We start from the raw sequence: 517,549 nt of genomic DNA on the forward strand, positions 1-517,549 counted from the left end.
TTTGCTAATTGTCTGTCCTATTTGGTATAAATGTCCTTTTTGTGTGTATAAAGAGATTTATTTTTAAGTGTCTATCATATAGAAACATCCAAGTCAAGACCATGATCCCAACTCAATAAATTGCATGCAGAAGTATGTGGAGAACATAAGATACACTCTACACAAACCTACAGAGATCTTCAGTCCAGGGCTCAAATTGTAGAAATTGCTCTTTGAGAACAAACACAGAACAATTTGTAGGTCTGAAATTTGTCACAGAACAAAGCTGGTCATTCTGCACTAGAACTTGTTTCTTCTTTAAATAATTCACATTGTTTTCAAGTGCTTATAAAAACTGTACAAAAGATTAATATTTAGATGTTTGACAATCATGTAAACTTTCAAAATCTTTTAAACTTAAAAACAAAATATAAAAACAGGTGTAGGTAACATTTTTAAAGTAAAAGAATGAGCTTGGAACAAGCAGGAATGAGGAGCTTACTTTATAAAGAATTGTATTTGTTTTATAAATGTTTGCAAATAGAAGCAATATTAAAGAGAATTTTTAAATTTTATACATGAGTTACAGAGGACCAGTTTTTTATATGCTAAATTATACAGGCAGATGCATTTGAAGTTTCTGCTTCAAATGAGCCCTACCTTAAGACATGCTGCTCTGTTCTTAAGACAGTGTAGCATTTGTCTATCAAAATCCCTTTGCTGGGTTTTGGGCCATCAGAAAAAAAGGTCATTTTTTGGGTATTATTTGAAATGCTGGTGGTATTCTGTAGTGTCTATCAAGACCTAATTTTTCCTGAACAAATGCATACACATGTAAGCAACTCCAAGTGTCTGTGCTCTTTGTGTGGTTGAAATGTTGCATACAGGCTCACTTTTGACTCCCCTCAACTGACATCTGTCCACTCTAAGGTAATATGAGGATATTGTGGCCTTTAATAATAAAACTTGCAGACTAGTGACATACTTAAGACTTATGTACATAATTAACACATACTTGGATTTGATTGTTAAAGGCAAGTAGGTTAAATAGAGCATGATTTGTTCTGCTTTTTCAGAATGGGTGAAAAGCCACTTTCTTTCATGTGGGTGTGCATTTCTTTACAGTAAGCAAAATGAAACAACTGTTGAAAACAACTTTACAGTGGCTTTAGCTCAGGAATGTCCTCATTTTTGTCACCTGATAAGGGGAACTCAGTAAACATTGGCTGTAAGTGCAGCAGTGCAAGGAAAATAACAATCTGTAAATGTGGTAGAATGAATTCAACAGTTTATGTACATGCTAATTAATGTGTGTGCTAATTACAGGCAAGGCTTTCACCTGGCTTTGGAAGGCAAAGCCACAGCTGGAAAACATGTTGCTTCTTTACAGGGACATGATTCTATTCAAAGGCTTTTTTCATTCTTGAAGAGCCAAAAAGTCAGATCTACAGCGTCATTAAGACATGAAGAAAACCTAGTTAATACCACAAATGTGATGAAAAGATGGAAGTAGTGCTTGATCACGTAGTTTCACAGAAACTTCTCTTGGTGGTAGTGGTTGTTTCAATTACGTGGAGCTGCTCATGCGTGCTCCCAGTCCTGCCATGACAACAGCTCCAGCAGCAGTGCTGTGAACTGGTGTGAACTGGAGCCTTTCCTGGCTGAAGTCAACACAATAAATCTTTGATTCACTGTTCTCAGTGTCACAGTACAGACAGTTCTGCTAAAAGTGCAGCTGAGTGCTGTGGCTGGAAGGAAGGGCAAGATGCTTAAGCCAGTAAGTCTGACTGAAAAAGAAAAGAAACTTGTGGTGGAGAAAAAAAGGACTTTTTTCTGGTGAGAGGTAAACCACAAAACTGAGATGAAATAGCAATTGGAATAGCACATAGAGAGGAAAAAAGTGTGAATATGCAGAGCCTTGAAGCTGAAGCCAAACTGTGGAGGAACATGAAGGTGGTTAAAAGTGAAAGTGATATATTCTGAATCAGTGGGTTGTGTAGGAAAAATTAATGTAATAACTTTATCCTTTTAATTCTGTCACTTGACATCTTTGGTATGAGCTTTAGCTTCTGGGACATGATCAGATTTAATTAAAAAACCCCAAACTAAAACAACAGTAATAACAAACAAGACATGAAAGAAGTCATGTCATCTGATTATTGCTAACCAACTGAATACGAAAAAATCAATAAAGAAATCATAGTAATAGGATTGCAGTTTAGCATTATGTAGTCCTGAATAATTCCTCGCTATCAACAGTGACTTCCTTCTGTTCCCTTTAGAAGTACCCTATGTATATAGCAAGTGCTATATACAAGATGTCTCACACTTGGCAATTAGAATCACTTGGTGAAGTACAAACTTCTTTCAAGAAGACTCATGTAAATACTCATGCAGAGTATTTATATTGCCATGGCACAGAGTTCACTTGTGCAGAGCTGGACTCATCACAAAGCAGGGCTGACAAATCCACTCATTCACCTGCACAGTGGCTGTGCTTCAGGCCTGATGTGCACCATGTCTGCACGTGTCTCACAGCTGCTTTCTGGGTAACTACAAAAGAATTTGTCTGCATATAAAATATGAAAGCAATGGTATCTATTATACCTTTAATATAGAACATAAAATTTAAATACATAATAATGAAAATTCCATTTATACAGAATATCCAACAACCCAGCTGTTTACTTGTGGAGAGACTGGTTCAAAGTATGGGTGAAAGTGATGAAATGGGCTTATGCCTTAAGAAAACATAGGCTGTAGCACTTTAAAAAAGCTACAGCTGTTAAAGGGCTCAAAGATGCTTTTTTTCTCCCCAGGTATTTTTTGCAGATGATTGGACATGAATGGAGATTTCCTTTGGAAAGAAATGTACATGAAGCAATTGCAGAGCACACTAAAAAAGGCCATCAAGAGACACTTTGATGATGCAGCAGATATTCAGTGTATGTTACAAACGGAACCAGGTTTTAATCTGTAGACAATGAGTGACCATTTTAATCCAGAACCAGTAATGTCAGCCCGAAGTACTGATAGCTGCTCTTCAGAAAGACCAATGCATGCAAAGCCTTTTAAGCTCACAGGCAAACCAGGGATCTGCTGTGCAGAGATATCTTCTCCTGTAGCTTCTAATATTTTACAAAATTACCAACCTTCTTTGACAGGCCACTAATTTTAGAATCCAGTCTACTTTTAAAAATTGAGGAACTGTTTTCACAGACATTTATTGTTGGATTCTGTACTAGACAGCAGTCTACTTGTCTTCAAGCGGTTACTGATACTTTGTCAGATTCATGATAAAGAGGAAAAAGTTGAAGAGTTTTTTATTTCCAGGACACCGAATGACAATGTTTTATGTTCTTACTCTAGAAATCAGGTTATCAGCCAATGACTTGGAAATACTGGATTGAGCCACACCCTCTTAATACATTTTCTTTCCCCTGTTTTCATCTATTTATTTATTATACTTGAAAAATATGACACTTCCCTTTTGTGGATCTGTTCAAAATGCTCCATCTTTTGTCCATCACTTAATGTTCCTTCTCTGTCAGTGATGATTCACTCACTGTTGGAGTAAATATCAACCCCTGCTTCTGTCATACAGGCAGACATTTTCCTTCCTGGTATTTGTTTAATTTGGAGGCTCTGGTATACATTATGTAGTATAGTCCCTTTTAGCTCTGTGATGCTTCCTGGAGATGCTACACAGTGGGCACGGTTCTTTGCAAAGACTTGTGTAATGGGTTATACTTTTAACATTACTGTCCTTTAATTTCCTTTTGATTGAATTTGTTTTCCATCTTTCCTTTGGTTTCTTTGTTTAGCCTTTTTTTCTCCCTGACTCAGAGCCCTGTTTTCCCTTAATATCTCCAAAGAATTGAAAAGGACAAATACAAGCTAATCTGATCTCTGCCCTCTTTTCTGCTTCAATAAAGCTTCTCCTCTCATGCTCTTTTTGCTTGTTTGTTTTCTTTACCTTTCCTTCTCTTCCTCCACAAAAAAACAAAAAAACACCAAAAACAAAAACAACAAAAAACCCAAAAAACAAAAACAAAACAAAACAAAACAAATAATCAATCATTATTCCTATGTAAAAGACATGCAATCATGGTGACTTAATACAAAAATCTAAATTTTCCAGATGTACCTGTGTGTTATACTAGGCTTGTACCTCCTGCTGCAAAAAAAAAAGCATGTGGACAAGAGAATAAAGTGAAATATATTTCAAGCTTCCCCTTTGATTCCTGACAGATTCTTTTGTCTTTTTCAGCAGGGTAGCTGAGTGGCTGAATATCTATGCTCTACATGATGTGTTTACTATGGTTTTGCTCCTGCTAATGACTGTAGGTTTACAAATTTTTCTTTTGCGTTTGGGCCACAGCTTCCTTGAATCGAGAGGAGAGGGGCCTTAGGCCTTTCCTAAGGCTGCTGCTGCCTCTCTCCACCGTGCTTATTCTGTCTGATAGGCCCAAGTAAGTCAGCTTGGCAGCGTTCCCAGGCACCATCAGCATTACAACATTCCGGGAGTCGGGTCTGGGTTAGCACAAAGCATTGACAAATTCTGTGTATTTAGTTTTGTTCTCATGCTGTTCTTCATTGGGATTATGTTTTTTCTTTCTTTCTTTTTTTTTTTTTTAAGAGAATAATATTAGAGTAGAGCAGTCACACAATGAGAATAAATGCTAATGACTGACAATCCTCACATTTACTGCTTAGAGGAATCGAGGAATCAAAATTTGGATGTTTGTGTGTTGGGGGTGATATCTCTGAGCAACACAGGCCTTTAGGTGTTCCATTAAAAAGAAATCTATCTTGAATGGCTTGAACTGTTGAAACTGATGCAAGTGCTCACTGAATGTCATGAATTTCCAGTGTGTTCCTGCTGCTGTAGTGGGCTGTATGATTCCCTTTATAGCAGCACCCTCCCCAGTTTCTGCTACATTCCTAAAACAGAACAAATGGTCAGTGTATCCAAGAGCCTTCCTGCTCCCTGCCCTGAAAAACGTTGCCAAATCTAAAAACAGAAAATGCCTCCAGCAGGGATTCCAGAATTCCTTATGAGATGATAATTTGTACTCTGGGATGTTAATCTGTTGTTGCAGCCTGAAATGCAGAGCCACAGGAGTGTCAGCACAGGGCTGCTGTGGCAGTTCCCTGTGACAATGCTATCTCAAGGAAGAATCTGAATGCAGTATGGGACAATGCAGAGCAGGATGACTAATTTTACTGAGTGGCACAGTTATGAGTCACATCGGCTCTCAGGCAGAGAGGTTTGTGTGGTGTGGTAGTTATTTCGTGAGAGGTGCTGTATGGAGGTAAGGGAGGGCACCAGGTTTTTTTTGTGGTGATTGTTTCTGGGATTATAAGCACTCGAGTAAACGTGATGTGCATATTCTGTTTGCAACTGTTGTAGATTCAAGGAAGAGAGCTTTTTATGGTTGGTTTTGCACAGTCTGAGATCCTGCATGTTGTACTGGAAGAATGTTTATTTTTCTTTGGTTATTCTATCTCATTCTTTAATAATTATTGTTTCAATGTTAAGCGTCTTCCTCTACACCCTGCTTTGTTTTGGATTTTTTTTTTTTTTTTGCTTTTGTTTAATAAATAATTATTTGATATGTTTTAGAATCACCCTTTCATCTGCAATTTCCATTGCAATCTTCATGGCTACAAAATGATGATACAGAGCTATGCAACAGAGATGCAAAATTTTGAAAAATAATATAAAGGCTTGTTGGAGGCTCTCTAAAAATTTAACCTTTAAGACCTTCATGTGGAGTTAAGACTTCCTTCTTGGCATAGCGATAAATCCTCCCACTTTCACTGCATTAGCCAAAAGAACGGAATCACATTTTTTAATCAAAAACTTGGCAAGTGGCCCAAGACCAAACCGGTTGCTTAGACTCCGTTTTTTTAATTTTGTTTCACCCGCAGCATTTTAGCAGGAGATGAAAAGGTAAAGCGAAAACATCAGAAAAGCTAGGTGGATGTTTCTGTGTGGGGGGGTGCAGATAACTGGTAGGGAAATCCGTGTTTTCAGGGCCTGTGCTGATGGCAAAAAGCACCAAGTGCGACAGGGTTAACGGACAGGAAGCTGCAGTTGCAGCCGCTCCTGAGGAAGTCAGTTCTGTGTAACAGCCCCGAGCAGGCCGAAAGGTGGGGGCTGAGGGGGAATGGAGATCTCAGCCTCTGGGGTGACATGGATATTTTTAGTTTTGCTCTGCAGTGTTTTATACACAAGGAGGGCCTGCACCAAGTGGTAGCAATGCTCTGTGATAAAGCAATTTCCATTCTGGAATGGTTTTGGGGGAAAGGAGACATGAATGTTGCTGTTTAAGGCTTCTTTTTCCTATTAAGACTCAGCATATCGTGATATCTAAAGAAATCAAGCCCTGGGTACTTGGTTGCTCTGCTGCATGTTAATATATTGAAATCCTGGAGCAGGAGAACCCTTCTCTGAATCCTGAGATATTAATTTCAGTCACTCCTGGTCGCGTGCACTTTCGGTAAGTTCGGTTCTCCGCCTGTGGCCTCGCTTGCTCGGCCCAGCAGAGCACCAGCAAAGCGAAATTTCGCTTTCCGTGCAAACAAAAGAACAGCTCCTGAGACCTGGGCGAACTCTGCCTCCTTCGGGTTCCCAACACCCCGTGCCTTCAGCAAACGGCAGCCTGGGCCACACTGGCCGGGGCCGGCGGCGTGCGGGCGCTGCCCCAAGGCGGGCAGAGCGCGGCCGGGCCCGGGGCGGCGCGGCCCGGGCGGCGGCGAGCGGAGCCGGGCCTAGCGCGACGGCCTGCTCCGAGCCCGGGATGGCTCCTGCTCCCCGAGCCGCACAAAGATAATCGCTCAGGAAGTGTCTCGGCCAATCCCCTGGCGCTTTACATGCGGATTTGCCGGGGCAGCCAATCCGGGGGCGGCTTTCATGGGGAAGACAGATCATCAAGCCCAAGTGCCAAGCCCTCCCTGCCCGAGTACTGAGAGCCTGTCCTCCATGTTTTATAAGTATTGACATAACACTGTGTTAACAATGCATCCACAGAGGTAAGCCTTGCTTTTTACATTGCTTTTTCTCTAAGACCTATGAGTTGTGGGTTGAGAGTGTGATTCTCTGTGATTTCTCGTGCAAAACTCACACCACAGCACTTATATTAAGTTGGAACTGTTTAAATTTGCTTTCTTGGGTCACATGGTTAGTAGCCATTAGCCACAGCTTTATTTTACAGTCTGGCAAAGCCTTGGCATGCCTGCTTCTTCACAGGAGGATGGTGTTTGTAGAGTTTATCAAGATCCTGGTGTTCCAAAGGAGGTTTCTGTCTCTGTGCAGTTTGCCAGCACTATTGTCTGTTGTGTCACATGCCTGCTGGATAGAAAATGGAAGCTAGGGAGCAGATGCATTTAACTGCCCTACAGGGAGTCAAGCAGGGATAATGGCAGACAGAGGAACAGGCAAGTTTACCTTTCTAAACCGTGAATGGAACAGCTAAGATAAGTTATCTCCGAGAAAATACGGGATTTTTAAAAACCTAGGCATCAGCAAAAAGTGCTAATGGCAGATTGTAGATATTGGGCCTAGGTGGTGGTGTGCTGTTGCATCATGTTTTTTATGCAGCTTATCTTAACTTAAAATGATTCTTGAACCTTTTTTCTTGCAGGAGTAATTAATACAACGCTTTTCTCTTTCGGAGGGACAATGTATGGTTAATATTTTGTTCCTTTAAAAGGGAGTTTTTATGCTGCAGATTTTGGAAATGGAGTGCTGCTCAGTAAAACGCAGCAGTGCATCTATTTACAAATCTGATGCTTTATGGAAAATGTTTTTGAACTGTTAGCTTTCTTGTTTTGCATAGTTCAAACAGACTAATGCAACTTTTATCTGTGCCTTTTTGTTTTACATTGTATCAGCCACAGTTCTGTGTTGTGGAGTCCAGAAGATATAAAATCATGTGTGGTTCATGACAGTAGTACATGTTGTTCGTTCTTGGGGTTTTTTTCCCTTTCATTTTTTTTAACTTTTGGTTTAATGCTACGTAATTATTTCAAGAAATTCCTTTCTGATCAATTCCCAAATCTGCCAGCCTGTTGTATCTTCCTAACTGGAAAAATGAGATGGGTGCTTGAACAGTTGGTAAGTAAGCAGCATGCTACTCTCTGAACATTTTTAATAGTTTTCCAAACATTTTGTTTTTGCTGGGTCAGTTAGTGCAGTAGATGAAGTGATGTTAGTGGTTAGTTATGTAAAAGATCAGATTTGCTTAGCGTCCATTTTAAGGGACTTGTAAACTGCTCTGTTAGAATGTACTGTTTTTCTGATAAATTACCTCTAAATTTTGAAGCTTTTACTTCCTGTTTACCTTAGGACAGTGAAAAATGTTGTACTTGCTGTTTGTTCCTACATCATTAATTACCATGTTTGCAGGATAAAGTGCATTTTCACTGTTCTTGAGCTTTTTGGGTGTGATGAAAGTGCTAGTGCTCAGCAATGAAGTGACCTTATGAAGTAAAGTAAATAATACTTAATGAGCATATGTTTCTGATACTATACAAAGTGTAACCTCAGACAAGCTTGCTTGATTTATAACTAATTTAGAAACATTTTGTGCTCTTTATAAAGATTTTAATTGTAGCGCCTGGATGCTTGTCTGAACAAGCTGTTTTTCAGTGATCACGGCTTTTACAAAAGCAGAGGAAGGATGCTCTTTTGTGCTTTTTATATAATTTTTGCACTTGTTTTAACAGTCCATACACATTTATTATTTTAGGAAAGAACTGAAAGCTAGTCTGGCATTTCAAATGACTGCTGAGGCACAGTGCATGCAAACTCTCATAGACCCTTGCCATGTATTCTTTAACATATCAAGTTACCTCTGGTTGCTTGTTTACCAATGTATCTTATTTTGAATATTTCACTTTGGTTAAAAGCTTTCCTTCCCCCCACCTCCATGTTTTCCCCCCCCCTCCCCCCCCAGTCCCCTAGGATTAGATTATAAGAATGTCTAGTTCAATTTGAAACCTGAAATACTCCTGGGGTACCACTGAATTTCATGTGATAGTATTTCTGTATGCAATTTTAATGTGTTTTTCAGCACATACAAAAGTGCTGACACAGCTAAGAAGTTATTCTGGTTTTTGTTTTTCAGTTGCTGAAAAACAGAAATTACATTAGGACACAGTTTTCCTAGTAGTAGTTTATACATGCTAGCAGTTTACTTTCACTCTTTAAGAGTGAACAACATAATATTTGTTTAATGTGAGGAAGCAGGGGTAGGTGATCTGCAATCAGAAAGCTTGTATTAAAATGGCTCCCACAGGTTTTGTTAAACCAGGATCTGTTTCAAATCTGCACCTCCAGGCACGCTGCTGACAGTGAAGAGCATTTGTGTGAGCTGCCCTCGTGCATGTAATGAAACAGAGCCTCGTGAGTCTGTTAAAGTTCACTATTTTCAACCACTCGGGTATAATTCTTTTATAGTTCACAAAAAACAAATGTCTGCATTGCAGCAAGATGTCTGAGGCAAGGTAGAGACAGCAGCGTTGTGCCTCGGCTCAGCCCAATGGCGCTGCTCCGCCAGCGCCGGAGCCAATTGCTGCAGCAGGCAGGTTAAAGATTGACAATTGCAGTGGCAGGGCTGAGAAAGGCCTTCTGGAAAATTCTGCCATCTTTGTTCCGTCTAACTAAAGCAATTTCAGCCAAGCTGAAAGATTTCATGTATATCTATATTTTGGTGCTTTGTCAAGATACGGTGTTATCACTCACTTCCCTAGGTTGCATAATAAGCTGTTTTTTTTCTGTTCAGGACAGATGGAATGTGGGGTTTTGTTTAAGTGACAGATGCAGGGAAAAAGCACGTATGCTTTCTCCTCCCCAAGATTTTACTGGCCTGGATCTTGTTACAATCACAATTAGACAGGACATGTATGAAGCAATGCAGCTGAGGTTTATTCAGCTTGGAGCAAATGGCCATTATTCTGATTATAACTAGCAGCTAATCGTATAATTGCGCTGTAAGTTTTCTGGCTACTAGAGAGTAATTTGAATTGCCCAGGATGAATATGATTAGCCATTATTATTTAGTGCCAACATCCAGTTACTTTTGTAATTAACTGGACAAAGAATGCAGTGGGGGGAAAACAAAGGAGTGATCTGGATTATAAATCATGGTGAAAACAGTAGCTTTTAAAAAGCTACATGCCTTTTTCATTCTTTGCAGGCAAACTGTTTTACTTGGAAGCTACGTAGTGCTAGGGAAAAGCTGAGTAATTTCTTTAAACAAATGACACTACTTAACATATTGGGAATGAAAAAAATGCAGAGTATAAACCACCCAAAATGTAAGAGTCACACCCCCCCCCCCCCCACCTCACAGTAGGTAGGAGTATTGAAATGTAGCAGAAAACCTACATTGCTACTAAAGGAGCATGTAATAAAAGGAACTTCGTGCTCAAAAAGCAGAAACACATAGATTACATTACAAATTTAGCCCTTCATATCATGTCCACAAGCTTCAACTGGCTCTTCTTCCTGAGCTGTCTTCCATTTTGTGATACCACTTTTGCTTGAGGTTTTTGTTGTTGTTTCTGGTTTTGTTGTTTTGTTTCTCCTGTTCTGCCTTGTTTTCCAGTGGATTGTATTGTGTCACTTTTCAGCTACTGGCCTTATGGATCCAGTAGCTGAAACGTGATAACTGGTGGTCACTTTTCCATAGTGGTGGTAGTACTCCAGCATAATTGGTTAAAGGGAGATAAATCTCAGTAAAAGCTCTGCTCTGTCTGAAATTTAGGGTGTTAATTTGAATTTCCTAAGTATCTTGAAAGATGAACAAAACTTTTGCCCATGTAAAATGGAGTTGAGGGCACTTTTCAAATTTTGTTATTTGTGGATCCTCAGTATTTTTCCCATGGGCACATGAATCCCATTAGAGTGACTTTAAGCCTGTTAGACTAGGTTTGATTTACTTGGTTATTGTCTGCAAACCCCTTTGTGGTAGTACACTGGCTTTGAGGGGTCTGCACACTGGAATCCAGCACAGTAGGCCATCAGGCTTGGCCCTTTAAATTGTATTTAGAAAGTAATTTAAATACATTTGTTAATAAACATGTCTTGTACTCATGGGTTAAAGACTGATTTAGCCATAGCTACATAGGAAGTGAGTTTCATGCATTTGGTAGTTGTCTGTCATTCTCATGTTAACCCTTTACTGCCTGTTGTCAGAGCATCTGTATTTCACACTGTGAGATTAAAACCATGCTGTAACAGGATGTTAACATTCTTCATTCAGCTGATAAAAACCTTTATTTTCAAGCATGATTGTTCTCAAATTATATTTCTAGCATCTGAAATCTGTAGCTATTTGGCTGCCTGGCTTGGGCCTCAGTTGATAGCTTATAAACATAAATATGAATGTGTAATACCAAGGATCCCCCTCCCTCCCCTGATTTTTCTCTTTTGTGCAGCTATTTTGAATGGACACTGAATAAGAGTAAGCTTTTAAAAAGAACCAAAATGTTCTTTAAATAAAAAATAGTTACTTTGCTTGTTATCACAGGTAACCAGCTTAAACACTGCTGTACAGAGATATCTGAACAAGCCTTTTGTGTATGTTAATTACCTAATACAGAGTGTTATTTGCTTAATACACATGGAGCATTTTGCAGGGAATTCTGCAAAAGGAAATGTAAAATATAAGGTGCTCACACTGGAGGGTGAAGCTAAAAGTGAGTGATTTCCTTAGTAACCTGTGACTTCACAAATCTCCCTATCTTGTGCCTTTTTAGTTAAACGTCCGGATGTCAGGTGTCCTTTGGTCCTTCTTTACCATTTCTGATATTTAGGTGCTGGCTTTGAATCTTGCCCTGCTGTGTAAACAGGAGCTGCTGGTATTGAACAAAGTGCTACCATTTTAGCTCCAGAGCAGGAGTGAGGCAGTGCAGTGCTGGCAGACGCCATTTTAAGAGCCCTGCATAAATAGCATAGCTACCGATGAGTAAGAGACTGTTATAGGTGAGTGCTCATACAAAGCTGCTATTTATTCAGCAATGGCATGCAAATAGTGGTTTTTGGTTTTAAGTTTTTATTGAATGCAGTTTTTTTGGAATCATTATTTAGAATTGCTGCTCACAAATGTGATGCATGAGAAACAGGAATTATCTTAAAGATGAAATTCAGTTTTAGTGCTTATAGTCTTTAATCAGTTTTTTTTTTTGGGTTTTGTTTTGTTTTCTGTTACTTAAAAGGAAAAATGAATTCCAGAAATATGTAGTTCTTGATCTGAAATTCATGTGTTATTCCCTGATGTAGATCTAGATTGTGTATGTGGACATTAGCTGTTCCGAGTGGTTTTCCATATCTGTCAGTTTTTCTTGGTTAAATGTCAAGGTGCAGTAGTTCATCTGCAACTTTTAATTGCTCTTTGTAGTTACTGTGGATTAGAGCAGCTTTATATATTCTTGTGTATGTACATTTTCTCAGGTAAGTACTACTATTAGTAAAGGAACGATTTTCCTAAAGTCAGGAAAGTCAGTATATAATTCAGGAATGTGAAATTTTATATTAAAAAAACCCCATCCTCTCTTTAGCTTGGTAGAGAACATATTTAAAAATTAGGCAGCTAAGTTATTTTTCCATTTTTACCTAAGTATCAATAAATCCTGTATGTTTGCAGTCCTTATTTTTTTTTCTTTCTGTGCCCAACTCTCCCCAAAGGAATAATCTCCACCCCTTCTACCCTCATTCAGACACGCTAAACTAGTTTGTATCAAACAAATTAGCTAAACATTTTAGGAAACAAACTTCTGTTGTTGTTGTTGTTGCAAGTTTTGTCAATATGAGTAGGGAAGTTTTAAATGATTAATTGGTTTTCTGGTCATTTGACAGGGAAACTGGCAAAGCTTGTATTTCAGTTGTATTCTTAAAATGTTTTCCTCTGTGTTCATTCATCTTAAAAAGGAAATAAGAGCAGCTTTCAGAATTTCATAAGCTATTTGTTGTATTCATTTAGGTACTTAATTGAGTATATTTCAGTATCATTTCTGATCTGCAGCCTCAGAGCATCCCATTCATACATGCATGACAGTAATACATGCTGGGTGAAATAGCTGCTCTGAGCCCTACAAAAATGAATTCTCTAAATAAAACTCTCTAGAATAGTCTACTTGACCACACAGTTATTGTTTCCATGGAATGAGATACTTTTTTTAAATTATTTTGCTGCTGGTCTTAATTTTCCTTTCTATTTTGTTGTGGGTAATAGTGAGGTAACTGCTTAAGAACCTGTTTTTTCTTGAATTATTTAATTGGAAATTTTTTGTTAATACCTGCATTTGGAAGTTTGTGCTTTTCAAAGCATTTTCTGAATTTTCCTTGTATTGATAGAGGATGAAAAGATGTCTGCTTTAGAAAAGTTACTGTAAACTTGCTATGTATTGCTGGTATGTATTTATGAACTTGAATCTCAAAGATGACCACTACAGTCATCACTGCCAACCTTCAAACAATGTCATGTTGTGGAAGTCATTAAACATTAACAGCAAATAAAGCAATGGGAAATGCTTTTGAAGAGCTGTAAGTGTTCAGTGTCTTTCATAGCTATGTCTAACACACTTTTGTCCAGCTGTTCCCCACCAACACTGGGTTTTGTTTTTTTTTCTGAACCGTCTCTGTGGTTTTCTTATATGCTTAAATATTTGTGCCCTTAAAAGATTAATTAATTGCAGAGAATATGGAGACGTCTGTTACTCTGAGGCTCAGGTTTCATAGGTAGTAGGTAATTGCTGGATTTTGTGTGAGTGATGCACACAGTGCATATGTGCAAATAGGGAATGTGCTCCTCCATTGCTGAGGAAAGTGGAGAACCTTGGTATCAAGTGGAGAATGCAGTTTTGACTGCTTATTTATACTTAAAATCTTTGGGAAGGCTGTTTTCAGGCATTCTTTATGTGATGTTTGCATCCCTGCCCATGGCAGCAGTTTAGAGGCGGATCATCTTTAAGGTCCAAGCCATTGTATCATTCTATGATTATTTGTATCAAGGTTTTTCAAGATACTTTGTTCGCCTTACAGGTTTTTCTGAAGAATCTCTTGTTTATAGCACTATTGCAAGAACACTTTAAAGGGTGATGGAGGAAGCACACTCAGTTTCCTAAATTATGCTCTTTATATGAGTGGGACATATTCTGAGCTGAAAAACCCTGCTATGCTGTAATAATAGGTAGGAGTTCTGCCCTGTAACCCCCTGCAGTGCTGGGTTTGGGCCCAGGGGCACTAAACATCCTCAGTCAGTCTGAAACGTCTCCTCCCTGCTTTGGTCAGGGCAGTAGGAACAGTTCCTGCTATGGTGTTGCCGTATTGATCCATCACTCCCATTTCTCAACCAGGATTCTTCACAACTCTCTGCATTGTAATACTGATTTGTACCATCTACTGTATCTTTCATGTTGTACCACGTTCCCCTGTGGTTGTGTTTTAAACAAAATGACCTGATAGATTTGGATGAGTCTGGAATATTATGATGGTTTTAATGTAACTTAAATGTGAGCTGCTAAAAGGGTGGTGCCCTTTTTCTCCCTGTGTGGTTCTTTCCCATTTTCTGCATGCCCAGCTGCACAGTGAGTTACATTCCAGAACTGATTTGGATAAAATGGACATGATTTCTGGGACAAGAAGTTCTGGATTGGGGAAACCATTCCTTTTAGTAGCAGCCTGTGTAAATTGAGCACGAATGTTCAACCTGAGTCTTGTAAAACCTTGTATGTCCTAGTCTGTGTCTGAAACTGGACCTGTATTTTAGAAGCAGTTAGTGTGCACTGCCAGATTACTCCAGTCTTCCAGATTTACTGGATATGAATACATATTTACCTGAATGTGTTATTGATTATATATACACGATGTTTTAAAAATATGGGGTTTGTTACAGTTTGGTGATATTGAAATAGGATTTTATAAAGAGCAAGGGGAAGAAAAAAACTCCAGTGCAGCATTGGAAGAGAACAATGAACTCAACCCATGAGCCCATCCCTTCCCTTTGCTTAGGAGAGGAATGGGCAAAGGCAAGTGGTGCATGAAATGTTTTGGTGTCTGCAGGCCACTGCCAGCTCCTCTTTGCTGAGGCCCCTGGGAAAGGGTGTAACAAATGTGCAGGATAATTGATCTGCCCATGCATAGTAAATGTGTGAGCATTGTAATATGGTTGGCTGTGTTGTGCATTTAATCTGCCCATGCAAAATAAGTCTGAGAAGCATTGTGTTACAGTCAACTGTGCTACACATTTACCATAATTCTGGTCACAGGGATGCCTTGCCTTGCTCCTGAAATGATCAGAATAGTCCATGAGTTGGGAGGTAGATGCTGGTAGAATAGAACTTCCCTTCAGTGTTTTGTGACTTTAAAGAGCTTATTTTGTAAACTATTTCTGTATCCAAATGACAAAGAATAATGATTTCTGGCATTTGTGGAACTTCTCAGCTTTGGGTTTTTCATACATTGAACTTGGTTAATTTGTATGTAAAATTTCTGCTGACATAACTGTACTGTTTAAACTGTGAAAGGAATTGCAACCCAATCCCCCAGTACCTCATAGTTGATTAAAAGTAGTTTTGTCAAATAGCAAACTAAAAAAATCCTTCTGCTGTTAAGTTTTACTTTGTTTAGGAATCTCTTTTAACTTATACCCGTAACAAAACTCCTGCTAATATAAATTGTTTGTCAGGCTGAAGAGTTTCTCTGGTATAAATGTAACCAAGTCCTCAGTGTTGTTTCCGAGCTCTGATGAGATGTCTCAGGCAGATTTATACACAGTGGCTAAAGCAAAGGTTCCAGCTGCCCTCTTGGCCCTGTCCTGGGACTGGGGTGGCTGAATGGAACCTCAGCCATAGCAGCAGAAATTCATGATCTGCAAACTGACTGAGTGGTAAACTGTTTCAGTACAGGAGAGGATCTACATCTCTCGTGTTGTGCTCTGGTGCACTCTGCAACACCTGCCTGAAGCTCCAGAACCCCATTTATCCATCATTTTGAATTTGGGTTTGCTTCAACATTGTGTGTTTTCTTTTACCTTTCATCTAGGATAGTCACATCTCCAAAACTGCTCTGTAACTCTGTGTTAATTTTTGTTCATTTTTGCTCTCCCTTCCATCTTCTTTCCCCAAAGTGACTTAACAAGCCAAATTGATTGAGTTGTTTTTGTGAATGGCATCTCTATAGAATATCACAAGTAGAATATCAGAAAGTCAGATGTACTTTGTAAGAATTTAATTCTGCCTGGAGCAAATGAAAACTGACTGTGTAGGATTGAATAGTAACAACTCTGTAGTGTTTACTCTTTATGATTAATAATTGGAATTGTATTGCCAATAAATTATAAATTTTCAGTTTTCTGTTATACACTCTAGTTCTAAAATCCTTAAAAGCCATTAAATAAATAATTTTAAAATTACATTTTACCTTCTAATTTTGAAAGTTGTTTTGTGTTGCTAAGTCTGTTACTTCAGCTAATCTGTTCACAAATGCTGATGAGCATTTAAATGTTGGCAGGCATCTGTCCACATGGTTTATCTGAGATTAGAAGCTTCAAGGAACAAAATTCCTGTTTGTCTGTCACACACACACAGTTCATAAATACATTGCCATAATCTTTAGTACATGTTACAAGACTGTCTTTGGTACAAAAATGTAACTTTTGTGCTTGGTAACTTGCAGCATATGTGTGTACCTGGATTGTTTTCTCTGTGGTTTGATCAATGTATGCTCTGGCAAACAGCAAACCTTTCATTCCATCACAAATTTTAATGTAGTTGTGTTTGACAGTGTTGGGTTGAACTTAATGGGTAGAAGTAAATCATGGGATTAATATGGTCCATAAAGTGTTCTAATTCACCTTTTTGAATCCTGCAGCTTGGCTGAAGAGGAAATAAAGGCAGAGCAGGAGGTGGTGGAGGGGATGGACATCTCCACTCGATCCAAAGGTAAGAGGAATATTTCAATTAGATTCTACAACACAATTATCTGTAAACCAGGGTAGTGAAGCTGTCTGATCTACCATGAAGCTACTCTTGAATGAAGACTCAAGATTCATTGTATTTTTTACAATGACTACTGTATATTAGGAAGTGTTTTAATTTTTTCCTTGGTTTTCATTATATATCAAATCTACACACACAAATATTTCAGTATTATTTCAGGTGTATGAATAACTAAGGTTAAATTACCAAAAACCAGCAATCTCTTGTATCATATACCATGGCTTCCTTTAAAGTGGCACTTCTAGATTGGCAGGAGAAAGTACTAGTAGAAGCAAAACTATTAAGGTAGTACTTCCTACTTGAATTCTTTTTTTCTCTAAGAATAAAGAATCACAGTAGCATTTCTGTTTCCACAGTAATTAGTCTCCTGAGCAGTATGTATTTCATGGACATTCATGCCTGTCCATCTCTTTTTGTATTTGCAACTGATTTTGCAGCTGAGTTTACCTGAAAGCCATTTCTCTAAAACAGCAGCAGTAGTTATTACCATTCTTTTAAAGTTCTGGCACATGTCTAGTTACTCTTCACATTTCTACAGCAGGGCTCACAAGTCTGGTTAACTCTGGATGTGGATGTGCAGGTGGGATTGTCTTGAAGGCATGGCACAGATCATCTGCATGCTCTTTAATGAGGAAGCTTGGCTGGATAACATGGTTATAAAATTGGATCCAGGTCTTATTTGTACTAACAGACTGTAAATTTCTTGTTTCAGTTCTCATGGTATGGTTAGGTGAGGTAGTACATGTGATCTGACACCTCAGAAGAGACACACTTGCTCCTTTTGTCTCTTCTCCCTCTCTTTTTCTCCCTTGTCTCCTGATCTTGTATGTCAGTCTCCACCACTGGACTGCTTTCAATATTTACTTCTCTTTGTATTTCAGTTTTCTAAGCCAGTAGAAAGTAAATGTTTTTGTTACTTCAATGATTGCTACTGACCAGAGTAAGCTCCCAGCTCTGCACTCCACCACTTACTTCCGTTGTGGTGCTTGTCACATCCCAGCCACTTGAACTTTCTAACCAACTTAACAGCTGAAGCATTTTTCTGCTCTTGTAGTGACCAGTTTGTTTGTGAAAGAGTTTGATAACATAAGAACTTGGTGTAACAGACAGTGGGGGTTATCAGATACATCTAGCTGCCCATGAAATCTCATCTTTATTCCTCCTTAGAAACACTGGCCCGCTTTCTAGTACTAATAAGAGTTCTGCATGCCTTAACTGAGCTAAACCATTATTTATGTCATTCTGACGTAATTAATGTCTAAAAACACTTAAAAATCTGGTATCTACTTATGTAGATGTTCGCATTTTAGTTCTGGTGCTTTAATCAGCCACAAACAGGTGTATGGGCCGTACAAAAGGTTTCCATTTCCTCATGGTAGTTCTAGTGCTGCCCTGACCTCAGGATATGTTGTTTTAGTGAATTAAGCCCACAGGAAAATTTTTGCTTTTTGTTTGGTAGGGTTGAGATGAAGTTTCTTAGGACAGCGAGCTGATTTAATGTCATAGTTATTGAAAAGGTCAGTCTGTCATGTCCCAACCTTCTCACACACCATCTTGCAACTTCCCATGCATTGTGGGCTCTTAACAGTTAGAACTGGTCCATTCAGAGGGATTTAACCTGGCAGAAAGAGACTTGTGTTTTCATACTGTTCACTGTTGTTGCAGTTCCCTGAACCAGTTGATGCCAAAGCCATTCTCACCACGGTGCTGGTTTAGGTTGACCCAAGCTGTCATTGTGTGGAAGCCACTGGTCCATTCATGGATGTTCTCCTAGTGCTTTAAATACCAGTGGGAGTGATGTAAATGGCAATTCTGTATCACCATAGTAGAGATAAAACTTAGCAAGTGTTGAATCACTGTAATAATAAGGGAATTGGTATTTATTTAACTAGATACTGATTTGCCTTAGTTGGTTTGTTAAATTTAGCATGTATGTTGATAAAACCACTGCCAGCACCACTCCAAGAACAAGAGTAACAACCACCCACCCCAAGCCCTCACAGGCTTATATTTTTTCCAGTGAAGAATGTGGGATATAAAGAACTCTTTAGACTTACCTGTAAACCATTTCTCTTTGTTGTATATTCAACCTAATCTGTAAATTAGTGATAGAACTTTACAATAGTTGAAAATAGATTTTCTCATAGAAAAGAGAATCATAAGTGTCATCTCCAAGAGCTGGCCACGTTACAGGTCTGCTGTAATGAATCTTTCTGGACTACTGTTATTTGGGTTAAAGCAAGCTTCTCTGATGGTTCTGTGCAGTATTTCTGCAGCAGAGAAGTCACAAACCAGGATTTCAAAACTGTTATTCTGCTCTGTGCAAGCCAGAAAAAGTGCAGCAAAGTTCTCAGCTGGTGGGATGGTGGCAGCCTTGCCTCCACTTGTAGCAATCAGCTTGTGCAGAGTTTTGCTTTGTGTGTTTGCAGAGGATATGGCTGAGGAAGTTGACCCTATCTAGGCAAACCTGGTGGGGAGCACACAGCTCCTTGTGCTTTGTTTGGGTTTTTTGATGTGTGAGAAGCCTGTACAGGAGATCAGTCTGTGGCACTGTACAACTTCAGACTTGACCTGGAGCAGCGGATGTGCTGCAAGACTGTAACCTGCTTACCCAGCAATGGTTTGTGCAGCTCATGTGAGGCTGTGTCTAAAGAAAGTTGTAGGGAAATAAATTTAATTGCTTTAATACAAATTAGCCTGATGCAGACCTCTTCATGAACATTCTTGTTTTGGTATAAGCAGTTTAATTGCTATAATTCAATTGCAATTCAGTTTAAGCTGAACTAAACCATGCATTGTTTAATCTTTAACACAGGTCTTAACACAGCCTTTGAATTGGTCTAGGTAACGTGGTGGTTTCAAAGCAGCCTAAGCTGGTCAAACTGCTCAGTGCAGCAGTTTTATCCACTTCCTTCTATACCTAAGCTGGCAGGAAACTAACTGAACCATAAAACATGAACAGTTTTCTGCTAGCTCAGTGTGCTGGAACAGCTTGGTGGACTGCCAGAACTGGTGTAAGAGAAGAAGACAGGAATACACCAGTTGGGTGCAGGAAGTGTGGAGCTTTGTTAGCAAGCATTTAGACAGGGCTAGGCTGGAATGAAAGCAGAGCTGAAAGTCATCACTGGCACTTCTTTCTTTATATTGTGATAGATAAAGCAAGTCTGTAGCTGGAGTCAGGGCTGTGAAGTCCTACATGTTCAGCTGCATTTCTTTCCCCTTCTCCTTTGCTGGCTGTAATGCTTCTGCTGTTGCACAATCAGATGTGTCAAACAGCTGATCTAGCAGAAAATTGATCATTTTTTGTAGTACCAGATTTTGCCTGAATTGTGTATTGATTAACCCTCCTGTTGTATACAAGTGCCTGTCTCCAAACTTTGTGACAGATTGTGGGGACAGATACCTGGTGAGGTGGGAAAGAGAAGTAGAGTTACTCCAGAAGTTATAATTTAGATCTATTTAAAAGCTGTGCATGTGCAGCCTTGTTAAAGACAAGGTTTTAAAATACACTGCTCTCTTGATGATAACAAAAAAGCATAATGCTCTGAGAACTGGAAATGGGAAATGACAGCTTAAAGGGAATACAGAGTTCAAAACCAGAAAATGGAGTAAAGAGGGGATTACTCTTTAGTGAAGGAGAGAGGCAGTGGATTACATTATTGTATTTTGTCCTTTGCATATGATACATTAACCTGTCCAGCAGAAACATCTTGTTACAGTTCTGTTCCAGCCTTATGGAGTACTTTTAGCCTTGTTTATTAAATATTTCAAGAGGGGGCTTGCAAGGTCTCTTGATAAATGTCTAAGCATTTCCAGGTTGTGGTTCCAGAGCAAATTCTGTCTTCACTTGTATTTGTTCTTTTTAGACAGAATGAACTCTCCACTGTGGATTTTCTTCCTATTAACCTGGAAGATTTTTTTTTTTTTTTTAATCTTTTCTGCTGGTTTAGCTTAGCTGCCAACAGTAGCTAGCTGTGGTGGCAGATGGACTTCCATGTAGGTTTTCATATATTTCTGCTGGTACTGGAACCATTGCCTGTTTAGTGCCCAGTCAAAAGGAGCTCTTTAACTCTCTTCTTGCCATCATCAGTCATGTATCTCTTACATTGCCTTTGCATCTCTGCTGGCTCTTAGGACTTGGTTGGAGAGGTTGTTTTCTACCTGCTTTTCTCACTGAACCAGGTTACTGGGGAGTTGAGCAGATGCTGGACATGGCTGGGAGCAGCCTCACCCCAGCAGGGACAGCTGGTCACTAGATGGTCTTAGCTTGGCATAAAATCATATACTGAGGCCCTACTGCTTGATGGGGAGAATTCTGGCATCTACAGGTTTGGGGGTTTTTTCAGGTTAGTGTTAAAGGCTTTGGTCTTAGAAATTCCTCTCAGCAGTAAAATGTTCAGATACAATTAATATAAATACAGAAATTAATAATTAAATGGAATTCTCAGAATGCATGATGTTACATTTTGTAACAGTTTAATAACACTACATCTCTATCAGCTTTCTTTGTAGTGATACCAAGTATTTAATCACACAGAGATGAGATTCTTGCTTCAGTGTGGAGCTGAAACTCCTGCAGGGAACAGAAGTGCAGCCCTGGGCTTTTGTCTAGTGCAGAGCCCTTGCTATCAGCAGTCCCACCTTAGGAGGGCCTTGGAACAGCAAGTCCCCCACAGCCAGGCTCCAGCTTATCCTTTCCTTTCAGCTCTTACCTTGCAAGTTGTTGGGAAGTGTTTCTTTTTCTTTATCTCGCTAAGTCCTTCAGAGAAGAAACAACTAACAACATCTTTTTGTATTTGTGTAAAACTGTAATGTGGCAGGAGTTCATCAGAATTTACACAACCAAGGCTGACCTCTGTTATTTATTACATTAAGCAACTGGGCTGGGTTAATTACAGCAGTTGAAGTTTCTGGAATGTAAACAGGGCTTTAGTGGTTGGTTGCAACTGCATCATGTTTCAAAATTCTGGCAGAAAATGAAAATTTCTCAAAGCTGAGTGCAAGTTCTAACAGATACATCCAAGGTTTTATTAAGTTTTCAAGATATTTACCCTTGCTAAAATATTGCAGGTAATGGATATGAAAAATCAGAAATCTTTTAACAACCATTCAGGATAATAATTTTAACTGGAAGGCTTCACAGTTCTGGAATTCATCTAAATTATTAATTGAAACCTGTTCTATTAAATGGGGCAAGTTAGTATTGCCACATTTTCTGTCGGATTTCTTCATTGATTACCCTCCATGCCATTTAAAGTACAGACATTCAGAGATTTTGAGAAGGAGTGAAAAGAGATGTGACAGTCTAGCTGATTTTTTTTCTTGTCTTTTCTGAAGGCATAGATACACATTTCTGCAGGGTAATAATGACAGCTTAAACAATCTTCAGTCCCCTTTCTTTTCTTGTCCCTTCTTTCAGATTGCCCTTTTATAGCTGTTTCTTAAATCCATCAAATTAATTCTTCATCCAACTCTTTTCAATAAAGTTTTGCTCTGTTACATTTTATTGAATTTAATTCCTTGATTTGGTTCACCAAATGTTGGCAGAACTGTGCCTAACAAAAGGCATAGCATGGCATTGGGAATTAAGGTTAACAGAAGTAGCCTTGGGCTGGCTCTGTTTAAGTGACACTTCTGAGTATCTGACTCACATGGAACAATTGGTTGTGTTTCTAGTTGGAAATGTTATTCAGAATTTTGCATATTTGACCCACTTGCATTGCGATATCAAAAACCTGCTTGGATCACAGGAAACTCATTGGTGTAACCAAGTCTCAGTTACCAAAATGACTGCTAATCTTACCATCTTTATCACAAGATATTTTCATATTGAAAAGCTTTTTTAATTTCTCAAAGAAGGATAGTTCTTCACTCACAGTAAAAGATTTTGTCCTGCAATTTCCACACTTTTTGGGAAGGCTTTTGTTTTGTTTGCCTAACTAGTTTGTGAGGTTGAATTGAAAATTCGTGGTCTATTGTAATTTTGATTTACTCAGGCGTTTTGCATTTACCTTGCTATCCATTGCATTGAGGATGGGAGGCTAAGGCAACATACTCTGGTCTGAGTCAGCCCTGCCACACCAACATCCCTCCATTGTCACATTTCCATCCTTTTCCCTTATACTGGCATTTTCAACTCTAGGACTTGTTGCTCTGCTGATTTAACTGAAATTAAATTTTAAGGCTGTTGTTGATTTAGGCCGTATCAGTTTTTCAAACCATCTTGCTTCCTGGGTGAACAAACCACAGTGCTAGAGAAAGAAAAAGGGAACAAATTTTATTTGTGGAAGGGGGCTGTGAAGCCTTAAGATTTCAACTCTCATTAAGGGAGAGAAAATAATCCAAATGGAAGAGATGCCTAGAAATACATATGTAGGCATGATTTCATTGTTGTTTTAGTCTGGAATTGCTTTGATTGCATTTAGCTTAAGTTTTTAAATTAAACAAAAATAAGTTTGGAAAGAAGGGCATAAGGGGGTGTCACTGGCAGTCTGTGGTACTGAGCAGTTTATGCTGCATTCTTACAGTAGGGCATGTTGATGTTGCTTGTTTTCAAGAAGAATTACATTTAAATATCACAGGAAAAGCAAGGAAAACAACCTACTTTTACAGGTTTTCTGAGTTGGCACCTGCTTCTGTTGAGAAAAGCAAGACTTGTCAGTTGTCAGGAATCCCTGCTAGGGAGTGTTTACAGTGTAGCACTGTTCAATACACAGAGTATAAAAATATTTGGTTGTGGTCTGTGTTCCATATGCTGCAGCACGATAAGATCTCTGATATAAATAATACACTTTTGTTTGTTTTTATAATTTTTTAAAGCAAACTATTGTAAGTCATTACTGTAGTTATCTGCTTACAAAATGTATTGCCATCACATTAAATTTGACTTACAAAGCAGTCATAAAGTGTGAAATGAAATTGCTTTAGGGTTTAAGTGTGCTTTAGTCTATCCCCTGGGAGCAGTAGTTACTCATCCTTTAGTCACATGATGGCATATAGAAACAAAGATTTAAGCTTCAGGTGAAGCTCAGGTTAGCTTGTTGCTCCTCAAAGAATGATTTGCAAGAGCACTGAGAGGTGCTTATTGTCAACCTTGACAACATCACAGACCAATTAATACTTACCAAGTGATGTAAACCCAGGGAACTTTGAATAAGAGTTAAAAAAGCTATTGCAGATATCTGTTTCTTCACTTGAGCTGGAAGCACATTTTTAAAATGGTGCTAAGAAAGCAAAATCACACAAAAAATCAAGAAATAATTAGACTAAGGTTTCTTGGCAAAATTAGTATTTTTAGTACAATTGATTTATCAATGAGAAGTTTGGTTCAGGTTGATGAGCTCAGTGTGTGATGGGAGTTCAGTAGGAGCAGGGAGATTGCAGATCACATGCCAAGTGGTGACAAACTGGCATGGTGAGATCCTTCCTAAGGTGAGACCATTCTTGCCCATTAAACACTATTTGAAAAATATTTACTTATAATAGAAGAGATCACAGAAATTCTGGCTGTTCCCTTTTGAAGCAGAAGTTTGAGTCCACCCCTTAAAGTTATTGTGCAGCTTAAATTTGGTCTCTTTTGTTCTTTCCCCCAGATTTGTTTCATTTTTTTCAAGTAACCCTACACTAGGGAAATGATTCAAAATTAAAAATTAACTTTCCTCCTGACAGGTTGTTTTAACCGGGATCTGTTTCTTGATCTGGCTCACAACTCAACTACAGGAGCTTGCTCACACAGCTGGGAGAGCCAGGGAGGGAGAAGAGAAAGTTTTTGCTGAAAAGGGTATTCCCACTGAAAGAAATTTACACAAAATGCATTTTTTTATCATAATTAGAATTTAAGAAGGTGCTACCATTCTTTTACTTGAACTGAATTAAAGATTCTTCATATTATCAGATCCCTTACAGATTGGTAAATTGGCTCCATACTGTGGTAGTTAAAGACACTGGCCCATTCCACTAGCACAACTAAATCTAAAAAAATATGCCTGTGCATTTCTGTTTTCCTGTCTGTTCCTTAATTTTTCCAGTTACATTGCCTCAAGGAAACCTCTGTGTATTTGAATAACTTGCCAGCTAAAAAAAAAAAAAGGAAGTATATTTCAGGTCAGTTTTTGTATGTTGTCTATGAGTCACCACTAGTTAATTTGAAAATCCCCAATATACTCAGGCTTCTTGAACCAAGGAGGAAAATTACATCACTTTAAGTAGTTTTAAAATTACTTAACCAAACATACATGTTTGTGTGACCATTTCATAAGATTGATATTGAACCTGCACCTTTTCTGCTGACTTGTACCTTGGATTTGGCTATGACTGAATAGCCATTCAGTTCTGGTTTAGCTAATAACAGTTTAACACCTTTCCTGACCCTGAATAAGTTTGTTTAGGAAAGAAACAACATTTAAAAGTGAAAAGCATCATGTAATGGGACCAGGAACTTTACAGCTGATTTTCATACTTAGAGAGGAGACACAATGTGTAGTGTCACAATCAGCTTCTTAGTAAACCCCACAATCTGAGGCTGAAGATCTGAAAGGAAATTGGTGTGCTCCACTGGTGGCAGTTTTATCCCTGGAAGTGAGAAGTGAAAGCCAAAGGGCAGAAAACTCTACTGTCCATGTCCCCTCCTGGTTTAAAGTATGCCTGCAGAGGTACAGGCTGGGAATAAAAGCCCAAGTCTCTTCAGGGAGTTACAAGGATAGCTTTATTTGGTGGGGAGATACTTGGGCTTAGACTCCTTTGAGGATATTGTTTGCAAATTATAATAAAGAAACAAAGACTTTAATGTGGTGATGGGAAGATGAGAAAAGACATGGTATGATGCTGTTTTTTGTGGATCACTCTGAATGCAAGCACTTCCCACGCTGAATAAGCTCCATTCTACTTTCATGAAAAAAATAGCATTCAGAGCTTGTTTGGTTTTAGGTTTGATCATTTTGATTTAGTTGTGGGCTTTGGTCTAGCTGACACTGATGCTGCAGTTTCTTCCAGGATAGCTGGATTAGCACAGCTCTCTTGGGATATATGAAGCGTACCCCAGCCCAAGGAGTTCTTCTGCCACCTTCTGTGCATAATCAGCTAAACTGACAAACTCTCTGAGTCTCCTGTCAGCAGACTTGTGCTGTGTTGGCATTTTTATTGTCATAATTGCTTAAGGAGGAGAGGAAGCAGATGTAACATATGTAGGTGACATAGCAGCTCTTTGTATTGTCAAATCAATCTAAATTTTGGGCTAAAAGGAGCAGGAGGCTGATTTGCTTGAATCCAAACACAGCAAGTAACAATAATGGCCTCAGACACATTGTATTGATTGATTTCAGCCAAAGCATGTCAGCAGATAACTAACTGGTGCCAAATGCTGACAATACGTGTAAAAGGGGAGGGGTGTGTGCAGAGGGAAAAAAGTCACAGGTCTTATTGTCAAAGCTCAAAACATGATAAGGTTTTGTTTGTTTATTTAAACCAGCTTTATTACATTTTGCCAGCATTTTACCACTTATGTCAACAGGAGAGTTTCTCTGAGAGCTGACACTAAGATGTCTGCTGGGCAGCACTACTGAAGTCCCACTGAAGTCCCAGAACTAGTTGCAAACACTTCTAGAATTGTTGGAATTGTTGAAATTCCAGATGTTGTTGGCCTGGTGTAGCTGTTCTAGTGTAGTAAAACACAGGATGGGCAAACACTCCTATATTTGTTTTCTTTCTTTCAGTTATATGTCCTTCCATCTATATTTTCATGTGTTTTTCATATTTATTTATAGTTTCCCTAAATGTTAATTTGACACATGTTAACCAAGCTTTTGCTCAATCAGAAGTCATCATATAGCACTATATTGTCCATAGATTCGTGCAGAAAGTTTTAAATTTTTTTTCTTTGCAGTTAAATATTGGGTGGATGGTTCAGTTGTTTCTCTTGTGATATTGTTGGATTCTGATCCCTGTGGTTCTATGTATAATTTTAATTTTGTTTCATGCATTAAAAGCTTAAGGAAAATTTAAACTTCTTGACCCAACTCTGATGAAATTTCTTGTAATTTTGTTAGAATCCTGTCACTGTTCTCTAACTGTCCTTTACATCTGATCGTGTGCTTGTTTCTTTTGAAAAATATTCGTAAGTTCTTTTTAATTGAGCTGAGCATTAGTATCCATTAGGGATTACTAAAATTTTGTTGAGAGAATGAAGTTGCAAATGCTTATATTTTAAAAAGATGAAATAAAAATCTTTGAAGTATGTGAATGACAAACCATAACATTGTTGGAACATTTTTCATCCAGTTGCAGTCTTTAACCACGTTGTTTGTATCTGTTGCAGATCCTGGCTCTGCTGAACGCACAGCACAAAAACGGAAATTCCCCAGCCCTCCACATTCTTCCAATGGCCACTCACCTCAAGATGCATCAACAAGTCCTATAAAAAAGAAAAAGAAGCCGGGTCTATTGAACAGTAATAATAAAGAGCAGGTAAGAGAAGTCATGGTTTTATTACACTAGAATATGAAACAGAGAGTGCTGATCAGGAGCTCAGTCTTCTTTAAGGAAGCTCCATTTTTGTACTCAGAAAGAATAAATATTAATTTTTGAATGCAGTGGGGGTAGGAGTTGGTATTATAATTCTGATTTGAATGCTCTTTGATTATTGTTTTACATCTGTTGAAAAAGACCACCTGTGTTCTGCTTAGTGATTTCATAAAGGTAATAAGATGTATAACCAATAAATGCAGCTTTGAACAGAATTATTATGAATAATTACAATAATGAATAATAACAATAACAAAACCAACAATAGCTGTTTTTTTATTAAAACCATTAGCAGGGAATGTTCAGTGGTGTGATAATGTAGATTAACAAAGGTCTCATAATGTCAGTGAAGTTCCTCATCTGCTTGCAGTCCTTTCCTACTGCCCATTAGTCAGCTCCACCTTGGTACTCTGTATATTTCCTCCCCTTCCTTAAAATTTCCAGGCAGTGTACACTCCTACCAAACTAGTTAAATCAAAGTCACACTGACTTTTCAGTCTTTATGCTTATAACCTTATTTTTACTGTCTTCTGAATGCTGAATTGAGAGCATCTTTTGTCCTTCTTAGAAGAACTTGACTCCATAAAACTTTGACAATTTCTGATTCATTGTATGATGCATATGAAAGAATTATATGAATTATATTGAATAGCAAATGCTGTAAAGCATCTGTATCAGCTTGGAGTAGATTACATGACAGCAATCTTCAGCCTTACTGAAATGACTTCACAGCTGATGTACTAATGACATGCCTGTGTATTTTTCAAAGTGCTTTTTTGTGTCATGGATTTGTTTGCCAGTGTCATATAAACACAGGGTTAAGTTCTGAGTGTTCAAAGCACTTTCTCTTCACATAAGAGCATCCACATTATCCTGGTACAATTGCACTGGTGAAGAAAGAGAATGAAATTCCTACTCACTGCAGTTGTCCTAGAAGACAATAAATCAGGCCTTAAAACTCAGTGTCAATAATATTTGATATCAGGATAATCAGGAGGTGTAACTATATCATGTGGAAGTGCATTCAGTTTGGCATTTGCTGAGCTTCACTGCAGCCTTCACTTTACATCTTGGGCATTTTCTGGGCAGATATTGCCCCTCTGAAGTCTGAGCTTGAAACTGTGCAGTGCAGAGATTATTTTGCAAACAGTGAAATTGAATCCTTGGGTATTAATTTCCACTTTTTCTTCCTACATTAAAAAATATATGTTAAAACACAGTTGCAGTTGTTGAACTTGATGAATTCCCCTTGGTAAATACTTTTCTGTTTTCCAGGTATCTCAGATCTGAAATGTTCAGGATAGAATAAAGTTGTGTATCTAATGAAGAAAACATGTCAGACTTGTTTATTTTGCTGTGTTCATTGCAAGTTAGCAAGAAAATATAATTTGTTTAGTTCTGTTTAGCTTTTACAAGTTGCTTTTCATTTGATGTTGTCTTGCATGTCAAATTTGAAATGGGCATGCATGAAGATTGTCGTGTCTAAATAGGTTCAAACTCTGCTCCCTGTGGTAGCAGGAGCTGTTTTTAGAGATTATTTTACTGCTGAGCAGATTTGAGCTGAGCATAGAGGTTCTAATTTTGGTCTCAGAGTGAGTTTGAGTATGATGTAGCTGATAGCTGTGGTTCTGATTGACTGATAAATCTGTTTTGAGTTATGACAACCTCCCAGGAAACCCCTAACTTAATATTCTACATTACAAAGTGCTTTATAGCACTTGAACATTTCAAGATACCATTACTAAAATTATAGTTGCACAAAGCTTTGTATTACATGTTGTGTGTAACAGATCTTCAAAATGGTGTCCTCAAGTATTTAAAGTGCTGAAAATCAAGTAAAGAATTAAGGAATTGTAGAATGTAACTAAGGTGAAAAATCAGGAACTTCTGACACTTCATTGGTCAGTAATAATGTAATTGAAGCTGTCAGCTTGTTTTACTACTAGTTTCAATATTAATTTAAACTGAATAAATAGTGATTTTTTTCTCTCCAAAACAGCACTACAGTACTGTTGTTTGTTTTCTTCAGTTTTCTTTGTCATTCTACAGGTCTTAATAACTTCAATAAAGCCTTTAAAACAAGCTACCACCTAGTTGAGCTTGAACTTTATTAGCTGTTAAAATTTTAACTCTTAAAACATATTGCTCTGACTAGGAGAAGTGAAAAAGTCCCTTGATGCAGTCAAATAATTAATTTTCAGTCTTTTAGTTTTGTTCTTTGGTTCTCTCTTGTGTCTCTAAATGCTTTTTTGTTTGTTTCTTAAACTTGGCTTAGGCAAAATAAGGTGATAGATATCTAAATGATAAAAGCATCTTTGAACAGAAAACCAGTTTATCTCACATTCCAGCAAAAAATTGACTTTTCTTCAGTTTGAATGTTATGATTTCTGTGGAAGTTTCACTAGTTTTATGTTTTTCTTAAAGCAGAATCTTTAAAGCTTGCAAAGTTATTGTGGATATACTTATATCCACTTCAAAGCCAGAATATGTATGAAATTCCTCTGGTAATTTCCTTTATCTGCAGTGGAGGAAGTGCCCCATAGCTGCCTTTCCACATATACAAGATTGAGATGTTGGTCTCACAGCTGTGGTGCATTTATTTAGCTGCAACAAAACATGTTTCTGCATTGGAAATGACAACTTTCCCTTCCTCACTCTGGTTTCTTTGTTGGAATACTTGTTGTAGTAATTAATTTGAAATGGACTTAAACCTTTACTCTGTCCCACTTATTCCACAAGATCTCATAGAACCATCCTTCTGAAATTCTTGTTATGTTATGTCATTTAATGTGTGTATATAGAAAATACAGAAGTAACACTTGGCCCCTTTCTGTGGTGGGAACAAAGTGTCTCTTTAGGCTTAATCATCAGTAGAATAGAAAATGAAAACCACCAAAACTGGCACAAAATCATGTGAAATTTTAGGGGCCAGAGTGTTTATGGATAACATCCTTCCTTTGCCTAAAATACTTATAGTATTAATAATATAAAATACATATAGTACTAGATAATCTGGGGTTTTTTTGAGATACAACATGTTCTGGGGGGTTGTTTCTTCTACCTTGAAGATCCCTTGTTCCTGCAAATAATTAGACCTCCTTTGTAGCTTTAGGTGTGTAGAAATACCATGGTTCTAAGTGGCATGCTGCTGCTTTCTGGGGACATTATTTATGCCCCATGTGACTGATTTTGTTCAGGATGCCTCAGATGTACAGAGCACACATTTGGTTGCCCTATTCTGTGAATCACATGGGTGTGTGACAGCTCAAGAGCCTCAGAAGTTGCAGATTGTAAATGGTGTAGGACACTTGCAAGATGACCTGAGAATCGAACAAAATGGTTCTTCAGACTATACATGTTTGGATAATTACAATTCAGAGCAAGTGGTTTTACATCAAACAAAAAAGTCACAATAAATGAGCTGTCTAAAATCTTAAGGCTATTTTTTTCCTTAGCAAATCACCCCTATAATGAATACCAAACGGAGAATTTGAGTTCCCTTGTAATTAATAAATAGGACATAGTTTTCCAATAAATGTTAGCAGCTCTTCAAAGATTATATAACAAACTTTAGGTACCTCTGGACCCATTTAAGCCATCCCAGGCTATTCACTTCTTGTGTTTTGGTGTCAGCTGTGTCATCTTTGAGCTGTCAGGCTCAAGGGGAAGACCAGTTCATGCAGGTTACGAAGTTAACACTGTTTTTTAGTACAGGCAAACCAGTAGAGGTGCGAGTCTTAAATTGTAATATGCATTTAGGTGGTGAATGAAATCTCTCTTGTAGTGGAGGTGGCTGCTCAGGATGTGAATTTGCTCCTTTGTCATCCTTCTCTACAGTTTGCCTTATTAATCAAAATCAGCATTGGCTTGCTTCGTGGTACAAAGCTACAAACAGCTGCAAACTTTGGCAGATTTGCATGGTGTTCAACTCCTTGTTTCAGGACTAACTTCTTCAGTTGTCCCAGGTTTAGCCACCACTAAATATCTCGATATTTAGCTTGCACGGCCCCATGAAATTCTGAGTTTTGAGGGCCTAATAGCTTCTATAGCAATACTTCTTTCCTGAAGCTGAAAGTGTTTGCTGGCTCTTGTTGGATTGCATGTGTTGCACTCAATGCTCTCACTTGCCACAAAAAATTTATTTCTGGTCTTGAGTGCAAATTGTCATTTGGCATCTGAATAAGCAGTAAATTTCTTTATGAATGATTTTGTGCAATGACTAAGTTACTGTGCTTGCATAAATGTTGATCAAACTCTGTAAATTGCTGTTTGCTTATATATTATGAATATTATGATTTGAAAAAAACTGCAAATTTGTTTTGAAACCAAACCTGTTTTTCTTGCCTACATTTCAGTCAGAACTAAGACATGGTCCGTTTTACTATATGAAGCAGCCACTCACCACAGACCCTGTTGATGTTGTACCGCAGGATGGACGGAATGATTTCTATTGCTGGGTTTGTCATCGGGAAGGCCAAGTCCTCTGCTGTGAGCTCTGTCCTCGGGTTTATCATGCTAAGTGTCTGAAACTGACAGCCGAACCAGAGGGGGATTGGTTTTGCCCAGAATGTGAGGTTAGTTTGATACAAGGAGTGGATTTCTTTCTTGGTTTTAGATTTAAGCAACTTTTTCTGTGTTCTGAAATGTTTCTGGTTTATTCCTACATTGCCTGTTGGTCAAGGTACCAGAAAAATTTGTACAGAAGAGGAGGCATCTATGGCTTTGCTTCACCACTTTTTCTCTGTGTGTTACCTGTGTTTGCCTTCTTACCACGAATCTCCAGCTTCCTTTGTGTCTTCAGCTCCAGAGAAGCACCATTTCACAGAGTGATCTCTTCATCAGGCACCAGTAATTCTGCAGAAATCATTCTGCAGTTTTCACTAGTTTAACTTGTGATTCTTCTGGTGGGCTGATTAGATTTTCAACAGTGCAGATAATAATGCACTATAGGGTCTACATAAACAAGTGGATATTTTATTACTGTGGAAGAATTTAATATTCCTCTCCAGTGATTTCTGGGGAGAGAATACTTAGCATCCAAGTATCTGTAATGAAAACAAATTGGTTTATGGCATGTTTTCCTCTGATCACTTATTTTATTAGAGCCCAGATGACCTTCTCACTCTCTCACATTGCTCTGAACCTACATTGTATTTAGGAATTTTATGTATTCACATATTCACTTTACATTATCTGGAAGATGCTGGATAATTTTCTGGTCTTTTCCTTTTTTTCCTTTTTTCTTTTTTTTTGGTAACATACGCAGGCCAAAACCCAGGTAAAACAGGCATCTGAACTATTCGCACTGCATTATCAGAAATGTTTTGTTTCTTATAAAACAGCTGTTATCTTTCGTTTGAATGCTAGAATGTTTCAGTGGAGAAGGATTTATCTAGAAATGTTTGCTGACAAAGTGTTTTTTTTAATCTGAACTTTTAGAAAATCACAGTTGCAGAATGCATAGAAACACAGAGTAAAGCAATGACAATGCTCACCATCGAACAGCTATCATATCTACTGAAGTTTGCACTACAGAAAATGAAACAGCCAGGGGTAAGGACATTTTTGTTGTTTTCTTCTTTAAATACTTGGATCATGTGTTTGTCATAATCTGGTTTGCTTCTTTTAATGGATGATGAATGTTTAATTTAGTTTATCAGATTGTCTGTGACAGCTTCTGTTCTATCTGACACGTGTCTATCACATACAAATTAGTTTAGGTTGGACAGACTGTTTTGGAGTGTATTTAAAATGTAGTTTTTTGATGTAACTTCTGGATGTATTTTCAGTAGGTATAATGAAAGTACAGTGTGGTTTTCCAGTGGAAGGTGGTGGTTTCTTACTCTCTGAAAGTGGACAATGCTGTATTGGACATATAAGGGGAATGCGGAGACATGATCTCTTCCCAATGTATTTACATAGACAAGAGCCTTAGCACTGGCACCGTTGCATTATTGATTATATGGGTTGAAAATATAGCTTCTCTCTGTTATTAACAAGTGTTCTTACCACAGAAGTTGGTTGTATCACATACTTCTGAAATGCTGAGGAAATTTCCTTCAGTGTGTCTAAAACCTGTGCCATTGTATGCTGTAAATCATAACAGTACCTTTTACAAATCTCCCAATTTTTGTGATTTTTGCAATTCATCACATCCAGCATATGAAAAATAAGTTAAATGAGACCTTTTAGTTCCCATTGTTGTGCTAATAATTTACCTCACAACAGTCCATAATTACCTTTGAAGAATTTTGTCTGATAACACAGCAGGAAGTAGCATTAGAAAATGAGTGAGTATTGTGTCATTGATGAAACTGTTCAGTATTAGTAACCAGTCTGGTTATTTTTTCCCCTAACAGACAGAGCCATTTCAAAAGCCAGTTTCACTGGATCAGCACCCAGATTATGCAGAATATATCTTTCATCCAATGGACCTTTGTACATTAGAGAAGGTTTGTATGAAACTAACAGAGGAAGGTTCCTTAAGTTTGATTGCTATCTGTAACATTTCTAAAATGTTTGATACATGGGGAGAGAAGTTTGAAATTATTTTAATGGATGGGGTGGTTTCTTTATTATTATGGAAGTCAGTTTGCTTACAGCTTAAAAACAATCATATGTTGACTGAAATTCACTGTTTTGTCCGAACCAGTAACAAATGTTCGGGGAAAAAAAAGCATGGAAAAGACAAGTCAGACACTGCTGACTTCCTCCTATTAAATTAATCTGATTCTATGAATAATGTCCAGGAGAGACTTCTTAAAGCAGGATATTCATTTGATCATTATGGATCATTAGTTCATTAATTGGGGACTATTTGATGTATATCCAGGGGTCATTCCAGGCTTATTTTCATGATCATTCAACAAATACTGTAATCTCCACTGCACCTGAGGTGTAGAAGAAAAAGGAAACAGTCAAGAGGTAGATAATGTAGCTTTCCTTCTCAGTTCAATAGTAATTTGAAAGTACATATAATGAAGAAATTATTCTCCATTCTCTATTGCTTAATGAAGAATGAAGCATTACAGAGCTTTGTTCTGTCAGGACCTGGTGAAGAGACAAGTTTTCATTCTCTATGTCCTTTCAGTGGAGGCCGATGTTTTTATGGTATAAAGTATGGTAACAAAACCACAGTACTGATTTTATTTAATCAAATTCCTTTACCCACTAGGTAGACTGTAATATCAAACGTATTGTCTAATGTACTGTGACCAGAATTTAGTGGGTCTTGTAAAAATTAAAACTGCTGTGGAGTCATAATACATCAGCAGAAGAAACCAAAGAGTTTCCTGCAGAAGCATCATGTTCCTAACACTGTGTTAGGAAACATGTTTTTTTTTGAAATGTTTGAGATGTTGATCTTAATAATTCATTATTTAGATTTATATTTGACAGTTCATGCATTTTCAGGGTAGTCAAAAGGCACCTTGAATTTGAGAGATTCTTAAGCATTTAGAATCATAGGTCTGCAGTAAATAAGATAAGATAGAATCACAGTCTGATTTGGGTTGGAAGAGCCTTTAAAGCTCATCTTCAGCCCCTGCTGTGGACAGGGACAACTTCCACAGGACCAGGTTGCTCATTGCTCTGTCCAGCCTGGCCTTGAACACCTCCAGGGGTCAGTTTTGTTTATTGTTAACTGACAGAACACAGCATTCAGGAAGAAGTTGTGACTTTTTACTGATACATTCTTAATTTCTTCTTTACAGAATGTTAAAAAGAAAATGTACGGTTGCACTGAAGCTTTTTTGGCTGATGCCAAATGGATTTTGCACAACTGCATTATTTACAATGGGGGTAGGTATTAATATGTATTTACATCCTCAGATATGAAACTTTGACATAGTTAAAGTCATGGAGCAGTGTAGACTTCTACACTGAAAGTGTCTTCCTGTTATTGACATTGCCTAAAAAACCCAATTTTTTTTGCAACAACTGGCATAAATAAAACTGTAGGGCCAGATACGACCTGAACTGTCAGTTGCTCATTCCACCTTAAAGAAAACATTTCACATAAAGTAAATCATGGAATGGTTTGGGTTTCATAGGATCATTGAATGGTTTGGACCTTAGATGACCTGATCTGCATCATTTACTTCCAACCCCCAAATTGCTTTAATGTTTTGCATCATGTAGCACTTAATTGAGACCTGAGTGAGAAGATCGTTCAGCACCTCCCTCATTGAAGGAGTGTGTCAGTGGTGGGAAGGCTGCAATAGGCTACAAAAAAGAGCATTTAATGGTTATTAAATATTACATTGGGAAGAAAAGTACTGATGTTCTGCTTTTGCAACATGTAGTTCATGAATGTGTTTTTACATAGCTTTTTTTAGATCTTCTCTTTTGTTTTTATGGACAACTTTTATATCCGAAAACACTTCATTTTATTGTAGTTCTACCATAACAGTTTTCTTGGCTAAAGCATTTTATTTTTTCCTCAGGAAATCACAAATTGACACAAACAGCAAAAGTCATCATCAAAATCTGTGAGCATGAGGTATGAGTGCTCTGATTAAATTAATTGTTCAGTATGTTTAGTGTTCCATGTAATGTATTTGTGGGTGACATAGTACGTATTTTCCGAGATGTGCGTTGCAGCTTTATAACTTTTGTAGGTTTTCTTATATTTAGTTATGCATATCTGTCCAAGTTTAGGACAAAACTGGGGGAAAGCCTCCAAAGGAGCCCCCCAAAATAAACCCCCCTCACAATTCCTCCCCCACACTGGGCTCGGAGAGAATTTTACTCGGGGGAAAAGTGGAAAAAACTTGTTTATTAACAAACACAAGAAAAAACACTTCCCAGCAACAGGAAAGTACAATCCCAGATGACAAAAGAACTGTTTTCACCAAAGTGAGAGACGGTCGCTGCTGGGAAGGGCGAGAAGCTTCTTTGGCAGCTCCGGAGGCAGTCTTTGATGCTCAGGTCCCGTCCGGAGCCGGTACAGATCTTGGAGCTGAAGGAGAGAAGGGGGAGGGGAAACGCAGCAGCAGCCAGGGCAGAGCCGGGGCAGCAGCAGCGGGGCAGAAGCAATAGGGCAAAAGCAGCGGGGCAGAAGCAGCGGCTGGGGTAGCAGGAAGCGCGCAGCAAGCAGCAGCCGGGGTAGCAGGGCAAGCCAAGCAAGCACAACCCCGGGGCACCACCCCCCCGGGGGTGGGAGAGAGGGCACCGGCGGCAGCTCCATGCAGACAGCAAGGTGTGGGGGCGGGAGAGGAGCAGACATAACACCAACCCAGAACATTCCACCCCTTATCCCACATCGTGAACGTTACACACGATTGGGATATACACCCACTAACTACAACGTAAAGCTTTCATCCGACTTGCTCAAACCTTCATCACTTACACATTTCCTCTCATTTCACTTACTCAGACCTTCAACACTTACATATGTCTTTCTGTCTCATCCTACAATCAGTTCTCCCTGTGGTACACACCGTGTTGTTCCATCTTCCTGCATTATCCACCACGTGCATCCTGGTCCTTGAGCAAAGACAATCCCACGAATGGGTTTGCCTGTATTCGAGGCAGGATTAACCCATACTGCCTTTCCTAACAGACCTCTAACATGGGCCACTGGGACTTTATCTCCATCCACTGTATTAAGGGAGTCAGACCGGGCAGGACCTGCTCGGTTGATGGAACCTCTGGTGTTAACTAACCAAGTGGCCTTTGCTAGATGTTGTTCCCAGTTCTTAAAAGACCCCCCACCCAATGCCTTCAAGGTGGTTTTCAGCAATCCATTGTACCTTTCCACTTTACCTGCAGCTGGTGCATGGTAAGGGATGTGGTACACCCACTCAATACCGTGTTCTCTAGCCCAGGTGTTAATGAGATTGTTCTTAAAATGAGTCCCATTGTCTGACTCGATCCTCTCAGGGGTGCCATGCCTCCACAGGACAGGATGGTGTTGCGGGCTGTAGCATGAGACACTGGGTACGTCTCTAACCATCCAGTTGTGGCTTCCACCATGGTCAGGACATAGTGCTTGCCCTGGCGGGTCTGAGGCAGTGTGATGTAGTCAATCTGCCAGGCCTCTCCATACTTATACTTGGACCACCGCCCCCCATACCAGAGGGGCTTCACCCGCTTCGCCTGCTTGATGGCAGCACACGTCTCACAGTCGTGGATAACCTGAGAGATGCTGTCCATGGTTAGATCCACCCCTCGGTCTCGTGCCCACTTATAGGTGGCATCTCTGCCCTGATGACCCGAGGCATCATGGGCCCATCAAGCTAGGAACAACTCTCCCTTGTGTTCCCAATCTAAGTCTATCTTCGACACCCCTATCCTTGCAGCTTGATCTACTTGCTGATTATGTTGCTGTTCCTCATTGGCTCTCTTTCTGGGGACATGGGCGTCTACATGGTGAACTTTCACAGGTAGTTTCTCTAATCGAGTAGCGATGTCTTTCCACTCTTCAGCAGCCCAAATTGGTTTTCCTCTGCGCTGCCAGTTCACCCCTTTCCATTTCTTCAACCATCCCCGCAGAGCATTGGCTACCACCCAGGAATTGGTGTATAAATAGAGTTTCGGCCATTTCTCTCTGCGATGTTAAGGGCCAGTTGGACAGCTTTGAGTTCGGCGAATTGACTGGATCCACCCTCTCCTTCAGTGGCCTCTGCAACCCGTCATGTGGGGCTCCATACAGCCGCTTTCCATCTCCGGTTCATCCCCACGACGCGACAGGAGCCATCAGTGAATAGAGCATAGCGTGTTTCCTCTGCCGGTAGCTCGTTGTATGGTGGAGCTTCTTCAGCCCGTGTCACTGGTTCTTGTTCTTCATCTGCGACAGCAAAACTTTCACCTTCGGGCCAGTTTGTAATTATTTCCAGAATCCCAGGACGATTTAGTTTCCCGATTCTGGCACGCTGAGTGATGAGGGCTGTCCACTTGCTCCACGTGGCACTGGTGGCATGGTGGGTTGAGGGAACCTTTCCGCTGAACATCCACCAGGATGCCAGGAGAAGCTGTGCTTCCGTACCAATGACTTCTGAGGCGGCTTGGACTCCCTCATAGGCGGCCAAAATTTCTTTCTCTATTGGGGTGTAATTGCCTTCAGACCCTCTGTAACTTCTGCTCCAAAATCCCAGGGGTCGGCCTCGGGTCTCACCAGGCACCTTCTGCCACAGGCTCCAGGACAGACCATGGTTCTCAGCTGCAGAGTACAGTGCGTTCTTTACATCTGGTCCTGTCCTGACTGGGCCAAGAGCTACCGCATGGGCAATCTCCTGTTTAATCTGGGCGAAAGCTTGTTGTTGTTCAGGGCCCCAGTGGAAATCGTTCTTCTTGCGAGTGACCTGGTAAAGAGGGCTTACAATTTGGCTGTACTCAGGGATGTGCATTCTCCAAAAGCCTATGGCACCTAGGAAAGCTTGGGTCTCTTTCTTGTTGGTAGGTGGGGACATAGCTGTAATTTTGTTAATGACATCAGTAGGAATCTGACGCCGTCCATCTTGCCACTTCACTCCCAGGAACTGGATCTCACGTGCAGGTCCCTTGACCTTACTCTTCTTGATGGCGAAGCCGGCTTCCAGGAGGATTTGGATAATTTTCTCTCCTTTCTCAAACACGATGATGTCATCAATATATTGTAGATGTTCTGGAGCCTCACCCTTTTCCAGTGCAGCCTGGATCAGTCCATGACAGATGGTGGGACTGTGTTTCCACCCCTGGGGCAGTCGGTTCCAGGTGTACTGCACCTCTCCAGGTGAAAGCAAACTGAGGCCTGCACTCTGCTGCCAAAGGAATGGAGAAAAACGCATTGGCAATGTCAATGGTGGCATACCACCTTGCTGCCTTGGACTCCAGCTCGTACTGCAGCTCCAGCATGTCCGGCACAGCAGCGCTCAGCGGTGGAGTCACTTCATTCAAGGCACGATAGTCCACAGTTAGTCTCCATTCTCCATTAGATTTTCGCACAGGCCAGATGGGGCTGTTGAAGGGTGAGTGGGCTTTGCTAACCACCCCTTGGCTCTCCAGCTCACGGATCATCTTGTGAATGGGGATCACAGCATCTCGAGTCGTCCTATATTGCCGGCGATGTACTATTGAAGTGGCAATTGGCACTCGTTGCTGTTCTCCTTTCAGCAGTCCTACTGTAATGGGATTCTCAGCCAGTCCAGGCAGGGTGTTCAATTGCCGGATGTGTTCTGCCATCACAGCTGCTATCCCGAATGTCCACTTAAGGCCTTTTGGGTCTTTAAAATACCCACTCCGAAGGTAATCTATGCCCAAAATGCATGGGGCCTCTGGACCAGTCACAACAAGATGTTTCTTCCATTCCCTTCCAGTTAAACTCACTTCAGCTTCCACCAGGGTGAAGTCCTGCGAGCCACCTGTTACACCAGCGATGGAAACGGATTCTTCCCCCACATATCTTGATGGAATTATCGTACATTGGGCACCTGTGTCAACTAAAGCTCGGTACTTCTGTGGTTTCGATGTGCCAGGCCACCGAATCCACACAGTCCAAAAGACACAATTTTCCCTCGCCTCACCCTGGCTAGAGGCAGGGCCCCTCTAAGCCTGTTTATCTTTCTTCCCTGGGGCATGCATCTTAGAAGTTCCTTCGAGAGGGTCAGACATGTCATTATCACTATCATATTTGGCACTTTGGGTACGGGCAACAGGAGCGGCTCTCTTTCGGATGGAACTTCCGCTTTCAATCTTGCTTTCCTTCAAATCCCTCACCCGTCGTGCCAGAGCAGCCGTAGGCTTTCCATCCCATCTCCTCATGTTCTCTCCAGAATCCTGCAGGAAAAACCATAGCTCGGCCTGGGGAGTGTACCTCCTCTCCCCATCGGGAGAATGTCTACGTTGGTTGCCAGGACGTCTAATTTGCACAGCTGAAATTTGGAGGAGGTCCTCCTTAATTTCCTCCCTGAGCCTCTTATGATTTTCCTCTATCTTGTCCTCTAAGTTCTGCAAGCGTGTTTCCACGGCGGCGATTCTGGCATGGGTTGGGCCATGCACAGCATCCGCGTATGCCCGGAGCTTCTTTGCCATGTCCAGCACCGTTTCATATACCTCTTCCCGCTTCATTATGGCCAAAGCAGAGGCATATTCAGATGGCCCGAGTCGCACCAGCTTCCTCCACATTACAGGTGTGCATGGTACCAGGTCTGGGTTCCTAGTTGTTATATCATCTGAAAAAATAATCTCCACCACTGCCATCTCCCTCAAACGTTGGATCCCTTGCCCTATGGTTTTCCACTTGGTCTGTTGCATATACAGATCATCGGCACAGATATCTTTGTGCTACGCTGTCTAAAACACGTGCCCAGAGGCTTTGAGGGTTAGCCTCCCTCATCATACCTTGATCGATGACCGGATCATGAGACAGGGATCCCAAATGTCTCACCTCAGTGCCATCTAGGATGGTAGCCTCGCCTGCCGCATCCCACAGCCGGACCAGCCAACTAATTATGGATTCATCGGGCTGTCTTGTATAATCCTTTCTTAAACCCCGAAGATCTTTTAAGGACAGGGACTCATTATTAGTTTCTGATCTCACACCAGTGGTTTTAACTCTTGATTTTACATCAGGAGGTGTTGAAGGTCCTTCTCCTGCATCCTCATCATCATCCTCCACTGGCCGATCGGTCTTCTTGGTGCACTTCCCACTCCTTGTACTGGTAGCCGCAGCCATTGGTTGAAGCTTGCTTTCTAATTTCATCCCTGTCCTCGAGCCTGGGGTGTTAACTACAGCCTGAGTAGCTGGCATAGTAGCTATGTTATGTCCCTGTCCCCTTTCCTTTGTTTGTTGTTCTCCACTATCTAACAGGGTACGATAAGCATACGCCAGAGCCCAGCTCACTGCAGTAATCTTTTTTTCCCTGGAGCTATTGTGGCATTTCTCTTTCAAATATTTTACTACCTCAGCCGGGTTCTGAATTTGCTCATGTGAAAAATCCCAAACCATAGGATCAGAAAATTCCTTTAACATCTGGCCCAGGTCCTGCCATTTTCCACACCACTCAGGACTCCTCACACTTTGTCCTGCTGCTAAATCAGGAGTCGCACCAGCACCTCTAGAAATCTCAGCCCTGATTTTATATCTGTAAAAACTGTAAAACTGTAAACCGTGTAGAGGAAGCTTACAACATTAAACATCAGAAAGATGATCTCTTTAATACTAAAGGAGAACTGCACATATCCTAATAATGATGTAAAAAATTCAGAGGAGACAAAGGGAAGCAAAGGCTGAAAAGCCTCCTCCCCTGCTTCTCCTCTAATAAACTGGATGCATATCCATAACCAGGATCCAGAAGATATCCCTGGAACCGATTCCAGCATTTTCATAAACCTCTTACAAGCCATTGCAACCAAGCCCAGTCCAATCAATATTTTGGTCATTATCCCTCTAGTATAAAAACTACAAATAAGGGACAGTACTGGAGCTATTTCCGGGCAGGAAAATAACCCCAGAGACCAAAGAGGCATTAAAACCTCAAAAAACCCCAGTATCCAGAACCACATACTGAAATCCATTCCAAATAGCATTATGTATATAGTTACACAGTTTTTTCCACTTTCTTCGTTTCCCCGTATGGGCCACCAAATTATTTGTCCAAGTTTAGGACAAAACTGGGGGAAAGCCTCCAAAGGAGCCCCCCAAAATAAACCCCCCTCACAATTCCTCCCCCCCACTGGGCTCGGAGAGAATTTTACTCAGGGGGAAAAGTGGAAAAAACTTGTTTATTAACAAACACAAGAAAAAACACTTCCCAGCAACAGGAAAGTACAATCCCAGATGACAAAAAAACGTTTTCACCAAAGTGAGAGACGGTCGCTGCTGGGAAGGGCGAGAAGCTTCTTGGGCAGGCTCCGGAGGCAGTCTCTGATGCTCAGGTCCCGTCCGGAGCCGGTACAGATCTTGGAGCTGAAGGAGAGAAGGGGGAGGGGAAACGCAGCAGCAGCCAGGGCAGAGCCGGAGCAGCAGCAGCGGGGCAGAAGCAATAGGGCAAAAGCAGCGGGGCAGAAGCAGCGGCTGGGGTAGCAGGAAGCGCGCAGCAAGCAGCAGCCGGGGTAGCAGGGCAAGCCAAGCAAGCACAACCCCGGGGCACCACCCCCCCGGGGGTGGGAGAGAGGGCACCGGCGGCAGCTCCATGCAGACAGCAAGGTGTGGGGGCGGGAGAGGAGCAGACGTAACACCAACCCAGAACAATATCCATGGCCTACAGAATGGCATTTGGCAAAGGCATTGCTAACCTGTCTTCCACTGGAATATTCACTATTTATGGTTGTGGGGAGGGAAGGGAAGAGGAGAAAGTGGGTATATGGATTCTGCTCAGAGACACCTGTCATGTCAATGAATATTTGGAGCTGGAAAAAGAGACCAACGTCTTCTGATGCATAGATGTACTTTTTGTGGTTCTTTTACTGTAACAATATGATTTTCCTCTGAATAAATGCAAATTACCACACTTGGGACTCTGTTTATCTCTCCAATAACTTTGCTTTTTCTTTCCAGATGAATGAAATTGAAGTATGTCCGGAATGTTATTTAGCTGCTTGCCAAAAACGCGAGAATTGGTTTTGTGAGCCTTGTGTAAGTTAAGAATTATGGTAGTCTAGCTACTACATTATCTAGCAGTTCTCATTTGACTGTTATCCCATCTTTGTTTCCAACCTGTGGTGGTTACTGAGTCAAAGGAAAGCTGCTGTAGTTTACCAAGCAGCTTGTGCTGGTGTATCATCTTTGTGGAGTCAAACTGTCTCAAGTTACTTAGCTGTAAGATTGCAGGTTTTCACAAAAGGATTGGTCCAGTTGGAAATCATTGTAAAGGCTGTCAGCAACCAGTTCACAAGTCCTCAAGTATAAGGAACTGCCTTGTGCCAGCAGTGCTTACATGTGGTACCCTCAGTGCTTGGATGATTTCTGAAATGCGAACGTCTCTTTCTGGTGTGCATCAGTTCAGACTTGATTTTTCTTTCATGACCTTTTGATAACTTGTCTATTTCCTCTTTAATACCGAACCAAATTTGGGAAGACACCTTAAGACTTTTAAGTAGAAGTGTGTAATCCTGCTGTGTATTAGATTCAGTATGAGAAAAATGTTGATGACACACTGATGTTTTGGTTGTTACTAAGTAGTGCTTACCCTAAGTCAAGGACTTTTTAGTGTCTTATGATCTGCCAAGACACAAGCCTAAGTGAAAGTTAGAGCATTTCAAAGATTGGCTCTAGCCTAACTTATGCTATATATTTGGAGGGAACTAATCAAAAATAAATTAATAAAGAAGTGCAATTATGATAAGTTTAATCAAGATTTGTAAGGTTTTACATTTTGGGATTTTTTTAAAATATAATTTTATGATTTTGTCCTCTCAGGATTTATTATGTTTATAGTAAAATGGAATCTTGTATTTGTTCCTTGTGTGTGTTGGATCTTTATTGAGTCTATGTAATACATACAATTTTTAAAAATTCATGTTTATTATCAGAATTGAAGGTAGTACTGCTTAATTTTCTTATTGTGTATTTTGCCTCTTCCTCTAGAGCAATCCCCACCCGTTGGTCTGGGCTAAACTCAAAGGCTTTCCATTCTGGCCTGCTAAAGCACTGAGGGATAAAGATGGGCAAGTCGACGCCCGTTTCTTTGGCCAACATGACAGGTGGGAGTTGAAGCAAAGGATGTCTTTGGCTGTACTTAAAAAATTTGTGTTGGAATTTTGTGTGCTTACAAGTTTTTGGATCCTATCTTTAGAACCTTGACCCTAACAAACGGTGTAATACTTTAGCAAACACAGTTTTAGTTGCTTACATGATGTCTTACATAGACTGTTCCAGTTAGGAATATTTTGTCATATTTGACCAGTGTTAAATCATGTTTTATTGCTGCTAAGTAAAGTAAAATAAGCCAGTGATAATCCAAGGCATGCAATTTGCTTACTTACCAAAACTGAGCACTGAAATATTAAAAGAATGTAATGATGGTTTTTTAAAATTATCTGAGCTATTAATATCTTTATGTTTAAGTAGAAATAAATTAGTATGTGCATAAAGTTGGCAGTGTCAATTTACAGTGTGAAATGTAGTTATATTATCTTTTATTTCTCTATTTTATATATAGGGCCTGGGTTCCAATAAATAATTGCTACCTCATGTCTAAAGAAATTCCTTTTTCTGTGAAAAAGACTAAAAGCATCTTCAATAGTGCAATGCAAGAAATGGAGGTTTATGTGGATAACATTCGTAGAAAATTTGGAGTATTTAATTATGCACCTTTCCGGACACCATACACTCCCAACAATCAATACCAAATGTTGTTAGACCCTGCAAACCCAGCTGCTGGAACTGCAAAGACAGACAAACAAGAGAAAATCAAACTGAATTTTGATATGACAGCATCACCCAAGATTCTGATGAGCAAGCCCATGCTGCCCAGTAGCACTGGTCGCAGGATTTCACTGACAGATATGCCACGGTCACCAATGAGTACAAACTCATCAGTTCACACTGGCTCTGATGTTGAACAGGATGCAGAGAAAAAAGCAACTTCCAGTCATTTTAGTGCCAGTGAAGAGTCCATGGACTTCATTGAGAAAAATACAGGTAAAAAAAAAAGGAGGTACAGGACATTGGAAATGGACTAGTTTTATTCCATGTACTCTTTAAAGACAGGCTGTATTATGACTTATGAAGTTATTATAGTTTATGAAATTTCTTTTTTAAAAAGGGATGCATTTAACTTTTAGTATCACAGATAAGAAAGAACAGTTCTTTCTGTCACATTGAGAAAGAATGTATAATCTTGAAAAGTGACTAAACCCATTCAATTTAAATGGCAGGAAAAAGTTGTAAACACATTCACAAAGTGAATGAATAGTGGAAATAAATAAATAAATAAAATAATTGTCATGAGTAGGTGTTCTGATTTTAAATCTGTCTTTATTAATTTTGTACTGTTTCAGCTTCTCCAGCACCAACAAGAACAGGTCAAGCAGGGAGCTTGTCAGGCAGCCCCAAACCTTTCTCTCCTCAAGCATCAACGCCAATTTCTGCTAAGCAAGAAAGAACTTCCACTCCAGGAAGCATTCTGAATCTTAACCTTGGTTAGTTTTGATATTAGGTTTGAAAACCTAATGTTCTTACAGCTGAACAAATTATGGTGGTGTCAGTGCAGCATAATATGAACCAATGTGCTTGTATGTGGCTTTAAATGAACAAAGACCATTTAATGAGGCACACATGTAATTGTTTCATCAGATATACTGGGGTTTTTATCTTATGAAAGAACGTTTCCGTTATTGTTTCTTGTTGATGAAAGGAAGTAGTTAAGGGATTTTTTTTTTCTTAGCTGAACTGTACAAATTAATGTGTCTGAACAGTAGGTAAGTTTCTAAAGGTTGTAATTACATGAAAATTGCTGCTCTTCACCACTCAGTTTCTCTCAAGTGAATTGCTGGCAAGGTTTTCTTGTGATCTTTAGGGTTTAGGATTTACTAGGGCTTCTCTCTTGCTGCCTTCACATCACCACCTCACTGACCATCCCTCTCTAGGGAGATAGATGGATGAAAGGAATTAGCAGACTTCTTGAAGTCTTGAAACTCCCTAGAAGTAAATTTTGGGATTATGGAATTTTGAAAGATGGAGTAGGTAAGTACTAAGTTGGTAAAACAGTTCTGCAAGCCAAACATGTAAATCAGTTTCCTCAGTCATGCTTTGTTCCTGTGAGCATTCTGATTCAGTTCTGGTTGCTTTTTACTTCCATGTGATATTACACAGTGAACCAGGATTTTGCCTCTTGGTGTTAGCCAAGTATTTCAGGAAAACTTAAGTTCAAATAATGAATTGATATCTTCAGTGCCTTACAGATATTCTCATTCTGGATACAAGCTCACAAGTCAGTTTTTCAGTGGGTCATATGTGTGGACATAATTGTAGAATTAATTTCTTCTGCTGCACTGCAGCTGTTTGGCACCTCATCTGAGGTGACGATGCATTTGGAAAAACATTAAGAAATACACAGTGCTGCAGTTGTTTGAGCCACAGATGGTAGATATCAGCTGGAGCACTTTGAATAAATAGCATAGATTGGAAAATCTGATGTTAAGCTCCATGAGTAATACCATAGAAGAAGTGCTTGTACACTCTCAAGTAGAATATTTGGGGTTTTTTTCAGGTTTAGGGGAACTTCCTTTATTAAAATATACTTTTTGGTGATAAAATATACCCTTCTTCATTTAGTAGTGTCAGCTGTGCTAGACATGGGTTCTCCTGTGCATGTCAGAATTTTTCCAATATTACTCATTGTGTCTCATTGTCATTTGTGATGTGGACAGGGTTTCTCACTGCAAAAACAAAAGTGAGAGTCCAGAAAACAAAGACATTTTGAGTGCTAGGGGGACTCTGTGGTCTGCAGTTCAGCAAAAAAGAAGGAAAAGTAATAGAAATGAACCATCTGTTGCTACTGGCACACTTGCTGATTTGAAAAAATGGAGGTGTGAATGAGCAAGATACACAGGGATTTGGGGGAAAGAAAAACATGTCTCTGGTAGTATAGGACCTGCCCTTGGATTACAGAGGCAGCAAACAATAAGAATGTATCTTGATATGAAATTCAAACTTACACAAAAATATCTGGTCAGAGAAATCATTGGTTCAACCCTGCATATTTATTTAACTTTTCTCTAAGTTTTGCCTCAACAGAAAATGTTTTGTAAATATATATATATATATATATTAAAATATGGCAATACTGTGTCATATTTAACTACTTTAGAATGAAACTTGAAAATTGAGCACAAATGCACACTGTGCCAGTGTTACCTTTTGCCTTCTCCATGGCCTCTGGTTTTTCTCAGCTTATGGCATTGGCTCTTCTGATCCTACCTCAAGCCAGTTGAAGGAGCTAAATTGATCAAGCATAATTCTCTTCATTTTTTCCCCTTCTTATGGGTCTTTTCTCTTCCCCCAGCTAACTCCAGCTGATTTAGTGCCCTGAGCACTGATGGATTGTCAGCACTCCTGGCAAAGGGTAAAGGATAGGAGTGTGCTATACAAATACAGCCTCTGAAATGAGAATATTGAAGCAAAAATGTGAAACTTAGTTGCTAAGACAGTTTTAGCCTTAGTACTGTAATATGTATTCTTTGCAGACAGATGTGTGCATTTCAGAGAGAAAATTCTATACATATAGATGAAAACTCAAGATTTTGCTGACATATACTGAAAAATGTATTATTCTATCTTGAATTTACTAATCTATCCAGTGAAATAATCCACATTTTTATATGTATTCTCATGACCTATATTTTGGATTCTAAATGATGACTATAAAGATTTTATGTGCCTTATAATCTTATAAAGATCTTATTTCTGTTTGATTTTCTCTGTGAAGATAGTACTTTTAGTAGTAAATAACAGCAGTAGTTTGGTAGAGGTGCTGTCAGACAGTTTTACAAACCTGAATTGGGATTTCTTGATCAATTCACATTGATGAAGGAAACATCTCCATAATTGATGCATGTGTTTTTTTTGTGTGAAGAGAGGAAGAAACCATTTTTTTTTGGTAGTAAAGTCATGGTAGAGTTCTTATTTAGCCCATATTATAAAGAAAAGTGCAGTACGTTCCAGATTGTCTGCACTGCTCTTTGGTGAAACGTGTTTTATCTGGATAGCGATCTCGGTTCTTTCTGTAGAACCTTTTTGTGAGTTGCTGTTCCTTTGTGCAGATCGTAGCAAAGCTGAGATGGATCTGAAGGAGCTGAGTGAGTCTGTGCAGCAGCAGAGCACCCCTGTGCAGCTCATCTCCCCCAAACGCCAGATCCGCAGCAGGTTCCAGCTCAACCTCGACAAAACCATCGAGAGCTGTAAAGCACAACTGGGTGAGTGTCCCTCAGGAACACAGTGGGCATCAGGATACGCCTAAATTGGAGCTTAAATAAGTTTTTGGATAGTAAAACCAGAAATATTCCATGTTTTAAAACAAGGGAATATTCAAACTCTTTGAGGCAAGTAGAATGCACTGACCTAGTTTGCTTTAAAACACAGTGAGACCTGATGCTTCAAATTTTTGTCAAAAAGCTTTCATCTACCTGTTTTTGTACCATTCTGATGTAGATAGTATGAGAGGATTATAGTCTTATCTGCTTTGCAGGTTGAAAATTTGGAGAATTCTGCCTAAATTCTATGAGTTGCAGTAAGTAAAATGGATGTAAGTAACTAACTATGATCAGGTGAATAGTGTTGCACATTTTTAAGGTGGCTTCTTGTAGATAAAAATAATTTGTTTTTGTGTTTGCCAGCATTGGGTCCTAAGTTGAACAAAGGACCTTGCAGACAGTGGGAAAAAGCAGTGAAAGGAGGGCAATTGAATGAAATAAAACGAAAATAAAATAAAATGAAATAAAAACATTAACAGTAGAAGTTCATTCTTACACACTGTGGTGCTGGGATAGGGCACTAAGCCTTGTGTACAGTTAGTTCCAGTATATGAAGTATTTTCTTGGTAATATCAGTCAGTCTGATGTCAGCATGGAATGTACTTTCCTTCCCACAATTAGGAATAAATGAAATTTCTGAAGCTGTTTATACTGCAGTAGAACACAGTGACTCTGAAGATTCTGAAAAATCTGATACCAGTGATAGTGAATATAGCGATGAGGATCAGAAATCAAAGAATGATCAAGAGGATGGTGAGGACAAGGAAGGTGCAAGAAGTGATAAAGAATCATTGAGCTTGAAAAAAAAACCTAAGCCTCCAGCACAGAATGAAGACAAGGAGGAACTTAAAAGCACAAGTCCAGAAGTGGAGAAATCAGAAGAAGCAGTCAAGGAAAAGGCTGTTTCAGACAGTGAAAAAGAATTTTCTGAAAAGGGAAAGAGTTTACAGCATCCTGCAAAAGAAAAGCTGAAAGGTAAAGATGAAACAGACTCTCCAACTGTGCATCTGGGACTGGACTCTGATTCTGAGAGTGAACTTGTCATCGATCTAGGAGATGATCATTGTGCTCGTGAAGGAAGGAAAAACAAGAAAGATTCTAAAGAACCTTCTCCTAAACAAGATGGTAGGATGAAATTATTTCCATTTTTCCCCCTCTGTTCTATAGGGCTGTTACCAAAGGTAGAATTGCCACCTTTATTTTTGCATTAAGATAAAAATGTCTGTATTAAAACAATTTTTAGGAGTGATTGTTCATCCTTTGTGACTGTGTGACTTTGAAAAAATGAGTAACTACCATTGTAGTTTTTGGTTTAAACCAAATTAGTTTTACTGTTTCCTTTCAACAGTGTAGAGCTATGAATATCCATTAATTTTGCTCTGTGACAAATGTAGAGTTTATTTTGCAATTATTACTACTTTCAGTTGAATCTTTACATTTCCATTGACCTCCCAACATTTCAGGTATAGAAGAAATTAGAACTTAACCAAACATAGAAATTGCATAAGAACTCATTCAAACCAACGTAAATACACTCAGTAATAATCAAAAGAACAACTAAATCACTTGTATCTGTGAGATATTTTACCTTGTTGGTAAAAGAGGAAAGCAGTCTCAATTAATGTGCTTTTGCTAAGCTTGTTTTGCATGCTAGTCTTTTGAAAATTAGAAAATCAGATTTAAATGGTTAGATTGAAAAATATTTCACTTTTTATATAACTTTAATCTTCTTGACATTTTATAGCATGTTGACTGAATAATTTTATTTTAAATACTGTTTTAAATCCATTAACTAAGCATACTTTAGAAAACCACTTAATGCTCCTAGAATTTTGAATTTTAAGACAGAATTTAATGCATAAATGTCACTATGAGGTAATCAAGAAACTGGATTATCAAGAAGAGAATATTTTGGGGATTCTTGCTTTGTTTAAAAATTTATTAAGCAAGACAGCTTTATGAATTTCAGAACCATTGATCCATGTGGTCTAAAGCAGTGATAGTTGAAATAATAAGTAATCCTAAAATTTTTCTTTGATAGAGAGGCAAAGAAATGATACATATTCTGGGTGAAATTAAAAGTGAATTTATATATTTGCTCATTCATACATATATATTAGAGCATATTATAGGCATAATTTATATCTTGTTCATGGTTCCAAGGCTGTACCGTTGTGTACAAGATATTAAAATGCTTTGGTCCAGAAAAGAGATCTGATGCATGCAAACCTGAAGGTCGTTGTCCCTTTCCAGACCCATGTCAGTTCAGCAGCCTTCTCTTTCAGACGGGTTTTTCCTGGCTTCAGTTTTGAAAGAATCATCCAGTTCCTAAAGTGATATGTGTGGTGTGGAAAAGTCAGCTATAAATTTTGGATTATTTAAACACAGATACCGTAAACATACTGTATATTTCACAGGACCATCAGGGTTGCAAGAAACCTCAAGATCATTTAGTCCAACCATGCACCCAGCATCACCATAATCACCCCCTAAACCATATCCCCAGCTGCCATACCCAGATGCTTCTCACAAGATGTGTTTTCTAGACCCTTCCCAGTTCCCTTGCCCTTCTTTGGACTTGAGGGACTCAAAGCTGAACACAGCACTTGAGGCCTCACCAGTGCCAAGTATTGCAGGCCAATCACTGCCCTGACCCTGCTGGCCACACTGCTGCTGATACAAGCCAGGATGCCATGGCCCTCTTGGTCCCCTGGGCGCGCTGCTGGCTTATCTCCAGCACCCCCATGGCCATTTCTGCTGAGCAACTTTCCAACCACTCTGCCCCTGTAGTGACCCAAGGGCAGTACCCAGCACTTGGCCTTATTGAACCGGATTAAATTGTCCCAGGCCATTGATTCAATCTGTCAAGATCTTTGCAGAGCCTTCCTGCCCTGGAGCAGATCAGCACTCCTGCCCAATGTGGTGTCATTTAAATTTGGTTGTCAATGTCAGTTCACTATTGTTTAGGAAGTTTATAGTGTTCCTTCAGTTACTGCTCAGACATTAATCCTTTAGAATGTTGTTTTTTTTCTCCTGAAGGAAATTGGGATGACAGGTGAAATTGGTAAGGTAGAGACATCCTAACAAGTGCTAACCTCTCACACGTCTTCTGAATGAGGTCAAGCTGGTTTTTTTTGGTTTTGTACTTTTTGTTTTGCTTAGTTACCGATGCATCTGTATTGCCACCAGTTTCAGCTAGACTGAAATGACTTTACTTGTAGCATATTGATTGAGGAAAATAATTCAAAGCAGACTGGAAGGTATATATGGCTGTTCCAAAAACTCGATGGAAAATTATGAATCAGATGTGTTGGTGAAAAACTGGCATAACACTTTGTTTGTTTAGTTGTAGGTAAAACTCCACCTTCCTCCAGTGCAAGCACCCAGCCTCTACCAGAAACTCCAGTGCTCACCCGCTCTGCATCGCAGACCCCCCCAGCTGGTGTGACAGCAACCACCAGTGCTGCTTCTACTGCCAGTGCTCCCTCTGCTGCCACAGGGAGCCCTGTAAAAAAGCAGAGGCCTCTGCTGCCCAAGGAAACCGCCCCTGCTGTGCAGAGGGTGGTGTGGAATTCTTCAAATAAGTTCCAGACATCTTCTCAGAAATGGCACATGCAGAAAGTGCAGAGACAGCAGCAGCAGCAGAGCCAGCAGTCTCAGTCACAGCAGCCTCAGTCCTCTCAGGGGACAAGATATCAGACCAGACAAGCAGTTAAAGGTATACACTTTTCTTACTCAATGGGCCTGTGGTGCTGTAATTCCCCAGTAGTGATCCCTGTGCTCCAAGGGTACCCAGCAAAGAGTTCTTTTGCATAAACAAAATCTCAAAGTGTGGTTCTACTCTGATAAGTGTCTTTAGTATACAGGTTGCTCACTGTACTTGCTCTTTCTGTGTGTATTTAGAGTCATGTCTCCTTATTTTAATGACAAAAAAATTGTGTGTCTGTATAAATATTTTTGCTTTTCATAGCCATAACAGATTTGGAAGGGTGAACAGAATAATATTCTGGATCACATGCTAAAACCATTAACTATTCCACTTGCATGTTTACCAGTGTCACCTCAGTATCTACAAATTGCTTCCAGTTTTGTCTGACAAGCAGTGGATCTGAAGGGTTGAAGGGTTTTTCAGAGTATAATTTGTCAACAATGAAATTAGCCAGGCTCCAGGATTTGTCTTTGAAATCCCTGTTGTTTAACAAGACTTTGATGCTAGTTTACTGAGCAAAAACCCTGGCATTTCAGAATGTTTTCACAACTGTTTTCTCACCATCCATTACTGGAGCCTTCACCAATAGCTGGCACAGGCTAACACAAGTAACTTTATGTAAATCAGCTTCTTTTGTAGTTTCAAGTTAATAAACTGAAATGGTTACTTCTGTGCCTGATGAGGAGACATTCTCCACTCTGCTGACACCACTGTCATGCAGGTGATTTTGTAGATGAGACAGATTTAGGTGATGGTTCACATACAGACATGTACAGAAATTCATTTCTCTGGTCCCAAACTGCTTTTGTTTCTGTCATTTAAGCATTGTTGAGGAAATGGTATCTTTCTGCTTGTGGACTGCATAAATTGATACAGAAATGTTCAGTGAGGAAAGAGAAATGTAAAAATTGGAGAAGTAAAATGCAAAACTTTTAATAGAATCATACTTTAATACATACCTTAATAGTATGGGCTGAACTTCGTGTTCAGCCCATGAGTTTGTTTTCTATACATTGTTTACTATTGAGCACATCATGGCAATGTTCTATCTTAAATATTATAGTCTAAAAATCTATCATGTGAAAACTATAAAATCTACAGATTTCTTATATACTGAATAGGCATAAACAAAAATATAGCACATAAAGATGAATAAATTGTTTATTTCAGTAATTCCACTGCTGAGGATATTGGCAATGAAGACATCTTTTATAATATGAGTCAGTAAAAATAGCTTGAAAAGTTTTATTCTTAAAGAAATATTATTTTAAAAATACTCTAGCAGATAAGTCATTAGAACTGAGGGAGACTTCTGCACTGGCCAGTCTAAAATGATAAGTTTCAAAGTTATATTTACTTCATTACCTCTAAGCCTTACAATTATGTACAAGTTCAGTGGCTGGGCAATGTGTAATTAATCATCATATGGCACCATTGTAAAGCAAATCTGACAGGGTTACATATTACAATAGTTAGATATGGAAGGTAGAAGTTTGCCTCTTGTTTTCATAATTCCTTGTGCGATTGATCCCCTCAATGTTCTCTTTTCTTAGCTGTGCAGCAAAAAGAGATCACACAGAGCACTTCCACATCCACTATAACCTTGGTCACAAGCACTCAGCCCATTTCCATGGTTACCAGCTCTGGATCTGCAAGCACACTTTCTTCCTCCCTCAACACAGACCTGCCAATTGCAACAGCTTCAGCTGATGTGGCTGCAGATATTGCTAAATATACCAGCAAAGTAAGTTCTGGAGGAAGGTTGCAACAAAGTTGTGCTTTTCTTTTAAAACACCCTGTAGTTTCATCAGGTGGGAACTTGTCATGAATGTGTGTTCATACATTAACCATGAATTAACCATTAATTAAGATCCCAAGTTGTTAAAGAGAAGGGATGATGTAGTACTGCCCTCATCACAGAGACAGTCATAACATGAGGGAAGGGACATGAGCTTTCCATACTCTCTTAGATACTTAGATTTAAAAAATCAACAAATACTATATAGTTTTGCATGTGTTTCTTCCCCAAATTCATGGTTATATATTTCTTGTTTATAAATTATATCAATAGCAGTTTCTCAGAAGAGCAGAAGGTCAAGCAGTTCACCTGTTCAGGACACTTGAAAATCAGAGTCCTGATCAAAATATTTGGGCTCGAAATTCTAAATAGTAGGACCAGGTAAATTACATGTATTTAGAGAGAGAGAGAGAAGGGTAGCAATATAGGTTCCCATTAGAGTGGTTGAAAGAGAATGAAAGTGGGAATCTATTAAAAATATATATAAAATATTTTTTTTTTGTTTTTGTCTTAATCTATTAAAAATATATATCAAAGAAAATTTTAAAAATTTTTGTCTTTCAGATGATGGATGCCATCAAAGGAACAATGACTGAAATATATAATGATCTTTCAAAAAATACTACTGGAAGTACAATAGCTGAGGTTAGTGTAAGATTATAAAAACCAAACTTGCATTTTAAGTTTGCAAAATGCAAACTAGTATTTTTATATATGTAAATGTGCCACATAACTGTATCTACAAAGTATTATATATGGAGATTGTCAAGAGAGGACTAATTTCTGTGCTGTTTTAGAAGTAATGATTAGAGTGGTGGAAAAAGCACTGAAAAAATACCAGGTAGGCTCTGTAAGATAAGCATTAAGCCATCAAACCCAGGTCCTTCAATCTTCTGTCAAGAATTTGCCACCTTGTTTAAAATCAGAAATTAAGTCGGTTTCTTTGAAAATAAATTTTTTAAGCTGTGTAGTGCAGTTGCTTATTCCAGGTACGTGACTATGACCATAGTTTTTAATACTTCTTTAAAATACTTTTAATCTTTTGCATTTTTAATTAAATGCTATACATTGCTTTTAATGTTCCCTGAGGGTAGGACTTAGTATCTTCTAAGGGATTTTTTAACCTTGGATAAAGCAGATTAAGCAGTGCAAACTAAGTATGAATGGGAACAAATAAAGCTGAAAGTCTGATGATTTGTTTACTTTCTTTAACCAAAATAAGGAACTCAAAGTTTTGAGCAAAGATATTTGTATTATTCCCGATCCACAGTGAATAGATTATCTTGCTTTTTTAGGGGTCATCTAGTTACAAATAAAATAAAAGAAATGAAATGTCATGCTAATAAATGCAGACAGCACTGAGGAATAGGTTCTTGAGTCCAGTCAGAAATCTGAGACTTGACAGTGTCAGAGGAATCAAGAGTAAGTTTAACAGAAGTTTTTTGTCTTTAAAGAGTCCTGTTGCTCTTTATGGTGAGCAAATCTAGCAAACAGATATTTAGAATACTTCACACTTTTGTTTGGTGTTTACTGTTGTCTTGTCCTCATGTTAATATGAAGGAGCCTTGATGTCAAAGTTGGCTCATTGGTTTGGGCATGTTTTTTAATATAATAATTATGTATTACCATGCCCTGTTTGTTATTACTAACTATTAAATTTTTAATATTTAGATTCGGCGTTTGAGGATTGAGATAGAAAAACTCCAATGGTTACATCAACAGGAACTTTCAGAAATGAAACATAATCTAGGTATGAAAATGCCAGTCCAAAACAGAGTGTCAGGTATTGTCCTACATAGAAAATGGAAATTCTTGTAGTGTGTGTTACCTTCCTCACATGGTGCTGCACATTGTCCCCCTTGGAACACGTTTTGCTTTGTAAAGAAACCAAGATACGATGAAAAATGAGATGAGAGAAGAGAAGGAATCCTCTGTATTTTCCAAGGATTGGAGAAGAATAAAAGTTTGGGCTTGCAAAGATAAAGTGCATTAGCAGCATCTGCATATCTCCTTTTTGTGCTTATGCTATATTCTGGTTCTTTGTGGGACATCTAGAACTAAAGTGTTAAACAAATGGAAGGTAATGGTTAAAAATCATGATGCCAGAATAAGAAAAGAAGATGAAAGACTTGCATTTGTTGAGTAGGTATGAAACTGATGCCCAGACTCAGGGGGTACCTTGACTTCTAGTTTTAATTTCATGTTGTGTTTAAACTTATGAATATTACTGTTCTGCTCCTTGCTTTGGGGAGTGGAAAATGCAAACCCATCTTTCTCTGGATTTTGAGTAGAACTGACAATGGCTGAAATGCGTCAGAGCCTGGAACAGGAACGAGATCGTTTGATTGCTGAGGTGAAAAAGCAGCTGGAACTGGAAAAGCAACAAGCAGTGGATGAGACAAAGAAGAAGCAATGGTGTGCCAACTGCAAAAAAGAGGCCATCTTTTATTGCTGTTGGAATACCAGCTACTGTGACTACCCCTGCCAACAAGCTCACTGGCCTGAGCACATGAAATCTTGCACACAGTCAGGTAATGGTGCCTCTCACACATCTGGGGTCTTTGGGTGGGTGGATCCACAGTGACTCAGTTCTTCATTGCAGATGTGACTTTGAGGAGGGACTGTGGACTGCCTCCCGTGAGTAGTAGCCTCATTGTCTTTTTTCCTTGATTTTAGCTACTGCGACACAGCAGGAAACAGATACTGAAATTAGCACAGAAACACTAAATAAATCATCCCAGCCCAGTTCAAGTGTGCAGTCTACACCCACAGAAACAGCCAGCACTCCTAAGGAAAAGGAAGGTTCAGCTGATAAAAGCAAAGAGAGTGTTACAGTGAGTATCAACACTTCAAGCAAAAATAATGTGTAAGATTTCTCTGAAACCTACCCCTAAAGGTTTCCCTGGATAAGCCAGGAATTTATAACCATTTGTATATTTCCAAGGGTGCATTTTGGGGAGTGGTAGACTTGTGGTTTTTGTTCATCTTCTAAAAAAAACCTCCTTCTGTCCTCTGGGAACATCCTTTCCCCTCCATTTATTCCCAATAAAACCTTGTGTTGGCTTGACTCATCCTTCCAGCCAAGGGGGACTGGACCTCTTTCTCTCTCTCTCTCCAGGACCCATCAGTGTAGCTTCTGGTCTGGATCTTTCGATACAAGTTGCCTTCTGATAAGCAATACTGACTGCAGCACTTCCAAGCCCTTCTTGCCTGGGGGTTCAGAGGCCAAGCTCAAGACCTGCATTCAAACCAACTTAACTTTCTCACCACAGACTGCCATTAGGGTACCACAATGTTCCATAACACTGATACAACACTTCACCTGGATCTACGGTTAACGGAGCAGTTTTGAAATCCTCCATAGCATCTACTCTGATAGTGTTCAGTAGGAAGGATGAGCAAATGCTCTTAAAAAAGGGACTTAACATTGCATATATAGAAAATGTTTATAGAGAAGATTCTGCTTTATAGGTAGGGCTTGACTATTAGCAATTTTGGCATCATTTTTTTTCTGGCCTTGCAAGATTTATTATATGAAAAATTTTAGCGTGGGGGTGGGGCTGATCCTTCAAACCCTTACACATGATCCTCCACATCAGTAGGAGCCTTGTTGTATTTTAAAATATTAAAAGCAAACTAATTTTGTAGTATTGTGATTCCAGCATGATGTCTCATTGAGATAGTCCTGTAGAATTGGGAAGCATAGTAATCTAGAGAGCTGTGTTCATTTCTTGACACTTTTGCTACTGTCTGGTGTTAGATCTCTGGGCTTGAAATGTCATCTAAGGGAGTAACTTGGGGAACAGATTTGAAAAAGGGGAAAAGGAGGTGCTGTTTCACTTAAATATTTTGATGAGGTCGGTTGAACTCTGGCTCACTCACTTAATGTTCATATGCATTGTTATGGCAGCACAAGCTTTGTATTATTGGGGAAGTAGGGAATGTGAGACCTAAAACCTGCCAGGGAATATTCCAGTTACACAGATATGGAATTGCTTTTATATAGATGTTCTGCCTGAAACATCATGCTGTATACATTGATCATGTTCTTAATTTGAATTTTGTTTTATTAACAAAGAAGTAACCTGTGAATTCATTAAGATGCAAATTTTTAACACAAAGAAAACATCCAACAAATTGTGTATCATAATAATAATGTAACAACTAGGTGGAATTTATTTAAAAGCTGAGGCTTCTACTGAGGTTGCCTGTGCTGTCTCTGCAGATAGCAACAGGTGTGACAAGCAACCAGCCTATAAAACTGGTCCAGGTACCGCAGACCAGCACCTTTATTCCAACTACTCAACCCACAATTGTAAGTACAGCGTCATAATTTAAAGTCTGCAGCAATGCTGTTCCTGGCATTAAAACAGCTCAGTATCTCTGGGGGGTTGTCTTCATCTCCTGTTGTATCCAGAGATGAATTCACTGGTATAGTCTCAACTTGCAGTGCAAAATGCTTTATTTTGCTGTGCAACATTCCACCCTTTCATTCCATTCATGATTGCAAGGATTCAGAAATCTTAAAGGCTGGCAAAGGCAATGAGGACAGGCAGAGGCCGTTTAACATTATTGGTCTGTTTTATGTATATACTTGGCCACAACATCAATGTAAATATATAGAATTCATTTTAAATATCTTTTAATATCGTTTTATCTATGGTATCCTAAAGATTTTAGAGATTTAATTATTTCTGAGCTATGCTTGATATTCCTGTGACATCTCAGTACTTGTGAAAAAGAATATGCATTTGTCAGCAGTGTCTCTCCCATGCAGTCTTGCACTTAGCATTATGAAATGAGAAATCGCATTGGAATCAGACCTGGGTTTTTTCTATCAAAGGCTTAACCAAGGACATCTGAATTCCCTAGTGTCAGTCACAGTAGATGGGACAAAAGTGAGTTGGATTTTTGTATTTTATACACCATATTAGCCCGTTACTTCAGCTGGTTGTGCTCGGCAGTGCTCATGTCAGAGCCAGCTCCTGAGCTGATGCTGCCGTGGTCAGGACTCGTGTGCCTGTGTGCTGGGTTCAGCAGGGAAGCCTGAAGTGGGTAACTTCATTTCTGACTTAAAATACACTGTTACAAACTATCTGACTTAACAGTGTACCTTACCCACGCTGTGACGGTGAGGCCTGATGTGCTGTAGAAGTTCCTCTGTCTCTCCCTGTGCACACCCCCAGCTGCAGGACACATCTGTGTGTATTGGTGGATACACACCCATGCACAAACAGTGCTTCACAGCCATCAGATTCCACACAATCACAGCTCTTGGTGGGGATGGAGACTTCCCCCATTCCTCACAGCATTTCAGTTCCATTTGGTCTCAGCTGAGACCACTGTGTACCTTTGCAGCATTGGCTCTGAGTTGCTTGGACTGAACTACCATTAACAATAAGGTTTTGTATGTGTTTTAAAATCCAATAGCAGACCTCTAAGACATCAGGCTTCTTTTGTGAATAGCTGCAAGGTTGTAAGAACCCATGATGGTTTTGTGTAATATTCAGAAAAATGGCAGTTACCCTCACTGGTTTTCTGTAACACAAAGTGTATTGAGTTATGTAAAGGGGAATTGGAAGGTGTGCAAGGTTTCCAACTTTATTTGTGCATGTTTATAACTTTGTACACATTGGCATTAGTCTTGCACAGCTACAGACACCTCTGTATTCTAATGACTGCACGTGCAATTTAAATAATTTTAAACCTTAGTGCATGTTTAATATGTATGCAAAGTGTACATATGTGTAAAATTGGCAGAGGTGGAAAATTTTCCTCTCAGGGAATGATCTTAACACATTTAAGGAGTCTCGCACATTCCATATTCCAATCGCGCTAAGAACTGAATTAATTATTTCCATGTGTGTAAGTGTGTGTATTTAAAAGACAACTGTGGCAACCCTAATTCCCCCACCTCTAGTACTGACAGTGGCTTACATAATGGCTTCTTTAGAATTCAGTTTGCACTTCGTGTCCAACTAGGAATTTTTTCCTCTGAACAACTTCCATTGTATCTTCTGAGTACCATTTCCACTGAACCTTGTAAACACATCTGAAATCATTACAAAGTGACAGTAATTCTGAATTTATTTAGCAAATGGGTCCCATGTTTGTTTTTTATTCTTCCTACAGTTAAAATAATATAAAAATATGAACTCATCTTCTTTGCATTCCAGGGAATGGAATGAGTAGGCTTCTGGAAGGCACAGACTCAGTCACAAAGGAGCTGTAATCCATCTCAGCAGGGATACTCAGAGTCTTTGTGGAATATCATTAAGACACTCATGTGGTTTCTTGAATCAGTGTGGGGAAATATTGGGCTTCAGTGAACTTGTGTTTGTTCTTCCATGTCCTCTCTGGAATGTCACACTACCATTGGGGGAATATCTGTGCATCCCTTTCAGGTTCCTCAAAATCTCACTCCCTGTTTCTTCCACAAGATGTTGTGAACTGAAATGGATGCGTTTGATCACCAGTTGTGCATCAATGGAATTGTATCGGAACACACCTTGCAGTTTGTATGGTAGAGACATTTCTAGACTTTCTTATGTTTTTGGAGGAGGTTAAGATACAGACTTTAGGTTCAATAAATCCTCTTACCAATCTCCAGAGTGATGTGACCTTGACCAGATTGTTTAACATTCTTGTGCCTTTGTCTCTGCATCCGTAGAATCAATTACCACCTATAGAGATATCCTGAAACTCCATTTGTTGAGATGTATAAATCATGATCAGTATGATGGAAGTGTAAAGTTTATTCTATATTAATATTTTTACAGGGTGTGTAAGACAGTTCCCAGTAATGCTGATGTTTTTGCTATTGATTTGTGCAGAAGTTAAATTAAGTACTTTTTTTTGTTCAGATGGATGTTCTTCGTTCTCTTCTGTGTAGACTGAATGCATGGGGAAAGTTCCTTTTGGGGAAAAAGATTTAAGTAATGTGTAACAAGAATATACTTATAAACAAGGGTATTTTTGTACTCCAGTTTGATTTTTCAGAATTTTTTCAAATGACAAAGGCTTTTCTTAGCCCTTTTTCCTCTTCCCATGTATTAGTTTGCAGAAAATATATAACTGGATGTAACTCTGAAACCCTCACCCTCCAAGCACAGGCAGTGTGTGCAGCCCCTATAGCACCTCCTGTCCCTGTAATTCTATAGCAGTGATGAGAACACAGAAACTCTTGGCTATAGGGAAGTAATGCACTACTCCTCCCCTGGAATGAGGTAATACTGTGGTAATAAAGGTATTAGTTCTTGCACAAAATTAGAACTTGTTCTGGATTTCCCCTGGAAAACAAATCTCTATTTCTGTGGTCATGTTTATGTGACCTTTAACATAACAATCTGTTTCTCTTGGTTTTAATCCACAGACCATTCCTGTAGTGGTAAGTCCTTCTGCTGGGACAGTGGCAATGAGAACTGGAGTTCAGTATGTTCAGACCACAATGCCAGTCCAAGTACGAAGAGTCTAACTGCTAACAAGAAGTTCATAAAATTGTTGGAATAACTAAATCTAGTAGATAAACACAGTTCTTTGGATTAACTTCAGAGGTTCAGACTTTAGCTTTGTGTATGTGTACAAAGCAGTAATTACACTACATTAATGTAAAGCATTAGTGCTGGCTTAGAAAAGCTGAGGACAGGTAAGATCCATATTAAAACTATGCTTCTTTTGTAAATAATGTACAATTTGTGGATGTCATTAGAGTACCATCTCCTTTTTATATTTGTATTGACTTTTAACTTATAAAGAGTGTTTGAAGTTGGAAAAGGAAGGTTTAAAACAGCCTTACCACAACCTAATGCTGAAAACTGATCTTGGGAAACTGCATCAAATAATCTAATACAGAAAATCTGAACAACTTTTGGCATTCGGAGTGAAAAAAATTTATGTACTTTGAAACTCTTGTGGAATTTCTCTGAACAACCAAGTGATGAAGGATATCTCTCTTCAGTTAACTCTATTAGGCAAATTATGTGGACCTGAAATTCTATAAAAATTGATACTGTTTTTCACAATGACCAGGCTGGCATCAAATACAAATTTTGTTTACAGGTGTAAATTGTTTTAAAATTTCATTCAGTCTAAGATCAGAAAAATTGCAAAAGGAAGTAGCAGCTGGTTTTAACAGGATTTCTGATTACTGATATCAAAGATTGAAGAAAGCAAAATTTGTTGTTATGCTTCACGGTTTTATTGTTTTTTAAAAATCCTCCTGAAGGACTTTGAACTCGAACTAGTTGTGGAGAAAAACATGGACTGGGAAACATGGGCAAAGGACTTTTGATGCTGGGCCAGAGCATGTATTATTTATATGATGGAATTTCTGTTTTTCTGTAAGCATGAAGCAGTGCAGTATGAGAGGAAGTACCCCTGGAGATGCTGTCTGTTACACTGAGGCTGTAGTCCCATTTTGTATGTTGTGTAAAACAAAGGCATTGAACAAAGCAAAGGTGATGTATGTATATGAGAAAATTAATTGTATGATATCATTCCAGTACATTCTGTTGTACATTTTAGTCATGTTGATTTCTCCCATTGTTTATATAAGAATGCGGTTTGTACAGTCTCCAGCTAGTACCCAGATTAGAGGGAAAAAAGTATTAGAAGAAAAAAAAAGTGAGAACAGAATATTCATTAATTGCAGTTGTGTCAAAACTAGCCTAGCTGGCCTTATTTGTGAAGCATAATTGCTTTTAGCATATGGAAGTATTTTTTCACATTTTCTTTGTATAAAATTTGTATTAAACTTAAATATCTTTTTTGACAATTGTGTTTCTTTGTGACTAAGACAGGTGACACACAATATATGCTTTGGGTTTCTCCAATTTTTCAAGAAACGTCACAATTTTTTTATTAAACTGTTTTAGAAAAATGTTCTGTGCTCCTGGATTTCCAGTTTTGGTTCAGTCTGGAGGAATGTTTATTTCTGCACAGTCTCCAGATCACAGGTAACGTCACTTATGTTGGCATCCTCTGTTTCAGAAGTGTGGCACCTTTGGATCCAAGCCTGTCCAATTTGATGCTGTGTAACATTGATTCATTTGTTGGATTGGGGTTGGATGGATACATATCAGTGTTGGGTGTATTTGGGGTTAGAAATGGGGCCTCTGAGTGCAGCTGTAGCCCCTCAAGAGGGCATGAACTGGGCAAGACTTCTCTCTGTGTGTCTTAATTATAAGTTAAAAGAAACAGGGAGCTTATGAAAAACTGTAAAATCTGGGAATATTATCTGAAGTTCCTGCTCCTGCCGTTACCTTGTTCAGTGCATTTATAAAGCAACAACAGTTCATGTTCCCAGTGCTACTGTTCATAGAAAAGCACAAAACTGGAAAGCTTGAATTGATGTTTTGGCTTTCCCCATGGAAACTGGATTCTGAAATGAGGCCTTGTATTAGAAGAAAATGATACACAGATTGTTGTATGAAACCCCACTGCTTTCAGACATGCGTTCCAGCCTGTGGAGGTTTTTTATTAATGAACACTGTTTTTGTCTACAGAAGAGAGATTTTCTTTCCTCCTCTAAAATAGGTGACCAAATCCTAGTAAAGTATGTAGAAAACGTAGAAATACATAAAACTACAGTGAAGGAACTGAGCAAGACCTGTACCTGTCTGTGCATGTTCCCAGGCCTTTTGGATGTTCCTAAGTACAAAACTGCTGTAGATCCCCTCTTCTATCCATGATAAATTGCCTGGAAAGTAAATCCTGATACTCTTGCTGCACTGGGAGATGAAGGTGCCATAGTGCCACCTGTGAAGGTGTCACCTGAAGAAGTCACCTGTGTGATGGATGTGTTCCTTGGTGCGGCCTGCCCAAAGCTCTGCTAAGAAGGTCAGCAACAAAACCAAGAGCTTTCAAATCTTTAAATATATTCAAAAGCAACACCTTCCAAGAATCTTTAAGGAAAAAACCCAGAATCAGTACTCAAGACAACTGATCTGCTTAATTCAGGTATTAAATTTGGAATTTCAAGGAAGATCAATTAGCTGATTGATGGGGTATTGAAAGCTGAAGTTGTGCTTCTCTGGGAACCTGCAATCCCTGTCATTTATTCCTCTTTCAAAAGTGTATTTACCAGAGTGCTTACCTTGCAAGCATTAGTCAATTCTCCACTGATTTTGTCACAAATAGTTGTATCACAAGTGAAGCCACTCTTACAGCAGGGAAACCTTGAAAAAATTCTGCTCAGCAAGCCCTGAGACCACCAATGCCTGTGCTAGAAAATTGACATTTTGCATGGAGTTGTGCTACGCCCAGAGAGCAGTGTGTACTGAAAGGCTGGGTTTGGTCATGCTGATGTGTCACAGCTGCCTTGGATTAATTTAAGATCAGATTTTCTGCTTTAGCTTGGCAGAAAATCCCTCTCAGATCTAGAACTGTTTTCTCTAAATGTTTTTAGAGGTTAGGAGTATCCCTCAGGTGTGTGTGGCACTTGTGTAACCCTTTGAGAGGTGAGGGCTGCAGCACTTGCTTCCTTCCAGAGAGGCTCTGATCCTTCTGATCCTACCTGGTGCCACAGCAGGGAACAATCAGCCATTTCCAAACTAAGATCCATCCAGGCCCAGAGAATTTAGACAGCAAGATTACCAGGCCAGCCTTGAAACAGGAGCACACATTCCACATCCTACCTTTAGATCCAAGAGTGGCAGGAGAGAAGGCAGGTAATCCAGTCCCACAAAATGTAAACATGTTTTTATTTAATGCCTTTCACTCATCACAAAGTACTTTTCCCCATCCTCAGCTCCAAGATGGCAGCATAAGGCACCGTGTAGACACAGGCACAGTCCATGAACCATCTTGGTAAAGTCCAAAAACACAGCTACAGTTCTTACCAGCAGTTCCACGTGTCCTTACTACTCATGTACACAATATGATTCTCCCCAGAATTTGTTCTGGAGAAATGAACTATTAATTTAGAACAGTAAGATTTTCCCCACCCCCCACCCCCCAAAAGCCAGATGAAAACCACAGGTACAGAGCTTAATACCAGAGTAATGAGATTAGTTCATAAATTAAAAAAAAAAAAAAAAAAAAAAAAAAAAAAGAAACAAAACAGTAACAAAGAAAAAAAAAATCAATGGTTTCACTCCTATTTTCAGAAAGTCCTTGTGATGTAGTGGATTGTGAAGACTCTTTGCTGTGTCCTCTTCCCCTTTCAAAACCAAGAATGCTGACAGGGAGACCCAGACTTGTACATTTGCCTTGTTGATGGCAAAAAGGCCATTAGAGCTCTGTGCCTCCACCTCAGCCAGCAACTGCAGCATCCCAGCGACTGATCAGGAGGATTTTCCTCTGTCCAAAGGAAGGAGGACTTGAGACAATATTCTTTGGCTGTAAGTTCTTAAAGGCTTCCACTGAAAGGGTTCTCCTTCAAAAAAAAGAAAAACTGCAGTTGCTGTGGGATTTTTTTACTAAGAAAACACTGAGGAATAGGTGGAACTGATGTAAGAGTCTGAGTGAAGCCCTCCCAGTGCTAAGATGTTGGGGTCTGCTACAAATATTCAAGTTCCAAGGCGTGCCGAAGAGCTTCCAGGTCAGCATGACAAGAGATTCTCCAGAAGGGCATGTTGTGCTAGAGTGAAACCAAAAGAGTGCAATTTTTTTTTCTGTTTTTGTATAATACTGAGATCAAAACAACTTTCTTAGCTTGTACCCTCAGGAATAGAGTGTTGTACTTGGCCACCAGGTTGTCACAGTGCCAGGGACAAGGAGGATGATCTTAGGGAGGGAGGAAGGGACAAAGTGGGGAATGTCTTCTTGTTCATCTATCTCTCCTATGCAGACAGAAAGACACATCCTCCACAATTTAGGAGTATCCTGCTTCACAGGTGATGGAGGATGTGGGCTGGATACTAAACTTTGCTCCTATTTCCCCCCCACCCCCCCAAATTAATTAGGAATATTCGTAGAATTGCAGTCTTACTAGAAACAGTTTTAAGCAAACATCAGAAGTGAAAGCTGTTTTCAGTGATTCACAAACAAATAAATTAATTCTATTGGAAAAGGAAGTTATTACAATTTATAAAAATGTAAATAAAGGGATGAAATGCCACACAATCAAAATGCTTTCTAACAATTCACCTTCTCAATCACTGGGACAGTAGGTCATACAGCATTTTCTGTAAATGTAAGAACTGGTATCATTGCTCAGGTCAATTATTCATTTAACATAACACTGCTGCCTCAGGGGAAGGTGTAATAGGTGTTACAAAACAGCTTGTCCCCAAAAAACTCTCCTAATTCCCATTTATGGGAGATTATCTTAAATTATTCTTCTGCCTCCCTGCTTTTTTAACTGGTATATGCTGTGGTAAGTCTGAAGCCATGTACACACATGTCCAAATTTTAACCAGTCTGTTCCACTTGAAATCTGAGCATCTAGACAAAATCTGGAAGGTCAGCTACCTGTAACCTACTCTATCTTCTTTATAACATCCTGATCATTCTCCTAAAATGTGAATATACTGTAGGAAAAGAAGACTTGCATCTGAAGGAGGACAGTGTAACCTTTTAATTGCTGTGAAACAAGTGCAGTTCAATTTGATCAGGGACCTGGAATTGATCAGGCACCTGTCACTTGAATGCCCTGAAAGCATCCCTGAACAGCAGAGTTCTTAGCAATAGCTGTGATCCCTGTGGCTACTTGCACACAGAGAATCTCAAAATTATTAGAACATTACATGTTAAATAAAAATTTTTGGTGTGTTCTGTGAGCCTGGGGTTTGTGCTGGATTTGTTTCTGCTCCAAAAATGTTAAAGCAGTTTTATCAAAGACACAGCTCCTTTCTGCACTGTGATTTTGTAACATTTAGAACTCTGATTTTCTTTGCCTTGTCCCAAAATGTTAGTCTGCGCACAGTCAGTAGTATATATGCAGTACTAAATGTACAGAAAGCCTAAACTGACAGCACTTAGTCCCTTCCAGCATGGGCATAACACTGCTAAGAGTCTTTTCTCACTGCAGGAATTCACCTGAAACCACACTGCTCCTGCATAAACAGCTTTAACAAAGCTTCAGAGAACATACACTTCCCAGAGAGATTCTGATGAAAGGAGGTACTCCTTTTCCAATTGTACCTACCTGTGTACAAAAAACTCCAGTAGATCCAGATGTTACAGAGTGTCTATTTACACTCCTCTAACCTTTAAATACAACTGAAGCTTCTCTCTGGTCTGTTGCCTGTTGCCTACCAGTAAATGTTTTCTTCAAGCTGTCTATCAGTGTGTGTAGAGACAGCAAGCAAATCCAGAGAGCTGAAGAGAATTAAATCCACTGCTCTGCAATTTCATTTTAAGGGGAAAAGTTATTTCCTTCCCCCTCCCCCAGTTTCTATTAAACCACTTCCATTAAATTACCTGTTTTTCTTTCTTAAGCCAGAAAAAACTTGGCCTCTCACCACTCCTCTTGTTCAGCAGTTGCAGATTTATCACTCATCAGACAGGTGAAGAAAAATGACCCACAAAACTGGAGATGTTATCAATGCTGTCAGCAAAACAGCAAAAGGCTCTCTGCCTGTCCCCTCCCTTTTTGTTTTGTTTTGTTTTGTTTTGGGGTTTTTTTTCTGTATAAAAAGCTCAGGTGTGTGGAAGGTTTGATTAATGATTGTCATCAATCAAAGGAGGTGACAGCCCAGCAAAGAATGTGCTCTACTAATGGCTGAGCTGCTTAGGCCAGGAGACAGGAGGCTCCAGAAATCCCAGTAGAGGAGATTGCTGAACCCCTCCAGCTGCCCACGCAGGCTGGGAGCTCCTGCAGCCTTTGATGCACTTCTGTTCACTGACCCACTGCCTTTGAAGTGTGGCACTGAGCTGCCACAAGCAGCAGGCCATTGTCACTTCAGCCCCAGTCAAGCATTTTGGACTCTTCCTGACAGCTCCTTAACCGTTCAGCTACAAAACCATCTGCAGTTTCAGGGAGTTTTCCAAGGTTGGTGCAGATATTGTTGCTTCCACAGGCCAGGAAAAATACACTATAAAAAACCTAGTTTTCTGCTGCTTTGCAGATAACCTGAGATACAGTTCTGGGGATAGAACATGTGCCCCCCCACCTTATTTGCTGGGATCCCTTTGTTCCTGGGCTTGTGCAATCACAGAGCTGAAATCTGCTTGGAAAGTCTGCAGGATCTTCAGTCAGAATGAGACACCAGGTCCTCCAGCACAAGGTTCAGCTGTATAGCTGAGTTCCTGAGATGTATTTCATTACCTGAGCTACACTATTCATGTATCTGTTAAAAATTAAAGTTTGCTGAAGATGGAGCTCATTCAGCCAGTTCCTGCATCTCAACCCATGTGCAATGCTCCTGGAGCAAAAGCCGCTTTGTCATATTTCTCCAGTCATCAGCAGCACAAGACCCAGGATGCATAAAGACATCTTGCAAATAATGTTTGCCATTAATAAATTGTATTTCTGGCCCTGTAAAGCCAAATAAATGGAAGTTCCAGGCAGGTTTCTCTTCTAAAGTTTAGGAAGTAAAAACTTTGGCTGTTCCAATTCTCATTTTTCTTAATCACACTGCTCTTGCAGTTTCTGCTCTTTGCCTTCTGTACAATTTTCTACTTTCATTTTGCTTGTGAAATTAATCACATTGATCCAGAAGTCATTGATAAAGGCAACTTATACAACATTGATAAAGCAACTCTGCAAAAGTCCCTTTGGTATTTACTATAATGAAGTTATACTCCATTATCTCAATGAGTCTCAATGTGAATACAAACACATGTATGGATACAGGCATATTCTAGTAAGTAACTGAAAATTAGTTCCAACAATTTACAATTTACAAAAGCAGCATGTGAGAACAGAAATTCACTCTGCCTGCTCATCTGAGATCACACACTAGAATTTCACTTTTCATGTCTTTTTCGCCACCCGTATTAAGCAAGAATGATTCCTGGAACATGAGACACAGCAACTACATGAAATATTGTACCAGCTGCCAAAGTGGGGGGGATTTAGAGTATGGAATTTCTGACAAGGTGATTGTTGATTTTGCATATTAAGAAATGAGACCAGCTGCTTCAAATGGAGGGAGCCTTATTAAATGCTTAAATAAAGAAAGAGTCATTGCAATCAAAACTTGGAAGAATCCAGCATGGCATCCACAAACTGTACCTTTTTTGCTCCCTGTTCCTCTTCAACACCATCTCCTATTACAATGTACACGGCTTTCCTTCCAAACCTCTGCATTATTCTTTCAAAACAGCTCTCTTTCCCTGAGCAATACAAGAGAAGATACATTTTTTAATCTGGACACGCAGCACAGGCAGAGCTAATATTGAGGCACAGGACCTGGAGTCATCCCCTAACTGAAGTGGAGGCTGCAACACTCTTTGTTTTCTTTTCAAAAATCTTCTGAGTCAGATCCTCTCCATCTCATGACAGTGACTAGCACTTGTTTTGTCAGCCAAGGACTTGCAAGTGCTGCCAGTTTTCTGTGAGCTTTGTGACTGTGATGCCCCGCTTAGGCCAGCAGCTGGCAGACTGGTGTGACACTCATGGCATTCAGTCTCCAGAGCCCTCTTCTGTTCATTTTGGTTGCAGTAAAAACGTGAAAATGCAATCCTCAGAGCTTCAAACACACCAGAAAGAACAGAATACAAAAAAGCCCCAAGCTAACCCTACCAGTACTTATTACTCACAAAGCTTCACACAGCTCATTCAGCACGCTTGACCCCTCTGCAAGGGTAAGAGGATGCAGAGTGTTTCTGTAACAGGTCCAAGCAGACCTTCCTTCCAGCTGGGTGCAGCTGGACATCCCATGAGCAGCCAGTGCTCTCTAGGGTGGGTATAATTCTATAGATCTGGCTCACTTCCCCATGGAGACACTTGAGAAGTGTCCCTGCAGCCTGTACTAGGTTAAGTGTGGGAGTCAGGATGTGAATTACACATCTGTAAGTACAGAGCTAAAAATAAAGCTCACTCACTTGCATTACTTAGAGACAAAACCTCAGCCTGTCTCAGGTGAGGCCTTAGCCAGTTTGCTCTTACCTGTTTTTGTTGCACTGTAAATGTTTTCAATGGGGAAGACAGTGCCTAGGCCATAGAGAAGCACTTTAGCCAGAGCTGGTATAAGCTGAGTTGTGGTGACCAACACATTCACACAGTTGGGCCTAGGAAACAAAAGTTATTAGAAATCTGGGTTTCTCTCTTCCACTCTGGACTGAAAGATGGTAGGAAGCAGACTTTTCCTGCCACTGGAAGTTCCCGAGCCAATGGGGGATTTTGCAGACAGAGGAAGATAATGTGAGTACCAGAAATGTCTTTGATCAGCTCAGTAGAATGAAAAAAACATAAACCAAACTAGCAGCAGTGATGCAGCCTTACTGCAAGCTTGCCAGGATTTCTTTGGTGGGAATTTCAACACAATGTAGTGATGTCCAGGCTGGGTTATGGGAGTGAATATGTTCAGGGACAGAAGGGATCCTCCCTCCCTCTCCCCTTCTCCTGCTCACATGAAAATCGTGCCATGGATGAGGGAGCAAAGGAAAGGCAAGGAAAAGAAAGGACTGTTTTGCTTTTGCTCAGTTCACCATCCCAAGCTCACCCCAACCCTTGGCAATTCAGCCTGGCAAACATGCAGACCCATAGCAAAGGCCAGCAAAGTCCTGTAAAAGTGTCTCCATTTCTTTAGAGGGGGAAAGCAAGGGAAGCAAAGGAGCTCCTGGACCAAACCCAAAGGCAATTCCTGGAGCTGTTCTTACCGGGAATGTATCAAATTCAGCGCCTTCAGAGCATGTGTGAGCCAGAGATCAGTCAGAGCTTCCAGTTCTGCTCTCAGCTGCAGCCAGGTCTCCCTCTTAGGAGCTCCTATTAAACCTGCAAGAGGCAAAGTGTCTTTGCAGAAGCACAGAAAAGAAATTGCATGGCTTTGTCTGCATAGTGCCAAAGGGCACCTGCCTGTGTTCTGAGCTCTCTCACTGCCCCTCTCGTGGCCCTGGTGCCACTGCCTCCCTGTGTCACTGCCAAGTCACTCCAACTGCAGCACAATCCTCTGCTGCTGCAGCTCAACTTCCTTCCCCTCGGGTGGAACAGTTTAGGCAGGCTTGGCAGGACCTCCTTGGAACACCTTTCTTGGAGTGAGCATAAAGCTTACAAGAAAAGTGAGCAAGAAGATGGAAGAGCTGTGTCAAGTGGGCAGTGACCTGGGCAGAGAGACACCTGATGCCAGGATGGTTTTGTTTCTCCTGAAAGCCACTCCCCATTTCCAGTGCATGCAGGGCAGACTTGTCCTCCAACCAATAAATAAGTTGTGGTGATGCTTTGAGTTTTGCTTCTTTCTTTTTCTAGTCAGAGGGAAATCTGCACTAATGTACTGAAAAGGAAGCTCAGAGTCTCTTGGAAGGACTGTCTGGAACTAGGTGAGATGAAGGAACCCAGGGAATCCTGATATCTGGTGGTATTGTTTTGGGGGAGTTAGGAACAAGTAGTTATAATACAAGAAAGCCTTCAGACATGCTGTGTAGAAAAAAAAGGACATACTTAGTTTTGAATTGTTTGCTTGCCTGCTAAATATTCTAGAAAATTGGAGAAGGTTGCTTTCCTGCCAAATAAATTACAAAATAAAGCCCCACTCCTGGACCTTCTCAAAGCACTAAACCAGGTATTTTAGTGTGCCTCCCACAAATCCTGTACAGAACCACATTTCAGGGTGACTGCACAGGCATTTGCTCAGCTCAGACATCATGAGGCTCCCTACACCTCCTGCAGAGATGGCCCCAGAGGCTCTCCAGTTTTTGGGAGGATGAAAGGCCTGCTGTGGGCTGGCACTGCACTTACCCCCCACATTGTTCTTGTAGGTGTTGTACATCTCTTTGACCCGGCGGTAGCGGAACGCCAGTTTCCTCATCCAGTCAACCCCGCCGTGAACCCCCGAGCCCAGGCACAGGTTTGCACTGGCACTGGAGCTGTGGAAGCCATCTGCAGAGAAGTTGTACGTGCTGGGAGAGGGAGGAGGCAAGGGGAGAGGTCAGTGTAATTACAGCCTACACAGTGCCAGCATGGAGGGGAAATGATTGAAAAGAAATGTGGCGACAAGTGGCAGCAGAGACACAAACAGGACACGTTGTACAGAACTGAAGTTCATCTTCAGCACAATTACCAGCACTGATCTAAAAAATGTTCTGTTCCTGCAGCAATTTCTCACAATAATCATCCATAAAACCACAAACTGCAAAGCTCTGTATGAGTTCTGCACATTTCATTCTTTCCCTTTTACCATGGCTGTGCAGGCAACACTTTGGGAAAAGCAGATGGAATTGTACAGAAGGAATTTCTATGATGACTCAACTTACACAGGTAATGGTAATGTTTAGTGCAGTTTGGGTACAAGTTTCAACAAGGATCTGGCACTGCAAAGTCCAACTCCTCACTACTAAGCCCATTCACTACAGACTGGACAGAGGAAAACCTTTCAGCCTGGTTTTGAAGCATCTTGGCACAGCTGTTACAATTGTCTGGTTAAATCATATCAGAAACTGGTGTGGTCTGACTGGAGTTTAACCTAATTTAGATGTATCTCCCAGAATGGTTCAAAGCTCAGGGGCTGATAGAAGGCACAGGCACAACCATGTGAGAGAGGGGACTCTGTACTTGTGTGTGCTTGATAAATGCAGACAGCCTGGAGCCAGGAGGGGAGACAGTGCAGGCTGGAGACCAGCCCCCTGCTATTTCCAAATGGCTGGGGACTGCCATACCTCAGATCCTGACCATTGTCATCTGATGATACATCATCTATGTGGATCTGGTCACAATCCTGAGAGGCAGATAAAAAAAATACAATAGTGAGTAAATATTAGGGAAAAAAATTGAAATAATATAATGCAAAATTACTTTAAGTGTAATATTAAGGAGATAAAATCTTACAATTTGCAAGTATTGTAGTCTGGCCAGTTAATTGTTAGCAACAAGTATCACACAGTACTTGCACAAAATATGAACAGACAGAGAGTGTGTGTGAGATCTGCTGTTATCTAAGGGCACAACAGCTCTTGAATAACAGAGTGAGTGGAACTCCTTCCTATGCAGACAGGAGAGAGAGAGATGCTTGTGTTTTAGCCAAGAAAGCTGTGCTTTTTCTACTCTGTATGCATGATAAGGCAAAGACTTGGCAGCCTTTCCCCCTGTGAGAATACTGCTTTGGACAGGAAGTGTGTGCCCACATAATTACAGGGGGAGAAGATCTGTCCCACAGAGACTCCCAGAGACGCCTGTCCTGCCTGTGTTTTCCCAGGTTGTTCTGAGCTGCCTTTGATGTGCAGGGAGGCTGGGCTGAAGCACTGAAGGCAACACTCCTCCACTGCCCCAGCCACAGACTGAGCTGAGGAATAATGTGTGTCAGTAAGGAGGAAATCTGTGCACAGGAAATTTAACCAGAATATACACTTGGAGCTCAGCCTGCATGAAGTATGTGCTCAACATCTTATCTTCCAAAATTCTTCATTGTTCGGATGGTGGAGGCCCTGCCTCAAAAATGTGAGAAATGTTATTCCTTTGGTTTCCTTCCCAGTCTCAGCATTAACATTAGAAAGAGAAAAAATGGGAAGTTTCCTCCACCACCTTAACTCTCCTTCCTCCATGAGCCTTACAGGTGAGAACAGAACAGAAAGCCTGCAAGCTGATGAACGCTAGCTTTTGTTTTGGCTGATTTTTCAACACAGGTTAAAAGCTGTGACACTTGGTACCACAGGACTGTGGAGTCAGAACAACTGCAGCTAACCAAGGTGCAGTAGTTCTTCACCACTTCAGTCTGTAAACCACAGAATTCGTTTTACCTTCCTTACACAATGATGACTTTGATGAATTACTTTAAACTAGCCCCTTTCAAAAAATGAAAAAAATAATCCCCAAATAAGGAACCAAGACTTGTTGTCAGTGGCAAAACATGACACATGGTTCTTGTCTATATTAATAATATTTTCTGCAGCATTTTAGATAATTCTCAAAAAGACACACAATTGCATCTTGTTCTCATCTCACCAGCTCTTTTACCAAACCATCACTGGAGTGTATATTGTTGTACATAATTGCAGCCAAGCAGCTGAATAGCAGCTCTCTGCTGGTACCTCTCCCCTCCCACCCCAGCACTCTGAACCCCCTCCCAGCAGTGCTGTGACCCACACTGGGGTCACGCTGGTGCAGCCACCCACTCCAGCTCTACAGCACAGGCCTGAAGTCAGGGGAAAGGCATTTGTGCAGGGATCTGTTTTTCCCATTTGTGAATGGGTTGTTGTGCACACTGGAGTGTGACAAGAGCAGCTATCACATTTCTGAGTTAATAAAACACCCTGACAGAGGCTGCACCGCTTGCAGCACAGGGAACTTGGGGAGCAGCCACAGGGGCACCCCTCCCACCATGCCTCACAAAAACCACTCCTCACTCCTGCAGGATCTCCTTGGAACCCCAGTCAGTGGGGAATCAAAGCAGGACCCCTCAGCTGCTGGGGAGGAGGAGGTTGTTGGAATGGCAGGAGGGCTGTGATGGGGACGTGGCACAGGGGTCACATCTGATTTTTAACACTGGGATCTCAGGGGATGGTGTGTGGCACACACAGCCTTTACCTCAGTGTAAAACCTCAGGCAGCCCTTGCAGCTCTGGACACTGATGTGGTTTAACCCTGGGATAGCTCTGGGTGCTGCACACCTTGCCTCCAGGTGGGAGCAGCCACTTTAGAGGAGCCTGGGCTGTTTTAAAGGCACTGCTGGCTTGGAGAAAGCCTCTGCTGCCTCCTTGTGTAATACAGGGCTCCTGAGCAGTTCCTTCTGTTATCCCCTCTGAATACTCTCAAGCTATGTCTTGTGCAGGTATAAAAACAACTTACAAAGGCACAATAGTCTATTTGTGGATCAGTACTGTGCTAGAGAGTTTTAAACATCTCATGGATTCACTGATCAGTGGAGCTTGCATCCCTCATTAGGTGGGGGCCAACAGTTCCTAGAGCACAAACCCTCCAGGGATGGCTCCAAAAGGCAGCAACTTGTAAACACACTAATCCCCTCATTTGTTAACTCCTCATCCCCTTGTCAGCCCTCCTGTCCTTAATACCTGTTTTCCAGAGAGCTGGACAGTAATATCTCCAGAGGGACTGGGGGTGGAAGGTGCTATTTTTTAGCCAGCATTGTGCTGTGAATAAAAGGCAGCTGGGAAAAAGGCACAACCCTGGAAAGCCCAGAGTGTGTATTTTAACTTCCCTGTATTTATAACCTTGGTTAAGTTCTTTTCCCCTCGATTTCCCTAAAAGACGGAGCAGAGAGGGAGAATATCTCCTGTCAGGTGAATATTTGCTGATATATTCTGCACCTTGAATGGCTCACACTTGCAAACTTAAGGGATTTCATCTGCCTTAACTTGCTGACAGAGAATACCTTTCTGTAGAAAGACTCAAAGTTTTTAGTAGGTGCCTTAAGACTTCTCCAGACACTCCCTGCTCTGGGGTACCAGTGATCAAGCTCCTTCCACACAACTACCCTGAGATTTGGGGGGAATCAGCTGGAACCTGGCCTGTCTGCTGGACTGCAGCACTAAGAGAGGATGGGCTGAAGAAGGATGGATCTGAATGGATCCATCTGAATGGAACTGCATAGCCAAAATGCATTCAGCTAATGCATCCAGGAAACAATTACCTGAATCCCTTCTGGGCAGATCCTAAGAAAAGATAAAGCCCTGGCTAACCAGAGTTTCAGAATACTTTTTTTTTTCTTTTTTTTTATTTTGTGGACAGCAATCATCCCTCAGATTTTGAAGGCAGTTTTTTGCTAGGATATGACATCACATCCTCACCACACTAAGGAGGATCACACAAATGCTACCAAGGGCTGTGCAAACCTTGCTGTGTCTATGGACAAATGTTTTGTCCTCATCAGGCACTGACCTGGGAATGCTTCAGAAGGGCTGTGCACCCTGGCAGCACCTTCTCCTCTGCACAGCACTGCAAACTGCAGCCTGCAGAATCAATCATTCCCCTGTGCTAAAGCAAGGAACTGATTTCCTTGTCCAACCTGCCACTCTGGAAAGGATGGTGACATTTTCTCCTCTTTCCCCTTACTCCACTGTCAGGACTGAGGCCAGCCATGGTTAGTCCAGTCTGCTGAACCCTGATTTGTGCCAGAGAAACATTTTGCTGTGCTTGAGAGAAAACTCCTGCCTTGATTTCCAATGGGCAGCTCTCCCCCTGCCCTCTCAGCTCGGCCCCAGTACAGAAGATGGTCAGAAATGGTTTCTGCCCTGTGCAGCTTTAGCTCATTTTGTCTTGTTCAGGCCAGTGCTGCACCACATGATGGTGCTCATGTATATGGTAATGCTTCTGCCTCTACAGCTGAATCTGCTCCTGTGTTGTTCTTACAAATCCTTTTTTTCATTTTTAAGGATATTATTCACTGCATTTTTTTAAGCCCAGTACTCAGTGATGTATGGTCCTTAAATACCACTGTGTATACACAAAGGTGACTTTTATTTATCATCCTAAATGAAGCAGTAGGGTGGGTAAGTCTGGATGACTCTGTTGCTGCAAATTCTTCCAAACTGACATGGCTTTTTTGGAAAGTAAAATTCTGTAAGGCACATTTACTTTTCTTTAATTCTCCATCATCCAGCAATTTTTCATTGAAAAAGCTCAGCTAAAAACCAAACCACCAGTGCCCACAGCTGTTACTGACTGACAAATGTGCACAATTTGATGAAGGCCAGACAATTTGCTGCTTCATTTAAAATTTTGGAGCAGTAAGTGAAAAAAGGAGAAAACTTATTTTTAAGTGAAAAGAAGAGAAAACTTATTTTAAAACTGGTAATTCTTGCAAAAGTCTAGAAAGGCCAAGGGGTTTTGGAGGGTCACTGTGCAGGACATGGAGCAATGTTCCATCAGGTATTGAGATCTGATGGGTGAAAGGTGATGGTTCTGTAGTATTATCACTACTTAAATAATGGCTCCTCTTTGGGAGTCCTCTTTTTTCCCCTAAGAGAAAGATTTTTCCTTGTTCTTTCCATGCCTTCATCACAAACTCCCTCTATGAAAAAAGTTGAAAGAGGAAAAATCTGTCCGTTCAGGTGCTTGTCTTTGAAAGGAAATAAAAATTCTCAGCAAGTGAAAGCTCAAGACTGCAAGGAGCCAGGTGGCAGGAAAGGTTGTGCCTCCCCTAACTCAGGGGACCACAGTGCAATCAAGCACTGAAGGAACCAGAAATTCCCACTGAACTCCTCAGGCACAGAAAAAGTTCTCTCCTTTCATCTGGCACAGAAACTTAATTCTTCCTTTGCAAGTGAAGGAAAAAAAAAAAAAAAAAAGCCCATAGAAGTCTGCCTAGGGATGCCAGGTTTTTTCTTCTCCAAATGCCTCCCAGCAGTGTTTTGACTCCAAGGTGCCCAGAGCACAAACCCCACCCCATCACTGTGAGCATGATCCATTCACACTGAGTGCTCTGACTGAAAATGCCAACACATTTTCATCACTGCTCCTCAGAATCCTGCCAGCATCACTTGGCTGCATTTTGCCACACACTCAAAAGGATTTTTGCTTTGTATGAGACACAGTCAGGTCTAACCATGTCACCAGCAGGAGAAATTCTTCCTCTTGCTCTGTCACATTGGAACTCCCCAAGTTTCATCCTGCAGCATTCAGCTTGAGCAGATCTCCTGCTCTGTCTGTCTGTGCAAAACCTTCCTCAAGAACAGAGCAACATTTTCAAAACCTCTGCTTTGGCTCATAGCTAATTGCTGCCTGTCCCCATAGGATCTATGCTAATTTAGCTTAATAAAATTATTAAATAGCAAATTTCAGGGAAGCAGCAGCAATGTCTTCATTATTACATTTAATAAACCTGTAAAAAGCCATCATTATTAACTGAGTATTTAGAAAAAACATTACTGAACAGAATGGAGGTGTCAAAGGGATGCTTCATGGAAGCCAACTAAGGCCCATTTCTCTGGGGTCAAAAATAAAAAGTTAATGATTACAGAGAAAGATGTTAAATAAAATAAGCAGCTACATACCTCCAGGTCATTGAAGAACAGATGTGTATCTGCAAGGTTGAAGATCATCTCTTCCATCATGAGACCTATCCGCACAGACGTTGTGGTGTCCTGCCAGAGGAAAATCAGGGTTTTTCCATCCACTTTGATTTTCTTCTTTGGGTATAGGTGGGGGTGGGTGGGAGATCTTAGAATAAACTCAGGATCTACACATTCCTATTTCTTAAGATATATTTATTAAAATAATTTTACTTCCCAAGTGTATTTTAATGTTAACATGATTTCCCCATCCTTTCTTTTGCTCTCCTAGATAAATAAATTCTCTTCTTTGAAGGATGTCTGTGACTCACCCTGACCACTAATAGCCCACATACTTCAGATGATACAAAAGATCCTTTAAACACCTGAAACTATGTAAGAATTGCTTCAATAAAAAAGAATTGATTTCCAATAACATCATCAGGGACTAGTTTGGGGGTAGTTACCCAGCAACACGACATGCAGAGGGTTATTCTTCCCTGTTTGTCCTTCAAACCAGCAATTCCATTCCCACTGAAGCTGCCTACTTATTTACCAGCATCAACAGAGTTAAAACAGCCCCATCCTACCGTGCAAACCCAAGCATAACACTGTAAAATCCTTATCTAATACAACTATTGCTGCTCAGGACAGCAGACTTGAAGAGCCTCAACTGTCAACCACCCCTCCTGTCCCTAAACTACTAACCTTGCTCCTAAATCCACAGCAAGAGCACAGAAACACATTGATGCAAACACAGTTACTATCAGGGCATTTTCTTATTCATTAAATACTTCACAAACACAAGCAAAAATTATCTATATTTAATTTGATAAACAGTCTTAGCACAAAAGCATTGTGCCTGTTTAAAATGAACAACAACAGACAACTTGGAAAAAGGCCACATTCCCACAACAGAATTTTCTTTTTGCTGTTAATTCATCTTCAGTAGGTCAGACCTTGGATAAATCTGCCTTGTTTTAGCATGGTGTGGGACTTCAGCAGAGGAAACCCAACCACTTAAACAGAGTCTGCTGTCATTTCCTGCAGATTTCTGTGGAGTCCTGTTATGGCATGACAGAACAGTGATGAACTAACAGAGGAGCTCTAACAGGGAGCACAATGTTGGGAGGGTGAGCACATTTCAATCAACCTCTGTGGCAGACACTGCTGACATGGATGGTGTACTACACACCAAGCTAATTATTCCTCATTCTCAGTGAACCTCTCTTCAATTAGAGCAGAATGGCTGTGGTTTCAGCCATGTGTGTGACTCACAAGCAAGCACTCTGCCCATTACTGAGAAGCTCTGTCACTCACGTTTAAACACGCTTGCTGCTGTCCCAGAAACAAGGGAACTGTCTCTGGGCAAAAAGTAAAAACTTCAGCAGACTTGTCTTGAACATGTCTCCTTTTCAGCCCCAAACCTGCTCCCCTGATGAAGGACACAAGCCTAATCAGGACATTTGAGTGTGGCCCCCTAGGAACAGCACTGAATCAAATTTTACTACCCAGGTGTAGTTACACGGGGGAACTGTTTTGAAGAAAATATGCTGCTAGGAAGAAATTATTTTGTAAAATGGTTTTTAATGAAGCAATTTATTTTTATACATTTCAAGGACCATTAGCCTTTAAACTCTTTCAGGAAATCTCATTGGTTGCTATCTGTCATTTATCCTCTAACTTTCTTTTTAGCTTTATTGGTATTAATCACTAATGGGGAGTAAGAAACATTTCCACAGTGTATAAAGTTACCTTCTCTTTAACTAAACAACATGGAAACCAAACTGCAGATGAGGGGGGGGTGGGTGGGGAAAAAAAAAATCTTTCTCTTGAGATAAAGAATATGATAGAATGAAAACAAAACAGAAAAATGCACTTTACCACCCAGAGGGGAAGTTGTTTGGGGAAATGATTTGGCACCACTGCTTCCACAGTATGGACATTTCCTCCACAGCAAGGCACACTTCCAAGTCTTAAAGAGGCTGAGGAAGTTATAAGGCCAATCAGCACTCCCAGTATGACAAAGGTGTCCAGAGGCCAGGGTTCCTCCAGCAGTTATTTATTTGCACTACTGCAGCATCCAGAAGCACCAGCCCCAGACTTGAACCCCACTGTGCCAGAGCTTGTACCAACCCCAAGGAAAGACACAGCTGCTACAGCTGTCAATTCAAGCAGGGATAAACAGGAAAATCAGGGTGGCAGAGAAGCACCAAAATGAGACTGGTATATCCAAATTCTATGTACAGTGTGTAAACAATCAGAAAGAGGATTATGTAATTTGTTTGAGGATGATGATGGAGAGTTCTTCCTAGGCACAGAAACCCTGTGCCACTAAAGGACAACTCTGCGCTGCCAGTGGTGCCCTGGTGGGCTGTGAGTGCCTGTGTTGGAGCAGTGTGAGATCAGCAGAGCAATGTAAAGCTCCCAGGGATCCCTGCTAGCATCCTTCTATAGGAAAAGTGTGCCCATTCCCCTTCCTGACCAACATGCAGCCAATGCTTCCTGATGCATGTGAAGCCCAAGGACCACAGACAGCTTGAAATCAAATCTCCTCCAGGAACCACTTCTTGCACTGAAAACAGATTAATCTAAAAACTCAACTCTCAGTGTTTGTTCAGTAACTCTAGAAGAGCGAGGTCCTCCCTCTGCTGATCTAGAGTCATGCTTTCACAAACAAGGACAATGAGAGGCAGGGGTGGAAAACAGGCAATAAACTCCTTCTGTAAATAAAAATTCCAGCAGCAGAGAGTATCCCCACATGCCTCATCTTTGCCATGCTCCATTGGTGGAGTTTCCTTCAGGGTCAAAATTAAACAGCCCCACAAATTACTGGTAGTGCAAAGCCGTGGTGCTCATACACAGCAGAGCAAGCAGCATTCCTGATCCTCCCATGCACAGCCTGAGCAGATTCCTCATGGAGCTTGGGGGAGACAAGCATCAGGAGGGAAGTGATCATTCTGAACTATTCATTATTTAACACAGCCTTCTCAACACACCACTCACTCCCACTCCTAAAGGACACAAGTCACAGTTCCAGAGTTGCCCATTTCTCCTTAGGGCACACCTGGAGGGAAATGAGAGGTAAAGAAGCCCCCATTCCCTACCACTGCTTCATAAACAACAAGTGATCAAAACATACAAAGAATAGGTCCTTTTTCAACACTTTTGAGCAGAATGTTTTCCCTGAAGAGCATCCTTGGACATGTCCCTGCTGTTTCTGTCACCACTGTGACTTTCAGCTACTGCTCACAGCTACCAATGGCCACACCTTGTGAGAGAGGAAACTTCCACTGTGAGAGAGGCACTAAGTGCTTTGGGGCACTTTTGCTGCCTGTTCTGCACATATTCCTACTAGAGGAGAATGTGGGCAGCAGCAGCCTGTGGAACATGTTGTAGAGGAAGACAAAAGCATCCATTTAGCAAGGAGCACATTTTCTTTCATATCCCATTGGCACAAGCTCACACATTTGTTGCCAGTGTTGCTCTTAGTTTAGCCACTTACATGCACTGTTTCTAACTCTTGAACTAGTTCTCCACATTTGAAGTGAACTGTGTTTTTAAAATTAAAAAATTACAATTTATGTCCTCTGAGCTTTGCCTAAAATTAGTTTGTTTCAGTTTTCATTTTTAACCTTCATTTCAAGTAATAAAATGACAGAAGATTGCTCAAAGGAGCTTGCTGAACATCCTTCAGTTTTCCATGAAAACTGGAGGTGAGCAAAGAACAAATATTTCCCTATGACAGCAGTGGGAGGGCAGATCTGCTCACACTACATGAACTCCCACTACTTTGTATTTTAGCAGAGCAAAGGGAACGCAGAATGTGCAAATGAGCTTTAATGTGGGTGCAGACTGCTGCCAGGATGTTGCAATGTCCACTTTGTTGACCCTCAGACCCTCCCCAGGAGCTGACCTGCACAAAAGCTTCCCTGCCAGAGGCACTGGCTCTACCTGCACAGCATCCCTTGTGCATTGACCACACTCAAACTGCACCACCAGCACCCTCCCAAAAGGCTCTGCATCAGAACCACCTTCCCACAGACCTCCTGGAACATGGAGATTGTTTTTTCATACACTGCTTCTACTTGCCCAGGAATATTCACTAAAAAGACATGTGTTTGTTAACACCTGCAGCTAATCCAAGCTGCCTGTCCACAGCCAGCTCTCCCTTCATGTGCACTGCAATTCTGAAAGGACGAGGGAAGCAGATTTATCTCTGGCAATCTCTCAAGTGCAAGTCACTCCAGCCTCCAGTGCTGGATCCAAAGCCCTCTCCAAGCCTCTGCCTTGCAGGTTCCCTGTTCAGACTTGCAGGCCATTAGCACAGGGGCAAAGCTGGCTCCTTGCAGGCAGATAACAAATCTGCTTCTTGTCTGACTCTGCTTCTCTTCAGCAACGTGACAATTAACTCCACATTGGAACTGTTGGGACAAAGTCATTCTGAGAGTGGATCTTGGATTCAGACACCATCACCTCCCTTCAAAACCCCACCAAAATAAAGCCCTGGTATTTAAAACTAATCAGTCCTTTCAAATCCCTGCCAAATACCTATTTATGCCGTGAGCAAATAATTACTTTTCTACAAGGAAGAAAGTATTAATTAAGACTATTCATCAGACTTCTATTCTATAGGGTTTATCTGCCACAGGTGTCAGCCAGAGGTGAGAGACGGATTAGGACTCAATCAAGGGCCTTCCAAGTTAAATCTCCTCCTTGTGGTTATCTGTTAATAATAACGTTGTCACCAAAAGAAAGAATTTAATAGTTTTAATTGGGTTTAATTACTTGGAAACGCCTGGAAAATGGACCAGTTTGGTTGTAGCTTAAAAAAAATAAAAATAAAAAACTCAAAGATACAAATACCAGGGCCACATGTTTGAACAAAAAAAGGTCTGTGAGAATAATCATCCTTTCGTTGTAACATTTTATACCTTGATCAAAATTTGAGACATGAACAAGACTTTCCCAGAGTAATGGGAAATTAACCATGTGCATGAGTTCTAGTTCAAGTAAATTCATGTCCTTTTCAAGGAAAAAAACCACATTTCACTTTTTTACTAACTACACCTGAGTAGCTTAGCTTGCAATTTTATCTCCACTAACACAGACTACAGCCATATTGAGCCTCTCAGAGCTTTCCCAGTGAAAGTGAGTATTTCTGAAGAAAGTTGTTTAAAGTAATGAAAGTGGTTGAGGACCTAAAAAGCCATTTTCTGAAGTGATGTACTTAAGGGACTACACTAAGGCTTTTTTGAAAAGGATCATCACTTTCCAAATAGAACCTCTCAGCTTTTCAGGGTCCAAACTTTTCCCCACCAAAATAAAGACATTACTTATGGAAACATTTATACATCCAGGTTTATTAGACAATAAATAAAATATGAAAAATTAATAATGTCAACAGACAGTACAGTGTGACTTTGTGGGAAACCCATGATAAATGGAGAACAAATATAACTGAATTCATTTTCTTCAGGTACCTTTTCATATTCAGCCTTCCTGTGATTTAAGGGACACTTCTAAGTATTATTAGAATTTCTTGAACAACTCCTTTTACTGTTGTGTCCCTTCACACATGGCTGGAAATGATTCCAATAACCAAATGGGCACACAGGTCACTAAATCCTCACATTTAAGGGCACACAGAAGTTGTGTCCCTCTCCAAAGGAACTAAGGGACAAGCACAAACGACCACACTAATTTATCTGAACTGATCAAGTCTGAAGTGGATTCCAGTCCTGTGGGAATACTAAACTTAAATACAGGTTTAAAAGCTGGGCCATGATGCTTGAGGATAAATGGCAATTATTTTTATTTAGTAGTACAAAAGGTTCATGACCAAAAACCTACGAATAATTTCTTTTTGCTGTACATGGCATGCATTTCAGAAAAGGGAGTGGAATTTAAACCAAATTAATCTTCATTTCCTTCCCCTCAACACAGGAAAGTCACTGTATTTCTGTATGAAAGCCCTTGATAGCTCTGTGAAAAACACAAAACTTCTGGAAAGCTTGGTGGAGACACATCTTGGAGTGTGACCCTTAGCACAAGGACACATTTTGCACATGCAGTTTTTTAAAAATGACATGTCCCTTTGGTTTTTTAAACTTTTCCCCTCAAAACTTCAGTCCCAATTCAGCCATCCTGGAAAGCATGTTCCCTTTCCTCGAGCTTGTTTCATAACCCAGCATTGTTTCTGATATATATACATATATATTTTTTTTTTTTTAATGTCCAAAATAACCCTTGGATAGTTCCAAATGCCACGTGTGCAGTTTGCTCAGAGCCCTCCTGCTCCCCTAAGCTCCAGCACAAGAGGTCACATCCACAGGAGCTCAGAGCATCTCCTGTGCCACCTCCAACCTGCTGGGATCTGCTCCTGCTGCTGCTTCTCATCAGCCAGCACAGATGATAAACACAGCTGTCTGCTCCCGAAATACACATTTGAAATAATCAAATGGCTGGAATTATTTACTCCCTTCTCTCCAATAATGAGCTAAATAATTGATACAGCAGCATGTCTAAAGTAACAGACTTATTACCTGCAGTGATTGAATGCTTTTTAAATTTAACTTAAAAAGGCATTAAACACAAGGTTTAGCCTCCAGTGGGTAAAAAAATCTCCAATTTCCTCAGAAAATCCTTTCCAAATTGTATTCATCTTGACTTAATCCATGATCTACTGAGTGAATTAGGCTCTATTTGTTTTGAAAATCTATTTTATGGAGTTCCAAGGGCTGTGTTTTCCTTAGGAAGGGCTTATTCTGCCTTTCTGCCCAGGATGCCTGCTAGCAGCCCTCAGCAGAGGCCTCTGCAGGTTTTTAACATCCCAAGGTGCCCCACACATATGACTAACAAAATGTAAATAAACACAGCTGAGCCAGTAAGAAATTGGAAGGTTTTCTCATTAAAGAAATAAAATAAACAGATGTCCTTAAGCACTTTGGCTCATGTTTGTCAAAGGAATGGAAAAGTCTCAGATGTTTGAACAGCAGTCATGATATAAGGCCACATCTCAAGCGAGAGAAGAGGGAAAAAAGCGATGCCCTGGCACTTAGAATTAACTAATAGTTCTCAAGGGAGGCCCCTTTTGATTTGAACCTTAGCAACTTCTACAAATAGTTTTTAACAGCCAAGCAATAAAATGGGGTTTTATTCCTTCTCAGTTTGTAAAGTAGTAAAGGACAGACTCTGCCATTAGGAGCATGAATCACCAGCAGATTTGATTAAATCCCCATGGTGTTCCAATCAGGTCCTGGCTTTAGGGTCCTGTGAGAGAACAAAGCAGGGGAAAGCACAAGCTACTTGAAGCATTCAGTGAAAGCAGGGAAGGGGAAAAAAAAAGAAATTAAAAAATCGAACCTAGGGTTTTACAAAGATCTTGAGTAAAGCCAAGGAGGAACTTTTCAATGAGGTTACTTTTTTTTTAATTGGAAATTATAATTCATTTAAAGGAAAACTTTTTATAAGAACATGTAACAGCCAGTGAAACTTTTGAGAATTAAAGTTTCTTAGCTCCACAAGCTATGAGAACAAGACAGTCCAGTTCACAGCCAGCATATAGCAGCTGTAACATTTCTTTCAATGCTGGAAAATCATTTTTATGTCCTGTCCTCAACTGGACCGAGCAGAAACTTTTGCTACTCTGTCCAGAAAGTCCTGCTATGGTTGGTGGACCCTCTCCTAGGTCACTGTAAGTCTCTCATCAGAGAGGCCAAGCCCATGTTTGCACAGGCTGCAAAGCTGAGTGCATGCCCTGTCTCACCCACACCTGTCTGCTCACTACAGTAAACCTCACGTTGCCACTTCTGAAACACAAAAGCATTAAAAAATGTGGCTGTCCCAGAAAACCAGCTCTGCTTTGAACAAGCAGCTCTGAGGCACAATGCAAGCCCTCACTGAATGCAGAGTGGCTGCTCCATGTGAAGGAACCACTCAGCCCCAGGGACACAGTCACAGGCAGCTAAAAACCTTCCACTGAAAGTTAACCATGACTTGGATGACTCTCATTTAAAACCAGGACATAATGTGCTTCACAGATTTTTGCTGCACGTTTTTTTCTTAATTTGAGCCAATTCCAAATGCTGAACAATCTCAGAAATTGTATGGCTCTTGCAGGGAGTTTTGTAGATCTGAACTCCCAGGTAACAGCAGACACTGTCAAAGTGCTGATAAAGACCCAACACAATTCAAGAATTTAGACTGTTCTATGTGTTCAAATTCTTACATCCAGACTAAAATAAAATCCTTGTCATTTGATTCCAAGATATTGGAGTATCTTGCATGTAAAGATGAATTTTAACTCCAGTTTTTACTTGACTCATTTGGACACTTCAATCCCATGAAGTGACACAACACAGAACAAGAATACACATTTTTGGAAGAATACAAAATACTAAGGAAAGTTATTGGCTTCACAGAGTCCCTTAAGTTAGGAAAACAACACATCCACTGCTTCCTTTTTTCTTGATACACTCCTTCTAAAAGCATGAGAATGAAACTGAACAAAAATTTCTGCATCTCTTTCACTCTGAGAAATTTTAATGCTTAGACAACACAGGGTATGGAACAAGCCTGCAAATATCCCAGCTGGGGAAAGAGGAATAGAGTCATGATTATTTTTGGCACAGGACTTCATGAAATCTCCTCATATTGTTTCTGAATTACTACCACCAAATGAGTCCTTCTGTGCTCACCTTATTGTGTCAAACAAGTCCCTTGCCTTTCACCCAGTCAGGCAGGGATTTTGAGCCATTTTTCCTCACTGTGTTTAGTCAATGATTTGGGGGACAAATCTTTGCTGACAAGGCAAAGCCTGCAGCCATCTCCCTGTGGAACAGGAGCTCTGTCACACACACCTATGGGATGAAAAAGGCTGGATGAACACCACAAAAAGCCACAAGGGTCTACAACTGCTATGTTCTGTAGGCACATGGCAAATACTCTGTACCCACAGAGTGATGAGAAAGCTGCAGAACAGGTTTTATAAACCCTCCTGAACATAATAGCCAGGGTTACCTCCCTCTGCAGATTTTGGGGGGCTGACTTTTCTTGCCACCCTACGGCAAAGACATTAAGACCAAATTTCTGACGACTCTGCAATTCCTGGGCTACAGCAAAGGGTTTGGGAAGAGAGGACAAAAAAGGAGCAGCCTAGACTGGGCTATTCATTCATGCTTCAACTTTCAGTAAATTCTGGGTTTTAACTACTACTGATGCTGTGGGCAGAGTTTTTCTAAACACCTGAGATTAACTCTCCAATGCCCTGAGGAGGCCATATCTATGTTAAGAGCCACAGAGAAAACAAAGGAGAATTTTCACATGAAGTCAGGCCAGAAAATATGCATTGAAGCATTAACCATTAATAACATGACTTTTTGTGAGTTCTTTCTCCTCTTTTTTCCTTTTCTCTTTTTCTCCTCATTTTTTGGACATCCCTGCTGCTTCCATCACCAAGGAAGGGGCAACACACAACCATTTGTGATTAAGTAGTTAATGAACACAGGAATTTAAACCCAAATCTCTAAAGCTGTGGTTGGTGTTCCTCATCCCACCCTTCAAATAAAATCATTCAGAAAGAGGTGTTATTCTTCAGCTTGAACAATTTTACAGACTAATTCTTTGAGCACCTGCAGCTCCACTAGTGCAAGACAGGATGATACTGGGAGATAAATGTTGGCCAAGGGAATGGCCAGGATCACATAAACCGACTCCTTTTCTGGAGAAAATTATAGTGAACCAGGATCTCAATGTGTGAGATTTAATTATAAGCATATGCATGTCTACATCTTACAGGCATGTTAATTTTTTATGGAGAATTTTGGTTTTGATACTTAATTTACTTTGAGATTAACACTTCCTACACTACTGAAGTAAGAGATTCTGTATAGATTAACCTCTGGCTGCTTCACTTGTACTTGATAGTTTTGAATTGTGCTACTATTTAAAAGTTCCTAGGACAACCTGAGTGTGCTGTATTTCCCTCTTGGTTTAAGGTCTGTTCCAAAGCCCACCAAAGCCTCTGGTTGTCTTTGGATCAAGCCACCAGCCTATAATACTTTTATAACACAACCATTTCCCTCGCAGGAGAGTCCTGAGGAATTTAATACTGATGAAACAAATTAAGTACTACAAAGAAAAAAGTCCTAGAGAAGTTTCTCAAGGAATCCATCGTAACTTAATAGAAAAGGTGATTCATTCTTTCAAAAAATATTCCTGTTTATATAATTCTCTAAATCAGTGCAAAGGGAACAGCCAACAGAAGCCCCTACACAGCAGATTCTAACTCTACACCCTCTGAAGGTGTGCAGGAGGCAGCAGCTGAAGGCATCTGCTCCAGAGGCTCTGTGCTAGGACAAAGGCAGCCCATTAAGGGAATTCTCCAGGAATACAGCAGCTCCTACCCAAGGCTAAGCTCAACCACAGAGCAGATCTGCACAGCCTAAGTTTGTTTCCTTATCCTGCTTAATTCCTTCTGGTGTTTGCAGGCAGTAGGTCTGAGCTTCCACACATACACCTCATTCATTATATTCTCTGGGAAAAGCAACCACTTCAATTACCTTGTACAACACAGGTCTGGGTAAATCCCTGCTTGGTTTCCAGAGGGTGCTGTTAGAAGTGTTAGCAGCATTCCAAGTGCTGCTGTAGACTTCCACACCACAAACACCATTTTATATCCTTTACAACTGTGCACATCTAACAGTGAACAATAAATCTATCTTACTAATTACACATTCAGCTTGTTATAACCATCGTAAAAAAGTACAGCTGGTAAAGCCATGAAATGATGTCAAATCATATTTCTGCTTTCTGGAAAGAAGTTGGGTTATTTTCCAGTCTCCTGATGAAGCTGAGTGCTTGAAGCCATGTGTGGAAACAGCTGCCAACTAGGTCATCCACCTTTAATTAGGTAATGATATTGTCTTTTTTCCTACCCATTTAGAACTGTTTGACATTCTGTAATTCAAAGTGACTCAGGTGTTTATCATAAAAACCTGCCTTAGGAAGAAATTGAAGCATGTGGTACTAAATCCAAAAGCCAGTGTTTTCTCCTTAGCAGCCAAATTCAAGCTGCTCAGCCACAGTTACCTAAAAAACTAGAGTTGCTTGTATTTCAAAGAGGGTATCTAAATAAATATGTTTTTGAAACCCCCTTAGAAATGTGAGCTTTGGCAGCTATGTGGGAAGCACAGCCAGTTCTTCATGGCTTTATGGTAACCTAGACACACAAAATCTCTCTTAAAAATTGTCTGAGATTTATAAGAAAACACTGGTCTAACAATGTGCTAGCTGATTCAGGATGGATTAATGGAGTCTGGCTGCTGGATGCTCTCTCTTGTAGAAGACAGACACTGGAAGAACATCCCAGCCAGTGGCAGCTGAACAACACAAGCTTTGGAAAAGCAAGGGGCTACTTGCAACATGAAAAGGAGGTAAATTAAATTCTCACATGTTCAGAGGAAATACCACAGGACACGTTTATACAAATATGTCTGAATAAAACAGGCAGCATTTGCTTGAAAAGCTGTCTCATTAGCTGCCCCCACAGTTCCCGACACAATTTGGCTGGACAAGTAGTAATGCTAAAAAAATTAAATTTTACCTTCCCATATCTGGATGCAAAGGTTCCCGTGAGTAAGGAGTGAAAAATAATTATCGTCTCATCCAAATCCCACACAAACACACGCTGTGATGACAGATAGGGTGGAAAAAAGAAATATAGTTACATATTAAGCAACTGCAAGAACAGGTTCAGTCAGGAAATATGTCCTGTTGGACTAGAGATTTTTAAGATCTCAAGCCATTTGGAGTTCTGATTGCAAATATTTTGTGAAAGCAGGCAAAATGAAACATTGGAAATTTTGGAACTATGTGTGTGCTGGCCATCCCAAGAGCCTGCTCTCCCCTAACAACCACAGAAATCCCCTGCTGCCTGTCAAGTCAGCGGAACAAAATATCAGACTTACAAAAAGCCCAAACGACAAAAACAAGGGGTGCGTATGAAGAACAGTTTGAGATGCTGATAACACAGAAATTGAGCAATTGTTTTGACTACTCGTGCCTGCAGGTTCCAGCTGTGTTACTAATTTGGTTCTGTCTCTCAGATTTGCTAACAGAGGCAACTGTTAATGTTTGCTGGATGTACCAAAGGAATAGAAATTAAAGTTGTTACCTCAATCTCACTGTCAGCAGTAGAGGAAGGATCGCTGCTTCTTTTTGACCGGGCTCGTACCTTGCCATCTGACCCTCTGTGATGTCTGTCTGTCTCTACATCTTTGGCTGGTGTTGTTGAATATTCCCCTATCAGGAGAAAGAAATTCCATTGTAAACTTAAATTTTGCATTGGGCATTGTAATTAGACCATGAAACCTTTTATTGAAAAGAAACATTGTGAAACCACCATGAGAAAATCTTACTCTTTTCACACCAATAGCCAACAGTATTAGAGAAATAAGTTTTAACTCCTAAGATTTGTTAAAATAATTTCAAAAATCATCAAAACTGCATATATAGCATTTTAAAAAACCTTATCAAAATTTTCATTGGAGGGAAAAAGCTTTTGGAATTTTACTCCCCCCATTCTTCTCAAATATAGAAATGAAAAGGACAATAGAAACAAAATCCAAGACCAATTACATTTCTGAAACATTTTTTCAAGTATTTTTGGATTTTTTTAAAAATTTGATGAATGCTAATGATTAAAAATATACTTTCAACATCAACTTTTATTTAAAAATACAGAACTAATCTGTTGAGCCTTACCCCATTTTTCTAGCAATAACTGAGAAGAGACAGTGAAAAGTAAACTTCCCATGTATAAAGTATCTGTTTTGATTGGCTTGAGTTTCACAGACCTGTCTGGGTTTCACTCACCTTACATTACAAATCCTTTTCAAGCATATTTTTCTTTACACCTTGCTACATTTTGGCATCTGCATCGTCCTAGAATAACCACACTCTTCTTCAGAGAAGCTGGGATTCTGCCTAAGAAGCCTTTTTGAGATCATCCTTTCTCAACAAGGCTGAGATAAGATCTAAGGAACGGAAAATCCTCCAACTGCTTTTAGAGCAGCCTGTGATCACCTCTTTTTAAAAAATACTAGTTTGTTTTTCTTTTAGAGCAACCACAGATGTTCAGATTTGTTTCTTTGTAAGTCAGCAGTAAGTGGGTGTGTACTGTGATGATCCACAAATTGTGTGGTGTCTTATATAAATGGTATTGCACACCAATGAAAACTAGAGGGAAGTGATAGATGAAGATTGCTCTTGAACAGGACACTAGGGGATCATAATCCACCAGTAATTCCATAAACTACTTAAGCTTTGAAACTTTAAAAATTAGGCATTCAAAGAGAGGACATTTTTTGGTGTGGAATTCATCTTGTACACACAGTTTGTGTAGATTTTATAAAGAGGGACTTTCTCTTGATGTAACTGTTTATGAATGCACAATACTACATGTTGTTGTAAGAGGTGAATATAATCTTTGACAAAGATATAGGCTAAAAAGTTGTCAGACATTGAGGAAACTGAGAATTTTTCAGAGCTTTGTTTGCTTTGAATTCATTGTTACCCATGTCAGCTCTTAGTACTGATCTGGGGTTGCTATGTCAGTATCTTACCTTTCTGTACTACCTTAGAGGAGATCAAACCTCAAACACTCATAAAAACAACACAGGATGGTTTTAGAGAGCTTGGATATTCCAATCCCTTCCCAAACCCCTATGTAAGAACCATTCAGTGCTAGAAACTCTGAGATACCAATACATATTTTAAAAAACTCCAACGACTGTATTGTATTGTATTGTGTTGTATTTCACTGTTTTGGTTTATATTTTGCATTGAAATGGTTTCTCCTGTGGTTCCCCCATCGTCTGTTATGCAGTTAACCCTCCCCCCACCTCCTGTTTTCTGACTGTGATCTGGGGTTCCTCCGCCTCTTGCCAAGGTTTGAAAATCCCCGTGTTTCCCATGCTCGCCCTCTTTTTCCCCTGGAAGACTTCAGGAATAAACGCTTTCATTATCCCAATCCCAGGATTATCCCAGGATCAGGAGCCTCCTTGGTTTTTTCCTTTGTCCATGCTGATTTCCCTCCATCTCTGACCCAGAGCTAGCTGAGGCAGCTTGGAGAGTGAGCAGGGAACCACAGCAGCTGGCGCCCAGTGTGGGGCTCGAACCCGTGACCGTGAGATTAGGATTCTCACGCTCTACCGACTGAGCAGCCAGGCAGCTCGGAGAGCGGGGAGGGAACAATGGCAAACAACGAGATGATGGCGCTCATTCTTCCAGGCTGGGAACACGAGAGAGGCACCTACCAGAGAGGGATTCTGTGCTCTGGCTGGTGATGTTGTGGGAAGACTCCTGCAGAGAGAAGGTGGAGGTGGGGATGGCCGAGGGGCTGATGCTGTTGGTAGACACGTACGGGGAGCTGTAGGACGAGCTGTAATACTGAGAGTACTGGCTCTGAGGGAAGCTGGGGTACGAGGAATACTCCTTGGAGGGAAAAGAAAAAGAAACATCTACCTCACATCTGTCTGGTTTTATCTTACAAACAAGTAGGCCACCACAAAAGCTGTGTCACTTGTGCATGCAGCAAATCGTGGCTCAGGAATATTTCACTGAAGAACTGTGTTTCATTCACTTAGGAAATTACATTTCTTCTTCTCCCAAATACACTCCTATTTTAATATGATAGGCTAACCAGCAAGAGGTCAGAAATCTGGCAAGTTCTGGGGATTGTTATAGGATTTTAGTTATCAGCGCTGACACATTTTATATTACAGTTTAACAATTTTATATAGAAGTAAAGTCGGGTGGCTTTCTGAAAAGGGCCATGATGGAACACATAATCTTTGTAAACAACAAAATACATAAGAAATTATAAGAACAGAATGAAAAACTGGGTGAGAGAAGGAGCAAACAGGCTGCATTTTCCCACAATCAGCAACATCTTCTGATCAGTTGTTAGGCTAAAAAAATGAAAAGAAAGTAGCACGACAGTCTGCCCAACTATCTCAGCAATAAATAAATGCCTGAGTCATCTTGCCTACGTACAGAAAAATGAAATAAAACTATGAGGTGCAAGTGACCTTGGGGAGCTGAGTTATGACAAAACTCTTTGTCTTGATTTTAAGGCTCCCAAAGAAACTCCATACCATTATCCTTGCATGTTTGGTGGGTGTATTGTGAAAAGCAGGACACTGGAAAACATTATAAAATGTACCTCTGAACAATTAACGCATAAAAGGTTTAATTTGTTTCTTTTTGCTTTAATTGCCACTCCTGTCCTTGTCCACTGAATTTGCTTTTCCAGATAGAGAAGTGTGTTCATGCTCTGGGCATTGTCTTTGAGCAGAAGGCTTTTATTTCCTCAGAAATTATAATTAGTCTCTGGTATTAAATAAAATTAAATAATAAATAGTCTTTAGAAAGACTAAATGCACTTTCCTCCTTAACAGCTTACATCTTTATCTGTGACAGCTATTTCATTAACTTCCAGTCACCAGGGAGCTCTCAAGAACAAAGACTGAAATTGTCATAAAAACAATTAGACTGAAAAAGAAACGAGATAATTTCATTGTTTTCTTCTACAGAAAATTATAAAATAACAAGAAAAGCCCAGCTTTCCCCCCCTGTTTAGGTAACCCCCATACGTCAATCAAATGCACTTCTATCAGTAATGCTGATGTTTTAAGCCCAAACTGAAGCAATAAAGAAATTGCCCACTGTTGTCATTAAAAATACAAGTCAACAATCACCCTACAAACAGGGAACTGAAATTACTGGCCAACCAAAACACATTTTCGGGGACACTGTACTCATTAGTTTGGTCCAAACAAGAAGAGCTATTTGCTACTGAAAAACATCTGTCTTGTGCTTTATTTATACACACATTTATCAGGTATGTGAGGCTGGAGCCCACAGACAGGTGTGCTCTCAAAGGGGGAAGTGAACACACAGCTCAGATGGCTCCACATCCAGCAGGGCCTGCCAAGGCTTCTCTCAGATTGTTCACATTCACTGCACAGTGCCAAGACAGCAGACAGGACTCTAGGAGCCATCCCCTCAGGAGATGCACAACATATCTGAAAGATGGCAGGAGAATGAGGAAACTCTTGGCACTGCTATAGCAGCAAGTCAGACACTGCCTGGGCACTCTCCTCCTGAAAGGACTGCACTCTGTGCACTCTTAGTCTGTACTAAGACACATCTCAAAATTAACCAAGATATCTTGAAGTCCAGCAGACAGGCCCAAGGAGTAGAGCAGAATGGTGCTCAGCAAAACCTTCCTTAAATACATGTGAACACTAAAAAATCTCTCTGATCTATAAATCTTCCAAGTGGTTTAAAATAAATGACAAGGTTGCCAGCAAGAGATGCTGAACCATACCTGGTGCACAGCACTGAATCCTGCAGAATTTGTCAGGCCATTGGCTCCCTGGTAAATTCCTGTGGTGCCTGAGGGAAAGAGCATCACAGTCATAAGATACACCAGCAATCAAAGTTACAGGGTATGTTAATTCAAATAATTTCCCACAGGAAGTAAAATACCAGCTCATTACAAAAAAGTATGACACAAATCTGAAGCAGTAAAAACTTTGGGCTGTTACTGGGGTTTACTGACTGAAACACTAATTATTGGGCTGGGAAACACAGCTGGAACACAAGGATTCAGCCTAGATTTATAATTCAGCTCCTTCCTTTTACAATAAGGAATGGAATAGTACTTTTTATCTTCTTCTCCTGTAGGAAAACCCCTCAGATTATATATACATCTTCCCACATGTGCTGTTTCATGCATGGATATCCTACCATCTGTCCTAATTGATAAGGTACATAGGAGTTTTCAGGAGAAAAATTTGTTCCCTGATGTTGATGTTCCCAATGTGAGAACAATATTGCTGAGATTTCTGGAACAGCAAGGAGCAAAGATATTTCTTCTTCCTGGGATATTAGGAGAGAAACGATTGACATGGTTCTTTCCCAAGACAAGCAGCTGATGTTCAGACAGGCTCCCTCAGCTGGAGGAAGCACCACCACAAAGATTTTGTTTGGACAAGTAAATGTTCAGATTAGATCTACAAGAATGGTCTTTGCCTCCCACCAGGCCAGTGGTAGCAGAGCCATAAGCTCTCCTGCCCTCTTGAGTTCTAGCCTTGATTTAACCCCACTCTAAGCAGGTTTTGATTTCAGTATTTTTCATTTCACATGGTATGTGAAGGAGGTATGATTTTGGTGCTGCCTGGCTGCACTGGGTTCATCTTAGCTTGATTCTATCACCTCAGTGTACCATCAAACTGAGCCCTAATCAGAACTTTGGCCTTTTTTTCTCATCTGGTTCTCACCACGTGAGACTTTGAGCAGTGCTGCTTTAACCATGTGACACTCTGCATGACCTCTGTGGCAACCATCCTCCCAAGTTCCACTTGCTTGTTTTTATTTTAGGACACCAGATTAGCTGGGGAATGGACAGCTGAACTAACTCCCCTCTGCCAAGTGCAGCTACAAAGCACAGGCATTGAGGAATAAATCTCAAGCCAAAAAGAAACAAGAGAGAGGACTCTGCCCTCCAGAACTAATTTGTTGCCACATGTGGTCTTTAAAAAGAAAATAGCAGAGAGGAAGAAAACAGAGTGCAGGTGACTGCCAGGTACCTGGAAGCCTGGGTCTCCCCAAGGCCCAGAATGTGCTGGCTGGGAGCTGAGCCAGTGCAGGTGGGCTTGGGTGATGCCTCCTCCTGCCATTTCTGCCTGGATCAGTGTCCAATCACTCCTGCTTCCAACAACCCATATGGGGAGACTGCCCAGAGCAGCATCCCCAAGACAGCAACACATTCAGCTCTTGGCATTTCCCCCATTCACACCCATGACAGGCTTCTGCAGGTTTTCCAAAAGTCACAGGTATGCAGCAGTATGAATATATTCCTGTGGTAACAGCATTTCTCACCACTGTGAAGGAGAGTAATAGAGCCCCAGTGCTTACAGGCAAAAACAACTTTCACAGAAGACAAAACAGCTCTTGTACACCAGAGCTCAAAACAATACAGGGGGGAATTTTTGATTTTCCTAAACTGCCATTTAGAAACAATCCATCATCCTTTATTAAAGCTGTCAAGAGGGGGATGAGTTACCTCGAGGGACTCACACTTTATGTGTAAATTGTGATGAGAACATGTTTATTGCTGTGCTACCTGCACATGATACTGCAGCTTCCTGCTTTCCAAACAGTCAGAGAGTGAGCAAAAGGAAGGATGTGCACAGTTGGATTAAACTTACTCAGAACTTTGTTGCAGCTGTGAAGAGCGAGTGTGTCTGTGCACACACAGGTAATGAGCAGGGAGAAGAGGGCAGGAATGTGGGGATGAGGGGATGGGAATGACTCCACAGCTTCCCCCAGTGCACTGTGACTGGCCCCAGTGGGGTAGATTTTACACTGGGGTTTTGTAAAATATATTTTTGGGTTTTGTAAAATATATTTTTGCCACTTTGGCTGAGCTACCCAAGTTCAGGTGTCCCTACATGCCACTGCAGGCTGGCTCCCTCTGCCCCGGGCATTTTCAAAAGAAGGACAGATTTTTTACCTACATATTTAAATACTTATGAAAGTGCTGAAGATTGGTATTCCCTATAAACTGAAGTTCAACCTGGCAACTCAGGTTTTTCTCTTCTTCTGGCTCCTGTATCCTGACCAAGGAGTACCACCATCTCAGCATTGTTTGTCTCAACTGAGATCAAATACAACCCTTTTCCTTGCCCTCCAGCAGTGCATTCAGAGATTTGAACCCCCTCCCTGCAGTACACCTTGAGAGCTGCTAAGCTCAGTATGTCTTGGCAGCTCAGTGTTACAGCAGAATAATTACAGGTAAGGACACTGGGGACAACCAAAGTCAGTAAACACTTGGAATTTCTTCCCAGCTGAACAAGGATGAAAAGCTGGAAGAAAAAAAAAATCAATTATCTGCATGGAAAAGGAAGTTCTTAAAGATTCAGGTTCATTAATATTTGTCTTGGGAACTATTATAGCTCAGACCCTTGACAGGCCAGACTGGAGAGACCATGTTTTCAATGGACCCTCAGTTCAAATGGCAGGAAAACAAACAAGTGCCACAGGCAGTGGAGATAAAGATAAACCCTCTCTCTCCATAAACAGAGAATGAGGTCTGCTGGTCACAGTTTCTGTGAGCAGCTTTGTAGAGTTCAGCAGTTCAGAACACATACCAGAACCAGCCCCAAATGTTTGCTTTTCCTCCTTAAGTTGTTGGTAGGAAATAAACAGTTCCATAACAAAATTAATTCCGCCAGGTGCAATTTCAGTTTTGCACCAGTAAATTTTACACTCGAGAAACTGGAAAATTATCAACAGATATTGCAATTTAGCCCTATTTCCCATGTAACCATTTCCCCCCTCAAACACTTTCCCAGGTAATAGCACTTCTTGTAATACTCTGAGAATGACTGGAATGAAGTTCGAAAAGTGGTTCTATGTGGAATGGGGCACACCTAGGAAGCCCTTTGGTAAGCAATGTACATGAATGCCTGTCCCCCTCCCATTTCTGCCTATTTCTACAGAACTTTTGCTTTCACATATATTGGCTTTTTTTCCATTGACCTCTGAAGACAACACACACTCTCAAATTGAGGCTGGTTTTACATTTGCAATACTGTAGAGATGGGAGCAAGCAATTTGTTTCCATCTATCTTGGTAGCTCAATGCCAAATAATTGCATTCAAACTCCCTGCAAATCAGAAACAAAACTAGGATCTCCCCCTCTGGATCTTCTCCATATGGAATATGGCTCACATCTGTATTCAATCAAGCCAGTTGCTAAATGTCACAATGCCCTCATTCACAGGTACCTTAAAGAACATTTAGCTCATAATAAAACAATCTGAACTCTGAAGTGAACAGCTCTTCAGATGTGTGGTACTGTAAGTGTTCCTGTAAAGTATTTCTATCACAAACACACTCTCATGGAAAGACACTGCTTGAAAGGTGTCCACATGCCAGGCAGAGCCTGTGCATTATTTTTCCTTGATAAGTAGATGTGGCCCTTCTCTGTGTGAGTGTGCAGGGGCAACATGTACAGAAAAACTCTTTGTGAGCTGATGAATGCTCTATTCCTGTTCTCAAACAGATGGATTTAATTTGCTATTTTCCTTCATTCACTTTTTAATTCGAGCATTCCAGAAAAGTCTCTGCCATGGTCAATGATCATTTCAATGGTGCATGATCTGGCCAGTGCTCCTGCAAAAACTTTCATACCAGCTTCTCACCCTCTACATCTGTCTTTCAGTCACTGCAGTACCAAGCTGCATTTCTTCCCCTCCTTGCCAGGTATGAGCAAGTAAAGAAAGGAATATTCATGGTTATTTTTAGAGTATTAAGAATTAAGCTTATCTAGTTAATTTTTTTTCAGCTTATGAAAAAAAATGTATTCCAGTATGATACAGGAATGCTTGTGTCTTAGGGAGTGGTGATTATGAAGCCAGGATGGGCCTGTGGTGTAGCTCAGATCAAAACCACAAGGTGAAAATCAGGTTTGTGTGCTTGTCTTTCACAGGGCCCTGACAACAAGGAGGTGTTCTCCAAGCCTCCTGTACTGCTCAAAAGAGAATAAGCTGCTATATATAGAAGAATAGATGGTTTGCACTTTCAACATTCAATGAAATATCCAACAGTCAGAGGAGGAGATGGGCAGGTTCAACACAGGTGAACAGTGCTTGTCACAGCTCTCTGGGCAGCCAGCAGCAACTGAGAGTCCAGAACACTTAAATGATGCAACACTAATGTGGCTAACATGGGCATTTCTGAGTATGTCTGTGTCATGATTTCAGAAAACAGAATGATGCAGCTTAGACTTAAGCATTTCCTCTAACTTGCAGATGAAACACACAATGGTTCCACAGAGAGCTCTCTCAAAGGATTATCTGACCATTTAGGACTAATAAAATAAATGCCTGCAGGGGTCAACTGGATTGCATGGTATTTTACAAGGCAGCACACAATGGCTGTGCATTCTGACATCACCAGGCTGTTTTCCTGCAGAAAGCACTGCTGACTGTGAGTGATGCAGGCAGAGCCCCAGTGCACCTCCCTGCACAGTGTGCACTGCTCTGTGCTATGAACAACATCTGCCTGAACACTCCCATGGCCATTCAGAGAGCTTCTCTGCAGTGCTTTAGCTCTCTGACAAGCTAATGCTTCCTGCAGTAAATACTGCCTTCTCCAAGCTGCTACATTTTAGTGAGAGGTTAAGCACTCATCAAAATTACCTCCCACCAGCTATACTCTAGTGCCTTGTAAGGTTCCAAATCCTACAACATCTGCCTGCATTTACTGGGCAAGAAGACTCATAAAACCATGCATGGTTGTCAGCTGTGGAGGCATTTCAAGACTATCTGACCTGTTAAAGGAGAAGAAAAATTCAACCCATATGTACTTTGCAGCAGATTGCTCAACTGTTTGCCATTAGGTGTAATGAACCCTTCCCCAAAAAGTCTTGTATTTCTGTCTGGAAGGGCTCAGACAGTGCAGGGAAGAGCACACTGCATTAATCTAGATGAAATGCATTATTCTACAATGTTAGACCACTTGACATCAGCAGTATCTGATAAAGGACATTGATCCCAATAGCACATGAACACCCCCTGCAGATGATACTCTCAGATACAAAACCCATTCAAAGTAAGTCCATTTGTCTCCCACCACAATCCCATGCAGTCCTGTCAGCCTGACCAGGTGTTGGAGGGCACTCTGAATGGTGATATAAAACACATTTCATGGTTCAGTTTTTCTGAGTCACAGCTCTTCCCCTGCTCCTGGGACTGCTCAACCCACAGAGCCTCAAAGAGCTTTAGTAAGTGATGACCAGAGCAGTTTTAAGAGCCTGGCTTTACCATCCTTTTGAGCTTGGTTATCTGTGTACCTCAGTCCAGATCAACAGTGATGTTAACAATACTGGGATGGTTTATAGTTACTCTCAGGATTTGAACCATGGGAAAGCAGTTAGTGTTTTTAACCACTTCTGTCTAACAATGCTACAGCTATAGAAGCAAATCACACTGGACTGTCTTCAAAAACAAATCAAAAGGAAATGTTTTGGGCCAAAAAGTAAACATCCTTACAGCAAGGATACAGGACACACTGTTTCTATGCAATACCTTGTTGTAAAAAAACCACCAGCAAAACTGACTTTATTTGGGTGACTCCATGGACACCAAAGAATAAAGATTCCTCCAGCTGCAGTTTTATCCTGGATACAATCCTTCACTGATGGATAACAAGACATGATAAAGGAAAGCTGGATTTGCCACCTCCTATGCTAATTAGTGGCCATGAAGCTCCAGTTCCCAGGTCAGCACTCAAATCCAAATAGCCTTGTCATATCTACAGTCATGCCACTGGGGATAAAAACCTGCCCTGTCAGCACAGCTATTACTTAGCAATTCTCTTCCTCCTGAGCAAAGTAAATCTCCAGTGGAAAAGAGAAAGGGAGCTGGTCAGCACATCTCCACTGTCTGACCCACTACTAAGTCTCAATATTTGTCTTGATTTTCCAGCCTCCAGGCACTGCTGCAGTACTGCAGGGCCTCCAGAAGAGCCACAGCAGAGAAAAATGTAAGAAACTTGACAACAGTGGAGTGATCTTTGTCCTGGTAATGACTTGTCAGCATCAATTAATCTGCCAGTTACAGGTTTCCTAAGTCAAATGTTCATCCTCTCTTTTTATCTGTGGTAACTCAGCAGGCTCCTCTTCAGCCAGTGCAGGTATTCTCATAGTTCTAGAGGTCACAGTACTGCAGTGCAGATTTAAACCCAGCCAATATAAACAGAAGGGGCATCCAAAAAGGCCCATGCAGGAGTGTTACCCACTGCCAGCAGAGCAGTTCAGAAACTCCTGAGCTGCACAGCCTGTGCTGCCTGAAGCAGGGTCAGGCTGAACTTGCCCACAAACATCATCCCACTCTCTCATCCTATGACTGAATTCTGTTTCTTCCTCCACAGCATTACCTCACACAGGGCTTGGAGATGAGATACAACAAAAGCAGTACCAGTCCTGCACAGCATCATGAATCTGATGTTTCCTCAATTTCAAATACCTGACTATACAGGTATGATGTTTCTCAACACAGAATTTTATATGTAATTTTACACTAGCTCTTCTATTGCCTCCTAGACATTTTCAAAATCATTAGGTATACTAAATCAATTATTCAGTGAAGCTTCCATAACATTTTAGCATATTCTTTGCCAAGTGCACTGTAAGCTGAATATTCAAGGCCAAGTTCATGATTTCCCAAGCTGTTACCATCCTACATTTTTTGATTTTTTTTTATATCCTATAGAAGCAAAGAATACTGATTTTGCATTAACCCACATTTTGAGATTTCTACCTGACCTCCACCAATGCTCTCAAGACACTCATGCAGCATGTCAGGGAATGTCACTTCTTTCTTCTCTGTATTCCACACTCTCCTTCTCCCACACAAACTTCCCTTTCTCACCACACAAACTTTTATCTGCATTTTCCTTATCCAGTCCTTTTACTATTGCCCTACCTTACTGCTTCTCTCTGATTCATGACTGTCACAGCTGCTCCCATCTCCCCAGTGCCACCCCCACAACCCTGATGACAAAGTCACACAAAACTCTCAAGGAGACACAAGACACCTCCAAAATAAATGCTCTGCCTCAGAGAAGATTTTGACTGTAGCAGTTACTATTTAATTTCCATTAAAGGCAGGAGTTAAAGCAGAGCTTTCCCTTGGGCAGCAGTAGCACAGATCCTTGCAGCCCACAGTGCATCACTGTCAACACCTTTGCCTCTCCCACAGACTTCCCTCTCCTACAAGTCAGCTCCTTTTAAAACAAAGTAAATGGAGCACAGTCAGCCCCTGGTGTTTAAAAATCTTTGAAAGGGAGACCATGCTGTTATTCTGAGGAACCTTGTATTTACACTGCAAAAAGTGAGGTCTGACCCCTCCTGAAGAGAGGCCTCTCCCTGCTGAACCCACCACGGCGTGGAGCACAACTTTACTGCCACAGTTTTAGACTGCAATTAATGCAAACCAGCTGTGCAGCAGTAGCTTTTGAAAGAGGCTGCTACATTTCTACTGAGGTTTTAATTTTATCAATCCAAGGCATCAGAGTGACAGTTTGCTGAGAACATGCTCTCACTTTCCTTTATTTTTGGGACTTCACAAGGATTTGCTATCTGGATGCCAAAGTGTGATCCACGTTGCTCAGGTGTAGATTGAAATTTCATCACTATTTCCATCATCAAGAATCAAGTTCAAAACTAAACATGGACATCCTTTGTAAAATTCATGCAGGCAGAGGTAGCTGTTCACGACAAATTGGTATTTATGACCTCATATTAAATTTTTAACACACAAATTCGCAAACAATTGCAAGAAATTCTGGCATCTCTTGGAAAAAAATTTGTCTAGATTATCCAGATCTCAACAAGGGTCAAAATGTTTTCAGCATAAGAAACATTTTAATTGATTAATTATTCAGATTTTACTTGTTCTTGGGCCAGGAAAACAATTCATAAACAATTCATTCCACAAACATAAGCAATATATATAATTAATCCATTTTAAATCAGTGTTGCACAAAAGAAATGTTAATTTCTATTCATTCACTACTTCACAGCTCATCAGAAGGGCTCTACAAAGAAAACAAATGTTCAGCAGTAGCAAAGAATTTCACTGCATAGGTCTTGGGTCCCAAATTTATGTCTGTCCCAAGCTCAACACTGCTCTGCAATTCCTTGGCAATGGAAAGTCATCCCAGTTACATAACTGATTTTTCCTTTGTAATGTAAAAAGTATTTTGTGGGTAGATAGATTTGGATATTAAAAAACCCCAAAAAAGCAGTCAAATCTTTTCCTGCCCAACAACAGCATCCACAATGGTCTCTGGCCACAGTTTTAACTGTTGTGCAACTTCATAGTTTCATACCAGCTGTCATTTCAGCAATTACAACTGAAGAGCAAGGCATTGTCTAGGAATTAATGACAAGCTGAGAAGAAATGTCCTAATGTGCAATCAAGGGGTAGCACATGCTCTTGCAACCACAGGAAATGCTCTATAAGCTGGCTGTTATTGCACTCTCTGCAGAGCTGATGGGTTTCTGGGTTAGCTAATGTGCTGGCAAAATTTTCTCTTTGTATTTTACATAGCTCACTAAATGTTAAGTTTCTTATATTCCAAAGATTTCTCCCCCACCCTCAGCAAAATGCAGTTTCCTCAGCTGCCAGTGAAGACAGTAGGATTTTGGGGGCACAACTGGAAGATAATCCTTGTGTTTCATGTTCAATTTCTATCATTGAATAGTAATTTTACCAGAAGTCTGAGCAAATCACTGAACTGCTAAATTGTCAGAAGAAGTAAACTTAGAAAAATGTGTGCTAAAAAGTGAAATATATTTTAATACCAAGCCCAGGGTGTTTGGTGATTGGTGCTGTAACTGAACACTTACATGAGGATTGATTAAGAAATGAAATGGACCTTGAAGAAACATTTCTCTCCCAGCATGATAAATTTACCACTTTAAAGGCAAAAATCTAATACAGGCTGTTACCTCCTCTCCAGATTCATGACTCTAAAAGTGAGTGCATCCCCAGACTGGCCACATGCATACTTCAGATCTCTTCATTATGAAACAAATAATTTTCTAAATGCAATAATGACCTGGAACAACCATCTACACAGCACTGGTCAAAAAGAAAAAAAGGAGAAAAGTCACTCCTTCAGAGCTAATATGTGAATACCAGATTTCAGTCTGAATGTTACTTGAAGCCTGACGATATCCATTGTTACTTGGCAATTAAAATCTTTGTTTCAATCCACAGTACCTTTGCAGCATGGTTTTGTGTCATCTTCTATATTTGTATATGTGTGTGTGACACACTGCATTAACTATTTGGCTAACAAACTCTTCCACAATCAATTTTGTTTCATGCTAGGGAAGCATGAAAATAGATTTCCCCTTCTGACTGGCAGTAAAATAGCTCTTTACCACTTACTGACCAAAAGGCTGTTATATCTTCATTTTTGTTCTTTAGTGGATCCTGTTCTCATTCAAGAACCAGGATAGAACTGACAGCTGGAGTTCAGGATGAAAAGCTGAATGCTACCCCTTTACACCTGCATCACCTGTGTTTGTTCTGCAAACAAACAGACCTAAAGAGAGCACAATTTGGCTTCAGAAATACAATTTACTGTTCACAACCCCACAGGTATCCCAGCCTGCCAGGGCTGCTGCCAAACAAGCACCAGAGGGACCAAACCAGCACCAGCCATGGTAACACTGAAGGACAGCATTTGTCCCACAGCCCTGGCAGACAAAAATTTGTCACCCAAGAAGTTTTCTGCTCCTTGGTGAGTGGTGTAACACCTACAGTGGGCACTTGTTTGCTGCTGTAACTCCAATCTGAGGGACAGTGAGGAGGAATCAGGAGGGTTCAACAATCTGAGCACCACCCTCACCCACAGGTGAGATCAGTATCAGACCTGGGAGCTGGTCCTCAGTGGAGGCAAACAATACAAAATTATTTCACTTACGTACCTGAGCTATTAACACCTTACAATATCCGCAGAGAACAGCTTAAAAAAGAAATGTTTTCCTTTGCACTTTGTAACAGAAAAGTGAGCAGCAGTTGGAGATACCTTCTCTTGCTGAGCCCCTCACCATCACCCTCTTTATGATCTCTCTTCCCACATGATGCAAAAAACATTTTGTCCTTGAACTGGGAGTTAGAAGCTTGACTCTTGAAGCCCCCTTGAACTTTTAAATAAATATAAATCAAGAAAAACTTTCCCTTTTCAGCTGGTTTAGCCAGTCCCGGTGGTGCTGGATCTGGGGGCACAGGCAGTGATCACATCCCACCCTGAGTGCTGTGGCTGGGACAGCCCCGAGCCCACAATCCTGGGCAGACTCAGCACAGGAAGACTCCTGGCTCCTCACCCAAAACCTCTCAGCAGCACTCAGCAAGGTAAATAAACCACACAGCCAGGGATTCACACTGCTCCTCTCAGGAGGAGAAGGGTGGAAATATTTCTTTACAGGAAGACACATTCACTCCTGCTCCCTGTGCCTTGAGAGAAGCACCTGCCACTTGCAGAAACTGTTTTCCCCTATTTTCTTTTGCATTAAAGGCTTACTGAGCTAGCTGAAACAATCTTCCTGGAAGGACTATCTGAAAAGAAGTGATTTTACCCATCAGCACAGCATGGCCCTGGGGCATGTTCATGCTCATACACTCAGGTCTCCTCAGCCTGTTTGGTCCAACTCATGGCTGTGTCACTGCTGCTTACAAGTGTAACATTTTCAAGTGCTGATGCACAAAATTTGCTTGTCTAAAATTCTTGACTGAACAATGGGAGCACCTTAAAAATCTCAGTCCAAGTAAAGTCAAGAGTCTGCCTTCTCAAAAGAGCACATGTGGAAGCAGGACAGGTGACACCTCTAGGAGTCCATGTGACAAAAAACCCCAAACCCACAGGCTTCCTTTTTTAAATGTTTTTTTGTGTGTCTTCAGCATGTACTCTGAGTTATTCAAGCCCCAAAAACCACTTTAGTGTAAGAGATAACGTGCTCTGACAAAATCAGCAGGTGAAGTCTCAGCCAAGGGTCAACTTTTAGTCTTCAGCTGTCTTACATAATATCTGGAATAAAATGGATTCTACCTTGTTTTCCCTGTTTTGGTAACAGTGAAGGATTTTAGAAGCTCTCAGACTTAAAATAAAAATGGATGTGTGTGTCCACCTTTCACTTTCAGGATTGAGAAGAATTAAGAGAATCAAAAGACATTTTTGCAATAGGGACAGCTAAGTATAATGTCACAAAAGGGCCTTTTGCATAAACTCCTCAACAATATCAAAAAGCAAAGTGATTGACTTGATCTCTCTCCCCTTCCACAGCTTCTACAAGAATTTGGGAAAGCCATGCAATTCCCTTTAGTTTTACAACCCTTGGAAAATCTCAGAGGGATGGACAAAGCCAATGCAGAGCCTGCAGAGGTGACAGGACTGTTTGCATGAAGTATAAAACCACTTTTGTTTTGCTTCCATCAGAATGCAGGAACTCACACCAACACAACAACCTATGCAGTCACAGAACTAATGAAGAAAAAGACAACACAGGTTCTGCAGAAAGACAAAGCTTATACTGATCATAGGTGAAATTCTGCTAGGGCATCACACTTAAATCCAGTCCTTCAGCCAAAAAGCAATGCCCTGATGAGCAAAACAGATCAGGCAGAGACTCCCTCCCTGTGCTGCCCACACCTCCAAGCTTTCCCAGCAGTGGCAGGAGGAGAATTGGGCAGGATGGGGCTGAGAGTGCCCCCCTGAGTCCCCTGAGCCCCTCTCACCGTGCATCTGGTAGGAGTAGGGCGCCTGTCCCGCCGCGCTGCCGAAGCCGGAGCCGTAGCTGAGAAATCCACCCTGGCCTGGGGAGTGGCTCAGGCTGTCCTCTGTTTTAATGCCTTCGGGGTGCACAGTGGGAACCAAGAGCAAAACATGAGTGCTTGTCATATGGGGATGTAAAAAAAAGCAAGTGTAGGAATTAACAAATTTTCACCTGGATTTTAACCAAATAAATTCTCTTTTTTTAATGCTTTCTTTTACAAATATAAATATAAATATAAATATAAATATAAATATAAATATAAATATAAATATAAATATAAATATAAATATAAATATAAATATAAATATAAATATAAAAATATATGCATGTTTAACTCTGCATTACCCAAACAGGTCTCCTAAAAGCCAAACAAATTCATCACAAATTTATTTGAGTCAGCTGCATCCTGTATCGACACCCAAATGCACTTTTGCTCAGATGGGCAAACAACACAAATGATACAGTTTTCAAAAACAATTTCTGAACATATAGTTTTGTTACAGAATTGAAGAAACTCATTAACACATAAACTTCCTGAAGAATTATCAGATGCAAGCAATGATTAACAATGGAACAGGACCTTCAGAAAAATAACCTCAAGATTTCTGTTCTCAAAAGAGTTATTTTTTTCTTGCATTATATTTTCAGCTTTGGTATCAAAACATTTATTGGCAATTCCTACAGGAGGGTTATCATCTACTCAGTTGGATATAACATACAGTTCAGGAACAATAGGTAAGCCCTGAAGCCACAAAAATCTTTTCATTTCTAAATGCAGGCAATTAAACTGACAATTTACAGGGGGAACAGCAATAGCTGAATAAAACATTGCAAGATGAAACCCTTGCTGGTAATGAAAGGAGTTGATATTTTATTCTGAGATTGTACAGCTGTATTATTAAAATAAACAGCTCAAAGGTGCAACATATTATGAACCCTTTGGGCGTGATCCTTCCCTCCTCTGCATCCTATTTGCAAAACAAAAGATGGCCATTGGACACTCCCTGGGTGCTGGGGTTAAACAAAGACCCTGCCGATGTTTGAGCCTTGGATTTATACACTTTCCATGCTGTTTTCATCTTTTAGCACTTGCAGGCAAACTCGAAGACAAGTTGAATTCAGGTGCCTTTGCCCAAACATGCTCCTTTCTACCTTAACTAGACGCAGCAAGTCTGTGCTTGCTCAGGTTTGGAATAAGTTCTCCTAGATAATGTTTTCTCTAATAAAAATCACTTATTACAGCTTTAGGTGAGAAGAACTGTGACGCAGTCTGAGCACAAGATGACTGTGAAAGGCAGGAGTTTATTTGGACAGTGAGGGGACAAATGCCACTTCCCAGCAGGGATGAAGTGGCTTCATCAGTGCTGGGGAAGAGAAGTGTGTGCAGAGAAGCCCCTCTACCCAACACCCTGTGCTTTTCTATTCCATCAGCACTCCACAGGCCAGCATCCAACCTACCCACCCCAGCTACAATTAATCTGCAGAGAATGAGCCTCTTTGGAAGCCTAAAAATTATTTTCAGACAGCAAAGTAACTTAGCACCAAATTAATTTCCACATAATGTTTTGTTTTGTCTAGAAACTGGCCGAGTTTTATTTTTTGTGCCTAAAAACAATACTGCCTCATTGTTCTTGGTTGTCAGCCAGGTGGAGCTTTTCATTGGCTGTGCTGAGTATCTTAGAGAGGGTGTAGGGGCTGGGGGAGGGAAACCACTGCTCAAGGATGCTAAAAGGTCACCCAGAGGATTTATAAGCAGCATATGGGCCTGACACATGTATGCTCTAAAGCCTCTAGGCAGTAGCAAATGGCTCTACTTTCACCTGCTCTAACAAGACAACTGCTCAGAGTTTTCCTTGGAAGTCAGCCAGCTGATGCAAACACATAAATAGCTCCAGGAAAGGGTCTCAAAACATTCCTCTCATCATCCTGGTAGAGCTTTGGCTCTGTCAAGGCCATTTCCCCAGCCTTCCAGAGAGCTGCACTAAATTTCCCTTCAGTGAAAGCTTTGTCTGTATAAAAACCTCTTGTTGGGAAGAGATACTGTATTTGCCAATTAAACAAAGGTGTTTAAGAGCACAAGAGAAAACAGGTATGAAAACAAAACTACTTTAATGGTACAAGACTCAGCCCTGATGGGAGCAGCCAGAAGTAAGAAGCCTAAAGCTTTCTGTTAAAGAGCTGTAGCTAAACAAGAGCAACATCTCTTTGGTCTTCACGAGTGGAAAGAACTTTCAGGCTCCTCAAAAGCTCGGTATTCCCATGCAGAGCTTGAGGACACTTAAGGCTTGGTTTAGCAGGCATTCCTCTGTCAGGAGTGCTGGTTTAATCAGTGCCCTGTGTGAATCCCCCAGCTGCTCCTGCACAGCCCTGTCCCTCCACAGCTGCTGGCAAGGCTGTGCAGAAAAGCAGAGACCAATGCTGACTGGGATTAGAAATGCTGACTGCACATATAGCCAAAAACTGTCCATTTAAACACAAACTGTCTTCCAAAACCAAGGTACTCTGTAACATCTCACCCATGCCTTATTCTGCTCTGCACTTTGGTTCTTCTGTAATAATACACACAAAAATTTTCTCAAAGTAGCTTGTGTTATTGAAACTTTAGGAACAATCAAGTGGCAAAGTGTAGTTTTCATAATTATCATCTTTACTGTACTTTGTCTTGACAGTGAATCATAGGAACACTCAGAAGCTACTGCTCCTAAGTGGCACATCCTACTGAACCTGAATTTCTCATAGTCTACTAATGACTGACTCCAAACTTATCTAGTTTGAAAAACATAACTCATGATATGAAAAGCTGTTAGATTTAAGGCTGATATAGTTCAAAGTAAACCTAACATTTTTAAAGCTAGACTTTCCTCTAAGCCTGAGAAGACAACGTCGCTGAGACACAAATACCACTTCACTCTAAGGTTTAAACAGTTTCAGTCTATTTTTCCAGCAGCAGCAGGAGTCTGGAGTACTCACTGTAGGAGGGGATTCCGTAGGGCTGCCCTGGGGGAGGATAGGCAGTGTAGGCAGCAGCCTGCTGGATACCTGTGCTGTACTGAGCCTGTCCATAGGCTGCCATGGCGGGGAAGGGCACGGGCACTACACGGGGATAATGTCTGCTCACAAGGAGAAAACACAAGGGTTTGAGGCAATAGTTATTGCACATGATCTTCTAAAGCAAAGCAGAACAGTTCAGGACATTTTGCCAAAATAACATTCAACACAGGATGCTGGATATTTTGAGAACTTGGAATTGACTGAACCAAAGCAGAAGTTTGTTTTATGAATTATCAGATTAAGCCACCTAAATTCATGGAAATTTTAAGACAGTGCAAAATCTGTGCAAGTTAAAAAAGTAAAATAAATCAACACTGATTTTTCGTGCTTCATTTTGAGTGTGCCAGACAAGGAAGTGTGATGGGAAACCTCAGATGTTTTGACACATCCCCTCTGTGGTCACTTATAAATACATGATAAAGTTTGTATACCCAGGAATACAAAACCACAGTTCACAGTACCTCAAACCTTATTTCACTCCATATCCAAGAAGATTAAGAACCAGCTCGGTGCCAGAGATGTGCGGGGGAACAGGTGGATGGGCTTAGGGCAGATGTTTTCTAAGGTGACAGAAATCTGCACAAAATGGCTGCTCAGCAAAACACAGATTTTAAATTACAGCACTTGGCACAAGCACTCACTTCGTGGTGTACAGATGGAGAGGACACTGTGGTGCTGCCTTGCTGCTGCCTGGAAAACAAAATTAAAGAATTTTAGACTTTCATTGTGTTCTGTTCTATGACACAATTGTTTCTACCACTGCAGGTTTGAGAAAAAATATAGAAGAATCAAAAGATTTTTATTTTTTAGTTAATATTCCCAAACTGAGGTAGGAAAGAAAGATATTATTCTCCACTTAACAACAAACATAGATTTCGTTTCTAATTGAGAGTGAGACCAGTTGACTGAACTACCAGTTTCTTCTTCTCATGAGACTGATATCAGTCATGAAGCTGGGCTTTGAAGCAATGAGTCATATGCTAAAGGCTATAAAAGCCAATACTATGATTGCTGAAGTGATTTAAGCTCACAGCACATTTTGATCTTTTGCTTTTTTTGGTACTCTCCTAGACCATGACTCACTTTCTTTAATGTCCATTAAAATTTATCAAATAATAGTAAATATTAAAAACACAACATCATAAATCTTAATCTGAATTTTTAAACTGTAGCATACCTTATGGAACTACCAGCAATTAAAAAATTAGATCAGTAGAAAAGCTATCATACAAGTTTTATGTGCAAGATGCCTTCTAATGGACCAAACAGCTGTGTGCTGTAACATTACCAAAGAAAAATGTGCCACCAGCTTTATTTAGAGATGTTTACATTTACCTAATTAAAAACTAAAAAACAAACAAACAAAGCAAAATTAAAACCTGCAAGTTGCCTGTAAATTTTACTGAAAACATCATACCAAAATACCACCATGTACATTTTCAGGTTGCCTCCACAGTGCCATCCAAACTTTGCTTCTCAGTTTTGGCTGCAGTTGTCATTAATTCAGCACTATAAATGCCAAAACACTCTCACAATCATCAATTATGGAAAGGCACAACAGATTCAGCCTCTGTGTCTCCTGGCTGCATCAATGCACACACCAGACTCACACCCACCCACCTTCAGTGACCAAAACAGCACAACTTCCTTTGTTCAGACATTGGTCAGCTGGCAAATCTAACATTTAAACCATTTTTCATTTAATAAAATATGCAAGTACATATAAAGTCTAAATACATGCAAGTAGTCCTACGAGTTTGGGTAATTTCTGCTGTAGACATAGACAGAATGACCAAAAAGACACAGCATGCTCACATCTGAAATGTTCATTCATCCTGATTTAGATCTCTCAGGAAATTGTTTTTTCATCCATAACCCTTTCTCACAACATTTTACATGGTTTGATCATTTTACACGGTAACACGGAGATTACACCAAACTATCTTTAAAAACACTGCCATTTCATCTGGTAACTTTTTAGACTAAATTTCAATAAAAAATGCATCATCATGAGTTCTTACTGCAAATGTTAATTACTAGCTATCATTCATTTTTTTAGAATGTTAGTTTTTGTAATTACTGGTGAAACCTATACAGGACTAATCACTAAGAGAATCACCCTATTCACTGACAGAAACAAAACCAGAAAGACTCTCCAAACATCTGCAACCATCTTGCAACATCTTAAAAAAATAAAACCTATATGCAATCCTACCTTGCTGTCTGTACCTATAAAATGTGGTACAGTAAAACCTATTTCCCAAGCAACAAGCAGAGAGGTTTAGTTTTAAATATTAACACAGGACAGTGTTATACAAATGCACCTATTATTGACAAAGGATATGTTATACACACACATCTATTCACTTACAAATCCACAGAAAAAGACTGAGTTTAAGTCCAAAACTGGGCTTACCTGAGTCACCTTCAAACTCACTATGAAAAATTTGCTTTGACTTACCTGAAAGGTAATAGTTTAGAAAATTAGATTTTCAGACAATGAAAACAAGAACTACACCATTTCTGTCTGTCCCTCATTATCAAACAGAACTGCATTGGAGAAACAGACATTTTAAAATTCATTTCTTTAATTCTTAATGGCTTTTACATCAAAAACCCAGCAGAACAGTTTGAGCACAAGCCTCATTTCTCTGTGAAAAACATCAGAGCTTCAAATTTTTTATTTTGGTACAGAGTAAATAAGTTTGCCAAGAATGCCAAGAAGGAATTTACTGTGTGCGAATATGCAATGTGCTACTGTCACTGACAAGAAAAGGCAAAGCTGATCCTACCAGCAAAATGTGCACTTGAAAATTTTATTGATATAACTGCACATCTCATGATAATCACTCATGAAAAGAACAGCTACATGGACATCTTCATGAGTAAGTACTGTGATTAGACTTGCTAAATGTAATACTTTATGTGTAATGCAGAGCATAAATTTGTGTGCATTTATTACATTAAGAGCTCTGTCAATCTGAGAATTTTCAAAAATACAAGTATTTTCCTGTTCTTCAAATTAACCAGAAGTATCACAATCTTGGTAGCACAGAGGATCATTCTGTAGAAAAAACACCAAAATATTTCTCTAAGAAACAAATCAATGTGAGCTGTCACTGGCAAACTGTGGTCCAACATACAGCTCCTGTGCTGGCTCTTATTTATATCACATAACAAAAAAACATTTCCTGCACCAAGATGTTTACAAAATGATGTACCCAAAAATCATTTCTAGCTCTAATCTTTTCTGCAAACAGGAACATTTAAAGGGATGTTTCCTTTAGGCTGTTATTCCTTCTACTACTCCTGTAAATAGTCACGACGGGCGTGATTTAACCACACAATTCCTAATGCTTGAGCAAACGTGCAAACAAACATATCCTGGGCTTCTAAGAGCCCATAAATGAAGGGTTAAACATACTACTAAAACATAATAGGCAGTGCCTTTTCCTAACTCCCCTCTAACAGGAAGGCTGACAGATCCTGACCGCAGCAAACAATAGCTGGGATTGTGCTAGCAAGAACTAGTTCAGCTGCATCACTTGCCAATAATTTTTTTAGCAGATTTAACATTCTTCTGTTTCCTTCACTTGAACAGTATGATGCGGCAGGGGGGGAGAAAGGAGGAGAGCAGATAAATTTCCATCAGAGCCTCAACCACTGAAAGAATTCGTCCCTGGTACCTGCCAAATGTGGAACTCCAGAGCAGAGGCCAGCAGGGCTAACCATTTGGGGATGGCAGCAGTGGTCTCAGAGTGATGCAAACTGGGGCACAGAGCTGCTTTGGAAGAGGTTTTCAGGCTGCTCAATACATTTCTGGGCCTGGGAGCCCCCACATTCCCCACCTTTACAGCAGCACAGCCACCAAAGCCCAGGGCTCACATTCACACCACCACTGGGGCTCCAGCAAAAACTCGACACAAAATGTGGCTTACACCTGCAATTCTTCCAGTGGAACAGAACTCTCCACATGCATGTGTGTAGATCAGGCACCAACTATACAATATACATATTTACACAAGAAATATTTCTATTCCATTTGCATTCAAGCCATTGTGGAACTAAAGTCATCAACTGGCAAGTCTACAAAAAAAAAAAAAAAAAAACACTCAAAAATCTCAGTTGCTCACTGCACTGTAGAACTAATTGCCAGTAGCAGAGGCCTTGCAGTGGCCAGCTGCCTTTAGTCACATTTATTCATACATTTTATGTTAAAGCAGCAAACAGCAAGCAGAAGAGCAGCCTACCTTCTATGTCATCTGGAGCCGTGGCATAAATGTGAGAAAGGTTAAGCTTCAGTCTGTCAGGGCACTCTCTATTTACAGTCAGACTGGGTGATATCACTAGATCTAGCATTTCCTTATACCTGAAGGAAAACAAAGGAAAAATACAATTTATTCATTAATTATGCATGCTTACTAATGATTCCATTTTTTTTCCCTAAGAGTATAAATATTAAAGCTGATTACCTAAACCCAGGCTTCATATAAATTCCACATAATAACATTCACTAAAGTTTTCATCAAAGGGAAATGCTGAATTAAAATGCAGTACTTGCTTCCTTGGAGATTACACCCATCTGATTAATGATTTCCCTTTCTTCCTGGATTTTGCCATACAGAAACTAAATTCCTGATTTCTCATATGCCCTCAAAGCAAGAATACACAGTGTGTATTTCACACCAGTGTCAGTGAGGCTGCAGAACAGACTGTAGCAGGCTGAAAACGAAGCTGAGGGCAGTTAAGATCATTATCAAGTCTCACACGGTAATAAGGTTAGTACTGGTGACAGGATCAGTCTTCCAGGGGATACCCAAAGCAGGCACCCAACTACAATGTCCTGGCCATTAGGTGGCAGTGACACAAGGACAGTCCCTTTCACATGAGCAACCTTATCTGATGCAACCAAAAATCTCAAATTAACGACATCTAGGACTTACATCTCTGAAGAAAAACATAATTCTTCATGTGTGCACATGACCTACACCACCATGAAAGCTTACAACCTCTGCATTACATAAACAGTCCAGAAAAGAGGATAAATCATTATTTCTGACTTATGTATAAAATCAACAAGTCTATTCATGTACACACCACCATTTTCAATTCATGTGCCTACCTGCAGCTATGGACCTTTTCACATCCCTTGGAAGTGCTGGATGATTTGGATGGGTACAATATGTTATTAAGTGCACAGATTTACACACCTGTGTTTGCAAGTTTTGGTGAAGACAATGGGGTGAGTACAATAAGGTCTGTTACACTGCATACCTGCACAATTTTTTTATGCAAGGCAGGTTTCTTTGAAACCTTCACTCCCATAATATTCTCTCCTTGTTCCCTGTGCAACCAATGCCTGTGTCTAGAACTGAAGAACCAACAGGCAAGGAAAGCCTGGAGCTAAATTTCTCAATTAATTGCCTTTGCATCTTTTTAAATGCACACAATGCAGTGGAAACCTGTTTGAATTTTCCAAGACTAAACTTGCAGCTTTTGGTTCAAGCCCAGAACAGATGATGGACAGAGAACTCTAAGATTTGATGCTGCTCTTTGCTTTTTCTTCACAACAGAGCACAACCTTAGTTCAGTTCCCTGGAAGTCACTGGGTGGAATTAGGGCTATTAGGGGAAAATTAACTGTGCTCTTGGACAAGCAAGAGCTGATGAGGGAGAGGGAATTCGGTGGTGAGTGGATCTTGGCTGCAGCTTGTTCAGGCTCCCTGTCCCTCCCCACTGAACATGCCTGCCAAGGCAGCTGGCACATCCCTGCTCCCAGGCTGGCACCTACCTAAGCTGCACTATGCAGGTGCCCTGGCAGCATCTGTTTAGGAACAATCCACAGCACCCCTAAAACATCCCAAAGTTAAAGAAAGCAGCACATAAAGCTGAAATCTTCAGGCTTCTGCAATAACAAGCTATGTGCTTCTGGAAGAAGCCAAGAGTTTAGTTTTGATTTTCTGTTTAAATACCCCTGTATGGTTTTACCAGCTTTGAGAAACAGAAAACCACATACTTTTTATCTGAACCTTCCCAATCCCTTTTATAAAACCTGTGAGGGAGGACAAGTATTGTTAAGAACAAGCACAAACCAGATCATTTTACCTGGAACTAAACAGCAAAGACCAAAGCTAAATTCATTTTCACTTTCTCACCCAACAGCTGCCCAGACAGAAAAAAACATTAACGCCCTGTGAATTCACAGAACTACCAAAAATAGGTATAACCTACAGAGGCATAACCATGTACAGTGTCCACAACCCCTGTCCTCTCTCCAGGTGGGATCTGGGATCTGTCTGCCTGCCTTGGAAACCCATGTGGGTCTCTCATCATCAACACAGCCTCAGTTCCAGAGGCTGGGAAAGGCTTCCCAATATGTGCCATGAAGGAAAACTTATGAATGACCAGTGTGGTAGAAATGCAGTACTCTGGATCCAACACTTTTGCCATCCCTTTGTCCCCAAGTGCTGCCTGCTACAGATTTGCTAGGGAAACAAGAGCAGCATAGAAATCAACCTTGCTCTGCAGCTGCATCTTTGCTGCTAGTGGGTCTCAAAGGGTTCCACCTTCAGATGTGTCCTTGTAAGAGGAGCACAAGTGGCTCCCCCTCCCTGCCTTGGGTACAGACAAGCTGAAAAAGCAGAAGCACAGGGCCACCAATGGTGCCACAGCCAGTGCCCACACCACCAACGGAGTGCAGATGCAACAAGGAGTCAGATGTGTGCAAAAAACAGTCTCCAGGTGTAAAACATCCTATCCAAGGGACAGAGCCCATCACAGCCCAGTGACAGAGCTGGAACAAAAATGCGTGACTCCTCTCTCAGAGCACAGCTCATGAGAGGCTTCATCCAGCACTGCAGGAAATTCTGCTCCTCTGGTACCAAAGCACAGACTGCAGGGCAGTAAGGGATGGTCACAACCCTTTTCTGCACACTGAACTTGTGCCAGAGCTTTTTCTCCAGAAATTCCTCACCCCACTCTCTCATGCACAGCCTGGCTGCCACAGAGAAAGGGCTCAGATGAATTTTGTGGTGCTTCTCAGTGGGGCAGAACAAGGTACAAGCTACAGGTCCTAAGGCTCTCTGAAACACAGCAATGTGGGCAGGGACTGTTCTCCAGAGGAATTGGTTTATTCAAATCCACTGGCACCCATTTAAATTTTGTCTGTGTGGCTGAGAAGGTGGGGTTCCATTTTATACAAGCTTTTCCGTTTCACAGTAAGCACCATCTCATTTCTTTTCCCCTTACCACCATCCCTGAACTGAGGGAAAGCTCTGCTGCCCAAACCCTGTCAAGCTGGGGCTGTTGCACCTTGTTTCTCAGATAACACACGCCCTTCAGCATAATCCAAACCCCCATCACTCATGACACTGCCCAGGCTGTTGCCAAGTGAACAGGAGCAGATGTTTAAAGGGAAATGATCTTTTATAGTGATTAATGTGCTTTAATTACATCATTGTTCAGAGATTTCATTAGCTGCTCTCTGCCTGATGCTTTTTCTACTGGTTTTGTTCTGCTCACTTTTGCATTCACAAAGTCACGTCATATTTTCCTGTATTTATTCTATAACACTTTCCTGTGTTTTTTCAGCTCTCATTTTAGTTTAGGGTATGTATTGGTTGCATGTACAAACAGGTAACTTTTCACAGAACTGCCTGGCTGGTTGTGCATGTCACGTATGAGTGCTGTTAGTGGTTTTGCCTGTTTTGCACGCACCATTTACTGATTTATTCATGTGCATTTCTTGCCTATGGACTTCTGACAAGAGTTTCTGAAATTCCAGTTTTAACGATGGCAAGCTACAGAAAATAGTCAAGTAATGGAACAGGGCTGGTATTTAACATAGTAAATGACATGCGGGAGTGTAACTGATGAAAATATCAGGTCTTTGTTTTCTTTTTAGAGAAAAAACATTTTCTGGCTTGCTTAAGCATTGTACAGTAAATCAGTAATAAAGTTTGCTGAATATGAGCTTTTATTAAAACCAGTGATGGCAGCATCTAGCATGCAGGGCTGACAGACATCTGGAAGAGCTTTTGGTTTCTATAATTAAGAAGAACCTTGTGTGAATTTGTTGCTCAGCTTTTCCATTAGAATCCCCGACTCAAACCCCAGAATTTTGCCCTGAAAGTTAGCCCACAAAATCACTGCCAAAAACAGAAACTTTTTTTTTTAACATTTAGGAAGGAAAAAATAGAAATACAGGTATTTTTTTTTTCAGTCACTATGAAGCTAGGAATGCCAGATTAAACAATTTAAGGTTTCAGATTTTTGACTGAGGTATTGGGGCAATTGGCAAATCCCATATTCTTTTACAGTGATGTTTTGAAGGCAGTGATTCCGGACCCCAAGTCAAGACTGAAGATCAACTCCTGAGTGATCCCATCTCCCTCCAGCAAAGTACTCAAAAATGGGTGTCCAATGCCACAGAGTGCAGACTGGCTGTGCAAGGTGATGAGAACTCCAAGAATGGTGCTTTGAACGGGTGGCACTGTGGGCAGATGGAACCTCAGCACAGCTGACAATCCAGAAGGCTCCAGCAACAGATGAGTCTCCTTCCAAATCCTGGAGCTCTGCTGCTCAGGCAGAACCTAAATCCCCTCTCAGTCCGCTCCCACCTCTTATTAACACCCTCCCCACATCACACTAAGGACAGCTCAGGAGCAGGGGCACTTCCATCCTCCCTCTGGAGGTAATGCACTCTTGGTTGGGAGTCTGCACTTTTTTCTTCCCTACTTCACTTCTGGGCTGAGAAGACAGAATTCTGCTTCAAAATGTACCTGAATGGTAGAAAAAACATTCCAAGGAGAACTTTCAGGGCATTTTCAGCAAATGAGACACCTGGGTAGTATGAGGTACCAGGGTAAATTCAATGGCCAAGTGATGAGAGATTTCAGAGTATGTGCAACAAGAGAAGGGCATCTTCCCCAAAATGAAAGCAGTCTGAAGGAGGGCAGAAAGGACAGTCAGGAGTAAAAGACACTATGGGTGGGGGAAGGCTGGCATACATGTGGGAAAAAAGAGAATGAGCTCTGCATCTGTCATCAGTGAAGGGACTGAAGAGTTAGGAGCCTGCAGGTAAAGACAGAATTCCTCCTCTTGGAAAAATCTGCCAGATCCTACAGTGGAAAGGACAAGTACTTCAAGGGAATGAGAGACTGCAAAGTTTGTCCATGAGGGCAGAGATAACTACAGAAATTATGCTCCCTGCAACAATCCCATGCAATGATCTTCTCAAGAATTTTTACTTGTGCCTGGATGAAGGCCAAACACAAGCTTAAACCACCAGATCCTCCTAAACACATGCACATGCCAACACAGAGCCCTTGGCAGGAGTGGTACAAGCCAAGTCCTCTATTTCAGCTCTGCTGGGAAGGGGAGGAGTAGAGACAGAAATTGCAGCTGAATTGCAGGAGTAACATTTTTGTCTTGCTTCCGTGACTTTAGCTGGTTTTAATTAGTTGATCAACTGCTTTCATCTTTCTACCCTCCTAAAAAATGGTGCAGATTGCTAAGAAATAGCTTATGACTCCAGTGGTACTCATCATTGAAAAGATGAGTCTGATTCCTCAGTTTCTTTCAGAAGTGAATCACATGCAAAAAAATATGAAGATGGCTTTCTCACTCTCTGATTCAGAGAAAACAAACAAAACCCATCCCAGTCCTAAAAAGTTTGGGTTTAATTCATTCCTAGGAAATACAAGATTAATTTTTTCCCCCATAGGGATAAAATTTTCAAAAGCACCTGCTATGCCTCATTAATTTTCACTGGGAATTAAAACTTCTACTGTTTTAACTCCATGGGAAGCATAGTAGCTTAGGCAGCATTGCCAGGGCATTTGGTAGCAAAATTCTGTTCCCAATTTTACTTTGCTCCTGTACAAAAACAAAGGGATCATTCACAAGCAAAGACAACAATATTATCTTGCAGCCACCTTCCACATGGTATAATCATAGGGAATCTCCCACAGTGAATATTTTGGCTACTTCTATCCACACATTTCAAAAGTAGAGGAAAGTAATTTCATTTCCTCTGTCAGTACATTCCTCCACACACTGTTTGGACATTATTCTCTCCATCCATAATAGATCCTTTGTTCCATCTCAAAATCTCAAAAATGCTTCAGCAGGTGAAAGCCACAACCCTATTTTCTCTTTTACAAGGAGTCTTAGTTCAGATGTACAAGTTCCACAAGTCCATCTGATAGATGCATGCAGGAAAAGCCTGAACAGGCACAAAGTTAAACCTGGGCTGGCATTAAAGCCCAAGACTGACAGCACAGCCTGGATGACAAGACATCCTTCCAAGGTGACCTGCAGGGCAGATGCCTCAGGCTGTTCATATTCCTGAGAGCTGCTTTGTACTGATAGAAGTGCACAATAAAAGCAGCAGTACTTGTCTGGATTCATCATTGCCCAGCCTTTCTCAGACACAAAAGAAAGAGGAATCCTCACTGCAGCACAGCCCCTGGGGTGGGGGTTCAGAGCTAAGGATGAAACCAAGAGAAACAGGACAAAAGTTAAGTGATAGGTAAGGGGGAAAATGGTTTGGGTTAACATTAAGATTTTCTAATTCATCTTTTATTTATTTTTTTAAAGTGCTAATTCTAAACAAGTTTAAGAAAAATAACTGAGAAAAAAAACCAAAATAAACCATTTTTTTCACACTTCTGAAACCACTATTGTTTAAAAATAACCAAAGTATTCCATCAGCTTTAAAATCTTTCCCCACATGGTTTCTGTGTTTTGTCTTTGTTTCTTCAAATGAGACAGTCTTCTTTATCAAAATTTTACCTTCCCTGGAAGTTTTCTGTCTTGCTCTAACCCACAGACCAGACAGTGAAAACTAGATGAAAATTCCTGTCTCATGAATTTTTTGAGCCACATTCACTTTTTTTCCCCCCTCCTTTTTGGAAGGAAAGTCAGCCTTAAGATTTTTCAGTGCTTGGAACTGGCACAAATAATTGCATGCCTTGTTTCCCTGGAAGTCCTGAATTTCCAGAAGCACTGACTTGCTTCACCAGGCTTCATCACCTGCTATTCCAGTCTGCTTTTCATTGATTTTTCTTTAAATACAGGTTTCTTTTTTTTTTTTTTTTTGCTCAGATCTGTTAATTAAAAAAAAACAAAAAAACAAAAGTAGGGTGTCTTCATATAAATAAACATTCTTCCTCCTCCTAGTGCTGTTTTTCCTGATCCTCCTGAGCAGACTGAGATGAAAAAGGGGGATGAGCTGGGCTGGATACCCATGCATTTTCTAGGATTAACATAGGAAGACTGAAGGAAAATAGAGCAGGAGGAACAGCAGAGCAGTCCACAGTAAAGGGGATTTGGGGTACAAAAACCCACACAAGACAAGGCACCTTCACCATTCATTCTGAGACACAGCTTAAAAATTTGAGTGAGCTCATGATGGGCTCACACCACAGACCTTCAACCTGGCAGCCTGATCAAAAATACATCATGACACTGCTTGGAGTCACTGGGTCTTTTAAAATTCATTTCAACAACAGTATTTCACTCATTCTAAGTCAAAATGAGAAAGCAGAATTTTTCACAATGCCTTTTTTTGGTCTGTTGGATCTATTTGCTAAGTGGAACAACCCTTGCAAAGATACTATTTTCCAAAGCATAAAATTATTCTCAGCCCTCTTACTGCGAACAAGCAAGTACCACACAGAGCAGGATACACTGATACAGAAACACTGTGAGCTTATAGCCTACAGTAATTTGAAATACAGAACTGTATGTGTATGCATACACACAAGTATACATAAATAATCTCTTTCAGCTTCCACATTCCTCTTTGACATTCACAAGCTTTTTAATTTCATCACACCTCTTCCTATTCAGATCCCCCAGGCAAGCAAAGGCTGCATGTGACTGCAGAAAACCACTCCAGGAGCTCCAGCTGCAAAGTTTGGGGCCTTTAATGCAAAATTTCTGTTTCCAAGGGCTTCAGAGTCCGGCTCATGGCACTTGTCACTATTTAGGCACCTCTTTCCACTTTGAAGAGCTACATTTTTACTCCTCTGCAGAATCAGAATAAAGCACTAAATATCACAGGAAAATATCCGCTTTTAAAAAAACCAAAACAACAGAGATTTCCTTGCTTACTTGTGAAGCCTTGGGCACACCTTCCCAGACTCCAGTGGCATGAGAGAAACCATTTTTAGGCAATAATTTTTGTAGAACTAACTATTCAATGAGGAAATAACTTCCCTGAAATTCTATTTAACGCAGCAGGATAAGACAAATCACAAGTTGCAGAGGGCTTGGGAGGGAAAGCACCTGACACAGCAAAGAGCTGGAGCTGCGGGGCAGCAGGAATTCTGTCACTGCACAGTTTAATGCAGGGAAAATTTGGCCATTAGCTGGAATGGAGTGCCAAGAGGAAATATTTTCCAGAAAGTTTAGAACCTTTATACCACCCACATCCTAACAAAAAACTCCTAATTCAAAAGGCAGTGATGCACATTCACAAAACTGACCCAACCCTCAGAGCAGCTTGGTCTAGTGGAAGGTGTCCCAGCCCATGGCAGGGGGCTGGAGCAAGATGATCTGTAAGGTCTCTTCCAACCCAAGCCACTCTATGATTCCATGAAGTTCCCACAGAAAAATCTATGTATTAGAAAATACTTGCTCATGCTCAGGTAACTGCGTGCAAGAAAATGTACCGCTCACTCACATGGGAACAGCTCTCACAGAGGATACAATGAGATTAATTCTGTCATAGAGAAAGAGCAGATCAAACCCTGGTCTGAGACATGGAAAACCTGAGCTTTTCTCTCTGCTGTGTCCCTGGTAACTCAGGTGATGCCTGGGCCAGTCCTTTGTGCCATCACTCCTTTGTGTGCCCTCCCTAGAGAAACTGCAGGATAAATGCTCCTCTTCTGTGCATGTGAAGCATTCACCAGTGCAATGGTGTCCTACTCTGTGAGACCTCCAGATATTGCAGTATTAAATAATCTGCAATAACAAAAGATATATGCATATATAAAATTTTCCCTAGGGCTGCAGTCTAACCTGAAGCAACACCACTGAGTTCTTCTAATCGCTACGAGATTGGGCAAGGTTCTCAGGACTACATTAAGGCCACTGTAAAATTGAGAACTACAGTATAAATTGCCAATGAAGCTCTTTTTAGGGGCTGGAAAGTGCTCTGAAATCTTTAGATGGAGTCTGCTCTAGTGCTGGAGTATTGATATCCATGCCAATGAACAATGACCAAGGTGAACATGAGACAGCCAAGGAGGAGGCGAGGCACGAGACCTGTGTGGGTTTCACATGCTTGGGGGGAGGGGCGGATTTACCTCAGGGCTGGGGAGTGGGAGGGGCTCTCCTGTCTCTGGGAGCTTCCCCTGTGAGCTGCTGGCACCAATCAGAGAGCTGATTTGGTGATGGACAGCTCAGGAAACCAATTAGAGGTTGTTTCGCTTTCACAAATCACAGTGGATCAAGTTGACTGCCCTCTCTTTCGGTTTCCGGCCTCGGGAGGGGTGGTGATCCCTGGCTGGGGGCTCCGCTCCGGCTCCGGGCTCAGCGGGGGGCCCAGGCCGGCACCAGCTCTGCGGGGAGCCCCTGGCTTGGGGGACCCCCGGCTCCGCACGGCCCCAGCCACATGGTCCCGGCCCTGCCCGCTCGGCTAGGCTTGCCTCTCCACGTGGCAGAAGAGGCCTCCAGCTGCCCGTGTTTGTTTCTTCACGATCTGGATACAATTTTAACTTCTTTATGCCTGAATAAGATCCTCGATCTCCTGAGCTTCCCTGAATGAGAAGAAATGAAGCATGGAGACTACAGAGGTTAGCGGAATGAAGATAAAGTTCCTGGTGGGGAGAGATTGAAAAGATGCAAACTGATAAGTAGCTGAAAACCTTTTTTTTTTGTGGGCTAAGGGGATTGTGACTTCACTGAAATTCCTTTAAACTGTGAAATATACTTTGGGAGGTTTGGATGCTTGAGTAGAAGACTTTTTGCCTTGGGGAAATGGAGCTCTCTCTGTTCTGGGACTGGAATATGAACAGAGACATTTGATAGAGAAGGAGATGAAGAGAATTTTGTTTTTCGGCAGCCTGCCTTTAAAAGTGATATCCCAAGTGTGTAACATAACCCATAGCACAGCTCTGGAAGGACTGTGAATAAATGCGAGGAGAGTCATAATCTGCAATATTTTCCTGGGCGGATGTGGATTGTGAAGGTGAAGACACCCCCTAAGCCATAACTAAAAAAGGGACTTTTCTCTCTTAAGTAAACTTAACTGATTATTTGGATGTTTAACTGACTGAAGTGTTCTCTGTATGTTTGTTCGTAAGAAATGTGGAATGAAGGGGAGGAGGGAACAATCTAGAAATCTTATTCTGAATTTTTTTTTGGTGTTATTAATAAACTTCCTCTTGTACCTTTTTAAGTTTTGAGCCTGCCTTGTCTCTACTCCTGGGTCCTGTCTCTGAAAGAAATTAAACATATTAAAATTGACAAAACCCAAGTCACACCGTGACACTGTCCTTCAGGGCATGTTCTCTCACTCATTTTTGATCAAAAATCTCTCCATTCCCAGACTATGAGAATTTCTCCACCATTCTGATTTACTTCTCAAACCTGTCAAGAGTCCTGTGATGGCTCCAGCAACCCACTAAGAAAGATAGGGCTGCCCTTTTATAACAGGGCTGTGTCAGCACCTTTGTTCTCAGCCTGTAAAGGAGGAGCACTTGGGGAATAATAATTCAGAAACAGCTATGGGAAAAGAACTATGAAATGTAAGTTAGCAAAAGGACTTTGGATGTGAGGGAAAAGTCTAGCATAACTTTACAAGTGCGGCTGGAGTGAGAGTGACGTCCTCTCTCCTTGGTTCAATCCCCCAAGTCAGACTTTCTCCAAGCAGATAATACAGCCAAGAGCTGTTGTGCGTGCAGAAGGTTGGAAAAATCTCTGATTGCCTCATTTTCCTTATCAATAAAAGAGCAGTGATGGTGATATCACTATGGCACTTCTGAACAGAACTGCCTCTGTCAGTGCTATAATTTTTGGCAATACCAGGTTCACAAAGTTCAGACCGTTCTGCGATCAACAGTGAATTTTTGGCTGGGTCATCTTCAAACATTTGAGCCAAACCAGTTAATCTTTATAATATAACAAGAGCTGCTCCCCTCCTTTTGATGTTGCTTAACACACTCTTGTCCAGAAATGCTGCAGGCAAAGTTTGTCCAGCACTACTGCAGCTGCTGTGAAGAGCACTGCAAATGCAGGTGGCTCACTCAATACCTCTTAACCCTGAAGCTGCTTCCCAAATGCACGGCCTGGATGAGGAAATCCAACTGTGCTCTGCCGCACCTCCCCTATTCAGATACCAGCTAAGTCAGACTATCGATCTGCATTTAGCAAATATGTGGTTAAATAAATCAAATTAATGAACTTTTAACATTCCCTTAGTCACAATCTTTCCTCTTTGAGAAGAGCAGAGGATAGTCCTGGAAGAGAGGCTATCGCTCAGCTGAACTTCAAGAAATTATCCTTCCCTCCTCTTCTTCACTGATGTAACTAAAGCCACCTTTTCCCACAATTTCTGACTTGTAATAAAATAAAAATCAGCTGTCATTATGAATAATATTTCTGTAGTGAAAGTTGGTTACCTCACCAGTAGGAATACTGAAATGTCAATTTTTTGTTCCTGTATCTAAAACTGGAAGACACAAAAGGGACACTGAATCAAGAGGTTGGCTGGCAATGGCAGTTTATAGATAAAAGTGCAGCAGATTTCTCATTTTTAAGAGCTACAGCACAACAGCAGTGAGCAAAGTAGCACAATGCAATTGCTACTCATCTTGGAGATGTTAGGAGAAAAAAGGACAATAATCAAAATCAATGCTTGAGCAAACAGCACTTCGTTACTCATGCCAGTTAATAGTGTGGAAACAGCCAAGGGGAAAAGGAATCTACTCAGGGCAAATACAATATTTTCCTTGATATTAACTCCGTTAATAAATTGTTTCTGTGGGTTAAAATAACAACACAGGAATAAAAAATGGGACACTTTTTAATGATTCACTTTTTATGCTCACGTGGGCCAAGGTCTGATTTCCCACAAGTTTTGGTAGGACAATAGGCTAAAGCTTTTTTTTTTTTAAGCCCAGGTGAAAGTTATCTCAGGCCCAAATTCCCACAGCTGTTGGCTGTTAGGTTTATTTTCAAGACAGAGGAAAGGAAATTTTGCAGGGACAACCAGAGATATTAACGAAGAGGAGCCACAGAGATCCTGCCATCCAGTCACTGATGCTCTGCAGGAAAGCATGGCAGTGAAAGCCCCAAATAAAACAAATGCACCAACCCAATGCCATGCACACAAGTGTCCCTGTTTTCCTTTGCAAAGCCTGATCTCATAATGAAAAACACTTCCTGGAAGTGCCATTTTATGATATTAAACAGGCCTCAAATAACTTAAAGTACAGAGGGACACTGACATTTGAACTGCAGTAGCTTTGTTTTCCATCTTGTTTTGGCCCACAGTGAATATTGCACATGAATAACTGAAATTTTTAAAATCTCTTTTCCTCCTTTCACCATGATGTAATGCAAATGTTGCACAAGAATAACAATGTAGAGCTACTGCTGCTGGAGCCAAGTTTGGCACCAAGAGAGATTAGGGCTGGCACCAAGCACCATGATCTTTAAAATAATTTTGGCAGCCGTTGCTCTTGCCACTGCTGCCATAAACAGCAGTCAGGGCAGTAAATGGAAAAGTGCTGAAAGAGACTGTGAGTTTGTAACTGGAACAAAGATGCCCATTAGCCAACCACTTAATCTAACACCTTCTCATGTATGAAAAGTAAAGAGTTTTACAATGGCATGTCAAAATTAGCAGCAGTAGCAGGGACCGAAGTGTAACATAACAGTGCCTTTCATCTGTCCATCACACCAAACTGAGCCTACAAAACCCACCAGCCAGCTACCTGTCAGCCAGGAGAATTAACATGCACAACTGCAAGCTCCACCTGATTATTCAAAGAAAAATACTTAATCTATACAGGAGCACATCTGTCTCAACAAATTTTCTCTTTCCAGTACTTTTCAGTCATGCTTTCCCAGGAGGACATTTGCTCCTATTCAGTGATGCTGGAACAGCTCTCTGGAAAGAGATGCATATGTGTGTTTTTCTTCTTTAAATGCAGATGGAACAGAGGAGAAATGCAAGGTTTCCTCACTGTATCCCTCCTGGCTCGAACTGAAGGAGCGTGGGCTGATTTTCTCTGCTCTATAAAAGGAGTCTGATGATTTGTAATGTGGACATCTGCCTGCAACTGGACAGATGCCACCAGCTTATTTCACACATACAACCAGACAGCTGTGTAATTGCAGCATCTTTCAATTGCTACTTAATTAAAAAAAAACAACAAAAAAACCCCCAAAACCCAACAACACCCCCAAAACTCATTACCTAGCAGAGAAACTCCATATTCCATCCCAAATGTCACTAAAATTAAAAATTCTTTAAGCACCAACTTGACTTCACCTGTCAGATAAAAGTCAGAAACACATGTGGTGCTATAACAGCTTTTTGCCACTTGGGTAGCACTAAAAAGTGTAAGAACATTCAAGAAGATTTCAAGCAGTAACTTTATCAATAAACCCAACAAGCACTCCTAATGGGACAGCCAGCATGGTGTTTGTGTAGGAAGGCACACAGACTTCTTTTGCAGCTTCGTTTTAAGGTGAAAATGCACTTTTCCCTTCACTTTAAAAAGATCAAACTAAATGAAAAAAAACAGGGTCTGATTACTATGATCTAACTTATTTTCTGATGGCTTCAAATTCTTCAAAAACCCAAAAACAAAGGGGAACTTTCAATGACACAAAGCATGGCATCTTTTATTAGAAGTTCACAGCTCCAGTGACAAAGCTAGCATCTTAAAGCCCACTTTGTTTCTCTAAGAAGCACTTTCCTGCTATCATATTAATACCACTTACCCTTGGGAGCACAGTGGAACTCTGAAGAAGCTGCTCTGTGACACAGCTTGTCACCTGCTCAACAGCAACCACTCAAACCCAATGTGGGACTGCTGGGAACAAGAGGGATCCAAACCCACAAGAGGCAACTGTGCCATTCACAGGACTGCAGGGCAGCAGGAGATAATTCCCTGCAGGTACAGAAAATGGCAGCTCCTAGAGTTCTTTCAGATAATCTAAGAAAAGAGTTTTAGCATCTATACAGATTAAAAAATTCTGCTGCAGGTAAAAGGCAAGTTTCACTGCTTGGGTATTTGAGAACAAGCTCACATGTGCCATGGAGAAGGTGATTGCCTTAGACTTAAAACTCAGATTTGAGCTGCAATTCCTCCAGCTTAAAGGCAAATTTTGCTCACACACATGGAACTTCAAAGGCCCTCACCTTTCCACAGCCCAGAAGAGCAGTCTGACAGCCTGGTTCAACAGTGGATATGTTTCCTGCCATTGGATTAACTTCAGCTCATCACCTTCAGTGTGTCTTCTCTCTGACACTTTTATGGAGTAACTTCTACCACTGACAAAAGAATCAAAGTCATTTCCTGCCTCCAGCTACTGCAGGATGACACAGATATGTCCAATTCACTCATAAGCAGCATGCAAAGATGCTCTTGCTGACTCCAACTGCTTGTAGCAATGAGCTACCAGAAAATAAAAAAATAAAATCAACAGTGCAAAATATATGAATGCAGTGCTTGGCTTCCAAAAGAAAACACAGCAGCTCGCCTCTTTTTTCCCTTTCACAGAAAATCTGATAACTCTAGTGAGAAACAAGGAAAAAGGAGACTGTGCCTAATTTCAGATTGTGCTTTTTTTTTTTTTTTTTAGTGAATATACAGGAGTAACACAAAAACTGGAATATCTGAGCTCAAGCAAGTTACAGTTCTACATTAATCTCCCTTATTCACTAATTAGAGAGCTACCTTAAAATACTAACACAAATAGAACTGCTAGAAAAAACAATTTACTTTATTTCTCTCGAGTAGAATTGTCAGAAATGGCAAATTTGATGCCATGATCCAGTGGCCAGGGCTCTCATAAGAGAGACTTGGATTCAGCCCTGTGTCAGCCACAGGTTTCCTGTCACCAGAGTAGTTTACAAAGCCAACTCCTATTTAACCTGCTTACCTGTTTCTCTCCTCTGTAAAACAGGGGTTTCTGTATTTTCCCACTTCTGAGCATAATTTTGAGCTGGGCTCAAAATTATGAAGACAACATGCTGCACTCAGCTAAATCAGCACAAGGACATGAGGAAGAAAAACATATAAACACCGAAGACAGAAAAGCTACAAAAGTGCCACGAAACCAGTATATTTCTGCCTTTTGCTTCCCTAGAACCTTTCTCTGCTCCTGTGCCCATGCAGGAAGCAGGCTCTGCCTGAAGTTATCAGAACCAAACAGAAGCCTAATTCTCACTTTCCTATTCCCTCCTAGACCCCAGAATATCCCTCCTCATCCCAGCAGCCAACTTCTGCCTGGTTAAACTCTCACTTTCATCCCCATTTGGCTGTGCAACTCCTGCATCCCATTCATTCCTCCCCAGCTGCTCTGCTCCTGTCTGCAGCAGGAGGTGCCAGGTTTGTGCATCTCCTGCCATCCTCCCATGGAGCATGACCAGCGTGCTGACCCCTGGATGCCTGGCTGTCATCACAAAGCCTGCCTGTGTGCCTGATTTTTTGGGAGCCCAGCAAAACTCATCCAGCTCAGCTGCAAATTTAAGTGTGGAATTGAAATGCTGCAATTAAGAGAACTGGCTTGGTTAGTTCAGCTCCTAATCACAAACTATCACTGGGGGATCATCTGATGTCTCAAAATCCTAAATCCTGCACTTCCAACACAGCTCCTGAAGGTTCACAGGGTGCATTTTCAGCAATAGATATTGCAGAGTGAATGGGTGCAAAGATTCCAAATGCAAGGTCTCACAGGGGAGGACAACACTTGCCAGAACCTCCTATACTCATCTAGGAACTGCTTCCTTAGTGTTCGTGTGCCAGTGGGGTGAAAGCTAAGGAAGACAGAAATCATTAAAAAATAACACAAAACAAGAAGAATGTGTGACACAGAAGTAAAAAGCTTCTTCTACTTTTCCTTTAGAAAAGCCTTTTGAAATGCTATGGAGTACTACTGAAAAATGTAATTTCTGAAACCTTTCTGTGCACTGGATAAAAAAAAAAACCAAACAAACAACCCAAACAAAACCCACAAAAACTTTCAGTACAATTTCTAAAAAAACAAAACAAGTTTCTGCTAGAATTACACTCCATCTATTTCCCTCTAATTCTTGTGCACTGCCCACAAGAACTCGAGTTTCTGGCTTGTTGGAGAGAAGTTAACATCTATTGAAAAAGGCAACGTTTTCCTTGTCCTGCCACATACCACTTTGCCAGCAAATACATGGGACAAATAATTTGAAAAGCACATACACACACCTTAAGCAAAGTCCAGGTTTTAAGAACAACAGCCTGACAGTGAAAGCTGCAAGAGTTAAGATTTTTCTCAAAGCTAAGCATACATTTTTCCATGCAAGCAGCTGAATCATGGATATTTTAAAGAATAGTTTATTAAGCACAATATAGCATATCTCCTACTCAGCTCTATAAAATGTGTCCAGTGCTGCACAAAGCATTAAAAAGTATTTAAATCTGGAACTTGCTGGCATCCACTGGCACAGCAGAAGAATTGAGAAAATTAATCTAACAGCTGTTTGGAAACACAGAAGATTTATACCAAGGGTTTAGTCATTAACTGTAGTTATCTGACTTATACCAGAACACTGAATGAGCAGTAGTGGTCCCTAGATTAATCCAACGTATGGGCAACCCCAAAATACAGTCCTGGCTCCAGGATGCTTAAATTAATTGCTTTGCTTCTTAGTGGAAGCATTCTAGACTGGTTAATAAAAAAGTGGAGTTAGAAAAAAAAGAAAGTCAAATAAAGGCTATATACAAGTCAGTTTATCAAATATCTATACAGAGAATGGATTTATTAGCCTTCTGCATTGCTATAGAAATTAATTTGCAGGCTACACACAGCAACTGAAAAATTGGCATGATTTAATAGCCCAACTTCTTCTGGTTCCTGGTATGCATTTGTATTTATTTTTTTTAAAGGGAAAAGGAGATAACATCAGAGAAGCAGAGGGATAAACAGCATCTTTAGCTGAATGGAAACTTACATATAGGTATGCATTTGAGACTGCAGTGTATGGCAAATATTGATAATTGGGTTAAAACTCAAATGTCAAGTTTGGTGAATTCAAGGGAAAAACAGTTGTGTGAATACCACAATAATCTATTAATAACTGAGAAAATAAATGACATTCTAGAAAGGCTAGCAAAATTACCCTTGGTTATACCAAAACTTTGGGTTCATGCCAAGAAAAGCTCTATAGTTTTTGACATGAGTGCTCAGGTAGGCGGAATTCCAAGGGAACCTCACTCCAAAAAGAGGTTTTCCTGTGGCATCTCCTAAGAGCTCCACTCTTGCTGATGACCATGGGTTCTCCAGGGCTGCAGTTGGGAGGCAGCTGAAAAACCTCCTGAGGATAATTCATGTGAGGACTGACACTGAAGGTATCAGAAGCAGAAATCACTCCACGTTCTGCCAACAGCAAGGCAACTTGCTAAGAAGCTTTTCACTGTCATTTTTTTGAACAGTTTTTAAAGTCTGATATTTTTAAAGACTGCTATCAAGGACAACACTGAGGTAATGTGAAAGCTGAGCCTGGCTTCTCCTCTCCACCTCCCATCTCCCAGGCCCTTCTCCCTGCAGTTTATTTGGCAGAGAGGCATTGCACATTCTCATCCAACACTGCTACCCGAGCGTTCCTGAACATGATTAATTTGCTAAGGATACAAATCTCCAACCAGCACATTAGTGCTGCTGATGATTTATGAAATGCCAGACATCATTCCCTCACCAGTGATAAGCTCTTTCAAGCTCGTGGTTTTGTATGAAACCTCCTGCAATTTAATTTTAAGGCCATTCTCGACTCTGCATCACTCCCAGACAGGACAGGGGTAGAGCTGCAGCAAGGATTTCTGTAATGAACTGCAGGTTATGTATACACACAAATAAAACAGAGGGTCAGATTATGAATTCCTGCATACTCCCATATGAAAAAAGCCCAGAGTGTGCTTTGGAGCAGAGACAAGCTTCACTAGGCAAACACCCTGTTTGGGCTGTTCTCCTCCCAGGATGCAAGTACTCACCAGCAACTGCAAAATTAGGAACGCTTCCTTTTCTCAACTACTCAAAATATTGTCCTTGGCACCCCAATGACCCAAGATACAAGAGTAGGGAATACAAATACAGTCTCAGAAACTTCAGCAGTTTTTCACATTTCTTTGCCACACATTGCCCATGCTGTACAACCCACCTGAAACCCACAAAACCCTGAGTTACTTGAATCCCAGCATCCTCTTGACCAGAAGACACCAGTGACACCCAACTGCCCTCAGCTATGATTTTATTCCTTTGTCAATGACACACAGATTATGTTTCTCTTTTACCACCAACATTTGCAGCCAGCTTGTGTTTCCTTGTGCTCATTCTCCATATTTATGCAGACTGTAAGTTATTTTTACCTATGTGGAATAACCACAGATAGCTGAAAATATTTAAGATACGAGATCTTCACTATGACCAGCCAAGAATCCTACAGCTGCTCTTTTTGTTCTGACAAGTTAGCCCTTGCTCAACAAAAACACTCCAAAACTGGAATAGCTGGGGTTGACAGGACAGGTTTGGAACTTTTTCTGAGTCTTAAGGGCTGGCATTAGCTATTAATTCCTGTAACAGTGGGCTACCATGAGACACCTCATTTGTTTTCCCATTGCTGCCTTCCCACAGCCTGCTGTGTTTCCAAAGGGTGCAGCTGCCTCTCCCCTCAGTGCATTTACTGCTCTCCAGTTTGGGTGTGCTAAGACACAGCTGGAGCTCTAGCTCTAGCTTTGCTGTCTCTAAAGCAAGACATTAATTTGTAGGCATTAATTAATAAGTGTGCCATCCCCCAGGCTGTGCATGCCCAGGGTTAGCCAGGGGGATTTTCCACTCATGATATGATGCCTCCAAAGTCAGATATTTGAACCACCTTGCTGACCACAAACTTGGGGTCACTCCAGGCCTGCCCTGCATTCTTTCCTGGCACAGAAACAAGTCAATCTAGTCAGGCTTCTATGCATAAACAAGTGATTTTTATTTGGTAAAAAGCTTCTCAGTCGTGCTGCTATTCCTCATCCACATTTGTATCACAAATTCAGTAATGCCATGTATTTCTCTGCCCTGTTCCAAGAGCAGAATCTTCTTTAAGGCTCTCCAGATTATGATAATGCACCAAGACAACTTCACATCACCTCCAAGTTACTATTACAAGCCAGTGAGAGGTATAAAACCTAAATTTAGAATCTGGGTACAAAGAGAAGCAACAGGCAGAAGCAAAAAAGATTTGGGAATTCATTATGAAATCCAGACTTTCCATTCCTGTAACTGGAGCAATCTGGAATTGAACTGCATATATACTGCCCAAATATTGTTGTGGTTTTCTTTTTACTTTATAATAAAAACTGATTAATGTGTGTGCATTTAACATTAGGGCACTGTCAGTTATAAAACAAGACTTGTACACTTGACAGAAAAGCAAATCTGTAGTTTTGTAAATCAGTTGAACTCTGGTTGCATTTAATAAATGTGAGAAAAACAATTTTACATATACTTGTTTAAATATACTACTGTGCTCAGACAAGCCTCAGAGGTTTGGTTGTTTCAGCTCTACAGCTCTGCCCACAAGCTGGTAAAACCATTATTGCCACAGAAACCTCACAGGAGCACTAAAACAAACAAGCAAACAAACAAACAAACCCAAGGGCCCACAAAAACCTAAAATCAAAACAACCTATCCATCTGCATGCACAGTCTGACAGAAAAATGCACATGCAATCAAGCTACAATTAACTCCTGAGACACCATCAGCACCCTACCATGTCAGAGATAACCTGCTGTGCATGAGGCTTTTAAAATTAAACATTTCTTTTCACTTTGGGCTCTGTCTTGGCTCCCTGCTTGCAGCCCGACATGAATTGCAACTCCAGGCACAGAGGTGAGGCTGTGGGACCAACAGTGCTGCACTCCTGGAAGAAGAAATGTTTGAGCAAAGCTGAGGAGGTCGGAAAAGGCCAAAGTCCCAAGTAATCTTAAGTGGTTCAGCTAAGTAGGGATGGCTAATGGGAAACCATTTTAATTTGTTACAGTCATCCCCAGCGAATAAAAGAACAACGTTTTTCTTCAGCAGCTTGATTACAAAGCAGTAAATCCCTCTGTGTATATAAAAGATCTATGAACAGTATAGATCAAATGTCAACAAAAAGATTTGTACTTTGTGTTGGGACTAGTTTTAGATACTCAATCATTCTCATTTTTAAATACTTCCAACAATTATTCTCTCCCTAGGAACAGTCATATGTAAGTAATTTTGCCATTCTCATCTACAAAGACACAAAGTAGTGACATTTTTGCAGCAAACATTTTTGGAGCTTCTCTTTCCATAAACACCTAAGAAACACAGTTTTGAGCACAGAAACACAATGTTTCCTTCTTTCCCAACAACATTGTCTGACTCTTGTTGGTAAGAAAAATTTATGCTGCTTCAAGTACTGGCTGCAGTCTCAACTTTACAGACCCCAGGCAGCAGCAAACAAGGCAAAGCTCGAGGTGACAATATTCCCCAGCAGCAGAAATACCTTGGAGTAAGAATTATCCCAGAATAGGATTATTCTCCAGTTGCTGACAGGGTTTTTGTGCAGTGTATCAATTTCTCTTTCCCTGACAAACTGCCAGTTCTGATAGACACACAGGCATACAACCTATTTCATGCACTCATCAAAAACAGTGAAAGCTGTAGCTGCTAAGCCACAGGTTCTTTTCCAAAAAGAGGGGTTTTTCTCAGTTGGAAGCAGAATTTTTAGGCTTAAAAGTAGAATGTTTGGTCATTAGGAAGTTTTAAGCTTTTCTAAAGTTCTATAATTCAGAGGCAAACCCCAAATATTTGGTTTACTTCTCAACAAAATAGTGATTTGGTCAATGTTGGGGAAGGAATAGAGAAATGTTATAAGTGCCTAGCAAGTAGTTCTGAAACAATAGATGAAACAGAGATGTTAGCATATTTTGATATAGATGCTAAAAACAGTGAAATGAAAAACATGGCAATTTTTATCTTGTGCCCATATTGTTTTTTTTCTCTGATCATAAGAAATAAATACTCTGAAGCAAGGAGAACTTTAATTACATCTACATTCACAGTAGGTATTGGACCTCTACCAGCTGCTGTAATCAACAACCACACACTGTCAGAGCCACAAAACTTTTTGCATGCGAAATAGTTCAGTCAACTTAATTTTTCAGAAACCTTCTTCTACTGAGTTTGCCTTTTGATAAGGAACTTCAACCAGTCCTGCAACTGTGGAAACCCTTGAGGTAAAAAACCCTGGCAGCCCCCAGGGTGTGCATAGGAGAGATGTTACACCATGTCTCAGCACACACTTGCACCAGGACAAGGGGCTCTTACAGCAGGATGAGGAGATAATCACATTACCAAAAGCTCAGCCATGGGGTGGTAAAGCACCCTTTCCTAACTGAAAGGCAGAATTCTGCTGCTGGCACCTCAACTGCACAGTGTGTACCTGCTTCCTCAGGCACTCACACCAACACTTCTCCACTCCAGCAGCTTGAACTAAAACTGTGGCATCCTCAGCCAGGTTCTGGAGAGATCAGCTTTGTCTTTTACAAGGTTTTCCATACAGAGGCAAAGCTGTACATCACATGCACTGCAAATTTCTAAAAGGCTGAATTTTAAAACTTCTAATCCATTTATTGTCAATAATGAATTTTACAGCAGTTTGGATGTGTGGATATCGACCCCTGGCCAGAGCAGGCTCTGGTGTTTGTGTTCTGTCTGCCCAACAACACTGCCTGTCACTTCTACTGCCTAAAATGTTCTCTTGTGTGGTTTTGCAGTGTCCCTCCCTGCTGTGGGCGACACACCAACAGTTTGGTTCCAGCTCATATATGGCTCTTCTGAGCTCATGGGGAGCAAGGGGAAGGAGTGAGAAAAACAGGGGATGGGACCCAAAGCTAAATAAATCAGTGTTTCTTTGATCCTTTGGGATGAGGATGCTGTAAAAACACATGGTTATTGGAACTGTGATTTTATTGGTTAAAGAGTTGGTTACTGGCACTGTGTTTCAGTATGAACTTACATTATGGTGCTAAGTACAAAGTGTTGGTTCTGTTTGTGGCTTTAAGAGTTAATCTCTTCCATGTGCAGAGCAGGGAGGGTGTGTGATAATTCAGCTGAGATTCCTGTTGGTAGTCTGGGCAAGCACTCACTAGCTGCAGGGCTTTCAACAATGCACAGCAACAGCTCCAAGAACAAATGATGTAACTAACACCCCTCTGAGTGCTACCAGGCAGGGCCAGAGCAGCCTGCTCACTTCAGGGTCTTCATCCAAGGAGGTTGTCAGAAACCTGAAAACCTGAAACTAAAAGGTGAGTTTCTCCCCAAACACACCAACACTTAACTTTGGACAGGATTCAACAGCTAATGGTCATTGAATGAAGTTGTATGGTTCTAATAGCTTGCATTTGCCTCAATAATAAGAAAAGGTCTGAAGCTGATTATTAAAAATGAAAAACTAATTTGCAATGTTTATGTGGATGGCAGCTTTATATGCAGGATAGAAATGCTCCAACTGCCATTACAATCCAGCTGGAACCAAGTTTTCATTTTTCTTTTTCATGAAATTTCATTTATTATGAGCACTGTGTCTTAGTAAGGCAGCTGTTGGCAGCAAGATGTGAAATTTAAGTTGAGCTGGTTAGTACAAAGAGCCAAGATATAATATATTTTTGTCAGAGAGAAGTTTTTCTTATATATACGCAGTAATTAAAATAGTTTGTCAGTCAATCCTATCAACCCCCCTTAAAGGAAGAGATAATGCTATTTTACAATACAATTTACAAATTGCAACCAAAAAACTGGGACTGCTACAGCTCATTTCAGAGTGGTCTTAAAGTAGGTAATGCACCAATGAATTCAGAAATTAAGGATACCTGGTTTTCATCACTGTCCTACTAACATGGTGTTAGATTTTGGGCAAGTAACTCCTGACAAAGATTCCAAATGGGAATTAAATAAGGATCAGTGTGTTATTACTATACACTGAGGATGTCTCACACACAGCCTGCCCCTGGAGGAAATTGTCCTGGGCTTCCTATGACTGGGGCAAGCACTCCTGTCATTCAGTACATAACCACGATTTTCCTTCAGCTTCTCTGGCTGTTACAAAAGAAAGCAGCAGTAAACTTCACATCTTCTTCCGAACCTCCTCTGGAATGTGTTTAAGATGCACATTTCAAAAATACCTACCTGAAACTGCCCTTAGGAAACAGGTGAATGAACAGGACAGGACTTGGCACATGCTGTTGGAAGTTCAAGCCAGGTAAGGGCTGAAATTTTATAAATTAGGTGATTAAAAGAGAACATGAAAAAGAAAAAACAGCACCTAAACTGAAGTATTAAGCTGATCAAGCCTCAAGAGCTATAATGACTACTTGCAAATGGACTTTTCACAAATTGTTGCCTGGAAGTTACCAAGGAAGGAATCAAGAAAATTATCAAGGGTAATTGCAAAACTGTATCATCATCTATCCTGAGATTTAATTAGCACCTAATGGTTGTAAACATTCAGACTTCACTACTGACCAAAGACACAACCCTGTCCCTGGCCACAAGCCACATGAGCCTGACCAACAAACTCCTCTTTCACTGTTTTTTCTGTTTCTGGATCAGCAAGTTGATCCAGCTTGCAGCACATCCAATGGCACTACCACCAATGAGGAGACAGCAGCACACAGCCAGGCTGAGCAGGACACAGCTCCCAGTCAGGTAATTCACTCTGGATCCATCAGCACCGTTGCTTCAGGAAGCCCCACTGCCCATGGGGTGACTGTAATTCCACCTAAGACAAGCCCAAATTACTCTCCTGTTCAGGTAACAGCTACCTGCACTTCCCTGTAAACACAGGATTACAATTAAATACTCCAACACAGCTGAAGTTGGCATCAGTTTTACTATTATAATGTTAACTGACAAACAGATTAATTTAATGGCTTTGAGGACTCTGCCCGCACCACCTAATCCATAAATTATACTCATGCACAGACTTTTGAGCAATTCTTACTTGATATCTACCTTAAGTATTTGCAGCACTTTGGGTGTTTACTTCTTGTCATGCTTACTGCATCTACTGCAGTTAACAACAGAGCCAAGAAGTTCAACTAGAGAACTAGAAAATTAAATTGCATTTAGGAATGGGTGGGAGGTTGCTCACTGACATTCAGTATCAGTGAACACAGTGGCTGGCTTCAGGGTACTCGAAGGTATTTTTAAGCCAAAGAAAGTTTAGCAGGTTCTTTCCTCCAAGCAATTCCTTCTCTGACAAGTTTTTAAAGGGATAAGTATTGGGGTTTATTCTTCTGAGATTAAAAGCATTGTTAAAGACAACTGGATTGTACCTCTTCTGTATTAGAAAAAATAAATTACTTGTCAGTATCTAGAGAGATAAAATCCTCAGATTAAAAATGCACTTAGAACATTCATAAAGCTGAGAGCTGGTGACCATCATCCCACAAGTACTGCCTCCAGATACACACTCACAGATTTACAGCAATATAAAAATACAAGGCTGGCAGGAAACTGAAATGAGAAGAAAACACACATGAATCATGCACACAACTAATTAAACATGAAAATTATCTTCACAGTCACTTACCTTCACCATTGTAAGTTAACATTCAGCAGAAGAAATTTGAGAAGTGTATTTTAGACATATGCAATCTGGGAGTAATACTTCTTTTAAACTCATGTCAGGATAACACAGCTCCCTTTCCAAGCACTGATTATTTTGGGCTCTCCTAAGTGAAGCGAAAAATGCTTAAGACTGAACACAAGCCTTGGCTGACAGCACTTAAGTAAGCCTGGAAATCTTCAAATTTACCGTGTTGGGAACTGCTGTGTAACTTCTAGGCTGAGGCTTCAGGGAAAAGCATACCTATATTCTGTCAACTCACAAGTTGAAGAAATCAGATTTTGGCTACTAAACTCTAACTTCCTTTTGCATAAGTAACACACCAATATCTAAGCACTCGACTGTTCACTGTCAGGGCACCATGTGAAAAACACCTCAACAAATCACATCTCAGCTATTTCTTCTTTACTAACATTTAATTTGCAGAATACAATCCAAATTGCACTTCCAAAAATCATAAGGGTGTATCAGCCACTTCAGACGCTAAAAAAAAACCCAACAAAATCTGAAGCTTGCTTTTCAGTGATGCTGAAAAGCCCCGGTGTATGAAATAGGTTTTAAGAGTCTGCACCAAGAGTAATTACAAAATTTGGAGTTCCAGAGTCTACAACACTACAGGGTCCACTCTACTTCTTCTGGTAATGGTATTTGTATCAACGATGAGAGCATCCACTTGAGGAAAGACAGAGAGCATCGTGTTGGCACAACAAAACCCTTTCATTAAGGAGACATCTGGGCCATTAACAGCAGACTGCTGGGGAAGGCTGCACCTCGCTAGATTGGGTTTCAAAAGTTCTCCATGAGTTGTTGAGCAAAAGAGAATTGGCTGCAAGAAGGACAACACAGGCCCGGTGGGTTTTGTTTACTGTGCAGTTAAAGGAATCCTAAATGATTAATGAAAGGCTGACAGCTTCTTTGTAGAGTAGCAGACAATATTTTGGGGCAAGACTTTGGTTTGTCAGGTTAAACATAAAAATGCTTACATGGAGCTCTCTCTCCTGAGCTCACTGCTGTTCAAACGACTTTTCTAACTTGCTTCCCAGGACAAGAACATAAATGTAAGGCTATCTTGAGGAGAAAACAGAAACACAACAAAATGTTAGTTTGCCAGAGCATCTGGCACATTAATATGTGTGATAACACCAGCAGCACATGTTCATTACCACCTTGTTAGCAGCTACAGGCAAATCTTCAGCAAGATCCTTCTCAAAGTAAACCTAATTCCACTGAGAACAGCAGGATCATTTACTCTCCTCAGACAAACCCTGCCATTCACTCTCCAGGCTCTTCCTAGGCACAAGCTGCCATCACCATCAGGAATGGCAAGTGGCTCATAAGGAACTGAATATGCCTCCCTTTGGAGCACAAATAAGGTTAAAAAATGAATGCTTAAGATCAATGGCTGAAAAGCCCTGAAGCCAAACATATCAAGAAAATTTCATGTGCTATTTAAGCCTTGGATGCACGATTAAAATCAAGAGGATGGCCACTATTTGAAGGCATGACCATGTCACCTGCTTCTACACTTTAGATATGAATATTAATAGAAAACAGGCAAAAACCCCCAAACATTAAAGAAGATTTGGCCTCTGGGAGGCAGGGAAGAGGAGAAGTCTCCTACAGGAGCCTTTCCAGTCTTCAGAGCAGTTACAAATTTTCTGGCAACTTAAAATCAAAAAACACACTTAAGAAAACATATCTAGGAACTGTAAGATTCTGAAGATGCAAAAAAATGTGTCCCTAGTTCAGGAATTCATGTAAAAGACAACACATTTCACAGCCAGCATGTTACCATATAAGCACAACTACATTTTTAATCAAAATCAGTCCTTAAACATCAGTCAAGCACAAGCTCAGTTTCTTATGCAGGATCACTTGTGACCACAAAATGCCCCAACAGCCTTTGTGCTTCAACTCAGGGACTTCTGAAGAGGTGGATCTCATTTAGCACTCAGCTCTCTGACGTCAGGTGGGAGGCAGGACAAGCAAGGCTGGCTGACCTTCTCTGTCTCCTTTCCCTTTCCCAGAACACTCTAAACCTAGCAGGAATTGCTGCTGGATGGGATGTGCCATCACTGCACAGCCTGATGTGAATTTATAGAGTGCTGATTCTGTCAGGTGTGTGCACAGGCAGAGCTGGGGGGCTGCAGGGAAGGGTGAGGGATTGTCCTGGCTGCTCCATCCAGCCCCACCACACACCCACAGCAGACCTGTCTGAGCCTGGTGGCACTTCTGTCCAAAGGCAAAATCCAGCGTGACAGGAAGGAAAATGTGAGAGAAACAGCCACAGCTCCAGGAGAAAACAGGCTGGAGCTGGTTCTCCTGAGAGCCTGCAGAGCCCACCCTGGAGCAAGGGAGAAGTGGGAGGAAGGAGTGGTAAAAAGGAAATGCACACGGCAGTCTCTCACTCCCCATCCCCCTTGGTGAGGTTCAGGAACTGGGAATGTGGGAGCCAGACTGGCAAAGGAGGGCAGGACTGTTTTAATTCTTGCTTTGTTTCTCACCATCCAACGCTATTTTAACTGGCAAGAAATTAACATTCCCCAAGCTGTGTTTTGCCTGTGATGGGAGATAGTAAGTGATCTCCTGGTCTTTATCTTGACCCATGAGCTTTTTTATCATATTTTCTCCCCTGACCTGTTGAGGATGAGGAGTGGGTGAAGGGCTGGGTGAATGTCAGGCCATGGCCAACCCACCCCACATGCAAGAGTGTTTCTTACTCACCTCAGTGCTCTGAATGAAGAATACACTGTAACTGGAACAAATGTAGCAAATCCCATAAATTTCCTTTCCAACTATCTCCTTCTGACAGAACATAAAACCTTTCATTTCTCCAGCTAACCATAGAACAGCAGAGATTAAATCTTGCTAGTGAGAAACAGAACTGTGCTACCACGGGCTGGAGTCTGCAGGACACGCCTGTGACATAAACACCTTCTCCACAAACTTGCTGGGCACGTTGTTTCCAACATTCCTGTTGCTTGGTAGAGTGCTCACTTGTCCTTCCCAAATATCCAACACCACTGGAGTGCTAACACTGAGTCACCACTTCTTTCATAGACATCTACTGCAAATGCTCTTCCTGAGCAACTTTTTAGGCTGGACTAAACACAGGGGAAGAGTAAACCAGAAAGCCCTCAAGAAGCAAGTGTGCTGCTGCTGTAGGGTCAGCTTGTTTAAGGGAAAGACTGAAATACTGAAATCCTTCCTTCACTCTCCCCTGGGACTGTGATGGCTCATGCTCCCCTGCACATCAAGCTGCTGGAAACGGCAGCACTAAAAGGACAAGAGCAGAGTTAAAATTTTGTTACTGCATCAAAAGGCAAAGTGAGGACACCACACCAGTCTCTGAACACTAGAGTAACTTTCTGTTGGGAAAAATGACTTGTCAGAACACTGATGTGGCACAAACACCGTGCTGTCTGTTGAAATGCTCAAGCTGCAGATATTCCCCCAGTCCTGGATTCCATTCATTTAACACTGTGATAAAGAACAAAAGCCATCAGTAGGGCTGAGTGTGGATTGTTTTTTCAGCAATGCAGTTCCTCCTGCAGCAGTCACCAGGATGCAGTAGGTGCAGCTGGGAAGAGAACTGAGCTCAGCCCGGGCACTACGTGTCACAGCTCCTCCTCTGAGTCCCATGCAGTGACTTCCCTCCAAAAACATCTGATGAATTCCATCGAAGCCTGCAGGTAAAATCCTTCCTCTGCCCTGATTGATAGCTTTAGAGCCTTCTTTCACATGACTTCGGCTGCTTTCCAGAACTTTATTTTTCCTTCTTTTTGTAACTGTCTCCAACGGGAAGTTGTACTTGGTTTTTTCACTGTACGTTTCTCTTAAAACTGACATCTCTGCATTGTAATGAAGGAACCCCTGGGTATTAGTGACAAATTAGTCACCAGCTAAAGAATATTTTCTTTTCATTTCTATACCAGATGGAAGATATTAAAATCTCTAGAGGAATTTCACCTGCTCTGCTACAATAAATCATCACACAATTTTCTTTTAAAGTGACTTAATTTTACTGCCTCTAAAACTTCATCACCACTAAAACAGTCTTCTGAACTTGGTCAGGCAGACTTCATCATAAATAGTATGTATTTAATTATATTTGAAAAATTAATGCAATTTCACTTTAAATGGTGTTTTTAAAATACAGAATTACTCCTTCCTGATAAAAAAAAATCCATGTAGTAGCATAGGTAGAAATTAACAGAAAAATATTTTCCCTTCTTTAATTATCTAATTAGAACAGTATTAAAAAAAATCTCCAGAAGATCCCACTCAGTCTGTAAGAAAAGGAGAAATACTGCACTCACTATTCTTTGCTGAAGAACTTGTAAAGTAGCAGCAAAAAGAGAAGGGTAAAAACTGCAAAAACACTTTGGTAGATTACTGAAGTCACAGACCACTGAAATGTAGCAAAACATTCAGTGAAGGCTGAGATTTACCTTTTATTTTTAATAAAAGGCTACTCTTTTAGTAGTAATACATTATTTAAATGTATTAAAATACATAAATAACTGATACAAAAATGTTAACAAAAAATATTAACATTACAACCACGCAGATTTTGTGTCATTACAGTGGGATTTTGTGCTTTAGACAGATACATTTCTAGTTTATAATCAAAGCTAAATACTACACAATGGCTTACAGCTTCTGATTAAATGGTTTCACACATTTATGTGCTTTTAATCATCAATTAATTAATTTTTCAATACAATAGGTCCATTAAGGAAGCCAGCAGCAAAAGAGCTCGTTTTACGACAGAAAGTAACACCAAGACTGAAATTTAACCAGCAAAGGGAGGGCAGGAGCATGTCTATCAATAAAAACAGCACACTAAGTTTACATCCAGTTGTTTCTTCCTCTATTTGCCAAGAAAAGAGAAGAGCAGAAGATCAATTAAAAAGCAGAAATGTAAAACCAAAGCATTAAACACTACTAGATATTTAAGATCCCACAGTGTTCCTTACAAGTGCAATGCATCACTCTCCCGCTTCCCCCGGGGGAGTTCCAGCTCCAATAATTACCTTCTGTCTGCTCACAAGGTTCAAGTTCAAAACAATATTCATTTTCCACTTCCTGTCCTAAACCAGTGCTTCTGTGCATTGCTCAAATCCTGTAACCATCCTGCTCCACCACAGCCATGGCTAAACCACTGCTGTGATGGAATAATCCTGATTTGTGGCAGGGTGCTGGGGCAAGGAGAAGTGTTTGGCTTTAAGAAGGAAAGCATCAATGCATCCAACATCAATGCATCTGACTTTTGGCAGCAGCATCCTTTATTACACTCAATTAGAAACCAAGCATTTGTCTCCACACCCCACCCCTAACTTGCAGGGGGGCGTAAGTGGTGTTTCAAAACTAATCTAGCCCAGAAGTTTTGCTGCATCTCAAATATTTTACAGCAGACTCACTTGGCTCCCTCAGCCCCCTCCCCACCTAGTTCTCTTCCTCAAATTATATTCATCTGCTGCAGGGGACAGGAAGGAAGGCTGCCAAACAAACAAAATGAAATCATATATAATAGGCAGAATACGCCTTCCTTCAAACCACAACTTTTTTCAGGTGAAGAGATACTGAAGAGGGAAAGACAGCAAAGCTCTGTGAAAGTGGCTACACAGAACATAATCTTACATTGCCTTGTACAGGGTTACACACATTTACAGCATTGCTGAATAAATATATTTCTGCTCAGAGAACCTAAGCTTGCCTCTTATTCAGAGAGAAATTAATTGTGCTAAAAACAAGATTCCTCTAACGGAGGTATTTACAGAACAGACCACCAAGGTTAAACAAAATACAGATCTCAAACTTTTATTTCAATAAATAAAAAGAAAAATGGTGTCTACCTTATTTTCCTGCTGCACACCTAACTCAGGAGTATCAGGTCAAATGTGATACCATGGATTAAGTCACATCATTGCGAATTCTTAGTGCAGGAGGTTACAACCACTGGTAACAAAAGGACTGTGGTACCTCCCTCTCTCCACCCAATTCAGATTTAGCAGCTTTTTAAACTGCTGCTGAAAACTTTGCTGATTTGCAAATAGGCATTTGAGCATGGACAGCACAGAAAGATGTGGATTCCCACTTTTTGTCCTTTTTTTTTTTTTTTTTGCCATTTTGCAAGGCACTGAAGAAGTCAACTGGACTTGCATTGGCAGCAGTTACGATGAGATTAAAAAAAAAAAAAGTTTAAATACGCACTTTTACAAGTACAACTGCTCCCACTCAATAAGAGCTCAACCCTTATTTGCGTGAAATGATTGGGAACTGCAGTGAGAGCACGACTGGATCTAATACATTTATGCATAGTTGAACACAAGGAAGGAGAAAATTCATGCATTTTGCTACAAGCATTAAGGCTGATTTACTCCTAACTATCTCAGTGAAGAGGAGTAGTATCAACACAGCACTTACCAAATGTAAGCTAGCAAAAACCATGGGTTTATAAATTCAAAATAAAGTCAGCCTACAAAAGAAGAATAAAAAGGATGCAGTGAAAATAACACTCACATGTTCCACTTAAAAAGGTGTCGTCTTTCAGAAAAAAATGGTGCTTTTTAGTTTAAGGGTGGAAAAAGCAATTTCTCTTTTTCAAATAAAAAGTATTGCTCAATTTTAGACAAGATTTTGTCTTGTTTCACCCACAGTAGTGGGGAAAAATAATAAATTTACATAGCTTTCAAAAATGAAGTACACACTGTCAACATTTACTGAGGGTATTTTGTAAATACATTTTGACTTGTCTTAGAATCAAAGAATTGTCAAATAGTTGCAATTAAACTCTAAGGATGGTAACTGAGCACAGAAGAGAAGTCACGAGGGGGATCAAAACTAGTGATACAGATCTATATTCAAAACTGATCAAAGTTATTTCCAAAGTAGCTGTAGGACAATTGCACAGCAAACAGCCAAATCAAATGTGTCATCAAAAGACACGATTCGCAATAGATGGAAAACTTGTCTTTAAGACAGCTGATGAGCCTCTCTGCGTGGTGCACAGACAGAGCTGTAAATAACTGGGGCCCCCAGACTGCTTTGCTTACTCAACCTATTAAAAAAAAAAACAAAAAACAAAAAAATTTCAGATGCCTGCCCCACTTTCCCCTCACTGTTTCTTTGGGTGCCTGAGTAATCCTAGAGGCATGTCTAGTTTTCAAGGCGTTTGCTGAGTTTAAGGAACATTCCCCACATCCCCCTGTCTTTGGAAGTACCTGGCTGTCCTGCTCAGGTTGAGTTTCTCTGTGAAATCTGTTCTTCCCAGTATAGACAGAGGCATCAACTCCCATGGGTCTCTATTATTTGGGCTGACCAGTATTAAGTAATTTTCCTTATTTAGGATTTTTTTTTTTAATTTAGCTGGGATGCTTTCCTTCTCAAAAGCAGAGATGGCAAATGAGAATTTCTGCACGACGAGACAGAATGCCTACAGTCAGGTGTTCAAGCCAACAGCACGAACTCAGCCATCTTCTCAAACCTCTCTGCACATCTAAGAAGGGGCAATTAAACCTGGAACTTCTTTGATGACTGCAACCCATAAAAGCAGAAGCCCACAGCCAGGAGCAGGCAGCAGAGAGAAACCCTGTTTGCAGAGAGACGTGGCTCTGGTCGAGCTCGAAGTCTGCAATGTCTGTTTATGTAAAAACATTCCCAAAGAAGTCTACTATAGTTAAAATAATTCAAGACTTCCATTTCCCTGAATTATTAAGTGGTGTTGCAGCAAAGGCAAGCTGAGGTTCTATCATGCATCAATTTCCTCCCCAAAAAGCAGAGGGGAGATGAATGACACCAGCACTTCATGCAGCACTCACGCAAATACATGGACGTGAAGAAATCTCAGGTTTGTAATCAAATACTTTAAACCTTCATTTCCTTAACAAGAAACCAGCTGGGAATAAGTTAGAACTGGGCTATCATCAAGGAAGTTTCTAACATCTGAACAACAAACTTCAGTTCCACCAGTCTCTGTGCATCAACAACAAACCCTTCACCTGCTTTTCAAATTGCTAAGGCCCAAATCACATCCAGGCTCTCACAGCCTCAAGACCATTTTCACTCTTTGTATTCAAACCTGGCAGCAACAACAACAAAAAAAAAACCCAGCAGTCTTGCAAATAACAAAATACGCACCCTGCTTCTACCAAATAAATGTCAGTCAACAAATAGGCACAAATTTCACAATGGCTGAGGTCATTCCCTTTAAGTCATTACAGTTTGTGGGTGAGTTTTCCTGGTGGTTTTAACATTGGTTTCTGTGATTGCAGCTATGCTTATTTATGCATTTAAGGCGTATGATCTAATACACTTAGGTTTAACTACTTCATTCTTTTGACATTCTTTCCAAATTATAAAAAGGATTCTTGGTGTTTTCACTGCCTTGGTAAAGCAACAAAATTGCTGTCCACATAATTTCTTAAAAATACAGAACAGAGTAAGTACTTGTTGAAAATAATTCAAAGGAAAAAAACCCTACCCCAGACATTCCCTTCTCCAAGATAACACTTATTTTTGTTCTCTCTCTCCCCTTCTGAGGGAACTTACTATTTTTTTAAAAATAGATGTTTTGCTGGCTTTTTAAAAACAATATCCAGGCCTTAAGAGTGATTCAGCTACAACTTATAATCAACACAGTAGTTCAGCTTATTTTTTTAAGTCCTTCTATTTTTACTGTCATGCTTTTAAAAAACTGCACATTTGCGGTATGCTTCACTCACATTGCACCTTCCACAGCACTTTGAGTTCTACAATAATGCTCATTTTATTCAACACCTTTTGGTTATTATCTACCAGGGATCCTTGCTTGATAAAAATCAAAGAAGGCAATTTTCTACCTTTTTCTAATGGAAATTTAAATTATCTTCTCCCTCCAAGGCACAATAAGCCCAAAGAGCCCCCACTATCCAAATGAGGCTGGAGAAATTCACTGACTTGTAGGAAACATTCAGAAACATTTTCAAGCAGCTGAAATGAAAATTAAAATTGTGCACAGAGATGGGTGTGCACACCTCTCTCCCAATACTGCGTGCAGTGCATGGGCATTACTATATATATATATGCAGAAGTCATGGTAAAACATTTTAATTGACTTTTTTAAACTTGAGGCCATGGGTACTTATGTATTTCTAGAGTCCTTAATATGGTTTTATATGTCCAGGCATGTTTTTAATCAGCAGTAGAAAGTGTGGAGAAGCCCCCACAAGCTCTATGGAGAGAGGAGGGTCCAATCCTGCAGCTCAGATCCACCACCAGGTACGGCTGTCCTGAGTCCAGCTCCAACCCACACACCAACAAAACATTAAAACTCTCAGTTTCCCCAGCCACTGGACCCCCCTCCATCTCCCCAAATCTGTAAAATCCTTTCATCACAGCCACACACTCTGTGGCACCACAGCTGTGATCCCCTCCCGCTCCATCCTTTCCAAGGATCGAACCCCAACTAAAACAATCCCGCACAAATTACAACAAACCGCCCTTGAAATTCCCCATAAAGCTTACCACAACCCTGCAGCAGAGCTCTGGCTTTCCACAGAGCCTGTGTCCCTAAACTCCAGGGAAAACACCTCAGCATGGCACTAAGGAAGCATTTTCCCAACACTGCAGAGGTGACAAACAGAATGAGAGCAAAGCCAAGATGCCATCTTGACTTCAGGCAAACAACCTCTTCTGACCTCTGGCAGCTCCCACACACTATTAAACAAAAAGTATTCTCTCCATGTTAATGAACCATGTACAATCTAACAGATAACACTGATGTTAAATAAACATGTTTATATGTGACTCCTAATGCCAGGACTTAAGCAGCTGCAGACAAATAATTTTAAATGGGAAGGATTATGCTCGTATAATGTTTCTCATCTCATTTTACACATCTTCAAAATAATTAAAATACATAATTAAAGCACAAGCAGAAAGACAGAGTGAAAAGAGGTTTGACTATTTTTAGTTAAATATTCACTCTGTGACATATTCACTGGAACCATCTCTGCAGTGAACATTATTTTGGATCCAATTTTCCCCTCACACCTCTTGCAGCAGTAAATCACGATCAACTGAACAGCCTGACAAAGAAGGGAGCCAGATCGGGTTTTGAATGCTGCAATAAAAAATATTTTGCACGAGACCTAAATCCTTATTCCAGCTTTCTCCTCTCTGCTGCTTCAAACTTTGGGTAACACCAAATCTACCTGCAAATGGCAGCACCTCCAGGCCCCAAATGATCCAACTAAGAGGAGCAATTATTTACATCCTAATTGAAGGGCTTATCCTCACTTGATTAAAGCAAGGTGTTTGTTAAACATCATTACTTGAGTTAAGATCTGCAAATAAAGATGAAGTATTGTTTTAAGAATTTGACTGCCATGAAGCAATTGTTTTCTGATGGGATCTCTTAACAAACAGTCCCAACCAGGATGGTCTTTCTGGCTTTTCAGCAGAAAAGGAAGGGAAAGAGATTTGACAAGCTCTCCCTATTCATATCAAAGTCAGCAAAATGCCAAGAGGTTTGAGTACTTACTTTTGTTTTTTGTAGATACATACTTTAAAAACAAAAACAAAAAAAAGAAATCTTGTATTTTTTACTCAACTAAGCCACCAAAAAGGAGGACGTATTTAAGTCTGAATGGCTTTGCTGTAGTATATACCATTGTTTAGAATTTTGAATATATATTTTCTGTCCTGTTTAGTACGATGTGAAATAAAAGAAAAATGATCTGACTGTTAAGCCAGAACACTCCTCCATGAATTAGCCAAATATATATTGCTACTGCTGTGAAAAATACACAGGTACAGGGAAACTAACTAAACACAGGAACGGCAGTGTGAAATTTCCCTACATGGTCTACCAAATGATCCCTCCACTTACAGGACACATTTAAAGTCTTTGTATTAAAACTGAAGTGTTCCATGGGTTATGAAAAGGATTTGAATTTGCAACTACATTTAACAGTTTGTCCCGAATAAAAGTTAGCCCAGCCAAGCAAAATTAGCTCAAAATTTTTTTCTTAGCATTCTAAGAACTTCTGCTAGTTTTCATAGATTCATAAAAGCATTTTTCACTGTGTAAGTAATCTTAACAATCATTTCCACAGATTAGGTCTAACAACCTGTGAATTTATTTCAGAAGGAATTTACTGCAAGGAATAATTGGTCTTCAGCACTGCTCATGCTTGTGCTCCGACTGAAGACACCTTAAGACCATCTGGTTACAGCAAAATTTGGCACAGAAGAAACAAATCTTACTGAAGAGAATTATAGCTGATTTCAGAATAGCTGTTGTACTACTACATGTCATAAATAACAGTTGGGAAGACAGCAGAAAATTAGTAACGTCTTTAATTGTTTTCTTTGTTAGCAGTGTGTACACACACACACTGACACACAAACACAGCCACGCAGACTTCAGCCCGACACCTTGCAGGCTTGCAGCTAAAAGTGCAACTAATATTTGCAGGATTAATAGCTAAATTATTCAATTTTTAGGGGGAAAAGAAAAAGAAAAGCATATTAACCAGTGACGCATAGCAACACACTCTCTGCAATATTCTGAGATCAAGTTCTTTGTGTGAATACCTGAGTTTAATTCCTTCTTATAATTCAAGGCATATCCGCACACACCGTGGAGTTGAATACGGGGATTATTGTTGGAGAGGGAGTTATCCACAACATTTTTATTTCTCCCTAATGAAGCTTTTCTAATGGAACCTAAGACTGCCAATGTCGTGAGGTATTTGAAACAGGAACCCGTTTCAAAAATTTCAACCAAATAATGGTGATAAGATTAGCAAGTCACGGGAATCGAGTCTCCACAAACTATTTTAAAAGAAAATGAGCTGAGGGGAGTGGGCTAAACAAAGTAAAGCAAAACAACTCGATGAGCGAAAAACCAAAAGCATACACCACTTGTTATTTAGCCAAATGTTTTGACCTGTTGATGGGTGAGAAGAGGCACAAGAATTAGGTGGACAATTTGACCCTGTAACTTCACAATTCAGTTTTACATGATACATTTAGATTTAGATTTTAATTAAGAGTTTTAAGTTAGAACAATTAAGTTATCATCTGCTGTACTATTTCAAGTGAATTTTCAAAATATGCTTAAAAAGTTTCTGGAATGTCTCCAAAGCTATGAGTACTGATTATTTTCAAGGCATTTGTACTGCAAGTCTTTCCTACTTGCTTGTGTTACATCTGAGGCCACACGATGCCTTCAATTTCAAAGCAGAAATAAAAATTCAGTTATATCAGGGAATAGAAAGTTTCCCCAAGTAAAAAAGGATGATGAGAAAGAATTTATCCTGTCTGAAGCAACAAATAACAAAACAATGCAATGCTAAATGTATGAATCTATCCAAGAAGCATTAGTTTAGACACAGAATTACCAGTTTAAACTTATGCCATCTTTTGTGGACCAGACTGCCCTAATACACACAGATGTGAACTAGCATGAAGAAATTTAGACATGCTTTCTCAATAAATTGGGGGAGAGGAAGGGGAGGGACCCTTCCACGGATGGCACTGCAGAGATAAGAAATTCTCAGGAAATTAATGAAGTCCACAAGAGAGTCTAAACAATAAACTATTCCTGCCACTGCCTTTAACGGCGCTCGAGGATGCGTGAATTTGATACTGCGCTGAACACAATTTCTGTTAATATTTGATACAGACCAATAAAGTGTTTATTGGTTCACTACATGAATTTTAGCCATCACAACTTTATACGACAGAATATATCATTATTTGAAATGTCTGACCAACAGTAGCCGTATACCAGGAATAATTTCCTTTAGAGGCCATTCACTGGGCTCAAGCACAATTTAACACTCAGAAAAGTTTACTTGAACTGCATAAATCACGTACAAGTTTTCCTCGCAGAAGCAGCCGCGGGAAAGTGCAGCGGTTCATTTATTTAAAATAAACGCACGCTTCAGCTTTGAAAATAATTAATAAGCGGGGCTCGCTTGACGGTAGAACCGGAGAGCGGCAATTAACTCCCGGTGCTAATTCTCGCTCGCAGCTCCGTTCGCAGCACCTCCCACCGCCCGAAGCCGCTCCGCGCCCGCGCCCCCGACGGGCTCGGCAGCTCCGCGCCCCCGCCCCGCGCCCGCGGAGCGCTCTCGCCCGCGGAGCCCCGCAGCCGCCGGGCGGCCCCAGCCGCGGCCCCTCCGCAAGCGCGCAGCCCCCGGCCCCACTCACCGGCGGTGCAGCGCGGAGCCGCGGCGCTGCGGAGTGTGCGCGCCCGCCGCGGGCGCAGTGAGCATGTGCGAGGCGGGCGCGCATGCCCGCGGAACGGAGCGCGGCGGAGCGGGGCGGCGGCTCCGCGCTTCGCGCTGCGCCCCGGGCGCGCCCACCGCCCCCTCCCCGCCGCGCCTCCCGCCGGAGCCCCCGCGGGCTGCGCGGAGCGCAGCGCCACGGGAGGGGTTTGCCCTCGGCTCCTCTGACCTGTTGATTGCCCGGCACTCCCGGCCCTCCGTCCCCCTCGGCAGCCCGATCCCGGGGCCGCCAGCCCCTCGCAGCGCCGCGGGGCTGCCCCCGTGCCGCCGCCGTCGGGGCGCACCTACCGCACGCGTGGGGTCGCGTCCCGGCTCCCGCAGCGCCGTGCTGCTCGCGGTGCCGGCCCGGAGGAGGAGCCTCCCGCGGCTCCCGGGGCCGCCCGGCTGCCCCCTCCGCTGTCACCGAGCTGTCCCCGCTGCCACCGAGCTGCCCCCGCTGTCACCGAGCTGCCCGCGCCCCCGGGCCGCGCGGAGCCGGCACTCCCGGGCTGGGCCGGGCAGCGCTCTCCCCGGCCGCAGGTACACGCTGCCCGCGCTCGCTCCCGCCCGTGGCTATGGTTTTGTGTTGGTGCTGTCAGCGTTCGTCGAGCTGTAAGTCCTTGAAAGAAATTCGTCCCATACAATTTGGACCCTTGAATACCGTGTGAATGCCACTTTGTCTGTAGCCTCTGTTTCCATGAAAACAGTCACTTTCACTACAGTCCTTGTGTTATGAATGTCTAGTGACAATTTTTAAATGTCAATTTCAAAGGAAGGGGTTTTGTTGACATCTATTTTGTCTTAACTCACACAATGCCACAGAGCCGTGGTTCCTGCAGACGTGCAGAACCAGCATCACTCGCACAAGCCACCCTTCTGCATTCACAGAGCCCCACACAGCTCCTGGCTCCCTGGAGGGCCAGAGCCTGACCATGGCTGCCATCACCAGAATGGATTTGTGGCCGTACAGAGGTGCTGCCCCATCTCTCATGTCAGCACAAAACCAGAGGGACTCTGGCATGTGCCCTGTATTCCTCCCTGATGTGCTGGACGCCTCCATGGGGCGCCTCATCTGCTTGTTTGCACATCCAAGAGAGGGGCAGGAGGCACCTTCAGACGGTTTATGCTGGGATGATGGCGCTGGGACATCTCACTGCATGCCCCTTCCCTGAATCCCCTTGTGCTGTACACCTCACAAGCAGCTTCCCCTTGCCCATGCTGGCCTCGTCCTAGCTCAGGTACCAGGCAGTTTCCCCCATCCACCAGCATACCTGCTCGCTGGGGATGCAGCCTGCCCACAGCAGCATTGCGGTGTTTCATTTCCACACGCTGCTCTTCCTCCTTATTTTCTCTTCCCACCAGTCTGGGACAGACAGCAGCTCTCCAGTTCTGTCTCTCCACACTGGAGAGGCATCAGAGGAGACCTGCAATTCCTTGTCCTGACGGCTTTTATTACACCTAGCCCTTTCCTCAGGAAGGAGATAGCCCATGCACCGCAGTGGAAAAGCCAAAGGAGCACAAAGGGTGTTGGGTTCAGAGTTTGAACAAGCTGCAGCCCACTCATGGATTTAACTCAAAATTTTGACAATGGAACAAAAACATTGCAATGGAACAAATCATTGCAACGAGACAGCTGTTTTTACTATCAAAATCTCTCAGATCAGTTTGACTGCAAAGTGTGTTCCTACAATCCAAAGGAGACAAAGCTCCCAGCATCAGTTTGGAGCTGGCAGGCTTCCTAGCATGAGCTACCTCCCGCCAGCCTAGAAAAACCAAAGCTCTTTCAGTTGTTATTCCCCATCAGTCCTCGGCACTAACCCCCTGATTTCCCCGTGGATTATCTGCAGTTCTGAGTTTACACTGCTCTCACATTGAACTCTGAGCAATCACTGGCTGGGGGGACTTCCTTGCTGCCTTTCTCACCTGTAATTATGGTTCTGGTGAGGAGTGTCTGAAGAACAAGAAAAGTCCTTGGATCCATCTTGAAAATAAATCTTTTCCTTCCTCCCCCTGCTGTGCCCAAAAGCCTGATTGCCACATTGGCTCCTTTGGAAGCTGGTTTTAACAAGTAAATTCGTATCTAAAAATGCCTTGCTTGCAAAATTCCTCCAACCCCTGATTTCACAACATATTTGAATATATGCTTAGTTTTATGCATGTGAATAGGCCTACAACAATCAATACAATTATTTACCTAAGTGCTTAAAGTCAGGCAGGTATTTAAGAATTAGTATTGTTTGTGGTAATGTCACGGCAAGCCAGGCAGGGACCAGGATCTCATTGTTTGTTCAGCACCCTGCACACAAAAAGACACTCCTTGTCCCTTTCAGTATAAGTAATTTTTGTAAGTTGTGAGTAACTTGTGAATCAGTGCCAGAAACACCTTTCTTGAGCTGGTGAGTAAACATTATTTGTCTACTCTAATATCCTTCTTATTTACCAAAAACATTGTGTGCAATATTTAGAAAAGTAATAAAGGCACAGTGGGAAAAGGGTGGGCAAAGAGGAAGATAAAGGATATTTTTTCAATTTGGAATTTCAAGTATTTTCATCATTGTTAGTGCCCAGGAAAATTCCTGTAGATCTTAAAAGCCGTTTAGAAAGGCAAAGGAAAAATATGGCTTCTGCCCCATTGGTGAGACCATAGGTTGGTGTGCATGGGTCAGAAATCTGCTTGGGCTACAGGCTGCAAGGTGTGAGACAAGGAGCCAGTCCTTGTAGCTGGCTTGATAAAATCCTCCATTTCATCAAGCATCATCAGCCATACAATGCCAGGAATTTCTCAGACCAGTGGAATTTTTCTTGGTCAGAAACCAAGGCAGGATTAGAAGGTGGTTTGCTTACTTGTTACTTTGTGCTCATTGCCATAAATGATAAACTCAAAGACTAAATGGTGCAGAAATCTTCACATAGTCACCAAATGGAAATGCTCCTAATCATTGGACTGGGTGCACAGATTTAAAGATGATGGTCCTTGACCTGAGCAGCCAGACAATACCCTGGCCTTAGGGAACATGGGAGCTCTGGGATCCAGAGGGTTTATCCCGTAGTGTGGGAGAGCCACACCTCAGTCTCTCTGAGGAAAAGGTGAAGAGCTAGATCCCAATTTTTGGTTACTATGGAAATGTATCTCTCTTGAGGAAATACTACCAGTTTCTGCTGTTGACCTCATTGTCAAAATGAAGAGAGCTACATTGGTACAAACAACTGGTTCTGTTTTTAAACACAAGAAATGAGCCAGTACTGAACTTCAGCACCCTCCCTGACAATTAAGATGTGATGTCACCCTCTGTCACAAACCAAGGTGAGAAATCCTCAAAAAGGGTACAGAGGATTTAGTGGGGTATTGAATATGGTTAATCCTGAGCATAGAAACACCCCAAGCCAGAAATTGCTTTCCAAAGTGTAAGAATTTAAAAGTAATGCATTTTGGGCTCTTCCTAATTGTTCTCTGGTCCTTGGGTTCATGTTTTCAATTTCTCTTTGCAACCACAATGCTGAGTAACTTAGTTGTCTTCTAAAATTAAAACTGGGAATCTCACATTTTCATGTTTTCACATGATGCCAGAGCTCAGACTTTGTGGGGAAAAAAAAAACAAAAACAAACCCCAAACACCCCAACCCTCACATTTTAGAAGACTTTCAACAAAATTGCAAAAGTTGGCAACCATAATATTTCCTAACACATTATTTTGTGGATTCCAGTGAAATTTCATTCTCAAGGCTAATGGTTGCTTTCTCTCTGGTAAATGCCCTGAATTGCTGCTGCTGTTATTGTTAGAACATTGTTAATTTATTCAGTAATTTAAAAACAGAGGAGAGGTACTCTGTCCTCAAGTAATTAGAGAATAAATAAAATAATCTAGAGACTGTTTTAAATTTCTTTGCTGTATAGCTAAACAGAATTATGTAAAAATGACCTCTTTTAAGTATTAGTGCTCAGGCCTGCAAGATACCAAGGTCTGATTCTGGAAATACATTAAATATATTTAATTTGAATACCACACCAGACTGCCCCCAGTGCAATAAAGCATTTCATATGGGACTGTGCCATCCGAAGGGGCTTAACTGTGCTATACTTGGTTGCAGTTTTGGTCCCAAAAGGCTCCTTGTAGGATGAATTTTTCTGTGGATAGTAAAAGCTGTGTCAGGATCTAAGTGCTAACATCTCAGATTCAGAACCAGAGCCATCAATTCTGAATTTATTCTTTTATTTCTAAGAACTTGTTTGCAAAGTCGCAGGCCACGGCATTAAACACATTTTATCTCAGTCTTTGGTATTGACGATAAGCCAATATGTGTTGTTTAGCCTGTTTCATCAACATTCAGAACATTTGTAACTGATAAACAAAGTGCATGTTAGTTATTAAAGCTCAAAATTAGGCAGGCAGTAAAAAGTAATCTGAGAGCAGGACTGTAGCTACTGATACTATTGAAGCTGGGCTTAAAACATATGGTTTCCAATCATTGACACAATGCACAAAAATAAAACCCTGCAACTGAGGAGTGCCTGATCTATTCACCACTAAATGATCAAATATGCCTGTTTGTTTTTTAGTTGTATGTCCCCTTCCTCTTTCTGCTTTTCAAAAGTAGATGTTTGCTATTTAATATTAACTGAAGATTTGGCCCTTTGTACTGGCTGCAGACGGGCTTCATTAATCAATTTCCACTACTGGTTTGAAATGAAAAAACACAGAATTTTTTATGTTTGGTTTTTTTTTTTAATACTCTCCCATTATTTTGCTTGGAATTTCTCCTGTAGAAACAGTAGATCCCTGTACTCCATCCTTCCCGATTTCCTCATGCTTTAGCAGAAAAATGTTTTGTACTATGCAGACAATGCAAAATCACAAATAAAACATCCATTGACAGAAAATGTGTGATTTGTTTCAGGCTGGGATCCTGACACTCTTATTGCAGGCATCTCTAACAATAGAAGTAAACCAAATATCATCTTTGAGCACATCTGAAAAACAATTAGTTTGCATAGAAAGGTATTAAAATGAAAAGTAAGTATTATGACCATTTTGGTCTTTTTCTTCATAAGCTTTTTTTTTTTTTGAGATCTCTTTTAATAACATAATGTGAGACTAAAATTCTTGTGTTGTGCTACCTGCATGGAGCATTATATGCAAATACATGGTTCCTGTTGGCTCACTTTGCTATGTGCAGTTAGGAACCCAGATCTGAATATGGGAAATGCTGTGGCTCTGCTGGTGGAAGGAATGATGGTCTGCAGGAGAGATTTGAAAACCTGACACTGAGCTAAAGCAATATTTTAAGGTTAAGGTTTGATGTTATTTCAATTACCAGCAATAAAAAAAAATAATCACTTGGAAGAATTCAGACATTGATCCATTTGGAGAGGAGGTGCAGGGTTGGGGGGATTTTTTTACACTAGAGCAGAGCTGAGAAAAACCAATTTTCATTTCTAATCAATGTGTGCATCAAAAGCCAGATTAATAAAATCTATATTAACTTTTAATAAAAGCACATTTCCTTTGAAACTAGTATGCATTGGTGATCCAAAAGGAAGACACATGGTCTGCTCCTGCGGCTGTGAGTGAAAACGGAAGGGATTTGTGCAGTTATTTTCTCATGGGTGCTTGGCTTTTTACAATTTTTTTCTTTACACTTCAGGTGAAACATTTTGTAGATATCAGCTTCCTCCTTGGGGAAGACTTATGGATTCCATAGGCTGGCAAACTTACTCATGAATTACAACTTCTGGCTTTGTTTCATTATGACTGGAGCAGTGTGCATGAGGCAAAACATAATTTGGAGCCATCACTGAAGTTGCCTCTCACCCATATGAAGTTGTATCTCTCTCTAGGCGGATGATGTTTCAGTAAGCAAAAAAAAGCTGAATTTTGGGTGGTTTTTGATGCAACAACATCAAAATGCCCTGGCTGCAGCTGCAGCAGCAACTCAGCAGCATTGCTGGTACAGAGAACCTGAGTGGTCTCCCAGAAGTATTTAATTTATCTTGTAGAACTGCAAGTATTTTGGAAGTTCATTCACACAGGAGTCAAAAGCCATTCTTCTTCCAGCTTTACGTAGGATTTTGACTACAAGGAAGAGTTTGATTTTAGGAATCAGAATGCAAGCACTCCAAAACTTTTTTTGCATGCCAGTCCTATTGGGAATGAGTCTCATTATTATGTACATTAAAATTGATAATCAAAGACAAATGCTTCAGTCTGTTATTTTAAACTTGGAGAATGTTTACCTAAATTCTATCTACTTTCATTCAGGAATTCTCATCTGGCTTTCTAAATTATTCTCTATATTTAAAGAACATTTCTTTAGGTCACATTATACTTGATGGAAAAGTAGGGACAAATTCAGTTGTACTTTGAATGTAATTTAGCTGCACCATAGAAACAGGCTTTCAAACCTTTCATCGACCTGATTTACGAGCGGAACTAAGGTTTGCTTAGTACAACATTTTCACAGTAAGAGTTACATTCCCACAAAAGGGAATGCTGTCAGGTAGAATGACCATGAGTCAATTCTGCCAAACCAATTCCTTTGTACAGATAAGCCAATCTGGCTGCAGCAAAACTTTAATTAGAAATTTAAAACAATATTTTAAAAATTGCTCCAAACCATGGCTGTTAAGTGTTTTGAAACAATCTGAGAATACAATAGATGCCTAAAAGCATTTTGCCAGTTTTCCATCATTAGTAGTCATTGGACTTTTAATTTGTTTTACAAACTAATGAAAGGGCAGATGCTGGAAGAAGTGGAATATACCAAAGGAGAGGTGCTTTCAGAGTGAAACTTGTACTGCATTTAATATTGCTTGGGATTACAAACTACAAAGATCCTCCCCAAATTTAAAAAGTGCTCTTTCCTAGCTATTGTGCAAATACAGTGACATTCAAGAAAATGAGATCTAGTCAGTCAGTGCTAGGAAATCTGTAATAGTGTATTTTCATTTTTTTGGTCAAGCATACAATAATTCCCTTCCTTTTTACTATGACAGATCATTTGTGTTTTGCTAATCCGTATTATAGGCAGAAGTAAGCCCCGTCCTCAATCTGTGAGGCCAAGAGCTCCATGCACTCTTCTAATAACTCATTGGTCACCCTTTAGGAGTGTAAAGCAAGAAAATCAACATTTATATTTTGGGGCCAATTCTCTGCAGATCAATTTACTTAGGATAATTCTTTTAAAAACTGACTTTAGTAAAATGTTTCCTTTTCTTTCTGTGCTCAAGAAGATAATTGGACTAAAATGTTCCCTTATGCTCCAAAAATGTGACTTTGCATGATCTAATTTTTACTTTGTTTTTGTTTAAGGCTGCGTGCCCCTTCTGCTCACTTGTGCAGAGGAGCAGCACTTCGTGTCCTTCCTTGGCAGAGAGCAGACAGGCAGTTCTGCCCTGCACAGCCCAGATCACTGCTGACCCAGGAGATTCACTCCTCTGCTAGGCTGTGAGCAGAGGAACTTCCAAAAAGAAGTAATTCCGAATTGTGAGAGGTATTATGATAAGATCTCCATCTGGCTTGCAGCAATTTAAGTATTCTACCGCCTTGTTTATACCATTTTAAATATCTAATGAATACAATATACTGTCCCCAAAATAATATTGCGTATAAGGCCTGTAAATTTAGAGTTGAAAGTTTTATAAAAGAACTTGGCACATTACCTCTCTGTAAACATTAACTGAGTGTTCTTTAAAATGCTTTCCCAAGCTTCTATTGCACCCAACAAGAAGACGGGAGTTCAGGTAGCCAGGATGAAGTGCCAATCCAGTGGACAAGCTTTCTCTTGTTCCACTGTATTTGGTAGATATTTTCCAGTCTCTAACAAGTGTTCACTTAAATGCTATATTTTTCAGGGAGCAGCAAATGCCAATAGCTTGCTAAGGGAAGGGGGCCCAGGAGCCAAGTGTGGCTGCAGCACAGGCAGTGATGGGTGCCAGCAGTGGGGCCCGTTCAGAACCCCAGATGTGAGGAGCAATGAACCAGGGACTCCAGGGAGCCCACTCAGGTGGGGGCAAAGAGGAGACCAGAGACAAACCACATAGAGCACAGGAGCAAAGCTCCTGGGCCATGGCTGGACACACAAATACCTCTAGCCCAGACAGGGACTGACTACCCTGGGGCTAAACAGAGCTCCTGGGCCATGGGCAGGGGCTGTGGGTGGGGGCCCAGGTGAGGCAGATCAGTGCAGTCAAGGACTCAACACATCCAGGGCACTGCTAATATCTGGAAATAGCCCAAATGAACCTATTTGTTAGCTTGAGTTTGGTGCAGGGCATGAGCAAACAGGCTGGGACAAACAGGGTGCCAAGGACAGCTTAGGCTGAGTCCAGCCCTTCCAGGGAAGTTCTTGTGCAACTGCAGCTCGGGGCGGGCAGGGCAGGCAGGTGGGTGGCAGCTGGGGATGGGTTTGGTGCCCAGCAGAGTGCCCATGATGACCTGTGAGTGCCCATGATGACCTGTGTGAGTGCCCATGGTGACCTGTGTGACTGCCCACAGTGACCTGTGACTGCCCATGGTGACCTGTATGACTGCCCATGGTGCCCAGCAGAGTGCCCATGGTGACCTGTGACTGCCCATGGTGTCCTGTGTGACTGCCCACGGTGACCTGTGAGTGCCCATGGTGACCTGTATGACTGCCCATGGTGCCCAGCAGAGTGCCCATGGTGACCTGTGACTGCCCACAGTGACCTGTGAGTGCCCATGGTAACCTGTGACTGCCCATGGTGTCCTGTGTGACTGCCCACGGTTACCTGTGACTGCCCACGGTGACCTGTGACTGCCCATGGTGTCCTGTGTGACTGCCCAGGGTGACCTGTGAGTGCCCATGGTAACCTGTGACTGCCCATGGTGTCCTGTGTGACTGCCCACGGTGACCTGTGACTGCCCACGGTGACCTGTGACTGTCCATGGTGACCTGTGTGACTGCCCACGGTGACCTGTGACTGCCCACGGTGACCTGTGACTGCCCTGCTGTCTCTGCCACCTGCAGTTTTCTGGGTCTTACTGGCTTCTCTTATTGATGTGACTCTACCAACTCTTGGCATAGACCAAACTGGCTCTGAGGCTTGGCTTATGGCAAGGGCTGTGGCCAGCTGGGACAGGAATGGGGAAGGCTCAGATGAAGTAAGTTGTTCCATGAAGCCTTTGAGCCTCTTTCTGCTGCATGCAGTCTGTGAACAGACCCAAATTGTTTTTCTCCAAAACGAGCTGATGTCTCTTTAAAGCACTGAATGAGATGGATCATTTTCCTTCTGCATTGTGAGGTATCCACATTGCTCTCTTACAACACTTTTATAGAAAATAATAGGTATTTATATATATTTATAGTCACTGGTTTTTTTTCCTTTATGAACTGATGGGAAATAGTATCTTGGTTTGGGAGAAAATGATTTTGCCACCAGGCTTCGTGAGCCTCTCTTCATCCATTTCAAATGTTGCCCATTTTAACATTAACTTCCAGAGGTGCCATGTGCCAGTACAATGCAGATCAGAAATATTGAGTGCATTACAAGTAGCAGGTTACACTTCAAAACACTTGGTTCACAGTGTTTGAGACCATTAATCATTTTTATTATTCTAAAGGACTGAAAGGGCTTAGAAACTTTGCCTAGGAAGCAGTATAGATTCTGAACAGCTGCACTATGACTCCTGCTCACATTAGGTTTTGGACAGACCATTGATTTTCAGTAAATGTTCTTGGCGGCCAGGAAGTGCTGAAACTGGCAAACTTTCTCTCACAAACTTTTTTTTTCCTTCTTTTTTTTTTCTTCTGAAATGAAAAACATGCTAGTTATTCTGATTTAGATCATCAGTATGGCCCTGATTTCCCACTACATCACACCCTCATAAAACTGGAGTATCAAGGGACCTTAGTTACAGGCCAGACAAAATCAAATCCACTGCAGGGAGCATATATCCAATTTTGCAAGATTTTTTTTTTTTTTTAACCTGTGTTAATAGGCACTGTACATGTAAACTCTTGCATATGTCTTTTCTTTGTTGTTATGACAATTATTAGCAAGGAAGATACCAAATAAAATTTGGCTGTATGTGAATTCAGCTTTTCAGAACAGACTAAAAAACATTGCACTTAGAGAAAATGTAGAACATCCACAAACTAACAGCAAGGTTTGCATTACCTATGCAAATGTGTCTGCACTAAAATGACATTTGATTTGGTCTTTATATTTTTGCATACTTTGTTCTGCAAATGAATATACCAGATACTGAACAGAGAGATGACAGGATACTTTATCCTGGGTTTCCTTCCTGGAAGTTACACTTTATTACTTGTAAACTGGAAAATACAACCTGCATTGTTCCTAAACCTGTGGAACTGTTTAAGAAGAGAGGTGTCTAGAAATAGCTACTTTTTAAAGAGAGTATAGGACTGCAGTTTAGACTTGAATATTGCACTTTATTGCATAAGAAAATCTCAATTAGATGATAAAAAAGGCTGTCTGAAAATGGCATTCTAATTTAATCTTATTAAGATTTTAGAGAGGAAGGGGGTAAATAAACACCATTTGCATCTCCTAGGCAAAGCAATATCACTCTTTCTTTTATTTAACCTTTTTACTACTCTTTTCATGCCTCTTACAAGCTGTATTGGTTTGGGTTGTTTTTTTGTTTTTCTGGGGCTTTTTTTGTAGAGAGGGAGAAAATTAGGAAACTGGAAACCCTCTTGCCCTGCCAGCAGAGGTGGAAAACAAAAATGTTCAGTTGCCAAAACCTAGAATTATGTTCTGAATGGATGCAGTATAAAGGAGCAATATTTTGATATTTTCGGTTGGACCATTTAGAATGGAAATAGAATTATATCATATTTGAAAACAGTTCTGGAAACAAAAGATGCAGTCTTTGTAATTGGATTTTTCTTGAAAAAGGTTCTTCTGAAGAGCACATACAAAAAAGAAGTATTGTAGATGGGTTAGTAAGGAGTACTGCAGGCAGAGAAATATAAACTGTTTTTTGTATTTGACATTTGCAGTCCTATAGAAGTCTTGTGGAAAAGCCTGGGGGAAAAATAATTCAAACAGAGCATCTGATGTGATTGGTTAAAATTCAATATAAAAAAGGCTCCCATTTCCTTGCTCAGTAAAAATAAATTTAGTGTTTGTGGGGTTTTGTTTCTGAAGTTGGGTCATTACAGACAAATCTCCTTTCTTGTTTTGTTTTTGTTTGGGGTTTTCTTTTTTGTTTTTTTGTTTGTTTGTTTTTGAGACAGAGTAAGTTTCTAGTTTTCATTGCTTTCATAAGGTCAAACCAACTCATGGTGAAGGAAACAAATGAACTCTCTCAAACTCTGCAAAGTTTAAAAAACCTCCAGATTCTTGAGTGAGTGTCCCAGTGTGAATGTGGAGGCAGCTCTGCTGTGATTTAGTGCCCACAGGGGTGGCACAGCTGCAGAGGGTATCAGACAATGAGCCCACTCGGGCTTATTTATAGTGACCCACACGCTTTTCATCTCCCTTTGGTATTTTTATTTCAGTAGCATTTGAGATCCCAGCCTTCCTGCACTTTCACATGAGAAAATAGTGCCTCTCCTGACGAGCTGTTTTAAGATAGGCAGAAGAGGGGAGAAAGAAGAGAAGGGCTCCCTCATTCCATCAGCTCAGCTCCAGGTTCCCCACAGGAAAACTGGGAGACAGAGCCTTGCCCATTCTGAACTGTGGTTTTTGTGTTTTGTTTGGGGCATTTTAAAGACAGTCATGCTTTGGGATTGCACAGAAAACCAATTTGCTGCACAGTGCCACTTAGAAAGTGAACTTGTGTCTGGACAATTTTCCACCAGAGCCTGTCCAACTTCCCAAACTGCTTTTTTTGTTGCTTTTGGGATGAACTTGACTTTCATCGCAGAGAGCCCTCTCCTTTGTTTTCAAAGGCTTTTTCTGCCAAGACAAGTAACTGTATTTCTTAAGCACAGTCCTCTGAAGGCACTGAAGCATGATGAATACAGAAGAGTAATTTGTTCCCTCAGGCTGTATATGTCTTGTATTAAAAATTACAAGATGTGAATCTGTGGCTGTGCTGGGAGCACACACTGGATTTGTTGTATGGTGAGAAAAGAACAGGTTATGGTTAATCTTGTTCATTCACTGAAGATAAGAGAGGCACTGCCCTTTCTGGTTTTTTGTTTTCTTGGGTCTGGATCAAATCCCCATCTGTCCATCAATGTGAACAATTGTGTCTGAGTCAAGAGTGCTTTGATTAAAAATGATATGGCTGGAAACACCCTTTCTACTGAGAAGAAATGAATAAGGAAATGGCCCTTGTGTGTGAGCTTTTGGGGAGAGACTGTCTGCTCAGCTCACAGGCCAGTCAAAATATGCTCTCCAGCAGGGAAATTAATAAATAGACCAGCTTCAATAGACGGAGATTTAAGGGCAGGAGACTAATGTTGTTCTAAAATCTTTTCGGGTTGGAACTTAAATCCAATCTTAATGAGGTCATAGTAGAAAATTAATTTATTTTCTATCTTCCAAACAATATCTTCTTTGTTAAACAAGAAGTTCGGAGAGATTTTTTTTTCCAATAATTATTTTTATATATGCTCAAAAATGTGCAAAAGCACTGGCCCCTTTCATTTCCTGAAGACAATCATGATAACCCTAAGTGGACCACATGAATGTATTAATCTCATATTCCTAAGTGTTATGGAGAATTGAGAAACCTCCATTCTCTGGATTTCCTCTGTATGGGATGTCAAGAATGATATGAAAGGAGTGGTTTTGTAGTGAAAATACAAAACTGCTGAGTAACAGCAACATGAGTATACAGGGACCTGGTTTGGACTAGTCTCCAGTGGAAGTGGTGGAAACTCCATCATTTAAAACATCAAAGTCTTATGACTGTTGAGAGTCTCACAATACCGGGTGTTTTTCTTAAATCTCCAGCTTCTGGAATCAATGAATTTGTCAGCATTTCCATGTATTTTACATAAGCAAGCACACAGACAAGCTACTGGTGTTACTGCTTGTGGAGGAAAAGCTTAGAAATGAGATTCTGAAAGATTCAAATAGTAAAATATAAAGAAGTAACAGTTCCTGATTTGGCAGATCTGGCAGATCTTTATATTTTGAATCTGCAAGTTTGCCCATCCCCCAGAAAATATAAGCAGTGGCCTATGAAGTGTCCACAATAAAGAAATGTCAGTGGTAAGAGGTGGTGTGGACATCCTGGGATCCTGGCGCACTTTAGGAATTCTCTGATCATCTTTACCTGTGGCTCTTAGGAATCACACAGGTGTTGGGTGGGTGTTTTACAGAGCTGCTGCAAGGCAGGGAAGGGGCACAATGTGAGGGCTTAAAGAGTAAAGAACTGCTGGGATCCACATCTGGGGCTTGACTTTGGATCTGTCCCGAGCAGAGTAAGAATGACATTACATATCTAAATCACTGCTTTTATGAGTGATTTCTATGTTCAGTTTCCTGCATGAAGTGTGCAAGTTCTTCTCATCAAAAAATGCATTTATTTAGCAACAAAGGCCTTGGCAATACACTGTTGAGGAATGGATAACTCTTCAGTGGCAGAGTCAGAGCTGACTCAGGGGAAGAACAGAGGTGGCTGATGAAAATGGAAATTTCTTGGCATAGGTGTCTGATGGCTCCACACTGTGTGCAAGCAGGTAACACTTCAGCACCTGTGTGAGTCACACTTGGATTTTGGATGGAAATGGATGGAAGGCAAGGCAGATACTTCAGGGAAGAGTGACTTGATGGAAGTGGTGGTATAATAATGCTGAGATTACTGTGGTCAGGAAACTGTTTTTCTTCATCAGATCCAGATAAATCTCTGTGTCTCATTGCTGCAGACCCTACAGTCACAGGTAACAGCCAGCACAGTCTATGCAGCTCTGGTACTTCAAGGGCTTTCCAAGTGGCTGCAGAGATGCCTGGAGCTCAATTTACATACAACCTCCTCCAAAATCCACCCGGGGTGGGCCACCACATGGCCAAGGCACCATTAACTCTCTGCCAGCTGCGCAAAGCACCACCGTTGCACTGAAAGCAAAGGGTGGGTCCTGCCAGAGTATTTCATTAAAATTAAAATGCACTTACAGGTAGATTCCTAAAATTTCACCTTCCAAAGGGTCTGAACTAGTCCTTCTGGGATACAAAGAAGTGATTCACAAAGCTATTTCTAACTTGCTGCTTAAGCCATCACATGGCAACTGCTGCCTGTACTAAATGGAAAAGAGTATTCTTTACATGCAAACACAGTTTAATGTTTTTGCCAAAGCTTCTTTCACCTCCTCTGCTACCCTGAGCCATCACCTGCTAGTGCTTGTGGCGTGCAAATTGGAGAGTTTTCTTTATGAGTTGCACATAAAATCCACACCTCTGGTCATGCATGAGAAACTGCTGAAAGAGCCCGATACAGCCCTGAACATGTTCCCTGTTCTATGGACAGTACCTGAAGGGTGTTTGCTTTTCAGAACTGCTCCATGTGTCATGCCTGACCCTGCTGGCACTCACAGATACCAAATGACATGCTCTTGGCAGGGGACGCAGCTGGCTAATTATGCATGCAGTTTACCTACAGACTGGCTTTAAAAGGAGCCAAATTAAATGATCCAAGGGGTCAGAAGAAAAATGAAGGCATTGCTAGAGGAGTGAAACCTTTTCTACCTCCTGAGGCAAAACCTACTATTTTCACAGTGATCAGGGAAAAAACAAAGCAGAGCAGTGCTCCCTTTAAAAAGAAGACTATTTTGCTGCTTATTAATTTTGATCATTATCACACTTGAAATTAATTTTTTATATTCTAAAAGAGGAATTCTCATTTAATACTGATCTTTTTCTTGTTCAATAACTGCCCACTTCCATGGGGTTATTTTTATAGAGCTGTTAGTTTAGGTGAGCAAAGATGACAGAACTTGTCTGTTCTTCTCTGTCTTGGTTGTTGACAGTTTTTCTAATTGGGCTGGTATAATCCTAATGTCATTTGTGGGACAGAATGAGCTTTCCAAATTAGTCTGTCTCCTAGTTAAAAAGTAATTTCAAAATCAAAGTTATCTGCCTAACAAAGGGAAAAAGCACTTGTCACAACTTTTCACAAATCTGAATGGCCTTCTTGAGTTTTTAGATGATCCACCAGGGGACTTTGCATGGGCTGCTGCCGGGAACACAATGCTGAGAGCAGTGCCAGTGCCCCACAGTTTGCAAAAGCCCAGGTACAATTTGTGGTCCCAGCTCTGCAGGCCAGTGGTCACCAGGCAGTGCAGGAGTAGCACAGGGGTGTTTCCAACCTTAAACCATTTGCCATCTCAATTTTTCTCCATAGCAGTGATGAGTTTTCTCTGGAGGAATGCCCAGCCCTTTTGGGGAATATACCTCTTGCAAAATAGGACATGAACTTGAGTTTCCTTGATTAAATCTTGTGGTATGCACACTTTGAGAGTTGCCCAGCAAATGCCTTCTGCATTTGACAGCGCGGATCCAAAGATAGCTCACGCTGCTGCTGTCTGGGCAAACTGTTTTTCCTTCTGCTGCCTATAAAATAGCTGGAAAATCTTCTTGGGGGAGAAAGATTTCTGGAAACTCTAAAGTGAGCTGAATTCCCCAAGTCATTACACTTGGTTAGTGTCTTTCACAACACTGCTAAGCCCTGGGTAATGGTATGCATAACCCCGAAAAGCAGAAACAGAAAGACAGGAAATTATGGCTGAACTAGTGTTTTTCTTAGGGCGTTTGTGCTCACTGTTGGAACAACCAGTGCCAGGTATTGTGAAACACAGTGAGAAGCCCCTTTTCACCTAAGTTTCTGTTTAAAATTCAGTCAGATTATAGTGAGATATGAAAATCTCCAGAAGAGGTATTCTGTAAAGGCAGGAAGCTGCTTCAAGAAGTGTCACTGCCTCTCTGGGAGTCTTGGGTACACCCAGGTCATGGTCCCTGCAAGTCAGACTGTGCTGCTGATCTCACAGCCCCAGCATCACAGGGAAGTTCCCTTACCAGTGTAAGGAAAGGTCATTTGATGCATTAAACAATTGTGATGTTCTCTTTGAGCTTTTGGGGGTATAGATTGTCCTCGTAGCTGTGATGATGTTGGATGTACTCCGTATGTTTCAAATGAAGTCACATCTCATTATCTAGAGCCATACCATTAGGGCTGCTGCTTTAAAAAGAGCTCCAAACACTGCAATGTTTGGGAAAGAGCTCTGTGTATTCCAGTGGGTGCTTCTCTGGCTATCTCTGTCTTGTGGGCCCCTCTTAAAACAGTGTTCATTATGTGAGGCAATTCACAAAAATGCCAGTCTAATTGACAAGCTTTGATCCCACGAGGGTGCAACTGTCCTGTTGCAGGACACCCAGAAGGTCTGACAAGCCCTTTGCTCATGTCTGATACACAGAGAGCAGAGTTTAAAACAGCCTGAGTCAGGCTGTGTCACCTGCCAACAGCTTTCCTGAGGGATATAAAGCACAGTGGAGAGATATTTGTTGAAAGCCATGTTAAGGACTTTGTGAGCTCTGCTCTTGCCCAGCCTGTTTTCTCCCCACAGCCTCTCCCCACTTGAACCTCTGCAGCCTGTGTGACTGGCCAGCCAAAGATTTGCTTTCTGCAGGTTATTCAGGGCAGAAACAGCAATTGCTTTGGAGGAAGGAAGCAGCAGCAGCAGCCCTTAAACTTTCAAAAGGGGTGAAAAAATCAAGTGCAGTTCTTGGGCAGTCACAGAGAAGGAGTAGAAGGCGGACAGCAAATCACTTCCAAGTACATATTGACAAACATGAGCTTGCAGCCTTAAACCCTCACAAATTAAAAGTGGCTTATTCCAAATTTTGACAAAGAAATGATGGAGTCTCATTGCACCATTTGTCTCCAATGGTTTTTCAAGGTCTTGATGCACCAGGTCAATATTTTTATTAGAAAACAGACGAGTGTTTTGTGGCCTGAGGAGCTGTGCAGAGCAATACCTGAGAGGGGTTTTACACACACCATAAGGGACAGATCAAGCCTTGCTTACGTGTGTTGTTCATTTACACCTTGCATCACACGCAATCCAGAGCCTTCATCTCAGCTTCGTGCTAAATCCAGACAATGAGCCCAATTCACCACTGCATTCTTTTATTTTTTACCTCAGGATAATTCCTTTTAAATCAGGGGACAGAATGGACTAACCCAGTGGTTTTTGTGCCAAAGAAATCAATGCTACAAGTCTTTGAGCTTCCTGACCTGCTGTTTTGCTTTAACCTTCACTTTGGGGTTTTTTATCCTAGTTGGGGATCTTGATGGGCTCATAGTTGTTGGAGACTCCTCTGTTGTCTCAAGAGAGGCAGTTAGGTGCTAGAATTAAATACTGAATGACAGATTTTTCATAGCATGGGAAGAGCAAAACAAAACAGCTGTCTGCAGAAACCTGAAGGAGCAGGAACTAGACTGCTCTTTAAAAATAAACTTGGCATTGGAGATGGTAACTGAGATAAAGTCATAGCCAAAAATGGTGAATATTTAGGATGCTCAAAAATATTCCTGTGTTAGTGGTTTGCAAATGTGGGAACAGTATATTCAAGCTTTATTTTCTTTAGCATGTTCTTTGGCTTGAAGTGAAGTTCAACATTCAAAATGACCATGTAATAATGGAACCATTTCAGTCAATCTCCTGTTTTTCTGTAATCAGGCAGATCCACTGTCTCTAGTGCCAAAAATAAGTTTTTACTGATTTTTACTTTTATTAGCCTGAAAGAACAAAAACCAATGGAGAATCAGCCAACGGAGACTGAGTAATACAAATCCAAGTTCACTGAATTTGCCTGTTTAAACTCATTAAGGAAGTAGGCTACCATAAATATTGCTGAGATTCTAATTTAACCAACTAAGTAATGCATGATGAAAGTATAGGGCTGAAGGAACTCATACACATAAACCAGACTACGGTCTTGATAATACAGATCTTATTACAGTATTTACTTGTATATTACATATGTTTGTGTATGGAAAGCAAAGTGAGAAGGAGTAAGTACTCCATGATGGTGTTTTCAGAGCCAAACAAAACAAACTAGTTCTGCCTCCACTGCCACACTGATGGGTTCCCAATATGCACATCCCACAGGAAGTGAAAATTATCTAAAAAAATTCATCTTCTCCATCAAAGTGTTTCAGCCCTGGCCCAGGCTGGGCTGCTCCGTGTGTGAAGGAACACAGTGTGTTTGTCCCCAGGTCTGACATGGGATGGCAGGAGGAGGGACAATCAGGAACATACACCAGGGAGATGCTTCCTCTGCCATAGCCAAGAGTGAATTACAAGGAGGCTGTTTGCCAGTGCTGCCATGCACACATCAGAAAATGGTCACTTCGGTCACCATGTTCACTGCCTGCTGAGATGTGTGTGTGGAAGGGCTGTGCAGGAGTCAGTGACCATCTTCATGGGTGAGTGAGGCAGGATGAATGTGTGAGAATAACATTTCTGCAATTGTGACTCCATTTTTGCATACTCATAACAAAAGTCCAGGCTATTTCAGCAGCCCAGGGTCTGTTTTGGGGGGGACACATCTCAAAGCCTGGTTTGACAGTCTTTATGCACTCTTTAGGCATTAGGGATGTTATATCCATGTTGAGAAAGATCTGAGAAGACTCTGGTTACAGCTCTGTATTTCATTTCCCAGGACTCTGCAGAAATGGTTCTCAGTTTATATGTGTGAGATAGTGTCTGCTCTGGCTATCACTCAGCTGCAGACTATGAGGCCCAAATCCAGAGGTTAAGCTTAGCTTAAACTGTTGTAATCATCTCATTTGTGTGTCTAAAGCATCTGTTCCTGTCTTTGCTCAGTTTTCATGGCATCATAAGAATGGGTCACAGGTACACAAATCTTTCAGCTGAGAGTTACTTGGTTTGGAGGCTTCGACAGAATGTGAAACCAGATTAGTTTCACGTAATATCAAGTTTTCTTACAGGCATTTTCTGTGAGTGCATTTATCAGGGAAGCTGCAAAAAGCTGGGAAGCTGCTCCACAGGATCTTTGAAGCAGAGCTGAGATCCAAGGTACTTCTAAATGCCAGAGCTGGAAAGTGAAATGGACGCCTGTTTGTATCTATTTCACATGTATCTTTACTTTCTCTGCTGTAGTGTAACTAAGAGAAAAGTGTCAGGACAATTACACAGCTAGTCAAACCTACATGCACTTCCACTGAAGTCATTAAGGTATGCACAAAATAGGTTGCATGACTTTACACAAAATATGCTGAAATTGTTCATTCAGGCACTCACAAACTAGAATAATTAAAAATTGTTGTAACTTTAATGCGGACTATTTTTGGTCCCCATGCTTGATTCAGTTAAATCATAACTATATAACTGCATCACCCTGTCCTGCTTCATCTGCTGGATGCTCACTGGCTATTCAGGACTTTTTAACCTCTTTTGATATATGGTCCCAGATGTTTTGTACTGCACATTATCCTAGTGCTGGAATAAGTAAATTTAATTGTGTACATTTCCATGGTGCTATCACCAATATATCTGAATGCTTCTCAAAATCAATTACTTCACCTTTGCATCAGTGCTGCAATAGTAAATCCTATTTTTAGCCCACTTTTACAGCTAAGCAGAGAAGACAGCTACTCAGCTTCCACAAGCCTCTGATGAGTGTTTGCAGACCAACAATTCTGAACTGCATGGGTTAGACACAGACAGAGCTGTAGTCACACTGGGAACTGCAGAACATCCAGACACCATGCACATTCCCATACCAGCAAATGTCAAGTCCTTGAAAAGAAGGGAGGAGGCAAAAACTTCTCAGTGAAAAGTGTGTGAGGTTGTTATTTTTACAGTGTTTCTAAGCTTCAGAGACATCATCCAGGTGGGTCAGGATGTCAGGATCTGAAAAGCAGCACTTGGAGCTTCCTAATGTGATGAAAACCTTACACAGACCCTCAGCTCCTCCTCCTGTTTGATTCCTTCTGGCTTGTGACTAGAAGAGCCTTAATTAGCTCTTGAACATGTCCTTAAACGGCAGGTGGAATTTATTCCCAGAGTTTCTTTGTGGATTTCCTTTTCCCTAAGGACAAAAGGAAACAGTTCTGTCTCAGAGGATCCCCCAGCTGGTACTACTTGTGGATGATGCCCCATCTGTTTTTGCTGCTGCTGAAAACATGCAGGTCAGTGCTGACAAACACAACTCACACTCTGCAGTCTGAGGGAAAAGCTGGCCTGAGTGTCTGGGTGAAATCTCTTTGCACTGCTCTGACAGGAGTGTGTCACCACTTGGGTGGCAGCCAGTTACACACCACATCTGTGAAATCTGGGGGCTGCCTGGGCTGAAGCACTGTCGTCATTATATCATGTCCAAACTATTTGTGCATGGGAACTGACGGTGATACTTCCAGTAAAAAAAAAAAAAAAAAAAAAAAAAAAAAAAAAAAAAAAAAAAGCCTTTTCTGAAGCTATGTGCAATAGCTAGGTTGTAAATGTCTGGAGAGTAGTTAAGAAATTTCTGTATATTTGTGCATGAGTTTCTTAATATCAAAGAGATTTATGACTTTTCAAATAATGTTAACACTATAGCATGCAAGTTGCACATGAATTAGCCACAATAAATAATAAAACTAAATGTTAAGAGGCCTATTAGATCATCTTCTCATGCCAGTCTCTAAATGTTTCATGTGGCACTTTCTCTGTGTGGTGGCTTGCTACCCGTCCATGAGAGCATTAGTTCACTAATCAACCATTAGCATTAATCAGAGATATTCAATCCCTCACTGAACATGTCTGGAGGAGTGAGGAGCCAAGATGATGGCAAATATATGTGCTTTATTTTTAAAAGCATATACAGATCTTACAGATCTTACACAGCAATGGGTAAGGAATCACAAGAAAATAATTAAAAAACAGGTGAAGTTTAATAGATCTGAGCAAATTGGACTGTCAAACCAAGCTGCATCCTCCCTTAGCAAAGGAGCTTCTGCTTTCTGGCAACTCAGATCTCTGGGTTTTTTAAAGATCGTTTTGTATGTCTATTTTCCCCTCTTTTTCCTTTGTGACCTTGCCTGGATTATACAGATTTTGAGACAGATTTGAGTTTTGCTGACATGATGATTCTGGAAGTGAGACAGTATTCTATCAGATTTCCCTGTAAGCCCCAGACTTACTTTCCTAACAGACTTTTCTCATGCTTGGCTGATAGAAAAGTGACCATATTATTAATAATATGGATATAATATCATAATGTCTGCAGTAAATCAAATGGGATGGGAGGGCACCTGTGTTACCTCTAGCTCACTGCAGTGCAGTGCTCAGAGGTGAGCACAGGCACGGGGAGCATTCACAGTGCTGGAACAAAGACAGTTGACCCCTGACATCATTTAAAGCTACTTGATGCCAAGGACTTCCTTACTTTTTACGGATATTGAAACAAATAAGTCATGGAAATGATGACTGACCCTAGCCTTGTGGGAGCAGAGAGATTAGCTGCTAATATGGAAAGTTACCTGGCCAGCGTTGAGATCAGTCACGGGAGAAGGGGAGATCAGAAGGAGGGCTGCCGAAACCGTGAGGTAATGTGATTGCTGGGGAAGAGGGGCTGGAGCTGCGACTGGAAGAGAAGAGGTGAATGTTTTTTCTCTGCTGAAGCCAAAAGTGTACGTCATCATGTGGCTGACTACAAAGCTGCCTTTTCTAGAACGTGCTCGATACGATGGGAATAATGAGCATGGGGAAGTTACTGTGAAGCGCACAGGAGGAAAAGCAGTAAATCAAGGAGCAGAACAAAGCTGGAAAGCCTCTGCTCAGTCCTGAGCAAAATATAAGCAAGAACAGGGAGCTGGGGAACAGGAAAAGGTCTGCAGGGCTCATTGCAGGAGAGTTGGAGAGAAGAAATACAGAGCAGCATGGTGCAGGGACACTGCTGCTGACAGGAGTTAAAGAACAAAACTGAGCCATTAAACTTGGGGACTAAATGAATAAATGAACACCAGGCTTTGTAGCAACTTGATTACATGGGTTAGTTAGATGATACCAGCCTTAATTTAAATATAGATCCCACTGAAACCCAACAGGAAACCTTCACAGTTGTTCTTGAAACACAGGGAAGTGATACAGTCTCACTAACGATTATTTGGGGCTGAATTTTCACTTTCCCTGAGCATAAGATTAAAACCGTCTGAAACTATTAAACTGAAACTACTTAAACTGAAAGTATTTAATTGTTTACAAATCTGAGGTGTGTAGAATTTAATAAACAGCAAAAGAAAGGCAGGTTTTAAACCAAATTATGGATGTTTCATTGTAAAGAGAGTTAGCTAGTCCATATCTGAAATAAGTAGACTTTAATTTTAGCAAATGACCATTCATATGAATTGCCTTGGAAAAGAATAAAATTGCAGTTTTGCGGAGGATCAAAGCTTTAGACATCCATAGAACTGAAAAGGCAAAAAAAACGAGAGAAAGAAAAAATAAGAAGGCTGAAATCAGATTTTACCTTTCTCACTTGGGATAGTCATGATGTAATCCTGCTGAACTGACTGAGAATATTCAACATGAAAGAATATTCAACATGGGAAGATGTCTCTTGCTGAAAGGGAGCAAAGGAAACATGCATACACTGGTGAAGGGTTGTGGCACACAGACTTAAATCCAGGAAATGAGGAATTAGCATGGAGCAATTCACATGAAAGTTCAGAAAACATATTGTGTGGGATAATATACTGCGAGGGGTCATTCCTACACTTGTTGGGAATTATTTTAAGACATAAAGAGGCCATGTCTACATTTCTGTCTGTCTGTCTACCCATAGTGAGACTTCTGGTGAAATCAGATATCAGGGTTTTTATAGATAGATTAAATGGAAGTTGAATTTCCTTTCCAAAATATCATGAAAATTACTAATTTTTAAAACATGAATCTTTGCCCTAGATTGCTTGAAGAATTCTGTGTGGATCACTGTGAAATTTGAACTATTTAGGTCAAATAAATTAGATCCATAGAGGAAACTGATAAAGGACAGAAGTGGAGCTAATACTTTTTTCTTCCCTTTTTTCCCTTATTTTTCCTCCCCTCCCCCCCCTTTTTTTTGTAATGCTTAAAATTTTATTTTCTTGTTTCTTTGCTATTCAGTTCTGATAATTCATGTGGATTTGGCTAATTTTTATTCTGAATACTGATTTACACAATTAGAATATAATGTGTGCATTATATTAAGTTTTTGGTAATTATGGAAATTTGTCACCCTTAGAGCTGCCTTCTGCTTCCATTTTTGTCACTTTGGTGGCTGAGATTTCTTTCAGTGTCATAAAATATAAGGTTGTAAAATTCATATTGTAACTTTAACAGCCACATCTGTTTTAAACATTTTTGTTTTAAGAACTCAATGAGAATTTAATGACAAGGCAATAAAAGGAAAAGTTGAAGGAAATTATCGCAGATTTGTAAAGCCATAAGACATGTTTCTGCACTTCTGTGGGCCATCAAATTACAAAGAAACAGCCCAATTGCTTTTATTATAGCAATTCTGCTCTTAAAGCATTTCATCATTTGATGTATTAGCAAGAATTAACATTTCACTTACATCAGTATTAATAATGGCAATTACACCCAGGTGCAGGATATTGTCATTAACATACAGACACCAGCAGAATGTTCAGAGAAAAAAGATATTTATCTACAGTGCTGCCACTGTGTTTGACAGCAATAAATGATAAATTATAACGTATTTTGCATGCCACCAAATTAATCTACAGGACCAAGAATGTAATAAAAATCACTTTTTCCTTCAGTGTCTTGCTGCAGATCCAGCCTTTCAAATGGTGTGAGTCAGGGTAATGTGGCTGTTGGTGCTCGGACCCAGCCATAGAGCAGAACCCAAAGGTGCTGAAGGTAAGAGGGATCCCTGGATATCCAGCTCCCAGCTCAAGAGAGGGTCAGCCACAGCAGGTTTCTCTGGCCATGTCCAGCCAGGTTTTCGATTTCAGCACAACCTCCCCAGGCAACCTGGTCCAATGCCTGTCCACTCTCAGTGGATAAAATGTTTTTCCTTTATTTAAATGGTAGTTTTTATGTTTATTTCTTTGCCCATTGCCTCTTGTCCTGCCACTGGGTATCACTGAGCCACCTTCTCATCCAGTTCCCATCAGATATTTGTAGACATTAATAGAACTCTCCAAGAGGCTTCTCTTCTTTGGGTTGAACAGTCCTGGCTCTAAGCTTCTCTTCAGATGTCAGAAGGTTCAGTTCTTTAATCACCTTTCTTGCTCTCTGCTGGACTCACTCCAGTATGACCATATCTCTGTTGTACTGGAGAGCCCAGAAACATTTAATAACAGCCCATGAGAAATTATGAACTGAATCTGATGTATAGTACCTCCGACACTAGATCTCCTGGTCCTCCTCTGCCTCTTCTGGCCCTACTCAGTCTGATCTCTGTCTCTGCTGATAAATGGAGACCAAATGGAAAGCTGTAAGAATCTGTCCTACAAATCCCTTAACATTGCATGAAATGTTTATGAAATCGGAGTCACATAAACATTTATGTAAATCAATTAGGAGCAAGCAGCCAGGATTCAGGATTACTTTCAGTATCACTTTCCCTACTGAAAACCCTTCTAGGCAGACCTGGTTAACCCAGTCGATATGTTACAAGCTGTCTCAGTGCCATCTTTTATATATGTTTGGAAAACTCATTATGGCAGAGGAAAGGAAGGGGTTTGAAAGAAGAAATTCAATGACCAGAAGCATTTCAGCAACCTATCTTGCCAAATATAATTGCTACCATGGCCAGACTATTGGCATCTGCTTGTGGCTCAGTTGTTATGTCTGTCACTCCTGCAGTATTTAATAAAGCATTTATAAAGAACTCTTTTTTAGATAAGACTATGCAAAGAAACACAGGCTCTATTTCACTGACAACTATTCCAGATAAAGAGATTTACTAAGTATTTACAAGTGAGTTGCTGCTTCTGGACTTCAGAGCTCACCACCAATGCAAAAGTTAAAAAGTGTGTTGAAATCAGGTCCACTCAAGGCAGATTTAAAGTTGCTTCCTAAAGCAAGTCAAAGATAAGAAAAATAGTAGCACGGCAGGTTTAAAATGTAATTTGATTCTCAGAGGGGCAACACTGAGCTCAAAGGAATCTCTATTACACTGGTAAGCGATGCAGAAAGTTATCACAGAACAGGGGCAGTGTGCTCAGAGCTGGGGAGTTTTCCTACTTGATCATTTTGGAATTACCATTTTCAGTTCATAGCTGTGCCGCAAAGCAAAGGCATAAGGAATGCATATCCCACCAGTTCTTTTTAATTGCTGTACAGAGCTTACGTATAGACAGGATATGACTTTCCACTGGCAAATTGACATACGTTTCTGTAATTTGTCTGTTTTGTCTGCAAAATTCCACAGATGAAGTTAAAAGCATCTGCTGCAAATTTGATCCTAGTAGCCCTGCTTGGATACAGAAAGGTGCTAATAACTTGCCAAAATTTATGGAGTCTAACACTCCAGTCTAACTCTGACAGACTCTCCAAAATCTTGAGCTGAGAAAAACCTTTCAAAATTATTTTTTCCATTATAGACTTGACTTCTGTATGATAATTTGTGTCATCTGTAAAAGTTCACTGACAGCACACAAAACAGGTAATTACTTGTAATGCAAGAGTGCTCCCAATTTGTTGGTTGTGTGCACTGATTCCCATTTTGTTTGTGCAATATTAAGCACATCTCACACAGGAACTTTTCATACTCATAATTGACTTTCTCTGTTATTTTTGGAAGATCTGGGTAGATAGACAATATAAGAACACAACTTACAATAGAAAGTTTTATCCAAATCCAACAACAACCCTAGCCTTTAGTTTCTATGAAATCACAGGTCAAAATTTGCACAATAACAGGTCAGCTGAATTGCTAGAGAAAAATTTGAGATAATCAACTAAATTTGTGCAGGATACTGGATCTGCTCCAGTTCTCAGGAAAAGTGTCCTGAGATCACAGTGGAGGCAGTAATTTAGTTGCACGACTTGTAGTATATAATTTTGCCATCTATAGTGCATCAGTGTCATATTTAATAAAATTGAAAGCACATTAAATACTTCTGCCTGATTAATAAGTTATTCTTCAGTGTTCATCATGAATAAAATAAAAGATGTACAGAAAACTTCACTTTTTCCAGTTATTGCTAGTGCTGTTTTTCATCCTCGGGCCTGGAGGGATGCCTGCTGCATTTTAGGGTTGAAAGAGTGAAAATATAAATGCTTCTCCTTGATTTCAGTGAAATTTGAGACATTCATAATAATTATTTTTTATTTGTTGATAAAATAAATACTCCAAAGGCCACTCTTTCTTTCACTGCCATTCATAATTATTTCCCAGCTTTGATAGATTTTATTACAGTTTGAAACCAAAGTTGAATTTTTTGAATTTAAAACAAACCACCACCAACAACAACAACAAAAAAGCACCAGAAAATTGCAGGAAGAAAACAAAACTCTGAGTTTTGTTCTGTTTTTGACCATGACACTAGGTTTCATGCAGTATAAATGAGAGAAGAATTTGGATCTAAAGATGTAATTTGGTTTCTTATTTCTCTTTTCTGTCACTTCCACTGAAGAAACAGACTTACAATATGTCTTTGCTTGCTTAATGCTATTGCTAATTGCCCAGATGGGACTCTGAGAGACCATTAAGTGTCTATTGATTGCAGCTTGCCCATGACAGATGAAGTTGACTCTGATGGTTTTTTCTTTTTTTTGCCCCTGTCTGGTGCTGTAAACCGAGGTCTTAATGCTCCTGCTGACCGTGACTTTCCTGTATTGACTTTCCTGGCTTTTTCCAACTTTCCATGTAACTTTTTGCTGTTCAGAGACATGGCAAGTGCTGTCCTGGGTGATGGCTGCACCTGTCCCTGTGACTGTTTAACTCTGGAGCATATGTGCTGTCTGCTTTCTAGTTTTTGCTGTTGCTTTGTTTCAACAGTTGAGAAATTGGATGTGTTGGAAATACAGTTTTGTGTGAGAGATGTTTGCCTGGGGCTCGGAATCTGCATATCCACACCACCAAAGCAGGACTCAGGTCTGCTCTGTGGTCACAGTTTAGTAGGTAAAAAGACATTTAATGTTTTTCTCAAGAGTCCTGACTGTGGATGAAGGTGTGCCATTCAGTTTAGTTGTTAGCTATGTGAATTTGAAACTGCTTATGTCCATGTTCTGCCTGAAAAATGTGTCATGCTATCATTGCTTTCACCCAAAGAAGGGTGATAAGTCTTCTCAGCCTCCCTCGGGACAGAAACCTAAATCTCTGGTCCAACAGCTAAAGAAATTGCTGAGTTAAAAATAAAATCTCTCCACAAATAAAGAGGAAGAAGGAGCTGGGGAAATGAACAGTTTCAAGAGCAGAGGAGGTGGTAGGACTGAGTGGAAAAGAAAAGGAACACTGTGTAGGAGGAACAGACACACAGGAAAAAATGAAAAAAATAAAATTATCCCCTGGAAATTAAATAAAAATAGGTAACAAAACTGTCAGAAATATAAAAGGAAGTCTAGAGTTATGAAATAGTAAAATCAAGTGTGGTAATAGAAGTGGGGAAAGGTGGTGCACCCCAGTAGCCCTGTGTCTCCTTTGGACAGGCTCTGCCAGCTTGCTGCAATGGTCACTGGCTGTGAGAGGCGTTGGCCAGGGGAAAGGAAGGTCTGGAGCCCAGCAGGACAGGTGAGAACAAGGCTCCACGGTCTGCATGTTGGTAATTGTGGCATCTGCAGGAAATGCTGTTCCATAATGCCAGGCCAATGAAATGCCTGTATCTGGCAGATTGTGCTTATCATTCATACTCTGACCACTGGCAGATAAACTGACTGGCATCAGGTTTTCTTGCTTCCCCCTGTTCACAAATGTTACTTTTTGTTTGGTGATCCTGAACATGCCTCATGTAAAACTCATCCTTTCCTTGCTATTTCCTCAAGAGAGACAACTGCTTGCCCTGTAGCCTCTTGTTTTCAATGCAGTTGGAAAATTGTTCTAACACATTGAGCCATGAGATCAGATTTCATCCCAGTCTAGGGGCTTGCATGGGCTCTTGTGAGATACCTCATTGATCCAAAGCACTTACAGTGACCTACTGGACTCTGTGTAATATCAGTGTCAAGGAAATGTTCCATCTGTGCCGTCCTGCAAATGCCTTGTCCTCACCAAGGTCAATATCAGGCAGCTCAGCCCACAAAGCTGCTGCTTGTGGGTCAAGTTCCATGGTGCCATCTCTGGATTTGCACATGAAATGGGTACAAATAGACATGTCTGGGTCTGTGCAGAGAGCATGAAGTACATGTTGGTCTCTAGCAGCCAAAGGACTGGGGGAGCTGGAGGCAGACCTGCGTTTCTACAGCTGAGTGATTCAAATTTTGCTCTTAACCCTTGACAGTACAATGGACTTAGAACTGAGTTTGGCCTCAGATACTTTGTAAAGGACCTGCCTTCAACTGATGGGCTGGAAATAAGCAAAAATAATGACTAATGTTCAGCAAGAATCTAGCATGGATGGGTGGGACCACTTTACATGTCAGTCAAGCCTGAGCTTTGGCCCTGCTGACTCCTGACATTTCCCAGTGCCAGACACAAACAATTCCCCAAGGCTGCTCAGGGACGCAATGCACAGTGTGGGCTCTGCCTGCTGTGCTGAGCCGAGCCAGGGTCTCTGGGCCCTGCCTGCTGAGCTGAGCTGGGCTTAGCCAGGGTCTCTGGGCCCTGCCTGCTGTGCTGAGCCGAGCCAGGGTCTCTGGGCCCTGCCTGCTGAGCTGAGCTGAGCTTAGCCAGGATCTCTGGGCCCTGCCTGCTGTGCTGAGCCAGGGTCTGTGGGTTCTGTCTGCTGAGCTGAGCTCAACCAGGGTCTCTGGGCCCTGCTGGGACACCCAGCATTAGCTGCTCACAGTCAGCCTGTGAGCTCCTCCTCTGGTGCCCCCACGGGGAAGGGGCACAAGCACCATCTGCCCAGCACAGGTGTGGATCCCCACAAGCGCCACGCAGGCTGGCAGGGCTCTCACAGCCCTGATTGTTCAGGCACAGCTGTGTGGGGGCAGCCATCTGTACCGTGGATGGGCAGGCCTCAGCCTCAGCCACAGCCTCAGCCCTGCAAGAGCTGACACAGACTAATTTATGAGAAATTGCTTTTAGCAGGTGCTAACCTGTCTCGACCACGGATAATGGGAGAGTTGCTGTTGGGAATCAAACCAGAGAGCCATAAAACCTGAGTATCATTACAGATTTTACTGGAGAGCACAGCTGTTGCAATGTCATCATGTCTCTCTGTCTAAGACACACTAATTCCTGCTGATTTCTGACCAGCTAAAGGGCAGGGATTGGAGCCATGCAATCACAGAGCAGCAATTGCCATGTCAATATTATTCAATTCCCTGCATGTATGCACATGTTTGTCTGGCTGCCACACTGCCACATGCTCTTGACACCTACTGCAAATCTCTGTTCCTTGCTTATCCCTCACTTCCCTTTCTCTGCTAGAGTGAAAACCAGAAGTATTTTTTCCCTTCAATCTCACTACATATGTCAGTAATAGGACTTTTCAAAACTTTTGTCAGTCACCTTCTGTAACAACCTGAGGAATACTGTAGGGATATCTCTAGTAGCTGAATACAGGATATTGTATTTCTTAGTTTGTCCAGTTGAATAATTGCTTGAAGTCGCTTTGTAGACTTGCATGACTCTTACTTGGAAGGAAGTAAAAGCCAGTTGGGGAATCAAAATATTTCTAGGGTGACTTACAGAAGAGTCAGGTTAAAATCAGCAGGTCAGGGTTTTATTTGAGATTGTAAATTTGGTGCCAAGAGAGAATTTGTTGGGAGGAACAATGTCCAGCATACTGAAATAATTTGAAAAAACCACTGTTTATTGATGCACCATTTTTCTTTATAAAAAGTATTGCTCCTGCTTTTTGCATTTAATGCATTTAAGCTGCAAGACACTGTTGGAGAAAAGGGTGAGAATCAAAGAAATTCAACTCTCTCCTTGTTGTCTCTCTTATTCTGGAGCACACATTCCTGGAGCTGATAGTGTAGGACTGGATCAGCAAGCTCAGTTCTCACCCTGGAAATCATCTCTCTGCATCAGGTAGCAGGAGGGAGCTGAGCAGGAGAGGAGCACATTTGGGCAGCAGCCTGCACAGAGAGCAGGGAACTCTGCCTGTCAGTCTGGCATCTTTCACTAACACCAAATTTGCTTTAAGGATAAAAAAAAAAAAAAAAAGTGAAACCAGGATGTGGTTGAGAGTGAACATATGTTGGAAGTTCAGCTTAGGTAATACAATAAGCTCTTGAAGAACGGGTTCTCTTTCTTCTCAGTGTAAATAAATACTCATGATAGCCCCAGACATATTCATTTTCTTGGGATTCTCTCCGTCCCTTATCGGAGGTGGTGTCCCATGTGTTATTGATGTGGGCTCATTTGAGAGCCTGTGCCCTTGTCCATATGCGCCAGTCATTTAATAAGATGAGAAGCAATGTGTAAAATAACAAGAGTGTTGATGTAAAGTTCTCAAATGGCCAGCACTGGGATTAATAGTTAATGGCCTATTGACACAGAATATTTACTGATGAGCAACACAAGAATCCAGTGACACCAATACAGGGTTGTTTTGGAGGGCTGCATCCTTTTTTTTAAAAAAAAATAAAATTAAATAGTAAAATGCCTTTTATTGGTGTTTGTTACACATTCTCTTGCAACAGTCACAGGGAAGTGTTCGCTTGGAAAGAAACAATTTGAGGTAAAGAAAGACCCTCTATAATCACTGTAGATTTTTTGAACAGCCTGATGAGATTGTTACAGCTAACAGCTCTTCTAGAAATGCTTGATAAGATAATTAAGAGGAAAATCAAATTTTGTTCTTCAGGGTATAAATTGATCAAAAAATCTTTCCCATGAACAGCTGTCTAGTAAAGTATTAAAAATGCAAATGCATGTACATGTGAGTGATTGTGATTTTCCCATCCTTGGGAACAGTGTGGGAGCAGCATTTACACCCCACCTTGTGTCACCAGGGACAGGAGCAGCAGCCCTGACCTACCAGGGGCAGTGGTCAGCTGAGCAGAGCCAGGCTGTGCTGGTTGTCCAGAGGAGAAGGGATCCCCCCTGCCTTTGGCTCCTCCTGGTCAACTGGAGCCTGGTCTCTGGGAACATGTGGTGACGCAGAGCCTGTGGTGTGGGTCTGCTTCTGTCTTGGCATAGCTGGGAAGTTGGACAAAGTCAGAATCTGACTGCAGTAAAAGGCAGCCAGCACCATGGCTCCTCTGCTCTTCTCTTCAAACTGGCCACTGTGAAAAGCATAATTCTGAAATCAAAACCTCAGACCTGCTGCAGTAGGAGAATCCCAGCACAGAGTCTCAGGGAGATGTAAAACATCAGGATAAATCAGTGGTGCTTCCATGTGCTCAGATCCAGGTAGAGCTAAGCAAGGCTTTGCTCAGGAAAAGAAACCAAAAAACTCTGCCCCTGCAGGACAGTGTAAGTTGAACATCAGATCTGCTCTTCTACTGCCAGTGTCACTGAGCTGTGCTCTCAGCACAGGGGTGCGTAGCCAGGTGCTTCTCCTGCCCCAGCTCTCCAACACACCAGAGGACACTGCGTGAGCTAACACAACTGATTTCGACTCTCCACTCCCAAAATGGAGATTAAACAAATTATATTTTTCGGCTAAATGAAAAAATCTGACACAGAAACAAGCTGGAGCAAAAGGGCATGTTTTATAATAACTCATCCAAGGCCAACAAAACTTCCCCTGGACTGGTTTTTTATGGCAGTGTATTTTATACAATTCTTTACAGAAAAATATATCCAGGATAACCAGTCAGCTGGGGAAGTGACTCCGGAATTACCTGTGTGTCTCTGGAGGAGCTTGGTCCATATAAAAGGTTAGCGCAGAAGGCTGGTAGTGAATGCGATGGGAAATCTCATTAAAAAGCCAGCTCCTCCTCCTCCCCGAAGTGCTCCATGGGTGACAGTCAGTACTGAAGCTATGCCTGCTTGGGAATCCCTTCCCAATCTCTTCAGTAAATATGACCTCCATGTCTTTCATGTGTATTTCCTGACTGATTCCTATGGGTTATCTGTGCATTTTTTTTTTTAAGAAAACCAAAGATAAAAAAGATGCAGAATAAGAGAAATGGATTCCTTTCAATTAGAAGAGTGTGCTGACACTCTGACCTAGGTAGGAATGCCAGTATTGATACATTCCTCACAGGTATGCAAGCAAATATGACCTTACAGATGTAGCTGCACAAGTGCTAACAGATTTTATTCATCTCCAAACACATTTACATGTGCACCTAGACGACAATCTCTATAAATCTGAGATAAATGCTCATTGTTGCTCCCAGGCAGAAAGGCAGGTACCCACCTCTGTCACATGTGTGCACAGACCTGTGCCCAGATGCCAGATGTAATTTTAGACCAGCAGCATATGCACACATATCTGTTGGTGGGCACTGGGCAAAACTGGTATGAGTGAACTGACCTCTATGTCCGAGCAAGTGAATTGAAACCCAGAAGCAGCAAGGCTGGGGCTTTTAATGAAGTGAATGAGAAATGAAAAAAGAAAGATTGAAAGTGCCTGGTGCTGTGATACATAATTGATGAGACTCCAAGCAGGGCTTCAGTGGCTAATAAATTATTAAACACTGACTCATTAGGGAAAGATTTCATTATAGGATAATTTAATTAAACAACAGGCAAAAAGAGGAAAGAGCTTTAAGGGATTGCATCCTTCTGGCTTTTCCACTGTGACACTGATGATTTAAAGAGAGATGAGGCAAGAAATGATCCTGAAAATGGAAAAGTTGTTTGCTGTGCAGGAGAGGACTGATCCTTGGCTTCTTCAGTGCTCACATTCTCATTTCCCTATTGTATGGAAGATGTGGGCTGTTGTTACTCTGCTTTAAATAAATTCTGCAGGCCCTTTCCCTGGTGTAAAAGCCCACATGGCAGGGCAGGTGAGAAGTGGCCCCAGCTATGCTGTCCGTGGTGACAGACAGGAGATTGTCAGCTGTGGTTCCTGCAGAGCACAGGGCTGGGCTGGGGCTGAGCCCAGGCTCCACTCCCAGGACCTCTGGCTGGGCCAGGGCTGGGGTGACCCTGGTCCATCGCTCACCAGGGGACAGGACAGCATGGGAGGATGTCCACCCTCAATTTTCCATCTTTACCAGGGCAGAGGCCCTGAGTAGAGCCAGAGCTCCATCCTGAGAGGGCTGAGAGCCAGGAGCCTCTGCCTTTGACTGACCTTTGCAGTTTGCCCAGGGTACCAACCCTTTTTCTTTCAGATGAAATAAAGTTCTTTAGTATTACCATCCAAATACATGTAGAAGGCAGTGCACAAGGCCAGGACTCTCATGGTACAACTCACAGGTGCATGGTGTCACCAGCATAGAGAAAAAGAGCAGAGGAGAGAGTCAGGCCAGCACTCCTCAGCTTGGGGGTGTTTGGATACAAGGGGCTCTCTTCTTGATCTCAGTTGAAGAGAATGAAGATGCACGTCAATTCCTGAAGGGAGACTGAAGGGACACCAAGTCCCCTGGTGAACATTTGGCAGCAGTGAGAGGGTAGGGCTGGGGTGTGTAAGCACAGCTCCTCTGGGTTCCCACATTGTCTGGCCTGGTTGGGGGAGAGCTCCCCAAATTACCCCACAGGCACTGCAGGAAGTGGGGCAGGGAGAAGAGACTGAGTGCTTGACACCATCCCATGACTGAAGAGGATTTTCTTTTCACATTTTCATCGACCAGACAGAAATTTGTACAAAGAGTGACTTTTTCCTTCCTTCTCCAGGGTGTTTATTCTCCATCAGGGTAAGGACAGCTGGGAGGAAGGAGACAGGGTGTTCAGGTCAGAGGGAGGCACAGGACAGCAATGGCAGTGAGCTGAGGGGTTTCCTTCTGCATCTCTCCTGCTGAGGGTTGGTGAACCTCACTGAGTTCTCCCCTCCTTTTTTGCTTCAACAATATGCAAAACAAACAGATGGGCAGACTTTTTGGGTCATTTGGCTGTCTTGCTCAGGGCTGTGAGTGGGATGAGTGCCCAGCTGCTGTTTCTGCACAAGGATGTTTTCAAGATGGAACAGACAAGGTCAGGTGCATCCAAACTGATAAATGAAACAAGAAGAACTTGCAGGATGACAAGCACAGCAGAAGCAGAAAATCTTCATTTCCAAGCAGTTACATTCAGTATCTGTTTTACTTCAGAAAGATGCATGCAGCTGTCTAACATTTGCTTAAGCCCTCGATTATGGGTCTCATTTCAATTTCTTCAGCCTTTCCTACACTCAGAGTGTATCTGCAAAGTAAACGAAATTAAGACTAAATTTCCCCCAAAACTGTGAGGTTACTGCAAAATCAATAACACCTCATTTTTGTACAATGCAAAGGTAAAGGACACATTAAAATTACCTTTGAAAGAATCTGTTCATCTCACAGGAAAAGCAAGAAGAGGGAAGGAACAAGGAATACAGATGTGATGTAGACACATGGGGATGTTTAATTAAAAAGCACAGCCAGTAGTTTGGAGAAAATGGTGATTCCTCTCTGCCTCACTGTATTGTGACCCCTCTTGGAGTGAAAGGCTGGTTCTGGGCTCCTCCTTTCAAGACAAAAATAAATGGAAGGGAGGCCAGTGAAGGGGCAGGAAGATGGTCAGGAGGTGGAAGGAAGCAGCTGGGTGGACGCTACAAAAAGCTAACAGGGATCTTAATTGCCTCTAATTGCCAGGCTCTTCATAGGGATTGTACCAGATAATTGAACCCCCCCAAGGATAGTTCTGGTTATCAAACTGTAATAAAATGCTTGGCTAGACATCATTCTCAAGTGTATAGTAAGCAGGAAAAATATCTCTGTCTTTTTTCATGAGAAGAGGTTTCTTCATAAATATAAAATTGTACTTAACTGCAGTCATTTGCCAGCAGACTACCCACAGCTCCTCCTTATATGTGCTGATCTTTTGTGGTCCTTGTTTTCTAGTTGCAACAGAAAAATAGGAAATGGCTGGGATTTTATGCTGGAATACAACCCCATGGCAAGTGTGGTCAGAAATTTGGGAAGACCCCCAGAAACACCAACTTTTTAGTTACTCTTCAGAAAATAGAGAGACAAGAAAGAAAAAAGCCTGTCAGACAAAGGAGGAATATGACATTTGCCTCTTGATAATCACCTATAAATGCCTGAGAGAAAGGAAACCAGTCCATAAAGTACTTATGTGCACTGTGAGAAGAGATTATTCTGTCTGAGACTGACTGACAGCTTTGGTTTAGAGTCTCACTGGCATAAAGATGTGAATATTCATGAAAGAAAAAGACTTAGAAAAGGTCTTGTTTCTGCAGAGAAAGACAAAATCGGGCTAGTTCATTTTAAAAAATTGAAAAATATGATAGAAAATATGAATTCCTGGCTGCCTGTCTTTTCAGCTTAGCACAAAAGCTGCTCCTCTGCTGAGATGGGGAGGCTCCAGAAGACTTGAGGCAGCCAGAAAGTTCATCAGATTTAATTGCTGGCTGGGCAGTATAAATGGAATTCTGCAGTTGTACCTGGTCCTGTCTCACTGGTCAAAATTAAGGGACCTGCTCTTGTCAGTCCCTGCAAGTGGCAACCTAGGAAATGGAGCTGGGATGCTTAAATCCAACAGATAATCAAGTGAAAAACAGTCACTCAAAAAGAGGATGCAACAGCTAAAGCAGATCCCAAAATTAACAGCAATTAACATATTCTAAGTTATACTCTTGAACTGTCCTGCAGCAGACTGATGCAAGCTCATTCCTTCCATTAGTTGTGGGTGTAATTAATTTGTGAATTTACAGGTTGGTACTGGGTGACTGATAAAGGACCTCAGTCTCTGAAGAACCCAGCCTTTAATGTTATATTTTCTTCTAAAGTTCTCCCCAAATGAATTCTAAATTTCTTTTCTGCAAATATTCTTTGCCAGATCTCAGTGTGTGAAGTTGAGAAGCCTCTTCCCATTCCCCTATAAAAACTTCCATTCTGAGCATTTCTTGCTGCTGTGCACAAAATGTCTGTGATAAAGATGCAGAGAAATGCTGTGGTCACATCTTCCTTCCTCTGGCTGACAGTGAGTATCAACTATTTCATTTCAGAAAATGTGGCACATGCTCAGATTCCCATTAATATCAGAAGAATTACTGTTCTGATTAACCTCACTCTCAAGGACAAATCTGGAAAGCAGTCAGTGAAGCTAAAGAAAACAGTCTTAATAATGCAAATTAATATTTTAGACTATCCAAAAGCAGTGCTTTTTTCTTTTCTAAGAATTCAATAGAAGCTGTGGAAAAGTAAAATCTCTCAGTTTTATCCTGTGTCTTGAATTGTGAGTTTTGATTTACCAACAATTGAGAAGTTTGGTTTGGTTTGCATAGGTGCGCAGAAGATGATGCTCTCTTTGGTCTGCAGAGGGAGCAGATAATTTTCTTAGGAAAAGCTGAAGAGTCAAGAAAAGTTGAAATCATAAGTGGATTGCCTGTCTGTTGATGGATCAGACTTTTCCTCTGGAATGAGGAAGAAGAAAAGAGGTATGAAATGGTTATGGGGGTAAAGAAATGAGTAGAAATACCTCCCTCATGTTACTCAGGTTTTGCATACATTCACTTTTGGCTGTGCATGCACAAGATCAAGATTTTTCCCTCATTTACCCCAGAATAAGCCTGGAGTAACTCTATCAGTGTTCACAGGCCTCTTCTTGCCTTCAGACCAACCCGTCCTTCTTTTTGAACCTTTATCTCAGCTGAGGCCATCCTTGCAGAGCATTGCACCACAGCTCAGTTGGGCCTTTAGCTGTCCTGGCACTCTTTCCTAGGGCTCAGCATTCCAGCATTGTTGGCACCAGGGCTTGCAGACCACATTTTTTCTGGCTATACTGCTGATAAGGGATTACTGCAGCAAAGCTGGACTTGGCAAAGCCTCCAGAGCAAGGCTGGCAGGAGCACTGTGATCCTGGCAAGGGAGGTGTCACAGATTCCAGGTCCACTGTCCCCTCCTACCCTGTCTCTGAACTTGCATAAGGACGGTTGTTTAGTAACCCCATTCCCTGATTAAACTTGATTCAGGTATAAGTGTCCTTCTCTACTTTCATATATTGGAGTATTAGGATATTTCTCAATTCTTAATGGGACATTAATATAAAAGGGATTCTTGTAATGGAACAGGTCATTGAAGGGTTATCTGGTACTCCCACAGTTCATTTGGTCATCTTTAGAAACCATGTGACCTTCTGCCTCAGTTTCTCTGAATATAAAATATAGAAGTCTGCACATATGCTGTGAAAATTAGTGATAGTCTAAAATTTACCTGGGAATAAAAAGAGATTACTTTGCACCCATGGTATCCTTGAATCCAAGATCTTGGACTGTTTTTCAGATGTTACCTGGTGCCAGTGTCTGAAAATCAGCAAACAGGTCTGATTCAAATGGTGTGAGAGTGGGACAGACAGACAGACAGACAGATATCCTTTTCAGCAGTGCCATCATCTGAACTAATGTCAGTTACTGGGAGAATGTTTTTAGGATTGGCACAGCCCTGGGGAGGGAAGGGTGGTGGATGCTGCCACATTCTCCAGTTGGAGCCACTCACTGGCAGAGCTCTCCCAGCTGCAGTGAGGAATAACTGCAGCAAGATGTGGAGGAGATTGATGTTGATGCTCCTCTCTAGAGCCACTGAGGTTCAATAAACAGCTTCTGCAAAGCCTTCAAAATCTTTTCGGGTAGCTGTGGCAGCAGAGTAGCCTGATTCTTCTTTGCTATCATAACGATTGTTTTGAAAGATTTGACTTGCTGTTTTTCAAAGAGATTTTCTACCTGATATGCAAAAAACCACCCCGAGGGGGAGGAAGAACCCTCTCCAGTGAAAGACTTCCAGTTACAGCCCAGAGCAGAGACAAGTCCCTCTTTTATTTCACCAGTTACCTGCTTTGCAGTCTGATGACTCAAAAGGAATTTAAACCCCTCGGTCTCTCAGCTTCAGAGGTGAAACATTGGGCTTGTTCTCTCGCTGTGACCTCCAGGAAGTTTGGCACATTCCTTAAGTGAGATTGACCCCAAGTTCCTTTTTCTGATGTTTTTGGATTAAGCCAGAGTTGGCACTCACGTGGGCTATGATACAGTCAGCGTTCCCCAACTGTGATGGTTTGTCATGGGTCAGCACAAGTGAAAGCCTGTTCAGCAGAAGGTCGTGGAACTGCAGCAGGGCTTCCTGTAGATGAGTGCTGAAATATGTAAAAGCAAGAGGAAGGAGTGTGGCTGAGCAGGCTTTCTGGGTTCCACAGATTAGCCCTGGTGTGCTGTGATACTCAAACACACTCAGAAATGTGTTAATAGCTGCTTTATGAAAAAACATCTCTGGGCTGTTTCAGGCTGCTTTATAGACTGTACAGCTCCTCGTTGTCCCATTCTGGACGGTGCAGGATGTGTTCCTGTGACACAGACTGATATCTCCAGAGGTGTTGAGGCCAGTTAGGCACTTCTCCCTTTACTCATCACAGCTCTCAAAATGCCAACAGTAGCTTCACTGGTAGCTGAAACCTGACAGAGTTGGGAGTCTGGGAATAAATGCAGGCGGGAGTACAGCAGGAGGCACTGCTGGCTCATCGAGGGAGTGTGATGGATCTGAGATCTCATCTCTATGGATAAACCAGGTGTGAAGGGCTGTGAGATCCCAAGGAATACTAGAGTCAGATGGTAATTTCAGATCCATGGCTCTTAGAGCTTCCTTGGAGAGTGATTGATTCTGCTTTGCTATGATATATCTAATACAGCACTGATAACTTCAGAGTGTCCTGCATTCCAGCTGTCAATCAACCAGGCTTTCTACTGGCTACTGCTGGATCTGGTTGGATCATTTTTTCCCCCCTTTGCAGTGGATTAAGGAGGCCACAAGAGTGTTCTGGGTTTAATTTATATCCAGTCCATGGATATTTCTAATATAAGAAACACAAAATAATTGCAAGAACAGGTTTTTATAACATGATGATTAGACTTGGGAATAGATTATTTTTTTATTTAGTATATTTGGACTTCTTTCATCTTATTTGATCAGTGAGGAGTGCTGGATCATGAATAAAGCAATTCTTCATTCATCACTGCAGCTACTGCTGGTTTGAAAATGCAAAATTCAAAATTTGGAAATTTGGAGTAAAAGTCTAATTTACAAAATAGTTTTACCCCCCTTAGTGTTGCTTCTTCTTCCAGAACCACTCCATCCCCTCCCTTCCCTAAAGCACTCCCGAAGAAGATGCACTGGTGTTGGTGACTACTGAGTTGTGTAGATCTGATCTGGTCAGTGCTGGATTGCAGAGGGTGTAGCATCCCAGGAGCCTGTTTATTACAGTGTGTGTAAAACATGTCTGGAAAACACTGAGTCCCTGGCACAGGCAGAGCAGCCTCATCTCATCCCTGAGCAAAACCAAAAGCTTTGAACAGAGGGAGGAGAACAGACAGGTGAGAACTGAATTCCCTTTCTTATAGACTTGCTGAGGCTGTACGGGAGGCAGAGGTTCAGCCATGGATGGATGGATGGAAGGATTTGGGCATTTAAATGTACGGATTGTGCATTTAAATGCAGGATTGGTGCATGGAAATGCAGCATGAAGAGGATCCCTAAGCACCTGCTTGTTGTGACTGAAGTTAGAGCTGGCTCTCCCTGGCATCTGAGCCCTTCCTCTGCAGGCTTCACAGACACATCAGCAGTAGTTTCCTTGCCATGGCTCACTCTGTCCTAGCCATTGCAAAGTGCCTTTTGTGAGTTTCTACAGAGTTTTTAAATAAACTTCCAGTATAGGCCATATTTCATATGAAAAAACAGGAAAAGAAGGAGTGTGAGCAGTGGAGTGAGAAGAAAGATTTAAAACACCAGAGAATTTTCAGTTACTTTTAACTGTCTTAAGAAGCACTATAAATAACTATAACAAGCCCAGTTTTTCACCCTTCATTAGTTATTCCAATCCAGCTGTATTTATTGATGGTGATTCTCCAGCTGAGCAAAACTCCATCATTTGTAGTGCTTAAAAAAGTCGGTGAAAGACTAAGTGCAGAGCTGAGGTTGGTAGATAGACCATAGCCAAGAAAGCTGAAATTCTGGCTCCATATTATATTTTCCAACCCTTTCCATAGTCAGAGACTTGCTGGGTCCCCACGTAACTTCCTAAATTGTTGTATATAACACCTGAAATTAAATGTAGACATGACTTTGTCTTTAAGGAGAGGGTCAGATTTAAAATTAAGGCATCTGGGAGCCAAGGGAAATTTTCTAGGTGCTAAAATTGGCTGTGGAGCTGCTGTTTCCCAGCACAGCAGAATAGTTCACCCCCATCCAAGAGGTCACAGCAAAGCATGACTTGAAGGTGTTAATGTAAAACCCCAAATCCACAGACTTCTTGATTTATGGAGCTGGTTTTTCTTTCTAGGAATGAAGAGCAAGATCCCTTAGAGATGAAGATGGAAAAAAAGCTTTAATTTTTTTGTGTCACAAGGCTTAGATATGTCAATTGTTCCTGCCAGTGATTGGTCAGGACACCCCAGACAAGCTGTGTTTTGTGGTGCTTTGCAGAGCCTCTCTGGGCTGTGGCCCCATCAGGTTTGAAGTGGCTCTAGCAGGCAGAGAGCAAGAGGAGGCACTAATGAGACTGTGAATATGTATTTATGCTAATAAAGGCACACAGGCCTCTATGGAGCAAAAATAAATGCAGAAAAATCCTGTCTTTACTGACCTCCAGGACTAAACTGCTTCTGTTCTCAACCTCCTCCCTTGCTGCAGGGGTCCAGGAGATCCATTTCCAGCTAAGGCAGGGCAGGTGAACCCACAGCTGTTGGGGTCTCCAGCTTGTGAAAAACCTCAGATGTGAAAGAGAGGGTCAGTACAGGTACAACAGGGGCTGGTTCATGTCACAGCTCCTCTCCTCTTTCCCCTCATTCCGCATCACTCATGTGCTGAGTGCTCAGTGTTACAAGTTGGGAAGAATTTGCACAATGCAGGTCTCTCCCCACCATTCCTATTAAAATTATTATATTCCTTACCCCTGAAGGCCTCTACCTGATAAAAGGCTCTGCTGATACTGAAATAAAACATAAAAGTTGTAAAAATCATATAGCAAAGCCTGCATGAGTCATGGCAGAGCAGATAAATTGGGTATTTACACCAATCTGCTGCTGCTAGGTGAATCCCTCTGCACCCCCCTGAGTGGCACCAGGATGCTCTGGAGCTGCTGTAACTGTCAAAACTCCAAATTCTAATCTCAGCAACAATGGGAAGAAAGCAACAGAAGGTGTTTTCCTGCAATGGATCCTCTTCTGCCCTTGGTATCTAGAAGCTGCAGAGGGTGACCGCAGTGTGAAGGTAAACCTTGCCTTGACAGGAAGGGTGATGAATAGTTTCTATCCTGAAATCCAATCTCTGAAATTGATTGCACCATCACAGTAAATCCATTACTAGAGCAGCCCATTTTACCAATACCACATTTCAATAATTTATTTTAGAATAAAAGGCTTTTTAAAGTATCAGATGAAATTAAGACCAGTTCTTTGATATCTGTAAATACTGGAAGCTCTGCTTCAGATGGAAGTGTCATAGATACTTCCTGAAAGCAAAATTATATTTCATAAAGATAACATGCTAGATGGAGGGAGGGCTGTGGGAAAGGAGAGAAATCTCGTTTAATGTGTGCATCTCCCTCTTTGGGGTTGGCCAAGTCTGTAATATTTGTGTAGGCAGACTTGCTCCATGGCTCATATATTTTGAAATTTTGCAGGATAGTAGTTAATAAATAAAGACCAAAAGTTCTGTGAGTTAAGTCTCTGCACTGATGCTCAGACAGGCCAGCATGCTTCCATTCAGAGCTAATAATGTGGCAGATGCAAACAGACAGAACAGATCAGGCCATCAGCCCATCCAGTCTTGCACCTTGCCTCTGCCAAGGGGTAAGAAATGGTGACAAACCAGAGCAATTTCAGTGTCCCATCACAGCATCTGGCCAGCTAAGCTTGCAGGGAGCTCCACTGAGCTTCTTGGCACCCCTTGGTGGATTTTATTGCTTTTGCAAAATAAATCCACAGTCTGCTCCAAATGGGCTCCTGCTTTTGATAAGACTATCATTTTTAAACAATTTATCTCTGATTAAAATATGACACATTATCTAAACTCTGTGTTATATCCATGGCTATTCCCAGCACTATGGCCAGACTCTGTCACATCCCCCCTCCAGGCAAAGCTACCCCAACCTGTTATAAAGCATCCAGGGCTGGTTTTAAGGCAATTGAAGGTTTCCATGCTCACTGTGCTGTGCTCTGCAGCTATCAGAGAACTGAATAATGGGATCTGTGTTTAGGAAGCTGAAAGAATGGAAAATGCAAAGCAGGGGTGTATACCGATATTTAATACACATGTAACATTTTATCCTCCAACTTCTGCCTGTTTACAATACAAATAAAATGAGCTGCCCTTGGTGTGACATTCCTTGCATTTTTACATCAGCTTAACCCTGGAAAAGCTTAATCCTGGTTTAATGGTCTTTTAATAGAAGTGGTCAGTAGTTTTGTAAATGTTTAAGTGACAGGTTGACAGACATTGAGTTAACACTTTAATCCTGGCTGCAGGCCAAATGGCTACCAAGCTGTTTTTTCTTTAAACCTGAGAGTAGGGCATTTATTTCCAACTCAGCCTCAGGTTAGAGGTGGTGGCTCTGAGTGTTTGCAGGAGGAAAATGGGTGTTGCAGTGTTATCGAGAGGTACCTTTGGGCGGTGTGAAGCATTTCTACCCCAAACCTTTGACAGACAATTTCCTTTTCCTCTGCAGAATGCTGTAACATTATTACAGGTGGGTCTGAACACTCTGTAGAAAGTTTGTCTTTCTTCTAAATGCCAGAGAGTTTCTCTGTAAGTGACTCTAGTATAGAAACACAGAATCATTTATTTTGGTAAATACCCTTAATATTGAGTCCAACTGTAAATGTAACACTGCCAAGTCTACCACTAAACCATGTCCCTAAGTGCCACGTCTGCATTATCAAGAATTCCAGATGCAAAGTATTAGAGGGAGGTTTCCCAGAATAAGTAGGTACTTATGGGTACTTATGAATGCTGCATTTAACAGCATCTGTGCACTGGGCATCTTGGATGAATTTCTCACAAAATCAAGCATGAGTTTATAACTGAACTTTTAAGGCAAATCTGGACTAGAGAGCTGATGCCCTCCTAGTCCAGAGGTGTTCACCTCCCCAGGTCACACTGCCTCCTGAGACAGCTCCTTCTCCAGCTCTGGGACTGCACACCTGGTGCATGTCCATCTGCATCCCTCCCTGCTTGTGCCCCTGCAGCACGAGCACAGAACTGCTTAAATGTTTAAGGACCAAAGTGAAAGAAGAGCTAAGGAAAGAGACTGGTGCCTCTGACTGTCTTTGAACTCAGTGCAGACCTGGGAATAGTGAGTTGATGAGCTCGGGTTCTGCAGACAGCACTGGTGCCCAGACCCCACGGGAATGTGGGATAGCCTTGAAGTGATGTGGCTCCCAAAAGAAGAGACAACTTTAGTGGGGTTGGCACTGCTGAGGAAGGGCCACAGCAGTGCCTGAAAGCAGCCAGGACAAGTCATGGGCACAGCTCTCTGTGCCCTTCCCTTACACACCCTGCTCCTCCTGCAACATCCTCTGAGCCTCAGATATAGCATAATTTGATTTAATACATAATTCATGTCAGCTTCTCTCTGAAAAGTACTGAAATAATTTATTTTATTCTCCAGACCATATTTGGCTTAGGTCAATCTGTTAAAGTTAGTTTTAATTTTATGGGAACAGTCTTTCCTCTTTTACAGAGGAGGGATTTAACAAATTCATTAGTTGCTACCAGCTTCCATGGGAAACAATGAGTTAGTAAGGACAGCTGGAGTATGTTTTACCTTTTTTTTAGTAAAAGAAACTTTATCTTTTTTTTTTTTTTAATTTATGCACCTTATTTTTAGCTATGCTTTATTTCCCCCTTCATTTTGGAATTTACTGTCCTAAGTTCTTTGTTACATGTTCAGAGTGTGTGTTTGTACATTTGAATATGTGTCAGTGTATAAAGTATTTTCAGTTTGGAAAGACTTATTCACAGAGGGATAGATTAGGAAAAAGTCTCTCCTGGTGATTGACAGTTGCACTCAGACCATGGGGATTATGGGGGATCAATGAGGATTATCTCATTTACTTTCATTAACCCTTGAGTTTACTTTGCCAGTTCTCTTCCAAATGCCATTCAACTGAATATTAACAGTTTCTTTTAACAGACAACTTTGCTGCCAAAGTCAAAGGCTGGTTTTTAAAGCTGTGCTTTAGTGTTCTAAAATGATTAATGATAAACAGAGATATTTAATATTAAATATAAAAAAGCATTGATGCTCTCCAATAGTATAAAAAACCTGTTTCAGAATTTTTATTTACTTACCTCAATGGAAACAGAAATTTAACTTCCATGGGCATTTCCTTCCTAATGTCCCACCATTTCTTTGTAGGAACTTTTAAACAGAACAGAACTGAAAACAAAATTCAATCTCCTCTCCCTGTGGTGACAAGTCCTATATCCATCTACTTAAATTTTGTACTTCCACGCATTGTACTTTTAAAAAAATTCTGTTAATATTGAGGCTACAGATTTAACTCCTGTTGGTAAGAGGTACCAGCCTGGAGACAAATTATAGACCAGGTAGATGAGGTGCTCCTTGCACCCAGCCTTTGTACCAGCAAGGGGACAGGTATAATTTTTGTTGATACAAATTCAGCAGCCAGAGAGAGCACCCAGAGGAATCCAGAGTCAGGTCAGCTTCTGGCAGATTTAAAAGCACAAAAGCAGAAGTTTGGTGAAGGACCCAGCCTTGCACTCCCTGTTGGCAGGAACCAGTCCTTCACTCAGGCTCGAAGGAGGAAGCTTTTTCAAAGTTTTTCTGAATCTCAGTGTATGGGGTATGATTAACCTCCTGCTTCTTTTCCATCCATTGTCTCCCAAGACTGTGAACAAAATAAAGATGATACCTGAAATATGAAACTTTCTAGCAACTTGGAAGAAATTAATTTCATTGCTGCCCATTGTGCAGCACAGTTGTTCATGTGCCTGCATATTACATGTGTAATGCTAATAGCAAAACGTGGAGAGAAAGCCACTTAATCCCACTTCTGCTCCCATGTGACTCTTCCAGGGAAACATCCAGTCTTGGACTATGTGGAACTAAATGCAGAATGGATATGTATACCCACGGAGGCTGAGCTCAGCCCAGAATCCCCTGGATTAAGGGCTGGATGTAATTTTTGTTGTTCATGCTTTGCACAAGTGTCTACTGTATTTCAAATCCTGTGTTATTCCCTTGCAGATCAGGAGTGAAAGATATGGCTGGATGTGTCCAAACAGATGCTTCATTGCACAGTATTCTGCAGAAAAAATGGTTTTGACACTTGAGAAACAGCTTATAGACTGTTTTTGGGGGTATTTTTACAAGCACTAAAAGAAAAATCAGTTATATGTGAGTGAGCAGAAGCTCTACATTACATTTTAGTGTGCAAAATTAGGTAGTTCTAAAATGCTCTTACAGGGTATGAAAAACATGTCAGTGACACTAAGAGAAATGTTCATTAAAATTCATGTAATCCATTTGATAAAAAATTTTAATTAAAAATAAAATTATTTTTACAAATTAATCTAAAATAATAAGGAATATTAATAATAGTTTTTAAACAGAAACTTATTAATTAACTTTCTAGGAAAGTCTTCACAGAACCTCCTCCTATGTGCTCAGGATATGACTAGAACCCAAAGAATGAATTATCAACAGCAATTCTTAATGTCATGGAAGCCAGTGGGATATCTTTGCTTGAAGGGTAAACAACATAAGTGTGTGCAGAGTCATGGCACTGGGAAATATTCTGGTAAAACACAGAAGATACCTGCAGGCACACATTGCTTTGTAGTATTACACAGAATAAATAATATGATCCTGTCAAATATCCCTAAACAATCCCATTGAAAAATCCTGGTTAGCCACTTTGTATGTCCCTGGCCAATGGAGTCATGCAGGCAGACATGGAATTTTCAGCCTGTAGGAACTGGGGTGCACCAGGCTCATCTTATTTTTTTAAAAAATATTTTCTGTTTCCAAACTATCCTCCAGTTTTCTGATTCTATGTGTTTGAATTATAATTGGAAGCAATTGCTTTATTTGGGATTTTGTTTGTTTGGTTTTAGTTTGGTTTTGAGTGAAGGTTTTTTTTATTTTCTTTTTTGGTTAGTTTTTGGTGCTTCAGACACCTCCAGATGGAATTTGCAACTACCTTTATCTAAGAATTTAGCTGCAATCTGCTAGGGCATGTCCTCTGGTTAAACAAACCCAGAAAAGCTTGGGAATGGAGTAACATCAGATGTCAAAGGCAGCTTCGTGCTCCTGAGAAAACTTTCATGAGGTGCCTTAGGGACCCTAAAATTGGACAGCACCCTGCCACTGGGCAGATATCAGCAGGTACGTCTGACTCCTCTGTAGTTTGGAAATTAGGAAACACAACAAAACAAAACCATTTTCTGTCTTAGCAGCTCATCTCAAGTGCAAGAAGTAGAGATTTCCTCCAGGTTACACAGTTACTGACTCTCCAGTCAACCAATTAGTGCCAGACAAGGCTGTGACATCTGGAGTTGGTTAGTGGAGCATTAGCTGTTCATTGGGATGTTTTGACTGGGCTCTTCAATGGGATTTATTGTACTTTATAGTTGTTTATTTTCCAATCAGAGTCAGCCTTTAAGTCAAGATTGCTGCTTCAGCCCCTTCTGAGCAAAAAGAAACACAAAGAAAGACTCTCCTCAGACTTCAGTAGAGAGGGTTTCTCAGCAATTAAACATGGGCTTAAAACACATCAGGGCAGACAAAGTCAACAGAGAGTGCTCACTGCAGGCTGGTGGTGGCAAGAGGGTGAGGCAAACAACAGTAGGGCAGGTATGGAGATACACCTGGTGCTTCTTCTTGCTTTAAAAATAAAGATTATTCATCTGATGCTGGGAAGAAAAAAAAAAAAAGCAAGAATGGGATTTCCTGCATTTTATCTTTGAGTAGCAGAAGGCAGAGGAGCAGATGCTCACTGCCACACTCACACCTGCTGTCCTCCAGACCCTGCAGCTTCTGAGACTGGAGACAAGGACCTGCAAACCACCCCTGTCTCACCTGCTGAGGTGGTGCCCAAGGAAGTGTGCCTTGCTAGTGGGGGGATGTTTTCATAGTGGGATTATCTCTTTGAGATTGGAAAGAATTCTGAAAGGACCTTGTGCCTGTGACCATCCAACACCTGGAAACCGCAAACACAGCCTGAATTCACTTGACCTGAAGGAAAAAATCTCCTTCTACTTAGTCCCCACTGAGGTGTTTGCAATAACAGCTCACAAAGCCACTGTGCAGAAAGGTATCTGGCTGTGGGAGTATGTTCAAATATGTGGGTAGAGAACAGCCAGATTATCCCTCCTGTGCTGAAACCTGAGTTTCAATGACAGTTTAGGTGCCCAGCTTCAGAGAGTTTGGGGGAAAACATCCTGTGTAAGTTCTGAGCCTCGTGAAGAGGTGGGAAGAGATTAAAGTCTGCAGCTCTTGGTTTTGGGAGACAATTTCCATGTGGAGCCCTGCCTCCTCCTTCCTCGCCCCCTGCACATCACAGCCAGGCTCTTGGTGGCATTTGGCTGCAGTGACTGCTCAGGGGGTCACCTGCTCTGCTGGGGATGCCAGTGGCAGGCACAGGGCCACCCACCTGGCCAGCCAGGCAGAGGGACAGGAGACTTTCCCGACATGGAAATCAGCTTCTCCAGCACACACCTGCCATCCCTCCAAATCCCAGCCATGCCTCATTGCCTGGCCATGAAAGAGCCCAGTGCAGCTGAGCAGGGCTCGCAGGGTGTCCTGCAGCCTGCACAAACACCCAGAGCTCAGGGAGGTGTCAGCGTGTCCCACTGCTGATGATAGAGCAGCAGCTCCAGCACAGGGCTCCCACCCTCTTCCAGGGCTCCCACCTCTAGCCCTGGCAGCCTGCAGACCTCCAGTGCTGCTTCCCCTCCTCAGCAAATCCCAGGAGCTGCCTCAGTCCTGCTCAGCACCGTTTGGCAGAGCTTCAGCCCCAGTCATTAAACCGCCAGCCAAAAAACCTGCTGCTGCAGACTCACCACCGCTACCTCTTTTATTACCCAGCTCTACATAATCTTGATTTTTTCTTTCATTACCTGGACTGAAGTCTAGCAGCAGTGTATTTTTCTGTGCTGGCCACACTTCAGTTCCTAATCCTCACTGTAAGAAAATTAGAACTGCTCTTTTTTCCCCTTTCTTTTTCTCTACCAGCTTTTCTTTTGGGTTTTCATTGAGCTGCTTCAGTGATATTCAGTCAAGATCAAATATTTTACATTTAACATAATTTCTTCTACATTTTTTCCTATTTATCCTAAGCAGAACTGTAATCCACTGAGGAATATATCCTCAAACTATACTAGCAGCAGTCTAACTGGCCTTTTTTTTTAAGTCTGCTCTGAAATGGAAATGGCTTTGAGCCATTTTCCAAATGGAAAAACCCAACTCCATTTGAAAGCAGGTATTAAGACTTGACACATTACCAAGTACATAAAAAAAAAATAACTGAGGACTGAGAGTCCTGCGGGCATCACACTGGCATTTGAAATTGGGTAATAGATAGAACGTTTGTTTTTCACTCACTACTTCACTGGTAATTGTTGGTTTAATACCACAAATTTGATCGTAGGGAGCACACAGAATTTGACCTCTCCTCCCGTTACCTCCAATCATATGCACATGCTGGTATTTGGGATTGGTGCTAAGAGAGACCACATGGAGTCTTTCAGATTACAGGCAAAGAGGGGAGAGGGGTGATCTTAATTCATTCTGATGTGCTCATGCTTTCTATGTGTGTCTGTAATGTCATCAAGAGCTTCTGAGGGAAACTGCTAACCTTGCAGCCTGTCGCTTTTAATGGAGGGAAAAACACGTAAAATCACCTAATTTGCTGTGAACGTGAAGTGGCAAATTAAAAATGCCTGTGTCATCACATTTGTCTGGAGGTATTTCCTGACCAAACAAAGGCCCAGCTAATAAAGTGCATTCCAGATTTTCACTAAATAATGTGGGTTGTTACATAATAAAGTCTCCGTGCTCCTGGCCCTGCTAGAATCCATGGGGAAACCTCTTTAGCTCCACTGTTTGGAGAGGCAGAAAGTATCTGGGTTTATTAGACCTTCATGCATGGAGGGGGTGCATGTACAGTGCAAATTTTATAGATTTGTCTTGGCCAAACGTTTGCCATGGCTGTGTTGTGCTGTGGCTGCCAAGGGCTGGAAATCAGCACTGTGCATGCTACAAGGAAAACTTTTGTTCCTTGGATTTCCCCCTCTCCTGTACATAAGCCTGAAGTCTTTATATTTTAACTAAATATTTAAATGCTCTGTTATTCAGACAAATGAGATCTTGATCTCGGGTCTGAGCTGTGGAATTAATATCAATACACTGGAATATTTTTACATACCTAATATGTGTTCATTGGGATTATGCCAATCATCAGGTATGTTTGCACATATGAGGAAATTCTCTGCTTTCACCAGATTGACTTGGAAATCTTCTGGTGAGGCTACCAGAGGCTTTAACTGAGCCTTTGCTGGGCTGGGGAGCTAACTTGGGCAGACCCAGATTGCTCTCCATTAGAAATGGGTGGGATTTCTTTTATCCTGTCTTCCACATTAATAATAGTCAGACTAAACCACACAAAGGTTATTGTTCTCATTGTATCAATAATTTCCATATTTTTTCTCATAAAAATTTCAGATTTTATGATTCACATGAAACCATCCCAGTTTTCTCCCTGAGGGTGAGATGACCTTTGAAGGCTGAAAGGAGCAATTGCAAAGGCATGTGAGCAAGGTAGGATTCTACTTCAAAACTGACCTGAATCCATGGTGGAAAAATTACTATTGAAAATAACAGGTAGGCTATCCAAAGCCGTCAAGGTTCCTTATAAAAATGCTGCCCCAGAATAGCTTTTGCTTTTTGATTATTTTTGCCTCTTAATTTCATTTCTGGAAAAGACCATCAGTGGTCGACTGCTATTGATATAGTTATGGAAAAAAGCATCAGAAAACACTAATGTGCCTGCATTTATTTTGGATGAAATAACATTCATGTCAACTGCAGACCTCAGGTATCCGAACTAGGAAGTAACATAAAGAATAAAGAGAGAAGCCAATTACCCCCAGGGCAGAAATGTGTCTGGATTAACACCTGGATCCTCCTACTGAGGTTCAGCATGGTTTGGTGATACTGTGAAAATCCTGGGAGAAAATGATTTTGAGAAATTAACATTTTAGTGCTTTGTGATGGGAACACATGGAAAACATGGCAACTCCCATGGCTGTTTGAAGGCTGGATTTGGAAGGTGAGACCTCCCTGCTTGGCCAAGGTACCAGCACTAGCTTGGACAGCGATGGCTGCAGGAACAGCTGTGTGAAGGTGGTGGCTTTTAAATTGAAAAGTCAGGACGTTGGGGAAAAAACAAAGCAAAACAAAATGGCAAAATGGTAAAAAGCACAGAAGTTCTTTCTAAAAGATGGGCTGCAGTATCTCTGTGTATTGCCAGGGGCTTGGGTCTGCAAGGAAGTTCATTTGAGGGCGCTGCACACAGTGTGGGAGCTATTGCTAATAGTAGCCTCTCAGTCACTGGACTTTATTCACTGCCATCTGTCTTTATTTTGCACATCTTACTGGGGAGGTGCCACAAATCAAAATGACTGGGTGCGTCATCCCAGCCCCCCAGCTGGGTCAGGTGGGGTGTGGGTCTGGCAGTGCCACAAACTGCTCTGGGAGAGGCACAGGGCAGGAGCTGGGGCTTGCCAGGCAGCAGCGAGCTGCATTGTCTGCTCAGTATCAGCTCCACTTCTCTAAAGGTCACAGCAAATTGAGAATAGGAGCCCCAGTGAGTCACAGTGCTTACATATAATATCTGGCTGTTCTTTGCCTTTTCTGCCTTTTTCTGTGGTCTGGCTCTGGGCTTGGAGCTGTGAACTCCAGAAAGCTGCTGCAGGTGCGGTGCCAGTAACTCCAAGCTGGTCATGAGAGTCTTTCCCACCAGCTCTGCTGAACAGATTATCTGTCAGAAGCGTGATCTCTGATAGCCAAGAAAGTGTGGCACATATTTTTCCCTTTGAGAAATAACTTTTTTGTGTAATGTTGCCAGCATAAATCCCTTTAGTCAGCAATTCTCCCTCCATACGTGACTGTTACTGATGTTACCATTCAGCAACATTGCTTTTCTTAGGGAAACAAAATAAAAACGTTTAACAAGAGAAAGAAAACCAGTGTAAGTTAGGTAGTAAATGGTAACCAGGACAAGCAGATGTGACAACAAACAAAACAAATGCTATTCTCTTGCTATCTTCTCTGAATAGTTTGATGATGCTTGATGGCTGTTTGCAGATTTAAGGCAAATTATTTTTAGGAGTACACCCTTGCCATCTTTGTCTGTAGCCAGTGTTTCAGAAGTTATATTAAGTCGATTTTATCATAGCAATAATTTCAGTGTAGATTTCCAATTTGTTGTAATGTTTATCTGGATGAGGGTCATAAAGATTCATGTTTTAAAGCCAGGAGGACTGATTGGTAGGATTGAACTTGAATCTCTTGCTGATGAAGATGGGAAAATGTTGAGAATGAGGTTGCTGAGGTGAGCCCAACTGATGTCCACACATCTACCCAAACAGCAGATCTACATCCTCTTCAGGTTAGTTCACCACCAGTGCTTTTTCTTTTCTCTAAAACGTCCATTTCATGAAGCAGAACTTGGGGGAAAAGCTCAGCTGCTGCATGCCAGCTCTTGTCCTCTTGCAAAAAAGCAAAAAGACCCCCCAAAACTTGGAAGAATTCTTGTCCTGCTTCTTGGTTTCCCTCCAGCAGGGTGAGAAAAAAGTTGCTTTTTCTTGTGTTGAAAAGAACACGGAAAGAATAATCTGCAGCCAGGTCCCAATGGGGAAGAAGGATCATGATGCCAAGCTCCTGGCTGCAGCCAAATTCCAGTACAGCAGCTCGGGATGCCAGGCTGGACCAGGGAAAACACCAAACTGGGAAGGATCTGTGACTGCAGAGCCAGTGTATGACTGGGAACCCCGTCAGACAGGAATTTTGTGTTGGCAGCAGTGTGTTGGTGGGAGCAGCACCAGTATGAGCTGCTGGAGCAGCCAAGGGCACCGTGGGGAGGGGGCTGAGCCAGCCTGGTGCCCTGGAAGTGGTGCCTTGGATGATGTCTGGCTGTGCCACTGCTGTTCCATGGTGGGCTGGGGTGCTCGAGGGGAGTCTCTCCAGGTCTGTGTTCCAGTAACCCTCTTAACACATGGGCAATTAAGAGATAAAGCAATTGCTTTAGCAAACCTGGACGTGAGTGGCTTAAAAATTATATCTGACTTCAGCCACAGATGTCTTCTAAGCCTTGTAAAATGGTTTCCTGCGTAGCCTGGAGAATAATGACGGAATTTAGCATTATCGCAGATCTGACAATTGCTAGCTTGAGTTTCATTTTTTCTTTTTCTTCCTTGAGTCTTCTTGACTTCTTTCTCCCCAGGAGAGCTGAGTCTAGACAGTGAGCTGGGAACAGCAGAGAAAGTAAGGCAGAGAGCACCTTCCTCGTACATCTGCTCCACCCTCTAATCCAAATTCTGCACATATGCTTTTTTCATAGCCATTCCTAATTAGTTGTCACAATCTTAGACCTCACAGACTGAGAAGACAGGAGAGTCTGTTGCCTCTATGGGAAGAAAATATCACACTTGTCTTTCCAATCAACACTGTTTCATTAGAAGGGAGCTGTTGGCTGCTGCTCATCTCCTGGGGTGGGAGGGAGGAGTTCCACAAAGCACTGGGGAAACCTCCTGACCCTCACCTTTTCTCCTTATATCCTCAGAGCCTTTTTTTCCTCTAACACTCACATTTTCATAAGTAGCAAGAGAGCACTGCTGGACAAGACTCCCAAATATTTGTTTTACAAAAAATTGAAGGCTCAGTAAACCACTTGGGTCATCTCCTGAGGATGGAAGGGAGCTGCTCCCGAGGGCTCCTCGGATCAGTCTGTATGTGTGCATACACCATGGACACAGAGCAGAGAAAAACTAATTCATGCAATGCTTTGATCCCATTTTCTGCTCTTGGTGAAAATGATGTTTATCTGGAGAAGAGCATCCAGCATTAATGCAGGTGCTGGGGTGTTACAAAAAAGAGTAACTCTTCCCCAAAAGAGCTTGCAAACCTGGAGAAGTTGGCTGTGAAGTCAAAAGGCTTCTGAATATGCCAGTCTGGGGTGATGCCATTTAAGCATTATGAAGGTAGAGCATCTTAAAATAATATTTTAACCCAGATTAAATTATCCTGTTCTCAGAAGCACACAGGGGGCTCCTGACACCGATGTCCTTGTGTCCTGAAGCTGTACAGCATGAAGCAGGCTCATAGTAACCCGTCCTCCTCTGGCTCTTGTGTTCAGCCTAAAGCACCTTTGCTGGAGGGGATTGCTTAGCTCACTGGCCATGTGAAGCTCTACAACAATGGCTTTTCTGTATTAATAAACAGTAAAAATTGGAAAATAAAAAAAAAAAGAGAGGAGCAGCAGTGGGCAAGGGAACACCTTCCTTCTCAAAACATCCCCTGCCTGAATTGCAGGGACCATTTCCACCTGGATCAGTAGCATGAAGGGACTTTGCTAGGGAGTTTCTCTGGGGTTTCTCTCTGCATCTCCAGTTTCAGCATCTCAGGGATATCGCTGGCCTCCAGCACTGGCCTCTCGCCCCAGGAACATGTGAACTCCGGAAACTCTGCTCCAAGGCTCAGATAGGGAAGCTGAGTACTCGAGTCAACACTTCAAATTTATTGATGTCTTGCACAAATATTTATGAGGCCATTTCCTCCTGCACTGGCAGGCACAGAGCCAGCAAGCTCGCTAATTCATGCTATGGTATTTATTGACAGGAACGTATAATTGTTTTAGGTTAAGGACAAAACTGGATGCTGCAGCATAGAGAAGGGATGTGTGAGCTGAGAGTTCAGTGAGGGAGTGGGAGCCTGAGGGGCTTTGGCAGCAATTTCCTAATAGAGCAAAGCAGAGGCACTGTGTGGTGTGCCAACACTGGGATCCCCAGGCAGCAAGAACCCTCAGCACTGTGTTCTTTGCTCTTCCTCAAGAAAACTTCACTGACAGGGTTTGAGGAATGAATTCAGGATCCAGCTGGTAACCCTGCAAAACTCCAAAAGATATGTCACAGACACATGGAGCATCTTCTGGACCTGCAGTGCAGGTTATTTGACAGAAACACCGATATATCCTGACAGTTGTCCTGTATCAAATTTCTCAGATTTTGTATTCCCAGCCAAAATCTCTCTGCAATGAAAACCAATGGTGCTAAGCTTTAGAAATACGTATTTTCAAAACCAGAGGGACCACAGACTTGTAGGCTTCCAGCTCTGAAGTGGTGCCAGGGGGTATCTCCAGTTACAGCCCAGGCAGCTGTGGCTGGGCTCCTTCCTGGCTCAACCCACGGAGCACCAGCTCAGCCTTAGCTGGAGCCCCACAGCCCTTGGCTCCTCTGGGGACCACGAGGGAGACAGAAAATCAATATTGCAAGGCCCTTTCAAACTCAAAGTGTGTACACCAGAGGAAGCAGGAAGGCTTTGCCACACAGGTGACATGGGGACATTGAGTTTTCCTCCCTGCTTTGGCCCTGGGGTGAGAGAATGAGTTTTTAAGCACACACAAAGTGTGGCTGTGCTTTTTCCTTCATGACTTCCTCATGAGATCTCTGTCTCAGTGGTGATGAGGAAACTGGCTTGCATTGCAGGGCTCCAGCAAGGCACACCGCAGCAGATCTGCACCAGGAAAGTGCCAGCCCAGTATCAAGGCATGGATAGAAGGATGTGAAGGTGACCAAAATTCATTTTCCTCCTTCTTCACCTTTCCCCCTCCATGAAGCCAAGAACAGTGTCTAATCAAATTGTTGCCCTTTCATGTATGACTAATCACACAGAAAAGTCACCAAAACTGTATGTCCCATAATTGCATTACAAAAAATGCAATAAAGTAATAGCATCTTTACATTACTTTGGTTGGAGTGTATTTTTAACTAGCTTTGTCACTGGCATGTAAAAAAGAAAATAAAAAAGCATGGACATTAATTTTAAAAAGAAATGATATTACAGTAACTCTGTGTATAGTGAGAGTTTCAATTTTAATTTTAGTTCATTATCTTTTTCCTTATTAAGAAAGCTAAATCTGTTTTGTGCTTTCATTATTTCATTAGCTCAAGAAACCTCATCAGTAACTGTGAAAGCTGCCAGCATAAATAGCACAATTTTCATATGTGAGATGGAATAATTTGCTTAACCACCTATTCAGCAGAGGCTTGAGCTAACAATTAGAGAAAGCAGCATGATTCAAAAATAAGTTACAATTGATTGTGTTTCAGTGGAAATGAAGTTTGGAATGTGCTAATTTGATTTGATGTCCACATCTGAGCCACAGTAAGTTGACATGAGACTTGGGACACCTCATGAAAGAAGACTCTTCTTAGGAAATGTACAAAAAATTGTTTAATATAATATTTAAAACACAATTAAAGCAACATGCTAATGACACTCTCACTTCTTAGAATTGACTGGTGACATCTTCTTCCAGAATTTACACCCAGATGGAAAATTTAAGACATGCTCTGCAGTATGAAACATTATGTGCTCTGGAAGTGCTTAATTCACTTTGGAGTGAATGTTTTAAAACATTGATAATTTCAGTGTTTTTTAGGCCAAGCTGTCCCATTGCAACAATGATCCTTGTGGACTACATAAGGGCTAAAGCCAAGAGGGTTAAAGTAATCTCTGTCTGTACAGCGAACTATAAACTAGAATCAGTTCATTTATACACAGGTAGTTTTTACTCTTCAAAGACTTCTGGATGCAGGAAAGGAGCTTGCAAGAGGCCAGTTGATTATTTCAGCAGAATTTTCTAAATCCCTGTAAAAGGCTACATTTCTATGTGGAAATAAATGTGGAACAACAGTACTTGGTGAACCTGCCCTATCTCCTCACCACGTACAGAAAGGTCTAGGCTGTTCCCAGGTGTGCAGAGGGTTTGGGGGATGCTGTGGCCACCTCTCAGCTGTGTAGCTGGGTACACATGTGGGTTAACCCTTCTCCCTCCCTCGTGTACTCCGTGGCACCTGTGAGCCTTCATGGGCTCATTTGAAAGGTTTCTGACCTTCCTGACACCCCTTTCCCTGTCCCCATCCCTCACTCCCCTCTCCCTCTCAATTTTCTTTATGCAACTGTTCTTCCCAAATCAGAAGAGCAGCAGTGTTTAGATTAAACTGTGATGCTCAAGGAGATACTTCATGGTCTGTTTGAAAGAAACCTTGGACAGAGGAGGCTCCGTGCTGGGTCTGTGGTCAGAGCAGGTGGATCAAACAGGCAACATCCCACTGGCTCAATGGGTGTCTCCATGAGTCTGAGAAAAAGAGGTTTTAATTGCCTTTTTCACCCTACCTGCTCCGGTTTGGCTTCTCCTGGAAGACATTATGCCATGTGTGAAAGCATGTGTGTCAGATGTTGTTATTTTATGATGATAAATGTCTATAAGTAGCTCCATTTTGAGTGAAAATGCAATTAGAGCTCTCAGACCTGCCTGGATACGATTGCACACTCTGTCCAACAAAGCCACATGAACTGCTAATCTGTAGGCAGTGAATCCTCTGTGCACCAACTCTTCTTTACATGCAGAAGTTACTGAGACAAAAACAAGGAGGTGTACATTGCTAGTAGCTATATGTGCACTGTAGAAACCCATCTGCTAACCAGAGGACCACCCACAGATCATTGTTTTGGACACTTTAACTGCAATTTTCTTTTATAGATGTCCTGCAGTACAGACTCCCCCAGGATTCTGGTCTCTGGCACATACATATGCATTGAGCACACTGACAGAAAACTAATGACTTACATGGCTCAGGCATTAAGAATATATTTCAGAGGTTTTTAAAGGAGAAACCCTGAATTGTTTATGGAAAGCTCCTTGGATCTCCTTTTCCAGGAATGCATTATTTATTGTGCTGGTACCACAAAGGCATAGGGATGTACCCTGAGGAGGAGAGGCAAAGCTCCCTGTCGTGTTTACTGTTGTAACAAAGCACCGGAGCCTGGCTCTGATCTTACTCATGTCAGTGTAAATCATGAGCACTGGGGCCTGTGGATGCATGTTCTCTTGCTCAAGTGGTGCCAACACAGAAGTTGGCTCTTTGCTGCTTTCTTGCTGCAAGTTCCTTCTTTGCCAGCCCCAGCACGCAGTGCCAGGGCCCTTCTCCTAGAAGTTACTTATCTGGGTGTTGTGAGCTGTTCCTTCCCTCCGCAGCCCCCAGTGCCTGCTTCTCCCAGGAGAGAAGGAGCCTGTGAAACATTCACTGTGCCAAGCCAGGTCTGGAGGTTCACTGTAAAGAGCAAACTTGGGGCTAAAGCCTCTGAAGCAGCTTTGAAAATCCATCTGCACCCTGAAATATTCATAGCATAAGGATGCATTTGGTGTGCCCATCAGTGAATGATCCCATTGATGGTCCCATCTGTATCTCCAGCCAGCTTTCCCCCCTGCTCCCTCTTTGCTGCCTTGTAGCCCCTGGCTTTGCTTGCTGCAGTCTAGACCTTCCTCCAAAAGATGCAGAGAATGTGACTTTTTGGCAGCAACACAGTCTGGCTGTGTGTACTCATCTCCTGGAAAGGCAGCTTGACCTCAGGAAGGGCAGGGAGTTGTAGCAGGCCTGGCTTGAAGGAGGTGAATGTTCTCTAGTCCATCCTGGATTTGCTGGGTAACCTGGGGAATGTCTCAAACTGGGCTGTGAAAACTTTGTCTTGGGGTGGTCTATGACTATGGATCTCTACTGCAAGTAGGGGTGTGTTTTAACACAATTTTATTATTGTTTACTCTTTCTAAAGTTTCTATGCAAGGAATTTGAATGGTGCCTAGCTCAACGTGGGGCATTTGTGGTCTGGAAGGGAAATGAGAATGCAGAGTAATAGAAATGTCCACTGGTAAATACATGAGAGAAGAAAGACAAATCTGTAGTTTTCTCCCTGAAACAAGCAGGGCTGTTTCCTACTGGTATTATGCCCATTAAAACCAGTGGGCATTTAATCTCTACTGGCAAGGCATTCTTTGGGAGAGAGATGGTTGCTTTAGTCATAATCTCACTAATATTGCATTATATTGCAGAGCTCTTAAATTGCACAGAGGCATGGATGTAGACAGGGAGAATTGGTGCCAAGCCTTGTGACAGGTGTGTCCCCAAAAGTGTTGAGCTCAGGGATGGGGGAGAAGGGGGCAAAGGAAGCTGCTGCCGGGGACAGGAATTTTAGCAGCATGGTACCCACTCTCTGGCTCCTCTCCCTGCACCTGGTTTTCTCATGTGGATGGGGAAGAAAGGAAATATTTTCCTGCTCGGAATACAGCTCTGTGTGCTGGGGGCAGGAATGGTGTCCAGCAGGAATGTGAGCAAGGTGGAATTACTCTCCAAAAACCACCCTCTGGGGCCAGAAATTGCATTTCAGTCTCAGAAGCACTGTTGAGGCTGTGAACTGGCTGCTTGCTTCATTTCCCTGCTTTCTGGCTGCCTGGGTTATAAATTGCCATTATTCCTGTATTAGATTTATATGAAGGGAAACTGCACTGAGCTTCAGCCGAGGGCTCCAGCTCATTCCTTCTGCCTGTCTGATCCAGGGGCAGGATTTTAGCAGCACAGACAGGAACATTAGCAATGCTCTGCAGTTTATGGGGTGAATTTGAGCTTGTAGGAAATCCCGTCATTCTTCCAGCACGTGCATTCATTAGAGCTAAGGGCACTTATGCAGATGTTGGTGTGGAGGAGGTCACCTAATAATGTCTATCACAGGCATCCTTTTTCATGGGTGTAGCTCTCAGTCAGCAGAAGGCTGAGGGTTTAATTAGACTGTGACACTACAGCGTTATGGAGATTAAAGGGCATTTGACTTCATTTTTTTCACATGGCATTCAGTTTTTAAAATGTCACTGCAAAGTTCTTCAGGGCCCTGTTTCGTCACTACATTATTTTTATTCCATGCCAATGTCACCTCATTGATTTCTAGATGGAAGGCTGGAGGGCTCAACTCACCATGGAAATTCTGAGGTTGGCTTTGAAATGAAATCTGGGATTCAGCTCATTTGTCGTCTTGGGGAGTTTCCAGGCTGTGGTCACACTGTGTGTGTTCGTGTATGCAGAGAATGAAAATTCTGCCAGTTTGAGGTTTCTTGCTGGACTAATGACAAATATCACCACTGAGCCAACAGTCCCATGGCTCGTCTAATGTCAGGTGCCTTCAGGATTACTCAGGCCAGATGTGAGTTGTTAGGAAAAATGACTGTTTTCATTAATATTACTTTTAAAATTGTTTTGTGAAAAAGAATTGGGTAAGGCATTTTCAGTAGAAGATTCATGAAAACAAGAAAAATTATTTTGAAATTTTGGGTTTGGTTCTACCTTTGTTTGGTTTTGTATAATTTACTTCCTACTGTCTTGTTCTACTTTCTCGTGTGTTTGCACTCAGGAGGTGAGGGAAGACAGAGAAAAGGGTAGAGGTCTCATCACACTTGGAGTAAAAGTTCTACAATTTAATTTTGAAATCTGAGATTGATCTAGAAGAAAAATTGTAGGCTATCTGAAAAATATTAGGAAGGTAGGTTTTTCAGAAAAAAAAATTTAGAAAATTGCCAGCCAGCTCAGCTTGAAATAGATGTTTGGAAACTTGACAATTCATCATTGCTAGGATATATTCCAATTATCATTAAATGTTGTGTAGAGAACCATATAGCATAGAAAGTGGAGATTCCTCCTGTGGAGAAACTCGGGCAGGCAGGGATCATTCAGACATCATGACCATGGCTTGAGGCTGCTCCTCTTCCCTCGACTGCCTTCAGTCTGAGGGACAGAGCACGTTCTGCACCCTGGGATGTGAAGTTTCTTCCAGGCTGGCACAGCCTAACACTCCTTGCTCCTGCTCTAGTGCTCCACTGCCTTCCCTCCAGCAGCAGGGCAAGGCATTGTTTTATTTTCATTTCTAAGAACTGCAAAGACCTCCAGCAACTGAAATGAGAGACAGGAAGACAGAGGCAAACTTATTATTTTTGTTGCTATTATTCCTGTCTGCTTTGTGAGGTGCCCTAGAGCAGATTATGAGGATCTCCTGTTTAAATTGGGTTGGTGTTATTCAGTGCCCCAAATGTCTTCCAGCTTGGAGTAAGGGATGCTGCAACAGCTGTGAGGACATGATCTGTTCCCAGGCCAGAACCAGCAAAGAGAAAAGGAAAATAAACCTGCTAGTTTCAGATAAAGACTGTGCACAGGAGCCACATGCAGACCATATGTCCATGTGCTGTGTATTTGTGCACAGTCCAAGTGCTGCACTGGGCATTTCTGAGCAGTTGTGCCCTGGTGTGAGTGTGCAGGGGCTGCTCAAGGGCTCTGCCCCAGGTTTGATGGGGTGTTCATGAGGTTATGGCTGGGAGCACCCCAAGGACAGGCTGTGAGCATCTGCTTCTCTCTGTGGCTGTGGTGGATGGATGGGAATGTCCAATCTGCATAAGAAATCATTGCAAAGAATCCTGATAATTGCTCAGTTCAACCTTCATTCTGGCTTTAACTTCTGAATTTGATTTGTGTGATTATTCTTCATAAACTTGTAAAGAAGGAAAAGATGTAGTGGATAATCCATACATACCTCCAGATCTTAAAGACAAAATGTTCTCTCTCTTCAGTTCTCCCTGTTCTTGATTTGATATAATTTTAAAGAATAAAAGATTCGATTTTTTTTTTTTGTAAAAAATATTTTGATCCACCTTTCTCTGGTGAGCACCATCACTGAAGGGACACTGGCAATAAAAGGTCTGGTTTGTAGCTTCCACATGGCCATGCTGCTCTTTACATCTTTAAAGCACAAGAAAAGTTTTGCATATGTCTTGTGAAAATTATCTATTGCTGAAAAAAATGCAACAGATGAACTGTGTCTTCTTGCCCTCAAGAGCATGAGCTGCTGTCTGAAGATAACTAATGAGAAGATTAAAGATAAAGGTTCTGAATTCAATTCGAAGTGTCAATATGTAACTCAGTAAGAAATGAAACATTTTTCAATTACTGGTAATATGAAACAAAATAATGGGAAATATAAATGGCAATCTTTTTAGCTAACCTGAAGGCCATTTCCAAGAGGCACTGTGCATTAACTAAGCAGTGAAAATTTTTACATCATTGTTTTCCCTTGTGCCCATAATAGCATAAAATAAAAAGATTTTAGATAAGATTTCATTCAGTGAATCAATTGCAAAACCACACAGAGTCTTAGTGGCATTCAGTCCTCAATCTAATGGAAATTTTTACGAGGATGTCAATGCTAAGTTGATTCCTACAGCAGAAAGCACATACAAAAGATCCAATTACAGATGGAAACCTCTTGCTTTCTAAGAGACTTTATTAACCCCTGAAGCACTGAATATGCAAAGGGTTAGTGAAAAGTTTTCTGATGAACTGGATGATAGCATATATCTGGTTGCTCCCCCCACAACCAGCTCATTTTCTTCTTTCCTTCTGCAAATAGAAAATAATACTGTGCACTGGAGGTAATGAAGAGTCAGAGCAAAGCACGCAGAGAAGCTGCAGGATCCCAGAGGAAAGGCAAAAGCAGGTTACATCAACTGTGGGAAGTACCTGCCTAACACATTTTAGCCTTAAAAAGACATCATGCCATGAAAATGGCCAGCAAAGAATAAAACCCCTTGTTAGACCTTCTGCCACAGAGTCTTCAGTGAGTGGAGAATTTACAATGCAGGAATGGGACCACCAGCAACCAAAAACCAGGGGGAGAAGGAAGGGTGATAGCATCACCTTGTGTGATGAGTCAGTGTGTTGGTGCTCTGAGCTCCCCATTTCACGGAGCTTTAGGAACAGAGTGGGGAGCACCTTTCAGTTCAGATTCTCCCCTCCATGGGAAGGGAGCAGAAAAGCTTTACAGTGGTTCTTACAGCAATATCCTTAAAGACAGGGTATGCAGGTTTGGAGTTCTACTGTTACAAGCCCATAGGTAGATTTCTTAATTTATGTTAAAATGTTGATTATCTCATTGAATCACTTTGCCTGGTGAAGTCTCAAACATGTGACTCCTGCATGCTCTGAATGGCAAGCAAAGCTCAGCAACTGAATTTTTGGTGAGGAGCTCATGAGTAAGAACATTTTGTTGGTGGATGTGTGCAAGGCTTGAACAGTCAGTGGGATCTTCAGTGTGTGTAGATATTTACCAGAGGAGGCAGATGAACTTTTATAACCGCTTTTGAATACTTTTTGTGCTTCTGCTGAGCCTTTGTTCTGTTTAATCTCATCTCCTCCTACCATCATTTCACCAGGACTGTGCTCAAAATCTCTGTACAGATGAGCCACTGTCCATGACTGTATTTATTCTACATTCTATATTCTATATTCTATATTCTATATTCTATATTCTATATTCTATATTCTATATTCTATATTCTATATTCTAAGGTAGATATATTATAGAAATGAAAGAGCAAAAAGGCATGGTTGGTGATATGAGTAAACTTTGCTCTATTCCCATTTGTGATCAAGTCTAACTTAATTTCATGGCAGTAACTCTTGATTCATGGTGGAGTAAAGTTAAAAAAGGCCATGGCAGGAGTGTTTATGAACTGAACTCTAACTGAAACCCTAGAGGTGGAAATCCAACCACAAGTTTCAGATCTGGATTCAGATTTGGCATGCCCCAAAATTTCTGTGGGTTCAGATCCAGGCTTTTGTTCTGAGCCCATAAGAGCCCAGTGAGAAGTCAAGCACAGTGCTTGTTCAACACTCCTGACAGCACTTACTGACTGCTCTGCTGAGACTGCAGATATGAAAACAAGCTCAGCATGCCCTGGACACCCTGGCCAGGCTCCAGTGGGGAGTTTCATCCCCCTGGAAGGGATGGAGAGATGGCCTGAGCCATGGTGCTCAGCCTGTGCCTGCAAGTGTGCATGAGGGGCTTTTGGCTTCTCCTTTTGAATAGAAAAGCAAGAAGAATATAGGGTCAAAGTTCTTTAAATCTCCACTGATTTTGTTTGTGTTTAAGCTATGGACATTTAAGATGTGGGAATGTCAGAAATGCCTTGCACAAGCCAAACTTATTTATCCCTTGCATATTTGGAGAGATTTTTTTCTTTGTCCCCCAAGTCCAACCTTGGTCCCAGATGATGGGCAGTGAAATCACTTGGTGTTCATCCTTGCAGGGTGAGCCCTGTAGGTAACTGTTGGTACTAAGGGATTCTTCCAGTTATTAGTCAAAGAAAAGCTCCTCTAGGGACAGAAGTTTTATATATTTATGTTGCTGTAGCAGGAGAAAAAGGGAGGCCCCTGTTAAGGAATGTGTTGCTCAGCCCCTGGTTGCCCCAGGCTATGGCACGCTGGCAAACACTGGATTTTCCCTGAAGAAAGATGGATCAGTCTCCCACTGTTGTGCTGTGACTTCCCAAACCAATAGACACACCAAGGTTCTCTTATGAATAACACATTTGTGTCTAAAATTAGGCCAAGCCAGAATGCAGCTCTAGGGTTGGCTTTGTCCCCACCATCTGCTGTGCTGGAGATGAAAGGAGGCTCATGGGCAGCTGTCCCATGGGGACTTGTCCAGGTCTGATTTCCCAGTCCTGCATTTCTTTGACTGGTCTATCTGAATCATGAGTTCCAGGTCAGCTTGTGTTCGTGAGAAAGAAACGTAAAATAATCTTCAGTGTAGAATATATCTATGGATATAATTTTTCTGTGCAAAATGACTTGAGATTTTGTTGAGCCACTTCTCTGACTTTATTTGGGCCACCTTACATAGCCCAGGCTTTTCTGGTTTAGGCTTAAGCAGTTCAAACAGTGCTGTCTGTACTTGGGTGCACCAGCAGCACCAAAGGCTCTGTCAACACTCAATAAATAAGAGAGCAGAAAACCTGTAACTTTTAATGATAAATACTGCCAGTATCCTGTGATAGGCTTTTTTGGGGCAGTGATGAGCCACATTGCCATTTTACACAAGGAGAGAATATATTTAGCTACAACTGCAGCAGGCAGTGGGGAGTGCTGAGGTGGCTGTAAGTGATACGCCAAAATGGAGGTCAGTAATTTGACTTTTCTGCTTGGCAGCCAAGCAGCTGAGCCTTGTTGTTATCTTTTTGGACAAATTATGAGTGGAAGAGCTGCTGCCTGCTCAGAAAAGCTCTAATCAATTTACTATAAATTACTAAAAATTGTTTATAGCAGATTTGATAAGTTCATCACATGCCAGGCATACTGCACAGTTTCTGCTGAAGGGAAGCACAGCCCACATCCATGAAAATGAGAACAAACCTAGAATAAGCTTAATTGTGGGAAATAACTAAAAATTGAGATTTTCAAGAAAATTTTGTCTTTCAAATGTTATTTCTAATATCATGAAACAATCTATTTTAGCCAAAACATGTTTTATGAAGTTAAACTGCTTTGATTTTTCTGCCCAGCTATAAATTGAGAGACTGGACGTTATTTTAGAATTGGTTTTTCAAGCTAAAGAGTAGAAGTAGTTTTGGTGGTAATAATAATTTACAGGAAGAAAATATCCTTCTGATGTGGCTCAGCCTCAAAAATTCTCCAAGTGATTGGAAGGGTCTTTGGGCTCACAACAGACACAAGGAGCACTAAATTTTCCTGCTTAGCCTAGGGACTACCAGAGCCACTGCTCATGCCAGCAATGAGAAACCAAAATGGGAGAACAGTCAGACAGTGCTTGTGTCCAGAGGGTTCACTCTCCCCTGAAGTGGCCTGGTGGCTCACCCATTTGTGCTGGAATAGAAATGCATGAATGCCCACCTGAAATACTATTATTTACCCTTTGTACATATCCAGATAGCACCCTACTGTGGTTTTCATCAGGTAAATTTGAGTGTTGTAGAAAACCTAGTTTTGAGGACGGGGATCCTCATGCTCAGCTGTTCCAATGCGCACCATTCCTAGCTTTTCACAGAATCATTAAGGCTGGAAAAGACCTCTGAGCTCTTTGAACCAGCACCACTGTGTTCACCACTTACATGATTAAGATACATGGAGATATTAAAGAAATCACCACTTAGTCAAACATTTAATGAAAAGGAGGTGACAGGTATGCAAGGCTCACACACAGGTTCTCAGAAGAAATATCTTTTAAACTTTCACTGCATACCTACTGCATTGATTTTCACGTACACACTGCTGTTGGGTTTTATTTTTCTTTTATTGGCCTTGTCCCTCTTGTGCTTTTGAACTTCAGCTCTAATTTCATACAGTGCTCTTTCTGCCACTTCCCTGTCATTAATTGCCTTGCTCATGAGCCCTACATGAGTGTCACTTTGTTGAGCTGCCAAGGTATATAGGATATATGTAGGATAAAATGCATCTCTCTTGTTTTCTTTTCCTACCCTCCTGGCCCTGAGCCAAGGGAACGCCAGCACCTCATCACCTGCAGCTCACCATTCTAACGTCTCTCATTTTAAATTAAACATCACATTTTATTTCTCAGGCACGGCAAGAATTTTACAGCGTTTGCCCTTTAAAGGGGTGGCTTTGGCCATGCTGTAGGCATAGATCTGTCCCTCCAGGTGTCCTCAGACTCTTTGCTTTCTTTCTGCTGCTTTGCATAGTGAGCAAGCTGATTCCCTGTGGAATTTACTGGGGCAAGCCCTGGAATAGATGAAAATGTGTGGGAGAGCTGATTGAACTGGCCAACCTGACAGGTGCCCAGCTCCAGGGGTGAGAAACAAGTCACATTTGCTGTACAATTTCAGCATTTCTACAGCATGATCTGACAAACAGTTTCAGAGAACTTTAGGATATCTTACTCTGATTTGAGACCAGGGTGGGCAGATTTGGTCAGCATTTTTCATATGCCTGTGGCTGCTCTCTGGGCATTTTACCTTCCTCTATAATGCAAGGAAAAGCTTTGCTGAAAAACTGAAAAACTGAAGAGCAGGCTACTGGTGGCTGAGTTCTGCTGTTAAACTTTTAATGCAGAGATCCAGGACTGGGCTAGGCTGAACTTGGGTTTGGAAAGTTTTTCTGTACCATGCTGGGCAGATATATGTTTGGATTCTCTTCTTGTTTATGTATTTTTCTTGGCCCCTGCAACTGCGTCTGCATTGTGATTAAAAAGGATTTAATTAACATACAAAAATAAAATTTAAAAGTGTAATAGTTATTGTAAAAATAAAACTGTACCAAACCACTCAGGCAAACAGCACCCTGGGGAGCTGGTAAGCTTGGAAAAGCTGGAAAAATACAACTACAACTGTAACAACTTCTCTCAAGAGGGGTACAACCAGCCAGGAAAATAAAACTCACCATCTACTACAGCCAACAACCACCCTGAGGGCACCAAGGCAAGGCAAATAAAACACACACCCAAAGCTGAACAAGAAAAGTGCCTTTCCCCGTACTTGTTCCTGAGACTAGGGACTGTGAGCAACCAACAAAGTCAGCTGGGCTTTTGCTGGGATGGCAGCTTTGGGTGGTGCAAAGGTGAAATTGTGGCTCTTTGAGGTGCAAAGCTTGTGCCACTTGAGAACCAGATGCTTTTGTTAGAATTGTGTTATCCTTGGTTAAATGTCTTGGCATCAGGTGTTTTCCTTTCTCCAGGTGTGGTGTAGCTGCAGGATCAGGAGTGCTGCTGCTGTGTCACCTCCCCTGCAAGCAGCAGCAATGTCACACCCTAAATTCTTGCAGTGTGCCAGAAAATCTTTGTCAGAAGGAGCAGTGTTTGATGGCATTTACTGTCAGAGCTGTGGGGCACTGGAAGGCAGCTTGAACAGCTGTGGTGTTGAACCCAGTCTGCAGATGGGAGCAGCTCTCCCGGGTACCTGAGTGGAGCACCCAGGATCCTGCAAAACAGAGATCACAACCCTTGCACAGCAGCACCTCTTCCTTTACTGCATCCTTGTATTTTTACTAGCTTGGTTTCCACACAGTAAGTTCTTATTTTTTTTCTGTCCTGGCAGTAGGTGGGATTAAAATACTTGGAGAAAATTAGCAAGTGAATATGAGAAACAGAGAAGGGCTTAGAATGGGAAACCTGGGTCAGGGAGATGGGCTTTGCAATTAGTCCTGCATGCTGTGACGCTGGGGATTGTCATTATCTCCCAAAGACCACATCTTATCTTGAGCTCTCTGAAAATACTTTTCTTCCTGGGCCTCCCTGTCCTGGATGTTTCTATTGGCCAAAGGCTCCTGGCCATCCCAGGGGACCAGGGGACCTCCCAGGCTCTGAGAGGGTGGATGATGTGAGGAGCTGCTCAGGGGATCTCAGCTGGCTGTGAGGGGCCCTGGATGCTGTGAGGAGGGGTGGAGGGGACATGGGGGAAGTTGGGAGGATGCTCTGAGTGTGTCAGGGACTCCACTTAGGGGCAGATAAGGATTTCTGAGCACTCTGCCCAAAAACCCTTCTGTGATATAATTTCTTCTGCCTGAAGTCTCACTAATGCACCAATGCATCTTTCCTAACTGAGTCATGTAAACCTCGCTGAGGCCAGAATATATAAACTCTTCTAAATTGCTACAGCCACATTTTTGCTGCCTTTAAAAAACAAGTGTAAATTCCTCATGACCAGCTACTTTTTATAGATCCCTTCAGTGCTTTTGTGAATTGGGCTCTGGCCATGAATATCAGGTTTGCAGCAACTGAATTATTTTCATGATTAAAGATAGTAAATGATTTACAGACTTTTAAATTATTTTTTTTTTTTTCCTCCATAGAAATCTCTCCTGGTTGCATTTGTCCTGAGTTCTGCTGTGTTTCACAGAAAATGAGGGGAATTCATGCCAAAGCTAGAGGTTAATTTCAAAACCACAGTAGAACTGGGGATATAATGGCATATGATAGGGATTTTTTTTTTCCTGGTGGCTCTGGGAACAGAGTCACTATTTTCTGTGTGCAGAAACTCACTTAACATGAACAATGAGAAAATACTTCTGCCAGGAGAATTCCAATTAACTTGTCTTTCCCCTACAAAAAGATGACATCACCAATCTATGCCCAACCCTTTTCTCTTAAACATGTGCACTAGAAATTTTCATTTTTAACTTTTTGTTTTTCCTCACACCCTTTGGACAGACCTTGTGCTGTTAGTTTATTCTACAAATTTTTTTCTGCAGAGTTGTTATTGGAAGGCTCAAGGAGGCACCTGCTTGATGGCTGGGTACAGAATGAGTGGGATGGGTGAATCAGCCTTGATGGAATAAGAATCATCCTGGACTGCTGACCAAAAAAATCATTTGTTTGATGTGACTAAACCATTTGGTGGTTAATGTCCCTGGCAGTGTTTATTCCTGTAGCCTCAGGCATCTCCTGGTGCTGGTCCAAGCTGAAGCCTCTGTACCAGGTGCTGGAAAGTTCACATAGAAATAGCCAAAGCCCTGGTGTGCCCTGCGGGATTGACATCACCCTGCAGGGACTGAGCTGCTTCTGGAAAAGCATCCTTCAGACAGCATGGCATCCTTTCCAGACAGGTGCGACTTTTGGCCTCCCTACTCTAAGCTACTAGAAAGTGGAGATTTATGAGCCAGCTCCATGATACATAACATTTAATCCTTGCCCTGATGGCTTGCAAGAACTTGGACCTTGGATTGTTTCTGATCCCTTGGCCTAGCAGTGCTGTGCTGGCACGCCTCCAGGGCAGAATTTAGCAAGTCCTGCAGCTCAGGCCAGTGTAACTTTTTAAACTACTGACAAATGTGATCTTCCTTTGCTCCTTACCCTTGATTTGCCTCCATTCATTTTCCTGTCACTGAAATCCCTCATTACTCTCAGTCCAAGCTGTTCATGAACCTTGCTGAATTTCTTCTTATTTTTTTTTCTTCGGCTGAAACTTTGGTCTGTCCTTTTAATTACAGTATTATTAATGTATTTTTATCATTGTTAATTATTTTTACATGCTGAAATTGATTCAATATGCCTGGAGCTGCCATGCTGGAACATGCCTTGATTCTTTTCCAGACTGGAGCTCTTGTGCACCGAACGTGGAGAGTTCCAATGGCTTTAAATCACTATAAACCTCACTGAGTGATTTAAATTATTGGAGTGTATTCAAGTTTCTATAAGCCCTTGAATGTGAACTCTGCTCAAATTCTGGGTATGTACAGTGCAGTGGGATCTAAAATGGTTTGAGTGCTCAACATACTTTCTAAGCCCCTGGCTGGCTGGAGAATAATCAGGCTTGTCGGGCAGTGCACTGTGCAGGGACTTGGTATGATGGGAAGCATCACATTTTAAAAATACTTTTAATTCCTTTAAATTGAAACATTCCTGCTTCATTTAAGGGACTTTGGGCAGAGCTTTCTGTATGGCTTGGAGGATCAGCAGTGTGATGAAGGGGATTTCGTCCTGGTGTTTATAGATTGACTTGTGCAAGGTCAGTCTCAAGGCATCCCTGATCTTTGTGACAGCCAGTGGAGTTGTGATCTGTGCCCTGCCCCCAAGTCTGGGATGTGCAGAGGGCTGATCCCTTCTCTGATCTCCAGGTCAGGTCCTGAGCCTGGGTCAGGGGTGCCTGTCCTGACCCTGGTTCAGTGGTGGCCACACACCAGAGCAGGCTGTCCCTTGGGCACATCCTCTGACCAGGAGGGCAGCAGGAAGGGACATCAGAAGCCAACAGCTGGACATACTGAAAATTTTCAGCTCCTTTTTAGAAGGTTTCAGGTGAGAAAAAAGCTGTAAGAACACAGGTGAGGAGCTGGCCATGCAGTGAAGGGAGGAGAGCAATGTGGGTGTGAGGAGGGCAGGGCAGAAGGAATCCCTCTCACCCTGGCTGCCTTGGACCTGGCCCAGCACTGCTTACACACCATATTAAACTGGCTTGGGAACCACTCAAGTGAAAAATGCAAAATCTGAAAACTGAAAAAGGGTGTTGGAGGAGCACCATAGCTGCAGAGCAATATGATCCACAGCTCTGAGAATCTGCCTTTGAGACTGGTGCATCAGAGACAGCAGACAACCCAATGTCCTGCAAAATATTTACTTGTTTCAGATTTCATTTTTTATGGACAACTGCAAAACATTTCCACTATAATTCCTTGCCCTTGCCATCAAGTAGCCAGCTCTTTTTATACTCACAAGTACAGCTGCTGAACACATTGCTGTAGTTGGGAGTTTGGCCTTGATGAATTGTTTCATTCAGTTTGATATCATTAGGTATGTATGGGGGGTGTTAACCTGTGCAGTAAAACGTTTTAGATTTGTACTCATAAAGCTAATTCCTGCTGCTCCTGCTCAGTAAATAATGACAGCTGTGAGATCTGTGAGTGCTGAGCACATTAGAATACTTTTTGTTACATATATATATGGACCTATATTTAATATTCTCAGTTGATTAAAAAGTAGTTTTCTAATACTAATGGACTAAATTATGCCCTGAATTACTACACCTCAAGTAACTTTAAATAAAACAGAGAAAACCTGAGTTTACACACTTATTAGCTAGGGTAGGATTAGACCCATCATGCTGCTCAAATCTCATTTTAATAGTAAGAAAGAGTTTTGTTAGTCGTCTTAACAACACAGCAAACCCTGAACTACTGTTCATTCAAGGAACAGGTTCTTATATTTTAAACAACATTTAATTCTCCTTAAAACCTCTTTTATTAAAAAGTTTTAAAAATAATATTATATACATAAACAGCCATGTTAATTAGATTATATAGTTAATGTACATTGGAACTATGACTTATTGCAGAGTTACTAACCATGAAAGCACATTTTGATCATTCCAGGCTGTAATCCCCACTTAATCCATCCCCAGTCTGTCAATCAGTCGAATACAATCAGGATATTTATGATCACATCAGACCAGAGATCTGGAAGAATTTAGCAACTTTGCAGAGCTGAATCCAGAAAAGCGAGGGGGGAAAATGTTTCCACTGGCAAAATGAACTATTGCCAGGAAAAACATTATTGTTGACTTGGCCCATGTAATTGAATTTTCTACTCAGAAGTAACTTACAAACCAGCAACTAGGAGAAATTATCAGTGCTGGGAACTCTCATAATAACAAAGCAGAGGGTTTTACATGGCACAGCATTTTTTAAAATCGTGTTATTCTTTTTTTCTTTTTTTTTTTTCTTTTTTTTAACATAGTGCTGTGGTTTTTTCCTCTCCTTATTTTCTGCCATCATGAAATAATTCAGATCTCTAGGGCAGCAGGGGAAAGCATCCCTTTCTTGGGCCCCTACCTCCTGACATCCACCTCAGCCCCTGCTCCAGGGATTGAAAGCACCTCCCAGCAAGACCTGGGTCTCTCTGGGCAGGGGACACCTGAACACTGATGGGGCATCTGATCCCCTGCCCTGGCTGGGGAAGGCTTTGGGGTCCAAGCTACTTTTAAACACCTGAATCATGTCTCAATATTTGTGTAAGGGCTGTGCAGTTCAGCAGCAAAACATGTGGCAGCAGTGAGGATGTCCTGCAGAAATGTGAGACCTTTTACAAAGGAGGAGGTGCAGGGCTGTCATCTTCTGGGAACTGCAGTGATTATCTTGTGGGTTATTCCAATACCCTCCATCCTTGAAAACATCCTCCATGGAAGAGATGAAGAAGCAGAAAGTGTTAGGAAGAAAGATCAGAAGGGAGTGGTCCAGCAGTGCTCAGCTCGAGGTGGGAGAAACTGAGGGGGGTTTTACAAAGATGAGGGATATGCACCCTCTCCATGCTTTCCATCAAAACCAGGATGAGCCTCCTGTATCCACAGTCCTGCCTCTCAGTGTCAGAATGTAATAAATAACTTCCATTCTCACTTTCAAGTACAGAGAAAAACTGAGGTAGGAGGCTGTGCTGTCACCTTCCATGCAGCTGTTCATAGCTGTACATGGGGTGTGATTTCCATGTCTGTTTACACAACAAAATTGGCATTTGCCTGCTCAAAGCCACAGGTAAGAGACTGATCTGGCCATTTCTGCCCTTAGTAATATTAAGCAATATTATGAAGATTTTCACCCACTGATGCAGAGCCCCTGTGATCAAGCTCAACCAGTAAGTGACTTTTTCCTCTCAAGCCTGAACGAATCCAAGCACATTTCATACTTTGCAGTTTGATTGTGATTTGGTCCTTTGCCTGGATGGCAAAGGGCTGGATTCCAGAAAATGTTTCTTCCATGAGCTTCAGTGATGGGAGCTGTGCTGAGCTTGGATAGGCAATCCTGTGATGAACTTTCCAAGTTCCGTCGGCTTTTTAACAAACTCCCCCTCGTTAACTCAGAAGGCCATTGGAGATCATGCTCAAAGGATGAGCTTGCTGGGCTCTTGATCTTGCCTCCTCCAAGGCATGTTTGTCTCAGTTGCTACTTTATCACTTCTGACTTAGAAGTCTTTCAACAATACTCTCTGTAAGAAGTAGACAAACATTTCTTAGCGGAGGGATTTGGTTATTGAAGAGAGAAGTACAAAATAGAAAACAGCGGGATAATCAATCTTCCCTTAGGCTTTGTCAGGATCCTCCTGATAGAGATTCAGTCAACACCCTTTCCCTGCTCTAATAGCAACAGAGGTCTTGGAATGGAGCATTGTCAGGGGATTAGTCTTCTGCTTGTAAAAGAAATGCTTTAGCAGTTCATCAGCAGCGTGATGCCATTATCTTGTTGACAGTGTTCTGTGTCACTGATACAGTTTCTGATTCAGCTTCTGTCCAGACACAATTTGCTTTCATTAGGCTTTCATCTAAGCTCTCCCTTTTGCAGGACATTTACCTTCATTTTCCTACAGGTACTCGAGCATCCCTCAATAACTGTAAATGAAAGTTGCAGTGAGGGTGTGATAATTTTAAAAATGTAGACTAGAAATCCATTGCAATTTGATTTGAAGGGAAAACTAAAATATTCATAAATCTGCAAAACATAAATCTGCAAGCTTCTTACAAGAATTCGAAATCTATTGATTTATATTGACAGTATTGCAAATACTTAGAAACTGGTTTCTTTGAAACAATTAACTATAGGAAAATTAAAACTCAATGTTGACATTTAAATAAACGTACACTCATATCTGAGAAATAACAAATCACTAAATATAGATGATGTGTATTCAAATAAAATACAAAATACCTTATAATACCTTCAATTATTAAAATACCTAATACTATTAAAATACCTTCATCACTCTTAAAATTTCAGCATCTTTTTAACAATACAAAAACAAACACCTTAGTTTAACATGCAAGAACTGAAAATAAAACTGAGTTTCTTATCAATTTCCCTCGTTCTGCTTGTTCTCCACAATATAGATAAAAACAGCTCTTGGTGTCTCTCCATCCCCCATTCCTCCTCCCCTCAGCAGCACTTGACCCGTGCAGGGCAGGGGAGAGCAGCGGGGGTACTGTCGGAGCCCTTTTTTGGGAGCGGGGCAGCGGTGCTCCCCCTCCTCTCTGTGATCCCTGGGCTGGGGACCTCACGCTGCTGTGCCCGGGTTTTCTTTGAATCAGCTCCGTTCGGGCAGCTGCCTGCAATTGCTTAAAAGTTGTTAAATTTTTCTCTTTTGACTTTACAAAGCATGAAATTTTTTCCCTTTTTGAATCTGTCTTTTCCTGAAACAGTTTTCCCTGCATCGCTGACATTTCTGGGTTTTGTGTTTGCCGCGCGCTTCCTGCTCGGGGCCGGGGCCGGGGCCGCTGCAGCCGCAGCCCGTCCACCGCGCCTCCGTCCGGCACGGGCCGGCTCCACCCTGTGGTGACTCATCTCCGGCCCCGCCACGCTGGAATCACTGCTCTCCGAACTAAATTTTGGCTTTCGTGCCCGCATGCCGTGATGCCTATCTACATTTAAGTGTCCCTGTTCTGTTCCTGTCACTTTCGTGTTCGGGGATGTTGGCATCTCCAGGCGCTGCGCCTGCATGTGTTCCCTACGCTTAGGTCGAACCACGCATGCGTCGCCGGCCGCTCCCGGGTCGGGCTGTCCTGCTCTCCCTCCCGGGTGTGACCCGCCCCCCCCCGGACGTGGCTGGCCCCGCCGCCGCTCCTGTGCCGGCAGCCGAGACCCAGCCCGTCCCCGGCATGGGCAGCGCCACCCCCGTGAATCGCACCGCGCCGATCCCGCCCGGAGCCACCTCCCCCCGGCCGCGAGAAATTCCCCCGCCCGCCGCGTCAGGGATCGATCCCGCCGCCCCTGGGGGTCGCTCCGCCTGGGTTCCCCATGAGGCGCCACTGACCAACGGGGTTTTTCCATGGACAATGAATCGTGCTGCGGTTTCTATACTCATATCTCCACCCCCCGCCACTGCGCGCGTTCCTGTCCCCCCCGCCCCGCTTTCCGAGATCTGTGGCGTCCCTCTCCGCGAAAGTGGTGTCAAAGCCGGTAAAAGTGTCCCTGATCTGAAATCCCGATGGCGTTGCAGTTACTCTGTGTATTCCCGCAGCACCACGAATTGTCTGTTCTAGCATTGTAGAAGTATAAGGTATCGTGTGTCCCATTTCATCTCCCTCCCTTGATCCCCCCACCGCTCCCGGGGTAGAATGCAATTGCCTCCCTGCTGGTGGTGAGGTCATTTTTGAGGGATTGAAAAAACAAAAGTCTAAATCGTCAAAATTCTTTGGAAAAACCTCCATTCTGAGTTTTCCCGATTTAGGGTTAGGTTCAGGTAATTCTAGAAATTTGGGTGAATCTGAGGAATCTAGGATGTCCGAAGACGAACTGGTCTGCTGCTGGCAGACAGTTTGTGTAGACACCAGCTGCTGGCTGGATGTCCCCTTTTCAAGTCCTGAGAGACCCTCTATGGCCTTCAGAGGACTAGAAACCTTTATTTTTTCAGCAGACAATGCCTCTAACATAACTTGTGCTACCGTTAAAAGATCCTTTGCTGAACCCGCTGCTGCTGGCACGGCAGCCATAAACTTCCCTCCCCCAGCTCATAGCTAGGTGAGAATCCTTCCCCAGTCTCTGAGGGACTTTAATTGCTTTCTGCCAAGGAGAGACTGGATAAAGCTACACTTTCGGGAGTCCTTCACTCCCTTATCTTTCAGAGTTACAGACTTATATCAACCACAATTAACTTTTTGCCAGAATCCTGCTGTAAATAGTACATTTGTTTCTGCCTGTGGGTAATGAAGCTTCACCCACACAAGCAAATCTCAGAATTCCTTCTCTGTGACAGAGACAGGATGAACAAAAGCTAAAACTTTCAAAATGGATAGTAAAGTGAGCTGTTCCTGGCTGAGAGTTCTGCCTATATTGTTCCTATGATGTATCTGAATCTGAACCGTCTTACCCAAAAGCAATTTGTCCAAAATCGATTCGGAGGTTCCTGAAACTGACCAGCAGTGCACAGGAGCGAGGCTTCCCGGGGCACCTCCTCTCCGACTCGCGTCTGGACCGCGGCTTTTCTTGGCAGAGGGCCAAAAATCTCCTCCGCAGTCCTTTTCAACGGCGTGCCTCTTCTGAAGCTCGGTCTTCTGGAGGTCTGTACCTGCCTTTGCAGGCTACAAGGACCAACCAGGTGATCAAATGTCTTTGCCTGAGGGGGTCTCCTCCAGCTGTGTGCATCTTCTCGAGCTGGGTTTTCAGGGTCCAGGGGTCCGTACCCACCTTTGTAGGCTGCAGCCCACCCAGAGGACGCCAAATGTCACATCCTGAGGTGTCTCCTTAGACCTGAGATCACCTCTGGTGGACATGCAGGTGGTTTGGACCCCAGCTCTTTCCAATGCCCGCCGATGAGAGACTGCAGGAGGCTGTTCTTAGAGGTTTTCATGGTTGTTTATTGTTCCTTATCTCAGGAATGCTTTGTCCAGCGAACAGCAGTCTGCTCGCCAGACGTCCATGGCAGAATCTGCCTGGCAGAGGCAGGACTTATCTTTTATAGTCTAAACTACGTACTAGGTATTTACAAATGACCCCCAATACAATACAATCTTGTTACATGGTCCAGATCTGTTCTTGTCCAATCTAAGAGTGCCAGCGTGTCACCCAGCATGGATGACACGGAGAAGAAGGAGGAAGAATATCCACACCCCCCATTCTCCATCTTGGCCACGTGTCCCTTATCACAAACATTCTAGAAATCTGCTAATTCTACATTCTAACAGTCTAATTTACACTCCATTTACTTTTGTGGCTTGCATTTTTTCTCTCAATGTTGGCAAACTGCTCCAAGGAGCCAAATCCAGCCCCCAAGACACCTGGGTCTCATTCAAGGGTCTTTGGGGACCCCGCCAGGGGGGTCTTAAACCTTCCAAGGAAGCCAGAGGAATACTCTGGACTCCCACAAGGGTGGTTGATATTAAATGAGCATTAGGAAGAAACGAGGTAATCAACAGCTCAGGAGTCTTAGCTGCCTGTGGCATGACACGGCTCCTTGCTTGAGAACTTGAAATCTGTCAGTTATAGTTTGTTTCTATCAGAGTAACATGGTAGTTGTATCTATGCCACTTTCTCAAGAATGTAAATGCTTCGTTAGTTCTGTCCCTGTCCTGAAAAATCTAATATGGCACAAATAAAGTGCGGTAAATGGCTTCATGGAAAGCAGATGTGAGTGGAAGCTTAGACTCCTACTAAGGCTTTAGGGGACTTCAAAGACTGAAAGAAAGAGCTGAACAAAATATTTGACTGTGCCAAATTTTCACTGTTCTTGATGAAAGAGCAAAAGTGAGGGGAAAAAAAAAGAAAATCTGGCTCCTTGTTTTCATTTTCTGCCAGCCTAGGGCAAGGCTTTTAGAAGAAATAAATTACAAGCAAACAGGGAGAGAGACTGAATGGAGCAACTGCTGAACAAAGGGCATTCTTGGAAGGGTCTGGTTTTAGAGAACCTAGAAATTGTCAGCTCAGTTATCAGGAGGCAGCCTCCCTCCCCTCTTGCTGCTTTTGAGCATTGCCACAGCTCCCCAGGAGCTCCCTGCCTCCAAACACTGCCCCTGCACGGCCACAGGGAGCCCCTGGAAAAGTGTCCAGTGCAGGCCTGGCTGCCAGGACATCCAAATGCTGAATGCTTTGACAATCTGGCAGCAGATTTGAGTGTGACATAAATGATTGCAACCTTTAAAGTTGTTTTGCGCAACAAGCCATTTGGGCTGTACTTGGAAGTGATGTAGAATATAGACAGTGGTGTTCAAGAGGCTAAAACATGCCAGCTCTGAAAACTAGAATAATTTATTCCTGTTGTTTTGGGTATCATGTACTACATAAGGATTAAAAAAAAAAAAAAAAAAAAAAAAAAAAAAAAAAAAAAAAAAAAAAGCCATGCACAGAACAATCAGATTTGATACTGTGTGGGGGTAAAGGCTGTGACTTAATGAAAGTTGGTCAGAAAAAAAGAGGAGAAATATAAGAAACTGAGCCGTGTTGCTTGTGGCAGTTTTATGAAATGATGCTTCATCTGTTTAAAATCTTTTCCATCCCTATTTCCTTCCAAACTGCCCTCTAGGCTCCACCCCTAGGGAAGGTTTGGCTGGTTGAGTCTTTGGTGTCTTTGACTGTCTCCTCCACCAGGGAGTACCTCTTTTGTAGGTGCAATTTGTGGTCCTGAGCTCTGGGTTTTCCTCGCTCCATGTGAGAGCAACCTGCAGGAGAATCTTTATCTACATGGCCAGTGAGGTATGTTTTTTACACAGGAAGATAGTGCTAGGAATGGTTTTAATCTGAAAGATGGAAGATTTACATTAGATATAAGGAATAAATTTTCCCTGTGAGGGTGCTGAGGTTCTGGCACAGGCTGCCCAGAGAAGCTGTAGCTGCCTCTTCCCTGGAAGTGTCCAAGGCCAGGTTGGATGGAATTCTGAGCAGCCTGGGGTAGTGGAAAGTGTCCCTGCCCATGGCAGGGGGCTCGGAATGAGATGAGCTTTAAAATCCATTCCACCCCAAACAACTCTGTGATTCTATGATTTGAGCTATGCAATATTATTCTCTCCATTTCTCCTGCTTTTTTTGTACTCCCTTCTCGAAGTCCTAAACTGGAAATACCTTTTAAGCAGTATTAACCCACCCTTAGTCACTCAATTCATAGCTTAATTCGTGTAGATTCTCGTTGTGGCTATACATGATAATGAGCTAATGGTTTGCAGAATGTATTTTGTAGATGGACACATAGTTGTGAATTAGCTGTGGGACCTCAAGGCACATTTACCAAATACAATTGTGTTGCTGAAAATAATTATGTTTGCTTGGGTTTGGGCCAGGCTGCCTAAAGATTCTCCACACTGAAATGAGCTGCTGCTGGCTCATGGTTTAGGTGTAACTATGGAGGTTTATTTAATTTTTACAATATTTAAAAAAAAATAATAATAGAGCAGCTGAAGTGGATGAGCTGAGTGGGAGAAAATCCTGATACTTGCTAGGTGCTTAGCTGATTTCCCATTCCATTTTCTGCAGTAGCCTGAATACCAGGCTGAATTTGTTTGCTGCTGCCTGCTGAAGCCTTCGACCTCGGCCTGCCCTTCTCTCCCTCAGTGTTGACACCAAGTGAAGAAATGCGAAATTCATTCATCTGCCTGAGAACCCTTTGAAGTTGCCAACTAAAAGCTCTATTGTTTTATTAGCTGTTAATGCGGCACGGGGGAATTGGGCTGCTCATAGCAGGGCCGGGGTGCAGGGGGAGGGGGGGGTGGCCCTTCCTGGCAATTTGTCACTCTTGAGAAGTGTGACACACTCTGCTCTGCTCTGCTCTGCTCTGCTCTGCTCTGCTCTGCTCTGCTCTGCTGGCAGGCTGGAGAGCTCAGGCTGGGGATGCTCGGGCCAGGGACAGGCTGGGGTCACACACCTTGGTGCTCCCTGCAGGGAGTGGTGCAGGTCAGGGGTGATGATGAATTAAAGACCTTGCAGAGCCAACTGTGCTGGCTGCAGATGGAGGCTGAGTGTGGAGAGCCTGCTGGTCAGAGTGGCAGCCTGGAGCTCGGGAGAGGAGGTGGCTGTGGATGCTGGGATGGGAGCTAGGCTGCCTCTTCACCGCCCTGCATTAAGATGGTTTGGTAATGAATGTCTGAACACAGCTACCCTAAATCCTTTTCCTGCCCTTTCTCAGATAAACATGGCATGTGGGGCTGCAAGGTGTTGCTTGTCTTCTGGAGACTGACATCATGGGCCATGGTGATGGCTGGTGGCCTTGAGGGGTGATCAGTGCCTGAACATCATCCTGGCTTCCTAAAAACACATGCTGGGAATGCTGCTAAACTGCACGGTGAGGATTGTCTCTCTGCACATGTGCTCTGCACAGGCAAAGATCCACTGAGCCACAGGTAAGTGATAAAGCATCCATTGCCTTCTCCTTGTGGCTTTCACTTCTCTGCATCTCGTTCTGTTCTCATGAGGGAGCTGCAGGGAGCTGCTGGGATGTAATTGTCCAGACACAGGAGCTGTGCAGGGTCCAGATGCTGGGCACAGCACTCCCAGGAGAGACAGAAATTAAGTGGGAGCTGCCCCAGGCTGTCCATGGTCCAGCAGGTACAGAGGAGCTCTGCAGAATCCATCCATCCATCCATCCATCCATCCATCCATCCATCCATCCATCATCCGTCCATCCACAGCACAGTGCTGGCAGGGCTGTGTCCCCTAAACACAAACCAGGAAGGGGGACACAGCCTCCCTGCCTGCAGGCACACCATGTTTGCTCTGCTAACCTCCAATTGCTTCTCACTAACTCAGTCAGGCAGTCCATCAGCACAGCCTTTCTTTTCATCCTTCTTCCCTGAGCCTTCTGTGCCACTTCAACTAAATCAACAGAAATGCAAAACTTCTGTCCCCAGCTTGACAATCTTTGTGAACTCTGCTCTTGGTTTGCACAACTTTACCTGCACTGCAAAGGGAGCTCCTCAGCAGAGCCTTGCCCTGCCCTGTGGAACTGCTGTTTGTTCTTGGAGGAAATGAGTCTCCAGCATTTTCCCGTGGCAGAAACTTGAGGGGTCAAGAGGAGCTTGTCTGCTAACATTTATAATGTGGGAGTGTGCAGTGGATTTGATCTGCCCTCACCTCTGGGCTGTGACACACCCAGGCAGGGTGGCACTGGAGCAGAGGGGACAAGAGCACATCAGTGGTGAGATCAGAGCTCCTCTTTGGCAGGGTATTTAAAATTCAGTGCCTTAGAAAAGACAAGGCAGGGGCAGAAAATAGCTCCCACTTTATTGTCCTGATTCAGCAAACCACCAGTGAGACTTGTGCATGTGTTCTCTGCAAAAAACACGTCCCTTTTAGAATGTGCATTGATGCTGGAGCCTATTTAAGGTTTCTTGTTACTGGTCACAGTTCTGCTGAGGGGTAACTTTGCAAGGCAGTTGTTGTAGACCTAAACTCAATGCACAGGGCACATTAAGCAGCTGTCAAGTATTTTAAAAGCCAGTGGCCTATTCAGGCTATCTCCTAACTTTCCTTGTGGGTTTGACAAACTTATAAAAACACTTGCAACCACTTTAATCCAATGTCAGTATATTTGTAGACCACAAAAAATATAATTATGAAACATTAATTATTAAACTGTTATTATGGCCATGTTTCTCTTTTCTTTAAATGGGGGCACAATTAATTAACATGATATATGTATGATTGCATTATCAACCTTTGTATGCAGCTGATGTTACCCCCTCTGCAAATCCCAGCCCCTTTTGAGCAGATGGGAGGGAGAATCATCCCTGATTTAGTAATTAATGTCTTCTGGGCTTCTGTGCACCTCTGGGTTTGTAAAGCACCTCTGGGACAGGCTGCTTGACACTGGGAGGCAAGTGTCACCCTGCTACTGATCAACTTCACCATCTCCCCAAATCCCAGTTCTTGGCCAGTGGCTAGATGGGAATTAGGTGTGCAGGATGCTCACATGCTCCCCAGTTGCTTAATTAGGAAAATGTTAGGATAACCCCTTCTGAGGGAAAAAGTGTCAGGCAGCCTTGGAAAGATGTCATTCCTGGACAAATCCCTGCAGGCAGAGTGCACATACCTTTTGTGCGGCTGGGCTGGGTTTCAGGCTTTTATCAGAGTACACGTGGGTGCTCTGTTTCCCAGTCAGTGGGAGATTTCTCATGGAGGTGCTGACTCTCAGCACAGTTACTGCAGAGCCTTTAAGCCCTGAACTGGAGCATCCCTGCAGCAGTGCAATAGATTGGTTCCCTGCCACCCAATTTCCAGAGGTTTGAGAGGGATGTGAACTCTATCCCAAATTTTTCTGCTTTAATGCTTGGAAAATATATTTAAAGGAGGCATATATTCAAAATGCTGCTCTGCAGAAATATCTCTTTCATCATGTTCCCATTAACCTTAGAATGCTTTTAAGCACTTTTCTTCCATGGGAATGAAACTAGGAAATATTTCCAGCTACTCAGAAATTTTTTATTTCAACTGATGGGAATTGGTTAAACTCAAGACATCAAGCAGAAACCAAACTGGAGTTTTGTCTTTCAAAAAGCCCCTCTGCCCCATTGCTACAGCTCTGCATTCAGAGCCCTATTTCTTAATATAAAGTAGGGGTTTTGTGAAGGTCGCCAGCATTTCTAGTGGCAGCATGGTGCAGATTCTCACTGCTGCATTAGAAAGGCAGGTTTGTGCTTTATCACGTTGCTTCAAAACTTGATAGAAAAGACATTTTTAGAAAACAGTTCAAGCATCCTGCTTCCAGTGGAAAAAGAGTCATGTCCCAGGTGACTTGTGCCTTCAGAGCTGGGTAAATGCCACCATGGGGTTCTGGCTTTCTTCTAGAGAACAACCAGAAGGGTGTGCTGAGGTTTTCTCTCTTTTTTCCCCCGCCTTTATTCTTACAGCTACTGTTTAGGGTAGCTGGAGGTGAGGCCAAGGGGAAGGTTGGGTGTTCTCTGGTGTAGCTCAAGCAGTAAGGGACCAGAAGGGTCCTGATGGGGCTTCTCCAAGACTTTGGTGTTGTCCTGCATGTTAAAGCAGAGGGTGAAGACTGGAACCAACTCCACCTTCCCTGATTTCTTTCAGAGAATTTCCAGTAAATGGGCACATAATGTTCAAGCAGCCTGTGGTTGCAGGGATGTGAAGAGGCAGATTTTAGAGGGCTGGTGAAAGCCTGATGCCCAAGGTGGGTACTTAAATGTGTTTCTTGAGTTAGTTTTAGAGGAAATAGAAGTGAGGGATTTCACATTATGGAAGTGTTGGGCTGCCTGACATAGGTCTGTCCTCCCTCTATTGTCACACAGGAGAGAGAAGAACTCCTTCCACAGGCACTTTGCTGAGAGCCAGCTTGCTCCATGGGGGACTGACAGATGTGGGGAATTTGTGACACATCCCATGGGCTTGCAGGGGGTTTATACCCACAAAATTCTTCTGTGTTTCTGTGGAATGTGTGATAAGAGGAGACATTTCCATCCTTAAGCTGTGAAGCTGTCCAAGTTACAGCCAGCCATATTTTCAGATGAAAAACCATAATGGATTTGATACATCTCAGATGCTGATGGCAGAGGTGCTGACTCCCCCTTTAATTGCTTCCCCAACAGACAGGGTCCCGGAGCCTGGAACACTTCACTGACATGTGCAGTTCTTGTTTCCCTCTCCCTGCATGTCTGGTTGGCTTTGCCTTCCTCCCCTGACTCGTAACTCCCAGCTCCTTTCCTGCGGGAAAGATTAGGGAGGATAGGAAGTCGTCTGTGCAAAAGGCATCCCTGGCCAAAATAAATACAGGTCACAAGATTAGGCTTCATCAGAACTTTAAGCCTGGCCCAAGCTAAACAAATGAGCTGTCATGCCTTGGTAAAAGCTCCAGTATGAGTGAGCTGGCACGACTGCAAAAACGGTAAAGCAGTTAATAGGTTTTGCAATATGGAAGCTTAAAGTTGTGTTTTCAGTGCTGCATTCCTGACAGTCAAGACTTGCACTGAACTTCAAATGTCATTAATTTTGTGTGCTGGCCTTGCTTGCTACTATGCAAACACCCTTCCCAAAGCACAGCAATAGCAACAAAACAACACCACAGGGCTTGTCCACCCCGGAGAGCACTCATAGTGCAGAGGAACAAACACTGGATGGTAAAAAACACCCTGCTTTCAGCAGCTTGGCAGCTCTTGTCTGTTGACACTCTGAGGCTGAATCTTTGACTGTATTACAGATCCTGCTTTTTAAAAAAACCCCAAACTCTAGCTGTTCAAATATCTAATTTTTTGATGTCCAAATATCTACAGAAAAAATACCACCAGAGCCATGGACACCAGTGTAGTCCATTCCCATTAGGTAATTGCTCATGAAACCAGTAAGTAGGTGAACCAGTAAGTAGCTGAAACCTCCCAAGTTTCCCTTTAAAGAGGGTAATTTGCACCAAGAGAGGACTGTGAAGATTTTCTCTTGCAATGAGTAGAGTCCATGAACACAGGACTCAGGCATTGTCCTCAGGCTCTGGCCCTGCCCTGTTATTCATCTCGGAGTTGTTAATCCCCCTGAGCACTTTGATTCCCACACCTGCACAGTGGGCATGGCAGTGGCAGGACAGCCACTGTGCTGGAAAATGTATTGATGCTGCAAACCACAGAGAGGCTGCAGCAATCCACAGTGCTCTGGTATCTTCAACAGTTACTGGTCTTAAACATTATAAAGAAAAGAACCAAAACCAAACCAGCAAGCATTAAAAGTCTTTATGGAACAAAAGCCAGGCTTTTAATAATGTTTTAATGTACTTGACAAAGCTTTGATTCAGAGCTAAGGCCAGCCTCTTGCAAGTATGCAAGGGTTGAGACAATTGAAAAACCAAAATACTTCTCCCAATAGAGACCTTGCAGCTTATCAGGTAACTGCAGACTGTATTTTGGCCACTTTTAACTGGGCATTAAAAGTCTTTTTGACACTTTCTTTATTCCCCTACAATAGACTCTAACAGCCCCTCAGAGGCCTTCTACAGCCCGATGTGTAAAATGTAATGGGGATTGGTTTAAAGAGTGGAATTTGACCTGAGAGAGATGTGAGTATTCAGGGACTACTTAGACCTCAGTAGCACTTGGGGGCTCTTTAGTTTGTGGGGCACTTTATTACTCATGAGTGCTCAGGGATGCTGCACTCCTTTGCTGTCTGGCGGCTTTCTCTGCTCAAGAATTGCTGTACTGTTGCAGAGCAGATTGAGCCTTCCTTCTCCTCCTCCTCCTCCTGTTCATGGAAGGAGCAGCTGGGGCTGCTCAGGGATGCTGGGGTGTCCTCGAGGGTGTTTGCCAGTAGAAAAGGACTGAAGTTAGTTAGTTGGCCACAAACAGGAGATCTGTGGATGCAGGAGAATATCTGCTGTTCACACAACTGTAAATGCATCGATAAGAGGCCAAAGCATGCTCCCAGGGAAGCTGCTTGTGCTGGTGGGGCTCTGCATAATTCCAACAAAGGCTATTCATGAATGCATTTAAGAGAGATAATCGTTTCAGCCTTGTCGTTCTGCTTTTCCTCACCCTCCTGGCTGTGTTCCTGAGTCCCACACCAGCCACTGCCAAAGCAGAGGGGGATGCCCTGGTGCTGGTAGATTCTGTTATTTCCTGTTTCTGTGAAACAAGCTTGGGTGAAAGTACCAAAACTCTTGCCCTGCCCTGAGCTGCCACTCTCTTGCTTTCCAGTATTGGCCAGCTGTGGAAATGTGATCATTCCTCATTTATGGCCACAGCCATCCTCCCAGGCAGGGCTGCATGCTGGAGGGAATGAGGTGGGCTCAGAGACAGTGGTAGTCTTTCTCACTTTTACTTTTCCCCTTAGCTTAAATTATTCCCAGACGTGTGAACTCAGCAAACAAGGATCAAGTTTTCTCCACAAGGCAAGGTTTAGTCCAGGGCTGGAATAGTGCCTGAGCTTCCCAGTGGTCAGGAAAAAGCTTGCAGGGAGCAGATGAGCAATTCCTTTTGTATTTTCCATCCATCATGAAAAGCTGCATCTGAAAAAATAGCTGAACTGGAAAATAAAACTAGACAAGTCTGAACAAATATGGAAACCATCCCTGGCCTGGTATTGGAAGAGTCTCAAATGCTGGAAAGGAGAGAAGCAGAGAGACGGGATGGATAAGTTTTGGCCTCTGTTAGGAATATGGAAGGAATTATTTCATTCTTTTTCCCCATCTATTTGTTCTCTATATGGCACTCTGTGTGGTTAACCCTCCATCTTTGTCATAAATATATGTGGCAGAGACAAGGTTTTTTTCAGAGATCCCAACCAAAACATCTGTTTTGCATCTGTGGTTTTGCATATGTAAATATTATTACTAATAGTAGCAAAAGCAATCATAATGGCAGCAGGAATAGAAACACTATTAATAGTCGTAGTGCTGACATTTTATTTGTGTTGCTGCAGGAGGTCACATCATGCACCAGCAGTCAGCTGTGATTTTGAGTGAGAACAGAAGGATGGCTGTGACCCCTGGGAGCTGTGAGTGAGATGGGACACTGCCATGGGGGTGGTGACAGGATTGTCACTCTGGGGCCGTGGCACCTGACCCTGACAATTTCCCCAGACCCTTGCAGACAAGCTTTACAAGCAGAAATGGCTCCTTGCAACTCTTGTCGTTGTGGCAAGGAGAGGAGGATTAGTGGTGAGAGTGGCTGAAAAGTACCTGAAGAAAAATGGAAAACTTCCCAGGAAAGGCACTGGTGTGATTCCTGCTTATCTGGAAACTGAATTTGTCCTGGTAGGTCCAAGGGAAGAACAATGCTCTTGGTGCTGCTCCTGCTGCACCTGAGGTCTCACCTCAGCCCACCCAAAGATATCTTGTCTCCCTACAGACAACAGGCTCTTCTGGGTGGGTGACCTGTCAGAGCTACTCATTCTGCAAACCATCAGAGCTGGGTGGAGACCTTACCTTTGTGTCTCTACTTTACTGTGTGATTAAAGGTGACAGCAACTCTCCTTCCCTCTGCTTACTGAATTAGTAGACCTCAGGGCTGGGGGGAGCTGGGACCAGGAGCAGCAGGAAGGCCAGATGGAGCAGAGGAACAAGGGCAGAGGCCATAGATACCAAACTTGGAGGTGCTGGGGCTGGCAGCAGCACTTCAGAGAGGAGAGATGCAATAAAAGGAGGAAACACCCACCACGTTTTAGGCTTTGGTCTGACCCACGCAGTGCCTGGAGACAAATAAGCTAACAAAACACAACACACCCTTCTCCTTCCAGGTTTGCCCTGGGTTGAGCTGGTATCTTTGTTCCTATATGAGGAATGTTTTTTGTTCGGCTCTGGTTGTTTTGCTGGATCTGTAGTGCATTAAACAGCCCATCTTCTGGTTTGTATTTTTTCCAGTTATCGTGTTTCATGTATTCTGGCTCCTTCCAGCCAGCTCTGTATCCCCCCGAGCAGAAACTAAGCAGTATCCAGTCCTTGAGCTTGCTGCCTTCATATGCACAAAAGGGATATGGACTCACATCCCACATTTCTTTGCTGAGCTGTGGGAATATCTGCAGCAGGGACTCACACCTTGCTCTGCTTTCAGCCTATCACCTAGATCAGGTTACCACAGCTGAACATTGCGGGCTCAGGGATGGTATATGCTGCCATGCCACTTCACATCACCTCTCTACAAGCTGGCTTCTGAAGTCAGTCTGGACCATCCAAGGTTTGTGCTTATTTTTCATACCATTCAGATTTTGATGATGGCACAATAGAGCAGCACGTGTAAGAGTGGGGGATGGCTTGTTGGTACCCCAACAGTCACTAGGCTTTGCAGGGTCCTTGTGCCCAATCCTGAACACTTTCCCCTTCAGTTTTCCTGTTGATCTTTCCCTGCCCACTTTGAGGAGCAAGTGGTGTGTGTGGGTGGGCTGGGAGTCTCCCTGCTGGCAGTGATTATCCAGCAGCACCTCGGGGGGAGGCAGGGGAGCCAGTGGCTGATCCTGCTGGGCTGGATGCACGCCTGCACCGTCCCAGCGCCCGGCGATGCACACGCACAGCTCATGGCACAGGCTTCTGTCACCAAAACCTGTCTGCAGGAAAGCCTGTCTGCACAACCCGGCCAGAAAGAAAGGCATGACAGCACAATTAGTGAGAGCAAATGAAAGGCTGTTTGAAGAGGAGAGGGGAGGAAAGGGGAGAGCTGCATAAATCCCTGGTGGGGTCTTGGGCTTGACATCAAAACCCCTTAACAGTGTATTACTTCAGCCCCCAATGTGGACAGATGTTGAGCTGTGGCTCAAAGGAAGTCAGAAATCTTTCCTTAGAAAAAATTTGGCTAGGAAACTAAAGAAAATATTGTGAAAGAAAAGGAAATAAAAGCCCACTAAAGAAGATTTATCATTGCCTCAAGCATTTCTGTATTCTCTAGTCTTATGAGGTCTCAGCCTCAGGGGAGAGCAGAAGAGAAACAGCCTGTTGCTATGTTAATGGGTCAAAATTTGGAGTGGGGGCACATTTGTCCCATCCATGCTGACCCCAGCCAGCATTCAGGGGCCTCTGGCACCAGCCTGCAGCTTTCCCCAGCACACCCAACCCAGCTGCCCTTTTGGCCTACTCATTCCCATTTGTAATACTTTTATGGAGCCCTTTGCCAATGGCAAAATGTGTTCATTCCTAGAAGAGTTTAGTATTATCCACGAGCATGGAGATTTTGCTGTCCATTCCCTTGCCAACACTGAAGGTGCTGAATAAAACCAGACCCAACAGAGATTCTTGGGCAATCTGGTTGCTGAACATCATTTATCTTCAAAAACTGCCTGTTAAACCCTGCACTTTGCTACCTACAAGACAGGAATATCCTTAAAGACATTTCAATACATAAAAGAAATATTGCTTCAATCCCATGGCAATGTAAATGCTTTTTAAAATAATTTTGACAAAATCTTTCATATGTTCTGTCTGTTGGGTCCTCTCTATCCACATGAATACTTGATATATTCTAGAGTCCCAGTTTGCTGGCAAGGGATGCTTTCCCTCTTTGGCATCCATGTCTGCTGGCTCTTTCCCAGCTGCCCATGTGCTCACTGCTGGTGCAGACCCCGCCACCCCAGCAGGGACAGAGGTGATACTCACCCCTGCAGCTCTCAGGGTCCCCTTCCAGAGTTTGGTTTGTAGCTGGGAGCTGCACCAGCAACCTGCCACCCCTCTGGTACAGCAGGCATTTGGAAAGTCACATTGATCCAGTTCCTCTGATCTATTGGGCATGAGTTTCTTCCAAATACCTGCAGCAGTGGAGACCAACACTCAGCTGTGCCCAAGCTGTCTCATCATGTCTTATCCTCCCTGGCACCCTGTTGCATCTTTGTATTGAGAAATGGCTCCCCAGCCAGTTTCTTCTTTTTAATATAGTTAAATAAAGATTTTTAGAAGATACTTGCAAGATCTTTGCAAGATCTTCATGATCTTTTTTAGCTCTCCTTTCTGTCTACTCTTCACTTGCCATGTTTTCTGGCTCTTCCTTTCCCCTCATGTGGGAAACTTTTTCACTTTTAAAACACTGACCTTCTCCCTGTGATATCTCCTTAACCTTAGCAGTGAGTCAGACAGGGTGTTTTTTAGGACCTCTGAGTTCTTTTTGAGTTGTGGCACATGTTTTGCATAGGCTTTAATAGAGCATTTTTTAATCGCCTCCAGACTGCTTGCAGGCTCCTTGCTTTCTGCCTGCTCCTTTTTGGTTTGTTGTTATTGACTAATCACCTTATTTTTCCCTAGTTCCCTTTATTGAAACTGTAGAGCCCCAGACTGGATTTATTTGGTGTGCACTCTCCCACTACAGCATTAAAGGTTGTTTTGTGGTCACTAGCAGAGACCAGTTCTCCCACAAACACCTTGTGAAGCAGGTCCTGTGCACCACTCCCCACCAAACCCAGAGCAGCAGCCCTTCTCACACTTCCAGCACTGCTTGGTCCTGGAGGCCTTTTATTGTACTTAAACCCACTTTTTATTCCTTCCTCATGGATCATTGAGCTGACTAACTTCTCTAATCTCATTTTATATTTGCTGTTCATAACCTTTATCTTTATCAGGGCTCAGTAACACAGTACTGCCTCTATATTTTTTTAAACAGGAACCTGTGATTTCCCAAATCAAGAAATCTTTACTGGTTCTGGGATTGTTATTCAGGATTGGAAAACCTGGCATTATCTTATATTTTAAGCTTCTGGTATAGTGACAGAAGCACATCTAGGTTTTGTCTTTGGTTGCTCAATCACGTTCCTGTGAGTCTGCTGGTGCCATACATGGCCAAATTCACCTTATTTACTGCAGCTGCTTCCTTTATTTCCCTGCAGCTCTCCCCCTGAATATGGGCCACCTCCTCCTCACCAGGATGCCAATCTGAATTTCCACACCCACTGACCTTCCTTCAGCTTTTCATCTGAACACTCCCTTACAGCTTTTCCATCTTGCAGTGCCACCTGTCCAGCTCTGCTGCCATGGAGGAGCCAGGCCCTGTGCCAGCAGCTGGCAGCTCCAGAGCTCTGCCCCTTCCCAGGAACATCCACCCCTCATGGCAAGGGCTGCCAGAGCAGAGCTGGGACCTTGCTCTGCAGCCCCGGGGCTCTCCCACACCTCCTCTGTGTCTGGTGGCCCCGCAGGCTGGGCAAGTACAGCCACCCAAACCTGTGCAGTGTGTGACAACCTGGGCATCTCTCGCAGGTTCCTTCTCCGGGGTGGCTAAAGCTGCTGTGTTTGGAAAGTGCTGTCTCACAAAAGTTTGAAAGTTTGGAAGAGCTGTCTCACAGCTCTCTGTATTGTCACCCCAGCACCTGGCACTGCCCCGAGCCCTGTCTGCTGGCCCCAGAGCTAATTCGGGTCCTCCCAGCACAGCCAGCCCCGCTTGCTGCCCCTGACCCGGCTCCCTGTGACACCCCAGCATACCCATCCTCGTGCCCTTGCCTCGTCCCCAGCACAGACCCAGCGGGGGACCCCGAATTCCCACTGGCACATCCCTCCTGCCCGGCCCCATCAGGACCCAAGCACAGCCGGGGAGGCAGGGAAGGGCTCCGGGGCTCCGGGTTTTGGGGATTCGGGGCTCGGACCGCAGCACCCCGCACAGGCGGTGCCGGCCGCCCACTGCCGGCAGGTCCGGCTCGGTGCACCCTCCCCGCCCCATCCCCGAGCTCCTGAGACCTGGAAAACAACACACCTTGCTCACAAACGAGCTTCAAGGATGGAGAAACTGTCAGCAAAACGTGCTTTAATTCCTGCGTATAAAACCAACAATCTCTCAAATGACAGGAGACACAAATGATGAAAAATTAAAAGATAGCAAAGGAAGGATGTATTCTCTGCCTGGGAACAGTGATTCTGTCCCAGGACCCAAAGGACATGCTGTTGGTGTGCTTCCAGATCTAAGGCACTGCAGGGAGAACTGCCACTGACCAGAGATCAGAACTGTCACCGACCACAGGTCACCAGTAAAAGGCTCCAAAGAAGTGTCCTGATAGCCCAGCCTGCTCCTCTGCTGGTGGAACTCCTCACACACCATGCTGTTATATTACACATATATATATGTGTACACGATGTATATATTACATACACCTATACACACGATGCTGCTGGCAGCTTGCTGGTTTCATGTGCTGCTGGAGTGCTCCACTCTCTGGTACTGTGCTTGTGTGCAGCTCGCTCCTCTTCCACGTCTCTGCTTGAACACATTTCCTTCCCACGCCCTGCTGGGCAGAAATGAAGGTCAGGAGCAGCCAGGGAGCCAGGCAGGGCTCACAGCAGCCACCCCTCCTGCTCCCAGGGCTGTGCTCCCTCCTCTTGGCAGCACAACCTCTCCTGCTCCAGCAGTGCCTGCCTTGCCACCACCATCACAACCAAGATGGCAAAACCACATTTTGATCTTCCTGAGTCCATTACAAGCTTTGTGAGAAAATTACCAGGGGAGAGCCCATGCTCCAAGAGATGTCTCTGCCTCAGAGGAGAAGGATCAGCCTGGGATTATTCTAAGGTGAAAAGACTTAGGTCTTAAGGTGAAAGGACTATCATCCCCCCTCCTGCCTCCTCCCAGTCCTAACTCTCCTGTCCCAGGTTGTGATCCTGGTCTCCTCTCCTTGACCATAAATCCTAGTTTCTAGCCCATTTTTCTCAAGTGTCACTATTGACATCAGTAGTGCCAGCAGTACAGCTACAAGGCTCAGGGCAGTGATCTGCTGATGAAGGCTCTCCCACCACAAACAGTGCACCACCACTGCAGCTCTCTCTGCCACAAACCTGACATTTTCTATTTTCTCAGTAGCACTGGCCAAACTTCACTTCAGCCCAGTAGCACAGAGCTCAGGGTCTGGCAGTGGGAAGCCCCCAGAGCCAGCACTCCTGCTGGGACAGCAGCACACCTACCGTTTCCTGCAGAACTGCTGGTCTATCTCCTCCAGGGACTGTCCTTTTGTTTCTGGCACAAAAAGGTAAATGAATATAACAGCCATCACTCCCATCAGCCCATAGAGAAGAAACATCCAGGAGAATCCAATGGCATCTGCAGAGATTCAAGTGTGTGAATGTAGGAGGTGGGGTACAAAGAAAACTGGTTGCTTACTGTGAGGTGGTCATTGGTGCCTGACAGGGGCACTTTATTTTGTGAAGCCTTCAAGAGAGCTGGGAAACTCCTTATCTGCAAGGCCCGGACTGGGAACTGGCAAAGGAAAAGGTTGGTGAATGCCAAGCTTTGCCAGCAGCAGGGGGAAGAAGGCAGCTGAGCTCCAGGCCCAGCAGTGCCTGCTGAGAAATGATGTAAAGCTGCTGGTATGGAAGCTGCAGACTCTGTGTTTCCTGATACTTGGTGCTACAGTGCAGCCCAGTGGGCAATGGGGGATTTTTATAAACCAGTGACAGAGAGGCTGTAACCAGAGCTGCTGGTGCTCCTGCTCTCAGGGGCAATGGGGTCACACCCATTCAAGCCTCAAGTCCTCAGGGTTCAAAATGACACTGAAATCTCCAAATGGCTCGTGGTGGCCACCTTCCCTTAACCAGCCATGAGCAGTGGAGGGAGGGGAAGGGGTTACTTACCAATAAGGTCCAGGAAGGAGAGGCTGATCAGTAAATTAGCAGCCCAGTTAAAGCTGTTACAGAAGGCAAAGGCTCTTCCTCTTATCCCAGCAGGGTAAATCTCACTCAGGACCAGCCAGGTCACTGCACAGATTAGAGAGATCACAAAGACAGTGTGGAGTTAAGCGATTTGTTTGGCAAATGGGTGAGGGAGATTTCGGCAGGGGGTTTAAACTCTGCCTTCACCCAGCACCCGCTGCTGGTGGTGTCAAACATTCATCGATCTCAGAGACAGATCACAGCAGAACACTTCAAACCTCCTGTGTTCAGTGCTTCATGGAGGAATGAAATAGCAATAAACAGACCCAGGGAGTAATGAAGAAAGCAGGGTAGCTGGTCATTCCATTCACAGGAGATGAAGAGAACTGACAGGCCTGCTGTCAGGTCATGCTCTTTGTAAAGAAATGAGAAAAGGTGGAATTAGGGAGACAACATTGCATTTGGACTAAAATCAGAGTTAAAGCAATATATATATTTAAGTCTCTCTTATCCTGGGGTTATTTTTCTTGAAATAAATTGCAGGCTGGCTGTCAAACCCGTGACCCTTACTCACTTAACATTCTTTTCTTGAGTTAAATGCTATTTTTTCCCATCAAGGCATTTAAATGCCAGAAAACAGTAGAACTTACATGGAAGCAAGAACTAATCTTTAATCTCATCTGATGAAAAATAAATAATAATAAATAAAAAAGCCCCAACTGATATTGAGAGACTTCAAAAGAGGTTCAACTTCTAGTTCTGCACTGACTTTCATAATCACATAGCAGAAGCCCCTCAGTCCCTGTCCTCAGCCCTGTATCTTCCTCCTCACCAGGGTGACAGGAAGATTATGTGCTTGTAAGCTTTGTAGGATGCTCTGATTTTCCACTGAACTTCAGAGAAAAAAAGAGCTTTACAAGAGTAGTAAATAGCATGGAAGAGAAAGTTACTCTAGTGCTGTAGCTGACAGAGCTGCAGTGCTAGAGAATAATTCAGAGGCAGGAGGGGATGTATTTCCAGTTCCCAGACACTGAGCTGCTCAGCGCAGCAGATCCATAAGGAATGGTTCAAGCAGGCAGCTGGCAGATCAGCCTAGTTTTCTTCTCTGGGTTAGTGCAAGGATAAACACCACACTTACTTGGCCCAAATCCAACTGAGAAGGCACTCACAAAAGCCATCATGCTCAGCAGTGTGATCCAATTTGAGACCGTATGTTGTGCCCAGGGAGCAGCATCAAGACGAGGGCCTGTGTTTCCTTTCCTGGATTCACTTACCAAATCTCTTTTCTGAGTCAGGGAAGAATTAGGAACAACCTCTTTGCTTTGAGTGCTGGCAAAAACCTCCATAAGGCTCCTGGTGGCAGCAAAACCAGGGCCTGCCTGACTTCTGGCAGCCCCTGGCACTGGTTGGACGGGTGACACAGCAGAGGGTGGGAGCAGAGGGGTCAGGGGGTGCTGGCTGAGCCCGTGGGATGCGTTGGGGCCTGCGGCTGCTCGGCAGTCCCTGGCCATGGCCAGCGGAGCCAGGCGGCTGCAGAGGCTGATGGTGGTGACAGAGACAGCCATCACCACACAGCCAGACATCAGCAGCACCCTCCTGCCTGCCCTGTCTGCCAAGGCCATGGCCACCAGCGTGGCCACCACCTTTATTGCTCCCAGCCCAACCGAGGCCAGGATGGCCGAGGAGTTGCTCTGGAAGCCCACTGAGTGGAAGATTTTGGAGGCATAGCCCAGCACGTTGGGCTGCCCAGTGAACTGCTGGAAGAGCACCAGCCCCAGGCCCACCAGAGTCCTTCTTCTCATGTTGTCTCTGCTCCTGAAAAGATCAAGAAATGAGTAATGCCTCTCCTGATAGGGCTCCCGCTTTGCCGCTACTCTGTCCTTGGTGTCCTGCAGAGGGATGAGGCCCTTCTGGCAGTCTGAGTCCCACGAGCTTAATTTAACAGGGTTCACTGGGAGGAAGAGGATGCTGAGGAACTGCATGGCTGTCGGGGCAATGGCCAGTCCAAACATGTACCTCCACCCCTCATCCATATCTGCAAAGACATAATTCAGGGCGTAGGACAGCAGGATGCCCATGGTGATTCCCACTTCGTAGAGAGACACCAGCAGGCCTCGCTGGTGAGCAGCCACCATTTCTGAGACATAGATGCAGCAGGCCATGGATGAGACAGAGATGGCAAAGCCCACGGTCATGCGCCCAATGACCAGTACCGTGAATGACCCGGCCAGTGTGAGGATGAGGCTGCCCACCAAGAGAACCAAGTTGCTGACCAAGATTGCTCTCCTCCGGCCATGGTGGTCGATGAGGATCCCCCCTGCCAGCGAGGCGAGGAACGCCCCGATAAGGACAGCGCTCACTACAACTTCTTGCTTGAAGCAGCTGAGCTGGAAGTCTGTCTGCAGCTGCAACAGTGCTCCAGAGATTATCCCCAGCTCATATCCAAAAATCAGCCCACCCAGGAGAGAAACGGTTGCAGACAAGAGGAGGACCAGCAGTGCACGACCTAGAAAACAAACAAGCAGTGCTAAGTTCAGTTTTGTGATACTATAAGACAAGCAGTGCTAGGTTCAGTTTTGTGATGCTACAAGACAAGCAGTGCTAGGTTCAGTTTTGTGATGCTGTAACACAAGTTGTGCTAGGTTCAGTTTTGTGATGCTGTAAGACAAGCAGTGCTAGGTTCAGTTTTGTGATGCTACAAGATAAGCAGTGCTAGGTTCAGTTTTGTGATGCTGTAAAACAAGCAGCACTAGGTTCAGTTTTGTGATGCTGTAAGACAAGCTGTCAGCATGCACAGGCTGGAAAAAGCTCTCCTAGCACATTCACAGCTTTCCATCTAAAAAGTCGTGATGTGGAATTTCCCCATAGGTCACTAGGTCATGTGTATAGAGGCACTTGCAGACAGTCACATAACCCACCAGACTTCCACTAACTCCAGGGGTACTCATTTGGGGTGCAGAATTTTGAAATCAGGACTTTCTAACAGAGTTAAGACTTGTTTTTAAGTGCAGGACAGTGACTTGTAGTGCCTGGAGTTGTACAGTGGGAGCCTTTGATTGTAATTACAAAATTTGTTCTGGGCAGGAAGTGCAGCTTCTGCTTTTTGGTTTTGAACTGCTCTGCATTATCATTTTCACATTTCAAAGCATGTGGTACCACCAGCTCTCCATGCACTCCCTATCTTGCCGTTAAAAGCCCTGCTCACAAAAGTTTATTTTTCCTCTACTTTGTCCTTTAGTTAATACTGTACTCTCAGCATGAGTTTGTGGGGTGGCCCTGGTTTCTTCATCTCTCCTTCTGCAGCCCATAGCTCTGAGGATCTCCAAGTCAATCACAGTCTCCTCAGGCTGGTCCAGGACCACAGGACAAACTTCACTGCGAGCTCAGAAGTTTACTATTGCCACTCTCAAACATAAGAAGTGACTCTTTGAACTTGCCCTTCCCACAGGGCAGAGCATGCCAGTTTCCTAATTATGTAAGTTTAGCTAAAGTAAGACAAAAACAGCAGCAAAAGCAACTCAAACCAACCCAGCCCAAACAACTCTACAAAACCAAGGTGCTGGCTGCACATGCTTCTCACCATGGGGAGGGGATGAAAGCGTGACCACGTGTGAACCATGTCACACTAGCAGGGATTGCACTGGGGCAAGAGCCCAGTGTTCCCATTTCCTCTGGGAACAGAAGTGACAGTGACCTCTCCTCCAATTACACTTTTGAAGCATAGGTAAAGTGCATTAGTTTTGGGGTTTGTGCTGTTTTGCAGCACGTAATACTAACTTCATTCTTTTGTTTAATTAGAAATACTCACAATTTTGGTAGACTGTACGTGCAAAAAATGTGGTCACAACCACCAGTTTCCACTGTGGAAACTTTTCTCACCCTATCAAAGGACTTTTTTCCTGTCACAAGCTGTGTTTAATGGGAAGTGCCTCTGCTTGGCCTTTAATTACAGCTGTCAATAAAGGCTATTTCTCAGTGATGGCTGTATATAAATACAATTATTTTTATTTATTCTGCAACCCTCTGTGTTTCATTTGTGTTACTTATGCGATCCCAGCTATCCCAGTCCCTCCCACCACGTTCTGTGTGACCACCTGCACTGCTCTTAGCACTCCTTGAACATGTTACGCAGATAATTAGAAAAAATATCTGCTGAGAACACAACGCATAAGTGGCCATCCCATTAGCTTCAAGCCTCAAATTCTATAAGACACAGACAGTCCCACTATAAATACCATGGCTGATTTCATCAGCTTTTGCTGCATTTTTTATTAACTTAGTAAGCAGTCATAGCTTATGAACTTTGACTGAAATCCAGTTTGAGTATCGTCTATTCTGACGTAGCTGGGGAATTTGAGGACCCTTCAGATGTCGACATGAGGACAGTAGGTGCGGTGGAACAAGAAGCTGTGCCCGGCCATTCCCTCCCTACAGCAAACCGGTCTGGGGCCAGCGCAGTGACCCGCTGTGCAGCCGAGCCGGACTGACCCCGGGCTCTGCTCACACCAACGCCAAGGCCAAAGGGCCCCTAGCAATCCCCAGTCCCAGCAATTCCCAGTGCCCAGCGAGCCCTGCTTCCTCCGCACTCCCCGAAACCCCGCTCCCCTCCCCGGCCCCCGGGACCGAGCCACAGGAAATTCCTCCGCTCTCTACGCGCTGCTGGGACCGCTAAAAAAAAGAACAGAAAGAGAGGAAAAGGCGGGGAATGCATCTCCAGCCTTTAGGAAAAGTTGCAAACTTTTTTTTTTCTTTTTGCAAACTTCCCCGCGGGTCAGGACGTGCCCGTTCCCACCGTCCCGCGCCCCCCGCCCTTCCCGCACTCACCCATGGCGGGGCCGAGCCCCGGAGCGCAGCGGGCGGAGCGGGGCGGAGCGGGGGCCGCCGGCCACGTCGCTGCTGCCCTGCCCCCGGCCGGGCAGCCTGGGGCTTGTAGGCGCCCTGCCCGCCCCTCTCGGGGGCGGGGGTCCCGGGAAGGGAGGCTGCGCCGCCCCGGGAGCGATGCCGAGGGCGGGATCGGAGCCGGGTCCCGGGGATCCCGTGGGTGAGGCTGCGGTGTAGCCGGAGACGCCTTGCGGAGGTACGTGGCGGGTTGGTGCCGAAACGAGGATGCGGTGTGGTCCCTGGACTGTCAGCTCTGTCCCCAGCCTGTCTCACGTAAAGAACAGAAATCACCTCACTGCCTGCAGGGCTCCTCTTGTGCAGAGCTTCACATCTCTGTTTCTCTGGAGAGAAAGTCTTCAGAAAGTTACAAGAGAGTTTATTCATGTTTTTGGGTAGCTCGGCTGGAAAGCCACAGAAACCTGCCAAGAAAGGGATGGCTGCTTGAAAACTGAAAACAAAAAGAGCAGCAGGGGAGGTTTAGGTTGGATACGAGGAAAAGGTTTTTCACACAGAGTGGTTGGGCACTGAACAGGCTCCCCAGGGCAGTGATCACAGCACCAAGCCTGACAAAGTTCATACAGTATTTGGACGATGCTCTGCGGCACGTGATGGGATTGTTGGGGTGTCCTCTGCAGGGCCAGGAGTTGGACTCGATCCTGGTGACCCCCTTCCACATCAGCATATTGTTTGAATCTATGATTCTGTGATTCTGTGTCTGAGTTTGCCCTCTTTCATGGCTGAAAGAATCAGTCTCTCAAGCTTATCTCTTTCTGCTCCATCAGACAAAACGTTCAGTATTCAACTTCCTTTGCTATTAACATTCTTTTTCTGCTGAGTGAAACAGGAACCTTCCTGTTGTCCTGCATAAAAGACACTGGGACTTGTACTTTGATGCAAGATTATTTTCTGAGGCTAATTTCACAAGTCCCAAAGTTCAGCTTTTTAAACAAGGATTTTACAAAACGTGATACACTTCGAAGTGCTTTCAAAACCCTTTAACACCATATGCAAACATCGCCCCTTGGTGCTCTTCCTGTGAATGGCAGCTGCTGGGTGGGTTGTGCTGTGCTGAAGTCCATGAAATGTTCAGGAGTTTGCTTTGACCCAGCTGGCATGGGGAACAGTGAGGAAGAAGTGGCAGGGCAAGTGCAGATGACCACAAACTTTCTTTGTGAGCTGGCATGTTACTGTAGATAATATTTCATTAATTTCAGGACAAACCTATACTGAGTTTTAATTTTTAGTATGTTATACCCACACCAGCTCAAGAACAGCACTCTGTGGAGCCTGTGCTGGTAAAGCTTTTTGCCCCAGCACAGAATTGAACTGGGGAAGGTCTGAATCAGTGACCACTGTGCCTCTGACATAGGCAAAAATTAACAGGTTGGGTGAAGAACAAAGAGCATGTGAGCATGTGATTTTTTAAAAGAGCCTTTTCATTCATCCTCCATGTTAACTTAATAGGGAATTTAAGAGAAGTATTTAAAAATTGTAATTTTTCCAAGTATGGGGATACTGAATACTGATCTCATGTCTCTGGTCTGTAGAGCAGTGGTACCAACTCATTTTATTACAATTCCTAGTTTAGGAATGCTTGAGATGGGCCATATTGGATCATTGTATCCTTTCAGCTTTAGTCTATTGGATATCTGGCTGCAACACAAGCATCAGTTGATCAGATGTTTTGGTTTTGTTTCTTCTCAAAATAATAGAGAATGTGAAAATTGTGTCAAATCATGGACCTCATTTATAGATTAAATAAAAGCTTCCCATTCATATGTTCTAACTCCAGTGGGAATATAGGATGTGAAAACACCTTTTCTAAAACCTTGTATCTGATACAGCCTGACAGCTGCAACAGGGTTCACATACTTGATGAAGAACGGCTTCAAACACCTGCCAATAGAAACCATGGTGTTCATAGGAAGAGCTTTTCAATAACATTTGCATTTCATATTAGAACAGTTTAAACCGCCAAATCACAACCAGCTCTCATGATATGCAGAGGGAGAAATTACTCCAATTTTCTCTCTTCCCCAAGACCCACATGAGACCAGTTCATGGCAGACAGCAAACACTCCATCTCTGTATCTAGGCTAACGTTTCACATTTGGGGAGCACAGGGGGATGCAGGGGATGCAGTGTGATCTTGCCCATTATCTCTGGCCCCCAGAGCTCAAGCCAAGGCATTCTGGGTGAGCTGTATTAGGAACTGGAGGAAATGTCTCCCGTGCATTGTTCCTCACCACACCAGGCCGAGAGCCAGAGAGAACCTAAAGTCCTCATCAGCCTCAGGGCAGACTCACTCTTGGCTACATGATCTCCAATTTTCCTGAACAATTCCTTCCTTCTGAAATTAGTTCAGTGAGAGAAGGAAGAAATTGTATTTTTCTCTATGGTCACTTAGCATTTCTTTTTCTGACACCTGAACATTTTCTAGAGGCTTCTTGGTCTCTGGCAGGGCAAGAAATATTATTAGCACTGTCAACAACAAGGTGAGGTCCTGGGGAGCACAGGAAGAGCTTTATGGTGTGTTTACCAAAGGCGGCCGAAAACATAACATCAGTATGTACAGAAATGCAGCTGTCACATTGACACTGTGGAGGCTGTGGGTTATTGTCCTCTGGAAAAAAAAGGGTGAAAACCTGCAGGGAAAAATTGAGGGGGGAAGAAAATCTTTATTTGCGGTCCTTTGAGCTTTCTTTTGTAGCCAGCGGGTATTCGGGACCTGCTGAAAGCAGCATCTTTGTCCCTCAGCTCCACGTGAGAAGGTCTGGGGGGGTTGGATCCACCAATGCTTCGAGCCTGCAGGCACGTTCCTGTCCTTGCTCCCTCCTGGGATGTCATCTCCTCTTCCTCCTCTGCAGTCCGTGTGTCTTGGCAGTGCCATTTCCCCACGCGATCCTTATCTCGCTGCCGGCTGCCGGGCTTGCGGCGCGTTCCTGCCTGGCAGCCGAGGAGCGCATCCCCAGGCTGAGCCGCAGGAATGTGCTCCTGGAGAGCTTCGCCTGGGCAGCCTGGGAACGGCAGCCTGCGCTTGGGAACACAACCCGCCTGTCATTATTGGAAATGTTACCCTCTACCTCTTGAAGAGGCTTTAAAATCGCAAATGGAAACACAAATACAAGAGGGGAAAGAAGTTCGTCCTGGAAAAAGGAATCCTCATCACACCCTCAAGTGTATTTTCTTCTGTTATGATTGACCGATAGGAAGAGGCTCATGGGACCAAAGTGACCAAACTCAATTCAGTAATTGATGGAAGTGATGGTCCCTCAGCAGGCAGACGTGTCACAGCTGGCCAGGATGGAGCCAGCTCACCAGGAACCTGCATTTATTGCACGTTCATTTACATCCCAGAGAGATTTCTCCTCCTGAAGCCAGGCTGCATGTGTTTGTGTTTTCTGCTACGATGTCCTAACTCATGGGGGTTCCTTGGCAATGCTGGTCAGCAGTTTGGTCCCACCAGGAATCTTGTTTCCTTGCACATTGCAGGGATGCTTCCAGCATGGCACCCTGCAACAACTCAAATTCATTCCTTTTCCCAGCTCTGAGGATGGCAGCCTCCATCCATAAATAAGCTGAGGGTGATGGGAGATCTGTTTCCAGGGCTGCATCCTGCCTGATGCCAAGGGATCTGTAGGACAGCAGGGATGAGCCATGAGACCTGCCTTGGTTCCCATTAGCTTGGTTTGCTGTGCTGCAATTTTTAACTTAATTATATTGTTTGTGAAAGGAGAGTTTGTAAATGCTTGTCACCAGGAGCACAAAGTTACATAATGAAACCATTTACCAGTCTGTGGCTTCAGAGCAGTTCTCTGGGGTGATTAAATATTCCAATAAAAATACTGGGTGATACCATAAATATTGTAAATGGCTCTAGTTAGTTTCCAAGGGCTGTGTCAACTGTTTATTGTATTAAAAGAGAAAAGAATAAGTGAAATCATGGGGAAGATATAATTTAAATAAATAAAATAAATGGGAAAATAAAGCAAAAATATTTTCTTTCATATTTTGAAAGCTCTGGAGGAGGTTTTTGGCCAGCATGAGAAAAAAGCCTCATGGTTGCCAGAATAATGAACCAGAGGCTATGTGTCTGCACTTGCTTATAGGTTGTAAATGTGTGTCTGTGGGGATATTTGTGGTCTGATAACCTTTTGCTTTATTTGAGTGTTTAAGGCATTTGCAAATTCCAGCCACAGAGACCAGGAATTGACCCCATTCCTTGGGCAAGCTGTTTGGCTCCTGCAGTCCTGCCACAGCGAGGGCAGCTGCAGGAGGGTGCATCAGGTGGGCTGAATTGCAGGATTAATTATCTGTATCATTGAAAACTTAGGGAGGTGGTTTAAAAGTTGTCTCTGAAGCAAGATAAATATTTGCTAGGCATGATCCCACCGTGCAGTGACATGTAAGCTGTGTGGAATGTGTTAATAAAATATAAATGTTCTGAAAAGGAAACAAATGCTGCGGGTGAGAAAACAAAGACAAAATGGACTTGCTGCACCTCCAAATGCAACAACTGAAAACATATGTACATGGACTGGGCTGAATTTTCTTGTATCTTCTGAGGAACATATTTGCAGCATGTGCGCATCACGCAGTAGGGCAGTGGGTTTTCAGGGTGCCAGAAAAACCCAAATACTGCTCCAATGAGATTTATGAGGATAATGAGGTTTATCCATCTCTTAATAAGATGGCAGTGGGGACTTGGCTGCTCGAGGAAGGGGGAGTCACCTGACTCATGGCATGAGCAGCCCATGACAGACCTGGGGCAGGAGCTTTGGTGATGCCCAGCGTGGGGACCCGAGGTCACACCATGCCCTGATCCCCTGCAGCTTATGGGCAAATCCCTTCTCCTTCCCAGCCACCAGCTGGGCAGCTGCAGTGGGGCTGCACAGCCTGCAGCAGAGACTCCTGGCATAGGAAAGAACACGAGGCAGTGATGGACCGTGCTGGTGGTGATGTCCCAGCGATGGAGTCCCCACGGTGATGCTCCAGCGGTGGGGATGTGCCGGGGATGATGCCGGGAAAACCTGGGGGAACCACTTGCCCCCTCGGGAAGAGGCGCAGCCAACATCTCCCTCGCAAGCCCTGGGGCAGCTGCAGGTCCCGCTCTTGCATCAGCAAAACCACGGGAGCACGCGCGGGCTCGGGAATGCTCGGAATCAGGTCCCACCATGCTGCAGTTAGCCAGGATCCCCCGACAGGGCAGGGGCAAGCGGAGGTGTAAGGAAAATTAATCCACAAACACCAGAGGTTTATGTCCAAAAGGAGACAGAGGAGTCCTTTTTGCTTTATTCGAATAAAGGGAGAGGCCATGGGGCATTCCCCTGGGATCTCTCGAATTTTTGGAGGACGCAGCCTCCCTTTTTATCCTAATTTCCCGGCCGCTTTTCCCTCTCTCTTTCCCCATTGGCTGAGGTACTCGAGAGGCACAGACTTCCCGGAACGCCTGACACCTGACATTCCCCTCTAATGTATAACCCTCCCTTTTAATTTTTAATTCTTGTAGAATTCATAGTTTCCCCCCCTGTTCCTTTTTTCATCTTCTGTTACCCAATTTCATTTACCAGCAAACCTACAGTTTGTTTGTAAAGGCAAATCTCTTTTTCCATTCACCAATCAATGTAATCCCTCCCATTGTTTCTTTTATCTCTAGGTGCTAACTTTATCTACCAACAGATTTACAATTTATTTGTAAAGACAAATGTAACATTCCTCTCAGAGGGCAGCAGGATTCCCGGCGGGAAGCACAGGGAGCGGTTTGGAATGGTTTGGAATGTTTGGAAGGAATAGCACTAGGCAGAGAGCGGTGCAAGGCGCGTTATACCGAGGGCAGGGGAGCGGTACAGCCGGGCGGCGCCTCGGCAGTTCGTACGTTTCCGTCACGGCCAACCGAGCATTGCCGATTATGGCCGGAGATTACCGAGTATTAACGAACAGGCGCCCTGCGCATGCGCTGTGTGGGTCCCAGTAATGGCGGCGGCTCGGGCGGAGGCGGGCGGTGTGCGATCGGTCACGGCCGGGGCCGCGGGCCCCGCGATGGCCGACGTGGAGCCCGCGGGCCCCGCCATGGGCGAGCGGGGGACCGAGGGCCCCGCCGTGGACGGTCCAGAGGGCGAGGCGGGAGCCGGCACGGTGGCGGAGGAGCCGCCGGCGCCGCCGCCGCTGCCGGGGCTGCGGCTGGTGCAGCAGGGCGCCGAGGCGCACGTGTACCGCGGGCTGTTCCTCGGGCGGGCCGCGGTGGCCAAGCTGCGCGTCCCGAAGCGGTACCGGCACCCCGCGCTGGAGGAGCGGCTGAGCCGGCGGCGCATGGCCCAGGAGGCGCGGTCGCTGCTGCGCTGCCGGCGGGCAGGTGGGCACGGGCACGGGCACGGGCACGGGGGCGGGCGGGCGGGCCGGGGATGCGTGCCAGGATGGACAGACGGACACACAGACACCCTAGAGCCCCATCAGCCCAGCTCTTCACGCCGCTCAGAGCGGATCTCGGGCACCTGGCGCATTCCTGCGCCATCCTGAAGGATTAGGGGGGCTCCTGAGCCCGGGGCCACGCTCTGCTCTTTCAGAGCGCCTCTAAAACTCGTCTTGCCCTCGGTGTGTCCCACAACGTATTTTACCGGGAAGGCTCGCCCCAGGAGGGGCTGGGCTCTCGAAAGATTTGAGCTGCCAAGTCTTTGTAAGACTGCAGGGCTGTGCAGATGGCTCGGAAGTGAATCTTGGCCGGGCTGTTCCAAGGAGTGGATCATCAGTGGCTGGGTGTGATCTCAACTTTTTGCTTAAAGGCTTTTATCGGTTGTATTTTGTTGTTAAAATAAAGCTGTGAATCATGTAAATTAACTGCTGGCATTTTATTTGTTCTTTTAAATAGGGATTCCAGCTCCAGTGGTGTACTTCGTGGATTATGTCACCAACTCCATCTTTCTTGAAGATATTGTAGACTCAATTACTGTTCAAGATCATATTTATTCTGTACAAAAGAGTGGAGATGATACCAGTGGCCTCCATAAATTAGCAGAGAAGATGGGTGAGCTGTTAGCAAGGATGCACGACGAGGATATTATCCATGGGGATCTGACAACTGCCAATCTCCTCCTGCGGCCACCCACAGAGAAGCTGGACTTGGTGTTGATAGACTTTGGACTCAGTTTTATTTCTGGTCTTCCAGAGGATAAAGGAGTTGATTTGTATGTTCTGGAAAAAGCCTTCATTAGCACTCATCCAGATACTGAAACGATGTTCCAAGCTCTGCTAAAGACCTATGCAGCCACATCTAAAAAATCTGGTCCTGTGATCAAAAAGCTGGATGAGGTTCGGCTAAGGGGAAGGAAGAGATCTATGATTGGGTAGAAGAGAGTGGGGTTAGGGATGGAGAAATAAGAGGTTTTGCAAATAGGGTTATTTATATTTATAGTTGGTTTTATTTCGCAGATCGCTATTTTGATAACTGTGTCTTCAAATAAATAAACATGAAAGTTTTAAGTGTCATCAAGTAACTGAAGTAATTGTGAGATTGGGGCACAGCCAAGAGAGAAAGAATTAGAGGTCACTTCTGTCTTAAATGTTAAATATTTCTAATACAAAGTAGTTTACACTGTCATTCTGTTCATCTTTGTGAATCATTCAGAGCAATCTCTCTTGGCCGGTAGACCATAAATTTGTGGGAGGTTCTTACTTCAGAGACTACAAAACAGCATCTACAAAAGGTAACTGGGAAACACAAGTGTGTTGTTTTTCTCACAAGACTTTACAACAAAGAGTTTAAATCTGTTATAAATGATTCAACACATCCTGAAGATGAATGAACTGAATTCTGGAACATGGGCAATGCTGAAATACCACAGTATACATAAAAGAGTTTTATTTTCTTCCAGTAGTAAATGTTGGCTTTTTTCACTCTCAGTCAATAGTACTGTCTTAAGAAAATATAAAATTTGTTAATCTAAAATAGTTTTCTGCTGAGAAACTTCCACTTCAAGAAGAGTGCCGTAAATTTCCTTTTTTGGAGCTTTATAAGGGGGGCTGCTGGTATTGCCATTGCCTGCCCAGGTAGGTGATTAGCAGAGGTAGGCAGTAATACTCTTTTTCTTGTAAGGTTTTCTCTATATTACTTCATTTTTCTGGCTTACTGTATCTAATAGTGTGAACGAAAGGTGTGCCAGAGGAAAATCTTGCACACCCCACAGTGGGTGGGTTAGATTATCAGCTTTGTGAGCAGGTTGGGATCTGAGTTGGATGAATGCCAGAGCATCATTGTCATCAGGTAATGATAGAAATTGTGAACTGGCTGAGCGATTTGCTGTGCTGGGCACTCTTTATCCGTCGGGAAGATGCTCTGCAGTCCCTTGTGCTCCGAAACTGCTGGTGAAAAACAGGGAGCAGTGTCCCTCACCTCTGCATAGCCACGGACGCGTCCTGCATGGATCCTGTACACGGCGGGGAGAAGGCAGCTGTGAGAAGCAGCTCTGCCAGGCAGGGCAGAAGGGATCGGGGCTTTTCCAGGCGGGCAGAAGGATTTTCCCCACTCGGAGCAGCACAGCCCGAACCGAGGGCTCGGGGGAAGATGGGCGGGGCCCGGCGGGGGCGGCACCGCGAATCACAAGGCGGCTCGGAAGCTGCCAGTTTGCTCCGCGTGGTAGCGCCGGCGCAGCGCTACCGCCTTTGGCTGCCGAGCTAGCTGGTTCGAGTCCCGCAAGTGTCCTAGCGTGGCGGGCTGCCCGTGCCCGGTGCGCATTTCACTCCTTGCCAGAAGAGCGCCTGGGCGAGTGCCCGACCCCGGCGTGGGGCCCGGGTTCCACCGCCCAGCCACAGCTTTGGCTGTGGGGCCGACAGCCGCGCTCTCTGCAGCACCGGCCCGCTTGGAGCTCCTGCGTTTTGTTTTCGGGCCTGTGTGCCCCGGGCGCTCGCACCGCGTGGCACATGGGCGAGGAGCGGAGCTGCAGCTTCTCCTCCCTGCCCGAGGGGCACACACAGACACTGGACTCGGGCACACACGGGCACTGGGCTCGGTGCTGCCCGGGGACACACACGGGGGCACTGGGCCCGATTCTCCCCTGGGGCACACACGGGCACTGGGCTCGGTGCTGCCCGGTCACTGGACTCGGTTCTCCAGAGGACACAGGCGGGCACTGGGCTCGGCGCTGCCCGGCTGTCCCGGGAGCAGGTGGGTGTGAGCTAGCGAGGATCTGAGCCCTGAACGCCGGCCCCGCTCAGCGCAGGCACAGCCTGAGCCCCCTGCCCGCCGTCCCTCATCTGTACAAACAGCGCTCTCACCGTGTCCCGCTATGCCAGGATTGAGTTCTGTTTGCAAAGTCCTTTGGAGGAGTCTGCTCTCAGCTCTCGTGGTGTTTGTTGAAATGCAGCTCTCCCTGCGGGGAGCGGAGCAGGAACAAAGCGGATCCTCGGGCGGTGTCCGCGGTGCCCTGAACCGGGGTCGCAGCCCGTGCTCAGCGCTGTCCTCCCGGGGAGCTGCTGCAGGAGGAGCAGGGACTCCTGAGCTGGCCTCTGCTGAAATCAGCTCTGCCGCGGAGCTTCAAAACAAAGCAGGACAATGCTGGTCATGAAAACCAAAATGTTTTGTTTTTTCACTGTGTGATAAACCCCTCCTTGTTATATAAGTGTTACTTTCTGCACATCTGTGTTAGGGCTTGCTGATATTTCCTCTCAATCAGCCCGGTGTGTCATATGGATTGCTGTAGAGAATGCTGAACTGTTGCTGTGAAGGTGGAAGAATTTCTGGAGGCTCATGTGGAGCAAAAAGGACACTCTGGACCTACACATCCTCTTGCAGCATCGGCTGTATCAGTCCATCAGCAGCTGGACCCAGTGATCCCTGGGGGTCCCTTCCAAGTCACTCTGATTCTGGGATGAATTGTGTCTGCAGCAGCAGCTCCTTGGATGAAAACCACTGGTTCCCTGCTTGGTTCACAGGGCAAGTGGAGGCTCCAGTTTTTGTTGGCTGGGAATAGCTTGACATACTGCCGTGTTAGCTTTCCATGCATCTGTGTGATCATAAGCAACACTGAATTACTATTATTATTGTTATTAAAATAATTTATGTCAGGCTTTATACCCAGTAAAGGAGGCTGAGTGTCCAGTACATGTGCATTCTTATAAGGTAAATAGGACTCCTATTTTCTTTCTTCCTTTCTTTCCGTCTTTCTTTCTTTTATTTTTTTTTAATTTTGTTTTTCCTGAATAGTTTATCTGCTGCAAATCCATCTTTGAGCCGCCAATATTCTTCCAGAGTTTGGCCTGACATTTTACAAAGTCTTGAAAGCCACACTGGCAGAAGTGGTGATGTCCTGTCCTGTCCTACCTAGAGGGGCTGTTCTCCCAAAGGCTTTGTTGTCCTTCAGCCCCTCCAAAACCTTCTTCCTTGCCTGTTGGGGGGACCCCGAGACTGTGGGATGTGACAAGTGGTGGCTGGTGGTGCATGAAGCCACTGGGGGTCTCTCTGCCACCATCACTAGCACCAGGAAAATCTGTATGTTCAGGGAAAACCTTTGAGCAGAATGTATTTACAGCTGTGTGCTGGATATACAGTTGACCACTCTGGGTCTTTCTACTGCTTGAATCTTTTTGCTTTTAAGAATGAATTGTTGTCTCAGGGCATCAACTCCAGGCCTGCTGGGAACAGCTTCATTTCCAGAGGCTTCCCAGCATCTTCTTGATCTTGCTCTGCCCCTGGATATCCCTCAAAAGTGCCATGAATCCAAGGAGGTGCAGATAAGATGTGGAAAGAGGAATGAAAGGAAAAAGGGAAAGACAAATGAAATGGAAATAGAGGCATTTTATCAGCAGAAAGTGCGGTGTAGTATTTCTGAGGGAATTGCTGATTTTTGACGGAGTTGCCTTTTCTGTTTATTTTGGTATATTTATTTATTGTGATTTCTGTGGTGGGAGTGGGGAGCTCTTGGCAACCAGCCTGACTTTAGCTTGGCAATAAGACCAAGTTCTGTTTTTGCCCACTGATGCCATGAGGCAGAGCTGAACTAAGGGGATTTTTTGAGATAAATGTGAGCTGGAGACCTAGAAGATCACTAAGAGGAAAAAGAAACATGAAAAAAAAAAGAACATACAAGCAAAGAACAGGGATGGAGACACTGTTGAATAATCTGGAAATGCTGTTGCCATGATTTTTGGACAGTGGCTGCTCTGTGATGGCAGTTACTGTGTGTATATGTAAAAACTGTGTGTACAAAATATATGGTATAGCTTTTTTCAGTGAACTTTTTTATAGTCTAGAACTTGATCTTTCCAGGAAATGGATATTTTCCAGTTTTGCAAGATGCAGAACACTGATAACCTTTTCCAACCCTCTTCTCCCATCACTGCTGATAGAAAACCAAGTTAGTGCAATAAAAGCATAAAAGCTCATTTGTAACCCAGGGTTCACTCCATGAGGGTCACTACAGATAAATAAAGCCCTTCCCTGGCCCAAGCACAAGCTGTGTCCCACAGTGGTCCCTTTGGACACTTCACAGCACCTTTCTTTTGCCAATAAACTAAACTTAACTTTAGGTAATGGCCCAGGAGTGGTCTGAGAGGGCAGCTGCAGCTGCTGCTGGCACTGGAAGTGGGGGTGGTAGAGGTGGAGTTTACAAGAAAATAAACTAATTAAACATTAATTCCCAGCTGAATTCCAGGAAGGCTGAGAGAAGCAGCGTGCAGCCCCTGCACAATGGGCTCGGCTGTGAAGCTCTGAAGGCTGAGCCAGCACCTGCCCTGCTGAGCGAGAGGGGCCGGCTGGGGCTGGGGCTGGGGCTGGGGCTGGGGCTGGGGCTGTCCAGGCAGCGACCACCTGGAGGGGAACGTGCTGCCCATCCCCTCGCCCTCCACACTGCCAGAAATGTGCATTCTTGTAAGAGAAAGAACAAGCTGCGCCCACTGTTATTGTTTTGAAGCTTTTTTTAACTTTCAGGGTTGATTTTGAGAAAAGTTTTGTAGAGCTCCTTTGATCCAACATGTGGGACACACTCAAACACGAGCTCCCAGTATCTGGCTGATGGGTATTTTGGGTAAGCTGAACCTGTTTTAAACAGTTGCATTGTTTTACTGGCCCGAATTTTGATTTCAGTCCTTCAGTCATCCCTCTGCCCATCCTCTCCATCAGGCACCACTACCCGAGTACTGAAGCAGCTCTGCTGCCACAGCCCCGCTGTAGCAGCATTGGGGCAGCACTGCAATCCCCTGTCATTTACTTTGGCCGTTACAAAGTTATTCATGTTGTTGAACAGTTAAGGGAAAGCAGGATAGGAATCCTGATGGATTTCTCTCGGTCAGCTCTGCGCTCTCTCCTGGGCCCGGGGAAGGTGCCAGGCGGATGCCGGATCCTCGCTTTGCCAGCAGCCCCCGGCAGTGCCCGGCAGGAGCTTTTGTGTCCGTTCTGCTGCTTGAAAAGAGCCGCAGTGGTGATGCAGCCACCCTTTAACCCCCACCCGGGATGGCTGTGGGCATTAACTGGTTTGGTGCTATTTGTGCAAAATTACATATACGCTGTTAAGGAGAGGGAGAGGAAGGGAGGAGGTAGATCCAGACCCGGAGCAGAGTCCCTTCAGATGGGGGCACAGTCCTGTCTCTATTGCTGATTGTACCACCATGCTCTAATTTCTTGTTCCCTGTGTGCCAGTGATTCATGGTTTGTATAAGGGGGGACAAGGCTTTCTCACGTCTGCTTTTTAATCCAATGCATTTGACTTCAACTTCCTAGATGATCTAGAAAGTAGTATCGAGGAGTAACTCTCCAGAGAGCTGATTAATTGTGAAATGGAAAGGTTTCTCTACCGAACGTGAGTTTTATACATCTGTCATCTATGGCACTCAGAGGATGCTCATGAAGTACTAAGGGTGTTACTTTGCTTTCCCATTTTTCTCCCCACCACTCAGCTTTGTTTAGCCTTCAATTCCAAGAATCCAGGTGGTGCAAAAAGCAGCTCCCTTGGCTTTGATCTCTTGCTCATCTTGATAGTGGAGCAGCTCGGTTTCCTGGGGTGTTTGCCTCTCACTGCGCTCAGGCCGGCAGTCTCTGCAGCAGTTGCCGAGATTCTCTGCGGTCAGGTGAGGATCAGGGATCCTGTCCTGCCCCTCATATTCCCCCATTTTCTTTCTGATGACCCCGATACAGGGCAAAGCTGGCAAGAAAATCCACCCTTGGAGTTCAAATTGGGCAGCTTTTTTGTTTTTCTTTTCGACTTTTGAAGCATCCTTAAGGTCCAGCCTGGTAGGACACCCAGGGCACAGTCATATGCTCGTCGTTTGCTTGCTGGGGCTCATACTTGTGTGAGCCAAGAATTTGCCTCCTGTTTTTCCGCTATTTCCCATGGCTGTGTCCCGCTCCGCGCCACTGACCTCTTGTTTGGTTGTGTTTGCTTATTTTTAATAGAGAAAAAAATGAAAGAAAAAGAAGAAAGGCTGGGAAATGATGAGGTGGGGGGAAAGAGGGGGATATAGAGGATGGAGGCGGTATAGCGGGGCAGCTCCCGGTGGGCTAGGCGGGGCGGAGAAGGGCAGGGGGGTTCGGGGTGGGGGGGGAGGTCCCGCCCACCGGGAGGGCCGTTCCCGGGGGATAAAGCGGGAGCGCGGCGGTGGCGGCGGTGATGGGCGAGGGATGGCGGCGCTGGGGGCGCTGGTGAAGAAGGCGTGGAGCGTGCGGCGGTTCGTGGTGCTGCTGTGCGCGCCGCTGGCGCTGCTGCCCATCCTGCTCAGCCTCCCCCCCAAGGTACGGACCCGGGCGGGCACAGCGGGCTGGGGACACCCGCTGCGGGGCGAGGGGCACCGACAGCCTGCGGGACCACGGAGCACAACAGACTGGGCACGCTGCCCCGGGAACGAGCGTGTGGAGCGGTGGGACACAGCCCGGTGCTCCGTGCCTCAGCACCAGCAGTGTTTGCCTCTCCTGAGCGTCACCCTGCTGCCTGCCAGGGCTTGGCTTGGAGGAAGGGGATAGCAGAGCTCCTCACTCTTCTGCATCAACTCCAAGTGCGAATGGAGAGGGCATCCTGCGGCCACGCGTTTATAGGGGGAAGAAGGGATAGATAAAGTGAACTTGTGATTAATGTGCTTTATATAGGCTTTAGGAAGTGGGAGGATCGTAGGTTCAGCATCAGCTCAAGCTGAGTGGCAATAATTAGTGGCTCTTGCTGGCACCCAGGTGCTCTGTAGTTTTTGTCGTAGTGCTCAAATGGCATCTGGGGAAACTGAGGCAAGACCAGCATCACCCAGGGCAGGGCTTGCAGAACTGAGGCAGAAGGTAAGTGCTGATGCTGAGAGTCCGCCTGGAATCGCTGCCCATCCCCTTAGCGATGGGAATGGCAGCGGGACAGGGACCTGCAGAGCTGTCCTGCTGTTTATGCTTCAGGGGAGAGCCCCATGCCGCCCACACAGCTATGGGTGGCTCTCGGGGGACCTTTGGTGCTGTATCTGAAAAGGCTTTGTGAGGAAGATAAGTGGTGTTTTTTAAATGTGGAAACTTGCCTCCTCTTTAGGTTTGAGCTTTAGCATGTGATGAGCTGCACATAAAGCAATCTGTGGCAAGACTTAGGGGCTGGATTTTTTTTTTTTTTTTTTTTTTTTTTTTTTTTGCTGTCCTACATACACAGCTCTTGTGCACCAGGAACCTCTGAGCCTTGGGTGGAAGTCCACGAGGCAGTGAAGACACTGTGGAATTTTGTCCAGTGACTTCAGCGCAAGGAGGATTTCAACCTCATATTCTGACTCAGATCCATTTGAGAATGACTTTTTTTAGACTGGAAAATAAGTAATGATCCGTATATAGTGAATAAACAATAATTTAGGAGTTGTAAGGACATAAAGTTGGACCTTAGTTCTGCCTGTTCAGTGCTTGTCAGGTGAAATCTTCTTGTTTGAGATACAAAATGCACTTGTGAAACTAAAGAAAAATATAGATTGACCATTGCTTTATTTAGCAACACCATATATTAAAATAGACATTTATTTGGCTTTAATGTCACTTTTTTTTCCTCTGTTTTATATTTTTGGCTGAGTTATGAATAGACTGTGTTAAGTGTCTGCCTCAAGGAGCAGAAAACACATTGCACAGCAGATACTAAATTCCCTTGTGAATTCATAAGTTAATAGTTACATTTTGCATTCATTTTCAATAGCTGAACAAATGGCCTCAAGAGTATTTACTAGCATCTTGTTTGACTTAGGTGCTTGGTAAAATTGTGAGATAGGATTATAGATTAACCCACTCCTGTGGGAAGAGCCTTGATCTGGGTCCTCTGTGTGCTGGTAGAAGTGTGTAGTGTCACCCAGGCTGTACCAGGATTTGGATGTTCAGGAAAGGAATTTCTGTATGTGTACAGAACTAAAAAATATCTGTGCTGCTCACACCCACTGAGCCCCTCCAGTGAGCTGGTTGTCCACTCCAGGGTGCAGTCCATGGAGGACCTCATGAACAGGTTGGTCTGATCAATGCTGTTTTATTAAAGAAAAAATGGAGTTGGGAAAATGGAAGTGTTTGCAGCTGAGCTGGGCAAAGCGGGGATACAGCTGTGGTGATGGAAGGAGACTCTGGCAGAGCGGGCTGCTCTGCTGCTCCCCTTGGGGGTCTGTTCTTCATTCTCCGCGGGCTTTAAAGCACCCGAGGAGGTAGAAGTGACATGGGCTGGTACCTGTGCTGGTTCCTGTCAAAACCTGGATGCTCACATGGGTGAACCAATGCAACATTTCAAACATGTCCAACTGCAGCTTCCCCGAGTTCTCCCAGGGCTTGGCATGGAGGGAACCTGTAGCTGTTAACTCCTGTACACAGTTGTATCTGTTCATGTTCAGGGGTCAATGATTCATCCAGGGTTTCAACACTAAACTCTCTCACTTGTTCAACAAGAAAAGAAACTTGCTGTTGCATCAACAGGGGATTAAGTTCTGACGTCTGGAGCTTGCCTGACCTCCGAGCAGCCCAAGCCGCGAGGGGCTGTGGGAGAGGAAGGAGCAGGTTATGCTTCTAACCACAGTGTGAAAACACCACGGGGGAGGCACAGCGAGGGTCAGCAGCAGGGATCAGGGCTGGCAGAGTGTGGATCTGTCCTGGCACGTGATGGCAAGGGTCAGGCTGGCTGGCCTGGCATGGGACAGCCAGGTCACAGGAACTGCTGCAGGAGTCCAGCAGGAACTCAACTGACTGGGCTGCACTGGGGTTACTGGGAGCCTGTCCCGGGCAGGCATGCAGGGACAGCAGGCTGGGGCAGGAGGAGCCCTGTGTGGTGTGCCGTCACTGTAACAGCCTGATGCTGCTGAGTGCTTGTGCATCTGAAACATGGGGGCATTGGACAAGCTGGAGAACCACGTGCTCCTGCTGGGGTGGTCGGAATGCTGCTGGCAGGGTGCTACAGAAATGGGTAGGAGATGAGAAGTGGTGAGGCACAGCCTCTGCTACTCTCAGGATGAATCTTCCCTTGTGAGAATGTCTTACAGGCACATCTGCAGTAATTTCCTGCTCTGTTGATGTTAAAAAATCTGTTCTCGCATCGTGTCACCATTTACCTTCTCCCTACTGGGATGTTCAGCAATTTTAATCTCCCAAGGGATTTCCACCATAAAAAGCCATCTCAGCTTTGGTTTCAAGGGCAGCATTTCACTTGGATCTGGAGACTAAGAAATCTTGACTTAAAGCTGATAGAACACAACAGGATGTGGCTTCTTGGTTTAGTTGTGTCCTTTTTGAGTGATACCTTGTGATGTGAGTGCAGTGGGTTTTCCAGTGAAACCTACATTAAGTGACATCCCCTGGAAACACAAAAGAGAAAAATCATCCATCAAGTTTGCTCTTGCTTAGTGGTGGTGGTCTCCAGCATCCACATCTTCAAGCTGTGATTAGAACTCTTGCCAGCTACAATGGTTGTGAGTCCCTTTACAGAGGGATGGTGACAGGGCTGGCACTGCTGCTGTTATATTAATTGCCCTTATTTTTAATTTATGGCCTCTGTGGGTGGTGGTTGTGTAGAGGGAGGCTGGTTTAAGTGGTTTTGTCTACAGCCTCCTTTCTGTTAAACAGAGAAATGAAATTTCTGCTTTGTGGGTGCATTTGCTGAGTTCTCAGGGTGTGCTCCCCAAGGTGTGTCTGGAACAGAGGTTTGTGTCCTTCTCATCAGGCAGCAGAAGGAAATACTGTGTGGAGCCAGTTCTGTGCACAAGGGTCTGTATGTCACCTCACGCTCTGGTTGCTGCTGGAATGGTGAATGTTTGTCCCATGAGTGGAAGTGCCTGCGACCCCCCTGCTCAGAGGGCTGTGAATGATTGCAAAGAGCTGGGGAAGGGCAGGAGGGGCTGGAGGAACTGTTCTGCTGGAAGGGGCATGGGGGCACTTTCAATGAGCTGTGCAAAGAGCTTGTTCCAACAGCTTCTAATGAACTCAATGTCTACAGCCTCTTGGCTTGGTAACAGCTGAGGCAGCCAAATCTGCTAAAAGGAGCTCTGAGCAGGCAAATAGGGCCCAGTGCCTTCAGAAAACAGACTTGACTTCCTTGGTGGCCATAGAGCAATTTAAAATTAACTTGGATGTGATGGGTCCTCCTGGTTAGAACAAGGAGACTTTAAGATCTCCCAGAAGAAAAATTACTTTGCTTGCACTGGAAAGCAAAGAGCATGAAGGGTGTCTTTGAGGGCAGAAAGGTGCAAAGGGGATGGGGGTGGGTTGTCCTGCACACTGGAGGGGAGGGGATCCTGGCTGGAGAGAATAGCAGGAGCATGGACAGGCAGGGAACAGTCTAGAGAGCAGCTTGCCAGGAGAAATAAGTGTTTGTAGCCTGATTTTACATTTCATACACGAAGTTCATCTCTTCATTGTTTGTGAGTGGTGATTTGGGAAGGCAAATTTCACAAAACTGGGAGCAATGGTCAGTTAAAGATGAGAGCAAGAACTTCAGTGAGGAGAGAGGGGATAATTGAAAGTGCGGTGGCTACATTTTACCACATCCTCTGTGAGCTTCAGTCCAGACAGAGGGCAAGCCTGGCAAAGAGCAAGCTGGCAGTGGGAGGATGTGAAAGCAGCAATACTTGGGCTGGGGGAAAGGGAAGTGTTTATTGACAGGAGTCAATATTAATTGGAAAACATGACTGCGTATCAACCATGTCTGCCTGATTTTTGCCTATGTCTGCAATGATTGACTCAATGATTGTAAAGGTCTTTTCCAAACTACTTGTTTCTATGGCTCTATGAAAAGAGATGTGGAAGAATTGAGGAAGAAATCCCGGGCAGGGTGTTGAGGGTGATGAACACAAATGTTGTAATCTGTTACCAAATGAACAGTGCAGAAAAAGCCACATTCAGTGAAGCATTTTTGTTCTATACTGAGCAAAGTTCTCATAGTGCATTCCTACAGCATAAGAAATTGACTGATAATAAATATTTTTACTGTGACAGTAACTAAACAGAAATTTAAAATTACATACATCTAGACCTGGGTTACTTTAAAATCTATATATTTAGACAACGTACACACAATAATTTTGCAAGAACTGCCTGAAGAGTTTGTTGTGTACCAAGAAACTGGGTGTATTTCTACAAGCCCCAATACAGATGGAGATCACCAGGGATGCTGACCACATACCACATGGCTGATCTGTAGCCTCCCTTGGGACTTATTAAAAAAAAAGGTGGAAGATTTTAATACGTAATTAGCTCAACACAGCCACAGGACTGGCTACCCACAGCCAAGGTGGTTCATGTGATATTTCTGTTTATGGGATTTGTGAAAGTTGACAAGAGCAGTGAAGAGTCTACCAGGCTGCTATTTGTTGAGTTGGTGACTTTTTGCCACACACTGAATTTGCTCACTTTATCTGACTTCAGCTGTCTCAGAGATTTTTAAATTTTTTTGCCAACTATAAAATCCCTCAAGAAGTTTACATAGAAGTGTTTAATAAACTTTATATCATTTTCCAGAGGAAAATGGATTCCCTGAAGGTCTTGCAGCTTTGTGGTGCTGTGTTACTGGCCCCTTTGTAGCCACTCTGCAAATAGCCAGTGGGAGCAAAACGACTCCACTGGCAGGGAGACTGGTAAACAGGGCTTGGGTTGTGCCCAGACTATATAATGCTTGCAGGAGCTGGGTTATTGGAAATCAAGTGCACATGTCCATCCTGCTGGAGAACAGGCAGTGAGGCTGGTAGCACAGTTACAGCTGTGACATGAGAATATTTGGCACTTTTTTTCTGCTCCAGGTAATTCTGTGTACCATAAGTAGGATGTTTCTTTGTGATAAAAAGGCTTGAAAAGCTCCAATTTGGCTAAAATATCTCTTGATATTGGCTCCTGGAGAAGCCTTGTCTGCCACCCTTTTACCTGGTTATAGGGTGGTTATAGGGGGAGCCTGTGTGGATTGGGGGGCTCCATGACCATTGAGAAAACCCGAAGTTTGGCAGTGCCAAGGCAGGGCTTCTCTGAGAGCTGAGTGAGGAACCTGGTGAGGAACCTGCGGGCACTGGGTCTGATGGGGCCCAAGGTCCAGCTGCAGGTCTTGGGTCCCTTTCAGGCTGGCAGTGGGGGCTGGGGGCTGTGCCTGTGTCTCGGTTCTCTGCCTGGCTAAGCCTGCTTGCCTTGCTTGACCCACATTCCCTCCCTTCCCTAGGGCACCTCATCTGCCCTTCCTGGACACCCCCAGCTCTCCTGCCCACCAGAGACAACCTCGTGCCTTGGCTTCCTCTGCCATAGCTCATCAGGACCCCCAGGATGGAAAATCCCCAGTGCCTTGAGTGTGGCAAAGACAGGATCTGTGTCTGGAGGGGCAGAGGTCAATCCCAAGGCTCTTGAGCAACAGGAAGAAGAGCTGCTGCAGTCCAGAGCCACAAGTGCTTTTCTGGAAATCATTAAATGGTGTAAAATTAACCTGATCACAAGATCCATTTTAAAGTTCATATGTGCCACCGTGAACTTTGATGGAATTCTGTTGAAATATATGAATACAAAGCTGCAGGGAGATACAAGAAGTAGGAATCTTGACAAGGATGCAGCCAAGGGATCGAAGGATAAAGATCATGTGGAGGTGATGGTGTCACACAGAGCAGTGAGTCCAGCTCAGCCTGTCCAGGGGCACCCTTGGCCAAATCCAGAAAGGACCATTCTCCTGACATTTGTTAACATTTATTGTTTGTGTACTAACCAAACATACCAAACACTGGGGACATCAATTAATTAACATTTGCAAAATATCTTGAAATCAAAAAGCTTTCAATTTCATATAGAGTTTGGTTCAATTTTATTGGACTTTTGTTTTTTCATTCTGGGGAATGCTTGGTTGAAATTGAAGTTATTGTGGACTGGTCTTATTCCTTTTTTGTTCAGTGGTGGTCCTATCTCAAAAGCCTTTCCAAGATACCTTAAATTTGTCCTCTTTTAGGGTAGAACAAATTGAATAAACAGCACTATGGCTTTTTTCAAGTGTTTTCCTGTTGATCCATATAGGTTTCAAAAATTCTGAGAGGCATTTCACAGTTCTTTCTGCCCTTTTTCAGTTTTACCCCTTGGCTTTTGATCTTGCAGTGAAGAGGAGTTATTAGATTGGACCTGTGTCTCATTGCAGTGTTTTCCAGAACATTTTCCATACACTGGAGAGTAAATATCCATTACTTATAATTAGTTTTCTAAATTGCACATCATCTGTTTTGTAAAAAGCCTTCACTGATATGCTTTTGTATAATTGTTAAATATTTTCAGTTGCTCTACTCCTGTAAGAGCCAAAATATCTTTATTTTGAATTTGACTTTGGTGCAACTTTCCTTGCAGGAAACCAAAGAATATTTTGCCAGTGGGAGGAAAAAAGTATCCATATGGACCTTGAAAATCAAATGGAAAAGAGCTTAATGAGAGCAAAGCTATTTCTTTGCCTATAAAAGGAACCATAGCAAAGAGGAATTATCAGTTGGCACAGGAATTAAATCACTAATCTAGTGGCAAACATTTTAAAACATGAGTATTTATTTTTGTAAAATTTAGCACTGCCAGGTTTGCTGCTCTGGTCCTGCTGGTTTGGGGGAAGTGAAGCATGGAGAGCCCATGAGAGCTGCCAGGTGCCAGGGCTGGGCTGAGCCTGAGGGTTTTGCTTCACACACTCTCATATGTCATTTTATTGGCATCTAAAATTAGGTCTGAAAGTGATCTTTAAATCCAGATCTCGGGCACTTCATGTGAGGTATTGACACTTCTACAATTGATGTATTTAAAAAAGAGAGTTACGCTCAGTTCTGCTGTCTTCATGTTTCCAAATTCACTGAAATGCTGGGGGCTTGCTAGCAGGACCCCTTGTGAATGCAAAGTCTGAGTGCTAAAAGCAAATCAGAAATTCTTGAAATCATGAAATTCTATCATTTTGTCCACCATTCAAACCCTCACTTGCAGATGTAGTGAACAATAAATCCATGTTGGCTTTGACCTCATTCAGCCCAGCCTGCAGCAAACTGCTTGTAGGTGAGCAGGCAGGTGGTGGCTGTGCTGTACCTGCTCTGGTGCCTGGCTGAACCCTCAAATGATGTGGCAGAGACCACACTGTCCCCAAAATGGAGCTCCCCACAGTCCCCAGCCCATGCTGTTCCCAGTCTTGGCAGGGAGTAGAGCCATCATCTCCCTCTCAGAAGCCCAGACTCGCTCCAGGGGAGGAAGGTCCCAGAGGAGGGACAGAGGTGCCTTTGGAGTAGCAATTGAACCTGCTCAACAAGCTGGAAAAGTGATAAAACAAATAGTTCTGTGGCTTCCAAGTGATTCTCAGCAGTTATTTATAGTGCTGTGGCACTCTGCCTGTGCTTGCTGACAATATCCCTGTTCAGCCCTGCTGTGGCTGAACCCAGTTCTGTGCTGGGCTCTCCCATCCTGGGCTTGGGGCCGCTCTCCTGACTTCCTCCCATTGCACATTATTCTGGCTGTAGTGACAAATGGCTTTGGTCTAGTTTGTGCCTCCTGGGTGGATGGATGAATTCACTGTGGTGTGGGGGCACTGGGTTTGTGCCAGCCTTGGCCAAGGCTGGAGTGATGCTGGGCGATCCTGCCCGCAGGAAGCGCTGTGACAACAGGGTACTTGATTTACTGATTTCCCTACGGGCTGAGATGGGTTGCCATGGAATGGGTTCTCACAAATCAATTGGGATACTCTGGTCCAAGAAAAGAAACCTTTCTGTGTGCTGCCTATTGCAAATGTGTGGAGCATACATCTCCCAAGGCTGTCCTTGCATAGCTGTGCAGAGCTCTGTAGACATTGGAGGGAAAGCACAAACTTTAAATGGGTCAGACACCTGACTGTGGTAGCAGAAATGCCAGCCCTAATTCAGCATTGTGGGACAGTTCCTGCTCTCCAAAGATTCTTGGTTGATACCTGCAAGCCTGCAGCATGTGGGAAGATCAGGCAGTCAGGGAGGGTTTTGGTTTTGCTGTGGTTTCAGATCAGTCCTGATCCCCTTACACAATGTAGGGGGGAAGATGTACTTGATGGAGATGATTTGGGAGAAGTACTGTATCCTTAAGGGATCAAGTGGAGCTTCTCTGAGTGTGTCCAAGTGACAAGCTGTCTCTGCATTGCCACATCTCACTTTTCCTCTCCTCCCTTTGCAGGAAGGAAGATGTCTCTATGTGATCCTGCTGATGGCCCTATACTGGTGCACGGAGGCGCTGCCCCTGGCTGTGACAGCTCTGCTGCCCATCGTCCTCTTTCCCTTCCTGGGGATCCTCCCATCTAACAAAGTTTGCCCACAATACTTTTTAGACACCAATTTCCTCTTCCTCAGTGGTTTAATCATGGCCTCGGCCATCGAGGAGTGGAATTTACACCGCAGGATTGCTCTCCGTGTCCTCATGCTGGTGGGAGTGCAGCCAGCCAGGTGACTATGGCAGGGGATGTGAGCTGCAGGATCTTGGGGAGAGGCTCTGCTGTGCTGCTTCTACAGTGGGGGCTGTCCACACCCCCTTTCCTCCAGCTTCTTGTGTTTGTTCAGCTGTTTGCCCCTGGGCCAGTGGAGCACAGGGGGAATCCCTTGGTTCAGCCCCATACTTGTGCTCCATCCAGTTTCAGGAGGGTCATAGGAATGTTTTTGGGTATTGGTTTTGTTATCTCTGCACGTGAGCTTTTCCTCCTAATGTGTCAGAGAACTTGCCAAACTGAAGAAACTCAGCTTTTCCTTTTTTTTTTTTCTCTTTCAGACTAATCTTAGGGATGATGTTGACAACATCCTTCCTGTCCATGTGGTTAAGTAACACTGCCTCCACTGCTATGATGCTTCCAATTGCAAATGCAATTTTAAAAAGCCTCTTTGGGGAGAAAGACACATCTAAGGATATGAACAGGGAAAATGAAGAAAGCCAAGGTAATTGAGACAGGGCAGTAGTATAAGCCAGTTTTATTGACTTCACTGGCACAAATACCATATTCCTTAGCTTGCAGGTCAATCTCAGGGCTGGTCCCACTTCACTGCCCACTTTATTCCCATGGTGGAAGAATATTGGCAGAAAACTCCCTTTTATCCTGCCCCTTCCCTTTGTTAGTGGCCTGGAGAACCAAAAAGCAGTGCTGCCCAGCCAGGCTGCCCCATAAACGTGCTGCTGGCACAGGGCAAAGCCCAGCTCTGTGGCACGGTGGAGGGGGGGTTTGCAGGGATGCTCTGGGGAAAGCTGGAGCCAGGGAGGGCTGTAGATAGGGCAGGGGGTGAGTGCTATGTGTTGGCACACAGAGCTGGACACGTGTATTCTCTTGTTTTCTTGTTTGTTCACCCATGGAACTGGAGCCTGAGCTGGAGGAGAAAGCAAGGACTCAAGGGAAGGCTGGCAGGTTAAATATCTATCTATAAAGTGCTTTGTGATTTTTTTCCATCTCAATGCTGCTGTTTGGTGTGGTTCCTGAGCAGGCTGAGGACAGGTCAGGGGTGTGTGGTCAGGTAAGGCTTTCCTCCAACCCTCTCTTCACAAGCCATTTACCAGAACTTTGGGCTTCTGGCAGACAGTGATGAGGAACAGAAACCAGAAATGACATCCTAACATCCCCTTTGCAGTTATTGCTGATAGCTGAAGCAGTAGTCACAGCTTCTTCTGCTTCTTCTTGCACTAATTAGTAATTCATCTGCCTCTGTGATTTAAAAGAAATGGCTTCTTAGCTGAGTGCTAAGGCAGATAAAGGAGTCCCCAGAAGAAGGCTCTAACATGTTCACACTCTAATAAAGATATAATTAATCATTCATCATTGATGCTTAGCAATCATGAGATATTTGCACTCCAGGTTGCTTTATTGTGTTTGCTTTATGAATTTTTGACTGTTCACATCTATTAAAATCAACCCTACTGATTTCTTTGCTATAATTTCCTGTTCTGTGTTTTGTCAATCTGCTTTTAACCTTTCTGTCCCCAGCTTCTGAAACTGACTGTGTAGTGTGGCTGTAAATACAGTAGAGTTTCAGAACATACAAAAGGAAGATTCCTCCCCTTGTCCTAGACACTGTTAAGCACAGAATTACCATCCTTGACTCACAACACATGCAGTGGTAAGAGAAACCAGAAGAGGCAAGGGAGGGGCATCCAGATAGAAGAATGAATAAAGTGATGCTTTGCAAATATCATGTGATGGTGTGATGATGGTTTGTTTTTTGTTTGTTTTTTTTTGTTTTGTTTTTTTTTTTTAGATAAAGACTTTAAAAAGTTATTTATGAACCAGCTGAAGGAGGAATTTATGAAGAAGGAATCAGTGTAAAATGGGCCACTTTTTGTACATCAAAATCCGTATTTTCATGTAGACTTTTAATTTGAACTTTAGTGTCCCAAGGTAGACTCATCCTTTTCTGTAATCTTTCTGAATGGGTGAGCAAAGCTGAGTTCCTTGAAGGAAGCGCTTAACCTGAAATCAGTCAGAAGTGATGAATCTGATGTTATACTTAGGAGTGGAAATGTGCAATAAGAAAAAGGTATACTCATAAATATCATTGTTTATTAAATGTTTATATAATCTATCCGAATTGTGATCTGTGCTCCAAAAAAAGATAGATTCATTTGTGAAGGGAGCTGTATGTGGAAGAAAACTTCTACAATGGCATGTGGTAAGATCAGCCTGTCAATTGACTTAGTTTTGAAGCACTGTGGTAGAATCCATGAGGCTGAAAAATATTTGGGTGCTTATAAATAACAATTTAAAATATAATAAAGAATATGTGAAATTTCAAAGCATTTGACTTACAGCAAGAAATCTCAGCAAGTGTATGAAACCAGTTTTGTGTAGGACTTTGCTTATACACACAGTGCCTGAATTTAAGTGATCTCAGATGAGTTGGTGACACTTTTTTTCCTGATGTGAGAATTTCAAGCTTTTGATCACTTGTGTCCATGCTCAACCATGTGGGCAGCATGTTATAGATCAGAATATTTACGTTCTTGTATCATTGACAGCTAAAACTGAGTGTAATAATTTGTTCATTTTCACACACTTGGCTTCTCATGCAAGTGAGGCTGGGTGGCTGAAGTCCCAGCTGGTTCTGGTGGATCAAAGCAGGATTATAAACTTAACACCAACAGACATTTTTCAGCTTCTAGAACTTTCCTTTTGGAGGTGGGCCCTGCAATTCTGTCTGAAACCTCCAGAAATAGGTGTGTGACAAGCTGGGAACTGCTGTGCCTGACCTCTCTCCTGCTTCTGCCCACTAACCCATCATTGGCAATATTTCATTTCTCTGAGCACCTAAAATATCATCCAGTAAAAATCACAAGAAAATATTTCCGTTCTTCTTTTCCTTCATAGAGAATATTCTGCAAATTCAAGATAAACTGCATTCAGTGTTTGAGGTGTAACTGAGTCACAGGCATGGAAATTATGTCTCTAAAGGGGTAGGCTGGAAATGTGCATTTTTGACACTGCTGCCTGGTTTGATTGCCTAATCCCAGGCAGTGCTGGCAGGGTCTGGCCACAGGACTGTTGCCTGCATCCCTCAGTAGGTGGAAATAGTCCTTTTCATGTCTTCTTAGCCTTTTGGAAACAGTAAAAATGTAGTTAAAGCAAGAATTACCTAGGAAAAGCATTTCTGCCTCTTGGGTATATGAAGAATTTTGGTGAAATGGCCACAGAATCCTCGTACTGCTCTGTGAGAGATGTGTACAGCTGCGTCCAAATTCTGTTATCTTTGGTCTCTTCTGACTTATGGACCCATAATAGTTCTAAATTCCTTTTTCACAATTTCATAGGAAGAACTCTGCAGCATGCCTGGCTTTCCTTTGCATGGTTACCTTTGCAATCCTTCCTTGAAGGATAACTCACAGATGGTCCTGCCCAGATGGGCTGGCTGTCTAAGCTTAGCAGGGGAAAAATTTTAAAAGGCTGAGGTAGAACAAAATGTTTTTGCAGAGGCAGGACTGGGCTTCAGTGCGACAGAAGTGTTTGAGCCTTTGGGCTAAATCCATTGAGGGATCAAGAGTCAACCATGGGTTAATGTTCATCCTTCTAATTACATCCCTTCATCGTGGCAAAATTGGGATGAAAGCTCAGCATGTGTGTGTGTCCAAGCCAATTAACTCCAATTCAATAAATTAGCCATGTGTAAAACACGACATTGCAAAACTCCTTGGTTCACTGAGCTGCAATGAGCATGGTGCCTTTGGTGCACACGTGAGTGAGTCCAGGGACTTTGACTAGTGCCTTCTCTCCATGCTCCAGATCTCTAGGTCATGTTGGGTGGAAGGACATTGGGTTTTGGGCTAAGAAGGGGTGCAGGGAAATGTGGAGAGTGCTTGGGTGGCAGGAGCAGGAATTGGGCTCTGTCTGTAGCTGTCTGCAGAGCGCAGGGAGGTGCAGGCACACAAACCTCTGGACCCAAAACCACACAGGGAGGACAAGGAAAGCCAGCAGAGACGGCAGGGCTGGGGAAGGGCCACCTGGGTTGAAGGTGGATAAAACTCCAAGTGCTCCAGTCCTGTGAGGAACATGGGAAATGGAGTTTGGTAGCACATCTCCCAACCTCAAGCCATGACCACAAATGCCACGAGCCATAATGTCAGGTCTGGTAACTGAGTGCATTGGATTTCCATTTTTTGATTTCTGAGTTCTCCCATGGGTTGCTGTGGTCAAGTGGCATGCAGCTCCCAGTTTACTGGGACTGGCTGCTCAGCCTGCAGGGTCTGTCACTTGTGGAGAGATTGATGGGCTTGGGATGGTCCTGGCTGTCAGGGTGGCTTTTGGAGGACCTGGTATATAACTTAATCCCCAAATGTGTCTCACTCTTGTCTTTAAAGAAGGAATTACAGCCTTATGGTGACTGCAGGGTGTAAAATTCTCACCCCATGGGAATGAAGCTCAGTGACAGGAGGTGCTCCTGCTGTGCCTGGGGACCTGCCTTACGGATACAACAAGGCCCAACAGCATTTCTTCCTATGAGTGACTTATGGTTAATCCTCCCCCAGGAAAACCCACCCCAAACCCATGACCTGGTAAGGGATGTCCTGGAAGTCTTGACTGTGTTAGAAGATCCCAAAGGCCAACCTGTGGCAAAAGCTGTGACGGAGCCAAGTGCCTGGGTGCTGGAGGAGAAGCTGGGCGCTGTGGTGGGGCTGGAGCAGTGGCAGGAGGAGGTGGGCTCCTTCACCCCTGCCGGGTGCTCCTGTCCCCATCCCCTTGGTGTGAGCTCAATCTTCATTTGCACAGCCCCTCCTCTACAATGGGAGTTGCTTCCTCTGTCCCTCTGTTTGGTTCAAGGAGAGTCTTCTAGATGCTTTGAACTGTTTTAAAGTCCTCATCTTTCTTTTTCAGCATGTTTACAGCAGAATAAACTTTACACTGTACCAACTGAGATGCAGTTTCTGGCAAGTACTGAGGAGTAAGTTAACTATAAAGTTTCTATTAGAGAGTTGAGAGAGAATTATCCCCTGAGCTAGACCAAGTTTTAGGAATTTGAAATTCAATCATTGCAATGTTTTGATTATACCAAACATCCCGGTCACTAGCAGCCTGATGACAAAAACCCTCCTCTGTGTGTCCAGCATCCCTCTCATGTCCAAATCATTACAGAGGTTTTTTTCAACCACTCTGAAATCCTAGCTAGAGGTGTCTCCTGCTGGGGATTTGTGCCTTGATTTTCTCAGGAACATCAAATGTGTGAAGCTGATATAAAAGCCCCCAGGATTTACATGCTGGCAATGGTCTGGCTTTGATAACAAGGATGGGGAGGAAGCATCTTTTCAGCAACAAAGGAACAGATGTTTCTTTCCTCAAACCTATCAAATTTTAGTTCTTTTTCCTTTTGGCAGTCCTGTGGACTGTATGCTCAGTGTTACAAGCTGCTGAGGGGCTGGGTGAGGCACAGGCACCCTCAGCTCCTCTGGGTGGGTCTGAGGGTGCTCTGTCCTCTGCAAGGCTGGCAGTCCTGTGTGGCACTTCACCACACACACTCCTCTGCAGAACTGAGTTGCTAATGTGTACTTGAGCACTCTGCTAAGTTGGATGTCTAAAAACTGGGAATTTCCTTCTGTCAAGGCTCTGAAGTGGTTGCACTGTATTTAAACCAGGGCTTTCACTGGATTCTCTTTTGGGCTATTTTAAAGCAAAGATCTGGCGGAGGAGAAGGAGCTTTCCAGTGATGCTCTCTCAGACTTAAAGAAGGAGGAGGAATACAAAACAAACATATGGAAAGGTTTCCTCATCTCAATCCCATATGCAGCCAGCATTGGAGGTACAGCAACGCTGACAGGAACTGCACCAAACCTCATCCTGCTGGGACAGCTGAAGAGGTATGGGAGGCTGTCCTGGGGATCCCAAAAAATCCTGCAAGACAGAGACACCTTCTTCACCCCTGTGGGAAATTCCTTTCTGTGCTGAGTGCTAGTTTGGAAAATTCATGCCCTTCCAGAACGTTTTGGGAAATGAAAGCAGGGAATGCACCAGCCTTAGACCTTATAAGCAAACCTTACACCTTAGCTTATAAGCAGGTTTGCAGCAGGCAGGCTGTCAGCCAAACTGGAACATGTGTGCTTCACCTCACTAATGCTTTTAATCCCATTGAATTTAATGGGATTTGACTCCACACCTACAATTAACCTGGTAACTGTTTTGATGAAGCACACTGTGCAGTGCTTTGTGAGCAATTATAGCTACTGTTGTGTGAGAGAAAGAAAAATAATGAACCCACTACTTATGGCCTGTTTTCTTAGTCATAAAAGATTCCTCCTATGTGCATAGGAGCAGAGATTTGTGCCAGCCCAGGTGGCCACAGGTATTTCTAGCTTCTGCTGACCTCTACAAGATGTACATACAGCCTGTCCTGGGCACTGCAGCATCCCTGTGAGGTTCATGTCCCGACTGTCCAGCAGCTGCTGTAGCAGGATTTAATCCTGGGTGTTCAGGAGTATCTTTGTATGAAGGAATTGGCCATCTGGAGGAGATTTCCAGATCTTTCCTTGCAGGCTTGCACAGCTGGGCTGGGTGAGATGGGGTGGCAGGGTGGCCTGGGAGCTGTCCCAGCACAATGCTCTTCACATTTCCTTAGTGCACATAACTCCTAAGGCATGCACAGGGATAGTTTTTAAATGCACAGGGGCAGGTTTGTGGGCATTTCACTGCTGATTTTCAGATGCTTGTTTACCCATGGATGGAAGCGTTGCTTTCCCATCTTGCATTAACTTGATTTTTCCCATTTGCTTAGTTATTTTCCAGAATGTGATGTGGTGAACTTTGGTTCTTGGTTTATGTTTGCATTTCCTTTAATGCTGATTTTTCTTCTCATGGGATGGCTATGGATCTCCATCCTGTATGGAGGAATTAACTTGAGGTAGGTTGATATTCACAATACGTATATGTAGTCTGGTTATATCAGCATTATTAAATACATTTTCATCATGCTTCTCATCCTAAATCTACTGATATCACCCAGGATCATCTTCTGGAAACTGGGAAAATTTACAACTAACTCAAGCAGGCCCATCCCATAACAAGTCATCTATTTTTAAAAAGCTGATATACAATAGGAGGGTTTTAAAGGTATCTCATAGTTACATACACTTTATCCAATTGAAATATGTGTACAGAGTATGTATTCTGTTCATTCACTTAAATGTATAATTTTTAAAGGTTGTTATTTACCTTGGCCTGTGGATGGTAAATGGCAGATTTTCAATGACAGAAGGAAAAGCAGGATCTAGCTTTTAAGACCGTGATAAAATCTTAGTTCCCCATAAAAGAGACAGGATTTCTTCTTGGGGCAAAAACCTGAGTTTGGAACAGATTACCTCACAAGAGGGCTTAATTTTACAACAACATGTTAATCTGTAACTGAGAATAACATGTTTTTCCAGTAAATCTTTGCTGGACACATGCAAACCCTTAGTGTGCAGAACCTAAAGCAACTGCAGCACTGCTCTGCTGCTCATGTGGAGACCTTCCTCCCCTCCACACTCTCACAAGTGACAGCAGCAAAGCCAGAGTCTTGCTTTCTCCAGGGACCATACAGAATTTGTCATATTTAGAAAAGCCTTTAACTGTTGTTTTGACTTTAAAATGCAAATGTGGGGAGAGGGGAAAAAAGAGAACAGGTGTCCAAATATTTACATTGTCTCAGACATAGGGTGGGGGGGAAAAAAAGATCAATGGGAAAGTTTTAATCCAGAAAATGCCAAAGGCTTGTCCTTGACTTGCTGGTGGGGTGTCTCAGGAGCTCTGTGTGCTGCTGTGTGATGCTTGGCTGGTTCCCACTGCTGAGCTGTACTGCTCACACCCTGTGCCAGGGCTTGTGTGCACCCCAGCCTGACCCCTGTGTCCCATGCTGAGGGCTGGGCACGGCACAGCCCCTCAGGTGAGGGTACAGCAAAGCCCCTGCAAGGCAGAGTGGCTGTGCTGCTCAGGGAACGTGCTGCTCCGTGTTTGCTTTGGCTCCTAGCTGTGCTGGGAGAGCTGGGCCAGCACAGATACCACAATTCCCTTGTGCTGGGAGTGGAGGAGACCTGCAAAGCTCCAGCCAAGGCTCCACAGGAACCTCTTTGGGATGCTTGAGCTGTGACTGCTTGGGGACTGTGGCTGGACCTCTGTGGGCAGCTCCTTGGTGTCTGCAGCAGGGCACAGGCAGGTAATTTTGGCTTTGCTTGAATCCAAAAGGCATTAAAAGGATGAGGTATGGGCTGGCTGAGCTGAGGATGCTGTTAATAACACTCCCAAAAAAAAAGAAATTAAAGGGTCAGGAACTTGAAGTACAGGAGCTTCTGAATGGTCAACCATTCTGAATGATCAACCATTCATCTATATAGAACATCCAGCCACTACATCCCTTTGAAATAATAAATGAATTAAGGAAGGGCAGGGACCACGGAGATGGGCAGATGAGTCTGATACAGAAATTTGGGGTTCTAGGTTCAGTCAAGGTCAGAGGCAGTGTTAGAAACCAGGTTCAGTGTCATGGGATGTGATGGGAGATGAAGGGCAAGATATGAATATATCATTTGTATGCACTTGCTACAAAGGAGCAAACTGTGTGCAGTCAGTGCAGGCAGGCTAAGAGGCTTAGCCAGGAGCACATTAACATTCCCAGCCACTTAGAAATTCCTCACATTTTTGTTGATCCTCAGCAGCATCCTGGGATCACCCAGGAAATTACAAGTGACTTGAAAAATGAAGGCACAGATTAATTTTCTGTGTCACCCTATTCCTAGTCATTCTTCCCAAGTAGGTAACTTGCTTGGAAGGAAGACAAGGAAATCCTACAATGTTGGAACTTTCATTTGGCAATCACAGCCTGTGGTGGAGGAAACAGTTCAGAATATAAATGAGAGGAAACTTCCTTACCTCTGCAGGGTCTCCTTTGTATGAATGCAGAGACAAAGGACATATAAAATAAAGCCTTATTACCTTTATCTCAGCAGAGATTTTCATTGCTAGTCCTCATAATCTGAAGATAACACAAACTGAGCTGCCAGAGATATGCAGCTCTTTGAACCCTGAAGAGCAGATGCTAGAGGACACTGAGTCCTGTGTGTGCTGTGTAGAAAGTGCTTTATTTCCTGTGTGTCACTTAGGTCAGAGGCATGTAAAAATGCATGTGAAAATATAATTGTGTTTCTTGGCAGGGGCTGGAAAACAAAAAAGTCAAATATAAGAGTGGATGCAGAAGCCCGAGCCAAGGAGGTGATAAAGGAGGACTATCAGAAACTGGGTCCAACAAAGTGAGTTGTAAAGTTGGGATAGAAATGAAAAAGAAATTAAGTGGGTGTGGAAATACTGTGTTTTTAGAGTGGAGGACTGTGAGGAATGGATCTTTTAAAAGAAAATTATACCTGTATTTCTACTCAGTCTGTTTGTAACCTGCTGAACTTTGCTTTTTGCATGCTCCAGCCTCCTCACCTTTGCTAGAATGAATAATTGCAAATAGCAGCTTGCACTCAAATCTTCTGAAGAACAATATTCCTGTTATAGAGGGAATTCATGCTTGGTTGTTTAATTAGTCTTTATGATTTTTCTACTCCAGGAACAAACCCAGTTCTGTGTGTGTTTGGTGCTGACCTAACACAGGCTGGATTTCAAAGGTTTGTGCATACCCGTCCTGCAAAGCAGGAGGCATTTGCTGAGGGCTGGTGAATCACACTATGGATATGAATCATATGGATTGTGAATATACTTTAAGAAGTCTTAAAGCTCAGAGAAAATAAACAGAAAGAAGTCAGATCTATGCCATGGAACAAATTATTTTTTTCTGAATAATTCCCTCAACTATGCTAGTCAAGTGAGGAAAATAAAAGCTGGTACAAACTGCCATGGTGGGGATTATATTTTGGAGTAAGGCACCAGCAGAAAGAAACAGGAGTTTTAGACTTCTGAGAAATGCCGAAAAAAGGGGGAAGTAGGAAAAGCTGAGTATCTCCAAAAATCCAACCCTGCATATATCCAACCATCCACTGCTATTTCGGGCAGCCAAGGCTACTGAAGATCATTGAAACTGTAGGGTTTATCTTGAAATGGTCTGTGCTTCCCTATCTGTAAAATAATATTTTCATACTCAGGGCAATGCTGTGAATATCCAGCGATGTTTGTGTCGTGCTATTGACATTGTAATTATTTCTGTTGTGAGGAACATGGAGTGGTTCTTCAAAGACAGCTCTCTGTGTCTGTGCTGTAAATGAAAGAAATTGGTTTATTTGTTCCATTCAGTAAATTATGGAGCAGCCTGCAAAATGTCTCTGAAAGAATCAAAGTCCCCCTTTGAGATCTAGGAGTGGGAAAGTGCATTAAGCTGAGCTCTACCAATTTGATTAGCAACCCCATAACTAAAAATCAGCTCAAGCAGCCTCTTTCCAAGGGTTTATATTCCCTTGCTTGTGCTCAGAGAGATTTTAAATAGAATTTTGAGGCATCATCTAAAACCTTGGTTAAACCTTAACTCCAGTGGATACTTAGTGAATGATATTGCCTTTTACCCTGCTGTTTGTCCTGTGTCTAAGGGACAGTGTTTAGATTCTCACCTTGGAGGAATATGCTCCTGCTGTCTCATGTATGATTTGAATCTCAATCATCCTTTTGAATTTCTTGAGCTGCAGTGCCACCACCCCTGGCTGCCATCCTGGAGGGACAAGGGCAGGGGAATGACCATGAGGAACTGCTTGGCCTCTCCTCTCTGCCACACCTTGCACCCAATGCTGTGACATTCCTGATCCCCATCTTGCCTCTCCTGAATGTCTTCCAACAAGAGAGTATTTCTGGCAAACACCAGGATTTGCAAATAGATTTGCCATCTGTTCCAATTTTTCACTGTAACTGTTTTTAGAAAATCAGCCTCACTCCTCAGCCAAGCTGCTGCAGCAGGAGCTGGATACTTGTCCTAGTTTGGATCCACCCCTTTAGCACATCAGCATTTTAACCTCATTTCTTTTCATTTCAGGTTTGCAGAACAGGCAATTTTCTTCTTCTTCTGTATGTTTGCAATCATGCTGTTCTCCAGGGATCCCAAATTCATTCCAGGTTGGGCCAGCTTGTTTGCACCAGGGTAAGACTTGTTTTCATTCCACTCTGCCATTTTGCAGTAACATTTCCAAGTCATTGACATTCTTGAGTTTCTGACTGTGTTGCTTAACACTATTACTCAGGTTTCCTGGAGTAAATTAAATGAGCATCAAGTACAAGAGCCAATGTTGCTTTTTCTCTCTCCTAGAGGAGGTGCATGAAGCTAGTGGGAAGTTGTGATGTGTCTGTTTGAGGCTATCCCTAGGATTTAGTGTTATGAATGCTGTTTTTAGCTATATTTACGGTGGAATACTGAGTTCTTTAGGCAATCCACTGATTTCTCTGGGGTCTGAAGACTGAAGAGAGATGGCAGGAGCTGATTCTGAGTGCTGTCCTGTCTGTTTGCCAAGTCTGTGTCCCCTGTGACAACCATACCTTGTGATGAATAGATACAGCAGTTAAGGAATGCTACAGCTCAGAGAGCGTGCTGTTATTTCTTAAAAGAAGAGACCTTCACAGTTTTGTGGGTTCTTTTCAAATAAAATCCTAGTTTGATAAATGTTTCCTCAATATAACAAAGTAGTTGTGGACCTTTTCCTCATCAGTTAATAACTCCTTAAATCTAACATGTGCTTCAGCTTTTTACTGGATGGAGCCTGCCCTTCACCTGAGAGTTTGAGCATTCTGCAAAGAGCAAAAATAAATGAGATGGTTTGGGCTCTGTCTCTCTCCAGAACATGAGTGTGGAGGGGATTAGATCTTGGTTTCTACTTTTGTAGGGCAGCTTTTCTGGGGGTTCACAGCCCATGGTGGAAATGTAGATCGGCAGGGAATTAAAAAAAGAAAACTGTGAACAGCAAGCATTGTTCAAACCTGTTGGAAACTTGTAATCTTCTTTGGTAAATCTCTGTTCTCATAAACTTTGTAATTCTACAGGCTCGTGCTTCTTACAAGTGTTTCTGCTGCTTTTGGACAGGTTTATCTCAGATGCAGTTACGGGAATCACCATTGTGATTATACTGTTCTTCTTCCCTTCACAAAAACCTTCCTTCAGGTGGTGGTTTGACTTGAAAGGTGAGTAGGAGACCCCTCTAGGCAGGGATTCTGTGCTTGCCTGTGTCCTGGCAGGGCAGGCATGGGGCAAGAAGCAATGCTCTCCCCTCAGAGCTGCAGCAGCATCACTGACTGTGTGGAGCAGTGTGGGCTGAAGGTGCCATTTGACCCTAAAGAGGCTTTTTTAAAATTTTTTTTTCTTTTTCTTTTTTTCTTTTTTTTTTTTTTTTCCCTGAAGTGCCAGCAGAGGTTTGGCAGTCACTGCCCTGCTGCTGATGGCAGGAATCAGGAATGGCTCAGTTGCTCGTGTAGCTGACAGGGTTGATGACACAGTGGGATGAAGTGACCTGAAAGGTGTATTCATTTACCATGGCAGCCCTGATGGTGGAACAGAGGCTTGGTGTCTGACTTCCCAACAGCTCCTGAGGGGAGCACCCACCTCTGAGAGAGCAGAGCTGGGCTAGTTCTCCATTTTCAGATGTAGGTGCCCTTTCTCAATTTCTAGAATCATTTAGAATTTGAATTCCCAAAGCTCAAACTCTCCAGCAGGTTTTGAAGTCTTGGGTCAGTCTTCTCAAGTAGCAATGAAATACAAATTTTAATTCGTAAACCACTTGGAATAAGAGATTATCTGAATGTGGAGAAGTAGCTGATGAGGGCCCTTTGTGGATGGTGGAACATTGCCTGGGCTCTGTGGGAACAGAATAGCAGCGGCTCTGAGTCATGCACATTTGTTGTGTTGTCCATACACAGGAGGATGTTTAATCAGACCTCCTGTGGATAAAATATGTGCCCTTTTTCAACAGAAAACTTCAGCCCCATTAGTGCATCCTTCCATACAACTCACTTTATCACGTGTTAAGAAATGGTTTTTAGGGAAGATGAGCACTCAGCTGCAAAACTCACTGGCTGTTGAATGACAAATGGAAAATTAACAACATCTTTGTAATTCAAATGGCAGAAAATTTCTTCCTTCTATGGACCCCCATCTGTTGAAGACGTTTATGTCTGTTACAGAGAGAAAATTAACCCAATATTAAATATTAAATCAAGAAAGCCTCAAAGAAAACTTTATTGATATACATTTTTTTTTACATCTGATACTAAGTTAAATGTTCCTTTAGTTGGCTAATTCAAGACACTCTATGTGTGTATTTGGTCAGCAGTTCCTGTCAGTGAGCTCCAGCACTGCTGTCAGACCCATGAAATCACTCAGTCAGGCCATGAGTGATGCTGTGCTTTGGGTGGATGTTTGACACAGCCCTTTCCTCTTTGTCCAGCACCAAACACAGAGACCCAGCCCCTGCTGACTTGGAGGAAGGCCCAGGAGACCGTGCCCTGGAATATCATCCTGCTGCTTGGAGGAGGCTTTGCCATGGCCAAGGGCTGTGAGGTGAGGCCCATGTGGCATCATCCTGCCCAGCAGGGTTGGATTTTATCAGGATGTCACTTGGCATTCTCATTTGGCTTTGAAACACTTGTATCAGTGGAGACACCATGCTCACAGGACATACTTCTCAACTCCAAGTGACAGCAATACCCAGCAGATAACTAAGGAGGCTGCAGCTCCTTGTAGGCTGCTTGCTGTGACACGCTGAGAACGAGTTCTAGGAGAGGACCAGGTCCCTGGCAGGGATGCAGGAGGATGACTGCTATTTGTACTCTCCCTTCTGCAGGAGTCTGGCTTGTCAGTGTGGATAGGAGGCCGTCTGCATCCCTTGGAGGGTGTGCCACCTCCCGTGGCTGTCATCCTCATCACTGTTGTCATCGCCTTGTTCACGGAGTTTGCCAGCAACACTGCCACTATTATCATCTTCCTGCCCATCTTGGCAGAGCTGGTAAGGTTCTGGCAAGACCAGCTCGTCCTCTGCCCCCTCCTTGCCCTGCCCCTTGGGTGGGCAGCTTTGTGCTGGGACAGACACTGGGGAAATTTCCTGCTTCAGGTTCTTCAAAACCCTTGGGAGCAACAAGCCCTGTAGCATAACATGGGCACTGAAGAACAATAATCCTTCCGACTTTGTTGTGAGAGATGTGATTATTTACCACAGAGTGTGGGATAGGCCTGTGCACAGTGCACTGGCTGTTTGCATCTTTTGATTCATCTGTTGGCAGCTTGAATCCCCAAGATCCAATTTCTGTTCCTTTCTGGTTTTCCAGGCCATCCGTCTGAAAGTAAATCCCCTCTATTTAATGATACCAGGAACTATAGGATGCTCCTATGCATTCATGTTGCCAGTCTCAACACCTCCCAACTCAATTGCATTTTCCTCTGGACATTTGATGGTCAAGGATATGGTAAGTTCATTTAGATACATGAAATTATAAACAAAATCAGCCTGAGTGTTTAAGGAAGGGATTTTTCTGTACTGTTAGTACTTCAATATGTAGTAAAATGAGAAGACAGAAGACTGATAGTGTTCTCAACAGTGTTTGAAGGCACAGGATGGAAGGAGCTTGTATGAAGTTAAAATTTGGAGCCACCATGGCTCCAAATGGTGACAAAAGTGGTCTTGAATGTGGTCAGCATCCCCCAGCCCCTTGTCCTGTTCCTCTAGTGTCTGCAGCTCAACTTTCATAGGTTTCTGGATGCAGGAAAATTTCCTCAGCTCAGTGAAATAAATCTTATGAGTAAAATTAGGCTTAGTCCCAGTTCCTGCTCACATTCCTGAGGCTAAACAGATGTTAATGTTTTTGATGGATCAAAGCTTGGTAAGCAGCTGCAGAATGGCCTTTGTGACTTTAAGCCTGCTTAAGATGTTGCTAATATTAACAGCAATTAAGCCTTCCATTTTTATATTGTTTGCATTCAAATAACCTCGTGCTTCACATGCTGTAGATGTCCAGTCTAAACTCAACAGCTGTCTTTGTATTTCTTTTGTAGGCAAGAACTGGGTTGCTCATGAACCTTATGGGAGTTCTGCTTCTTAGCTTGGCTATGAACACATGGGCCAAGAGCATCTTCCAGCTGGGGACCTTCCCTGCATGGGCCAACATCCATGCAGAAAATGCCACCTCACTTGTGACAGCTGTAGAAAATGTCACTTTAAGTGCACTAAATAAAATATGAACAAAGCCACCCCTGGGGAAGGACTCACTCACTTAGGACTGGGGCACTGGAATCATCAGAGTTTGCACAGGAGGAAAAGCCACGTGGCCACTCACACTGTGTGGGACCTTCTGGTTTAATTTTGTTTTTAGAAATTCTGGTCAGTGTCACAACATCCATTTGTTATTTTCTCTGGAGATCTTTCCCCACCTTTTGCAGGTACAAATCCGACTCTCCCAGAGTCCTTCTGCCATAGGTGATTGTTGGACAACCTGTAAGCATGGAGCATCTTTGGGTAGATGCCTATCCCCCTATGAGAGCTGATGAGCCTTGCTGCTCCAGCTTCTGATACCCTACCTCGTTTTGGAAAGCAGCCCTAGCAACAGGGTGGAGGCAACTGGATTATTTATGTGCAAGCCAATGTGAGTGAGTGTATCAGAATCTGGCTGAGGAGGAGGCGGCGTGGCCGGTGCTCCTGGCAGGGCGTTAGGCTGGGGTCTCACTGCCATCTCATGAGGAATTCTCTCATGGAGGATGAAGAGTATTTCTGCAGGTCTGTGTGTGAAGGGATGCCTCAGGAGATGTGTCAGCAGGACTCAGTGAATTGCTCCATGCTTTGGAAACTGGAGGCCACAGTTTGTTTCCAAACACGTTCAATATTTTGAAAAGCTGGGACAGCCATTACTGCCTGCTTCTTTGCACTGAGTACAGAGATGGGGCTTTGGGACCAAATTAATTTCTGACATAACTTTGGACATTGGTGGAATTTCACCATTGGTAACTGTGGCCAGTCTTAGGTTTGTGAGATTGACTCACTCACAAATGACCCGCTGAGTCACAGGTCAGTGGATAAGTTGCATTGGAATATTATTGACATTTCTTAAAAATAGTCTTTGATTCTTAACGTCTTTTTTAATCAGATTGCTTGGGTACTTTCAATGAAAGCATTGCAAATTGACAGTGATTTTAATCACCATTTTATCCGATTATTTTTATTTTCTGTAAGAATATAAAATATTAAACTTAAATCATCAGTCATTGAAATAGATGATTGAACGATAAAGGATCTGATTCTTGCTTTATGGAAGGTGAGTGACTGGATCCCTGTGCTGGGACCAGTTTCTCTGACAACATAAACTGATGGAGCTGACAAGATGAACTGGCCTGGGGTAGGGATCCAGTGCATCCACCTGCTCCTGTGCTGCTGCTAACCCCCAGAGCCAGGTGGGAGGGCTGGCAGGGAGATGTTCACCAGCCACTGCAGGTGCAGTTACCCTGTGGGGTTACCTTGGGGTGATGTGGCAGGTGGGAACTCAAGGGGGTTGAACACTGAAATCGCCAAAACCAATTGAATGTGGAACTTTGATCAATCAAGTTAAAAAAAAAAATCCTTAATGTTCCAACAAAATCCTTAATGATTGTGGAAAGCTTAAAATAAAGCACGTTGGTTAGCACATCACATTGTCCTGTTTGCTCTGTAGTTTGAGGGGAGAAAAGCAAAGCCCGAGCCTGCCCCTGCTCCAGCTTCACCCCTGATTTGGGCAGTGGCTCCCCAGGAGGAGCAGGAGGCCAGTGCAGTGCAGTTAAGCAGCTGAGCCATGGGAAAACCCCTGATCCAGCATCTCAGGGCAGCTCTGCCAAAGAGCCTTTGAGCATACCCCAAATCCCTGTTCTGCTTGGCTGTGCTGGGGCTGGGCACTGTCGTTCTGCTTGGATACTCCTCACCATGCCTTAGCAAAGATGGGCTGAATGGGAAGGGAAAATTGCTCCCTGCAGTTTGCTTTCTCAGCCAGCTGTCCCTGAACAGCACAGGATTGCTGTCCTGGGCCAGGGAACAGGGATCAGGGAACAAAGATGATGGAATAAGGATCAGGGAACAGGGAACAGGCTGTGCCTGCAGGAAGGAGCCCCACAGTCCCACTGCCCTGAGCCACTGGAGCCACTGATGCTGCTACAGGGAATCCTCATCAGCCACTGGACAGAGCTGCCTCTGTCCCTGCAGCCTGGAGCTGCAAGGGCTTTGGGATCTGAAGGGTAACATCCAGTCCAGCTCCCTTGCACATGTTGGGGTAGCAGGTTTGTTAATGGTCTCAGCTCTGACTAGGTGCATCCTTAGTGATGGTTTTTCTTGGGCTTGAAAGCAGAGCTGAGACCACAGAGTTTGTGTAGAAGTCTCCAAAAATCACCTCCAGTGTCCTGGCATGCCTGTGGCACTGTCTATCCAGGGCTCAGGAAGTATTTCACAAATGCAGCCAGGGCAGGGCTGTGATCTCTGTGCCAACATGAGAAACTGAGGCAGAGAAGGGATCAGTGACTCACCCAAGGAACACAACGAGACCTTGGCACTTGGGAAAGGTGTGAGAAGCACCTGGATCCTAAACCTCTTTAGTCCTAGACCTGTTTGCCAGCTCTGTCAGCAGTCCCTCTGTTTCCCAGAGCTGCCCAGAGGATCTGATTTAAGGCATGTGGATATAGCATTACCTAATTCTGCTCTTTTATACCCAGGTATCTGTGAGAGTAGGACTAGTCTGGCATGCTTGAGTTTTAATTAATTTTTTAGCAGAGATTTCAAGATTTAGTATTTCTGGGGTTCAAAAGTGAAGAGGCCTGCATGAATAATTTCTGATTCCATTCACTGCTGCTAGTACTAAGGTTTGCCAAAAGCAGCTTTTAATGGCAAGTCAACCCCATTAGTCATGAAGGGTCTATGCAGAGATATGAAAATTACCAGGAAAGGGTATTTCAAGTGCTGTAGTGACCTTCTGTAACTTTGACTGTGTTATTTTAAAGAAACTTTGTTTGCCTGTGCACCATTTCTCTAGAAACATAAAAATCCAACAACCATCACAAAAGCCATTCACGTTAGCAGCTTCCTTGTGAATTTTAATTAACAGGAAATGCCACTCACGCATTGAAATTCAACATTCAGAATATCTCTGCTTTACTTCTTTGATGTTCCCCATCCAGTCCTGGACCAACATCCATATGTTCTCCTGAGACACTTGGAGGAAAATAATTTTGGTTTATTTATAGTAGGAAAGCATTTTGTCGTTGTCTTTCATCCCAGAAGCATTCGAGCTGCTCTACAAACTGTTCACATGGAGAAGCTCTCTGTGGGTCCTTGCAGCAGGGGGCTCTGGTCCTTACATTCCAGAGCTGTGCTCCTCAGCAGAGATGCTGGAATTTCAGGAGAGGCAGGGAAAGAGTCATGAAGCAAATGGAAGTCCAGCACGACAGGGAATTCAGCTATTACAGGTTAGATAGCCTTGGTTCCCTGATCACATTTATCCCTCATAAAGGATATTGCTGGGATTTTCCTATATTTCTGTGGTAATACCTAAGAAGATATGATCTGGCTCTGTGTTACTGTAAGTCATTCATTTGCAAGTGATTTTAACAAAGAACCACCCCTGGTTAGTTAATCTTTCCCACACCCTCAATTTCTCAAATGGGCAGAATAATGTGATCAACAGGTGCTGATGATACAGCCATGGAGAATTGCCTTCAGAGTTAAATCATTTTATTTTAGCCCTTCATTCATCTTCTTTCCCCAGCCATTTTATTAAGCTGTATAGTTCATTTACCCCACCCTCTGCCTGGTGTACAGCATTGCACCCCCTCCCATCCCTGTCACCATCAAAGGTCACACTGTCACCACAGGTTGAATTCGCAGGTGTCTTGGCACAGGCCCATCCTAAACACTGCAGTCTGCACTCAGAACTGAGTTTAAAACCTCTGTCCTGGTGTCCAAGCTCAGTGCTCATCCCTAGTCCAGGTAAAGCCAGGCTCTGCTTCCTGGCAATGCTGCCAATGGAATCCTCTGCTGCCTCACAGCTCTAGAAAGCTGCTCACAGGCATGTGGGGCTCGCTTTCCTCCTGTACTGCTAAAAAGTCAAAATCAGTGATGTTAGAAAATTTTAGAGCCTGAGTTCTACAGAGACCAGAGCTGGTCAAGAAAGCAAATTCCTTTTCTACCATCTGGAAATGGCACAGAGTGGGGAAAGGCACCTTGGAGCATCCCAGGAGGACACAGCATTTCTCCTTAGAACTCTCCCAGCCACAGAGTATTTTTTTTCATAACCAAAATGAGCCAGACCTTAGGGTCCTTGAGCAGAGTGTGACCACAAGATGTCACAGTTGCTTCGCTTCCATGCCTGGTCCTGCCTTTCCTGTGTCCCAGTCCTGCCCCTTTCCCACTCCCAAGTACCCTATGAATACACACGCTGGTGTTTGGGTTTTTTTGCTGCTGTGTTTTGTTTGTTGGGGTTTTTTTTATGGCAAAGCAAACTCGTTCATTGTGTTCTGGGGAAGGTTAGGCATTTAGGTTTTTAGCTCATTTACAGGTTGTTCGTGGTATAAAATCGAAGTTGCCCCACATTTATGCCCTTGCTGTAGGTCCAGCTGGCAAACAACAATTTTGAGTAGAGTCAGAGGAAAAAAAATCTAAGTATAACTGCAAACAAACACTTCTTGGTGCTACCAGAGTTACTGCACAGTGTCCCCACAGACCTCAGGTGCCTTTGCCAGATGGTGTAGCAGACTCAGAAACACCATAATGTTTTGGACTTGAGAGGTTTTTGTTCTTTATAGCCTATTGCTAAATTTATTTCTTTTTCTGCACCAGAAAGCTGCCTGTGTAGCCTGGATGGGGTCCCAGGGGCTGATGCTAATATCAGTTCACTCTGCAATAGAGCGAGGAAGGAGTTTAGTCTTAGCAGAAGCTGATGAGCCTTGCAGAATCCAGCCATGGGTCTTTTGGGTTAGTCCCTTATAGAGTGCACATTGAATTCAAGACCTAATTCATGGCCTGTGCAAGCCATTGCTATGGGTGCTCCAAACAAACAGTACTTTCTTTCCTGCCCGCCTGGCTGGTGCCTTCTCCCTGCTGGAGCCAGGCAGAGTTCCTCCTCTGGCCTCTGTGCTCTGGGGCACCAGGAGAAAAGCTTTGCTCCAGCAGCCACACAGGAAAAACAAAACCCTTAGCTATTAGAGAGGAGCTGTTGAATGGAGCAGCAAGGGCACACTGGTGCCTGCAGGAAGGGCAGAGGAAGCAGGCAGAGGTTTGCTCTGCCTGCTGTGCTCGTCATTCCTTGTCCTCCAGTGCTGCCACTGCCCTGGGGTCCAGCCATGTCCCCTGGGTAAGGTGCTGCTCTCCCACCTCTCTCTGGAGGGCAGAGCCTCACGTGCTTTGTCCCCAGGGGTGGCTGGGACAGGGCTGACCTCGAGCCCTTTGCCCTTTCCAGCCCAGGGGAGCATGAGAACATCCTGGAGGCCCCTCCATTCCCAGCTGGAGGGGGTGCTTGGCTTGGACAGCAGGTCCCCATAAGGGCTGGGCTCAGTGGCAGCTGGGTGAGCTGTGTCACCTTTGCCCACAAATCCTGGCTTAGAATGAGTGTCTGGCCAAGGGGCAGGTTTGGTGGGAGCCAGGGAAGGCTCCTGTAACCCCAAGCTCATAACCAAGGAGCAAACACCGTGGCTGGTCCTCATCTCCAGGTGAGCAGGTTTGGTGGCTGGAGCTCTGCTAGACACATCCTGGGACCAGGCAGGTTGGTTCCTTGGGGACTGCACGTCCTGGCCTGTACATCTGGGAATTTCTCAACAGTTTGGGAGTCCTGACTGTGGCTGTTTTTTTCTGCAGTGGATTTTCTGGCTATAGAGAATTCAGAAAGGTTCAAGATTGCAACTTCCTCTGCTAGGACTGAGAGATGAGCCTTGAAGCTATTTGCGAGCCCTGCATGCAGTTTCAGCAGGGAGCAGCAGCCTGGCAGAGCAATTACCAACTGGTTGCTGCATCCCCTGTGCCCTTTGTGATATGACTGAAAGAGGAAAAGGTTCATTTTGCTCTGAGATGCCAGCCCTGCCTGCTGATTGCTGGTGAACAGGGTGAGGAGTAGTCATCTGATTTCCCCACAAGGAATGATGACACCCCAGGTTCCATATGATCCTTGTTCCATCTTCATCAGTCCATGTGACTTTTTTTTTCAGCTATGTGTCATTAAAATAAGCCTTCTCTGCAATAAGAGTAACACCAGAAAAAGTGTGAAGCCCAAGCAGTGCTGTGCATTCTGGTGCTGTTCTGTAGTGCTGTTATTCCCCAGCTGCACTCACCAGGTTTTGCACAGTCCAGGGATTGTCAGTGTTGATGATCTGAATTGCCTTAAAACATCCTGGATTTTGAGTCCTGGCTCCCTGGTGCTGCCTTGGTTTCCTCCCCTGCTACTCCCAACAGCCACATCCAGGATCTTCTCTCAGAGCAGTAAGGCACTGGAACATGGAGAGTTTTCGGGCAAGTCTGGGGCACCGCACTGCCACTGGGTATGTAGAGTCAGCTTTAATCTCTCTCTTCCCCTCTGTCTTGATAGTTCTTGTGGCTTTTCCACAGAAAACCCCGCTTCCTAGTTAAAATTGTCCCTCAAAAGATAGCTGAGGCTGCTGTCCAGCAGTGAGAGACAGGGATTGCCTGGCTGGGTTTAACCCTTGGGACAGGCTCTTCTCTCCTCCCCTCCCCTCTTCTGGTTTCTGGAGAGTCATTCCAGATGTGAGGCCTGAGAAATTATATTCTTTCCCAAATTATTTAAATAGCTTTATGGGACATTTCATCCTGTCTTTAGTGGCCAAATTCTTGTCCTTGGAGACTTCCTCTGGCACTGCAGCTCCAGTGTGAAACTGTTTTCTCTGTTTGTCACCCTTAAACATGTACATTTGTGTTTGGCCTCCTCTTCAGAGGCAGGGAGAGCACCACTCAACTGCCTCTTGTCCATGTAACACCTTTGAAATACAGAGCTAGTCTAACAATTTCCACAAAAGCCAGTAGCCTCCTCTTTCTCCCTCCAACATCCTCTAAATAAGGACTACAGCCTCAACAACTGCCAATGAGGTGACCCCTTAGAATGACTCTATTATGGTTTTTATAGAATAACACAATGTTTTCCTGTTCTTGCACTAATAGAGGAGCAGTTGCATTGTACTTAGTATTTATTTTTCAATAAATGCCTTGAACTTCCTTGTCCTGCTGCTGCCAGGAGTGATCTCAGCCCCAGCTGCTCAGGGAAGTTAGCAGGGAAGCAGAGAAGCATGAGGCCAGAGGCACTCAGAGGAGGACAATATAAAACCCCATAAATGAGCATCTCAAGAAAGTCCCTGATCAGTTTATGAACACAAAACTTCCTCTACTAACACCCAGGTACTTGTTCTTTCCCCAGGATGAGAGCCCGTGTTTACTGTGAAGAGTTTCTGTTCCCAAAGGTGCAAAGAACTATGGCAGAGCTGTGGTGGATTTACTCCAAACCTGTCCCAGCAGATGGCAGAGAGCTATGGACTTTATTTCTGCAGTGTTCCTGCATTACAGTAGTGATAGGAGGCCTTTTTTACAACTGGATGTTTGCTTCCCTGGAGTACTCCTGGCATCTCTCCGTTGCCATGGCTGTCTCCTTCAGTCTGCTCCTTCTCCTGACTCTCTTTGTGGTGCATCCTGCCCGCTGTGTCTTCAGCATGATCATGCCCACATTAGGCACCAAACAGGGCAGGAGGCTTCTCTTCTCCACCTGCTTCATGATTGCAGTGGTGAACATAACACCCAACATCATCAGCAACATTAAAACCATACTGCAGGTTATTAAGTGCATCTGCAAGAACTCCTCTGACAGCCTTCTGAACTCAACTGCCCTGCTAGAGACAGTTTCCTGGGAGTTTGGGGATGCAATACAAGAAACCATTCATTCCATTTATAAGCCTATGAATGGACATTTTCGCTTTTCGTTGCTTCAGAATAGCTCCTTGATTTACCAAAAAATGCACCTTGCTGGTGAGAAAATTAGCAGAGAATTCTTGTCTGTTGAGGTACTGGTCAAAGACTCTGTACGAGAGGCCAACAGGCTGGCTGCTGGTTTCTTCATGCTCTATCTCTGTTTTGAGTCCACCTGGTATTTGAAAAATTATCTCACAGATATCCGCTTTGACAACTTTTACATCACCAAGAAGCTGGAGCGTTTAGCCACGGACAGAAGAGCAGCTCATCTCCTGGTGGGCTCCTCCAAAAAGTTCATCCGCCCCACAGGCTTGAGGCTGTCCTGGGAAGAGGTGGCACTGTGCCTCTTGCGAGCCATGCTGGTCACTGTGGCCCTGATGCTGATGCTGGTGCTGGTGGCCATGGACCACTTTGCGTTCAGCGTGGCAGACACGGCGGTGAGGAAGGCAGCTCAGTTCTCTGCAGTGCCCATCACTCTCAACATCAGATACAAGGTGAGTGCTGGTGAAACACTCACCTTAGAAAATTAGGATTTTAGTTACCTTGCTGAAAATAATTAAAAGTTAGAAGTTAGAAGGGAGTAGTTATCAGAAACTTAAATAATTGTCTGTCATTTCATGTTTGCTCAGGTGTGCTTACAATGGGAAAAGACAAAACTAGTGAGCAGATCCAAAGGAACACGGACAATGCAACCAGAAACACATTCTTTGGAAAATTGGACTATCCCCAGAAATCATTTGTATTGTCAGTGATAGAAAAGATTGAGAGTTTAGGGCAAAGAAGACTTGCCTTACTTCCTCCTTTTAAGACCCCTCCCCACAAAAACGACCCCAGATTTAATTTAAGAAGTCAATCACGCATGCCTAATAGCTATTCAAGCTAATTACCATAGGAAGCACGGGATGGGAGGGGTTGTTCTTATGAATATGTATTTGTTTGAATCCTTTGTCAATAAATAGACTCTGTGATCACCTATGATTTTGCACTGCGTATTAGAGGGTTACCTCACACTGCTGCCCAGCGCTGAGTAAACACACACTTTGTAACTTTAAATTGTTAGAGAGTCTTTTGTCCGTCACAGTTCAGTACCAGTATTAGACCAATACTCATATTTTGGTAAATCACTGGGGTGTCCTGCCCTGCCCTGCCCTGTGTGGGCATCCCCTGTCTGTGTCCCCTCAGGGAGGTGGCAGGGTGTCACTGTGGGGCTAGGAAGCAGAGAAAGAATGCAGCAACACAACTCCTCTTCCAAGCAGCAAGAAGGAGCGATTTATTGAAAAGCCATGGCATTTATATAAAGGAGATCGTGAAAAACGAAGTAGAAAAGACTCATTGGTCAAAGAAGGCAACAGCTCTTCCAAAACACGCTCTCTGCAAAATATCATGAGACATTCATATGGCTTAGCGGTCAACACCAGGTGTCTATCTGTGTTCTCTTTCTACCTTTTCTTGTTTTGTCTCTGAGAAAGAGTTCCAGCCTGGGAAAGGTCCTGGTTGGAGCTAAGAAAAGTCAACAATCTGGGAAAAAACCTGATTAGCTTCCCCACAAGCCTTCAGCAGTGTCCACAGTAGTGGGGATTGCAGTCTTTGTACTCTTGTTACACAATCCTGGCTTCCCTCCCCAGCAGCCAGCTGGATGAGCAACAGATTTTGGGGGAGGAGGCAGTGGCACAACCTCAGTTTCTCTTTCCCAGTGCATCAAATAGCAGCAGACATACTCTGCCAGTTACAGCCCCCTGGGAGCTTGGAGGGGAGCAAACAGTGCCTCATCCTGCAAAGACACTGCTGGACCAGGCAGTCAATGTCCCTGTGTGTCCAAGCCCCTTTCCTGAGCAAGGTGGAGGAATGGGAGTCCCTTGGACACTGTTCCCCACTGCAGAGTGGCTGCAAGTCCAAAAGGAAGGGGAAGCTGATGAACACTGAGAATGACTCCTCATCCTATTGCACAGGCTGTTTCCTCAGTAGAAATCCCTGCTTGCTGGCTTTGTTGTCACCCTCTGCAATCCTTTCCACAAACCTCCCCAGTTTCTATTCCAATATTCTTGGGTTTGGTGTTTTAGCTTCCCTTTTCTGCCACACAGCCCCAGAATGCTTTGTGCAGATACCTGCTTATGATGGATTTATAGCAAAATTGTGAAGGCTTAGAAAAAGCTTCTAATATTCAGATATTCAGCCACTAATACCATGGTCTGGGTGATGTCTTTCACCATAAGTCTCATAGAGTGAATGCTGTTATGATGTGTGTACCAGTGGATGGAGATGACAGACAGGACTGGTTCTCATTCTGCCTACGTCACACTGTTACTCAGCCTGAAGTGATCACACCTCAGTGTCCTCCTCTTAGTGCTGTAGCAGTGATTCCACACCCTCAGGCGGATGTTTCTGTAGTAATCAGTTAATTTTGCTTTCTCCACACCCCATTTACATTTTAACTCTCCTTATTTCAGGCTGAAATAGGGCCCGTGCCCTTTCTATTCAAAATTTTCAGGCGTCCTTCTGAGGAATTACTGCTCGGGGACTTCAACAAGACCTACCACCATCATCTGGTCTTCAGCTCTGCCCGCTGCAGGATCAGCACCCCCACAGCTCCCAAGCCCTCCGTGCTGCTCGTTGTGGGGCTGCTGTTCTGCATGCTGTACAGCACGGTGCTCCTGGAGACGCTGGCGCGCCGCCTGTGCCGGCAGATCGCAGCCTCCTTCTTCCCCAGCTGCGAGCAGAGGCGAGTGCTCCACCTGTACGGGAGGCTGGCCAGAAGGCACAGGAAGGAGCAATACCCTGGGAAAGCTGCTGCTTTTGGATGTCAGGGGGATGTCTGACACCACAGCACAGACTTCTGCCACAGGATCGCACATTTGATTTTCCAGAGTTGGAGAAGTATTTGGAGCTTGTGGAAAAAATACTAAAATTGAAATGTCACATTTTTGCACTAATTTGAGAAAAATGAGCTACATTTCTGTGGATGGTTCAGACAGCCCTTTAAGGCCCCCTTGGAATTTTATCCCCTAGATAAGAAATCCTTCCTTAGGATGACTCATGCTAGAGAAATGTTCTTCCTCCTGTAGACCCCTGTGTTATCTTTTAGAGTTCTAATTGGTCTTTATTTCTCCTAAGTAATTGGTCACTTTTCATCTACAACCTTAAAGTAATTGGATAGCTTTCAACTTGTAACTTTATTGGTCACTTTTCAAGCCACCTCAACCCTATAAAACCCCTTTGATATTCTCTGTACTCAGATTTGCTGTCGGAACCCCCCTTCGCAGAAATAAAGTTGCCTGCGGAATTTCTGTACAGCATTCTCAGATTTCTTTCTCTCGCTGGCTAAGAGAGTTATGCAAGCAAAATGAAATCACAAGAGAGTTGATAGCATAAGCCTAGGCCTTGCTTGCATTTAAGCACTCTGTAGCTGATGTCTGCCTAAGGCAGCCAGGAGATCTGTTCTATTCAGAACGTTTATGCAGGCTTGCTGTAGCTGCCGGGGCACATTTTCGGGTTTTTTGGGGTTTGTTTTTTGTTTTTGTAGGTTGGTTTTTTGTTTTTTTTTTTTTGTTTTTTTTTTTTTTTTTTTTTTTTTTTTTTAATAGTATCTAGAAGGTCTGGGGTCAGCTGTTGCATATCTGCAGCATTAGGCAAGGGTAACTGGGAAATACATGGGAGTTAGGGTCAGGGAGGAGCTCATTTACCTTGTCCACAACATCTGTGCTGGAAGAAGTAAACATTTCCTTTCTTTCTTAAGTAATATCTTAAAAAAAAAAAAAAAAAAAAAAAAGAGAGAGAGAGAAGGTCATTTGACCTGATTAACTTAATATTCAATGAGTTTTTCTTTCAAGTTTTGTGCACATAAACCTGGGTAGACCAGCTGAAGTAAATTCAAGATCAATATGACAGGCACATCCTGGGCATGGGTGGTGGTGGAAATCAGCACACGAGGGCTTAAAAAAAATCTCTTCAAAATGGCTGTTCAAAATAAAATATAAATAAAATAGCTGCAGGACCTCAGAAGAGAATGAGAACAGTCAGTTTGGGTGTCAATCTCTTTTCCCAAGTAAGAAGTGATAAGATGAGAGGAAACAGCCTCAAGTTGTGCCAGGAGAGGTTTAGATTTGATATTAGGAAAAAATTCTTCAAGGTTTACCAAGCACTGGCACAGCTGCCCAGGGCAGAGATAGAGTCCCCATCCCTGGAGAGATTTAAAAACACACAGATGTGGCACTTGGGGACATGTTTGAATGGTTCCTTGGCAGTGCAGGGTTAATGGTTGGACTTCATGGTTTTAAATATTGGGTTGTTTCAAACTTAGAAACTGTGTTGCTGTATCCAAATTAATAAATGCATCACTTGGGCAGCATCTGAAATGTTTTATTTTTGATAGAGAGGCAGATTGGGCACCTCTGTAAGGGCAGATAAATCCCTGCCAGGTTAAAAACCAAGCAACTTCACAGCTTCATTTCTTCAAAGCATGTCTATTATTTTCCACACTTCTTCCATTAAAGTCTTCATTAAGGTAATTATTTGACATAATGCACCTCAATGAGTTTAAATGACAGAAATTAAGTGGTAGCTGCTGCCAGATGCACTGAATTTTCTCATCTTCTGAGGTACTTGAAACAAGTATGTTTGGATTATATTTTTTTAGCATCTATCTGAAAAACCCTGTTCAATTCATCTCCCCAGGTTTTTTAATGCCCTGTTGTTCTGATTATTAATCCAAGCACGTTTTATGCCTACACAGAAACTGGTGGCTTTGTCATGGTGTTTCTGTAGAAAATGCCCTGTGCTCTATTGCTTGGGTGAAAGCAAAAAGATTTCTACTGAGCAGCTAAAATTATCTGGAGGTGGGGGTTAAAATAGCTGGGAGGAGATAAATCCTTCAGACAGCAAACCATCTGAGCAGCGTGTTGTCTTCCATCAAGAACAACTGGAAAGGAGTTTTTCCTCAGGAGGACTTCTCTTTTTGACATCAGCCATGCTGTCCCTGGTGCCAAATTGGGCTGTCATGTTTTCCCCAGACAGGGGAACTGGCAGGAGGCAGAGCTGCTGGAAATTGCTCTGCTCTCCTGAGAGGCATTGTTCCTCAGCCAGATAAAGGTGTGACAAAACAGAAAACATTACCATTATAAAGCTGTATTGCCCACTGGAGGGGTGAGCTGCATTGCTTGGGTTTGCTTGATGGTGCAAGAGAGAAATGCTGAGCAGATTAACCAGATAGAAATGTTAATTCATTCACATATTTTTTATTAAGTACAATCAATGTACAAGTCTTGTTATTTGCTGAGGGATTTTCATCCCTCAGAGCCTCATTCTCACACCCTCACACCTGCTCATGGGGGCTCTTGCTTTGTTTTCACTCAGCACATCCCTCCCATCCCACAGGCAGGAGGAAAAGGGGAGCAAGGCTTAGTCCTGTGTCACTCACCCAGCTCCTGAGTGTCCCCCTCCTCCAAGGGAAACCCTGCTGCTCAGTGCTGCTCCTGCTCACTCCCTCATTTGCTGTCCCTGACTGCAGGACGTGTTCCAGCACACCTCGTTTCTGGTTTGGGTGTTGGTGCAGGGCAAAGTTCAGGTCAGAGGTTTGTGTGCCATGAGGCACAGGCAGGGCTGGGTGCCCCAGGGGGCTGGGGAACCTTTGGTGATGAGCACCAAACTTCCTTCTGCTCATGGTGCCAATGCCAGACCCCAGCTTGTCACTCACCCAGATCTGCTGCAGCTGCCACCAGGGAGATGTGGCCCTGGATCTGTATCCACAGCTGCCACTCTTCCCAGGAATTACCACTATGTGAGGAGCTATCAGCCTGGCAGGACACGCAGGGGTGGGCCGGGCAGGTCTGCTTGCCTGGCTTCTTCTTTGCACTTACTGAGATTTGAGGCTTCTTAATTATCTAGAGAAAAATTTTAGTCATAAGAGAGAAAAGCCCATGGATTGCTTTTTCCTCCACCATGCAATAAACCCAGGGGACAGAAAGACACTCCCACAAAGGACAAATTCCATCCTGAAGCCCCTGATCCCCTTGGAATTTTGTGGTGTATTTAAGTGAAGGGATGGAGGTGAACTGACTCAATTTCCTCAGCCTCAGTTATATTGAGTAAAATATATGCTAAGTTCTGCTTGTGACTGGCTGGCAGGCAAGATTGAATGGCCTTAATATACTGATGTGCAAGTAGAAATAATCCAGCTCAGACAGTCTCTAGGAAAGATCTCATTCATAGCCACAAATCTGCATCTACCAGAGCAGAACAGGCAAGCAAAAAAAAAAAGCCTCTCTCCAGAAGTATTTTCTGATTTTTAAGCAAACTCCATTTTTACTGTGTTTATCCTATCTAATAATACTATTAGAGAGTAATCCTATCTATATTATATAATACTACTATTAGATAGTAATTCTATCTATAGTATTTGCAAATTCCATTTTTCATTGCATTTATCCTATCTATAGTATTTGCACTGTAATTGCAATGGAGGAGACACTTCCATGCACCAAATTTTAGAAAAGGAAATCTTAATGGACATAAATGAAAGCAAAAAGCTACTTCATAGCATTTTGCATATAATTCAGAGTGAGTTGCATAAATCCTGGCTCTTTCAACAGCAGATTGTGTCAGGGTTTCACTCTGAACTCAATGTCTCACATTTTTCAATAGAAAATTTCCATATTAGTTGTAACTGGTTTTCACCCTGCAACACAAACAGTAGAAGCAACACTGATTATCCCAGAAGGCTGCTAAAAGCTGGGATGTGGATACAGAAGCCAATCCTCCAGGCATGTTTCTCGGTTCCCTGATTCCCAGAACTCTGAGCACATCACTGATCTCAGTGTTCAGGTACCCAGAGAAGCCCTGAGGTATGTGGCTTCAGGAAGAACCTCCAGGGGTTCACAGGATAGCACTGGCAGTTTAAGGAGATGCTGAGGAAATGGAGTCAGTTCACCTTCATCCCTCAAGCCCTTCCCAAGGACTGAGGCAGAGAGGCACTTCTGTGTTTCTTTGCTGATGAGCAAAGATTAAATCTCAAGAAGAGATGTTTTCAACACACAAACTGAACATGAAAAAGTACCAGGATTTTGCACATTTTTTACTTAGATGCTCTTCCAGTTGAACATTCTGTACTTTCTCATCCCAGCTGGAAACAGCTGGGGAGATGCCTTCATATCCAAGAAGGGAGAGAGGCAAATTCTGTGAATTTATTTCCCAAGAGATTTAAAATAAAAAGGTCTGACTAGTTAGGGTGATCCATGACTTGGACGAGAGGTTTTCCTTTAAAGTAGGTTGAGAAACTGAAACAGCCAAGTTGAAAGGCTGAAAACTTCCTCTTTTGCATTAGGAATTAAGCTGTTCAGACAATAAAGTGGGAACTCTGTGAATTATAGGAAGGAGCAGTTCAAGCCGAGGCTGTGACTGGGATGGGATGAATCACCTTTTCCTTTTATCAGGAGAGAGAAGAAATTGCTCCATGTGCCCAATGCTCTGCAGTGCCAGGGCATCAGCAATGCCAGGTTCACAGCCACAGTGAGGGAGGGAGGGAGGAACTTTGCCCCCACCTAGACTTTCCAAAAAATAGATGCCTAAAACCATGTGAATTTTGCTCTCTTAGAGCAGCTGGTGATGCATGTGTGGTCCTGGGCCCTGCAGGAGGTGAGTATGGTGCTCTTGTGGGGCTGATGGGAGGAAGGAGCTTTCTCTGGCATTACGATAAATTCCTCTAAGAGCAGGGAGACGTTTGCCCTCTGTCTGGACACTGCAATTAGCAGTGCACACAGGAAAGACTGAAAAAGTATTTGAAACCACAAACTGGGTGGAGGCTCCTGAGCAGCAAGAGCTGCTGCAATTGCACCATCTCTTCTTTCAGACTAACCAGAGCAGCTCTGAGGATGGAAGGCTGATGGATCAGAGACATATTTTGGGGGAAGATCAGCAACAGCACCAGAGGTCAGCTTTAGGCTTTTTCTGTCCTTTCATGCCCTAAACAGCTGTGCAGGGTGCAGGGATGGAGTTCAGTGATGAAGAACATTACCGACACCAATTCCAGTATTTCCTGGGTGTTTACACCAGTTCCAGCTAAGGACTTGGAGCATTTTGTCACCCCCACTTTGTCACACCTGCTTGCTGTGACATCCAGTCATGGTATGAACCCAGACCTGGATACCAAGTGAGGATGGGCTCATTTTCCTCCCTGATGCATGTCACAGCTTTGCCTGCACGGATGGGGAGCTGGAGGCTGCTGTGCTCTCCCAGGGCTGTGCTCATCAGGTGTGCAGAGTGTGCTGTACCAAGTGCTTGTTGTTATAGAGTTATGGTGTTGACATTTAGATGTCACAGAAAATGAAATAACTCGTAATTACAGTCTAATTGTTCTGCCAGAGTTTTATTTTTCATAATATTGCATGAAGAGCTGTTATCTCTCCTTAGGATTATTGTGGCTATTATCCCCCCAGGATGCCCTGCAGCATTTATCCACCCTGATTACTGCTCTGGGAATTGCCAATCTCTGTCCTGACTCCAGGCACATCCTCCCCTGCATGCTGGGAGTGGAGCACTCGAGATGAGCACTGGGATGGGTGATTGAGGTGGGATGTGCCACAGACAGTGTCCCAAAAACACAGAAGATGTGTCATTTTTCACAGCACAGCTCCAAGCCTTGCTGGTTCTGGCAAAGGCTCACCTTTTGTTGCCCAAACCAGTTTCCTCTTACAGACATCAAGAATCCAGAAAGACTGGGACTCCCAGGGCTTCCATTCCTTTGTGCTGCCCTGAAAGACAATGCTTCCACCTGCTTCTCTCTTTTTGCTTATCCAGGCAGATTTCCTGGAGGATGAGCACACTGGAGCAGGTGGCAGAGTTTACTGGTGACAGCAAGAGCTGTGAGCCCTGACCTGGTTCTGTGGTTGATACCTGCAGGGGCCATGGGGTGTGCAGGTGATGCCATCCATGAGTGTTGGGCTCAGTGGGAGGGGAAGGGACACTTTGGGCCCATTTTCCCATGGCAATTCCAGGCTCCCACAGCCAGCCCAGAGCAGCAGTGCTGGTGACATAGGTTGGGGAGTCCCTTGGCACAAAGGATTACAATGTTTGACAGGCTTTGTAAAATACACTGTGTCCCACACACACTTGACCTCACTCAAACCTGCACAGAGCATCCTTTCCCATTCTGGTAATCTCTGCAGAGCTGCATAGATCCCCAGTGGTTTTGTTTCTTGACTTATCAAATCAGTCCATTGCAGATTTTTTTAACTTTTTTGTTTTGTTTTGTTTTACTATTCAGGATGGTCAGCCCTTCCAGGAGCTACCTGGAGCAGAGTTTGAAGGATGCACCTACTAAAATGTTAGTAGGGACAGTTCACAAATAAACTATACTCAGAAATGAGAGGCTCATGAATGGCTGGCCCTGGCCAAGCCCCTCATTGGCAAGACCTGTTTTCATATGTTTGATAATTTTGGGGCAGTGAGAGGCTTTTTCCTTGAGGTCTCAGACTGCAAACACAGCAAGGAAGCAAGGGAAGGGAGAAGGGGTAATCTTCCTGTTTGTGAAAGTGGCCTCACTTGACTTTCTTTGAAAGCTCAAATTATAATTATTAGCTGAAGAAAAGTCACCAGTTCCTTTGTGTCCTGAAGACATTTGCAAGGCTCGGTGTATCACAGATTTAATAGCAACAGATCTTCAAAAGAGATGATACCAGCCAGAGAGGGAGGTACCCAGAAGCCAGGAGGAAACTGCCAGTGAGACAGGTATGGGAGGATCCTGAGATGACCCACAGAACTGCCTGTGCTCCCTGAACCTGCAATTAAAAACCATCCCTGTCCTCATGAGAGCATGGGGAAGCTTCCTTTCCCTGTGACAGCACTACCCCAGGCTCAGTGTTACAATACAAGGCTGGATCTCCTTAGGCCTGGCACCAGCAGCTCCATCAGGCACCCCCTGCCCTATGGGAAATGCTGCCTGTCCTGTTACCTGAGAGAAGAGCCTGGAATGGTTTCACCCACAGAAGTCTACATCACTGCCTTCCTATTAATTGTTTCCCATAAAGCTGTTCCCTTTCACACCACACAGATGTGATGCAGCCCTGGTCTGGGAGCTGCTCCCTCCAGGGCTGTTCACAGAAATCAGTAGAAAACCACGAGGGTGGTTTGCTTTTTTCCCATTTTTGTGTTCATGAAGCACAAACCCAGACCGATTTTGCATCTGTTTAATTCCTTGACAGCTGCCTTTTTGGCTTGATCTCTGAGGGCAATAATCCAGAAAGCCCCAAAGCAATTTTACTTCTTGGCTGTGACTCTGAAAGAGAAGACATGTGAAGGTGATTTGGACAGAACTTCTCTCTCCTTTGTCTTTCTGATCGAGCAATAACTGCTGCCTCTGTCAGGCTGACTCATACCCCATCTCTATTGGCACTTGCCAGCCCTCAGGCTGCTCAGTAGAGCCACCAGCACCTTCCTGCCTGGTCCCTGCTGAGCTGCAGTAATGCAGTAGTGGGAATCACTTCCCCACCATCACTGGCAATTCAAAATTTGGCCACTGCCTATGGCCCTAAACCCTGTAACCAGTGTCTCAAAACCACTTGTGGTTTCTGTAATTCCACTTCACATTCACTGGCACCACATGGACACAGCCTCTGTGCCCCAGCTCTAACAGCAGAAGTTTTATGGGTTTAATATTTGTAGTAATGAAGCCCAAGGGAACAGAAAGAAGTTTTTCACAGATTTAGGTAGGAGGATACTTTAATTTAGCTTTTTTATTGTTTAATAGATAAAGCCTCAGAGTTCTTTTCTGTTCATATGACTAAGGGAGCTGCCCAGTGAGATTGTGTGAGAGGGATGAGCAGCAAGAAGACTTCATGGAAGTGTTGAACTGCCTGAGCACCCAGCCTGGGCACAGTGCTGCTAACCTGGCCACGGAGCTGCACAGACACTCCTTTCCAAAAACAGCCCTACCAGCATCCAGGGACACAACCTTTTCCATCTGGGGACCTCAGGAAAGTGAGGACTTCTCTTTCCTCATGTTTCAGAGCAGGTGGTGGCAGATATTCACAGAGGATGGCAGTGCCAGGCAATGCCAGCAGAGAAGGAAATGCTGATGTGTGTTAAGAGAACAAAACATGGAATGTTAGTTTAAAAAAAAATCAATGTCTTTGGCCATCAAAACATTTAGATTTAAGTCAAGCTGGAAGAAAATATTTTAGGTAAGTGTCAAGCTGGGTAGCCCCTTAAATACACACCTCAGTCACATCCTGAACATCACAGTTATTGAAGGAGTCTGTAAAGGGAATATTAACCAGTCATCACAGCAAAACTCACAATTTTGACAACAAAATCCCCCAGTGAGTGCACTGGGCAGACACACATTCCCCCCAAGCCCAGCCCCAGCTTGGTAATGGACACAGAGCAGCACAGGATCTGGCAGGAGCAGCTGCTTCAGCAGGGTGCTTTAATGCTGTTGTTATCTGCACTAATAACTGCTGGATTGTCAGTGCCACAGAGCAAAGCAGCCAGGAAATAATTACCTGCAATTATCCTGCACAGTGTTCCAGGTCCGAACCAAAACAAAGCTTTTTCCACTGTCTGCAGGAGTTTGTCTTGGTTTTGTTTCCTGATCCCACAAAGCAAATTCCTGGAAGGGAATTGAGGAAGCAAATGAACCCCAACTTCCCTCTCAGGACATTTGCCCCTCTCCTCTCCCACACACAGTTCTATGACACAGTCCACATTCTGAGGACTCCCAGCATCACTGTGAGACAGCAGCAGTGCGATGAAGTGCTGGAATTGTGTCTGTGTTAGAGTCACTCCAGAGCACCAAAATACACAACCCCTTGGATCATGTGAGCAAACACACGTGCCCACACTCCCAATGCTTCCCACAAAAGTGCAGTAAGGGACAGGAGCTGCCAGGCCTCCCAAACCTGGGGCTGCATAGGGCAGGGGTGTGAGGCTGGCTGGGACACAGGGGACCTGGTGCAGGCTGCCAGTGGAACCCTAAGGAAAACAAATGGAAAGAGAAGAGAATAATTGTCATTTAAAACTGACCCAAAGATGAATATGGGAAGTAGTGAAAAACTGCGTGGATTATTGTCTGCCAAAGAGCAGCATAAGGTTTCCCAGAGCAAAGGGGAAAACACTATTTGCCACAGCAAGACAAAGCCTGGGGACAGAGTGCTGCTCCTTGGGCTGAGGCAAAAGGCATTTTATCCACACAGGTTTGTGCAGCCCAGGTTTAAAAATTAGCCTGTGAAACTCTGGACTTGAATCACCCAGCACGAGAATGATCCTTCACACTTTGGATAGGCACTTCAGCCTCTGGGATCAACAGGACACCTCTGCCTTTAATTAAAATCTAATAAAAAAGAGAATTCTCCCCTTGCAATTTCCTCCACTCCAGAGTTTAGGGAGCCCTTAGCACAATTGCTCCTTCAATTTGAAAATGCATTTTCTGACAGATTGCAGAGATGTCAGGAGCAAGCATGAAGCTGGCAGCAAATTGTGGCTACTGCTGACCACCAGGGAGACACTGGATACCCCAGCTAGACACAGATACCTCAGCCTCATTGCTGGAAAGATTTGGAATCTCCCAGTCCAGGACTGGCTAAGCCTTCTCCCTCAGAAGTGACAGTGCTTGTTTGGAACAGGGATGGCCGCAGGAAAGGCAGGACGAGGATGCCACTACTCCATGTCCAGGGAAGGGATTCCAAGGAAACAGGAAAGGCTGTGGATCTCCCTGGCATCGCTCTGCTCCCATCCTCCTGAGGATGAGGAATTAAAGGCCTGATCACCTTAGCTCTCCTTGCCCTGGAGGAACAGTGAAGCCCGTGCCTCGGCTGGGCTCACCGGCACGCACAGTCCGGGCTGCCACTCACTGCTGCTCTGCCTCTGCGCCTCCCCACCCTGGGATCTCTCACCTGCACCCCCATCCCCTTACTCCCCATCCTCCTCCTCCTCGGAGCGCTAGGACCGGGCAGGTCCAGCCGGGGGATGACGGCAAGAGGCGATGCGGGGTCCGGGGGAGCCCTGGGCGCTATGGGCAATCCTGGGGGAGGCCTGGTGGTTCCCGGGAGTCCTGGCGGCTTAGGGGAGTCCTGGAGGGCTCCGGGGACTTGCGGGATCCCGGCCGCTTTCTGCCCCTCCAGGCGGAGAGTTTGCAGGGGAGAGGGATGCAAGGAACAGAGCGGCTGCAAGACTTGGGGTGAATGATGGAAAAAAAGGGGAGGGAGGAGCCAGGGTGGGCGGGAATGCGGGGAGGGGGCTCGGAGCAGCCCCAGTCCCCGCCGCCGCAGGGTGCGCGGGGTTCTGCCGCTGGCTGCGGGCACGATGGAGAACGGCTCGGGCAGCGGAAACCAGAGCCTGGGCAGGATGCCCCGGCAGCCCCTGGAGCTGCAGGTGGTCACCATCCTGTTGGTGCTGCTCATCTGCGGCGTGGGCATCGCGGGTAACACCATGGTGGTGCTGGTGGTGCTGCGCACCAAGCACATGGTGACCCCCACCAATTGCTATCTGGTGAGCCTGGCCGTGGCTGATCTCATCGTGCTGCTGGCGGCCGGGCTGCCCAACATCTCCGAAGTGGTGGCTTCTTGGGTGTACGGCTACGCCGGCTGCCTGTGCATCACCTACCTGCAGTACCTGGGCATCAACATCTCTGCCTGGTCCATCGCTGCCTTCACGGTGGAGCGGTACATCGCCATCTGCCACGCCATCAAGGCGCAGCTCCTGTGCACCGTGTCCCGCGCCAGGCGCATCATCGCCTCGCTGTGGCTCTTCACCTCCCTCTATTGCCTCATGTGGTTCTTCCTGGTGGACACCGCCCAGGTCACCTTCTCGGATGGGGCGCAGGTCATCTGCGGCTACCGCGTCTCCAGAAGCCTTTACATGCCCATTTATTTCTTGGATTTTGCCGTCTTCTATGTCATCCCGCTGGGGCTGGCCACTGTCCTCTACGGGCTCATTGCCCGCATCCTGTTCGTGAGCCCCGTGCCCGGCAACCCGCAGCACTCCTCCCTGGGCTCCCTGCACCAGGGCAGCTCCCTCAAGCTCTCCTGCCGGGGCAGCAGAGGTGCTCTGAGCTCCCGCAAGCAGGTAGGGGCTCCCCGCTGGCCGGGAATGCCGGGCTGCTCTGCCGGGGGCTCAGGGGCATCCTGGCAGCGGGCGAGGTGCCACAGCACTTTGTTTGCTTTAGTGAAGGGAGTGGGGAGTGTTGGTTTGCTGCAGAGGAGCCCCTCAAGCCCAGCTGACGTTTGGCAGCACAGATGGGCTCCCCCTGTTTTGGTCGGGCTTGGTAGAGCAGGACAGCTGGGGAGAGGCACGAGTGCAGGCACTTTTGCTGGTTAATTAATTACTGATTGCTCCCCCGAGCAGGAGGGGGCTGGGTCGCGTTATGCCAGTGGGACTCACCTCTCAGTGTCCTGTGCGGGTGAACTCGGGTTTAAAGGAAAAAAGAGAAATGATAACTGTATTCCTTTGGAGCCCAGCCCTGTCTGCAGCCCCCGGTCCGTGCAGCTGGGCTCCGTGCCACAGTGGTGTGTTTGCATTTCGGTGATTCCTGTGTCTCTCAGCTGCCTGCTGCCTCCCCATATCCTTCTCCCATCTCCTCCTGTCGTCATTGCTCGTCCTTCTCTGCTCACATGGACAATTACTGCCTTGTGTCCTATCTCTCTGGACAGTTGAGTATCTATACATGGGATAGTCCCATTCTGAATAGGCAGGGCCCATTCAGCTTTCTTTTAAATGAGAGGGCTGAATCTGAGAGTTTGGCTTGAGTCCTTGAAATCACTACTTCTGTATGATTGCCAGATGGCCCAAAGTAGACTTCAGCCTGCCCTGAAATCCTCATGTTTCCAGCTCACTAGCTTGTTGCCTGCCTTGCACAGGAATCTCCATTCCCCAGGAGAGACGAGTCAGGGTCACAGAGGGGAAGCAAACAGCTCCGAGGACGTGTATTTCTCCATGAACTTCTAAATCTTTCCACTCCAGCTTTTCCTTCCTTTTTCTCTGGAAGGTTTAAAGCAAGTGCTGACTTCTTCAAAAGCATTTGCCTGCTCTCCCATGACCACTGGCTGCTGCAGGAGCCTTGGGCGGGGTGTTTGGCAGTGAGGGAGGGCTGGTTGATGGATCGCTCCTTCCGGAGCAGCTGCTGGGGGGGCCGGAGGGTCTGTGCTGCTCCCCCTGCAGTGCTGTGCTGTGCTGTAGACTGGCACAGCATGCTCCAGCATCATTGGGACAAATGGCTGCTGGGCCACTCCAGATCCTGGAAACACCTTGTGCTCTCTTTACTCTTAGACCAGAAGTTTACTAGAGATTGTCCTTACCTCCCAAAATATCCTAGCATGCAAAGACTTCCCCTGAACGGCCTGACGTCACAGTGCTGCCATCATAAGGAATAAAGATGGCACTAAGTTTTTAACTGTAGAGCAGTTTTCCATGGCTTCCAGTTGGTGGGTGCGTGTAGGTCTGCAGGTGCCTCTGACCAGAGTACATGCACTCACACCCATATTTCTCCTCTGGTCTCTATAGGGGAACTGGCTCTTCCAGACCCCATGCCCAGAGCTCCCTGGGAAAGGTCCTACAGGAGCTCTATCAGGAATGCCCATTTTTCTCCCATCTGGATGGCTGGGGGATATTTTCTGTGGCTGTGGTCCTACACAGCCCCAGAACTGCACTGCTTTTGGGGTGTGAAGATGCTACTGTTCTCTCACTGGTGCTTCCAAAAGCACCTAAATCCTGAGCAGGACAACACAAGGTGTGAGCTTGGCTGTATTTATCACTTCTACGAACATCTCAAAGTCCGTATTTCTCTTTTCGGAGAGAGACCACTAGAGGGAGTGGGATTCCTAAAAAAAGGATGTACAACTCAGAATGATGGTGCAGGAACAAGGCGGGAGGATACTGGCTGGGGAGAAGCATCTGTGGCTTCCAGGGGAGGGGCAGAGGCTGGACACAGCTTTGTGAGACACCATATGTACATTCTCCCATTCCCAAAAGGCAACAAACTGTGGCAGCAAACAAGTTTCAGTCCTAGCAACAGCCTCAGCCCTCACTGTATCACTGCAAGATCTTATTTTTGGAAGTGTCCTCACATTTCTATTAAAACACAGCAAATCCCTTCTATTTTAGCCATAGCTTGGTAATAGTCCCTTTCTTCTTTAGGGAAAGTTTTGTTTCCACAAGTAATGACTCCCAGTTTCTACTCATGGCATCACAGGAAGGCATAGTTTCTTTTGAAGTAATAAAACACTCCAAGAAAAGCTGAGAGACTCTGAATATGATCCCAGTGCTTATGTCCATACTAAGAACTGGATTATTGCACAACTCCCCTTCTGACTTTTGAAACACCACTGCCTAGATATGCATGTGGCATCAGTGTTTAGTCATACTTTCCTCCTTGGGGACTTCTGTATTTTGTTAGTATTTGTCTGAAGAGGATTGTCACTTACCAGAAACAGCTGTTGAAATTATTAGGATGACTGGTGTTTCAGTGCAAAACTCCAATTTCCTTAACAAGCTTAAGTTGTGCTGAGGGCAATTACTGCTTACTTCTGAGTTTTCAGTTTGTTTTTGTTCCCAATATGTTTATGTTGTACTCCCCTAGTGTGCTGAAAATTGAAGTAACCCATGGGCCATGGTAAGTAGCTAAGTAAGCCCTATATCAGCCCAAGTAATATAAGATTCCTGACCGTCTCGTCTGCTTCCAGGGTTGCTATGTACCAGGAGCCTATTCCCTGAAACAATATAGGTGGTGTAGGGAATCAGGAAACCTTAGGGAAGAAGATGAAGTGTATCCCATGACATCCCTAAAACTGAGATTCCCACCTTTGGACAAGTATTTTCCCCATTTATTTACTGTAATGTACAATTTTCAAATTTGCTTTGTGGTACAGACATTCTCATGATTATCCCAGTCCATTTCAAGGATGGTGAATATTTCTTCCAAAGAGATTTAATAGATTTAAATAGATTTAAACCTATAATTTCCTGTTTTATTTATGCAAGATTATTTCCTGATGAAAATGGTTTCAGCAAGAAACAGCACCATGCCTTGGGTGTTTCTTTTAAATGCTCAGAGACAGAAACTAGCTGTCTGCAGCAGTGCTCCAGGTGGGAAAGTTCTGCTGGAGATTTAGCACCATTTAGCTGTTTCTCTTTTTTCATCTCTCCCCACCAAGGTGACCAAGATGCTGGCTGTGGTGGTGGCTCTCTTTGCCGTGCTGTGGCTGCCTTACCGCACGCTGGTGGTGGTGAATTCCTTCGTGGACCCTCCCTACCTGAACACCTGGTTCCTGCTCTTCTGCCGCCTGTGCATCTACCTGAACAGTGCCATCAACCCCATCATCTACAACCTCATGTCACAGAAGTTCAGGGCTGCCTTTAGGAAGTTGTACAAGTGCCAGGAGAAGAGTGCTGGGCACCCTGCCCCGTGCACCACCCCGGTGTACTACAGTGCAGTGAAGGATTGTTCTCACAACAGCTCTGACCACAACCTCACCCAGCAGGAGGATCTGAGCAGGCTTCCTGCGCCTGCAAAGAAGAATAAACAAATCCTGTGAGCCTGAAACACGCAGGCAGTGAGCTATGAGGCTGTACACACTGTGCTGGGAGAGTGCCAAGAAGAATTGCTTTGGCGTAGCAGCAAGCTTCATTCAATACTTCTTCAGGGCATTTAACAAAACATATTGTTAAAGGAAAATTAATTTGCTTTTCCTTAGAACTAATTTATTCTTGTTTGGTGAAGTGTTAAGCACATGTCAATACTTAGCATCTCTAAAGCATCTGTTGTTAAATAGAGCAGTGCCACCCCATTTTGTGTTATGTGCAAGTGCTGACTTGGGTCAAAGCATTGAAAGGAATCCCAGGAACAGAAGGGCATTAAAGGAAAAAATACACCTCTTTTTAGAGTGGGTATCTCCTACCCAAATAGACATGCCTGTAACACAGACACCCCATGAAGCTGCTCCTCTGGAGTACTTTTGAAGTTAATGGGAACAATTAGGCACTTACACTTGTCTGCTCTCATCTCAGCATTCCCCTATGAAGAATACACATCCCTACAGAGGAGATTAATGCCTCCAAGATACGAGGCCATTGACTGTAAAGCGACTCTCAGGGGGAGACTCCTACATTAGGAATAACCAAATTTGGGTGTCATGAGCCTGCTGTCATGTTTCTGGAAACACTGCAGTGCTGGTAGTACAGAAACGCAAGGTGCAGACCAGATGGATTTGCTACAATTAACTAATAATGAACAAACTAATAATGAGTGCACCCTAATGTAACATAAGTACTTCCAACGTTGTGGTCTGAGTTTCTTTTGGATAACTTTACCTTTCCTGTCCAAATTCCTCTGGTTGCTTCAGCTGGAAACTGTACTCTTGTCTTGTAAGCCCCAGTGTGGTGTAGTCATGTACCATAAAGAGTGTTGCTCTCTGCCCCAGCTACAGGTGAAGATTTCAATGGCAGCTGAAGAAATTCTCTTATTTCTTGGGAATAACTTGTGACGTCCATTAAGTGTTTTGTGACTACTGACACAAATATTTATAGCTGCTGTCATCTTGTAAGCAAAGTAGATATTCATACCTCGCAGCATCTAGGAGACCAGTCCAAGGACACTTGCCCCAGACTTGCAAGAGACTATCTGCACTATGAGTAAAATCAAAAAGATTACACATGGGCCAAACACTAGGGCTCTTGCCAAATAAAATAAATGTCTGCCACCAGTAAACCTCAAGTGACTGTGAAGTATTACTTGAACAGCCAGTGCAGCCTCACTAGTCAACACTGGCTTTCACCAAACTATAGTGTTAAAAGAGCTTAGAATTTCACATCCACTCTGTGTGGATGATATTTGTGTGTGATATTTTCAAGGGCACAAGATGTTAATGAACCATTCTGCATCTACAGGAAATCGCTTTGCTGGGTGAGTCAGGACAAGAGATCAAGTCCCCTCAGTCTGTTGGAACTGTCCAGGACCTATTTTGTTGTTTGTAGGGAGGTTTTGCATGTATGATTATTATATTGCATGATATTAAACCATCGATGTTGCCCCTAAAATGGATATAGGATGAGGGAAGAGAATATTGGCTTTTTGTAATTATTTTAAACATAATGCATTTAGAATTTAAGGATTCATGCTATTTTTGCACTGTTTTGTGTATATTGTATAATGTGAATTTAGGAACAGAGTTCCTATTTATTGTTATTAAGAAAGTTCTGAACAGAGATTTATGATTTACTTCTTGAAGAAAATGGAGGTGTACTTGCTAACATGTGAGGATTTACTTGTAACAATATTTTTTATAGTACAGACTTTTTTTCCTCCCTTAGAACAGATTTTTTTCCTTAGCAGCTCAGAACAAGCCATCGATAAAAGCATGTGCAGACAAACTAGAGCAGAAAGGATCAGGGTAAGGTGGAGGAGGGGGAAGGGGATCACTGGGTGAGTGCTGATGCCTCCCTGGGGCCTTGAGCACAGGCAGCATCTTCTCAGGATGGGCTGTGCTGTGTCCTGTAGCCTTTCACCCTGAAGCTGCGAGTGCAGAGAGCTGGATGTGGGAGGAGGATTTACTGCCTGAGCTTGGAAACCCTCCTGCATCCTGACCTAAGGCACTTCTCAGGCATGGGATGTGCAGTTTGACAGACAGCCTTGATCTCTGTGAACACAAGGAGCACCTTAATTCTGTAGTATCTCCAGCAGGATGTTTTCCACCTCCTCACCACGTTTCCTATCTTCACTCTTCCCCTTTCTGCTTCTCTCCCCAGATGGAGACACCCTAATAGCATTATTTTCTTATTTCAATTTCAGCCTCAGGCCAACAGCTAATTGATAGTTCTGAAATATTTGTTCAACATACTTGAGATTCAATTAAAACCTGGTTCTCTTTCCTCCTTTCTGCTCTTAGCTGCAAAGTACTGCATGACCCTTTGCTGTTTTTTCAGAAGGAGTTTGGCAGATAAATTCTCCTGGAACCATGAGATCGCCAACAAATGCACCAGAGCATCTGTAGATGAGGAATGAATTCCTGGTCCTTCCCCCTGCATGTATTCTGACACTTTAGGAGGAGCTGAGAGACTTTTAGGTGAAAGTGGAGGCAGAAGGTCAGCACTCAGCTTGCTAAGGAGATGCTGGTTGAGAGATGCATGCTGCTGGGAAATAAATCACTAGCAGAAAGGAATTAAAAGAAATAACTCATCACTGTAATTTCCTTTGGATGTTCAGGGTCTGAATAAAAACCTTAATTCCTTGTAAGAAATCAGAGAGCTCCCTTGAAGCTTCAGCCTGCATTACCTTGTACCTTGCAACATCCCACCCTGCTCATAAAGTCTCAAGCTGTATTTCACCCTCAGCATTTATTTGTCTCAACAGCATGGTTGTGGGCTGTGAGTTTATAAACATGCCAGCAAATAAAGAATCTATTTAATTTATCGCATTGAAGTGCAGCTTAGCATGATCTAACCTATTACTCTCCTAATTAAAGCTCATTATTTCTAACCCTTGCCCTGTCAGGGGTTGTTAACCTGGTAAAACACCATCTGGTTTCTTCAATTACAGATGAGTCAGTCCCCTGGCTGGAGAGGAGGGATCTGGCAGTGCTGCAGAGCCCTGGGGTGAGGGGAGGATTTTGTGAGTAGTGCAAAGAGGGGGATGGAGGAGACAGAGGCTTGGGGAAGAGCTGATGGAGAGTGGGGAGTGAGGTTCCTGTGCCTGAAGAACCATAGGTAGGCTGAAGCTCCTGGCATTCATCAGGGAGTTTCAGTTTAGGAGACACCACATCAAGCACTTCTACCTGAATTTGGCTGGTCCCAGTGAGAGAGCCCACAGTAATTGCCTGTATGCAGGGCATGGATGAGACCTCAGCAAGGGTTATTTACTCTGGCAAAAACCACAAATTTAAGTTACCAAAATCTGTAGTTAAAGCTCTTATCAGGATGTCTTCTTATTTTGTCTCTAGATTTGGGTGGTGGGAAACTGGGGAAATAGGGCATCTATGCCAGCCTGTGTCACAGGAGAGTGGCCATGCAGGTGGTTTTTTTGGGAGAGCCTCTCCACGCTGATGCTGGCCAGCACTCTGAAAGCCAGCCTGCTCCAGTGATTCACAAAATACAAGACGTTCCCTAAAAAGAGGGATTAAAAGACCATGAGGGCATCCAGTACCTCCCTGCAACCAGAACAGGCTTCCACTCCCAACCACATTTCTAAGATAAAATAGTGGTACCTTTAAATGGATAATATTCAGATCACCAAAGCAGATGCTGAGCAATTGCTTAAATTTTTAAGAGCCGCAAGAAAAGGTGGACCACACTTTAGGGAAAGAATCAGATGCAGCCCTTTTTCAATCTGGTCTGACCCCAGCTGTTTCTTTCAACTAATTAGCTCAAAAAAATAAAATTAAAGCTCATAAAATTAAAGACCTGCTAATAAAAACATGGGGATAGTCCTACAGAATGTAATCATTCACAGTTACTTGTTTATTTTGTAATTCCTATTTCCCAGGGCTCTTGGGCCAGTGTTGTCCTTAGACCTGCCTCCAGGCTTGCACTCACTCGGGGGTTACTCCTCAAGAATCTTCAAACCAAGGTAGGAGTTCTAGAACTGCCCTGGGACACACAGAGGATCAAAGCTTGCCAATCCTGTAGGACTGACTTTAATTTACTAAAATACCCCCAGTTTAGCAGTTAACCAGCCCTACACATTTCTGTCTTGCCAGGGTCTAAATGAATGTTTCAATGGGAAGGCACTGCCTGTGCCCCAAATCTGGGATGCTTCCCCAGATGGTGCCTGAGAAAGGGAACATGATGGCAACACCACGGGTTCCTGTGCCATGGGTGATGGGCAGAAGTATTAAGGACAATTTGTGCTTTATAATTGATGAATTTTCTTTAATAACCACTCCATGAATTGGGCTCTGAGTGTGCTGTTTCTATAGAGATGGGGTGCTGTGAATGCACTAGTGGCTGCTCACTGCTCTGCCAATAGGGAATTAATGCCTGAAAACACAACCTCTACAGCCTAGAAAAACTTTACCTTCTCAAAGGGAAGGCCCTGGGGTGGTCCAGGTGCTAACAGGGTTTTGTGGTCCTCATCAAGGGCCCACTGGGCTCCCAAGCTGGCTGATCCTGTCCTTGTAGGCACACTGTGGGTGGTTGTTCAGAGGAAATAAATTAAAAGCAACTTTTTCCAGAGGAGAGGGTTCCACCCTAAGGCTCCTTGCTGCCAGCCGCAAGCTGGGCATGGGATGCCCTTGCTGGGGGTGCCTGTTCCCTGATGCATTAATGCTCCCGGGGCTCAAGCTAGCTTCCTCCAGGAAGGGTTCTGAAGTAAAGGCAGTGGTGTGGAGCCAGACCCATTCCTGGCCCCTGGGCCAGAGAGGACCACAGGAACCCTTCTGCATGTTCCAGACCTTCTCAGTGTCAGGGTCACCTTCACCCCAGCTCTGACCCTTCCTCTTGTGCGAAGATGAAGACCAAAAGAGAGGGTGGCTCCTGAGAGCCCTCATGCCTCACAAGGACAGTGGAGAACAGCGTGGCTGTGCCCAGGATGCCTGGGCAGGTCACTGTCAGGAGACACTGGGGCTCAGATTGCACCTTCCCTCCTACCAGTGGAGGGTAAGGCTCCTGCCTTTCGACACAGGATCGGGCCAGTGCCTTTAGCCTGCTTCTCACATATCAGACACCTCCCTGCCTGCCCTTGGGGACACTTGGCTGGACACTGTGGGGATGTTATCCCTGAAACCAGCAGCTATCGAGGCAGAGAGCCCAGCACTGTCCCCCCTACCCTGGGGAAGCTGCAGACTTTTTGTTCTGCCTTTATTAATTCTTTTAAAGCAATGTGTCATTGCTTCAGCAGCAGAGCCACCTCCCTCCCTACTGCCTCTGTAACACATGAGCCAAAGACCTGCTCTATTCATCAGCCTGAGATTTATGAGATGCACAAGCCTCCAGTTACTTTGCTGCCCCTGACTGATGAATGAATGCTAGTTCCTTCCATACCAGAAGCAAAGCAAGCCCAGAGGAGAGTAAAGCCATCATTTCATCAAACTCAGCTCCTTAAGTCTCTACCAGGGCATGAAATTTTCTGCCATGAGAACCCCCCACACTCACAGAAGCCAGGGGAAGCATTCCTGCTCATGGAGACTGAGCCTGCGTCCCACCAGCCCCTCTGCACAGTCCAGCTTTGCTCATGAGAGACACGCCAGAAATAGAAAAGGATTGAAGGCTTCAGCTACTCTGGATTCCTAGGCTGGAGCTGGGCCCTGCTCATCCATCCTCCCCCATACATCACCCAGCTGCCATTTCCCTCTACCTCGTGCCTGGCTTTCCTCTCAGCTGGGCTCTTTCAAGAGCAAGAGGATGGGGCACAAGCAGTGGAGAATCTCTTCTCCCCAAACCCAGGAGGAGCAGCAGCCAGTGATGCACAGCTCAGGATGAACTTGGCAGTAGCCCTGGGGTCGGGAAGCAGCACAGGGACCTGTCAGCATGGCCTGGGCAGGCCCTGGGCCAGCGAGCTGCCTTTCCTCCTGGCCCTGTGCAACCCCTGCCAGAGGCCAGCATGATGGGAGCATATGCAGTGTGCTCAGAGAGTTGCAGGGTCCTTAAAGGCTGCCTAAAAGCAGTTAGTGAAAACAACTTTTTGCAAAGTACCCACAGCAATAAAAAAGTGCAAAAATTTGAAACAGATTATTAAGAAAAAGCTAAAAAACATTCAGATGCCACAAATGAAATTCTGCACTACTCTCTGGTTTAAGACTGGAGTGAGTGTGTCACCATGGAAAGAAACCTGGAGATTCCCCTGCAAAAATCCACATGGATAGAGTGAGCAGATAACTGTTTATTATTGCACATAATCAAGCAGAACAACCGACAGAAAATTCTGGACAGTAGTACACAGATTGTAGTAAACAGCTTGCAAAATCTGTGATGAAAGTATTTTTGTGTGAAGAGTGAAAGGTATCTACATCTTTGTAAGACCTGAAAAGTATAACACAAAATCCTAGTCAGTTTTGAAAGCATGCACTTTGAGGTAAATCTGGTATTTTGCATCTAAGAAAATGAAATCCCGAAGGGGCTCTCTCTATGTATATATATCCATATCTCAGTGCAATATGGATACAGTTATATGTCACATAAAAGCAAATCTACCTACTTTTCTCAGAAGGTTACTAGGAGGAAAGCACATTACTGAGTGCATATCACATGCATAAAAAATAGGGGGTGGGGAAGGAATTACCTTAGCACTGTTGAAAAAGATCAATTTTTGTGCTTAGTGATAAATAAAAGCCCCTCAGGTCTCTCAATGGAAATTGTCTCGGTGGTGAATAAAAGCAGTTGGCATATTGAAAGTGCAGAGCTGGCAGGTGAATGCCATCAAAGGAAGATAAAACATCAAAGGCAGCAGAGCCTGGGGTTTGCAATACATTTATATTTAAGGAAAGAAAAAAAAAAAAAAGAAAATAAGCAAATTGCTACTAAACTATGCTCTGTGGAAGTGTAGATGATGCTGCACAGCTTTTTCAGGACTGGTACAGCCACATGGCTTTTAGGAAAGGATCACATTCATTTCCCCATACTTAATACCACATATTTGCTACTGTGGCAACATTCCTGAGCAGATAAGGTTAAAAAATAGACTTGGTTCACAAAAAAAGTATTGAATTATTCTCACTATCTTATGCCATAACTAGAGTAGTTAAATTAGGCAAGTTTTGCCCTGTGTCTCCAGTGAGTGTAATCCCCTGTGTGTATCTGCCACTCTGTCTCTGAAATCCTTTCAGATTGACCTTTGAAGCAGACTGAGCATCTGTTTTCCTTAACTATCATTTCCCCATTCTTTCCAGTCCAACAAGGTTTTCCTACCCAGTCCTGTGCTGTGGGACTTCAGGATACACAGAGTGCACAACCAACTATAAATAACATCTCTGATTATCTTAAAAAGGGATAGAAAATACACATTGCTCTTAAGGAAGAAACATGTCCAAGCACTCAGCCTCACACTAAACTGTAACTTCATCTGTGCTGACTTTCTAAGCTCGCACTGCTAAGGATCAGAGCAGATCATGGTGGAAAAATCTCCTTCCAAAGGTCACTCCCTGTGTTTCCCTTTGGGAAAATGGGTGCAAATCGCTCAGGCCTCTCAGCCTCGCACACACGAGCAACAGCTACAACTGCCCCACTGTACTCTGCCACTGCTCAAAGCCTGGCTGCTGCATATTTCTGAGCCCAACACCCAAATACACTGCAGTCACATATCTCTGCACCTTTTCTCTTTCAGGAGTAAGGCAACCTCTTCCACGACAGCCACCCTGCAGCATCCTCTGTCTGGAAAATCAGTTTGTTGGGTGCAATGAGAGGCCAGGACCTCCTACAGCCTGGCACACCAAGGGGAGGAACCTGCAGGTGTATGGAGGCATTTTCAGCAAGAACCTCCTTTTCACTGTGACTCACAACATTTTCATAGGAAAAAAATGGGGTAAAGGGATAAATTCAGCACACCTACTGCCTTTCCCCTTACAGCAGGAAGCCATCCACTGCAAGACACTTCTGTGCAGAGCATTGTTGGTGGCAGGAGAGGGCTTGGATGGTGCCTGGTCCCAAAAGAGGCCCCATCTCCACCCAGAGCACACCCCCACAGGCACCAACAGCCTTGGATTCACCAGTCCCTCACACCACACCCCACAGCCCCATCCGTGGTGCATCGGCCGCCACGGGCAGGACTTGGGTCACACTTCAACAAGCCCAATTTCAACTTGCTCCCCCTCTCAGTCCTCCATATATGGAAAATGATGCCAGGTGACAGGGGAAAGGAAAGACTTTTTGTTCATCCCTTTGGATGACTTCCAAGCACATAGAGAAGTGTCATCCACCCCGAGGCACGGCATGGCTCTCATGAGTCATTCTGGTTCTGTATTGCTTCATCTCCATGCCATGGATGACAATCTTTGGAAAATCTCTGACACTGAGTCAACCAAAGGAATAAATGCATCAGTGTGCACACATGAGACCTTCTCACTCATTTTCCTACAGCTACAGATAAATCCCTCATCCCTGGCATGGCAGGACAGTTGATGGCTTTGGTGAGAATAATTCAAGGCAACTGCTATTTTATACAAAGAAGAGGAGACCACGGTGCAGAAACCCTGTCTTTTCCTTGGTAGATTGCAGAGGCCAGCCACAGCCTGGGAGCAGGAAACTGATCTTCAGACACTCGTTTAAGGTTGATGTTTGCAGTGCAACCTTGGGATCTCAAGTCCTCCTCTTAGGTGTTTCCAGGTGGCTGAACTTTAATCCCCTGCCAAGGTCTGAGGTCTCCACCAGCAGCAACGCCTGTCCCGGACACAGATAAATGAGAAAGTCAAGGGAGAGCAAAACACATGACCAACACATCACCACAGCTGTCTGCAAGGCTTTCATCTGTGCAAGCTGAGTGAGACTAAAAACATGACAGAAAACAGTGCCCACACTTTTGTCCTCCAGCAGGTCCTGGGAAAGCAGCCCCATATCCTCACAGGGGCTTAAAGGTGTCTCTTGTGTTAAGTTCACATGAGGCTCAAAGGTCAGGTTCAGCCTTGATGGCAAAACCTCACAAGATTTTATTGCCAATAAATCCAAATGTAAACCCTTATCCCAATTCAAGTGGAAGACTTGAGCAAGCTCCACTCTTACAGACATCTTGATTCATATTTATCTTTAGTAAGATAATTATGTAACAACCACTACCGAACTAGTACTGGTGCAATTAGAGCTGCAGTTTTCACAGTTGCATATTTTCGATGTGTTCTTGCATCTTGCTGGTCTGAGTGCCAAGAAATACCATAAGGCACAAGTTAAGTGGGAGCAGCCATGTTGAAACAGCAAATTGAAAGTGTTTCTTGAAGCACTTGCAGCATTTGCAGTAAACAAATTTCAAATTTAACAGCACATATTCTTGCACTGGAATTCTCACTCTATTAAACATGCCCATGGGTACTGGGAAGGCAAAACTATATGGTGGGACTGTATCCCACCAACAGAGTATATGTTCTTAATTTTGAGAAAACTTATGAAATTATGAAGTAATTTCATGCAATAATTTTATGACATTTTATGAAAAGTGAGTCAACTTTAAAACACGCAGTGACATCTTCCAACTGAGGATAAAATCTCATTCTGCTTCTTACCTTGTTCAAGAGGCTCATCATGTCAAAAAATGTACAAATAGGATGGCCAGACCAATGTTCAGTAAGATGACCATACAGATCACAATTGTGTTAGGTCCCTGAAGAAAAAACCCAAAAGAGAGTATTACACACCACAGCTCCAGTGGAAGAGACAGACAGCTTGATTCTGCTGTTCAAAAATATCACAATCATCCCCTCCCAATGCACTGAAATCTGGCATTTAAAAACCAGCCTGAATTTCAAACTAGTGGAATGCTTATCCTGTCCTATTCCTACTTCTTCCCTGCAAATTAATTTGAAGGAGGTTGAATCAGGCTTCTTTTGCAGCTAAATTAGATTAAAGGAGACGCTGACCACAGGAACATGAACTGCTGATCCCATGTCAGGCTGCTCCTCCCTTCTGCATCCACACTGCCTGTGTTTGTAAACTTGCCATTTTTAATATCATAGAATCATAGAGTGCTTTGGTTTGGAAGCAGGCCTTGAAGATCATCTATTTCCAAACCCCACCAGATGAACCCATGTGAGACTGCTGAATTTCAGACCAAAGTATCTCCAGGCTGAGCTTTTCTAAAGTCACATTGGAATCATTCACATCCAAAGGGCTGTAAGATGGGACTCAGAGGGCTAATAAAATGTCTGGGTTTCCAGCTGTATTTGCTAAGAACAAAATTGAGTTTCAGTGACTGTATTTTAAACCTGGGAAATTGGCTGGTGATTCAACATCACAGTTCAGCTCATGAGGTGCCCCTACAGCAAAAAAAGTAAATGTAACGGGTAAAAGGGAAACACACTTGAGCTTCTCCTGTTTTTTCCCCCCAAATTTCAACAAGTTGGCTGGTAATGGGGCAGGAAAAGAAGGGAAGAAAAGTGGATAAAATAAATTGGAAGATGCCTGGTTTTGCACAAATTTTGAAATACAATGTGTCTGAAAGCATATCTGCCCAGGTAAAGAGCGGAGGCCAAAAGAGGAGGGTTATGAACGTCAGGCCAAACATGCAAGCAGGGCAGGAGAGGGGGATATCAAGACTCTCCTCCAGCGGGCTCTAGATCCCAAAAGGAGCTTCTGGGCACCCACTGCAGCCCCAGGCGCAGGAGATCTGCATCCCTCTGGGCCCTGCCAGACCTCATGGGGAACAATAAAGCAAAGGCAAAGGTGGCTTCCAGGAAACTCCCAGGGATGCCCCACGTCACCTCGTCACACTCCTCCGCCTTCTGTACTGCCACCACTGCCGCCGCCTGGGCTGGGCCACGCTTGGGCCCCGCCTTAGGCTCCGGCCGGCCTGGTGCCCTGGCCTCAGTCTTCCTGTCGGCCGTGGGCTCGGCCCGGCCCGCGGCCCTGCGCTCGGGGCTGGGGCGCTGCTGCAACTCCTTGGGCCGAGGCGGCTCCGGCTTGGCCTCTGCCGCCACCGCTGCCTTCTCCTCCCGGGCCTGCGGCGGGCCAGGGGTGTCCCCCCGGCGCTGGGGCTCCCCCCGGGGCTCCGGGGAGGGCGGCTCGTTCTCGGAGAACTGCTCCTCCTCATAGTCCGTGGCGGGGGTGACCGGGGACATCCGCACGGCGTAGCTGTGGTAGCCCTTGAAGAGCTCGGCGTCCGGCTCGCCGTGCGCCATGCGCTGCAGCGGCCCGATCTCCATCTGCTCGGCGGGACGGCTGCGGCCCCACGAGGCCGGCCGGGCCTCGCCGTCCGAGGGCGCCGGGCTCCCGCTGCCTGCCTCGGCCCGGCTGCCCAGGCGGAGCGCCCCGTCCTGCCGGGGGGCCGCCTTGGCCCGCTTGGCCTCGGGAGGGGTGGCGGCGGGGCTGGGCGCCGGGCTGGCGCGGGGCCGCGTCTCCTCCTGCTCGTGCAGCTGGGGGCTCTCGGGCGGCGTGGGCGGCGGCGGGGCCGCCTCGGGCCGCGGCGCCTCCTCCTCCATGTTGACAGCGTGCTCCGCGTTCTCGATGATCTCCTGCAGCAGCTTCCGCTTCTGGTACTCGGGGCCTGCAGAGAGACGGCTGGTGTGAGGAGTCACATCGTCACAGAATCACTGGGTTGGAAGAAACTTCCAAGATCATCGAGTACAACCCATGCCCCAACACCTCAACTAGACCATGGCACCAAATGCCACATCCAGTCTTTTCTTAAATACATCCAGGCATGGTGACTTGTGGGATTCTTTGTGTGGGGACGGTCATCAGGACAAACTCAGGTGCTCTCTATGTTCTGGTCTTGAAGTTTGCAGTTTATTACAAAGGGCGTGGATGTATAGGGCCCTGCTGAGAGCTGCCAGCTGCAGCTCTGAGCAGGACGGAGAGAGACAGTGGGGGGGCAGCAGTTCTAATAGATAAGAGAGGGGGGTTAGAGAGAGATTTTCCTGTTTACAACACAATAAATCTTTTTTGTCGAATATTCTAATTTCCACTAACCAATCTAATACAAGATACAAATTCTCTAACATTTGCATGCAACCTATAGGAATCGCTATATTACCATGTTTAACTGCTTTCTTATCTCTAAACCTTATCTTTGATCCTTCCCATCATCCTTGGAGAAGATATCTGCTGGCTTTTTGGTATTTGTGGCATTTGGCATTATCTAAACAAAGGGAAAAGGCCTTCAAGCATTCACATTGTTGCTCTCAACCACACAGTTGAAAACTGCTATCATTTTTATCTCGCTTACGGTTTCAAAATCTTTTGCTAAGCGCTCATATTTATAAGTTTTTCCTGGTTCATCCTTCCCAACAGTGACTCTGCCACCTCCCCAGGGAAAGCAGAGTCACTCTGGGAAGGGCACAGCAGGGTACCCCATTCTGTGGCACCATTGTGGCTTTGGCAGCTGTGCCCCTGGCAGCAATGGGTTTGGGGACCATTGAGGGTCCAGGCTGCAGTCTAGGACAGGAGGCACTCTCAAACCAGATCCTGCTGCTAGGAGGAATTTCCTCCAGGAACTCCCAAAGTCTCCAAGCCTTATTTTGGCCTGTCCAGTTGAGAAGAGCTGAAGCAATGGGCAGGAGCTGCAGGAGCTGCAGATAAGGTTAAAGAAAACAATGAAAATCTGCAGCCAGCTTGTTGTGGTCACACAGATGGGTCATGCTGGGACTTAGAAGGATACAGCTCCCAATGAACTTTGTGGGTTTTTTTATTTAATGGCTGGGAAACTCTTCCATGTGGCTTCCTTGGTGTCAAATAGCATGGTAACTTCACAGGATACACAGGATAACCAGTGTCATCGGGAAAGGCAGGGTCCCCAAATGATCTACATGCCATCCACCACAATAGGAAAAACATGTTTCTTATATATGGAACATTGCTGGAAGTTATACAACCGTCTTGTCTGCCGTGAGCTCTACAACAGCAGCAAAATTACCTGACACCATCACAAAAGGTGACTCAGGGCTTCAGATTTCATTTTGGCCTTACCACTGCCTTGTGAGTCCCTAGAAACATTGCCTCACTTCAATTGTCCACCTATCATTAAATCTTCTTATTAACCCTACTGCAAATTTCAGCCCAGCCTCGGTCAAGGAAATTCAGACGGAGCTTGACAGCGAAGATATCCACCAAAATGCATCACTAAAGAACTGGGAATATCTTGTGGAATAACAACCCTCCAGCGTGCTCCACATGCTGAGACGTGCTGGAAGAAGGGTCCCCACACATCACTGTGATGCTCATAGAAAGTGAGAACACGAAGAGCATCCTGTGCAGTGTGAGCTCGCAGAGCAGCTTCTTTGAAAGCAAAGCACCTGCTCTGCCTCATTCTGCTGAACCCCAGTGATGCTGAGGAGTGCAGATGTACAGGGCTTGATCTGTGCTCCTTAATGACACAGATCCTGGAGCCACACTGTCTCTGACTGCCTTAAGGTCCCTCCCCTCATCTCCTCCATCTCAAGGACTGATGCAGACCTGAGTCAGGTTGGGAAATTTGGCTTGGTTCTCCTTTCCCTGTCATAAGTCAGTGGTATGATTTGCACACTGCTACCTCCTGTCCATGCAGGCAGTATCTCCACTTGGAGGGGCAGTGGGGAAAAGGAGGGCCCTGATTTCAGCTGCTCTGATCTGCCTGCACACTCCTGTCAATCAGCAGGTGACCCATTCAGGGCCATTTATTTCTGGCTGCAACTGAGTTATTTGGAAGCCATTTCAACAGTTGTTCAGACTCCTCAAAATAGGCTGCCTGCAGCTCCAGGCTCCTTGCTCTCCCCTGCTGCTTTCTTCTCTTCCTGAGTAATTTACAACACAAAAACCCCCAACTGCCTGGAGGACATGCACTCACCTCCTCACCTTCATCTCCCAGCACATTTCAGCAAGGGTTTTGGCTTCCATCCTTCTCTAAGTTACTGATATCCTAACTGAATGTCAGGGCTCAACAGTTATTAGGGATATGGGGCTTGCTGAGCAGGACTGCCTGTGCTAGACACAACACTGTCAATCTGCCAGGATAGCAGGGAGAAATACAGCTACCAAACACTGCTGGGCTCTCCTGGCTGTGTGAGCAGAGTTCTCAGTCCTAGCAAAATCCAGGGCTGGTTTATTGTCTATTTGTTCCTGGATGGTGCAACCATGTCAGAAGAGATATATTCTTGTGCACTTTGGGAATTTAGTGGTTTAAAAGAAGAATAACATGCATCAGGAGCTTAGAAGGCCACTGAGAGAGGCCAGGACCCAAGTGAAGCCCTGCATAACAGCAGCAAGAGGATCCAGCTCCTGAGGAGCCAGGAGTGGAGGTCAGGCTGCCCCAAGCATTCTACAGAGACTGTTTCAATCGTCTCATTCAATCGCCATGGGTAGAAAAAATAATCTAGCTAGATGTCCAAAACCTCCCCACAGGAATTCCAGTTTCCTTTGTCTCTGTGCTATAAATACCCCAGTGTGCAAAGGGTGAATGTAGAGCTCTGAGTGGCAGCTGGGGGCTTATGTGAGGATCAAGAGACATTTAGCCATTCCTAAATGAAGTGCCATGAGCTGGCTCATGCCCATGCCCAGGTGCTTTGGTGTTTCCCCACTCAAAGCCAGCTCCAACAGGCCTTGCTGGGTGCTGGGCAGGAAGAGGCAGCCCCCCAGCACGGTGTTTCCCCAGCTCATACATGCAGGACAAGGCGAGAGTATAGGGAATTTAGGAAAATCTGTCAGCCTGACTCTCCCCAACCAGGCACCAGCTTTTAGCTGTTCCCATTTCCCACTGTGTGCCCTGGGCCAGGGTGTGGTACAGGAGATGCAGAGACACCGAAATCAGAGCAGGGGAAGGTGTCAGGTTTTGCTGAGCAGGAGTCAACCTTTGGCTTCCACCCCCAGTTTTACTGCTGTGATAGTCCCTGTGATCCTGCCTCAATAACCATGGGACACTCACTCCAGGCAATAAATCCAGATAATAAGAAAGACAGAATGAAAATATAGGCACATGCAATTTTATTTTCTGTTCTGTTATTACCTTCACTGTTTGTAAAGGAAAGTTTTCCAGGAGGAGCATACCTCTAGCTAGCTCAGTCCAGGGAAAAGCAATGGCATTCACAATGCTGCTTCTAATATTACACTTCCCATCTACTAATCCTCAGTGCTTGGTCTCACAGAAGGAACCTCCCAAGTGTTTCCCCAGCCAAACAATTAGCAGTGATGCTAACAAATGAATAGAGAATCAGGGAAATAGTATTTTGTATTAGCTGCTTTCTTATAGGATATTACAGCCCGTAATTAGCAGAGTCTGATTGTTCTGAGGGCCCACAGGATATGGGTTTGTGAGTCAATGTGCAACACTGTTCCAAGCAAAAGCCACAAGGGATATATCTACAGGAGAGCTGCAGATAGCCCCAAGCTTACTGCCTGTCCTGTCTGGTGTTCTAAGGGCTTTGGTGTGTGGAAAAACATGAAAAGCTGAGAAACTGTGGGGTTATCCTTCAGGCTAGGGTAACAGACCAAGTGAAACAGTGGTAAAGAGGACAGCAAATCAGCCAGGGCAAGGGGCTGGCTGCAATTGAGCAAAAGAGGATTTAGGATAGACAGGAAAAGTGGGTGAAGCACTTGAACAGACTCCCCATGGAAATTTCAAGACCCCTCTTGGAAGATTCTTCTGATCCTACCTGGCTGGTAGAAGTCTGGGGAGAGCTCCCTGGCCATCATTCTGGCTATGCCTGATTCGTTGTTGGCTGCCTGAGCCGCCTGCTCAGACCCTTCAGCCTTGGCTTTGGCATGAGCCGTCCTGCAGAGAGAAGAGGGGAGAACAGTGAGCACCCTCTGAGCCAAGGTCCTCCCAGCTCACACAGCAAACCCTGGCACAAAAACTGAATCAGCCCATCTGGCATAACAGCACTCAGAATTTGCCCACATGACCCAAAACTCTACACTCAGGGAGAGAAGAGTAGATTTTCAGCATGGAAGGGGCCCAGATGCTCAAGAGTAAGGTGGAAAGGTTGCACATAGGGAACAGGCAGGTGGATTTCCAAATGTGATCATCTTCACATGCTGCAGGGAGGCAGGAGGTGCTGCAGAATGGGCTCACTCACTGCTGTCCTGCTCAGAGGAATGACCAAGGCATCACATAGGCATTGCTGGTGGCTGAATTCCTCTGTGTGTCACCAGCCCTGAGCTGCTGCACCTCGCCAGAGGCAGTGTGTCCCTGCTCAGCACATAAGATGGGTTTTCCCAAAATTTCTCTCTTGTAGCTCTCCAGAAAACAACATGCCTTGTCCAGGGCTCCTTTACTGGCTGCAGCCTGACGGGCTGATCTCAGCAGAGCTGTTGTCTCCCTCCCAGCTTGGCTCTCTGAGTCCTCTCTGCTCCTTCCCAGCACATCTCCTCCTTGCTCCATAGGGTACAGGCTATGGGAGTTATTTTACTGGACAGCTGTCATATTCCTCACATGCCTCATGCTTGGGGCCCTGTGATCTTATTGCTAAAAGCAGGGCTGGCTTTACAGCCCAGCTGCTTGCAGTCTGGAAAGGACCTGACTTCAAACAGCAACATTGCACCTTAAAAATAAGGGTGGGTGAAGCACAGTATGTTCAGCTGCTTTTGCTGCACTCAGATCTTACTGAGAGCTGCCTTCCCCATGCTCTCAGTGTCATATTTTCTGAGGCTCTCCATATTCCCTGTTTCACATTTTGTGTGATAAGCAGTTAGCATTCCTGAAACACCAGTTCAACCTAAATTACAACCTTTAATGTGGTCTTAGGGTGTTTGATGAGCCCTTTTCAAATGCAGGTTGGTATCTGGTCATGTTTAGGACAAAAAAGGAGGAAAGAGGCAGTTCTCATTCCTGCAGTGAAAACACTCCAGAGGAATTTTTGGACTGTTAGTCATGAAATAAGGATTGATTCCTTCCCATTAAACTGAGATGCAGTAGGCAGACAAGACAAGCTGAAGTCTAAATACTCAACAGGTGCAATGAAAAGACAATAGAAATGCTGTTCTGAGACCCTTACAAGACAGAAGATGAACACATGTGCCATTCTGAGTAGCTGCAGGGAAAGAACTAAAAGTAGTGCATCAATCCCAACTGATACAGGCAACAGTGTGAGTTGACAAGGGCCAAAAACACTCCTCAGGGCCCTGATAGAGAAGAGGCTGCAGAGCTGCTGTGGCTCAGCCTGTCCCTCCCTGGGATGACATCCCACTCTGCTGGAGCCATGATTCACCTCCTTGCCCACACTCACACGTTATCGCCCTGCTTTCTCTGCAGGTTCAGCTGCCTGGGATTGCAGTCATTCTTGGTCTTTTTATCCAAAATTATTACAGCTCCTGAAAAACCCAGAAACACGATGAGGCAGAAAACAGCATTTTTAGGCTGCTGCTTGCAAGCAGGGGGTCTGAGCCAGTCCTGAACAGAGAAAGCACCTCCTTTTTTGGTTGCATATAATCAGTGTGATTAATTCCACTATAATCTGACAGGGGCTGAGGAGGATGTGTCTGTGCTCTCCATGCCTGGGGGATCAGAGTGGTCTGGGTGTGCTGTGCCTGGGGCACACAGCCTGCCTGGCGCCAGCCCCAGGGAACAGGCTTGAATGGAGCATCCAGCTCTTCATGCTTCAGGCCCTGCCTTTGTCCTGCTGCTCCAGGAGGATGAGATTCACCATCAAGAGATAAAATTCTCCCTTTCAGTTGCTCTCTGAGCCAGGCAGATGCTATCCTGACCAATTCCCAGCCAGACAATCAGCCAGCTGGCCCCAGCAGGGGGAACAGCAAGCAGCTCCTGGCAAGTGCTTTCCTCAAAGTAGCTCCCAAAGAAGTAATCTGGAAATGCACTAGATGCGGGGTCTGCTCTCACTAGTAAGGACAGAGCTGGACACGTCACCAAGTAGGTACAGATGGCTCCTGCATGCTCAGCTCTCTCCCAGCACCTGGGGATGTTGGAAGTTGAGGAAGCTCCCAGTTAAGCTTTTCTTCTGCAGGAGTTTTGATTTCCTCCAGAGAAGCTGCTGGATGCTATTTGATGGCAATTCCTGCAGATGGAGAGATGGCAAGACCAAGAAGATCCAGCCTGGGTTGCAGAGGCTGCAGTGAGGATGCTGTGAGTGGTGAGGAGCTGAGCCATCTCTGTGAGACACTGCAGCTCCAAGAGTAGCAGGGCTCTACAATGAGGGGTGTGAGGGCAGGACACTCTGGGGCAGCTGCACACACAGAGCAGTGACAAGAAGCTGAGCAGCACAACTTTGACATCCTGCACTGCTCATGGCAGCTCTCACTCCGTGGGACACAGCTGGCCTCTGCTTCTGTTCCCCTGCTTGCAAAGTCATCCAGATGTGTTTGATTTGGGGGGATTATGGGCAACACAGCTGCACTTTCAAATCTGGCTCCTCCAGCAGAGCACACATCGGCCCTGTGGGCATCCCAGGAGAGCAGTGCTCCCACAGCCAGCACATCCCAGGAGAGTACTGCTCCTACAGCCAGCACATCGCAGGAGAGCACTGCTCCTACAGCCAGCACATCCCAGGAGAGCACTGCTCCCACAGCCAGCACATCCCAGGAGAGCACTGCTCCTACAGCCAGCACATCCCAGGAGAGCACTGCTCCCACAGCCAGAACATCCCAGGAGAGTACTGCTCCTATAGCCAGCACATCCCAGGAGAGCACTGCTCCCACAGCCAGCACATCCCAGGAGAGTACTGCTCCTACAGCCAGCACATCCCAGGAGAGCACTGTTCCCACAGCCAGCACATCCCAGGAGAGCACTGTTCCCACAGCCAGCACATCCCAGGAGAGCACTGCTCCTACAGCCAGCACATCCCAGGAGAGCACTGCTCCTACAGCCAGCACATCCCAGGAGAGCACTGCTCCCACAGCCAGCACATCCCAGGAGAGCACTGTTCCCACAGCCAGCACATCCCAGGAGAGCACTGCTCCTACAGCCAGCACATCCCAGGAGAGCACTGCTCCCACAGCCAGCACATCCCAGGAGAGCACTGCTCCCACAGCCAGCACATCGCAGGAGAGCACTGCTCCTACAGCCAGCACATCCCAGGAGAGCACTGCTCCTACAGCCAGCACATCCCAGGAGAGCACTGTTCCCACAGCCAGCACATCGCAGGAGAGCACTGCTCCTACAGCCAGCAGCCTGGCCCCAGCAGGGATCATGGCTCAACTGCTGAGATAATTTATCTGGCAGCAGCCAGGTGATGAACATTTAGCTTTCAGAAACATGGCACAGAATCTTAAGCTCATCTTCCCTGGTTAAGCCCCACATCCCGAGAGCACCAAGGGATGCAGTGCTGCTCGCAGCCCTCCAAAAAAATCTGCACTCAGGGTTTAGTAGCACTCTGACAAAGCCCAGGCTAAAGGAAAGGGTCCAGCCATAACAATAACATATAACTGGCCTCAAGTATTCCTGAATTTGTTATTTATCCATGTGGCTGGCAGAGCCTGGGAGCTCAGCACAGAGGAAAACTTGGCCCTTGCAGCAAAGCAGGAGACAAACACCAGCCACCCTGGGAGAGCCCAGTGCATGCACAACAGCCTGTCCCATCCCATGGCCTGGGGTCTGCCAGGAGCAGGAGCTAAGGAAAGAAAAAGCCCAGGGAGGTTTGAGGGTATCAGGAAGGTGATCTTCAAACCCCAGAAGTGGAACATGGAAGAGGAAAAATTTCTTCCAAGGTTAAGATCTCAAAATGCAGAATGAGCTTTTGCAAAAAGGAAATGCCAGCCTTGATAAATTTGATGCTATTCAGGCACACTTTAATAGGGCCATACTTTTTTATTTACTACTGTTGTGTTGTTAGCTCCCAGTAACTCTAGAGTAAACAGCCCCTGCAAAAACCAACAGAGCAGAAAGTCTGGAGATAGAGGAGCTCAGTGGAAACTGAAACACAGACCCAGGGGCTTTAGAGCAGACAACAGCAGAATCCAAAAAAACCTTTTCAAGGCAGCATTGGAAAACAACGCACAAACAATATACACATCCAGCTAGAGGAAATAAACACAAGGAGAGACCTTTACAAAACCAACCCAGTGCTCCCCATCCCAAAAGGCAGCACTGCCAGGATGAATGCTTCCCAACTGCACCCTGAACCATTTCCCTGGGCAGAGCTGTTAAAAATAGCTGCAGTGAATTCTTTGCAAGGAGGAGCAGCAGCTCGGAGCTGAGCTCAGGGGAGGCATGTGGGCAATGTCTGCAGCCCCTGTCCCAGCCCTGCTGCCACTACCTCATGGCTGGAGCACAGCGGCTGCCGGGCTTCACACCCAGCAGGACACAAGGGTTACATGCATCTGCTGCTTTATTTGCTCCTCTGGCATGGCTCTAATGCTTTAATCGTTTTTGTACTAGTGCAGGACAGAGCACCACTCCTGTCCTTCCTGGCCATCTCCCAGAAACACTGCCTGAATCATTCCTCCAGCTGCTGCTGAAATCCCCCACGGACACACGAGCCGCAGCTGAGCACTGTGCTAACAGGTGAGGCCCAGCCCGGGCCAGCACGCCCAGCTCTGTGCACAGTTCATGTGGTTTTGCACATCCACATTGGATTAGACTGCAAATGAAATTGGAATTAGCAGGGAATGCTGCAAATACCAGACAGAGCTGGGGTGCCTGAAGATGCAGCAATGACCTTGCAGCTAGTAACAGGGGAAGAGTTCAGCTCTCTGCCCTTCCTTCTCCAGGGTCTCCCTTCTCCCTTGTTAAATCCCTTGTTGATTCAGCAAACTCTGAGCAAGGACCAAATTAACACCCCTCCAACCCAATCCATTCTATGATTCTATGATTCTATGATTCTTGCCATTCTTGATATTAGGAGCTGTCTAGAAGACCACTAATCAAAAGTAATTAATGAGTCAGTTCTGCGAAGAGAATCTTCTGCTGAACTCCCCTGTCCTGGAAATTGGCTTTTCCACTCCCAGCCAAATTCCAGCATCCAGCAGGAATCATTTTGTCCTTCTGAAGAAACGGAAAATAATTGTTTATCTTGGCAGGAATGTTTGCAGAACTCAGAAGGGATCAAGGGAAAGCTAAAGAAGTGTTTTTGTTAATGACATCATGGTCCCTTCTGTGCTCACATTGTGAAGGGCAAGAGGACACAAACCTAACCAGCACTCACCTGGGCTGGGGCTGGGACTGGATAACATTTAAAGGTCCCTTCCAGAATTCTATGATTCTACATCCTGACTAGGACAGAACTTTCTGGCTTCTCCATTTGACACATTTATGTCATCTCTCTAGCTAGAGCATCCCTTTCTTCCTTCTCAGTCCCAATCTACCTCCTTTGTCTCTCTCCCTCTGCCTCCCACCAAAACCCTGCTACCCTCATTTATCTGTAACCAGCCCATGGGACTGAATATCCCTCTTCAGTTCACCTCTTATGCCACTTTCCCTGCCCTCAGTCAAACCCATCTGTCCCATCCCATGGGTGTCCTGCCCTGACAGACAGCTGTAACATTCATGTTCCTTTTGCTCTTTTTGCTCCATCACTCACATGCATGTACCCACTCCACTTCCACTCTGACACCCCTGGGGTGTTTGAGCCTTTGCTGCTTTATAATATGGTTCTGCACCCGCAAGGTGTGATCTAAATCATGAAATAAGTATAAATCAACACAATTTGCATCCTAAAGGAAATACCTCCATACTACTGGAGCAGAAAACCAAAAAGAGAAACCATCCTGACCTTGCAGAGCAGCTCATGAGATGCCCCAGGCTTTTCCCTCTCAGTACCAGCACTTACACAGAAGTGATAGCACTTTGTATATGCCCAGGCTACTTGCCTGGATAAATCAGACCTTTTCTCCTTCCTTCCACAGAAAGGGCATGACCAGGCCATTCAGCCCACAGAAAAGCATCCTTTTCTCTGCAGTGCTTTAGGAGCATAGGGCTGGCAGAACTCCCTGTCACCTAACGAGCTCAGCCTTTATGATTACTTGGTGAATTTTTAAAATACCGAAATGTTATCCTTAGCTCTAAATAGCTCTGAGCCACTGCATCTTTCACTGAGGGATACTTCCCCTTGGAACAGTTAAAGTGATATTAATCTTTCAGCAGACAGATCTGCAGCTGTCTTCAATAAGATGACAACCTACTCACCCCAGCCCCACATATGGGAGATCTGCTCCATCAGTCTCTGCCACCCAAGTGGCCCCAAAAGGAGCAGAGCAAGCCAAAGCCTGTGGGCTCAAAGGGCTGCTGGCCCCAGGATGACACCACAGCCCAGGGACACTGCAGCATGGGCAGGACAGGCAGCTCCTGGCCCTGCTGGAGCCTGTCCTGCCAGCACAGCCAGGCTGGGAGCAGCTTGTCAGAGCATCCACAGAGGTGTTTTTTGGAAAAGCGGGGATCTGTAGCTGCCAGCTGGACTCTCTTCTCCCCCTGGTTTTCAGGGCCACCCTGCTGCTCTGGGTGCAGATTGAGAGGAGCCCTGAGGAGCAGGAGCAGGTCCCTCAGAGCAGCACAGCCTTGGGGCTATGCCAAAATGCCAGTGATTTATTCTAGCTTCCAGGACATCATTACCAAAGGGCTCAGCAAATGCCCTGGGGACCCTGACTTAATTAGCTACTGCTGCAAAATGAAAGGAGCTGAGTTATCCCACTCACTAGTGCATCAAAACATCTTTACAGCACATATGCAATTATGGTCCTTCAGCCTTTCCATCCCTCTGTGCTCCTGCCTCCCTGCCTGTACCTGCACTGAGTGAACAGGGGCTGCTCCCTGCCCTGCCCTTGGAATTCCCACTTCCAAGAAAGACCAGGGACAGAGCAGACATTTGTTTTGAGGGAGCTCACCTGACCCAGGAGCTCCTGCCCAGCTCCAGGCCCTCCCAACAGACAGCATCCATCAGGAGTGTATTTTACTAGATTGCTGGATCCACCAGCATTAAAATGGATCAAAAAGTCTGTGTTCTCACTCTAAGATTGTTGGTTTTTTCAACTAAAAGTTTCAGCAACTTCTAAATCAAATGTTTTTTCAGATTTCAGAAATCTAAACCAAAAGAGTGAGGAACTGTTGTATGTGTTTTGTGAGGTTTTTTTCCCCAGTCAAAAAAAGAAAATAGGAAATAAAGGTGCTTAAATATTGCTTTTGCCCAAAACCCAAATTATTTACCAAAATTTAAAGTAGGAGCCTTTTTCTCCCAGTCCTGTAGGTCTCTTGAGTTGATGCTCACAGATCTGAGGTCCAGGAATAAGAAGAGAGGGAGCTGGGAGGGCACCCAGGCCATGTCCCATGCTTCAGTGCCTGCAACTCCCAGGCACCTGCACCCAAGGCTGCTGAGAGCACCCAGGCAGATGGGACACCAGGTCCCTGCCAGCCCTCACTGAAGAATCATCAGCCTTTGCAGGAGCAAAATGAAAAATCTTGGACTGAGAAAGCTAAAGGGGCTCTGGCTCAGCAGCAGGATAAGCTGAGAAAATGCCTGTCCTCCAGGAGAAGGGAGGAAGGGTTTCTGCATCACAGGCTTTCTGTTTAAATTGGAGGTTTTACTTAAATATTATTTCTTTTTCAAGATAAGGCTATTTCACATTCCACTGAAATGATGATAACCTGTGAGCAAAGCATGATTGAATTCAATGATTTCAAGGCTCAGCTCCCTGCCAGCTGATTGCAAGCATTTGGATGGGAGTCAGAGCCATTCTTGTTTCACACAGCAGCAGATCAATTGAACAAGATGCTGTAATTTTTGCATATTAAAGTCACACTCCATTTCTCCCTTTCTGTGTTTGTAAGCTGTTGAGATAAGGATTTCCCACAAGGTTGGAATGAACAGCCCATTAATTGCACCTTCCCTGTCTGTCTGGCTATCTGTACCCATCCCTAGGGCTGACATCCTGCCATCCCATCTCTGCTGCTCTTGAGGGGATCCCTGCAACACAGAGCCCCACTTGCCTCAACCCTGATAACCCAGCAAGCCCTGGAGAAAGCTGTGTGCTCTCCAGCAGATGCTTTCTCCTTGGAGCTACTGAAAATGCATGTTCCTTCTTACCCTAATAAGGCATGAAAGTGCCTGAGGAAATTCATGTGAGGTGGGTGGAAAACAGATAAAGCTGTGCACCCTCCTCCAGAGTCAGAGCACATCCCGCCTAAGGAGCACGGTGGGCCAAAAATGTGTCAGTGCTGGAACTGCAGCCAGGCTGTTCTGGGAGAGGGCTGGAAGAAAGGAGTGAAGGCATCACACCATCACTCACCCAGTGACACTGAATCCCTCCAGCCCACAGAGCTTCACACACAGCCCCCTCTCTGGAGGGACACACTGTGCCTGTCCCACAGCTGGGGGGGGGGTCTGATCCTGGCTCTGGACCCCAGCACTGGGGCTTGCTGTCCCCAGTGTCCTGGATCAGGAACAGAGAAGAGCTCACCCAAACCCTACAGCTCCCTCCCTGCATGGCTCCAGTAGATGGGTGGAACAGGCAGAGGTTTGAAAACAGCAATATTTCTGCAGAGCTGGAGGCTGCTGTTCCTCACAGAAAGTGGGAGAGCCCCAGCCCTGGGCTTCAGCTGGTGCAGAAATAGATGCCAGCAACTGGGTTTCTATTAACCAAGGGTGATGAAACAGGATTATCCTCTTTATAAACACACCGAGCTCTGTGAGAAACATCTTTACTGGGACAGCAGGACTGTGGAGCATCCCCTCAATGCTGTGTCCTGGCACTCAGCTACAGCAGGGAGCCATGTGGTGCCCTTGTTTCTCCCTGTCCATGTGCACACTGACTCTCTGAACCTTGTCCATGGAAGATGCAGATTCCCATTATGGGGGCTGTGAGGCAGCCAGAACTCCTGGAACAGCCAGAATACTCAGCCATCAAGGAGCTCAGCTCAGCTCTGCTCAGGCCACTCCACTGCCTCCACTTGCTAGGAGTGACCCTTCTATTGCACCCCATGGGGAGGTGAGGGGTAGTCCTTGGCCCCCTGCACTTGTCATTTAAGCCCCAGGAGAGCTCAGGCTGTGACATCTGTGATCTTTGGTGTCTGATCTCTGATCATACAGCTGCAGAAATGCTGCTCCCAATTCATGTCCGTCCCTAGCAAACAGCAGCCAACAACCCACCCAGGGCTGGGGAAACCTTTGCCCATCTCCTGCCTGCTGCTGCCTCCTAATTACACACCCATCCATCACACCTGGTGTGGAGTCCTGGAGCAGAGAGATTGTGAGGCTGGGAGAGCACAGGAGGATCAGCTGCTCCCTCCTGTCCTGGCAGGGGCTGTCCTGAGCCATGGGTGGCCACAAGCATCCTGCCCTCCTCTGGCTTTAGACATAAAGGTCTGGGAATGTGCTGAACTCCTAGGTGTCTAATAGCTGTGCCCCTGGCTAAAAGCACATTTTTTAAAAACCCTTTTGTTTTTTTTAGAGTAAACCCAAGTCTGATTCAACAGACCTAAAATCCCAGATCTGAAATCTGGCCTCAGGGGAAGCTGAGCTGTCCTGTCAGCCCCAGGAGCACCAAGGCCACTGTGGCCACCAGCCCAGCACTGCACTGGACACAAACCATGCCTCACCAAAGAGGTGCCTCAGGAAGGTGTCCCTTTGGTTGCCCACTTTTCCCACCAGCAGTTTGAACCCCCAAGAGCAGTGGCAACCAGGGCAGAGCTGTGCCCAGCGAAGCACCTTGCAGTGGGAGCGCTCAGCCCAGCCCCAGCAGCGTGGGCTGCCCCAGCCTGGCTCTCAGCTGTCATACTCAGGCCATGCTGATAAAGCCCTGCTCTGCCTGCCCTTATTTAGTCAGGAGCCTGTGCTGACTCCAGCGATTTTGAGACGTCATTTGCACCACACAGCCGCGTTCCCCAAGGAGACGCTGCTGCCTGGCCATGCAGCCTGGAAATGCTAAGCATAGGGAGACAGGGCCATGCTGCTGGGAATGCAGCCAGGCACAGGAGGCTTGGAAAGTGATACAGGAGCTGTCAAGTGGTCTTGTTATTTGAAGGGATAGCAAAGATGTGCCCCAAAGTCATGGATATGGACAGAAAATCAACTTAGGCTTCAAAACCAGGCAACAGCTCAGTATGTAAGCAATGCCCATGTGCTGGGGGTGGGGAAGGCACATCAATGTAATGGCTAGCACTGGAGTTCTACTGGGTTTCCACAGAGCCCAGGCTCACCCTAATGAGAAAACCCCACAGAATCAGGAATTGATGCCCCACACTTCAGAGCACAATCTAGAAATTCCTACAGATATCTACTGATACTACATTAAAACAAATATAAATCCAAAATGTATTCACTTGTAGTTGTACTCTCCAGGTATAACCACACAGGAGCTACAGGGCCAGCACAGGACAAACTGTTGAAGCAGAGCAGTCATTATAGCCTCAAATATCTTGCTTTCTTATGGATCCCGTGACATCCAGCAGATTATCTGAGGTGTTCCTGCCAGCACATGCATCTTTCAAAGGATCCCAGAGCTTGGCCAGACCAGTGCCTTGCAGGACACATGGCCAAGTCCCTCCACTGATTTTGGTCCAAGTCACTGGGAAGAAAAATCTTATGCAGAACCAGGCCATGTCAGATACTGCAGCAATGGGAGAGGTGGGATTTGCAGTATTTACACTCATTTTGTCCTTAAAAGCACCAGAGAGAAGGAAAATCCCTGTAAAAGCTGCCTAGCTACTGAGCACACAGGTTTCAAAAAATCAAAGGTTCCCCCTCCAGACAGTCCTGCACTTCCTCTTACTTTATTTTATTTCATTTTCATCTGTTCTGAAGAAAGTCAACCATTTTCATGCTTCTCCCTGTATTCTGTGGGACCATCCTCCCCATTTGACAGGCAAACACAGGCTGCTCCCCAGGCACAAGGAGCATCAAGTACCCAGGGTACAAAGCACCCTATTCTGTATCAGCCCATGTGCCCAGAAAGCTGCAGGGCAGCTGGTTCACACCTCAGCATGGCTTTGAGCCAGCTCACTCATGGCCTGGTGCTGGCTGTCCCCTGCTCGCAGTCTTCCAGCCAGTTTGTCTACTTTAGCTCCCAAAAGGTGAAGCCCCAGCTGTGATCCTAGGCTCTTGGAGGATGGGAAGGGGAGGTTGGAGGGACACAGCAGGAGCAACCATGTCCCAGCTCTGACAGGAGTGCCTTGGGATCACAGCAGGACAAGTCCTGGAGCCAGGGCACAGGGCAGGGCTGATGAACACCACATGGTGTGTGTTAAGTGTGTTAACCCCACATCCACCCGTGGCTACCCCTGGGCAGGAGCAAAGCCATGTCTGCCAGCTGATACAGAGGGTGCATTCCAAGATGACTTCTCCTGAGTGAGAGCAGCCTGGGTGAGGATTCACACTCCAGCTTCCATCAACTCCACCTCTCTAGCTGATCCCCAGAGCTGCTGAGAGACATGCCCAGGGTTTTTACCCAATATCTGAGCAGCACCAACAGGCTTTGCATGGGCTGAAGCTGGCTGACCTGGATGGGCTGCTCAGGACAGCATGGCCCCATGCCAAATGATTTCCACTGAAATAATGGAAAACAGACTTGTTCTCTCAGCTGACAGTGAGATGATGTCCTCAGCTTCTTGCACAACTGGGAAAGCAGCTGGATTGCCAACCCAGGAGGATTCAGGAGGGAGTTGAGGAGGCCAGGGCAGTGCTGCAGTGGCAGCAGAGGCAGCAGGACAGGCAGTAGGACAGGCAGTAGCAGGCACTGCCCACAGCCCTGGCTGAACACCCAAAGTAAGACAGCAGGTGGGACAGGAGCTGTGAAGCAGCCTGATGCCTGGGACACCCTGGGGGCAGAGCATGGGACAGGGGAGGTTTGGTGAGTGCACTGCCCACCGTCCCTGGCTGCTCTCTGGCTGCTCTCCTGCCCTCAGTGCTGCTGACAACCCCAGCCATGCACCCCAGAGCTCAGCACGTGCCTGGGATTCCTGCAGCACAACTGGCCCCGGCAGCTTCCAGTGCTTGGGCTTGTTTTCCTCGGAATTTCTATCCCTAAAGAGCCTTTTATGGTGCAAAAAGGAGAAATCTGACCTTCTCCTGGCACTTCACCCCCAGACAGCAGGAGGCTTGGATGTTACAGCAGTTTAGTTCTGCAAGGGCACCACAAGCAAATGAAACTCAAACATCCATGTACAACAGCACAGATGTGCAGAGGTAACTGGGACTTTGCACAGCCCACCTGCTGTGTCCTGATAATTAGTGCCTTGTAATAAGCTTACATGCAGAAATGTCATACCTTCCCCCAGGAAAGGATGGGTGTAGCCTCAAAGGCATTTTTTTGGGTAAGGAACACACTGCCATCTGAGGAAAAACATAAATGCTACATGTAGAAAGCTCCACCTCACAGTTATGAGCTCAGGCAATGCTAATGATAGTGCAGCCCTTCTATAAACTGTAGTAATCCATTTTCACAATCTGTCTGCAATTACACTGCCTTGGGTGTGGAAACTGAAGCAAGGTTCACAGCCAAAGCAAAAGTTGGTGTCAGAGCTGGGGTTTAAACTAAGGACCTTCTCCAGGAAAAATTATGTAGATTTACTCTCTACCCAAATCTAAGGTGAAAGGAGAAGGGAGGAGAGCATAAGTCAGATTTACAAAAGGCATCAGGTAGAGAAATACACCAGGAATAAACCCTGATAGAAACACTGAGTTACAGTTTACAGGACAGGCAGCCTGAATTCCCCTCTCCCAGCGGCTCCAGCTCTGCTGTAAACTGTGCTGCAGGAACAGGACTGGGGTTCCACACTGCCAGTGAGCACAACAATCCCTTCCCTGCCCAGCAGCCAGCCACACCACTGCAGGGTCTGATGCCTGAGGGCTCCCTGGAGGAAACCAGCTTCCACGTCTTATTTCCTCCAGCTCCAAGGTTTCCTTAATAGGAAATTATTCCTTGGCCGCACTGGGGAGGGATGCAGCCCCGCCAAGGCAGCGGGTGCATTCCAGCCCCTGACTGAAAACACTGCAGAGCCGCTTTTGATCCAAAGTGTAAATAGTGTATAATAAAAAGAGGTTTGTGTAAACCAGCCAAGCTCTCAGGGAGCAGCGTTTGCAGCCTCCTTATTCACGCCGTGGCCACACGCTTTTCCCGGGCATGGCAAGGCTGGCGTCAGGCTCAGCCTGCCCTGCCAGAAGGATCCAGGGCCCCACACCATCCCAGCCTGTTATTTTTATCCTAGCTGGCCCTGCATGGAGCTTCACTTGCAACCCTGCTGGGTTTTCTTCACCAGTCTCTGAGGCAACTGTGTTTTGTTAAAAAAAAAAATCAATCATGCTCGCCACAAAAGTTTGAAAAAGAAATAGCCGCGAGAGTAAAGTGGGGGCTTCTCCAAGGAGTGGAATGGGCTTTGGGAATAGGTGTTCTCCTTGCTTATTTCCCTCCTCTGGTTGATAATGAAGTAACTGATAATTAAACAGGAATTAAAAGGAGTGAGACAAGACAGCCGTGGAATCACAGCCACAGCCCAGCAGCTGAGCAAAGCCTGTGAGGGGGAGGTTTTCTTGGTGAGGTCAGGTGAAACCTCAAGGGCTGTTACGACCACATTTCCCAAGGAAGAGGAGAGGAGTGAAGGCTCCCAGGATCTCTGTTCTATGCCAGGTCAGCTCTGAGACCGGCAGGAATGCTGCAGGAGGAGCACGCTGCCAACACAGCTCGGACACAGGCAGGGATGTGATCTGGAGGAGGAGAACTTCCCCTGCCCTTTCCAGGCAGACCTATTTCTGAAGCCACTCTTTTTCCTCTCTCCTCCATCCCAGGAGGGACAGTGGAGCAATTACACTCAGCTGCTAAAATTGACACCCTAATGCATCCCACAAACTTCTCCCAGAGCCACACTGGGGGCTCCAGGGCCAAACTGTGTTCTGCTGCAGCCTCAGTTTGTCTGGGACACATCTGGCTGCTCATGAGCCTGTTGGATTTATCACCATCAAACCCTCTGTTTCTCACGCTGCCCCATCAATGCCCAGAGGCTCTGATAGCCTGGCACAGCATCAGGATGAGTGCAGGGCTGGTAACAATCCCTGCTGTACAGCATCTCCTCTCTGGACCAGGGCTGCAGGGGACAGGAGAGAGGATGAGCAAAAGGACAGCTTCTGAACACACGGGTGGGGACGGAACCATCCCTACAGGAACCTGCGCGCTGGAGCTCCAAGCACCCACCTGGATGCCGCAATCTCTGACTTCTGCCGGGCGATGGCCGCGGCCCTCTGAGCCCCCTCCACGCTCCTGTCCACCTTCTGCCTGATCTTGGCGCTCTTGAGGGGTAACACACGCTTCTTCATGCCCTTGACCAGCACATTGTGGCGGTACTTGCCCTCCTCCTTCTTGCCGTCGGGCAGCGTGGTGCAGCCGTAGCCGTGCCGCAGGTTGTCCAGCCATTCCCCCTCGTACTTGAGCCCGCTGGAGCGCTCGCTGACGCCGAAGCCGGCGCGTTTGTCGTTCTTCCACTCGCCCATGTAGGTCTCGGTGGTGGTGGCGTCGATGTCGGACTCGAAGGGAGTGTACTCCTCGCCCTCGGCGCCCTCGCCCAGGCTGACGGTGGAGGTGGCGTCGCTGGCGGCCGAGCTGATCCCGCTCTCGCTCTTGAGGAAGCTGACGCGGCTCTTCTGGCTGGCCAGCGACGACTTGGACTCGGACTTCTTCAGCTTGCCCAGCAAGGAGCCCCTGCGGAAGAGCCCCCCTTTCTTGGGCTTGCCGGCCGCCGCGTCCGCGTAGAGGCTGAGCGCGAAGCCGCCGCGGGTGATGGTGGGCGAGAGCGGCAGGTTGTCGGGGTTGGCGGCGGGCGAGTCCTGCTGCGGCAGCGTGCCATTGCTGTGCTCGCTACGCAGCGACGAGAGCGACGTGCGCAGCGGGGAGCGCACCACCGAGGCCATGCCGTAGGGCACGCTCTGGCGCACGCCGTAGCCGTGCCGCATGCCGCTGGTGAACTGGCCCTGGTACGTGCCTGCGAAGACAAGAGGGCAGCGTGAGAGAGCGCCTGGGTTCGGCTGGTGATTTACCTAAATATGAGTATTGGTCTAATACCGGTACTGAACTGTGACGGACAAAAGACTCTCTAACAATTTAAAGTTACAAAGTGTGTGTTTACTCAGCGCTGGGCAGCAGTGTGAGGTAACCCTCTAATACGCACTGCAAAATCACAGGTGATCACAGAGTCTGTTTATTGACAAAGGATTCAAACAAATACATATTCATAAGAACAACCCCTCCCATCCCGTGCTTCCTATGGTAATTAGCTTGAATAGCTATTAGGCATGCGTGATTGACTTCTTAAATTAAATCTGGGGTCGTTTTCGTGGGGAGGGGTCTTAAAAGGAGGAAGTAAGGCGAATCTTCCTCACTCTAAACTCTTGACTTTTTCTATCAATGACAATACAAATTATTTCTAGGGATAGTCCAGTTTTTCAAAGAATAGGTTTCTGGTTGCATTGTCCATGTTCCTTTGGATCTGCTCACTAGTTTCATGTTTTCCCATTGTAAGCGCAGCTCAGCAAACATGATATGACAGACAATCAATTATTTAAGTTTCAGATAACTACTCCCTTCTAACTTTTAATTCTTTTCAGCAAGGTAACTAAAATCCTAATTTTCTAAGATTAGTGTTTCAGAAGGAAGGTGAGCTCTGTGGCTGCACTGAGCCCAGCTCTGCTGGTGCTCACCCGCATGCAGAAGCATCAGTGCCTAGCGTTATAAATGAGAAACAAAAGTCTCGATATTCGGCAAAATTTAGATGGCTTTATTTTATACAGACAGAGCAAGCAGCGCATTGGGGAGGCAGAGAGGTCACAGCCCACTCCTTGCTCCATTGAACTTTGGTTTGCAGCTCCCTTTTATATTATAGTTTCCTTGTAGTCATCAATAATTGTTATAATTCTGCCAGATAAGCAGGGGTGGTCCGTGGGATCGCTGGACAATGTGACTCTCTAGACAATTTGTCAAGTCTGGTCTTTGTAGATAAGAAACGGCAGAAGTCAGAAAGTCTGGTCTTAGGGATAGGCTGCAATTGATTACACAAAGGCAGGAAAGCTGATTTTGCAGAATCTGTTGGGCTGTGTGAAAGCCTTGTTTTGCAAGCTGTCAGTAGATACAACTTATTTAGAAACATAATATTCACAACAGGGGGGTTTAAAACAAAATGATTTAATAATATATTTTCCTTTCTTTAGTGTCATGCCTCATTTCAGACTAGGGTATTCTGGTTTATACAAACCCCAATACTTTTATGATTAACACAAATCTTTTATCAATTATCACACTAGGGAGCAGAGGACACCATCCCAAGAGCCGCTGCTGGCAGGTGACGGCCCTTTGCAAAGGGACTGAGGCACCAGGGGACACTTTGCAAACACAAAGCCACTTACTGGATGGGAAGTGGATGTTCATCCAGGGAAGGGACCGGCAGGCAGCCCCCAGGTGTGGATGATACAACTGTCTCTGAAAAGGGCCCCTGGCATCTCATACCCTCAGACAATGAAACTTTTCATGAGAAATGTTCTCCCCCGTACTGAAACCCCTATTATAATTTAGGATTTCTATTGGTCTTTACTAGATGATTGGTTTTTTTCTCACCTAGAATCTCAAAGTAATTGGATAGCTTTTAACTTATAATTTTACTGGTTAGAATCTCAATCCCCCTAAACCCTATAAAAACCCCTTGCTATGCTATGTATCCGGATTTTTCTGGTAGAACCCTTTGAAGAAATAAAGCTACCTTCAGAACCTCTACAGTGACTCCTGGGATTTCATTCCTAGCTAGCTGAGAAGCTGAATTCTGCCCCGGGACTCCTGGAGCTATCCAGACCCCGTAGCAGCCTGAGGCTAGAACCATCCTAGCCCCAGCAGCTACACCCAGGGGTGGGGTTTGGGCTGTGCAGAGGGTGGCAGCAGCCCCAGTAGGCATGTGAGCTGCAGTGGCACATCTCTCCTTGGCTCGGTGACAGCCCCTCTGAGCCTGTTCTGCAGTTTGTCACTTGCAGGCTGCCAGGACCAGCTCTAGACCCCTGAGTCAGGATCCCACATGTCCATTGACTGCCCTGGTACCTGAAGCCACATCTCCTTGGTGCTGACATGCGGCTTCTCTGAATTCCCAAGATCAAGCCTTGTGCCACACTGCACAAAGCAAGAGATGGGCAAAAAAGGGAGGAGAGGAGCAGCTCTGTGTGGGGTTCCTTCAGCTCTGCCCCAAGAAGCACCACCCCACCCCACTCCTCCAGACCCAGCTCAAGAGGGCAGACAGTGTCATCTGATGGGAGACACAGAAAGGATCATGTTCACCATGGCCAGGGCTGCACCTTGGCTACAGGACCCTGTTGAGAACCAGCAGGACTTTGGCAGTGACACCCTGAAGGACTGGGATCCCAGAGGTGAGACCATTTACAGGCTGCAGCAGAGTGGAGACCCGAAATCTGACTTTTCTCACCAGGATGCCAAGAAACTTAAATTAGCTGCATCAGAGGCCCCACAAGAAGAGCTCCTGGGAAGGGCAGTAGGCAGGGCAGCAGGTAGCCTTCAGCCACAGCACCTACCAGGGCAGCACAGAAGGTCAGAGTATCCCTGAGCCCTGTGGTTTGGGGATGAGCCTGGGATGAGCCAGCCTGGCTCTCATCAGTCTATAGATGCAGTTGCCTCAGAAACCAGCAAACGACCCAAAACAAAGGCAGCATTCCTCTCTCCTCCTGGCATTGCAAGACCTGGAATGGGCCACCCCAGACCAGCAGCCTGTGGAAGAGAGGCTGCCAGCAGCTCCCTCAGCCTGGGGCACAGGCAGAGGGTAATGGGGGAGCACAAACACGTTTGGAAAGGCCACTCTATTCCTTTACTGTCCCAGGTGCTGCTTCATGTAAGCAAAGGGTCTGCTGTGCTGGGGATATTTTCACAGACATCTGTCCTAAACCTGGTTTGCAAAAAGCAGTGACCTACCAAAAGACACATGATTTTGGGAGAGCAGGCACTCCTACAGTTCTGGAGGGGCTCAGCCAGGGCTGGGCTGAGATGGAGGGGGTGACCCATCCTCAAGGCATTAATCTCCCCCCTCAGACACTATTACTGAGCCCAGGGATGACCCTGCTCCCCAAGGAGCAAATCCCAGTTCCTTCTTTGGCGATCGTGGGAGTGCATATTTTACAGTCTCCCAGGCCACTTCTGCAGCATAATCTCTCCTCCCACGCTTCAGGTTTCGTTGAAATCCTCTTTGGATCTGCCTGTGGAGTGTTAACTTACACTGCTGAGGGCCAGGAAAGACAAGAAGTGCCCGAGTGAGCTGCAGCTGCTGCCCTGGGTGAGCTGCCCCCAGCCAGCCCCTGCCCACCCTGTGACACAGGGCATTCTGGGGTCCCTGTAAACAGTTGGTCCCCCTTACAAAAATGTAGGGGTTCAGGTAGTACATGGCATGTGCAGGCTGCAGCCAGCCATGGGGAGCCACTTGCCAGAGCAAGGGGCCATTTTCCATTTTCTTGGATGAGTTTGAAGCTCTTCTAGGGAAAAATAAGGAAAAAGAAGCATGGGTTTGGGCACAAGTCAAGGAGTAAAGGACCATCACTGGAGATCCCAGGCAACTGGGCATGTTCCTCACCATGCTCCCAAACCCCTCTCCATAAAATGGGGATGGGTCTTCCTGGTGGAAACTGAAGCTATAGAGACCCCCGGAGTACCTCCATGTCCCTCCCTGGTGAGGTCAGTGCTCCATCCCACCTGCCCTGCCAGCAAGCAGGGCTGACACATGATCAGGGTGACATTGGAGACCTTCTCCTAGGATGGGAACAACTTCACACTATCAGGCTGCAGCTGGTAATGTTGCCATGTTAATTCCCTGGAAAAGGAACTCTGGAAAAGCCTTGTAGGTTAAGGGGTTTCTGCCACTCCTCAGGGGGCAAGTCAGAGCAGCTGCTGCACTCCAGCAAAGCCCCAGCCCACTCTGTGCCCCTCAACAGCAGCAGAGCCAGCTGGGTGGGAAAAGCCACATGGCACAATGGGTCTCCAGAGAACAGGGATGGAGCTCAACACAGGGTTCTACACCAGCTCTGCTCCCTGATTTCAGCCCCTACAGTACAAGCAACATTGTCCCTGTGACCAGAGCTGCCAGCCCTACCTGGATGAACAGAGGGCACTGACAGTACTGTCCAGCCAAGGCAGGGTGAGCAGGCACTGCCATGTCCCTGTCATGCTGCCAATCCCTGCCCAGCTGAGGCTCTGTGCCAGGGCAGGGCCATAAAGCAGCTCTGGAGTGGAGCCAGAGGCTGCAGGAGTGGCTGGAGGTGCCGGGGCCGTGAGTCAGGGCACGCAAGGCTTGAGAAGAGCCAAATCTGCCTCACCAACACAGCCCAGAGCAGTCAGTTCTACAGAAAATGGGGCTGTGCAAGATCTCTCTGCAGCAGGGCTGCACATCCCCAAGGCACCACACAGCCCAATACCCACCCAGCCTGGGCAAGGGGGCACAGGCAGCACACAGAGCTGTCAGCCAGGCTGTCACAAGCTACACGTGTCTGAGGTTCTGCAAAACATAATTAAAGCAATGGATGTGGAACAAGTAAATCTCTGTTTAGGATAGGAAGCCCACTTTCCTGCCTCCCCAGTCCTGGTGATTCATCAGGACAGTGAAACAGAGATACCTGATCTCATCAGGGTGCAATTGGAGGGGGACAGGGCCCCAGTAATCCTTTTCTGGCTGCATTTTTACTTGTCCTAATGACAAAAACCACTTGCTGCTCTGCAACCTCCTGGAATACAATTCATCACCTCTGCACAGCCCAACCAAAAGCAGGTGATGCTGCCTGGGTAACTTCATAGGATAGGAAGGATTAAATTGTGGGATCAGTGGAAATGACATCCCTGCAGCCTTCACCTCCAACACTCCAGAGGGGTGGGAGCACCCTCTGCTTCACCCCAGCAGCAGGATGGGATGCTGCATGGCTGCATCCAATGCAGAAACTTCAGCTCCCAGTGCCCTCCCACCATCAGGGACACATTTCCCCTTCCCAGCCTGTCTCAAGGCTCCCATATAATTAGTGATGAATGTAAATAATACAAACAGCCATAATAATAAATAATGCAAAGCTCAAATCACATCCCTGCCCTACAGTCCCCTGCTGTCACCCAGATACGTGCTGACAGGCAGGTTAGAACTCAGTGTAAATGGCCAGGGACATTTAAATGATGCACAGCACCCTGTGCAGGACAGGCCAGCAAAAACAGAGTGCTGCCTTTTGGTGCCAGCAGTACTGTCTGATGGGTTCTGCTGGAAAAGAAAGCCAAAGAAAACCATATAGAAGGGTAAAAAAATTCACTATATTAATTCATGGGTCACACTCAGCCAGGCAGGAGCTTTGCTACAGAGGCAGCAGACAAAAGCCAGCTCCATCGTGGCTCTCCCAGGCCCCTTTCCACTGCACTTGCCCAGCCACAGGGAGGAGTTGTGCTGCTCCATATCACCCATTTCATCTCCCCAGTAAAGCACTTCTGCATTTCTTTTCCCCTCTTCTGTGGTCTTGTGATCATTGACTGGTCTAATTGTTTCCCCGTGGTTAATTGACACCACTGTTTTCCTTAGCACCCTAGAGAACAAACTGCAGTACCAAAAATAAGTTGGTTTTAGGCTGCATTGATTTCAAGTGATGTTTTTGCCCCCATAAACATATATACAAGCAGTTATTTGTACAGCAAAGACAGGCTTTGAGCTGGATCATGGGTATGCAGCATGATTCAGGGAGATCTTTTTCTACAGTAAAACTTGACTCAGGGTTTTGACTCACAGTCAAATGCACAAGAGTATCCAAAAAATGAGGCCTTCCTTACACATGGACAAAACTCACTGGGCAAAGCCAAATAACTACATGTTTACTCATAGCTTATGTTGCAAAACAGTGAGTTCCTTCATGCTATGCCTTCCACAACCCCACTCACTGCCTGCTTCAGCCAGAGCACCCTGCCCCTCTAAAGGGCTCTGACCTCTTTCCTGGTGACAGAACACACACCAGCTAGGATACACAAAGGAATGTATCAGAATGTCACCATATCTACCCAACCACACACAAAGCTCTGAACCCCTTGGCCGATTTCAATCCATGTTACAGAAGGCTCCTTAAAGCCCTCAGTCTCCCATAGCTTTCACAAAAATAGGCCTTTGGTAGTGGGGAGAAGAGCAAATAACCCACACACTGCCTGGGCTAAACTGTACCATGACCCTGGTTCTCATTAGGCACCAAAAATTTATATTAAGTTTCAAAAAGCTTCATTCCAGATTTGAGCTTTTTTAAAATCTTGGCCAGACACAAGATTCAAATACAGACAAATCTATAAAGTACATTTTAATTGTATTTGAAATGTAAATTTTTATGTATGTATATATATATATGTATATATAAAAAGTTAAAGTCTATTTTAAAACATCAGAATCAGCTGCATTTCCCTGAAATCGGCAAGCAGTCCAATCATGACCTAACGTTTCTGATGACCTGGCAAGAGCTGCACATTCCCAGAACCCTTTTCCTCATGTGGCTGGCTTCCAAGGGGCTTGGGAATCGTGTCCCCTACTCGAGGGAGGGAGATATTCAAAGCCTTTCCAGATGTTTATCTTGGCAACCTCCAATTCAAACATTAACAGGTCCCATTAGCATCTTGGCCACATCTGGATCTTGCAGGTGGTTGCTGTGTGTAGGTGAGGAGACAAAACAGAAAAGGTCCTGCAGGTCAGTGAGACTATTCCACCCTGCCCTTCAGATGTGGTGCTGGATGGTGATCCCTGGCTTTGGCTGCTGCTTTATCCATGCTCCTGTGCCATCAGAGAAGCTCATGCATTGAATGAGCAGCTCAGACCAGCCAGGGTGGGATGACCCAGCACATGGAGCAGCCACTGGGCAACCCAGCACAACCCTGGTGGGGCTGAGCTCAGTGTTTTGGCAGGGCACATCTTCACAGATCAGAGCTAAACTGCCAGCCTCGAGTGGCAGCAGGGAGCAGCTGGCACGTTCCTGGGAGTGGGACAACACCCCAGGGAGTGCTGTGCTGTCAGAAGCAGGATATTCTATATCCTTACAGGAGAAAGCATTGGGTCATCTTTCCTGCTCTTCTGTCCCAAGCTTTCAGTCCCAAATCTAATCAAAGCCCTATGTCAAGTCTTACCACTCAAAATCCTTCCCTAAAACACTAATTGGAACTCCAGTAGCCCTTCACCCTTAGAAGGATTTGCATTTTAGGAAACAGCTGTGCAAATTCAAAGGAGACCTTGACTCCTCCAGAATGAAATTCCCAGTGGCAGCCATTGCTGAGTTACCTGATTGCTGCTCTTTACTCATCAGAGCAAACCTTCTATGTCACCTACTCATCTTATGGGCTCACCTGAAGGTTCTGTGCATGCAGCCTACAACCATTAAACCATTCCATGGCCACAGGACAGAAGGGGGAAAAAATTTAAGGAGCTGAAGGGATGTGTCTGTTCATGTCTATACCTACAACATCCAAGGGCACAAGGAAAATGGGTACACTTCAACACTGTATTCTCAAAGTTAGCCACATACCCACACAAGTCATTGAGAAATATTAATGAAAAACACAGCCCTGAAAGTCTTGAATTAGTCCATTTTTCTAATGCCTATAAATATGATTCTTTCCATTCTGAAGATTTATATTTATTTTGCTTTATAAACTAACTCTTATATTATAGTTATTTTGCTTTATAAACTACTCCAATGCCTCTCCTATAAATATAGATACAATTTTGATCCATATTTTGAAGGGTATTTCTTTCAAATCACTCTCTCTAGCTATCCTAAAGGTGGCAGCCCGGAACATTAGAGTGTTGAAGAACTACAAAATTACTTGCACAGAAATCCTTGCAATGTTTCTAACCCCAGAATTGCCACTAATGCAAGAACACAATTAGACCAAGTGTTTACAGAGCACAACAAATAACCAACTACATGGTGCAGTTGTATAATAGCGGAGGTTGAAACCTTCCAAATAACCAAAGGGATTTATTTTGGGGAAAGGCGTGTGGCTACATATTCTAAACAGCTTAGATGGACTCAACCAAAACTCTGGCAAAGCAGATGTGCAGGCAGCCTGTCAGAGGCGTGCAGGCAGTGTTTGATGCATAGGAAAAGCGTGCTGGGATGCTGTAGGTGGCTCGTATCCAACAGGAGAACATTCACAGCCTGGTGAGCAAGCACGCGGCTCGCTGTGTCCTGCACCAGCCGGGAATTTCTGCATTGGTTCAGCCAGAAGCTGCAATAACCAGTCCCTGTGGAACCAGGAGTCAAAGACTGCACAAAGTCAAGTTGGTTGGCGTTAACTGCGAAAACAGACACTTCAGGGCAGCTTGGGGCAATGCTCTTGCTGCTCCTCCCTCGTGCCTGCAGACAGTGAGCTGTGTGCTGTGCCCTAATTGGGAAAATCACACACTGATGAGATGGAGCACCCCAAGCTCCCCTTCTCGACTGAAGCACTGTGCCTGTCTAGATGTCACTGGTGGGGACAGAACCAGGTCAGCCCTTCAGCAGAGAACACATGCAACCTGTGCTGTTACAGGCTGGGTGTGACGCTGTTCATCCCCCTCCCTCTGGAGCCACCCTTACCTCCATCAGCGTAGGTCTCGGTGCCGTAGCCATCCTGCAGGCCATTATTCCATGTACCCTCGTACTTGGCTCCGCTGCTCATGCTCTGCCTCGCTCCGTACCGTCCCTTAAAGCCATGGGTCCACTCGCCTCTGTAAACCCACCGTCCTTTGGTCTCGATGCCCAGGCCGTGCCTCTTGCCTTGGGACCAGTAGCCTTCGTAGGTGTTGCCACTGGGCCACGTGTATATGCCCACCACCTCGAAGCCGTAGTTCCAGGAGCCCGAGTACTCGCCCTGGCCCTTGGGGCCGGTGCAGATGCCGTGCCCGTGGGCTTTGCCCCCCTCCCAGCCCCCGCAATAGGCGCCTCCATCATCGAAATCAAACCTGCCGCCGCTCATGCTGCCCTCCGGTGCCCCTCAGCCGGGCAGCGCTCCCCGGGGCAGCGCTCCGCGGCTCCCGCATCCCCGGAGGGAACGGGCTGGGCGCCGACAGCGGCCGTTCCTGCCTCGCCTGGCCCGGCCGAGGGGCTCTGGCACGGGAGGAGAGAGAAATTGGACGAGAGGGAGGGGAGAAGGGCGGGCCGAGCTCCAACCCCCCCGGAGGGGCAGCCGCTCTGCGCCGGTACCTGCCCCACGGGCACGGGCATGGGCCGCCCGGGGAGCCGCCCCCGCGGCACAGGGAGGGATGCGGGTCCCTATCCCCGCGGCGGAGCGAGGGATAGGGGTCCCGAGCCTGTCCCGCTCTCCCACCCGGCCCCGCCGCCCTCCCCGGCCCGTCCCGCTCTCCTCCCCCGCCGGGAGAAAGGTCAGCGCTGCCCTAACAAGGCCATCGGATCCCAGGAGCTGCTCCCAAAAATAACCCCCCGGAGCCCGGCCCCCGCCTCGGGGCCCTTTTATGAAGGAGAGGAGAGACACATCCCACCCCCCCCCGCCGTTCCCCGCCCCGGGCAGGGATCCAGGCGGAGAAGAGGCTGGGAAAGTAAATGTCTGCTTAAAATAGAGCCTGGGAAGGGGCCGGCAGCGCTGTCCCGTTCAGCCGGAGCCGTGAGATGCGAGGACAGAGTGCCCGCGGCCAGGTCACTCACACCGTGCTGAACCGGGCAGAGGGAGAACACGGAGCAAGAGCACAGCCCTCACCCGAGTGCAGCCAACAGCTCACTCAGCCCCTCTGCTACTCCCCAAGTGACTTCCAGAGCAGAAGTTCAGTAGTAATCATTTACCCCTCGTTCCCAAACAACAAACTTCCCAAATTTCCTTCTGTTTAACAGCCAGCAGCATAATTCAGTCTGTGTGTGGTAAGATCACAGACAGCTGCAGACACATGGAGTAGTGACAGGACACCTTGTGTGCAATAATGTCATCAAATACAGATGGCAGAGGACAAGGACTGCAAGACCAGGTGACAGGTTAATCCAAGCCATCTCTTCTTCCATTCCTAAAGACACTGTCCCAGCAAGACCACAGAGAAATGACTCTCCCTGACTGACCACCAGCTGAGAAACTGCAGGAGCTGTGGGGTGTTAATCAGCCTTTCCAGGGGAGACCCCAAAACCCCATGGAACTCTGGGGCAAGGCTGCCACAGACTGGTGGGTTCAGACTCAGTTTCTCAACTTTCAACCTCCTCACTGGCATTTCTGGGAAGAAAAGGTACAGTGGAACCACACAATATATAACTGAAAGAGAAGCTCTGTGTATGGACAGCACATAAACACAGAACACCTGCAGGCACAGGTGAGAAGGACCAAATTCAAAAGTTAATTACAAAGGCCTTCACTTTTATTCAGCCACAGAAAGGAATGAGCTCTCTAGTAATGGACCCCAACATGACTCGGAAGTGCCATTTGGCAGAGCCAGCCCTCTAAAGCCTTCTTTTAAAACAGTCAGATTTTGAAACTGACTCAAGTTAAATTTTTTTCGTTGCTTTAAACTAAGTTTTTACACTCCTTAGTAAGTTTTCAAGGCTCTTGCTGCATGATTAAGGGCCATAAATGAACATTTTCTCGAAGCAAAACCAGAAGGTTTTGCTCTATGGTTTCTGCAGGGACCAAAACATCTGAAAACACCTTGTGGTAACAGAAGAGAAAGCGCTAAGGCAGTGGTTGCAGCAACTCATGGTCTTCTGTTCCACAGTGTTCCAGCACTTATGAGCCCAAAGATGTTGTAACTGTCCCAAGAGGATGCCAAGTTCAGGACTATGTAATTATTTACTTAGCAACTTCTCCTAATTACACAGCACAGTTGTGAACTGATTGCACACTTGGTTTAAACATTAATAACTTATGCAGATTTTGGCATTTAAAGAGTTTTTGCTGACCACCAACAAACCCACACACACTTCAGAAAGCACTGACAGTCTGTGCACAAAGGCACCACATAGAGCTCCTCTTATTTCTTCATTCTGGCAGAAAAATTCCCATTCTCCTTGAAGACTGAGACTGCTGCAAGTCAGCCTCAGCTTGGGGCTGACCTCTAGTGGCATTGCTCATGTCCCTTTCCAGTCAGCACCAGCTCACATTTTTCTACTATTTTTACATCTCCTAGATTTCAATCCACTTGAACACAGTACCGAGCAGTGGACAGTGCAATCCTAAACCCTGCAGTACAAGTCTGTGGTCACTAATGAATGAAATGGTAAAAGCAGTGCAGTCTTGAAAGGCACTTTCAGCCCCATGACGGTGCTGTGGCTGGAATTTGCATTTGAGAACAATTAAGAATAATTATTTGAGAAATAAAGTCATTCTGCATTTTGTAGCCCAATTTTGTAGACAGCAGTTACCAAAAAATTGCCTTGAATTCACAACACAGGTGGCAGAAATGCAGCTATTGCAGAGCACAGAAAGAGATGTGGGACCCAGGTATGTTCTGCACAGTGCAGGTGACACTTCAGAACTGGCAAAACAGGTAAACTCACATTGCCATTTGTCCTAAGATACCAGCTGCTGCCACAGAAATTGAAAAAAACCCAAAAAACCAAGAATAACACCAAATGATTTTGCAGGAAAATGTTTGTCTCCATTTCTTCTCCACACCTTACATGTCAGAAAGTTGAGGTACTGCGAATAGTAGACAAACCAAACACAGCTTTTCTTACCCTCAACAAATTACATTATTTGATGGGATGCTGCTTTGCTAGACACTCATAAAAGAGACACTGTGCTGAGGCACAAGTTTGGAGACTGCTTGATTCTGAAGCAGTAAATTCCAGGAAAATGCAAATCTGGACAGGGTAGCTAAAGTGATGGTGGTTTATCAAGACTGGAGTGGAGACACAGTGCTCAAGATTTCCCTACGGCTGACTACTTTTCACTCCAGTCTATGGGTTTTAATGCCTGAAGGAACGGTAATACTTGGTCCTATAGAGCAGGCTAAAAAAGAAGCAAAAAAACCCCCCAAACTGACAGACAGCGTATGAATAAAGACCACTGAAATGAGCAAATTTTGGTTTGGTCACTGCAACAAATACAGTGAACAGATCCCATGCCTTCACTTTTCCTTTGGTTAACCACAGCAATAACTCCCCTGAAGAATGCAGGATATTTCTCTTGCAGACAAGTCTCTAAGGCCTGTTGGAAATTCAATAAAAGGTTTACTTGCCACTTTTCCAGTACCTAGGAGAGAGTTGGACCAGATAGTGACACTCCTTTATGAAACAAAATCAGAGGCACAAATATCCAAAACCACAAGTCTGAGTCTTACAACCTGAGGTCAAAGTGATTTCAAAGGAGCTGAATGACAGCAGGTGTCTCACAAGAAGAGCTCTAATCACCAAGCAATCTAGGGACTCCTCTCCAACAAAGCAAAAAGAGGATTTTGGAAACAAAGTAGAATTAAGCATTGGGTCTCTTAAGTACAGGCAGGTATGCTCTATATTCATTTACCACATTATCTATTCCAAGCTTAAATTACAACGCTGAAACAAAACTGTTTGTCCAGCTTAAATAATCAACATCAGCTGAGATGCAAAGAAGTGTTTTTATTGTAAGCACAGTGAGCAGGGAATGGGTTGCATATTCACATGATGTGCCTGAGGGCAGATTTAAAACAGCCACCCTTCTGGTTTTAGTGCATGTTGCTATCAGGTGTACATCATTTCTGCCATGTGAGACATTTTCTTTGGAATATACAAGTAATACTCCATGTATCCTGAAAGATCTTCAATTGTCACATCATCCACAAAGGCCCTGGCTTGCTCAGAGCAGGAGCGTGGAGAACTCGAGGGAGTTCTTGATGGCAATGGCTGGGAATGCTCCTCACAAACTGTTCTGTCAGGTGCCAGTGGGAGGCTGCTCTGCAAGCCAGAGAATTTGTACACTTCCATATCTTGCCACAGTTTGCACTGACAGGCTTTATCTGCACATGCACATGGCTCACCCGTGTTCAGCTTGGACATAGACTGGAAGTCAGAAAGCTCTGTAGTCTTTAGGCTTGTTTTGGATACTGGAGAAGCTGCAGCTGGAGAGTTCTCCTGTGTGTTCTCTGATGTCAACCGTGCAACAGAAACTCCCAAAGCCTGCTCAGCTCCCTTCTGGCCAACGTCCGGAGCAACGCTGCAGCGTTCATGTGCACAAGCTTCCTTTGGGACTGGCATCCCAAACCCACTGCTGTCCTCCTGGACATCAGCATGGCTCTTCTGCACCAGCTGGCTGCATATGGAATGTGATTTTGTGCTGCAATGGATAAACTTGGGAGGGTGGAGAATTGGAGACTTGGAACGCCTGCGACGCTGGGTTCTCACAACTCCTCTTGAGGGCTTCTTCACAGACCTGCCATGGAAGGACACAAAGGGAATAAAGATACAAAATAGTTATTGCTGGGTTACAAGTAACACTGGGCAATTCTCTCCTGCATTTACATTGCATGCACAAGCTATAGGCTTCTGGGTATTCTGCTGTCTTGGAGTTTGACTTAATTGTAGACAAGCAGTTGTATACAACATAAAAGGAGCACCATAGAAATGAATCTCACAGAGAAGTGGGCTTTGAAGGTCAGAAAATGAGCAAAGCATGTGAGACACGACAAAATCATCTCTACAACAAGGACAAAGCACAAGAAAGGAGCACAAAGCTAATGAATCAAGGGATGGTTTTGTTTCAGATAAGCATGAAGTTCTGCAGAGATACTCTAGAAACCAATTCTTTATTTTAATCTAATTCCCAAGGCATGATGACAGCTTCTGCAGTGCCAAACAATGATTGAAAGAGGTGCATTCATGATTGTCTGATTCAAAACCAGCAGCTCACATTTGCATTGAGAAATGTCTATAACTTTTAGCCACCTATAGATGACCAGCACTTCCTTTCACTTCACATAACTGTAAAGAATAGCAGTTATATATGAAGAGAAAAAGGTGGTGTGAGTATTTTAAGAAGTTCTTTGGTAAAGACAATTCAGTCCCTTGTTTAGAGGAGCACTAACGAGAAACTGTCTACTTAACAATCCTTTCCAATGCAGTATCATTTGAAATAGTCTGATAATCCCAAGCTTCTCTTACCCATGCCAGGTTTCCTTAGAAGCACACACATTCTTAGGCTTGGTTTCATCTGCCACTGTTCTAACTACTGCTCTGGGACTTGTCCCATCAGCCACAGAGAGAGAAGTGGTACATCTGTGAGAGACAGAATGAAGAGTTAACAGCCCACACCGGTTAGCGTTATGATTACGAAAATAAACCCTTGTGCATCTTCTTTCCCAGAAAATATTGCTCCAAGTAATTTAGAACATGCTTTAAAAGACCTCCCCACAAAGACCCAAATCAGAAAGATGAGTGTTGGCACACCCTATCTCCAAGATCTGTACAACAGACCCTTTGACCAAGAGATGCCATTCACAGCTCCACTGCAGAGCCAGCCCCACGTGTCAGTGACACACACACACAATGGCCAAATTTCAGCTTCCCAGGAGAGGGCAGGGAAGAAACACCAGCACTGAAGAAACACGTCTCTTTTTCCAGAGACAAATAAGCCATTCTTTCCTAAAAATAAATGTTCTTTGGACATAAATAGACTTTGTATAGCTGAAGAACACTTAAGCCTCTGTCTAACATAGCCTGTCAACATAAGCTAAAACTATTCATACTCCTGCAAGTTGAATCACTTGAGCCAGAGTTGTGTCAGACCTTCAGCTTCTATTCAAGGCAGGGGCCTTAGTAGATTTACTAAATTTTCTGGTGCTATAAATTCATTCCACATTCCCATTTTGAAGGACTCTTCATGAGAACAATTCTTTCAAGTTGTGACTTCGCATATTACACTGGAAGTCCCAAGAAAATTATTTTCCAAATCCTATGCTAAATTAGTTTGTAAACAGGACAGATTCCCTGAAAATTCCACACACTGGTCTAGGATGGGATTAAGAGAATCCAAACTATTAATCAAACTAATTTCCATTTAAAGGACAACGAATATAGAACACAAGATCAAAAGCCACCAGCAAAAAGTCCAAAGTAATCAAATACACCCAGCTGGAGGATGGTACTAGAGATACTGAAGAAATTAGAGGTAATTCATTACTAATGAGTTTAATTACTTAGAAGATAACTTCAGAAGCCCATCTACTCACAATCTCAGCTCTGTGGTAATTTTAGTTACCACCTTGAAGCTGCTTTACCTACCCTTCCATTTCAGTGACAGTGTAATTGCATCACTGACAACAGCTTATGGGACCCCAGATTCTACAGTAATATGCAATGGTGCATAGTTTTAAGCAGGAAAAAACCTTATGTGGAAGCCTTCATTTATTTAATTTGAGGTAAAAATTATCATTACCAACAGAAGGCACATGGTGCTTGTGTTCTGCCACCTGAGACAGTGAAGGTAAGTGCCATGTGGCAGATTCCACAAATCAAGACAACACAAAAAGCATTTTTTCCCATTTAGTGGGTTATAAATAGAAAATTTGTGACAGCAATGGAAATAGTTTGTGTGGGAATCATGTACTGAATCTAACACTCTCCCTTACTGGCATGGACAGAAAGTTTCTCTCCAGGGAAAAGATGTGATTCTATTCTCATCACAGGCCTTCAATATGCTAACTTGCACACCAGAGTTCCAGTTCTATGAACTCTAGTGTTGGTAACCTCTGGCAGCCAGATTCATGCCAAAATTCATTTTTAAGCACATTGTCAGCTGTGAGGATCGTGAGATTTCTTTCAGACCTGCTGCAAGCTGACAGCAATCAAACAATTTACAATTCCTTAAGAAGTGCAGTCTGCAGGTAGTGAATTTATTTCAGTCTGTTTAACTACAATGATAGCTTTCTGTGCCTAACCTTTTGCAATTACCTCATTCCCTCAAATTTCACAGCAAGGGTGTTCCCTCTGAGTCCATTTGTAAGATGTTAAGTCGGTGCCTTCCTGTGGTGTTACTCACCCAGCTGTGTCAACTCTTAGCTTTTTGAATGCTGTCTGCAGGCTTTCCTCTTCTCCATCCTTAGCTTCCGATTTCATCATTGGAATGGCCAGAAGGTGATAGAATTACCATGTACTGCTACAAGCAGAAAAAAGACACATTAAAATAAGGGCCAAATCCTTGTTAAAAACATTAGTTGCCCAGCAGCACCATAATACATGAAAATAAACTCAAAACAGCACACTGAGCACACAAAGCTGAGGTCATTCTAGTAGAACATTTTTGAAAGCTGACTCAGAACAAGCTTTGTGATACCCAAGAATGAAACAAACAGCCTCTTGTACAACTGTAGGTGAATTAACAATTCAAAGTCAAATTTGGTGTCAACAGCATCTTGCACATACACTACAGTCCAGCCAGACTCTTCCACTTATCTTACAATGATATCAGAATAACTGTAGAAGAGGTAAAAGTGAGAAGGAAAAACATCATTAGAAACAGTCAACCTTCTACAACCCTTCTTTCCAAATTTGGGACTCAGTGTTACATATACACTCTAAAGAAACCCAAACCAAGAGATTTTTCTTAAAACAAGATAACGCTTTAAGCCAAACAAAACTTTTTGACTTCATGTCTAGGTCCCAGCAAAAGTTATACAGCTCTATCAGAAAATGGTATAACAGTTTCAAATAGCTGTTAAAATTTTCCAGTATCAGCTTTTAATGAGTACAAATGCAAACAAATACAAAAAAAAACAATCAAGAAGCCTTGCTTTAATTAAAAAAAAAAAAAAAAAAAGCTGGCTGATGTATTTTTTTTAATCTACCCTGGCCATCATTTAATCTAGCTACAAAGGATCTCAAATCTTTCTATATTTGATAATCTTTGCGTTTGCTGGAGGTCAGGCACTAGCAGTGTACTCCAGGGTCAGGACTGTCCAGTCCAGTTTAAATCTCCATTAACTGGATGATGTGTCAGGGTACCCTCACCACATCTGCTGATGTCACCAAACTGGGATGAGTGGCTGAAACACCAGTGGGACCTCAATAGGAACCTCATGAACTTCAGCAAAGGGAAGTGCAAAGCCCTGCACAAGCTTTTTCTGTAGCAAGGACAAGAACTCTCTCTTCAGTGAGAGCTGAAGCTCTGCAGCTCAGTTCCTCACACAGAGGGATGGGGGTAATTTCTGTTCCCCTGCCTCTCATTCCAGGTGGAGGTGGCAGCTCTCCCCAGTGCTCTTCTGGCTGCTCACTGTGCTGTGATTTCACCTGGGTGCCCTGGATTGCAGACAGCTATTATGACACACACAGAAAGATGATGGATCATAGCAATTTCAAGGCACATGGTGTCCAATGAGTCAGACAGGGAGTAAACAGAAGAAGAAGCCTAAACACTGAGAACATGATGATCATCTGAGCAAATTACTATTTCGTATTTTCTCTTAGCCAAATATTACTGTTCTGGTGAAACAGATGGTCTCCACTTTTATTCCTTAGCCTCCAAGTCATCTTCAGACGATTCTCTAAAATGTAAAAAAACTTTAGGCTACATAAGTTTTTTTTAAACAGCAACCTCCTGCATTAGATAACCTTAACAGGAAGATGTAAGTAAAAAGTTTTAAAATCACTGTACATTACCCAAAACAGAGTACCAGTTTTTAGACTAAATATTTTATCGTACTGCCCTTTATCACCAACACTGCAAATCCTAAAAACAATGCGGAATCTAGATAGAAGTGTCACTGGGTGATAACAAAACATAAGCTTAAGCACTTTAAATGCACGAGCCACCTAGCACACACGTTAAAAAAAATCACTAACTGTGAAAACTAGCCAAAGTTTACCGTATCAAAAAACACACCGAAACTTAGGCTTTTTACATCCCAGGAAAATACACACACCTTTTCCTTCCTATTTTATTTTCGCTATTCCCCAGTAAGGCCGCACTACAAGCCCAGCTGAGCGCGGCGCCGGTGGGGCAAGGCCCGGGCCGCTCCATCCCATCGGGCTAACGAGGGGCACGCTCAAGGGACGGGCACAACCCGCGTGCTCCGGGCCACGGGACAAGAACTTTCATATTTTTAATTTTTATTTTCTATGTTTTAACCGCTCGGAGCTCCCTCCCCAGCCCTTCCCCTCCCCTCGGCCGTGACTCGGCACCGCCCTCCGCCCTCACGAGGGGACGGGGCGGCGGGAACCGCGCGGGATGTCCCGCCGCGGGGACGCGCACCGGCCGCCCGGGGGAGAAAGCGGGGACCCTCGCAAGGGACAGGGATGGGGATGAGGACAGGGATGGGGACATGCTGGACGCAGGGACCGAACCCGCACTCACCGCGCTCCGCGGGCCGCGCCCGCCACCCCCGGAACCGCCGCCGCTCGCTCGCGCACGCGCGCCCGGGGGGGCGGGTGGGGCCGAGGCGCGCCCCCGCGGGCGGTGACGTCACGTCCTGTTGTGCTGCGCGCCCCGGGCTGGCGGCGGTGGGTGAGTGGCGGCTCCGCGACCCCCGGGACGGGCCCTGCGGGGCGGAAGGGAGCCCCGGGGCGGCGGAGGGGCCGGGGAGCGGCGGAGGGGCCGCCGCAGGGGTTCCTGGAGGGAGGCCCCGGGGCAGGTGGCGGAGCGCTGGGCTGGCGCGGCTGTGGAGCCTCGGGCGGGCACTGGCAGCGCGGGCCCGGCTCAGGCCTGGTACCGGGCAGTGCCCGGCCGCCCCCGCTCTGCTGCCCGCAAGAAGAGGCTCGGGAGGGGTCTCGGCGAGCTGCGAAATGCCTGAAGGGTGGGCGCAGAGAGGGCGATCGGGGTTTGCTCACTGGTACCTGAGCACCGAACCAGAGCCGTGGGCACGCACTGAAACGCTTTTCTCTGAGGGTGGCTGAGCACACGCTGTCCAGGGAGGCTCTGGAGTCTTCCTTCTTGGGGTTATTCAAAGGCTACTTGGACATGGTCCTGGGAAACCAGCTTGGGGTGGCCCTGTTTGAGCAAGGGAGCGGGACCTCCAGGGATCCCTGCCAGCCTAAACCATCCTGTGATGCCGAAACCTTTCTGAGGCTTTGCTGCAGGTGCCATGCTCACGGATCAAAGTTACACAGATTGCCAGGATGTGTGTTCATCCATTGATAAAAAGACACTTTGATATTTTTGACGCAGTCTGTTCTTGTTCTGAAAAACTCAGTGAAGTTTCACAGTGAAAAGCCCAGGGCAGAAGGCAGTGAGTGACATTGCCCATGGAAAAATGAGCACCCATCACAGTATCAGTCAGCTTTGTACAGACCATCTGTGTTCAGACCTCAGTATCAAATCCCAGTTTCTGTGTTTCAGTGTATTCTATATGGCACGGTTGGTTACCCACTGAGAGCACATCAATGGACTTGGAAGCTAAAGATGAAGAGGAGGAGAGTCTACAAACAGCATTCAAGAAGCTGAGAGTGGATGCAGCAGGGTAAGTAAGCTACAAAAAAGGCAATGCAATTTGTTTCATTACATATTTGTGTTTGTTTTCTATTATTTTACATTTCAAAAGGAAAAAGTCATTTGGTGAAAGGTTCTTTGCTCTCCAAGGTTCTTTGCTCTGTCTGAACTGCATCACTATAGATGAAATACAGTTATTATAACTGTCTAATATGCAAAGCAGTACTTTATTACAGAGTAATTTTGACTAATAGCCAACTGAAATCACGCAGTGACTGCATGGAAACATGAAGAGACTCAGCTAAAGCAGTGAACCCACTTTTAACTGTCGTAGCTGTAGTAACCTGGTGTGATACATAATTTAAACACTGGTGTCTGCAGCCACATTATAAGCCTTTGTTTAGTGCACCAAATGTTGCTTGGAAGGCATCTGGACAACAGCACCAACACCTCAGAGGGAGCCCAGTCTCACTGGGAAGGGTCAGGCTAAACATGAGCTCTGAGCATTTCTGATTTCAGGGGATATATCTCCAGATATTCTTACACTAAAAACTTAGTAAGATACTGGGTGTGCTGATAATATGTGGTGTAAGAGCTGAGAAAATTATGCAGTCTAACACTCTGAGACCATTCACTTGGAAGTCTTTTGGGAATTTACAAACACAAGAGGAAGTTTTGTGTTGACAGTGTTACCTTGTGAATTCATCCCCACAGCCATCAGCACTGTGAATTCGGTGTAACTGATTCAGGACTTCCTCTGCATGTGGAAATATATTTGCTACTTGTTCTCTCTACTTCAGGAGGTCTTCTGAGCAATGTGGAAAAAAAATAGCTGTTCTCTATCAAGGAACTATGGTTATTAATCATAACACTTTTGATGTAGTACCACTGGCAGACTGTGTGGGCTTCTGGTTGATTTCTGATGACATCTTAGGCATAAAAAGATCTTGTTTTGCAGGCATGTGTTGTGAACAGCTCGAATCTTGTGACTAATCCTTAAGATCAACTTTGAGCAGAGTATTTGGGCTCTTTGCTAGAATTTCAATCTTATTTCTTACAATTTCCTATGTTCCAAATCACACCTGCAGCCATCATAACTATAAATATAGACTCATGTGCTGTGCCATTTATGTTTGTCATCTGGACCTCTAGGATCAGATGTATTTTTCATTCCATGCTTATCTCAAAAATGTAATGAGAACTAAATAAATCAGGAATCTGTCCCTGCCTGTTGTACCTCACCCACTTCTCCACTGACTCCCCCTCAGCCTGCTGCTTCAGGTGCCTGACTTTGCATTTTAGAGGAGTAGGAGACTATCTTTAACAACTATTGTCTGACAAGAACATTTGGAACCTGAGTTTACATTCCTTTAATGTATCATTTTAGTACAAATAGGGCATGACATCAGCCTCTGGGCATTTTGGCTGCCTTTCATTTCATCTCACCTATCTTTAGCCACTGTATGAGGCCAGTACAGTAAGAGGGGTCAGATAAATCTCTATAAGGCCCTGTTTCTACCCACTGACTACAGAGGGAGTCAATGCAGCAAATGTGATGGGCTTAGCTGAGCATCCAAAGCACATAGGCTGAGTGTGGGCCTCTGGAGCCATATGTTCAGCATTTCTGTGATGTGGCATTTCCCTTTTTACCCAGATGTATTGCAGCTCTGTCCGTGGGCGACGGGATGATTCTCAGAACAACGACAAGACCAGCCATGGATGGAGCCAAGCAGCAGACTGTCAGCTCCAAGGAAGCCTGGCATGGGTAAAACATGACACATCGAATGGTTACAGGATGCTTTCAGTGCCAGTTGTTAATTGGTTGTTTCAAGATATCTTTCCTTTCTATCACAAAATGTTTCCATAACTGATATGTTGTTCTTAAGGAAATTTCATCAAAGTCTTTAAAAACAATATTGCATCTTCTCTTAGAGAAGGTTCCCAAAGCTTTCTTTTCTGTTGATTTCATCAGTAGTACTTTTCTGCAAGTTTTAAACCTTTGCAACCCCCTCTCACCTCACTCTTGGGTTCTCTTATTGCTTTTGAAGTACCTAGATATTCAGTGTGACTCTGCAAGCAGCTCCAGGTTCTTCACTACAATTCAGTTTGACATGACAGAGTATCATTTGCTTAAGGCAGAAGATTTGGGGGGAAGCACCTTGAATAAGAAGACTTGAGGGGAAGCACCTTGGATAAGGGTTCCTTGTATGTATCTTTCCTTTGGGGGAACCCAAATTTCTCCAGAGTCCTCCACGGATTGACACTCTTGTGTCAGAGATTGTAAGTGACCAGTCATCTGGTATTTCCAAGCAGAAAAATAATCTTGTAAAATGTTTTTAATCACATTTTAGAGCTTACTGAGCTGTAGTGTAGATTCTGGAGTTACCCTCTTGCTCACCTGTTGAACCCTGCAGGTGTGTGAGAAAGCCTTCCCGAGGATCAGCAAGGGTCCCACGGCGCCGGCGCTCAAAGTCTCCGGTCCTGCACCCTCCCAAGTTCACCTATTGCAACATGAAAGCCAACAACCAGCTGAAACACAAACCCCAGGCAGAATCCTCGAAGGGTGTCATCAGCTCAGATGTTTTTGTCCCAGCAGAACATGGTACGAAGGACGGGCAGAATTCTCACCATGAAGCCGGTAACAACAGAACTGAACTGTTGGAAGCTCTCGCCACCAAAGAGCCTTTGCAGAAGCAAGGGGAGAACTGCCCTGCTCTCTCCTCATCCTTTGAGAACAGCCTGTGTTCTAAGCAAACCTCAGATTTCCAGTCCTTATCCATGCTTAGCAGGGGCAGGCAGTGCCCTTGTACGGACAAGAAGTGCCAGTGCAAGCAGTGGTGCAGCATGGAGGTGTACTCTTTCTCCGGCCTGCGGAGCGTCCTGTCCGAGTGCGAGAAGGCAGTACTGGGGGTCCGTGCCCACTCCCTGCAGAGCAGATCTCCCTCTGGGACAGCCTCAGCCAGCTCTCCCAGGTCTTGTTCTGAGCAAGCTCGAGCCTTTGTGGATGACGTGACTATTGAAGATCTTTCGGGATACATGGAGTACTACTTGTATATTCCCAAGAAAATGTCTCACATGGCGGAGATGATGTATACTTGACTGTAAGCAATACAGAATCCTGAAACAGAGTTTGTTACAATGGTTGGGCTAATTGCCTTGTCAGTGCCATGTTTTCACTGTTGTGTGTTTGATAAAATATTTCTTTGCCTCATACAGTTTAGTTTTCTAATAAAATGAAAAATTAAATATAGTTTCTGAGCTTAGTTCTAAAAAGAATGCACTAAAGTCTCTGAACACCTTAACAAAAGCACTCTAGATCAAATGAGCTCTGTTTGGTTTTTGGTTTGTGCTGTGGATATTGAAGCTCTGTATGTTTTTACTATGTTTTGGAAAAAAAACAAACAACACCAAAAAACTTAGGTTTTTTTTCTGATACTTTGAAGTGTTTGGAATGTTCATTCTTAATGTATCTCAGTACTTAGAGAAAAGTTTCAGAGCTACAGCTCCGTCCTCATTGTCCTGCTCTAGAGAGAAGGATGAGAAGGCATTCAGCATTTTGGATAGGATGAATCTCCTTTCCTTGAACACTAGCTGGCTCCTTTTTTAGTTGGATCAAGTTGTGAATGCTTATTCCTTACAAATTTTTTGGGAAGTCCAGAACATGCGGGCGGGTGTGTACTTGGACCCTTCCTTAATTTAACTCTCTCACTTTTAAGCAGTTCTATTTTTCTGCAGATAAGTGAAGCTCTTAGAAGTAAAAATATATTTTGTTATTTGTGCTTTATAGATGGAATAATTTAGGGGGGAGTGAAGCAGGCTACCAGATTTTTTGGATGGTGCAGTCTCAGAAGTGGAGAAGGTGGAAACATTTATACAGGATGTTTCTGAGCACATCTGATACACAGAGTGATGTGGAAAGGGGGTGAACAAGATGTGTCCTGGCTTTGTGCTGTAGAGCTATGACATTCCTGCTGGTTGAAAATACTGCAATAAAAAAATTCTGTTGCCGAGACTTGCATTAATAAATGTCTGTCAAAACCCAGCAACTTAAAGTCTGAATAATTTGACTTGCATTCATCTTCCCTCAAGACCTTTTGATTTAAAAAAAAAACCTAACAAAACTCTGGTTTCAGTGTCAGCTGTACATGCTCAACAAGCATGTCTGAGTAAAGTACTGTAAGTTTTACTTACATGCTGAAAAATGAGTGGTCAGCAAGCCAAGGAGTCGCAAGCAGTTGTGTAAAAATAGATGAAAAGCAGATGTGAACAGTTTGCCTTGTATTCTGTGCTGGAGAAGGCTTAGACATTCTAGATGATAATCACTGTAGATTTTTTTCTCACCATCCCTAAAATTTACAAGTTCAGGAAGCTGAGATCTAAAATCCAAATAAATAAAAAAAACAAGAATACAACTAAAACTAATTTTGCTCTTAAGTTTCATGCATATATTTAGCATGCAGTATTTGCTCTTACTCAAATTAAATGTAACTGATTTCTGCATTTTCTCATGTCACCTCCCTCTTCCAGCACTATCCTGCAATATCCACACACACTTTGGATTTTCTCCACTTTCCCTTCTTTCCCCCTATAGAAAATCTGGTATCATGTGCACTTTACTTTTAAACATAAATATTTAGTACCAGTTATCTTTGCTGCTGCTATTTTTTGGAGGATGTTTCTGCTTCAGCAGAGGGTATCTGCTCCTATTTTTATTCATGTTTTGGTTCTGTGCCCTTTTTACAATTGTTGCTAGACAGAGGGTTTTCCCCTTTTAACAGTTTCCCTGCCTCTTGGCAAGAACTGATCCAGAGTCCATGTGTGTGAAGCTGAGGCATGGCTCTTCCACGTGCACAAAAAGGATTATTTAAGCCTGGTATTGGTTGTCCCCACTCCTCTCTGCACCTGGAGCCTTATGAAGGGGCACAGCAAGGCCCCTCTAGAAATGTGGAGTAGCAGCCTGGTCAAGGTCACCTTAGGGCAGTTTCTGCTATGCTGCTCTTTAACAAAACGTGCAGAACCCCAGGAAGTGTCTGGGCTGGTGTTACATAAACCCGGTATGGATGGACAGTGTTGGAAGGGCACGTTTTCAGTTATGGAGCAGGGCAATGTGCCACAGACCTGCAGTGGCCAGGGAGAGAGGAGGAACTGGGGAAATTGTGGAGGTTAAACTAGTCCAAGATCTACCCTGAAGCTGAGGGCTGAAAAGTGAATTCAGATTGCCAGAAGGGAGGGAAAAGCCTGAGAGCAGGTTCTGAGGGCACACTTTCATGGTGTCCTGAGGAGGACTGGATAACTGCTAGCAGAGGAGGAAGGAAAAGGGGGAAAAAAGACAATAACCCAGTAATTTTGTTTTCTGCCTGAGCCCCTGTTTTTGCTAGTGTTTAAGCATGGTGAGTGCTGCCTGTGGCAGAACAAGGGCAGATATTTTGGTTCTTGACTGCAATTGTGAGGTTTGCAGCAAATGTACTGGAACATTGCTGCTGACATTGCACAGCACAGACCAACCCCTGGGGGTGAATGATGGGCCCTAAGAGAGGCCCAAACTTACTGTTTCCATCAAAACCTTCTCAGTTCAGCTCATCCATATCACTGATAACATAGTGGCTTGTTTTTGCTGCCTGCCTGAAACCTCAGGATTTATTGGAAAACTGCATCTTTGGGAATGCCTGTACAGCACCTTTAGCTTGATTGATGAGTAGAGATGCCCTGGTACAAACAGTGCTGAATTCAGCAGCCCTATTTCTTTCCTTACAGAAACCGAGTCTAATCCAAGCTGAGCTTTACAATGGCAGATACTGAATTAGGCCACTGGGAAAAAAAAAAAAAATCAATGGAGCCATTTCTAGAGCCTGTTTTCCACCCTCTCCTTCTAAAACAGAGAAGGTTCTTCTGTGCCTGCAAAGTCCTATGACTGACTCCATCCTCCTGTTCTCTCATCTCTGTAATGCTTTGCATCAGCTCTGAGATGAGACCCTCCCCTGGATTCAGTATTTCCAAACTGCCAGCAGCCACAATCCTGCTCTGATGGCACCTCCTGCCAGGGCTCTGCCAGTGCACAGCATCCCATGGGGCAGCCCCACACCAACCCCTCTGGCAGTCAGGGAAGCTCTGTTGAAGAGCTGGGGATGATCTCAAGGTCACACAAGGTCAGGGCACCCCTAAAGGGGGCTGGTACCCCTTGTGCCCTTCAAGCCTGCTCAGTTTAGCAAGCCAAAACCCAGTTAAATAAATATGCCCCTATAGAGGCAGGACCTGCAAGAACCAGAGGGGTGGTTTTACTGTCCTGTTTACTCCCCACAGTGCAGCATTAATTCATCACAACATGTACCACTAGATGGGGCCTTCTGGACAGCGACTCAGGGAGAACAGCTGCTCCCTGGTCAACCTGCTCCCTGCCTTTCCACACCCACAGTGTCCCCTTCCAGTGCAAGGAGCACTCAATGACACTTGCAAGCAGGGGAAACTGTGGAGCAGAGGGCAGGGTGGTGCCCATGAGGACGCCAGCCCTTCAAAGTTCAGTTTTCCTCTGTTTTTGCAGCCCCAAAGCAGAGGCCAAGCAAGAGCCTGTCCCTGTGGGTGTCCCTGAGGCCAGTTCAGGGACATGGAAACATCTGGGCTGGGAAGAGAAGTTGTTGTTGGGGGCTGTTTTCTATGGAGGGGGAGAGGACAGGGAGGAGCTGGAGCAGAGCACAGCAGTTCCCATCCCTCCCATCACCTGCCTGCACACCCTGAGGAGCAGAACATCAAAACAACCAAATAACTCATTTTCATTTCCCAGTCCCTAGAAAAGTGCTTCTTGCACTATATTTATGCTGGTTACCAGTTTGGCCCTGCTCCCTCCCAGGGCTCCTGGGTGAAGCGTGCCTCAGTTTCCCTACTTGACCCAGATCTTCCAAACCTTCCTGTTTCTATCCTCAGTGTTTCTAATCTCAGTGGTTCACACTGAGAGTTCTCACACAGCCCTGAGACACAGGCTGGCTCCCTGTACCTGCACAGCCCTCTCCGCCATCCTCACCTGAACCTGCCCCTACACCCCCCTAACTGGCTTTATCCCCTGGCACTGGCAATAGTTCCAAGGGTGGGGAATTACCTCCAGGCTCCCAGATTGCTGGAGATGGGGCATAACAAAGCCAAGTGTCATAAAGCACAAGTCCTGATGTCCAGATCGCTGTATTCAGCTGCCTACACACCTGTGCCTGAAAACCTCTGGGTGATGCTTATGGGGCTGGGAGAGCAGCAGCAGCAGCTCCAGAAGCCCCAGTGCTCCCCGAGTCTCCTGGCCGGTTTGGAATTGTGACACACCTTGTTAATCTGGAATTACCCCAGCTGTGTCTACTTTGTCCAGTTTGGGCAGGTACCAGGCTCTGGCACACACCAAAGGCTCCGGGGCTCTGCCCTTGTATGAACTACACAACACCCAATAGGCAGAAATTAATTTGCACTCTCCAAAAATAATTGAATACTTTTAAAGAGCCATTGCTGCCTCTTTCTGTGAAGGTTGCAAGGCAGGCATGGCACCTGCTAGGCATTTTAAAGCCATTGTCCATCACTGTGGCTATTTATTATACATCCACCATATCTAAAGCAGTGGGAAAAAAAAATAAATCTTAATTTCTGCAGAAAAATGTTCTGGAGTAGCCGCAGGGGCTGGAGCGGCTGACAAGCAGCAGGCAGGCAGCACCGCCGCTGCTGACTCCGCTATTGAAGAGATGCCTGCACGTTTCCGTGGGAGCCTTGCCACGAACGGGGCCGGGCTGCGAGCCCACCCCCATTCCCACCCCCATCCCCAAACCCACCCCAGCCCCATCCCCGCGCCCGCCGCCCGGGATGCCGAGCGCCCCGGGAGCGATGGGCTGGCAGGAGCCCATGTGATGCTGGGCTAGCGCCGCTCGCTCCCCGTCCCTCTCCCGCTCGCTCACTCGCTGTCATGGCGACTCCCAATAATGTTACTCCCACCAACTGCAGCTGGTGGCCCATCTCGGCGCTGGAGAACAGCGCGGGGAAATCCACGGAGGGGGAGGAAAATCACGACCCGACAGACCCCGCTCTCAAATCGCAGGACAGATTGGTTTTGTACCACTGGACCCAGTCTTTCAGCTCTCAAAAGGTAAAGGAGACAATCGCTCGAGAATCACCTGCAGATGCCGGGGCATCGCTTTGCCTCGGGAGGATGAATGCGCTCGGGAGCGGGCGAGGGGCTCAGCCCCGCAAGGCGCGGCCAGGCGCATCTTTGTACCTTCTAACAGCATCTGCCTGGGGAGGGGATGGGGGTGCGCATGGGGATGAGGATGGGGGGGGCTCAGCCAAATCCTGCCTTTGCTTTGGGATCACGGCTTGCAGCGGGAGCCGCCTCGGCTTTTGTGTTCGCTGCCAGCCCCACAGCGGCGTGGCCGGGAGCGCGGACAAAGGCAGAGCCGGGCCCGGGACCAGCCTGGGCTGCGAGAGGAGAGAGAGGCAGCCCCGAGCCAGGCTGGTGCCCAGGAGAGCATCCCGGACCCCTGCACGCAGCGATGATTCACCCCTCACACTGCAGCAGTGCCCTGGAAATTCTATTCCCGGGGTGCCCCAGCTAGAAATCCCATTTTCCAGACAATAGTAAATGCTCATTTCTCAGCACAGCAGCTGTGCAGCAAACCCAACCTTCTCCCCCGGCCTCAAACTCCCCATCATCCCCAAGCCATTAATACCGTATGGAGAACGGGCTATTCGGAGGGTGGGCGGTGGAACACCAAGTTCCGCTGTGCCAGGGCCTCGCTGAGCTCCGGAGCCCGGCGGGAGGCCGGGGCAGAGGTGCCCGTCCCTGCATACAGACACAAAGGAGAGAGGATGCCCAATGCAGCAGGGTGGTGCACGGGACTGGCGGGCTCGGGATCTGCACTGGACAGGGATGCTCATGCCCGGCTCCTCCCGGGAATTCCCCAGGAACGATTTGTCACCCCTGCCTGGGATCCCCCTTTGGGTGCTGGCAGGGGCTCTCTTAGCCCTCAGGCACTGGGAGAGCTTGGGCTGCCTCATGCCTAGCAGCTGCCTCCTTCCTGCCAGGCCTTCAGCTCCTGACAGCAGAGTACGGAAGAACAGGGAGCTTGGGGCTGTATACCCCTGGTGGTACTAGCTGAGGTTTATTTAGCAGCTGGGAGGAAAAGGCCAGGATCGGGTTGCAGTTGAGGAATCCAAGCTTTCTTTTAACTTTAAAACAAAAAATTAACTTACCAGTCCTGTGAATAATTAATGACTAATTCCCCAGGAACTCTGAAGTACTCACAGAAATGCTTTTATATGTTAAATTGTATTTTTAGCTGCTGCTAGTTGTATGAAAACAAGTACTTTTCCCTTACTCAGTGGTTCTGTAAATCATGGCTTTCTCACATCCCCCTGGGCTTTTTATTTTTTGTGTTTGACATACTTAGTCAGGTTTTATAACCCAGAAGCCTAAAATTCCATCCCTGAGTGTATATTCAACACCATCTCATAAACAGAGTAGAGCAGCAGGATCAGCCCTGAGGGCTGACCGTTGGGGTGGGGATGGTGATGTGTCCCACATCCAGCCTCATTCCTGCCCCTCTGCAAGGCTGGGCTCACCTTTTCCACTCCTGAGATGTGTGAGTGCCACCCCTGCTGTGCTGCTGGCGGGCCCAGGGCTGGAGGAGGGCAGTGACAGTGGCAGGGGAACGGGAGGCAGCAGGTTTGACACAAGAGTTGTGAAGGTGCTGGGTGATGTCCTCAAGCTAATGTCAGCATGGAGGAATGCAGGGTCACAGGGGATACCTGGAACTTCCCATGGAAGAGAGCTTTAACATGCTGGTAAAGCCCGAGTCCACTCCTGAGAGTGGGACATACCTGAGTCAGCATTCAGGTCTCCTTCAGCCAGACTCACTGGGTGCACATGCAAGGCATAACAATGCTGTAGCCTCTGCTTCCTCCTCTTCCTTCTCCTTTTCTTCCTCAGGTATCCTGGGCTGTGCTGGGATGCACAGCAGCATCACTCATTCTCCCCCAGCTGGGGAGCTCCTGCCCCCTCCACCCACTGCTGAGGGATTGGCTCTCAGCCCTTCTGCTCCTCTGCCTGTCACACAGGCCACCAGGACCAGGGAGGATGGGCCATGATTCTGAGAAGACAGGAGGGGTTTGGGGTATCCCCTCTTTGCCAGGAAAACAAATTATTTCTTGGCCACCTGGATTTTGCAGCTGTCCCATGGCAACTGCTGCTTGGCTTCTTGCAGGGCAAGCAGGTGATCCTGGCATGTCACTGTGTTGCAGTTTTAAGGAAGGGTCTTGGGGTGTGATGGGGTAGGGGGGACTGGGACCAGCTGGGTGTGTGGGTCTGAGCCCTTTCTCCCTGATTCTTGGCCCAGGTGAGGCTGGTGATCGCAGAGAAGGGGCTGCCCTGTGAGGAGCGGGACGTCAGCATGCCCCTGATGGAGCACAAGGAACCCTGGTTCATGCGGCTCAACCTGGGCGAGGAGGTGCCTGTCATCATCCACAGGGACAACATCATCAGCGACTACAACCAGATCATCGACTACATGGAGAAGAACTTCACGGGAGGTAATGCCAGGCTGGGCTGTGCCTCACAGGAAATTTGTGTCTAGTCCAGGTTCTGTTTGCTAAACGAATCCACTTTTCCTTTTAAATTTAATCTTCACCCCAGAAGATCAGCAAGCTACCAGCCCTTTCCAGACTTCTATTTGTTCCCATGAAATTGAAGAATTTCCAGCAGAAATCCCCTGCTGGAGGGCTCTGAGGGGTGTGGTAGCTGAATCCCCTTTTTCTGTCCTGGAAGTCATGCTTCCAGACCAGACAATTTCTCTAAGTCCTCATGGTGCATGGTGGCATTTCAGCTGAGTCCCCACTGGGGCACAACCCATGGGAACACTTCTGACTTTAGGCACATTTATGCTTTGGCAATTGTATAAAAGGCCATAAGGGGCTCTGCAAAGAAGGTGGATTTAAGCTGTTTGCTGCTGCCCCTCTCCCTGCTTCCTGGAGGACTCCTGGGCCATGGGCAGGGGACTCTGCTGTCCCTGCTGCTGCTGTGCCTCAGAGAAAACAGCCTCTTTAACCAATGGTGCTGAGGATGATGTGACACAAACCCACAGGAAGGGACAGCCAGGAGAGGGAAGCTCATATTCCTCCCGGAGCAGGGCTCCAGGCAGTGGCCTGCTGGGGCACCCCAGGATGCTGAGACAGAGCTCAAAGTCAGCTTTGCTCTGCAGCTGTGGTGAGCAGCCTCTCCCTGGCACCTCACACCCCTTCACCCTCATCCCCTCAATCCTGTTCACCCCAGCATCCATTCCCTTGCAACAGAGATATCAAAAACATCTCAAAATAGCTGCCGGAGCGAGGATGCCTTGCCAGCTCAGCTGCTGTCCTCTCCCAGCCCCGCCACTGTGCTGCTGCTCCATGCAGGCACATAGCTCCCTCACCAGTGGGGCAGCAGGAGAATCCCACACCAGCAGCAGCTCCTAGGGAATGGCAGCTGCTTTCCTGCCTAGCAGCAGCCTCAACACCAAGGGACATCAGGGACATCAGTCCCTGCACCACTTCACCTGGTCTCTGCGAAGGGCAGGTGGTCTGACATATGTGACAACAGGCTGTCCCCAGCAGGAGGGGGACACAGAGCTGTCCGAGTACTGGGAAACTCCTGACGTTGAGATTTTCTAGCCAGGTGCAGTTTCCTACCTCTTTGCTGAGAAATGGAGAGGGGAAGCTCCAGGAAAGAGTGCCCAGAGCATCACTCCCTGCTCCATGCTCTGCTCCATCCTATCATCCAGCTGCCAAAAGCATTTCCAGGATGTGGCAGTGCTGATCTGAGGGGGAATCAGCCACCTTGCAGAAATGTGTAGAGTTTGAAAAGGCCTTTACAAGGTATTTTTACTGAACTATGTTTTCCCCTGGACTAAGAGCATGGCCTTTATCAGCTGCTTACACACACAAGGGGCCAGCTATCAGTAAAGGGTGGTGTGTGGAGAAATGTTTTCCTTTCCTCAAGATAGCAGTGAATAGTGCCAATAAGCCACACTGATGAGTTGACCAGGGAAATGTTTCTGCCACTCAAGAGTGTCCTGCAAGGTCTGCACCCCCTTGCACAGCCATAGAGTGCAAAGCAGCCCCTGTGTGCAGGTTGCTGTGGCATGTAAAGGCAAGTCAAGCCATCCCAGTGAGAAACCTCCCTGGAATGTGCTGAAGAACGTGGGCTGGTGGCCAGCACGCCTCTCTATTTCATTGTAGTTGCTCCATTTTCCTGCGGCATGGGTCAGTCCCTCTAGATGTGCTGTTCTCAGCTCAGCTCCAGCCTGTGGAAAGAGCACACAAGCTATAAGTTTGTTACTGTTTCATTCGCCTGGTCACTTTTCTCCGGTGGAAAATTCTCACTTGGAGGGCTGAAGCCCAGGCAGCAAGCAGCCCATGGCAGGGAGGAGCCACCAAGGCTCCCTTTGCTCAGGGGACAGTGACACTGATGCCTCTCAGTGGGAACAACCCTGTGAAGCCATCCAGCAGGGACAGGGTCAGAGCCCTGAGGAGACTTCCAGTACAGGAGGTACCAAAATTTGCCTGGTTCTCATCCAGCTATGGCATTGCCATGCCTGCAGCCCAGCTCCTGCCACCAGCAGCAGGGCTGGGCAGAACACAGCTGTCACTTCAGGCTCTGAAACAAGGGCTTGCACTGGTCACATCTGCCAAAAAGCCCTTCTGCCAACGTGACCTAGCTCAGGTGAGACACTGGCACATTGAGAGTCCAGTGCTGCAGACAGGATGTGGGCAGCAGTGTCAGAGTCCCAGTGGTAGATTACTCACTACCTGTGAGCTGCTTTCTGCAAGCACTATAAACATTTATGATCCCTTAAAAAACTGAGAGAGTTAAAAAACTTGGGGGAGACAAGAGCAACATTTTGCTGCTTCTGTCACCTGCCATGAATTTTGAGCTGGAAGTGTAATAAAAGGCACAATGCAAACTGCCATCCATGGGAAGTGAATAAAACCCAACAAGGCAGGGAGGAGCAGAGCCAGCCAGGGTAAGGGATGCTCCTGCAGCTGAGAGGAAGATACACTGGGATCCTTTGGTCATCTTCTCTGACTGCCCATTTTTGGGATTTTCAAGGAAGCCCAAGAGAACGAGGTACCTCACTGCCACTGGAGTAAAGAATATGTAACTCGGGACATCCTAAACTCCAATCCCATATTTTAGCTCTTTTTTTGTGGACCAGGAAGACTTTTTCTCCCATTCTAAGAGATATGAAATTAGAGTGTACAAATTCAGAGCTGTGGAACTCAGGGCTGGCTGCACTGACCCCAGGGAACATGAGGGCTGTGGGGCTGGGTAATGACATCTGTACACTTCCCTGTAACCCTGCGGGTTTGCCCATCTCGGGGCACGGGCTGGCTGCACTGCTGGCAGGGATGAGCAGCAGGGAGGGAGAGTATGACAGATTTGAGTGAATGCTGTGCCTCAGCCAGCCCTGCTGTCCAGAACAGGCTAATGGGGCACTAAGCAGTGCTTGTGCCCTCGCAGGGCTGCTGACACTTTGCCTTGCCCTGCAGAGAACGTGCCGCAGCTGATCCCCGAGCCGGGCAGCCTGCTGCACGCGCGGGTGCTGCAGTACCGAGAGCTGCTGGACTCGCTGCCCATGGATGCCTACACGCACGGCTGCATCCTGCACCCCGAGCTCACCACCGACTCCATGATCCCCAAGTACGCCACCACTGAGATCCGCAGTAAGTCGCCTTCCGGGGGGCTGCCCCGGGCTCCTTCAGGCTCACAGCCCAGCCAGCCACCGTGCTCCTGCTCATCTCCCCTTTCCACCAAAGCAGGCAGGCACAGAGCTGGGGAGTGGCAAAGCACAGCTCATCTGGGAACTGCAGAGTCCTAGAGGGACTTCTTAACTCAGGGGTGTCCAGGCTTCTCCCATGGGCCATGCACGCTTCTCCTCAGCTCTTTCTGGGGCACAGGAATTTGCCCCTCTCCCTCCAATAACTCTAAGGGCACAGGTAGGAGAGTGCAGCCAGATTGAGTTGCAGGCAGTGGATGAATCGGCATAAGTCTGTGTACCTGACCTTCAAGTGCTCATGAAACATTGACGATGCTTAATATAACTCAATGGCAGGGATTGCTCCTGGAGAGAATTCCTCGCCAGAAAAGTGACCTTGTCGGGAGGGTATTGGCATGTCCCAGGTCTCTCCTCTCCTTTAGGCTCTGGCCCCAAGCTGAGCCCATAGAAAACACTGTTCCCACCCCCATCCCTTCAGCTGCCTGGGTCCCAGATGATCCTGCTGATGTGGGATGCACTTGTGCACAAAGAGAAATAGGCAATTCCTGAGGTGTAACTTGTAGTCTGCCCTGCCTCTGCTGACACCTGTCACAGAGAGCTTTCCCCATGTCTCCAAGTGTCATCTCCACCCCCAGACCTTGGGCTGACGTAGGCCAGAGCCCATCCCTTCCCCAAAGGGTGCTGCTGTGGTGGCTTCAGCCCCCATCTGCCTCACATCACCTCCTCAGCATTCTGCTGAGGTCCCTAAACACATGTCCTTGTCCAAACCTCATCACTGGTGGCGTTTTTCCCAAGCCATTGGAGGGGTACAAGCAGGTCTGTGGGCTCATGGTGTCCTTCCTCCTCAGCACATCCTCTGCACTCAGGCAGTGGCTCAGCTGCAGTGGGTGCCAAGGGAAATCAATGTAGCTGTGTCCCAAGGAGAGGGTGAACCAAGGTTCCAGGCTCTCCCAAGGGGAATGAAATCAGGATGATATCCAGGTTTCCATCTGAGGTGCAGCCCCAGGACTGCAGGTTGGTATCCTTAGCAAGCACAAGCTCATGGCAGAAAAGAGGGAATTTCAGCATTTGATGGCAGTGCACAGCCTGCTGCTGGCTCCCACCCCAGCCAGCCCTGGCACCTCTTGCACCAGCACAGTGGCAGAGCCAGGGCCTCCCTTGGAGGGAGCAAGGAGGGAAAGACAGATGGTCCCTGGCAGGAAGACATTATCCTAACTTTGGGTAATTTATGCTATCTCTTAGGTGTTACTGCATCTAGGATTCCTTTCTTCCTTTCACTCTGCTCCTTTCCCTCCTTTAGCTCCCTTGCACAATGCCCTTCCCATCCTCCCTATGCCCACAGAGGCAGAAGGGTGAGCATCTCTCCCATGCTCACAATAGGCTCCACACCATGGAATTGCGTCCCTGGACACTGAGCCAGGGTGGGATAGATTCAGCCAGGAGGGAGCACTCCCCTCTGTGCCCTCCCTGCCCCACTGCTCTGAACGTACACCCAGGTGTGGGCAGCCAGCTCCCAAAGCGGAGCCTGCTGGGTATGCAGCTGCGGAGCCAGGTTATGGGCAAGCTCAGGGCTGTTCTTAAAACAGTAAATAACAGCTAGAACTTCCAGCAGCTCTAGTATGAATCCAGCAGGGGAAATTAAGAGTTGAAACTCCCTCTGAAACTCCTAGGCTGGGACTTACCACAGGGAGGGGGACTGGCCATACCTTGGAGACATCACTGCCCTGTGTGAGTGGGTGAGATGGCTGACAGGGCCACATGCCCTCTAATGTGGAAGCACAGCAGCAGCAAACCATTAATTTGGCCCATTTTAGCTCTCTGGAGTGTTTTTTCTTCATGCTACAGCAGGATGAGGGGCTTTGCTATCAGACACCCATTACCTATCCTGTCTGTCTGTCTCTCCCCAGGACACTTAGCTAATGCCACCACGGATCTGATGAAGCTGGACCACGAAGAGGAGCCACAGCTATCTGAGCCTTACCTCTCCAAGCAGAAGAAGCTCATGGTGAGTGGGTCAAAGCCACACACATCCCTGGTGCTGGAGGGAACATGACCCAAAAACCTGCCATGGGCACCTGATGCTTTGTGTCCCTGCATTCATTTATTCCCCATTCTAACCCTACTCTCCACCCAGGCCAAGATCCTGGAGCATGATAATGTGAACTACTTGAAGAAGATCCTTGGAGAACTTGGGATGGTGCTAGATCAGATTGAAGCTGAGCTGGAGAAAAGGAAATTGGAATACCAAGGTAGGCACTGAGCTGTGTTTATGGGCTGCTTTTCCACACGAGGTTGAGGTGCAACATTTTTTCATCAGAAAAAGCCAAAAGCTTTGTACCTGATGAACAGCTCCCATGGAGCAAATGCTGGTAGGTCTGGGGCTGCCACTGGGCTCTCCTGGTTTTGGGTACACTGATGTTGTAGCCATGGTCTTACTAACTTCTGGCAAACCAGCCCTTGCTACAGGACCCTTGTCCTCATGGGTGCTCTTTGGGAGCGCCAGTCACCCCAGGATGATGGCAGGTGCCCTCTACCCCAGCAAGGGACTGCTAGTGACTGATGCTCTGTCTGGTTTAGGAAGGAGCAGGCTGGTCCCAGGCACTTGCACCACAAGGAGCACTGGCTGCTGAAAGTGCAGAGATGGGGACATGTGCCACAGCCAAGTGCCCTCACATCACCAGGCTGTGGCACATCCCAGAGGAGCAGGGAAACCCAGGAATGAGAGGGGCTCTGGAGGGGAGAGCCTTCATAGAAACTGCGTCACCTGCCAGCAGGTGGGAGAGAGGGACACCAGCCATCCCTGACATCACATGCACGGTGCTGGGAGCCTGCCAAGAGCAGCCCTGGCAGTCAGGGGTGCCTGGGCACAGCTGGGCAGCACTTGTCCTGCCATCACCCCTGCATGATGCCGTCCTTCTCCTCTCTTCCTCACTGCTGGCAGGGTTCAGAGCCCTGGCCCTGGGAGGGCTGCCAGCACCACGGTGCCAGATGCAAAGCAGAGCTAGGACCCACAGCTGGGGTGGTCCCACAGCTGCCCTGCCCTCGGGGCCAGACCTGGCCCTGGGGAGCTGTGCTTCACTCTCGGGCCACACTGGAACCTCTGCAGGGCATCGGGCTGGGCATTCACCAAGAGCCCTGATGTGCTCACGGTGGCATTCTGCCTTGCCCTAATTTCCTCAAACACCCTCATTAACACCTAATTTCCTCAAACACCCTCACCCCAGTGTGAGGGCTGGGACAGGACAGTTCAGCCTAATGAGGTGCCCTTGGCAGGCACACCAGGTGCCTGGGCAGAGGGATCCCTTGCTGCTGCTGCTGCCAGCACTCAGGTGCTCCAACGCCTTCAGTCCTTGAGTGCTGCTCCTGCCCTCTGCTCCAGAACCCCAAACCCCCACGATGTGGCCTGGTCAGGATCTCAGCAGTGGGCACGATCAGCACTTTGGCAGCTTCCCAGGAGCTGCAGTGCAGCAGCTCCACTCCTACGCAGCCCAGGCTGCAGGCGATGCAGGAGACCCCTGCCACAGGCACCCGTCAGCTGGGACAGCTGAGCCCAGCTGGGGCTGCTGGGGGTGCAGAGGGGAGGATCTGCCTCTGCCTGTGCTTCTACCCCACTCGGTGCTGGGCAGGGGTAGCCCAAATTGGGGTCCAGACCTCAGCAGGGGTGCAAGCCCAGAGCCAGGAGGGGTAGGGGCGGATCACAGCTCTCTCCTGAAGTCTCCATCCTCGCATGTGCTTTCTCTCTCACCTGCAGCAGTGCCTGGGAGTGAGGCAGCTGCCTCAGTCCTGCTCTCCTCACCACAAGGTCCCCACCACACCCAAGAAGCTCTGGCTGTAGTACCCCCACAAGTCATTAGTTACTGAAAATATTTATTGACTAATTATGCACATGCAATCTGTCCACTCGGGCAGTGCCTCCAGCAGGATTTGGCAGGCTGCCAAGCAGCTACAAATGAGTGTGCTAATTATCCATAATTGCCCCAGCCTGGTGTTGCAGACAGCCCTGCAGCAGCAGTGCCTGCACTGGGGTGCCATACCACAGCCTCTCTTTCCTGATAAAATAGCCAGCACAATGAAGAGCTCCAGAATTAGGAATCTGGAGCAAAGCTAACTGAGGGGGGTTTTTGTGTCCCTTCTCATGCTCTTTACCTGCACCTTCTTTCATCTCCCCCAGCTCCATCCCAGCCCAGCTTCTTGGTACTGAAAGGGCACTGGGGGAGTGCTTAACAATATCCTGGCCTGAAACTGCTTTTTCCAGCCTAACAGCAGCTTGGTTTATTTTTGGATGTCTTTCTAGTGGGATTATTTCCAGGATCACCCATTATCAAGGTCTCTCAACCCTTCAGTGTCTTTCTTCATGTCCTGCACTCACTGAGCTCTGTCTTCCCAAAAGCCTGGTTCTTGGCACAGATGTGCTGCTGGTTTTGGTGTCCTGGAGCAGGGTCCCTGGTACAGGAGAGAGAACATAGGCAGAACCTCCCCAGCAGCACACAAGGGAGAGCAGCCAGGCCATCCAGCAAATGGTTTTGATTCCTGAGGATTTCTCACATCCCTAAAATAAGTCAAGTTGACGTGACAGTCCTGAAACAGCTTGTGGTGCAGCCAAGGGCAGACAATGCTGCTCTCCCAGAGCACTGTCACAGCAGAAGGGGTCACTACACAGCATCTTCCTTCAAGTGGGGCAAAGGGCTCTTTTCCAGGGACCTCCTGGGCACAGAAGGGTGTAATCTCCTGCTGCTCTTGACTTGGGGGAGAGGCAGCAGAGCCACTTTTCAGCCAGTAATTTGTATATTCATACAGATTATAAATTATCATCTCATATTCTTTTGGCACCCCCCTACCCTCCATCACATAACCTGGTAGATGGGCTCAGAGCTCCTGGCCAGCCAAAGAGCTGGGGAAAAACACCCCAGATCTAATACAAATGCTTCTGCCTATGTAGACCTTTTGAGCAGGATTTTAGGTGCCCACCCAAGGGATTCTCACCTTTGATCTGTCTCCTTTTTCTCCAGGGCAGAAATGTGAACTTTGGCTCTGTGGATGCGTCTTTACTTTGGCCGATGTCTTGTTAGGAGCCACTCTGCACCGCCTCAAGTTTCTGGGACTCTCTAAGAAATACTGGGAAGATGGCAGCAGACCTAACCTACAGTCCTTCTTTGACAGGATACAGAAACGCTTCGCCTTCAGGAAAGTTTTGGGAGACATACACACCACGCTTCTCTCTGCAGTGGTACCCAACGCCTTCAGGCTGGTCAAGAGGAAACCTCCCTCCTTCCTTGGAGCCTCCTTCCTGATGGGATCTCTTGGGGGAATGGGATATTTTGCTTATTGGTACTTAAAGAAAAAATACATCTAGTGCTGACTGCTTGGTGTTTAGTTTGGTGTCTCTGTGCTGTGTGAAATTATGATGAAGCCTCAGTAACTGTAATGAAATTTGAAGCAAAGTAATGAATAATTATATTGTTTAATGTAACATTCCATAGTCTAGAAGTAGAAACCTATACTGCAAGGAAATAAGACAACAACAAACAACAACAACAACAACAACAACAAAAAAGCGTCAACTTGTAAATGCCTTTTTTAGGTTTAATTATTCAACTCCAATGAGAGGCTGAAGGGCTGAGCCATGCCCAGCGGGAAGTGGGACTGCCTCCAGCACCAGCCAGCTCCAGTGGGAGAGACAGGAATCCCAGGAGGCTTCCCAACACTCAAGGGACTTGGATATTTGGTCCTGTCTTTTGTGTTTCCAAATTGTTCACTGGCCACATTTCACACATGCAGGTAGTGGGGACTTTATTCTTCTAGAAGGCTTTGTGTTGTCGTGCTCAGAGGCTTTCCTGGGAGCAGGGTGCAGTAGCTGGTCACAGTCAAGGTGGATTTCTGTTCTTCAAGTATCCATTTTAAAAATTATTTTCATTAAAAGGAATATTTTTTATTGAGCTGCTCTTAGAATGTATCCACTTTCTAAGTCTGGTTTTGGTGGGCTTTTTTTTAAAGAATTTAATGTCTGTCTTTAACTGCCGCACTTTTTCCTTGAGATAAATCATTCTGACTTTCATCCTGAATTCTGGCACATGAAGGAGATTATTGTTTTAAGCCTTTTGGCTCTGTCTCTTGCATTTTCTTTCACATATTTGCAAAGCATTTTTCACCAACTGAGCATATTTGGACTCTGAAAAGTACAACCGTTTTCAGAACTTTTCAGCACTTTCCTGAAGGCACTTTGGCTTTCTTCCATTGGGGGCTCTTTTCTGTCATTTCCTCGCTGTGTGTTTTCTTAGGGACACTTTGCACAGAATCACATTGATGACTTTCTTGTGCCTTTTGCATGCTGGAAAGAATAACAGGCCTCACTGCTACTCATGCTTTGGAAACTGAGATCCTCAATAAACCATATGGGAGGAGCAATGGCTTCGCATCTCTAAATGTGTTCCACATCCTTCTGGTCTTAGTGCAAGGCATGCCCGAGGGCAGGGGGATGTGCAGGTGGTTTGTGCATTGGCTCATGTGCTGCACTGGTATAAAACTAGCATGGAAATTACATTTATTCCTCTTCCAACCACTAATTTCTGTCAGTGCTCAACCTGCTGGCTTTCCAGGAACTCCAGTGATCCCTGGGAGCCACGTTGCATCTCAGGGCTTGGGAACATACGCCAAGTGTGGCTGAAAAAAAAAGGAATTGCATTTGCCCCTGATGCAAAAGTTATCTTTATGTATTTGAAAGCAGCAAGCTTCCCCAGGACCTTTTGATACAACCTGGCAGCCACAGTATTGGGAATATTTAGCAGGTATTACAGGGCATGAGCACAGAGGGAGTGCAAAATCACACATTTATGGGGTGCTTGTCATAAGGCTGATCTGACAGGCTTTTGGAGTACAAGACGCTGTGTTACTGCAGAGGCTTAGTGTTATCCCTATTACCTCCCCGTGGTTGGGGCTGCATTTAAAAATTGGTGTGTGAGAACCTAAATCCACCACCTGCACATGCACACCTGGCTCCTGCTGCTGAGGCTGCTGAGTGAAGCCCTGGAGACACGTTCTCCCAAATGCATTCAATATTTGCTTTGTGGAATCAATGACTTCAGAAGAAATCGTTGTTTTCCTTCTTTTTGAAGAGGGAGGCAGGAGGGTACTCTGTGCTCCTCCCTTTTTCTGAATCTGAAAGGTCATTAACTGGTGATAAACCCCCAGAAAGACTTATAAAGATAGACCAACATAAAACCCTTACTGGGATTTCACCCTTTTCTCTTTGTTTATGGTCCTACACACACATTCCCCAGTGATCTCCAAAAGCTGATGAAATGCACACACCAGGTGTAGAAAGGACTATTAATGGATTACAAGGTCAGGAAACCCAGATGGAAGTAGAGCAAATACTTCCTCCATTCCTAGATTTCAGCCCAAGAATGAGGCAGAAGGAAGCTGCTTGGCAAGACTGCTGCTGGTTACTTTGCTCCTTAATTTTATTTATTTTTGTACTTTAAAGCACAGAATAAATTTAAAGTCATGGGGCAAATCAGACCTCTAAACACTGGAGAAAATAGGTGTGTGTTTTGTTTTGAGAACAGTGTTAAAATGCAGCTGTAGAAGGAAGACAGGCAGATCCAACAGTTGGAGCAAGAGCTGTCACCAGTGCTGCACTGTGAGCTGCAGGGAAGCCACTGTAGTGGTGGATTTTGTACAGGCTGACAGCTAGAGATAGTCAATTATAAGCCTTTGTTCTGGACCAAATTTAAAAAAAAAAATAAAAAAAATTGGTGCCACTCCCTGTCACTAAGCCTTGTTTTCCTGGCCTGATAATGAAAAAGTACCAGGACTTTGCTCGAGGGAAAAGCAATGGGCGAGAGTGATAAAAGACAATTACTGTGGCAGGCAGAGGCTGGATTGATGTGTGAGATCCCTCAGGACCAATGTCAGAGCCTGATCAATCAGATTAGCTCGCTGCAATAAGCAGCCCTGTGGTGATTACAGGCTGTCATCATAAAAAGTTGCTTTTGCTCTGACTGATCTCAGCCTAATCAGACCTGTTCTGCTCCAGCTCCACTGCAAAGAGAGCCCACTGCACAACCTGGCCAAGAGCCAGGCACTGGCCTGTTCATGTCCAGGGCATGTTCTGTACACAGAAACATGAAAATTATGGCAAAAATCTGTTCTTTCACCCCAGGACTTTATGCTTTGCTCTCAGCAAGGTATGGGGCAACAGCAGCGCCCAAGGGAAAAGGCAGGAAGGTGAGGCACCTCAGGGGTGCTATTTTGTATTTTAGACAAGAGGGAATGGCTCCTGCTGCATCCTGCACCCAACACTCCTGTGTGCCTAACCCAACCCCAGCCAGGGTCCTCCTTTACTCTAGATGTACTTATTTACCCAAGCTAATTTTTATCCTTCCAAATCCCTGTGCTTTAGAGACAAATGTGCTTTGAGGCACCTCAGTGCTTTAAAATCTGTATCTGTGCTGAGATGTGGAACTTGTAATTATCAGAGGGATGAAAATCAGTGGCTTTATATCAAGTCCAAGCAGCCCTGAGATGCAGCTTCATGACAGAGTCTTTTCCCTCCTGCCTCCCAAGCCTCTTGTTTAACAGGCTCCCAGTGGTCACATTTGCAGAGCTACAGCTTCTGAAATCTTTTTACTCCTAGAGGATTTGCTCAAAAGACTCAATTATGAAAACTGAAACTGTACATGTCAGCCTTACTGCTGGCTGGCAGTGTTCTCCTTTGCTTGGCAAGGGATGGAGAAGACCTTTCCATGCAGAATAAAGGATTTCAACACCAAGCTGGCCAGAGGACAGGGAACACACCACAGAGCCTCTCACAGCTCACCAAAGAAATTGAGATCAAGAGCAGCCTAAGAATATCTAGTGACCATTTGGTGGCCCTGTCAGAAATTATTTGCCAAGTGTTCCTCTGTTTTTGAATGAAAAAAATCCCATCCTTACCACCTGACTGCAATTTCAGAATCCAGGTTACAGAGGGAAGAGGGAAAAGGTATAAGAGCTGCTCCTTCCTTCCTTTCTGCTGTGAAAGCAAATGAAGGATTTCCCCACATAACACCAAATAGAAAACATTGAAGCTTGTGAAAATATTTAACATCTGGTTGTGTTTGCTGGCATTCACTGCCATCACTAGGATCAAAGCCAAAACCACCCAGGCTAGATCCACAATGCAGGCAATGACAGCAACTAAATCCCTCAGGCTGCTAAAAGATACATGGGATTAAAATAATGTGGATTAATATGAATATAATATTTTGAGATGGCTAGGGATATTATAAAATATGAGATTAAAAACTAAAACCCCAAAGAAACAGAAAATAATGTACAAACTAAGAACTAACTATTTTAACCCCAAACTTGCAATTACCTGTGGCATAGCTGAGGATAAAAGTGCAATTTCTATTCACAGCAAAGCTGCTTTTGCTACACAAGTCTGTAGAAAAGCTCCTTCTGCCATGGTGGGACAGAATAAAGTCCCCAGTTCAGCAGTATTGTCTAGGGAAAAGTTCAGCCCCACAGGAGTGAATGAGAGTGAAAACATCTCTGTATGTAGTGAACAGGAACAGATTTTGTATGCCTGAAAGACTTCCCAAAGCATGGCCTCAGTGGCCAAATAGCAGATGTTTTAGACCCAGCCATTTCTACTGAATCTAAAATTATAAGCAGTAATAAAAACACACAGGGACTTGGGTTCTCTGATAAAGCACATTCATGACAAATACATTTCCTGGTTTTCCCCTGGTGCTGATCCCCAAATGTGCCCAAAGGACATTTCACTATGGTTGTCTTTCATTCTCCTTTCAATTCGCTTTCCTCTGGAGGATTAAAGAGAGACAAAACAGCCTGCACTGAACAGCTCCCAGTGGAAGCAGGAATAGCAGCTCTGCCATAAATAATGAGGATAAAGAATTGCTCTGTCAGAACACAGGTGTCCATCACTGCAGCAGTACCTGTGTGCTGCTGGCCAGGCTCTACCTGCAAAGAGATTATTTCCATTTCCATGCCACTTTGGTGCTGAAGAGCTTCAATAAGCAAAATGTCAACCTCCACCCACTTCTCAGGAGCTCACAGTATTTTTCTTCCTTTTTGCTCCCTCTGCACAATGATCTACTTTCAGCCCTTTTTCTCTTTAGCCCTCTCTGCTGTCCTACCCCTTTTCTCTCTCCTGGACTCCCTGGTGTCACTCTCCTGTCCCAGACAGCAGGCAATGTGTGACCATCTCCCAGAGACATTCCTATTGTCAGGAGTCCCTGGGCTGTCAGGTTCTGCATCAGTGAACACATCACCTCCAGTTCCCCCTGTCTGAGGAAGAACTGCTGAGAAAGGAAGGAGATGGAATCTTGCTAAAAACCTCTTAACAAACAGCACAGATCAACGACTTCTAAAACATTCCTTTAAAAATAACAGCATCCATCCCCCTACTTGCATTGCCTCCCTTCTCAGCTCTTTCCTACCAGCACCTCATCTCTCCTGTGACCCAAATCCTTTTTAGCTCCAGGAGAGTTATCCAAATAAAGCTACTTTGCAATCAGAACAGTGTAACCAGGTTTGAGGGTGCTGTGTAATGCTGCAGGCAGTTCTTGACACAGAACCAAGTATCCTGCATAGTTAAGTGCTGTTTTGCACACACTCTTTACATCACAAGGTCATGCCACTCCACCACCAGCCTCCTGAACACTCTTCTATTTTTGTTTACCAGGATCAATTTCTTTCCGTTCTATGCCATTGGATCCACGGACTACACAACAGCAATAGCTCTTTTCTTTTCCTTGGCCACAAGAAAAAAAAAACTAAAGAAAATCTCTGAAAATAACAAAGAAAAATCTCCAGTAAACAAAATAAACAAAAAAAACCCCACCAGTAAGATTTTTTCTCTTAACTTCTAAACTATGTAAATCAATGGAAAAAAAAATATATCCTTAAAAATCTCAGACTTCTATCATTCCCATTCTTCTAAAAACTGGATCAGGTCAGGCTATCACAAAGCTGAAGCAACAGAGCTGTGGGCTAGAGTGATACTGTACCAAGCCCATAGCAGATCTGTGCTCACTTCCATCACCTGCAGAACCTGCAGAGGACAGGGTGCCATTCCCCACAGCACAATCCATGTCAGGTGTGGGAACAACAATTCACACATTTGGGTAAGGCCAACAGGCTCTGTGGGCTGAGCATCATCCTTATTTTCCACTCCTTTTGCATGGCTTTCTCCATCCCAGTGGGCTGTTGAGAGGCACAGCCTATCCAGCCGGATTTTCCTCGGGATGAGTCATGGTGCTCAGCCTGTCACTGAGCTGTCACTGACTGTGACCTCTCAGCACAGTCCCATGGGATGGGGAGCTCTGCAGGCAGGGCAGGACCCAGGGAAGGCTTTTCAGAAGAGTTGACATTTACACTGAGGATATGCCTTGTTCCTGCTCACATGAACCGTGACCAAGGGAATGCATTGCCCAGACCTGCAAAACTAACCTGGGCTGGACATGGGAAAAGGCTGCAGAGATGTGAGAAAATAGTAATTGTTTGTATTTCTTCTTGTTGCACATTTTCCTTTGCTCAGCCTTCACCAGTGGGGAGACACTCAGTTCTGCCACAGATCTCCTGCCACTGCACACATCGTCAGGAAGAGCAGAACAGGGAAAGGGCATTTTTCCAAGTGCTGCTTTCCCTTGATATCCAACCCGCCTGAACAGCTGGTAAAGCTCTTCCCCTACTGCTTATTTTCTGTGTCATCTTTCAGTCCCAAAGCTTTACAGAGGAGTTATTTGTCTTGTTACAAACATATGGCATTGTCTTTTGTTTTTGATGGACAGGGGGTAGTTTAAAAATAACTAACCTTTCGGACTAAATAGTACAATTACATAATTGCCAGAGATTTCATGGACTGCACTCAGTCTTGATAGCCATTTCTGTGTCTGCTTTTTCAGCTTTTAAACTTTATGCTCTCATGCCATACTTCATTTATGCACTAAGGCACTCTTCCCATATCCAAATTAATTATTTCCTGCTAAGCACCTGGGTGAAAGTACCCTCCACTGAAGTGAGCACTCAGTCCCCAAGAGGACAAAGATAACTCCTAATGCATCGAGCTCTGCTGTCACATCACCCTTTTTCCTTCCCTGAGCTCAAGCACATCAGGTGCAGAACTGCTTCAATGAATAAACCATGTGCTTTTCCCTAGGTTTTCCACCAGTGACAGAGCAGCTCTGTTTAACAACAGTTAAACAGCAGTTCAGAGTCACAACAGCCTTTTTGTATCTATTAATTACTTTCATCTTAAGCTTTGCAAAATACCTCAAAGAAGGGAAGGCATATTACTGAGAGAGAGCACACATCCAGCAGAAGTGAAGAGCATTTATTACTAATCTGTGCTCCAGGAGGAGAGATGAAGCTATGAAAAGAAATAATCCCAGGAAACAGGTTGGTGATCAAAGAGCTGGAAAAGACCAATTGCAGAGAAGCTGCAGGGAGCTACCTTAAGTGTCCCAGTTTGAGGGACATTAAGCTACAGAGGAAAAATCAGATACTATTTCATGAAGTGACAGACTTGTGCTCACAACTAAAGACTGATTTCCCAAAATATTTAACATATCACAGCAGTTTGTTCCATTAAAGTGTACCCTAGGGCGTAACTGGGTGGTTTTCACTTTGTCACCCATTGCCACACACCAAAACAGAAAACATGATTTTTTTTTGCAGCCACCTACAACCCAAGTTTCAGCATACACAAATAAATTGGGAAACCAGGAATATCATTTAGCACCAGTGAAGCATTCACGGATCACGTTTGCTTTGAACAAACTTTGAGGAACAATCAAACTCTGGGTTCAGACATGTTTAAAGTCTGAACTACTCACATGGCTCTTACGAAAGACCTCAACTTTCCTGTTTGCCTGATCTCACCTCCAGTGATGCAAACATTTGAAAGAGTCCCAGGTAAGTGAAAAGTGAAATGAATCCTAAGGTAGTTTCTCTTCCCACTGTGCTTTACCTGTTCCCAGCAGAGGAAAATGTTTAAGGCACCAAGAGCTGCCTTGGTGACACAGTCAGGTGAAATGCTGCCAGTTCTTCTGTGAAAGAACTGTGAAACAGGGGCCACAAAACAGGCCAAACACAGGCAATGAAAGATTAGCACACAGATGTTGAAATATGTTAGTAAGATGTTGGAGACAAAAATTCCCTAGGTAATTTCAATGGATTAGGCTTTCCCTCTGCTACAATAAAGCAATTTCCATACCCACAAAATGAACTGCTTGGTGTAACAGGCACTCTTTGGGAAACTTGCTTTAGTCAGTCATGGGTTTTGTTTTGTTTCTTTTTAAAACCTTGCACCCCTGAGAACCCGTGCTCTGTTAAGACTTTCAAACAGTGCAGAACTTCCAGTGCCAGTTTGACCAGACACCTCAGTGGTCACACAAACTCTGGGGGGCTGGGTCATCCAAGGAAGTGAAGAGCAACAATGGATCTTTACAGACATCAGGAACAGATTCTCAAAGACACAAACACTGATAAAATTTTCAAATGTTTTTCTTTCATTGTTTAAATAAGAGAAAAACCATATCTTACATATTTCCATTACAAAAATAATCTGCATGACACGGGTTAAAGTGGGCAGAAATATCCACAGTGATTGCACAAAACATTTGTGAAAATTAACATCGTTTCAGCAAGTCAGTTTAAGTAAACAGCATTTCCTGTTCCAAGGGCTTGTCTATACAGCAAAGTTACATAAAGATAAGCTAAAATAGGAACTTAATGAAGTTAATCATAAAACCTTCTGGGTATATAATCTTTTTTCATGGTGAAAGTGGCTTGCAGTTTAGCTTAGCTCTATTGGGAGTAGGCTTAAATTACATGAGAAGAGTGTCTGCAAATAAATTTGCATTGTTTAAACAAATTTAGTTAAACCCAATATGAGTTAATCAGTGCAATTTTCAAAGAGTCAGCTTAAAAGGCAATTTAATACAAAACCAAGAGGAGCTTGACAGAAAATACATAACCCCCTGAACAGCTTCTTTCTGAAAGGTGATTTGTTCTTGCTAAGGGCACACAGCTCCTACTTGCCACCAAATTCAGTGGGAATTCCAGTGAATTTAGCTCTCCTCAGAGGCAGACCCGGCCTCTGGTTGAGCTGGCAAAATGTGCCAAGATTACCTGATGGAGCATTACAACTTGTACCCAGAAAAAGTCACTCTGGAGTCTGTGACCCCACTGTGGGGTCTGTGGAGGTGACCCACAGCCTTACCCACAGACGTTCCTGGCTGTCCTGTCATCACTGTCAAACACATTTCATGCAAATGCATCATGAATGACCATCATGAAATAATAAAAAGCTTTTTGAGATAAAAATTATGCTAAACATCTGACTGATAGGAGGAGCAAACCCACCTCATCCCTATTCATTATCTAATAGTAGTGTTTTATTCAGTAGTGGGTTTCCAGCCACATCAAAAGCGGTCACAGCTCTATGTGCAATCAAAATTAAATAGCTTATTGGCATTGCAAGAATAAATATTGCTTCAAGCACACTCTGCTTTGCAGCTCCCAGGATAAACAATGCATTTCACTCATTACCAAGCAGACTATTTGGGAAATAGCAGGATAAGCTAGCTTGTTCAGAACACTAGAATTCCACTGTTGTTCTAGGAGAAAGAACAAACTTAAGGAATTTGTTGTTGCAAAGTGTGCAATGGATTACATTTTTTTAAAATTAAAACCCCAATTCTCGTACTTGACTTTTTAGCAAAACAGAAAATAGTTCGGGTTTTTTAATATTAAGAAAAAAATTATGAAATATTATTACATCTACTTCACCTAAGGAGAAAGTTAAGGCTTGTTTGTTCAAGAGTTTCCTTTTTGGAGGCAGGCATGAATTTAGAGTCACAGTCTGCTTAAGACATTGCATTTCAGATTTATTCTCTGTTGCAGAAGGTGCAGGCAGCTATGAGGCATTTCTGGCAAGTTAGTGTTTTTAACACTTGAGAACATGAGATGTTCCAGTTTCACAAGAGAACTGCTTTCACAAGAATTGATACTTCTGCAATGCTTAGCAGCACTGTGATTATTAGAGCTTTCCCATAAGGTGATACCAATAGGAACATTAAAAAAGGCATGAGGTTTGGATCATACACAATATCTTGACAAAGTTAAAAAGGAAGAGAAAGAATTAACTGAGATAAATCACACTCCTAAAGATCAAAGGCCTCTTTTAGCCTTGGGTCTGCTTCTCCATTTATTAGTAAGAGAAACAGATTCAGCTTCTGATTTCTTTGCTGGCCATCCCAGTTGTCAGCTCCTAAACATGAGCAGATCTCTTCCAACACCGATTTTTTTCTTCTCCCAGGGAAGAAGCTCATTACCACCTGTCAGCCAATGGCTGGTACAGATCTGGTTTCCTCCAACCCATCACCTTGTTTCTTACAGTGTAAATACAGTAACCATTCCTACATTCAACTACTCCAGTACTGAAAGCAAAATCTAAACCATTTCAAACTTTATTTTATCTACTATAGCTGTATTTCTTTGAACTCGAAGGTATATTTGGAAGAGGTAGTCCAGGAGAAAGGGGCTTTAAATACCAAAACCTGTATGTCCCATACCAAGCTGACAGACCTATCAGCACACCGAGAAGCTTTTGGCTGAAGTCATGGAAATACAGGGCAGTGCAGAGGAACATGAACACCCAGATGATGGTAAGGAAACACAGGGCAACAAGCAGAACGTTGATCACCACACACAGCTTGGAGTGGTGGTCTATGGACAATGCCTCCAGCACAGCCACCTCCTCCAGGATCATCATGGCACAGTAGGATAGCAGGAAGCAGTGCCCCGAGATGTCGAAGCCGTTCCAGACGCCGCTGTCCTGGTGGCACTCCCGCTTGGAGGCGTAGAGCCGGGGGGGCTGGCTGACTTTGCCCTGCAGGGAGCACTCCCCAGTGAGGTTCTCCACGTAGAGGAACAGCCCAGTGCACAGGTACCACACAGCCGTGCCCACCAGCAGCGAGCCCAGGCGCCGCAGCACCAGCAGGGCACTCTTGGTGCGGCCGTACAGGAACTTGCTGCGGGCCAGCTCGTACGTGGTGAGGGTGATGAAGGGCAGCAGCAGCCACAGAGTCCAAGCCCAGGCCACCTTCACGAAGTATCTGCCAGAGGAAAGGCAAAGGAGACACGAGCACATGTGAAACACCACAGCAGCGGGGCAAGTGGTGGAGTATCAGTGTTCAGAACCATCTAAATTAGAGATGCAGCTTAGCTACAATCTTAACTCTCTCCCCAGTACTTCTCTCAAGCCCAAAACCTGAATACTTCCTTAGCTAGGTACTTATTCCCAAGGCAGCACTGCCGTGGTCCCAGAGCCCTCACCCATTGCAGCAGACTTGCAGTTCAGATTTGCAATCACTTCTACCCTACAAACCAGCTCAACTCTGTCCTACTCAAAATACAGCTGCAAAGAACGTATTTTTAGCTTGCAACCCTGACCACAGTAACCCCTTCTCTGACTCTTCCACCATCTCAATTATCCTTGCTTACGAAGCCTTTCACAAGCTCAACCTCTTAAGACAGCCAGAAGGACTGGCTCTCTCCCCTCATCAGCCTGTGAAGTTTTCCTCTCTCATGTCCTTCTGAATAAATGAAGCAGTACCATGTGTCTGTTGCTTTGTTGTCCTTTCAATTGATGAGAGCCTTATTTCAGCATAAAAAAATCCCTCCATCTCTAAATTCTCTCTCTGCCCTGAAATCTTTTGCTGTGATTCCCATAAAATCTTGACACTCAGCTGACGATGTGTTGATATCTTGTTTAACAGAAGACAGTATTGTGCAACTCGTTCTCTTCTCAAACCTTAAGCTGGAGCACTTGTAAGTGAATTTATTAATGAGTTAAGGAGGCCACAGTCCAGGATCTTGCTTCTCCCATCAGCACCTTCCAATGGAGCTTGCTTCCTATCAGCTGGTGGAAGAGGAGAATTGTGCACCCCCCTTAGTTACCCAGAGTCCAGATGGAAGACAGAGACAGCTGAATTCTGCTCTGTGGCTGAGCTATGGACAGACACACACAGTCATCATTTAATCCCCACCTGAGCATCAAAGGCAAAGCCAAACCAGTCTAAAGTTCTGCATCTTCCTTATGACCCTAACAAACCTGTCGGAGCCTTGCCCAGGATTTTGAGAAGTACCTCCTTCACACTTTAATTTTACATGAGAAGTGATGCCTGTGCAGCAGTAATGTGGAATAGTAATTGAAAATTGAAAATCATGTTGTTGTTTGCATTATTTTGTTTAACAGCAAAAAACGACTACCAAGGTTATAGCTGACAAACCAGGAGGCAAGTTATTTGCAGGGAAAAAATCCTTGCTTCAGGAACTGTCAGTACAGATCACCTTCCTCTATTTAGAAGGCAGAACTGAACTACGCTTTTACTGTAAGATCAATTTCTCTCCAAGTGTTTCCTGTCAATGCTTGTTCAGTCACACTAAAAGCAGCTCCTTTCACATGCCACCAAATGACAAATTTGAAGTCCAGAATTCTCCAAGTCACAGAGGAAAGCAGCAATTTCAGTTTTACTTTCAGATCTGTAGATGTACAGCACACTCCAGCCCAGCTGACTGCTTCCTTCAAAATGCTCAAACTTTTCACAGAATGACTAAGGCAGTTAGATCCCTGCTCAAGTGCTAGAAAAGGATGGCAGCCACTCTGCTTTTAGGAAATATGCTAAAAGACCATTTCCTTCAGCCGGGTTTTAGATCAGCTCAGTAACTATCACAGCACCACATAATGTGCTGAGTTGGAAGGGACCCACAAGGATCGCAGAGTTCAACTCCCGGCCCTGCACAGGACAGCCCAGGAGTTTCACCGTGTGCCTGAGAGCACCAAAATGCTGCCAAAACGTCAAAATTCTGATCTCTGTCAGCCTTGCTGCTGTTACCACTGCCCTGGGAGCCTGGTCAGTGCTCAGCTGCCTTTTGCTAATACCCAGCCTAACCCTGCCTCGCTCAGCCTCAGGCCATGCCCCCGGCTCCTGTCAGCGGCTGCCAGAGAAACTGAAATCAGTTCACTCAGAAACGAAAAATTATCTGCGAGGTTAAGAAGGAAAAAAAAAACCTAAACCCTCCTTTTTCCCCCCTGAGCTACAAACTCTCGCTATTTTGAAACCATTGAGTCGGGAAGAGGAAATCTCATCATTTGAAACAGCAGCCCCCGGCCCAGCGCGGCACACGCGGCCAGCACCGGGCCCCGGCCCGGTTCATCCAGCCCGGTCCGCCCAGCCCGGCCTGCCCGGCCCGGTCCTCCCCGCCCACAGCGGCCGAGCCCCCGCGCCCCTGCTCACACGTTCAGCGGGTTGCGCTTGTTCTGCAGCGGCGTGTCGGGCACCAGGTCGCTGTCCTTGAGCGCTGAGCCGAGCACGGCGATGGCGAGCAGCAGCACGGGCAGGCGGCGGCGCACCCGCCCCCGGGCCAGCGCGACCCGCAGCCAGCGCCCGCTGCGCTCCAGCCGCTCCATGGCCGCCGCCGCAGCCCGGCCCGGCCCGGCCCCACAGCCCCGGCACCGCCCCGCAGCGCGCCCCCGGGCGGCCACCGCCGGCACCGCCCCGCCCCGCAGCGCGCCCCCGCAGCGCGCCCCCGCGCCCCCTGCTGGGCGCCCGCGGGAGCGCGCCTGCCGCGCTGGGTGCGAGCAGAGCCGCCGCGGGGATCCATTCACAGAGACATTCACGGAGATCCACCCACGGGGATATATCCAGTGATACATCCACGGGGATCCATCCACAGAGACATCCACAGGGATCCATCCACGGGGATCCATGCACAGGGATCCATGCACAGCGATCCATCCTCATGGAGCCATCCACAGGAATCCACCCTCATGGAGCAATTCACAGGGATCCGTCCTCAGGGATTTATTGACAGGGATCCATACACACGGATCCACTCACTGTGATCCATCCACGAGGATCCATCCACAGGAATCCATTCACAGTGATACATTCACAGGGATCCATCTATGTGGATTCATCCACAGGGATCTATTGACAGTGATGCATTCACAGGGATCTATCCTCAAGGACACATTCACAGGGATCCATTCACAGCAATACATTCACAGGGATCCATCCAAAGGGATCCATCCAAGGGGGTACATTCACAGGGATCCATTCACAGGAATCCACCCTCATGGAGCAATTCACAAGGATCCATCTACAGGGAGCAATCAGCAGGGATCCATCTACAGAGAGACATCGACACGGTCCATTCTAAGGGATCTATTGACAGGGATCCATCCTCAGGGAGCCATTGACACTGATACATGTGGATCCATCTGCACAGAGCCATCCACAGAATCCATCCACATGGATCTGCATGGAGCCATCTACAAAGATCCATCCATATGGATCTGCATGGACCCATCCACACAGTGCCATCCACATGGATCTATCTACATAGATCCATTCACACAGACCCACACAGATCCATCCTCATGGATCTACACTGATCCATGCACACAGATGCATCCACACAGAGCCATTATCAAGGATCCTTCTACATGGTTTCACATGGAACAACACAGATCCATCTACAAGGATCCATGCCCACAGATCCATCCCCACAGACCCATTCCCAAAGACCCACCTTTACAGATCCATCCCTACGGATCCATGCAGGCCCATCTTCATGGATCCACATGGATCCACAGCCCCCTCCCCACAGAGCCATCGACACAGAGCCATACACAGATCCACCAGCATGGATCCATCCACACAAATCTATCCAAATGGATCCATCTGCAGCACCTTGTGGCGTGTCCATGTCACAGGAATAAAGCATTAATAAATAAATTAATAAAACATCCGTTTCCCACCCTTGCCTGTTAAAATGAGAACACAGATGGGCTTTTGTATCTCTCCCCAGATGCACAGGATACTCCCAGAGCAGAACATCAGAAGAGATGCTCCAAGGGCTTGTGGGCTGCAGCACCAGTGCTGTGGAATCACAGACTCTCAGAAACACTGAATATTCTGAGTTGGAAGGATCCATCAGGATCACTGAGTTCAACTCAGCCCTGCACAGCACAGTCCTGAGAGTCACATCATGTGCCCAAGAGCATTGGCTCTTCACAAAACCATGTCCCCAGGTACCACATCTACACATCTGTTAAATCCCTCCAGGGATTGTGACCCCTCCACTTTCTTGGGCACCCTCTGCCAGTGCTTGTAACACTTTTGGCGGAGAAATATTTCCTAATCGCCAATCTAAACCTCCCCTGGTGCAACTTGAGGCTGTTTTCACTTGCCCTATAAAAGAGCAAGCATTGCTTTTAAGTAGGGTACCAGTACATCTGAAAAGAGGGTCTAACTATGATATTATTGAGAAAATCTGAGAATTTTCTCAATCAGTAGAATTATTTTAATTTTTCCTAGGGCTCTAGAGGGAGGGAGAAAGTATTTCTGGAGCTGTTAAGGCTCCCATACCTTTTCACTATCCATGTTTATGGCTGAAAGTGGTGTCCAAACACTGGCTATCACTGTGGCATTTGAGACATATTTCATCTATTGAACAGCTGCTGCTGTAATTTCAGCTTAGTTTTAAAAATATTAAAAAAGCATCAGCAGGAAGAGAAATGGCTCAATGAACAAAGAGCCTTTATTCATCCCAATGGCCTCAGTAAGAAAAATGTGAGAGTGGTGGCGGGGAGAAGAAGCAGACCCTATCTGAGACAGGATGGGAAAGTGTTTCTTGCCAAAGCATTTCAAAGCTGTTTTGCCATCATTGTCAGCAAATCTATGACAACATCTGGGCTGAGAGAGCAGAACAACACATCAAAGCAGCCCCAGCAGATATAGAGGGTTTTGGCTAAGGAGGTTATCCAGGGTAAATGGCATTTGGCAATTAATTAGCTGTTGTTTTTAATAAGACTGCCATGGCCATGTCTAGCACTCCCAGCCCCAGCCCAGCACCCCGAATTAGAAACGACAGGCAGCTGCGCTCACTCAGACGAGTGAGGATAGGAGGGGCTGGGAGCAGGTTTCACAGAGTCCCCCATTGTTTCCCTAAATCCCCTCTGCCTTTGAAACCTTGCCTCCTCTGCTTCCCAGGTTTGGGGCTGTGATCTGCAGACTGTTTGCAGTGAGGTGGGAGCTGCTCGGCTGGCTGCTAATGAAGCGTGCTGTGGTGTCTGCCACACGCAGGGGGATTTCGTAAGCTTGGCACCTGCTCCACATGAATGCAGTTGATGGCATGGGCTGGAAATGTTGTCTATCCTCAGCCCAGCTTGAAATGTCTGAGGATTATCTCTGTAAATCGTGGATTCTTGCTAGTGTGGTAAGCAAAGCTCAGCTGGGCCCAGGTGTTCTGCAGATTTAGAGAAAATCTCTGCTTTCAGGTCATGTATTTGCTGCCATGAGCACCAAGCCAAGGCCAGGAGACCTTCTGAGGAGCCGACTGCCATACCTCTGTAAAGAATCAGAGAAGTGGAATTTAGGTCTTTCAAAACAGCAGATAAAGCTTTCATTCATAAACAAAGACTAAGGTTTGTTCTAAGGGAACTGCAGAAGGCTCCTAAAAAGCTCTCATGGATATTTGGTCAATGTGTGACAGATATAAACCATACTAAACTGAATTAATTTGTCAGGTACAGCAGATGTGGCTTTTGCCTTAACTTCTGCCTTAAACTCACCAAATCCCTGCTTAATTGAAGCTGAAATTTTTCAGACTATTTGATTTTAAAAACTGGTTTGGAAGTAATTTATTTTTCTGGTTTAAATTGAACTAAGGCCTCCGACAAATTGCTTCTCTTTGAGAAATCCCATTTTGCCTCTAAAATCCGCAGGGACAGGTTCATGGAGCTGTAAAACAACTTCCAGAGCTAGAGGGGTTGGTAAACCCATTGTCCCTTCATGCCCAGTCACCCAGAGCTTAGGACACTTATTTGGACAGGTAATGGGGAGGTCCCAACTCCCTCAGCAGAGATTTGAAATAGGATCCAACAGAGCTGAAAAAAGCATCCTCACTCATGAGCTGCAGCAGGCTGGGCGGAAATCTTTCCTGTACATAGAGCTCACGTGGTATCAATTGTTAATTAGAGAAAGAACAATCACACTAGGAGTTGTTAAATATTTTAAATAATTAGGTTGCTTGAAAATTTTATTTGTCTTGTTTTGGTGATTCTGTTAATGATCTGTTAATCATTTTGAGTGCAAAGAAGTCTGTCTCATTGATGTGAGACTATGGTATGGATACCTTCGCAGAACTGAGGCTCCTCATTTGTGAGCAGACACCCCAATTTCAACACAGTCAGTGGAAAGACAGTCTTAGCAGCCCTTTCCAGGAGCCCAGGGCAACTGTTCACCTAATTTGCATGCTTAAAATTAGCTGTGGAGAAATTCAGACCTTCTTGCAAGACAATGGCATTTTGCTCAGGTGCTGCATTTGTGATCTCTTGTCACCTCAATGCTGAGAAAATGATGCTGCACTGGGGTCCCAGCCTCACTCCTCAATGCCTCAAGAACCCTGCTCACAAGCTCTTCCTGCTGATTGCTTAAAAATACTGCAGGCTAGAAAGTGGCAAGATTGTTACTGAAAAGCTGATTGTGCCTTAAAACCATCACAGGATGAGTTACAGGAGTTTAATTCTTCAGCCCTTTGACAAAGCTCTGCAGGATGTTCAGCTGTCATGAGTGGCCCAGCCAGGGAGTGTCCTGACACTTTAAAAATTGGCAAAGGTTGGGAGGTTTGCTGTGGAACAGGACCAAGACATTTGAACTGAAATCTCAGCTCAAACAGTCCAACTAAGCCTCTTGACTGTACTAAATAGGAATCACTTTATTTTATGAGATTTCTAGGTTCATTGGTCTGTGTTGTGGCCAAGGAAGGATGCTGTGAGGAGAAAGAGGGAAAATGTCACAATTTTTTTTACCAAAGCAATGGTTTTTCTCTGACCCATGTTTGCGGTAAGATGGGCTCTCACAGCCCAGTGAACCCCAGAGGGAAGATGTGCTCCAGGGTACCAGAAGCAGATGGTATGTGCCCATCCAAGCACCCAGCCTGGATGCTGGCTCTGGCAGAGCCACCAGCCTGTGTCCACACACTCTCTAGGGATGAGTTCCCCCAGTGGTAACAACCCCTTTGGATCTGGGATCTTCCCAGCTCATCCTCCCCCCTCCCAGCAATTCCCACAGCCTGCCAGTACCTGCTTTGCCATCTCTCCCTGCCCGGGGCCCTTCCCTGGGGGAGCCAGGTGCTCATTCCTGCCCAGCCTCCCCTGCTTTGTGTTTTCCTTGGTGAGCACTGCTCACATCTCCATGATTGATTGTGTTTGAGTTTGATCCTGGAGTGTCCTGGGATGTTTGCATGAGAGGTGCTACATAAGCATAATTTGGGCTGTATTTTCTTTGTCTAATGGGAACTTAAGCTTGAAGTTAAGATAGTTTTGGCCCTTTGCTGAGACACTGTCCATCAACCTCAGTGCTTTGAGCTCTGCAGCCTTCTCTATTCACTGCTGGCTTAGGAAAGGAGATTAAAAAAATAATATGGTGCTTTGTTCCCTTGTGTCAGTGATGCCTTTGAAATGCAGCCCAGGGTGGAGGCACAGAAGCCTTTCTCTCATGCTGGCCTGGATCTTTGCTGCCATTTCTGATGGGAAGGGATGCCCTTCCTACCAGCCCCACACCTGCCATCTGTCCAGGCAGAACCAAGGCTGACCTGTGAGGGGATGATGTGGTGTTTGCAGTGGAGATGCTGAGCTGGGAAACAGAAAGCAGGTAACTCATCACCTGTGTAGCTGCCCAAATAAATGGGAAAAGTTTTTCCCTGTCCTGAAACCCCAGGAGTTTTAGAAAAAAAAGTGTGGAAATTAACCCCAGGGAATTTAGACAGACTGAACCCAGGTGGACCCAGCCTGAAAACCTCTGCAGCTCACACATTTTCCCCCAACTCTCCTCAAGTGAATAGGAAGGGTATGATCTAAGCTGTAGGGAATTTGCAGCAGGCTTGGTGGTTACATCCAAAGATCAAAATATTTTGGTATATGGGGCAAAGCATAAGAAAGAACCAATTCAGTTTTCAGTGGTGCAAACTTTATTAATGCTAAAAATTAATACCTCTTGCTACAAAATATTTACATTTCTTTTTTGGCACAGCCAGATCACAGCAGAGCAGACTAATGACAGGGTTTGACTTAAAGGAGAGAATGATCTTGTGACAAGCATGAGGAGCTGAGTTTAATTTGTGGCTCTGACAAACTCCCTCCCCAGCCACAGACCCTTAGGCTTTCTGTCCCCAACCCTGAGCAGAGTATGGGAGAGATTCTGTTCTCCTTCCTAAATGCCTTTCGAGAAAATTGTGAGGTTGCAGAGGGCTGTGATAATGGTCTGAAGAGCTTAAAAATAAGCAGAGTTCACAAAGATGTAAAATAGCTACTCTGCCTAGAATACAGATTAAGGAGCCCATTAGCAGATGAAGTGGGGGTGAGATTACATGTGAAAATATATATAATTTATGTGATTAAGGGTACATGTACTTGGGCATTAAAAGGTCTTAATTACTCATGTTTATCTCTAATTGCCTAACTTCCTTGAGCAGCTGTAGTGGCTGCACTTGCAGCTCCTTGGTGAAATACTCCCGGTTTTTTCCTCAACACATAATTCACACCTTCTGTGTTTGCCAAAGAACTGCTCACCCCCACACCTGTGCATTGGAATTAATTTGATTCTCGATGTGCTGTCTTTCAGGGGTAGCTGCTGAGGAGTTTTCCCTGTAGGGTGAGTGGGCAGTGCTCTCCCAGCAGCAGCTACTGGGAATTAACTCCTGCCCAGACCAATTAACCTTCCTGTTAGCCATGCACTAAAAACATTATTTTTGTTCCCATTTATTTCCTTTCTATAAGGATTATCAAGCATAGTCTAAAGATCACACAAAACACAACCACGAAATCATTTGCTGGGTAGCCCTTGAGCTACTGTACAAAATATTGCTTTTTTAAAATTTTATTTTTAGATTAAGAAACTACCGTTTATTGCAACTGATCCAATATGGGAAGGAAATGATCTGTGCTTATTAATTCAAATTCAGAAATATGAACTTTTCAAACTTTGCTGGTGCATTTTTAGCTCATATATTTGCAGGAAAGAATCAGAGTGTAAAATTTGAAAGTGACTTTGTGTTGATTAGCTGCAGGACCACAGTTCACAGCCCTGGTTTTTCGACTGGATACCAGGTAGAGCCAGCCACAAAACATGAGCTATTTCAGTCCAATATATAATTACAAATATTTAAGACTAAATCTAAAATATATACATACATAATATTTAATCTGTGCTTGACAGGCTTGGATAATGATAAAAGTGTTGGCTGGAAATGTAATTTGGATTTTTCCTGACCACAATGACCATTGAAATGCTCTGCAGACAAAAAAAAAAAAAAAAAAAAAAAATTACAAAGATGTTCAAAGGGTGTGCTGAAGAGACCAGTGCACTCAATTCTGTCACAAGATTAATTTGGACGCCAAATATACAAATTAATATTTTTAAAAGTTGTTTGTTCAGTTTTTTACCTATGTATTCCCTGTGTTCAGTTGGCTCAACTTCTCTGCTAACCTTGCCATGCCCTCTCACCACAGGGCTGCCCCACATCTCAGTCTTTGGCAGAAGAAACCAGGATGCCCCAGGCCATGGAATTTATTGGGGTGGCCACCAGCCATGGGTGGCATCTGAAAGACAAGAGGGGCAGGAAGAGGTGAGAGGTTGTGTCAGTGTGAGGGTGCTGAGCAATGCCCAGCTCAGCCATGTCCAGTGAGGGCAGGGAAGGAATGAATTTATCTCCAGAAGAAGCTCAGAGCTGTTCTGGTGCCTGGGCTCCAGTTTTTCACACTTTTCCCCATCCAGGATTCTTCCCTTTATCATCTGCAGGATTTTTGGAGCGCCATGAACAGAAGAACTGCCAGTAGGCTTAAATGTTCCCAAAAATCAGGTTAAGCCTGGAGTGTCTGTTCTTGAGCTTCTGAACCTTCTCCAAAACATCTCCTGGCATTTTATTGTCAGGCACGAGGAGCTGCAGGACCAGTATTGGCTCATTTCAGTCTGGCCCAGATTTTCAGTGTGCGAGGGACCAGCCTGGCTGCACTTGGCTGCCACCAAGGAAGTACATCCCAGTCTGCCAGGCACACAGCATCTCCCAAAATACAGCAACTCAGCCTGACCTTACCAAGTGGAAGGAAGGTGTGGAGGGTGGTGAACAGTGCACAGAGACCAGCCCCTCCCACAACAGCTGAGGAGGTGGAGGTAGGTGATGAATGTTGAGACTCTACCTGTTCTGAGAATAAACAACATTTTTTTTTCCTCCTCTAGCTTTAATTCTGGTGAAAAATAAAATTAAAGCCAAATCCTAGAACTTTAACTAAATCAAAGTATTTACCAACTTTACTTAAAGAAACAGGATTCTTTTCACAAGTGCTTATTTGTACAGTTCAAACAAGATATTTTTTTAAAATATAAGCCCACCACACATGCACAGCTCAGCCCAGTCTCTGTTGACACCACTCAGAGGTTAGGAACAAAAATACATGTGTAACATGTTCTGCCTCTTTGCTGGCTTTTCTTTGGGCTCATTAATTAATGTAGGCCCCAAACAACTGGCAAAGCAGACCTTGCTCTAGGGTGGGAAGATGAGCAGGATGCTGTGAGAGGATGGAAAATGCCAGGACTGCACTGGTGCCCCAGGAGGAGGATGGGGGGATGCAGTTTCCCTCCTTTCAGAGGAGAGTTCTTCCATGCTGGGGAGAGCTCAATCCTCCCACAACGTCAGCACTGCTGGGGCTTTGAACTGCACTTCAAAACTGGGGCTGGAGGAGGTTTCTGCAAACCCAGGGAAACAGGTAAATATTTGTCAGAGTCAATTAACCCCCCTGATCACCTCAACGGGCATCTGTGTGAGACAGCTGGAGGGGTTTCAGCAGCACAGAGGGGAGCCTTGTGGATTTACTGAACGCTTTGGGAGGTGGGCAAATACAAAACACTGCAGAGCACGGCCCATGAACTCCTGCACACCCCTCATCCTTTCCATCACTGGAGCAGGAACAGGGGAAAATCCTTTTCTTTCTCTGGGGAGAAGACCAGTCCTGCTTCTGTGGCTTTGTAACAGCTTCACTGATGCCAGCTACTCCAGTTGGGCATCAGCTGCTCACAGAGCACATTGTATGTCCCACCTGCTGCTGCAGGTTCAGCCATGAACACTGTGAGTCATCTATTCCAGGAGACACACCATCATATTTCCACGAATTTATTTCATATTTCCATGAATTTATCGAGTTCTGGCTCCTGACATCCCACCAAGCCATTGCAGGGGGACTCAGGGTGTTTGTTTTGGAAAGAGGCTTTGCTGGACCACTCTGTCCACGATGTCTGTACTGCAGCAGCTGGTGGAGGGGGAGATTCAGACACCCAGCCACCAAACCACCCACCAACGCTCCCATGCTTCCTCTTTCTTATCAGCACAGCATGAAAATGCAGCTTAAATAAGGAAAAGGGAAGAGGAAAAGTAGAAACAGCTGAGCACCAGATGAGATGAATGCAGATGGATGGGCAAGGCTAATTCCTCATCCTCCTACCCCAAACCTGACCCTGCACCTTCGCTGCTCCAACACGGCCCCTGGGACAATGCCACCCTCCCTTTCTCTCAGCCAGAAACCTTCAACTGGATGTTGAAAGTACAGAAGGAAGTGCAGGGGTTGTAAGGGGATCCAGCTGGGAATATCCATACCCCTGAAGGTGTCTTTGAAGGACCTTTGAAGGCTGCTCCTTCTGGACACAGAGACTCCGGAGCTGCCAGCACTCGCACCAACCTCAGGGAACTTATCTTCAGATGAGGTGTCCCACTTCCAGGGTTTTCTGGGATTCACATGTCAGCACGTCCCCTGGTCAGGAAGGAAAGATACTAAGAAGTGTGTCTCCCTTCTGAGAGAGCTGTAGAGATAATCACTTCCATTCTAAGTGTATTCTAAGAGTCTCAGTTTCTGCTTTCCCAGATTTTTTCCAGCTTTGAGCAAAGTGGTTCTTGCAAACTTGTCAGCCTCCATGGTCGAACCTGAGAAATTTCATTTCTAGGGAGAGAAAATCTAATGGCTTAGATCCATTCATCTGGATGTGGGAAAGCTTGGAAGTCCCACCAGAAAAGGGAGATTTCTTGGCAAAGATTCACAATACATCTTTATGGGAGAGTGGAGGGGAAATACAAAATGTCCATCAAACTTCTCACTTTCTGTAGGCAGAAGTCAGGAAGCACCAAGATGTGCAGGTATAGCAAGAGATTTTAAAAGCGAGGAAAAATATCATAGGCTCCTTTCAGCTTCAATGCCAGGAACTGGCAGATGTCAGAGAAATCCTGCATTGTCCTGCCCTGCTCACCTGGAAGGGAAGGACTGGCTCTGATGCAGGACAGGTCACAGGCACCCCTCAGAGCCCTGTGGTAGATGTGATCAACCAAAATGGGAGAGTATGGGCAGAGAAGGCAGAGAAATATGTTTGGAATGTGGTTTGCTCAGTGTCACTCAGGAGATGGAGAGCTGGATTTCATCCCTGTGTCACCTGTCAGGTGCTCGCTCTGCTTCAGCACTACTGGAGGGAGCTGAATAGCTGCTGGTTCCCAGCCTTGTGAAGAAATGTTGACACACCCAGAGCCTCTGTGAACAAGTCCTTCCTGCCCAAAGCTCCTGAATCACCTCTAGGTGTCCCTGAGAGCTCCTGTGATCCATCTTTCCTTCTGCACAACCTTCCTGTGCTCACCAGAGCCTGCTTTTAAAACTCCCCAGGCTTTGAATGACCATCATCACCTAAGCTGCATCTCCTCCTTCCTGCCCCAAGGAGAATTAACACCCTTCTCAACATCCCACAGCGTGAAAAAAACACTGCAAACATCGCCCTCTTCCTTCAGAGGCAGGGAGGAAAAGCAGCATCTCTTTTAGCCTCAGTCATTTAATCTGAGCCAAACAAACACTGGCAGCATTTTTTTACAGTGAAAACATTTTTCAGCTGGAGACAAGGAGCCTTGCACTGTGGGATGGTCAGAGGGTGTTTGCTGGTGTCCCAGTGGAGTTCTGGGCATGTGAGCAGTGGGGCCACCCCAAGAAGAGGAGCAATGGGAACAAGACCTCCCTGTGCAGCCACAAAAAACCTGCCTGTGAACCAGTGCCAGGTGCTCAGTTTCTATCTTAATTTTGGTCTTGGAAAAATAGGGAATGGAGTGAATACACAGGGGCTGTAGTCAAACTGTGGCACACCCCCGTCCAAGCAAGAAAATTACACGGTGAGGCTGCCAGGATGTCCTGACTTCACTTCCCTGGGTCTGGGCTTTCGAGGCTGGGATCCACTAGTCCCAGCCCAGCAGCTGATCCAGCCCTTTGCTGGAGCCACAGCACTCCCAGCCATTACACAGGTAGCACTTACTGTGCCAGATGACGAGGAAAGACATGATCTCAGCTTACCCCAGATGATGAATTTTGTGCAAGCTAGTGAGACGGGAAATTCCCACCAGGACTCCTGGGTGTGAGCAATGGGTTTCCCACCACTGAGCCTGGAAAACAATCATGCAGAAAGCTGGCAGCAGCACAGTGAAAACCCCACCAGCACCGTGTTTCCATGGCTATTGGTTCTGGCACATGTCCATGGGCACAGCTGGATGTGGGCTGCAGCTGTGTGGGTGTGCAGTGGGGATGGGGTGGGTACAGCACTGCTGTGGGGCAGGGTGTCTCAGGACCCAGCCTGATTGCAGTTGCTGAGGAGGTTACAGCTGTGGTTCAGCTCCAAGGTTTGGATCTGTCTTGGTCTCAGATGGCTCAGGGTGTGATGGGTCCCTCTTCCCACTGAGCTGAGAGTTTCTTCTCACCTTGGCAGTGTGCAGTGAGACCATCACACACCCACAGCACCAGGCTAAACAACTATTTACGAGCAAGCAGCAAATTAACTATCTTCCAAATTGTGCTGAGAGGAGCTTCCATGTTATTTAAGTGAATTTCTAAACTTAGCCCAGTTACTGTAAAAAAGTACCTTTGCGAGCAACTACTGTCCACAGAGCTTGACTTCAGAGATGTTTATTTCTAGAGCTAGTGGAAAAATTTCTCACCTTTCAAAGGTTCCAAATATATCTTGGTGCTGGCTGGACCCATTGGCCATCAGAGTTTCCTCACAGGTTGATGGTGGGGCCACAGCTCTGACAGTGCCTCAGGTGTTGTGGGGAGAGGTGGGGGCTGACCCCTCCTCAACTTGGTGACCTCTTCACCAAGGACCTCATGGAGGATCATGTCAGCCTCAAGGGACACCTTAGTTAATACCCTAAAACAAGTGGTTTTTACTTCAGGACTCAAAAGCATTAGTCCTGGCCAGTTGCACCACTAAAAGGAGCTAATTGCAGTGCCCAGGTCACTTTTGGAGAGGGGTCAGGAGCCAGACAGAGGGCAAGGCTGCTCTGCTGAGCCCAGCCTGGGTGGCCAGACCCACACGTGCAGGCTCCTGCCCACACTCTCGGCTGCTGGCTCCCTACATCATCACTGTATATAAAACAGGATATGTTTTCTTCACCTTAGCAAATACACAAGCAGAAACTATGGGTTATGAGAGGACATTGCACCTGAAGCAGAGGGATGTGCTGGGCTGATGAAGGGCTCCAGGAGAACTCCTGTCCCTGTTGGTGGTCACTTCTACAGTGTGAGATTCCTCCAAGGTTCAGCTTAGCTCAGTAAGGGATTCAGCATTTACAAGGAATTGCTCCTAAGTAGGAAGAGGGATGACTTTGGAGTCTTCAGACTTCAGGACTGATCTCAGCTGTGTTAGACCTCAATGGGTGTTTCACTGCTGGAAGATCACAAAAGAACGTACAGGAGCTCAGCTTGAGTTTACTCAAATCACAAGATGTGGAGATCAAATCTTCCAACTTCCAAGCCAGAAGGAAGATCTCCCTTCGTGATGTGTTAGGAGGAACCAAGCTCTGGAAATGCTGGACCTCTACAGGGCTCCAGAAATGCAAAAATCCCCCAAAAACTCCACTTTCTATCCCTGACAGGGTGGGCACCAAGGTAGCTGGAGCTCTTGTTGATGTTTTGGGGTGGGACTGGGTGAAATAAACATCTTTTAGCAAAGATGGAAAATGAGCCTTTCTGTCAGTTGATAGGAGGGGAATATTTTACTCGAGCAACACAGTTTGTGCATTGCCTGGAGAAAGTTTTGTTCACATGTACCCTGGTTTCATTTTATTTTACCCCAGTGAAGAGAAGGCTCCTGCTATGGAATCCACATCAACCTGCTCCAGGCATCAGGACGCTCAGGGACCACAGCAGATCCTGACATCAGCAAAGGTCAAAGCCCTGCTCAGTCCTGTATGGGCTCATGTCACCATCTGCTACCTTGGAACATGGGTGATGGGTGATGCCCAAGCCAACAGATGGGAGAAATAAACATGACAGAGAAATCCTGCAAGTTCCATTATGCCTTATTCTGGAGCGAGCTGCTGTCTGTTGGTCATAAAAGCATCAGAGGGTGTCTCTGCCAAGAGAGTGCTTGAACCCAGTGATTTATCTTTTTTGTTCCCCCTGATGCTCATTAAAATGGGGAATTTGCCGGCTGCTGCTATATCTAGCTGAATGCATGTGCTTCTTGGCTCCCAGCAAGGTCCTCGCTGCAGATACCGTGTGCTTTGGCAGCCGGGCCAGTCTGGGCTGCAGGATATTACGCCTGGCAGGGACACAAACCCCTTCCAGTTCCTGGAATTTGAATTGTCTCGCGGAGTGCTGATTAAGCAGTGCTTTCAGTCTGCACCCAAGACAAAACCCTCTCCTTGCCTCGGTGCGGAGGCTCAGCTGCTGCGTGGCAGAGGGAGCTGTGCTGGGTTCGCTCTCCCCGAGCCGCCAGGGAGACAAAAATCTCAGAAAAAAATCCCAAATTGAAAGCTTTGCAGTTCACAGTGTTGGATTAGCATTTGCTGCTAAGGGCTCTGTCTTTTGTGAAATAATAGATCATTAAAAACCACCCTCTCCACAACACAGCCCCAGTGTCCTTACCTCAGTGTGCACTTGGCAGCTGCTGCACCTCCCAGTCTGCCCAGTTGAGATCACTGCTGCATGTCCCCATCTGCCTTTTTATCTGCTGGGGATGAAACTGCCTTTACCAGCCTCGTTAATGAGAGATTTGATATCTGGGGCTGAGTGGAGGGAGGCAGCTCCAGTAACTGCCCCCCGTGCAGCACAAAGCACAGTCCTGCTACTGGCCCTGGAGCTGACATGCCTTTCTCCATAGATAAACATGAAACAGGGGTGTCTGCAGGACTGGCAAATGGGGGATGGCACTTTGCCCAGCACCTGCGGAGAGGTGGCTGGTGTTTTGGGGTGATCTGGTGCTGGAAGGTGAAGCTGAGCTGATTAGATCCCTACAACAGGCAGCCTGGAAATTCAGAGGGCTACGGGAGCCATTCTGACACCCTGGCATTGCCAGTGCCATCCACTGTACAGCCCCCCACAGGATACCCAGCTCTGCTGGTTCATGGGGTGCTGCTGCTCTCTGCAATGAGGGATTCCCCTCCTGCAGTGCTGCAGTGGGGCCAGAGATACCTCACCTGCATTTTCCCTGTCTCCTCGCTGGCACAACCATCACCCCACCTGCTGGGTGGGGAATGGATGGAAATACCCCTCTGGCACACGTCTCAGCAGCTCACTGAGGCCTACAGCATCTTGAGTTGCTTTATGAGAGAGACAAATATACAAAGGGGTCTCTTGGGTCACCTCTCTCTTGTTGGAGGCTCCCAGCAAGGTGAGGCTGTATTGATACACACCTGGGCGTTATTCCTGCTCCATGCTCAGCTCTGTGCCTCCCTGAGCTCCTGGTCAGCCTCTGCTGCTCAGCAGGTCTCTGGGGCAGCTGGGTGCAGCCAGCCAGGCTCTTGGACATGCTGTCAGTCCCTGCACAGGCAGGAGTTATGGGTCTGGGATCCTCAGTTCTTGTCCCAGTCAGAGCTGTGGGGATGAGAAGCAGTGATCTGCTGCTGCCATGGGACTGCCTCCTCCTCCCTGCACTCCATCTCTGTGCCCTTGGCCAGCTCAGGAGTAGGAGTTTGACCTTGGTGCTCGTCTTCATGCAACTGAAGAGTCAGATCCTGGCTCCAAACCTGCCTGTGGTGAACCCAAAGCTGGTGAGGCACATGGGGACCAGCATCTTGCTTACCTGGGGCACTGTAGCATGGGGGGATGAGAGCAGCAAGCCCTGCTGCACGTCACACATGGCCACCGATGATGGCTCTGAGCACAGTGGGAGGAAGATGTGACAGGCATTGCAAGCAGCCCCTCCAGCTGGCAAGGTGTCCTTGTGACCTGCAATAACTCAGTTGTCCCCTGGCATGGTGACTGTGTGGGTGTTGTAGGGAAAAACACCTCCACACCCACTGCAGGATATGGCTTTCAGATGCTACAGCCATTTCCCCTCCCTGGGGACAGACACACAGACACAGCAGAGGGAGCACAGCTCACTGCTCTCCCCTGACATACCCGTGGCTGGGCACTGCCAGCTCAGGTCAGTGCTGGGGCCATGGGCAGAGTTCCTACGGGCTGTGACAGTGGCAGTGCCCAGCCCAGCAAGTGGCTTCATCTAAAACAGGGACAGCTGCTGACCCAGCGACGCGTGTGGCCACCAGGCATCCCCATAAAGGGGTACCTCTGCCATCTGCTAAGCTTGCACCGAGGTGGGGTGACCCTGGGGCTCCTGGCGAGTCCCAGCCCTGCTCTTTCTTATGAGCAAACCCTCCCTGCATCCCTCACCGAGCTGGATTCACTTCTCTGTCCCAGCGAGAGCCCGGCTCGGGAACCGGCAGCTAAGAGATGACTTGAACAAACCCGCAGCCCCTCTGCCCAGCGAGCCGTGCCCCGCTGCTCCCCCCGGCCCCGAGCGGGACTCTGTGTGCCTGCGTGTGCGCGGAGGCATTCACCAGCCTATAAATCTCCTGGCAGGGCTCTTTCCAAACTCCGGGACGTTCCTCAGGGGAAGAGTGCAGATGCAGCTCGTGCGTCAGCGGCCGCAGCGGGCTGCCCGCCGGGGCTGAGCTCCCGTCCCGCATTGCCCTGGCAGGTTGTTCCCGCAGGTCCAGCCAGCGCCGCCGCTCCAGCCTAGCGCTCACGGTACGTGCTGCGGGAACATCCTCCCACTGCTCGGGAAGGGCTGCCAGGGATGTTAGGAGGTGTAGCAGCTGATGGATGAGGGGATATTCCACCGTTTTCTCTCTCTTTTTCAAATTTTCTCTTAAATAAAATACTCTGCTTTTGCAGCGGCTGTTTTTTCTTTCCCTGAGGTAAAAGAGTCATGAAGGTTTCTCCACAATGTCTTTTAAGTCTTGCCGTGCATTTCTTTATCTGTGTGAGATTTCTGTTTGTGCTTTGGATATATTCAGCAACCCAAACTCCTGGGAAGTTACAGGGCAGGCAGCTGAAGTGACTCAGCATACTCCTAACCATGTCCTGTGCCACAGGTACGTGCCATAAATGAAAAAATCGGGGAGACTTTCTACTGATTTTATCTTTTTTTAAATCAAACAAGAAAACTGATTCCCCAGGTATCTCCCTGACAGTTCTGGGAAATTTACTCTGATAAATAAGGTTATTAAAGAGATTAGTTTAAATATTACTATTTTTAATAGGGGAAAATGACTATAATTAATAGGGAAAAAAAGAAGAAAGTTTGCACCTAAACTTGGGAAGTGGTGCTTGCATGGTGTTTGCAATCCTGAGTGGTGTCTGCATTGTTTTCTCTCCTAGATCTGCACACCAGCAGCGGGGACCATCAATCCCCCTTGTCCTTGCTTAACTCCGTGCAGAAACAGAACCCTGCCGGCCGATCCCACCGAGCATGGCTGTGCTCCACCTGCACCTGTACCTGACGGCCTTGGGCTGCTGGGTGACACAAGTGTCCAGCTCCCTCCTGCTGCCCAACGCCACCGAGCTGCTGTCCCCGCCCGGGGGCTCGGCCGCGGGGCTGCTCTGGGCCGGGGCGGTCCCGCGGGGCCGGCGGAGGCGGCACCTCTCTGCCCACGACATGAGCGCCATCCTGGACTACCACAACCAAGTGAGGGCACAGGTGTTCCCCCCTGCTGCCAACATGGAGTATATGGTGAGTTGGGCTGTGGCACGGTAGTTTTGGGTCTGGTGGGCTCAAGGGGCTCACCTCTGATGTGGGAGACCCAGCCTAGCAGGGATGTCAGGGAGCTGGGCTGATTCCTGGATTCCTGCCCCGGAGTATTTTTTGTGTCCCAGGGGCTGAGCAGACCCATGCAGCCTCTGTGTAGGTGGAATGGAGTCCCAACACAGAGAGGTTTCCTCATGAGGGCAGATTTAGGATCTGTGAGCCTGTGTCTGGGGCATCTGGGAGCTGGCTACAAGCATGAAAAGCTCAGGTCCCAACCCAAAGCCCAGGTAGGAGCTTCTCCCCTGATTGCATCTGTGAGGGATGACCCCATCACAATCTCCAGGGTCCCTTTTGAGTGTTCCAAGTGGCGCCTGTTCCCAGGAGAAGAAATGTGCAGGAATGAGTCAAGGAGAGAAAGCACACCTTGACAGGTTGGGTGATTCCAGATGAGGCTCACCCTGGGCAGAGTTTTCCCAGTTCTGTCCACCCTGCTTGGAGCTCCTAACCCAGCCCTAAAATTCCTCCAAGAGGAGTTATTTCCAGCCTACACAGGGCAGGACCCTGAGGTCAGGAGCTGCCACACACTGCTCTGTTCCCAGGAAGGGGCCAGAGCTCTGAGGGAGCAGCTGGGTGGTCCCTGGATGCAGTCTGGGAGGAGCACACAGCAGCCCAGCTTGCTGGGTACCAGAGCAGGTCAGACATGCCCAGGAGCATCCTGCGCTACTTCTTGCTTGGCCTAAATTCCTGCCTTCCAAAATAGCTCACACAGGCATCTCCCCAAAGGCGTTCAAGATGGGTGAGGGAGCTTTAAATAATGCATGAAGGAACCAGCTATGCTCACCGGTCAGGCTGTGGCCAGGGCTGCTCTGAGGGCTGGGACAGCTGTGAGCTGCAGTGGCAGGACAGGGCTGCAGGGTTTTACCCCTGTGCTCAGCTCCACCTTGTTCAGGAACTCATTCCTGGAGGGAATCACATACACAGAGCTTGCAGTGCTGCAGGGCATCCCTGCTTTGCTATGTTGTGTGTCCAGGAGCTGTGGTGGCAGCTGGGGAGGTCCATTGCTCCTGGACATGCTCCTGTGCTTCCTTCCCCTGGGCTTTTCTAGCCTGATGCATGAGTCAAAATTTTTGGACACTCAGAAAAAAAATTTTGGGTGCTCAGAAAACTCTCACAGCACAAAGGAGCAGGTTTCTCCTTTTCCCTCCTTTGGGAAGCCAACACTCCTGCCTGCCCTTTTCCTTCCAGGTGTGGGATGAGCGGCTGGCCAGGGCAGCGGAGGCGTGGGCTACACGCTGCCTGTGGGACCACGGCCCCCCTGAGCTGATGAAGTATGTGGGACAGAACCTCTCCATCCAATCGGGCAGGTGAGTGCCCTGCAGGCAGACTAAGCTCCTGGGAAACCCCCACACCCAACAATGCTGGACGAGGAGCAGCAGAAACCCCTCATTCAAGGAGCAGAGAGGCTCTGAGCTGGCATTGCAGGAGAGTGAGAAGGAGCTGAGAGGCACATCAAGGACCCGGGGTGGAGGAGAAGGGCCCAGCTCTTGCAGGAGGATAAATACAGGAAAGCAGAGGTGCCTGCTGCTCCTTTGGGAAGTATGCCATTACTCCCCTCTCTGCCAGGCACCTGGACCAGGGGGATATAGGTCCTGGATCTCCATGTGGCTGAGTACTCAGGTGTCTCTGGTCCTCCAGCCTCCAGCACAAGTGGGCTTGGCACAAAGATATCATTACCCCCTTTTTCCCATGAATGCTTGTTCCTAAGGGGCCTGGCTTCCAACCATTTCCCTCCTCCACTTCCTCAGTGTGGAGCTTTCCCTTCCTTTCCTTCGCCATGCCCTCTGGTGTGGAGGAGGTCCACCTCACCCACAGCACTGTTGCAGGTACCGCTCTGTCATGGATATGGTGAAATCCTGGCACCAGGAGAAGCAGCACTACTCCTTCCCCCACCCCCGGGAGTGCCACCCCCGCTGCCCGTCCAAATGCAGTGGCTCCATCTGCAGCCACTACACGCAGGTGAGCACTGCAGGGATCCAGGGGCAAAGGGGGCCTTGTGCAGCTCACAGATCTCCTCCTGATCCAGGATCAAACCCTGGCAGCTGCCACCTTCAGGTCAGGCAGCAGTCCTGGTAGCTGGCACTGCATCTGCTGGAGGGATGCCGGTGATGCTCTCCCACCCTGGGCATTTCCAGTATTTGGGCTGTTGCAGGAAGGTCCCACTGGAGAAGGAGCTGGGACCTTCTGGCCGGTTGACAAGGAGGTTTCCATTTTTTCAAAAGCTTTTTTCCCCTCCTTTGGCCTTTCTTCCCTCACTGCACTTCTGGAAACTTAAAAGTGGTGCAGAGAACAAAAAGTCACTTTGTACTTTTGCCAAGAATGAATCCTTTTGTCTGTAATGGAACAGCTTCACAGCACCCAGCTGTTTCTGGCTCCCTGGGAATGCAGCCCCTTCAACTGCAGGCACATCCCCACACAGCCTGGCCAGCACAAGGTGGAAAACTCCTCTGTTTCTTTGCCTGGCAACAGAGCTGTGCCAACCACTAACTACCTCTTCTTCATGGCTCCAGCCTTCATCTGAGCATCTGCATCCCGATGTGGCTCATCCATGGGCATACTCAGGGATGTTCTCGGTTGCAGAAGGGCAATATACACTTTTTATGGAAGAGATTTAACATGGAGAGGCTTTAGGAGGAGCTTCTGTCTTTGCTTTACCTCCCTGTGTGCAGGGTAAGCTGCTGACCACGATTCAGTGTGAGGTTTAGGAGCTAATTTGGGTAAATTGGAGCAGTGACCCAGACTCTGCTGCTCATGAATGTGAGCTTGGCAAGGTAATCCTGTTTGCAGGCAGTTTGCAGGTAGGAGAGGGAGAACAAAAAGTCACCCTCTGGTAACAAAGCACTGCCTCTGATGGGACAACATTCAGCCAAAGAGATTGGGACAGAGCCCTGTACTGTCAGCCTGGGGCTTTCAGCTGTGGGATGTCTGGGTGGATGGACACCAACAGTGTCTGTTCTCTGTCCTGGCACAGATGGTGTGGGCAACCTCCAGCCGCCTGGGCTGTGCCCTGAACACCTGTGCCAATGTGCAGGTGTGGGGCAGCACGTGGCGCCATGCCATCCTCCTCGTCTGCAACTACGCCATCAAGTAAGTGACTGGGGGAGAGCCCACTGTGCCATCCTTCCTCCCCACAGCAGTGTCAGCGGGCTGATGATGCTCAGAGGTGATGCCTCCTCTCTTTTTAGGGGCAACTGGCTGGGTGAAGCGCCCTACAAGGTGGGGCGGCCATGCTCAGCCTGCCCCCCCTCCTACAGCGGGGGCTGCTCCAACAACATGTGCTTCACCGGAGTCAAATCCAACCAAGTCAGCTGGTTCTAGGGCTGCAGCAAGCCCAGGAGGAGCCCCAGGAATGGAGATGGGGTGAACAAGAATTATTTATAACACTGACCCCCCAGCAGCCTGGCTGTCCAACCTGCTTCATCCCTAATGCCACGTAGGAAAATGCTTTTCTAATACACCTCTCCAGCAGTGTTGTCTGGCTGCTTCCCACTCTGCAGGAACTAGGGACAGTTCAGGTCCATATTTTCTGAAACACGGATGGTTTAGGGGTGCATGGAGGGAGTGGGGCTGGTTGGCATGGCCCCTGCTCTGCAGACTCGGTGGGCTTTCCCCACTGCCCCCGGGTGCCAAGGCAGAGGCTAGTGGAAGGGAAAACCAAGATGTTCACCTCGTGATGAGCAGCTGGATAAGTGGGGAGCCCTGAGCACGCTCCTGCTTCACAGCAGCCCCTCTGACCGTGGGTCCCCCAGCTCTGAGCCCCCAATAAAGCAGCCTGGAGACCCCCATGCTTGTGTTGGTTCTCCCTCACTTGCAGCCTGAAGCCTCGGGGTGACACCGAGCCAGTGCTTTTGCTCTGGTTTTGGGGCTAAGCAGCGAGGGGGCTGCAGAAGCCCTGGGTGGGGCTATGGGCACAGGAGATGCCTGGGCGCTTTGCTCCATCGTGTGGGAAAAGCCAGCACTGCTGGGACACGGGGTGATGATGACACTGAAGGGCCACAAACTCCCTGCCCTCTCCAGGCTGTCCCACACCACCCCACTACTCTACCTCGCCCCCAGTGCCACTGAGCACCCCATTATCCACATCCCCTCCCTCTCTAGAACCTCTCAGCACTCAGCAAACTCCAGGATTCCTGAATTACAAGTCCTTAGATTTGAGCATCCAGCTGTGGATTCCTGTTCTGCATCCAGCAGCACTCTCCCCACCACATGCTCCCTTGGGATGTGCTTTTCCATTCAGAGGGGCAGATGGCCTTAATTTTGCCACCTGAGGGCTGCAGGGTTTCAATAGCTGAGATGCTGGGGGGATCCTGAGACTGGCAACAATTCCTCTGTGCTCCTCCAGCCTGGCCTCTTCCTGAGATGTACAGGACATATGAAAGGCTCTGTGCTGATGGACAGTTTTTCAGCTTCAGCTGTGGATTCCCCATGTACTTGGTGTCCTCTCAGCAACACTTCTTGCATATGGCCCTGCTGGCCTCAGCACAGCCCCTGGCAGCCCAGACTGCTCTTGCCATGGAGCCCCCAGTGGCACAGGGACTGCCACAGCCTCACGGGGAGGTTGTGGAGCCCATCTGCACATCTGCCACCATCAGGTCCTGGATGCAGCAGTCCCAGGAGGAGCACAGATGACCATAAATGGCTGTGGCACCTTCATTTGGGGAGCAGAGAGAGACAGGGAGGAGCTGCAAGCACTCTGTGCCCAGTCCTGTGCTCAGGGCATCACCCTGCATCCCTCCACAGCATCCCCACAGCTCCTCATCCCCAAGCAACCCCTCTGGTTTGGCACTTGGGGACAAGCCCCGGACTCATGGCCTGGCATTCTGTCCATTGTGCCTCACCAGGCTCTGCTCTGCCCTTGCCAGTCCCTACACTTGTCCTCCAGACCCTGGCCCCCCACACTGTGTTTGCCCTTTGCTGTATACTTGGCTCAGACTTGGTTTTCCCACCTTGGATGGGTGATGGCACAAAACCCAGCAGCACCTGGGGCACTGCAGAGCTGGATCCAGCGTCCGTGACTCCCCGTGGCCAGGGGTGAACCCAAGCCTGGCGGCTGCCCCAGCCTTGACACCATCTGGAAGTGGGAGCCCCAAAAGAGTCCAGTAAAAGCCGTGTTTGAGTTTCTAGCTTGGCAGCAGTTACTATAGCTACAGCAACAGCACCTTGCAGATTGGTTTCCATAAGAGCTTGGTTACTATTTAACATCTCCACCCACATTAGCCCTGATTAAGCGAATCAATAAGATAACAGGAGAGGCAGGTTTCCTCGCCCTGCCTCTCCGCGCTCCCTCCTGCCTTCACCTAGATCCTTAGTCAGAGACATTTTTATTTATTTATTTAGATTTCTTTTCGATTCCTCTACTTGCTCTGGTTTTCGCCCCAAGTGCCCATAGCAGTAGCCGGCGAGACATGGTCAATGTAGGCACCCAGCTAAGCGCTAAGATGGAGGCTCCATATGGTGAGTACAGCGTTCCCATCGCCGCGCTGCCGGCCCGGCGTGGCTGGCGGGGAGCGGGGCTGCCACGGCTAGCAGCCCCCAGCCCCGGCCCGCCCTGCTCCCCGCCGGCCCAGCCACCTGCAAAGGCTGGACATGGAGGCAGGAGAAGGGCTCTGCTTGATTTTGCTGTGATGTAAATCCTCTGTATGCGTTTTCTCTCTTTCACTCTGTTTGACCCAAAGAGGAAGGCACGTGCCCGAGGGAGCAGAGCGGCCCCACGTGCTGGCAGAGGGGCTGCTGCTGCTGCTGGGCTGGCAGCATGAGTGGCAGCAGTTTAGAAAAGGTGCAGTGCTCCCCCAGAACACACAGCCAGCCCTGATGCACCAGCTGCAGGTTGCCTGTGGTGTGCCTGGGCAGTGAGCGGACACAGCGGGCACCTGCCTGCTCCTGCTGGGCAGGTTTCCCAGCAGGGAGTGCAGTGCCTGGACAGGCACCAGCCTCCAGCCTCTGCAGGGCACAGCATCAAGTGGCACAATGCTGCCTGGGCAACTAGCAACAGTGAGATGCCTGCCAGGCCTGTGTCCGTGCTCCCGGTATGGCACAGTGGGCACCAGTCTGGAGCAGCCCCTGTTGTGCTCCTCGGCTGTGCAAGAGCCAACTGCCAAAAAATGCACTTGGGGGACAGGTGCCCCTATCCAGGCTGACATCAGCCCACAGTTATCCGCAGGATGGATCAGCTGTGCCTGTGCTGGAGTATCCCCAGACAGCTGGTTTGGTCCTGTGTGTTCTGAGAACCCCTGGAGTTCCCGGAACTCCAGGCTGTGGAGTGAGGTCCCAGCAGCTGAGGTCTCACAGTTATGCGGTTCTCCATCACATCCTCATGGCTCTTCGGCACTTCCTTGTGGCTCTCTATCAGATCCTCATGGCTCTCCATCACTCTCAAGGGTTCTCCATCATGGGACTCTCCATCATACTACCTTGCCTTCCCTCACTCTGTTTTTCATGTCCTGCTCCTCTTCTCTTTCACAAGCCTGCAGCCTCAGCCCAGCCCACCTTCCAGGTACTATGTGTGCAAACCCAGGTCCCAGGAGGGCTTGTGGGACTCCCAGGCCACCTTCTCACACTTTGCTCATGGCCTCTCTTTGGGTGGTTGCTTCCCTTGATCCCACAAGTGTCACCTCCAGCCCTAATCCACCTCTGTTGTGGCATTCATGCTGCCTTGTGCCCCCTTGCCACAGCCCCCAGCACTTCAGTACCCTGCAGATCACTTTATTTCAGGTCACACCACCCCATGGTGAGCCACAGCCAGACACAGGGCATATCAGCATAGGTCCATGGCCTATGGCGATGGAAATGTGAAGGAATTGTATAGTATGTGCTGTAGTGTCACTGGGCTGGAGCAGGCAGTTGTGATTAAGCACTTATGGAATGCTGAGTTTTAAACTGCTTTTATCAGGTTGCTCATTTGTGCATCCCCAGCCCACAGAAGCCAGGTCTCTGGAGGAGCTCTGTTCACTCCTGCCTCTGAGATCTGGAGCCTGCACCAGGAAAATGCCCAGAAAACTGTGCAGATTTTGGTCTGTTTAGTTCAGGATGTGTCTTTGTGTCCAGCTGGTGCTGCTTGGACAAAGTGCAAGGAGCTATGTGATGAAGGACACATGTGAGCTGGTGAAACAAAGGATTCATACCTCTGAGATGTGCAGAGGGTCGGATCCTGGAGCGAGAACTGGCCCAGGAGGAGCCAATGCTGAGCATCCTCCAGGCTGAAACCTCTGCTGCTGGTGGGAGATGGCTCCTGACCCACCTAGCTCACAGGGACTGACTGCACCTCATTTGCAGGAGAAGGGGAGGTCCAAGGGATGTTCACATCAGCCTGGGAGACCTGGTGGTGCAGGTGGCCAGGCCACCACATCCAGGGTGCCTGCATCCAGCTTTGCCCCAGGGTGCAAAGCCAACTTCATTTCTGCAGTGAGCAGCTGGCTTTGCCTGACACATGCAACACCAGGAGCTGAACAAGCTCTTTAATCACTTAGGATGAAGTTATCCTGCCCACTTGCAGCTGGCTCGAATGTGAGCAGCCATTTGCCAGCCCTGGCACATCAGTGACCTTAAACACAGGCAGGTAAACATTTCTGACAGTAACTTTCACCTGATTTTTTTTTTTAATTTATTAATTATGATTTTTAAAGTTGGTTTTGTTTTAATTTTTCAGTCTGAGAGTCAGTAACTGAGCCACGTGCTGAGCTTGGGCAAGTGCAGGCAGAGCCAGGTGCTGTGGGGTGGATGGGGAGGAATCACTACCCATCCCACCTGTGGCTGCTCTCCCCATCTGCTCCTGTGGCCGAACCAAAGCAGGCTCTGGCTGACACTCACTGCAAGCCTGGGGCCAGGCAAGAGGGAGAGAGAAATAATAGCAATAAAAAAGTGAGATGGGCCTCCCAGACTAAAGCAAGAGAAAACTCAGAGTGTTGGCAAAAGGAGGGGAGTCCCCATAAATAAAATGGGTGGAAAAGTTATCCAAATAGAGGTGAGGAAGGTGGTGGGATGGGGGACTGGGCAGTGCCTGGCTTCCCCAGCAGCTCTGTAGGGCTGGGCTGGGGCTGGGCAGCAGAGTGGGCACAGCAGCCAGGATGCATCATCCTGCAGATGGCAAAGTGGTGGCCAAATTCTTCCCAGGGTCACTGGGAAGTTTATTCCCTTGCAGAGCAGTGGGGGAGATCACACAGTGGTGGTGCTGAGCCCCAGCCATGCCCATAGTGATGCCCTTGCAGCCAGCAGCTCCCAGCCCTCAGCAGAACAGGCCATGGAGCTGGCATGTCTGATGGAGACACACCAGGCTCCTCCAGAGGAGCCTTCAGCCTAGGGGAAGGCCACAGAGTTATTATCAGTTTCTTTTGATGGATGGAAAGATTCTTCTGATTTTCCCTTCTCCCCATCCATTTCAGGAACTTCAGGATTTCAGCATCCATCTGAAGTCAAGGATATGGTCTAATGAGGAAGCTTGGCACTGGCATTCAGCCTTGGCATAGTGAGCAGGTCTGGCTCTCTCTTGGCAGTGGTGGCATCAGTAGGAGCATCTCCCCACTGCAGTTACTGCAACCCTCCCCATCCATCCCTGCCTCAGACTGTCACCAGCATTTTCCCTAAACAACACCTTGGGGGCACTTGTTTCCCTCCCATCAGACCTGAGCCTTGTGTAAAGGAATTGGAGGATGCCCAGCCAGGCAGTGACTAACATGGCCTGTCCCTGAACCCCAAGTGGGTCCCTGGAGGAGAAGGGAGTGATGCTGCAGCTCTGGAGAGATGTGGAGCTGGAGGCACATTCAAAATCCTCACCAGCAGCTGCTGAGCTGGAAAGGGCTGCACTGGTGCTAAATCCCTGCAGGAAGCTGCAAATAGGTGTGTGAGAAGGTGGAGGATGGAGAGGGGGCAAGGGGAACATCTCCTCCTGGGCAGCAGGGAAGGGATGAGCCCCTTGATCCACTTTTATTCTCCCACTGAGACTTGGGCACAATATGGACAATTGGTCTCAATCCCAGTGCAGGCTGCACCACTCCTTCATATTTTGGATCTTCTTAGAGCTGGGGATCCCCAGGGCTGGTGGTTACAGCAGGGACCAGCACATGGTCAGGGCTGGCCCTGATCAGTAAATCAGCTTTGGAAAACAGCTGAAAAATGTGAGACATCACTGCTGCTCAGGAGCTCTGGTCAGATGTGGGGAATAGTTTCAACTGAGGAACATAAGAGGGGGCCAATTTTCTATTTTAAATTTTCAGTGCAAATGCATAGAATTTTTTACAGGCTTCCTCTAGATATGACCTGAACTGAGCTTTTCCTCCTCAGCTGCTCATGTCAGCTGCTCTTTAATTCCTCTATTTACCCCTTGTTCTCTGTGTCCACAACCTGGCAGCCAACAGGGACTGATGGGTCTTGGGACACCTGGCGCAGCACCCTTCCTTATCCCCTCTCTGGCCATCCCTGCTGGATGGTGGAGTGTAACACTGGTGCTGGCAAGGTGAGCACTTTCCAGTGCCTGAGCAGGGTATTGGTGCAGCCAGGAATAAGTGCAGGTATTTGCTGGGATGCAAAAGGGACAATCACTGTGTTCGCAACTTGGCCTGCTCCCAAGAGCTGTTTGCTGGTGCTTGGTGAAAGGTTCCTTGGGGAAGAGCTGAGGATGCTGCTCTTTGTCACAGGGTGTCTGCACTTACCCACAGGGCTGTGACTGCTCCCACCTCATTCTCCAGACATTCATGGGGCCAGCAGCATACCCTCAACTTTGGCTTTGCTTGAAACACAATGGTATTTTTATAGGGGGAATGAGCCCAGAGGACTGCTGTCAGCAGGAAATGAGCTCCAGCTCTGGAAGGTGAGCAACAAGTGGCTCAGGAAGGCTTGAGGAGTGTCTGAGAGATGCTCTGAGCTCAGCAGGGCAGGTGTAGGTCTGCCAGTCATACTCTGTTAGTCATCTGCTGCCATTTCTTAAATGGAATCAAAAAATGTTTACTTAGCATGAGTGCAAAGGGGTGGTGAGTGGTGGTGGTCCCACAGACAGCAAGGGCTGGGTGAGTTTCTTTTACAAACAGCAGTATTTACAGCAGCACCAGGGCCAGCAGTGGGGGACAGGGCAGCACACAGTGCAGAGCCAAGAGTACATCAGGGGATGTCTGCAAGTACCTCTGCCAGCAGGCTTGAGGTTAGAACAGGGCAAAGACTTTAAAAAAACATCCATGACTGTTTGTGTTCAGGCTCCTTCTCTGTTTGCTTTCCTCAAATACTCAAGCAAACAAGGTTCCTGGCAGAAATGTATGTGGAAATGGCAAATGTTGCAGAATTTTCATGGAAGGTGAATTTCAGGGTAGCAGCTGTATGGTGAACCTGGGGCTGAGGGCTCTGCTCTCCTCTCCTGGGCAGAGGCTCTGGGGCCTCTGAGCAAAGCTGGGTTCCAGAAGCAATTACTCCCAGGAACAGCTCCTGTCTAAGCCTCAGCCTGAGCATCAACAGAGATTACTCAGCAAATCCCTTTGGGAAATGCACGACTCAAAAACTAAAGGTAGGCTCAGGGTGCTGCACCAAAGGGGTGGGAGGAGCATCTCATGCAGAGCAAGTGGTTTGAAAATGCACCAGCAATCAAGGAGCAAGCAGACCCTGGCTCTGCGAGGCTGGACCAGACTTTGAATCCCAAAATCCTGCAGTCACCAGAGGGATTCCAGCTGCATCCCCACAGTAATGGAGCTCTGGTGCTGAGAGACAGATGGGGACCATCACTGTGAGCTCAAGCCCTGTGAACCTCCAGCACCAAGGTGTCCCTGAGGGCAAAACTGCTGCTGGCAGCTCCTGCTGGGCAGAGGATTGGAGGTGGGGAATGGGTGCTAGTGTGTGCCTCCATCATAGGTGACCAGGCACAGCCCATATCCTCTGTGATGATGCTTGGGGAGCATCTTCTCCTCGTCTGCACATCCAAGTTGACAGCCTGATTTTCATCACAGACCTCAGACCTTGCTCACTCCACTCCAGACTTCCCAGGGCAGCATCTTACCTGCAGCTTTGCTCATCCATCTGTCAGGGTGGGTGCCTCATGTCCTGTCACTGAGCACAGGGAACCCAAACCCCCCAACCAGTGGTGGGGACCAGCAGCCACCTTTCACCTGCCTCTGCACCAGAAACCTGTCTCAGCCATGGGTGTGTGCGAGATTTTATAGGTGATAAACCCTGGGAAAGTGGGAAACACAAGGAGAGACTCACACTCAGCTTCCTGGCATGGCCCAACGCTCTGGTTAGGAGAGCCAATGTCAACAGATAGACCCAAAGGAAGGAGCAAAACCAAATACATGGGCACTTCTCAGAACAAGAGCTGTAAAACCTGCACAAACCTGAAGAAGTGCCACAACACCAGTTTATATGGTCAGAATCAACAGCTGAGCCCACTCAACATGTTTGCCAACACACAAACGACAGCCACTGTGCTGGGTTTATGGCCCAGTGCCCTTCATGGAGGCAGATCCCAGCTCCTCCTGCCCCACTCAGCCACTTCTCTCTCCCTCTCCTCCCAAGGGATGCTGATCATTTTCCCACATGTGATAAAAGGCTGCTGCTGCTCCTCTGCAGCATTCCAGCCTGCCCTGGCTTCCATCCAGCTGGACAGTGCCTGCATCCCATCCAGCAGGTGGGATGGCAGCATCCACCCCAGCACCCTGATGAAAAACAGCAGCTCAGCACGGGAAGAAGGTTCACTGGTGCTAACACCACCCAAGGAATGTTGCTATGGGCTGTGAGGCTGGGCATGATGTCAGGGCAGCACTGGGAGGCTCAGCAGAAGGTGCAAAGTGACAACTACTGCAGGTCCCCACACAGCTCAGCCACCTCTCACCTGCAGTCATTGCAGCTTGAGCACATCCTGTGCCTCAGGTGGAGGTGGCCCAGCAGGGAAGAGTGGACAAAGCTCTGATGGATGCCTGAGGGAAGCAGCTCATGCAGTTTAGTGCTGGCAGGCCAAAGCAGCAACAGGAAATGAGGAGTGGAATAAGGAGGCAGATGGACAAAGGGACAAACAGCCAGGTTTCAGACCCACAGCCCTCCCCTGCATCGAGTCTGCTGCTACCATGGTGGGACCCAGGTGGTGGAAGCAGAGCCAAGTGCTGCCTGTGGCTCATGCATGGGTGTGTGCCTGCAGACTGCCACTGTCTGGGAGAGACGTCTGTTGACTTGGGTGTGTTTCCTGTTACAGCCACTAAAACCTGTGTGGCAACACAAGGGTGCAGGGAGGTGTCATGGGGTCACACACAGTTCAGTCCCAGCCCTGCCCTTGAAGCTGCTCCCTGCTCCACATGGCAATGCTGGGCATCAGCCCCTGCTGCCCTGCCAGCACACCCCTCCCTGGGCACAGAGCTGCTGGTCACTCCCCATTCCTGACCCACCAGCAGCATTGTGGAAGTTGCTGACTGTGGGCACTCCATATTAACTCAAATACACATCAGGCAGGGCTGAGTGGAAGCAGGAGCTTGTGGAGACAGGACATGAATGGTTTAGGAATGCTTTTGCTCCATCAGACTTGTTCCTTCAGGATGGTGCTTGGGGCCCAGTGTCTGTAGGCAGGAATGAACTCTCTTCTCTTTTCCTTGGCATGGAAAAAGCAGAGGTGGGCTTGGCAGGAAGAGAGTCATCCGAGGAGGAAGGAAAATGTTGGATAATGGGTGTTTCAGATGGCTTTGTCCCTGAGCTAGTTCTCTGGACACAGAGGCCAATGAGACCTGGCCCTACTTGGGTCACAGGCATGCAGCCCAAGGATGAATTCAGAGGTGCCCAGGTCTCCCTTTCAGCAGTTCAGTCACTCAGTGCCTGTGAAACCCTAGTGAAGTGCCACTCTATTCCCTCACAGGATTTTCCTCTTCCATTATAAACAGGGCCACACTTGCCAGAACACACTTCCTGAAGAAGAGAAAATTTTGGGTGCTCAGCAGCCTCCCTGCTCCCCTCTGGACTGAGCCATCCTGTGATGTTAGCTGGGAGGGGAGACCAAGGTTGTTGCTCAAGGATATGGTGTTCTGGCTATTTATATAGAAACACTTTAAAGCAAAAGCAGTCAGCTTCTCTCTGAGGAGCCAGACCCACCCTGCTGTTTGACACACCCAGGCACATTTTCTGGATCTACCTCCAGGGCTGCACATACGATCAGGTATCCCCTGCCCTAAAGAAACCCAGTGGCAGGCCACAGATCAGTGTGAGGGACCTCAGAAAGGTGGCCCAGAAAGCAGCAGGCACTGCTTTGGGCACTGACAGTAGGGCACAGACCCAGAGCCACCTTATAATTTTCCTCTGGGCAGTGGCCAGAACCCTTTAAAACCTGCAGCTCTGCTCACAAACTCCTGCTCCCCATCAAATCTCATTGTGACCAGCATTAAGGGATTAGCCTGCCCCTGCCTCTGCGCCACAAGCAGCTCCTGGGCATGGCTGGTGCCCTGCTGCCCACGGGGGGCTCACCGGCTGCATGGCCCCAGCCTGGGGCCAGGCTCCCCTAGCTCTGCCCACCAAGCTGAGAGCCCCTGGAAGATGAATGGCAGCAGATACCACCTGCTCCAGGAAACACCAGGTACCCCCCCTGCTCCCTCAGCACTTGCAGCAGGGAGAGAAGCAGCTGCATAAGCAGCGCTGCAGAGTTCATGTAAATGAAGGGCATTGACAAGGCCACCAGTGTGGATTTGGAGCTGCCAAAATGTGCTCATTCCCACTGGTATTGCTGGTCACCAGCAGCTGGGAACCCCCATGTCTCTGGTTTCTGTTTTGCTTTGTGCAGGGTGAACATACCAGGCTTGTGGGTGGTGATGGCTCATGTCCCCAAGTTGGTTCTGGGATTCGAGACAGAGACACCCCAACATGGGCAGCATGGTGGGTGCTGTGACTGCTGGGGGAAGAGCTGGTAGAGTCAGGCTGCATCCCATGGACAGCCCAGTGATTGCCTGTGCTGTCTGGGAAGTGATTCAGTCATTCTCAGGCCAGTTCAGTGCCTGGCATTACCGCCCTGGGCTGCAGCCTCAGCTGTGCTGGGGACAGATCCTGCCCCTTGCAGGATCACACTCAGCCTCTGCTCCTGAACCAGGTCTGCACGGGACCTCCCAGCCCTCCTAATGAAAGCTTAGGAGCAGCTAAGAGAAAAACACTTCCAGTGCAAACTTTACTGGTTGCACAGAGTCCTTATCAGAAAAGTTTTAGGGTTCCCCTCTGTGGCTCCCTCCAGCCAGCTCTGTGCTCAGCCCCTCAGTCCCAGCACTCACAGGGGACTTGGTATGGAGGCCAGGAGGCTGGGTGGGCTTGGGATGCACCAAACATGTCCAAGTTCCTGCAGAGCACTGCCAACACAGTGAGGAACTTGGACATGTTTGGTGCTTCCTGAGCCCTGGACCCCTGTGCCTCACAGAACCTCATCCCCAAAACACTCCAGCAGCCTCCATTCTGCTTCAGGACTCAGCAAAAATTGAGCTGTTCCTCTTGCTTGAGCAATTCCTCCCAAGCAGGGCTTGTGCTGGTGGTGGGGTTTGTGTTCCTGGGGCAGCTTGCACCCCCAGCCACCATCCCAAGGACGAGCTCCTCATGCCAGTGGGGAGTCACAAACTGGGGGCTGCTCCCAGCACTACCTGAGCTCTTTATCATCTGGCAATTGATTTAGGAAAGTTCATGGCTTCAGCGTCCCATGATACGTTTACTAGAAGTAGTTAATTTCCTCAAATGATGTAGTTTATGGTCATAATATATTTTAATTTCTTTATGATACAAGAGGCCAATGGCACTGGAACTTGCAGGAATGTGAAGGGACAAACAATAGTGTTATCCAGTGTTGCAGACCTGGGTGGAATACTCACAGGCTGATAGCAGTTTCCCATGTTTGTGAGCTGGGAGCCAGGCAGGTGCCCTGCAGTGTCCTGGCCATGGGTTTCTGGAGTGGTAGGGACGTGTGATCCCCTGCCCTTGCTGGTCTCCATGCAACAAATTTTGCTTGTAGAAAGCTCCCATGTTCCCATACCTTGCTTTTTGCTGTGTTTTTGTTTCTCTGGCAGTGAACAGGAGGGTTGTGTCACACAGGAGGGTGTGTGGTGGGCGTGCAGCTGCTGTGGACATGGAGTTCCTGAGCGTTGCCTGGTTCTCACTCACCCCTTGCTGGGCTCTGGTGATTGAGAACATTGGGGACACAGTAGGTTATTCAGGCACTCCATACACTCCTGCAGAAAAAAAACATTTTGCACTTGTTTCCTTTTTTTCTCCAGAAATTAGAATCTCACAAATTTTAACTCACCATCCCTTTGTGTTTTTTTTTTTTTTTCATGCCCAGCCTACCTTTCCCAATTCAGACCTGCCAGTGCTCTCACCTGCAGCAGCCTCTCTCCTTCCTCGAGTTTCCTCTCTCAGGCACACATGGCCCTGTCTGGGATGTTCCCCCAAGTTCAGCTCCCCAGCTGGGGCTGACTTTGCCAGCCAGCCCAGGGCAGGAAGACAGCTGGAGCTGTTTGGCCCAGGAATATGCTTTTTGCCCTTGAGGTGCCCTTGATTTGTCCTCCTCCAGGGCTATGGGCTCAGACTGTCCCTGACACCCTTGCCCTGTTGAACTCTCCCTCCACCCCTCTGCAGCACTGCAATCTTTTGCCTTAATTTTGAGGGAGGGCTGATCCCGACAGCCCCAGCAGCCACTGGAGGTCACTTCCAGGCGTGGCTTGCTGATGCACCCAGCTTTGCAAAAAAGATATTAAAAAAAAAAAAAAAAAAAAAAAGGTAAAACTTGATGTGTACCCAATATTGATTTTGGCTGTTTTCCTCCTTTACCTATTGCTCCACAGCTGGAACGATTCAGGGGCTGTTTCATGTGTGTATAAGGAATGTGTAAAGTCAACGAAACATAAAAGTCCTGCAAACAGCTGGCAGGACTGAAGGGAGACACTCGCTTGCCTGACTGTGAGCTCAGGAGGGATCCTTTTTCTTGGAAGCTCCAGGATTACTTCAGGCCCAAAGGACTCATATCCACCTGCTAAACAAATTCTCCCCAGGTCCAGAGTGGGCTGCTGAGATCCCTGCCACACTAAATGAGGCATGGAGAGCAATAGGTGTCTCTTGCTGGCAGCAAGCCCTCTCTCCAGTGCTGTTGCTGAGGCTCCTGCTCCCCCATTTAAATGGGGCTTAAACCACTGGATTTCAGCCAGTCTACTCAGTGAACCTGGAACAGCAAAGTCAGAGCTGTTCTGGACTTCCTCCCAGATCGGCAGGAGAGTGTTCAGCAGGAAACTGTCCTGGTCTCTGCTGGGTTGAGGTTTGGAGGGAGTGCAGTGCTTGTGGTGCAGAGTTTTAAGGGCGGAAGTGAGGTCAGTGGTGTGAGCTGTAGCTTGGGCCAAGCTGTGTAATGGAAGAAGATGAATCTATTCCCCTTCCTCTCTTGGCCCTGAGCTTATTGTGTGATTTTATATGGACACAGAGCAGACAGATTTCCAGAGTAACAACTGCAAAACTGCAGGCCCCAGAGCCAGGTCAGCTTTCAGGGGCTGCAGTGCAGGCATTGATGGCAAATACACATCAGCAAATGTCCTGGCATTTTCAAGCACAGCTGCCCTACTGGGAACAGCCCAAATTTACTGTCCTTGCATAATAACAGCTCCCAGGAGAAATAATAATTACTTCCTCAAGAGTTCAGAGCCCTTGTTAGGCAGGATAATAAACCCCTTTCTAGTCCTGGGTTGAAAGGCAAGCACAGTGTTATCACCAGAGCAGTCTATGCTGAAATGGTCTGTCTGTCCCCATGTTTGCAGTATTTTCCCTACCACTTTTGCAGAACAGCTTTTTATTTTAGCTCCAATAATTGCCTCCAGGCCCAACATCATCCCAGCTTTGGCTGAAATGCACATGTTTCTTTTGGAGAGGAGTTTGGGCAGAGTCTTATACCTTCTTTAAAGTAACTCTTCCCCAGGCCCAAAAGCTGCCTCGATTCTCCAAACGGGGATTTTGTGGTCTGGGGACCAGGACAGTATTGGGTGGCTTGGCTACTTTTGGATAACTTTGGTCAGAAACAGCCTAAGGTTGCATGAAGCTGCCTCTGTCATCCTGAGCTGTTCTGGGGAACCTGGGGTGCCACCACATGTCATATGCTCATCAGTGACAGTGTGCCTGGGGTCTGCTCAGGGACTGTCTGTCCTGGGCATTGTTCCCAGCCCCAAACAGCAAATCTGCCCCAGCCCCAGCGACAGGCACTTACTTCAGCCCTGGGGAAAGTAAATCACCAAGACTGATTGCTGTTGAACAGGATGATAAAATTGATTGCATCTTCCCCATGCAAGATCTGGCACATGGCTGTGGTCTCCTCCTGCCTCTCACTGTGGATCTTTCTGATCCCTGGATGGAGCTGGTGGCTCATTCTCACCTCCACCAAGTGTTTTGCTGGGCCAAGGATGTGCAGTGTGCAGCTGGCAAGGGGCAAACAGACCCTAAACAACTTCTGCTGAATCATCCGTTTTCCTGGAGGCTTCTCACAGCTCCTAGGGACCTTCTGGAAAGGGACATGGAAGCAGACCCCCATCTGTGTGTCTGTCATATGATTGCCCAAAGCAGAAGCAAAGATCTGCTCCCTGAGCTGGGGGCTTGTGCAGCTACACTGACCTGCAGCCCCCCAGCTCTAAAAAATTCCTTGGACCTGCTTATTAACACACTGACAACTCTGTTCTGGAGTCATGGCACACTGAGGTAGAAGGCAGGAGAGTTTGACAGTATGGCCTAAATACCCCTGTTTACAAAAAGTCTGACAAAACACAAGCCCTTGGCTTTATCTTTCCCATTTGGAAATAGTCACCGAGCAAATATACTCAAGGCATGAAAGGAGGGGGGGTTTATATTGACTTTAGAAAAAGCTGTTCTTTAAAAACAGGGAAAAAAGCTCATCCTGGACCTGTGCACACTGGCTGCAAGACCCAAAAGTAGGGGCTTAAAGCATGTCTGCTAATCTGTAGCAGTTCTATGTGAATAAGTCATGCAGTAAACTGCTCTCTGTTAATTTTTTAATGCAGAATAAACAGGTCAAGAAATGATTAGCATGAGAAGAAGTTGAGCTTAATTGGGAGAATCAGAAAAGATGAGAGGGAAGAGGCAAATTTGAGTTATCAGTTAACCATACAGAGTGGCTCTGCCTGCACAAACTCATGTTCCCTCTTGTTTTTCACACCCTCTGAAGCTGCCTTTTTTTTTTTCCCCTTCCCTTACTTAAATGATGAGCTAAAATTGCTGGTACAAGCACAATGAAAGCCCTTGTTTCTCCTTCTCATTTTCTCTGTGCAATGGCTGGCCAAATGAATTGCAGGTGATAAGGTTCCTACCTGGTTACTCCCGGGGTTCTTCCCAGAAAGGAAGCTGCTGACATTAAGTGCAAAATCCACTTTGTGCAAGTACTAGTGCTGCGCTCCAGTGCAAAATTTTCGGCATGATCCTGGGAAATCCAAGGACTGAGCAGACAGGTCCGTGGGCAAGGGGAAGAGCAGTCCTCGGGACTGCTTGAAGTGGAGTTTGGTCAGTGGTCGAAGATCTATATTCTCAGATAGGCAGGACTTTGTCCACAAACTGGAATTTGAAATTTCAAAGGGGAAAAAAAAAAAAGGCAGAAGGGACCTTTGCATGTGTGGAGATGACTACACTGGTGACGTTCCCCTGGGACTTTTGTTCTTTGTCTTGTAACTTGGGCTTCCTGCTTGCCACAACTCACTCTGAAATGGCCATGGGCTGAGCAGGGCCCATCTCTGCTTTCTGTGCATGTGGGGAAAAAAAGCCACGTGAAATATTGCAGCTCTCCAGTGGCCTTGAAAGCTGAGGGTGGTCCTGCTGCCTCTGGGCACTGCCTTTTCTGCTGGGCATTTCTTAAGAGTGCAGAGCTGTGAGAGAGAAAAGCAAAGGGCAGGGGGGGCCCTGGTTGTGGTCTATGCTCAGAAAGTCTGCTGGCAACCCCAGACTGGGGTGCCTGGTCAATCCATTCAGGCAGGGCTGTGTCCTGCATCAGGCAGAAGAGATGGGCCAGGAGGAACATAACACACAGGGGCATCAAAAACATGGGGCCAGGCTCCTCACAGGCTGGAGATCAAGGGGTACAAAAACTGGAGAGAAGTTCAGCCAGTGTCTAACCATGAGGACAGTCAAGCACCAGCTGGCTGCTAAGGCTGCTCTTCATCCTTGGAGGTGTTCAAGACCCAACTAGATAAAGCTGCAAGGAAGCCATGCTGCTCTCAGCTGGCCCTGCTTCCAGCAGGAGCCTGGAGCAGAGTCTCTGAGGTCCCTTCCAACACCAATTTTCCTCTGATCCTACTACACCTTGTTCAAGAAGAAACAGGGAAGAGCCCCTTGAGGAGAGCCTGCTCATCTGCTTGACATGCAGAGCTAGGAAGCACAGTAGGTGACTGCATCCTTACCAAAAAATGCCCTATTAAATACTCTGTTCCTGATCCTCACCTATTGAGAAGCACAGATCGTATTTTCAGGGAATCCCATTTAGGTTTGCATAAATTTGCCAGATGGGGTTATATAGATAAGGCACAATTAGTGCCATGATGTGCCACTGTGGAAAAAGATTTACTGCTCAACAGATAAAAATTAAATAATCACTTGGCACAGAACATTTCATGCCCCAGAGCTGTCATGGTCTCCTTTGCAACCATGTCCTGACCTAGGAAACAGTGGGTGGAGTGTACAGAAAATGGGGACAGGAGAAAGGAGCAGATGTGGGGGCTGAACTTCCCCCTAGTCTAGGAACAGCCTTCACCTACCAGTGGGGTCTTCCAGCTACGAGTTGTCTCTCTGTGGAATAAAACTGGCAAAACATCTTCTGTAGCCAGAAGTGTTTGAAACAGCCCTACAAGCAGCTGTTGACTCAAACATTTCCCCCCTAAAACAGTTCCAGAGCTGTGGGGACCTGTTGGCCAGTACAAGCCATGATTGCATTGGCAAGCTGTCCCAAAACTCACCAGACAAGGATGCCAGGGGGAGACAAGAACGCCCCAGGCAGAAGACAACAGGGGAGGCATCATTTCCAGCAGCAGTGCCCAGGGAGCAGCCAGTGCATTTCCACCAGAGCCCACCTCCAGGGCAAAGGAAGTGCGCTGTGTCCTTGGCTGGTCTGGCCCTCGACCTCCACACCAACATGAGGGATTTGAGAGGGGACACTGGTGACCCACAGAGGACACTGCCAGCAAGAAAACAACAGTCAAAGCAACCCTGGGCGGAAAACACCACGTCCCATTGACAGCCCTGGCCTTGTGAGCCACCTAATGCTCTCCAAACTTCCCTGACCCTTATCTGCTGCTCTCCCTCACACGCTGCCTCTCTGATTTCTATTCCTGGCCCTTTTAATCCTTCCTACCTGGGAAGTAAATGGCCTTTGCAGCCTCCTTGCTCAGCAGGCTATTGAAGCAAAGGATTTGTTTTGCTGAGCAGAGCAGAACAGGCTGCTTTTATGATATTTTACTAGACACTGGGGCAAATCCTGCACATATTTGACCTGGTGTCTGTAGCATTTATCTAATCAAAGGGATCACTATGCCCTGGCTGGGATTGGGATGGAGGTCCCTGGGATGAGGCTATGGAAGGAGTTATGCTCTACTCTTGCATCTCCATCCCAGTCTGCACATTATAAAACCAGTTTTTGGCAAGGACTGTATCTGCCTGAAGGAAGAGCTACCAGCACATGAGCTCTGGCCTGTCCCTCAGGAGCACTGACCAAATGACTGCTTCCCCTGCAGCAAAGGATCATTTATCACCATTCCCAAATGAGAAAGCAGGGACTCTCCCCATGCTCAGATTCATTCCTGCAGACCTGTAGCCTCAGGGTAGAAGAGATGTTTAGAAGTGCTATGTAGGTCACGGTTTTGGGGGGCAAAGGGCTGCTTGAACAATTCCATGCGGTCCTAAAATGTGAATAGAAAATCATCACTAGCATAACTGGTGTGCAGCCAGAGACCTTGGATTCATGTTGTGGCAGTGATGGCACTGTGGCCAGGGCAGCTTGTGGTGCCACTGGGGTTGGGGCTGCATTGGGGTGCCTGGGAAGAACAAACACAAGGCACTGGGAGCCCAGATCAGCAGCATGTGGACTCAGTCGCTGCTGGTTGCAAAACCATGGGGCTGTTTTCAATGTAGAGCAAACTGATACCAAATCATTAATTGCTGCTTCTCTTGCACCATGCAGCCAGTGCCATTCAGAGATCGATTAAATTCCCACTCAATGATCTCGCAATTGCACTGAAAAGTCTCAGTTCTGGCTGAAGTGGAGGGGTGATGTGCCATGGAGAGCTGGGGAGGAGAGCACAGGCAGCTCTGGCCCCCACTGCCCAGCCCCAATGGGGTCAGACCCAAGGTCACAGACCCTGTTGGTGCTGACAGCAGACAGGGCAACCAAAGGAAAACTCCTGCTGCTCTTCTGTAACATGTCTCATGAAACTTTTATGGCATATCAGCCAAAACCCAAGGCTGGGGGTGTCAAGCACAATGATTTCAGCTGTGGGACAGGAGCCATCCTGGCGATTCCCAGGGTGTCTGTGCCACCCCTCAGCCCTGCTTGCTGTTTGGGCATGGCTGCAGAATGGGATCTGTTTGTAGTGCATCCAGCCCCCTGTAAAACTTGGTTTATAGGGAAGTAAAAGGAGTCATACATTTTACTCTACATAGCAACGTGTAAATTTGCAGGTAGGATCTGACCTTCTCTGACTATGAGAGAGAAAAAAGAGAATGAGTGGAAGGAATGGAGGGAGCAAGAAAAGGGAAAAGCAGGGGTGTAGGCAACCAGTAGTGAGGAAAGGAAGGCAATGACAGAAATGGAGAAGAACCTTGTTCTCCTGGTAGGGCTTTATCCAAGTTTCCCACCCCAGTTATAAGTAAGAGCCACACCAGCAGCTCAGCATCAAGGTCAATAGCTCTTGGTGAGTGCCTGCACCCAGGAGCCAGGATCAGAAATGCCTTGAGATTCAATATTAAACAGTCAACAAGAATCACTGCTGCTCCACCAGAAGAAAAAAAAAACAAAAAAAAAAACAGCTTAGTATTCAGCAATGAGTGAGATGATTAAAGATTAACCCCCTGCCTCCTGCCTCCACCCCTCTGGGAGTATAGGCCTTGAGGCTCAGCAAATCCTTTCAGAGAAAAATCTGAATTAAAAGACAGCAGGTAGGGGACGCAGCAAAGGCAGAGGGAGGCAGGAGGGTCAATAGCCTGGGCCAAGGGGATCAGTACAATCTGGCCCGTGTTTGCCCAGGATAATGCGCCTTTCCAAAGCCCTCATAGACATGGAGATGGCAGATTACAGCGCAGCACTAGACCCCGCATACACCACCCTGGAGTTTGAGAACATGCAGGTGCTGGCCATGGGCAATGGTGAGTCCCCTCTGTCTTCTCCCCTCTGCTGGGTGGGATGGGCCAGGGGCTGCAGGAGGAGAATTCCTGCGGTGGCTACAAAAATGTTCTTGGTGAAGGAGGGGGTGTCAGTGGGACAGGGGAAAATGTTTCCCCAGCAGAAAATAGAGGGGGGAGAGCAGAGCTGTGTTTGGTATAGATGGGATGGTGTCCTGCAGCCCAGAGCCCTTGGGAGCAGGCACACACCAGGAGCTGGGTGGAACGAGGTCCCCTCCAGACATTCAGCCCAGGGAATGGGACTGGGGCTGAACATGGTAGGGTCTGCCAGACCCCAGCGAAAAGCTCCTGCGTGAAGTGCTGGTTCACCAGACAGACAACTGATGCTGTGTTTCCAGAGCTGAGAGCCAGTCCCTGGAGCAGAAAGGCATTTAGCACCTGGCAGGGGTGAAAATCACTATCAGAAGTGATTTAGGCACTGCCTCTGCAGCTGCTGTGAAGCCACAGCCCTTCTCCAGAGCAGTGCTGGGGCGTGGGGTTTTCCTAGCTCAGCCCCAGTGAGAGGGACAAGGGGACCTGGAGGGGATAGACAGATGTTCCCATCCCTTCAGAAGGGCAGCATCACACTAAATCCTCCAGAATTAACAATGCTGGCCCACCTATTTGGGGACTGAAGAGTCTGGGTGATTAAATGCTTGGGGATAACAAGAGAATCCTCTCCAAGCCCCACCTAAAGTCTCTCTAAATATGAGGTTAATGACCAAACGAAGCCACAGAAAGGATCCCTCTGAGCCCTCTCCCCCCATATGCTGTGTCACCAGGGCTGCTGGGCACCTCTGTCCCAGGAGGGCTGTGCTGGCTGTGTGGGCTCCTCCATCACAGCCTGTGTGGGTCTCCCCTGGCTTGTGGCTCTGCTCTGTCAGGGATGTGACACTGTGGTGCCAGAGTGGCTCTGCTGTGCAATAACCCCCTACCACAGCCCCTTCTCCACTCCTGGGGGCTGATCCTACCCATTCAGGTGCCTCGAGGCAAAAAATCACCCCCTTGGCTCTGCTGAAATCCATCTGGACGCTCTGGGACAAGCCCAGGCCTTGCTCCCTCTCTGTGCCCCTCTCCCACCCAGCAGCATCTGCAGGAGGGGCTGTGCTCTGCCCTCCCCAGCCCCAGGGCTCCAGGGAGCAGAGGGACAGGATAATTTCCTGTGACAAGATCTAGTGTGACACTCCAGGTTGGATGAGTCAGCTGGGGCAGGCACACCAGCTCCTCTCTGCTGGGCCAGCTCCAGGGCAGGGACAGCCCCTGCTTGCAGGGCTGTTTTGGCACTGCAGCAGCTGCCCTGGAGGACACACCTCCTGCAGGACCTCCACCTGCAGAACCTGTGCCTCTTTTTCTGGCCAAAGGCTGCATCAGAGCCCAGCCACTGCCCTGCACAGCTCTGCAGCTCCAGCCCCAGGGCAGCTCTCAGCAGGGACCAAGTCTGCCTCTCACAAGCAAAATGCATCCCGTGTTCAGACAGGCTCAGGGACCTCTTGAGCAGCTCCTGTCCTAACACAGGCTCAGCTGCGAGGTCTCAAAGTCAGATTTTTTCTTTCCTCCATTTTCGTTAATTCCAACCACTTGGTTGCAGCAGCCAGAGCCCACATTTTTGGCATATATTTGGCAAAATAAACTTAATTGGAAAATTATCCATTAGGCAATAATTTTATTCTTGTTGACTATTAGACTGAGATGTTGCAATTTCTTTGGTAAGAGTGCCAGTTTTTCCAGTTCTATGTTCATCTGATTACAGCATGATAGTTTGCTAAAAAGGGATTTATCTGGGCTGTCACAGATATACAAGTAATGGGATTACAGGCAGATCAGCTCTTCCTCTCACGTCTAAGTCCTACCTTTAGCTGAAACTGGGAATTTGACTTTCCTTCTGGAGTGCCCTTCTGGAGTGCATCCAGCTGAGCCCTGGGGATATGTATGGAGGAAGGATGTTTTCAGAAGCAAGCTGCTCACAGAGACAAAAGACAGTCAGGATAGCCTTGGGAGAGCTCAGGGCTTTGGGAGTGGAGACAGGAGCTTTGCTCTGGTATTGCTGTAGCTGCGTGACAGAGTGTGCCAGGCAGGGACACTGAGAGGCAGCAAACTGACTCAGGAAGAAATACAGGAGGGACATGAGGAATTTGATAGACAGAAGGCAGGCAGGGAAATGAAAGATGCTGCCAGAGGTAGGGAAGGCTCAAGAGCCCCTGTGCTCACTCACTGCTGGTTCTGTGCCAGTTACTCCTGCTGAGGGGTGGCATGAGCAGCATGTGCAGCACCTGCTCAAATACTATTTTATCTGCAAAATAGGAGCTAAAAATGCAGCCCTGCCCCAGCCAGACTTGCCTTGGCCCCCCCAGCACCCACAGCCCTTCTGCTGTCCCAGCTGTGGCCCTTCCAGGGTGAGCCTTAACCGAGTCCCTACAAAAACCCAGAAATCAGGGGCCAATAGAGTCAAGCATTAAAAATCCCAGCAGATTTCTATGGCTTTGTAGATCCTGGGTATGATTTGTGACTGGCATTTCCACTGAGGGAGGGGGATGTGCCTGTGCTGACACGGAAAAACCTCCATAGGAGGGGACAATTATATCAACTGAATTAAGGGCTGATCCCTTCAGCCTTGAGGTTTGTTTGGCTTGCTGGAGGGGTTTAGTGTAGCCCTTGTATGGTTTTTAGTGGCTGCAATTCCCTATTCTCCAAAAAAAGCCCTGCAAGTCCCAGCACACCCTGTTCTGTAAGGACTGCAAGACAAATCAGTGTGCAGTGTGATCCTACCAGACTCTGTAAGATATCCAGCCTACAGCCTTTTTCATGCCAGTGACACCTTTTTTCTCTAATCAGTCCTTCCTGGCATGGGCAGCCTTTGCCCACATGAATTTTCCAGCTGAAATAGTTTGAGTTTGTTATTTACCTAAAGTCTTGTTTTCTCAAAGAAGGGCTGTGCAGGCTGGACCACCATGCCTGGAGAAGGGAACTTCACCTCATCTGCTCAGGGCTATCCTGGGCTCTTTCAGTGTTGTAACACAAATACCTCCCTAATAAATCAGCTGCTCACCCTGAGCTGTAATACCTCAGCTTTAACTCTGCATTTTTCCCTGGCCACACTACTGCAGCCCAAAGTGTCTGCAAAACCTCGAGGAATTTTGGCTCTGCAAATGGGCTTCCACTTTATCTGAAGGCATTGCTGCAGCCAGCAGCAATGGGATGAGGGGTCTCACCGTGGAATACAGGAAGTTTTAGTGCACCCAAAATGCAATTACTTAAGCACTGAGAGCTGATACACACCTCTCTGACTGACCCCTGCCACACAGCCAGGTTGCAGCTGCCTGGTTTCTCCAAGAGTCTCACTGATAGCTAAGTTAGCAAATGTTGGCTGGCTGTCTCACTGTCTCTGTCGTGCTGTGTCCCTCCCCAAGCAGACACGTCTCCCTCGGAAGCAGCCAGCCTGAGCAGCTCCAGCGGCATCGGGGTGAGCACACTGTGTGCCATCTGCGGGGACCGCGCCACAGGCAAGCACTACGGCGCCTCCAGTTGCGATGGCTGCAAGGGTTTCTTCAGGAGGAGCGTCCGCAAGAACCACATGTACTCCTGCAGGTGAGGGCAGGGGGCACACACACACATGGGCCAGGCACAGCAGCCCCTCAGAGCTCCACGGCAAAGCCCTCAAAGTGCAGCAGCGTGGCCCTTCATCCTCCTCATCCTCCCTGCACTTTCCCTGATCTGAGCCCTCGGCTGGGAGGGGTCAGTGACTGCCCTGACTTTGGGACTGTCCTCCACTGAGCACTAGGTAAAGACCCTGAGAAGTCCTGCCCCATTCTTTAGGGGCCAAGCACATGTTCTTGAAAATGCTTATGGTCAACCATGGATTGGGCCAGCAAGCAGCAGGATGCCAGGGCAGAAGCCCCATTTCAGAGATTTAGCACCTCACTGCTCAGTGCCCTGAGTGCAGCACAAACCTTGCCCACTCCCTGGGGCAATCCCTCTCCATCACGAGGTAGATATGTGTCTGACATCCAGCTACAGTGCTGTCACTGCCTGATACATGATACAAGAACACCAAGAGGGGCAGCACAACATGCACCTTTCTGAGGATGTTGCTCCTGAAACACCCACTGCACCTCGTGCCACTGGTGGTAGCCCATGGTTCTCCTGTGCCATCAGCAGCTCTGACCTGCTTGCTGCTGGCTGTGAGCAACTCACAGAGTCACAGAGGAAACTGAAGAATCCTCAGTTCACAGTGTCTAAACCCCCTGGGCTTTTTGAATCAGTTACTCCTGATGGCCTGACAACCACCTGAAGAGCATGAAGAGTAACATAACTCCAAAACCTGAGTGACAGAAGGAAGGCCCAGGTTTTTGAGTGCCTGTGAAGCACATCATCATTTGCACCCCAGGTTATTTAAGGTGGCTGCCCAGGGAGCCACCTCCCCACAACTCCATCAGAAAAGCCAAAATGCCCAGTTCTTTGGAAGCTGAGGCTTTCAAATACACTACAGGAACATTTTAAAAGCTGACTTTAGGCATCCATTTGGGCAAATCATAGCTTGGGGGTTTTAAAAAGCACAGTAGAAGGAAGCCTTTCCAAAAGCTACAGAATTCAGCATGGTTGGGAGCCCTTCTCCAGCTCTGTACTCCTTTGTCTTTACTCTGCAAGCTGGATCAATCTGCTGTAAATTAGAGCAAATTTGCAAGTGAAATTCATGCTGCAAGTGGCCACTAGGTTTGTGAGTCACACACATGGGAGATCAGTGTTTTCCCCACCATGTGCAGAGGATTTGGTGACACAAGCTTGGAGGGAAGGAGCTGGTTGCTTCCCAAGTCCTCTCTGAAGTGCAAGTAGCAGCAGAGCAGTTTTCACACCAGCAATGCTGTCCAGAGGTCAAAAACAACTTCTGAGAATCCCAGACACAGCCCTGGAGAGATGCAGGGACTTAAACTGACTTCTTAACCTCACAAATGGGTTACTACAACCTTCCACCTCTTTTTAAAATTCAGAATAAAGGCATTCTTCCTTCCATTCTACTGAGATCTAACTACAACAAGTAGCTTCTAAGTTGGTTCTTACTCCTAGATCACACTTTTAACTTCCCTGGGGTTTGTTAGTCCACTATAGACATCCTATCTCTAATGGTTACCAAGGAAGACCAGCAGCCTGAGCTCCTGCATGTGACTCAGTTCAAGTCTGTCCTTATGGAACATCCAGAGGTGGAAGGAAGAGCTGAGAAGTTCGGTGCAAAAAAGAAACCACAGGCTAAAATCACAGACTGAGGCTCCTTCCTCAGGGTGAGCCTCTGGGCTCTGAGCATGTCTTGGAGCTTGGGGCTCTGTCTTGTCCTGCCTTCAGGCTGAGCCTTGCTGCTCCTCACACCTTTCTTTTTTTCTTTCTTGCCAGGTTTAACAGGCAGTGTGTGGTAGACAAAGACAAAAGAAACCAGTGCCGCTACTGCAGGCTTAAGAAGTGCTTCCGAGCAGGGATGAAAAAGGAAGGTGGGTGACTGTTGCTCTCCTCCAGCAGCACTCCCAAATGTTTGAGGGAGCCCTAGGCTGGTCCCTGCCAGGTGCACACCTGCCCAGCCACCTTAGCCCTGTCTTCCTTCCACAGTGCTCTGCTGGGCACAGATCCTGAACCCCACCATAAGGGGATTTAGGGAGATTCCATGCCTGCATTATAGAACTGCCCGTCCTTGTGCACACAAATCACACCCAGGGTTCTTCAGCTCCCTTGTGCTCACACTGACACTCACATCACCTGGCTCCCACACAGTCAGTCCATTGCAGGGATTTGGGAATGATTCTCCACATCACTGAGGAGCAGAAACAGCAAAGCAGTTCTGTACATTTGGAAAGACTTTGGTAAAACTGCTCCAAGTGCTTTTGTCCCAGACTGACTGCAAAACCCACAGCTGGATGGGTGAGTCCAGCAAAAGTCACATTGACATTTTGCACCTTTTTCCTGATAGATATATAGATTCTTGCTGACCCTCTGTATAGAGGCATTAAGTTTAGTTTAGTTTCAGCCACAGCAGAAGGGATCCAGAGTAAAGTGGAACATTTTTGCTCTTTGACTGTATGAAAAGAGTAGAGATCCCTACATGGCCCATGCTCATCCCCTCAGCTTCCCTGCCTCCCTGCAACCTTTACAGGTCCCCATGGCAGGATTGTCCCCTTGTTTAGCCCCATTTTGAGAAGTGGCAGGAAAACCTGTTGGCCTTGGTGGTGGTTGCTGGAGGGACAAACTGCCATTAGCAGAGGCATCTCCCAGAGCTCACCCGACTCATGTCTGCAAAGGGACAATGGGATGCATTTGGTCCTGTTATTCTATACAGGGAAATTAAACCCCATGCTCCTCCCAGTTCACACAGCTTCAAGGAGAAATTTTGGAGTAAAAGGGTGCTTGAAGACAGCAGGGAAGTACCAGTGGTACATTAGTGGCTGCAGGAAGACCTCTAAGCAGACACATTTATTTTTATTCCTTGTAAAAGGGGGATGAAGTATCACAAGCAACTTTTCTGGACTTTTCCTGAAGAATGTAGGAATCTTCCTCTCCATGCAGTTCATCCCCTGACAGAGCTGTGCTGTTGTCTGTTAATATTCAATAGAAGTTACATTAGGTGCATGACCAGCTAATACTGAGCAAACATTTGGAAAACATCATGGCATGACTGAACTCGGGGGCCTGCCACTGATAACAAGCAGCATAACCTTGAGAGCTCCTATTTACAGCCGCTGACTGCAGGGCTTTTCTCCTGGCCCAGCCTCCTTATTGCTTTTTATCAGGCAGATTTATACATCGAGAACATATCAATGCAGAGAGCCACCAGCCCAAGGCAGGGACTTGCTGTTTCCCCTGCCGTGGATCAATAGCTTATTTCAGCAGATGGCTTTGAGTGGTGTGGCCAGCATGAGTTATGGCCAGCCCAAGCCTCATGACAGACAGAGGAGGTAAATCCTGGGGTCAAACCTGTCCTGGGATGCTTTTACAATAAGGTGTGAGAGAGCTTTTTTGCTCTGGGTGGATAAGCAGGAGCAGTTCTGCACTTCCTTCCTTATTGTAGTTCAGACAGAATTTTTCCAACTACATCTACCTAGTGCAACAGCTTCCTGAATGGAGCTCACAGGAGTCGTGTGGGCAAGGAAACCTTGCAGATACTTCTCCATTTCACACATCAGCTTTGGGCTGCATACATGAGCATGGCCACTGTTTCAAACCTCATATCATGAAATCAGAAGACTCAGATCCTTTGCCAGGAAATTTTCCCCACTGAGCTCTACAGGTGTTTGGGTTCTGAATCAACCCCATCCCTGGAAAGTCTAATAAAGCAAATAAGCAATCAGATCCACCAGATGTAGTCAGCTCTTGCTGGCATCCCATTACGAACTAGACACAGCTGCACCTCCGCCCTGCCTGGCAGGGAAGCTGGGAAACTGCAGCTAAGGAAGGGGAATGCCAACAATTTGTGCTAGTTTTCAGTGTGCACTGCCATGAACGACCTGCAGCTGAGCCAAAATCCTCTCTTGCAGCTGTACAAAACGAACGGGACCGAATCAGCACCCGCAGGTCAAGTTACGAGGACAGCAGCCTGCCCTCCATCAATGCCCTCCTGCACGCAGAAGCCCTGGCACAGCAGGTACCTCTTCTTTCTTCTTTAGCAAGTACAAAAGCATCGGGCACTAGCTGGCTTGTACAGCCAGCTGTTTAATAGCTGATTCTTTAAATTATCACCTCTTTTCTAAGTGACTTATCTGCCAACTCAACACTGATTTTTCAAAAATCATTTGTTACCTGAAACCATCTCTGTAACAATATGCAATGATTTGTTCTGCTTTAACGGGACACAGGAAGGCTGGAGAGCCTGATGCAGGAAAATAGAGTAGAATCATTGTAATCTGAAGAGCTGTGGCTGCCCAAGCCCACAAGGGGCTGGCCTGCATGAGCAGCCTCCCTTCCCCATGAGCTGTTAGGAGCTTTGAATTCCTGCACAGTTTCATGAGGAATCAGTTTCCTGCTTGTTTTATGCACATACCTTTTCCAGTGCTTGCCTGAAATTCCCTGTTTCCACTCACATATTTTCAAGATTCGTTTCCTAGAGTGTTCACACTGAAAAGATGACTCTGATTTAAGAGACTGGACACTGCAAAAGGTGTACACAGCTCAGCACTCTCTGGGAGGATACAGGACACAGGACAGGATGGGCACACACAGCCTGTGGGGAGGGTTTGTCTATGAGAACAAGTGATGAGGATGGAGCTGTGCTGGAGGCAGGAGTTGCCACTCTTCATTGGAGCTGGGAAGAACAGCACTCTGTGTCCTGGGAAGATGGACAGGGGGTTGAGTTGGCAGTCCATGCTGCTTCGAGGGTCACACTGCCCTAAAGGCTGCCCTGGGAGATGCTCCAGGACAGGATGTGCTCTGCTCTGGGCTCCACATGAGGCTCAGGCTGTAAGATCCACTTCCCCAAGGAGGGCATATACCAGAAGGGCCATGGACAAATCTTGTACACAAAAAGAACATCCAATCTCATCCCACATCTCATCTTATCCTAGAGCAGGCCCTAATATGTTTATATACTCTATATAAACTTTATATACTTTATATAAAAATAAGATTGATTCTGCTCCCAGAGGTGTGAGCTAAAAGGGTCTCGAGTCACCAGATCTACAAGGGAAAGACATTTTTGGGGCTCAGAGCTCTGCAGTGCCATCCCATGTAAGGAGGATCTGCTGATAAAAACTATAACCATGGACAAATCCAGGGGAGCTCCTTCTCTCCCACAGAGCACAGGGAGATTCATTAAACAAGTCAGGCTCCAGCACGGTAATTGGTAACTTTTATGTGCCTGGCTAATTAGAACAAGATACTGCTGAGGAGCTGCGTTCTCCAAGATCTAGGGTCACTCACTCAGAGGTCTTTCTTTATTTGCTAAGCCTTCCGGGCCCTCTGATTAGGGTAATACACAGTGAGATTTTTACAATCTTATTTATTCAATAATAGCTGGTGAGCTGGAAAGCCACCACGTAATACAACCTGGGGAAAAAAAAAAATGTAGGTGGCATTTGAATTCCATTTCCTTGGGGAGGTTGGCAGGGTCCAAGCTGAAAATGCTGGCAGGAGTAGGACAGGAAGAGCTGATGTTGTACAAGAGCATAGAGGGCAGGCAGAGGGCAGTGATGGGGTTGAGTTAGTTGCTTACAGAAGCATGAGGATAAAGTAGTGACTAAGGGCAAATTTTTAGATGACCTGGGTAAGCAGCTATGCCTGAGAACCAGGCAGGAGGTTGGGTGCTTGGTTTGGGGGAGATCTTCTGTCCATCTCTGTGTGACAGTACTTGCAGAGTTGTCAGGTTTGTCCTTTGCAAATGAACTGGCAATCACAAAAAATTCACCATGTAACAAACGTGACCTGTGTTGTGGGCATGTTTGCACTTGCCCAGTTTTGCCAAAAGGACCTAAAAGCCAGTGGGAGGTGAGAGACTGTTATCTTTAAAGTCTGTCTTTAGCTATTCAAAGTGGATGATGTCAAATACTGATGACCTGGTGCTCACAGAGAGCAATCCAGACCTAGACAGCTGTGGCCTGGTGTGCTCATGATGACCCAGGAGAGGAGCAGAGCCTGCTTGCCTCCCGTGGAAAGCAGGACAGCTTTGGCCAGGCACTGCCTCCGGAGCAGGGTGCAAGGGGGAGCAGCTGTCTGCACCTTGGTGGGACCAGGTAGCTTGTGCAGCAGCACTGGATGTGTCCTTTCTGCTGGTGAGGTTGACTGCCACACAAGCCCCTCTGTTCCCTCCTGGATCTTGACTGAGCACATTTGTTCAGTGGGAGGAAGATGCTGGATTCAGGAATGTTTCTTCTTTGCTTTCCAGTCCATTCAAGGCATTACAGTTTATCAAGATGATCCACAGCCTCTGCTCTGCAGTGTTCCACATTCACAGATCCTCAAGCTGATCTCAGTTTAAATGTGTCTTGTTGGGTCGCCTATTCTGGGAGCTGGGAGTGTGCAATACAAAATATTGTAATTTCTGGAGTCTGTGTCAACACAACCCATGGGATGGGGATTTTCCTCTCTGTGGTTCCTCTGGGGCCCTGAAAGCTGAAGGATCTCTTCTCTCCATCCAGATATCATCCCCAGTTCCTGTGCTCAATGGAGACATCCGAGGGAAGAAGATTGCCAATATTTCCGACGTGTGTGAGTCCATGAAGCAGCAGCTGCTGGTGCTGGTGGAATGGGCCAAGTACATTCCCCCCTTCTGTGAGCTGCCCCTGGATGACCAGGCAAGTCCCCCCATCCACCCCACCTCTCTGCCCTGGTAAACACAGCAGGGATACAAAGGCAGCTGAGACCTTCAAAGAAAATGCTCATTGTGCACTCTGTTATCCTGACTGCTGCAGCTGATTGGGAACAGCATCCATACAATGCCAGCACAGGCCAAGCATCCATACAATGCTAGCACAGGCCACTTGCATGTGCCACTAATCTGCTGATGAGTACAGCCAGATAATGCTGGGGTTGAATTAGGTGGTTATCAGATAAGCATTTTGGGGTCAGTCAGTCATTTATTAATTATGGTTGGCACAGCAGTTTGGAAACCTGAAGTGATATACAAATGCTTGGGGTAATCAGAATTAGCAGGAGAGATTTCTGGCCCTAAAGTCTGCCCAAAATTTAAAATCTGCTGTCTCTTGCTGCTTCCTACTTAGGGTTTTTTTTAATATCCATGCTCCCAGCATGGAATTTTGAAGCTGAACACTAGTTTGCTCCCGAGGCAGTAGAAAATATTTTTCCAGGATTTAAGAGCAAGAATATATTTAACAGAAACTACTAAATGACGTTTGTGGGTTCCCTAATGAAGGTAAGCACGGTGGGTTTGGTGTCCTCTGTAGAACTGCACTGCAGGATCTCAGGCAGCCTCACAGAGGTACAAGGAGAGGCCTCCCATGGAAGCCTAAATTTCAGAGGTCTGCAGCAGGTGTTGAAGGACATGATGTGTGCCCAGCCTTGAACAGCACATGTGGCTGGGACAGCACAGGTCCTGTCACAGGCAGGAAGGTGTTTCCAGCCTGTCCAGCCTACAGTCCCAAAACCAGCATGTGTTCTCTTCAGCTAGGACCACCTCCAGCTCTATTAACCTAGAGGTGATTTTTATATAATGAAGAAAAAGAATATCCAGTTGAGAGTATCCAGCTGATCAAAAACCCCGAAGTCCTAAGTCTGAGCTCTTTAGTAACCACCCAGCAGCACCTAGAGCTCTGGAGAATTCAGTGCTCTTAAAATGGGAGCATATATCCTTCTTTTCTGTTGTGTGCAAGAGCTAAATGGTTTAAAATTATAAGAAATCTGTTAAATTGCTAAGGAAAATGCAATTAATAACTTAGAGAGACCAAAATGGACTCCAAATGCCATTGACACAGCAAACAGGCTGCAGCCCAGCACAGACCTGGGGCAGCACTGCACAGTCCAGCAAGGATGCGATCATCCTTGTGCCATTTGGAACAGAGGTCCTAAACCTGCAAACTACAGCAACTTCTACATGAGCTCATTTTACAGCTGTGGGACTGCAAAATTCCTCAAAGGAGAAAACAAAACCTCAAGATGGCACAGTTTGAACTCTGCCTTCCCACGAGGGAGAGGCTGTTCCACAGGCATGAAATAGATCTCCGTTTGTAGCAAAGATCATACCCAACCCCTCCTTCTCCCTCTGCACCAAAATGTCAAAATTACCATGTTTGGTGGGGCACTGCCATTGCATCTCTAAGTTCAAGTTCTGCTTTGTTGTGTCACAACTGTATGTTTATCCTAGTTCACAATGGAACACTGCATCTCCGATTCATCTCTGCAAGAATAAATATCAAATGAGATGCTTTGGCCTTCTTGAAGTAATTCACGTTAACCCTGCTCAAACAAGAAAATTTTATGGACACAAAAAAGGTGGTTACAAACTGAACCTTCTTGAATTTGCAATAGGCAGGAAATTTCTAGGTGAGAGCTTCACTCCCCACTGGGACTGGCAGTTTTTTCCTTGTCAAAGCCTTGTCAGATAGGAAAGCTCAGTTTTGTGCAGCTCTGGTAATTCCAAGCAGCTCAGCTAACATATTCACCCATGTTTGGACAGTGATAGAGGGAGGCTAGATTTTGGCATCTAGATAAAGATTCCCCAGTATCATGTGTGCACAGTCTTTTTGCAAGGATCTCTACCCTGTTTATTTTGCATAACCTTTTTTTACCATCTGGTGGGGATAAAAGAAAACCCCTTTCCTAGACATCAGCATCTTTCATAACCAGAGCTCTCTTCTATGGGTGATACATTCTCCTGGCATTTCTGGCAGAGTAAGACTTCTCTTGGCTTTGACAGATGCTGAAGATAATACACTGGAAAAGGGGACCATTCCCATCAGGACATACTTTTCAGCATTTCTCTATTAATGTTTAATGATTGTTTTCTCCAGCAGAAGCTCCTGGCTGGACATTAAGAAGCCTCTGTGTCAGGATGTCCAATTGTTAACTTCTCTTTCTGCCTAAATCTCTGAAATTTTTAACTGAAGGAGGGCAAAAGATTCAGAACATTCTCAGGAGCCACTGGAGGGTGTAAAGTGAAACACTTCAATCATTAACATGAGGGGAGAAAAACATCCCTTTGGCTTCCCTGTCCCCAATTCCTGTGGAGGGGTGACCCTCTGGCCAGCTGGCCATGGGTCCCCATGGGTGTGATTTCAGTGGGAGGTGGGCACAGCCCAGAGGGACAGCAGCTGTCCAACAGCAGGGGACTGTACTGCTCCCCACTGCCCAGGATGGAGGGTGGTCCCTGGTTCTGCACTTAGGAGTTGTCTACACACACTGGTGGCAGGTCCTGGGACAGGTCTTGCTCATGACATGTGTCCTGAATATGGGATATTTCAGGAGCTGTCTGCTATCTGCTGTTTCTGCTGGATTTATAACTGGTTTAGCACAGACCTTTTTTTGGTCTCTTTCTCTACCTGTAACTGAAGAGGGGCCCTCACTCCCCATCCTTGAGTACAGCACAGGAATGCTGAGCTTTCCCTCTTGCATATATGAAATCACAGTTTTGTCTTTGCATTACCCAAATAAGTTTTCCCTGCCCTTGCAGGTAGCACTGCTACGTGCACACGCAGGAGAGCATCTGTTACTGGGAGCTGCCAAGAGGTCCATGGTGTTCAAGGATGTCTTGCTGCTAGGTAAAAATTGCACTTCTGCTCCCAGCCCATCTGCTTCTGTGATGCTTCCCTGCTGGGGTGAAGGAGAGGGTGGTTCAGAGTTTGTGGACATCCTTTTTGCAGGGTGGTGGCTTGAGCTGTTCTGTATTTTAGCAAGCCTAGCACAACCTTTGGGTGCAACTAAGCCTGGCTGACATTGACATCAAGGTCATGACGTGCGGCAAAGTTGGGGACTGTGTGAACATTCATGGTTCACATCCAGGTTTGTGTAAGCAGGCTGTGGTGGGATTGAGAAAAAAGCTCTCACTCCTTGGTCAGCTTTTCCTCACTTGAGTGGCTCCTGTGTAGTGAGAAGCTGCTCTGAAAATTTGTGGTGTTCTGAGACAGGGTAAGGGATGAAGGAGGAACTTCTTAATTCCTCCACCCCGAAAATGATCTCAGCATTTGTTACCTGCATTTTGAACTCCTTGTCACCCCAGATAAGTGTTGAGCAATGACAAGGTGATGGTCTCTGTGCTGTTTTTCTGAAGGAAACGATCACATCATCCCACGGAACTGCCCCGAGCTGGTGGAGGTGAACCGTGTGGCCATCCGCATCCTGGACGAGCTGGTCCTGCCCTTCCAGGAGCTGCAGATAGATGACAATGAATATGCCTGCTTGAAAGCCATCATCTTCTTTGACCCAGGTATGCCCCAGCTTGGTGGGGGTTACCATCAGAGGGGCCTAGTCTGGATTATGCTGACTAACACCAGTCTTGAGTTTTTTATCTGGGCCAGCCTGTTCTTAGAGAGGGAGGGGAGAAGTCAGTCTGAGAAGAGAAAAATTGTGTGTCCATCACAGCAGACAATGGGGAATCAGAGGCAGCTCACCTCAGACTGTGCTGTCAGTGCCAGGCAGCTCCAGGGAAGCAGCCTGCAGAGTTTGCTGTGCTTTTGCAGATGCCAAGGGGCTGAGTGACCCATCCAAGATCAAGCGGATGCGGTACCAGGTGCAGGTGAGCCTAGAGGATTACATCAACGACCGGCAGTATGACTCGCGGGGCCGCTTTGGGGAGCTGCTGCTGCTGCTGCCCGTGCTGCAGAGCATCACCTGGCAGATGATAGAGCAGATCCAGTTCGTCAAGCTCTTTGGCATGGCTAAGATTGACAACCTGCTGCAGGAGATGCTGCTGGGAGGTGAGTATTGAGGGTCTGACAAGAGGCCTCTCAGCACTCCCTGGTTATTGTCCCCTTGAGACCCTCATTAGTCACTGCTGCCTATCTAGAAAAGTTAGAGACAGCCAGTCTCTGCCAGTCTGCAGGTCAGCCCTTGACTCAAAAATCATCTCACCTGTCCAGGAAAGGGCTAACCAAGGGTCCTCTACTTGTTTTCACCTAAAGAGATGCATTAGCTGTGCCTCTGTTTACAGAGAGGCATCCCCAGCCCTCTGCACACAGACAAGCTTTGCTGTGCACCCCCAGACTCCTACCTGGCAGCCATTTCACCAATCCTCCTCTGTCAGAAGGGCCTCATCAAAACAAAAAGTTCTAAAAGCTCAGGTTGAAAAAACATCCTAGCAGGACCATCCAATGGGACAAAACAAAATGAGAAGTTCCCACTATGCTATTCTTCCCGTGGAGGTGTGACTAAGGAATATAATCCTGTATAAGGGGATGTGCAGGCAGCAGGCAGGGATTAGTTAGTTCAAGGCATCCATGGAGGGAAAAGGGAAGGGTGTGCTCTAGTCACCTGTGCACAAGGTGATCATGCACAAAGCCTTGGACACTTGGGTGCAGTGGGTCTGCCCAACTGAGCTGTCTCCTCCTGCCACTGTGGCAGTTAATGTCTTGTGCACGTTCTCAGGCTCGACGAGTGAAGCGCCGCACGCCCACCACCCCCTGCACCCCCACCTGATCCAGGAGAACCTGGGAACAAACGTCATTGTGGCCAACACAATGCCTCCTCAGATGCACAACGGGCAGATGTGTGAGTATATCCAGGAGAAACCAGGGAGTGCCAGGGGAGGTAGTTTCTACCTTGCAAGGAAATCTGCAAGTAAGACAAAGTCTCTGGTTATGAGCATGTGAGAAATTCCTATGCAGAAAGGAGAGAAAGACAGAGAGGTGGGTTAGGTTAGATTAGATTAGGCCAGATTAACTGATTCAACAAGATCCTCCTTGGCAGACTGTAACTTTTACATAGCCCTTAAGGGATAAATTATTCTATCCAGAGCTTAGTGAAATCAGTGGAAAAGCTGCCCTTCCCTTGAGTGGTTCAGACACACCTCTGCAAAAACACAGGAGGATCTGGCCCACCACATGGGGCCACCACTGGGGACCTTGTGCTGAGATGACCTTGGCTGACCAAAACTGTGGTTAGTACAAGTCAAAACATCAGCATCTCCCCTTATTTGATGTTGGTTATTGTGGTTCTCCTGGACCATCAAACCATGCCTGCATGTCTGGGCTGCCCTGCAGCAAACACACAAGCCCTTAAGAGCTTCTGCTGTGCTGACATCTGAACTCTGCATGAATGGGGACAGATCCCAGTGCTGTCGGGTTTGTGAGGCCTTCTTTTAATTTGGTTTCTCTCTCTTCAGCTACTCCAGAAACTCCACAGCCTTCTCCACCCGCAGGCTCAGGATCAGAGCAGTACAAGCTGCTGCCTGGAGCCATTGCAACCGTGGCCAAGCAGCCCACGTCCATCCCACAGCCTGCCATCACAAAACAGGAGGTCATCTAGCAACCCTCACCCCAGCCAGCCTCCTTCAGAGCACCATGTGGGAGAAAAGCCCAAACTGACTCTGCCACTGTGAAAAAAGAAGCCATCCAGAGGTCCCTGGGCACAAACACACAGACTTGCTTTTTGGACTGGCCACCACCAGAAGCTGTCTTCCTGCAGCACAGACAGCATGTGCCATGGGCAGCCCCAGAGACGCAGAACTAAAGCTGAAGCCTTGCTGAAACCCTCAGTCGTTGTAAGGAGGGCCAGATTCCTGCCTCCCTCTGCGGGGAAGGCGCAGTGACTGGCTGGGGACAGGCTGTAGTCCCACTGCCATCTCAGCACTGGTTCAGCACACTGCAAACAAGCAATTCCCTGTGCCCTGGGAGTGGAGGGGGCAATTCCCTCCCACAGCCCTGCCAGCCCCCCTGACAGTCCCCAGTCCAAGCAGACCTGGTGAAGGTGGAAACTCCACCAGGAGCATCACAGCAGGTGAAGCACATGGGGTTTGCCCAGGCAGCATTGCCAGAACTGCTCCTCAGCCTTGGTTAGTACCAGTCTTTGCGTGGTGTCACCCTCCAGCACACTAAGCCCCCCAGCCAGATCTAACAAATCTTTTCAGCTGATGCTGGGGCAAAGTCTGGCCCACCAAGGTACTCCACTGTTTGCATCCCTCTGCCTCTTGAGGGGTTTTGATATTTCTGTGCCACGCCTGCCCTCTCACCACAGTGCTCAGAGAGGCAGCCACTGCCAAGCCCTTCCATGCACCTCTCACTGCCTCCTGGGAATCTGAGGGGCCATGGGATTCCAGAGATTTCAGCTCATGGGTGGCGTCACCCCTTTACAGGCTGGCAGCACTGCCCAAAATACCACTGGCCCAACTATGGCTTCTCAGCAGCCAGAAGACCACTGGATGCCTATTTGGAAGGAAGTGGGGGAAAGATGTAGGAAGGGGAGAGACCTTTGGGGTGAGAAGAGCTTGAGCCTCACAGATTGAACCAAGGTCTTGAGCTTTCTAAGTGCTGGGAGCATTGGGACCCACGATCTCAGTTCAAACCCAACTTTAATGCCACACAATCTGCTTCTCCAGGGCAGTGCCACTCCTTCAGCTTAGAGTGAGTGTCTGATAACAGATTTATAGGTCTTCATAACACGATAAAAAAAAAACTCCTTCAGACCCCTGAGTGTTTAAGAGCACCAACCTCAAAAAATACAATTCTTTGAGAAAAGTGACAGAGGTCAATCAATAACCCTGTCTCACCCAAGCCTCTTGGGTCTACCTGCCCTGCCCTGCTCCCTCCTGCCCCTGTCCCTGTTCCTCTGTGCCTGCCTGTGCCCAAACCCAGCAAGTCTGACCTTTGCTTTACAGCGGAAAGCAGGAGAGGAGCCCTCCCCAGAGCCCTGCCCCACTGGAAGCCTGAGTCACTGCTGGCCTCTGGGGAGGATGAGGATGATGGACCCATGGCTGCCAAGAGGTCTCTGGTGGGGACAAACCTGAGCCAGCTCAGCCAGAGGAGCTGCAGGTCTGTCCTTGATTTCCAATGCAAAAATGCAACACCTCATGCTGGCGGTGTCAGAGCTATTGTCTGGTCTCAGTGCTGGTGGCATCGTACCAAGTAATTTATTACAATGGTGAATCCAATAATTTTCTGTAAATTATTTTGTAAATCACATTGATTATTTATAATTGGGAGATTAAATGCAAAAAAACCCCACCCCAACCCTGTAATAACCAGGCTGTCTTTTCCAACTGCAGCAACCTTTTTTCCTGTATGTAGACATAATTGGCAGGAATCCTTTTTGGTCCATTTGCACCAAGTATTCCTCGATATTGTACATTAAATTTTGCTGGTTTCTACCTTCCAATGGAAACAGAAGACTATTTCTTCACAAGAGTTTGTATTCATAAAAAAAAGAAAGAAAGAAAAGAAAAAAAAGAAAAATAAATGCAAAAATATTTTCTAACTTTTCCCAGACAGATGGATTTCTTTCTTCTGGGAGGATTTATTTTAAATCAAGGGGCTAACCTGCCTGTTGGTCTGAGCACAAAGCATATGTGTATGGAGAAAAAAGCCCAAACAAGTGTTTGATGCTGTTGCCAGCTGTCACTATTTCCTGGCAAGCCCAATGCTAGCTGATGTCTGTCCTGAAGCCACGTGTGCTAGAATCATAAGATTGAATGACAATCCCAATTTTCATTAAAAGAAAAACAAACATGAGGAATAAATATTTGCTTTCATGATTCCGGGGAGCTTAAAGGCTTGAAGTAACCACATTCTGAAAGCCAAGCAAAGGAAGCTAAAATATGTTATTCACATTTCAAACATGTTCATTTTTATGTCCCCTCTTGTATTTCAAAGGTAATTTCTGAGCACTTTGGGGTGGGTAATTGTCCTTTTCTTCCAACACAGCCACCCTACTGCTGGCAGCAGGTGGGAGCCAGACTGAGCCAATGGGGCGCAGTAAGATGATCAAGTGAAAATCAATTTATCACTGGTTGTAAAGGTAAAGAAATACACTGGCAATTAGAGAAGGCTCTTAATGGCCTGCTTTTCTGACCATGGAAGCCTGTGCTCAGCTTTAGCAGGCCCAGGAATAGAACAGGAGGAGGGGAGAGAGGTGTAGATGGCTGTAAAGATTAGGTCTCTGGGAAGGAACAACATCAGCATTTTCAGCTCTGGTCTGCAGGAGCTGGCCCCCATGTTCCCCCATCTCCTGCCTCTGATGAGAATTGAGGTGGGTAGTCTCATCCTAAGTACAAGGGATGAGAAGCAGCCCATTGCTTTCCATCCAAGATTTCCCATCCCATTAGCACATGCAGTGGCTTCTCAGTGACAGTCATGCTGGTGAAAACTGCCAGCAGGGATGAGATCCTGACTGCTTGAGGACAGTGTGGAAGCAGCATTTAGAGCCTGTCTCCACTCTGAGTCAAGGACCTGGGAGAGCAGGACAGATCTCAAATAACCTGCCCTCACTACCTGTGCACCTGTGGTGATTCAGAGCCCTAGCACCCCTGCTGAATGCCTGAATAAGGATAGTCACAGGACATGTTATCTCAGCACACACATGACTGAGTGGTTAGTCCAGCCAAGAGAAAGAAAAGGAGTTTGTTCATTCTTTTTAATGTGGGATAAAAAAACCCCTGGGACTTCTCTGTTGTGATTCATTGTTTTTACCTGTGTATATGCCCTAAAAACTCTATATATGTAATATCAAATCTTTGAAGCAATAAATTCTCCTGGACTCCTTCCCATGAACTGCCCTATCAAGGTTGTCCTTTACCTGGTTAATCTTAAATCAGTGCAGTTACTACAGGAGATTTCTTATTGCTGAATTCAGCTCACTTAGGAAAAAAACCCCATGAACTGTCCCAGAAGCAACCTTGTCCTTAATTGGCATCCTTGATCCCAACTCTCACCTATTTCATCACTCCAGCCTGGAATCAACCTGAAACACTGCTCTTGCCTCTCATAGGCTGTGTTTTACCCTGCTGGGTTCCCTGGAGCCTACAGGCCACGTCCCATGTCACAGCAGATGAGGCTCTGAGGACTGCTCTTCAACACACAACTTCCCTTACATTGTTTTTGAACACAAGAGCTTTCTGTGCCTGCAGCTCAGCCTAGGGATGATTTCCTGGAGAGCACTATCTCCGGGAATCTTTTCATCATGTCCAAGCAAAGATTTGTGAAAGTGGTATTTTTAGGTCCTTTGGCCACCATGAAATGCATTCTTTTCATATTCCTTATATAACTTCCATCTGAAAGAGCCAGCAGGCTATGGAGCCTTTTCCACAGCTTTCATATCTTAGGGGGAGGGAGGGAAAAAAAAGGCAAACAAGTTTTATGGCCTGAATATCATCTCTGACAAAAGCAATATTGCTGTTATTAAACTTACAAGTGCACACACAGGCACAGATAGTCATGAACACCAAGAGGCAGCAGGGACAGCTCAGCAACGTGGCACTGCTGAGCCAGGCAATTCCATGTGCCAGGCTGGCCAGTTCCCCCTGGGCTTAATGCAAGTATCACCAACCAGCTGGGGAACTCAGGCCACACACTGCACAAGTCCTTTCCTCTCAGAGAGGAATGGTAAGGTGTGGGTATGTCTAAAATCCCTCTCCCCATTTCCAATTTGAGGTGACCCTGACAGTCATAAACACACCTAGTACCTGAAAAGTTCCCAGCCAGGACAATAAAAATGACAATATATAGTCAGCTTCGTTATGTGAGAGTGAGCAGGAGAGCTTGGCACAAACAACTCTGCAGTCATGACCTGCAGTTCAGTGTCCTGTGAGAGAGAACAGAGTGCTCCCAGCAAAAACCCAGGGAAGAAGAGCTCTCAGTCTAACCTGGGTCTGGGAAAGAAGTTGGTTTGGGAACTTATTTCCTAGGCTTATTCTGGCTTTGGATCTGGAGGGATGCCATGCTTGCCTGATCATGACCAAAATCTTCCAGAAGTCTGAAGGTACCCCTAACCTGGAGTTTAGTCATGGGTTACACAAAGCCCTCGGCTCTGCTGCCAGGCTCCACTCCAGCCCCTCACACCTGGTGGCTCTGCCTGGCTGGAACCTTCAGTCCCTTGGGACCCCATGGATTCACAAAGACCAGGGACCCCTTGTGAGCCTGGGGGACCCCACTCCTGATGAGGGGTCTTGGGGAGCTGCTGTGATTCCCCAGCTCCTCCTAGAAACTGCTCTGGGTGCAAGAAACAACACAAGAGCTGCCTGAGGGAATGCCTGGATAGACACCCACCACAGAAAGCATCCCAAATCAGACAGGAATTCCTCTCTGCTGCTGCCAACCCAGGTGTCAGCACTGGCTGGAACATGACATGTTCCCCCTCACTGGCCAGGAAAGTCATTACAATAAAGTAACTCATAATACTCAGTTCCTTTTCAGGACTCTCTAGAACGTCACTGTGCCTTAAAAACACTTTTTAATTAATCCTGCTGATGGGTCACTTACCATTAACCACTGACACATGCATATCCTGGAATCCACTCAGAGCTGATTTGCAGCCACTGAGAAAAAAGCTTGAGGCAGAAGCAGCAAAGAGAAATCTTAGTGCCAAACCCAGAATGCCTGGCTCAGACCTATAGCACTTCCAGCACAGATAAAGGATAACCACTGGGATCCCTGCTTCTGAGTGGGTTTTAGCCCTCTCTTAACCATTTTCTAAGGTGTGGGATTAGTGCTCATCTGGGAGAGCACATGGGAGGTCTGCTATGCTGCACGCCCATTGAGGAGGCAGTGGACACAGCTCCAGCATTCCACACTGTTAATTTCCCATTGAAATCCTACTGTTTTTTGCATGCAGTTCCTCCCCGTTCACCAGACAGCTGCACTCCTTCACCCCAATGATGTGCAAAGATATCACTCAGGGGTTACTCTAAAATCCAGCTTTCATCACTCCTTCCCACTGATATATGGGCTTCTGATGAGCCCCAGGCTGAAAGCCCCAAGAGCTGAAGCACCCAGTCCAACCCAGCAATACTTCCTTCATTCTGCCCCTGGAAAGTATCCTCCACCATTTACCCACTGGTTTCTTGCAGGAGCAAACCTGTTTCTACTGCTCTGACAGCTGCAGCCTGTGCCATGGAGGATCCCTGGGCAGCCCCATCGCAGCCCCTTTCAAGGGTTAATCCTGCCAGGGATCCATCCTGCCTCAGAGACAGATGCTCTCCTTCCAGTGTGCAAAAGCACCATGAAACAGTGAAAGGAAATTCAGTTCAGAGCAAACTGGGCATTGGACTAGATGATCTTTAAAGGTTCCTTCCAACCTAAGTTATTCTGTGATTCTATAAAATTAAACTGTAAAATCCTATAATATTTGTAATATTCAGAGGTCCTGCCAAGCACATTCCTTACCAAGCTCTTGCAGAAACACTGCTCATCTTGAAGATGGTACAGCCAAGGAGAAGGGAAGTCTTCCCTCAAAGCCTGGGCTGGGTAAGGCTCTGTGTCCTTGTCCCACCACACACTGGGTTTTCTGGGGGTCCTAGCACAGCTTTATGTGCCTGGGGGGTGGTGTCTGCCTGTGTACAGCTGCTTTGGCAGCAGATGCTACAGATCTGTGTGCATTTGCACATTAGTGCCTGTTTCCATAGCTGTGCATGTGGGCCTGGGCTACCATCTGTGCGTGGGGAGGGCATGAGCAGAGCAGGGATGGTCCTCTGCAGCCCCTGCAATGTGTGCTGCTCCCAGGTGAGGCTCCCACCTGTGAGATCCCCTCCTCACACCACCACACGCAGGGTGACAGCAGGCACAGAAGCCTGTCCTGGAGGATGCACACTTCCAGGCTTTCAGTGGAATATTTATGGTCATTTAAGGTATATTTTCGTAGTCACTTCATCCTCTGAGCACAGAGGAATAGCTGCTGGATGGTATCACAGCCAGGCACCATGTCTGGAGCTTGCTATGGCCCTGCCTAGGGTGGTCAGTAGGGACTGCTGCTCCCCTACAGCCCTTTCTTGCAGGAGCAGCAGCTCAGGCTTGAGATGGAAGCCCTCACACTCAGGCAGACCTTGTCCAGCACTGCAGCACGAGTGGCTTTCTGCTCTGACACTGAGTAGCCCAAAAGGGTTCTGTAGTTTGTGGGACCCAGAGGTTCCACCTGCAACCAAGGACCAGAGCCCTCCTAGACTGAACTGCTCACAGATTTATCTTTATGACTGTTACGTTTTCACAGTTTAGTGATTTAATATCAGTTTAAAGCCTTCTCTGTGAGCAGTGCTGTTTGAAGTTATGCTCTTGCTTTTCAGCCTCAGCTTGCCAAGACTGTAAAACATTTATTGCTAATGCTGGAAAACCTTAAAGAAGCCAAGATAACTTTCCCAGGCTGGGTATTAAGACTGGGATTGGATAAGTAAATAAGTGAAGAGTATTACATGGACTTCATTAAATATCAACCAACACCAACAGCCACTCATTTATAACACAACGGCAGAGCATGGGAGCACCCAGGAGAGAGCTGAGAAAGGTATGAATCACATGTGATAGGAGAGATGAACATGAGAAGGGAGGGATTCCCCATGGGGCTCCAGGTGTGGCTCCCAAGGTCACAACACAGCTCCTGACGAAAACTCCTGCAAAGACTGTAGGTTTGGGCCTGATGGGGTGGCAGAATTGGTGGGGTTCATCTCCTCTCAGCTGGGGAGGGGTGTGAGCATGTGGTGCTGCATGTCCTTCTCCCTTCTGATGCAGTGGACAAGGACAAAGCTCTCCTTCCTAGGAAGGAGAATTTAAATTCAGGCTACAGCCATCACATCTCCTGGGACTGTCAGTTCCTGGATGTTTGTTTTCAGGTTTTAGCTTGTACTTCCTTATAGACAGGTTCTGCCTTTACTGGTTTCTAGTCTCAGGATGCCAACACCAGGAAGAGTAAATTACAGAAGCTCTTGCTACAGTTCCTGTGTTTTCCTGTGCCAGTATTTTCAAACTCCCCCAACCACTTGGCTTGATGCTTGAACCCCCACACTTCCATTCACACCCACTGCTCTCCATGAGTTCAACATTTCTCGCATAAGAAAAGCTGAGGTAAGCTAGTAAGCCAGTCACTTCATTTGGGGACCATCCCCACATTATATTTTACTCCCAGCTCTTCCTCATTGTTCAATATCCTCACTTCTACTTTCCTTCATTATTCGCTCTCACCTCCTGTTGCATTCATTTTAATTTCATTTTCCTGTCTCTCAGTTGTTACTGATTCTCCCTTATTTCCTGCCCTTCTTGTACCCCAAAACACAGCTTCATTTATGTCACTCCTTTCAAACATCCTTACTCACTCCTACCACCCTGTTGCAGCAGCCATTAACTAGTCAGAACTGGAACTGTCACCTCCCTGCTAAATTTTCCTCCCTTGTTTGAGAGGTGCAAATTCCAAGCAGATTTTGCAAGCTTTAGCACAAATTCCTGTTTGGAGCTCCAGTACTTCTCAGCTGTTTGGTGTTTTGAAGCCTTTTCTCAGATCAGCAATTAAGTGATCCTGGTGATCAGGTGATCCAGGAAATTCTGTCATCCCTTCAGCTGGGAGGCCACAGATACATCTCTACAACACACACGGGACACACCTGGCTGCATCTGTTCCACCTGTGCTGCAGGTCTCTGTGCCCGGGAGCTGAATTAATGGAAATGGGAGAAATGCAAAATCTCTTGTATGAGCACAAGCTGGAATGAATGCATTCCCCTTCCCCAAACAGCTCTCTACAGGTGGACACGTGTGACATTCCATTTGTGTCCATGCTGGTATATCTCTTACAGGTACAGTGTCACTGAAACATTTGCTACTTTGGAAGGGTGAACAATTGGCAGAGAAATAAATCAAGAGAAACAAATATGTATGCTGCAGAAGGGCCTTGATTCCCACCGCAGATTCCTGGGATTCCCACTCTTTGTCCAACTATCTTTGACTCCCTCTGCTGGCTGAGAACACGGGTTACAGCGAGGGAGAAGAGCAGAAACCACCATGCCCTAGGGACAATCCCTGGCAGGATGCTGAAGCATTTGCAATCAACCTCTGTGTCCCTTGATCTGTGGGGTTAAACAGGCCTTTTCCCCATCCCCAGCACTTCCTGCTGAACCCTTTTTGATGCAGCAAACCTGGGAGTGACCATCTTTTATATTACAAATTCCATGCAGACAGGCCAGGAATCACCATCACCTTGTCTCCTGTGGGATAATACAGTTTTCTGTCCTGTCATAAAACCAAACCAAAGCCAAACTACCCCAAAATTCTCCTTTTATTGACACTTAGTTCTTAAATTCAGGATACAGACAGGATGTCTCTCGGGCCCTGCTTCCATCCAGCTGCCCTGCTTTGAGGCTGCCCTAGCTCGGCTCAGTGATCCCGCACCAGCTCGGTCTGGCAGGGAGAGGCCCTGCTATGCATATATTTATATATTTATATATTTATATATTTATATATTTATATATTTATATATTTATATATTTATATATAGAACGTATATTTTATATATATGTTTATATATGTGTGTGAGTACATATATGTATATATATAAATAAAATGTGTCTTATATATGTGTTTATATTATATATAAATAGTATGTAATCTACAGATCATATAGGTAAATATATTTGCTGTTATATAATTACATATATTATATAGCAAAATTATCTATTATATACACATAACATACATATATCCATGCATAAGTGTATTTAAATGTGTATGTATCCATATATATACATACACGCAAATACATACATAATAAAAATACATTTTATCTGCAATATAGTCCATAAATATAAAACGTATTTTATAAGTAAAATGTATTTACGTGCTTTATAAAATGTTTTATATATGTATGTATGCAGATATATGTATATATGTATATATATGTATGTGTGTATATGTATATATATGCATACATATACATACACATATAAGTATATATATAAATGTGTGTATATATATATATACACACACACACACACATTTATAGATATACATATACACGTATGTATGTATGTATATAGATACAAAACTCTGCCGTGACGGCTCACGGCTGGAGGCAGTGTCCTGCCGCTGTCACAGAGGTTGAGGTGGAACAGAAGGACAGCTGTCCCTTCGGGAGGTTCCCCGGGCCTCCCTCTCGCTGCACGGAGCAGATGCCAGAGATGGAGCGGTCCCTATTTTGCGCCCCAGGCCGAACCGCAGCGCCTCTGCCCAGCCGTGGGCCCCGGCCCCGCCCCGGGGCCATGGCACAGGCGCGGCGACGCGTCACTTCCGGGCGGCCGGGGCCGTTCCGGGGCGGCGGGGCCCGGGCGCGGCTGCTCCGGTAACTGGCGGGTTGTGGGCCTGGGAGCTCCGGTACGGGCGGGCTGCGGGACCTGGGAGCTCCGGTACGGGCAGGCTATGGGCCCGGGGGCTATGGGGCCCAGGAGCTCCCGTGCGGGCGGGCTGTGTGACCCTGGAGCTCCGGTACGGGCGGGCTGTGAGCCCGGGGCTGAGGGGCTGAGCGGGGTCTGGCCGTCCCTGTCAGCCTCTTCGCCCCTGTTCCTGGGCGGCCGCTCGGGGTTCGGTGCTGCTCAGCCCAGGCTGTACCCGGGTGAAACGCGGTCCGTCCCGAGCAGCTGGGGAAGGTGAGGTGGGAGCCAAGCATTGAGAGGTGTGTCAGTGCAGGAGGAAGGTGGGTATGGGTGACAGTGTCCCTGTGGCAGGCAGTTCCGTGTGATAGCCCGGAGCCATGTGATGTGCTGTGGGTGACTCTGAATGCGAACAGCTCAGCAAAATAAAGCCGTGTTTCCCTGCCAGTCCCAGGTCCAGTAACAGGAATTATGGTAGGCTTGTGATTTTGTAATTTTTACTCATATCTATTCACTTGTGACTGGATTTAGAATATCAGCTCTCAGGTCAGACATATTGGCATCACACTGTTAAAACTTCATTAAGCCAGCCTCAGTACCCATGCAGTTCTGACATAAGAGTCTGCAATTTTCTTACCTGCTCATCCAGTCTGTGCACTGCAGCCATTTCTTATATGTCCGAGTGCTGCTTCTCCCGAATTGCTCAAAATATTCCCCGTGACAGAGGTGTTGGTAAGTGCATATGTTTGCCAGAGAAGTTAAGGAAAACCCCTGGCTGTCAGGGTTTAGATGGGGGAGCTTTTCAGAAGAGGATGTAATTCAATCAAATGTGAGAATCATGACAAACTGGGACGTTTGTTTTGCTTTAGTTTCCAACTGGACATAGGGAATAATGTTAAGACAAATTAAATTCTGTGTTTTTCAAGGAAGCAGTGTAATTCTGTATTTTAACTTTATTTGGTTAGGTTTCATCCAAGGCAGCATTCTACCTGCTAGGTAGGATAAAGAGATTAGAGTAACTTGCACTTTCTAATCCTGGGAGGAGAATTAAAATTAATAGTGTGCCTTGACTGTAGCTCTGGTTGTTGGAAGACGGATGCAGATGATAAATATGTAAACAGTCCATATGGTTGCAAGTCTGTAGGTTTGTTTGTCATGTGCAGCACTTGTTTTTTGACAGATTCCTGCTGCATTATGTCAGGAGAGAGCGACTGCACCAGGACAAGTCCTTCAGCAGGGTTTCCAGCAGACAAGGAGCTCCTGCCAGACTGGCCAAAGTATGTCTGTACCCTGTCTCCCGATCTTGTCACCAAAGCCCGGGAGGAGCTCCAGGAGAAGCCTGAGTGGAGGCTGCGTGATGTGCAGGCACTCCGAGATATGGTGTGCAAGGACTACCCTTCCCTGGGCACATGCCTGGACGATGCTTTTTTGCTAAGGTTCCTCCGAGCCAGGAAGTTCGATTACGATCGAGCGCTTCAGCTCCTGGTGAACTACCACACCTGCAGGAGGACCTGGCCAGAGGTGTTCAGTAACCTGAAGCCATCTGCAATAAAGCCTGTGCTGGAGTCAGGCTTTGTCACTGTGCTGCCTCACCAGGACCCACAGGGACGCCATGTCGTCTGCATCCGCCCAGGTACTCAGTCCTGAGTGTCTCTGTCCCTGTCCTTGAGGTGTGTCTGGGCCAAAACCCTGTTGCCTGCTCTCCTGTGAACAGTGCTGACTTGCACAGAGTATGTGGGCACTCTCAAATTTGAAAAGCTGACTGGGGAAGGGACATGCTGGTCCTTAGCCAGCATTCCAGTTACTTTTCCTGTGTCAGCAATAACTGTGGTCGCGCCAAAATGAAAATGCAGAGGTGGGTCGATGAAATATTAGGCAATTCAAGAAAAATTAATATGCAGTAACTCAGATTGAATCAGGGCTGCCAGCCTACCCTTGGAAGCTCATAATTTGTTTTTACAATAAGCAGAGAGAGAAGCCTATAGCTCTGACTCCTGTGTAAATAATCAGAGTCTTTCATGTGCTTTTGGTGCTGCCAGGCTTGATGTAAATTTCTCTTCATTCATTCTACTCTTTTCCGTTTACCTGCCTTCTTTCTGAGCTGAAACTGCTATTAATGAGCTGTGCTGGGTGGAGAATGGGGTTCTTAAAACATTTGCCTTTGCTCCCTGAAGTTAATATGAGTTGCCATTTACCTCTTGATTAAGAAAGACTGCTCTGAACTAGAACTGTGGCTATACAGACTAACTTTTGAGTCCAGGAGAACATAAAATCAGGTTTTTTGGAATGTGTATTGTTAGCTTATCTTCACTCTCCAACTTACCATCCCTGTCTTGTAACCTCAGACAGGTGGACACCCAGTAATTATCCGATTACTGAGAACATTCGTGCCATATACTTAACCTTAGAAAAACTCATTCAGTCCGAAGAGACCCAGGTGAATGGAATTGTAATCCTGGCAGACTACAAAGGAGTCAGCTTATCTAAGGCGTCTCATTTTGGTCCTTTTGTAGCCAAGAAAGTGATTGGAATTCTTCAGGTAAGACCTGAACTGGTGGGGAAAATAAGCTTGTGCATTGTAAATTATTGCTTCTGTATGAAGAGTTCTTGACAATGTCACCACAACCTTCATCATTTTGGCTTTCACTAGCAGAGTTAAACATGTCTCTGCCCAACCAGTTTCTCACACCCTTACGGCCAACTTACCTCACTTGCCCCGTTTTTGACTTTTGCATCCCTAAAACTAAATTTGCATTAGAAATGCAGACTTTGAGTTGGAACAGACAAAAGCTGTTCTGCTAGGTAGTGGTAAGGAAGAAAGAGAGCAGAGAATTACAGTTAGAGAGGAGACAGTGAGGAAATGGTCTAATATTTAAATGGTTCCCGTCAGCCAAGATGGAGCCATGAGACAAGTACAGGTTCCAGCTCAAGTGCTGCTGCAAAAATTTTAAAAGGACTTTTGAATGGGTGTGATTTGAGGAGGATTTCCATCCATGCTCTGAAGGCAGAGGCTTCTTTAGCATGGGGGCAGCAAAAGAGACAGTTCTGAAAACATCTCTGCCTGGATGTGTGGAAGGAAAGTGTTGGAGAGCAAGTTAGAGCAAGGGTGTAAACACAGTGAAGCTGGACAAAATGGGAAGGGGAAAGGACCCAGGAGTAGCCTGGCCAAAGTGGCAGGAAAGTCTGATGATTTCACTGGATACAGTCTGGAGGAGTGAGATGAGAAAACTTCTCTTGAATAGGTACATTCCATCATTACTTTTGTTCTGGCCTGAGCTGGGTAGGTCCTTTATTGTATCCATGGGGGGATCAGGAAGGATAGGGTGAATCAGGGGAGTGTATGGAGATGAGACTAGTGAGTTAAGGAAGGCCTTTTTAAGAACTCACTCCTTTACATTATGATCTAAATGTGTCATTTAACTGTAAGCCCATATTTAATTTGTACAGTTAAAGCCAAGGGTGTCCTGCTATTCCTACTGGAAGATATTCGCAAAACAATAGCTGAACTTGGGGCAGGACATAAAAGTATGGTGGAATATAAATGTGTTGCATCAACCTTGCTGAGCTGCAGCTCCTGTAAAGATGAGGTAATTCACTGACGTTCCTATGGAGAAAAATACTCCAGCAGTGCCTGCTGTATGCTTTTCGTTCCAAGCACTGACTGATTTGTATATGTAGAGCTGGTTAGAGGGGAAGGAAACTTCACTGAGTCCTTAATTGCTGATCATGAGCTTTTGCCTATGAAAAGTATTTCTGCAAATAAATTTCTGCAGCAAAAATCCCATAATAAGCTGTTGTTTTAAACGGTCCTGTATGGGAAAGAGTGTGTCCTAATGATACTAGAGTCCTTCTTCAGATAAAAATACATTTGAGAGAATCTTGGGCACCAAATCTGAACACACTGTTAGAAGCAGCCTGCTCTGGCACTGAGTGTGGTGCACTCATCAGGAGCTGCAGACATCACTTTGTGGCTGCATCCTTATTAAGGCTGGGAATACTCAAAGGACAGGGGTTATCTAAGTGTTTTTGTCAAGGGAGATAAACATCAACATTAGAAATGAGGATTTACTGACAGCAGTATATTTTTTGATGGAGGGTTTTCTTGTCCCTTGACTTTGCTTTTATGCTCACAGATTTCATCCTAGGACTGCTCTCTGTAACAAGTTGAATTTCTATTGTTGTATTGGTTTACATTGGTACCTCACAATAAAGTTGGGGAGCCAGTGGGTTGTGCTGGCAGTCAGTCTCAGGAAATTTTAGAAAGAGAAAAATGGCAAATGTTTTTTAAACTGGATGATAAAAATCTTCTTTACCCTTCAGGATGGATTCCCCATTCGAATAAAGGCCGTTAACATAATAAATGAGCCTCGTATATTCAAAGGCATTTTTGCAATTATCAAGCCTTTTCTGAAGGAAAAGATTGCAAACAGGGTAAGGATTTGTGGGATTTTAACATTAATATTAATGTTTGTAAGTTTCTTGCTTGGCCACTCTTAAATTAAAAAAAAAGAAAAATTATAATACTTGACAGCTAGAAAAATGTTAGTGCCATTTTACTTTATGCTTTAATTTTTAAAAATATGCCTGTTGGGAAAATTCTCTGTGAGACAGAAACTTTGAGGAACTCAATACTGGAATAATACTAGTATGGAACTTTAGTACTTATTCTCCATATCCAGGACTTTATCCCTGTGATTATTTGGGAGAGTAGCACTTTGTTCATGAGGTGGTGTCACAGGAAAACTCTGTTGTCCCTTCCTTGCTCTTTCCCCTTATGTGTGGCACTAGTGTCCTCTGTACAGAACTGTGGTTGCCAAGGATAACTTCTTTGTCCACAAGGATAAATCCCATCAATCCCATGAGCAAACCTGGGGATGAACTGAATCTGGAAGCTCAGCCAGGCACATGTCAAATCTCTCTTGGTGGGATTTAATCTGCAGGAGGTGTGGATTGTCTCAAGACTTCTCTCACTGTGTCTGACTGCACCTCCCCACTGTTCCGTTCCGCCACTTGCCCATGAGCACATCACTTCTTAAAGTTGTTCTTTAGCTCAAAATAAGCTTGTTAGCTGACTGTTCTAGCAGTCTGCTGTAAAGTGTTTGATGTGCACTTTTAAAGCTCTTTTTCTTTCTTCAGTTTTTTCTTCATGGCTGCGATCTGAATTCCCTTCACCAAAATATTCCTCCAGTGATCCTTCCTGAAGAATATGGTGGTACTGCAGGCAAGCTGGACATCTCTGCCTGGAATGAGCTGCTGCTGGCCTCTGAAGAGGACTTCCTGCATGATTTCTCAGAGCTGGTTCTGCCCTGTGACAGCTCTCCCCACAACCTGCTAGTGAGTGGGGATGCTGATGAAAAGCAGTGTGATGATTCCCTGCGAGGGATGAAACCTCAGCTCTATTACTGTTACTAACAAACCACTGGAGGGAAGTTTTCCATCACAGTTAAGATCTGCTGTGCTAGGTGATGTTGGAAACTCTGCCTTACTCCTAAACCTGCAGTTTAGGGACAGACTGCTGAGGCACTTTACACTGTAGAACCAAAGGAAGCTGGAGAGGGCACAACGGGGGCAGGGCAGAGTTTGGGAAGGGTAAAGGAAAGAGCACAAGTTGTATAGAAGACTTGAGGCTCATCCATCTCTGTGTGAATGGTGCAAACTGGCCTATTCTTTCTAATGATAAAGGGAAAAATTATTGCAGATAGATAAGCTTGACAATTTCTTGTCCCCACCCCACACAGGTGAAAAGTGAGGATAATTTATGAGCTTTGTGATTATCTGGTCCCTTCCCCTTCTGCAAACACCAATAATCCAAGACAAGAAAATGGCTCTTGAACCCTGCAAAATACAATTCTGTAGTGAAGATTGCTTATAACCATAAAAGTCTAACTTGGCCTATCGTCTGTCACATGGTTCAGATTGTGAGTTGGTGTTCTGAAATATCTCAGTGAATATTTGTTTCAAATTAATACAGAACAAAATTTACTCATGAATACCTGTATGGAGATAATCTCTTAAACTTTCTCACAGTTGTAAAGACTGTGACTGATGGATTAACTACCATAACATCTATACCAAGGTTTATACAGCAGATGCAATCTTCATTTTCAGAAAACAGCAAGTTTTTCAGATAATTTACTAATCAATTATTTTAATTGGACAACAGCTTCAAATAAGGAAGTTCAGGACCAAATAAAAGAAAGCTGTGTCAGCCACCTTCCCCCATTGACAGTTCTTTTCTGGTTGAGATAAGGAATTGGGTAAGTACCTCATACCTAGGATGTGTGAGGTTTTGTAGCAGTTGGCATGTGATGTATAGAAGGCAATACTTCATGAAAGACAGCAAGGTGCTGCTTTAGCTTGTTACTTTGGGCTGAATTTGAGTTCACAGTCCTTGAAACCAAATGCAGACAGGCTTTTTAAAAGCACATTCTTAGATTTCCTGATATTGTAGCATTTTGTTCACTGTGCTTGTCAGCTCTTCCGTGAAATGTTACAACTTGGTTTTTAACTTTGTTGACCTCTTTCGGCTTTGGTTGTCATGTTTCTGTATGAAGTTAGACTTTAATCATCTATGTGATATTTATCCATAACTTGTATGCCTGTGCTTCTAGGTCTTTGTTTAGAGACAGAACTAACGTTGATGTCAAACCAGGGTAAGATACCTGTGTCTGAATAAGCTGTTCCCACTCCCCAAGTTCATTTTGTTTAATGATTTTGAATTGGAACTTAACTCTCAGCACACTCTTTGCACACATTTTTCTGCACTATAATGGTGTGGAGATGGGAAACCTCACTAGGACGAGGAAAGCACAGTCTGTTAATTCAAGGTGAAACAATTCACTGTTTGGTGGAAAATAACATCCCTCCTAATTGGGAACTTATCACTAGAGCACTTTCTCTGGATGAGATCTTGATTTAGTGCCAAATGTGATTATAGGCACCAGTTACATTTCTGTAAATATGAAACTAAATTATCTTGAGGATCTCAGACATTCATTTTTCAAAGTGCCAAACTCTGTTTTGAATGTCTCTCTTCTTCTCAGCCCCCTTGCAGCATGACTGCACTGCCAAAAGGAGACTCCTCTACAACTGTAACATCTTCCTGACCTGGCAGCGGGCCTCATTCTGGAACTAAGGGGTGGCAAGTGCCATACCTGTCATCCCAACTATAAACAGAGACTGGGTTCTGAAAAGGGGTAAAACCACGAAGCTTTTTTTCTTTTATGGGTGGCAGTTCAGAATCTGTAGGAGCAGAAAACTCATCACATGAACAATTCTAGATTAAAGGTGGGAAGAGATTAATTTTCCTCAGTGGGAGCATCTCATTTTTCTTACCTTTACTTGTAACTCCTTTTTCATAACTAATACCTTTAATGCAGGGAAAAAACAAACTACCATTTTCATCTACTTAAAACAAGGTAAAAGAGTACTGTTAGGCAGCTCCTCCTTTGTGTCCAGAATATGCTCTGTGTTTTGCAGAAATTAATTCAGTTTTTTGACACCTAGTAGCACACAGCACCAGGACTTGAACAGGTAAGTGGCTGCCCACACTGCTGAACTGCTGAAAGAGAGAGTGGTGACTTTGTTGTTTTAGTGCCTCTTAATTCGTCACAATGTACAACTGAAGAAAACAGAATGGACCATTTTACCTAGAGTCAAAGGCCTGACTGATTGTCTCTCCTTAACTGTGTTGCAGGGTTAGAAGTAGGGGTGTATTGACTGTAGGAACAGCTACTTTAATCCCCTTATGTAACTACTAGAGAGAGAGGTTGGATATTCAAAATTCAACTTAGTGTCCTTCAAAAAGAAATAAATGTAGTGGTGTTCAGCAGAAGGCTGAGGAACCTCTGCAAAACTCACCTTTTTTCAGGCTTTTATATTTTCTTGCATGCCTTTAATAGTAGGCAGACAAGATCCACCTCACTCTCTTCTTTCCTCTGTTCACTGAGAATAAAGAATATGATTTAGACATAATAAATGAGACTATATGGTTTGGCTGGGGTAGAATTTTCTTCACGGGAGTCTGTGTGGCACTGTGAGCGAGCAGCTGGCTGGGGTTAAACCACAATTGCCAATACTGAAAAGTGCCAGTCTTGTGCCTCCAGAACTTCTTTTTCTTAAAGCTGGCTCTTGGGCAGTGAATGTCAGGATGCTGAAATAAGCCAGGCTTTATCAGGCACCTGTTATCTCTGATTCACTGTTCCTTGGCTTCAGAGCTCAGCCAGGAGTTGCAGCTTCACTGAGCTGTGTCTCTACCCCTGAAGTCTCTCTGACCAGTGCTTGTCTTAGAGAAAGCACAGCTCTGGCTTATGTGTGCCTGGCTATAGAGCTGAGAATCTTTGAGCTTTAGCACTTAGCAGCATAGAAATCAGTTTGTTCCCAGAATTTCTTGTGACGGCATTTGGAAAATAAACATTTGTGTCAAGTGTAGCATCTCCTTACCTGCAAGTTAAGAGAATAGCTAGGAAAAGCTTCCAGGAAGGGGTGGTTTGTTTTTTTTACAGCACAACAACTACTTTTTTTCTTCTTTCCACTTGAAATAACTTCGTTTTCCATGGTTATATGCCTTTCCCAGTATATAAGCCATCCCTGCCAAATCCAACACATAAGGAAGGATACTTGAACTGTATTGGCATTAGGTGGCACAAAAGGTAGCTGCAAACTGTATATAAAAGTACTTGAATTTATACTCTTGCAAATGGGTGTTACGAGCCCTGAGGTATTTTCAGGAGCTGTCTGAATGACCATTTTCGTTAAACCTCATTTTGGCATGAGTTAATCGTGTTATTCAAATATTAATTTTGCCTTTTGTTATGTAGTTCTAGAGGTGTTGGGTGGTTAAGTGTACATCTTATTTTGATAAAATTTATTTTTATATTGCATTTTATAAAAAAAAGTTGTTAAAAACGTGTAAGTTTATGATGCATGACTGGGTGATTTAACACATTGTAATAGCTGCTTATTTGGTATTTTCAATACATTTGTCTTGTGTCATGTTCAGGAATTTTACTATAAACATCAGTAACACACAAATTCCACATTTACACACAGTTGCTACTACACATAATCACCACAGCATTGCATTAGCAAAAGGTGTTGCATTCTGCTGGAGAACAGAAGTTGATTTTAACTGAGCAACTTCAAGGAACAGGATTTGACATTCACAGACTCACGGGGAAGATATTGTTTGTTTCAAAAGAAACATGTCACTTGGTATTTACTGCATAGAGAAAACACCCAGTCACATCCACCTGTGCACTGCAGCAGCTGATCACTGCATGTGGTATTTTCCACTGGAGAAGTAACTGCTGGTTCTTAATACTTCAACAGAGCTGGGCCACTTTCAGTAGTTAGTCTCCTTTATTCAAATGAGTTTACAGTGCAAATGCCTTAGAGCCAATAATAATAATAATAATTCCATATATATTACTTTTATTAAGTGTATTGGACAACTGAAATCAATCAATCAATAAGCTCTATTTTTCCAAAATAATCATAAAGTTGATTAAGCTACTCATACACTTACCACTCTATTTGGCAAACATCCTAAAAAAGAAGTTACCATAGAAATGGCCTCTTAAAAAGGGCAAGTTTGTCTTAAAAAGAATTAAGAGTTAACCAGTTTTTCAACTTTGGAGTTTTATTCTTTTGGTGAGGAATAAGGGTGCTTTTTGCCACGACACAAAGTGAAGTGATTGAATTAAACTTTTCCTGTAAATAAACTTTAGCAGTGGAATGTAGAAATCAAGCAGCATGGCTTACACTTCCAGAAACTGAAGCATGAGCATAGTAGTGCATTATGCTGATTATATTTGTTCTTTAAAATATATTACTTCATATTTAACTAAATGTTAACTTCTATTCAGTAGAAGGTTGTGGCTTTTGGACAGAATAGGTAATTTCTTTTGTGCTTTTGACAGCACAGCTGTAGTGAATTTTAAAAATGCAGTAACAAGATAACCCTGGTAAAGGTTAAAATACAAAGATAACTGGTAATTTTGATGCTGCATCAAGCATTATGCAATATATAACTCTATCCAACTGCATTTTAATACCAACATAAGAAACAATAACTGAAGCAATAAAGGAACATTTTGGCTTTCAGCAAAGAGTTCCTCACTTTTGTAAGCTCTGACAGGTGCAGGAATTTAACTGAAGTCTCTATTAGTAAGGACAAGAGGTGCCACTAAGGTCCAAAGATAGAGGAGCAGACAAACCCAGCTAGAGGTTATCTTCACCCACACGGCTGGCCACTTGCTTGTCATGGTTTTGAAATCAGCATCAGGGCTAAAAAGTAAAGAAGTCCATTAGCAGACACAGACAGCACCTCCCACTGTTCCTTGGTACCTCTCATGAATCTGAAGTGAGGACAATCCTTTGAGACACCCTAATGCAAGATCCTTTGTGAGAGCACAGTAAGACAACTAAATCAGGAGCCTGTGGCTCCTTCACAGGCTGCTGTTCTTAGAACCCAGTTTTCATGCCTGCTTGCACATGCTGATGTGCTGCTGTTCAAGGAGAATTTGCATGAGCTGTGCAATAGACTCCTGGTGGCTGCTGATCTAAATGTATTTGCTAATTTATAGTGTCCTGGAAGCAGTGGTTCTGAAATTCAGCAGCAGAGGCTATGTCCAAGTGTTTCCAACAGATGTAGGAAATCACATATCTGATAAGCAGCACATAGGGCTGTCCCTGCACATCTTTCCCAGCATGAAGAGCCACTAACAGCAGCCTGGCTTCTCACAGACTTCACAGGAGGCCACCTGAAAGGAACTCCCATGTGTATCCTTCCTGCTACTCCAGCTGAAGAATGGCAGCCACACTTTCTACCCTTCCAGCTCTGAATTAGTGCCCTGGAACCATAGCTGCTGATTGTGCTGTGCTGCCTTCTCACATCTAAATTCAGTAACACTGAATTGAGAAGGCACAGGGACAGCACCTTCCCTTGGCAGGAGTAACCCACAGGGCAGGAGCCTCCTATCCACATGGAAACACTGACACACAGACCCATCACTTCTCACCTGCTCTTACCTGTACCAGTTTGTGAGTGTCATCATGATGTACAGAGAGGCAAGGAAGAGCATGAAGTGGAAGAAGGTGTAGCTGTACTGAACCCCATCCTTCTCGTTGTCCGTGACACGGCGCATGTCTCCCTCCTCAGCAGCCCCACTGCCTGTCCCCACAGCCTCCTCCAGCATGGCAGTGTCACTGCCAGACAAGGTCAGCTTGTTCACCTGGCTGTTACTTGAAGACCGGATGCTACAGTGTAACCCAAAGAAAAACCTGGTTAAAACTCCTTTTACAATCAGCTATGTTTGCTAATAAAGCAAGCAGTGGACCATAATGAATGTTTGAGACTAGCAAATAATATTCTTTAAAATTCATTTGGAAACATAAGGAAATTACTCCAACTGTTTTCATGCAATTAAAAAGCATTTCTTATCCCAAGATCATAGAAAGATGTGGATTGGAAGGGACCCTAAAGATTATCTTGTTCCAACACATTCCACTAGGCCAAGTTGCTCAGAGCTCCATCCAGCCTGGCCTTGGCCACTTCTAGGGATGAGGCATCCATAACTTCTCTGAACAAACCATTCCAGTGCCTCACTACCCTCCAAGTAAAGAATTTTTTCATATAATCTAATCTAAACTTAGATATATCTTCCAGTTTTAAACTATGCCCATGTAAAAGTCTCTCTCCTGTTCCATGTAGGCTTCCTTTAGACATTGGAAAGCCACAATTAGGTCACCTTTAGAAAGGAAATCCTTCCTTCCTCCAGGCTGAACAAACCCAAAGTTCTCTCAGCCTTTCCTCACAGGAGAGCTGCTCCATCTCTCTAATCATCTTGTAACACATGTTCTGTCATCTGGATTGGGTTTACAAGGCTTATCCTCATGCACAAAGCAAAACACAGGTTTATGAACCATGTGTGGCCTCAGGCCTGAGACAGCAGCTGGATGTGAATAAATGCAGGTACATCTTGCACTAGACCCAGATTCAAACAAAAGAGGCAGACAAATCCCAATTCTTTATCACTGGACAGCAGTGCAGATCCTACCTGGAATACAAGAGGCAAAGGACAAAGATAACCAGTCCAACAACACTCTGGGCATCCCACCACTGCAGGGACTTGGGTGGAGCAGGAGTGGCAGGAGGGACGGTGGCATTGGCTGGAACAGCTGTGGGTGCAGCTATCTGGGTGATGATGTTCAGCAAACTTGGGTTACAGTTTCTTTCTGAAAAGGATTTCAAGGCAGATTAGAGGGATGAGCTTTGCCAGCGTTTAGCTAAGAAAAGATGAAGGTGAGCTGGCGATTTTTCATTACTTCATCTGCTGATCTCTTCGATTCTCCAGAGGCAGAAATTGCCTGCAATATTTCTCCTGCCTGTGAGCTAGACAGGGGTATAATAAATAAATAACAGAATGCCCTTACACTGTTTCTTTTTCCCCCTTTACAAACACCCCAGATTAGTTCTGCAAAGAGGCAATTTGATGGTTTCAGTAAAGTCAGCTTTTCAGCCTCACTGGAACTGATCTGGACAGATCTGCAACACACAGAGGGATCTGTAACAAGCATCAGCAGCTTCTGCCTTCACACCCAAATATGTGACTCAAGACAGTGTGTTGCTTACCAGGCTCATTGGACATGGCTGCCCACGTGAGGTACATGGTGTAGAGAGTGATGACAGAGGACTGGAGGAGGCCAGAGCGAGGCTGATGTTCCTGTTCCAAAGCAGAACAGCAAGCCAAGGTCAAAAGGGCAAGTTTTACCCAGAGTTGGACAGTTTTACCCCACTGCCACAGATGAAACAATTAGTAGCATGAAAACCATTTCTGCAGAAACGCACTGGGCTTTGTTCTGTGTTCAAAAGACTGGAAGAAACTACTCGGAGTTACAAAATCTATGTAATTTATCAAATACAGAAGGAATACGCAAACCAAATGCACTTTTTTGTGCCCAAGACTCAGTTACGGGCTCTTACAGGGATTAATTTCAACCTTTTCAAACAATTTAGTAGATGTCAATCTAGCATGTGATTTGAGCAATACCAGTTCAGAATCGAGTAACATACAACTTTCCTCTTATATTGAACAAGCTTACCCCAAATTTCAAACCCACAGTATTAGGCAAATAAATCTCCAGCTATTTTGCTACTCCCTAACAGATTTCTCTGTTCTGACAGGGCTTCACTACTAAAGCCATGCCAGTAATACTCCACATGAAAAAGAGTCCAAAACTATGTTAGCTCAAAAAAGCCTCTCTCCAGAAAATGTGTCACTATGTAGTGCAGTGGTTTCAGAGCAATATTTTTAAGTTTCTAAGTTTTAAAGTTCTTATGTCTGACTGAACTGATACTACATCCTTCTCACTTCCCTGCTTTGTATGTCAAAGAACAGAAAAAAAAACAAAACGAGAAAGCAGAGAAAAGTAATACCTGAACTTTTGGCAGGATAGAAACAATGGAGACAGCAATGCACAGGATCATGTTAAAGCTTATGAAGAACTTGTTTTCAGTGCAGTCATTAGGCTTCGTGTAGAAAATGTAGAAGAGAACAACAAACACCAGGGACAAGGCATAGAACAAGCTTGTACAGGACAACAGAGCTGGAGGAAAAAAAAGTTTGCATTACACATACAGTCTTAATAGTACATCTAAAGTGACTTAATGTCCAGCTAACACTGCAATAAGACAGTCTCTCTTCCTCACCTGGCAGTCTGGGTCACAAAACCAGACTAGCAGACTGCATTTTGTAAGCTATGGCTTGGGATCAGGAAGCAGCACAGCTCAGAGGAAGGCCAGTGCTGCCATCAGGGGAACAGGACTTGCCTTTCAGCAGCAGTTTAATTAGTTTAACTAGTATCAGGCCACAGTGGCATAATGAGAGTGCTTTTTGCACACTTCTCATGGACATTTATCTGCCCTGGATTGCTGTGCTTGAGGTCATCCATTTTTATTTCCACTCTGTTCACTGTAAGAAGCTACAAAATGCTGTTGCAGCATTCTTAGCTATGAGCTAAGAACCACAACAATTAGCACTTTGTAATTAGTGGCCAGCTGGGGAGCAGGCACCAAGGCATGCTTCATATGGTACTGCAGCCACTGTCACAGACACAACTGAGGTCCTGGGAACACAGCAGGGGAGGTGCAGAGCAAAACTCAGGTTTGAGGAGAACCAGGCTCCAAGCTCTGCACACACCCTGCAAACCAGGCAAGTGTGGTTTATTAGGATTCTCAGATGTGCTACTCAAGTCGAAAATATTTTGCATTTTATTGCACAAGAAAAAGGAAATGCTGCTGCTATTAATTTCAGGTGTTTACAGCAGTGACTCAGGGACACTGTGGAGTTTAATTCCAGGTATGTCTGCAGACCAGTAAATTATATTCTGCAGGGTATTGGCCAATAAATACAAATCCTTTACAGGTTAAGATTCCTACCTGCATACCAGCATTTAGAATTCCCCTCTTCCATTTTCTCAACCCAGCTCTCATTCCAAGAGTGAGCAAAATCTACAAGTAGAACCAACTGGATAAGAATGAAGCAGAAGGCTCCAGAAACACCAATCCAAAACCATGCTAGAAAAGGGTGCAAGAAAAAAAAGGTTAGCTTTCATCATGTGCATGCTACCTCCATTTAAAACCAAATAAAGCTCCTAATTATACTGAAGACAAATAATGAAAAAAAAAATTACACTGTAATTAGAAATGCAGATGCTGTTAATCACTTTGGCCTCAATCTGGCAGGAGCATGGAAGGAGTCCCAGCTATTTAGGGATGCAGGCAACACTGGTCAAGCTGAGCATGGGAATGTTTAGTCCAACACATTTTCAGAATGAAGGCAACATCTAACATGTGGCATCTTTGTGTACATAAGTGCCATCATGCCATATTTCTCTGAGGGTCAACAACCCTTTAAAGTTCCTCTGATGTGGCCAGGCAGTAGAAGTTTCCCATACAGATTTTTCAGAGACTCTAGGGAAGTATTTAGCACTTATCAGTGTCCTGAGTTGCCCCCACCCTACTGTCAGAAGACTCAGCTCAGCAGTGACTATCTCATGAAGTAGAAAATTATTAATAACCAAAATCTATGCAGTTGAAAAGGGATTTCTTATTGCCATAACTTCAGCTGGCCACCAAAATACTGGATGAACCAAGGTACTCCAACAAAGATGGGCAGAAACTCCATCTTCTACGAGAACTTTCACTATTGCCTAGTAAATCTGTGAAAAGTTTGAGCTTCTACAAGTCAGAATTCCATGATGAACATTAACTGTACCTCTTGTGAAAGGTCCTTCTGGTATATAAAATGCTCCAACCATGATAGCCACAATGGCAGCTATTTTGAAGAACCAGAACCTTTAAAAGAAGACAGAATGCATAAACACTGGTCTTACTCTACACACAGACAGTTCACACACAGGAGTCATGTGCTACATGATCTGTAAGCAGCTTGGACCTGTTCCAACCAGGGCTTTGGATCACATGATTCTGCTGACCAGGGAGGCTGAGGATTTCCCAACCCTGGAAGTGTCCAAGGCCAGGCTGGGTGGGGCTCTGAGCAACCTGGCCTAGTGGAAGGCGTCCCTGCCCACAGCAGAGGGTTGAAAGTGGATGATCCTAAGGTCTTTTCCAAGTCAATCCATTCTATAATTTTATGATTCTGTGCTCTCCAAAGGTCCCTTTCAAATTAAATGACTCTATGATTATTCAGTCATCTAGCCCAAAACTAACTCAGTTAAATCAGGGAATTGGAAATCAGAAACCAGTTTCAGCTGGCTGAGTCAGACTGGCCTTGAGAATGACCCAATGAGTGCCAGAGGCAGCACAAGGTTGCAGATATAAACTAGCTGCAATGTGACATCTCTACAGAAACACAGAGCACTGCCCTTTTGGTTACTCCACCTCAGAGTGACACCCTCAACCAGGACACTGAACATCTTACATAAATAAGAAGCTTTTAAGACCAAAGCACTACTCTGTATTGAGTCCAAAAGAAACCTGAGGCTGTCCTTGTATGCATAAAGGAATTTCCACTGTGCTCAGCAGAGAAGCTGAAGGAGGAAAGCAGCTGGAAGGGCAGCCAGCTGGCTCACACATACCCATTGTGGATTGAAGCTCTCGGGTCCTTACTTGTTTTCACCTCTATCATCAGCAGGGAGAGGAGGAAGAAGAACACAGCCATGGCAAAGCTGACACGATAGACAGCTCTGTATCCCACAAACACATCACAGCTGACAAATCCATCCAAGTGAGGGAACTGAGTGTGAAGCCCCTCATCACAAAATCCAGGTATCTGGGTAAAGACACATTTCATTGTGAATTTACATCTGCATTTACAATTACATTTTCTAAGTTCTGTAACAGCCAAAGCTTTCAGTCAACAAACTTCTGAGAGATCAGAGAACAAAAGATCTTGTGCTCAGACCTCATTATCATCTGTCTCTCCCCATGTCAACACTTTTCACTCAGGAAGAAGAAGCTGATAACAACAGACTGTCTCCACGTCTGGTCAGATTTCAGACACTAGGCATGGAACATTCACTGAATTTGTGGTTTCCACTAGAAACCATTCAGTACATGCAGCCTCTTAACTCAGGAACAAGGACACTTGGGTGTTTGTGGCTCACACATAATCCATTCCAAGTAAAGAAAATCAATAGTCACTGGCACAAGTAATGGCATTTAAAACAGTCAGAAAGAGGTTTTTCCCCTCCATACCTTTTTCAGCTGCTCTTCCATGCCTGGTGCCAGCATAATGCAGGCAAGCACAGTACTGAGGAGGAGGATGAAGGCATAGATAAGCCGTGTCACTGTAGAATTCTTGCTGTTGGGGCAACATCGGCACAGTAAACACGAGGCACCGCTGCACAGACAGGGAATCTGAAGGGCAGAGACAAGAATAGTAAGGGCATTCCCCTCGCAGCTGATACCGGCGCATCAGGCGACACCGAGGGGAAAACCCGAACCCCGTTTAGAAACACCGCCCCGCCGGAGCGCACAGATAAACGCTAATCGGTGACACTGTGTTTGCGAACACGCGGAGATAACGGGGTTTATCGGCCTGGCCAGGGCGGGCCCGCTCCGCCAGCCCCCCGCTCCGGCCCTGGCAAAGACAGGGGCGGCTCCAGCCGGGCACCGCTCTGCTCCGAGGGGCTGGAGCCGCCACCGCGCCCGCGGGCACTCAGAGCGGCCCCCCGCCCCTGGCCGGAGCCGGGCCGCCTACAGAGCCACGGCTGCGGGCCGGGCCCGCTCCCCAGACTAGAAGGGGAGGTTCGCGGTGTGAAGGGGCAGGTCTGGACGGGAGCGGAGCCCCGCACTCACCCAGCTGGCCAGCGAGCAGACTCCCAGCGCGGCCCCCATGGCGCCGCCACCGCCCCTCCGCCCGCTTCCGGCTTCCGCCCGCAGCCCGAGGCATCGGGGGGCGGTGCCCGCCCCGGCCCGAGCCGCCGCCCATTGGCTGCTCCCCAGCGCCGACAGGCCGCCCGCCAATGGGAGAGCGCGATGCAGCCTCCCGCCAGGGGAGGAGCGGGAGGGTGGGCAAGGACAGGGACGGGGCGACGTTGTTTATCAACACTTCTTCCGCCTTAGCTGAGGACGCTGACTGGTCGGAAGGGCAGCGAGTGGGCGGCTCCTACAGCGTGGCAGCCAACGAGTGAGGCCGCTGGGCAGCCCGGCAGCCGTTCCGTACCTGCCGCGGCCGCCGGGGGCGCTCTGCGGTGCCTGGGCGCGCAGCCGTTGCCATGGCAGCAGCGGGGGCACCTCAGAGCCTCAGCAGAAAAAAACAAATAAAGAAAAAGTGTTAAAACACCTGGTTTAACTGCACTGAGTCTCTGCTGGCCCAGGAAGCGGGTTCTCTTACAGGAATACTGGAAATCACTCATCCCTTGCTGTTGTGAGAGACCCACAGGTTAATCATGGAGCGGAAATGGTTATCAAGAGCGTGCCATGCCTGATAAACCATGTGCTCCCAGCCTTTCTTCTTGAAAAAGGTATTTAATAAAGGAGAAGGAAGATTTATATCATACTTAAGGAATGTCACATAATCAAAGGTGTTGGCCAAAGTGGAGGGAGCTGATCCAAGTACCACTTAAACTTTCCTAGAAAGCTGCAATAAAACATCTCCCAGTGTACTCCAAGCTCATGTACTGCCCTTCTCAAGGCTTCATCTCATGGTTTTCCTTTGTCATATCCATAACCACAGCCCAGGAGCTCCTGTTCAATCACAAGAAATAACAGGAACACACAAAATCTGACCTTACAGCTCTTCATCCACTTCCACCTGGTTGTGCTGAAACAGGGGATTTAAGGGTTAAATAGAATGAAGAATATAACATATATAGTACCAGTCACTGTGTGCTTATAAGGAAAGGAATGCACGATGTATAACATATAGTATCAGTCACTGTGTGCTTAAATAGAGAAAGGAATGCACGATAAGAGACCCCTGAAGTATAGGAAAGTGTCCAATACTTCACAAAAGTGCAAAGTCTGCGACCAAGAAACTACAAGCGCATGCGTGGAAAGACAAGGTGAAAAGTTCAACTAGTGAGGAAGACTTTTACTTCATCGTTTTCTGCCCACAGACTCATTTGAAGACCACCGACTCAATAAACTACGCAGCCGCAATGAATATGCAGCTAATTTCCATACAAAGCGGGGAAACAGGCGGGGCAGATAATCAATATGTATAGGCGATTTAGAATATGCATGTACTTCCTAGATAAATAGAAGGTTAGAAGCATGTAAGGTACGCAGGATTTGGGAGGATGCTCTCCCCCTGCGTCCAGCGCTGAATAAAATACGTACCTACTCCACAACTTTACGGGTTGTGAAGTCTATTTTCCGCGCTTCAGTGCAAAATTACTGATGCTTAGAGAAATTAATTCCCAGGTATATAATACTACACAAAGTTATTATAATTCTAAAAATTGCCTCCTGCCCCTCTCCATAGGATGTGCTCCAAGCACTGCTGTCCCCACAGAGAAGATTATTATCCAGTGTAACAGGGTGTCCCAGATACTGCCTCAGTAGAAGAAATATTGCTGAAAATGTCAAGCTAAAATATACCCAGTAGTTCTTGCAGAATATAATTCAACTTTATTAAAAAGTCAGCATCCAGTAAAATTCAGTGACTTTCCATCAAAGGCTCTGCTCTGCACTCTATGGGAATTTTGGTGTTATTCTCTGGTAACAATTGGCAAATCCTAACTCTTCAAATTACAAACGCTGGAAAAATTATTAGAAGTGTTCCTGGTGGGGCACAACAGCTTTAGACATGACCTGGAGTTACTCCCAGTTGTCCCAGCCCCAAGGAAAGCAGCAATCAAATACCGATAGAGAACAAAGCGTGGTGGAGCTGTATGAAAAACATTAAACCAGGCTGCAGTGGTTAAGCCTGAAATAAACTGCCAGCAAGAAATACAGATTGAAATGCCAGTCATTATTCTGCAAACCTGCACAGACAAAATCTAGTTTGGTATTTTGCATTTTACAGAAGTGCCGCTTACAGCCAGGAGATACTGAAACTGAAACTTCTCATTAAGGCTTTGGGAACCTGTGTGGAGAAAGCATTCCCAGTTTTTCTGGATTTTCAGAGCTCACACAGGCCCTGTTTCCATTATGATGTGGCTGATTTTAGCAGCTCCCTCTATTCCCATTATGTCTACACCAGCTTGCTTTGGTATGAGCCAGCCCCCCCTTCAGGTGAGGGGGCTGAGCACAATTTCTGCTCCCTGTAAATGTGCATCACCTGGAGGGGTAAAACCTTCACCAGGGTGTCACAAAGGCCTTTTGAGACACTTTAAAGATCTGTGAAGAGCCCCTTCAACTCGTATGAACAGCCCCTTCCTATCATTTCCAGGAGAAAGTGCCCATTTCTAGGAAACTGGACTTCAACTTGGCCCAGAGCCCAGTGTAGGTACCATAGGTCCCCCGTCCTGCCATCTTATGGAACTGCTGCCAGGTGAGTGGTCCCTGCACGTGCTGGATGTTCTCCCAGGTCCTTCCCATCCGCTTCTTCTGGATGGCATCCTGGAGAAAGGGCTGCAGGGAGAGCAGCATGCGCACCACGTCCTGGTGATACCGAAATAATGAGAAAAAGGACTAATGTAGATATAGTAGTAGTAGTAGTAGTCAAGTAGTAGTCAAGGCTTAGAAAACTGCAGTTCTCGGACAGGCCCTGGGAACCAGCCCTGGGAATGAGCTGGAGACTGTGAAACAATAATCAAAGGATTTAGTAGAGCATATAGAACATTTAGAAACTTTCAAGATAAGGCTAAAGTATAATAATAAATAAAGGGTTCTGGTGGTGGGGAAGATACACAAGGGGGATTAAAGGGGGGTAGCTTATAGTTTTGAGTAGACAAGCATGCAGAATTTATAACTTTTAGGAATGATATCTACAAGATTTATGTATCTGTATTGTCTTGAAGAATGTGTACTTCTGCATGTAGACCACTTTGTAAAAAGGTATAAAAACCTGACAAAAAAGGGAACTGCGGGATCCTGATTTTGGACGCTAGTCTGCAGGTTTCCCCGGGCCCTGAATAAAGCACTGCATAAACTAACTCTGTTAGTTTGTGTTCTGTTTGGGGCATCGGGCAACAGTTTTCTGGTGACCCAGATGGGACTCCGGAGGCGGCGGTGTGGTTCGTGGGCTGATCCACTCCACGCCGGCACCAGGTGATTTCTGGGGAGGACATCAACCCGTGCCCGACCCCGCGCCTGCCGGACGACCAGGAGGTAGGCCCGAAGGTGCTTTATTCCTTTTATCGAGGGAAAAGGGGGCCTGCCGATTAAGTCGGAACGGCGTTTCCGCACAGGGGTCACAGATGTCTTTAAGGTTGTGGAAAAACCTAGGCGCTGACCATCAGACGTGGCAGTGATAGCGCAGGTTCAGCACTTGCCACTTGCGGAGACGAGAAAGGCAAGGTCTGTGGAAAGGGTGTGAGTGTTGTGTGTGGTGTGTATTGTAAGTGTAATGATGCCTTTGAAAACATTTAAAACTCTAGCAAGTTCCAGGATGGAAATCCCGGACGATTCACCTTTGGGCTGTTTATTACAACATTGGAATGTGGGGAATTTTGGTCAAGAACTAAGTAAAAAGAAACTGATTGATTTTTGTAATCATGTATGGCCTTTATATGAACCCGATGGTATGCAATGGCCTAGGAACGGTACACTGAATCCTGACATTATTACACCTTTGATGCATTTCCTGCAAAGTAATGAAAAATGGGATGAATTACCGTATCTAAACCTCTTTTATTATTTGAAAGATAAACCGGAGTGGCAAAAGGAGTGTGGGATCATGGTTTTGAAAACATTAAAACTGAGTTGTGAAGGATGTAAGGGATGGCAGAAGGAGAAGGAATGCTTGGTTAAGTTTTCGGAATCTGAAGAGGATGCTTCTTTGCTGATAGCCCCTAGTGCCCCTCCGATGGAAGAACGTGGAGAAAGTATGCTAGAGGTAGAAAAGGAGGATCAAGAAGCAAAAATAGAAACCGCAGATATACCACGAACCCCCTTATGCGAAAGAACTCGGAGAGGGCGGTGGGAGGTAGAAAGGAAGAAAAGGGAAGGAGGTGCTCATTTAATGGTTCCGCTGCGTGAAGCAGTTGGGCCGCATGGGGAACGAGTCATAGTGAAAGTTCCCTTTTCTCCGAATGATTTGCTAATTTGGAAACAATCAGCGGGGGCATATCGGGAGGATCCTGAACGGACTGCGCGGGTGGTAAAAATGGTAATTAAGACTCAGAACCCGGATTGGAATGATTTACAAGTTTTGTTAGACACAATAATGGATTCTACTGAAAAGGAAATGGTGTTTAAAGCCATGACAGAAAAAGCACGGGAAATGATTAGGTTGCGGCTTGCAGATGGTACAGTAAATGACTTAGTGCCTAGGGAAGATCCGGAGTGGGATCCCAACTCGATGGGCGGGTCTTGGAGCCTTAAAGCTTATCAGGATTTGTTAACAGAAGAAATACGGAATGGAATACCAAAAACTTTGAATTGGTCTAAGTTATATTCGGTCAGACAGGAAAAGAATGAGTCTCCGTCAACCTTTTTAGAGCGGCTTAAAGAGACAGCTCGTAGATACACTAATTTAGAAGTTGAGGGAGAATCGGGAAAATTACAGCTAGCATTAATTTTTATGGGGCAGTCCCAGGAAGATATTAGAAAGAAATTACAAAAATTGGAGGGAGAAGATACTCAGAATTTAGATAAACTATTGGAAGTCGCGTGGAAGGTATATAATAATAGGGAAAAAGAAACAGCCAGGAAACAACAGGCTACTATGTTAGCGGTGTTACAGCGAGTGGCTGGAAATAATATGAGAGGAGGGAGCCGTGGACGTGGACGAGGAAGGGGAAGAGGAATAGCAAAGGGGGAAATGCCAATGGGTGCGGGAGGACTTATGGGTCAATTGAATATGGGAAGAGGAAGAATGCAGCTGGGGATAGATCAATGTGCTCTATGTAAAAATAGAGGACATTGGAAAAATGAGTGTCCTCTCAACCAAGGAATGGGTTTTGGGGGAAGAATTATAGCCAGTGGGGATGGAAATCAGGGATTGATGAATAATACAGGTGCTTTCCCGGGAAATCCACAAGGTGTCGCCCAGGCCTTTATGATGGGGAATTACCAGAATCAGAGCTGACTAGACTAGGATTTAAAGGTAATAATGGAAGTAGACAGGGAACCGTTAGAATTTAGAGTAGATACGGGGGCATCATACTCAGCTGTCAACACTAAGATAGGACCTTTGAGTGATTCTACTATTCAAGTAGTGGGAGTTATGGGACAAGTTGAGGAACGAACATTTTTGCGGCCATTAGATATAAAATTTGGGGGGAAGGAATTTGACCATCGATTTTTATATATGCCAAATAGCCCAGAATCACTATTCGGGAGGGATCTATTGTCAATGTTAGAAGCAAAGATAATATTTGAAAAAGGTAGAGTAAGATTGGAATTTCCTGAGGAGAATATTGCTAAGCTGTTTGTAGTGAAAGAAGTAGAAGCAGCAGAAATACCACAAGAAATAGAGCAAGCTGTAGTACCTTGGGTATGGGAAACAGGAGTACCTGGAAAATCAAAAGCGGCACAACCAGTTGTAATAGAACTAAAAGAAGGAGCCTCCCCAGTAAGGGTAAAACAATATCCTTTGAAATTGGAAGCACGAATAGGAATAGCACCCATGATTGAACAATTTCTTAGCTTAGGAATTTTACAGGAATGTGAGTCAGAATTCAATACTCCGATATTCCCAGTTAGAAAGCCAAATGGTAAGTATAGATTAGTTCAAGATTTAAGAGCAATTAATAATATCACTAAAGATATACACCCAGTAGTAGCTAATCCGTATACATTGTTGACAGCTGTGTCGGAAAAGTTTAAGTGGTTCACAGTAATTGATTTGAAAGACGTGTTTTTCTGTATCCCCTTGGCACTTGAAAGTAGGAAATACTTTGCCTTTGAGTGGGAGAACCCAGACACGGGACACAAGAAGCAGCTCACCTGGACGTGTCTATCACAAGGATTCAAAAACTCACCAACTATTTTTGGAAATCAACTGGCTCGAGAGTTAGAAGAATGGAAGATTACTCAGGTAAAAGAATCACCTTTTTTATATGTTCTCCTACAATATGTTGATGATATCTTTATAGCCTCCGCAGAAAAGGATGTTTGCCTTAGACTCACTATTGAATTACTTAATATGCTGGGACAAGCTGGATACCGAGTATCGAAAGAAAAAGCTCAGCTGGTAAGAGCCCAAGTGATTTACCTAGGCTGCGAAATTTCACAAGGGGTGCGAAAGTTAGGAATCAATCGAATACAAGCAATTTGCACCATACCCACACCACGAAATCCGCAAGAGTTAAGATCCTTTTTGGGCATGATAGGGTGGTGCCGCTTGTGGATTCCGGAATTTGGACTGAAAGCAAAACCCCTGTATGAAGCAGCCAAAAGCCCTGTGTTTCAGTGGGGACAAATGCAAGAAAAGGCATTTCAGAGTTTGAAACAAGCTTTAAAGGAAGCCCCAGCACTAGGATTGCCAGATCTCACAAAACCTTTTCAACTATACGTAAATGAGAGACAGAGACTGGCAATAGGGTTTCTCACCCAAAAATTGGGCTCATGGAAACGCCCGGTAGGGTACTTCTCAAAGCAGCTAGACTCTGTAAGTGCCGGATGGCCCGGTTGTCTTAGGGCTGTGGCAGAAACAGTGCTCCTAATTCGAGAAGCCAGAAAATTGACTTTGGGAAAAAGGATGGAAGTATTTGTTCCCCATATGGTCATTGCAGTTTTGGAACAAAAAGGGGGGCATTGGCTCTCGTCAAGTCGCATGTTACAATACCATGCACTCCTCCAAGAACAGGATGACATTAAATTAAAAATAACCAATCATCTCAATCCAGCAGAATTTCTTAGGAGCAGCAGCCAGGAAGAAGGAGGCGAATTGACGCACGATTGCGTAGAAATCATTGAACAGGTGTATGCCAACCGGAAAGACCTGAAAGATGAGCCTCTGGAAAATCCGGAATGGGAACTGTTTACAGATGGATCCAGCTTTGTGGAAAACGGAACCAGGTATGCGGGATACGCAGTAGTGACTTTGACACAAATAATAGAAGCTCAAGCTTTAACCCCGGGAACTTCAGCCCAGAAAGCCGAGATACAAGGTCTGGTAAGAGCCTTAGAACTGAGTCAGAGGAAAAGAGTAAACATTTGGACTGATTCAAAATATGCCTTTGGAGTAATACATGTACATGGAGCACTGTGGAAAGAAAGAGGACTGTTGAATTCTCAAGGATCAGAAATTAAGCACAAAGAACAAATATTAGCACTATTGGAAGCAGTGCATAAACCCCAGGCAGTAGCAGTGATGCATGTAAAAGGACATCAAAATGAAGAGGGAAAAGCGTTCCAAGGAAACCAGTTGGCTGACAGAGTTGCCAAACAGGTTGCCCGAGAGGTATGGACACAATTAGCTTTATTGCCAGCGCGAGCTAACCCTGCCACTTCTTTTCTTGAGCAGAAACCATGGTATACACATGAAGATGAGAAGCTTGCTCAATTTGTTCAGGCCCAGAAAAACGAAAAAGGATGGTATGTCACAGCTGAAGGTCAGGTTGTACTGCCAACAAAAGTAATGAAAACAATTTTAGAAATCGAACATAACAAGTGCCATTGGGGAGCAGACGCATTGGTACAATTTTTAAAACGTGAGGTGATTTCCAACCAGATGTTAACAATGGCAAAACGGATTAACGCCATGTGTCCAGTCTATATTAAAAATAACCCAGTGACACGAAGGCAAATACAACTAGGAAAGTTACAAGTGGGGCCGCAACCAGGAGACTATTGGCAAATAGATTTCTCAGAGCTACCAAAAGCACAAGGGTACCGTTATTTACTGGTGTATGTGTGTACCTTTTCAGGGTGGCCAGAAGCCTTCCCATGCAGGACTAACCAAGCAAAGGAAGTAATTAAAACTTTACTACGGGAAATCATCCCTAGATTTGGGATCCCATTAGGAATGTCCTCAGATAGAGGACCTCACTTTGTAGCTAGAGTAGTCCAAGAGGTAGCCAGAGTGTTAGGGATAGTTTGGAATCTCCATACGCCCTGGAGACCACAATCTAGTGGCCAAGTAGAACAGATGAATCAGACATTAAAAGGGCAGATTAAGAAAATTTGTCAGGAAGCGAAGATACAGTGGCCTCAGGCACTACCTCTAGCCTTGCTAAGAATCAGGATTAAACCCAGAGAAAGGATAGGAGTAAGTCCATACGAAATTTTGTATGGCAAACCATATCATGCTACAACCTACAAAGGGGACCCTCACTTAGTAGGAGATCAAGTATTGTTGAGTTACATTTTGTCTTTAAATAAAGTCCTTACAGCGCTGCAAGGAGCATTGCAGTGGAACCGGCCTCTGCCCTTGGAAAATCCTGTCCATGACATACAGCCAGGAGATCAAGTATATGTGAAAAACTGGAATACGGAACCCTTGAAAGAAGTATGGGACGGTCCTCACCAGGTGATCATGACTACCTACACGGCAGTGAAAGTCCAAGGGATTGAAAACTGGATTCACTACACTCGAATCAAGAAGGTCCTGTCAAGATGGGAAGTACAGCCTCTGTCAGCAACAAACTGGTGTTCAGGGCAAGGCCTTAGTTCTTTTAACATTAGTCTGTATAATGCAGGTGGGAGAAGCGTTTGTTAAAGTTATAGTTCCGGAGCCAGACGTAATAGTGCCTGAAGGTGCGGGAGTAAATTTAACCTGTCTGTTTTCTGACAACCAGAGAACTGGATTAAAAGAAGTAAATGCAACCTGGAGACAAATCACCACAGACTAAGTATTTACAGAAGGAATCGTGACACTTTGGGATATGGAACAGCAGAGAGGTAGCACCACATTGATAATATCTCATATGCAAGCTGATCAGGTAGGACAATTCTCATGTATTGTGTGGATTAGAGAAAGCTTTGATTATGGGAACATAAATGTAGGTATTCTAAAAGAGAATGAAACCTGAAGTGGGTACTTGGTGCAGGTAATACCAGTCAGTGCACAGGTAGATATGTGGGATGGATCTCCGCTTAGGATTAATTGTAGTTTTAGGCTCGAACATCACTGTGACAGAACGATGCAAGCTAAATGGTGGAAAAGGAAAAACAAAGAGCAGAGATGGGAACCAGTACTAAATGGAACTAGCTGGTGGGTGAACGGTCTGGTAGGAAGAGCATGGTTAAATATAACAAACCCTAGAATTGGAGAAACAGAGGTGGCGTACTTATGTGTAGTCGAGTGTGGGCTGGCAGGAAATTACGGGCATAGGCAAGCAATGTCTGCTACTCATTTAAACCAAGGAATAAAGCCACAACATGGAGTGTATTTGGCTGTGAAGGGGAAAGAGGTAATTCTCAGTTGTCAAATTGAAAGGGAACAATTGATAGTTACGGGTGGTGGTATAAGAAGAATCTGGAATCTGGAGAAAAGTATCAAATTGAACAAAGGGCAAAAACATTAGTTTTAATTATAAAAGATGTACAGCAAAATGATATGGGAAATTACTGGTGTTGGATAGCGAAGGATGGTTGGTGGGGACATGGAATGATCATGGTATACATGAAAGAGAATAGGAGAACATGGCAGGTGACAGAAGCTGGAAAAACACAACAAGAATTAGGACAAGAAAATTTAATAGTGGGATTAGTTAGAGATTTTGGACAAGTACACAATACTACGTCCATCACTGCATGTTTACCTTTACCTAAAGCAGCGGGAGATCCAATACCATGGGGCATCATTCCCGTTGGGGAAATGCCTCCAGTAACTATAAATGGGACAAAAAGATGTAATAAAGAAATACGGAATCATACTAAGATGATAGAGGAAACCTATACAGTTCAGGGTAATGGTCAACGCCGGGACAAAAGAGTGAGTGCCTAAAATTACTAAATCCAGTTTTTACAAAAATTGGACGGTTCAAGGATGTAGGATGGTGTACTTATGACATAAGACAAAAAAGACAAAAACTAGTCACAGAATATTCTTATGAGATAGTATGTCAAGAAGGGAAGGAAGAATGGGAATGCTGGAAAACGATTTGGGGTACTAGTTTGTTAGAACCTTACAGTTACATAGGACCAGTACATTGGTGTGTCAAATGGTCAGGCCAGAGAGAGCAAGAACATCTAGAAGTGTTAGGAACTGAAACAGTAAGACGGGATCGAGTGACCCTCACACCTAGCTGGAATTGTAGCAAAATCATCACATGTGATACCCCTGAATCCCAAATTGGTTTAGTGCCAGTACAGATACTATTAAAATGGGGCTGTGAATGTCAAAAATATAATCATACAAAAACAGGTGAAATAAAAGGGGCGTGGAAAGATTGTCAGGCGACTACCGTCAGGAGTCCAGGGCATTCAGTGTGGGTAATGGGGCACGGACAATGGACTACTCATATGCCCATTAACGGCCCGGTCATGTAGATTACTTTAGGAGTCCCTACACTTTGCCCTTTTTGGAAACAGTCTAAATTAACGCAGAAAGAGATGCAGTCACGAACAAAGAGAGAAACAAATGAAGTAGCAGAAGAACTAGGACTGGGAGATGAAGATGAATGGCATGAACCCTCATCAGGAGTTAAATTTGGATGGGTACTGGAATCCTTGTTTGCACCAATTTCTACATATAGAAACTGGGAGATGCTGTACAAATTAGGACAAACTGAGAGGCTAGCCGCAGTTACAAAGAAAGGATTTAGGGATCTAAACTTACAATTGCAGGCAACAACAAGAATGACAATCCAAAATAGAATGGCATTAGATTTGCTTTTATTAAAAGAACAGGGAGTCTGTGGATACCTCCAAGGAAAGGTTGATCATTGCTGCGTACATATCCCAAATGTCACAGAAGAAGTAGAAAAGGACATAAGTCAATTAGAACAAATTGAAACAAATGTGCATGAAGTCCAGGAGGAAGCTGAACATAACTGGGTAGGAGCACTGTTTAGCTCCCTAGGAATCCAAGTCTCTGGTTGGATATCATCAATTGTACAATATGTAATAATGATTGTATTGATTATTGTAGTATGCATGATTATGTATAGATGTCTTTTAGGAATGATTGCCAGAGAAGGAACTCATACTCGACGTGTTATGAGAGCACTGACCCGGAAAGAAGTAATCCTGCCAACTCGAAAAGAAGACCCACCATCCTACTTAGAAACCATAACTTGAAGAATTGAGTATCCTTGCAGAAATCTGAAGAATGCTCAAAAGGGGGGAGTTGATACCAAAATAATGAGAAAAAGGACTAATGTAGATATAGTAGTAGTAGTAGTAGTCATGCTAAGGCTTAGAAAACTGCAGTTCTCGGACAGGCCCTGGGAACCAGCCCTGGGAATGAGCTGGAGACTGTGAAACAATAATCAAAGGATTTAGTAGAGCATATAGAACATTTAGAAACTTTCAAGATAAGGCTAAAGTATAATAATAAATAAAGGGTTCTGGTGGTGCGGAAGATACGCAAGGGGGATTAAAGGGGGGTAGCTTATAGTTTTGAGTAGACAAGCATGCAGAATTTATAACTTTTAGGAATGATATCTACAAGATTTATGTATCTGTATTGTCTTGAAGAATGTGTACTTCTGCACGTAGACCACTTTGTAAAAAGGTATAAAAACCTGACAAAAAAGGGAACTGCGGGATCCTGATTTTGGACGCTAGTCTGCAGGTTTCCCCGGGCCCTGAATAAAGCACTGCATAAACTAACTCTGTTAGTTTGTGTTCTGTTTGGGGCATCGGGCAACACTGGGAGGAGAGCACGATGATGTTCCAGCACTGCAAGGGACGGAGCAGCAATCACTTCAGGGAGGGACAGCAATCCCTCAGACAAGGCAACAGCTTTTGTGCATTGTTCCTTGAATTGCTCTGCACATTGCCCATGGGGTTTGGACAACTCTAATTAGCTGGATGGCACTCAATGTGGCATTTTCAAAAATTGGTCACCACAAGCCTTTACACACACATTGCAGTATCACTGGTGTCCAGCTCAGATCCCAAGATGTCAGATCATCTTCAGTATAAAAACAAGTAATATTTAATTAACAATTATTTTCCCCCTTTGGTACTTTTACCCCTTTCCCCACCTAACTCAAACAGAACAATTCTTTTTCTGCTTATACCTTTCTCCAAAATAAAAAAGGGCTCCCTAATTTTGCCTTCCCCCAAATACATGCATTTGCTTCAGATTTGTGAACTCCCACAGACTCGTTCCCAATTTAAGGCACAAAGTCTGAGGACAACTAGATTATTGGTACTTTGGATGTAATTCACAAGCTTTCAAAAATCTACTTTATCTTTAGCAATTTTTTAGTCCTGTCATTTCCCACATAAAGATTATGTGGGCCACAAGTAAACAAACTTACAGAGGTCACAAAACAGAGACAAAAGGCTCAGATGTGCCCGTACCATTGCTGTGAGGCCAGGAATGGACAGTGGCACTTCGGACAAGGGCTTCATCCACCTTGCCCCCTGTGGGGTTGTCCACATACTGCCTGCCCTGCTCCAGCACATTGAAACATTCCACCCAGGAGTTGCTGCTGTCAGCCTGCAGCCGGTCGTAGCTCAGGTTGACGCAGGGCAGTGTCTGGCGGTTGTTGGAGGCCATGTAATCCAAGCAGCTCAGCGAGGTGAAGGGCTGCATGAGCTGGTTCTGCAGCAGCAGCAGCAGGCTCATGGGAGGCTCCTGGCTCCTCCTGGCTCCCTCTCCCATCTGCCAGATCAAGTTGCTCTGGCAGATCGTCAGTCGCCTTTCCGCAGCCTGGCCGATGTCCGAAGTCTTGCCGAAAATATCCAGCTGGTCCTCAATGAAGAGCCCGCAGCTGTAGCCAAGCTTGCAGTTCATGATGGTGCTGAAGCCGCAGGTGCAGTGGTACTGATCCTTGTTGGAGGAGTCGGGGATGTACAGCCCCACGTCAGCGCCCTTGATGTTCATGTTGCAGGCGCAGATGCAGCAGCTGTCGAAGTTCCTGTCCTTGAAGATGTTGAGCACGGAGTCGGAGAGGATGAGGGTCAAGTACAGGCTGTGTGCCTCCAGGATGGGCTGCACCATGCCCGGCTCCACCAAGTTGAGCGGCCGTGTGGTGGAAAGCGTGGAGGCAGGGGAGCCCTGGTCTGTGCTGTTGTACTTGATGGAGCCCTGGGCGCTGGCTGTGCCGCCGCCGCGGGGGGTGTGGAGTGTACGCAGGGTGCACGGCGAGAAGCGCGGAGTGGCCGGCGATGGCAGTACCCCCGTGCTGTTGCTGGCAGGGGCCGCACTGTTGAGCGTCATGGGCGTGCTCATCTGCGGTGTGCTCATCTGCAGGTAGTCCTGCTCCGCCAGGCTGCCCACGCTGGGCACATTGCTGCAGGGAAGGGTGGAACAGAGACCCGTGCTGTCAAAGCTCGTTTTTAAATACAAGGAGATAGAGCAACCTGAAGGGACTGAGAGGAATGTTACATTTGTCTTTACAAATAAGTTGTAGATCTGTTGGTAGATAAAGTTAGCACCTAGAGATAAACAAAACAATGGCAGGGATTACACTGATTGATGAATGGAAAAAGAGATTTGCATTTACAAACAAACTGTAGGTTTGCTGGTAAATGAAATTGGGTAACAGGAGATGAAAGAAGAAACAGGGGGGGAAACTATGAATTCTACAAGAATTAAAAATTAAAAGGGAGGGTTATACATTAGAGGGGAATGTCAGGTGTCAGGCGTTCCGGGAAGTCTGTGCCTCTCAAGTACCTCAGCCAATGGGGAAAGAGAGAGGGAAAAGCGGCCGGGAAATTAGGATAAAAAGGGAGGCTGCGTCCTCCAAAAATTTGAGAGATCCCAGGGGAATGCCCCATGGCCTCTCCCTTTGCTCCTCTTTGCTTTATTCGAATAAAGCAAAAAGGACTCCTCTGTCTCCTTTTTGGACATAAACCTCTGGTGTTTGTGGATTAATTTTCCTTACAATTTGGGGGCTTGTGTCTGGGATATTTCCACCGTCCAGGGCAGCAAGCAGCGGGTGGAGCTGAAGGCGCACCTCACCCAGTTTTGGTGATCAGCTCCCCTGGATGTCGGCTGGCACCGGGCGATCGATTGGGTCCAGAAGACAGACGAGTGGCAGACCAGGGGTCCGTGAAGAGTCCGCAGGGAAGGACCAGTGAAAATCTCACCAGTGAGTAAAATGGGATCCTTGGGGAGCAAACCTGGGAGGGCGCCCATGGAGGGCAGCACAGGTGAAACGGGGAACCCACGGAGGGCAGCACAGGTACACCTGGGAGGGCAGCCATGGAGGGCAGCACAGGTGAAACAGGACACCCATGGAGGGTTGGAAGGGTGAAGGCGGGAAAGGGTCCCCGGAGAGTCCCTTGGGGAAAGTGCTGGGGTCTTGGGACAGATTGTATATTCACTCAGAGGTAACTATGAAAATTATGGTAAAATATTGTTATTTTGTGTGGCCAGAGTATAAGTTGTCAAAGGGGCTTATTAAGGCCATGTTATATAGATGCCCTGGGGGGACAATAAGGGAAATCGAGAAGGGGTCTTGATAGTCCATGGCCTGAGGGGCAAAAACGGGAGTCGAGAGAGGGTCTCGACAGCGGCGGCTGGATGGAGAGTGTTTGTGCGTTAGAACAGAATTGAAGAGGAGTGTGTGATAGATATGGGTGAGGCAATGAGTGGCAGGACCGGGCACGGATGTGTGGCACCGGGAACATGGGCTGGGGCCTGTGGGTTTGCCGGTGCTCTGTGCCTGGCTGTGCCTGACCCCGCCATCCCCGGGCAGGGCCGGCAGTGTCCGCTAGCCCTCGTAAGGCTCGGAGTGCCCAGCCGCCCGTGAGGTTGCGGGACGCCCAGCCGCCTGTGATGCTGCGGGCCGTACTCGCTGGGAGCACCGGTGGGGGAGAAGTGTTTGGACTGTGACAGGACAGGCACAGGCTCTGGTATACGGTGTGTAATATAAGAAAAGGAGTACAAAAAGATGAAAAGTGGCAAAATAAGCCTCTGGAAGAATTGGTTAGAAAAGCACAGCAGATATATGTGAGAAGGGATGAGGAAAAGGCAAAGGCTAAGGAAAAGATGATGGCAGAGTTTTTGCAGCCCCGGAGGAATAAACCGCAGGGTCCAAGGGATCCCCCGGGACAGACGGGACGGGGTCGGCCACACGGAAGTGGCAGAGGCATCCCCTCTTCGGCAGAGGAAAACCAACCCAAACCGTGGCTGGGGAGGAACCAGTGTGCTATCTGCAGGGCAGAAGGGCATTGGAAAAATGAGTGTCCGCAGAAACAGCTGGACCCTCAGGAAGACGAAGTCCAGAGGATAATGGAAATGGATTGTTAGGGGTGTCAGGGGCTCCTATTATATCAAGGACCCACCATTCAGGAGCCCTTGATAACTTTTATATTGAGTCCGAATAAAGAGGAGGTGTGTTTTTTTTGGTAGACGCAGGGGCCTCTCGATCCACCTTAAATTTTATACCCTAGAGGGGAAAATTGTCAAAAAGATCTGTGGTTATTCAAGGAGTGAGTGGAAAGGATGAGCGAGTGTACTTTATTCAACCACTGTTAATCGATGTGGGGGACAGGTTTGAACTGCATGAATTCCTGTTTGTTCCTAATTGTGATTGTAATTTACTGGGAAGAGATCTGATGGCTAGAATGGGAATGCAAATTAGTATTGTAAGAAGTGACACGGAGTCCAAAACTGTAGTATCTTTGTGTAAAATATCTGAGAAGGCTTATACCGAAATAAATCCGGAAGTGTGGGCAGCCCCAGGGAAATATGGAAAACTAGATATAGAACCTCTCCAAATTACTTTAAAACAACCGGGACAAGTGGTATCTAAAAAGCAATATCCTCTTTCAAGGGAGGGAAAGAAGGGGTTACAGCCTGTTATTGAGTCCCTGCTAAAAGCAGGTCGGTTGGAGCCATGTATGTCTCCTTATAATACCCCTATCCTGCCGGTTAAGAAACCAGATGGAACATATATAATAGTGCAGGATTTAAGAATAATAAATGAAATTGTCAAACCAAGGCATCCCACAGTTCCGGATCCATATACAATCCTAATCAGATCCCTTCTTCACATCGGTATTATTCTGTACTGGATTTGAAGGATGCTTTCTGGGGATGTCCGATTACAGAAGATAGTAAACAGTATTTTGCCTTTGAATAGGAACAGGAGGAAGGAGGGAAGATGATAAAACAACAGTTGACGTGGACAGTCCTTCCCCAGGGATATACAGAGTCACCGGTTTTGTTTGGACAAGCTTTGCAGAAAATATTAAGAGAGTTTACTCCACCCTCAGGAGTTAAGCTGTTGCAATATGTAGATGATTTGCTGTTATCGGGGGAGCAGGAAAAGGTGGTCGAAGAGGCTACTGTAAAACTGCTTAATTTCCTTGCAAAAAAAGGACTTAGAGTGTCCAAAAAGAAAGTAGAAAAAAGGTCAAATATTTGGGACACATTCTGACTGAGGGGTTACGGTGTATTGATCCAGAAAGAATAAAAGGGATTTTGCAAATACCATTTCCCCAAACTAAAAAGGAGCTACGGCAATTTTTAGGGTTGGTTGGGTACTGTAGAGCCTGGATCGAGGATTTTTCTGTTGCAGCTAAACCTTTATATAACTTCTTAACCCAAAACAGTCCTAATGTCGTGGTATGGACACCGGAAGGAGAGCAAAGCTTCAGAAAATTAAAAGACAAATTAGTTAATGCCCCAGTCTTAGCTCTTCCAGATGCAGAAAAAGAATTTCAACTACATGTGGATGTTAAACTGGGACATGCTAAAGGAATTTTGGTACAAGAACATGGAGGGACACAAAGACCTGTCGCTTGTTTTTCTACATTGTTAGACCCAGTGGCCAGAGGCTGGTCCCATTGTCTACAGAACTGTGCAGCCACAGCTCTGATGGTGGCTGAGGCAAGAAAGCTGATAAGGGGAGGGTATCTGATCATAAAGGTTTCACATCAGATTAAAGCTTTGTTAACTGAGAGAGCCTCTAAGTGGATGACGAGCGCTCGATTATTACAGTATAAATCTTGTTTAATGGAACAGGAAGATTCAGAATTTAAAAATGGGGAAAATTTTAATCCAGCCTCCTGTTTAAATGGCCCCGTAGAAAGGGGGAGACAGGAGAAAAGCCATGATTGTATCCAGGTTATAGATCTTCAAACTAGAGATAGGAAAGATTTGAGAGATACTCCCTGGCCTGAGGGAGAGAATGTGTTCATTGATGGGTTGTCAAGAGTGATAAATGGGAAGCGTTTTACAGGATACTCTATCGTGAATGGGAAACAATTAAAGGAAGGGGGTAGGTTACCCCCACCTGGTCAGCCCAGACAGCTGAGCTGTATGCGCTGATCAGAGCCTGTGAGTTATACGGGATAAGACAGTGAATGTTTTTACTGATTCTAAATATGCATATGGGGTAATACATGCATTTGGGAAACTGTGGGAAGAACGAGGTTTATTAAATTGTAGGGGAAAAACGTTAGCCCATGAAAACTTAGTCTCTCGCCTATTAGAGGTAGTGAATTTACCACAAAGGGTGGCAATAATCCACATTAAGGGGCATCAGGCAGGGTACTCAGAGGAGGCAATAGGAAATCGACTGGCTGATGAAGAAGCCCGGAAAGCTGCATTGTTGCCAGAAATCTCTAAGATCCTCCCCTTACTCCCAGTAACTGCACAGCTGCCAGAGAAACTGTCTTTCCCACCAGAAGAACTCGAGATAATTAAAAAAAAGTGGGGCAGAAGAAAGAGTAAATAATTGGTTTACAAGGGATGGGAGGCAGTGGATCCCAAAAGCTCTGGCCTTGCAATTGTTAAAACAACTTCATGAAGGGAGTCATTGGGGCTCTCGAGGGTTGGCAAAAGCCTTCCTAAAAATGTATGCTGCTGTGGGTCTTTTTAGCTTGGCAAAACGAGCTATTGAGGGTTGTTTGACTTGTGCTAGAACCAATAACAAAGTTACAAAGAAACTTGCCCGGGGAGGGAGGCCTTGGGCTGTAAGTCCCTTCCAGAGATGTCAAGTAGATTTTACTGAGATGCCCCGAGTGGCAAGGTTTAAATATCTTCTGGTAATAGTATGTCAATTAACAGGGTGGCCAGAAGCATTCCCTACTGTTTCAGCAACTACAGGATCAGTTGTTAAAGTATTTTTGGAACAAATAATTCCAAGATATGGAATTGTGGAAGCAATAGACTCAGATAGGGGAACTCATTTTACAGGAAAAATTCTTCAAGGAGTTATGGCTGCTTTAGGGATACAATGGAACCTGCATATCCCTGGCACCCCCAGAGTTCGGGTCGGGTTGAAAGAATGAATGGAGAAATAAAGAAACACCTTCTGAAGCTGGTGATAGAAAACAAGATGCCGTGGGTACAGCTCCTGCCCCTGGCTTTGGCAAGAATAAGGGCCAGACCCAGGAAAAATATTCAATTATCTCCCTTTGAATTAATGTTTAGAATTCCTTACCCTTGTAATTCTCAGCCTAGGTGGGGGGGTAGAGATAAGTAATGAGTATTTGAAACATTATGTGTCTCGGGTACTGTCTCTTGTGAAATCTCTTTGACAGGAGGCTCAGCTAGCACAGACCCTGCCTTTGGACTTTGCTGTTCACAACATCCAGCCAGGAGACTGGGTTCTAGTTAAAGAGTATAAAGAAGCACCTCTGGTGGTGAAGTGGCGTGGACCATTCCAGGTGTTGCTGACCACAGAAACAGCCGTCAAGACAGCTGAACACGGGTGGACCCATCACACTCGGGTCAAGGTCTCTGAGGCCCCAGAGATTTGGACATCTCAGCTGGAGGAGAGGGACGGGAAGCCACGACTGACACTTCGCAGGGGCGGACCGGAGCAGTAGCAAGTGCATCGACATCGAGGGAAGCCTCGTATGCCCACCCACGGACTGCCTGCTGAAAGTTTGTGTGGGCATCCCTCCTCTCGGATCTCCAGTCTGGCTGGGGGCCAGCCCTTTGCTGTCACTGTTTTCTTTATGTTAAGCTGTTTCTGTGCCTTCACTCACCACAGGTGCAGAAAACAACGTGAAAGTCAAAATTAGTTTGGGGAATTACATAACACCATTAGAATGTTTCTCTTAATAATCTTACCTTTATACTGTCAGTTAGGGTGGGGTCAAGAATGGGAAAATAAGTTTTTAACTTTAAGAGAAGAAGTAGCAAAAAACCTTTAACCTTAGCAATTGCTGGGTCTGTGGGGGGCCAGGAGGATCTGAAAACTGGCCTTGGGTGGCCAGCCCAGTCGAACCTAAATGGTGGGTTAGCACCCTGAGTGAGGTCCATAATGGAACAGGATTCTGGGATGAAGAAGGAAGACCATGGCAGCTTCATTCTTCTGAAAGAGGCACTTATTGTCTAAATAGAACAGGAAGCAAATACGTGGGAAAAAGTGTTTGTGACTGGACTTTATCTTTGGGTTTAGATTGTTGGACCCCCAACTGCCTTCCTTATGATTGTTCCAGATATCAGGGCAGATGGAATCAAACTCATGTTAAGCTCTCAAATGGTAGCTGGGTAAAGTATTCCTACCATAATTATCAGAAAAATTTGGAAGGCTGTAAAGCAGTGGGGAGGGATAAGTTTTTTGACTCCTTATTTTTAAGCTGCCCCCGAGATAATTCCACAAGTAGGACACATGTCGTTTGTGACTATCAGTGGAAGTGGCAACACCGGAATGGAACTCGAACTCTTTTTAGCAGGTTCTGGTCCAAATCTAATAAGACAGATCTGGAATGTAACTGCTGGAAACCTCATGTGGGAGCATGGAAGTGCAAATACTGTGATTCCTATGGTGGGGCAACTATTGTTGGGGGACCACTAAGCCCAGGAAGCAAGCTCTATTTTGACCCCTCAGTGGATCATGAAAATTGGGAAGGTCCCTTTGCCAACGGGACCTGGGCTTTAAAGGGGCATTACTGGATTTGTGGCCAACACGCCTATCGCAGGTTACCCCCAAATTGGTTGGGGATATGTTATGTGGGGTATATCAGACCTCTGTTCTTTCTGCTACCACAGGTTCAGGGAAACCAGTTAGAAATCAAGGTATATGATAATCTAATTAGGGAAAAGCGGTCAATTGATGTATCCCTGGCTGGGGGTAGCACCCAGAAGTGGGGTGATAATGAGTGGCCACCTGAACAAACCATACAACACTATGGACCAGCCACTTAAAATCCTAATGAATTAATATCAGAGAACCCATTTATAATTTAAATCAAATAGTTAAGTTACAAGCTGTCTTTAAAATAGTAAGTAACCAGACAGCTACCACTCTTGACCTTCTTGCTGACCAATCTACTCAGATGAGAAATGCAGTATTTTATTTAACACCGGATGGTATTAGACTATTTATTAGCAGAAGAAGGGGGCATGTGTGGCAAATTAAATTACTCAAACTGCTGTTTGCAAATAAATGACAATAGAAAAGTAGTGAAACAAATAGCAAAAGGAGTAAGAAAGTTATCTCATGTACCGGTCCAAACATGGAAAGAATGGGAATGGGACATGTTTTCATGGGTACCTGGTAAACTGTGGGTTAAAACAATTGCTTTTTTCTCTTATGTGCTGTAGCAACTCTAATATTTTTACCATGCATGATCCCTTGCTTAATACAACTTATTCAACATGTGATCAAGGGAATGCAGGTTATAGCCATGCCTATAGATGGCTATAACCTATAGCCCAGAGATGGCTACAAAAGGACAGAAATTGATGTCATTGCAAATAATTGCAAAACCAAAAAAGACACAAGAACAAGAAATTAAGACAATGATAGCTAAAGTTTGTAAAAACAATTACTAAAAATAAAAAAAAAGGAGGGATTGAGAAGAATGTTACATTTGTCTTTACAAATAAGTTGTAGATCTGTTGGTAGATAAAGTTAGCACCTAGAGATAAACAAAACAATGGCAGGGATTACACTGATTGATGAATGGAAAAAGAGATTTGCATTTACAAACAAACTGTAGGTTGCTGGTAAATGAAATTGGGTAACAGGAGATGAAAGAAGAAACAGGGGGGGAAACTATGAATTCTACAAGAATTAAAAATTAAAAGGGAGGGTTATACATTAGAGGGGAATGTCAGGTGTCAGGCGTTCCGGGAAGTCTGTGCCTCTCAAGTACCTCAGCCAATGGGGAAAGAGAGAGGGAAAAGCGGCCGGGAAAATAGGATAAAAAGGGAAGCTGTGTCCTCCAAAAATTTGAGAGATCCCAGGGGAATGCCCCATGGCCTCTCCCTTTATTCGAATAAAGCAAAAAGGACTCCCCTGTCTCCTTTTTGGACATAAACCTCTGGTGTTTGTGGATTAATTTTCCTTACAGGACTCACTGAAACTGCACCAAAGAACACTCTAATCTTAACTTTGACTCATAGCTCTCAACAGAACTCGGAATTCTCACCATGTCAATATTCTTATCATCTCACGACTGTTTCTTATCATTATGATAAAAAGTATCACTTCATCCTCTTAAAGATTATTCTCATGGCCTAAAACTTGAATGCTCTTGAGAACAATCTCTCGGTAAATCATCAAGTTAAGATTTAGAAAGTTTGTAATTTTTTTAGTGAAAAAAGAAAGAATAGTAGCTTTTATTTTAAACACCACTATCTGAAATAGACAGATTAGTAAAAATGAAAGTATTTCAGAGATACAGAAATCTTTCTTTTAGAAATGATCACTGGAAATAGCTATCACAAGTCATATGTGGCTCTGAAACACAGTATCACCTCATGGACACACTCTGTATGTCTGATTCTATAATTTCAAAACCTCATTTCAGATTACACAATCTGTGGCACAATGGGATACGTTCCATTACAAACTCCTAGTCCGTTAAAACTAAGAATCATATTTTTGGGTCATCTCCATTCATGACTGGGTTTTACTACTCTGTTTTTGTCATTTCCTGCCAAATTCAAGTGACCACAGAACAGCTTGTCCATTAACATGAGATGTCTTTCATCTGCAAAGACTCATTTCAAGAAACAGGTAATAAGGGGCCAATCAAAGAAAAAGATCTTACTTTTCTCTTTCCACATCACTTCTAACCTGCTTACTTTTCTTGTAATGTGTTTATTACATAGTAGAATGAGGAAAGAGTGTAAGAACGAGTCTCTGGATAAGGAAGGGGAAACAGGATTTTTCCCTGTCTGTCTGTCTGTCCTCACAGTGCATTTTGTATGTTATTGGAAGGACTATCATTTGAATGCCCACCTATCATTAGTGACTTGAAAATGAAAACACTGAAGACCTCTTTCCTTACAGTTACTTTATTACCTTGAACTGATGTGTGTCCAACTCAAAGCAGGAGAGGGGAAGGAAGGAGTTGTGGAGCTGCTGCAGAGTGAGTGCCTCAGACTAATAAGAAAAGGTGATCTAGAAACCCTGATTGGCAATCACCACTCTGTCGGAAGCCTGCAGTAATAATCCTCACTCTAATTGGATTAGATTAAAAATGAAAGGGTTTTTTCCCCCAACAAATACCTGAAATTAATAACCAGCTCAGGCCCGGTGCATCAGTTACTATTATGAAAAAACCTGAGAATTAAATTGCTCCCTAGGCACTATATCAAGGGTTTACAATTTCTTCTTTGCAATTCTTTTGAGAACACTGAAGGACCCTTTGGGGCTGCAAAAGGACTGATTTAAAGGATTTACAGACTGATTTAAAGATACAAACTGCTTCCTCTAGAAATGAAGCAGTGCAGCAGGAGACCTCTGTACAATTACTATGCTTTTTAAGAGGTTTTATTAATTTAATGGTGCAAATTCTTGCTAGCTTTCAAAACCTCCAGCAATTAATTTCCTCCATAAACATTGCTAATTTCTGAGAACTGAGTGAGGAATCCAAGCTTTGAAAATGAATGTCAGTGGTTCCCTGTAGGTCATGGCACTCTAAGGAAGGGTGGGGCAGGACAGGACAGGACAGGACAGGACAAGACAGGACAAGACAGGACAGCACAGGCACCAATGTCAGCAGCTCCCCACAGCCCCACTCAGGGACACCACAGGAGCTCAGAGGGGCTCCCATGGGAACACAGACTGGAGAGCTCTCGCAGGCCCCCTCAACATTTCCAGAGCCCTCAGAATGGCAAATGGAATCACCAGGACCAGAGGTCACCAGGTTGGAGCTCAAAGTGACACAAGGAAGCCTGGCTAGAGGCTGGACATGGAAATGTGAGGGCAGAGATGTTCAGTGTATTCATTTTGTTCCCCAACACCTGTGGTTTCTATTGAATTACAGTATTGCCTGTATCAGAAATTACCATTAATTCAGGCACTGAATGTTCCTGTTCTTTCAAGAGCACCAAGACTGGACACACACTGTAACACCCGACTGCCAAAGCCAGGGTTAAATGTTCTTGCTATCAGAACTGGTTTGAGCTCAGTCAATGACAAACCTAAAAGGCTTAAAATACATTTGCAGGTTAAAGCATTGTCAATACAAACAACCATTTTAGTTACCCAGCTTTAGGCACAGGCTTGACAGATCCATTCCCTCCAAGGCTGTACTTACTTGTAGCCATCTCTGATGAAAGTTGCAGGTAGCTGCAGGTGGCAATGGAAGTTGTTCAACTTTTGGAGGAACAGCCCAAGAAGGCCTGAAGATACAGGCATCTGGAATCTTCAGAGGTAGGAGGCACTGGCTGGGCAGGATCTTCAGTGGTGCAAACAGGGAGGACCCCACGAAAGGTTGAAATTATGGAACTTTGTGCACATACAAAAAATCCTGCAACATCCAAGTGACCTTGGTTATAACAATGTGGTCAGGCTGCTCTTTGGATATTTATTTTTAATTAAAATCTACTGTACTGCTCAAACCCTCTACAATTACTTCCCCCCCACCCCAAATTAACTATATTCCTTCTACAAGGCATCCAAGAGTAGTTCCTTCAAGAAAACTCAGCTGAGGCTCCCTGTTATTCAGAGATGTTGCACAGCTTTATGGCAGGAGGTTTCACAATTGGATCAGGCTCATTTCAGACAGGCTGTGCCTGAAACATGAGTAGTGCACTATGAAATTTTCACACTACCTAACTTTTAGCACCTTATTTAGGCACTTAAAAGATTGACCTTTGCAAGACTTCTGTACTGATAGTGGGGAGAGGCTGTCACAATGTGAGGAGCCCTGAGGTGCCTTGAGGCAGCCCCTCTAAATAACCCCCACCATGGGGGTTCACATCTCTTTAGCAATAACAATGCACACTTTGCATATGCCAATCATTGCAGAGTATTAAATACAAATATCTAAACAATCCAGCAAACACAGTATTGACTATCAGTGAAGTTCAGCCCAGCTGGGCTTGCAGTGACTGTCACGTTTGCTCGCAGAGAGGGATGACAAGAACTTCAGCCAGAGTTTCTAGAGCTATTCCAGCTCCTTCAGGAGAACAGAACTAGTCCTCTTGAGGCACTACTGCAAAGAAAAGATCAGTGTGAAAACAGTAAGAGCAGTCTCAGTATTTAACATCACGTTAGAGCTTTGCATTTTTTCCCTTGCACCTTGTAAAGCATTGAGGGATGAAGAATGTGTGGATTTCTATCTCCCGCTGAGGAATGCTCAGCACAAGGAATCTACCTGCATGTCCTCAGAATGATCAGCAATGGGTTTAGTGCTTGTTTCCCCCACTGGAGTGTATGAGCAGGTGTGACACACAGAAGCAAGTCAATTGTGCTGTTGGAAATGTTCTCAGGCAGAACTGAAGTATTTTAATACTCCTGTAATGGCTGTGAGGGATATTAAAATATCTTTGGTATCAATGATACCCTGAAATCTGCTCCCACTCCAAAACCTTCAGCTCAAAAAATTCCAAGAGAGACTTTTTTTTTTCCCCAAGCTCAAGTTATCCTATTCTTAAACAAACAATTTACTGCACAAGCAGAAGAGAAAAACCAGCAAGGTCTGTGGCAAGGCAAAGTCATACAAACCTTATAAAAAACTTACTTCAAACTCCTGTAGTAGCATAAAAACTTGTGGAAGCGCCAGCTCAAAATGGGCAATGGAGGCTGCCCTGGAGCACACACTGAGAAGGTGCCCTTACCTATGTGCCTCCCTCCAAGTGAGAGCTCAGGGAGGAAGGAAGGGATGATCTGGCAGTACAAAGCAGACCTGCCCCATGTCCTGATGTCCAGCTGGGCTCTGCCATCAGGAGGGACACTGGAAATTCCCTCCCACATCTGCAAAGCCACAGAACTGCTGAGACAAGCTCCCTGCAGCCCTTGGCAGGGGAATGAGCTGGGAATTCTGGGATCTGACTGGATGCACTGGACTGGCACCAAATCATGGGAGCACAACCCTGGAATGCTGTCCCACATGCTGTCCCACACCAGCCAGGGACAGGGACTCCCTTCTCTCCCAAGGACAAAACTGAAAGTTCCTGTGGAAAGAGTCACCCTCCCTTTGCCATGGCCTCCCTTGCAGTCTGCCTGAGGGATGCTATTCCTGCTGGCAGGAAAATGTCCTGGTTCACAGCTGAGCACATCATTTACACTGAACAAAGGCATCCATCAGTATCCTCACACCAACACACAGCCACTTCTTCTCCATGCAGCTGCAAGTGTGTCCCTGGCTCAGTAATGCAAGATCCCTAAGAATCAGCCCTCAGTTAATTTGAATGGGCACAAAGGAGAGGGAAGGAGGTGGTGCTGGGGAGAGAGATGGCTGCTAAAATAGAAGGAACAAGGCTGTGGTACATGAGGGACAGGGTGGGTCTGAAGGACTAGAATTAGGCTACACAATCAAAGGTTGGGGACTACCAGCAAGCTAAAGTTAGAGTGGGCATCTCCCTTTTTATTCCCTGTGTACAAAGCAGCTTGCTGTAGAACAGCATGCTGTGCATTTCCACACAAAAAGAACATTTTTTATTAAAAAAACCCAAACCCTCAGGCTGTATGCATGAGAATATGGCAACAATACCTTCTGACAAAAGTGACAAAAGGCAGCCCAAGAAGTTCAGTAATGCAGGACAAAGGCAGTGCTCTGCTCTTACCCTCCATGGGATGCTATGGACAAATGGCCACATTGGGATGTCACAAGAACCCAGAGTCCCCAGCTACAAACAGCTCTTAACTGAGACACTACAGGACTTGAGAGAGGAGGAACTAGGTGACATTACCTGACTTGTGTTATACAGAAAGTCAGATAAGAATGGTCACATCTGGCCTTAAAACATGTGAAATAACATCAGCTGAAGAAGAAACAGAGCAAGTTCAACCCCTGGGCTTTCTCAGAGAATTTTAACCCTAACCAAAAAAGGAACATTTCAGAGAGATAAAGGCAGCTTTTCTACATGCACCACTTTATCCCACTGTGTGCCAGTGTGGCAGCAGGGAGGGGGCACAGCAAAGGTGCCATAGAGAAATTATCTAAAGAAATACATCATTTAACAGCTACTTAGCCACAAGTGTGGTATTCTTCCATACATGTACATTCTTTCTGTTAGGCACAGGGCACATTTCACAGACAATACTGTTTGTTTCCTGAGAACACCCAGAACCATTACAAACATAAAATTACAATATGCCTACAGTTAAAATCAGGAAAACAATTAAAAAGCTCTTCTACTAGCGAATATTTTTCCAGCTCCAGACTGACAGGTTCTCTAGATGGGTCCAGCTCATATTTGTTAGCTACTACACACACTACATGGGACTTGTTTATAAAAATCAAAGTGTGCATAAATGAGTTTGTAAAAATCCCGTATTTCTGTCATGTTACCTTAATTTCTTCAGCTTTAGGGCTACCTAATCCATCTTCCACCTCCATTTTAAACTCAGCCAGCTGTGTTGGAACCATGTTGACCATAGGACTCTCCATAATTCCCAAGGCAGTCACAGTCTGAACTTATTCTGTCTTTGTAACTCATCACTGGGGAGAAGGCAGAGTGCTGTTCTAAGGAGGGTGGTGTTGAGTACATCCTTTGGAGATCTGCCACAGCTGAAGAGGATGAAATAACACAGTTAATCATTCAAATACAAATTCTCAAGGAAATTAAATAAAACAGAAGAGACCAATTCAATGCTAGCTCTTATTTAATCAGTTAAAGCTAGCAAAGCTTCTCCAGAGTTACCGTGGTTCTAACAGCAGTGTAAGTCTAGATCAAAAGTAACTCCTAGGGATAAATTCCCCAAATTCCTAGGGATAGTCTGCAAGGTTATTGTTCAGCAGAAACAACAACCTGGTAGACAAACAGATGTACAGTTTACCAGCAACTAATAAATCCTTTGTAACTGGAGAGGTGAATTGAATTAATGCCAAGCTCACCCCAGTGACTGTTTCGTAGGAGTCACACAGGAGTTTCCCCCTTTGCCAGACCTAGCCCTAAACCAGGAGGCCTTTGGAATGTGTGCCCTGAGCTAGATTTCTCCACTCAATCAGTGTAGCCTTGTCTAGTCCACAGCAACACAACTCCTGCCACAAACACGGGCAGTTCTGCCCAAGAACACACTGCTAGGCATCCCGAAGTTCCAGTCCCAGACAAGCCACAAAATTATCATTTTGCATCACAAGACATTAGGCCAGGAAGATCCCTAAATGACCTCTCAGGAAATTAATGTAATGGAATCATCCATTGTCTATTTTTCTTCTTTAAGCAGAACAATCACCCCCAATTAATGTAATGGAATCATGCATTGTCTATTTTTCTTCTTTAAGCAGAACAATCACCCCAAACAGAGATGCTCTGTACAGTGTAATGCAATCAAACACAAATCATAGCAAAGTCTTGCATGTTGTCCCTAGCTCCATTCTGCTTCCTTCCAGCTACAGCTTCCATATTTATTTTGTGTCACATTCAGCATAAATGCTCTATTTTCCATTCCATAAATGTTCTATTTTCCAATTTGAATTAGGACAGATCCTCTCTGGACAAAACCATCATTGGTGACCACTGTAATTAGAGAAGGGTGAATTCCCACAAGTGTCTCCTCTTGGATACTTTTTTGGACAGATTTAATGCCCAATTCCATTTCCATACCCAAGCTGATGGGACACAAGGACAGTCTTACAATCAGTAATATCTGCAGCCTAAAGATTATGGAAAATTCATAAATCAATACAGATCAATACAGTTTCTGACTGGTAAACACTTTGTTGTGGAAATCCAAACAGGTAAGAAGAAGTAGTCTTCTCAAAAACTAACAGAAAAAAGCAGAAATAAGTGATGGGATTAGAATTATCTATGGACTATGAATACCTGCACTAACAGTACATTTGTGTAGGATGCTGCAGCCTCAGGATGTGTCTCCACTGCCTTAACAGAGCCAACCCTGCATGTCCTGGTTTGAAGGACAGGTGTCTGCCAATAAAGACAGAAGTTTTCCCTTGAAGTAGAGACCTTAATTCCACACCCCCAAGTATTATAAATGTTTGAATCAGAGACTCTGAGGCAGACATAAGGGGGTAGGAACAACAGCTCTTTTACTTATATATCTAACCGCACAAGCAGAAACAACAGCAGTTGTTAAAATTACCAACAAAACAGAACAGATAACTCGGTTCCTTTCTTTAGCTGTGGGCACGCTCTCTCTCGGCGGGAGCGGAGGCGGGAAGGGGCGGCCGCGGCCGCGCCGGTCTCGGAGGGGAACGGGCTGGAGCAGGCAGCTCCTCGCTCACCGTTTGGGTTCTGGTGCTCAGCTGTGTCCGCAGAGACTGGAGGCTGTAGCAGGGCAGATGCAGGGCAGGTGATCGCAGAGGGTCTGGCTCTCCTGCGTTCGGCCGCGTGGCTCCAGACGGGCGTTATCCTCCTCCGAGCTCCCGGAAACACGAGTCCCTCCGGAAGCACGAGAGTCCCTCCTGAAGCTCAGCTCTCACCTACCCCTTTTATCTAGAGTCGTCAAGGGTCCTGGGTGTAACCCGGCCAGCTCCATTGGCATGACAATGGGAAAAATTCTTTTAATTGACACAGTAATAGAAAAACACTCACCCTCCAACACTGCATGTGATGCTTTTGTGCTCAGAGTGAAGCGCGGAAAATAGACTTCACAACCCGTAAAGTTGTGGAGTAGGTACGTATTTTATTCAGCGCTGGACGCAGGGGGAGAGCATCCTCCCAAATCCTGCGTACCTTACATGTTTCTAACCTTCTATTTATCCAGGAAGTACATGCATATTCTAAATCGCCTATACATATTGATTATCTGCCCCGCCTGTTTCCCCGCTTTGTATGGAAATTAGCTGCATATTCATTGCGGCTGCGTAGTTTATTGAGTCGGTGGTCTTCAAATGAGTCTGTGGGCAGAAAACGATGAAGTAAAAGTCTTCCTCACTAGTTGAACTTTTCACCTTGTCTTTCCATGCATGCGCTTGTAGTCTCTTGGTTGCAGACTTTGCACTTTTATGGAGAGGTACACTTTCCTATACTTCAGGGGTCTCTTATCGTGCATTCCTTTCTTTATTTAAGCACACAGTGACTGATACTATATGTTGTACATCGTGCATTCCTTTCCTTATAAGCACACAGTGACTGATACTATGTTATATTCTTCATTCTATTTTAATCCTTAAATCCCCTGTTTCAAGAGATGAGAGATGACTGAACTCTTCAGACAAAGGGAAACCACTCAGATAGAGGCAGTCCTCACAAAATGCAGTTCTTTTGGTAATAGCTCTCCTAGCTGAACCCAGTCCTTCACAATCTGGAGCAGCAGAGTAAAGAATGGGCTATGAATTATTCCCACTCTGTCCATATTCTTTTTTTCCCACTCCCTCAGTATCTGAATTTAAAAAACCTTAGTCTTGTCCTGATACAGGATACATCAAAGCTGAAAAAAAGTTCAGCAGAATGGAAGAAACTCTTTTCCACTAACATTGGAATACAATGTTCAGGCTGGCAGCTGGATTTGCTCCCTCTGTTTCTCAGCAGAGAGGTACTTTAGGCACTGGAGAGGGGACAGGGAGGAAGGTGAAAATGAAGGGTGGCCAGAAGGAATTTATGATGCTGTACAAAGCACTTCAGCTTTCCACAGACACTGCTCTACCTCGACAGTTGGTGACAAGGCCACAGCTACAAGTGGAGTATATCTATTTAACTTCACACTACATCATTTTCTCACCTCCAGCTCACTCCACTTAGCAAGATTCTGCAATGCAGATTCATAAAAAAGTTTAATTACAAAAAAATACCCCAACCCTACAGCAACAGGCAACTATCATCATTCATTTTCATGTGTGTCATGCTTGAAATAGCTTTGCATATTTTAAAAAGCTATGGATCAACTAAACCTGTCAAAATCCAATCTCTGTACACTTCAGATTTCTACATTTGAGTAAATCAGCACAGCTTTTATGGGTCCATAAAATTCTGACTCATCTCCTTCAGACTGGTTTTTTTCTTCACCTCAATTTGTTCTCATTACCAGCTGAAGTTAATGAGAAGGCATTAAAGAATGATTTGCAGAGAGATTGGATTTCTGCTTACAGTGGCCACAGAAATCAAACACTCTTCCTTCTCACCACTAAGTAATTTGTAATTTGATTCGTAACTATTATACCAAAAATTTTCACTTTCCTTCCGTCCCACAAACACAGACACATTTCTCCTTCATCTCAAGAGAAATGCCACCTACACCAATAGAATCAGAGATCTGTTCAGGTTGGAAAAGCCCTCTGAGATCATCAACTACTCCCAGCACTGCCAAGGCCACCCCACGTCCCCATGTGCCACATCCACAGAGCTGTTAAATCCGTCCAAGGCTGGGGACTGCAGAACTGCCCTGGGCAGCTGTGCCAGGGCTTTACAACCCTTTCAGTGAAGGAATTTTCCCAATATCCAACCTGACCCTCCCCTGGCCCAGCCTGGGGCCATTCCCTCTCCTGTCCCAATTCCCTGGGAGCAGAGCCCGAACCCCCCGCCCTAGCTGCCCCCTCCTGTCTGGTGCAAGCAATGCAGCAAAGCCCTCAAACCTCAGAGTACAAGTTACCATTCCCAACAGTTGTTGGCATAGTTCTTACAAAAAAGCCGTATTGTTTTAATCCCATTTCATATAATTTCTTAAGTTTCCTGCACTCCTATAACCTCCCTTGTCCATGTGCAGGGCCTGCACAAGCATCACTACCACAGCCACCTATAAAAAGTCCCCAACATGCCTCCAGTTAGAACCCAGCATTTTGATTTTAATCATTCACTTCCACATCTACATTAAACTCTGAGGGTTATTTTAGTTTTAACTTGTAAAATGTTCAATGCAATTTTCTTCCAAGAAAGGTTGCACCATCATGGCCAGTTGATAAGTCATGGATCCAAATTCATTAAGTAGAAGGATTCATACTTCAAGAGGGATTTGGTAATGGTGGAAGCGTCCAACAGTGAGCAGAGAGTAGAGGAGAAAGCTTCCAAAGGAAGATTTGTAACAAACCCCTCCCACAGTTCCAGACCAAGACAACACTGTCAACAGTAAGAGTACCTCATGTCTCAGTGGGCTCATTAAAAACCCGTGTCTGTGAGTGCCAGTGCCCTCATTAAAAGCTGGCAGTTCCAGCAGCAGGGGCACCCTGGGTGAGTGGCAGGCAGGGCTGTGCTGTGGGTGTTGTGCCATGCAGCTGTACTCACTGGGAAGGTAGGGCACCGCAGTCCAGCCGTCCTTGCCCGGCGGCCACTCCTCGGAGCCCGCGGCCGGCAGCTTGGAGGAGCGCAGGGCTGGGGACACAGCCTGCAAACAAACACTGCATCAGCACCCACTGACACCCAGTGCACTGCACAGCAAACACACTGGCTGCTCTTCTACTCTCCCACATGCTCCCCACAAGGAGTCCCCCTTTCAACACTAAAAACAAAAAGAAATATTTGCCTTTCTACATATCCCCCCATAAACTGATGCATACACATAACTGTATTTTTATATTTCTATACACACACAGATTATATTCAAAATGTTAACACAAGCCCTGAGCTTGCAATGCATGTGACTGCTTTATTTGTTTCCATGTTTGGATTACTCCAAGGCAGTAATGGGAATATGATACTGAGAGTAAGTCCAACACATGCAAATGTTAAGACAGGAAAAACATTAGGGCTGTCCAGGGCAACTTCAGAGAAAGTAATTTTTTATTTTGACAGAACAATCCTCTGGTTGATATGCATATTAACTGTGGCATCTGAAGTGCAGTTTGTGTGGAACCACAGTAAGGAAATTGGTGCACTTAAAAAGTCTTGCCAAGAACAAGGCATAAGACTTTTAAACACTGCTATCTACTAACAGTCATTTTAAGACTACCTCCTGTATCATTATGGCTGTACTAGATTATGCTTAAAAATAGACTATCCAAATCTTTGCCCTCCCAGGCAATTTCCCCTCCCCCTCCATAATGGAAATAAATTTCTTCTGTATTTCCTAACATGCAGCAACTATTTCTCTTTGCACTGAAATAAAGTGCTTGGAGGAATATAAGGGAATTACTGGAATCCTGTAAGGTTGAATTTCTTTTTCTTTGGATGGGCTCTCAGACAAGTTAACAAAACCCATCACCAATTAATAAAACTTGGATCTTTTCCACCATAATTATCAAACACAAAATTCTGACAGAAGTCCATGATACAGAACTAGACATAATGGATTTAGAAAGCAACTTCATGGCTCTCCCTATGGAAGCTCTTACAGCCTGTCCATACAGGATAGATCTCCTGAAGGATCCCTCTCTTAGCCAGCAATCCTTCCTAGCTAAATCCAAGCCTGCCTACCTGGAAACTCCCTCTGCCATCTATTAGGAATAATCCTTCTCCCTAGGATTGCAGTTTCTGGCCTGCAGAACAGTCATTGGCACAGACTCACCCCCAGCTCATCCTCATCGGAGTTGTCAAAGATGTTGTCAAGGTCGTGCAGGGACAGGGCCAGGTCAGTGACCTGGGTAAGGTTGCCGGAGCCGGGCCGGGCAGCACCGTCCTGCCAGGGCTCTGCAGGAGCCAGAGAGGGAGCACAGTCAGGGGGGGAGTGATGGGAGGACAGTCAGGGGTTGAGCGATGGGAGCACAGTCAGGGAGGGGAGTGATGGGAGCACAGCCAGGGACATGGGAGCAATGGGAGCACAGCCAGGGACATGGGAGCACAGTCAGGGATGTTAACACATGGGAGCACAGTCAGGGAGGGGAGTGATGGGAGCACAATCAGGGATGGGAGCAATGGAGCACAGTCAGGGATGGGAGCAATGGGAGCACAGTCAGGGACATGGGAGCACAATCAGGGATGTGTGAGCAATGGGAGCACAATCAGGGATGTGTGAGCAATGGGACCACAGTCAGGGATGTGTGAGCACATGGGAGCACAGTCAGAGATGTGAGTACATGGGAGCACGTGGGAGCACAGCAACACCTCTGCCCCCCTGAGCCCTCTGCTGTGCTCAGCAACCATTGAGGTTCAGTGGGGAAACAAGGAAGGAACTGCTGCTCATTCAACAATCTAAAAAATATATAATTGTTTTTATAAAAAGGGCAAGGAAAATCAAGCTTTTTCCAACTAGGGAGCTGTCTGTAGCTCTGATGAAAAGACAAAAGTTCAAATTTTTCCCTTCAGATGTTAGGCATATGGTATTTTTGCTTTGCAGAGTAAAGCTCACCAGTTTTAGGAGCAGAACTGAAAATGTACATGGCATCTTTTCCATCAGGAACTGGTGTGGAATGGCCTGTTGGGGGGATTTCCTTGGAACCATCTTCTGACTATACAAAAAATCAGAGATTTCATGGTTATGAATTTAAGCTATGTAAGAAAAAATGTTTTCCTGTGTCCAGCCAGACTTAGGGGTCCGAGTTAAATAAAAGATTTGACAAAGGATTCCATGGATATCATTCAGCTCTGACAGCCAGTCCAGGTAATTAACCACCTCAAATTCTCCAGGAAAAAACACCTTTTAGAACGTTTGCTTGCACAGCCAGACACTAAAACAGCTCCATAAGGGATAGGATACATAAGGAGCATCGTGCAGGTGATAATATAAAATAATAATTTAAAAATATATAAATATAAACAGGACAAAAATATACATGTCTGATGTTGTTCAGTGGAACAGACTTGTGTCTTCCAGAGAGTTGTAGAATAAATGCTGTGCTACAAGATAACTCCCACAAGAACATTAATGCCAAAGACTGGATTTACACTTTACCTTGTTCTTATTTGAAGGATCTTTCTCAGCCCCAAGTTTGCATTTTTTATTGACAGTGAAACTGTACTTGATGTCTCCATCTTCGAAGGTGTAAGGATCACTGGTGTCTCCCCAGCCTTCTCCAGGGGGTTGTAGTAGAGGCAAGGGGTCGAGATAGTTCAGGGTCTGCACTGGTTTCTGCTCTTCCAAAATTTTAAACTGTTTATTGGGCTGTGCTAAGAGCCTGAAGTGAAAATAAACAAGCAAAGCCACCATGAAACAAAACCATCACGATCTGTAGCTGTCACTCAAACATAGCCCATGGCTCACTCCATCCCCCTTAATCAAGTAGAAATGTTTTTTCCTGCAAATAAAGGAAGTATAGCATACATTTAGTATTAAATACCTTCTGTATTAAGGCCTACTTTGGGACAATGAAAGAAGAATCAATTTTGTCACTATATAAATGAAAACACGTTGAAGTCCAGCCTTCCCAGGCTGTGTTTTTCACGCTGAAATCCTTTTCAGCCTAGTAAACTTCATTGTAATTACCAAACCCAATGGTGTTTTAACTATTAACAATTAATTTTTCCTAAAAATTTTCATTAACCTCTCTGGTGCTTTTTTTAAAACGCATTATCAGAATGCTACAGTAATTTTTAGGCTAACATAAAATACAAAAATATGTTACAAAGAGATTGATCATGTCTTGCAGTGTTCAACAGAAAAAGAGATATGGAAAAGGCAAGTGTCTTGCAATAGAATGTTTCTATTTAAATATTTGGTGCTCTCTGCATAATGCATGATGGTGAAGTGAAGCCTTAGTCTTTCTCAGTTGAAAAGTAGAAATTTGAGTGATGCCTTAGGTTTTAGCTTTTATATTTTTCAGATTCTCCGCTGCTTGGTGTATGGTTGTGAAACTTCATGTTGGGTGCTGGTGAGTTCTCCTCACAGAGTTGTTGAACAGAGCAATTCCTTCCTAGGTCCAGTGTCCAAAAATCATAAACAATGGTGAAGGGAAGGGGGCAAGCCAGGGAGCTGAAACTTCATAGCCTGGGGCTGTGGTTGGACAATTGACCCCAATGTGTGGATGAACCAAAACTTACAAAAGTGTAAAGACTCATGACCAGGATCCATCTTGGGTTTGCAGCCCCGGCCAGGCTCTTGCACTGCCCAAGGTGGATCCTTTCAATAAGTACCTACTGTATTTGTTTTGTTCTGTCTGGTCTCTGTTCCAGGTCAGCCTTTCCAGACATCAGTTTGGTGATGATTAAAAGTGCCCAGCCCCTGCCCAGTGTGTGCTCTCACCTTTGCAGTGCTGTCGGGGCTAATCTCCATCCTGCTGTCATACCGCTCACACGGCAGCTCTAGCGGCCGGAACTCGGGGTTGTCACTCGAAGGGACACTGTAGGACCTCCACACGTCCACGGCCTCGTTGCTCTGAGTTATGCCACAGTACAAGGGTGTCTCACTGACCCACTAGGACTGTCCTGTCATCTAAGCTGGGCAGTGGCTGCAGCTCCAGCCCACTGTTGTAGAGTGCTGGGTTCACAGGAACTTGAAGGGGGGGTCCAGGTTCTCCGTCTCCTGGCCTCTGGGCTGGGGGCTCAGGGTGGGAGGCCGAGGGGAAGTGGGGGAATGGGATGAATCCATAGGATTCATATTAATTTGCTTGCTCGGATTTCTAGCAGGCGGAGAGAGCGGCTTCTCGTATTTCCTGGAACTGGGCACTTCCAAAGCAGACTCCATCTCAGCCAGCCCCAGCTTCTGCCCGGACGTGTCCTGCTCCATGCATAGCTCTTCAGTCACCAAGGGACGGTGGTGGAAGGGCATCAGGGGCCTCTTCTGCAGCTTGTCTCCCTTGTCCTGCCTCTCGGTGGTTTTGTGCTTTGAGGAGGCAGGAGGGGGCAGTGCCGAGGCCGCTGCTGTCCCCACGCCGAAGCCGGGCTGGGGAAGCGAGGGCGGGCGGCCCGAGGCACCGGCGCAGCGCTGCTTCAACACCTTGTGCCTGCAAGGAGAGAAAGCACTCACTATCGGCTCGGGGCACTTACATAGCCCCAGGGAAAGCCAAAGCCAAGGAACAGCACGGAAAAACCTCCTGCCTGCTCCAGAGCTTTTAACAGGCTTTTAACTTCTGCTTGATGGAGGAAGTTTGAATAAATATTTTTAAATATTTAAAACAAAATAATGCAGAAACATACTATCTTATTACTGGCTTCATATGGCTTTTTTGACTTTGTATCCAGTATCTTTGAGACTGAGAAGCACAGGATTGAATTTCAGGGTTTCACATCCTGCTAAAAAGTTTTTTAATTATACTAATGATTATTCCTAAGGATGTGACAACAGAGATATAACTCTGCCCATACTTTTACTGGTCTTTTTTGCATTCAGGGCTTTTTGTTTATCTGTTTATTTGCTTTTATTAAGCTAAATAGAAATTGAAAGATGTGTTTGTGCTTAACATTGCATTAACATTAAACATAAACCTGTTTAAAAATAAGCACTATTTCAAAATTAAAAGCTCCATCCCTACTTCATGAACAACAACAGGACAACAAAAACTCATTTCAAAACATGTATGTACTTTTTACTTAAAAAGATAACCTCCATGATCACAAGTGAACTGGACTAGATTGGAGACACTCAACCCTGTGTACAGGTGCAAACACAACATCTTAGCTTGCTTCTCCCTGGAAGCATGCAGGCTGTGTGGGGTTATCCCAGCTTTTCCAGGGCTTTGCTGTTCCCAGGACAGGCTGCAGATTCCATGCAGCAGCAGGTGGTCTGTGCCTGCAATCACCCTAATGTGCAGCTAATGCCCTGGTGACTGGACACTGACTGTGCCCTCCTGCACAGCTGGATGGTTGATGCTGCTCTGAGAGCAGCCACTTTCTCCTGCAAGAGAAATAAAGCATTAATGTCCAGAACTGTTCTTCATACTGTCACTTGATATCTTTTACTGGAAGTCTCTGAGAGGGTTGTCGGAATCTTAGGGAACAATCTTCATGGCGAGATGAGAAAAGACTCACACATCAATATGATGGAAGTCTAATCCGTTTATTAGTTGTACAGTGCTTCTTTTAAACTTTAAACATTGTTGCAACACGCGAGGCCAGCAAACATATCATCGGTTAGTGAGCATATTTTATTTGCTATTTATTGATTGGTTTCACGCACTTTTACAGCAATTTCTCCACCTCTTGGCTCAAGCAATCTAGCACCCTAAGTCAGTCACGTCTCTTCTACCTATTTGCTACTTTACTATATTTTCTCTACACATCTACCTTCTTGCTTGCTACTTTAATATACCTTCTCAGCCGCCTACTGTTGCTGTAAGTCTTTCGAATCTGCTCATTGTTATTACTTTGTATCTCCTTTATGAATAGCTCACTGTCAGTATTCTCTCCGAACAGTACAGAATTATGCAGTTCTCTTAAAGTCAGTCATATTCATGTATTCATGTAAATTTACATATTCATGTAAATCAACCAGAGCCCCGACAGCAGGTTGCTGACTACACTGATGTTCACATTCACTGGGGAATGCTCAGAGCATCCTTACAAAACACATTGCAAAGCAACATTTCCTTTGAGGCAGCAAAGATGGAACTGGGTTGTACCACAGACCTGGACAATATGGTTGTGCACATACTGCACCTCATGTGATGTGATACACTCTGTATATAATATATCTATATGTGTCTATAAAAAATACACTCCCTAATAAATGGAGGTACTTTAGATAGCCCCTACAGCTCTGGACTGAATCACTATGAAATAGTGCAAATAGAACTTTTTCATTATTATCCTGGTTGTTAAACTTGAATTTATATAGTCTTTGGTGAGTTGCTTTTAAGACAAAATTTATTGTAATATGGATGGTCCTAAAAGCATCTATTAAGAAAACCAATAATTTATGCAAGGATCAGTTCTTTATATTCTATATTAAACCTCACTGAGGAAATGAATGGATCACTGATGCTTTCCTACAGACACGGGCTGGGAGAGCTGGGGGTGTTCAGCTGGAGAAGAGAAGGCTCCAGGGAGAGCTCAGAGCTCCTTGCAGTGCCTAAAGGGGCTCCAGGAAAGCTGGAGAGGGACTGGGGACAAGGGATGGAGGGACAGGACACAGGGAATGGCTTCCACTGCCAGAAGGCAGGGATGGATGGGATTTTGGGAAGGAATTATTCCCTGGGAGGGTGGGCAGGCCCTGGCATAGGTGCCCAGAGCAGCTATGGCTGCCCCTGGATCCCTGGCAGTGTCCAAGGCTAGGCTGGATGGGGCTTGGAGCAACCTGGGACAGTGCAAGGTGTCCCTGCCCATGGCAGAGAGTGGATGAGGTTAAAGTCCCTTCCAACCCAAATCACTCTCGGATTCTGTGCCATTTCTTTACAATATGCTTGAATTGAGGTACTACAATCAAAATTGTCTTTGGTGAGATTTTCCAGTTGAGATCTACACTACTACAGAAATTTCCAACAGCTTATCACCAGTAGATACACTAATAACATAGCATATTATATTCTCAGTATGTATTTTCTGTATGATTATCAAAGAGATAATAAATTGAGATATTACTTCAACATGTTTGAAAGTCTGAAAACTCTCTGCACTCCACTCCTTCCTGTGATGCAGAAGCCTTTAGCAGCTATTGTACAAGAAGATGCTGCTTTTTCTCCCTGCAATGTGCTCTTGTTTAGCTGAACTGAACTCCAGTACATCAATCTTGCCAAGCCCGAGCTGCAGCAGCAGAGGGAGCTTTGAGTCCGCTGACCTGGGCACGAGTCCCTGCTCTGGGCTGGGTCTGGAACAGCAAGGAGGGATGTGCTGCATTTTCACAAGGTCACCTCAGGGTACAGAACACTTTGTCCTCCTGTTGATGCCATCCAAGCAGCTTCAAGTGTGAAGTGCTGAAGGCACTCAGTGCTGCACATCTCTGCAGATAACAGGGAATCCTGCTGCTTGCCACCAGGTGACTTGCAAAACACAGCTTCTGAAATGGTGCACAAGCTGCCTAACCCTCATCTCGCATTCTTCCCATTATGCATTTCTTTCTCCACTTAAATCCTCCCTGATTATCTTTTTGTAAAGTCATACATTGAAATACTGGCCATCCTGAGGCCTGTGCCTTTAACCATGTATTTCACTGGCTTTCAAATGCTCTCCAACAAGTGGGAACTTGACAGATGATCAAAAACAAACAGGTCAGAACTTCAGAACTGGCAAATGTTCCCTACTTTGGAGAGGGGGAGAAGGAATATGGGTATAGACAAACATCACATACACACAGGCATCACATGTCAACAGCAGGAGGAAAACATAAAAAAAGTCTCATGTGAAGGGAAGGATAGGGGGCATGAGAGGATAACCAAGGGACTACCAGGGCTTTCAAGTTACATTGGAATGCATTAATTATTGCTTTTTATAATTATGTCATATTTTATACTATACAGTAAAGCAATATACAGCATAACAAGAGACAGAACTGCACAGCAGGCAAAAACATTTTGTTCTCACACAACACTGACACTAATTTTTATCCACGAACATCCCTGACACAGTCCTGGAACACACAGAGATACCTATAGCAGGCAATGGTACAGAAAGTGAAGGATACAGCAGTCCCTCACCAGAGGCCACCACACAACTCCTAGAGTCCACACTGGTTCCATTGGTGAAAAATGACATTTTCCAGATCCAGCAACAATTTGTTTTGTTACATATTTTAGACACAACCATGCAAAATAGGATTAAAAGCGAACGGAAGAGATCATATAGTCCAGTATTTCCTTTAAAGCTGGATCAACAAATTAAACTAATCTGTTTCTTAAAAACAGCCTTACAAAGTGCCCCCAACAAACCACCCAAAACCCATCACATTATTGGGAAAACTCCAGGATAAGATAGGCCTTAATAAATTCACACTAAGACATGCAAAAATCCCCACAAAATCCATTTGAAAATGGCCAGAAATTGTCCTAAAATCGACACTGAAACTCCCCAAACCAGTCAATATTCCAGGAATTATTGACAAAAACATCGGGAAAAATCCAGGATAAATTTGGACTATCAAATTCCCATTAAGACATGAGAAAAATCCTGCAAAATCCATATGAAAATGGCAAGTAATAGTCCTAAAATCGACACTGAAACACACCAAACCAGTCAAAATTCAAGGCATTTGAGAAAAACATCGGGAAAACTCCAAGATAAGGTTGGCCTAAAAAATTTGCACTGACATGCAAAATCCCCTAAAAATCCATATGAAAATGGCCAGAAAATGTCATAAAATCGACACTGAAACAGTCCAAACCGGTCAATATTCCAGGCATTTTTGGGAGTCCAGAGTATTCCTCTGGCTTCCCTGGAAGGTTTAAGACCCCTTTGGCGGGGTCCCCAAAGATCCTCGAATGAGACCCAGGTGTCTCAGGGGCTGGATTTAGCTCCTTGGAACAATTTACGAACATTGAGAGAAGAAATGCAAGCCGCAAAAATAAATAGAGTATAAATTAGACTGTTAGAATGTAGAATTAGCAGATTTCTAGAATGTTTGTGGATAAGGGACACGTGCCCAACATGGAGAATTGAGGGTATGGATACCTCTTCCTCCTTCTTCTCCGTGTCATCCATGCTGGGTGACAAGCTGGCACTTTTAGATTGGATAAGGACAGAGCTGCACCATGTAACAAGACTGTATTGTATTGGGGGTCATTTGTAAATACCTAGTACGTAATTTAGAACATAAAAGATAAGTCCTGCCTCTGCCAGGCAGATTCTGCCCTGGACGTCTAGCGAGCAGACTGTTGTTCGCTGGACAAAGCATTCCTGACATAAGGAACAATAAACAACCATGAAAACCTCTAAGAACAGCCTCCTGCAGTCTCTCATCAGCGGGCATTGGAAAGAGCTGGGTTCCAGACCACCTGCATGTCCTCCAGAGGTGATCTTGGGTCTAAGGAGACACCTCGGAATGCGACATCATTATTTAAGAAAACATCAGGAAAACTCCAGCATAAGCTTGGCCTAACAAACTCCCAGGAAGACATGCAAAAATCCCCTAAAAATCCATATGAAAATGGCCAGTATTAGTTCTAAAACTGACACTGAAACTCACCAAGCCAGTCAAAATTCCAGGCATTTTTAAGAAAACCATGGGGAAAACTCCAGGAGGTATGGCCGAACAAATTCCCATTCTGACATGAAAAAATCCGCTCAAAATCCATATGAAAACAGGCAGAAATAATCCAAAAATCGACACTGAAAGACCGTA

General features: G+C 44.9%; 16 protein-coding genes, 3 long non-coding RNA genes and 1 pseudogene across 50 annotated transcripts; 11 read left to right on the top strand and 9 right to left on the bottom strand.

The window, feature by feature from the left end:
• The first annotated feature begins 5,062 nt into the window (after positions 1-5,062).
• Positions 5,063-62,682, top strand: ZMYND8 (zinc finger MYND-type containing 8). Of its 12 annotated transcripts, none has more exons than XM_056507398.1 (22): positions 5,095-5,294; positions 16,862-16,932; positions 27,302-27,450; positions 31,863-32,081; positions 32,947-33,060; positions 33,867-33,959; positions 35,220-35,307; positions 35,952-36,007; positions 42,986-43,063; positions 44,015-44,130; positions 44,589-45,070; positions 45,430-45,570; positions 48,193-48,345; positions 49,024-49,527; positions 51,749-52,120; positions 53,665-53,855; positions 54,474-54,554; positions 55,581-55,659; positions 56,201-56,440; positions 56,586-56,743; positions 58,135-58,224; positions 60,086-62,682. In XM_056507398.1, exons 1-22 carry the CDS (start codon positions 5,221-5,223, stop codon positions 60,095-60,097), a joined length of 3,561 nt encoding a protein of 1,186 aa, XP_056363373.1. In that variant the 5' UTR covers positions 5,095-5,220; the 3' UTR covers positions 60,098-62,682. The 12 variants fall into 12 exon arrangements, 11 of the variants coding, with proteins under 11 accessions (XP_056363374.1, XP_056363373.1, XP_056363372.1 ...); XR_008841968.1 differs by lacking the exon at positions 60,086-62,682 and adding an exon at positions 57,028-57,193 and having other exon boundaries at positions 5,096-5,294; positions 58,135-58,218; XM_056507399.1 differs by having other exon boundaries at positions 5,063-5,249; positions 58,135-62,682.
• Positions 62,683-64,122: 1,440 nt separating this feature from the next.
• On the bottom strand, positions 64,123-151,867 carry EYA2 (EYA transcriptional coactivator and phosphatase 2). 3 transcript variants are annotated; one of them, XM_056507410.1, is made up of 16 exons: positions 151,794-151,867; positions 113,618-113,736; positions 110,009-110,057; positions 109,287-109,426; positions 106,279-106,392; positions 94,287-94,354; positions 92,212-92,389; positions 90,069-90,196; positions 89,499-89,582; positions 77,897-77,986; positions 72,609-72,667; positions 71,692-71,852; positions 70,617-70,731; positions 69,904-70,025; positions 69,028-69,128; positions 64,127-65,487 (listed from the first exon to the last, which is right to left on the bottom strand). In XM_056507410.1, exons 2-16 carry the CDS (start codon positions 113,724-113,726, stop codon positions 65,407-65,409), a joined length of 1,599 nt encoding a protein of 532 aa, XP_056363385.1. In that variant the 5' UTR covers positions 113,727-113,736; positions 151,794-151,867; the 3' UTR covers positions 64,127-65,406. The 3 variants fall into 3 exon arrangements, with proteins under 3 accessions (XP_056363386.1, XP_056363385.1, XP_056363384.1); XM_056507409.1 differs by lacking the exon at positions 151,794-151,867 and adding an exon at positions 151,429-151,499; XM_056507411.1 differs by lacking the exons at positions 69,028-69,128; positions 151,794-151,867 and adding an exon at positions 151,429-151,499 and having other exon boundaries at positions 64,123-65,487.
• Positions 151,868-152,007: 140 nt separating this feature from the next.
• On the top strand, positions 152,008-238,660 carry LOC130261319 (uncharacterized). 2 transcript variants are annotated; one of them, XR_008841971.1, is made up of 3 exons: positions 152,008-152,096; positions 230,515-230,728; positions 236,739-238,660. It is a non-coding gene; the product is annotated as an uncharacterized LOC130261319 (long non-coding RNA). The 2 variants fall into 2 exon arrangements; XR_008841970.1 differs by lacking the exon at positions 236,739-238,660 and adding an exon at positions 233,415-233,797.
• A 2,848-nt stretch (positions 238,661-241,508) lies between these two features.
• Positions 241,509-248,446, bottom strand: SLC2A10 (solute carrier family 2 member 10). The gene is made up of 5 exons (XM_056507413.1): positions 248,182-248,446; positions 244,496-245,863; positions 243,340-243,462; positions 242,674-242,809; positions 241,509-242,000 (listed from the first exon to the last, which is right to left on the bottom strand). Exons 1-5 carry the CDS (start codon positions 248,183-248,185, stop codon positions 241,904-241,906), a joined length of 1,728 nt encoding a protein of 575 aa, XP_056363388.1. The 5' UTR covers positions 248,186-248,446; the 3' UTR covers positions 241,509-241,903.
• Positions 248,447-254,187: 5,741 nt separating this feature from the next.
• TP53RK (TP53 regulating kinase) lies at positions 254,188-255,708 on the top strand. Its single transcript, XM_056507804.1, has 2 exons — positions 254,188-254,590; positions 255,104-255,708. Exons 1-2 carry the CDS (start codon positions 254,212-254,214, stop codon positions 255,580-255,582), a joined length of 858 nt encoding a protein of 285 aa, XP_056363779.1. The 5' UTR covers positions 254,188-254,211; the 3' UTR covers positions 255,583-255,708.
• A 6,099-nt stretch (positions 255,709-261,807) lies between these two features.
• Positions 261,808-286,248, top strand: SLC13A3 (solute carrier family 13 member 3). Of its 2 annotated transcripts, none has more exons than XM_056507770.1 (13): positions 261,808-261,952; positions 270,797-271,062; positions 271,382-271,545; positions 275,955-276,021; positions 276,746-276,931; positions 277,843-277,968; positions 280,253-280,348; positions 282,058-282,162; positions 283,096-283,193; positions 284,453-284,565; positions 284,849-285,010; positions 285,330-285,467; positions 286,054-286,248. In XM_056507770.1, exons 1-13 carry the CDS (start codon positions 261,842-261,844, stop codon positions 286,237-286,239), a joined length of 1,818 nt encoding a protein of 605 aa, XP_056363745.1. In that variant the 5' UTR covers positions 261,808-261,841; the 3' UTR covers positions 286,240-286,248. The 2 variants fall into 2 exon arrangements, with proteins under 2 accessions (XP_056363745.1, XP_056363746.1); XM_056507771.1 differs by lacking the exon at positions 261,808-261,952 and adding an exon at positions 263,524-263,657.
• Positions 286,249-292,242: 5,994 nt separating this feature from the next.
• On the top strand, positions 292,243-297,245 carry OCSTAMP (osteoclast stimulatory transmembrane protein). Its single transcript, XM_056507772.1, has 3 exons — positions 292,243-292,533; positions 293,421-294,459; positions 296,413-297,245. The coding sequence occupies exons 1-3, from the start codon at positions 292,490-292,492 to the stop codon at positions 296,779-296,781; spliced, it is 1,452 nt and encodes a 483-aa protein (XP_056363747.1). The 5' UTR covers positions 292,243-292,489; the 3' UTR covers positions 296,782-297,245.
• A 6,875-nt stretch (positions 297,246-304,120) lies between these two features.
• Positions 304,121-307,681, bottom strand: LOC130261497 (uncharacterized). Its single transcript, XR_008841993.1, has 4 exons — positions 307,553-307,681; positions 305,455-305,561; positions 304,886-305,024; positions 304,121-304,229 (listed from the first exon to the last, which is right to left on the bottom strand). It is a non-coding gene; the product is annotated as an uncharacterized LOC130261497 (long non-coding RNA).
• Positions 307,253-312,644, top strand: LOC130261485 (thyrotropin-releasing hormone receptor-like). Its single transcript, XM_056507781.1, has 2 exons — positions 307,253-308,014; positions 311,098-312,644. Exons 1-2 carry the CDS (start codon positions 307,253-307,255, stop codon positions 311,476-311,478), a joined length of 1,143 nt encoding a protein of 380 aa, XP_056363756.1. The 3' UTR covers positions 311,479-312,644.
• A 5,089-nt stretch (positions 312,645-317,733) lies between these two features.
• On the bottom strand, positions 317,734-351,637 carry JPH2 (junctophilin 2). Of its 2 annotated transcripts, XM_056507768.1 has the most exons (6): positions 350,950-351,637; positions 341,543-342,326; positions 327,133-327,251; positions 322,273-323,054; positions 321,079-321,176; positions 317,734-320,245 (listed from the first exon to the last, which is right to left on the bottom strand). In XM_056507768.1, the coding sequence occupies exons 1-5, from the start codon at positions 351,326-351,328 to the stop codon at positions 321,096-321,098; spliced, it is 2,145 nt and encodes a 714-aa protein (XP_056363743.1). In that variant the 5' UTR covers positions 351,329-351,637; the 3' UTR covers positions 317,734-320,245; positions 321,079-321,095. The 2 variants fall into 2 exon arrangements, with proteins under 2 accessions (XP_056363743.1, XP_056363744.1); XM_056507769.1 differs by lacking the exons at positions 317,734-320,245; positions 321,079-321,176; positions 322,273-323,054; positions 327,133-327,251; positions 341,543-342,326 and adding an exon at positions 348,792-350,755.
• A 3,246-nt stretch (positions 351,638-354,883) lies between these two features.
• OSER1 (oxidative stress responsive serine rich 1) lies at positions 354,884-360,694 on the bottom strand. Of its 6 annotated transcripts, none has more exons than XM_056507796.1 (5): positions 360,608-360,689; positions 359,733-359,798; positions 358,298-358,414; positions 356,422-356,535; positions 354,884-355,693 (listed from the first exon to the last, which is right to left on the bottom strand). In XM_056507796.1, exons 3-5 carry the CDS (start codon positions 358,375-358,377, stop codon positions 355,006-355,008), a joined length of 882 nt encoding a protein of 293 aa, XP_056363771.1. In that variant the 5' UTR covers positions 358,378-358,414; positions 359,733-359,798; positions 360,608-360,689; the 3' UTR covers positions 354,884-355,005. The 6 variants fall into 6 exon arrangements, with proteins under 6 accessions (XP_056363771.1, XP_056363773.1, XP_056363767.1 ...); XM_056507798.1 differs by having other exon boundaries at positions 359,702-359,798; positions 360,608-360,660; XM_056507792.1 differs by lacking the exon at positions 359,733-359,798 and having other exon boundaries at positions 360,608-360,694.
• Positions 360,679-365,720, top strand: LOC130261491 (oxidative stress-responsive serine-rich protein 1-like). The gene is made up of 4 exons (XM_056507800.1): positions 360,679-360,757; positions 361,589-361,709; positions 363,333-363,443; positions 364,093-365,720. The coding sequence occupies exons 2-4, from the start codon at positions 361,633-361,635 to the stop codon at positions 364,775-364,777; spliced, it is 873 nt and encodes a 290-aa protein (XP_056363775.1). The 5' UTR covers positions 360,679-360,757; positions 361,589-361,632; the 3' UTR covers positions 364,778-365,720.
• A 3,643-nt stretch (positions 365,721-369,363) lies between these two features.
• Positions 369,364-381,864, top strand: GDAP1L1 (ganglioside induced differentiation associated protein 1 like 1). Its single transcript, XM_056507782.1, has 6 exons — positions 369,364-369,785; positions 372,031-372,223; positions 375,218-375,391; positions 377,352-377,449; positions 377,579-377,693; positions 380,454-381,864. Exons 1-6 carry the CDS (start codon positions 369,606-369,608, stop codon positions 380,795-380,797), a joined length of 1,104 nt encoding a protein of 367 aa, XP_056363757.1. The 5' UTR covers positions 369,364-369,605; the 3' UTR covers positions 380,798-381,864.
• A 7,076-nt stretch (positions 381,865-388,940) lies between these two features.
• FITM2 (fat storage inducing transmembrane protein 2) lies at positions 388,941-393,958 on the bottom strand. The gene is made up of 2 exons (XM_056507801.1): positions 393,756-393,958; positions 388,941-391,571 (listed from the first exon to the last, which is right to left on the bottom strand). The coding sequence occupies exons 1-2, from the start codon at positions 393,926-393,928 to the stop codon at positions 390,929-390,931; spliced, it is 816 nt and encodes a 271-aa protein (XP_056363776.1). The 5' UTR covers positions 393,929-393,958; the 3' UTR covers positions 388,941-390,928.
• Positions 393,959-410,219: 16,261 nt separating this feature from the next.
• Positions 410,220-414,307, top strand: R3HDML (R3H domain containing like). Its single transcript, XM_056507802.1, has 5 exons — positions 410,220-410,549; positions 411,810-411,928; positions 412,448-412,580; positions 413,593-413,708; positions 413,807-414,307. The coding sequence occupies exons 1-5, from the start codon at positions 410,289-410,291 to the stop codon at positions 413,937-413,939; spliced, it is 762 nt and encodes a 253-aa protein (XP_056363777.1). The 5' UTR covers positions 410,220-410,288; the 3' UTR covers positions 413,940-414,307.
• A 1,548-nt stretch (positions 414,308-415,855) lies between these two features.
• HNF4A (hepatocyte nuclear factor 4 alpha) lies at positions 415,856-450,775 on the top strand. Of its 5 annotated transcripts, none has more exons than XM_056507780.1 (10): positions 415,856-416,075; positions 436,352-436,526; positions 438,324-438,418; positions 440,453-440,559; positions 443,045-443,200; positions 446,032-446,119; positions 446,629-446,784; positions 447,038-447,274; positions 447,942-448,064; positions 448,678-450,775. In XM_056507780.1, exons 1-10 carry the CDS (start codon positions 416,027-416,029, stop codon positions 448,818-448,820), a joined length of 1,329 nt encoding a protein of 442 aa, XP_056363755.1. In that variant the 5' UTR covers positions 415,856-416,026; the 3' UTR covers positions 448,821-450,775. The 5 variants fall into 5 exon arrangements, with proteins under 5 accessions (XP_056363755.1, XP_056363754.1, XP_056363753.1 ...); XM_056507779.1 differs by having other exon boundaries at positions 415,876-416,075; positions 443,045-443,204; positions 446,036-446,119; XM_056507778.1 differs by lacking the exon at positions 415,856-416,075 and adding an exon at positions 432,653-432,926.
• Positions 425,700-430,540, bottom strand: LOC130261496 (uncharacterized). Its single transcript, XR_008841992.1, has 3 exons — positions 430,526-430,540; positions 428,894-429,134; positions 425,700-425,767 (listed from the first exon to the last, which is right to left on the bottom strand). It is a non-coding gene; the product is annotated as an uncharacterized LOC130261496 (long non-coding RNA).
• A 5,397-nt stretch (positions 450,776-456,172) lies between the features above and the next one.
• TTPAL (alpha tocopherol transfer protein like) lies at positions 456,173-467,537 on the top strand. 6 transcript variants are annotated; one of them, XM_056507789.1, is made up of 5 exons: positions 456,173-456,334; positions 459,804-460,256; positions 460,969-461,162; positions 462,944-463,054; positions 463,760-467,537. In XM_056507789.1, exons 2-5 carry the CDS (start codon positions 459,818-459,820, stop codon positions 464,033-464,035), a joined length of 1,020 nt encoding a protein of 339 aa, XP_056363764.1. In that variant the 5' UTR covers positions 456,173-456,334; positions 459,804-459,817; the 3' UTR covers positions 464,036-467,537. The 6 variants fall into 6 exon arrangements, with proteins under 6 accessions (XP_056363764.1, XP_056363760.1, XP_056363761.1 ...); XM_056507785.1 differs by lacking the exon at positions 456,173-456,334 and adding an exon at positions 458,540-458,595; XM_056507786.1 differs by lacking the exon at positions 456,173-456,334 and adding an exon at positions 458,546-458,627.
• Positions 465,247-476,054, bottom strand: SERINC3 (serine incorporator 3). 2 transcript variants are annotated; one of them, XM_056507773.1, is made up of 10 exons: positions 475,947-476,054; positions 475,344-475,505; positions 474,725-474,918; positions 473,902-473,981; positions 473,064-473,201; positions 472,062-472,231; positions 471,258-471,348; positions 470,683-470,860; positions 469,655-469,882; positions 465,247-468,910 (listed from the first exon to the last, which is right to left on the bottom strand). In XM_056507773.1, exons 1-10 carry the CDS (start codon positions 475,983-475,985, stop codon positions 468,772-468,774), a joined length of 1,419 nt encoding a protein of 472 aa, XP_056363748.1. In that variant the 5' UTR covers positions 475,986-476,054; the 3' UTR covers positions 465,247-468,771. The 2 variants fall into 2 exon arrangements, with proteins under 2 accessions (XP_056363748.1, XP_056363749.1); XM_056507774.1 differs by having other exon boundaries at positions 468,822-468,910; positions 469,645-469,882.
• Positions 476,055-488,509: 12,455 nt separating this feature from the next.
• LOC130261520 (mediator of RNA polymerase II transcription subunit 13-like) overlaps positions 488,510-517,549 on the bottom strand; it is a 33,376-nt pseudogene continuing 4,336 nt past the window's right edge.

This window comes from Oenanthe melanoleuca, chromosome 20 (assembly GCF_029582105.1).
Source record: "Oenanthe melanoleuca isolate GR-GAL-2019-014 chromosome 20, OMel1.0, whole genome shotgun sequence".
Taxonomy (NCBI): Eukaryota; Metazoa; Chordata; class Aves; order Passeriformes; family Muscicapidae; genus Oenanthe; species Oenanthe melanoleuca.

What these genes read in the sequence shown, in the direction of transcription:
- HNF4A (XM_056507775.1), top strand. Translation starts at nt 432,812, where the DNA reads ATGCGCCTTTCCAAAGCCCTCATAGACATGGAGATGGCAGATTACAGC. An exon ending in GGTGCTGGCCATGGGCAATG is followed by an intron (nt 432,927 to 436,348) that starts GTGAGTCCCCTC and finishes TCCCTCCCCAAG; the next exon opens with CAGACACGTCTCCCTCGGAA. An exon ending in AGCTGCCCCTGGATGACCAG is followed by an intron (nt 443,201 to 446,031) that starts GCAAGTCCCCCC and finishes CTGCCCTTGCAG; the next exon opens with GTAGCACTGCTACGTGCACA.
- TTPAL (XM_056507789.1), top strand. Translation starts at nt 459,818, where the DNA reads ATGTCAGGAGAGAGCGACTGCACCAGGACAAGTCCTTCAGCAGGGTTT. An exon ending in TGTCGTCTGCATCCGCCCAG is followed by an intron (nt 460,257 to 460,968) that starts GTACTCAGTCCT and finishes TTGTAACCTCAG; the next exon opens with ACAGGTGGACACCCAGTAAT. An exon ending in AGGAAAAGATTGCAAACAGG is followed by an intron (nt 463,055 to 463,759) that starts GTAAGGATTTGT and finishes TTCTTTCTTCAG; the next exon opens with TTTTTTCTTCATGGCTGCGA.
- FITM2 (XM_056507801.1), bottom strand. Translation starts at nt 393,928, where the DNA reads ATGGAGCGGCTGGAGCGCAGCGGGCGCTGGCTGCGGGTCGCGCTGGCC. An exon ending in AAGCGCAACCCGCTGAACGT is followed by an intron (nt 391,572 to 393,755) that starts GTGAGCAGGGGC and finishes TTCCTCTGGCAG; the next exon opens with ATACTTCGTGAAGGTGGCCT.
- LOC130261491 (XM_056507800.1), top strand. Translation starts at nt 361,633, where the DNA reads ATGGACTTGGAAGCTAAAGATGAAGAGGAGGAGAGTCTACAAACAGCA. An exon ending in CTGAGAGTGGATGCAGCAGG is followed by an intron (nt 361,710 to 363,332) that starts GTAAGTAAGCTA and finishes CTTTTTACCCAG; the next exon opens with ATGTATTGCAGCTCTGTCCG. An exon ending in TCCAAGGAAGCCTGGCATGG is followed by an intron (nt 363,444 to 364,092) that starts GTAAAACATGAC and finishes TGAACCCTGCAG; the next exon opens with GTGTGTGAGAAAGCCTTCCC.
- LOC130261485 (XM_056507781.1), top strand. Translation starts at nt 307,253, where the DNA reads ATGGAGAACGGCTCGGGCAGCGGAAACCAGAGCCTGGGCAGGATGCCC. An exon ending in CTCTGAGCTCCCGCAAGCAG is followed by an intron (nt 308,015 to 311,097) that starts GTAGGGGCTCCC and finishes CTCCCCACCAAG; the next exon opens with GTGACCAAGATGCTGGCTGT.
- EYA2 (XM_056507409.1), bottom strand. Translation starts at nt 151,493, where the DNA reads ATGCTCACTGCGCCCGCGGCGGGCGCGCACACTCCGCAGCGCCGCGGC. An exon ending in GAGCACAGAATCCCTCTCTG is followed by an intron (nt 90,197 to 92,211) that starts GTAGGTGCCTCT and finishes TTCTCCTGATAG; the next exon opens with GGGAATATTCAACAACACCA. An exon ending in CTACAAGAACAATGTGGGGG is followed by an intron (nt 70,732 to 71,691) that starts GTAAGTGCAGTG and finishes TGCCTCTTGCAG; the next exon opens with GTTTAATAGGAGCTCCTAAG.
- JPH2 (XM_056507768.1), bottom strand. Translation starts at nt 351,328, where the DNA reads ATGAGCGGCGGCAGGTTTGATTTCGATGATGGAGGCGCCTATTGCGGG. An exon ending in TCAGAGATTGCGGCATCCAG is followed by an intron (nt 327,252 to 341,542) that starts GTGGGTGCTTGG and finishes TTCTCTCTGCAG; the next exon opens with GACGGCTCATGCCAAAGCCA. An exon ending in AGGCGGAGGAGTGTGACGAG is followed by an intron (nt 321,177 to 322,272) that starts GTGACGTGGGGC and finishes TTTTTTCTTCAG; the next exon opens with GGACCTAACACAATTGTGAT.
- SLC2A10 (XM_056507413.1), bottom strand. An exon ending in CTCAGTTGGATTTGGGCCAA is followed by an intron (nt 243,463 to 244,495) that starts GTAAGTGTGGTG and finishes TAATCTGTGCAG; the next exon opens with TGACCTGGCTGGTCCTGAGT. An exon ending in CAGCAGTTCTGCAGGAAACG is followed by an intron (nt 242,001 to 242,673) that starts GTAGGTGTGCTG and finishes TCTGCCCAGCAG; the next exon opens with GGCGTGGGAAGGAAATGTGT.
- R3HDML (XM_056507802.1), top strand. Translation starts at nt 410,289, where the DNA reads ATGGCTGTGCTCCACCTGCACCTGTACCTGACGGCCTTGGGCTGCTGG. An exon ending in CTGCCAACATGGAGTATATG is followed by an intron (nt 410,550 to 411,809) that starts GTGAGTTGGGCT and finishes TTTTCCTTCCAG; the next exon opens with GTGTGGGATGAGCGGCTGGC. An exon ending in GTCTGCAACTACGCCATCAA is followed by an intron (nt 413,709 to 413,806) that starts GTAAGTGACTGG and finishes CTCTCTTTTTAG; the next exon opens with GGGCAACTGGCTGGGTGAAG.
- OCSTAMP (XM_056507772.1), top strand. Translation starts at nt 292,490, where the DNA reads ATGGAGAGTTTTCGGGCAAGTCTGGGGCACCGCACTGCCACTGG. An exon ending in GGGCACCGCACTGCCACTGG is followed by an intron (nt 292,534 to 293,420) that starts GTATGTAGAGTC and finishes TTCTTTCCCCAG; the next exon opens with GATGAGAGCCCGTGTTTACT. An exon ending in CTCTCAACATCAGATACAAG is followed by an intron (nt 294,460 to 296,412) that starts GTGAGTGCTGGT and finishes TCCTTATTTCAG; the next exon opens with GCTGAAATAGGGCCCGTGCC.
- SERINC3 (XM_056507773.1), bottom strand. Translation starts at nt 475,985, where the DNA reads ATGGGGGCCGCGCTGGGAGTCTGCTCGCTGGCCAGCTGG. An exon ending in AGAGCTTCAATCCACAATGG is followed by an intron (nt 473,982 to 474,724) that starts GTATGTGTGAGC and finishes CTTCTTTTAAAG; the next exon opens with GTTCTGGTTCTTCAAAATAG. An exon ending in CTATCCTGCCAAAAGTTCAG is followed by an intron (nt 471,349 to 472,061) that starts GTATTACTTTTC and finishes GCTTTGGAACAG; the next exon opens with GAACATCAGCCTCGCTCTGG.
- SLC13A3 (XM_056507770.1), top strand. Translation starts at nt 261,842, where the DNA reads ATGGCGGCGCTGGGGGCGCTGGTGAAGAAGGCGTGGAGCGTGCGGCGG. An exon ending in CCATGGCCAAGGGCTGTGAG is followed by an intron (nt 284,566 to 284,848) that starts GTGAGGCCCATG and finishes TCCCTTCTGCAG; the next exon opens with GAGTCTGGCTTGTCAGTGTG. An exon ending in TGCCCATCTTGGCAGAGCTG is followed by an intron (nt 285,011 to 285,329) that starts GTAAGGTTCTGG and finishes CTGGTTTTCCAG; the next exon opens with GCCATCCGTCTGAAAGTAAA.
- TP53RK (XM_056507804.1), top strand. Translation starts at nt 254,212, where the DNA reads ATGGCGGCGGCTCGGGCGGAGGCGGGCGGTGTGCGATCGGTCACGGCC. An exon ending in GCTGCGCTGCCGGCGGGCAG is followed by an intron (nt 254,591 to 255,103) that starts GTGGGCACGGGC and finishes TCTTTTAAATAG; the next exon opens with GGATTCCAGCTCCAGTGGTG.
- GDAP1L1 (XM_056507782.1), top strand. Translation starts at nt 369,606, where the DNA reads ATGGCGACTCCCAATAATGTTACTCCCACCAACTGCAGCTGGTGGCCC. An exon ending in CGCCACCACTGAGATCCGCA is followed by an intron (nt 375,392 to 377,351) that starts GTAAGTCGCCTT and finishes GTCTCTCCCCAG; the next exon opens with GACACTTAGCTAATGCCACC. An exon ending in CCAAGCAGAAGAAGCTCATG is followed by an intron (nt 377,450 to 377,578) that starts GTGAGTGGGTCA and finishes CTCTCCACCCAG; the next exon opens with GCCAAGATCCTGGAGCATGA.
- ZMYND8 (XM_056507397.1), top strand. Translation starts at nt 5,221, where the DNA reads ATGAGTCACATCGGCTCTCAGGCAGAGAGGTTTGTGTGGTGTGGTAGT. An exon ending in CATTCTGAATCTTAACCTTG is followed by an intron (nt 45,571 to 48,192) that starts GTTAGTTTTGAT and finishes TCCTTTGTGCAG; the next exon opens with ATCGTAGCAAAGCTGAGATG. An exon ending in TTGCTAAATATACCAGCAAA is followed by an intron (nt 53,856 to 54,473) that starts GTAAGTTCTGGA and finishes TTTGTCTTTCAG; the next exon opens with ATGATGGATGCCATCAAAGG.
- OSER1 (XM_056507792.1), bottom strand. Translation starts at nt 358,377, where the DNA reads ATGATGAAATCGGAAGCTAAGGATGGAGAAGAGGAAAGCCTGCAGACA. An exon ending in CTAAGAGTTGACACAGCTGG is followed by an intron (nt 356,536 to 358,297) that starts GTGAGTAACACC and finishes TGTCTCTCACAG; the next exon opens with ATGTACCACTTCTCTCTCTG. An exon ending in TCTAAGGAAACCTGGCATGG is followed by an intron (nt 355,694 to 356,421) that starts GTAAGAGAAGCT and finishes CTTCCATGGCAG; the next exon opens with GTCTGTGAAGAAGCCCTCAA.